We start from the raw sequence: 487,288 nt of genomic DNA on the forward strand, positions 1-487,288 counted from the left end.
CTGATTTTCTTCACTTTTTGGTACAAAACCCAAGCATGACTGCACACTAGAACTGGAGGAATGGAAGAGCAGAATGTTTTTTTTTACTGATGATATTCACAAAAGCCTTCTGCAATAGGGCAAGGGTAAAATGTAATTACTACCACTCCCTCCCCCATTCAGTTTGGGTGACCTGAGGGCCCAGGAAGGTAATACACCTTGCCATGCCAGCTCCCGATTTTTTTTTTTTTATTATTAAAAAACAACAAAGAAAAAACTAATCTAGACTGAATATCCTCATTGTGATAACATGTAAGCAGTCTTTGGCTTCATAAGAGTGCCAGCAGACAAAATAGGCTGGACTCTGGCCTTTTCTCCCCAGAGTCAGCTTTATTATTTACAGCATAACAGAAAACAGGTAGAATGGTCAGCTTACCTCAGCAGCTCTAAATCAAAAGTTACAGCAAAAGAGTCTTATCATAGTGCCCCCAGGGCCTCCCCATGTTCCCTCCTAGTTCTGTTCTCTTATTCCATGGCTTACAGAAATGCCTTGGAACCAGAATTCCTTTCTGGGCCAGGTCATATGGTGGATCAGACTAAATACCCGTTACTAGTCTTATAAAGTGGTCCTATACACTCTTTTACATCCATAGTCAACCACTGATACAGTTCTCAAATGTTCCAGAATAGGGGCCTTTGGGAGCTTATGGTTGATGGGTTATTATATATTGGTTCTGGAACATTCCAGAATTGCATCAATGGTTGGATATATGGGAATATTTGATCTATAGCCATTTGCTTGAAGAGACAGAGAAAGGTAATAAAAATGACTATCAAACAGGAAGTATGGTTTTCTGGACAAACAATTTTATTTTAAGTAATGCGTCTATACACTGTACAGTCACTGTGGTATATAAGCATGGCTATTTTCATACATAATCTCATAAAGACCTTTATTTTATAATATTATCTGTGTCAGGGGTGGGGGGAATTACCAATGAACTAACAAGGTACACAGCGAAATAGATAAATATGCCAAGCCTTTTTTTTTCTTTTCAATCAGGCATTTATAAACAAGAAAGCATACATTAATTACATAAAAATAGTTCTAGAATACTAGAGTAAGTCATAATATTGTTTGTTATTTTAGCAGCAGCATAGGAGAAAAGAATAAAAACTGTGTTGAAATGGTATTGGCTTATATTATAAATTTGTCTTTTCCTTGACTGAAAAAATTGTCCTGTTCTTTCTTTTCTGTGAAATCCTTTGACTAAAAATTAAAAACTGTCCCAGTCCGCCCTCACCTCACATGAAGACTCTTGAAGGAAAATAATAAAGAAACGTTGCTTTTTGTCAATAACAAAATAACTTTACAATGGAAACGATAAGGAAAACCAAAGCTGTAAGTGAGGCAGGGTGAGCGGGAGCAAACCCACATTGATAACTTGGAAAATCATGTTTGTTTGTTTTTTTCCTAACAGATTGCAAAGATTTTTCTTAGATAAAAACACAACCCATTGAAACAAGACAACTACCAGGTAAGAAACGCTCTGAAAAAGTAAACTCCATATACACGTATGATACAAGTGTAAAATGAAAAAAAGTATTTACATATTGAATTGACTTTGCTTTTTGTACATTGGCTAATTCTGTGTGAGAAGCAGAATGGCATGTGTACTAAATAGCTGCTCTAAAGATATGAATATTATTGCTGGGTTGTTTTTCCCTTTTATAAAAGTTCTTTTTTTTTTCCAGTACAGAAGCAGAGTATTGAATTAAAACTGGATACACAATCTTTTATGTAATATATCTGTAAGAAGAGGGAGAGTCAAGAGCTTAATACCTCTTCTCCCCTTCAAGGAAACAAAGCCACCAAAGTAAAGCTTCCCTCTTATTTCTGTTGGGTGCTAAGAATTGTCTTGCTGCCAGCACAAACGTTACACACAGAACTCCCCTAGGGGCTGCTGGAAGGACATGAGTGTGGCATTGCAGGAGGGAGTGGTCTCCGATTCTAGTTTTCTAATTGCTAAGAGAAGCAACTCAAAACCTGGTTTCCAGGCCAGATAAGCATGAGTGCATCTCATGAGTGTTCATGGTGGGGATCCCGATTTGTGACCATCTAGTGGTGGCCCCATTCAAACAGATACCAAAATCCTACCTTTTCAGTCCTAGAGGAAACCTACATAGCATAAAATAATCTTGTGTATCTGAGGCAATGTGCCATCTGCTTGGATTCCAGTGCAGGCTCTGGTTACAGCACACCAGAGGGAGGGTAGATTTCCTGGCAGCCAAAGCTTGCTGCCCCAACTGCATTGTCTTATGTAAATAACCTTGAAAGTTACATGGCATAGGGAAATGGCAGCAAAATAGCCCCGGAAATCATGATTAGCAAGAGTCAAGGAAAAGCATAGTGAAGGGTAGTACGTCCTGCCAAATGTGCTTGTGTGTGCATGTGATCATTTTGCTCTATATCCCATGCATTTGATGGCTTTTACTTTAGTGTTGTATTTTAGAGACAAGCCTAAAGCGTAGTCTGTTAGAAATATGTGAAACGTATGACACAGTTTGATGGGGGAAGTCGATGGGGTCGCATGGAAACATTCAATAGGCTATTTAAGAAAACCTGTTACTGCTACAAGTGTGGCTCCACTCAGTTTCAGGCAATGCTATTTCTTACTGAGAGTTGCAGCTGATGGGCTGGAGATCTCATGGAGCAAGCCCCTAGCTTAATCAGGGAACCTGTCTTGCACTGAGAAGCACCAGGTTTTAAGGATAGGGGATCTTGCCTAAGCCATACCATGTGCATTGCATCTGCAGTAGTCATACCTTCTCGAATAAACCAGGAACAGGAATTTTCATTCTCTGCAGCAGTTTTCCAGACCAGACTAAAATTGAAAAGGCATCATTATGTTCTCTGTGTAATATTTCTGAACTGGCAATACCATAACAGCAAGACAAGTACTAAGCTTTCCAAAAATCCTCCTGGGAGAAAAAAAAATATACTCTCATTTTAGTTTTCATTGAATTAATGAATGTAAAACACATCCCCTGAAATAAGGTGGAAACAAGCTTTATGTATATTGTGTAACAATTAGAAAAAAACCTTTATAATAACAGTAATAATGCCCATTAATGAATATATATCTATATATATGGCAGAGATTTAAACTTTCATGCATATGAATTTCTTTTTAAATAACTGCAGGAAAAAAATACAAAGAAGCAAAAACAAAACAAAAAAAATTGTTATTCCCTCACAGTGGGGAAAAGTAAACTGTATAATTTGTAATCGCTGCTCCTTTTGCATTACTTTGTCAGAAGGAGTCAGGGTGGTTTGAACTGGATTTCCCACAATCCTACAAAGGGCTGTACCTGAACAAAAAGAAATTGTTGTGTGCTCATGAGGTGTTTTATGTTACCTTATTGTGAAAGGATTCTGTTGTGTCCCTCCTGATGAATTCTTGCTGCTCCACCCAGGAGCACTTAGGTACGTACTTACCACATTTTCCTGCGCTCTCTGGAAATAAATATTGTAATTTTAAGAGCAGTAGCCCACTGGCTCTCTGCTGCAAGATGGTTTCTAAGCTTAGAAAGAACTTTAGCAGGTTTACCTAAATGTCAATAAGGAAATGGCTTGTTTGGAATAAGTTCTTATGAATCTGAACAAAACAATTATTTTTGTGTACATATATAGTTCATATGTTCCGTGGAAAAGACAGGTGGTTTTAAGGGTCAAAAATGAACAAAATATCAAAACTAGAAAAATAGCTTTGAAGCAGGACTAAGTACAGAATTGTCCATTTATTAGTACTTGTATGTGTCTATAAAGTTTCCCTTGTTGAAGAAGCACCAGATTGACTTTGTAACCACATTTATTAAGCACGCGGATATCCACTAATACCTTTTTTTTTTTTTTTTTTTTTTTTTTTTAAACTGCTGCATCGGTCCGACAACTGGGGTGGAAGGAGGGGAAGAGTGGGGCTGGGGAAGAAAGCAAAACTGCAGAGAAAAAGGTTTTCACAAAGTGCAAAGTCTAGAACAACAACAGTTAACCAAATGAAACAAAGATCATAACGCTGCTTTGTTTTTCCAGTGCTGCAGCTTCTATCCCAAAATTAAAGTAGTTTTAGTTCTTTCAAACAAGCATCTCCCCCTTCCCCACCCCCACAGGAAGCTGAGACAGGCAGGGATTGATGGGCAGTTAAATACTGTGTTTGGAGGGAAAAAAAAAAAAAAGAATAAAAAAATAACCATTTTTTCCAGAAGGCCAAGTTAAAGAATTCAGGACAGATGTCTTCTCTTTCCATCTTTCAACTCACTTGACATTCCTTCTCTCGGCTGCCTCCATTCATTAGTTTGTTTGCTGCTTCTCTCTTTCTTGTTCTGTTTTTATTTTTTGTTGTTGAAGTGCTCTCAGGTGACACGTGCTCTGACCACGGCGCTTGACCCCGCAGATAGTGGAATGAAGGTACAGGGTGATTCTGGAACACCAGCGCGGTCGAGAAAGTAGCTACATAGCTTCTCTCACTTACAGGCAGCCATGGTGGTGGCCCAGCACCTCCCGTGCTCTCTCCTCATTTTAGCACACAATTGGAAAGCAAAAAACAAAACAGCATAACCAAAAAAAAAAAAACAAAAAACCCCACTCCAAAACATTCTCACATGACCACATCCAAGGATAACTGCAGCAATGGCTTCCTAGTGCGTTCCATGGGACAGAACATGACCAAAAAAATATATATATGGCATACCAAATAGGGTTCTGCTAAGGAGATCCCAAAAGCCTGTAACAAGTCCGGGGCATCAAGGTTTTCAGGTTTGTTATATATAAAAAAAAAAAAAAGAAAACAAAAAAAAAAGTTGTTTTATTGTTTATAATACCAAGTCTTTATAATGTCTCTGTTTTAAAATTTTAAATAGCTTATTACAAAAGTTATATTCCAAAATGTCCCAGCAGGCACAAGAGTCAAAATATCATGGGCTGCACGCCTGCTGTCCTGCAACTTTGATTTTGCCACTTGTCTGACGCCGATCAAGTAGAAAAAAAATGTGTTTGCTTGCTTATTGGTTGTGGATCCAAAATGATCTTTGTTTTACAAACAGTTGGTGTGTTATAGGCACAGTCAAATGCTTGTGCTATGTGAATTGAAAAAACGGGCATAATGTCAGTGCTTCTGTTGTAAAGAGTAACATTTTCTCTCCATGTTTCCTTATGTATCTCTAATCCATGCTCTCCTGCAGTCACCCAGGCACATTCACGCACAGACTACACATTCTCCCTTATTGTGCAGACATGGAAACTGTCTAGGTGGAGATGATGTCAAAAGGATTTGCTTAATTTTCGCAGTTTTTCATTGTGTGTTCACTGCTGGACTGATTGCTTGATTTAGGCCACAGCTGGTCCTGGAGTTCTTTGATGACCTTCTCTAAGTGTTTACAGGCCTCTCGCTCTTGGATAAGGTCGGCACAGAGATGTTCTCTGTCCGTCTCAGCCTGCTGAAGCTTAGCTTGGAGATCCTCAATCTGAAAGACCAAAAGAAGATTATGTAGATATTGAAACATAAATGGAGATGTTCACAATGCACTGAAAACTTCTTTACTGAAAAAAAAAAAATAAACCAAATAATGGAAATGAACCTGATGAATATTCATTGTGGATCCACTGTAAACCAGATCAAGGCTGGAAGTCAGGTGGCAAGTAGCCCTGCACTGAGTCCAATTCCTGCTTTTGCCAGGCTGACTGTAGGTAAGTCGCTTTATTTCCCATTACTTCAGGAACCCACAGGATTGCAGCTTCTCTGTGGATTCACTGCACCTGTTGTAAGTGCATGGGGCCCCTATTAATGTCAATATAAAACTAGCACACAGCACTTGTCCAAACTGAATCCTAGCAGTTTAGGGGCACATAAGGCAGCCACATTTGGGGGCATGACCTTGAATAAGCCAGCAAAATACTACTACAGGAGGGGGACATTTTCGATAGGGCTCCTCATTTCATAAGTACACATGCCGTTTTCCATTCACACAAACCCAGTTGCTTGTTATACAGCTAAAACTCTGCTCATCCCACCTGCACACAAAAACATCTTTTTAACGCAGTCAAAAATACACCTACACTTTCAGGCAACTGAACATCCAACTCTGCATAAAAATGGGATCAAACTAAATCTCAATGATTGTCTTATGGAAGTAGCCCAATGGCTTAGCAACCACTAACTCAAATGAAACCCCACCAAATCGGAACTCCTCTGGCTCAGTCATCAAGTCATCCCCTTCAATCTTTACCTTCTCTGGCAAGTCCCCCCCTTGCAACCTAAGATGTTAGTGCAAAGCTTAGGGGTTCAACTTCATCAGAACCTCATGATGGAAACTCATTTCTCTAAGGTGGTAAGAACTTCCTTTATGCATCTGTGCCAGTTTTGACCATTGTACAACTACCTTGATAAACACAATCTTCCTACTATGATGCATGCGTTAACCTCCAGCCAAATCCAACTATTGCAATTCTTTATTTAACAACATCTTACAATACAGTCTGAAGCACCTTCAGCTTCTACAGGATACGGCCGCTATAATCTTGGTAGAGGCCAAAGCAACTGACCCCATAACACCAAAACACCAGCTGCACTGACTCCCAGTCAAAAGCAGAATACAATTTAAAACCCACTGTTTCCTCTACAAGTACATGAATAAAGCCCCAGAATATCTCTCTAAACTTTTCTCCTACACTCCCACTAGAGCACTCCAATCCTCCCAAATAAATATTCTCTGCTCCTCACCTCTAGCTTCAGTTAGACTATCCTGTGCGAGACTTCGTGCCTTCAGTAGTTGTGTCCCAAAAACTGGAGCAAGATAACGCTACCCCTACGACTCAAGCCATGTTACCTCATTTTCAGTAAAAAAAAGCTGAAGGCACGGCTTTTGGCCACACCTTCCCTTAGAGTCCCCTGGGCAGACACACTTTTGACCCATCTACCTGAACCATCAAGAAAGGACTAAGTTATAAGCTCTGGCCTCTTAATGCTATCCATTGTAAATTCGATTCAACTACAACTGATCTTTGACCAATGCATTGTAATGCTTAGCTAAAACTTGTTTTGTAGTCTGCCTTGAGGCCACTCATGGAAAAAGGCAGAATATCAAATGTCTATAAATAAATAAATAACTTGGAGTGAGTCAGTCTAGCCACATAACTGTTCCTGTGCACAGGCAGAGTCCAACGGGGTCTTGACAATTTACTCTTAGATGTTCAAAGCCACTCTATGAAAAGTGTGGGCGAAATGGTAAAGGCACGCCTTCAGTGTAACCCCACCCCTGTTGAGCGGAGGGGCAAGAGTTCTTTTTCCATACTGTCCTCTCCCTAGCGTGGCACTGGGAGGCTCAGAAGATGGTTCACAAGCACAACAATACACACACTGTGAACAAGAAAGGGCAGAATGGCAAAAGGAAGATTAGCATCATTACAAGCTTCATGTAAAATCTGCAGGAATGTACTTCAGGGAACATTTAGAAAATAATTTGAACTGCTCAACCACTCTGTGACAGCTTGCCCTGAGGCACGGCCAAAGAAAAGTTTTTTAAAAAGAGAGAGACTTGTAAAGTCTGAACCTCATATCAGATCAACACTGCCTGCCATTTGGCTTTGCTGAAGTGGAAACCAACAGTAGGCAACACCCATAGCCCAGTCTCATTGTGGCTATGTTTAGTCTGGCTGGCCTCTTATCAGACCGACATCCCATGAAGCAAGGGAGGAAGTCTGCATCATTTCCTGCCTGTTGTCTCCTGGAGTGCTATGTCTCAGATCTCTGTAAATCAGACCACTCCCCTTCCCTTTGCTGAATTTAAAAGAAACTATGTTTTAAGCAGTTCCTGACCTTAGCTTTTGAAGCAGCACTGTTGCAAGCATCTGATTTAACATTCGCACAAAATTGCAGGGTATGGGAACCTACCTAGAATTGGGGAATTGGTAGAGACATGGAGTATTCCCCATGACTTAAGTTCCACACGTTACACTTATAATTTCCCATTTCTTAACAGGTCAAAAAAAAGAGGTGGCCGGTAATTCCTTCTTACTGGATTACTTTAATATATTTGTGACTTGCGTTTCAGTGTTCTAGTCCATCAGATTAAGGGGAAAATGTCTCGTCACAAGCTATGGCCTCCTACAACTTCTTTGTATACCTTTATGTCTATATATCTGCATGGACTAACAAGGCAACTGCACTATTTTGCTCCTTACTGAAATTATTGGGAATTTCTGCCATAATTAAGCATCTTGCACCTTCAAAACCAAGATCTAGAAGCATAATCTAATCATTAGCGTTGTAAAACCATAGGCCAGGGGCCCTGTACAACCTCCATTGTTGAATGCATGACTTTAACGGAGTCAACTCAACCTGAATTCACTGCAGCCTTAAAACAGTATTGCACACTGGGGCCTGGACTTAGCAATTGTATGTGCAAGCGATTATTATTGACTACAGCTATGAAAATCAGGAGACGTGAGCGCCTTTGATTGGTGGCAATAAAAGGAAACTCACCTGAGCAGAATACTTGGCCCGCACCCTGCCAGCTTCACAGCCCTTGTCACAAACTCGGATTTGCCTGGCTTGCTCCAACTCCCGCTTTAGCCGTATCCGTGACTCATTTGCATCTTTCATCTTCTTTTCGTTTTCGGCTCGGAGGCGCTCAATCTCCTTCCTTAGGTTGCGCTTGGCTTCGGTTGCCTCCCTTAGCTTCTCCTTCTTGGCCACACGCAAGAACTCCAGCTCCTATGGCAAAGGAAAGAGCTTAAGTTATTATGGCCTTCTTTGGTCTTCATGCATGCCACAACCATGTCGATAAAATTCTCTCAAAAGGAACACTATGCGCCCCTCTATCTTCTTACCTGGTGATGCATTCAATGTTTATGTACGTCATTGATTACCCACCATATACAATTTGTCAAATAAAAATTACAAAACATTTAAAATAATTAAATACAAAATAAAAATACATCATTCAACATAAAACAAATAGCTTTCAGAAAAAAAACAAATATAAAACACAAGTTATAAAAAAAATTAAACAAACATTAACAAATCCAAAATGCAACTATAAATACAAACTAAAAGCTAAGTCAAAGTAAAATATATCAACATATACAAGGCTTGCACAACAATGCATAAGAATAAAACATGTTCACAGTAATGTTGACCAGAATATCATCACATTACACCCTGTTCCAACACATGGCAAGCTTAACTTCTAAAATAGAACAGGATCAAAAATATTTAGTAATCCTATGCACCTCCAAAAACCTGTACAAAAGAGCCAAGTTTTAAGCTCTTTATAACATTTTTGATAGTTATTTTCTTAGGTACAGGGGAAGTGAATTCCATAAAAATGGTGCCAAGTAGCTAAACAACATTTGACAATCGACTTCAATCTAATTACAGTGGGTGGTGGACTACCATAAAGCTCAAGAGGGCACACAGAACACCAAAAGAGCAATAAAATATTGCAGACACCTTTCTCTATAGGTTGATTGATACATCCCAGCTGCAGTACCTTCTATAAATAGGAAGATTCCGTCAACTGGTGATGGAACCCACATGGGAAGGGGCGATACTGGATCTGGTGTTTACCAATGGGGACAGGATTTCTGATTTTGTAGTAGATGCTCATCTGGGATCCAGTGCCCACCGGATGGTATGGTTCAATATTAGGATGCAAGAGATGAAGGTTCATTCTAAGGCAAGGGTCCTAGACTTCAGGAAAAGTAACTTTCTCAAAATGGGGCAGTACCTCAAGGAGTCGTTAGCTGGATAGGAGAATCTAGGGAAAGTAGAAGGGCAGTGGGAAAGACTAAAAGGAGATATCATAAGGGCAACTAATCTTTTACGTAGGAAAGTAAATAAAGGGAAGAGGAAAAAGAGGCCGTTATCGTACAGTATTGGAGGTGATATTCTTCTACGCACAAAGGAAGAGCAGAATCTGGGGGTGACTGTATCTGATGATCTTAAAGTGGCCAAATAGGTGGATAAAGTAAAGGTAAAAGCCATAAAAATGCTTGGCTGTATAGGGAGAGGAATGGTCAGCAGAAAAAGAGGCAATATTGCCCCGTAGATGTCCCCGGTGAGACCTTACTTGGAATACTGTGTTCAATTCTGGAGCCTGCACCTTCAAAAGAATATAAATAGGATGGAGTCTGTCCAGAGGGAGGCTACTAAAATGGTCAGTGGTCTTCGTTCTAAAGCATATGAGGATAGACAAGGATCTAAACATGATTACCTGAGAGGAAAGGAGAGATAGGGGAAACATGATAGAGACATTCAAATATTTCAACGGTTTCCATGCACAGGAGGTGAGCTTTTTTTCAACAAAAGGAGGCTCTAGAACAAGGGTGTCATGAGATGAGGGTGAAAGGGGGTAGACTCAGGAGTTATCTAAGGAAATATTTCTTTACAGAGAGAGTGGTGGATGTGTGAAACGGCCTCCCAATGCAGGTGGTGGAGACAAAAAAAAGTTTCTGAATTCAAGAAAGCATGGGATAAATACAGATCTTTAAGGAAGTGATGAGAATTATAGCTTATATTATATTATATTTATTTATACATATTTCTTACTTTCAGCTGTTTGTTTTTATATTCTGTATTTTTGCTAATATATTGTAATCTGTTTAGCAAAATTTTGTTTTATAGGCAGAATATAAATACTTTTAATAAATAAATAAATAAATAAATAAATACTGAATTAATTGGACGGATGGGCAGAGGATGTGTGGAACAGCCTCCCAGTGGAGGTGATGGAGACAAAACAGTATCTGACTTCAAGAAAGCATTGGAAAAATACAGGAGATCTCTATGGAGGTGATGGGCATTATATTGCTAAATTAATTGGACGGATGGGCAGACTAGTTGTGCCATATGGTCTTTTTTCTGCTGTCATGTTTTGTGTTTCTAAATGGATTTAAACACAAGGGTTATAATTTTAAACATAACTCTCAGGGCCACCACTAACCACTGTAGCTCCATCAAGAAGGGTGTTGTATGATTCATCTTTATCTCCCCAAAAAGGAGTTTAGCAGTAGTGTATTACATAAATTTAATCCGCTTAAAAGTGTATATCCTGGATAGAGTGTGTTACAGTAGTCAAAGCAGCTTAGCATAGACTAAAGTTTTAAGTTCTTTCTTATCCAAAAATGAATGATCATCCTTTGACACAGTCTCGAAACTGGAAATAAGCAAAATCATATCAAAACTAAAACCAGCTACTCACCCCCTTGACCTGATACCAGCCTCCTCGTTGAAACAAGTAAACCAAACAATAACTCCAACAATCACAACACTTGTCAGCCTTGCCCTCACAGAAAGATACATGCCATTAGTCCAAAATAGGCAATTATAAAATCAATTTTGAAGAATAAAGCAGGAAGTTCAGAAGACTGGGATAACTACTGACCAATCTCTAACCTAACCTTCCTTGTGAAAGTTCTCGAAAAACTGTTCTTTCCCAATTAGAGTCACATCTCGAAGAGAAAAAGACCCCATATCCTAACCAATTTGGATTCCGGAAGAATCGCTCAATAGAAACTCTTCTACAATCCATAATGGACCCTATAATACGAGGCTTTGACTCTAATGAATCATACTGCCTAGTGCTAATCGATTTAACTGCAGCCTTTGACTCAATTGACCGGGTTGAAGGACATGTACTAAGTTGGTCCACCTCATTCCTGGCAGATAGATCTTTCCAGGTAAAACTACACAGTCGCATATCTGACTCACTCCAATGCACTACAGGTGTTCCGCAGGGTTCAGCGCTTTCAGCACCCTATTTAATATTTACATGCTACCTTTGTGCAAACTACTAACAGACCTTGGATTAAACTTCTTTCTATATGCAGATGATCTGCAATTCTATATCCCTCTATCAAATTCATTTGGGAAAACAGCTTCACTCATCTCTGAATATATGAACACAATAAAAGAAAAACTTGCACAACTGAAACTCTTGAACCCGAAAAAAACCCAAAATAATTCGGTTAAGCCAAAATCCACTGAAATCTATCCCACCAAGTACTGATCTTGGAAATCACCAATTAATCCCTCCAACTCAAGTAAGAGATCTAGGAGTCCAGATCGATGAAAATTTAATTATGAATTAGCAAACTGATCAAATCTGGTTTCTACAAACTGCGAATCCTGAGCCAATTGAAACCTCTACTAAGCACTGTAGATTTCAGAATGGTATTGCAAGCTCTAATATTTTCAAACCTGGAATATTGTATTTCCCTACTTCTAGGACTTCTGGCTAGCCACTTAAAATCACTACAACTACTGCAAAATGCCGCAGCCAGACTACTGACTGGAGCAAAGAAAGTTCGACCACATCACTCCAACTCTAATAGCATTGCACTGGCTCCTTGTTCAATCAAGAATATTATACAAAGTCCTAACAATAATTTTTGGCAACATGGTACGAGCAACGACCTGATATGAATATCATTTAATCCACATATTCCCACATGAACTAAGAATAAAGGTCTTCTTGAAATCCCAACCATAAGAGATTCTCCTCTAACTCAAACTAGAGGCAGAGCGATATCAATTGCTGGCCCAAAGCTCTGGAACTCCATGCCAGAGAATCTTCGTGCAACAACAGACATTAAGAAGTTTAAGAAAGACCTGAAAACTTGGCTATTCGATTGTGCCTACTTTTGTCTGGTACATCCAATTCACCATGACTTTGATAACCAAAATATGTCCTGAACTTTACCCCTTTATTCTCATTCTTCCCTATAATCTGGCACACTCAACTCTCCTAGACTGCGATGATCAAATATGACTTGTCCTTTACCTCATTACTCTCAACCCTCCCCTTAATCTGGCAATGTCCACTCTGCATGTGTCTATCTTTAAAGAAATCCCCTAGTTTTAGAGTGTTTTCTTGATTTTCTCCGATGGGTATGCCTTCCTCCGTAACTCATCGTCTGTGAGTGTCAAACCTGTACACTGTTGTGAACTAGTGATTCTCACATGGGATGACGGTATACAAAACACTCAAATAAATTAAATAAATAAATATATAAATGTATTTGGTGGAGGAATCCAAGATGAAAAAAGCAAGACCAAACTGCAGTCAACACTTGGTCCTGCATTAGAAAGTTTGGAGTCAAGTCTAATTCCTAGTACAATCACCAAAATTCACATGTGAAATAAATAAGAAAACAACATATGTGATGTAAAATTAGAAGGGGCCAAACTCAGGAGTAACTTGGTAGTAAACGCACCAAGAGAGGTGGTAGAGATAGAAAGAGTTTATTCAAGAAGATTGGTCAAACATAGGAGTCCTTTAGTGGTCAAAAAGCAAGATCAAACAAGTTCTGTGGTATTGCAACAGGAAGGGAAGATGGACAGATTAGATGGGCCTTGCGATCTTTATATACTTGTCGTATTCTCAGTTTCTACTTGATATTCTACCACACTAACAGGCTAATTTTAAAACGAGCACACATCACCCATACATGCGCATATTGGCGTGCGAGCGGAGATATGCTGCAATTTTAAATTGTTAAATTGTGCATGCACTTGCGTGCATTTGTTTTAAAATACACCTCCCAAGCATAAGCATGCACCTAATTTTAAGAGATTGCTCAAGAAAAAATACTTCGCAAGGGGGGGCGGATTTTTCAATTACGCGCAGAGACGCAATCGACCTTTTCCCCAGTTCCCTAACCCTCCCTCTTCCTCCTGACCCCTAAACCTACCCTACCTATCCCCAGTTTTTTTGCTTTAATACTTACTGCTCCTTGGGAGCAGAAGTAAACTCTGCGCGCTTCCCTGGGACAGCATCTAATGCGCTGTCCCAGCCCACGTCCCCCCCGGCCTGGCACTTGTGTGCATATCAGAGGTTACGCACGTGGCCAGGCCATTTCAAAAATGCAAGTGGCATGTACAGAGCCTGGCCATGCGTGTAACCCCCGAATTTTACGCGCGCGGGCCTTTTGAAATTCGCACATTAGTACTTCTGGCCCTATCAGATGGAGAATTTGAAGTATAAAACAAATAAATAAATAAATAATGCTCCACCAGAAGCAGCACATCCTCTCTTTCTGAAACGAAGCCCCACAGCGAGGTCATTGCTTTTGTTAAATAACACCTAAAATAAGATCATTTTCCCAGCCAAACCATTGTTCAGATCAGCTCTGTGGGGACTTTCACTTTGCCTTGTATTAGAATTCCCCCCCCATCACTGGGAAGGAAGTAGCCATCATTTATCCTGTACACCGTTGTGAACTAGTGATTCTCACTATAGGTAGCAGAGCAGTGTAATCACATTTGAAATATTCTTGGGGGGGGGGGGGGGTGTCCCTTAGGTTTTTTTGTACTGGGCACTGCTCCTATTAGAGCAATTTTTTTATTTTTATTTATTTAGATTTTTATATACTTCAAAGCAGATTACATTCAGGTACTGTAGGTATTTCCCTATCGCCAGAGGGCTCACAATCTAATTTTGTGCCTGAGCCAACGGAGGGTAAAGTGACTTGCCCAAGGTCACAAGGAGCGACAGCAGGACTCGAACCCTGGTTTGTAGCTCACTGCCATTAAGAATCAGTGACTAAGACAAGTCTTGCATGCTGCTCCAGGAATATGCTGCTACTGCTTCCCAAAATATCTAGTCAAAGTTAAAGACAGGTTAAAGGGGCACCTTAGAAGCAGCTGTCATAAGCATGCATGGCTTATAAATCAGATCCCTGTATTCTTTTTGTCTAAAAGAGTTGCCCTTCTAATAATTGCAGGTAATGCATTTTCCATTATTACCTGCTGCAGGCTCCTTTTGGCTTGCAAGGCTGCATTCAGTTTCTCTTCCTGCTTTACTCGCATTTTGACCACTTCGTGCAGGAACTTCTCTTTCGCATCCTTTGAATCCAGGCCACTGTCCAGCACCTGCCTTAGATGCTCGAGTTCTGCCTCCAGCCCGCTGCCGTGCGACTCGGGATGGACTGGCGCCTCGAAGGACACACCAGTCATGGCTGGGGCCGGCACACTGGGCGAGCTTAGATCTTTTGCAGAGCTCGTGGAGGTGAAGGATGGCGAAGACAGTGAAGACAAGGAGGAAGTGACTAACGAAAACAAGCAAGGACATTGCATTTAGTTTCACATGAAAAGGAAACTAGCAAGGCATGAACGCTTAAGCGAAAGCTTTATAAAATGTAGGAAAATCTGAAAAACGACATTTTGCCCAATTCTTGAATTTAGTCCTTAAGGGACAGAAAACCCTTAGCTCTTTTTGGTGAACATTTTAAGGTAAAGATTCAGTGGTACAAACAGCATAAGGATATCAGAGTAAACTTACTCAGTTAACTTTAGCAGATATATTGAACTGGAGTTAGCCAGATTTGTCTTCCACTGAATATGCTCAGCTAACAGTTAGACCTGTATTTTGCAGGCCAACTTACCTGGCTAAGTTTAACTTCTGCCTCTGAAAACTATCCCACTGTATTTCAACTGGGGAATGAGTTACCCATTTGGCAGCCCTGAAATTTGAAAGCTCGAGCACCAACCCCTTTGAGTACTGATCTCTTTGTGTATATATTTTTTTTTCTGTGGCTTTTTTCCCCCCCTTTCAGAGGTTTCAAGAAATTAAACCTTGAAACATAAAAGATGAAATGCAATTGGACTAATCTGCAGGTTTTTCACACTTTTGGCCCTCACTTTCCCTGAAGCTTGTCCGGCTTCCTGTGCATTTCTCCAACATTCCCTCAGTTTAAACTAATTTACCTAAATATATATATTTTACAAAGTCAACTCACACTTACATTCTTCTCTGCTTTCAACTTCAATCTCAGCCTCTGATTCTTTGTCTTCCTCCATGGTGCTGACGACTGTGCCCCGAGGCTCGTGTGCCACTGGATTTTCTGCAGTCAGTCTTCTTTTGCGTGAGGAATTGGGGCTGCCTATGGTCTCGCTGCTGCGTGGCAGGACGGTGGCACAGGGGGAACTGCTGATAACTTTCTGCTGTGTGGGAGGAGGTGCTAAAGCCACGTTGGGGGCCACAGAATTCTCAAAGCTTTTGTAATTGTAAAAACTGTTCATGAAAAAAATAAAAACAGAAGAAAATATTTAGCTCAATGATCCTTTAGCTGTTAAAAAGATTCCAAGTCACAAGCAATTTCCAAGTTTTGCTGCTGGTTCCTTTATTTGCTGTTGGTATTACAACCTCCTCACCCGTGCATCAGTATGTATGACTTCATATTCAAAAAAGGAAATACAAATTATACTAAAAACAGTAAATTGATGAACTCAAAGGAACGTGTAAATATTAAGAGGCTCAATATATTTTTACACTAAATGGTAATTTGGACCTCCAAACAGCAGCAAAAATCTCAGTTTATAAAACTTGTCTACAAATGTTACATCTATTTTTGTCCATTTGCTATTGGCCTGCTCCCCACTGGATTTCTCTCTTCTTCCCTAATTCTTGCATGTGGCTATAATGAATCTACCTATACAAGGGTGGAGGTGTCAATTAACTCTATTTTAAAAGTTTTATACTTCCAAAAACAAAAAGATCAAAATAATTTACTCCAAAAACTTCTCTTGGGAAAACATGTCCAATTATCGGTTGCATGCAAATGACACTCAAATATTTTAATATAATCCTTCCTCTGCCTGGAAGGCACCCACATTAGCTAATCATGCAAACAAAAAAAAAAAAGAAAGACGTACGCGGCCAGGTTGGAATGACTGATGGGGTGCTGAGGGATCTGTAAGATGGGCGTGTCCGTACAAAGCAATGATGGAACCTCCCTGAGGAAAGTGAAAAATAAAATAAGTGAAGCATGGCATGAGAGTAGCAACAAGAGAATTACGTTGGACTATTCAAATGTGGTCATGATGGTCATTGGCCGAAGGGGATGACAATTAATCAATTTGCTGCTGTATAAAATAAGGGGAGGTCTACTGCCTTCCTACTGGCACGACTAATGCCTATGGAACGATGCCAGGACTTGGAAGAAGTATGGCAGACACAGACCACTGGTACTCAACCACAAAGCCTGGGAGCCACGTGTGAATTCACAGTGTCCTGGCCTGATTCTTCAAAGGCAAATGATTTTTTTATACAATGGATACAAGACGGAATGCAAAGGCAATGTAAATGTTAAGAGCTAAAAAAAAAAAAAGTTATAATTAAAACAGAAATGTAGAGAGCAAAACTGGTTCTCAAAATGGCACCCTGTATGGCCCAGGATGAATATTGGAGATTTAAGTACCAAGGGCTGGGTTCACTAACCTGGGTCTTCCAGTTTTTTTTTTATATATCTACAGGAAAAATAATTTGTCAACAAGACCCCAGCTTTAAGAGATAAGTAAGCATAGCAATACTGATAAACTGAACAACCTCTACAATGAGCAATAGGAAGTTTAAAAACAAGCCCAGGTCTGGTCTTGGTGATAATGACAGCAGAGTAGCAGCTAATCTGCTACTAGCAAAAACTATTCATGCTGCTGCTGTTTAATTCCTTCATCTCCTTTTGCTATTCTCCGTTAGGCTATTTCTTTCATTAGAATGTTGGGTAGAGAGATAATTGGCCCCTGCAAGATACGTGTGTTTGCAAATATCACCAATTCAATGCAACCACCCATTATTATTACATTTTACAAAATGTGGATCACAGGAGTCCATTTTCAAAGGCTTGGTGTGTAAAATAAGGGTTAACCCACCTAAAATTGGTCCTTTCCGACTACTGAAAGTAGCATACTTTTAACCACATAAAACCGAGGTGTTCTGGAGGTGTGGCTGAGGTAAGCTTTATGTACACAGGTAGTGAACACATGTACTTTACCTCACAGGAAGGATAACTTTCCAACATGGGCTCGCCCACAGAAGCACTTCTGCTCATGCATTTTATATCGTGTGCACACACAATATAAAATACATTTCAATCTACCCAACAAAATGTTCACGTTTCTAAAAGATACATGGCATGATTTTCAACATAGCCAGAAAAAGTGTTTTAACACTTATCCGACTATATTACTTGGCTGGGTAAGTAGAGGTTTTTGAGACTTATCGAGCTAAATGGCTGCAAAGCCACCACTTACCTTGAGAAGTTAAAATTTGTCTGGACAAGTGACACAAATCTCCTAAACATGAGTATTTGTGTTCTTATTTTTAATCGTTTACACGTGGAGATTTAACTTGCACTTGTCTGCTTTTACACGTGTGAAGTCATCAAAGTCTGAAACATGCACGTGTGAAGGAAATTGCCAGTTTTACAATTATTACACCAGTTTGCCCAGTCAGGTCATCAAGACCCTTCTAGCTCTTCAGCCCGAACAACTCTCAGATTATCCTGACCCCTCACCCAGCCAGTATTTGCCTATAAAGAAGTTTATTCTCACTTACGCAGGTAACATATGTACGTGTGTCACTTTGGCAGGTTATAAAATAGCAACTTATATGCTTAAACGGTGGCCCTGCCTCGGAAAGATCTTACCCGCCCTTTTTTGTGCTCCATTACTTGCATGTATATGTTGGAAGCTTATAAAATAGCATTTACAAGAATATGTGCTATTCGCTATTTTTAAGCGCGCAACTCTTTGAAAATTTATCTTGAAGTGTTTACATATACTATTAGCCACATAAGCCAATATTCAAACACAATAGATGCAGGTACTTTGTATTTAAAAATGTCTTGAATTGACGATGGCTAAAAAGTAGAGTACCAGCCACATGCTCACTGAAAATTCACCCCAGAAAACTCGCTGTCTGTAGGGAAAGGTCTCGCTGTCTATATGAAAAGAGCAATATGAAGGTGTCTAGCTGTGATTTTCTTGAAAGTCGCCATTACCTGTCACGAATTAGAGTGGGAAGGTGCAACGAGAGCTCTTTTTCACTTGTTGAAATGGCGGGGGACCAGGGCCGGAAAGCAGAGAGACGTTGGCGTGGATGCACACAGCCAATGCTCTGTAGGAGGATCAAGAGGAAGAATGAAAAACAGGTTAATAGCACATCCTACACAGGCAAAGAGTTATTTGCTGTTATATCCAAAGGTTCTGCCTTATGCTTCTTAGTGCCTATCTGGTTTGCCTCCTTGGCTCCCTCTTTAGCAATTTTCCCTGGAAAATACAAGCTAAATTAGATTTAACTTACCATCCAGTTGCTGTTTGCAAAGGAACCGAACAAGGTCTGCAATGAGCTAAATAACCTTTCTGTAGCTGATTCATCTTAGATTTGTTTTGCTTGTTTTTTTTGTGGGGACGGTAGGGACAGGGACAGGGGCACAGAGAAACTTTTTTTTGCCTCATCACTAACTGCACCAGAAGAGAGCAGGAACGTGGCGAAACTCAATGTTGACTTTCAAGTTCAGCCTTCTAGTGGCTATGCCAGTCTTGAAAAATGTTGCAAGCTGCACTTCCTTTTCCTAAAAAGATGACTATATCCATGACGTTTTAAGACCACACAGGTCCCCCTTCTTCAGTGTACTAGAACATTCGGGCACATCATCATTTTTGGATTCATCTTTTATTGACCTTCAAGAAAGGGAACATGGCTTGATCCCCAGGTCCGGCCTTCCACTCACTGGGCTAGCCAGGACTGGAGATGCTATCGAGGCAGAGTTCAGAGCCTCTGGGAGGAGGGGGGTTCCAGGATCATGCAGTGATGCACAGTACGAGTTGAGGGCTATGGACTGGGCTGTGAGTTGGGAGGAGATCTATAAACCAGGGGGAGAACACCCACAGATTGCTGTGAACAAAGGCCTGGTTCCAGTTGAAATGGAAGCTCAAAGGAGTAGAAGGAAACTAGCAGGTCAGAATAAAAGAAACATCAAAATCTATTCAGAAACAACATGTCTCATGCATTCAATATTTACCTTGCTGGACGAACTAGACAGGGACCGTAACCAACTTTGCTGCTTTTCCTTCTCAGCAGAGCCAGGGGACTGGCTAATGGAGTCATCGGTTTTAGACTTTTTGGCGGCTAGTTCAGAAGAAATCTGAAATAAAAAGGTACAATAATTAAACAAACTAAGGCAAACAGTCTCTTCCTCTTTCAAATCAATGCAATGGTGAAAGACAAAGCAAGTTTAGTCTTCCTGCAGTTGCGCCAAGCCTAAGTGCCGGACAGCAGAGGAAGGCTCCTTTCCCTTATGAACTGAAAAACGAAGCTAGAAGTGCCCGAATAACACAAGCCTGACCAGAAAGGGATGAAAAATGGGGGCTTTTGATTGGAACGGGAAAGACACTGCTGACTTTGTTTTCTTTATTTGTAATGCTTGTTAAGTTGATGACTTCACTGCACCGCAGCTGCGGCATATTCTGGGGGTGCTGCCAAGTCTTGCTTTGTCTTTTCCGTAAGGGGCTCTGCTTGGCCTATAAATCACCCTAGTAGCATATTTAAGTCCTGCTGGCAAGCTAGCTCTTCCATTCCACAATTTCCTACAAGTAGAGCAGAATCTAGCTGGTGCCCTGAAGTTATTGGGAGAGGGCCTTTGTTTTTAAACAGAGACGAGGGCTGCAGGAGGAGACAAGCTTCTGGTTCTAAGTTATAAACCTTGAAACTGTTTTTCTTCAGTTAGCGCTGTGGCTGACCAGGTATCCTTTTCTTCCAGCCTAAGCTCATGTGTTATAATTTGGACACGCACAAGCCTGATATCAACCTTCACACAGAACTAATTTTGATGTCAACTCCGGCTTCATTATCTTTGCGTATGTTACATTTTTATAGGTGGCAAAGCTGCCTGGAAACAGCCCGCCTGATCTGACCAGCATGCCAGCTAATGCTAGCCCAGCTGGCACCTTGTGCCACTCTGAATGCTTTGGGGGGGGGGGAGGGAGGGGGCAAGCAACGCATTACCACATTGGGGGGTTCAGTATCCCATCCAAAGGCAGTGGAAGTGGTTTTCTCTACACAGAAGGTAAACTTAGTACGGTTGCAGGAGAGAGGAGTTCATTATGGCAAGGTACCATCTTCCACAGCACAATTTAAAATCACCTGTACATGGCTCATTCTTAGATACAGAGAGATTATAATACACCAACTGTTTATCTATGCTATAGCTCCTAAGGAGCACCAGCTCTAGCTCCTGTAAAAAGCTTCCTTTACTTGCATCTTAGCCAAGTTTGTTCCTCTTGTTTATTCTTTCTACCTAATGAAGGACAGGGCTGATAAGGAGGAGGTTTTGTTCTTTACAGAAGAAAAACGAGAAAAACAAATAAATAAATAATTAAAAACAAAAAACAAATCAGCCCATGGGTCTGGAAATGGTTTGCTTTTTCCAGAGATGCTGTCTGTGCAGCAGTGGTGACAGCATGTGAAAGGTATTTGCCATGTGTCTGCTGCTCCCTGCCCCATCCACTAGGGACGGATAGGGTGTGGGGGAGAGGAAAATGAGGAAAAGGGAGGTGGGGAGAAGATTAAAATGAATGCAGCAACAGGTGGCCGGTCTTAGCAAAGAGCCAAGCTCTCTGGATCATCTGAAAGGGCGCGCTGCTGCATCTGGACAGGCTCAGAGACCATCATCCTGGGACCCAAACACCACACACAAAACCAAACCAGATTCCTACTTTGCATTTAAAGAGGGAGAAGCTTCTTGGGTTTTACTTTTAAAGGAGTGAGACTAATGTTGGCCAAGGTCCCCACCTGGAAAATTCAGCCCAGACCCAGAAAAGGAACCAAATGCCAATAAGAGAAGTATTTATTGCATGCGCCTTTCTGCTCATTGGTAGGAAGAGAAAGGTGCTCAATGCATGCCATCACAGCTGGAAGGAGTTGATAAACAGCAAAGGGTCCCTTCCCAGTCCAAGCTGCTGCATGCACTGGGAGGCAGGCATGGGCAGCCTTGTGCAGGGGCTATGGCATCTGCCCCTTACTCATGCAGCAAGAATTTTAGAGTGTATTCTGCACAGGGAGGCACCAGGCTTGCAAAAAAGAGCAGCTGAGGGTTCTGCTTGGACTGACAGCAGGCAGGGGTTAAGCTAGAAAAAGCAGGAGGAACTTCCGCAATGAACAAGCTCGTGCTCCAGAAGCAAGTCACCCAGGGAGGCAATGAGCACATCAGCAAACATCTGTCTGGGATGCAAGGTTAGATGCAGGAGATCCTGCTTGGAAGACTAGATGGCATCTGGGGATCTTCCCCTGGATATCTATTTACTCTGAATAAATCCCAACAAAAAAAAAAAAAAAAGTTAAATTCAATGCAGATATCTTGGTTTATGGCCCTCAAGATCCTTTGTTCCTGTGCTACCAACATCTGGTTCTCTTGTGAACAGAGTGGGCTTTTATGAAATGAAGTTTTTCCTTTCATATTCTAGTTTTATTCTCTACTAAATCTCTTCTTCTGTTCTGCTTAACACGTACAAAAAGCATAAATAAAGTATAAGCAGTACATTGCCGACAATGTGGACCATGGGTACCCAGGACAAATACTTGTGAATCCTGCGGCAATCACAACACACTCAGCATGTAATAAGGGTACAAATCTTTCAAATATACCAAAGATCAAAAATTATAAGTGTGAGTCTAGTAAAATCCATCAGTTAATCCAATTAAGTGAACATAACACAAACAGGGATGCAAAATAGGATTTCAAAATGTCATCACTGTGCTCAACGAAAGGTCCGTTGGCCATATCGTTCTCCCCCGACATGGCCATGTTTCGCCTGCCAGCTTCTTCGGCAGGGACTCAGCTAGGGATACTTATAGAGCTTACATGCTTCACAGTGATACTCACGCACTTGTGGACTTTGCTATTTATAGTACTGTATTTGTCAAACAGTCCTGAGCTTTCTCACTGGAGGTGCTTGAAAAGGAAAGCAGAACAAAGACAAGAAGTTCCACCCAGGACTGAAGGAGCTTGCTTTCCAGGATGGGAGCATGTATGCCAAAAAAAAAAAAAACAAAACAAAACCACACACCCCCTGTCCGAGTCCTTCCACTCCCCCACCCTGTCCTGAACATCTGGTGTGGCTAGGACACCGAACACAAAGCTAACCAGCAATCTCATAATCCTTCTTGTCCTTTAGCTCTTAATACAAAATATCACTTATTTTATGATGACAAAGGTGCGCGGAGGGGATCCTGCCACACTGCCAGCCAGACCAGAGTTACACCCCCAGTTTCCTTGTGCCAACACACTTCCTTAAGGCTTGGGTTTCAATAGCTAGTTGAGGAGAACCAAAAGTGAAGGGTTTTGTTGTTTGGATGCAGCGAAGCACAGCTCACGGGTACTGTAGCTATTATTGCAGCCCTGAGAACTTCTGACAGGCGCAGTGGAGGTGCAATGACCCACAGCACACAGGGGTTACCAATTATCTGCAGATGTAAGAAACCAGACAAGTTAAAGGAACTGCACAGATTGTGCCCACAGAGCAGTAAGGGCCAACACCGGGGAAACAGTTTTTAAGCATGGGCGGAAAGATTTTACTAACTTGATCAATGAGTAAAAAGAGCTGAAGGGTCTCGTTTTGAATATATTTCTGGATTTTATTCTTTTTGCAGAGGGAACCTACAAACTGAAAACATAATACCAGACAGGGAATATTTTGTGTGTATTGATAAATGCAAACAGACAAAGGCTTTGCATTGCCACTTAGGAAGATGTTTATAAAGAAATCTCTTCTCAAGGTAGTTAGGTAAAAACAATGAATTTAAAGCTCTCTTGCAACAGGTTTGTTGCATTTCTTGTGTAAAAGCATGTTTGCATGCTGTCTTTACATCTCTTTTTCCTTAGAGCACAATACAACCACTTGGAAAGCTCTAGTGTGAGAATTATAACATATATATAAATAAAAACGGAGATGGTTTTTGTTCCCTCTGCAGCTGTGTGTTATCTATGCAAAAACACGGGTTCGGTTGTGCTATGGAAAGGGTGGAAACTTCCTCTTTCAGTAGATACTCAACTGGGGTGTGAAAATTAAGAAAAGCTTCTCACCAAAAGCAGAAACCACAAGACCTGGCGCCGGTCTGATATTGATTTTAAGAAACCTCAAAGATAGATCTTTTAGGGAGGGGAGGAGGAGGAGTTAGAGACGTGTCAGACCCGTGAAAAACCAAAAAACAAATGTGAAACTAAGAAAGACAGGGAGGAGGCAGAGCAGCTGGAATCCTGAGTCGGCTCTGGGCAGAAGACTCACTAGCAAGGCAGTTCCGCCCTTCACTGGTGCCACACATGTGGCTCAGCAGGACTGTCCTGCCTTCCGGCATCCACCTACAGTAAGGCAGGTTTGTAAGAGGAGCCTTGGGGGGGGATTCCAAAAGACCTTCGATGATCAAAAGCCGTGACTTGAAGTGTGAAGGGGTGTGGTGAGGTGAGGGAGGACACACACACACACACATACACGCGCGCGCGCCGCTGCTTCAGGAAAGAAATATCTGAATGCCACTGTGCTAGACAAAACAGAGCTTACCGCTAAGCTTCAGAAGATGACATGTGTAATCACAGAGTCACCGGGTAATTGAAGTGTGCAGCAGAACCAAAGGAGGAAATCAATAGCTAAAAAGCTTTTTAAAGAGACGAGACGATCCACCCCATCATGTGCAGCAAACCCAAAACAGCAAGTGTCACATGGAGCCCGCTAAGAGATGATAAATTGGGGGTATAACAGAGAGGCTGTCCGTGCCATGCAGCCACCCTTCCCTTTGCCAGGTCTCCGGTAACAGAGCTAGAGCGTACCAGCCTCGGCACCAGCAGCCTGCCACTTTGGAGGGCACTCATATGTTGAAAGCAGCTATTAAGTAACTGTCAATTTATTATTATCCAACAAAACACTTCCTTAGGATAAGTGGTTGCCATATATTATTGTATGGCCCACCATTTCTAATTCATCAAAACGAGGAACCCTAATACAAAACAATAAAATAAATATAGACATGACTGAGGAAAGGGAATTCTGGAAATACTCATGCTACACTGGGCAAGTGCAGGACTAATTACTTTGCTGGTCCACTAAATGGCCTCTCACAAAGATACCAAAAAGAAAATAAAAATGTTGGGGCATTTTTCTGTTAAAGTGAAAGAAATGGACCTCCAGGCACCTTCTAACCCACTGCTGCCCTGCAGAGCAGCCGAGCTCCTGCTCTTAAAATCTTGCAGGGGTTGGGGACCCCTTATACCCAGCGGTAGCCCTGGCAAATCAGAAAGGCAGGAGCAAAACTCACTTTAAAGTGATGAGAAAGTTTGGCAGCATCTTGAGGGCTCCAGCACTATTTTTAAAGCAGCGGGCTTTGCTCCTGTCCTTCCAACTTGCCAGGCTTGAGGATGGCGTAAGTGGGGACTAGGGAGGTCCCCGGCCCCTGAAATGGAAGTGGGGATCTGAGAAGCCCAGGGAGGGCCAGCCAGATAGGCAGAAGGGGTGTTAGAGGGAGGCACATTTTGTTCTTTTTAGCATGAAAAACAAAGATGAGAAAAATGTTCAGGTATTTTTGGTTCCTTCCATTCAGAAGGAAACGAAAATGGCCTCATTCATTGCATTTTAAGCATTCATCAAAAATAAATGCACATCTCTAGGTAAAAAAACCAAAACAAAACTATGAAGGCCATAGCATGAGGTACTGTTGCCACTTTAAACTGGAACTCCCTCCCACACAAGCAAAAAAACCCCCAAAAAGCCCATTTTTAATTCTCACAGTGTCTCCTCGTTTAAGTTTCCCTAATGAAAGTTTTGCAATGCTGTCTGAACGCTGGTTCCTCTTTCATGCCATAAGACTCAGGGCAGGTGCCACTCTGTGCACACACTGCATTTTTTGGGGGTAGCCAACAGTGGATTCACATGAAAGAACTTCCAGTCTAAACTAGTATAGTACTGAATTAATAGTGGAGCTCACTGTATACTGGCATAGCAACGTTGATATTTTGAAGCCTTGGATCCTAGGTGTTCTAAAAAATATTAGCATTATCTAGCACAGAGTTTTCAATATTCAATAACTGAATAACCCTAGCTGGTTGCAAAATACACCATTTGATAGCAGGTTTCTTGACTTCTCCATAAAGAGCACCTCGAACCATTAAGGACTGCTTTCACCAGGTTATAGCATCACTAAGCCCTCTTGCTGCATTTGAAATTGAGAGAGATAAACCAGGTAACCCTGGCAGTCTCTGGTGTTAATTCAACCACTTAAAAACTGTAGCATGCTTTGCCCCCAAAATATCGAATACCACATAGACATTACCTCACCTTCTTGGGGAGGGGGGGGGGATCCAAGTAGGCCTTCCCTAGATTCTACAGAACCTCCTCCATCTTCCCGACTTCCAGATCACTCTCTTAATTCAGCTCACAACTCCAACCATCACTGGACCAATTCCTTTCAGGTGCACACTTTGTGCCAGTTTTTTTATCTTGTATTTGTAATTCTTTTATTGCTACCCGATGTACCCTGGTCTTACCTACTTATAGGTATTATTTACATCCAAGATACTCAATTTACCTCATTTTTAGGACATGTCTACATTGACGCCTTGCTACATGCTGAATGCTCTTCACTTTTAATGCAATCTGCCTTGTGACTAACCTGGAAAAGGTGAAATATCAAGTGTTCATAAAAAATTATTTTCTGGAGAGATCTGCAGGAAAATAAAATGGAAAACCTCCGATCACTCAGTGAAACTATGCTTGCCACTCAGCCACTGACTTGGAGAAGACCTAGGAGTATGCTCATATTATGGCCACCAGGCCTTAGCCACTTCTCTGGATTCACCAGGGAAGAGGGAATGGGAGAATGAGGAAAGAAGCCATGGGGCTCTGGATGAGGTGTAGGCTCCAGTAAAAAGCTGGGAGAAGCAGCATTAAAGGAAGTTAATTAATGACCTAGCACATGAAGGTCTGGAGCTAAGTTCAAGTTTAGTTTAGTTTAGTAATTTAATATACTGCAATTCTTTAAAAATATCAAGGTGGTATACAAATCAATTAAATGACAATAACATAACAAACCTAAACATAAAAAAACCAATAAAAATCCATCAATTTTGCAATACTCTTTAGCAGGGCTGTCCTAGGATAGCATTGAAACGCATTCAGTTAGTCCAGAATACTGCAGTCAAGCTGTTCATACTGCTCCAACTTTTTAGCTGAGCTTCACTGGCTTCCAGTTGTTTTTATTATTCAGTTTAAAAAATTCTTATCCTGGTTTTTAAATGAGACTTCTTGATGCCCTGTAATCCTGTTTATGCCCTGTGTTCATCCCAACTTCATTTGTTCAGTCTCCCTTCACCTGTTACTATTAGACTTGAGTCAACTCTTGTTCTTTTATGGTGCCATGAATGTGGAATAAACTTCTCTTACAGCTGAGGCAAGAGATGAATTATTTTAAATTCTAAAAGGGGATTAAGGCATGGTTTTTTATTCAAGCCTTCAGTTCCTAATTTTGCTATTGTTTATTTTAAGATAGCAAATATTTTGATTGTGAAGGCCAAAACTGCAGCTGTTGACTATATTCATTCCGAATTTTATTGAATATTTTCGGTTGCTAGGTTTAATTATTCTTGATTTGTAGGCTTTTTATGTAATATATAGTCACAATTTAGAATCAAAGCATGTACTACTTTTTAGGATCCTTCTTACCTAACAGATTTGAGACTACAAGTTACAAACTGTTTATCGTTATAATGCTTATCGTTACTTGAGCTGTGGCAGCTTTCTTTCCAAAGCCAAGTGCAAATCGTTGTTAGTGTGCACAACATGTAAGAGGCAAGTGGTGGAAGCTGGTCCACATCGTGGTCCCAGAAACATCACGGCCAACTGGTCAAACCACAAATCGGTGCATTTAAGCAGGCCTAGAGGCAACCAATGTGCACCCAGAGAGACAGAAAGAGGCAAGGACGTACTGAAAAAGCAAAACCACGAAAAAGCATAACATATTTTACAATGGGTTTTCATAACTTTTTTGCATCTAATTTTCTTACTAGATTAATGCGCACACAGTTCCAGGGGTTCTGAAATAAAGGCTTAGGGGGAAATATTGTCTTTCCCAGAAATGTTCCAGCTTTATACTAGAGGCAAAACGACAGCGATTCACAGGCTTCTGATTTTGTTCTGGTCTTGCCTCACAGCATGCAGGGAGATATAGTCCTTTTCCCGGAAAATTCAAAACTACATCTCCCTGCATGTAACAGGGGCCTGGCTTTCAAAATTTCAGAGCCAGATGGTCGCCCAGCCACAATCTTAGCTTTACGGCCTTTTGAGTTCTGTTGCTCTTTTGTAGATGAAACACATAATAAACCGTACTTATTTTTATTTGAAGGCGTTTCAGCTTGCTGGTTTCTGAGAAGCTTCAAGCCAGACATAACAGCCCCTGATCCTTAGAAGCCACTCCCAGATACCCACATGGCTGACCAAAGCAGACTAAATCTGGGGATGATTTAAGTCATGTAACCTCCTGCTCCCCGCCTCCTCTCCCCCCCATGGGATTCTCGCTCATCAACACATCAAGCAAACTGTGCAGCTGGGTTGGAGAGTTTCGAATTAAAAAAAAAAAAAGCAGAGAACAGACTAGAGCAGAGTTGGATCCAGTTGGGAAGCCTCTGTATGTCTATTTTTCAAAAGTCTTACTCTGAGAAAGCTAAAATAAAAAAAAAAAAATGCTCCCCTCTTAAGAGAATCCATTACGTTTGTGGGTTGGCCTCAAGATAATGCCTTAAAGTTGCCATCCGCTTTCTCCTGGAAAGAAAATGCCTTTTGTTATGATCCGGGGCTCATTAAATGACTGCTGGCTCACTCGAGTCAGTGGCAGGCTGAAGGGGTCACTGACCTCTGAAAGAGCCACAGAACTTAACCCCAAGGATGGTCTGCTGGGAATAAGCCTCACTTGGCAATATTAAGAGGTCCGTCAGCACAGGCAGGGAAGAATTTATTCCAGCGTTCTGACTGCACCCCTGCTAAACCAAAATGGATGCAGGATATTAATGCTCAGATTTCTATTTTGTTTGTACCTGCAACCTCTCCTTGTTACAGTGCCCCAGAGTAGTGGTGCTTAGGGTGGGAACGGCTACATACACATCTTTATCTGGACAATGAAAGCATGCATTTTATGGAATGTTCCCTAGGAATAGTTTTTGGGGGACATTGTGGCCACCCAATTTCTTGTTTGCCTGAAAGATCCCAAGCTGGCCATCCAGGGCTTAAAGAGAATAAGGAACCTTGCTGCTTTTAAAAAGGATGAAAACACTGAAACATTTTTCTTCCTTAAAATATTTGTCCATCTAAAATGGCAGCCTCGTTCACGTGGGCGAGGCTGTGGTTTGTCATGTGCAGCGGCTGGGGAAGCTAGGACTGTAAACGAAACCCGAAAAGAATGCCTCACCCTGAGGTACACATATTATATATATATAAAACTGGGACTCAGCCGAGCCTAAAGCAGGTCAGAGGTGCTGAGCAGGAAAACAGGCCTTTTTCCTTTCCTCGTTTTCTTTGGCAGCGCTTGTGTGGGAACTCTGAATACCGTGTTGATACTAAGGGGGGTGGGGCGGTGGTGTGTGTGTGCGCACACTAGTTACAGCTGCAGCCTCAGTATGGCGCAGGCGGCACATGGGGCGGATTATCTCCTGCTAGGGCTTCCACCGCACAGTCTCAGCTGAGGGCAGACCAAGGTGTACAAGTTTACAAGCTTCCTCCTGCAAAATTCCTGAGATGTTTTGTGAAATTTACTTTTTCTTTTTTACACACAAGTCTCATATCTAGTTATAAAATTGACTGCTGCAACCCACACTATATTTCCCCAGGAAAGCTCATTGCAGCTGAAGGCCAGATATGTATCTAATTAAAACTGTGCAAAATTTAAAATATCCTAGCACAGGAAAGACTGAAGAGGGACAAATCTTACTCCTTATCCTAGAAGGTGAGAATGCTTCAGTTTATATTAAAAAAACAAAACAAAAAACGACAAGACAGCTTTCTTGGCGTGTGCTAATAGACACTAAAAGTGTATTGATTTGGGTTTTGCCTGATTTCCCCTGGAGCCTGCATGAGAATCCTCTTGATTTCCCGAAAGCATCCTTAGGCTCTCCACTTAACATACCTAAACTATGTGCCTGTCACTTGAAGCAAAGTAGAGCTGGCCCATGATGGCACAAACCGCTGAGCACAGGGCGATGCGTAATTTAACCCTGTGTCACTGGCTTGTGCTATTAATAAAGAGAGCCCCACATATGCATTAAGTGAAATATTATCCTCTAGGGTTTCATAACACTTCTATATTTACGGATACTCTTGTGACCTCATCTAGCGCTAGATGGGAACAGGTATTTATTAGAGCATTTACTAGCTCCTCTTCCACTTCATAAAACATAAAATTACAATGTAACAAAAACAGCATAAGGATCAAACAACAAACATAATATATCAGACAATAAAACAAACAGCCATATCAACAAAACAGATATCATAGCCTAAATAAGATAAAAATAAAATAGCCATTTTTACTACACTATATCAACCTTCTTCCCATGCAGCTTTATTTATATAGCTTATTCCAATTTTATTTTTAAGTAAACAAGCACACATCCAATACAAAGAAAAACAAACCTCTGATAAGCAAACAAAATCTTGAAGGAATAAATATCCAGGCAGTATCTCAGAGGAAGGAAAATGGATCCATGCAAGCAGTGACAGCAGGGATATTTTCTGCTTAAAAAGGATGCAAAGAAAGATGATTCCATGCCCCTCAAGGCTGAAGAAGGAATTGTATCTCCATGTAATAGTTTAATCAACCTGCAGAAAGAATCAGGTGACCAGGCTGGACAGCAGATGAACACTGCTCTCCCCCCCCCCCCCAATTACCAATATCCTATAGTTTTTCCATGGATTCCCACCAACAGCGACAACTCACAGTATTTCCTTAACTTCTTTCCAGACCAGTCTAGAAGCCACTGGGAATGGGAGAAACTTTTAAACAAAAATAATCTTCAAAATCTTCACAGTTCCAAGGCCAGGATCAGACACTAAACTGCCTGATTTTCAAAAGCATTTACACGCTTAAAATTGGGTTTTACACATGTAAATACACTTTGCCTGAGTAAGTGGGCTTTTGAAAATTGCTACAATATATGCCACTGAATTGCCCATAGGATTTACTTGTGTAAGTGTACTTTATGCACATAAATGGCTTTTGAAAATGACTACGATAATATGTAGCATTTAAGCAATTCCTTTGAAAATTCACTTGTTAGGTTTCAGAGATGCTTTTCTTAAAAATAGATGCCCCATTCCATCTATTCACCTTTTTTTGGCCCAGCAGTTTTCTCCTGCCCAATGTGGGACTTCCAAGCTCAATCATAACCTGCCTCTACTAGGAACTGGCACCATAAGCCATCATTTGCAACTACCTGGAGATATCCACCCCACCCTCATTATCTCCCCCTTGCAATTCATCCCAGACATTGTGGTAACAGTATTCGGCTGGAGGCCACAACCAGCAGCCCCCTCCGGAGCCTGGCCTATGTCAACCTTGAGTCTGGCCTTGGCCACTAGACGTTGCCATTTGAAAGCCGACCTGAGGCTCCATATTCTCACCCCACTCACCCCCAGGGACCATGCACTCTGCTGCTCCAGCATCCCTGACCGGCCCTGAGGGAAACTGGGCCTAGTATTCAAGTCCAGGTCCTCCATACAGCAGCATGCAGTATTTTGTACTGAGCATCTGAATCAGCCAGCTATTTATTGATTTAAAAGGTGTAAGATCAGGGCTGAGAGATAAACTTCTCCCTGGCAGCCCAGCGAATAGGATCCTATCATTGAATTCAGTGCTCTGATATTTAAAAGCGCTTGCGACCATCAAAATGTGCCAACAGGCCACCTTCTCTAGCTTCTTTCAGATATTATCACGAAATATATTACACTGTGTATATCTTGATGAAAACTTTACTATGTTGCACTACACTTTGTGCTCTTTACTTGAAAAAGTGTATATAAATAACATCTGATTTCACCCAAAATAACTGTTAATATAGATCTAAATCTTTAACCAGAACAACATAACTTTTTTTCAGGCAAGAGACCTGGCTGAAATATGAAATAAAATCTTTTTTGAATCAATGCCAAGGTCATGACTTTTAAAAGCATTTTAAATATTTATTGCTAACCGAAAGTCAGAGCATTTTTACAAGAAGGATAAAAATAATGGTTGCGATCACTGAAACGAAGTAAAAAGGCGCCATTCCAACTTCCCTTTCAGCATCTTTAACAAAGAACATAAGCAGGGTTTTGTTTTGTTTTTAAACCCTTTATTCTTTATGGCCAACTGGTTTCCCGTCAGCACCCGCCAGCAAGGTATGGACTCACCTGCATTTGATATCGGGGGAAAAAAAAAAAAGTCACCCAAAATTGAGAGGTTCAAACAGACTGAGGTAGGACAGACTGGGTCCCATTTATGGGACTTCCAACTTTAACCCAGTATAACCTGAACAAACCAGTAGTGACAAACCTATTGCTGTACGGCTTCAGCTATACAAGAAAGCTGGGGCTGTCCAGAGAGGAATACATGAATGTTTCACATTTTCCTACTTGCCACTAAACCCTCAAGGAAATCTTTGTTGGGCTGCCATTCGGACACATCTCCAACTCTGAAGTGGCATCTACAGTGCGGGTGAAAAAAAGCATTTGCTTATTGAAATGCCTTAATACTACAGAAAGCACCAGGCAGATGCCTCTGGAAGTACTCAACTAATGTGCTCTGGGGGGGGAAAAAAATCTTTTACCTTTCCAAGAGTCCCTATGATCTCTAAGTAACCATTATTATCTCTAAAGCCTCTCCAGAGCTTGGAGGATAAAGCCAGACAACAAATTACCCTCTTAGTCTTTAAAAGCCTTTTCTGCTACCTTTAGAAATAAGTGTCACATGCTTTTTGCAGCAACCACCACAGTTAGAAATGGTCTTGGGGGTGGCAGACATCTTAATCCTGATAAGAAAAAGTATTTTTCTTCTTTAAAATCCAATATGGCTGGCAGGACTGCCATACTTCAATAGGTTTCCTGTAACCTTCCACTGAAACTCTCTAGACTGAGGCAAGGAAGGAACAGGGAAATAGCCTAGGCAAGCCTTTTCCATCTAGCTACCATTTCTGTCTGTTCATTTCAATTTCCATTTATTTATTTATTTTAGGTGAATTGTATGTTCATCTATGCCCCCAACCAAGTAGCTCGTTCTCCCACTGATTCCATGCAAGGACAAATCTTTCAAGTTCCAACAAAATCCTTTGGGGGTTCAGAAGGTCAAACAAACTGGGAATATTTACTCTTTGTCTACTGCAATCGGGTATAGTCCCAAGCCTAAACTTTTTTAAGCAGCAAGTATCAGGTACCAGCTGAAAACCTAGTCTTTATCAGCTATTTCCTAAAATGTATGCGGAGGGCAATAATGAGCAGCTTGTGTCTCCAGAAGCAGACCCACAATGCAACGACTCACCGAATGGAAAAAGCAAAGCATAAAAATGGAAAACATGCTCTTATCCTGGGCCTGATGTAAGGAACTTCGTACTATAGTGAAAAATACATTTGTACGAATAGATAGGATTCACATGGTGGAAACACTGAGGCACAGGAGACTCCATGTAGAAAGAGGAATAGCAATTCAGGTTACCACTATCACTGATCCAATTCCCCTGATATGAACATAGTAACAGAATGCCAGGAAATATTCTGAACCTAACACTTCCTGCACGATACTTTTCGACGAGTCGTTCATCAATGAACAGACTCTCTGTACCCAGACTTCTCTTTCACAAACACTGCATGCTTGTGTTCTGATGTGCATGTGATATTCAGGTTGCACACATTCCGCACACATATTTCTCTAAAGATTTCTGAAAGGAAGTGATACTTTTTTTTTTTTTGTAATAGAAACAACCAAGGCAGCCAACAGCAGGGTTTTCCATACTTGCTCCTTAATACCCTCAACCAAAATATGGAAAATTAACCTGGCTCTAACACCAAATGTATGCAAATACACCAGAGAACCCGAGTTGGCTTGAGGGTCTGAAGGACAGAGTTTGGGAAACCCTGCAGTAGAGGACATCTAGAAACTGTAGGATTGCAACTCCTATTTCCCATCGGGTTCAGAATGTTTTTCATCATGGCTATGAAAGCAAGATATCTGGTTCCAAATAAGCACAACTTCAAAGGTCTTTTCTTCATGGAAGTTACAAACTCACTCCAATCCTTGCTTTTAAGCACCTCTTCCCAAATCCTTTGGCATTCTTGGATTTACCAATACAGAAGTGCAGATCTGGGGCAGGATGGATTCAGAAGATTCCTTTTGGACTGAGGGATGGGACTAGGACCCATGAAACTGGTATCTAAGTCTCTGCCTTTCAAATCTCCGCTTTGCTTTTCTAGCAATGGAATTTAATGTTCTAGAGAAGGCCAAGAGGTGGTAGGCGAGTCATTCCCACCAATTAGATTTTCCAGAAGGAAGAATTTCAAAGCTGCACCAAAGTCCACTTTAAAACAAAGGTTGTTTTAAACGCACTTGTTTTACACGGCAATATAATATTAGTATTGCATAGGCAAGAGTGCATTCTACAAAAAAAGAGAAGGGCTTGCCAATTTTTGGAGCAAGCTACCAAAAACACAAGAGCAAATACAAAGTGAAACAGGGGCCCTGCCAGTTGTGCAAGGTTAGGTTATATAAAAGGCTGAAGAATAAGGGACTGTCTGAAAGGTGCAAACCATGAGACAACAGCCACCCGGACAACGTGAGACCCTACAAAAACCTGAACTGCTAAATGAGAATTCCGTGCACCCCCCCCCCCCCCCCAACTCTGCTGCTTATTTTGGCATCGAGACGTTAGTAATCCCAGAGCAGGACAGTTTTATCCAAGTTAAACTGAAATATAAGGTGTGAAATCGTTCTTTTTCATCACCTTACCCAGCCTGCAATGCTGGTCCATGCCATCTCATCTACCGAAGTTCCCATAACAAGCTCATATAGGATTCCTCGTCAGGTGAGCCAAAACAAACACCAAGCCCAGATGAAACGGTCCTGAAGGAGTCTGTAGGCTGAGAAAGCAAAACCGAAGCACTTACCAGTTCTCTTTAGGTCATGGGACAGAAAATCTGGCAGGGAGTCGGAGAAGGAGGAGCTAAGACTCATCCAAGATAAAAAGGGAAAAGGATAGCAAACGAGGAAAATACAATGTATTTCATTTTTTAAGCAACCCAAATGTATATATGGCAGTGGATGAACACGATACAAAGTTTTGCTGTGAAGGGATGGCAACGTTTTGGTCTGGGGGTTTTTTTTTAGCCAGGTAGGGAAAGGAAGTTAGCATCGGGAAGGGTTTTTATAGCACGCTGTGGGGGAAAGATGATAGAAATCAGTGATTAAAAATGATGGACATGAAAACTCTGCAAGAGCCTACGATTGATAAGGAATTTCCTGGGAGTGAGGTTTACTAATGCAAGGCAGGGGAGCAATAGGACGCCACAAACATAACATTTGGCTCTGCTCCTCTTGTGGCAGGTGTCTGAAAACCTTTGCTATAACCTAAAGGTCGCTTGTAACCCTGATTATGCAAAAGGCAAGAGGGGAAACAATAGACATAGAAGCCGCCTGTCTTTCCAGCCCCACAAACCTCTCTTATCCCATCCCCCATCGTTTTTTTTTTGCTGGGTCTTTGTTCCTTCAAACTGCTGTCTCTTTATTCTCTCTTACATGCATTGACTCCCACAGTTTTCCCGTATCCACAAAAGGCACAGGGCCCTGCAATAAGTGCCGCAGAAGTCACGTTTTTTTTTTGCTCCGTTGTCATTTGGAGATTTTGTTGCTCATTTGTGGTTACTAGGAAGCATTAAAGGAGAGAATTAGGACCTCATACTGTCCTTAGTGCACTCTTGCGAACATGGCAATGTCCATGAATAATAATAAGCCTATCACTTAATTTTAAAATGAAACTATTAAATGTAAACTCTTTTTCACCCACAAGAAATAATTTTTATACTGAGTGTTGTCAGAATCCATTTAATTGGATAACTTGGTATCAGCCTTTATGAAAGAGGCCCATGTGTGGATTGTAGCCGCTGACCTAAAAGGAGATTAGAGGACCAAGAGAGGGCCAATGGGCTGAATAAAGATTAAAACTTCATTAGATCCCAATCCAAATACGAATGAGATACCAGACAAGCACGATACATGACAAGTTCAAGGTACACAAAGCAGGCGCAATACTTTCCATTTCATCACTTTTGCAGGAAGACTGAGGAGTTCCCACTGCTCCAACACAACACATCATGATACAGAAAACGATGCTCCGAGGAAAAAGAAAAAAAACCTTTGATCACGATTTAGGGTCAGGGGCAAAATGGAGGGAGGGGCTTGTTCAGGTTTCCTGGTCTGAGCCCGTCACGCTAACCACAATGCCAATCCATCTCCTATTGAGGCATCTAGTAACTCTTTGAAAACAAGGATATGAGGTTGCTTTCTACTGGCCACATGTAGTCCTACACTTTATGCTTTAGACCAGTGGTTCTCAACAGCTGCATCAGGACACACTGATGTATCGCGAGGTCCTGGGAGGTGCGTCGCAGGGCCAGCAGGAGGTTGTTCTCTCATCAGCCCGGGTGAGTCTCGGTTGACTTCTCCTTTATCAGGCCTGAAAGGAGGCGACTCTTGCTTCCTTGTCCATTTTCTGGTCCAGTGGCAGGCTGTTTCCTTCTTTACCCAGATCAAAATGAGATATTGCCAACTCCTTCTCTTCTGGGTCTGACAGGCATCAACTTTATCTTGCCTCGCTGGGTCTGCTCTCTTCATCCTGTGAGTGGTGGGGAATGGAGGTTGGGGATGCTGGACAGGGAGAGGTGAAAGAGAGAGGGGAGTGTGGGGGGTTGCTGAGCAGGAAGGGTTGAGAAAGAGGGTATTGGGGGTAGCTGGGTAGGGAGAGGGGAGGAAAGGGGATGAGAAAGTTGAGCAGGTTAGAGAATGAGTGGGAGTGGGAGTGGGCAGGGATGTGAGTGAAAAGGGATGAATGAATGGGAGTAATTGAGAGAAGTGAATAATGCAGGCATGAAGGGGGAGTGACAGAGTGCAAGAGCCTTAGGGGTAGATTTTAAAAGAAGCGCACGCGCACACATACGCCCGATTTTATAACGCGCGTGTGCAGGTGCGTACATCTTATAAAATCCGGGGTTGGTGCGTGCAAGGGGCTGCACAATTGTGCACCTTGCGCATGCCGAGTCGCCTTCCCCCGTTCCCTTCCCCCTAGCCTGACCTTCCCACCCCTCCCCCCCCCACCTTTATTTTACCTTTTGCGCCTGCCTCTGGGCAGGTGCAAGATGCGCGCGCCAGCCGACTGCCGGTGCGCGATCCCTGGCACAGCAGCAAATATAGCCGCTGTGCCAGGAGCCTGATACCGCCCACGCCCCGCCCCTTTTGTAAAGCCCTGGGACTTACACGCGTCCCGAGCTTTACGCACGTCGTCGGGCCTTTTTAAAATAAGCCCGGCGCGCGTAACCCTTTTAAAATCCAGCCCCATAATATGTAGGTTTGGGAATGAGCCTCTCTTCTCTCTTTGTACTTTGCTTAGCGTAGGTGGAAATGTATTTCTGTTTCTTGTTCTCCAGCTTTGCACTGCATGCAGAGCGGCTTTTTGGAGACTCCATTCCAGTTTTGTTGCCACATTTGTAATTGTCTGCATTTGGAGAAGGTCAGTTCTGTGTTTGTGACCAAGGTGAGGTATTTTACGAGCAGGTAGGCACTTGTATTTGTTGTGTTTTCTTAATAGGACAATCGTTGAGATGTACTGCTGCTGTTTCAGGCCTTGCAGTTAGTGCTGCTATGGTTATGGCAGGTTTGCTACGCATGTGATATGTGTTTTATTCTTTTCAGGTTTTGTATTTTACATTTCACCTGGTAGTAGAGGGAGTTTGTGATGCTGTTACTGAGATGATACCAGAATCAGAATCTCGTTTGTGTATAGGTCAGTTCTATGGGGAAATATCCTCATTCTGCTCTGCACCCATTGTTGGGGTCCGAGTATTCCTGTGGATGGAAATATACATTACATGTATCCCTGTGACGGTCACGTGCTTAGTGTGTCACACATGTGAGCCTCTTCTGTCCGGTATGTCTCGGACTGAAAAAGAGATTGAGAACCGCTGCCTTAGAGCAAATTCTTCAGGTTCAAGGGGAGATGCTTTCTAAGCGTTTTTCTCTCCTGCCCACAAGGATTTTAATTGGGTTTAAAGGTAGTGGTTAAAATCAGGCATTGTAAACAGAGAGCATTAGTGGTCATCCTGCCCACTAATCCTTACATGTGAGGATAAAGACCGATTCAGTCTTCTGCAGTGTGGTATTCAAGGTGGGGGGTAGGGAAGACTCGACTGCTTTTTTTTCCCCCTTGATATGATTTGACCCTGCCAAGCCCCATACAAAAAAAATAGCACAAAATCCCAGCAACTGGAAAAGGATTTAAGATTTCCCACATCTTCTGGAAGGGAAAACATTCCACAGACAAATATGATGGTTGCCCGATTCTTAATGCAGCCCCATTGGGCAAACATCTCAAAGGGCTGCGTAAAATACCTCGTTTCAGAAATTAAATCCTTATGGGAAGAGACATTTTAGTGTTAAAATTTGACAAGCAAACCAACTTATAAGGCTCTTTGTGCCCCAAAACTTAAATCTGGTTTTATGCATATGATGATCATCCCAAGCTTCAGAGTCCATTCAGTGCAACATGTGGCACGGGTTGGGGCCTTTTCCATTATTGCCTACTCACTGGTTTGCTTTGCATGCCCTACAGCCCAATAAACTGTGTTGTGTTTTGTTTTTTCACTCTAATCCAGGATGCAGAATTTTTTTCCTAGCTCCTTTCACCTATTTTAAATCTAATCTGGATTATGTCTAATAGGATTAGATGTTGCTGTCAGAGCTAAACTCTTGCCCTCTGAGCCCCACCCCATTGTTCTGTGGAAACCTCTGTTTGGATCAAGCGCAGCTTGCCTCTCTTCATGAAAACTTCTTTTCTTTACCTTTCCAAATGTAATTGGTAACTTCCACCTTTATGTGGAATCTCAGCTATACCTAAATAAACTTTAAGACCTATAATTTAATTTTATTGTAAAGCCTGTTGCTAATTTAATGTTCTGTAAACCGAGGTTGATGTTTGCTACACGAACCGCGGTATATAAAAATCTTTAAATAAATAAAATAAATAAATACAAGAAGTTGTTAGATAGACCATAAGAACATGCCATACTGGGTCAGACCAAGTGTTCCCTCAAGCCCAGCAACCTGTTTCCAACAGTGGCCAATCCAGGCCATAAGAACCTGGCAAGTACCCAAAATCTAAGTCTATTCCATGTAACCATTGCTAATGGCAGTGGCTATTCTCTAAGTGAACTTAATAGCAGGTAATGGACTTCTCCTCCAAGAACTTATCCAATCCTTTTTTAACACACAGCTATACTAACTGCACGAACCACATTCTCTGGCAACAATTCCAGAGTTTAATTGTGCGTTGAGTGAAAAAGAACTTTCTCCGATTAGTGTTAAATGTGCCACATGCTAACTCATGGAGTGCCCCTAGTCTTTCTATTATCCGAAAGAGTAAAAAACCTATTCACATCTACCCATTCTAGACCTCTCATGATTTTAAACACCTCTATCATATCCCCCCTCAGCTGTCTTTTCTCCAAGCTGAAAAGTCCTAACCTCTTTAGTAATATAATTGCAACTGTCCATCAATATATCCATCTGGTGTGTGCGATTTTCTATATATAAATAATCGCCAGATTGTGAGTTTATCTTGAAATAGCAACAAGATTCCAAATCTGATGGTCTTCCTAACAATTTGAAGGTCCTACAGTTTATATAATATAGCTGAATTACACATAAAGGTAGAGTTTTTAGTGATTTTTGCAGCTTTATCAATCTCAATGTTTTTTATATTTTACAAATGGAATTAGTGCCAAGATTGAAAAAGAGGTAAATATTTGCCCCAGACATTCCCCTTCTTCCCTCCAACAGGTCTTTTTTTGTTTTTAATGGCATCTGATAGCACTGTAAAGGTCAATTTTTGATGCAGTTGTTCATGTTGCATGCTGGTCCTGCTGAGAAGCAAATAAATATTTTATAATTTTGTCTAGCAAGATCTAGGGGAAACACATCTCCTCACTTACACATAGACTCAAGCCCTAGGAACAGTCCACCTGTTCTTGCAACTGCACACATCATTGTGCTGAACATCAGATTCTGGCAATGCTTCCCCTAATCCTCAGAAATAATTCTTCACCGAGATAAAGCACCAATAATAGATTTTAAGGTTATTCTACTGTTTGCAATTATTTTCTGCATCTTGATCTCAACAGCTTCCACCCACTTTATGCCACACAATGCTCATTCCCAAAAGTTGCAAGACCTCTTCTACACTACTCTCGGATGTACCAACCAATTGAGATCTAATTATGCCAGATGGAGCCCTCCTAAACCAAGAAAAGGCAGTTGCAAACTTCCTCTTTTTGGGAGCCCAACTGCATCTGTCCTTGATGCACTATTAGAAGATGACTGGCCCACAAGCCCTATTTTCTGGGCTGCTTTGAGGACATATTCAGGTTGCGATAATACGTTGGCCTCTTGGCTGTTGACATTTTTCGGGGTAATTTTCAAAAGGATTTACACACGTGAAATTAGCATCTGTCGTGGCAATTTTCAAAAGCCCATTTACTCAATGTAAAGTGAATTTTAAAAGCCAGATACGTGCCAAAATTGGGAGATGGGACCGCATCTAGCACATAGGCACGTCCACCCGATTTTATAAACCGCTCACATGTGCTCAGAAGTACCAATACGTGAACAATGGGGCAGAATGTGGGCATTCATGGACAAGGGCAAAGAGATATGCGTGCATATCCCAGGGCACACGCCCAGGTCCAATTCAGCGCAAAGATGAGATGTATGTCAGAATAAAAAGCTCCGGGTCTAGGTTAACTGGGGGGGGGGAGTGCAAGTGAAAAATCTGGACAAACTGGTGAAACAGCTCATGGGCTGGACGCATGGCTGTTATAAAACTCCCTCTGTGTGCATATAAGCTTAAAATCAGGAGCACACATACACCCGCCAGTGCTATTTTCTAAGATGCGTGCATGCAGGATATAAAATTGCTACGCACCAGGCCACGCGCCCATATACATGGGTATGTGTGTGCCTGTGCACACGTTTTAAAGTTACCTTCCCCTAAGGTGCGTGTGCGCAGGTGAAGCCTATTGATAATTCAATAGGATATATTGTAGCAATTTTCAAAAGTCCATTGACGCGTGTAAAATCCAATTTTAAGCACATAAATCCTTTTGAAAAGGACCCCTTTGTTTAATTTGATAAATGTAACTTTAAGGGAAGCACAACACCAACTTGACGTAGATGAGATTCCGCTATCACGCTGTGTTTAAGAAGTGCCCGGAACCCTTGCCAGCTTTTCACCCAGTGTCCAGCTGAGGACTTTAATGCCTTCCATTCTCCATTCCAGAAAACCTGCCCCTTTTCCAAACTCTTTGAATACAGATGTTTAATTTTCAGGCTACGACTCTGGTCAGTACTGCACAACCTACGTTTTATAGCTGGAGGAAATTTTATTTCTGTGCTTGCTAACTTTGTCGATCCAGCCCGACTGCCATGGAAGAACAATGAACAAAAGCTCAGCCACACAAAATGCTCTTTCAGGGAGACTTTTTCCACTTGGACAGCCACAAAGTATTTTGCAGTTCAAACCGTGAGTAAACAGCATACATTTCTCTCTCTGTAAGCTAAGACCTCAGAGCACACAAGTGCTTCCTTTGCAAATGCTCAGAAGCAGCCAAAAATCTGAAGCTGGAATTGCTAGAACTGCCTGGGACTGATAACACAGCACACAGAAAATAAATAAACTAACAAACTTTACAGTGGTTCTGGTTCTGGCCAGGCCCCACTGTTCAGAACTGGATTACCCTTCTTAACTCTAACAACCTGACCGCTTTACTTATATCTTAATAAAGGGGAGATTATATTTTTTTTCACCAATTACAGTCTGGGTTGTTTTAAAACTCTTAACAACTAGCCAAATCAACAAGGTGTTCTTCTACAAAACTGACATGGTTTCCACAGACAGAGGAGGAATTTATCCCATCCTCACCATGCTAGAAATGACGACAGAAAGGTGTCTGCCGGAGAGAAACTGGGCACCCATAAATTCTCTAGAGCCAGAAAGAGGTCCCCGTGCAGCGCAGAGGGTTGTCCTCTGCTCCCACTTTCCACGATGTCACATCACATTAAATGAACAATCCATTTTTCTGTCTGGCTATGTGTGGGTTCTTTTTTTTTTTTTTTTTTCTTCTTCATTCAATCGCGCTGATGCCAGAGGAACTTGGCTGCTGGCCAGAGATTCATCAATAGGCAGGCTCCACGTCTGGCGAAATAACCTGGTGATACCGTGTCCTGTCTTTTCTTTAGGTTGGCTAAGGCTTAAGCCTCACACCTGCTTGGCCCAGTTACAGCATAGGTGCGAGCCTAAAATAGCTGGAAGACAGCGAGAAAGGCCTTGTGTGACTTTCAGAATCTGAGGCACCTTGCTCCTGCTCATTCTCGATAACAATGGGGGTGGTACACAAACCAGCACGGAACGTATGAACAAGGCTTTAACTCACCTTAGTACTTGACTTTGTGTGTGTGGGGGGGGGGGGGGGGGATATTGTTCAGGATTTGCCTTGTTATGTGGTCCAGTTTGATAGAGATGAGAGAGGATGATCTGCAAATGGGGCAACACCATCTAAAGTGATGATACCCATCAAGCAATCAATTAAGGATTTCATTTTCACTACATAAACTTATGGTTAATAGTAGCATCTTTTTTTAAAGAAAATTTAAGCCTGAAATTATACACCTTATTTGGATTTTTTTTTTTTTTTTTTAGTTCCCTATGAGAGTTGCACCAATGTACCACAACTGCAATTACCAAGTTACCAGTTTATCTTATCAAAATTCCACTTTGGCAAATTTTACAGCTCAAGTGTGCAGTTTGTAACCATGCAAAGACTAAAAAATGTCACCCTTTTAGCAAGGCTGTTTTTTCCTATGTTGTAAATTTACTAAGATGTCTCTCTCAAGTAATGGAGACATCCACCTTAACTGATTCTCCCAGGAAACTTGGAAATTATTTAAATCTTGCCCCAGCTGGATCCCGCTCTTCCCCTATCTGTGGTACGTACAGATACCTAAGAAATTGGGGTACTCTGGTTCTGCAACTTCTACCCCCTGGGCCAAAGACATTGTAGGAAGTGAGAGCTGCTGAGCAGGTGCACGTCAGAACGAAAAAATAAAGAGCATGAAGAACCTAGAACGGAGGGGCTGAGAGAAAGGAAGACAAGAATGACTGCGGTTTGGGGGGGCAAAATCCCTATTTTAAAAAAGCCACCATGACGACAGGAAAAAAAAAAAAAAAGAATTCCCTTTCAACATTATTCTTATTTGGTAAATTGGAGACTTGATCATGTCCATGGTTAGAGTTCAATCAAAGGTAAAAACAAGATGTGGCACAGTGAAAGAGGACTCCTGCAACGAAAAGGAGGTGGGGGAGAGGGCGGTGGCATGGGAATCCTGCCCTGCATAGCACAAGAACAGCTTCTTGTCCCAGAAACCTCCAAAGCCTAATTACAGCTTAATACTGTCAAATAAAATTGTTTCTAGCCACCATTGCTCTTTTTACGCAGAGGAAATATCATCCCCCCCCGTTCAGGTCAGTGCATGCCCTATGCTAAGCTTTCTATTATAGAACAACTCAAAGCACTGCGAGTCAACTGGCGATCAGGAGCTCACTCGAGCTGTAGCCTGGGGACCCTAACTCACGTCGGCCCCTTTTCAGAAAAGCTGTCATGGTTCTAATGTTTCAGTATATCTCCAAGATGAGGCAAAACCTGGAGAGAAGCAGAAAGGAGACACGAGAGGAAAAACTAGAGGACCAAATACGTTCTCCAGTACTGCAGCAGGAAGGGAACATGCGTAAGCTTGATGGGGCCTTGTGCTCCGTCTACCTTCACATCTTCTGTTTCTGTGTCTGAAAGAGTGGCAAAGGTTATGGATTTATAGACTTGGGTCCTACAGCTTTGGCTCAACTCCATTATAAATGATGCGCCTACTGAATTCACTCCAATCCAGTTATCAAACACTACTGGGTTATTTGACTAATTTAAAACCAGAAACAACTGAAGCGTGCCCTGTACTGACCTTCGGCCTCAGTCGCCTTCCTGTTACGCGTATACTCTCTGAAGCATTAAAGCAATCATTTGCTCCCTCCAGAACAGTGGGTTTTGCATGTGTCACTGAAAAATGCCCAGAATCTATAAACAAGGAAGAATGGGGCAAGAGATCTGAATAAAATAGGAAAAAACCCTCATTCCCCCTCCCCCCCCCCCCCCTAATAACCTCAATAAAAATGACGCCACCCATCCCTGAGATTGTTTTCTGGCTCTTCCACAGCAGACATTCCTATGACATTACTTGTCAGGGTTGGGGGGAGGGGTTTTTCACTTAATGGATTTTTGGTTTTCCTTCATTTGTCACAATGGATCAATATAAGATGAGCAAACTTTTCCATCCAGGACTAGAAGGAAATGGTTGTCAAAGAGAAAAGAAACTCAGAATGAAACACAGGATGTTGTGGTTACAGCACTTGGAAGGTTTATTTACTAGGAATCCGAGTTAATTAAACGGGAATGTTTCAGTACGTCAAGGAAGTGTGGCTGTGTTTAAGGCCTCCTAACTCTTTAGCCTCTTACAAAAATGGACTCTTTTCACATTCTCTCTTAGCTTCTATACAAGTTAGAACAAGAAATGGCATACCTGTCAGTTTTCATTCACTTATCTGTGCTTCTGGCCCCAGCTACAGTCCCCTGGGCTTCCTCCCACCACACACATAGCCTAACCATTGTCATGATCAGTCTCAGCCAGAGAAAGGCTGTGGTTCCTTCTGGAACCTATAATGCATACATCTGGAGTCTGATCAGTAAGAGTCAAGAACTCTGCCTCTGCAGCTTCCTCCTAGTCCCAGCAGATCCCAGCCTCGGCTCTTAGGAAATCAGCTCTCCATAGCCAGTCTTAAGAGTCAGCAGAATGGTCAAGCACACTAGTGTCCCCTCACTTAAACTTAGTTTAATTACGACTCACGTGTTTAACCAATAATTAGTACAAACCAGACCTTAATGCAGGTCACCCCAAACCTGTCCTGGGGACCGCACAGCCAGTCATGTTTTCAGGATAACCACCATGAACATGCACGAGATAAATCTGCATAGACTGATTATATGCAAATTTATCTCATGCATGTTCATGGTGGATATCCTGGCTGTGGGGTACCCCCAGGACAGGTTTGGGAAACCCTGCCTTAATGTAAACAGTTTTAATAGCAAATAAAGATTGCAAAGCCCATGTAGTCTGCCCTTCTAGCCAGCCTTTCATTGCTGCACCATATAGCTGAGAATTTAATATTATAGAAAAATATTCCAGTTAGAGCTTACTAAAACCTTGAACTCTATCAAAAGTTGAAAATACTGCACAGAATTTCATTTACCACTGGACATGTCATAATCAGCCACAGCCATCATCATTAAAATTCCAGGATTTATCAGAGATTTATATTAGGAGTTACCATCCAGGAAAGAGATCTAGGCATCATAGTGGATAATACATTGAAATAGTCAGCTCAGTGTGCTGCAGCAGTCAAAAAAGCAAACAGAATGTTGGGAATTATTAGGAAGGGAATGGTGAATAAAATGGAAAATGTTATAATGCCTCTATATCACTCTATGGTGAGACCGCACCTTGAATACTGTGTACAATTCTAATCACCACATCTCAAAAAGGATATAGTTGTGATGGAGAAGGTACAGAGAAGGTCAACCAAAATGATAAAGGGGATGGAACAGCTCCCCTATGAGGAAAGGCTAAAGAGGTTAGGGCTGTACAGCTTGGAGGAGAGACGGCTAAGGGGGGATATGATAAAGGTCTTTAAAATCATGAGAGTTCTAGAACGGGTAGATGTGAATCGGTTATTTACTCTTTTGGATAATAGGAGGACTAGGGGGCATTCCATGAAGTTAGCAAGTAGCACATTTAAAACTAATCGTAGAAAATGTTTTCATTCAAAGCACAATTAAGCTCTGGAATTTGTTGCCAGAGGATGTGGTTAGTGCAGTTAGTGTAGCTGGGTTTAAAAAAGATTTGGAGAAGTTCTTGGAGAAGTCCATTAACGGCTATTAATCAAGTTTACTTAGGGAATAGCCACTGCATCAGTAGCATGGGATAGACTTAGTTTTTGGGATCTTGCCAGGTACTTGTAGCCTGGATTGGCCACTGTTGGAAACAGGATGCTGGGCTTGATGGACCCGTGGTCTGACCCAGTATGGCATGTTCTTATGTTCTCCCATATATTCTGCTATTCAACTTGGTTCACTGGCCTTCGGAAGAGAGGGAGGAGAGGAACAGATGTGTTATACGTCTTCCATGTTATACATCTAAAGATGGGGTCCAGCATCTCAGCAGCTATTTTCCACCTCTTACTTAATAGTTCTGTCACCTTCTTCTCTTGCTGCCTTTTCAAAGCTCTGTTACGCTGCAGAGAGCTGACTTGTTATAGTGTTCCCTCCTGCTTCTTAAAGCCAAAATGGTAAAAAAATCCACAGAAGGATGGAAAATATTTGTTTCCCTCTAATGCTCAAATATCACCAAATATCAATAAATAATAATAAAAAGAATCATCCCTAAAGACAAGGACACATTGGCTTTCAACTCAAAAGATTTCTTAAACCATACACTGTTTCAAAAGAAGTATTAGATGTGTCTGGGAAGCTTGCAGACCACAACCTGCCAAGTTTCCAGACAAAATAAGACCTTTCATTTGTTCAGTAACCTCTCTCTCTTTCTTGTATACAAAGGTTTTATGGTTCAGTGCAGTCACTGCAGTTCAATGATGATGAAATACGCCAAGGAGCAACCAGAATATATGGATGAAAAGATAATTTTAAAAAAAGAACGAGCAAGGTAAAGGAAAGACAAAATAAAAAAAATAAAAGGAGTGAAAAAATAAAATAAGTGAACCGAAGGAGCTTTATTGATTTGAACAAAGGCAGGGAAGGACGTGCCACCACTCACAGTTTTGGAAAGAACAGCCAAACTAAACATAATAAGGGACGAAAGAGTTCAAAGACATATCCTGAGCAACACACCAAGACACATCTGAGACAAGAATGTACTTGTTTGCCCAAAAGACACTGTGATCTTCCTAAGAACCATGAGAAAAGTGAGCTGTCATCTCAGGCAGGTATAACTATTTGACTCAAGTCATCATGAGGTGGCAAGGATACCTGAATGAGGGCATTAGTACTTTAAAAATTGCTCCTTGTCATCTGCCAAAGGACATTCCAACCACATTTGTTGTGCAAGAGTAACAATTTTAGGGTCATCATGACAGCAAATCCTAGGTAGGGTAGATATAGTGGCACAGAAAAAAAAAAAAGCAAAAGAAAAACAGCCATGATATTATGGTTGGTCATGCTAGAATCAAGACAGCAAGCAGCCTGACGAAACATTTTTAAAAGCCATACTGAATTCAAGCTTTGGATGGCTGGACTTGGGACAACCCAAGCTGAGCTACCAGAATGTTATGTTTTATTCTTTTAAAATCACAAGGTTAAAGACTTACGGAGCTGACCCTTGAGACCCTATCAAACCAGTGCAAGTCTTCAGAAATTTTGTTCAGGAACACCATTAAATCCATAGGAAATGTTTCACTCAGCCCAAGTCACATTCATTTCATTGAAATGCTAACTTAAAAAATAATTAGAATAGAGAGAAAACATCCCTCATAAGAAGGTTCATTGTTAACAGAGCTGTTGTGCAGTATATCTCAGATATATTGTGTGTGGTAGCTATTACTCATATGTGCATCACCGTCTAGGCGTCCTAGTCTGTCCGTGGTTAATGAAATCACCCATGATGTTATCTCGTGATAACCTAATGTTATTTACTCTTCTCTAGTCACTCAACCTCACCTTGTGGCTACCCGCTCAGACCACTGAGTAACCCATGACTCATATCTATTTTAAAAAAAAAGGTATTTTTACTGGAAATATTAAGCTTTTATCTGTTGAGCCAAATATTTCTAAGTAGTTTATACAACCTTAAGTAACACTATTATTTCAAGAAACCACTAGGCCACCAGGGAATGGAGAGCTGACTGCTGTGGGAGCAAATGTTTCTGAAGATCATATTCCTTGAAGTTCTGTCGAATCCTTATTTAAAAACAAAAAGTGTGCCTGAGATAACCTTTTACCAATGAATGCCAGATTAACTATTGGCAGATTTCTTTTTAAAACGGTAAATACCTTAGCAATTTCTCATCTCTCGTCCTCAGCCACCATTTCTATTTTTGTGGTAAACGGGTGATTCATGGGCATTGACCATGGCACCTTCAAAGCACAACCTGTGAGGCATTAATCACACTAAGAAGAGAAGAGCCATCCAAGTTCCCCTTCCAAGGTTACTTCTACCAAGAAGAACATTTTAAAAAGACCAAGTCTGAATCTCAAACAAACACCAGAGAATGAAAAACATGATCCAGCCCACACAAAACAAAACTGAGGCGGATGAGGACAAGAGAAACAACTTCTTGTGAGTCAACTCTTAACAATCACTCCAAACTCAAGTCCACATCCATGTGAAAAAATAGCTTCAGATTACAACACTTACTTAATCTATTAACAAAACCAATGCGGTATTAAGCCCTTAATGAGATGGACAGTGGTGATCTTAAAAACTACATTTTGCCATTGCTAGGTGGCCAAACGACCCTCAAATTCAAAGGAATTTCTTCCGCTTTAAAAGACTGTTACTCCCAAGAAGATGCAAATATACAAAACATGTACTGTGAATAACAGATTCAGTTTACAAGTCAGTCTACAGCCAAAACAGCTGACCTGATGAACCAAGAGCATTCCAATCGATTTGTTTTTATCAGTATGAATGAGGACTAATCAGGTGACTAATTACAGACTTCCAGCATAAAATCTGACATTAACTTCTTATAGTAAGTTCCAGTGCCCCAAACACAAAAAATATTCTTATTCTGATAGACAAAACAACACTACTCTTATATTCACTTCTTTTCAACTAATGAAAGCAGTACTTTCTGCTGGAAGAATAACACTGGACTAGTTCCATTAAAATACCTGTAGCTCATCAATGGGAGAAAAAGCAAGTTTGCTTACCGTAAACAGGGGTATGTTTGCTTGTTTTTTTTTTTTTATAGACAGGACAAATTAACCTGTTGTCTTTGTGACATTGGACAGTGCCAAACAGACCCATCTCTCTTTTATTATATATTTATTTATTTTTTACTGCTGAGCATGCGTGGGAGTTTCTGTGCTCAGGCTGCTCATAAGCTCTTAAGTCAATTCTAGAGCTTAGCTTTAGCAAGGCAGTCTACTTTCCAGGGAGGCAGGCGTTATTAATCATGGCTACTTCATCCCACTGTTTATGGTAAGAAAACTGCTTTCTCTGTCAACAAGCAAGACTGAATTAGCCATGACATGAGGGTAATCACAAGTTGAGGGTTGCAGCAGAGCAATTACAGAAAAAATTGATCCAGAACCCCTCCCTCACCATCCCTATGGAGCGTGGACTACCGGGTGAGCAGGCTATGCAAAACTACTTGTCCAAAGTTACTGCCCCCTCTTGAAAGATTGTCCAGACAATAATGGGTCATGAAGGTGTGAAATGATGACCAAGTTGTAGCTTTATGAATGTCTTCAATGGAGACAGCTTTTAGAAGAGCAACGGATGTAGCTTGCTAAGCCTTGACAGAGTCTGTGATCTGGATGCCTGCCAGGGTATAGCAATGAGCAAAAGAGTCAGCTAGCTAGTTGGACAACATGCACTTGGCAACAGCTATTCCCAGTCTGTTAGGATCACAGGAGATGAGAAATTGAGAAACTCTTTTACAGTCCAGTGAATAGAGGGCCTTCTCCTCTTTATAGGCATGAGGTTTGGAAAGAGTGTGTGCAAAACAATGGCTCAATTCAAATGAAATACCGAAACAACTTTTGGCAGAAACTTCAGGTGAGTGCAGAGCACCACACTGTTGTGGAAAAACTGTAGATACAGAGTGTAATAACCAATGCTTGCTGAATCTTATAGCTAAAGTGATAACGATTAGAAATGCTACCTTTCAGGTAAGAAACTCTAAGGAAGCTGACTCCAGCTGTGATCCCACGGCATTGGTGGTCTTTTGCACAAAGAGGTCTCATATGCCATAAATCTTTCATAAACTCTGATACCAAAGGATGGATGGAGATCAGCTTTCCATCCTTTTGAGGCTGGTAAGTGGCATGGCACTGAAATGCACTTTGACCAACAACATACTGAGGCCCAAAGAGAGGAAGAGAACAAGTACTGAAGTAAATCTTTCAAAGCACAGGCAAACAGGTTTCAAGGAATCTGCCTGATACCAAGGAAAAAAACATTCCATTTGAAACCATACACTCGAGGAGGATGGTTTCCTGGCCAAAATCACAATGTCCTCAGCCTTCTTAGATAGTGACAATGCGGAGACTATTGAGTGCTCACATCCATGTCATCAAGCTGAGGGAGGGGTGGTTTGGATGATAGAGGACTTTCCTCTTGAGTTAGCAGAGCTGGCTTGGATTTCAAAGTGTACAGACTGACACAATCTGATGAGGTAAGAGAACTCCACTTGGCTTGACCAAGCTAGAGTGATGAGGATAAGATGTGCCTAGTCTTTGAGTACCTTTTGTACTTTTCTCTTCACCAAGAGAATCAGAGGAAAAGTTTACAGCAGATCTACATTCCAATTGAGCAGAAGTATCCAGAGCAGATCTGATCTTGCATTGAAGAATGAAGCAAAATTTATAAACTTTCCTTTTTTCTTCTGACATGAACAGGTTGATTGACAGGTAATCCTAGAGGTGAAATAGCGTGTTTGCCATCCCTTGGTCCAGGGACCTTTTGTAGGGACAAAAAATTCTGCTGAGGTAATCAGCAGCATGTTATTTAATCTATCTAATTTGTATATTCTGCTTTTTAGCACTTCAAAGCAAGATTAAATTCAGGTACTGTAGTTTATTTCTCTGTCCCCAGAGGGTTCTCGATCTAAGTTTGTTCCTGAGGCAATGGAGGGTAACGTGCCTGGTTCAAAGGGCCACTGCTCTAACCGCTAGGCCACTCCTCCAGATGATACGTTGCTTAGGGAAAAGCTCCCAAATTTTCAGAGATTCCTGGCAGAAAGTCCAGGACCCTGTGCTTGTTTAGATAAAACATTGCCACTTAGTTGTCGGTTTGGATCAGAAGGATATAGAATATTCTCAACGCATGGTAAATGGCTCGTAGTTCCAAGAGATTGATCTGAAAAGAGATTATTGCCCACCAAATCTCTCAAGTTTGGAAGGGATCCATGTGCATGCCCCATGTGGATGCACTTGTCACCAATGTTACCCAATGAGGAAAAAATTGAAAAGGACAGAAAAAGAAGCAATAGTATCACAAACAAGTAAATAAAGGTCCACTGTAAATATAAAACACTTGTATTTCACAGGCTTTTATTACTTATTGTTAAAACTAAAAATCATATAGGCCTCTGGTCTAATTCATTACATGCATTAGGAGGAAAGTTACTACGTGAAGTCATTATTATTATTATTGAGAAGAAATAGTTAGTATTACAGGTTTTTAGACCTCGAAGCTTGCCTGTGCTTCTACTGAAGTCCAGTACAGAGTCTGAGTTGGGTCAAGTCCTTGAAAGGGTAAATAATTGCTGTGCTCCAGACAAAATAAATTATAGAACGCAATCCAAACATCCAACATAATTAGGCAAAGATGTTGATGGTTTCAACATGTAGAAAATAAATGTTGCCTAACTGCAGAGATGAATCACAAAAGCTGCATGCCAGCATTGCTATACAGGGGAAATGCCTTTGGCATACTGAAGATTAGCACCAAGGGCTCTAGCTGACCTAGAAGAGGCATCTAAACTGCTGAATCAGAGACAGGGTCAGCAGGCTCCATTGTTTCAGGGCAGGCTAATCCAGTTCTGGTTTCACTATGGTTCACTGCATGAACCATCCATTCCAATTCTCCTACAATCCATAGCACTATATCAGCCTGTCTGGTGGTGCCTCGACTTGACTTTTTTTTTTTTGTGACTTTACGCTTTCTTCTTGCGCCCTTATGGCTTCTAGCTCAATCAGAACCAGAGCCTTGTTCACAACTACACAGGGATTTTTGTCCTCTTTGATATCCCCTTCAAACACCTACTTATTGCCGAGGCACTCTACAGCCAAGGTTCTTCCAGAACCTTGCAATCAGGGCCCTGAATCCAGACACTGGGTGTCACTGAGGCACGATGACTATGAATCTGCCACTGTAGCATCACGGTCCCAGCTAATTTGAGGAGAAAGAGACCTGAGTCATCTATGCCAAATCCCTTCGTACATAGCCTTTGGATCACCCAGCCTGGTCCCAAGATTCATTTTTTAAGCCACGTTATTGAAAGACCTGAATATAAACATATAGACACACTCAGACATGCATGCTCAAAAGTAGTATTTGTTAACCAACACATATATTAGGCAGCTTAACAAATATGGTGATTATGGTATTAGTCTGATGTGGCTAGTTGGCCTGCAAAATGGAACTTACTAAAGTAGCCCAGATGTCTATATCTCTGCAGTGAGGCAACACTCACAGAATCTGACTGCTGACTGAAAAACACTGAATTTCTATGTCCTAATAATCATTAAATCAAAGAGGAAGTTGGACCTCCTTGTCTCTGGAAAGATAATTGCTGAAGAACAACAAAGCAGTGAACAATCTTGCTCACATCCCATCCCTTAAAAATGCACACCTCACCTCCACCAGGGATCGAGCTCTCTCCATTGCAGGCCCCACCCATTGGAACTCACTACCTACGGATCTCCGCCTTGAGCCTTGCTCCATCAAATTCAAGAAAAAGCTAAAGACCTGGCATTCCCAGATTAGGTCCCCTGCGCACTAATCCCATCGCTTCATTACTGCCTCTAAGTCATTAATTGTTACATTCTTTAAGTTAACGTGTTTCTCTCCAGTTAAATTCTCCAGTTCCTCTCTCCTTTTCTTTCCCTTGACTACTGGTTTAATTGCAGTCCCCTCCCCTTCCCTGTTCTATGTACTTTCTACCTGCAGTTCGATGTAAACCGATATGATGTAACCACTAATATCGGTATAAAAAAGTTTCTAAATAAATAAATAAATAAACACCAAGTGGTGTTATATAACACTGTTGACGAAAAACCAAGTATCCAATAAAATAAGTCATTAAAAAGGACCACAGACACCAAACATTCAGTAACAAAAACTTAAGGCAAGCTAAATACTTGATGTTCCACACCCTTAAGGGTAAATTTTCAAAGAATCGTGCGGGGCGTTGCACACACATATGGAACACACTGATTTTATAAACATGCGTGCGTCAACGCACGCATGTTATAAAATTGGCTACCGATTCACGTGCAAGGAGGGGGAATTTTATTTAGAAGCGCGCAGTGACGTGATTGGGCCTTCCCCAGATCCCTTACTTCCTTAACCTCCTACCTGTCCTGCCTCCCTTTTACCCTCTCCAGGCCCTGACCCCTAACCCTCCTAACCTAATATCTTTTTATTTTGAACTTACCTGCTCTCCTGAGCAGTAGTAAGTTCCGCACGCTGGCTGGCTGCCGGTGAGCACTTCGGCCGGCCCCTTTTTACACACCTGGCTTTTCCGCACGCATCTCCTGGTATTGGCATGTGCTGGATTTTGAAAATTAGCCCATTAATGCACAACCATAAAAATACACTATGCCAGTTACAAAAAGCTATCACCCAACTTGCAGCAACAGGGGCCATGATTTTAAAAAGCTTATTTCAAAATAATAATCCTGAATACACCCTCAGGCATCTGGAAAGATCAAGGTCTTCCCCCTTCTGAAGGCAAGATAATTGGTTTCCATCCAGATGTGCAAGGGCATTCTATGCCTCCGAAAAAGCACGAGCCCTGTTATGAACTAGGCACATTCTGCATGAAGATAGTTTCCTTAGCAGGGCACCTTGACATATTCCATTTCCAGTTTATTTTAGAAAGGCTTATATATAGCCTTAAGAAACAGAAACAAGGGATCTTCTCTAATGGTCTCAAAACAGTTCAGTAAGATTTAACTATCTTTCTTTTTAACATTTGGCTCAATGAGTCGTCAATTTTAAATAACTTTCAGCTCCTGCTTTCTAAATAACTGATCTCCAATGGCAGCACCAACTAAAATCCAGGGCAGCCCTGCGCAACGCCACCTGAAAAAGATTCTTCTGATGTCTACCTGACCTGGCAACGTAGGTTTCTGCCGTTTGTCTGAAATGCAAGACCAGGAGCTTAGCTGTTAAGGAAAGAAAAAAACACACACACAGAGGTCTATAAAAAAAAAAAAAAAAAAAGGCAGATGGTATCCAAAAGCCATCTAACATTTCTGTTTTTCATAATCCCTTCTCTCAATTTTTTTTTTTTTTACCCACTGTGGTACAGAATGCTGATGTATGTGTCTTTTGAAAAGTTAGCATTTAACACAGATTGCGTGTCCACTGAATTCCAAGAACTAAAAAATAAACTCTTATCCCCCTGCTTGGCTGCCAGCAGAGGCCACTGTTTACCGAGTGTTATGCTTGGCTGTCAGGTGCACAGCCTCCCTGGGGCACCATGCCCATTACCTGCCATACGCTGTTACTCCATGCGGTCACGCCAGGACGCAGGAGCTCTCAACCATCCAATGCTGTGCTCTCCCCTTTACCCCTGCACAGTCATCACGCCTGATCCTTTCCATCCATTCCTCGGTCATCAGAGAAACCACATGTTTAAGTCTCCCTTCTTATGTCTTGTCAGCCTCATCAGGGAGCCGGCATACACTGCCTTCTCCCCATATACCTTTCTCATTCATGTTTATCCAAAGCTGTTGTGTGTGTCTATCATTCATATTTTCCTCTCTCTCTCTCATCAGGGAGTCATCATGTACCCTCTCTTCTAATCCCTTCCCATCCAACTTACGCTAAGTGAAGGAGTTATGGGGGAATGACCTTAACATACAAGAGCGGCAGCTTTCATATTCTCAGGAATTTTGCTGCAGAACTGGTTGAGAAATGTACTTTATGGTTTGAAGTCTACTTTCTGCCAACGGCAACAGAAGTGTCAGCCCCATGAAGAAAGTACCAGAAATGCTAATTTAGTTTTCAGGCTGCTCTGGATGAGGAGAAACCTCTCTCCTCCGACACAGGCTTAGCCCTCCAAACGGAGCTTCACTTTCCCCAGCGCACTGAAATGACATCTCTCCTCCTCTGCCTTCCCACACGCACACACACACACACTGTTTTTTCATTCTCCCAGATCTGGCGGCCAGCGCGTTATTTTTTCTCCATAGAAACCGACAAAACAGACGCGAGCCAAACCTCCAGCTCAACAAACACAGGCTGGGCCCCGACTGGCGATCTGGTGTCTGCCAGCACATGTGACCGAATGAGGCACTTTTCTGCAATTAGCTTTCTCCACATCCCCCCCCCCCCCCCCGCCCCCAATCTGAACTTGGGTGAAGATTCAGAATTTCAGAAAAAGCTCCTAACCCTCTTCTATTATAACTAATCTAGTTTCCCTTCCATAAGGAATATCCTTTCACACTGTGCGTGCTCTCCTGTGAACCACAACCTGAGTGTGCTCCCCCCATCCTAACACAGCCATGTGGATCTGTTACTTTCTTTCCTTTCACAAAAAAGCCCCACTTCCTGCTCATTTTGATGGTTATCATCCTATATGCAAGTATCACACAACTTTCACTAAAAGGTAGGCCACCTGGGGCAACCCCATTAATACAGCACCTTAAAGAAAATGAAAACGCTTAAAAACGGAGGGCAAGGCATTGCAGCGCTGTCTGGACCATACAGGTACCTGAGATGGGCTGCCTGCTGAGAAAGTCACCCGTCACCTAAGCAGTGCAGGCACGTTCTCTTAAGCCCCCTACTGATCTCCAAGCACTCGCAGGCCCTGGCCGCCGCCTCATCCTTCCAGAGCCACACAAAGCTCTTTAAGCTTACCTATCTGAAGAGACATATTAAATCACCACCAATGGGCTTTATCTGGGCCACATCCTTCCAGCCCAGCTTAGAAACAGCTTCGTTTTGTGGCTAACAGCTAGGTGACTTTTTTTCTTTCCTCACCATCACAAACGTCCTATTGCTGGAACCAGATTAATATAACAGTCATTCAATTTCAAACAGCTCTCTTGGGGAAGAACAAGAGAGAAACAGGAAAAAAATGAATCAGAATAAGTGCGTTTGTTTTAATATGAATTTTGGCTTCAACAACAATACAGAAGCTTTCAAGAAAGCTTTGAAGTAGATGCTAATTTTTTTTCAACCAAACAGTACAATGGAGATATAATTCCTAGCTAGTGCTCTGCAAGCTTTTTGCATTGGGCTTTCCCCTGTGCCCATAGATGGGGAGCTGTGACCCTCACGTATGTGGAGAACCCAGTTGACTCAACTGAAAGAGGCAAATACAGTGTAAGAACAGATAAATGCCATAAGACCCACAATTTGGTCATTCATGAACACCTGGGTGTAGGATTACACAGGACAGCCTGTGGCATGCATAGCACCACAGTTGTAGATCCTGAAAAGGAGTGGTCGGACTTCCTAGCCACACTGTTAACGTGAGGAAGCGAAAGGCATTGGTTCTGAAAATATGATGCCGCCTCCACAAAAAGTGGTATCACACAATTTCTTCTCTTCTTTCAGACTGCTCAGGAAATCCAAAGAGATTAACACTATTAGAAGTAAATGTTTCAAGGGTCAAGGTGCTTGACCAATCTCCAAGTTTACAGAGGTCATGAAGGAACCAACCCAACATTATAAACTTTGTCTTTTTGTGCGTGCATTTCCATGGTTCAGCCCCAAGACTGTTTTACCAGTGGATGGTTAAGAACATAAGAACATGATCTTGACAGAGACCATAAATAGGGTTAAGCTAGGTGCATGTCCATGGGAAAAAGACTGGACACCATGGTATGTGAGGCGCTACAGCTCAACAGACAGAAGCAGCTTACATCAGTGTATTGGATTGCAGGCCATTTCAGGCTACAACCTATTGAGACGGTGAGTCAGTCTCAGATGCAAGGACATTGCAACATCTTCCCCTCCAGCTCTCACCTCCCTCCTCCCGCCCACACGCCAGCAGCCGGCCATAGACAACTAGTAATTTTGCCTTGACAAGGCCAGCATTTGCCTTCCCACCTTGTTCTTCTGAGTCGTGCCAACAGCAACTATCTACAGATAGAGGCGGAATAAATAGCCTTGGAGGAGAAAGGGAAAACAAGAATGAAAAAGCAAGGACCTGGTGCATCTTAGGAAGACCGCACAAGTCAGAACCTGCACACTTTCTAATGTGGAATAAAGGACTGGGGTTAGTGCCCCTCAGTGCACCCCCACGGCTCCTTTAAAAGGGAACTGCTGCCCGACCTTTCCCCCCCCCCCCCCCCCCGCTGTCACCCCCTCATCGAGTTGCATAGTTGGTTTAAGTCCACGATCACGAAGCAGTAATGTCTCAGTATCTTTTTTCCCTCCCCCTTCCATCTATTTTGTCTGAGGGTGGGTTCAAGAACTGCAGGCATAGCCTCTCTCTTTATGTACTGTGCCGTCTCCACAGTAGGATGCATTTTTAATATTATTTCTCTCTGCTTTCTCCCAATCCTTTTTGTGGGGTGAGGGGTAAGGATTGCTGTGATTAGACTAAGTCAATTAGAGATTCCTGATGTACCTTATAAAAAAATGAAGGCAGCAGCTGCTTTAGCAAGCACAAAACCAGAAGGCACAGAACTTTTATCATAACAGCTTTACCAAATGTGCCACCATCTCGCCTTGGTTAAAATGGGCAGGTCCAACAGTCCAGCAGCAAGGCATCAGAGTTCAATGACCATACCTGGCTTTTGATCCTTGGGCTGGCAGGGACAGGGAGTGTTGCGGAGGTATCCTTAGTGGGAGAAGTGGAGAAGGTTCAATCATTTCTTGACAATAATACCTAATGGCTGGTTACAGAGCTTGGGCCTGGCTCCGGGAGGGAACCAAGGTCTGGGCCTCTCAACCAGAGGAGCATCACTTTAATAGCTGTTCTGGATGGTGGGGGAGTATCAAGACCTATGGCACTATAGCCCCGGGTTCCAATTCAGTTGAAGTCGCAGGGAAGGGGGGAAGCATTAAGTTGTAATTTTGAAAGAAGTGAATGTGCAATTTCAACCAATCAAAACAAAAAATAATAATAATTACTTATGTTCTCAAACAGAAAGTGGATTAGCCACAACTCAGGAGAATGCATGGTGGAGCTCAAACCAACTGAACCTGGAATGCATAAATCAATGGCCTGGTCTCCCAAGAAGTTAAAGGGGCTACTTACTATACAATCTGGACTATGAGAGGAGATGGGGGTGTTCTTTATTTTTAAATCAAGCAAGCTTCAATTAGCTACAATTTAGCATGAAGGGAATAAAAACCCTGCACACTAATTATTTAAAAAGCCATGTTGTCATTAGTTCCCCCTTCCTCCCCCCCTTTTGAAGGGAACATTCAAGTAAGGCCAAGATCAGAGAAAAAAAGCCTCCACTGTCTCCAAAGCTAAGATGCACCAGTTTGAATTGGCAGAATAACTTTCCGCTGACGTGACTCCTCCCATCCAACTGCAGCTGGAGATGTCGTTAAGAGGAAAGACGAGGCATTTCCTGGAGGGATTCTTTTTTTTTTCAATTTTCCTACATTCTTGGCACATAGGAGAAGGGAAAAGCTAGCAAAGGAAACCTGGCCAGCCACAAAAAACATTGATACAGGAGGGGCTTGAAGCCCTTGGAACAGGAACAGGTTGAGGCTCAGCAGAGCGCTGGAGAAGAGCCTCCATGTCGATATGAAGTACTGGTGGGTGGGGGTGGGGGGGGGGGGGGGGGGGGGTTTAAAATGTTCTTTTATTGCCAAATTACTGACAGAGAGACAACTTTGACAGAAACAGACTTTGATAGCAGATATGTGTACACTGTTCCCTTCCTATTGCAATACTGTAGACTTTATTCTATGTTTGGCTTTACCTTCATGTTTCAGGAATTCTCCTCCATTGCTGTATAAATCCAAGCTTTAAATAAAGTCCAAAGGTTTATTCATGAGGCAAACAAACTTAGGGACAAGAGATATTTAAAACCTAGAACTCAAGACAGAATGAGTGCTCACAAATAGCTCTGGAAATTTATACTGCACAAGGCAGCTGTTCACAGCTTCTAGAGGGAGTCTCATCCATCAGGAAACAGCGACAGCTACTGACCGGGTAAGGAACATCTTTGGTGTTTGGTTGCGGAGGGAGCCACAGTCCATGCCTCTCAGCTGGAGGTGTGTTTGGACTGTCCAGGATGGGGAGCGTAACCCCAGGTAGCCACTTAAGGCCAGCTCCAGAGAGTGACACAGCTCTTTTTGGGCTTCAAACTTTAATATGTCTTGGGAAATAAAGATGGTGTCAACTGAAGCATTTAATATGTCTTGAATCAAGCCAAAACTTGACAGGTAGGTGATTAAATGATTCAGTCTGAAACTTTAACCTACCAGAGAGAGACCAATTATATCAGATTTGAATTAGATATTCAACACCTTCTTTTGCTCAGCTCTCAGAATTTCCTTTTTCCGCCAGTGGGCGGACCACAGAGGGCAAGAAAGCATGGATTTTTCTCTGTGATGTTTTTGAGTGAGTTAATTACAAGTAAACGCATTAAATGTACACCAGCTAGATAACATTTAAGTATCTTCCTTCAGTGACATGAAACACTAGACATAGGGCTCATGAATGAAAGGACAGCAAGTCTGGGGCTAATCGTTTGCCTTTAAATTTGCCATTTGAAACACAAATAGCTTCTTAGAGAGTTTAACTTCAGGTAGATATTAAACCAGCTCAGCTTTCTACTTAAAATGCCCTTGACTTCTTCATATCATCCTGCTCCTCAGAGTATCCAACTCTCCCTCTCTGTAAACAGCTTCAGTTCCTGGAGACCCAGCATACTATGCTCTGGGCAGGCTATGAAGGAACAACTTAAGGCAGTTTAATCTACTAGGTCAACCCATCCTGGGTAGGCTCCCTTATTTTCCAAAAAAGCTCTACTGCCTGGACCTGAGATTCCAAAGGCCAGATTAAAAAGCCATTTCCCCAGAAAAAGCAGAGGAAACCATTTTTACGGTACACCTCTAAAGAGAGACACTTCCAGTAAAAGCCATCCAAAAGTTGGCAGCAGGCTTTGGACATCAACAAATAGCACGATAAGGGGAGAAATATGAGGAAGAAGGTTCTCCAGCTAATTCAAGTGAGGGAGTTGCCTCTTTGGTTCAGTGGCAGAGTCCTCGGTCAGAAGGCTGCACATTGCAGGATCAAATCCTCTAGTGGGAGGCTATGCGACAGGACAATACAATACCTCAGCTAATGGTGATGGTTCATGACAATACTATTTAACCGCACAGATACAGTGCTACAGAGCAAGCACTGAAGAAAGACGTTATCTTTAATGGCTTTGATCAACTCTCAAAAAACTTCCCACACAGGAATCTTAAAAGACTATTGTTAGGAATTCTGTTGGCATGCTAAATATGAAAGAGGAAAAAATAATTCAAATTCTAAAAAATAAAAAATCCTTTGCAATCTGTCTTTAAAAAATGACACTCTGGTTTGTGGGAGAATTGTTGTTCATGACAGACCACTTTGAGTCAGCCGACAGAAGGCTGTAGCACACAGGAAGCTAAAGGCGTCATATTTAAGCTGTCAAATGTTCAGATCTCTCCCCCAAATATGTTCTGTTGAATGCACTCACCCACAGTACACTGCTTTTCTGGCAAGAATGCAGAACACAAGAGAAAGAGAACAAGAATGAGGAGGTCAATGTTCCATGGATACATAGAGTAACCGTATGCCAGTGACCTCATGGTTTAGGTAATGTCAATCTACCACTTTTTTTGTTGGTCATGTATGCCACTTGTGTGGCGATAGAAACTGAAAATGTATTCAATGTGAGGTTCCTTGTGTTCCTCCACCACTTTCTCTCAAAATGTGCTCTGGAGAGATCACCTTACAGGGGTGAGATGGCAGATCTACCTCCATGTCAATCTGAATCTTTGCATTCTTCATGTGACTGCGAACTGTGTTGTTGACCTCCTTAAGGTGAACACTTGTCCATGGGGAAATGGACTTAAGCCACCACACAAGCTGATGTGAGATGGTAACGATCCACAGCATTAGAGAAGGTGACAGATGTGAAAGGTCATGTAGCCCAATCTAATGGGCTATTTATCCAGACTCCTGAAGCAACAGCTATGGTCAGATGACAATGCCTCTTTCTAGTCAGGATCATTGTCCATATATTCAGTTCTGAATCTGAGTAAAGTGCAATTCTTGATAGATGATGTGTTTAACACAATACAACACACAAGTCAACACTGTCAGACTGGATAGAGCAATTCTGGTTTTTGAGAACCATATGCATGTCTGCTTTATAGGCTAGCCAAAACCCGGAAAGTTAACTATAGCCACTGACTTATTTCTTGTGATATCCTGCTAACCAGGCGCATTTGCAGATCTCCAGGACCCCGTCCTGTGCTGACAAGTAGCCCCTTGGCTTCCTGTTATAGGACATCCTTTGAGCAAGTGGATTGACATTGTTTCAAACGACTGAATGGTAAGAGACAGACAGTATTGCTCTGGCTTGCCCCTCATTTCCTCCCCATGGCGGGGGTGGGGAAAGAGGTTTCAGGGAAGAGCTCCAATCCTGCAGAGGAGCAGGTGGCACGCAGGTGGGAACAGGGAACGAGGATTGAAACTTCCTGTAGTCTCAATCTTTCCTATCTCTGCACTAAGCCTGGCCTTGCATAACAGGCGCTGATCCGCCTTATGTTCCAACACTGCACGTACTACACCAGGCAAGTTCCATCTTGAGGAAAAAAAATGTTGGTTTTTTTAAATTCTTTCCGGAACAAGCATTTCTCTCAATACAAATTTTGGTCACACAAATATTTTGCCACGGACTCTAGGGGGTTACCCAAGTCTACTCAGAGTTATTCCAGATATTAAAATGAGAAGCGGAATCAAAACTTGGAAGAAAGTTAATTCTCTGCAGTGGTCATGCAGGAAGAAACGTGAATGCATGAGGGAGAAGAACAAAAAATCCACCTGGTGGCTAACACTCCAAGAACGTCACTCAGTTTCAAGCAGCAGGGGAAAACTGGGACTACAGATCAGATAACAAAAAGCCTTGGAGGCAAGAAATGGATTATTATTCATAGTCTAGAAGTTAGCCAAATCAATTAACTTGACAGATAAACGTGGCGAGAAGCTTTGGGATTCTCAAAGTAAAAAAAAAAAAAAAGAGCAAAAAGAGATACACTTTCACATTTCAACTGCAAAATGTTATTTTATATATATACTGTGTGTGTTATGTACAAGAAAGTGCTTTCTCGGCTCCATCCCCTTTCCTAGTGCAATGTGCCTGGAAGAATTCCTGTGTGCTATTTGCAGGCAAGGTCACTGTGAAAGGGCATGGCTCCGAGCCAGGGAGTTTGCAGGGAGGGGAGGCAGTGCTCAGCAACTCAATTAGAAGTTTCTACCGTCTAGCCAGGAGGCTGGAAGCCCAGACAAGGGCTGTTCTGTCCTCCGTGCACACTCCCTCCCCTTCTCTCTCTGCCTCCCTCCTCCCTCAGTCTGCCAGGTTTGTCTGCCGCCTGAGTCTTGCTGACGCACTTCTTCTGCACAAAATATCTTTAAAGCCACAGAGGAACGTTTCTGCTGGATGAAATGCTGTTTCCGTTTAGAAAAATTAACATACAGGGTTGGGAAGCTTCTTTTTTTTTTTTCTTCCTTTTTTCTTGAAATTCTTGAACACCACACTGGGCCCAAAAAGTATGTCCAAATCCATACATTTTATTTCCGTGAAATGACTGCCAGTTAGTTTTAAAATTGTTTTTTGTAACCTAGCACCATCTAGGAAGCAAGCAGCATCTAGGATTTAACCTCTCCACAGTGTATGTCTAAACACAGGGCCAGGGCATTTTTCTTCTAGTTTAGCTCTCTGCTTTGATGGCGTGGGGGGGGGAAAAGGGGGAATTGGATTCAGAGGACAACCAGCTCGGGCCCTGGCTTTTATGGGCTGGGGTACTGATCGCACACATAAGGGAAAAAGCACAGGACTGCTTCCATGGCCAAATTCAAAAGCAAAGCTCATCAAACAGCATTGTCTGAATTTTCAAGAAGGCTCTTCACCCATTAAAAATATTGCTTTGTTAATGTATAAGGCTTGGAGGTAACCTGTACAGAGCGGCAATTACTACCCCTTACAGAAACGTGGAGGTACCTTGCACAGAGTGGTAGTTGCTACCATAAGAAACTTACTGGGTAGACTGGATGGACCATTTGATCTTTTTTTGCCGTCAACACTAAGTTATCTTTAAACTTGGATGATTCATGACAACAACCCTGACAAACTGGCTGAACGCTGCAGGCCTCAGCTGCCAAGCATGCTCAGAATTTCTCATATAGGGCACTGTAGGGCATTTTTCCTCCATAGACACAAAATAGGAGAAAAACTTTCAGTACCATTCAGGCCACACAGGAAAAATAAATCTTTAGTCTTGGATGATGCTAGAGCCTGAGCGAGGTGGCTCAAGCACTCTATTCCCATGTTAAGTGTTATTTCCAAGATACCCAGTGCCCCCAGGAGAGAGTCACATTCTAAGAACTGGCACGCTGCTCCCCTATCACCAGCCCTGACAGCAGCACCGCGTTCCTACTGCTCTCTCCTCCCCAGATGCAGGCTCTGTGTGTCTCCAAGGCCATTATCCCTCCCTCCCTCCCTCCCTTACCAGCTGAGAAGAGACCACACCAATTTGCCCAGGCAAACCTAGCATGGTGGCATGCAAAACTCTGGGAAGGAAAAGAAAAAAAAAAATTGTTCTTCAAAATGCACCAGACCACCACTGAGGCAGCAAACGCTGCAGCGTTCACAGGGTACTGGAGCCCTCACAAGTGAACCAAAAAAACAAACAAAACACCTGGAGAGGACTTGAGCAGAGACAGTCATCACAGTTGGGAACGGAAATAAAAACGAAAGGCACAAAGACACAACAGGGCAGAATCCAGCCACACGTCCTAGGATGCTACATTTTACCCCCACTGTTTCTGCCACAAGGCGACAGGGTCACACAGATTGCCCGACTGGCTTTTAGTCAGCTGCCAGTTTTAACAAACCATCTAAAAAGGAAAGCAGAAAGCAATATGGAGGAAAAGAGAACTGGGGTGAGCGGGGGAGCCCCCCTCCCAGCGAGATCCATACCCCAGCTTTTTTTGCTAGTGCCAGAATCTACAGTGCAATCTGCAGCCAGCTACTGCCCAGATCCACTTGCTTTGCTGATTGTGTGAGGTTCCATTAGGGTCACACACACACACCCCTCACCCCAGGTCAGCAAAATGGTTTCATCCAGTCTTGGTTTTGCCCCCTACCCTGCATGCATGGATTTCTCCAAGGAAATTAGAACTACAAATCTTGCACGTAATGCAGCAAAAGCAAGATTGGATGAGTTTGCTCCCTTAGCCTGGGGTGAGGCGGCAACCTTAGCTACGATAGGTTTCACTGGGGAAGCATGGGAGCTCTGCTGAACGTAATCTGTTGAAGGAGCCTGGAAAGAATAGAGAGAGAACCCCCACCAGCTGAAAGAGCCAGGCCTAGGGATAATGTCTTTTTCTAAGGACCTTAAGAGAAACAGGGTGCACGGAGTAGCCTTTCTGGGTCTGGTTGGCGGAAGCGATTAAAAATTAATGTGCGGCAGAAGGAGATCCAGAAAGCTGCTCGGGTGTGCCCATGAAACACCACTCTGAAAGCTGCCTTCTCAGCACTTCTCCCGGGCTGGCTTCCAACAATGCCAGGCTAACGGGAAGCAGTGTACAGCCCCAGCTCACAGGCTCTCCTCACCATACCAGAAAGGGGTTCTTTTGGGGGGCTAGGCAGGCACCAGGGAGAGAGCGGTCACCAGAGCCGTGTGGATGCATAATCTTACCTAGCTCTACAAACTTCAGCGGTTTTTTAAGATGCTCTCTTTTCTTTCATTTACATAGATATAGACAGATTTTTTATTTATTTTTTTTTAATTTTAACACACTGTTAAAAGGTAAAGTTTGTATCTTTTGGCACAGTTACTGGGGTGAAGGGGGAGAACATTTCAGTTCAGCATTGCAATGCTTTTATTTCAATTGACAATCTTGGCGGGCTGCACTTTTCTTCGTAGGTCTCCATTTTCCCAAACTGGGCCAGCTTCGTGTTCCCACTGGCACTTGGGTTCTGGGGAGGAAGGGCCTCATTTATCTGATTATTATGGGCTTCAGTGTGTGATAAATCATGTACACGCCTCCATTTCCCAAAGACGGGGGCAACTACTCCCTCATAAGAACATAAGAAAATGCCATACTGGGTCAGACCAAGGGTCCATCAAGCCCAGCATCCTGTTTCCAACAGTGGCCAATCCAGGCCATAAGAACCTGGCAAGTACCCAAAAACTAAGTCTATTCCATGTAACCATTGCTAATGGCAGTGGCTATTCTCTAAGTCAGAGCTTTCCAAACTGTGTGTCGGGACACGTTAGTGTGTCACCTGCAGTGTGCAGGTGTGTCGCACATTCACCTGCAGTGTGCAGGTGTGTCGCGCAAGCCCGGTCAACTCTGATGCGAGTTTGGGCTTTTTTTTTTTTCTAGAGATTCACTTTTTTTTTCAGTTTATGGGTTGCTTATTATTGGGTGATTTTTGCTGTCAATCGCGTTTTTTTGGGGGGCTTGGTGGGTGGAACGAGCCCAGCCATCCTTGCATTGGCTGCTGCTGCCGATGAGGCCTGGCCATGAGGAGTACTGACTGCAAGCAGCAGTGTCTGGTGATCATGGAAGGGAGTGAAGCACTTAACTGGCAACAATCAAAAAGACGAGGTACATGAGTGTGGGGGCCAGACATGTCCTGGGGGGAGAGAGATGAGTGAGTGGGGGCCAGACATGTGCTGGGGGGAGGAGAGAGATGAGTGTGTGGGGGACAGACAATTTGTTTTATTATTGTTTCTCATAAATTATAACAATAACATGAATCTTGGAATATATATTTTTTAATATAAATTTAAGGTTTTCATGAGATAGGTTGTGTCGTGAAACATTTTATTTATGTATATATTTAAGGAAACATACATAAATTGTCGAAATATGTTTCGTTCGTTTAACCTTTAACCTCTGGTTTACTAGTAGACTGAATTACTGTGTCCCGAAATTATGTTTGTCTAAAAAGTGTGTCACCAACATGAAAAGTTTGGAAAGCTCTGCTCTAAGTGAACTTAATAGCAGGTAATGGACTTCTCCTCCAAGAACTTATCCAATCCTTTTTTAAACACAGCTATATTAACTGCACTAACCACATCCTCCGGCAACAAATTCCAGAGTCTAATTGTGCGTTGAGTAAAAAAGAACTTTCTCCGATTAGTTTTAAATGTGCCCCATGCTAACTTCATGGAGTGCCCCCTAGTCTTTCTACTATCCGAAAGAGTAAATAACCGATTCACATCTACCCGTTCTAGACCTCTCATGATTTTAAACACCTCTATCATATCCCCCCTCAGTCGTCTCTTCTCCAAGCTGAAAAGTCCTAACCTCTTTAGTCTTTCCTCATAGGAGAGTTGTTCCATTCCCCTTATCATTTTGGTAGCCCTTCTCTGTACCTTCTCCATCGCAATTATATCTTTTTTGAGATGCGGTGACCAGAATTGTACACAGTATTCAAGGTGCGGTCTCACCATGGAGCTATACAGAGGCATTATGACATTTTCCGTTTTATTCACCATTCCCTTTCTAATAATTCCCAACATTCTGTTTGCTTTTTTGACTGCAGCAGCACACTGTACCGACGATTTCAATGTGTTATCCACTATGACACCTAGATCTCTTTCTTGGGTTGTAGCACCTAATATGGAACCCAACATTGTGTAATTATAGCATGGGTTATTTTTCCCTATATGCATCACCTTGCACTTATCCACATTAAATTTCATCTGCCATTTGGATGCCCAATTTTCCAGTCTCACAAGGTCTTCCTGCAATTTATCACAGTCTGCTTGAGATTTAACTACTCTGAACAATTTTGTGTCATCTGCAAATGTGATTATCTCACTCGTCGTATTTCTTTCCAGATCATTTATAAATATATTGAAAAGTAAGGGTCCCAATACAGATCCCTGAGGCACTCCACTGTCCACTCCCTTCCACTGAGAAAATTGCCCATTTAATCCTACTCTCTGTTTCCTGTCTTTTAGCCAGTTTGCAATCCACGAAAGGACATCGCCACCTATCCCATGACTTTTTACTTTTCCTAGAAGCCTCTCATGAGGAACTTTGTCAAACGCCTTCTGAAATCCAAGTATACTATATCTACCGGTTCACCTTTATCCACATGTTTATTAACTCCTTCAAAAAAGTGAAGCAGATTTGTGAGGCAAGACTTGCCCTGGGTAAAGCCATGCTGACTTTGTTCCATTAAACCATGTCTTTCTATATGTTCTGTGATTTTGATGTTTAGAACACTTTCCATTATTTTTCCTGGCACTGAAGTCAGGCTAACCGGTCTGTAGTTTCCCGGATCGCCCCTGGAGCCCTTTTTAAATATTGGGGTTACATTTGCTATCCTCCAGTCTTCAGGTACAATAGATGATTTTAATGATAAGTTACAAATTTCTACTAATAGGTCTGAAATTTCATTTTTTAGTTCCTTCAGAACTCTGGGGTGTATGCCATCCGGTCCAGGTGATTTACTACTCACTCTTCCCTTCTCTTATAGTGAGTAAAAAAAAATCTTAAATATCTTCAGACACAAACTTTGCAGGCTTCAAAGATGAAAGATAAAATGGGAGGCAATCTGTAACTTTTTTTTTATACTAACTCCCCAGTAAACATAAGCAAACAAATTCTAAATTCCAGAAGGATGTGCATGAATTGTTAGTTAGTTAGGTAGGGTAATGTGGGCACAGGCTAGCGCTTCTGTAACAGTTCGGCGTTTAGATTTTAAACCACATACCTGTGTCCACATTCCTCCTTCACAAAATTCACACTGAGTCTCAAATAAGAACTCTATCTGTTCCCAGACTGGATGATACTGCCCAGACAGCACGCTGGTAGGTGCATTCTTTCCTTGGGACCACAGCAGAGCTAATGGTTTTAACAATTCATTCTGTTAACATGACGGGAACTGTGGAGAAACTCTATCTTGGGTTTTTTACCCTCGTTTAAGAAACTCTGATGTGCTCTGCAGAGCAGCGTAACTGCCTTTTTTTCCCCTCCCTCCCTTTGTCTCTGTTTTCATCATCAGTAATATCCCAGCATCCCACATGGTTGCTTCACTAAGGAGTCAGAACTGCTTCTGTCCATTCCAGTGAAAGGTTGTGACCTGTGATCTTTGCCCTTTAGAAGCCCCTTGACTCTTCCAGCACACTATCCATTTCCTCCAGGATCTCCCTTTTTTTCTGACTGCTCTGTACACATTGATCCCAATAAACATTTTTAACAACAAAAGCAGAGAGATAAAAGCATAGAACAGAACTGACTGTCCATCAGTGCCCAGTGCTGCAATTTTAGTAATATAAAAATGGGAAAGGGGAGTTCACGATGACCTATGGACGAGAGAGTGCAAGCCCATCACCCAGAAAGGGCCGCCAATATGGCCAAAGGGCTGTGAGAAAAACCAACAGACTCAAGCCGTTCCCAGAATGGCTGTGAACTTCCACATCATTTATGCTGTCTGCTCCCTGTCCAGCACAGCCCACAGGTAACAATCTTATTATCATGGTAGGGTCCGTGTCCTCAAACCAGGCTAGAGCATACCCCATGTTACTGGATGGAAGACAAAGACAATAAAGGAAGCCAGCAGAGTCTCAGTTAAGTATTCAGGCTGACTACACATCACACACGGGCTTCCAGAGAAGCAATGTCCCACATTATAATCTAGAAGTGGGATGGGCTCCTAAAGAGAATGACATCACAAGGCATTTCCACATTACTACCCAAGAATGAGAGGTGGCTGTGTGGCGAGTTCACCTTGCTGGCGGCGCCACCAGATGCTCCTAGTCACATAAGGGACAGGTTGAGCCCAGTCTTAGTTTTGCTGTGTCTTATGTTTCGGGTAAGATAGAGATGCAAACTATTCATACTTTTTAGGACTACAACTTCCATATTTAGCTGATAACTTTAAAGAACCACAAAGCCAACAAAGAACAGGTCAGATCCAAAAATGTGCTTCAAGTGAAATCCTATACTATTCAATGGCTCTACAATTTCTGCTATTGGATGTGCATTGTATAATCTCTCCTGCAGAATGTTATAAAGGAGTGAACGCAGTTATTAACTCAAGTCTAATGGGACAGTCTCTTCTCTTAAAATTGCAAGATTAGGAATGCTACTTTGATTCCATACCCTACTATGTTGTAACTTCATTTTTTTCCTCACTGTTCCTTCTCATTTCATATCTTTTTATAACTTGGACTTTGTGATGTTAACAGTTAATTGCAATGGTAGCTATGGGGAATCTTTTCACACTTCTAGGCACACACTTGGCTCTCAAGAAGAACTTTTTGTGCGTACCCTTCCAAGGAAGTACAAAAGATTAGGGCAAAATCTTAAGAGGACAAGATGAAAACTGGAAGAGTAACTCCAAAGAAAACAAAAAGGGGACTGAAAGCATCCAGCAATTGGCATAGAGATAAAGAGCCTTTTGCTTCTAAGTTAGGCCTGAAAGTCACTACCATTTGAAAGACATTTAGTAGCCAATGTAAAATGAACTGGTGGTCTCCGTCCAGTTTTCAATGGATAGGTGACCATATCAGCAAAAAGCACCCATTGTCTGGCACCAATTAGCAGCCTGAACAGAGAGGCCCATTCTGCACAGGTATGAAGACTGAATTACCATCTAATCCTTCTAGATGGTCCCTCCAGAAAAGGGAGGTGGCACACTGGCAGGACACTGTGGGAGAACAGTTGAACGGCCCACTTCCCAAGCTGTCCTCGTTGTGTGCATGCATGGAAGCCTAATTTCCAATACTGTCAGTCCGGCAACTTTCAGTAGCACTCAGTTTGGTATAAAAATGTAAAAGAAAGCAATGCAGCTTTTAAAATATAAGACCTTCTGTTTATTTGGAAGGCAGAAGTCCAGAAGCCATATTGGTCCTGGAAATAAAAAACACATTCTTTGCGAGTACACATCTGGGAAAATTCTAGTATTTAACCTGGAATTTTTTTTTTTTTAATTGTAACTTATTCTGAAAAAAAAGTTAATGGGAAATAAAGATAAAGATGAACTGGAAGGGAGAATAAGAAAAGTACATTTCAGTAACTCTTTAGTGAACTTGTAATCATTGGCTGTGACTTCCTCTGTCAACTGAACTGAAAGTACTTCAACCACTCTTTGCCTGTCTTAACTAATTAAAAGGATTCGTGAAGCACAGAACTTTAAACCTTGAGCAAACTTTCAAAGAAGCATAAAGCAGGTGATAAGGGACAGGTTTCTAGGACAGGCACTCCCTTTCTCAAAAGAAATATATATATACTTCAACCATATAGTTTGTTTGTTTTTTTAGATAGTCCATATACCAGTTCTTTTCTCCCTCCCCAACAAGCTGCAAAATAAGCTTCGAGACAGTTACAGGCTGGCAGGAAGTGGGTGGACATACTGAAAGCCTTTTATAAAAGCAAGCAAGTCTGCAACATGACATCAAAATTACAACTCGGTGACTGCAGTAGTAGAGAATCCAGCAATTGTAATGCTATCAAGAACCCTGCTGTATAATAAGGGTCTGTGTCAGTATCATGTGCACTAAGCAACTGAAATTATAAATAGCCAGAGTCTACATCTGCTGTTCACTCCCCTCTCTAGTTTCTCTAGCAAGACTTCTCTTCTATCTCCTTTACCAAGCCTACCCATTCGTCATACGTACTGAGGTGATGCTATCAGGCCTCAAAAGTTGGATGCAGCTTTCTCATGAGTTCATTCAATGTAAACCTCCAGCCTATTAGCAAATCATGGCTCCAGTCTCCCTTACCCCAGGGACCTATTTGTCCTATTTCATCACTCAAGCTTATGGTCCTTGGATTTTCTAAGCCAAGGTAAGCAGTGACTGTTTTAGAACAACAAGATTTACTCCAGCAATCCATAATGCGAATGCTCACCAAGCATACTTGTGACCTCACTGGACTCAATAGCCTGGCTGTGTACACGACTTAAATAACCTATCATCAATACTATAGCATTCTTTTCCTTATTGGGAATCCGCTGGAGACACTCTGCTTAACTTTTTTTTTTGTATTGAAAAATTTTTATTTGGAGTGAACTGCATAAAACAAGAACAGTACAACGTTCAGCTACTTTAGCTGTACATGGAAGGTGTAACATCGTACAAATGATATCATAATGGTTACAAACATATCAGTGCGTGTACACTACGTATACATTACAGTCTGATTTCCATTTTCCCTCCATTTTCTTCTTATCCCCAACCCCCCTCCACCCCCTCCCCCACCCCTCCCAATATAGACCTTAAGACTACGGTACCATAAATCTATATATAAAAGGTTGTGTATCAAACATCTATTCCTTAAGAATGTGTCTTATCTTGCCACAGTATATATGGTTGCCAACGTTTTTGAAAGGGGATTAAGGATTTATTTTTACATGCAGTGATTTTACTAAGCCTGTATATCATGGAAACTTTATCCTGCACCTCTCTTAATGCAGGGACTTGTATGGTCCCCCAATATCGAGCAACCACGCATCTAGCTGCCACTAGAATAAAGTAATCCAGACCTCTGGGAGAGATGGGTCGCAAGTCATCCGTAACATAGAGGAGACCTCGACCAACAGATAAAGTTAGATAGTCTGGACACATTTCCTTTATCCAGCCCTGAACCCCTGTCCACAATGGTTGGATCAAAGGACAAGTCCACCACATGTGGAGATAGGTACCGACCTGCTGACATCCCTTCCAGCAATTGGCAGACCTGGATGGGTATAATTTGTGCAAGTATGATGGACTTCTATGCCATCTATACAGCAACTTGTAACAATTTTCTGTTAAGTGTGAAGCTATTAACCCTCTACCCATGCATGAATAAATGGTTTTCCAATCATCCAAGTCTCCTGTCGTTCCCAGATCAGTTTCCCAGGATTTTACAAAATGGGGTTTATGTGTCATATCAGAATTGAAAAACCCATACAGCCTAGAGACCACTCTTTGTACTTTGTTGGCTCCCCTACAAAGTCCCTCAAAATAGGTAGCTCCGGCCCGCAGGTCAGCCTGGATTTCTGAGGTAGCCAAAAAATGTCTAACTTGCAAATAATGGAAGTATTCATTCTGGGGAAGATCATATCTACTGCAGAAATCCGAGAAAGATAACACCGTCTGTGTTCCCCAAATGTGGAGCATATTTAGGATGTTCCTATCTTTCCACATTGTAAAGGCCCGTGTCCCCAACCCCGGTCTAAAGCTAAGGTTAGAAAAAAGATGCGATAATAAGGAGTAGCGCTTGCCACCTATCAGAAGTTTCCTCCACTTATCCCAGACAACCAAAGTGGTCTGCAGAGGCAGGGGTTGCAAATTGAAAGGCAGGGCCGCTAATGGCATAGTCCCCACCATTGCTTGTTCCAATTTCACCCAAGTCTTAATTATAGGAGTCTTATGCCATTCCAAAATACCTCGAAGCTGAGCCGCGGCATAATACCATGATAGATTTGGAACCCCCAGGCCCCCCTGCCCCTTGGATCTATACAATGTGGCCCTAGATATCCTAGGATGTCGCCCCTGCCAAACACTCTGCTTAACTTAGTAAAAAATCTGACCATCAGTGGCCAGCGAAGAGAGCAGTGCGCCTCAGATGATAGGAGAAATACAAAATTTCCTTGTGGTTCCTAAGGTACCCCAGAGATTCCCAAGAGACTACTTCCTTTTTTGGGTAGCCTACAGACCACTGCAAATGTTATGAAGGTTCAAAGTCAGACTAGCTGGTTCTCTGGCAAGTTTTGCTGAATATTTGTGAGTCTTGTTACTACCCCTTCCTCTCTATGCCAAAGTAGAAGGAACAACAAAACAAAGGCTGGGGCCTGACTGCTAAAAAGACCCTTGACTCAGCCAGACTTAGCGTTTCACAGTGAAACATGTTTTCCAGTTTGTAGTTCACTAAGATCGTCTCTCTTCTGGCTGCTTTGTTAATTGTTACTGCAGCTGCAGAAGACAGTCTGTGCCTGAGGTTTTGGTGATGTCAGCCCGGGTGGTGGTGGGGGGATACCAGTGGAGCCGGAGCCACTATGCATTGATTGGCTCTTCAGTTAGCTTCTTATACATGATATTAATTCAAACCATTTCCAACTTCAGTATTAAGAAGTCTGCAATTACACAGAAACCAGTAATAGTGCCATATTAACCAAATATAAGGTGTGTACACACACACACACATTTATATATATATATATACACAAACATATCAACTATTGATGATCTCAGTCAAAGCATAAACTCCTCATAAGTTCCAGTGTCCCCCTTGGTTCTACATCCCCAGATTCTTAGCTGTCACCAGGCAATGGAAACAAGTATGAATTTAAAAAAAAACAAAAAAAACAGAATAGTTTTTCACTTTTGATTGCTTAAAAGTCAGGCTGAACAGAAGCATCAGCTCTTTGTCTTGTTATGCAACTCTCTGGCTCTTTCTAAATTCCCTAAGAACTTCTTAAGTGCTGCTAATTCTTGGCTCACTGGTGCCTTCCCACAGCAAGCCCGCATGAAACCATCGGGAACATCTTACAGGAAATGGGGGGAGGGGGATGGGGAGCTATGCTCGAAGCAGGCATTACACCAAAAATCTGTCCTTTTACTATGTAGTGGTTTTTGGGGGGGGGGGGGTTTAGTTCTCTCACTCCCCCTCCCCACAGACAACAGACATTCTTTCAACATAATGAAATCTGAAAGAAGGCACAATTTAAAAAAAAAATTTTTTTTAATTACATTCTGGCAAAATACCAACTATTCCTTATGATAACTCTTGAAACAATTTATTTGAGGTTTTGGAGAATACATAAAACCCACACTTCTTTCTGGAGAAACAGCAGAAGTGCCCCTGCAAAAGGGAGGGAGGGGGGCCATGAGGTACCATGCGATGTGTGTGAGAGGGTGGTGTTAGGGGGAGTTGGGAACTGCCCATGGAAGCCCTTCCCCCGTCACTCCCTGCCAGCCTGATCTCATAAATACGCGCTTTTGTTCCAAGGAGATGATAGATGCTTTTCCATCAACCTTCAGCATGACAGATAATTTACTAAGCTTTTCCCCTTATACAAAATGAGAAAAGCACCAAGGCAGAAGATGTCCAATGAGTGGCATTTTGTGCCATAGTCTAATCTGCCTGTCTGAACTAGCAGGGATCACTCAGCAAGTCATCAAGCTAACTGCTTTAAGGTTATATATCCAACTCCTTAGAACTTGTGTGTCATGGTGCATGGATTAATACATTTTATGTAAAGGTCTATAGCCTTGCATGGAATATTTTAAGGCTCATTCAATCATTGCCTTCGTGTTTACTTGGGTGCACTTGAACAGTTTGGAGGATTTTTTTTCAAACTCTGGACAAGTGTTGCTCAGGGCTTTTTTTTTTTTTTTTTTACATGTTCAGGTGTGAGTTAATTAAGCTCATAGTAGAAGAATATATGGCAAGTGCTCAAAAATAGGAGTCTTAAAATATTTCCAGCATCACTCTTTACCTTCACAGAGAGATTTGGCAGGACTGCCACCAGAAGGTATATTTCACAGCCAGATCATGCTTTAGTGCCATATAGTGTGAGAAAAAAAATAAAACATCAGCCAATTCCTCGCCACAGAGCACTGTTGAACTGATGCACCTCGGAAGATGTGTGTCTTAGAGTCATTGCAGGGATGCAAAAATCAAAACCTAATGTACTAGTGGTAAACCCCGAGAAAGCCCATATTACAAGCTCTATAGCCTCAAGTCAACCAACGAAAGACAAAGTTCCCCGAGAACAGGGTTACAGCAGAAAACCAAAGACCACAACCTACTAGAGAGCCGACATTCTTCTAACGTGGGCTGTATTGCTGCGGCTGGCCTGAGATACAGTCACCTGAGCAAGGGCAACCTCACCAGACTGAGGCTCGATTTGCTGAAATGCCCTATTAGACCACTCCCCTCCCCATTCTGGGGAGGGGAGTGGTTTTCCCCTATATTATATCTCCTCCAAACTCACTTAGTAGAGTCATTCTGCCTCCCCAAATATTATCCTGTTATGCCTTTTTTTTTTTTTTTTTTTATTCCCTGCACCTGTACCTTACTACAGAGACAATCCCTGGCTGGGGGGGGAAGCAGCACCATACATCAAGGCTGTTTCCATAACCTTGCAATTATGGACCCTCAATCCAGCCACTAGGTGTCACCATTGCACAAGGACTATGACTCCTTTCCCTTCTGGAGCCGAGTGTGCCGGCCAGCCAGCCCCAAACAGCGGAAGACCGAAGCTGGGAATTAAACCCAGGTCCTTCCGCATGGCAGCGTGGACCAGGCTGTGCATTGTGTTAGAATTTCCTTGCACAATAGTTACCGGTTTAACATTTCCAGAAAGCTGCTCTCTGCTGTGCTTGCTTATTTTTCAGTTTAGAACCAGTTTCAAACTGGGTTCCAGACTTAGGCTATTAACTAAAATCTTTGTCTGCACTGGAAGTAGACTTAAGAAAACCAAGCAGGGGTCCATCCTGGCAAGGTACTGTGCCTGTTGTATATCAAATACAGGTCATCCTATATTTATCCCAGCTCACTAATTTATATCAAAGCAATAAATCACTTTAAGTGAAAAAGATTTCTTTATTAAATTACAATCCCATATATAAATGTTGTCCTATGAAACTTCCAAATGGAAATATATTATTTTTCTTTTTCAAGTTGAAAAAGAAAAATAATATAATGATGGCCATCATAATATATGATGGCCTGTATAGTGTAGATCCATATAAGGTAAAGCCTATACCAAATCAATTTATTTCTTAAAAGAAAACAAAAAAAACCAAAACAGCATCATGGACCAGCACGGCAACAATTTTGCTTCTCATTCTTTTCTTTTTTCCAGCACTTCTAGCTAGAGAGTGACATTTTGCCTTCACTGCCACAAGTTTTATATGCATATACATTGGTTGTATTATATATCTATTATTGTCTTCCTTTTGGCTTTTTTGTATATTGAGCTGTGTGTACACACACATACATACAAACACATCCCACCACAATCACTTTCCCCAAGGTTGGTCTACTGGTTCCAAAACATAACTTATACAGACAATCTGGCATAATTTTGAATTTAAAACAAAGGCAGAGCCGGAGCCCAGGTGCCTGGATGAGCATTTGATTATTTTAATGACTGCTGGTAAAGTTTTGCCGTTTAAGAGGCCCGAGGACCCGAAACTACATGTCAGCTCCCCTGTGAGGGATAACACCATTAACATCTAAAGGTCAGCCGATACGCTCCATCAAATCGACATAGGGGTCATACTCTGCCTGAAAAATGGCTCCTAGCAAGATTAAAACCCATTTATCCAGAGAGCTGCTTCCCATCCACACAAGGGCACAGACATGACCCAATCCTCTAAAGTCCAGGGCAGGTTTTGGTAGGCCCAGACATGCACTATTCTCCATGTATGATCCAACTCAGGGAAAAAATTGGAAAAGAGCCCAAATCTACTTGTTACTTCAGGGCATTGTTCAGTCCTCCAACTTCAACAATGGAGCGGCACATATGCAGATTAATGTTAAATATCACTCCCAAAAATGTTCTCTTTTCTTTTAGTTACTCATTTATTTGAACTTTCTCAATTACAAATTATTTTGTTCTTGGTATGCATTTTATAACATATCCATATCTTAAATTTCATCACTGCTGGATGTGCATGATTTTTCTCCCTTCCAGTTTTTGGTGTCTTGCAAAACAAGTAAGATAGAAAATATATTTTGGTCCATTCCCATTTTTTAAAAATGTCTCAGTTAAGGGACGGAGCATGGGTGACCGTAGTTGTGTCATGCCAAAAAAGTTTAATAAAAAATGACACACGTATAGTTACATTACTAAAACTACGTATACTTAAAATTCAGTCTTACCTGACTCCTCAGATCAACACGGAACAAGGGGCAAAGCATAACAAGCAAGAAAACGGACAATTTATTCACTCTTACAGAATTCAGATTAAAACCAGACTTTATATCTGGCACCTTAGATGTTCCTGCAGTTGAAGAGTAAAAGCTTTCATTGTGGCTTAAAACTGAATAGAAAACACACACATTTTAATCAAATACAATTATTTCATTGTTGAATGTAAGGGTGCCCCTCAATACCCTCAATCCTGTGGGGGGATTATTTTAAGTCACTTAACATACGAGTCCCAGATATTCACACGGAATCAGGCCCCCACTTCACATCAGATGAGGTTCTGGTATCATGCACTGATGGTCCCTGGGCAGAGGAGGTTCTCTTCTCACACCCTGCGGGGCGATGTGGGTTTCTATCCACCCATTGTTCATGAATATAGAAAATCACTTTAAAAGGAGCTTGTCCCACACTGGCAAAGAAGGAAAAAATAAATAAATAAATAATTTCCCCCACTGGCAAAAAAATAAAATAAACAGAGCAAAAGTCTGACCCATTGGGAGATGTTGCTGCTGATTCGCAGACTTACCATTGCACGAGCAACTTCTTTAAGATGAAGGCTTTTTGTTCTCTTTATTTTATTTCTTTGCCAGTGGGGGATGAACTGGAAAAGGATTCTTTTTTGTTGCCTTCTTTACTAGTGTGGGACAAGCTCCTTTTAAAGTGATTTTCTATATTAAAGAACAATGGGTGGGTATATTTTGTAAGTATTTAAAAACCAGGCCTCAAAATAAAAATTAAAAAAAATGAGGGGGGCTCAAATGGGAGACACCCAGTGCTATAAAGCCAGATAACACCCCTGACCCCTTTGATACCCTCCAGGAACTAGCGGTGCTAGTCAGATGAGGGTCATGAGAACTCAACTGCAGATAATGAAAAAAGGGCTGTGACCTTTTGAACCTGGATCTCTTTACAATGCCGTATGGATGAAGTAAAGGATTAAAGCGAGGCATCCCTGGAACTGGCCAGCCACAGCCTATTAAACCATGTCACCAATGGCCTCTTCCACTGCAGAGCGAAGTTAAGTGTAATGGAACAGTCCTTGGTGTGCTGGGTCACTGTGGAATTATAATTTAGCAAATTCAGTCCTCAAGAAAGAGGCCAAGTTGCAACACCAAAAAAATGAAATTTAACATAGGCCAACAAAGCTTAATCTTCTCCCAGAAAGCCCCGACCGAGAGTCTTCAAATCTATTTTGAAGAGGATTGTTTTAGAAGCAAGCAAGTCCTGTCAACTAGAATTCCAGTCATCAAGAATGGTTTAGTGACAAGAACACTTGACCACCAAAAATTGCACCACCTCTGACAGACGTCATTTGTATATCTTTCATATGCTAATGAGGTTCAGTGATTGCTGTATATATTAATGTCATCTTGGCTAAACAAATGCTACATCTGCCATACAGAAGCAACTAGATATTGCATGAAAAGCTATCACAGAATAAAGACTCCAAAAGGAAACCCACAGGGCTGAAGGAGATAATCCTAGAATGCGGGATTAAACTGACCCAGTCTCCACTGTTAGCAAGCACTGCCACAACAATTCTCTCATATATTCGTCCTTTCAACCCTGAAGCAGTCTAATAAGTAACAGCATTAGATCAAAATTCAATCTTAATTCCGTTCAGTGGTGGAAAGTCATTCATATACCCAAATGGAAACTTATTCCACGCCCTAATTGGTGGATCCAAGTCTCCTTCAAATTTACTGGAGTATGTACAACAGGCTTACCTAATAATCTATCTGCACTAGAAACTAGTTTTAAAAAAATATATATAACTCCCATGGAAGTGCGGACCTGGCCATGGAAGGGCAGTCTATGTTCTTTGTGACCTTTCCTGTTGCAAACTTTCAAAAATAACGTTTTGGGCTATCCCTTTGTATTTTATTATTGATGAAAAGCAAATACTGATGCCAAAAAGGACGCTGCCCTGCTAGAGACCGAGAAGCATCAGTGCCAGGAAAACAGGCTCATATCTTGTGTTTAAAGCCACGGTAATAAGGGCACCTAATCGCCAAACACCCAAGCTGTAGCACTCAGAATATGCCTTCACTGCGGTTACCCGAGAACACACACAATACTGGAGAAATAGAAAGATGCATTAAACAGGCACATGTGTGCGAATTCATCGGCCTGGCCCAAGGATGCAGCCATTTTATAACATACGGGCATACACATGCACGCAATTTTAACTGGGCGCGTGCTTGTGCCTGCAAATCCCGCTTCTATCGCGTAAGTGGGGACATTTTAAAGAGACACGCATGCTGTCATTACCCATTTTCCCAGTTCACCCAAATACCCCTAGTTTAACAGCCCTCTTTCCCCGCTGTTAGCCCTGACCCTTAAAACCCTGCTGATATGTCTAGTTTTTTTGTTTTATGACTTACACGCAATCCACAGAAGAAGTAAAGTTACGTGGCAGGGGACCCCCAGTGGGCGCGTGCGCGAAATTGAAGCTCAAATCCCGAAATGCCCACTGCCCACCCAGAGTATGCCCCATCCCTTTTTCAGAACTTTTCATGTGTGTGTGTAGCGGGAGATACACGCGTGCCTTTTAAAGTCTGCTCTGCGCGCGCTGGGGCAACATCTCTGCATATCTCCCAGTTTTGGCACGTGCCAGGCTTTTAAAATTCACCTATATGGGGATAATTTTCTATCAGCCCACATGCATTTTCCATCAGATATTCACAAAAGTTAAGTAGGCACATCATTTTGCACACATTTCTACCTTCTAATTTGCACAGAGATTTTTCTCCAAGGAAACGTACACATTTGAAAATGTGCACGTACGTGCGTTAAGAGCAAACCTCTCCCCAAATCTGCCCTCGGAAACAAAGTTTTCCTGTATATCAAGCAAACAATTTTAGAACAGGCTATTTTCACAAGTGTTTTACCTGCAGAATTGCTTCTGAAAATTGCCCTCCCTATGAACAAGCTCAATAGATTGCACTGCAATGAATGCATATGCTCTGAATTAATTATTCTAAGTACCATTCAGTCTTCTTAAAATCTGATGTGCGCTGAGTTTTTCACCTAAATGGATAGCAGGGGTGAACAGGGAAAAACTCTATTTTGTTTTTTTGTTTTCATGTGTATTTAAAACAAAGCCAAAAAAATAACTAAAGGGAAATTCATTTTTTCTGTTTGGTTTTGGAAACTGCAGGAAAACAAAACACAAGTGTCATGGATGTTTTCATGTAATTTCAAAATGAAAACATATCCCTAACAGAATGTGCTGACTTCTCCTTTCCATTAGCAATGCATCAGCCATTCAAGTTTCGTGCTCCACTCATATAGCAAAAGGATCATTTCAAAAGCAGATGGAAGAAGGTGGCAGCCATTCAGCCTTCTCTCTCTAAACCGAAAACTACCTAATATGAGATCTAAAATGCTCTCTTTAGGACAGGATAATCTATACAATTACAAACCGTCACTGCAAAAAAAAGAAAGAAAAAAAAGAGAAAAGGGAAGGGGGTGAGATCACGTGTTTAGGAAGAGGTGGGCTACAGATTGCCATTCTAGAACTGCAGCATTAAAAGACGTCCAAAATAGGAAACAAATACGCAAAATGGAGTCATAAGAACATGTCATACTGGGTCAGACCAAGGGTCCATCAAGCCCAGCATCCTATCTCCAACAGTGGCCAATCCAGGCCATAAGAACCTGGCAAGTACCCAAAAACTAAGTCTATTCCATGTAACCATTGCTAATGGCAGTGGCTATTCTCTAAGTGAACTTAATAGCAGGTAATGGACTTCTCCTCCAAGAACTTATCCAATCCTTTTTTAAACCCAACTGCACTTACTGCACTAACCACATGTCCATGCCAAAAAGCTGTCTTGGCGCTGCAGGATGCATATCTGGGGCAAGAGTTACAGTTGTCATCCCCCAATCAGCAGGTCCAAGAGAGTTCTGGTAAATTTGCAAACTTGAATTGCAAAGTTGAAATGTCCCTTCCACAGAGAATTCTCAGTTCTGCTTTGCAAGGTAATGAAATCTACAAAGTAACATGGCCCTTAGACCAAAAATGTATCTTAAATATCCTGACTAATATATACAAAAGGTATCGCCAAAACACCTGTAAAATAACCGCTCTTAAATATCCTGAACATTCACTGTGAATATCCTGAAAACTAGAGTTCATCGGAGTCCATGAGGACCAGCTTTGAGAACCACATAAGTAGCACAAGATTATTTTGACATTTTACAGCCAGAACAGGCCATACTTATGTAAATTCTTCATCAGCTTCTGGATCACTCATGGATGACATCCTTCAGGTATGGAAAATCCGTTGAAATGAGCCGTCTAGACACACAAATGTGGAGCTTTTGTGGATTCTGAGGGGTAGCGCTGCCTGACAGAAGATTAGGAAGTCCAGTCCCTTCCTTTTCCTGTGATGTGATCTTTAGTGCAAGTCGTGGTAAACACAAACTTTAAGAACACAACAAAAACCTAAAGCACTTGTATTGACCTTCCAAGAGCAGTCAACTTGCAATATTGTGCTGGTGGATGGAAGCATGTTTTTCAGATCCCCAAATGAAAGAGAACCCAATCAGCTCAGCCCACCTTTTCTATCTGTCCATAGACTTTTCCTTTCTGGGCTCCTCAGCAGGATCAGGCACTGCAGTATTAAAGCTGGAGGAATGCAAAATATTTCCCCATTTCAAAAAAGGGAAGGAAAAAAAAAAAAGACGCCCTGGGAAGGATAAGCGTTGTGTGTGCATAGCAGCCCCCTGGAAAACCTGTTACTGGGAAAGATGCAAGGTTTTCACCTGGATGTAAAGAAAACAGGTTTTTAAAAAGCTGTACCACATTTAACTGTACATTGCAAAAAAAGAAAAATTATATATCAGGGAGGAAACTAGATTTAGAAAACCTAGGCACCAGTCAAAACTTTAGGATCAGGGAGAATTTATCCCTTGCTTCCCCCCCCATTGTTGATCTTTTGATTGTCTTTTTTTAGTTTAGTTTAGTTTTTTTTATTTAGTTTTTTTTTTTACTTCATTTCCTTTACTTTTATATAATTTTGCTTGTCTGAATTTTAGGTGCCCAGGTGACCTGGCTCCCAGAATTTTTCCAGCCCTGTATATTATACACTTTTTTCTCTCTTTTTTTTTTTTTTTTAACAAGCCTGCCAACTAATCAGTCTTAAAAATAAATTGATTTATCATCTCAAAGCAGTTAAAAGTTTGCAGTTCTAAATTAGGTTCACAGTCATTACACTCCCTCTGCTTGACAGCTTTCTGTGTTCACTTTATGGGGCATTTTAAGTACAACCCGTCACCTTTTCATCTGCACACCCAGCTCAACTCTTTCATCTGGGAGAATCCTGGGGCACTGCTTCTCTCGCTTCTCATCACAACTCCCTTTCTCTTCTAAACAAAATACAACTAAATAAAACATTTTAGCAATGCAGAGAATGGATGCCCCACCAGAATGCCCATGCGGTCTGATTTCGAATACGGGTAAGGCCTGTGCACAGCAAAAGAAAGCAACGTTGATTGTAGGGGCTGAACTTGCTAGTTCAGGGTAAGGCAGACTCTCCTGCTGTTTCTTCCAGACAGAAGGCCCAGCAAAGTTCAAGCCCCATCTCTCTGGTCTCTTCTGCAAGTATTCCCACAATACAGATCCTGTCCCGCCCCACACCAGAAGCTGGCAGTCTGTGAGGAGGACAAGGAAAGGATGGGAGAGATCAGAGGAGATGAGTCTTGGCATTCCAGACCCCCTGCCTGCCTCCTATCTTTGGCTGAGGGGGGGGGGGAGAAACTGGACAAACTGAACTCCTGACCCTGGATAGAGTATCCAACCAAAGCTGTGTCTGCCCAGGGAGGGTGAACCCCCTGACAACAGTCTGCAGTTTATTTCAACACCAGCCCCTCAAAAATGTTTATTGGCCATTTTATGATTGCCAGATGGTGGACTTTTCCATCAAACACAGTGACCGTCTGACCCCACATAAAACTGCAAACTAAGCCAGAAAGCCCATTCTGTCTGCCTAGGCAAGATACATAATGTCACTACCACAATGATACAGAGGTCAGGATTTTTTTTTTATCAAATAAAACTTTTTTTTAAGTGTTAGATCTGTCTTGCAAATGAACATTCTCAGCTTTGAGTAAAGTGCAAGTTTGATACTTTTTTTAATTTAAGACTTTTCAGCAGTTTTTTTTTCTGTCTAATGTTAATGTGTTTGACCCAACCAAATGAACACTGGTTCATCTACTATAAAACGCTTAACCCAAAATTAACAGCCACACTTTGGACTGGAACAGTCAAAAAGTCAGACATCATTTAACGTCAGCAGCTTCCGGCCCAACTTCTTGTGATGCGACTTGAACAATTTTCTTCTGCTAAATACTCGAGTTTGTCCTACCACTGAGCTCCAAAATATGCCCATTGGTCTGTCCTGCTCTTATATCCCAGAGTGTGTGCAGCTTAGTACAACATTCTAGACCAGGCCAGTCTGTCCCATTCCCCCACCTCTCCTAAACTGAATTTGAGGTTCCCCTTCAGCAAATACACTGGAGAGGTCAGCAAGCCAAGATCCCATCCAAAGAAACCAGAGGTCACTGTTACTCACTTGAAAAGTCCATCATCCCAGGCTTATAAAAACTGTTTCATGCTCCGATTTTAATGATCATTATTTTGGGCTGCCACTCTTAAATCCCCCTAGGGTGAGCACAAAGTCACTTACTAAATGCCCCACAAGCAGAGTGCGGACTTCTTAAAACAAATCTCATTACTAGACAGCAGCGAAAGAGCTGTGTAACCATCACCCGCCTCTGCTGCTCTGTTTCATATTCAGCTCCACAGAGGATGCTAAAACAAAGTCGAGAATGGCAAGATGGATGTGGAGTGTGAAGTGATGTGTGATTGAAGGAGAAGTGGGTGTGGAGGGAGCAAATAGAAAAAGGTTTTCAAAGCACAACATAGTTAATTTTAAATGGATTATACTGTACAACCTGCAACAGACATGGCTGCGTAGCAGAATAATGATTTGTTGGATTGGTGGATTTCTGAATCCCAACTAAGAGTTATTTCAAATTAAGTTTTTATTGGAAAAGGCCAATCATTATACAAAATAATCTTTATAGTGTTGAATATGATCCTCAACTTTGTACAAAGCCTTAAAGCTCACCATTTTCATGTGTGCACTTCTGAAGACCAAATTCCATGATGTACATCCTGACAAAACCATATTTATTTTTATTTATTTAAACTTTTTTTTTTATACAGACGTTCATGAAAAGGACATATCGCATCGGTTTACAGAGAACCAAAGTGGGAATTACATCGAACATTAGAACAGGGTTATATTAAAGGAAATTACAACGAACATTTGAGCAGTGTTATATCAAAGAAGAAACAATGGGATAGAACAACTGTTTTAAGCCCTTCGATCTGCTAGGTTTATATGGACGCTCCTCTGACCTTCAGACGTGCACCTATGGTTCATCTGACTCTCTCTTTTTATTTATATTACTCAGTTTGTCTTGCCAGCTACTTAGCATATAAACGCCCAAAAGATTCACAACCTGCAGTTTTACTTCTCCATTCTTTCCTGTTTAAAATAGTTACTGACCTCCTTGGTCGGCCCTACAAAAGATTTACAGCTTGCACCCCATACACAAATATACCAACACAGGCTGTAAAGTTTAGTCTGGCTGGGGGGGAGGTGGTTTGTTTACTGTGATGTCCAGCTTTAGCTTCTGTCTTGAAAAGTGATGGAGCCGGGCAGTTAAGACTTAATTACTCTGAAGACCTCCTAATGACCAGTCGCAGCCCTTTTTAAATGGTTGCTGCCTTTTGAGTGACCTCAGGGAAAAGGAAGAAAAAAACCAAAAACCAAGAACAAAAGACCAGACTTGACTTGGCTCTGACAGAAAAAAAAAATAGTGTCTCTGTAAATGTAAGCCTACTTGTTCATGCAGAAACTCGGTGCTGGGGACTTTGGAAGCTGCCAAATGTACATTGCACTGGCAATGCATGCTGGGAAACACATTTGAATTATTCTTATATTGATCCAATGAAAGGTGGACCAACCTACAGAATTCGATTTTCTTTGGGATCAATACAGACTACTAGAACTCTGTCCCTTTTTTTACCACGGTCCAAAAACATATGCAGCATGACTAAGAAATTTGAATTGCCCGGGGTGCACCTTAACTCTCCACTACAACATTTATCGTATTCAGAACAGAGGAAGAAAGATTAACTTGATATACTGTGGTCCACTATAATGGTTCTTGTCCACTGACCATATGTATGTGCTTTATAAATCAAATATACCTTAACAGAATTAATATTTAAATACATCTGTGAGCATACCTCTCATTGCTACCAAATATCTTATAAGTCTAGGTTCTGACTATCCACATCTCCATGGGGGTCTTGGTTTTCCATCCCAAGGCATTCTGGGATTGGCAATCTTTTCTATTTTTTAATGAAACCCTAGGAATGCAAACCTCAGAATGTTCTGGAATGGAACAGGCAAGCACTCTGGAAGATATTCGGTCTTCCCAACTCGTGTGCTATTAACACACGAGACCTGCTTTTTCTTATCTATCTGAACATGTTTTATCTTGGGACTGCTTTCATTTAGAGAGATGTTATACAAAAGTAAAATTACGCTACCTGCCTTCCATTAAGGCCTTGTGGCTACAATCCATAAAGCCCCCCACCCCGGTAAAGGTGATCCTTAATTACAGGCATGAATCCTTTCCATCTGCTCAGCCAATAAGCTCTTTATCAACTGATTTTTCATGTCTGGTTTGGTGGATGGAACATTGGTTATAGCTAAGCAAAAGCAAAACTTGACTGCCCGTTAAAAAAACAAAAAAAACAAACATACTGTAAAAGGGAAATTACATAAATTAGAAAAGCTGTCTGGGGCCACGTCTTAATCTCCTTTATTTTCATAAAATTCATAGGATTATTCAAGCAGAGCTAGGAGACACCAGTTTACGCCTCCTTCTGTGAGGTCACACAATCCTCACAGAGAAACCTGCTGCTCATGGGTTCTGTAAAGCTAGCCAGGCAGCTATCAAATAGATTTGCCTATTACAATAGGTCCATTTAATTAATATTAGCAAATTTCAGATGAATGGTAATCAAGTTAAGGGTTTTAAGGGCCAGAAAGTGCACAGGCCCAACGGTTTTATATTTGCTTAGTTTCAGAGATTGTAACATCACTACATTTAGAGGAAGAACTTGCTATGGCATAAAACAGCACTAACCCTGCTATAACACCTGTACATGCTATTAAAAATAAAACAAAGCTAGAGCAATTATAAAATACCCACCATTTTAGAAGAAAACACTTTGGAATGCTACCTTTTGAGATGTACAAACATTCACAATAAACATTTTGGGTCTTTTAAAATCCATTTCACCGTTAGAATAGAGTTAGCAATAATTTGCTAACAAATCTCTCCAGTTCTTTCCAGAGTGCCTTAGGCAGTGAGAACACATTCCTAATCGACTCAGCCCATATGTAACACACAACTGCTTGGAGCAGATTAAAGATAGTCCTTGTACTAAATCAATGGATACTGTGGCGTGGTAAAGAACAATAAAATAATTATGTTGAACTCAGCTACTACTTAATTCTCGCATAAACTGAAGCAAGGACCAAATCAAACTTGTTGATTAATCATCATTCAAGAACAGTGACCGACACATTTACTCTGGTCATTATTTAATATAACCGGGTTGCATGTGAATCACTCCTACTCATATTTCTTAGTTGACTTCTGATCTAAGATCCTCAAAAAAAAAAAAAGCACCTTTCTCCTCAACGTCAAAAAATAAATACGAGCTAACAGAAAGAAGACCGCTAGTTAAACTCTTCACGTTTTGCATTCTAAAAAATGTCTGTTCCCAACTTTTACAAAACACATGAGATATGTATCTACGTACATCTGATCCGAGAACCAGGTTCATGTGCACCCTGAAAATCAGAGCGGTTTGTGGTCCTCAAAGGCCAGAGCTGCCTACGTGTGCCATTTTTATCTTTACTAGCATGGAAGGAATAGAAAATGTATGAGCACTTCATCTACTCCCTCCTTCCCCAGGGCAGGGTACTTTCGCTATAATGAGCTCATATACTGCTCCCTACTATAAAGCCGCTTGGGGCCTGGCAGTAAATTCTTTGCACAAATGGATTTTTCTTGCATTTTTTTTTTTTTTTGCTTCCTTCCCTCCAACATCTGGTCAACAGACGGATAAATCCATCCCATATTTACTGTGCTGATGGAATTTACGTCCTAATGCTGAACAAAAACCATATGAATGAATCTAATACTGCCGAAGTCAGATTACTCAAAAATGCTTATTAAAAATAAAAAAAAAAAGCTGAGGAAACGGTTCAGTAAATTGAACATGCACAATGCCTAGAATACTAGGGAGGAAAAAGGTGCTGTTTGTTAATGAGCACGGGAAAGAAAACCCATATCTACCTAACAAACCTCAAATGCACAAAAAGTAATACATTTATCCAGCATTGGTTTAATGTTTAGAGGAGTTCTTTACAGCCCTCACTCGGTCTCTTTTTTCACTAACAAGAACAGAGTTCATATTTAGCATAATAAATGGCAGCAGAAAGAGACCCAAGTGGTCCATCCAGACTGCCCAGCAAGCTTAGTTTTCTTTTTGAATTTTTAGGGTAATTTTTGCTCTATGCAGGTTACCCTCTTTCTTCATCGCCAACATTTACTCCTCTATGTTTATCCCATGCCCTTTTGAATTCCATTTCGGTCCTTGTCCTCACTGCCTCTTCTGGGAGGACAGCCTATGCATCCACCACCTTGTGAAGAAATACTTCCCGACACTGGTCCTGACTCAGCCCTCTTGGAGTTTAATATTATGACTCCTTATTCTACAGTTTTCTTTCCATCGAAAAAGGTTTGATTCCTTGATTTCAGGTATTTAAACATCTGTATCATATCCTCCCTGTCTCTCCTCTCCTCTAGTGCATACATATTTAAGTCTTTCAATCTCATAATTCTTCTGTTGCAGGCCACACACCGTTTTAGTCACCTCTCTCTGGACCGCTTTGATCCCATTTCTATCCTTTTTGAGATACGGTCTCCAGAACTGAACACTGCACTCCAGATGAGGCCTCACCAACAACCTGTATAGGGGCATTATAATCCTTGTTTTCTGCAGGCTACTCCTCTCTCTGTGCAGCCCTGCATCACGCTGGGCTTAGCCACTACCTTGTCAGATTGCTTCGCTGCACTTAGATCATCTGGCACTGTCAATCCAAGATTTCTCTTTTCTAGTCTGGTCACAGCAGACTTTCACCCCCATCACATGAAGCTTCTTTAGATTCCTGCACCCCAAATGCATGACTCTGCACTTTTTGGCATTGAATCCCAGCTGCCAAACCTTTGACCAGTCCAAGTTTTCTTAGATTGCTTTTCATTTTCTCTACTCCTTCTGGTGTGCCCATTCCGTTGCAGGTCTTAGGGTCATCCACAAAGAGACAAACCTTTCCTTCTAACCCATCCATAATATCAATCACAAAGATATTAAACAGAACCAATCCCTGAGGCACTCCACTTATTCTTCCCTCCTCAGAGGAAGTTCCATTTATGACTGCTAACTGTCTGTCAGGCAACCAATTTTTGATCCATTTCACCATCATGGGTCCTATTCCCAGGTGTTTCAATTTGTTCATGAGTCTCCTATGCAGAACCGTATCAAAAGCTTTACTGAAATCCAGCTAAACCACATCACATGCCCTTCTTTGATCTAATTCTCTACACCCAATCAGATTTTTCTGGCATGATCTTCCTCTGATAAAAGCATGCTGCCTTGGATCATACAACCCACTGTATTGCAGATAGTTTTCTATCCTTTCCTTGTGAAGGGTCTACATTAGTTTCCCACTGCAAAGTTAAGCCTGTATTTTCCAGTCTCCTCTCTGCTACCATTTTTGTGAAGCAGGACCACAAGTGCCCTTCTCCCGTCCTGCAGCATCACTCCAGTTCCAATGATTTAGTGAGCTCTTTCAATGGACTGGCCAGCACCACGCTCCAACCAGTCCCATGGCTTGCATACTAAAACTCTGCTCAATTTTGTCACATGATAATTTGTAATTTATACACCTTGCAACAAGCACCATGTAACATGACTTCTAGATACTCAGCCAGGTTTCAGTTATAGAATCTCACTACCTAATCGTTATCTTGATAAGTTACTCCCCAGTTCCTTGATCCAAGTTTATTCTCCTGGTTTGATGTAATCGCATTCTTACATGCTTGTTTCTGTTATAATGTAAACCGAAATGATATGTAACTTTGCTACATGAATTTCGGTATATAAAAATGTTAAATAAATAAATAATAAAATGATGGCATATTAGGGATGTGCAGTTATTTAAAATGACATGAAAACACCATTTGGCTCATTTCATTAGCGTGCACTAAATGGCAAATGAAACAAATAGCAAATGAAAATTTAAAAAACTGAAATAAATAGAGCATGACAGGAACAACAAAATTAAAATCTTCCCATAGACACTCCTTTGTTAAAAAGTGAGTGCTTAGTTATTCATTTAAAAGGCTTCAGAGTTAATAAGTGCCTCAAATTCAGCCACATCACACATAACTTGAATCTGCCCCTTAGGTGAAGATATACTGCAATGAAGTTTCTTTCATGGTGGCATGACACAGATAATCTACCATCCCAAATGACCAGTCAGCGAAGCACCAAAACCCTAAACTAGTCATTAGTGAATTTTCTCTACATGTAAGTTCTACAAACATATCCCAAACCAAGGCCTAAAATTCACATTGAATTATTTATATAGGCCAATTTAATTATTTCAGAGGTTCATGGAACATTTTGCAATAAAAATACTTTTTCTAGTTTTCATGATATAGCTTTGGGGGCTATTTAATTCAATTAACCATCCCTATAGGGGCAAAGCTGAAAAATATAGTCTTCCCTTATATATAAGACGTCTGATTTTAGCTGTTTATAAATTGTAAAATTAGAAGTTCTTTGGGAGGTACCAAAAATTGGTGTCTCTCGGTATTTTCAAGGCACAGGTACATATGTATGTTCTTATGTAGCTTTTCTAGCTGAATCAAATGCATTCAGCTGAGGAGCTATTAGCATGGAAAATGCACAAAGTGGAGAAATTTCCCAAAATTTTGGGAAATTTTCTTTGTTTTTGGGGTGGCCGAAACAGGTCAAATTAGACAATTTCATTGAAATTGTCTAAATTCATCCTAGATGAAATGAGGCGACGACTTTATTGCATGCTCTTTTTGTAATCACCAGTAGCAAACATCCAACACAGCAGCGAAGTCTCCATCTATACTATCCAGGCCAACCCAAATGTGTAGAACTTTATAACCCTTTCTGACTTCTTTTTTTTTTAAACATTGGAGCTGTTCTAAGCTTTATGAAAGAGGTTGTTCAAGAACAATGTGACGCCTGTGCTCCCTTCTCAAATCTGCAAGGTACCGATTACACTCAATCATTATTAAAGAGCATCGGTCTGGTTAATTCTAAAATTCAAGCTACCAATAAAAATCTGAACAGACCATATGCAAGGGGGTCGTGGAGGCGACAGGAGTGAAAAACACAAGGCACCTCCTGAACAGAAATGTTTCAGGCCTGATGAGGTGGCAGAAAGCAGAATAGCACTCCCTTTTCCTTCTCCTCCTTCAACCTGTAGAAGATTAATGCAGAATCTGACAATAACTTAATGAATGCTGCTAAGAAAGATGTATGCTCTTTAGTTTTAGTCATACCAAGTCACCAGACCAAACCATCTTCTACAGACGATTTTAAGCTTTTCCTGTATGATCATTATTTAATCATAGTAATATAATAATAAGCAGAAACAACCAAATGGTCCATCCAGTCTGCCCAGCAAGTTTCTTATGGTAGTAACTGCTGCTCCATGCAGATTACCCCATGTTTCTCTTAAGGGTAGTAACTGCCGCTCGGTGCAGTTATCCTCAAGACTTATGATAACCCATAAAAAAAATTACTGCTAGCAACATTTTTAATGGGAGATGAGCCTTCTTGAAAATTCAGACAGACAGTGCTGTTTAACATGCTTTCTTATGAACTTGGCCATAGAAGCAGTCCTGTGCTTTTTCCCTTATGTCTGTGTATCAGACTGTAAAAGTTAAGAGCCCATGATGGTTGTCATCTGAATCCAATTTCCCTTTTTCCCTGTCATTGAAGCAGAGAGCGATGTTGCAGTTGAGTCAAAACCATCAAGGCTTATTGGTTAAGGGTAGTAATCCCTGTGCCTTGTGTTAAGAATAGTAACTGCCGCTCTGTACAGGTTACCCCCTTGCTTATCAGTACCCAGACCATAAAAGTTGGAGCCCTCATTAGTTCTTGTCTAAATTCAATTGCCCTTTTTCTCTTCTGCCAAAGTGGAGAGCAATGTTACAGTTGCATTAAAAGTTTCAAGGCTTATTGGTTAAGGGCAGTAATCTCCATGTCTTCTGCTAAGGATAGTAACTAACGTACCATCAAGTTACCCCCATGCGCGCTTATCTTCATTTCCAGCCTCTTCTAGCCTTTAGGGGTCCACAGTGTTTATCCCATGATCCTTTGAATTCTTTAACTGTTTTTGTATTCTCCGTCTCTTCTGGAAGGGCATTCCAGGCATCCACCACCCTCTCCGTAAAGAAGTATTTCCTGACGTTGGTTCTGAGTAATCACTCCTAGAGTTTCATTTCCTGATCCCTAGTTCTACTGATTCCTTTCCAATGGAAAAGGTTTGAAGTTTGTATGTCAAAACGTTTCAGGTATCTGAAGGTCTGTATCATCTCCCCCCAGGACCTCCTTCTCTTCCAGGGTCGGTATATATACATCCTTCAGCCGCTCTGCATAAGTCTTCCGATCCAGACCCTACATCATGTTAGTCGTCCTTTCCTGAACCGCATCCATCCTGTCTCTAGCCTTTTTGAGATACGGCCTCTAAAAATGAACATAGTACTCCAGGTGAGGCCAAACCAAGGACCTGTACCTTTTTCTAACTGGTTATTCCTCTCTCTACACAGCCCAGCATTCTTCTAACTTTAGCTATGCCTAGTCACGATGCTTCACCATCTTCAGATCTCCAGACACTATTACCCCAAGGTCCGTCTCTTAGTCCAAGCACATCAGTTTTTCAGCCCCCATCACATACAGCTCTTTTGGATTACTGTATACAAGATGCATGACTCTGCACTTCTTGGCATCAAATCCCAGTTGCCAACTACTTTTCAAGCTTTCTTAAATCACTTTTCATCCTCTCTACTCCTTCAGGCATGTCCACTCTGTTGCAGATCTTAGTATCATCTGCAAATAAACAGACTATCTTCTATCCCTTTGTAATTTTGCTCACAAAGATATTGAACTGAACTGGTACCCATAACAATCCCTGTGGTACTCCACTTAAGAAGGTTCTCTCTTCAGAGTAAGTTCCATTTACCCTCACACGCTGTCTCCTATCAGTCAACAGTTTGTAATCCATGCTACCACCTTGGTGCTAAGTTTCTCATTTTACCCCTGTAGAACCCTATGCAAACCGCCTGTGCTGTACCAAAAGAAAATAAGATGCCCCCCCCCCCCCCCATTGACCCAAAAGCATGAAGCTGCAGACATTGCCCAACAGTGACAACAGATGGCCAGACTCCAGATCCTTGGTACCATGTTCCAGAAGAAGTCATGATCTATGCCCCCCCCCCCCCACCAAGGGCTATCACTGCAATGAGTGGGCTTTAGGAGTTGAGAGGGGACATATAAAATAGGCATGGATGGGGGGGGGGCAAGAACCCCACCTGGTTGTGAATGATGACTCGGGGTTCTGTAGGGTCCAATAGAGCCCATTTCTGATTGAACTGGCTGCCGTACCAAAAATAAGGACAAAGATGAATTTGTCTCACCTTTTGTGAGTGCTGCAGTATCCCGAGCGAGCACCTTGGTACAATCCTTCCCCAAATTCAAGCCAGCAACATTTGGACTTTGAAGCAGTGACTCTACCCCTGTGCTACCGGGCCAGGGCAACACAGGTTCCAGGTGTATAAAAACCAAAATAGAAAAAAATTCCTTTTTCATTGGGAGGATTGGAAATAAGTTATTTTGGGTGCCTTACAAAACAGGACTGAAGCAGAAGCAACAACAGCAGGCTTATATAGTTTGTGACACAAGAATTTATATTTTACTTCTGTTCCTATACTTTTCCTGCCATGGTTCAAATCATGAAGAGTTGAAGTGGGTGAGGAGTCAGTTGTCAGTGGGAGGATTTTAATTTCATGCGTCAGACCAGACCAGATGAAACCAAAGGGTAAAAAAAAAATATATATATATATTTATATAAATAAATTGTAGAAGTTCTGGCTGATGGTACAGTTTGTTGTGCCCAAAGTACGATTCAATTATTTTTTTTAAATATGTGTAGGAGGTAGGCGAACAAAACCTGTTAGCAAATATTCAGTTTTGTGTTTTGAAGCTCAGTTGTGCAAATTTACCCTTAAACCAGTGTTCTGTGTGTTAACAGTTAGATAAATAGAAATCTGCTCATTTAGCTGATATTAAAGAGGTGTCCATTTTCTTTTTGATCAATATTTTAAGTTTAAATATTTTGGGTCCATCCTGTTCTTTCCTCCAATAGTTCAGGGCTTCTTGCTGTAAGGATGAGGAGGAAATGTAAGAGGACACCAGAACCACAGGTATGGGTCGCACACAGAGCATTAAATGGGATGTCTTAATTAGTGCCTGGTGAATCATCCCTACCAGAAGACATTAATTAAATGTTTTTTTCCATAAGCACCACTGCTAATCCCAAAGAGGATGCCATTATCTGCAATTTGGATCTTCAAGGTTGAGTCTTTAATCCTTCCATCCACCCTGGGATGAGCAATACAGCTGCAGGGAAAAAACCACAGCCATGAAAGGTTCAAACAAGTTACAAAGAGCTCCAGGTCACTTTTGAGGGCTGGGCATCCTGATGTCACTATGGGATCTTAGAACTCCTGTCGGAGAGTCAGTGTACATGCCAAAGGACCTAGTGATCCTTCAAGTCCACCTCTGTTGAGCTGCTCGTGTCATATACTCAAAATGCAACAGAACTGCTCCACACATCCCACGGAGATGCAGTATATAGAATGGATTTTCAGATCAGAGTCCCTTCATAAAGGGATTTGAAAGAAACCCTAGCTTAGCTTTCTTTTATGTCAAAACTAACAGTAGACAATGCTAAGAATGAAGTCACTTGATAATTTACAAACTATTATATTTTGGCCATGCTCAGTCAAGTCTCTCTTTATCCCCTGCCGCCCTTTGCAATTTACACTTCTGGACAATCTTATAATGGAAAGGCTCTGGGCACCAACATCCATCCAGACCTTTATTCTTGCATCAGAAACACAGTCACGGGTGCCTGGTGACTCCTACCTGCCGAAAAGCAGTCAGTGAAGGGACGCGAGGTATCTGGTCTAGCCTTCAGGAAACTCCCTCAGGCATCCTAGGCTAGACTGTTGCGTGGACGGCTTCCTTCCACTGCTGATGTCTTTTAAAATAAAGACCCTCGTTATACACAGAGGAGTGAGAGCTGCAGCCCTTCCAAATTCCTGGGAAGGGATTTTTTTTATTTTTGTTTTGCTTTGCTGATTAGTGCATTAGCACTGTATCACTGATGGAGGCCAACAACCAGGGCCTATTTACGTTGCTGGAGTGTAGCCGAGATGTGCACTGGGAACAAGACTACAAGATACAAAAACAGCATGGAATGCATACAAGCCAGCAGTGCAGCTGAGAAACAAAACATGCAACGCTCCAGACACGCAACGCGGTGCTGATAAGAACAAACAGATCAGAGCAACAGCTTCAGGAGTTCAAGAGTTCAAAGGTTGCTGCCCTCTAAATCACAAGATAACTTCTCATCTAGAAGCCCATGAAAAATGAAAACAAACCAAAAACTGTCTGGAAAACGAAAGAAAGGAGTTGAAAGTTTGCCTTTTTTTCCTTGCTTAGCCCAAAAAGTCAGATATGACAAATGTCTTAATTCTAAGTGTGTTCGGAGGCACAGGGAGGTAAAGTCAATCCCAGGGAACCTCTGGACTCATAGTCCCATGCTTTAGCCACAAGATCACACCACTTCTCTTTTGTCTGAAATGTTCCCTCTATTAAACAGTAGAAGAAACTCATGAGGGACAGACCAGACAAAGGAGAAAAATGCCCATGATATGATCATATATATTGCCCTTTATAAGAAAAGCCATGCTAGGTCAGACCAAAGACCATCGAGCCCAGCATCCAGTCTCCGACAGTGGCCAATCCAGGTTGCAAGTACCTGGCAGATCCCATAGAGCAGATCTAATTCCTGTTACTCACTCCCAGAGATAGCAACAGCTTTCTTTACTCTGCCTGGCTAAGAATGTGGTATGGACTTTTCCTCCAGGAACGTGTCCAAACCTCTTTTAAACCCCGCTATGTTCATCACTTTGATCATATCTCCTCTGGCAATAGATTAGAAACATAGAAACATGATGGCAGGAAAAAAAAAGACTATACTGCCTATCCCCCTAATTAATTTCACTTTACAATGCCCATCATTCCCTCAGAGATCCCCTGTGTTTATCCCATGCTTTCTTGAATTTCAGATACTGTTTTGTTCTGCATCACCTCCACTGGAAGGCCATTCCATGTATCTACCACCCTCTGTAAAAAAAATATTTCATAAGATCACTCCCGAGTCTACCCCCTTTCACCCTCATCCCATAACCCCTTGTTCTAGTCTCTCCTTTACATTTATTCCTTGGAGGTAAATAAATGCCTCTATCATATCGCGCCTTTCCTCTAGGGTGTACAAGTTTAGATCTTTAAGTCTCTCCCCATATGCTTTAGACTGAAGACCACTGACCATTTTAGCAGCCTCCCTCTGGATGACTCCATCCTGTTTATATCCTTTTGAAGGTACAGGCTCCAGAATTGTACTCAGTAATCCAAGTGAGGTCTCACCAGGGACCTGTACAGGGGCAATATCACCTCCCTTCTTCTGCTGACCAGTCCTCTCCCTATGCAGCCAAGCAGCTTTCTGGCCTTTACCATCACTTTATCCACCATAAGATCTTCAGTTACAATGATCCTCAGAGCCGCCTCTTTTTTTGTACTTAGAATTTTTCCCCCCAGTACTGTACATCTCCCTTGGGGTTTTGCATCCTAAATGCATAACTCTGCATTGTTTAGCATTAAATCTTAGCTGCTAGACCATTACTTGAGCTTTGCTAGAACCTCCTCATATTTTCCAGTTTCCTGGCTGTTTACCCTGTTGCAGATTTTCGCATTATCAGCAAAAAGATAAAACTTTCCCCACAACTCTTCTGTAATATCGCTCGTGAAATGACTGATCCCTGAGGCACACAGCTAGTAACATCCCTCCTCCTCGGACTGAACTCCATTTACCACTAACCTTTGTCACCTCCCACTCAACCATTTCTAACCCAGTCAGTCACTCTAGGCCCCAGACGAAGGGTGCTCAATTTATTTATAAGTAGCCTATGCAGAACAGTGTCAAAAGGCCTTACTGAAATCCAAGTACACTACATCTAGCTCTGTCCCTTGATCCAGCTCTATGGTCACCCAAAGATATTGATCAGATTCATCTGACAAGATCTACCTTTGGTAAAACCCTGCTGCCTTGGACTTTGCAATCCATTGGACTCCAGAAACAGCAGTGTCCTCCTTTTTAGCAGTGATTCCGTTAATTAGCTCACCACAGAGGTCTATAGTTCCCAGCCTCCTCCTTACTTCCACTTTTATGAATAGGAAGAACGCCCATTTCAAGTCCTCCAGAACTACTTCCGACTCTGAAGAAGCACCAAAATGGGATCAGCCAGCATTGCTTCCAGAACTTCTCAAAGTTCCCTTAGTATCCTTGGAAGTACCCCATCCGGCATCATCGCCTTATCTACTTTAAGTTTAGTTGGCTCCTCACGAACATACTTCTGAAAATCCAATGAAGTTTACCTCACGTCCAATCTTATCTGTGTGCCACAATTTGAGAGTGAAAAAGTAATTTCTACAATTTGTTTTGAATGTGCTGGTTCTTAGTTTCACGAAGAATTCCCTTGATTTAGTATTTGAAAGGGTAAATAAATACCTGTTCTACCCCATTCATCTCGTTATAAACTTCTATCATGGCCCCTCTTAGCCGTGTCTTTTCCAAGATGAAGAGCCCTAGGCTGAGTAGCCTTTCATCATAGGGGAGGTGTTCAGTCCCCTTATTTTTGTCGCCCTTCTCTGCACCTTTTCTAGTTCCGCTAATTCTTTCTTGAGATGGGGCAACCAGAACTGCACATAGGATTCAAGGTGCACTTGCACCATAGCTCGATACAGAAGCAATATGATATTCTCCATTCCTTTTTAGATTATTCCTAACATTCTTTGTTCTTTTTTGACCATCGCCACACACTGAGCTGAGGATTTCAATGCATTGTCTACAAGAACCCCAAGGTCCTTTTCTTGAGTGGTGACTCACAATACAGAACCCTGCATCATATACCTGTAGTTGTGATTATTGTTCCCTATGTACATCACTTTGCATTTTTCCACAATAAATTTCATCTGTCATTCAGTTTCCTAGTCTCCGATTCTCAAAGGTTCTTCTGCAGTTCTTCACTATCTGCTGCTGTTTTAACAAGTTTGAATAATTTTGTGTCATCTGCAAATTTGATCTCGTGTTTCTGTGGACCCTTGGGCTGAGACAAGTTTGACGCTACTTGCAGGTTCTCCCTGTCAGCAGGCAGACACAGGCGAAGCAGAGGCTAGTTAGGACCTCTACCTATACCAGCTACATTCCCCTTTGGTTGAGTCTTTGGCTGCCATGGCTGGCAGGATTTAGGTGGAATCTCTTCTGATGGCAGAAGAGAAGGTCTGTAGTTAGTTAGGTTGTAGGCAGGCGGCAGTCGGGCGAATCCGAGGTCCAGGCAATGGTCAGAGGCAATCGGACGTATCCCGTGGTCCAGGCAATGGTGAGGCAGGCGGCAGTCGGGCATATCAGAGGTCCAGGCAATGGTGAGAGGCACGCTGCAGTCGGGCATATCCGAGGTCCAGGCAATGGTCAGAGGCAGATGGCAGTCGGGCGTATATGGGGTTCAGGCCAAGGTCAAAACCAGGTATCTGTCCAAAGGAGAAGAAGCGGGATGGATAGGTAGGGTAGGCAGGCAAGAGCAAGTGGGACGAATATCAAAGACAAGCTGCACAAAGCCTGAATGCGAGAAGCAACATGCACTGCTGAGGACTAGCTGGACCTGTTGCTGAGGTAGTGAGAGCCTTTTATAGGGCTTGGTGTGCGAGGTCATCAGCAGGCGCCACAAGCTCTTTAAAAGGAGTGAGGTTGGGCGCATGCGTGTCTAAGGAGAAGCGTGGCTGAATGGGCCTGGCAGGGTCTCGCTGCATTGGAGTGTGGCGTCTCACCTCAGGGAAAACCTGCGGCATCAGGCCCACAATGAAAGCCCATCAGGACAGCCCAGCTGGGGAGCTGAGCGTGGCAGTTTGTGGTCAAACGTAACGTGATCACCTCACTTGTTCTCTTTTGCAGATCATTTATGAATGTGTTGAACAGCATAGTTCCCAGGATCAATCCCTGTGGTACTCTACAAGTGACCATTTATCTTCTGTTTCTGGTCTTTTAACCAGTTAAGAATGCACAATGGAACACTGTCTCCTATCTCTTGACTTTTTAAATTTTCTGAGGAATCTCTCATGGTGGACTTTGTTAAATGCCTTCTGAAAATCCAAATACACTAAAATCAACTGGCTCACCTTTATTTGCATGTTCATTTACACTTTCAAAAAAAATCTAAAAGATTGGTAACACAAGACATCCCCTTGCTCAAACAATGCTGAACCTTCAAGCCATGTCTATCTATATGACTGGTGATTTTGCTTTTAAGAATGGCTTCTACCATTTTGCCCAGCACCAACATCAGGCCCACCAGTCTGTAGATTCCTGGATCAGCCCTGGAGCCCTTTTTAGAAATCGGCATCTCACCTTCCAGTCTTCAAGAATTGGGGCTGTTTGAAGTGATAGCTAATAGATTACTGGAACAGGTTTGCAATTTCATATTTTAGTTCTTTTATAACTCTGGGGTGGCTACCATCCAGTCCCAGTGATTTGTTACTCTTTAGTTTGCCAATCTGATCTGTTACATCTTCCCATTTGTTTTAGTTGCTCAGAATTTGCACCATTACAGAATGTTTCAGGTGTGGGTATGCGCCCAACAATCTCCTCCGTAAATACTGAGGCAAAGACTTTATTCAATGTTTCTGTTATTTCCTTGTCCTTGCCGAGCACCCCTTTTGCCCCTCAGTCATCTAAGCTTCCCACCTGGCTTGCAGGCTTATGGCATCTAATATATGTCAAAAAAAAGTTTATTATTCATTTTTGCCTCATTGACTAAGCTTTTTTTTCAAAGTCTCATTTGGCCTGTCTAAATACTTTTTTACATCCAACTTGTTAGTGCTTATGCTCTTGCCTATTTCATTATTTAGGTCTGCTTTTCATTTTTTGAATGATGCTTCTGTATTTTTCAAAATTAAAAGGTTGAACCATGAACCTATGGCCCTGCTTACTACAGCTCTTTGCTATATACGAAAATAAAGATAATTGCATTAGTATGTTCAGTCAGACAGTGTGCCTGAAGCAGCTCAATTGCCTGATGTGGTTAATCTACTTGGGTTCTTTGGCTGTACAAAGTTCAGTTTTCAGCGTTTTTCAGCAGGGCACAGTTGAAATTTTGTCTACACATGACCCACAGTAAATAAGGCCCTTAGAGCTTAGGGATCTCTGAAGAAATGATTTAAAATTGTTCCAACTTCTTTTTTTTTTTTAATTCTGCCCTGCAGGTTCATAGGTTAAAAGAACGTTCTGCTGAGGCCCACCTGGACGACAGCAATGAAATCATCGCTAGGGATACTTATCGTTTTCAATACAAACCACACTCAACACAGTCGTCACCTTGCTCCGTTGATGTAGATACGAATCTGGGCACTCAATCATACTTCCAAAGCAAGAGGATAGACATTTTTCTATAGCTTTAAGCATAAAGTTAGAAGATTTCTTCCTCAATTGTTCACAAATGTTTCAGGGACCTATCGCTAGGTTATTCTTTCAAGTACACAAGATGAATTCCTTGATGAAATGAAGCCAAAGAACTATGAAGGGCTCCATGGCTTCATCATCGGTACATGAACTGGGTCTCACTGAATCACCAACTTAGAAAGCAGACAGGAAAGCTGTGTAAAAAGCAAATGTATGGATGAGCACAGCCTACCACCCAAGTCTCACTGCCGCCTCTGGCTTAAGCTCATAAAGAAGTGCACATGCACGTGTGTGCGTGGAAGGGGGGAGTGCGTGAACCTGCTTCACCAAGTGATTAGTGATAAAGTGATCTCTGGATGAGACCGTGATGTGCAGCTGCATGTAAATTCACATCTGGAAAGAATTTAAAAGCTATGATTGCTCTGTGGTGCCAGTCATTTCTGCTTTTATTACGAACTCAAATCATCTTAACCTAAACCTTCAGCCATACCCATTCATGCAGGAATACCAGGTTTTCGGAATTAACCTCAAAAAAGCAAGTAACCCTGTATGACCTTGGGGAGGTCACCTCTAGTCCTAGTGCTTCCGATTATGCAACTGTAATACAGTATTATCATTATCTAATTGTTACATATTTCCCCCTCTTCACACTGAAAGCTTTCATGCAGTCTAGCCATACTCTAGAAGCCAGATATTACCATAGTATTACACCGTAAAGGGCACAGAGACTCTGCCCGGGCTGTACAGTATATCTTAGTTATCAGTAGTCAGATTAAAAACTGGAATGGGTCACATAGTAGTGAACCGCAGAGAGTCTTACAAATTCCCTGGAACCATAGGGAGCAGAGCTTTACCTGCAGTGATGGGCTGCTATAAAACTGTCTGCATGATAGATGGGTAAAAGTCCTCTGCGCTTGGAAATTTACCCGGACTGATCAGAGGCATTTCTGGAGACCGGATTAGGGAAGGACTGGCATGTTGATACAAATTAGTAGGCGTAACTTTGTCCAATAATTTTCAAAGCAAGCTTACATATGAAAATTGGTGTAACTTATGCATGTATTTGCCAGTAAATTTGTGCAAGCTGTTACCAAATTACTGCCAGCATGTACAAATACATATTTAAAAATCTGGCAAGTACACAAACCAGATGCTTTGTTAGTGTTTACACAATCTAATAAAATCGTTGTTGAAAATCCCCATTGCCTGTAACCCTACCAGCTTGAGCTCTAATGCTGTGAGGTGTAGAAAACTAGGGCGGTGTTAGCTAGAACTTGAATGGTACCTGGATGAGAGACCACCAGGGTGCAACAAGCACCTCTAAACATTAAACTGGCAGCTCAGCGAGAGATGCCCCTTCCTCTGGCCCAGGGCCAAATCAAAACTGCAAAACTCTGCAAAGGCAGCATTATGCTGATAAAGATGCCATCGGTCAGACAAGGGACATCTACTCGCTGTAGATAAAGCTCTTTTCTAGGCTTTAGAAGCCAATTCCACTAGCCATGGCTAAATTCCAACACACGTCACCTTTATTTATTTTATGGGATTTCTATTCTGCCTTTTGGCACTTCAGAGCAGATTACATTCAGGTCCTGTAGGGATTTCCCCGTCACCCAGAGGGGCCTGATTTACTAAGGCTTTCTCCCATTCTGTGTCTATAGGAAAAATGCTTAGTAAATGAGGCCTTAAGTTTGCACCTGAGCAAAGGAGGACACAAGGAGAGGCAGTGGGATTTGAACCCTAACTTCTCTGATTCTCAGTCTGCTGGCTCTAACCACTAGATTTTTCCTCCTCTCCTACTGAAACACTCCTGATATAGTTGCCCTTCTTGAGACTTAGAAAATATCTTCAGCTATGATACATATTTATTGCTCATTTGGGCAGAAGTCCTACACAAATTAATTCATTATTACATCTTGAGTAAAAGTCATTAGCTGCAGTGGATATGAACCGAATGGGAAAAAGCAAAAATAGAAAGATGCTTGTCACCAGAAAAAAAATACAAGCTAACAAAAGCTTACAAAATAGAATCCTGAAAATAAATCTAATGTAGAAGAAAAGTTACTTTAGAGAGGCTGGAAGGAAGTCTTGGCAACCCGTGCCCAAGTACCAGATGATAAAATGAACTTAGTTTTAGAAACGGTAACTCTCAGTACTACACCCCCAGAAACAAATCCTTGCAGACAGTCTGTGAAAGGAGAGGAATCGCATGCCAGATGCAAACAGCCACCTCGGGTGACCTTCCGTTGAAGAAATGATGGCCATAATCTTTATACCGCACCGAAGACCAGGACAGGAGAAAAACAAAGCAAGCACATGCCAGTACCCCGCTAACTACTGCTGGGCACCTCGCTTCTAGCCCGCCTGGGATTCCTTTCCAGAGCCACAGCAAGTCAGATTGCCAATCAATCATTGTTTTGACAAATACCCAACAGAGAAGACCACAAGCACAGCTGTATACCAGAAACTGGAGGATTGGGCACAGAGAAGACAAAAAGAAACAAAATACTTCAAAGAGAAATAAAGTCTTAGTTTTCTCACATCACCTGCAGCTATCAAAAGGTACTAAACATTAGATAAAAATACTTAAAAATAAAGAGCAGATTTGGGCCAGCCCGGCAGCAGTGCTTTGTGCTGCCATGCAGGAGGGTCCCTGCTTCAGTTCCCAGACAGGATCTTCTGGAGCAATAACAGCGGCACCCGAGCGGCTGACGTTACCGCCCATGATACAGGGTCCTGGAGGGAGGCCTCTCAGCACCAGGGCTGGAGCTGCCATGAGAAACAGTGGGAGGGTCTAGTAAAATAGAGGAATAAAGCCCTGGATAGTAACTTGTGGATGAAGGCTTATGGTGTCGGAATCCAAGCCCTGGATCAGACTCAGCTGAAGAACTAGGAGAAGTCTTAGCTTAACAGCCAGACCCCCTTAATATAATCGACACTGTTTGAAGGGGCCACCTCTGTGGATTAAAGCTTTAAAACCCTGGATTCAAACAGGAGGAGGCGGGATTTTCACTTAGAATAAGCAGATTCAGAGATGAAAGCTCTGCAGAGACCCCCAAAAATGGCACGGGTCTTTGTGCAAGAAAAGGAAAGAGAGCCTTCATCAGCAAAGAAAATATTTATGGCACCAACTAAAGAAGAGAGAATATCTGTCTAAGCCATTCTGGCATATTCCACAGAACTTCACGATTTCAAACCTTGCCATACTTCAAATGTCTACACTGGTGGCTCCTTTGAATTTGGTATAGCTTTCGAGTGGGCCCTTAACGGAAAAAAGGATTTTTGTTTTGGCAGCGTAGGGAGAGGGGAGCAGATAGGCCAGATTGACTCTTAACCGAAATGGGTGACCAAAAGGGACACCAGAGGGGCTTCCAGAATCCAAGAGAAAAGGAGAATTAGAATAAAATCAGTTTTCCAGTTTCACCTAGGAAGTGTCCTGGTCATGGGAAATGCTCCTTTTTTCACACCTCTCTCTGTGAGCGTTTAGGTTGTGGGGCTGCAGACAGAAAAATAAATTATACAATTAAGCAGCCAACAATAATGTTCTGGCTTTGATTTCCTCTTCCCTCTTTCAGGTACTGCCTTTTCCCTGTCCCCGTCTCGTTTCCAGCACTGCATTCATGCTCAGGCCTATGGCTGGATCCCGGAGTGCGGCTTTGGACACAGTGTTCCAGCGAAGCTGAACTCAACTCTGAATACAAAAACAAAAAACGCAAGAGCCCTGTGCACGCCGAGTGACCTCCAACAACACAGCGTGTTCCCTGCAGCGCAGCAGGCAGGAGGCTCATGAAAACAGGACACTTCTTGTACTCCGTCGTAGACAGATGGACGGTACTTTTATTTTGCCTGTGACATCACAGATTCCGCAATATGCCGTCCTATTTATACAGACTGAAGTTCTGACTTGCAGCCAGGAGGGATATCTGCCCTTATTATCTTAGTTTATGGTACAGTGCAGCTTGATCAGTTCATACACTACACATTAAGGACGTAACTCAAGACAGCATGAAATAAGCACAGAGCATGCTTAGCTGAGGAGAAGCGAGGAGTACGGTCAGTGGTATCTGCAAAAGGAAGGGAATATGGACACATTAGATGGGCTTTGTGGTCTTTTATTATCCACTGTAAGCTACATTTCTGTAACACCACTATTTTAAAGTTCTATCAACGTTGTTTAGTTTGGTTTTTTTTTAATGCAGAGGCACCTCCCTATTAAGCACACCTCTTATCAGTGGTCCCCAAAATTTTTCAAAGGAAGGGCCACATAAGAAATGTAAAGTTAAGCGAGCGTGTCTCTCTCAGCATTTCCTGAAGCAGGCAGGGCAGCATATCTGGCCCTTTGGCTGATTTGAAGTACTGGGAAAGGGAGGGAACAGGGTTCCCAGGCATGTGGCAGATAACATGCCAGAAATCATTTCTAGATTTCTCAGAAATTTGCCAACACTGCCAGACCCTGCTCCCTAGTCTCCCACTCCCCCCCCCCCCCCCCCCCCCCACGTCGGAGGGCAGGAAAGTAAGATTGTGAGTCAAAGTACGAGTCATACTCCCACTCTTCCCCTCCCCTCACTACCACCCTCCCTTTATCATTCCCTCTTCTCTACCTTTACTCACCTCACCCTCGTCTAATGCTACTCTCCTCACTCACCCACTGCCAGTGCCATCATTCATTGGGCAGGGATCCAGGGTGTCCTCGCCTGACAGTGAGCTCTGGCCTTCTACCAATAGTGTTTTTCATTGGGACAAGTGCCAGGGTCTATTCTCTCACCCAGCCTTTATGCCATCGCCGTGCATACAAAAGAAAAATATATATATTCCTCCCCAGATGCAATCCAGCCATGCAAAGAAAAAGCTTGGCCGTCTGGCCAAAAGAGCTTGGTGGGCCATGTAGACTATAGTTTGGAAACCCTGTTTTATATTATAGATAAGATGCCCAGTCCATTCACTACCTGTGTGCAAAGCTCCCATGACAAACTTATTTTATATACAGTCCTCAAAATGAATATCAGAATACATCACCCTTCTGCGGTTTTTAGTAAGTTAAAAGGGGGGGAATAGGTTAGGTTAACTTAGAAACACCCGAGAGCTCTACAAACACAGTATCCGATTCATGTCTTAAGAATCTGCATAATTCCGCCCTCCAAAAGCCCCATCTGAACATCTCATTACTAGGGCCAGCACAAGTCAGACACCCTCTTTCCTTGAATTTATAGCTTTATAGATTTGTTCTCTCTCCAGGGAAATTGATAGCTCTGGGCAAAAAAAAAAAAAAGAGAGAGAGTGAGAAACAGATATTGTGTACAAGGAATGTCTATGATCTGCAAAGTGTTTGAAGAGTACAACTGAAATTCAGGAGGCAGACGTGTGCCAACAGACTTCCATGGTGCCCTGGCTGACTTCAAGCACTCCGGTCAGCCAAGGCCAATGACCGCAGTTACCAATTAAACTCAAAGACTGGAAGGCAGTCATTGGAATGTCATCTGACTCGCTTAAAAATCTATAAACACATACAATCATCACACAAGGTGACCTTTTATTATGCTGGTGTGATGATCTTTTTAATGCTGCTCCACCCGCTCTCAAAAGGGCTAATAATTCCTAATCTCTTATCAAAGCCTGACATTTCCTGGGCATGGCTGGGTGAATTCCAAGGTGCCAGCTTCTTCAGTCACCCCCCTTCTGCAGTTTTCTGGAATTTCCATGAGCAGCACCGTCAATGCATCCAAGCTGGCCAGCAAACTCCAAGGATCTAGAGCAGATTTCTCAACAGCTCCAGGGATGCCAAGGCAGATTTCGAGCATAGAAACACCTAAAGCTTTGACCCCAAGTACAACTGAATGTGCCACTGCTCTTTCACCTCATTCTAGTTCTGATAAATTCAACTAACACCGTGACACACACACACACATCAAAAAGCACTGACCTTCTGCAACCTACGTTCTGCTTGGCTTACTAACAAGGCAGACCAGACTGTGCCAAGTTGAATGAGTGTCAGGAAACAGTTTGATCCAGACCTGGTCTTACCTCACTGTAGGAATGGAGATGTCATTCTAACTTCCCCAAGAGCAGGACTCACACTCTCTGTGCACACACTGGCTCAGTCTTTCCCTTCTGACCTGGAGCTTATGTAGTCACCCTAATTAATTGGTTGTTTTGCCACCAGTGATGCCCAAGTGTAAACAATTTAGAATCATGAACCACTTATCACTATTTTAAAATTTACAGATCTGGATAGTAGGCTTATACTACCGTGAAGTTCCAGTCATGACTAGCAAGATATGAAATGTCTAGCGCTGTTTTTAATAATTCCTTCATTCAAGAGACAGAACAAGGTACAAAGCATTTTTAATGCCTCATTATTTTCCATCTCATTCAATTAAAGCCCACAGTAACCCCATTCCATGCATACCACCTAACCCATCATTCACACATTTTAACTCTCCCAGTCTTGGTTATACAGAAATTTAACCTCTTCAGCCTTGCAATGTAAAGAGGAGTCAGTCAGCGTCAGTGGCCAGTCCCTTTCTCTTCTGTGTGCTGCATGCAGCTCAGCTTCTAAATACAAACTCGACACCCACTGCACTCAACCTCTTTCTGGTCTGCTCCAAAGCAGAAGGTTGTGAACTTCTGTAATATGTCCTAACAAAATGCCAAAGAGAGGAAGACTACATTACAGGATGCTGCAAAAAGACCACAGTACCAAGAATGTTTACTTACACTCGGTACTGAAACAACGTTTGCTGTGTACCTGCACAAACAGCATGAACTTGTGATAGTAAATAAGAAGAAGAAAAAGTTACAGAACTATTGCATCTTTTTTTTGGGGGGGGGGGGGGGGGGCTCAATTATTCTTCAGTTAATATCACTGCTCTGAACCAGATGGTGACTTTCAACTAGTTCTGTGTATGGATGTCTGAGCGGGTGGGCCAAGGACATCCCACCATCCATCCACCTCCCATAATCTCAAACTTTGTGTTTGGCCTACCGTCAGGTATTTATAGTGCTTTACTTACCATTGGTCCATTCTCTCTTTAAACACAGAGTACACTTCAGGGTCCCTAAATGTTGCATAAACAGGATACCCCGAGGTAAACAAACTTGTGCAGGTCAAGAGGCGGTGTAGGTAAAAATTAACCACAGGCTCAACCACAAACAGGAGTTTCCAAGAGCTCAGAATTGCATAAATGTTCAATGCCTAACCAGTTCCTTTACAACATAATGATGTTTACCTGGCAGGTTCAAGCTGTAACTTCAAGGAGCACCAAGTACTGGCCCCACTCCTCCAACACACACACACAAGCCAATTCTTCCTGGCACAAGCAAGTTCAAGTATCAGAGTCTGAAGTTTACTGGATTATCTTTATTTACAACATTCCTGTGCAATTCATGTCACATGTTATGTTGATCTGTTTTTTTTTCAGGAGACCTATTTGTAAATGAAAAGCAAAACAAAGCAAAAAACCCAAAATCAAAACAAGCAAGAAAATTGCTAAAGACCTTCCAGGTACACTTAAGACATGCCAGAAGGCCTGAAAAGTCTGTCATGGCATGTACTGCACCGATATACCAGCCCGGCAGTGGAGGACAAACACACCAAAACAACAGTAGCGAAGCAGGGGATGTGTTAAATCAATTTCACTCATCCGCAGACATAAATGTCTTAATAAAGGAGAAAGTCCATTTATTTGTAAACAAGCGGGCAGTCTGAACCTTTCACAGCTGAGCAGTTAATAGTCCATTTACAGCGCCATCGGTCCCCAGATATGGGCCGTGTTTCACAATGGCTGCATCAGGAGGGACAGAGTAGAAGCGCACGGGTCTTCAGAATAATAAAGGTTATGCGTAAGAATGCACAGAGTATGCCGGTTTAAAGATTATAACCCTTATTATTCTACTCTGTCCCTCCTGTAAGATTATAACCCTTATTATTCTACTCTGTCCCTCCTGTAAGATTATAACCCTTATTATTCTACTCTGTCCCTCCTGTAAGATTATAACCCTTATTATTCTACTCTGTCCCTCCTGTAAGGTTCTACTCTGTAAGGTTCTACTCTGTCCCTCCTGTTGCAGCCATTGCGCAACACGGCCTGTGTCGGGGGACCAATGGCGCTGTAAATGGACTACTAACTGTGAAAGGTTCAGACTGCCCGATGATGGATTGTTTACAAATAAATGGACTCTCTCCTTTATTAAGACATTCATGTAGTGACCCAATGACTTCTCTTCTTAGGTAGCCCTAACGACAGTCTCTGCCATGGGAGTGGGGTGGAGGGGACTGGTTACAGACTTCAAATAACTCTGCAACCTTGAGTACCCTTTGACACAAAACCATAGTAGCTGCTCAGCAATATTAATTAAAAAAGGAAGTTTGAGCTGATATGACAGGAGACTTTCTGGAGTCATCTCTTGTTCCGGATCCCTTGCCTGTGTAATGCTAGTTTTCTGCCAAATTCTTTCATAAGCTCCCCCCACCCCCTTGTCACAGAAAAACACCAATACCCTACCCTCCAACCCCTAGTATATATATGTTATGAAAACTGTAGCCAACAGAAGCATATTCTAAAAATAATAATAAAAATGAGATTTAGGTCGTGACTAGCAATAAAATGCAGGAAATGTCAGCCAATGTTTAGCAGAATCTATAGTCAAAATATTAGAGCACCAATTTTATACATCATCATTGCTGGTTCTCTTAGGTCAGAGATTCCCAATGTAGATGGTACTTAGATGTATCTGTAGAGACTGGAGACCCCATGTAGGCAAATCTCTCTCATGCGCATTCAGTGGGGATGTACTAAAGGAGAGACTCCATGACCAGGTAGGGAGCCACAGACTTAACTGATGAAGAATACTTTGAAAATGTGTCACTCTCTGGAAAAGCAGTCTCTTTAATAAGAAAATTTCCCAGATCACGGACAGCGTTACTGCTTATATCCACACACATCTTCCTTTGCTTCATGTATCTCATCGGAAACGCCATCATTTAGAGAAATTAAGTGCTAAATACATTAATATGGTGGCGCCCAAGACCGAACTTGGGTTGATCCTGATCTCACTTCTAGATACAAAGGAAAATGAATGTCCAGCACTACAGACTAATGTATGACAAAAGACAAAGCATTATTATATATGTAAATGTTAGTAAAGTGAGACACACACACACACACATATATATGTGTGTGTGTGTGTGTGTCTCACTTTACTAACATTTACATCATTTACCACCTTGCTTGCTGCCAAAGTTGTTCAAAAACAGAAGCTCCATGAAAGTAAAACTCTGCACATTACATTCCACTAACAGCTACCTTCTGAGCAGATAAAATTCATGTAACATGATTTACATCTATAAGAAGGAAACATACAGAGAAGTCTTTTTGACAACTGCTCTTATAAGTGAGATCAGTTTCTATGGGAGCATCTCTCTTTTTACTATGTGACTATATCTCATGTCAGCTTCGATAGACTGGCACCATGACAGCACAAAAGCTGTTGTCGAGGGGGCCTGAATCAAAAATAATTACTCTCATCCTGCACGGTAGTGTGTTGGCAGCATTCCTATTCAGAAGCCCAAGACGCAGGTGGGACATGGAGGCGCGTCACTCTCAGGATGGCGGCAGCAGCAGCCTTTTCCAGAAGGAAGGTCCTACTTCCAAAGTCATGCATGCTAGTATATCAAGACCAGCCTGTACAATTCAGGCAAACCACCGAGTCAACACTCTTAGGCACATCCTAGCAGCAAGTTTATATAAATACGGCTAGAACTGCCCTTGGGGAACATATTGTACTTTCCAAGATAATACGTCACAGGAAGAACAGTCATTAGGCAGCAAGAGTTCACAAACAGAGAGTAGAGGAACTCAAATCAAGGGAAGATAGATCCTAGAAAGCCACATGGCACCAAGAGGGGGAAAGCGCAGGAAACAAAAAGTGAATCTTTTGGCCCTCCTTCACACGTTCATGTGTTTCTGGATTCTGTAATCATACCCAAAAAATGAACAGAAATTGAAGAAAAGAACTTCAAACACAATTTATAAGAGCACTACCACACCTTATCCAAAAAGGAAGAAAGAATTGGGTTAACGTCCTACAGCTGTACCCCAAACTGCTATTCTTTCCTTTTCAAGCTGCCCATGGAGGGAACAGCCACCCAGCTGCTTGGGTTACTGCAGCTAATGTCCTCCTTTGTCTTCTGCAGCCTCTGAACTCATCCCCCACGGCTGTCATTCTCTTGGCAAAAACTTGAGCAAACCTGATCTCGGCCTTCCCCCTTTTGGCAGCAGACCAGTCTTAAGATTAATAACATCTTTTTACACAGTTGACCTTCAAACACTGGGCAGCTCAAATCTGTCTCCTTTCCAAAAGTGAGCACTTGATGGGGGATCAAGAGGATATTTCACTTCATTTCTTTTTTTTGAGGGGGCACCAACTTTGCATTTAGCATCTCAACTCGAACCATTTGGGAGCCTGGATAAAACATCTTATTTATTACCTGTCTTTGTTGTATTCTGAGAACTCACAGCCAATTCAGTTTTCAGGATCTCAAAATGAACATGAGATGGAACTGCGTATATGCTGAGCCTTGAGTATGCAAAATTATTTCATACATATTAATTGGGGATATTCTGAAAATCTGATCAGCTGTGGAGTCACCAGGCCAGGTTTAGGAAGCCCTACCTTAATACATATATGGTATCCTACTCACTACTCAGTCTCATCCTGCAGGCCCTCTGTGATTGTGAACTAGACTATGGCAATTGCTTATCAAGACCCAACATGAGAAACCTGCTTATTTTTCTGTCCACAGATGATCATCCAAAAAATGCATGACAAGTAAAGGCTATATATACCATATATTACATAGACGCTAGCCCACTAGTTCTGAAAAAAAATAAAATAAAATTGTTAATAGCTTCTCAGATACTTATTCATCAGCTGGCTATCTTCAAAATACTGGAACATTCTTACACTGGGCTTTCTTCGTATCCATGTATCCAGGACCTCACCCTGCGGTGAGTAGGTGTGGGTGTTAGATGTACAGCCCATTTTGGCTCCAGTCACAAGAGCTTACAAGGACAAGTAAGAGCATAAACCTTAACACTGGCACAGAAACCGTGGTAACCAGGAGTACAAGGGGTGACATCTTCCTATAGCGGCCACATGTAAGGAGGGTCTGCATATGACAAACTTCACTTCACACAAGGATAGGCTTTTACATTCCTGCCTTCAAGTTTATGTCTGAAGGCACTTATATATGTTAAATTATTTAAAAACATTTATTACTTGCCCTTCCTATGTTCAAAGTGAGGTACAATATAAACATACAAAGAGAAATGAAAAGAGGGAACAGGACAATGCATAAATCTTAGAAGGGGGAGAAAACAAACACGCACCTAGGGAGTAAGTTCATTCGTGACTGGGGCGAAAGGTGAAGGGAGTAGAAGACTAAGTAGCACCCTCCGAGGGGAGACATGTTGGGGGTAGTCCACTATCATTTAGGTTGGGCAACGCTTTCTGGAAGAAGAACATTTTAGTGCTTTTCTTTCTTAGCCACATCTTACTCCCTTAGGTAGGCTGTTCCATAGCAGCGGTCCTGCAGAGAAGAATGAGAGTCTTCTGCTTTCCTCAAGGTGGGTGAGAGCTTTGGAGGTGGAGCATCTAGTAGCATTAGGTTAGTTGATCTGAGTGGTCGGGAGGGGGCGTGGATTTTTATTGTTGAGGAGACCCATGGGGAGTTGTGGATCAAGGAGGGAATGATCATAGCAAGCTTATATTGTATTCGGTAGGAGATAGGGAGCCAGAGAAGAGATTTCAGTACAGGAGAGAAGTGATGGTGCATGGGAGTGCTGGTAAGGTGTCTTGCTGCTGAGTTTTGTATGATCTGTAGTGGATGAGAAGCATGTAAAGGTAGATGTGTCAGGAGGGAGTTGCAGTAATCCCTCCCAGAGAATAGTAGAGATTGAAGGACTGACGTGAAGTCTGAATATTCAAGAAGGGGTTTAAGGTGACAGAGTAAGCATAGTTTGTAGGAGGAGGAGTTGGTAATAGTTCTTATATGGTTGCAAATGGAGAGAGAGGGGTCCATTGTGACTCCCAAATTTTGTACACTTTGGGAGATGGAGATGGAGTGGGAATTAAGAGAGATACGGTTGGGAGTGTCAACGACTGGGTGGTGAGATAACACAATGATTTCCATTTTAGAGATATTGAGAGCTAATTTATTGCTGTGCAGCCATTTTTGGATTGTTGTAGGACAATTGGTGAGGAAAGATTGTCAGGGTCCATATTTCCTTGAGAGGAAAAAAGAATTGAATATCATCAGCATAAATTTTATACTGAACTCCAAGGTCATTGAGGGTGTGCCATAATGGAGTTAGATAAAGGTTAAATAGTGCAGCAGCGAGGGAAGAGCCTTGGGGCACGCCAGATAATAGTGCTTCATTCATAAGGGAAAACAAATCTTATAAATGCAGAGTCTTTAGAAAGTTCCTTGGTTAATGGCTTAGCTACCAGAAACATAATTAAATCTCTTAGCAGCATTTCAAACACCATCAACTCAACCCGTGGGCCACTGTAGCATTTCGCTAGAAGCTTGCCCTCAGACTCAATGGTGGTAACATTCTCGCTGGAGTTCTGATCAAGATCAGAAAACAGACCCCAGGCTGATAGACTGTCTAATAGTACTGAGGAGGAGGAGGAAAAGGCAATAAATGTGTGCAATTCTGGTCACCACATCTCAAAAAAGATATAGTACCACTGGTGAAAGTGCAGAGAAGGGTGACCAACATGGACGGCTCCCCTGTGAGGAAAGGCTAAAGGGGTTAGAGCTGTTCAGTTTGGAGAAGACACAACAAAGGGGGGATATGAAAAAAGGTCTACAAAATCATGAAAGGACATGAACAAGTTAATGTAAATCTGTTATTTACGCTCTCAGATAATAGAAGAACTAGAGAGCATTCCATGAAGTTAGCAAGTAGCTCATTTAAAACAAATCAAAGAAAATTCTTTTTCCCTCAATGCATAGTTAAGCTCTGGAATTCTTTGCCAGAGGATGTGGTTACAGCAGTTGGTTTAACTGGGTTTAAAAAAGTTTTGGATAAGTTCCTAGAGGAAACATCCATAAACTGCTATTAATCAAAAAGGAATAGCAGCAGTTTGAGTCTTTTTAATGTTTGGGTAATTGCCAGGTACTTGTGTCTTGGATTGGTCACCTTTGGAAACAGGATGCTGGGCTTGATGGACCCTTGGTCTGACCCAGTATGGCATGTTTTATATATACTTCAGTTGCCTTTTAAAACTTTAAATATAGATCTAATTTCTCTCTCTCACATATGCGCATATGCATGAGAAATACATACACAGGAGGTAGTGCATGCAAATAAATCTCATGCATAATCATTAGGGATATCCTGAAAACCTGAAAGAACCAGTTTGAGTGCCTGGATGATACCAGAGTGGTGCAGTTTCTGTACCTATTCTTAACAACACTTCTTGTCTGGTTCAAGATTTCCAGCTGTGAATGAAGAGCATAAACATGTTTACTGCTGATTAATAATACTGAGAAGTGCTGAGCTCACTGGAGCTTCAGAACACATTTTAGCAGGGCAGATCTTCTCAGGATAGGCAGTTTCTTGTTCTTTCTTCACCTCTTCGGAAAGAAACAGTCATTAAAAAAACAGTCAAAAGGCTAGAAGACTGAGTCTGGGGCCACATCACTAAAAAGAAAGCATTATCCCTTTAAATGCATCCAGCCGGCTTCTCCAGATGACATCTGCATGAGATCCAAAAGACCAGGCAGGATCCTGGCAACCAGGCAGGATACCCCCTCAACAATATTTGCAAAACAAAACCTTAAAAAAAAAAAAAAAACCCACCCCTCCTTTCCAAACACTAGATGTGTAACCAGACCTGCACCCCCCTCTGTCACTATCCCCCTTCCCCCAGCCATTAATATTCAACAGTTTAAAACAAAGAGACACAAAGGGATGGTAACCTCAGTACCCAAGCAATTCATTAATCCTTCAATCTTTCAGTTCCCCATCCAGGCACATCCAATCAACTCAGACAGGGGAAAAAAAAAAAGTCCTTACTCCGCCTTCAGCTCCAGCTGGGGTCAGAGGCAACGCATGGGGCAGCATCACACTACATCTTTTGGGAGGGGAAGAAAGAAAGAAAACAGATCTGGATATCCAGAGGAATATTCTCTGCTTAACTGTAGATGGGCTGAGTAGCCAGCAATGATGAAACCTTCTTCAAAATTATCGCATAGAACAGAAACATGATGGCAGAAGCCTAGTCAGCTCATCCTAAGGAAAGCCATGTGCCACCTTCACAGCAACTACGCTGGTAGGAAGCAAGCACTAACAATGCTCCGAAAACAAGTCTTCTTCAAGCCTGGACTCAGGAATTGGAAGCCCATCTTAAAAAGTCTCCCTTCCATTCTGTCTTTCACCACCAAGAACTAAAATTTGGGCCCAACTAAAAAAAAAAGCCTAAATGGACATCCATGAAGACAGGAGGCAGGAATTCTCTCCACTTTGCTACTTGCAGTCTTGTATCCTCTCTCTCTCAGCCAGAAAGCCAACATTTATTAATGTTCTGAGCCAAGCGAGGAGAGCAGGACAGACACAGTATACACGATTTATTCTCACCTCCTGCTGGTATTTACCATCTGGGATTCTGAAAAGGACTGGGGGGGAGGGAGTATATTTAGTATTTTTGTGCGGTGAGGTCATGTGTCAGTGACCTTGCAGCACATGAGAACACTACCTTCCCCCAAAAGCATTTGAATGAAAGACAACCCTAGCTGCTGACCCAGCACAACATGCAGACCATGGGACCTCCACTTTAGCAGAGTACAATGAGGGGGGGGGGGGGGGGCGCATTCAAGGATATATATATTTTTTTTATAAAAGCTTTACAAACCTTGTTTATAAAAACATAAGAGACGATCATTTATCACGAGGCAAATCTAGATTTTCGGATATTTTGTGTTTTTAAAGAATTTTTTTTTTTTTTTTTTAATGTGAACTGGTGTTTGTCAAGTCCTGGCCTTGAATTATGATTTCAGCTATCAGATGTGTCTTTTCCTTTCTGTTAATCGCAGGCAGATATGTGTACCCCCTTCCAAACTGAAGGCCTGATTTGCTGAGCTTCTCTCTCCTCCAAAAACACAGAATGGAGAAACAAAGTAAATCAGGCCCTTCATGCAGAGATGCTCTAACCATAACAAGAAGCTTTTAATCCGATGACATGAAGGAGTATTGACTGTGCTAGTGCCTCCCTAGTCTCATGCCCAGACTGGCTGGCTGCTGACAGAAACATTTCTAACAATTGTGCTTCTGTAGACATCCATCCCTGCACTTGTTCAATTATTCACAATCCTTGCCCTGTGAGACACAGAGACGTGAGAAGCAGCCACCATTACTAATGCAATAGCTTTCGTTATCTATGTGCCTCCTTCTCTATGGCCACGGAAACCCGGTCTTCCATGTTACAGCCTTAAGCTGAGGATGCCAGCACTCCTTCTGCACCAGGATGAATGGAAGGCCATCATAGGTACAGCTGTTAAATCATAACTTGAGTCTAGAACATCTGGAAAACCAAAATCACCTCTGGACTCTTTGCCCACATCTGCTGTAATCCTTAAAAAGAGTGTTCCTGGATTTTACACACTTCCATCTTCATTGTTCAGAGGCCTCCACAGCATCCCTCTCAGAACAGATTAAAACTACCGTTAAGATGGGGAGAGTCAATAGGAGAACGCCACATCCACTCATCTTCCACTCCAGTACTGAATTACAGAACATGAACCAAGCACAGAAATGGATTCTTCCTCTCTTCAAAACTAAACATATCCTTGCTGTCTGAACTTTATTAAGATTTGCCACCTGATTTATATGCCAATTATTTATTTGGACAATTGCATTTGGGTTTGTGTATTGAGTACAGTTTTTTCTATATTCCGTGTTAGTGTTTGTATTTAACCTACACAAAAGAGTTTTGGAAAGTAGGTGAAGGATTACATATGGGGGTTTATTTCATTTCTGTACAAGCCTCAACTGGGCAGATTGGTTTAGCTGTAGCACTCTGCACCTCCAGGTACCCAAGAAGCTTGGTCTGATGAGTACCAAGTGTTGTAAAGCACATGCACCTCAATTACTATCTAACCTTTCAGAGTGAAGTATCTCTGTTTACACTTGTTGGGTAACACTGGCATAATTACCTTCTAATTTGTATGTATGATCCCGCCTTGGGTTATTTTGCATTCTCTCTCTCTCTCCTGCTATTGCCAGACTATCACGCACAAGGCGGTGGTACCTTAATTTACACTTGTTGGGGGAATAACTGAATAATTAAATTCAAAGTTGCGTGTAATTTTTTTTAGATAAATGTATTTCCCCTAGGATGTTGTATTTTCACTCTCTCCTCAAGTGCCAGACAGCCAACCCTCAATATACTGAACTTTTTTTTTTTTTTTTAAATTCCTTTCACTTAGTTGTTCTCCGGATATTGCTTTAGGAGCATATGGTATTCTTCTACATGAAAATTCCTCTGTCTGGTCTAGTAGTCCGAAGCATACTCTTTCCAGACATGTGGATTCTGCAGAATGCTACAGCTAAGGAAGAATTCACTTTCTATTTGCAAGACTCAATGTGTTAGAAAGAGTCCCAATGTCCACTAAAAACATTCGTTTTCCTCTGAGTCTCATAACCTGCACCGATGTCCCCATATCCGGAGACTGGCCTGTACGGGAAATCGTCTGGAGAAGAACTCTGCCATAGTCAGCAGCAAGCCTGCAAGTGACTGGGACTTTATGACGACGAGGAATCTTCAAACTTGCCTGCTAACATTCTTTGCCAAAATTAGAAATGCATGGCACATGAGTAGAAAGCAGAGAGCCGCCATCAGCTAAGGAGCTGCCCAAGCAAAAACCTGCATTAGGTCTAAAGGCAGGCACACAAAATTATTTGCTGTTCTTTATTTAAAGATTTATATTCCATTCATTCAATAATAATTGTCCTAAGCGGATTACAACTGAATACAAACTTTATAAATTACACAAAGAATGCAAACACAAACTATAACTAACATCTTAATGCATATAGCACAATGCCACAGGGAAAGCTTGCACAGAGAGAGAAAAAAAGCTTGCAATTTCTTTGTAAAAGCTCCAAAATCAGCTTCTTTCTTAATAGCAATCGGTAGTTGAACTTGGCCGGATTACGGAAAATGCTCTGTTAGGCGTTACCTGATATCTAGCGTCTTTCACTGTTGGGACCACTAACAACAAATTCTCTGAAGATCAAAGGTAATGCGTTGGAACATAAGAATGCACAAGATTTTGGAGATAAGATGGAGCAGCTCTGTAAAATATTGTATGCATTAATGTTAACTACTTCAAGTTTGCTCTGCAAGCTACAGGAAGCCAATACAGCTCTTTTATCAATGGTGGAATGAAGACAAAAATGTCCAAGTATGCAAGATTCCATGTTTCATCACCAAGCTACATGCTGTCCCAAAACGATGACCCCCAAACACAACTTATGCAGCATTTCACTGACGTTACCCAGAACTTGAGGCTGGAGTAACCAGTGGCACGCAAGTACCAGAAGGAGCCACAGATGCCTGGGCAGAAAATCTTAAGTTCTTTTCTATTGCTCAAACTGGCCATTCTTTATAAAAATAATAAATTTTGTGCCACAGAAAACAATTATTTGGATTAAGATATGTGAAAACAATATATTCTCATATGCTGAGGCTGATTTATGACACCGGACAGATCTGGATTAGTCTGATTACAGTAGCTGTTTCCCCAGCCTGTCTGTAGAATCCTCTTTAACCATTTATAAAAATGTAGATCCAGTAGGTTGCAACCTTTACAAGCCTACAATTAAACCAACAACATAAAATGACAAGTAACAAAAATACAAAGGATATCCTGCAAGATAAAAGAATCAAAAAAAGCACTGGCTTCTTGAAGGGAATCTACAAGACTAAGGATGATCACAAAACCAACGCTGTCCAAAAGCCAATTCAAACAAACAGGTCTTAAAATTCTCCTTAAATTGCTTAGGACATATGATCAAAGGTAATGGAGAAGAGGGTTCCAAAAAACTGGTCCTGCTGTTGAAAAAACATGGTCACATCTCACCCAATCGGGCCAATTTAAGAGATGGAACTTCTAACAGGATCACAGGGATATGCCAGCATGGTAAATTCAATGCCGTCGCAATTTAGGTGTTAACCGACTTTCTGAATTAAAAAACGTAACCCCCATGAGATGAGCAACGTATTGAGGGATTCTAAAACCAGGGAGATGTGCCGACACACGGCAATCCCTGTCAGAACATGCACTGATGAGATTTACACAATTTCCAACGGTCTTAGCAGACCAGCCGGTAATCTCAAATAAAAAGAGGTGCAATAACCAAGCCCATTTTATACTAAAGCCTGCGGAAACGATCGGAAGCGCTATAGGGGCATTACACATCACTTCCCTGGGTTGGTTTTTTTTAAACTCTATTCGGTGTCTTTTCAGGGAACTAGAATCCCTCGAGACTGAAAGGCGCTACAGGAAGCTGAACTCTAGCATTACTCTCCTCACCATAGCTCCCACGGTGCAGTCTCCAACTCCCCCCCACTACTGATATTAATGTATCCCCGGCGCTAGGCAAGGCCTGGCACCTCCTCTCTCCCACCAAGGATACCCACACCCTATTCTGCAGCAAGGAAACAAGTCTTTCCTCTCCCCCACCATGGTGAGTGCCACCCAATCGCTGCCGGAGTTAGGAAGCTTAGATACCAGTTCAAAACATTTAGGAGCCAGAGCATTTTGGTTTTAGCTATTTTTCTTGGGATTTTTAAAATCTTTTTTATTGTGCACATGTTTTCCTTTTATTGCTTCTTTTTCTTGCAACAGTAACATGGAATAGACTTAGTGTTTGGGTACTTGCCAGGTTCTTATGGCGTGGATTGGCCACTGTTGGAAACAGGATGTTGGGCTTGATGGACCCTCGGTCTGACCCAGTATGGCATGTTCTTATGTTCTTTATTTTTACTTCTCTCCTCCAGGGTCCATTCCGCCATCTCTCCCTGCTTCCTCTACTCCCCCATCCTCTGTGCCTCCTAGGCTATGGCGTCTCTCCCAGCCCCAGACCCCCAGCTTCCGAGCCACATCTTTCCTCAGCCCACAAGCCCTCCTGGTCTTACCCAATGGAAGAGACAAGCACCACATTTTAGACTCCTGGGTGACCTAATCCTTGGATTTTTCCAGCCCTGTGTAGCTATACCATCATCATTTTCCTCCAAGATCCCCTTCCAGTTAAATTTTGAATTGATCCTAGCATCATAGCCACCACTGCATCGCTGGTGCTGACAGTGTATTCAATTCCTGTTCCCCCAATACCAAGGGATCAACAGTCCCAAATCTCTCAGAAGTCTACCGTGTACCAAAATGGGCATTAAAAAAGCTGAACTAAAACAGTATACCAAAAAACATGCAGACACCCTAATTATTCCAATTACAACCAAACACAAAAACAGAAAAACTGTGTCCGAGATGATCTGGAAACCTGAGTTTTCTGCAAGAAATGCACCAGGACTGGATGAAAGTTCTCCAGGCTTGACATCAGAATATATTACCAAACCCAAGAGAGAAAAAAAAGAAACTAGAAAAACCCGACTACCTGTACAATCCAAAGCAATTTATCTTTCCACTCACCTACTGTTTACTGGCTTACTCTTCCATTACAGTTTGCAGATGCTTTACATAATAAGACGAAAACACATTAAGGTTGAAGTAATTCTGTTAGTATTAGCCATACTTTAGAATGTTAACCAGAAAAGAGGCAGCACAGTTTTGATAGTTCAGAGGGAAAAAAAACTTAGCAAATTAACAACAAAACTGTCAAGTAATTAAGGCAAGGCACTTCGCACATGAACTTAAACTGCTAATTAAAAACCTCTCGCTTAATTGACTGCATTTGCATATCATTCAACTCACAGCATAATAATTATAGGAAAAAATGATTGGGACAAAAAACGTCCGCACCCCCCCACCCTGGCTGTGAAGAGGCAGCAGGTACAGTAAAGCAGGACCCCGAATCTTCCTATGGCAGGGGCGTGCAACTCCAGTCCTCGGAGGCAGTCGGGTTTTCATGACAACCATGCTACAGAAATATGCCTCAGAAGTAGCAATTGTGGATGTCCTGAAAACCAGACTGGATTTCAGCCCACAAAGACGGCCCCTATCCTAGCAGATCTCAAGGAGAAACAGGATATTTGTCCAAACTCCTGGAGGGCAATTCCACTGAAAACCGATAGAAGAGCTCACGTAACACAGTAAACAGTGGAAGACCAAGCGACCTATCCGCTCTGCCCGGTTATTCCTGTCCACACTTCAAGGATCTATCCCGGTTAGCAGCCTTAGTGCGTGACTGCTTGTAAGAGCTCTCTCTTATCCAGAACAGTTTTTGTCATCTTCCTCCTTTCTACTCTACCATGTTGGGCAGACGAGCATCCAAAATCCCTAACTTAGATCACAACCAGTACCCCTCCCTACCCAAGTCTGTAATAATCTAAATGGATACCAATACTAGTATAGCAGATTCCCAAAACACATTACTAAGTCTCTTTGTTATTTTGCCCCATTTGTGGCCTACTGGGAACAGTGGACATAGACCAACATCACTGCATATGCCCAGAGTAGCAATCGAGGCCAACTCCAGTGGCAGGCAAACCTCACAAATTCCAGGCAAAATTAAGTCCTACTGATAAGTGTGCTGTCTCCATAGGTTCTGATGCTTTACATTACCTAGCATCACAAGGGTTCATGATCACAGACCCCAAACCATGCTTGGTGAATCTTGGGATTAAGTAACATTTAAATGGTCTACTTAAAACACTCTGCAACTGAGAAGAACGTGTGCTAAACACACTAATGCCTTTCATACACCAGCCACTTCAGTATAGATGAATGCCAATGCAGGATCAGAATGGGGGGGAAAACCCCAGCCAGAATAGGGTATCTTCAGCTCTGCCATTATCTACTAACGAAAGTCGTCAAGATTTAAATTAAGGGACTCGACTTCACCTTGCCGGTTTTAGAAACAGTATAAATAAATGAATTAAATATATCCCCTCCCCCACTCCCCACAAATCTTTCTAATAGCCCATCGCAAAGCCAGCAGCTGCTGCCTTGGGCTATGATAGGGCAGGGTTTTGTTGAAAATGTCTTTTTCAGGTCACTGTGCTTTGCATTTGAAACAGGACATCCCTCTCTCCCCCACACAGCCAACCTCATCCTTATTCTCCCCCCCCCCCCCCCCTTTTTTAATCCTACTGGGAACCACTTCCTCAACCTCAAACAAGCAGTCCATTCAATAAAAGGGAAATCCCAGCATGCACAGCAGCCCAGTGACCACAGAAGGAGCTTAAAAAAAGGTAAAAAGTTATAAACTGAGACACCAAAAGATTAATCAGGGAAATATTTTTGCTTTTATATATTATAAACACACACACACCCTTATATATCCTTGATCTCTTCCATAATAGGTTTTAATGAAGGAAAGGGGCTATCTTTTGAGGTTGCTTTTAGATCTGAAACCCCAGTTCTTGGTCTCCCAAATCATAGCCTTGTTGATTTTAATCTGAAGCCTTATTGGTGTTTCTTGATTACACTAAGTCAGACTTGCTCTTCTATATATCTATACAGTGCTGCCTACATTTTGCAGCATTAGAGAAATAATTAATAGTAATCTATACACACACAGTAGCTACTACCCATTGAAAAATCAAATGGGAGGTTGCATTTCCCCATTTCCCTAGGCCAATGTCAATACTTTGGCACACCATCTTCCTTGGTCTGGCGACCTTTTTTCTAGGCCAGCAGAGCTTCTCAGACATAAACAGGCCGATGCAATATTGGCCCGCTTTAAACCGGCGCTCATGATTGAGCACCCACTCCCATAATGCGCACCAATCTATCTCTCTGGAGCGCCCAATGCAAATGGAAATGGGCTGCTGAGGTAAAAAGGAGGTGCTAGGGGAAATGGTGCGCCCCTAGTGCCTCCTTGGTAGCTGGTGCCCGGGAGAGGCGGCTGTCAGCCGATTAGGAAATTGGATGCTCAATCTTGGTTAATTGCGCATCCTTTTTCCTAACCCAAGTGCTGGCAGCCTTTTTTTTTTTTCCAGGACATTCTAAGTTTTAAGTTCCTCCGATATTGGGTCGGAGGAAGTACAGAAAAGCAGTATTTTCTGCTTTTCTGTACACTTTTTAGGCTCCTCCAAAATTAACACCTGCTTGGAGCAGGCGTTAAGTTTTGGCGAGTTAAAATGTGCGCAGCAGGCGCACATTTCTTTTTTTTTTTTTGCATTGGAGGGAACAGACAATAGCCTCATCGACATTCATTTGCATGTGATGAGCGCTAGTACCCACGCATGCGACTGGACGCGCTAACCCCATTTTGCATTGGGGGTTATGGACGCGTGTCCAATCGCAGATTGAGCCGTCCGCTGCAGCCAGTGGATAGTATTGCATTGGCCTGTAAGAGTGCCCCTGACAGCCGGAATCAGAAGGGCACAGACAGAAATACAGATAAGCACACTTGTCGTTAAGCATATGATAAAACAGAGATACACACACACACACAGCAACTACCAAACATGTGCGGGTCTTTTTCACAGAAATCTATCAAAGAAGATATTAAGTAGACAGTTTTGTTAAGCAGCCGGCAGCTCCAAGCGCAAGGGGGTGAATGGGCAGAAGAGAGTATAAAGCGCATGAAAGAAGAGGCTGCAGTCTGAGGGAAACCCTTTCATACGGGTGCCCTCAGAGCTCTCCCGATTTGCCTTAGGTGGGAGGGATTGGACTGCACTGGGCAGCTCCTCCCATGGTCTCTCTGGAGCCTTAACACAGGGTTTCAAAGGCAGGCTGTAGTGCAGGGTGAGGCCGACTTAAGACTTGCTCCTGGGGCACTGAAAGGCCTTGTGTCTTTAAGTAAATAGCAGCTTTTCCATTTTTTTTTTTAAACAGGGATCATGCTGGGGCATGAATGAAAGGTATCAGCACACCTGCATAATATTCAAATCAATCATTCACTGCTCTGTGGTTTCAGCCTGAAATTCAAGTTCCTTTTGTCATACCTACACTTTTGTTTGGGTGGGGGAAAAAAAAAAAAGGGAGGAGCAGTAATAAAACAGCCCAGAGCGAAAAAGTGAAAGAGATGAATGAACTGAAATATCAGCTTCTTTTTTTTTTTTTTTTTTTTTTTTTTTTTTAATTACTTTGTCTGAAGTGCAGTTTCCCCAGTGCTCTTTATTTCCTTGGGAATTCTGCAATTCAATGCCTTGTGCTTAAAAATGAGGATGGAACAGGGTTAGCACAAGCAATCTCCACAACCTTGGAGTTGCATATTTTCTCTCTTATAGTCAAGGGAACTTCAATTTGGGATCTGTAATCCTGCCAGCCTATCCCCACTGATTTTCCATGCATCGCAGATGGTTGGAGATATTGTCACAGTCCGCCTTCCCAGCCCCATGTGCATATCCGGGATTGGAGCATGACAAAAACTGCCCATAGGAAGATTCACTAGATTGAGGGGCAGTTTTCAGATCATAAACCAAAATCATGATTGTTCAAGCAGCTTGGTTACATACAACAAGGTCTGCTGATTTTACACGTCTCATACACACTAGCAGGTTTTAGGGTTAGCTTCAAGAAAATGCTCACTGTATCCTAAAAAAAACCCATGTTTTTATGAAAAGTCACATTGTTAGATGTGAAAGAAAAGCCTACATCAACTCATCTTTGTACCATAAATAACACTGCAAATTGTTAGCTTGTAATTTACTGCTGAAGCCCTCATGGTAGGAAGTCCAGGGAGAGCAGTTAGCGGGGGTCTGAGTGCAGTTTTTCCACTTCTCTGTTTTTAATTTGAATTTGGGTTAAGAAAGCTGGAAACCAACTAGGATTTTTTTTCTGTGGGGATCACATTTTTTGCAGAAATATTTTAAACCTTAACACTTTTGGTATGGATTTGTTGCCATAACTGGGCAAGTACTGAGTGCATCGTAAGATGCAGGGATAGAAATATTTTAAAAACTTAGGCACCAGTCAAAAAATAATTAGGAGCCAGGGAAAATGTTTTACCTTTTTCTCTTGTTGCTATTTTCCTTTTGTCTGGCTTTATTATTTGATCACTTCTTTAGTGTTTTTTTCTTTGCTTGTTTTAATTTTTAGATTTTCTGAATTTTGGACACCAGGTGCCAAATTTTAGGTGTGCATGTAATCTGGCCCCTGGGATTTTTCTAGCTCTGCATATATGTATGTACGCAGACCTATACATCACAACTTCAAGTCTGCAAAACAATAATATATCTGAACTGTTTGGCACCCAGCATTTCTTCTCATGTGGCCATAGAAGTTTACCCCTGTCCATGGATTTCTTACACAACCCAGAATTTCACATTAGACATGGTCACTATTTTTCACGGATCCTGCATTCCCTAAAGCCATACAACCATACACGCAAAAAACAATCAGCGCTCAAAGACAGCTCTCAGTGCTGAAACAGAAATACATGGGCCAACAGGGAAACCATTCCCAGCTTCAAACACACACCACTGCACGCCAAAATCTGGACCCAGCTTCCTCCTCCTCAGGCCTGCAAGTTTCAATCTAATGAAGTGCAAAGGCACTGTGTATTTAGTTTATTTAAAATATGTATATTCTACCTAAAACAGACAAACATCAATAAAACAATAAAATTATACAACAAAACGTCAAAATACATTTCATGCGTTATAATAATAATAATAATAATAATAAATAGCTCACCGCCAAACCAGTAAAATCAAAAGAAGTCAGAGCTGCACATAAGGAAAATTCACCACTCATTACATTTGATTGTTGAAGGCAGATTGACAGCGGGTAGAAAGTTTTAAGGCTGATTTCATTTCTAATCACAAAGAGAGTTGTATATCTGCTATACGAAGCTCCAAGGCAGCCTCCCTGTGGACTCTCAAAAAGGAGATGACAGCAGAAAAAGAGCAACAAGCCTAGTCAGTCTGCCCAGTCATCCTGGTCTCTACTGCTAACGATACATCCCAGCTGCCAGCCATCCTTATCCAAGTCACTTTTGGGTCAACTTCCTCCGATTCCCTACCACACTAGCCTACTGCTGACCACCACATCATTTATAATTATACTTCATATAAGGCATCGCAGAACGAAGTGACTTCAACAGAACAATCTGCCCACAAGTACTCTGCACCAGGTTTGAACACTGCCTAAGGAAACAGTACGTGTACAACCCTTGCAGCTGCTCTGTGTGCGTGGGTACTCTTTCCAGGTAAAACGTAAGCACGTACATTTGAAAATGCACGCAACGCCCTACCCCCACAGAAACGTCTCCGCTCACTGTAGGTAACGTTTTACTCACAGAGGTACTGCATGCGTAACTTTGCCTGCACAGATTTCCAAATCCCATTCCATGGGTAAATGGCCACTAACCTGTGGAAATGAGCTTTGAAACTTGTCCTTTAAAATATTCACGGCATTCCTACAGTATCTTAATTCATACAAGTCTAGTTCAGGCAAGAACACACCAGCTCCACTGGAACACAACTCGGAACAGAGGAAGACTTGCAAACAGACTGACAAGGTAGCTTTTCATTTATTAGTCTGTCCGCGAGCATTTTTCATCTTGCAGTGACACATCAGACAGAGCTCATGTATTAATCTTCTACATGATGGCAAGAATGCAATAGAGTTTGAGAAACTATTAGTCTCATAGTTAAAAAAAAACCAAGTTAGGAGAGACGCACGAACCTCTCACCCGTTCTTAAAAAGTATGCTGACTTTCATCCCTCTAATGCCAGACAGCAATGCAGATGTGATTAATTCCTTACTATAGAAGGATAATCCAGGAGAAATGACTGAGGTAATGGGACTTCTGCCAAAGGAAGAGCAAGTTCTACATCTATTCTTTATCATTACATTGATCCAACAAAAAGCCTCACAACTTACAAAGTAATCAGACAGGATATTTCCTTGTCAGTGTCCCAGAGGTGGAGAACCCTAAAAAAAACATTAAAAAAAAAAAGGCCAAATCTACAGGCCAATAACTGCTGCACATCAACTGGATGACATTCACCTTCAGCTGCAATCTGGTTCTTGTGTGTAAGAGACCACCGGACATGTTCCACTTTTTACCTTAGCCAAAGGCCTGGGTACCTATCTCCTCTTCCCACAGCATTTGGTCTAGAATTTACAGTCCTTAACCAATAAGACAATAATATACTTTCATGTGGCAGGCAAAAAAAAAACCAAACTAAATGCCGCATGGTATTGCCCCAGATGAGTGACACTTGAGGCAGACATGCCATCCCTCTGCCTGAACTAGTGAAATGGTTCAACCCCAGCCCTGTGGCTTTCAAAATATATATTCAGTTTAAACTTGCTTAATTCTGCCAGTGAAGAAATCCTCTTACACAACTCTCATTGTAAGAAGTAGCATTATCAATGCTTGTGTAATGTTTTCAACACTATATAGAGTCAACTAATGTGGGTGTGTTCAGTTGTCTGCACATTATTAATTAATTGGGGAGAAGACAGTACTGGGACTGAACTATAGTCTCAGCTTCCAGAACAGGATCTATAAATGTACAAGGGGAGCTGCTGAGCTATTCCAGCCAGTACACTCTCTGTTATACTTAAACCCAGACTTCCTAACACTTGATATCCTGTCTGCTATTTCAATGCCCTTACTCAATGCTTCAGACAGACATTACACAAACTGGCTGATGAAAAGGTTGAGAAACCAAGGAGCGATCCCCGTCAATGACCTTATTCTTCAACATGATACCATTGACCAAGCAGGCTAAAGAACAAAGATTCAAGCATGCGAAGCACCTTCAAAAACGTGGCCTACCAAGGCACCCAGCAAATGGGTGCACTTCCAAACCAAACCTCTCAAACACCTTTTAAAACTGATGGAGGGAGGAAAGGAAATGGAAAAAACCCAGTGCAGAGTGCATTTGCATCTGTGACCCCCCTGCAAGTAACCTACACTACACATGAATCACTAGACAAGAAAGCCAAGGGCAGTGAAGAATCGATAAACCTGGCGCAGGGGTGGGGGTTTCCAAAATACAATCACAGCTTTATGGAGGTTTTCAGCTGGGAAACCCGCCAGCACACCCATGTAAGATTTTGCCATTGCAGCCGTGACTACAAGACAAATCTGTTTCAGACAAAGGGGAGCGAGAAGAATCACCACCAATGCCAATGACAGACGTTTTGCCCCTATTTGTTGACAATCCCTGAAAAATAACGCACTAAACATTCCTTAGCAGAAAAAAGAAAAAAAAAAAAACAGGAAAATTGGTGACAGCTGTCATATTCAAGAGGGAATTTCACTGGCAGGGTATAGATTCAATTCTTCCCCGTATTTTGCAGAACAATCCAGCCCAACAATTATTACCATCACAAGATGTATAGAAATCTTTTGTAATTAGATGCTACTAACAGTTCATTAAAAAAGTGTTTCCCAGACGAGGGGTTTCCTAAGGAAAAACCACAGAACAAGTTTTCCAAATTGCAGGTATTCACCAGCCCCCAAATCCACTCATTAACTGTCAGATCAGCCAATCAAAATCGGGCATGAGGCACACTAAATTAAACAAAAAAAAAAACCCAACTGCGTAATGTAGTTTTTTGGGTGAATAACACACCAAAGGCTCTGCATTCTGACTGGCTCTCAATGAAGTGGTGACAAAAGGCTGGCTGGAAAGCTCTTATGCAAATGATGCTGCAGAGTTCGCCTATAGATTTTGTTACATTTTACTTTTATCCCTAAACTCCGGACTTGCCTTCTGCAAACTTTGCTGATCATTTTCGGAGTATATTGTATGCCCTCCAGTGATCGTTATTTGGTGATGATGTATCTTGCAAAACACCAAAGTCAATTTATGGAAATGGGGGAAAAAAACATAAGTTTGAAGCAAAAAATAGTATTAAGGTGATCTCTTGTTATTGGGCTGATTTAAGACATTTCCTGGCTAGCTTGGGGCCGCGTAGACTCCCTTTCTCAGGAAATAGAAAGGAATCAGTACTGGTTTCCTTACACTGCAGTAGATGTGTGCCAGCCACCAGCAACGTTCTCAGATCCGAAATTCCATTCACACAAGTAACTGGTCCCAGTCCCCGAGCACAATCGCGGCTTCTTACACTACATTTTACAGTCAGATGCTGCTTACCGCTGTTTTGACTTGCTCTGCTATAGCCTCATTAAAACAAGAACAGGCAGGATGGAAGGTGGAGTCCGAGATGGCTGAGAAAAGGCCCAAACATCAAAGAAAAGAGGAGGCACAAGAAACCGTTAAAAGCCCAGGAGAAAGGAGGAAAGCAGAATTGAGTGGAGACAGATGCAATTTGAAGAAAAGCAGTGCAAGTTGAAGGTTAAAGACTGGGTGAAGGTGAAAGAGTTAAACAAGTTGTGTTTTCTCTTAAACACAATGCTGAGGCAGCAAAGAGAATAAGCATAAAAGAAGAACTCACTTCTCTAGCCAGGTAGAGTCCCAATTTAAAATTGAATTTGATAATGTAAGCTTAAAATGGGAACGTACCAGGCTAGAGTGTTGAGGCCTGCTTTCAACTTCTGTGTCTAACTCTATAAGTTGTTCGTGGCAGGCAGACTACTGCTGAGTCCCACACCACAACTCCAGAGCCTGCCTCTGAGCAGCAAAACCACAGAAAATAACACACAGACAGAAAAAACATCACACCCAGACATGGGATCTGCAGCCGCACACTCAGACTGAGACAGGCTCAGCAGCAGCAGACAGAGACACCCAAGCAGAGAATCTGCGGCACCCGCAGCAGCAGCACACCCAGGCAAACACAGGCTCAGCATCAATAGAGACAGACTTAGCGGCAGCACAGCCAGACACAGGCTCAGCATCAATAGAGACAGACTTAGCAGCAGTGCGCCCAGGCAAACACAGGCTCAGCATCTCAGCATCAATAGAGACAGGCTGAGCAGCAGCACACCCAGGCAAACACAGACTCAACATCAATAGAGACAGACTTAACAGCAATATACCGAGACAGACACAGGATCAGCATCAATAGAGACAGACTTAGCGGCAGCACAGCCAGGCAAACAGGCTCAGCATCAATAGAGACAGGCTTAGCAGCAGTACCCCCAGGCAAACACAGGCTCAGCATCAATAGAGACAGGCTTAGCAGCAATATACCCAGGCAAACACAGGCTCAGCATCAATAGAGACAGACTTAGCAGCAGCACAACCAAACAGAGAAAGGCTCAGCCACAGCCAAACACAGACCACCAGCAACCTTGTCATTTGCCACTGTCCATAGACTCCAGCCACAAAGCAAATTTAAGCCTCTCCCCAGATCCCACCTGCCAAAAAGTGATCAATGCACAAATAACTTTTAAAAACATGCAACAGTGGGGTCCTTTGCATCTCTTCTGCCTAGTAGGACCCCGACCCCCCCCCCCCCCCCCAAAGCTCCTCGTTTATAAACATGCAGGCCGGTGTTATGGTTCACCTATCCAAAAAACTCCCTCCCCCAGATTCGCTGACGGTGCTGCGAAGCCATTCAGACGGGTGTATTTACACTGTAACGGGAAAACAAACTACAATTTATCCAAATTCCCACTCTGACAGACAGAGCCCCTGTCAGTCCGCCTCCCCCGACCAGGGCTGGTGTGCCACCCCCAAACCTAGCACCTCAAGCCCTGATTAGTAGGGGCCAGACAAGCCATTAAAAACACATCCACCTCCAAGGACCGCAGATAATGCGCCTCATTACACTTAACACTGGCACAATGGCTCCAAGACTCGGTTGTAAGGAACTCCTGGGGAAAACTGGGAAGGAATCTATTCACCGATAATAAAAAAAAAAAGGGTTTAAGCAATAATAACTGAATTAATTGGCCTCCCAAGAAGAGCGGAGTAAATGCAGCTTTATTATACGTTGCTAATAATCAGCCAAGTTACAACCCAGAGGGAAGGAAAAAAAAGTTACAACTACTTTTCCAAAAGAGGCTGAAAGGTGGAGGGGGACATTACAAAAACGGAGCCGGGTTCTCTCTTTGTAGAAGATAAAAGCCCATGGCGTTTGGGATGGTACCAGGACTTGAGACCTGGCTTGATGGACGCAAAGGGTTACGCAGTTTGGGCACTTGCCAGCTGCAAGCAGAGCGCGGTGCCCTGGCATCATCTGGGATTACCCCATCCCCCACCCACCCCCCGTTCCTGCCGCGGGGGCACTCACCCTGGCCGCTTTCCTCTTGTACTTGTTGTTGTAGTCAAACTTGTCCTTCATGTCGTCGAGCAGCTGCTCGAGCCGGCCCTTCTCCTCCTTGCCCGTGTAATCCTGGCCCAGGAGGATGTAGGCTCGCCAGTTGGCCGAGTCGAAGCCCCAGTGGCAAGTCCGGTTCTCCAGGGGCTTGTGCGAGTGCACGACGAACTTGTGCGGCGGGTACATGAGGCGGCAGTCCAGGCACTGGATGCAGGCGGCGCTGGGGCTGCCGTACAGCTCGGGCACGAAGAGCCCGCGGGCCCGGCCGAAGCACTCGTGGTAGACGGCGAAGCCGCGCTCGCCCAGCTCCTTGCAGCCCAGCGGCCCGGGGGCCAGCGGGCGGCCGCCGTAGAGCAGCGCGTTGCACAGGCGCTCGGCGTCCGTCTTGGTGATGAGGCCGCAGGAGGGCGCCGAGAAGGGCAGGATGCCCATGACCTTCAGGATCTCCAGCTGCTCGGCCGTGCAGCGGGAGCAGTACACGTGCAGCTCGTCGCAGACGCCGTTGATCTGCTGCAGCGAGAAGTCGCGCAGCACCGAGTTGAGGATCTGCGGCAGGCAGAGGCGCTTCTCGCCGCCCACCACGAAGCAGGAGATGGTCTCGCCCTCCAGGATGGTCTCGCAGCGCTCGGTGGAGCGATCGCACGGGATGAAGAGGGGGCCGGGCAGGGGCGGCGGCTCCTCCTTGGCGGCGGCGGCGGAGGAGAGGCAGCCGCCGGCGGCCGCCGCCGGCTCGGGCTTCTTGTACGGGTCCTGTGCCCAGCGCGCCGAGAACGCCGCCGGCCCGCCCAGGGAGCTCATGGAGCTCAGGTGGAACTGTTCCAGCGTCTTCTGCAGCCCGGGATGGGGCTGGAAGCCGCTGCGGCTCACCGCCTCCATGGCGGCGGCGCCGCTCCCGGGGGGGGGAGGGGAGAGAGAGAGAACGAGAAGGGGGCGCCCGCTGATCCGCTGCCGATCTCCCGACTAAGGGCGCCCGGGCAGCCCCAGGGCTCGCACGCCGCTGCCCATCGCTCCCTCCCAGGGGAACCCCGGCCAGAAATCAAGCGGGGCGGCGAGAGGAAGTTGCAGCACAGCCGCCCCCCTGCGCCCGGGACGGGGGCTCTCTCAGCAGCTGCCGGCGGGACAGAGCCGCGCTGCCCCAGCACACATCCTCGCAGCTGGGCTTCCAGGGCAGAGTGGCTGCCTGCCTCCCTCCCTCCTTCCTTCCTGCCTCCCTCCCTCCTTCCTCCCTCCTCCCTCTCTGTTTGTTGCTGTCTGCCTCAGTCATTGAATCCCAGCCAAGAATGTGACCAACTCCCCAGGCTGGCTCTTCCAGGAAGCGCCTGCCCCCCCCGCTCGCTGCCTCTGCAAAGCCGAGCAGGGGAAAGAGAGAAAAAGAAAAACACACACAGCCCGCGCCGCTCTGGGGAGGGAAGAAAATCTCCTGGTTCACGTCCCGCTGAAGGGCGAGAGACGGCACGCGGCAGGGCAGCAGTGGACACTTCTAGGCTTTTTTTTTTTATTATTAGCAGGGAAGGACAAAGCGGTTTAGCAGTGACCCGCTTTTGGTTCTGCTCTAGATTCGCTCTGGGCCTCGGTGCAATACTTTTTTTTTTTTTTTGCAAGAAGAACCTCCGAGCCGGGCGCCTTCTCCTCAGACTAGGAGGCGCAGCCCACTCTAGCACAGGAACCGGGTCAGCGCCGAACCGAAGGCAGGGAGGACATCCGAACGCCGGCTGATTCCTGCTGTTCCCCCCCTTGCATCAAATGTTCATCCTGAACGCAACGTCCCGCTCCCGGACTTCAAGTCTGCTTTATAAAGACGAGATCGAGTGGTGCCAACGAGGCAGCAAGGGGAGTTTCTTTGCCTCCTTGCAGATAAAGAAACGGTGTTGCAGCAGAGGAAGAGCCTGGGGACCGGCGGGCGCAGCTGATGCCAGGGAGGGAGCCGGGCTTCTTCCTGGAAGTCTCTCAGGTGAGCTCTTCTCTCCAGGTAGCCCACACAGAGCGGAGAGGGGCTGCTTGGGAACACTTTGTGGCTTGCTTGTCCCGTTAACTTATGGCTGCCGGAGGGGCTTTCTCTTGGGGGAGATTGACAGCTGCCCCATCTTGACCTTTTCTGCCCTCCCCTTGCAGAAGGAGGTGGTGGAGATGCACACCTCCCCCCCCCCCCACATAGACGTGCAACTGGCTCCAGATTTTCAGAATACGTTGATCCAGTCCTGGTTTTACTCCAGTGCACGCAGGGACATGTACTTCTGATTTAACTAGCCCCAGCTTCTTAAGAAAAGCAAAACTACAAGTCCCTGCATGCAGTGGGGTAAAACCAGGACTGGATCAACCCGATTTGCAAATCTAAAACCATACAGGGTCAGAGACACAGGAACGTGTACAACCCCACACTCGAAAGCCATTTTCCAAACAAAGAAAAAAAAAAAAAAAAGATCACAAGAAGAAAGTGAATAAAGGCAACAGCAGCCACCCCCACTTTCCCCCGCCCGCCCCCGAGCCTTGAAAGGTTAACGCTGTGAATCATTCCGAACTATAGCTGGGACTGGGAGAGAGGAGACCAAAAAAAAAAAAAAAAAGCTCCAAATTCGGGCCCGATCACCACACTCTTTATTTTCCTGTTGGCTTCAAGGCCAGCTCCTGGAACACAAACACTCGTAAGAACTTCGGAACCACAGGAGGGCACAAGTGGGAGTTTGCTCCGGTCCACCCACAGATTCCAAGAGCAAAAAAGAACAAGGTTTTTTTTTTTCTTTTTGACGTATGATTTCCATAATTACAAAAAAAAAAAAAAATCATTCGCTTGACAATGTCTGTGTAGCCTGTTGCTTTTTATTCTGAAAGGCTGGAACTGGTAAGCCAGGCATTTATTTATGGCCAGTTTCACATATGCATGGGAAACACACAAGCCCGGGGAACTGTGCCTGGATTACAGGCGAAAGCAAAGAGCTCATGGCTCGCACATTAAAGCCGCAATCTTCCAGCACAACCTTGTTTGAAATAATTCCGTTGGCAGTTCAAACAAGATCATTAGGCTCTTGGTACGGCTGTTTGAAATGCCTTCCAGTTTAGTCGTTGTTGCACTGCTGTTCATCATCAGAGCAACCCTCCCACCCCATGGTGGTGTCATACTGACACTCTACTTATAAAGGATGGCAGGGACAGCTAAAGAAAGAACTGCGTTAGATTTAGTAACAGATGTGGATGGCTTAACACGCGATTGGAGGCGCATCCACAACCCCCAAACCAATATGAAGATTAGCCCGTCCAAATCACCGTATAGCTAATAGCGCTCATCACATGTAAATTCATGTAGATGAGGCTATTAGCCAATCCCCGTGATCCAATACATTTTCCACATGGCCAACGCGCCCTAGCATCTCCGCAAAATTTACGCCAGCCCTGGGGCTGCCTTAAATGTATGCCACGCTCGAGGGCGCATTGAAAAAAACACAATTCCTCCTAATAGTATCATCCCGATACTAAGTAGGAGGAACCAAATAAAGCAGTATTTAGTTAAAAAAAAAAAAAAAAAGTGCCAAGGAGGAGCTAGGGATGCACATTTGTCCCTAAGACCTTTTTAACAGCGCGACCCCTTCATTTAAATATTGGATTGCACGCCCAGGAGAGGTGGCTGGGCACGGGTTAGGAAAACAGGCGCTCAAACACTGAACGCCCATTTTCTGCGCACAATTATTGCATTGGCCCCCAACATTTTATAAAAAAACATATTAAATAAAATATATGGGGGTCGAAAAAAGAAAGCGACCCAAAAAACTAAAAGAGGAAGCAACTCAGCCAAGCAATATGCAATAGTCCGGCCGGTTGTGTTGTTTTAAGAACATTTGCGAGCCATGCATGAGAGTGTCTGCAGACAGGCACCCTCAGAGGCAGTCACTAATTCTAGACTGTAATAAACAATTCATGGCTGGTTCGTCCTCCTCTCAAATATATTTCACTAAAGGAAAAAAAAAAAAAAAGCTACGTTTCTTGCATTCACGTGAGTCGGGGTAGTGTGGCGTTTCCTCCCCAGAAGGGTCTTTTGTATACTAGGAAGTGGCGGATGGGCTTCCGATGCGCTTTACGCAACAAACAGAGCAGGACCTCGACCCATTCCAGCGCTTCCGCCCCTGACCTGGGTTCCCTTCTGAAAAGCAGAACTTTTTCTTGAGGTCAAACGGAAGTGGCAGAGTTTAAAGACTGGAAGTGTTGCATTCATCACCACCACGAGGCACTTAGCACCTAAATACAGCAGGGGCATGGAGAGGAAGAAAAGCGCCCTTGCTTCCAGATTTCGCGTCTCTGTCTGTTTGTTAATTACCGCTCTTAATTAGACAGAAGAATCGTTACCTTTCCTCTGGCTCCCTCTAGCACACACTCTGCAAAGTGCAGCTCGCCAGCAAAGGGCCAACCCTCGCGCCCGTGCAGGTCCATCCAGACCACCACCCCCAGTCCCTATGGCTTTATGTAGAACGCCCCAAATTGAAGCAGCCACCAACTTAGGCACTACTGAACCTCTCGGCTGTGTTTCTAACTCTGCCCCAAATCTGACATGCTCCATTTTCACCAGAGATAAGACACTTTTCTCTTTCAACCCAGCAAGCCGCACACACTATTTGTTAAAGGATTAAAGTTGATAAATCTGATAGAGGAGATATGGCCCCCATAATTGACTGGAAAGTTAGTCACAAATGTATTTAGTCCGATGAAAAAGATATTGCCCACAACTTTGTGTATCTTTATTCCTAACTGGCTTAGAAAGTCACCTATTGTATGCTCAAACGCTCCCTTAAGGAGCATTGTTATGTTATATTTACTGTATACAGTATCTTAATTAAAGCATGGTTTAACCCAAAGCCATTTACAGCATCATGAGATGCATAAAAATAGAATAAAAAGACATCAATAATCTACAAATAGTCTTTCAGATAATAGGAAAAACTAGGGGGCACTCCATGAAGTTAGCATGTGGCACATTTAAAACTAATCGGAGAAAGTTCTTCTTCACTCAACGCACAATTAAACTCTGGAATTTGTTGCTAGAGGATGTGTTTAGTGCAGTTAGTGTAGCTTGGATAAGTTCTTGGAGGAGAAGTCCATTACCTGCTATTAATTAATTTGACTTAGAAAATAGCCACTGCTATTACTAGCAACAGTAACATGGAATAGACTTCGTTTTTGGGAACTTGCCAGGTTCTTATGGCCTGGATTGGCCACTGTTGGAAACAGGATGCTGGGCTTGATGGACCCTTGGTCTGACCCAGTATGGCTGAAATAGAGCACTATAGGACCCCAAATGCAGAAGGTTATGTATGCAAAGGTTCCATTCTTACTGACCGAGTGTGCGCAGGGTACTAGCACAGGCTTGGCTGCCCTCTGTGCGCCCTTCAGCCTGTTGGCGCTCCACTCCCTGACACTTAGGTGTGCTGCCCGGGGAGGCACTACCTTTTCTCCCGGTGCATGCCAAGTCCCCCACATCCTTTTTCTAGTTTTGAAGCTATTTTCTCCATGTGAGGGCCCTGACTGTGGTGTATTTGTTAAGCGCTCTGCATCCTAAGCTAGCAGCCCATGCCAACAAGTGTCCAGAGTTAGCAGGGTAAAAGAAATGCCTTTCTAAGACCTTAAACTGGCACATCACTGCGGTCTTTCCAACCAAAAGATCTCCAAATGAATTTTCTTTACCTGCGTTTGCTTCTTAATTTGCAGAACGAAAGGGGGCTGAAATAGCACAAGTTTGAACCTTGCGAGCACTCGCACCAGTCGTCAAGGCTTCCTTCACGGGCAGTTGCTGTCAGTTTATGCATCTTTCATATACATTCATAATTCAGTTATCCGGGACAAATTACAACAACTGTCTAAAGTGAGAGCACATCTTACATTCACTGCTTTCATGCTTGGAGCAGAAAGGGCAGCACATTCTGGCTGCAGCTCTTAAGGAGTTTACTTTCAGGGAGTGCACTTTTTTTTTTTTTTTCATTTGCTATTTTTTGTGTGGTTTATTTCATTTTATTTCCTTTTTTTCAAGATGAAATAAAGCACAAAAAGAAATGAACAAAAAAAAACAAAACAAAACCCGAGAAAAGTAAATAGGCCACTCCCCCCCAACACCAACACTAACACATAAAAACTTGGAGGATTGGAGCAGGCAGCAGCCCCTGAATGCTCGTACGGGGAACATTAGAGTCTGGGAAGAGCTCACTGGCTTCACTGCATCAGCCCCAGTCAGTGCTGGGGGTTTAGATAGCACCGCGCAGACACCGGATTTCGGAGCATGCACTCTCCTTATCCACACCTGCGACTTTGCCGCCTGAGTGGAGAGGAACGCTGATGAGATCAAACAAGGAACCATTCTCCCCTCCCTTAATAGATTATTGGTTTACTGGTGTATAGCTTGATTTCTTCTTCTTAATTTGTTTCTTTGGGTTACTACTCTAAAGGTTCTGTATAAGCAGTTTGCTTTATTTTGTTTAAAGCTCTCTACATAGAATGACAAAATAGCACCAGTCTGAGGGTCAGCAGGAGCGATTGGATATCACGCCTTCTCTGTTTGGCCTTTTCAGACACCAGAACGTGATATAATATGTTCCGGGTTGTGCACCCTGGCCTGTGGGGCCTTAATTGTTTTTTGTGTTGTTTTTTTTTAATTTTGCAACTCTGGGGTTTTTTCCATGGGGTCAGGACAGGGGTAGGCCAAGGCTGATAACTGACATGGAAAAAATGAAACAAAAACTAAAAAAATCTGTTTTTCTTTTGTTTCATTTTCCAGGAAATTTATTTCAAACGAAAGCACATCTCTAGTTGCGTTAGGACATTTTAATATTAAAGAAGAGAAAGCTATGTAGGGGAATGAGATTTTGACCTAGGGACTTTTTCTTGATAATATACATGATTCAAAATTTCATGAGCAGCCTAGACTCATCTAACCCTAAGCGAGCTTCCAGGTACCCCTTCCTGCATGATCTTCTACAGCAGTCATCATGGCTCAGAATAAGACCACAAATGATTCCTATAGCGCAACCAGACATAAGCACCTTCCACACTGTTCCTATTAAAAAGTAGAGTTGCTTCAAAGATCTTGTGAAAGGTGCCTGTGAGATGTCTTGCACAGTGACTTTGCATTTTCAGCTGTACATCCATATAGGACTGTATTTTAGATACTGGAATGGTGTCTAACTTTTATTATTTCTGGCAAAAGGCCCTTGGAGTGAGCTCATTCATTATACAAGGAATGTGAGTTTTCTCTTCAGGGCAAATTGTATCCTTCTTAATTATTACCATTCAAAGAGAAGCCATGTTCCCATTAATGGTTGGCGCCAGGAGCAGTGATGCAATGGGGCATTGAACTAGGATACTGCTGTCGGTTCAGGGACTTGCGATGCATTAGAGGAGGGAAAGGAAAATATTTTTTGTTTTCCTTGTGCAGGTGAAAGTGAGTGGGATAGGGGTGGAGAGTAGGAAGGAGATTGTTTTTCAGGATCGCCCTTCTAGACAATGGGAGAAGATCTGGAAACAATGCAGCTCTCATCTTCCCACCTCTCTGCCTAATACATAAGTCTCTAACCAGTGACCTCTTAGTTTGTACAGGTGAGATGTTCCTGTAACTCCATGTGCAAAGGAGGGAATGCCAGGAGCAGCTCAGCCTGTTCCCTAGACATGAAGCTCCAAAGCCACCCTTATTTACGTAGGACAGGTTATCCAGTGCTTCCACACAACGCAATCTGTGAGCCGCAGACTGAAGATGGGCTCTCTGGGAGGCAGGACACAAGCATTCAGATATCCAGCAGGAGGAAGCGTTTTCCATTCAGCTTCTCATTCTAAGACAAGGAATCATCACACAAAGAGAGGGAAGCTCAAAAGCAGAAAGGATGCTGGGCACCGTGGAACAGACTTCCAGCAGTGGTTGTAGAAGGCAAACCGTGGCAGAATTCAAGCAGGCCTGGGAGCGACCCGAAGGCAGTTTAAGGGGCAGGAGGTAAGGTCGCTGGCAGCAGAGTGCACTGGTTCAAGCAGGCAGACTACTTGGCCCAACCGTCTTTATCTGCCAATATCTGTGTTTCTCTGTGAAAGGAGTAGGAGAGGGGGAAAACTGGAATTAAGCTACTCCTAATCCGATATATTCATTTAAAGAGCACTGAACGAGTTCCTGAAGGAAAAGGCCATAGCCAGTTACTAGACAGGTAGACTTGGAAAAACCAGCCCTTATCCCTGGGAGTGAGAGAGGGAGAGGGCTGCAGAGTACAAGCAGATGCAGAAACCCTTCCAGTGGGTACCCATCGGCTTCTGCCAGTCAGAGAGCTATAATCAGATTTTTTTCAGGGAATACGTTTCATTCATTTTCTTACAAAATACTATATTGCATTGCATTTACAATTCTTATCTGAGGGTTACAAAATAATGCATTTTGTTAGCGCCTGGCTCAGCTGGCAGTCCTACCAGATGCCAATTAGGACATAACAAATACTGGGCCTTTTTTTTTTTTATTATTTTTCAAGATTTTGATCAGGTGGCTTCCATCCTGCAAGACCATGAAACTGTGGCAGTGAAGAGGTGGCAACCTACCTGTCAATATCGTGGCTCTAGTGGCTTTCACATGCTGTTCATACAAAGCAGCTGAGTGCGCGCCAGAAAGCACAAGTGTGTTATCTACCTATTTATGCATTTGCATTCCTCACTTTCCCAAAAGATGCTCAAAGCGGGGACAGCAAAAGCAATAGTGTAAAACATAATAAAACAGTAAAAACAAAATCTCAAAACCAGTAGCTACACATTAAAACCAAAAAAATCAATATCAAAAACAACATGGACACATTACAACAATAAAACTAAGGATAACTTTAAATGCAGTCCCAGTGACTCTGTAGCCACAGAACTGCCATTTAGCTTATCCCCTGGATCACATGCTTTAAAATAAAAATTAAAAAAAAGGGACCATGCTGGAGCAACTCTTTGGGGAAGATTTATCACAGGGCACAATGTGCTGCAGGTTTGCACAAGTATTTTTTTCATATTGAAAATCCTAGGAGACTTTCAGGAACAAATGATTAGATCTGGAGTGAAAGGGGAGCAGCAGTTTGCTGATTCCATGCCAGCTCCACCTCAGACTGGGTCTGGTGTACTTCCCGAACTGAGGAAGAGTCATGGTGAGAGGACACTTTCCCTGCAATGACATGTCCAATACTCCTCTCGGTCTCCTCCCATACAGTAATTCAAAACGGGAAAACGTCATCAAGCTCTGTGGTACTTCACGGATTGCAAAAAGCACATAGGGTAGCAATACATCCAAATTCTTGCCATCTTCATCCACACATTTCCTCAACATTTCTTTGAGTGTCGGATTGAAGCGTTCGACGAGGCCATCAATCTGCGGGTGATAAAAACTGTGCATACCTCAGTGTATCTTGCACAAGATGCAAAGTTGTTTCAATACATTGATGACAAATGGGATTTTCTGATCCGTCAGGATCACATTGGGCAGCCCAAGTCATGAAAAAACCTCCATTAGGGTGGTCGCCACCTCCAGATATCTTGTAACACAGTCCGTATTAACGAGGATGTACTTATTTCCTCAAGGTGCCGCCTACATGCTGGCAGGCTTTGTGAGTTGGCAGGGAGGGCAGGACTGGCAATACAGCTGAACCTGTTTATGTAGGCCTGACCAATAGAACTGTGCTAATATTTGCTCCTGGGCCTTTTCTTCCCCTAGGTGACCCCCCAAAAGGTGGCTGTGTGCTAATTGCATGACCTTCCGATGATATGGTTTGGGAACTAGAAGTGGTTCTATCAATTCCCCCTCCACATTTCCCTTTGTTATCTGGTATAGTAGATCCCCTTTCATCACAAAATAATAGGGAATAGGGTCTGGAATCTGTGCTCCAGGGACTAGCTTTCCATCTACCCTCTGTATATGCTCCTGGGCCCATTTAAAGGGCTCATTCTCCCTCTGGGCCCTCCTGAAGCTCCTTACGTCACCCCCCTTTTCCCAAAGGGGCCAGGTAAGGCATTCTGGGTGGATTGCTGACTTCGATCCTTCCTCCCCGGCTGCCTCTAAATTAGCAGCATAACTGTATTTCTCCTGGCAGCGTTGCCTCTGGGTCTTAGGAATCTTAGTCTTTATGATACAGATCTTCATTGATAAGACAGGCAAAGAGAGAATTTGAAATTAAGTTGGCCATAGAGGCAAAAATTCATAATAAAAACCTTTAAAAATATATCCGAAGCAAGAAACCTGTGAGGGAGTCGGTTGGACCATTAGATGACTGAGGGGTTAAAGGGGCTCTTAGGGAAGATAAGGCCATTGCAGAAAGACTAAATTAATTCTTTGCTTCCATGTTTACTAATGAGGATGGTGGGGAGAAACCAGTTCCGGAGATGGTTTTCAGGGGTGATGAGTCAGACAAACTGAATGAAATCACTGTGAACCTGGAAGATGTAGTAGGCCAGATTGACAAACTAAAGAGTAGCATATCATCTGGCCCAGATGGTATGCATCCTAGGGTACTGAAGGAACTAAAAAATGAAATTTCTGATCTATTAGTTAAAATTTGTAACCTATCATTAAAATCATCCATTGTATCTGAAGACTGGAGGGTGGCCAATGTAACCCAAATATTTTAAAAAGGCTCCAGGGGCGATCCGGGTAACTATAGACCAGTGAACCTGACTTCAGTGCCGGGAAAAATAGTGGAAACTATTCTCAAGATTAAAATCGTAGAGCATATAGAAAGACATGGTCGCCGCATCTCAAAAAAGATATAGTTGCGATGGAGAAGGTACAGAGAAGGGCAACCAAAATGATAAAGGGGATGGAACAGCTCCCCTATGAGGAAAGGCTGAAGAGAACATAAGAACATAAGAAAATGCCATACTGGGTCAGACCAAGGGTCCATCAAGCCCAGCATCCTGTTTTCAACAGTGGCCAATCCAGGCCATAAGAACCTGGCAAGTACCCAAAAACTAAGTCTATTCCATGTAACCATTGCTAATGGCAGTGGCTATTCTCTAAGTGAACTTAATAGCAGGTAATGGACTTCTCCTCCAAGAACTTATCCAATCCTTTTTAAACAGAGCTTTACTAACTGCACTAACCACACCCTCTGGCAACAAATTCCAGAGTTTAATTGTGCATTGAGTAAAAAAGAACTTTCTCCAATTAGTTTTAAATGTGCCACATGCTAACTTCATGGAGTGCCCCCTAGTCTTTCTATTATCCGAAAGAGTAAATAACCGATTCACATCTACCCGTTCTAGACCTCTCATGATTTTAAACACCTCTATCATATCCCCCCTCAGTCGTCTCTTCTCCAAGCTGAAAAGTCCTAACCTCTTTAGTCTTTCCTCATAGGGGAGCTGTTCCATTCCCCTTATCATTTTGGTTACCCTTCTCTGTACCTTCTCCATCGCAATTATATCTTTTTTGAGATTCGGCGACCAGAATTGTACACAGTATTCAAGGTACGGTCTCACCATGGAGCGATACAGAGGCATTATGACATTTTCTGTTTTATTCACCATTCCCTTTCTAATAATTCCCAACATTCTGTTTGCTTTTTTGACTGCCGCAGCACACTGAACTGATTTCAATGTGTTATCCACTATGACGCCTAGATCTCTTTCTTGGGTAGTAGCACCTAATATGGAACCTAACATTGTGTAACTATAGCAAGGGTTATTTTTCCCTATATGCATCACCTTGCACTTGTCCAAATTAAATTTCATCTGCCATTTTGATGCCCAATTTTCCAGTCTCACAAGGTCTTCCTGCAATTTATCACAATCTGCTTGTGATTTTAACTACTCTGAACAATTTTGTATCATCTGCAAATTTGATTACCTCACTTGTTGTATTTCTTTCCAGATCATTTATAAATATATTGAAAAGTAAGGGTCCCAATACAGATCCCTGAGGCACTCCACTGTCCACTCCCTTCCACTGAGAAAACTGACCATTTAATCCTACTCTCTGTTTCCTGTCTTTTAACCAGTTTGTGGAGGGTCTCCCTGTACTGTATTGAAGGCTTTGGGTTTATGACTATAATTTTCTATTTTTGAAACAAGATGTGGTATCTCAGTTATTGTTTTGTCATAATTGTTTTCCTTTCAAGTGTATACAAATGTATCATTGAAAAAAAATGCAATAAATAGAAAAAAAAAAAAGAAGGAATGATTACAGAGGTTTGTACAGCTTGTACTATCCGGGTTAGCATCATGTTGCTATATCACCTGCTCTTGCAATGCCTGCTGCTGATCAATTTGTGTTTGCAGGGCATTCTGTAGTTGTTGCTGCCCTGTAGCAAGGACATTGATCACCTGCTCACCAGGAGAGGGGGAGGAAAACAAAAAAACCTGCTGGCCTGTCCAGCCCTTCCTCACTGCTTGACCCATGATTACATAGCTTGGGCTACCCTTCTTGGCCTGTTGTGTGAAGGCTGGCGAGTGGAATAGGGAGGCCCCAGGAAAAAGAAAAAACTCTGCAGGTTATTATTTTTTTTCTTCTGTTGTTGTGGCTATGGGCTCTTGTCTGTGCTTCCTGCCTAGGCAAGAGATCTCATTGCTGCCACCATATGTGGTAACTTGGGCAATAGCAGCTTGGAAACAGCCAGAGAAACAAGGAGGCAGATTCTAGCTGTTCCTTAAGGGGTAGATTTTCAGAGCCCTGCTCGCCTAAATCCGCCCAAAACCGGGCGGATTTAGGCGAGCAGGGCCCTGCGCGCCGGTAAGCCTATTTTACATAGGCCTACCGGCGCGCGCAGACCCCGGGACTCGCGTACGTCCCGGGGTTTTCGGAGGGGGGCGTGTCGGGGGCGTGTCGGGGGGGGCGGGCCCGGTCGACGCGGCGTTTCGGGGGCGTGTCGGCCGCGTTTTGGGGGCGGGTACGGGGCGTGGCTACGGCCCGGGGGTGTGGCCGCGCCCTCCGTACCCGCCCCCAGGTCGCGGCCCGGCGCGCAGCAGGCCCGCTGGCGCGCGGGGATTTACGTCTCCCTCCGGGAGGCGTAAATCCCCCGACAACGGTAAGGGGGGGGTGTAGACAGGGCCGGGTGGGTGGGTTAGGTAGGGGAAGGGAGGGTAAGGTGAGGGGAGGGCAAAGGAAAGTTCCCTCCGAGGCCGCTCCGATTTCGGAGCGGCCTTGGAGGGAACGGGGGGAGGCAGCGCGGCTCGGCGCGCGCAGGCTATACAAAATCGATAGCCTTGCGCGCGCCGATCCAGGATTTTAGTGGATACGCGCGGCTCCGCACGTATCTACTAAAATCCAGCGTACTTTTGCTTGAGTCTGATGCGCAAGCAAAAGTAGGCTGATCGCGCGCCTCTTAAAATCTACCCCTAAGTGCAATTTATTTACAGTGGAAAAACCAAAATCAAAAACAGTCAATGCAGCTCACCTTAACTTCGGGTAACACAGTCCTTAAACATACCAGGTCTTGGCATACCTTGGGTCTCTGCCTGCTCCCCAGGGCCTGTTTAACCCTTACAGGCCCCTCTGGTGAGGGGCTCCTCCCTTCACCCAGCAATCCCTGTGGGTCTGGATTTTAAGGACTGGGTGAGACAGCTGTGGCCGGTACTTTAAGGTAGTCTGAGGGAGTTTTCTATATACTCTCTCACAGGGTGCTAAACTCAGCCCAAATTACCTCTCCATGACACAATGAAGGAGTTTGCCCAATATCAAACCTGTTCAAGCACCCAGAGTCCTGACATTGATGCCTGCTGTGAATCCATTACAGACCACATTGGAAAAACAAGTCACCTCCTAGTTGAATAAAACTATATGTAATAGCCTCTACAGATTTCTCTGCTTTAGAGAAGCAGAAATCATATTTACTAGACCTACTTTTTACAAATTGATTCCCAAGAATCTTAACTTTTTATTTTGTTCCTCCTGGTTCTAAACTGGAACATATGTCTTTCTCCCTGTGTTCTGAGAGAATTCCTGGAACTGGTGCCACATTAGTTTTGCTATTTTTACCCACCCTGATCCTTCCTGTATCCATGGAGATTCATCATAACATTGGATCACAGACCAGAATGACATAACCTTTGTTTAAGCCTTCCTAATGCAAAACCCCTCTCTGTCCATTTGCAAAACTTCTGATCAGCATCCCTCCTTCCCCCTTCTCTTTCTTTGCTGGAAATGGACTTATAGATCCGTTTGCAGAGTCCCTTTGATAGGTACAGACCCTCCTGATGAGGCACATGCTGTATAATCACATTTTGATCATAAAAACTGAGGCTTGAAGGTAAGTGAAATGATTGGTTCTGACCGTCAAACATCCTATCACAAGTCTGCAGAATGCACACCCTAGAATCAAAAGGGACAAGAATTAGCCACCAGAAAAGAGGGAGAAGACACCATGTCCATTACAGTCAGAGAGGAGACTTTCAAAAAGCAAGCTAGCTCTGAAGATTGTAGAATTCCCATATCCAGGCTTTCACTGTGCATGTACTTTTAGCCAAACAATGCACAGGATTTTCCAAGGGCGTTTAGATCAAAGGAGGGGAAAACAGGGCATATACGCAACAATTTCACAAATACAGCATTCTTTTCCCCTTCTTCACCTCCCGAATGCAGCTGCTTGCAGAGAACATAGTTTCTGGTACCTTCTTGTGAAACATGAGTACTAAGTACGTGCGCTACAAGCATCCACTTACTTTACAATTTTGTGCGATGCTCGAAAATGAAGCTTCGTGGCCAAGGAGCTCCTCTGCTGTGTGTGCAGCTCCACGCACGAGCTGCACTCATTCTCAAAGCGAACCAAGGAGCAGAACTTCATTTTCAAAACGATCCGAAAGAACACACCCAAACTCACCCACATAAAGTCACATCTGCTCTTTGCAGGGCGTAACTCATATTTATTTTTTTAAAAGGATTTATATCCCGCGCCCTCCAAAGTTCGGGGCAGGTTACAACAGCACATACATAATAAAAATAATATTCGAAACTAAAAACAAATTTATAACAAACATGAGTCTTAAAATAAATTCAATTAAAAGTTTCAGCAGAAAATTATAGAAAAGATAAAACAGGTTAAGACGTACATAAGTCGGGGAAGGCTTGCAGAAAGAGATAGTGTTTAAGGGCTTTCTTAAATAGAACTCGTGCAGATGAATTTACGTGCTAACTTTGTAAAATCAAAATGTAGGTGCAGGAATCCCAAATCCTCCTCCCCCCCTCCCAAGAACTCTGATCTTGGGTGTGCAAAAAACATGTCCTGGAAATCCAGTTATGTGCATAATTTTATGCTCACAAATCCTGGGCAATTTTGTAACCAGCTATTCACATGCTAAATCTGTGTTTTGTGTGCACACATAATGATCCCTTCAATATGAAAAGTTGGGGACAAGGCAAATTTTAATTCTATACGCTCTTTTCTCATTAGAGCACGCCGTCCCCCAACTGCTCTAACCCCCATGTGGCTGCCAGGCAACCCTGCAAGACATTTTCTCCTTCGTTCTTAGTCCTTTCCTGAGCACATCAGGGCTCTTTGTGGCAGCACAAGAATACTCCTCAGCCTGTGCTTGGCGTTGGGATATATATATATATATATAAATTAATTAATTAGCTATGTGAAGAAGCAAGCATATTTCTCTGTCGTTTTATCCTAGAGACCTCAAACCTCAGAAAGGATACACTGTATTATTTCTAAAATGTTATCCATATAACATTTGGAACGTTTATTTTATTTATTTAAATTTATTTTATTTAAATATTTTTATTTAAATTTGGCTCAATATTTAAATAATTTCTATTCCTCCTAATATTAGAACACCTGTGCTAGGCGGTTACAATAAAATATACAAACTCATAAAACACATTTCAAAAGGTTAAAACAAATAATAATGCTAAAACATAACACAGGCAAGTGTTCATTGCCAACGGCGGTCAGCAATCCTCCTCGGGCTGCCTTTCTGCCATAAGGAGCTGCTAATGTGGAATTCAGTCATGGCTGAAACAAATAAATAGTAAGCTGCGATACCTTCCTTCACCCAAACTGGAAAGCACAGGAGCTTTGAAGACCACTGGCCCTTTCTTTCGATGTGAGCCAGGAGGAACGTGTGTGATCTTGAACGTTCATGTTTTCTCCTTTTTTAATATTGATTCAGTAAGAGATATCACAACCTTCCAAGATTCCAGTGTTCTCCAGGAACCAGGGGTTCCTTAAGAGAAAACTTGTATTGCTTTTTGAGCCAATTAGAGCTTGTAATAAACAGGAACCTCGACAGCATCTAAAAGTGTTCTGGTGCTCCTGTTATTGTGAAAACATTCCCCCGTCAGCCTCATCCTCTGCAAGACAGAATCCTCCCTGTAAGCTAGGTGTAAACAGGATTGGGTCTGTCTACACCAAGGCAATGGAGACAGTTTGGAATGGCACCACCAGGACCAGGCCAAAGCCACCCAGAGCTGCCACTCTCTCGTGCCCATCACTTTTCCATGTGCAGCTTTCGCCTGGGATTCAAGATGATGCCAGGAATGTTCTTACGTGCCTGTGTAATATTTGACTTGGAAGGCAGCTGTGACAGCTGCAGGATGGACGCGAGTAACCAGTCTGAGCTGCTTCTTTCTAACGGCCCTGAAGGAGAAAACAAAGACCACAAGAGGCATGGCATGAACGTGAAAGATGTTACCCTGACATCTCACAGCGGATGACAGCAAAGGCGGCAACAAGCAGCAAGGCCAGCACCAGACACAATGGGAAGTCGACAAATATTTTACTTTCCGGTCACCGTGGGGCGAGGAATCTGAGCAAAGCTGAACAGAAACGCATTCACAGAAAAACTGGAGAGGCACAAGGATCCTGAAATTTTCTTCTTCAGGTTAATGGCTCATACACACTGCTCAGGTTGTACTGATCATAAGTCCTTACACCCAAAAGCCACTGGCTGTCTTCCAGGTCAGGTGGTGCTCACTGCCCGCTTCCTGGTGGGTATTGACCGATGTAAATATCATTGAAATCGCCTTCACAAATGGCACTGGTTGGCATCCCAATTGGCAAGCTTGACCCAGGGTTCAACAAGCAGGGTTATGGCACCCGGGCAGGGCAATGCAGAGGAATCTTCCCTGTGGTGGGGGAGGCCAATAGGATGTGTAGCTTGCACTGCTGCTGCCTGGGCTCTAATCTTCTCCCACACACACACACAGATGCTGCCCCAGCCCTGGACAGGTACAGACAGTAGTGCAAGCTTCCCTCACGATCGCGTGCACACATACACACAGCACAGGCAGTGGTAGCGCAAGTTAAGTCTCTCCCAGTGCCTTCTGCTTCCATTTTAGCAGAACCACCTTTATTGTTCAGAGCGGAGGAAACCGTGGTATTTGTCTGAATGCAGTTTGATTTCAGCACTTGTCTGATGAAAACATTCCAAAGCGTAAGCTATTGTTACTACTTATCACTTCTGCAGTGCGAGCAGACCTCGGCGGTGCTGGACAGATGCACACGCAAGGCCGTCCCTGCCCCATGGAGCTTCAAGTCTTGTGCAAACAGTAACATAGCCATGCTGCCTTCCTCAAGAACACACACACGTCTCCATTTCAGGGGCCGCAGCCCTTTCCACTGCTCTTAGCTTTCTTAACGTGTAGCTTTTGTGCGTGTTTAAAAGCAGAGACGAGCTCCAAGCCTGCTTTCTGAAGGACAGCATTGTCTATACTGTCCTTTCTTCAGAACAATGCCTGGAAAATGAGATGATCTGCTTCCTTGAAGAAACAAGGAGAATGAGAAATTATCCCGCTTAGAACAATGAGCTCCAGTGTTTAGGATTTTCTCTTTTTTAATTTTTTTTTCAATCAGGGTGTTTAACTGCATAAATCTGGCAACTCAGTAAACCAAATCAAGAGCTTTTATGTGCAAAGATCTCATCATTATTTCTGCCAAGGATATAGAGAGCTCATCAGGAGCATTCAGAAAGCTGAAGCTGTGCAGAGCTGGGATGAATGGCCATTGGGAGTGAGGTGACACAGCGAAGTGCTTATTCCCTTAGCCTTCCCCCTTTAGGGACCTAGCTTCAAGGATCAGTGCGCCCTAATGTCAGCTCTGGGTCATTAGTATGTATTGCTAATAAAAGATTAGTGTGCCCTGATAATAAATCAGTATGTAGTAGATTAGTCAGCCTTAAGAATGAATTAGTGTGACCTAATGCTATGTCCCTTCTTTCTTTATACTCACTTCTAGTTAATCTTTGATGACCCAGAGGAAAATCATATAAAATAGCCAATAGTCTCCCATCAATGCAACAAACTAGCACAATAATCTATACAGTACCAAACAATACTAATAAACTTTCAATTTGGCCAACAAAGATAACCTACAATGCTATATAGCCATGCACCCAACTTAACCCTCTACTAGCTAAATCCCTTCGCCCCATGTTCTCTTCTCTCACAAAAATAAAACATTTTGAGGCTGTTATTCAAAAACAGCTGAACCCCTAAATTCAGGTCCCCAAGTTCAGCGCTTATTATCAGTCCTATTTCAAAGCCTAAGTTTTGAGTGGACAATTCACTAAATTTAGGGACTCTATTTATTTTCCCACATTTAGGATCCTAAATTAGGTACCTATTGGTAAAAACCAATGCTAAGCATTTGTCACCCCACTCTAATTGCACTTCTTCAACCATGAACTTTATTTGAAACTAGGAGCCTACATTTAGAGACTCAGTCCTAGTAAATTTTCAAATGGGCCATGCAGGACGTGAAACATTTCCTTTCATCCCCTCCCTTCCCACACACACACACACCTCTGAAGGGACTTTTGACTAATGTTGCAGCAGTTGTGGAGAACAGGAGGCAGAACAAGATGCCTTACTTACGGGCCGATACAGTACAGTGTGCTCCGGTGGAGCGCACTGTTAGCCCGCGTTTGGATGCGCGTTTTTGATGCGCTAGTTTACCCCTTTATTCAGTAAGGGGTAATAGCGTGTCAAACATGCGTTCAACCCCCCCCCCCCCCCCCGAAACTAGTAGCCCCGCAACATGCAAATGCATGTTGATGGCCCTATTAGTTATTCCCACGCGATCCAGAAAGCAAAATGCACAGCGAAGCCGCACATTTTACTTTCAAAACTTAATGCCTGCCCAAAGGCTGGCGTTAATTTCTGCCAGCGCCGGGGAAGTGTACAGAAAAGCAGAAAAAACTGCTTTTCTGTACACCCTCGGACTTAATATCATAGTGATATTAAGTCGGAGGCCCCAAAAATATAAAAAATAAATAAATATTTTAAAATCGGCCCGCGAATCGGAAGATGGACGCTCAATTATGCCGCGTCCGTTTTCCAAACCCGTGGCTGTCAGCGGGTTTGAGAAGAGACGCCGGCAAAATTGAGCGTCGGCTGTCAAACTCGCTGACAGCCGCCGCTCCTGTCAAAAAAGGGGCGCTATGGACGCGCTAGTGTCCCTAGTGCCTCTTTTTACCGCTGGCCCTCATTTGCATACTAAATCGTGCACCCAGGAGACTGGCCTGTGCGCTCGCCCACAACTTTTACTGTATCGGCCCGATAGTCTCATCCAGTCCTACGGTAGTAACAGACAGATATAGCAAATGATGGCAGAAAAAGACTGAAAACGCCCAAAGGTCTGGGGTAATAAGTGCTGCCCCATGCCTTTCTTGGAAGCAAAATACAATTTATTTCTTTTTTAAAGTGGATTCCATGCGGGAATTTCCCTTGTCCCAGAAAGGTCACTATCTAAGTGCCTAGCAGAAGCAACAGAGAGGGAAGTGACTTGCCCAAGGTCGCAAGCAATGGCAGCGGGATTTGAACGCTGTCACCCCTAGGCTCCGCCGCCACTTTCAAACGTAGCCCAGGGTCCTATTTCTCCTCCGTCTCGCACCGGTTGAGATTCATCCTCTTTTGACAGCCCCCCCCCATTTCTCCCCTGGGGATTGCAGCTGCCGCTCTGTGCAAGCGACCCTGCTGCCCTGGGTCCGTCTCTCTCTCCCTCCCAAAACGTCACCCCGGCCCCGCCCCCGCCTCGCGGGCGGGGTTACATCGGGCGCGCGCCGCCAGGCTCCCTGGTTTGGCTCCTCTCGGGCACCGTCCCGGCGGCGGAAGTCCGGCAGCGCCATGAGCGAGGACAGAGGCGCTAAACGGAGGCTGAAGAGACCGAGGGCGGCCGCGGAGCCCCGGTGAGTGAGGGAGGGAGGAAGGAGAGGAGAGCGGCCGCCTTCCTTCTATCACACAATTATGGGCAGCAAAGGGAGGCACCGACAGAGAGGGGATAAGGAGACCGCCGGGGGGTGTCTTCCCTAGAGTCAGTGACTGAGGGAGAGGGAGGGGGAGAGACTCTCCCGGCGTCACCCAGAGAGTCAGTGACTGAGAGAGAGAGACTTCCCCGGGGTCACCCAGAGAGTCAGTGACAGAGAGAGAGAGACTTCCCCGGGGTCACCCAGAGAGTCAGTGACAGAGAGAGAGAGACTTCCCCGGGGTCACCCAGAGAGTCAGTGACAGAGAGAGAGAGACTTCCCCGGGGTCACCCAGAGAGTCAGTGACTGAGAGAGAGAGACTTCCCCGGGGTCACCCAGAGAGTCAGTGACAGAGAGAGAGAGACTTCCCCGGGGTCACCCAGAGAGTCAGTGACTGAGAGAGAGAGACTTCCCCGGGGTCACCCAGAGAGTCAGTGATTGAGAGAGAGAGACTTCCCCGGGGTCACCCAGAGAGTCAATGACTGAGGCACAGGGAGAGAGAGAGAGACTTCCCCGGGTCACCCAGAGAGTCAGTGACTGAGGCACAGGGAGAGAGAGAGAGACTTCCCCGGGGTCACCCAGAGAGTCAGTGACTGAGGCACAGGGAGAGAGAGAGAGACTCCCCCGGGGTCACCCAGAGAGTCAGTGACTGAGAGAGAGAGACTTCCCCGGGGTCACCCAGAGAGTCAGTGACTGAGAGAGAGAGACTTCCCCGGGGTCACCTAGAGAGTCAGTGACTGAGAGAGAGAGACTTCCCCGGGGTCACCCAGAGAGTCAATGACTGAGGCACAGGGAGAGAGAGAGAGACTCCCCCGGGGTCACTCAGAGAGTCAATGACTGAGGCACAGGGAGAGAGAGAGACTCCCCCGGGGTCACCCGGAGAGTCAGTGACTGAGGCACAGGGAGAGAGAGAGAGACCCTCCCCCCCCCCTCCCCGGGGTCACACAGAGTCAGTGACTGAGGCACAGGGAGAGAGAGAGACTCCCTCCGGCCTCACACAGAGTCAGTGACTGAGTCACAGAGAGAGAGAGACTCCCCCGGGGTCACACAGAGAATCAGTGACAGTCACAGAGAGAGAGAGAGAGAGAGAGACTCCCCCCGGGTCGCACAGAGAGAGAGAGAGACTCCCCCAGGCTCACACAGAGTCAGTGACTGAGGCACAGGGAGAGAGAGAGAGAGACCCCCCAGGGGTCACACAGAGTCAGTGATTGAGTCACAGAGAGAGAGAGAGACTCCCCCGGGGTCACACAGAGAATCAGTGACTGAGGCACAGAGAGAGACAGACTCCCCCGGGGTCACACAGAGTCAGTGACTGAGGCACAGGGAGAGAGAGAGAGACAGACTCCCCCAGGGTCACCCAGAGTCAGTGACTGAGGCACAGGGGGAGGGAGAGAGAGGGACTCCCTCCAGGGTCACCCAGAGAGTCAGTGACTGAGGCACAGGAAGAGAGAGAGACAGACTCCCCCAGGGTCACCCAGAGTCAGTGACTGAGGCACAGGGGGAGGGAGAGAGAGGGACTCCCTCCAGGGTCACCCAGAGAGTCAGTGACTGAGGCACAGGGAGAGAGAGAGAGAGAGACTCCCCCCTGGGGTCACCCAGAGAGTCAGTGACTGAGGCACAGGGAGAGAAAGTGACTCCCCAGAGTCACAGAGTCAGTGACCGAGGCACAGGGAAGAGAGAGTGACTTCCGCGGGGTCACAAAAGAGTCAGTGACTGGTATCTGAAGAGAACGTGACTTCCCAGGGTCAGACCATCATTGAATGAAGCACAGGGAGGTAAAATGACTCACCTCAGGTTACAAGGAGGTGCCATCTTGAAGCCAGGTTCCAGGAAATACCTGACCTCTAGCTCAGTTGTCCTCCAATTTTTATCCTAGGTATCAGTATCCTTGCAAAGAAGCTCACATGCACAGTATTTTTTATATGACCCATGTGTATTATAGTTCCCTTGCTTTTATATTGATAGCTCATCAGAGAAAGGTTTGTAATATTCATAGTGGAAAAATCCTGCCTTTCATGGAGAGTCTCTGGAAACTAAGGCCAACATTTGATGCTCTCCGATCGAGACATGGGCGGGTGTGCAAGTAAACAGATGCACAGTGAAAACAATTCTGCTTTACGGGCAAGGCTGTTTACAGTGATGTTCTGCCTTGACAGCCTCCCACGTGCTTCGGGCTAGCATTACAGGACAGGGCCGGGGAGTCCTTTCCACCAGCTGCTGTGGTGCCAAGGTTTGGAATGTCTAACAGGTCCCCCTGCCCACCACTACCCCAAAAGCACAGGAACTCTAGCCAGGATGGGAGGCACAAAAGGGCTCTTAGCTCCTGGATACCTTATAAATGGAGAATTTGCCCAGATTCTGTAGCACAGACGTGGATTAATGAGGAAAGACTGCCTGACCTACATGGGCTAGCAGCCCAAGAGCACCAGGTACTTCTTGTGTGTAAAGCAAAGTCCTCAGCCCACCACTGCAGCAGCAGCAGGGCTTTTTCTTCACAGAATAGCTAGGATGGTTCAGGCTGTATTTATTACTAAGATACATGTTGTATGCAGGGTGACATTAGGCAGAACACCACTGGGCCTGGCCCTCAAAAGCTTTGCTTTTGTGTGTTGTGATTTTTTCTTTTTATTATGGCTTGTGGCCCAGGACTGTCTGGGGTCTGAGAGAGATTGGATGCATGTGCAGGTATAGTTTATCCATTTCATAACATGAACTGTTATGTCACCCCCAACCCTGGTTAGTGTGAGGTGTCCTCATCCTTCTGCTACAGGGTGGTCCTGAGGGACAGAATGACCAATAGCCTTGCAGTCAATAGGAGGAATCCTAAACAGAGATGGGGGTTATCATACTATCCTCCATCATTTTACCTTTCCCTTTTATCCATGTATAAATTATGGACTTTGGTAAAATAAATTCCAGCAGGCATTTTCTAATGACATTCTGCTACTGTTCCTCTCTTCCTTTCGCAGCCCATCGGATCAGAGCTGCTCCTGCTTTGAAGAAAAGGAACAGAGTGAATCTGCTGAAACATGGAAGTTAGTGCTGCAGGCTGCATGCCCCGACCTGAGAGAGCGTGGATGGAGCACAGTGCCCAGTTTACCAGACTCCCACGTGAAGGTGAGTTGTAGCCAGGCTGCACCAGGTCTCATTCAGTAGTATTTAGTCTTCATTTGCTTAAACCAGATCAAGGCTCTGGCTGCAGCAGAGTACAGCGATCCCCATCCAGCTGCAGGGAAACGTGGTGGTTGGGTTGAACGGCTGCTAAACAACCACCCTACTGCAATTATAGTCCGGCACCTAGGTTCTTGGTGTGTAGTCTCTCCAAAAGCACAAGCCTTTCACTTTTTTTTTTCTGTATCATTCCCTCATCTTCCTTCCCTGTTTGGTTGATTCTCCCAAGTTCTGCATCAATAGCGTCAGAGGGCCGCTGTCAGCCACAAGACGTCCGTGGGTGGAAGGGAAAGAGCATGGTACAGGGGTCTGTCACTGGCACTGCCTTTATCCTCCTCCTACCTGGAGTGTGCTCTTCAGCTAGAAGTGCTCGGAGAAGAAACTCTTCTGGATGAACTGTGAGAGAATGACCTGGGCTGGGTCCTGCTGCTTGCTGCATGGCAGTAAATACATGCAGAGAGTAACTAAAGTAAGCAATCCCCACTAACTCCATGGTAACTAGGGTTTTTAATTGCTGCAGCAGCACTGACTTTTTTTTTTTTATGTCACAGCATGCAGGAAATGAAAAGAAACTAAGAAAACCAGAAACATTTACCGTTGGACTTAAACACTTTGAATGGACTGCATTCCCTTCTTTTCTGGAAACTGATAGTGTGCGTTCAAAGAATCCGTACGTGTGTGGGTCGCTAGACAGAGAAAGAATCACTTTGGAGGAAGAGTGGAATTTGCAGCGTGAGGAGTCTTTGACATGTATTGCTGCTCCCTCCGAGGTAGAAAAGAGGCTTGGCACCTCGACTGTAGAGGTCTACGCCAAAGCAAGGAAGCAAGAAAACCCCTCCAAGCAGCTTAAACTGCAGTGCCTGGAAAAACCTGTCCAAAAGCAGCAAAGACCGCGGACCACGGGTGGTATTTCAAGTTCTCGGCTAACGTCTTCTGAAAATGTTAAACAGAGTTTGGGTGTGGGATGTAACTCCAAATGGAACCCAGAGCAGGATAAAGCTGAGAAAATACCGAGAGGAGAGACCCTGCAGACTCCAAAGCAGGAACAGAAGATGGTGACAGAGGAGGCAGCAGGAACTACCGCTAAAGGAGGAGGGTCAGAGAGGGTCACGGAGGTCACTGCATCTCTCCAGAGTTGCCCCATGTGTCTGGTCCAATTCACCGAGCGGTGAGTGTCCCTTCCCCCTTCTCTTAACTTTCGTATAAAAATGAAATGGCCTGGAACATATTATATTTTTAATTTTTCCAAAGATCTTTCAAGGCTATTTTTTTACCTTGATTTCAGAGGAGACTAGAAATGGCATCTGTTTAAAAAAAAAAAAGTCCTTTTGATTTGGCTAACAGTACAACAATAATGGGAACCTGTATTTGTGTTCAGGCATGAAACACTTTCAGGCCAATGCAATATCATCTCATAAAAAAATGTCATCTAAATGGGGCGCATCCACCTCTCCTGGGTGCTGGCTGCAATAGGCAATGGGTAATTTCTGCATCGGGTGCCCAGGAGACGTGGCCAGAGCTCCCACCCCTGACATAAGACAGTGAATAGACCCATCAGCAGTAAGTGAAGGAGTGACTACATTAGGTATTATGTGCCTGACCCTTCACTTACTGCTGGCAGGGGTTCCTTCCCATTGGGCCGGACCGTGGGGATGCTGCTTTCTGAGGAACCACCAAAAGCCCTTGGGCGCAGCATGATTCTTCTTTCTGTGGTTCCTCCTACTTAGTATTGCATCCATACTAATAGGAGGAATCACAAAGTACTTTTTGTCTCTTTCGGTGAGCCCTTGAGCGCGGCATGCTTTAACACCTGCTCCCAGGCGTTCTGGATGCACGGATCCCAGTATTGCATCCCGGTGTAAGCGCAGCTTGTCCAAAACGTGCATCCAACCGTGCGTTTAGTGGTGCGCTAACCTGAGCGCCCGATATTGCATCGGCCTATTCGAGAGACATCCCTGCAACTCTGTGCATGGAGCCGCTTTCCCGCGCTGATCTCAGAAGTCCAGTTCCCACTGCTGTAGTGCTGTTGCAATCAGTTATAAACACCATGTTAAAAAATATTTTTGAAAGGATCCATTTGAAAACAGTTGTGGTTTCCAAAGTTGCAGCCTCTCTGACAGAGCACAGGGGGTCACGTTTCCATTCTGTTCGGTGTCAGGATATTCCTGGCTTGTTCAAATGAAGCACACTTCTTAAGCCAGCTCACCTCTTTTGAAACAGAAATAGCTTGTTAGGCTTTCGCTTGAAAGCTAAATGCTGGTGTTAAGAGAATTTGTTTTGCATCTTTGTAGGCTTACTCAGCTGGATATGGATTCTCATCTGGCCAAGTGCTTGTCAGAGAGCACAGAAGACATCCTGTGGTAAAGTCAAGTGCAGGAGACTAGGAGTGAGTAGTTATAAATAAATACAATTAAGAAGTTTTGACTAAAGTTGCTGCATTTTTTGGTTTAACCTGTATAATTAAAAAGCTATCTGCAAAGGGTAGTGTTCAATTCATGCCAAAATGTTGTTTTGGAGCCAATTCTTTGGGCCTGCAGGTTTGATTTAAAGTGTGGTTTAATAATAGCAAGCAGGGTGTTCATTCAGAGAATCTCCCAGTACCACTCTAGGACAGCCAGCGAGGAGCTTGCCAGGAGCAGGCGGCTGATCCTGTTCCCACACCAGTTAGAGATGATCTAGCAGCAGCAATAGAAAGAAAAGGCAGGTGGAGCACAGGAGGCAGGATTGAAAGGGAAGCTGGCATCGCTAGGAGCTTGTTCAGCACACTTCCACCTGGTGGAGTACGGTTGCATATTGGGAAAGGGAGAACCAAGGCCTTGCCTGCTGGATTAAAATTGGTAACATGTGGTGTGCAGCAGCGGTGGGGCTTTTCTGTAATCTGATGGAAAGGGGGTTTGTGTGATTTCCCAAGATGGGCAGGGTCTCCGAGCTGCCACAGTTGAGTTCTTTGTTCTGACAATGTTATCCTCTGATGTGTGAATCAGGTCCAAGACAGAGCAGTTTTCAAGATCACCCCACTAGAAATTACCCTCAGATGTGACTGGGACCAGCGGGGACATCGCACACATCCATGTCCCTCCCACCCACTCACATAGGTGCATGGTTTGCAGACACTTGCAGGTCCTACCTTTTTGGGAGCCCTTTCATAATTCTGGTTTCATGTCACATGAATCGCACCTCCCTCATAGATATGGAGAGAAATCCCATCATCGCGCTTTTATTTTTTTACATACATTGCTAGTATGACAAGCGACTTGAATTTGTATTTGCTAATATAGCTGCTCCTTGATACAAGGACCTGTTTATACAAGGTTAGTGGATTGTTGCTCCCTTAAACATTAATTAATCCCTCTTATTGACTTCCTCAGTGTAGCATCTCACTATAAACCAAACAGATTGTGAAAGAGGTCTATTGTGTCTCTGACAAACAAGATAAATCAGACCCCTGGCATTTGGTATCTCAGGGCCTCTGATTTCAAAACTAGAAATGCTTAAATGAGAAAGGGAGCCAGCCCTGAAAGGTTTCTGATGAAAGTGAGTACACACCCAGGAATAAAGGAAATGCTGAATACAAACAAGGAATTAGGCTGCAGTGCTTTAGATAAGCCCAGAACTGCTAACTATACACTGTGGGAACGGGGCCAGAAAGGCATTACAATGGGAGAGCAGCAGGTGAGGGGGTAGGGGGCCAGTACTGCACACGAGGGAGGGGAGCTGATGTGTAAGGGTTAGATTTTTTTCCCCGCTGCACTCGAGGGCGTTCACCTGCAGATCCTATTCCCCACCAAAGCCCGGAATGCAGCCACAATGAACCCGGTGGTTGAGCCCTGGTGCGATGGTCTGCAGGAGCAGCGAGTTAGTGCATAAAATGCAGGCTGTGATCCATGGAGCACTGAAGGGCTGCCCTGCCACAGTCCAGTGGAACTGTATTAAACTCGCTCTGCTTGGAGATACTTCCACACCACCAGGCACAGGAAACAGAAAGGGGCTGAACCTTTTCTTACACTTAACTTGTGCAACACCCCCTTGTCACATTTTCCTTGAATTTCCCACATCTCAGTTCCTGTCCCCATAGTATCTTTGTACTAGTATAAAGCAGCTGGCCCTTACTGTTATTGCAGAATAGTGACACTTTGAAACTTGCTTTCAACATCATGGTGTTTGTTTCAATGTTATCTTTCTTTAAAAAAATAAATACAAATGTTTTGGAACCTTGTTGTTAAATATTGTTTTTATGTAAGACTCCAGTGGTGGTGCTGTGCACCTTCCTGAGGTGGAGGGAACCGTGGTCCTGCTTAAAGGTGACAGCTGCCGATCAGATTTAGGACCCATGCTGTACGGTGCATGGCTCCCAGCCTCTCTCAGAGGTGCAGTAACCTGGCAAGGGACCGTGCGAGGGGTTATTAAAATAGGGGGAAAATCCCTGGATGCTTGTGAATGCCAGCATTGGTGCTATCTGAGCTAGAAGAGGGAGGAGGAGGAGCCATCAGGCAAAATCAAAAGAAAAAAGGCTTCATCAGGTAAGGTTGTGTCCAAAGAGGCCAAATGAAGCCTTGAGAGAAGGAACAGCAGATGACAGACCACAGGCACACGGGTGGGGAGGAGTGAAACCTTTGCATTTTGTTTTGATCAGATTGCTGTATAGTTCAAAGCAGTAATGGATTAAGCTAGTTTTACTGCATAGATTTAGAAAAACAGATACGTTTTAGAATAAAAATCTATTATTCACTGAAACCGTGCCTCAGTGCAAACTAACTCCTGTTTACCAGGAAGCATGGCAGGTGAGATCCCCTAGTGAGTTATACCACCAGTCAGAAAGATGCTCTACCTTTCACTTTTAAGTTATTGTAGATGCTCTTTGAACTCAGGATAGCATGAATGTAGCAAATGATTTCACAGAAGAGGCATCTGATTGGTCCTTGCATCATCTCATGTAGACCTTTTGCAATGTTGAAAATCTAGACTGATCAGACCTAGTGTGCAGGCACTATCCTGAAAAACCTTTGCATTTCAGTCCATTAACTGGGGTTGGGTGTATGGTTGCCAGCTCATCCCCAGTTGACCAAGCAGCTTAATCCAGGCTTGGTTTTGCCCCATTGCATGCAGGGAGGTGTAGTTCTAATTATCTACACACAGGGAAATCAATAGACAATCAGAACTACACCTCCCTGCATGCAATGGAGCAAAGCCAGGCTTGGATAAGCCTGTTTCACAGACCTGAAGCCAGTTGACAACCCTATTTGGGTGTAACACAGAAATTCTTTTCCCTTCCATCATTTCACTTTTGCTACCTTGGAACAGTATTTCTCCATAAAGGTGGTTTATAAATCAATAAGTCACAAGGTACAGTGGGGGAGGCAGCCTTAATATAAGCCCACACCACCCTTTGTGTACAACTGTCCTCAGTAAAGGTCATCCAGCTCCAGGGAAGAAAAATCCATTTATTCTGAAGTGAAATCAATTGGTTGGGATTTAATATCAAGATAATTCTTGTGTATAATGTAGAAAATAAAAATAGGCTAATTGCTTTTTCATTAAAGTTTTTTTTAATTGATGTGCAAGAATATAAATGATCTTAGCTGTTATGGATTAGTGTTACCATCAGCTACACAATTAAAACTGGCCAGCAAAGACCTCAACTAATTATACAAAACTACAAGAACGTATTTACTGTTTTACAATCATTAAATCAGTTGGAGTTTTCACTTACTATTTGTTAAGACAACTATATATCATCACCAGGTCCATTTGTAATATATTATGCTTTTTTTTTTCCAGACCACACATTTTACATCCTTCAGTTTGTTTAATTTATAAAAACAAGTACTTTATATAAAAATTTTCCTCTGCGTTGTGAACAGAACATCTTTCATACAATTGCTTGTGAGCAACCAAACTTGGAACCAGTAAATCATTTGGCAAAACAGCAACCTTTTCATTTCTTAAATTAACTGTACAAAATCAAGTATTTTTTTATACTATGCAACAAATATACAAGTGTTTCTTTCTTTGTCACGTACCTCACCCAAGTCTGGAGTGTGAGGAAAGACCCCTGGTGCCCACCTGCTACCCCGCTTACGGACTACATCCAACTCCACTTTAGCTGAAACACCAAGAGAGTTTGTAAGATGCTCAGGGTACGTTAAATAATCAGAGTGGAAGGAGGTTAAAATGAAGTTTTATGGGTAAAAGTGCTTTGAATAGACACCACGCCGGGCACAAATCTTTTCTGAGGGAAGTTCGTTACCCCTGCTTTAGAACACATCTTGCTGATTATTAAAAAGTTACAGCCCAGCACAGAGAAACCCAAGTGAAACATGTGGGTGGGATAAGACTGGAATCTCTTCTGCGTACGATGTTGGCTCATGCCAGGATATCAAATGTTTGCTAACCTTTGCTGGTTTGCTATTTTGAGCAGATTTTGGCAGGTCTTATCCTAGCACCACATGAGCTGGCCGATTCTCCAAAAACGGTCATGTTCAGCACCTAATGAGCTGCTGTACCCTGAGAAACCTATACATGAATGTAGAGAAAGAAAAAAAAAAAAAAAAAAGGCTTCACAGCTCCTTTGTATTATTAAAAGCGATGAGGTGTCGCACACTTTTTTTCTTTTTTACACAGTGCAAGCCACAAAAAAAATTACAGAAAGCCTCCACAGAGAAAGAAGACAGAGCTTCCATGGGGCCGACAAATTTACAAGCATAAAGTGTTTCTATAGTAGTGTACTCCTCGAATGGAGAAAACGTGGGTAATCTCACAACCGACAAAATCTTGTCTAGGTTAAGCATTTTGATACAAGATTCCTACTATAATACAGCTTTCTGGCAGGGCGTCCTATGGTGGTAGGTGCAGGAGTTCTCTTATCACTCTACGCACCCAGACGCCCTTTATCCCCTTAGATGCGAGATAATTACTTTGTAATATACACAGAGCATTTCCGAGCAGCAGCACCACTGTTGGTTGTGAGCGTGCGCTTTATCAGGAAAACTTGTTTATAATCCTAGGTTTACTATTTAATCTTTTTAATGAATAAAACATGTCCACTGGTTAGCTGTTTCTGGATTTTGTAGTACTACTGATAAAAAATAATTTGCAAAAATCTAATACACAAGTCATCAGTTAGGCACTGCTCAATTTTCAAAAAACATTCTGTGCAAATCTATTTTTCCCCCAATTTTTTTTTTTTTGGTCTGTTATTGCATTTGAGGTGTGACTAATCCTTAATTTTTAAACTGCTTTACACAAATTCTTGGTCAAAGTGCAATATTGCTCCAACATGCTTATTCCTTTGTACCTCAAAAGTAATTGGATATCTTGATGTAGGACATGTGTACCAACACTACACTTCTGATGTTACATTTACACTGTTCCCCCCTCTGCAAATATTTCTGCAACATGACAATCAGAACATGCTTCAGCCACTGACAAAATGTTCCTAATTCAGTAAACCGTTCTTTTATGCAATTTATTCCATGTAGGCACTTGGTTTCTGTACCCAAGTTTATGGTTTGATTGCCAGTAAATCACAGCTCCTATTGTTTCATGATACAGGGGTCTCAGACTTTTGGACAAGTGCGAGTTTTGAAAAAATAAAAGGCGTTGTAATTGAGCTAACATCATTGTAAGTTGTATTTATTTTTCAGGATCACACATTCTAAGACTCTGGAGCAGAGAGCACTTGCCTTTCTACTGGTCTGAAAACAGGTTCTTTCCTCCTCGCACAAACACCGCAGGGCCACAGTCCAAATTCCTTCCATCGCCAGGCCAGTTGTGTCAGCGCCCGACACGGTCAGATTTTGCTTTTCTTTGATTTGCAGCAGCAGTCAGTCTGTTGGTTTGCATCACTGGTCTTCTTTCAAACCCCTGCATCTGTTCCCCAGCCTTGCATGCATATACTGTAGTTACGGATACAATTTAGGGTTCATTGACAAGGAGAAATGCCGTTCCTTCATACAGTCTCCTCCGATGACAGCAGCAATGGATTAATGTATTCAAATCCTTCAAATTCGGACTGGTCTATTCTTTTTATCACATCTCTGTGAAATAAGAAACAAAAGAACTGATCTTTAGCATTCATTATTTTCCTCACCATGGAAAGCCTGTTTTATTTATTTAAACATCGTTATATTCCGCCACCTCCAGGACATTGATAATGTTTATTTGGCTGCCTGTATCTCATTTAATAAAATAAAGACACAGTGGAACTCACAGTAAGAAACAGAGTGCTGAAATTATGGGGGTCTTCCTTACAGCCCAAACATTTCCTTACATCACGCATGGCTTGCCCAGTCATTTTTGGGTGTCCAATGGACTGCACCCATTGTTTCCAATTTGTTTTTTTGTAATCACTGAAAGAAAGCCATTTCTATTCTAGTGAATACATTTATTGAAAAAACCAGCCAACATGAAAGAAATCTGGAGGAGGCCTCTATTCTTTCTGCTCAGGTGAGTCAGTTAAACATAATCAGGTTGGACCTCCAAGTTATGATTAAAAGGTTTTTACACTGTAGGCCGTCAGGCTGCTAAGATGGTTATTTAGTATACACCACCAGCAAAGACGGGAATCTATTTGGTCTTCACACACTGACTACATCAAGGATGCTTTTAACAGTTTGAGAGATCAGAAGAACCGCACCAGTTACTCTCTATCGGAAATCCTGCTACAAACACTGGAGAGCAGGAGGTAAATTCTGCTGTCAGGCAAGATGTGTCTGCATTGCATGCCAGGACCTGCTGTCACATGTTTCTATGTGGATGCCAGGAATGGGAGCTGGATCCCAGCCCAGACAAGGAGTGGGGTCTTAATATTGAATCTTGCATCTCTCTTCGGTTTTCAGAGTTCTCTGCAAACAGATCTGTCTTGGGCAGCTAAACTAAATTGTTTTTGTATCATGTTTTTGTTGATGACTGGTGTTATGCAATAGTTACATCAGGTGTGTGAGGTTTGTGTGAGATTTATGACCTCATGGCTTAAAATGACAATTCTGTTGACATCTTTGTGACACTGCTATTACTGTTATATTGGGAGAAGTAATTGTACCCATATAGATAGGAGGGAATAGCAGCACAGAAGCAGCTGTAGTGTTTTGTATGGGACAAATGGGATGAAAGGAAGAGAAAGCCCAGTACTTAGTGAACACAAACTTAACATGAAAACAGCATTGCAGTTTCATTTACAAACTTGGGTTGATTCATCTCAATTATATGGCAACCATGCAGTGTATCAACTATTTATTCTTGCATCAATTTTAATTAACTTTTTCCTATTACACTGACTGAAAAAATTTACTTGCTCTGAAGTGATAATCCTTGACAGGGTCTATAATCTGTAAGCCAGTCCACTAGCCAACTGCCCTTCCCACTCTATTATGATCAAAGGAGAGAAGCTTGATGGTGAGACCTTTTTAGGTAAATAGGCCAGGCTCCATTACAGTCCAAAGAGTGAGGAGCTTATTCTGGTTTGTGCCCATGCAGTCTCGGAAAGAATGTAGATAGTACAATTCTTTAATTAATGTGACACAGTTACCACTTTCAGACAAAAAGGAACGAGTTTGTAGAACCACTCTTATTATGAAATTTCTGAAAGCATGGCAAATATGAGATCAGAAGCTGTAGTTCGCTTCCTCTTTATGCTGACATGAGTGCCATGAGAAACAATACTTTCCAGGTGAGAAACTTCAAGGCCACCAACTCAAGCAGTTGAAAAGGTGATCCTGTAGCACTGGAATGCCAGTCCTTTCATGAATTTTGTTACGAAAAGGTGGAGAAAGATAACAGCACCTTCCAACTGCTGGTGATACACTGCAATTGGCACCAAGATGAACCAAGGCCATTGTGCATCACTAGCAGTTGGAAAGGTTTCTGAGATGCTAAGGCCTGAGGGTGAGAGGCAGAATGGATATTGAAGCAAGTTCCTCTGGCCATGGAAGAAGGGATTCAGCTGGCTGGTCCTACACCAAATCAAGAACCTCTTCCATCTGAAACTGTAGGATCTTCTGGGCAAAGGTTTTCTGGTGGAAATCAAACATCCTTCATCTCTTTGGAAAGCAGTAAGGAGGTGGCTACTGTGCATTCAATTACCACACTGTGAGGGCCAACGATGGCAAATTCAGATGGCAGAGCTTGCCTTCCTCTTGTGAGATGAGAATCAGAGGTATTCCCAATAGAACCGGAGACTAAATTAGCAGATGGACAAGATATGGATCGCATAGTTGATGTAGCCAAGTTGGTACTATCAGGATGATTTTTGCCTCGGCTTGAAGGAGCTTATGGACAGTCCTCATAATTAGAGGAATTTGTGGGTATGTATAGAGTAGACTGATGCTCAAGCCCAGTACAGAAGTGTCGAAAGCTGATCTGCAGCTGCTCAAATACATGAAGAATCTTATCTTCTAAGGTAAACAAGTTACTCAGTGGTCTACTCCAGTGACAGTTAAAACCACGTGAATGTTCCTTTGATTAAGAAATCGTGGACAACTTTTTCAGTTTGCTGAGGTGGTCCATCATCTTCTGGATTCCCGGAAAGAATGTTGCCTGGAGATGGTCATTGTGATGTCCTGCCCATGACTAGATTCAGAGGGCCTCCTCACAGATGGAATAAGAACCCATACCTCCCCTGCATGTTTACAGTATAGCCACTTAGTTCGCCATCTGAATCAATTTTTGGGCAAGAGAAATTTGTGCAGAAAAGATGATGAAAAAGCCCCTACAGCATAGTAATAGTTTGCAACTCCAGTTGTTTTTTGTAGCTAACGCTCCATTGGATTCCGAGCCACACCAGAATGTGCTGTGCCACTCCCTGTCCCCTGCTTTGGTGGAGGTGTCAGTAGACAAGAGACCCACCTTTAGAACGTCCAGATTTATCTAATAATGAAGGGATGCTCTCATCCCAGGGTCACAGATTTGGTGGAATAATGGCTGAATGAACTCCCATTGGTTTTGGAGGCCCCACTAAAGGCCCTGCATGTGCAAGTCACAAGCACCGCACAGTCATGTGTCTGAGAAGGATCAGGACAAACCTTGCTGACGCTTGGTCATGATGCCTGACCTTTCTAGGCCCATAAGCAAAGCAGCTCTCTCTTTCCTAAAGAGAGTCTTATCCAGGCTCTTATAACCTGAATTCTTTGAAACAAAACCAGGGCTGACCTGGCAAAACTGACCAGGAAACCCAGGGACTGGAGGAGCTGTATGGTCTTGAAGGACTCCAGAACTCCTGCTAGAGATAAACCCATCACCAACCAATCGTCCAGGTATGGAAACATGCTGACTCCCCTCTGCCACCACTGCAAGACTTTTGTCAACACCCTGTGAGTTGTTAAGGTCGAAGGGGAGCATCTTGCATTGGTAGTATGAATTCTTTACCACAAATCTGAGGACCTTTTGATGGGCGAGGTGAAAAAGAATGTGTGCATAAGTGTCTTTCAGATCCAGAGCACACATTGAATTTCCTCAGTTGAAGGAACAGAAGGCTTGTCTGGCGAGCGTTCATCTTGAACCTCTCCCAAACCAACAACTTGTTCAGTCCCCACAGCTCTAGTACAGGCCTTTTGGGTATTAGGAAATACTAGGAATAGAAACTTGTCACACTCCTGAGAAGGGACAGGCTTCACTGCCTTGTGGCAGTTGGGCAGATTGAAAAAAGAAGAAGAGTCAAGAGCTGGACTGAAGTCCATTAGATCAGAGGAAGGCAAGAGACGGGACTGAACTCTTCCTCCACTAGAAGAAGTCAAAAACTGGTCCTGGGTTAGGCTGCATCTGCTGCTAAGCCCTCTCCCTCCGTTGCTGCTGAGAAGTGCGAGGAGCTTGATGCCTTTGAAAAGAGCGGAAGGGACGTCTTTAGAAGAATGGATGCTTGTAGGAAACAAAAATACTGGCATCCTGCCAGAGTTGGTTGGGACCCTACCACAGCCAATGACGACGGTAAGGTAGAATGATACTCCTTAATCAGGGCCAATAAGATGCCTCCTAGACAGGGTACATCTGCAAGATAATCATGCAAAACAGAAAAATAGTTCCGAGCAAGACTGGGACATGTCAGTGTGGTAGTTTGGACAAAGAGAGCGAGGGGCTGGTGTGGGAACTCCCATACCTGCTCAGTAAAGCTTTCACTGAGATCTGTGGGTTGATGCCGCTTACCTGTTGCATCTAATTCCTACCTACGTTTTGACCCTAGCTATCATCATAAAAAGCACACACACATGGTCTCAGTGCTATACTTCATATACTGAAGTAAACTCCCTGTTGGATGAACATACTCATCGTCTGGGGTGAGCTGAACTGGCTCGCTGGTGAACTGTGTATCAAAGTTTTCCAAACCGTAGTCATCTGTGATCTGAGGCTGAAATGGGGGGATCGCCTGCTTCTTCTCCAGCTAGGAATAAAATGCAAAATAAGAAGTCAGAATTGAAGTCAGCATTATTCGGTTTAGTTACATTCTCCCTAAAATCATTTTCAAAGTTGCTCCATGAACGGGGCTTAAAGTATGTTAAAAAACAAACAAACACGTTTTAAATGTCCCCCTGCTGCAGAGGCCAATGAATCCAGACACTTTTAATCTAGCGCATTTTAAAGTGATTAAAGAGGGCCTGATCTCACCTTTCCAGTGTGAGCAGAGTAAAGATACAGAGATGCCGAGTAAGCTTTCATGGCAAACTCTCCCATGGGCATAGAGAGGAGGAAAACTAAACCTTCTGCTTAACCTCTCTCTCCCAGGACTAATGGGTCACTGTCAGGTACTGAAAGGCAGCTCAGCTCGCTGGAGGAATGAAGCAGCTGCTACGAGGTAATTACAAGCAATTCAGGGAAAGCATTAAGATGATAAAAGAAGCCTGCATACCTTCTACAAGTACCACCAGCCAGCCACTGAAATTCAGAAAGGCCCGTCCCATGCTGATAAGAATCTCACTAGAAGAGATACTTTCATGAACCATCCTGAGACTAGGGACAGGGAGGGAACTCTGCTCTCATTCTGCAATGCTATATTCCCCAGATCTTTCCATCCTGAGACTAGGGACAGGGAGGGAACTCTGCTCTCATTCTGCAATGCTATATTCCCCAGATCTTTCCATCCTGAGACTAGGGACAGGGAGGGAACTCTGCTCTCATTCTGCAATGCTATATTCCCCAGATCTTTCCCACCCTGAGACTAGGGACAGGGAGGGAACTCTGCTCTCATTCTGCAATGCTATATTCCCCAGATCTTTCCATCCTGAGACTAGGGACAGGGAGGGAACTCTGCTCTCATTCTGCAATGCTGTATTCCCCAGATCTTTCCATCCTGAGACTAGGGACAGGGAGGGAACTCTGTTCTCATTCTGCAATGCTATATTCCCCAGATCTTTCCCACCCTGAGACTAGGGACAGGGAGGGAACTCTGCTCTCATTCTGCAATGCTATATTCCCCAGATCTTTCCATCCTGAGACTAGGGACAGGGAGGGAACTCTGCTCTCATTCTGCAATGCTATATTCCCCAGATCTTTCCCACCCTGAGACTAGGGACAGGGAGGGAACTCTGCTCTCATTCTGCAATGCTATATTCCCCAGATCTTTCCATCCTGAGACTAGGGACAGGGAGGGAACTCTGCTCTCATTCTGCAATGCTATATTCCCCAGATCTTTCCATCCTGAGACTAGGGACAGGGAGGGAACTCTGCTCTCATTCTGCAATGCTGTATTCCCCAGATCTTTCCATCCTGAGACTAGGGACAGGGAGGGAACTCTGCTCTCATTCTGCAATGCTATATTCCCCAGATCTTTCCATCCTGAGACTAGGGACAGGGAGGGAACTCTGCTCTCATTCTGGAATGCTATATTCCCCAGATCTTTCCCACCCTGAGACTAGGGACAGGGAGGGAACTCTGCTCTCATTCTGCAATGCTATATTCCCCAGATCTTTCCATCCTGAGACTAGGGACAGGGAGGGAACTCTGCTCTCATTCTGCAATGCTATATTCCCCAGATCTTTCCCACCCTGAGACTAGGGACAGGGAGGGAACTCTGCTCTCATTCTGCAATGCTATATTCCCCAGATCTTTCCCACCCTGAGACTAGGGACAGGGAGGGAACTCTGCTCTCATTCTGCAATGCTATATTCCCCAGATCTTTCCATCCTGAGACTAGGGACAGGGAGGGAACTCTGCTCTCATTCTGGAATGCTATATTCCCCAGATCTTTCCCACCCTGAGACTAGGGACAGGGAGGGAACTCTGCTCTCATTCTGCAATGCTATATTCCCCAGATCTTTCCCACCCTGAGACTAGGGACAGGGAGGGAACTCTGCTCTCATTCTGCAATGCTATATTCCCCAGATCTTTCCATCCTGAGACTAGGGACAGGGAGGGAACTCTGCTCTCATTCTGCAATGCTATATTCCCCAGATCTTTCCCACCCTGAGACTAGGGACAGGGAGGGAACTCTGCTCTCATTCTGCAATGCTATATTCCCCAGATCTTTCCATCCTGAGACTAGGGACAGGGAGGGAACTCTGCTCTCATTCTGGAATGCTATATTCCCCAGATCTTTCCCACCCTGAGACTAGGGACAGGGAGGGAACTCTGCTCTCCTTCTACAATGTGGGCAGGATAAAGCAGACCAGAATGTTTTATGTAGATATCTATAGTCACTGTATATGCAAAACACTACAGAGAGTTTAGAAGTGGTGAGAATGAGGAATGATGGACTAGGACAGGTGATAAATATATGTAGAGTTGTTATTGTGCCAATTTTATCTTTTGAACAGTTTTGATATTCTTTGCCATCGTATAATACAGCTTGCTACATTAAGCATCTTTCAAATCTTTTAAAATAGTGGTGGTGTTACCCTTCTTAAGGGTTCTCTGACAGATATACCACTTAGGTACCCTTTATTTAAACCCTGGATGCAATATAATTATATATCTATATATATATATATATCAGTGAATATGGTCTCAACGGTCACAGATGAATATTGCTGTTATATACCCACTTTTTAAGTAAAATGGCAGATCTTTTGTTATTCTTGTAGCATCTAATTTCTTTCCTGTACTGAGCAGCTGTATCACCAGCGTCAGGTTCTCATCTGCCCCTCTGAACAAGGAATGAAACAGCCTAGCATGCACTGGTCTATAGAAGCATAATATAAACATTTTTTAAATCAATAATTCGGTCACTTTTACACATCACATTTAGGGGAGAAATAGAGAAAACATGACAGAGAGAATATGCTGTGGCAAAAAAATTAGTACAAACAGTAAAGAAAAGCCCTGAAAGCTGCTGGATGACATCTGACTGAGCCAGCGGAAGACCAGACAGAGCGCGGCTGCAGGGCCACCACCGTGAATGCAGAAAGCTCTGGCACACTCGTTTCACTTGGTGCCACACACGGGCATGCGACCCATTTGTGTGGCTTGTTCATCTTCAGCACATCATGGATTTCTAACGTGGACAGGGGGAACGGAATATTTTGATTTTTTCTAGGCCCGCTGGAGATAGCTGGAAAAAAAGCAAACTGTTGACAGAGCCAGGTTGGGGCAAATGTCTTGTTTACACTTGGGTCCCAGAGGCACAAGGAGATAAGGCGATTTGTTTAACGGAAATGGAAAGTCTTCATTTCAGGTCCCAGGACGTCTCGAATTCCTGCCCAATGCTCTAACCCAGGCGATTCTCAGCCCAGTCCCGAGGACACACCTAGCCAGTCAGGTTTCAGCATAGCCACATTGAATGTGCATGAGATAGATCTGCATAAAATGGCAGCACTGCATGCAAATTATCTCATGAATATTCACTGGCTATCCTGAAAAGCTGACTGGCTAGGTATGTCCCGAGGACTGCTCTAATCCCTAGGTCACGCCTCCTCCTCCAACAGACTCTGTGGCCACGGTGGAACCTGTTAACAGTGCTCTCAGGTCAGGGCCGACTTCTGCTCTTCTCCATCCATCTCCTCTCTCATTACTCTGAACCTGTAATCAAGTTGAGCACAGGCAATTCCAAAATCATTCTTCCCTGCAGCCTCCCTGCCAGTAAACACTATACTTCGACAAATAAGCAGGATAAAGTAATGAAAAGCATTACTCGCCGGCAGGGATGCAAGCTAAATACAGAGAAAAGGCTCTCTGGATGTACTGCGCAAGGGACGGTGCAGCTCTTGCTATCAGCCCTGCCAGAGGAGTTATTCTGCCAGGCTGCTCGAAAGCCTAAAGAGGATTTTTCTTTCACCAGATGCCTTTCCAATGTTCTTCCATGATATGACTTGCTGCGTTACTGGTGATACCGTTAAGTACTGCGTTTTGGAACAAAATGAGGCTGGACTGGCTGATGCGAGTTACGATGTGGTTCAGAAATGCAATGAGCCCTTGAAAATAAAACTAACAAGGGTTCTCACACGCACCAGGAACGGCAGACTTACCAATATTTTCAAAAGCCAGTGATGTAATTCACCTTTTCCATGAGATGGAACATTTGCAAAACAATCCCGTTTTTGTGTGCGATATCCAGAGGCATCCAGCACTCTGTCAGAGCAGGCGATGGTGCAGCGCACTCCATCATGCTGAGGGGCTGCAGTGAAAGATCCCAGTCTCAGTCACTGCCTCTAGCTATCCAACCCTGCTCTTTCTACATGGGACTGAGCTGCCGTAAAACAAACTACCGTACATCACCGCCAGGTTCAATCTTCCTTGATCTGAGACCTTTTTTTTTTTCCCATTTACACATAGACAATGAAACAAAATTGCAACAAGGATACCAGACAAGAAGTAAAATCAGTGAGCCTAGAATGACTCTTTCATAGCTCCATGAGAGATCAATATTCAGCGCCATTTGTCTGGCTGCATTCAGACACACCTGGACAAATGGTGGTATTTACAAATCTGGTTAATCTGGAAGCATTTCAGGAGCGTTTCTGGGCAGAGTTAAGTTAGCCAGATAATTTATCCAGCTAACGCTGGTTGTGCCATTAAGTTAGCCGGGGTGTATTCAGCAGCATGGCCGTGTATCCCATCAAAGTTAACCTGCTAACTTTGCTGGCCACCTAGGAGGTTGAATCCAGAGCCCTATATCTCTGGGGCCGGGATCTAGCACTATGAGCCTTTAACTGCAACTATCTGGGGAATTTTCCCCTCACACTGCACCTACGTGCAGTCACTGCAGCGGATTTCAGAACCCTAAATGTGTCTACACTCAGCCCGGGAATCAAAGTCAGGTCCTTATGTACTGCCACTGCGCTAGCCCTGACTTAAGATTTCTTTTTTTATGGTCTCTATTCAGCTCCAAACTACAAGGACAGGAAACATCAAGAGATGTTTCAGAGAGGATAACATCTTTTCCCATGAGAAATCTGCACTCTATACCGAAGGAGAAGGAACACGTCAGGTCTCTGTCTAGTGCTGCTAATGCCAGCTCTAAAAATCCCCCCCAGATGAAACAGTGGTGGGAATTCATTCAGCTAAATTTAGCAGCCGTAAATGAAGATGAAATATGTAATAGGGAGCTGACTTTCTCAGAGCAGTCCTACCACATGCCATCTGCGTCTGGTAATACTACAGAATTCATATTTAATATTTCAAGCCATAACAGTAAGGTTTAACCTGCTTAAAGTGGCAAGGTTTCAGTGCAAATAGATTGTCAACTATTATCTCACATTTTTCAGAAAAGATTTATTTCCTTTGCTCTTTGCAGACATTCAAAATTTAAAACCCTTAATTCAGGTGCAAGGTATCAGTAATAGCAAGGACTCCATTAGGAACAGGATGTAGCACACTCTCCTGAATACAGTGAAAAAGGCTCCCCGAAGGGTTTGCAGAACCACCAGCCCTCCCCTGGGGCCTGAGAGCATCACTACCGTCACCAGCCCTGGCAGCAGCAGGTTAGATGCTGGGTCTTCTCTGCAGACGTGCACCGCCGTGCTGCGAGGCCATGGAGCTGGCCCAGTGCAGGCTTCAGAGAGCAGGCCGTTGCAGTCTTAGAACGCTTATACTGGTTTGTTGTTTTCAGGCCACTCAAACAGGGGAGTCCACCTCAACCAGATGCAGCACTTATCAAATCTGTTTCTCTAAATCTATGTTGAGAACTTGTACTCAAAATCCCATTTGTTTCTGAAAATGATTGTTAAAACTGTGTTACCAAATCCCAGCCCTGAAATACAAACCGCCAGATGACTTAGGCCTTAAGTTGCTGAAATGAAGTGAAATCCAGCATAGAAATATTAAATTGTGCATACTGCATTCTTTATATTACTTTTCATATTCAAATGTGTTTACATCTTAGTAACGTGAAGCTACAAATGACCTCTTTATACACTAATATTCTCATATGCTGTAACCTGCTTTGAGTGAATTCAAAAAGGTGGCAATAAATCCAAGAACTAAAGAATGAATATAGGACAGCCCAGGAAGTAGGATTTCAGTTCTTTCTACACATCCATCCATCTGATCTACATACTGCTTCATAACTTAAGTACTTATTCTCATCCAGCTGTTTTCTTGTGCCATTTCATCTGAGGCCAGTAATCTACAAGGCTTAATGAATTAACCAGGGAAGACGGACTCTACAGGAAATTGAAATGCCCTTTCATGAACTCTGCGATTAAACCTTCTCCATTATTGATGCGTGCTGACAATGCTGCACAAGTGTCTAATTTGCAAATATAGTATAAAGTAATTCCACTTTGGTTTTCAAAATCCTTTTTGGCTATTAACCTCTGGAAAGTGCCAAAACTGGCACTTGAACTGATAAGCATGAATGTCTGCTACTGAAAAGCTCTGAGGCATAAACATCTGGATTTTTTCCTGAATTGAACTGGATAGTTAAATCTAACCGGATTTCTTAAAGGAATGCACAAGGACAATTTCAGTAGAAGGACCAAACCGTCTGACAGACTCATCAATGAACGGTTATTTAATAAGGGTTCTCTCTCATCAAAAACCTGTCAGATCCAACAGGGCCAAAGAGGTAGGGGAAGAGCTAGAATAGAAAGATTGCGACCAAATGGTATGGAGATTCAACCAGACTAATTCTCCCAGTACGACGAGCAGGGAGAACGGTTACAAGATCCTCTCTCTCTTTGGTATAATCCTGCAGGTGGGCCTAGGTGATTCAAATAGGAGATGCTGGAGAGGATGTAGGGGAGTGGACTACTCCACATGTGGGGGGCAGGCCCCCTGACAGAGATGTCCTGGAAGGAAGTAATGTAGATAATTAAAGCGACAGGCATTCGTCTTCTGCTCGATTCTACACTTATCTTATTGGATTTGACAGTTCAGGGTTTCACTTCTTCGTGGGGTTGCTTTCCATTACTGGTAGCAAGACGAAATGCCGCCAGACACCGGGAATTACAGAGCAAACCTGAGATAGGATCCAGATAATCTGCAAAGTGTGTGGCATGGAACGCATGCCCTTTTATGCCAAGGATAAAAAACTGAAATGAGAATGCGGGATCCCTTCTTACAGGATGCGAGTAAAGTGGGGGCTATTAATGGGAATAACCTGGACTGGGACCCCCACATTCACAGGGCCTGATCATAAGTCAGTCAGCTAGAAGTCCATGGTTTTGAGTTTAGAGGATTTGGCATTCCTACTAGGATTATTAGTAGAATTATTGCCCAGTTCTGTGAATATCTTCATGTTCACCAGCAGCATGTTATATCTCCTTGATCCATGCATTACTTCAGGTAACTTTTTCTTGTTTCAATAAAGGGGATTTAATATGAAAAAAAAAATTAAAATTAAAGTTTACAAAATAGCTTCCTGTCAACTGGAATCCAAACATGGCACAGTTTCGGGTATGGATTACACCCTTGAGGGGAAGTTATTCTGGATTTTAATTTTTCAATGATGTGCACTTTAATTACAAAAAAATGAATGGGACTACGATTCTGCAATCTGACCGCAGCTACAAACTGGCAGGTCTATTATAGCCGTCCCTTCATAAATGTTACCCAAGCATTGATTTAAACCCTTACGGCATACAAGCCTCATAGATCCGGAAATTTACTGGTAACCAGTGGAGTCTTTCAAATCCTGTCTTTCCTTTCTTGCCCCCGGTAAATGAAGGTTGCCGACTTATGCAGAAACTGCAGTTTACAAACGGCTCTCTTTGGCAAACCCAAATCAAGGCTGGATATTTTGGCAATGGCCATGCTATTATTAGATTATTACATAGTCTTGAGGTCAGGCATGGGAAGGGTGGGCGCTGGAGGAAACTAAGAGGGCATATGTAATGCTCTTCTGCTGGAACTGCCAAGGGGGATGAAGCGAGTGTCCTGAATAAGAAGCAGCCTTGCAGGTGGTCCGCGCTGCGGCCGACAGCTGGGATATGTCCTTAGTTTTGTCAGCTTAGCATAACTGGGCTGACTAGATGGGCCGGATGGTCTTCTCCTATTGCCCATTATGGCTCTATAGAGGAGGAACAGGCTTCATCTGTAATGCTGCCCGATATTTCTAGTCATTTGATTTTAGTTAACTGGAAAAGCAACCTTGCAAATGAAAGAGGTCACTTCTGTATAGCGGCCTGTTCTCTCTCTCTGCAGTCCTGCTTCATCTCTGCTATTGCTTCACTGCAAGCAACTGGAGCCTCCTGCGTTTATCACTGCAGCAGGTCTGCAGATGGCGATTTCAGAGGTCAAAACGAGCCTCCATATCCACCACTTATTCTGAAACCTTATCTACTTTCTGTAAAAAAAAAGAAAAAGCTCTGTAATGTTTTATGTTTTAATGCACTGCAGGATTTATGCATCCAGATGTTCACAACAACAAATCTGAGAGTCTTTAAACCTCAGAAATGGGCTATTACTATCATTCTCTGAAGTAATCCTGTATATAGATGATAATAATTGTGGAGGATATCAGAGGGTTATACCATTCTATAGGCGACATCTGTTTATCGCAGCCAGGCCACTAGATGTCAGTGTTACACTGCTGCAGTGATCTAAAATTGTAATTTTGATGAAGAAATTTGGTAACATTTAGCACCGAATCATACAAACTGTCCCAACCATGTGAAAAGCTGCAGCAGTAGGGAGCAGTCTGGTGGCTCTGAGGACCTGGACAGGACTCCTTGCTCCAGTCTTCCATTCCCGAGTTAACAAGGGGTGCTGCAGAGGTCACATTCACAACGCGTGGGGGGAGAGGAGTTCCAGTCACTGCATGTAGAAACCTCGCAGCTGGACGCAAGGCCCCACGATCAGAGGCTTCCAAAAGTGCGTGGCCCTCACTGCGCTGATCGGGCGAAAATCCCAGCCCCGGTTCCAACTGAGCAGGAGGCCCAAGGTGCAAGAGGCCAAGCTGTACGTGAGTGAATCTAGCTAAGTACTGCTGCTTTAAATGAGCAACGCATGCTCAAAGTCTCCAGCTCTACAGTGTAAAAGCACAGGCTTTAAACCAAAGGGCATTTTGAAAAGGTTTCCATGAACACAAATGATTCGTTGTGTACCATTTCAATCTCCTTCCTGAATACTAGTGTTGGTGGGACAGCACTCAAAGCAGTCCTGAAACATTGGACCCTGCTGACAGAATGGAAAGTGGAAGGAAATGGTATAAACATTTCTAGATGAAGGGGACAAGATGGCCACAAGCAGCAACTCTAGGGATTATTAGGAAAGGAATGGAGAATAAAGCAGAGAATATCATAATGCTTCTGTATCACTCCATGGTGCAACCTCATCCTGAGTATTGTGTGCAGTTATGGTCACTGCATCTCAAGAAAGATACAGCAGAATTAGAAAATGTACAGAGAAGGGCTACCAAGATGATAAAGGGGATGGAACAGCTCCCCTATGAAGAAAGGCTAAAGAGCTTAGGAATCTTCAGCTTGGAGAAGAGACGGCTGAGGGGGGATATGATAGAGGTCTATAAAATCATGAGTGGAATGGAACGAGTAAACTTTAATCAGTTGTTTACTTTTTTGAAAAGAACAAAAACCAGGGGACACACAATGACGTTAATGGGTAATACATTTAAAACTAATAAGTGGAAATATTTTTTTACTCAACTTATAATTAAGCTCTGGAATTTGTTGCCAGAGGATGTGGTGAAAGCTGTTAGTATAGCTGCCTTTAAAAAAGGTTTGGACAAGTTCCTGGAGGAAAAGTCCATTAACAATTATTAAGGTAGAGTCGCAGAAATCCACTGCTTATTCTTGGGATAAGCAACTTGGAATCTTTCTACCCCTTGGGATTCTGCCAGGTACTTATGACTTGGCTTGCACACTGTTGGAAACAGGATAGTAAATTTAATAGACTTTTGGTCTGATACAGTATGGCAAGCCTTACGTTCTTACCCTTCCGTGATTCTCAGCATATTTCTTGTTTTTCTAACATTATTTGGTCTCTACCCATCTCTCTCCTTCTCGAGTTTGCCATCGCTGGGCTAATGGACAGATCTGTCTGCCCAACATTGACTGGGCTGGTGGACAGTGAAGCACAAGAAAGTCCAAATATCAAATCTCCATGGCTGGTAGGATTGAAGTGGCTGATGGGAACTGCACAGACTCAAGACATCCAACTCTTGGTAGTTGGGAACAACGTGGTACCTGGAGCTTCAGACACAGCTCCAAGTCATCACTCCCTGTGAAGACCCTTCTCATTAGGTTCTGAACTGCTCGAGGAAGAGAAGAATCTTGCCAAGGTTTCTGGAGGGTAACGTTTGGACTCATCCAAGCTTAGACGGCAAGAGATGTAGTGGAATAGATCCATAATCAGGAGCTGTGCACTTGGAGATTTGTGTTTTACCTGCTAAAATAACATTGGAATCGCTTTGGTAGGCTTTACAGTCTAGTAAATAAATAATGAAAGCCCCAATATCCAGCACACATGTGGAATAGTCCATGCTAGCGGTTATCTGAAGTTCCCTGCTTCTGGCAGAAGCCTACAAGTTGTATAGTTGTAACAGGTGCTCTTTGTAGACAATAGGACAACCGGACGATGGCACCAGATGGCACCACTGCAGAATATTCTCTCAGAGACCTGGAAGTCTTTTTAAGCATACAAGCGTGTTCCCACAGTGTCACCACACAAGTCTCCTCAGTCGTTTCACAAGCTAAACTTCAACTTTAGGGGGAGGAGGGTGGGACTGTGTGGCTGAAGTGTCTTGCTTTCTATACAGAACGCCTATTACAATAAGCAACTTTGCTTTTTCTGTGGCCAAGCAGGACATTCAGCCTCCCGAGTGGGGAATCCCCAGCTGAGGGTTGCAAACTAATATTTGTTTCTTGATAAGCAATGGAGGAGTTGCATCGTGGTGTAGAGCAGATAAGGGGAGGCTTGGAATGCATCTGCTTACCAAAGGTGTGAAGAGAGGACAAAGTAGCCGCTTTGCAGATTTCTTGAATTGAGGCTGAGCAGAGGTCTGCTAAGAGGAAGTGGAAGTTGCTTGCACCCGAGTCTTTGCTTTGAAGATGATTTCCAGACAGCAATAGGAAATGCGGTCAGATAGCCAGGGAGAGGGGCTGTGTTTCTTAACTAGTAGCCGGAGTTCTTGGGGTTCATAAGAAATAATGGAGAAGATTTTCTGTAAGCTTTCGACCTTTGTTAGAATGTTTTGGGAAAAAAGGATTGCAAAACTATGGCCTGATCCAAGTGAAGCTGAGAAACCACTTAGCTGAAACCGTGGATGAGTTCCTACTGTTACCCTATGTTTGAAACCGCGCGTACATTAAGGCTTATTCTGCGCGCTGATCTCTTTGCTCTGAAACACACAATCTTTCAGTAAAGAAAATTGCGATCCTTGATACCAAGGGTTTGAAGGGGTTGGAGCGGTCATTAGTTGAGCATGTACTACAGTTAGGTCCCACTCAATAGGAGGGTAAAGATGTTGAACGCCTTTAATGAATTTTGCTACTATTGGAGAGTGAGAGATCGGAAGACCTAAGCGTTGACGATATGCTGCAATAGCCCTTACTCAACCCTGACAGAAGTCAGCTTCTCCCTCAATTGGAAAGAGCAGCCGATATCATAGAAGGGCTACAATTAAGCAATTGAATGGATTCTCCTGTGACTCACACCAAATGGAAAACCTTTTCCATTTCAATTTGTAGAAACGTCTGGTGGAAGATCTTTGTGCTGCAAGAATGACTTCCTTTACTAACATCTTTTACTAACATCTACAGAAATTTAAATCCCTTCTCCATAAATATCATAAAACAACAGATGAAGCTAAGAAAAATTACTACACAACAAAAATTCATCAGTATCAGTTCAACCCGCGTGCCTTATTCCAATATGTTGCTAACATTATTACCCCACCTTCAAACAGCAATCCAGAAAATGACGATAAAAACAAATGTGAGAAGCTAGCTACCTACTTTTATGAAAAGGTCTCTAATATCATGGCACGCTTTACTGCACATGCTCCACCGGTTTCCCTTCTACCCAGAAGCACCATTATCACCTCACCATCACTCACTAATTTCGAAATCACAACCACTTCAGAAATTGAAACCATTCTAAAAAAGATAAAACCTGCATTGCACCCTATAGATATTATGCCTACTAAAACACTCCTCTCCATCCCCACGAGGATTGCCCCTCCCATCTCCAACATCATCCACAAATCTATATCGACTGGTATTTTTCCTATGCAACTTAAGCATGCAATTATAAAGCAGACTCTCAAAAAACCAGACCTGGATCCATCTGAACCGGCCAATTATCGTCCTGTCTCGAACCTCCCATTCTTGTCAAAAATCATGGAAAAAGTGATAAACAAACAACTCACGGACTATCTAGATGATAACCGATTATTATTTCCGTCACAATACGGTTTTCGTAAGTTCCATAGTACTGAAACGCTGCTAGTATCCCTCTCAGACTCTATTCTAAAAACACTAGATTCTGGTCATTCATACATTCTTGCCCTACTCGATATTTCTTCGGCATTTGACACGGTCAATCATAATATCCTTCTAGCCCTCCTCTCTCAAATCGGCATCACTGGCACTGCACTAAACTGGATCCAATCTTTTCTGACAGACAGGACATACAGTGTCAAGTTGGGATCCCAAATATCTAAACCAAGAAATCTGCTACAAGGTGTACCACAAGGCTCCTCGCTATCATCAACACTGTTTAACATTTACCTAGCACCTCTCTGTCGACTCCTAGCAAAACTAAAACTCCACCACTTCATATATGCCGATGACGTACAGATTCTTATCCCTATTAATGATTCCCTTTCTAATGCTCTGAAAACCTGGGAATCAGCCCTGGCAGAAATAAAAAAGCTTCTCACAGAAAACTTCTTAGCTATAAACACTACCAAAACTGAACTCATCATCATCATACCACACAATAACATCCCCTCCAACACTTCCCACCACTCTACTTCAGTTCTTCCCCTACTACAGCAAGTCCGCAGTCTTGGCGTCATTATTGACAACCATTTCACGTTAAAGAAATTCATCTCAGCTACAATAAAAAATGGATTTTTCAAACTTCACACACTAAAAAGAATTAAACCTCTTCTACATCCACAAGATTTCCGGAAGGTATTGCAAGCTACCATACTACCAAAAATTGACTACTGTAACGCAATACTCTTGGGTCTCTCTAAAAGCTCAATTCAACCTTTACAGATGTTACAGAATGCAGCAGCTCGATTAATCACCAATACCCATCTCCATGATCACATAACACCTGCTTTCATGTTCTTGCATTGGCTCCCAGTAGCTTCTAGAATTACCTTTAAAGTTCTCTCCCTCATACATAAGTCGATCTATAACCAAGAGATGCAATGGTTCTCGGAGCAGTTTGTGTTCCATACCTCCAAGAGACCCATAAGACACATCCATCAAGCTAAACTGGCAGCCCCCCCAACAAAAAACATCAAACTCGTGACCACAAGAGACCGTTCTATCTCCATAGCGGGAATCAAATTATGGAACAAGATGCCCACTGACCTACGTCTGGAGCCCTGCCATAAGAAATTCAAACAAGGTCTCAAAACGTGGTTATTTGAACTAGCATTCACACAATGATATCCATTTAACTGAAATGCCATTCTATTTTCTTCCCTCTCTCCCTTGCTCCGTTTCCCACCCTAACCTCATTCCCTCCCCAATCTCCTTCTTCACCTAACCTGCCCACCCTTACCCATCATGATATTAAGTAGCTTTAAATAACAGAAATGTCTTCGGTGCAATATAGAAATTGTATCCACACTCAGAACCGGTATTGTTTTAGATACTATTTAGTTTTTGTGTTGGTTTGTTAAGGTTTAATAGTTACATCAATATTTTAATTGTATGTTATACTTTATTGGATGGTCCACAGTCTGTTCAGCCTGTTTTCCGTCAAAACTGTTATATGGAATTTAGTTTATTTAATACCTATTAATAATGTCAATGTAAAGCCTGTTGCTAAGTTATTGTTAAATGTAAACCGCGGTGATGTATTTCTTTACGTACTGCGGTATATAAAAACCCTTAAATAAATAAATAAATAAATAAATAACTGGGGTAACATAGTAATGATGGCAGAAAAAGATCAAAAGGTCCATCCAGTCTGTCCAACAAGTTTCTTATGGTAATAACTGCCGCACCGTGCAGGTTACTCCATGTTTCTGTTAAGGGCAGTAACTGCCGCACCGTGCAGGTTACCCCCATGTTTCTCTTAAGGGCAGTAACTGCCGCACCGTGCAGGTTACCCCCATGTTTCTCTTAAGGGCAGTAACTGCCGCACCGTGCAGGTTACCCCCATGCCTTCTGTTAAGGGCAGTAACTGCCGCACCGTGCAGGTTACCCCCATGTTTCTCTTAAGGGCAGTAACTGCCGCACCGTGCAGGTTACCCCCATGCCTTCTGTTAAGGGCAGTAACTGCCGCACCGTGCAGGCTACCCCCATGCCTTCTGTTAAGGGTAGTAACTGCCGCTCCGTGCAGGTTACCCCCATGCCTTCTGTTAAGGGCAGTAACTGCCGCTCCGTGCAGGCTACCCCCATGCCTTCTGTTAAGGGCAGTAACTGCCGCACCGTGCAGGCTACCCCCATGCCTTCTGTTAAGGGTAGTAACTGCCGCACCGTGCAGGTTACCCCCATGCCTTCTGTTAAGGGCAGTAACTGCCGCACCGTGCAGGCTACCCCCATGCCTTCTGTTAAGGGCAGTAATTGCTGCTCCGTGCAGGTTACCCCCATTCCTTCTGTTAAGGGCAGTAACTGCCGCTCCGTGCAGGTTACCCCCATGCCTTCTGTTAAGGGCAGTAACTGCCGCACCGTGCAGGCTACCCCCATGCCTTCTGTTAAGGGCAGTAATTGCTGCTCCGTGCAGGTTACCCCCATTCCTTCTGTTAAGGGCAGTAACTGCCGCTCCGTGCAGGTTACCCCCATGCCTTCTGTTAAGGGCAGTAACTGCCGCACCGTGCAGGCTACCCCCATGCCTTCTGTTAAGGGCAGTAATTGCTGCTCCGTGCAGGTTACCCCCATGCCTTCTGTTAAGGGTAGTAACTGCCGCTCCGTGCAGGATACCCCCATGCCTTCTGTTAAGGGCAGTAACTGCTGCACCGTGCAGGTTACCCCCATGCCGTCTGTTAAGGGTAGTAATTGCTGCTCTGTGCAGGTTACCCCCATTCCTTCTGTTAAGGGCAGTAACTGCCGCTCCGTGCAGGTTACCCCCATGCCTTCTGTTAAGGGCAGTAACTGCCGCACCGTGCAGGTTACCCCCATGCCTTCTGTTAAGGGCAGTAACTGCCGCACCGTGCAGGCTACCCCCGTGCCTTCTGTTAAGGGCAGTAACTGCTGCTCCATGCAGGTTACCCCCATGCCTTCTGTTAAGGGTAGTGACTGCCGCTCCGTGCAGGTTACCCCCATGCCTTCTGTTAAGGGCAGTAACTGCCGCTCCGTGCAGGTTACCCCCATGCCTTCTGTTAAGGGCAGTAACTGCCGCTCCGTGTACCCTATTCTTCATTTCCAACTTCTAGACTTTAGGGATCCACAGTGTTTATTCCATGCCCCTTTGAATTCTTTTTCTGTTTTAACCTGACCACTTCCTCTGGAAGGGCACACCAGGCATCCACCACCCCCTCCATGAAGAAATATTTCCTGATATTGGGCAGAACTGAAGAATGAAAACTTCGTGATCACCTGACACATTCCCATGATAATTAAAGCCCAGCATTACAGCAGGGAGACAAACACAAGAACAGTATTGCTAACAGAAGTGTCAGTACAGAAAATCCCGAAGTAGCAAGAAAATGTGGCAGAAAAACAGAAATCATCCCAATTGTGCTGAGCTCCGGCAGCCTGATTAAAAGGAACTTCCAAGTGAAGCTGGATAAATATTACAGCCTATGAGTGCCAGCAGCCGGCAGCTCTCTTTGGCAGAATACACGGATTAAGAGTAAATCTGAGACAGATAGTTCCCAACACACCCTGCTTTACAAGCCAGATTCATTCCTATCACAGTATGTGCAAAATATCCTGCGAGGCCAGCGTCCTTGTGGAAGAACTGTAGCACGATTATTATTCTGCACAGATAACGCCGCTAGCAGCAAGGTAGACTCGGCTGTGTCGAATGCGTTTTTCTAACACCTTCATGTCCGATACACACATCTGCCTCCTATTCATCACAGCCTTCTTGCCGCTGCAGCACTTTTCTATAAAATGCAGTTTTGCGGTGATTGATGGCTGTTAAACCATCTGCTTAGCTGCAGCTTAACAGTTTATTGTGTATTAAACCACAAGGCGCAATGATTAAAAAAAGACGGATGCCGCTTAACTTCAGAAAGATGACGACCTAATCTAGCAGCACTAACTGCGCTGCAGGAAGGATTCCACGCTGGTGTCGCCCCGAGTAAGTAGTCAGGTGCATCATCTGGACAAAGAAAAGGCACAGCCTGGCCCATGCACTATCCAGGAAAAAGCCCACAGTTACACAAATCACTTTACAGAGTTTTCTTTTGTTTTACATTAAGTTTAAGAAATGTACAAACGGATATATAATCCTGAAAGGAGCAATAGCATTTACAAAGACAACGAAGCAGGGGGGAAAAAAAAAAAAAGAGCATTGGGGTAAATAAAGTTCTATTTTTTTATATTTATATTTTTTTTTTGAAGTTTTAACAGCAAGAATTACAAAATCACCATTTTAACTTATAAGCACAATTCAGAGGCAATATAGATAAGAACATAAGAACATAAGAAATTGCCACACTGGGTCAGACCAAGGGTCCATCAAGCCCAGCATCCTGTTTCCAACAGAGGCCAATCCAAGTTACATATACCTGGCAAGTACCCAAAAACTAAGTCTATTCCATGTTACCGTTGCTAGTAATAGCAGTGGCTATTCCCTAAGTAAACTTGATTAATAGCCGTTAATGGACTTCTCCTCCAAGAACTTATCCAAACCTTTTTTGAACTCAGCTACACTAACTGCACTAACCACATCTTCTGGCAACAAATTCCAGAGCTTTATTGTGCGTTGAGTGAAAAAGAACTTTCTCTGATTAGTTTTAAATGTGCCACACGCTAACTTCATGGAATGCCCCCCTAGTCCTTCTATTATTCGAAAGTGTAAATAACCGATTCACATCTACCCGCTCTAGACCTCTCATGATCTTAAACACCTCTATCATATCCCCCCTCAGCCGTCTCTTCTCCAAGCTGAACAGCCCTGTCCTCTTCAGCCTTTCCTCATAGGGAAGCTGTTCCATCCTCTTTATCATTTTGGTTGCCCTTCTCTGTACCTTCTCCATCGCAACTATATCTTTTTTTGAGATCCTCAAGGGAAGTCACAGAAATATTTAAAAGCACAAAATCAAATTATTCACAAGATTAAATATGAATATAAAAGGTACATGGGAGCAGGAAGATCCTTCCTCTAACAGCTCTGAAGTGTGAAGTTCAGTCAAGACCTGCTGAGCAGCCTTCAGACTGAGCGATTCCAGCTCCATCCCCTAAGACCCAGAAGCCGCAGGGAAAGTTAGCCCCCGACTTTGCACCTGAGCAGAAACAGGAAGAGCTGGACCTTCTGCTGAAAGAAAAGCCTATGCACCAAGTCCCCGACGGATGAGAAAAAGTCCACAATTAATGTGGCTTTATCGGGACAGAGAGAACATTCTGGCAAATGGTAAAGCAGAATTAGAAATCTTTTCTAGGACATCATCCTGTCCCCTGTACTGTCCCCTCCTGTTTTATTTCCTGGGTAAAGGGGCCTGCGCTCCTGCCAGATCAGGGTTTGGAGAGATTGCTTGTGGCATTTCCCTCCAGGCCAGAAAAGATTCTGTACAGAAGGGTTAGGAGTAAGGAGACTGAGGGGAACAGGTCTCTAAGTCTCCGTGGAATTTAGGAAGGGGTAAGACCTGCCTTTAGCTTTTAGTAAGAAAAGGCAGCCATGCAAGCAAATAGTCCCCTCTTGTGCTGCTTCTGATACCTTTCCAGAAGTCGCTGTTCCTGTTTTCTCCCATGGGGAGGAAAGTATTTCTGCTCCTGACACCCTGGCCCTCTTCCTGTGGGGGAAGGCGACATTGATCCAAGTTTCTCTTACCTACCATTCACATTTATAAAACTGCCCCGCCGTCGAGGGCACTGGGCAAACACAAACCACAAACCACAAACACAAACCACAAACAAGACTTCATTTCGATAAAACTAAGGAACACAACCAGGGACCTCCAGAGGAGCCACTGAGCGGTATGAATCAGGTGCCTGCCTGGAGAGAGGGAACCGGAGGGAGCTGCTCTACATCCAGTGATCCAGGAGGGCAGAAGAAGAGCGTACAGGAGGGATTCAAGCATTTGGAAAATCAGGAACAGGGTCTCCTGTCCAGAAGGAGTTCAACACCCGAAAAAGTAGTGAGCGATTCCACGAGGGGGCATCAGCAAGGATCAGGAACCCTACTGACATCTCATTAGCTGTTGAATGAAGCATCTTTGCCAGCAGGAGAAACAAAGATGTGTGTGGCGATTCACCCCTTGCAGCTGGCATGGAAGATGCTACCCCACCCAGCTCTGTAGCAGGAAGCTGTCCCACAAAGTGAGGAGAATATCTGCTGAAGCAGCAGTCAGCAGTCTCCCTTTGCTCGTCCCCGTATAATCCTGAAGCAGCAACGTTTTTCAAAAGAAACCTGGATGGACAAATCGTCCCAAGTGCCATCTTGGTTCTCCATTTTTTCCAGGAGAACAGACCTTGAAGGTTTATTGTTGGTTTCTTGGATGCTCATTTCCAAATGAAATTCAGGTACTTTTGATCGCCAAGAATCATTTCAGGCAATGAGAAAAAAAAGGTATCCTGTACTTTTCCACTTAAGATCCGTCCTACTCATGAAGAGACCCTGAATGCTTTCACAGCTGAAGTTTAGCAGTTATTTGGGCTTATTTTCAGTCAAATCCCACAAACACTGGATGATCCCATATCGCTGACGGAGAGCAAAGCATCGTTCTTTAAGCTCTTCCTTGACTATGTACAGAGCGCGTTTTATTGGACGGAACGCTTAATTTTCATTTTTAAATTAAATACAATAGCACAATTTCTTTCCGATTTTTCTTTAGCACATACTTCCCCAGGGATAGAGAGTGCCTACAGAGATTGCACCGTGATTTTCTGTACATAATTTATCCCAGAACTCTACACATTGATACCTCTTTCTGATCTAACCCTGCTTCTGATCCTGAAGACAGGAAGGCTGCGTGTTATTAATCCCCCTCGTGTACTTTCACCTGCATTCAGGGCGGGAACATTTCTGACAGGTAAGTAACTAAAAAAAAAAAAAAAATGTATTAAAAGCCGTAAAGTGAACAGTAGGTATTGTGCAAGTGCTTTTGCTTTCCTACAGAAGAATAGAACAAATTCTTCAAGGCCAGTCTGCTGGTGAGTAATCAGAAAAGCATGCTGCCTGCTTACTGTGCCATGGAAGGAGTCCTAGGGACAGACCAAACCTGGTTTCCAGGTCACACGTACCTGGCACTCAGGTTCTGCTGGGGTACAAAAAATAAACAGGACAGGACTTTTGCAGAAGTTCAGCTGCTTTTTCTCCTCGCTCAATATAAGAGATTCTGGTGCCAGGAGCCTTCGTTCACAACCAAAGGTTTTTCGCTGGTTTTACCAGGCCCAGCCGCATTCTGTTCCTAGCACCGGTCCTGATGGGGATTCATGCCCCCAAACTCCTTCTGGAACACATCATCAGAGGCTCTAAATCCAGCCACCAGGTGTCTCCCTTAATAATGGCTCCGACTCGCTCCTCTCAGGGGTTGTGAGCACTGCTGACCCGATTCGGGGATGCAACAGTCTGTGCACAGCACTGCCACTGAGCCATCTCTCTGGCCTTGGCTGCATTTTTTTTTTGGAAGGCAAAATTTCTCCTGTGCCCTTTTTCCTTTCTTGATGTTGCAAAAATTGAAATTCTTAGGCAAAAATGTTTGCTATTTCAAAATTGTGCAAGCAAACTGCTTTGCAGCTTCTCTCTCTCTTTTGCCCAAAATGTTTAAGCTTACCCTGTCACGTGCAAAACAGGAAGAACCCTATGCAAAATCAGCACCCTGTGTGTGAGAAATGTGATCCATTTATTCCTTTTCTCATTCTATTAAGCTGTTAAATTCACTAATAGCCACTGTTTCCAATTTTCCTGCAGAGCTCACTGGGATGCAGCGATAAAGCAGATTCACCATTTTTCTTATAGAACCAGCTGCTCAGAGTTACTCAATGTTGCAGCTTATGGCTGTCCTCTAACCCACGCCAAATAATGAAAATCTGTAATTATGGTTCTTTGGTCACAGCAGGAAATGCAATTGTGAAATGATGCATGCCTTAATAAAGAAAATCAAGGTTACAAATGGGATGAAACGGGGGGAAATCCTGAACATCCATCAAACCTGCTGCTGCTGTGTAAAGGAATTTCAAGTTACTGACCTTACAGCTCAGGTTAAGCAAAATGAAAACAAGAATCAAGTGGCATCTGATTTAGCAGAAAGTCTCTCTTGCTATTTCACTGTTACAATACAATGTGCCGTGCTTGCTCTGGCATCTATGTACAGATAAATTTCAGCTTTGTTCCTGAATCCTCTGGAAAATGTTTTATGTATAAATTCATTTTCTTTTCTGGAAATCATGCTCCACCCAAAACAATGATGGTTTGTTACAACCTTTCTGGTTTTACCCCCTTTACTCTCCCAGGCCCAGAGGTGAATAGGAAACAACTGAGAAAGTGACACAATCTTTGTCCCTCAGCCCAGGTCTCAAAGGGACATATATTCACATTAGCTTCTGCTAACCAGGGTATTTTTTTTTACTGTTTTGGGGTGTTAAGTGGAGTCCTCAGGGCAGTACGTAGGTCTTGTCTTCAGTAACACTAGGCTAAAGCCTGAGCCCCATTTCCCAGCCTTCACGCCAGGGCACAGATCTCTTCCCCTTTGGAAGTTCATCCTTCAGTGATGGATGATGCAACACCAGGGCGCAGCACTGGGGAGCACGGCAGAGCCAGAAGAGTGTGCTCCTCACGGTCCTCATGATCCAGCTAACCAAGTGAAGCAGCTACACTGAAAGAGAAGTCCTCGCTTGAATTAACTGAATCTTGGCTATATGTAACAGCTGCCAGAGTGTCAACACACTGCTTTGAACACAGAGAGTACTTGTATGTTTGAAGTCTGTACTGCACCATCCTGGGGGTTAGGAGCATAAAGCTAACCATTCTGACAAAGTTAAATATTTCTGCATTACAGCATATGATCTGTATTATATACTCATTCAGAGGAAACATGAGCTTTGGAGATAGCAGATGTCTTTGATCCAGGCCTATTAGCTCAGAGTTTGTACAGTCCCCTGTGCCACACTCACTCCTGCCTGCCGTTTCCCCATTCAGAGCCACAACCAGCATACAAGGGCACATATCATGTGAGTATAAGTGCAAATGAAGGCGAGGCCCATAGCTTTTAGCTACTGCATGTGCCAGTCAGGCCACCGGAGCACTGAAAGCCATTTCAACTTTGCAGTAAACTACTTAGAAAAAAAAAGTCACATTAAACTACTGGACTGTCACTTTTAAATAAGACCAGCTCAAGAAACTGTTTTGCAAAACACGCAAACTAATAGTATTCTTGTATCACAATGTTCCTACAATTAAGAGTTTATGAAGGTATTCAGTGAAATAGCTTTCAATAAATTTGACAACTAAGGCTCATAAAACCATGCTAATGTTTCATAGGAACTGTTTGATTACTTTACCCTTATCTTAACGACACACATGAATGAGAACATATTGCTTCATTCCTATATACATTCTAATTAAAACAGAAAAATAATTGGATTGTGCTCCCCTTCTCCCCCCCCCAGAAAGGTGAATAAATGTTTCTTTTACCAGATCCCAGTCTATGCTGCGGAAAAACGTATGAGACTTGATATCCGAAAACCCTGTTTGCAGCTGGCAGCCGAGCCTCTCTTTCGGATCCTGTGAATGCAAAGAGAGAATTCTTTGGGAGCAGCTCTCTGAATCACTTTGGCAAGGTAAAACCTGTCCCAGCTCAGTTTTAAATCTCAGGCAAACGTCAGCCCCCTCTCTAAAAGCGATGCGAGAATGGAGCATTCAGCTTTAGCATCACAGGTCGGTTTTTTGCTGAGAAGATAAAGTGGTTTTAATTAGGAAACCACAGAGCTCTGATCTGGATGTGGTAAAGCGCTGCACTTTAGGGTCGCAAGGTCACCAGCTTAATAAAAATACCGCAAAGACTTTCAGTGTCAGCCATGAAGGCAGTGCCTTATTAAGAATGGTAAAATCATATTGGCAGACAAATGCAAAAATATAAAAAGGTTATCTTTCTTAGAAACTAAAATTGAATGGAAAAACTGTGAATATTAACCATATAAAAACCAATAGCGACAGGCGGCATAAGGCTTCCGACACACAGACTCAAGTGTCAGGGTCCAGACGGCCAAAGGTCAATTTTGTTCAATAAACCACCAGGGCGATGCACTAACTGTGCTGATGTTCACAATAGTGATAATGTGCAAAGGCGCATGCTGTGTGTGTTATTGGTGCTTTTTAATGAACATTTAACCTTGGTGATCAATGCAAAATATGTAACGAGATGCATAATTATGCAAATCAGCTCATCACATATGAACTTGCTGTAATATTGCGTGTTAAAACGTGCAGTGTTAACGCACTCATTAACACAAGAAACTTAAGTACATCTGGGGAGGTGTAGTTAAGATGGTTTTTTTTTGCATTAATGTCAGTGTTGACACGCAAACGTAATGCAAGAAATGTACCTACAAACTGATTTGCATTTTATTAACATGAGCCATTAATGCGAGGGCATGTTAATGGCCCATGTTCTCGCACGCCAGTACATCAACATACAGGATGAATCATCCTAAAGAGCACAGGAGCACGACTGAACAAAGCCAACAAACCTACCAGCCAGCATGGTCACAGCCATGACTAACCCAGTAACAAGCGTCCCCGCTGTTCATATTTCTTTTTATTCTGCCAGTTTTCAGTAGACAAGCAGACAGTTCAGAGTATCATGCAGGAAAGGACCCTGCAGAAAGCCCGCATTATATATAAGAAGCGCGATCAGTGCCCGGTCTATGGTTTGTCCCACTGCAGCACAGCTGACATTAACTCTGGGAGTATTACCCCGACATCACCGCGCTACGCTGCGTCCTCTGATTACGTGTCATATTGAATTACTGCTTGCCAACACGCAGAGAGAGTGAAATTTGACAAACTATAGAAGTCAGAGTCATTTTTGTACAGGACTACTATTCATCTAGGGGAAAAAAATCTATTAATCCATCCCGGTCCCTTTCACTGCTTGCTCGTCACAAAGCCTGTAATGAAATAGGCAGGAACCCACATTTACATAATAAATCTTATTAGGCTCCCCTGGTATTACACGTATTCAAGGAATCAGTATGAATCACTGGCCTGCAACACTTACCTTATTTAGAAATCCTTTGAGGACGTGGGAGGCCTTTACAGAAAGGAATCTGGGAATTCGTATTGGCTTCTCCAGGATAACTGGGAAAGGACAGAAAATCGTCATTTAACGCCGTGGCATTTCTCCTGCTGCTGGAGTTACTGTGAGAAAGGCTGAATGCAGCTCTTCTGTAACCATTCAGATAGCGTTTGTGAGGCAATGCAATGCCACGCTGCTGAAATACACTGGTGGTGATGTACAATGCTATAGTAGCACACACCTTGTTTTGGAAAATATGAAAGAAAAAAAAAAAAAAAAGGCAGCTCAATTTGTCTCAGCACCTGGCTGGCCTCTGATCCTGCCTTGGCTTGCACCAGGGAAAGACGCCACGTGAGCAGGCCAAGGTCACAGAAGAAGTTCCTAGACAGCATTCTAACTATTTTTTGACCATAAAAATACTCAACTTTCTGATTTCTGAGACCGCTCAAAACCCGAGTCTTGCACATTATTGATTTAAATCAAGTCACACACCTTGGAAGAGGTAATCCTCCGTGTTCATGTCTGGATTGTCCGTAATTATATCAAACGGCGATCTTCCTGCCATCATCTCAAACATGAGCACGCCCAGAGCCCACCAGTCCACACTGAAGCCTGTGAGAAAGCAAGGCACGTCAGTTTCACACCCAGCGCTCATAGCATTTCCTTCCACACAGCGGAGGGCTCCCGGGATTCTGCACCAGGGTTAGGAAGCTCGCTGGCAATTCTGGCACTTAATGTGCGCAAATGTTGAAAATGTCAATTTTTAAACTCCTCCTAAAATGTAATAAAGTTTTCTAACCTTTTCTTTCTCCATCTCCGTTTCTATCCCCTTTTCTCTCTGCCTTTGGTCTCTCTCTCCATTTCTACCCCAACTTCTCCCACCAATCTCTCCCTCTTCACTCACCTCCCTGCAATCTCTTTGCTCCCCCTCGTCTCGACCTCTCCCACACCTTGCTTTCTGCTTCCCTTCCCACATACCCTCCCGTCCTCCTCAATGTACCTAGCACCGTGCATTTCTATTCCCAAGCTCCCAGTTGCAGGGCACAGAGAATATTTGTGCGCAACTCACAGCAAATGAACGTTACAGTGTGGTCAGCCAGTGAGGATACGGGGACTGGCGTGTGGGTGGAAAGCAACGAGGGAGGGTGCCAGGTGGCCATGATTCTGCGACAGGAGGCCTTGCCTCAGCATTGCAGTGAACCTGCTGCCCTGCTTACAGCACACGCCTCTAACGTTTAGCTTTCCAAGTGCACTCACCCAAGCCATCATCACATTCACTTCAACCAGACCCAGTCCCAGTGTTGGGTAAACTAAGGCCGAGTGGGCCCAGAAGGAAGCTCTCACCGTATTCCTCTCCTCTTAGGATCTCGGGCGCAATATAATTTGGCGTGCCACAGAACGTGCTTGTGGTATCTCCAGGACCGAGCCCCTCCTAAAAGGATGCAGAGTACAAGGTAAAGGGGGTGTTGGATCCGTTCTCCAGTATCTTTCCAAATACGGAGAGAGAACACAAGTAAAAACCTTTCAGGGCTGCGAGATGCATCTTTGATGGGAAACGTTTAGGCTATTCTATGTACAAAGCATGCAGTATCAGAACAATATCACCCAAAGGGAATTTCTGAATTAACAGAGACATTTTATACGCTCACTGTGCTGTTACCTGGATTGGGTGGAGGGCCAGATAGATATTTTATGTCATGGTTTGTCTGATTTTAGACTGTTTATGTACAATGGTGCTTAGTGTGCATTTTTTTTCATGTATGTGTATTTTGTAGTCAGAGTACACTGGATCATGCAGAATATACATTTTGTTTAAAATAAAATCAAAAAATGTTTTAATCCAGCAGGCTGGATTGCCCAATACAGAGTACATTCTGCTCAACTTGAGAGATTTTTGCTGCGATGAGATAATACGGATGTTTGCCATGGACACAAAATGAAAATACTTTTGTGGCTGGTGCCTTTTAATTAAAGCACTGTAGGTAAAAATAAGAGGCAATTCTACAGAACCAACTACCAGGAGTGGAAGAGAGATTTCTCCCAGCACACGTGACGTGTCAGAGGCGCTAGAGTCTGTCCTGGTCAAGGCAGGACCAAGCTAGCCGATTACCAAGGGAAGCAACAGTATCTTACCCAGCACAAACATCCATTCCCTTGCAACCGCTGTGAACTAAGGCTGTAGCCAAAGGAAGTCTACAAGCAAGTTTATTGCACTGGTAGTAAACAAACATTTCTATTCTTATCCCTGGTTCTCCAAGCCCAGCACAAGCTGCGGCACTTGCTAATCACTAATCTACACCATAAAATGGCATGCAAGGTCAAGCCTTGCAAAACATATTGTCATTTTAGTTCAAGATAAGCCAAATGGTATGAATTCTGGCGGGCATACATTTGTAATACATACTGGCGCATTTTGATAAATGGCTTAAAATGTGCAGGTGAAACAAACACTTAACTCATCTGATCTCATCGGAAAGGCATCACATTATAGGTTTAATTTCTTGGCTTTTAACATGCCACATCCAACAAGCTCATATGATTTGTACAGGTCAGCATAACTTTCCTGTGGCAACACTTTGAAATGTGATTTTCTCCGTAGAATTACCTCTGTTTGGGTCTTCCATGAAGAATACATACTTGGAAGTCCCAAATTTTGAGGAATCTTTTGAGAAAAACAACTGATGAAGATATCAGCACCCCTGTTAAACACCCTAGTTCTCTATTCCTATAAACACCGCTCTGCGGCTCGCCGCATCTCCACAGACCTTGTACAGCAAGGGCAGCCTCAGCTTGGTATGACCATGTCTAAAGGATGAGTGGCTAACGCCCTACCCAACTCATTCACTTACTAGCCTGGTTTACCCCCTGCTGACGAGGCCAATGCCAAGGACGACGACACCTGTAGAACAAGAACTGGACACAGACCACCGCTAGTTTGTTTGTTTGGGGGTTTTTTTGTTTTTTTTTTACATCTCTTTAGATTTTGGGTGTAATTATTTGCCTAATTCAGGTACAGTAGGTAACATTCTAAGCCCTCTGGACAGGGACCTAAGCCAGCACCCGAGGCAATGGAGAGCAAAGTGACTTGCCCAAGGTCACAAGAAAGGTCAGCAGGAGAAGCGGGATTTGAGTCCTGGCCCCAGCGATTCTCAGCGCCAGAGCCCTACCTTGCACATGCCGTAGTCCGTTAGCTTGATATGGCCATCAGCATCTAGAAGAACATTGTCTAGTTTTAAGTCTCTGTAGATTATTCCTCGCTCATGTAGGAAGTTGAGAGCAATACAGATTTCAGCAGCATAAAATCTGTCAGAAGAAGAAGAGACAGAGCGCTACATTTTAATACAGTTGGCGGGGCCTTGCACAGCATAAATAATCCGAATGCAGAGAAGCAGCCGATCAAATTTAGTTTTACCGTGCATGTTCTTCTGGAAGTTTTCTTTGCCGTTGCATATGAAACATGAGATCTCCTCCATTCACATATTCTATGACAAGAAATAATCTGAAAATATAAAATACAGTATGTGGAGTCCTCCTTCCAGTTACCAAAAATTAAATTTAAATATATGTGTGTGTGTGTGTGTGTGTTTCAGTTTCAACGTTAACAGCACCAATCAACTCTTCTTACTGAGAATCAAAACCAAAGAGAAGACATTTCCGAGGTTGCGGTGGTTGATGCACTGTAATAAGGAAAATCCAATTTACAGCAAACAGTTTAAATGCAATGCATGGGCGCAGAGGGTTTTTATTTTATTTTTTTTTATTTCAGGGAGTGAGATTTACAGGAATGAAAAAAATAAAATGCAGTAACCGTTCCAGTCAGAACAAGGGCAGACTGTTCTCTCGCAAAGGCAAAAAACACAAGCAAATATGTCTCTGTTGAGTTACCTAGGCAACTCTCCTCCCTTCAGGAAGGCACATGGGGCTGCTTGTGGGAGCTGGAAGGACGACTTTGGCACAATAGAAAGTCTTTTATTATGTTAAACCGCATTGTTGCATCCAGTGCCAGGCATGCGGCAGGCTACCAAGAGTTAAATAAAAATATATATATACACATACAGGAGAGAGCGTTGTGGTATCTTTGAATATCTACAGTTATACAGTTCTGGTGGGGGAAACATAGCATCCCACGAGCGATCAATGCGCAGTTGTGTTGCAGCCACATATTTACCAGCCGTGCCAGGGGCTGCACCAGCAACGTCTCTCTGGGTTTCCAATGCACTTCAGCACAACACGCCCGGGTCACACAGAAACACACGACCAGGACAGCCACTGTTATGAACTCAAGTCAGGTTTCGTTCTTACCGGCTCGCCGTTTGGAAGCAGGAGTGTAAGCCAACTAGGAATGGGTTACTGGAGGCCTGTTCAAACACGTGTTTCTCAGTCTGCACCCAGTCAATGTCCTGAAACGGTAAGAATAAGTCACGCAGAGAATTAAACCCTCCACTTTATATACGTCTGTCAATTCCAGGAAAGAGAAAACGTCATTGCGTGCCTTTAAAATAAAGTTCTCTAAAGACGCTTTTCCTAGTGCATTGCTTTATAAAGCAGAGCTAAGCGCGATTAAATGTGTTTCAATATGTTCATTTATACTCTCCAGGGTGCTCTTTATCAGAGATATAAAGGGAGTAAGTCATGTTTTTCTGAATTGTTTTCTAAATTAAAGGTAGCATAAGGGTGCTATTGGCATTACAGCATGGGGATATATGGTCCACTTATCGCCGTGTGGCAGCTGTTCTGGCCACAGGTTTTGTGCAGAGTTGCACTCATGGGCGCAGTAAGATGAATTTAAGTCTGCACATACACTGCAAGGAAGGTAACGAACGAAAGGGAAGGAAAAAAATGGCAGAACCATCAGATATCGCAGGCCGCCACGTGCTATGTCCTTCCAAGCAAGCTAGGACATGACTGTGGCTGCACAATCCTTTACTTTCTTCTTGTGAAGGAATTCGTAAAAGCCCAGCCCGAATGCATGCACCTTTGGGTTTCTGGTACCTTGCTCCTCATAAGGATCTCTCGTTCTGTACAGCCGAGGTTGAAGCCGGCAGCGTACTTCCATCCAGCTCAAGCCTGCCCGAAATCAGACCCATGTTTTTTTGGCAGTGCAGCTCACACTAACCTCTTGCCCACTTGGCTACACCCAGAGTATCCTTTTAATATCTTAGAAAGGTCATACTCCAAAAAGATGCCCAGTTCCAAGATTACGACAGACTTTGATATGATTGAGTAGTAAACATAGACACGGGGGCGCTGGTGTTCTCCACTGCGCTTCCCTGCAACATGGAGCAGGTTTGCATTCCTACATAGCTGACGATGCAATGACCGAGAAATACCGGAGAAGAAAGTAGGGAGATTGTTTACTCCTGAACGATTTCTAGCCTCATGGTATATACGGTTCGCTTTTTATTTAATTGCATTTGATGAAAGCGTAACAGATGCTTTCTAGAACATTGTGTTCCTGAAAGAGAAGCAAGGCTGAGACAGAGACGAATTGATCTCTGAATTACCAACAGCCAACAGAAGGAGAGCACTGAAAGGTAGCTAAACCTTTCGCAAATGAACGGCTGTTAATAAAACACTGACACCCAGTGGTGACATACCAACATATCTGGTGGGCTTTCAGTCTTATTTGGAGAGTGCACTAGAGGTGGAATGTCAGAGTTTGATCTGGGAATCCTAAAATTAAAAAAAAAAATGGAAATTTTATTTGATCTATCTATGTAACAGCCGGTGTTCCATGCAGCAGCTGTAGAAAGTCTTTGTAGGTTACGACATGCTCTGAATGAGGACAATTCAGTGCCCCAAATATCCCGATTCACCTTTAACTCAGACATTATAGAAACAAAATGCTTCAAGGTGAAAGGTCAGTGGGAGTGGAGTTGAGTGGAAAGTTGCTTGGAAAGTCTCTTGCAGAACGTAACCTGCATGAAGCTGGGACGGGCTTTGCGGTGACCAGAGTTAGACGGGTGAGTTTAGCTGGACAGCGCTACCTTTTGGGTTATGCCCTGAAACACCTACCTCTCCCCTCCACGTCATGTCCCCTTCACCCAGCAAAAAAAAAAAAAAAATTTACTCAGATAAGATTTAGCAGGTCAGGAGAGCTGGAATTTTAAACGATTTTACCCAGATAACCAAGTCATTAGCTGGATAAAACCGGCCGCTGGATGTTGCCCACGCTTCAAAGGGGTGGGGGCCGGCCAGCAACGTGGGGGATTTCATTTGGAAAGTACCTGCTCTAGCACCGAGGGACAGCGCCAGCAGTCCCAAACTTTCAAAAAGAAACTGCAAACAGTATGAAAAGTTTAAAAACTGACCCCGTTAAGGCGTGACAGTAAATTATCGGATTAACCAGGCAACACGGCTGCCCTGGCAGCGTACATGCAAATGTTCACACGTGGCATATGCATCAGAGACATTGTGATCATACACACGACAGCCGCACAACACCCCGACATACGAGCAAACCTCAGAAGATAATAATAAAGTTTTGCAGCCCCTCTAAGCATGAATCTTCAAATCACGCAGCCCATTCGTACGATAAACCATCAATGCTTGGATATTACCTCAGCTTAGCCATTTTCTCCCTCCCCACCAGAGGACCGGAGAAAGCAATGCAGCATAAGGAAATCCCCAAATGCATGGTACCGACAGAATGGGATTTACAGGGGGACTTGGCAGAAAACCTGCAGCGCTTATTAATGTAACATTAAAAAAAAAAAAAAAAAAAGACAACAACACAGCAGCATAGGGGACAGAGATCGGGACTTAATCTATAATGAAAAGGCATGAGCCAAATAAAATGATGGCAGATATTCCCGTCCGCACCGCAAGGATCTATCCCAGCTGCCAGTCACAGAAGCTTTGACTACATAAAGGCCATTGTTACTCATCATCCTGCATTTAGGACGCGCCTTTCCAGCCAGGGAGTGCAAAGCGTTTTACATGAAGAATTGCTGAAATAGTACAGCATAGTAATTATAGTTAAATGGACTCAAGCAGTCCAGTGTACTGCAATACTTACACAAAACCGATGAAGGAAGGGGGCAGTGTATGAACGGTGCAGGACACTTAAGGGTAGGGTTTGTGTCACTGCCTGGGATAAAAAGCTGCCTCAGAGAGCAAAGTCAGAGGTGCACTAGCCCCTAGTCACGGCCTGTGACTAATGGAAATGCAGTAAAATTAAGCCCAGCTCATCTCCAGCACATTTCCTGGCACATGCTGCTATTTCAGGCCACAATTTCCTCTTATTAAAGCATGAAGGGCACCTGGGGTATAGGCTTCTCACGTGCAGTGCAATAAATATGTGCTGGAATGACAGCTTTAAAGAGGGCTTGCTCTGTACTCGGGCAAGAAAGGTTCTTTCAGTGCTGCAGGTCAGCCCAAGTTATAATTTCTAAACTAACATTGACATGAAAGGAGGGGCTTGGCCCACGAGATCCGACCAGAGTGAGACTCTTGGATTCCAAGACTAAGCTGTAACCTTCCCGGGGGCAGTTTCATGCCAGGTCCATGTGTACTCCTGCCCTTTGAATATTGTCTAGGGGGAAAAAAAATATCCCCAGGTTTGCACCTCCTCTTCTCCAACCAAAACGAACGGGCATGGGTTTTGAAAATGCAAAGGTGTGCGCGTTTATTTATTTAAAAACTTTTCTATACCGTCACTAAGTTAGGTACCATCGTAACAGTTTACAATAAGGCACAAATATTAATATTGGAAATATTATGAATTCTATCATTATACATGTGCCAAGACTTTACAGTAACAAAGTAGTAATAAAAACTCATAATTGGATGTGTTATGTTATGTCCATTTATTTTGAGTGGGAATAAAAGAGAAACTATGTCCCCCGATCTAAGCCCACCTCTGATGGCAGGGGAGAAAGGGCACCGTGAACAAGGTGGTCATTTTTTAGTCAGGCCTTTGATCCCACTAAAACCAAACTAAACTTAGATTTAGAAAAACTTGAGTCCCGATTCTCTTACCTCGTCATCGTGGACCAGTTCCTTTTTGACTACTTTCATGGCATAGACCTCATTATTCTTTTTCAATCGTACTAAAAGAACTTTGGCATAGCTTCCGCGCCCAATTACTCGGATTAGGTCAAAGTCCTGCAGTCCAAGGCCCTGAGAGATTTTAATTCCATCTATGCCATCGATGACCGGCTTGATATCCTGCAAGCGTGTGGAGAGAGACGCAAATGAAGACCCATTTGCTAAAATGAAAACGATGAAGTTAAACATTAATAATTTCCGCTGACAATCCTTTCAATATGAGTTCTGCATTCTGAGTGAGGGGGAGAAACCAGTGAGAAAACAACTTGCACGATAAAAAAAACAGCGCACTATAAGCTCTTTCTAGAAGAAATGCAGGGGCGGTCAACAAGGCCTTCCTGTGTGCGGCATTCAAACAGTGCAGAAAGGAAAGCAGATCGGAGACTGCAGTATCGTTCTGGGCCTCTCAGAGAACCTGTACAATAAGAGGGCTTAACCCCAGGCGTCACCGTCCACATCGAGAGCGCGAACGATGCGACAACTGCTGCCAAAGCAGGAGGGTTAAACCTCTTGCTCTTCTTGGATGATCTTTACACATGGTTTGGCTACGTCCTACGCCAGTAAGAGGAGCCATCGAGCTGGCCATAAGTTCAGTTGGGTTTTTATAATTGAGGGGTAATTTACAAAGCCATTTATGTGCATAAACCCAGCTGTGTGCGTGTAAATGGCCTGGGCCCAGTGTGCATTGCTCTGTTTCAGGTGCACGTCTCTGTGCACTCAGGCAGCGTGTCCCCGGGGGGGAGAAAGGGGTGCAGAATTGTGGCTTTATGATTTTATGTATATAAACTTACCCTGCCCAAGTGACGCCCTGCTTAGTGCACATACTCCAGCAATTACCCAAGAATTTTGAACGACAATGCGTGCGTGCATTGTTCTGAAAACACGGGGTAAAGTCTGCCTGTGCGTTGTTAGAGCCCAGGGCTTTGAGCATGAGATCGGGCTCTCTCAGCATGCACACATCCTGACCACCAGAGCTTGTCTGGTGACCACGTAATGTGGCAAACCTCTCTACATCATTACAGAACCACTGGGGGAGCACTTTTCCTGCCCTGGCGAGTAGTGCACACTGCTGGAATACAACTTACTATGCACCCCCAAATGCAGCAGCTCTACGGCAACTGTTTATGTAATCGACAGTCGATCGCATCCAGATATTTAGGGAAAAAAAGCATCTGCAGCAATGCATTAATGTAGCTAATATCAGAAGCAAAACCAAATACAACAAAATTTCTCTAACTAAATGAAAGAGTGAGGGGAGACAGACAGGCCGATAGCCTGCTCTTGGACACGCGTTTTCCCTTACCCCTTATTCAGTAAGGGGAGGAAAACGCGCGTCCAACCCGTGGCCCCTAATAGCGCCCTCAACATGCAAATGCATGTCGATGGCCCTATTAGGTATGCGCGCGGGATACAGAAAGTAAAATGTGCAGCCAAGCCGCACATGTTACTTTCAGAAATTAGCGCCGACTCAAAGGTAGGCACTAATTTCTTCTGGCGCCGGGAAAGTGCACAGAAAAGCAGTAAAAACTGCTTTTCTGTGCACCCTCCGACTTAATATCATGGCGATATTAAGTCGGAGGTCCCGAAGAGTAAAAAAAAAAAAAAAATTTGAATTCAGCCTGCGGCTGTCGGGCCAGAAAACGGACGCTCAATTTTGCCGGCGTCCAGTTTCCGAGCCCGTGGCTGTCAGCGGGCTCGAGAACAGACGCCGGCAAAATTGAGCGTTGGCTGTCAAACCCGCTGACAGCCGCCGCTCCTGTCAAAAAGGAGGCGCAAGGGACGCACTAGTGTCCCTAGCGCCTCTTTTTCCCGGTGTCACCTAATTTAAATACAGAATCGTGCGCACCGGCAAAGGGCCGGTGCGCGCGCCAGGAGAGCAGGCGTTCGTCCGCTCTCCCGCGGACTTTACTGTATCGGCCCGTAATATAGTTCAGTCATCAAGGAATCCATCCATTATTTCTGGAGTGCGTGAAAAATGTTAACAAGACATTCAGTGCATAACTAGCTGAGCCTACTTTCCAGACACGTCCACTTGTACAAATGGATCAAAACAGTAACACGAGCCCCTGCCTGGATTCCCCTGCAGCACCTGAGATGTGCAGAAATGTTGGTGTGAATCAGACACTAAGCACAGAAGTTATTAGTGACGCACACCCGGTGACCTCCTAAGCTTGCTTTTCCTCCTTCTGAAAGGAGGCTAAAAAGCCCTGCATGCACAACGAACACACACATCAAACTCACCTCCGAATCTTCTTTGTTATCGTGCTTTCGGTTGGAAGAAATGTAAGAAACTAGAGGGAAGGAAGACAGAGCGCGTGACGTTTTCTCATACAAGTATCTGCCAGCCCTAGGGTTCCTCCCCTCTCTCCAATCTGGGGGTTCTGCCTCTGCGCTTGGACGTGGACCTGAACCCCAAACTCTTTGGGCAAATCAACAATGGGGAAGATGAGGGCTCAGGTCCTAACCGGAGCTGCAATCCATATAAAGTTGGCTCTACCATTGAGTTCCTTTCATGTAAGAGGTACTCAAAGCAGAAGGCTGAGCTACGGATTAAACAAGCTTCCTAGAGATACGGCAACGTTCAAGTTCAAAGAGCTACAACTTTCAAGCCCATACGTATGAAAACATATATTTACTTCCATCAGTTTCTTCAGAGGGAAGGTCAACTTCATCATTTTTATCATCTACTTGAGGCTCCTGGGAAGGCATGACCGAATCCTGAGAAAACACAGCAATTCCATGTACATAACACATCACCTCTATCAAAGAACACATCAGAGGCATCTGAAGTAAAGACGTGAACATTTCTCTAAACCCTGGGCGCATGCAAGACTTCTGGTACCACTGGGGACCCCGATCGAGACACTTCTCAGCTCTACCCAATATGCTCTGTATTCGTCTGCTTGCTTATTAATGCCACTTTAAATACCTCTGGCACAATACAGTAAGGATTTTTAAAATCCGACACAATTCTGCATATTTCAAGACAGAGAGAAGTCGTGCTGGTTAGTGTTTTCAGACATGCATTCACGTTGCAAGTGATAAAACAAAAGTCTAACTCCCAACGCCCAATTCCCAAATAAAAGGGGATATTGCCTCTCTGGAGGAAAGCCAGGATAGGGGAGAGCTGATAGAGGCATTCAAATATCCCCAAGGTTTCCATGGAAAGGAGGCTCCAGAATGAGGGTGAAAGGGGGAAGACGCAGGACTCATCCCAGGAGATCTCTCTTTTCAGAGAGGGTGGTGGATGCGTGGAACGCTCTCCTGATGGAGGAGAAGACAAACAGTATCTGAATTCAATAAAGCATGGGATAAACACAGGGGGTCTCAGACAGTGATGGGAACTATAAGGCTGGATAAATTGGGCCGTCACGTTTCTTGTACACGATATCAGCGATCGTGCTCTGGTGATTTCTGATCTGGCACATCTTTTAGTGTTACCTCAGTCAGGCACTTAATAGATCCAATGTGTGCAACACACATTATTAGTAAAAGCAAGTCAAATATGTTTGTGTGGAATCAGAGATAGCCTGACAATTCATCACTCTCTATTTACATAAGGAAAACACATCGTAGGAGGAAATCCTGAAGGTAGTACTAGTGACATACAGTATTCAAATGTTCCAGCAACACTCCACCTCTGCACCGCACACATCTGACCCGGTCACCCAGAAGAAGTGAAGGAAAACTGCACCACTACTGTCATTAAGTGAGGTACACGGAATACAAACACCACATACCATATGCTTCCTGCAGGTCAGTGGGACCAGTATGTGACAGCGCTTATGGACCAGGAGTTTGCAGTTGATACACTTGTAACCCTGCCTTCCGAGACCCCATATCCTCTCACTGCACTGGCCACAATATGCTCTCTGCAACAGAAACGTTAAAGGAAAGGTGTGGTCAGCTGCACAGAATAAACTCACCTTACGGCAAGCAATCACTTACTTCTCTCCTTAGTTTGGTTAACGTTGCTTCTTTGTAATTCCCCTCATACAAGATCATACAAGAGTGAGTTCTGTTTCCAGCCTTCACAGATACTCACAGCAGGGTGTGATTTTTTTTTATTCATTTCATTTATCAATTAGGGCACAGTAACCAATCACTGTAGGATATGTAGGTGTCTTTCTACCATTTGGCACTCTTCTGTAACTACTGTACAAGACTTATTAATTGTAATTACAGTGCTTTCTGGCTTTTCCCCAAAAATTATAACCAGTGCCCGACTGCCAGTAATGGAGCACCTGTCAGTAGCACACATCTCCTCTAAATTTTAACATTTTCTGCAGCGAGCACCTCTCTCGCTGCTCACCACAAACTTTGAGGTATTCGGTGATCGTTTCCGAGTCCCAGAATTAGACAAAGCAGCTACGGTGGCACTTGTGGCACTTACCAAGTGCCACAAGAAGATTACACTTTGCTTTTCCAAAAGGAGTTTGCAACACAGATCTGTTGTGTATAAAGGGCAACAGCAGCTACAATCAGCAGAAATGGATCAGGGCTTGGGTCGCCCACAGACTTTATACAAAAGGAGAAAATCCCGCTGATGCACAATAAGTTACACAGGTCAAACATGAGCTAGGTATCAAGCCATTCAGGACAAGGCAGACTAGCAGCGGTATCAGGCCTTCCAGGATGAACAATAAGCGGCTTTTGGAGCAGAACGTGCTCACGACATGTCCCCAGAGCGTGAGCGTTGTCTTGGGCAGGGATATGCCTCACACTCCCACAGCTTGGCATGTGTAAGGAGCACGCAGATTTCACCAGAGAAGGAGCTGCATTCTGTACTTTTCTCTATCATTGGTGGGCCTGGACTGAAAATTTAAGGAAGAAAATGATTCAGCGTGAGCTGGAGCAAGCAACAGGTCTTCCTTAAACTCTCAACTGTCCCGTTAGGGCATCGCAATGATCCACTTTGTCTGGTTGAACGTAATGATGCCCGCACTTGGCTACATGTAGCGTAGATGCTCAAATGAGATTTGGGAAGAATTGGCCAGTAATTCTGAAAGAAAGCACTGGCTGCATTATCTGACCAGAGTAGAAAGCTACTACACTCCTTGCTCCAACGCTACCACATTTCAGTCTGTGGCACTGCTCCTATGATAGAGATATTAGATTGTCATCAAATCATATTTTTATTCTGAAAATAAAAGTGCACTACCGAGAATCAGTTTTACTGAAAATGAAAAGAAATAAGAAGGTTGAGAAACCCGCTGCAGACGAGAGCCTGTGATGTGCTCCCTTCGTTGGATCATACAAATAAACCCTTGAGGGGATTACAAGAGCAGAGCTTCTGTTGGAAGGCTGCGACCTCACTGGAGATCAGGAATTCTCAGGCACAGGACATCCCTTAGGTCAGTCAATAAGCCTGCCACTAGCCCCAGCATAGCTCAGTGACCACCAGGCAGGTCTTTAATTTCTTTCTACATCATACCAGATCTGTCTCCTACCTGACATCCAGTGCTAACTCGCTCCACAGCCTATTCTGAAGCCTAACCTGTCTAGAGACCTTTGCCGGAAGAAGCTGTAGCTGATGTTAAGGGGACCTCAAAGACCTATTAGGTTTAGCCCAATGCAACCGATTCCTTATACACGGAGGACAGATTCCTCCCAGGATCTTAAATGCAAGAACAAGAATCTGAAATGTGCGTCCCGTTTTGAATGGAAGCCAGTGCAATCTGAAAGGTAAAGGTGCTACAGATACCTGCCTTGAAGGCCCCATACGTCTGGCCACCATATTTTGAATAATTTTGAAATTGCTAAATAGCCACTGGCAGACCCCAATAGACAGCATTACAGTAGTGCACCCCAGCCATCACCAATGCATAAACCACAAAGCCTGAAAATTAAAGACTGTCGAATCTTAAATGAACATAAGCTGTCCGAGCTACTCCCCATATCTGGCTCTCCAGGTTCCAATTACCATCCAACTTAACGCCGAGGGACTTGCTAGCAGTATCAGCCTGACTGCATGCTAAGCTAATTCTTTTTTTTCTCCTCACATCTCCCCTAAATCCTGACCTCCCTTTCCTTTGGATCACAATTCAACATTTTCTTATGTATATTTGATTTAGAATCTTGTTTTGAATTGATTCTTTATATATTTCTGAAAATTTGCATAAATAAAAAATTAACAAAAAAACACACCAAGGGACTTTACAGCATCCACAGCTATCACCGCCACCTCCTCAATAGTAAGACAACGCTTCTCTAAGCCCACTCTGATCTGTAATACCTCCATTGTCTTTGAGTTCAGAATAAGTCTCTTCTCTTCAACCCCTCCCTCACTGCATCCACACATTCACTAAAACATCGCAGGCTAGAATCCACATCCCAACCCAAAGTTAACAAAATCTGTCTCTCTGTGTAGAGAAGAGTAGAGGCGTTCCCTAAAGATGCCATATACACATTAAAAAGTAGAGGCAATAATGAGGATCCATGTGGAACCCCAAATTTCACCATGGTCAGAACATGGCCCCCTGAACAGGGGCGTGGCATCCATTGTGCACAGGCACCACCAACTTTAGATGTTCCTAGCCACCAGGAGATCCCATCCCGCCCGGCGGCCTAAGTGAAGGGGGCCTTGCGGTTGCTGAAGGCTCACGCCAGAAGTGAAGGAGGTCCGGGAATCATGTCCTTCTCGAGGGAGGGAGCTAGCATGTATGTGTGTATCTGATAAGAGTATTAGTGTGTATGTCTGTGTGAGCATGAGAATGACCACGTGTGTATATGAGAGAGGAGAAACCTTGGGCACCTCCCTTCCCCCCCTCCCACTAATCCATGACAATCTCAGGTTGACCAGAAGTCAAAAATTCCCAAGTATGGCGAGTGGGTGATTTATTTTTAATTCTTATTGATTTTAATTGGTTGGGTGTTATTTGATCTGTATGATGTTTTGAAATATTTTATTGGTATTTTGGCAATGCAAAAAAATGTGTTTTTAATTATTGGATGTTCTGTTATATTAAATTAGTTTGGTTTTACTATTATAATTGATGCTTTAGATTTCTTGATTTCATTGCTTAATGTTTTCTGAGGAATGGAGATGCTCGTTTTCACCACAAAAAGATTGGAGAAACACACGCTCAAGGAGAATCGAAAGAAATAGAGCGGGAAAAAGGTTTAAAGTCCTCAAAAACTCTGGAAGTTATGTGTCTTGAAAATGTTTTATTCAGAAAGAACCCCAAATTCAACAGCACAGAAAGCAAATCCTTAAATCTCCTGACACGGACGCCGTGTTTTGCCAAGCAAGGCTGCCTCAGGAGAGAGAGTTCAGGCGACGAGCTCAAACGCTTCAATACCAGACTGTAATCAAAGACGGAGGACTTAAGAATTTGCTTTTGGTGCTATTGAATTTGGAGTTCTTTCTGAATAAAACATTTTGAAGTCCCATAACTTCCAGAATTTGAGGACGTTAAACCTTTTTCACACTCTGACTATCTGTTTTGATGTTTCTGTTCTTGCATTGGTGCACTACCTACAAAGTATGGCCTGTCGCAATTCCATGTCAGTTTCTGTCTGCAGGCTTCTATTTATGGTCTCTTTATTCTGTACTTCGTGAGGGTCTGTCTGTGCCACAAGGTGAGGTATTTTGCTAGTGTAGTTTCTAGAGCAGCTTGGCTTGTTCTGTTTTCCTGATAAGTGGTAGGTTTGTGTTCGGAGGCTTGGGGTAATATTTCCAGTGTTGCCTTTTCCTAGGTGCGGTTGTTACTGTTTGAGTGCTGGCAGTCAGTGCTGTTTTGGAATGGGAGGTTCATTATATTGTAATTGTATTTTCCTCAGCACATGGCTTTCTGAAGATCAGGCCCACACCCAATAGGCAATACAATAGTCCTCATTCCCTATGTTCAAAATGTCTGGTTTTATGCAGGGTTTCCTGGTTGATACCACACCACAGCATGTAAATACAATATATATGTTGTGACAGTTTTAGGTCAAAAGACTGCACTTTTTCATGTAAAATCTTGTATTAAATGAATAATTTTTAACTTGTGTGTGGAGAGGGGAGACCTGGGCACAAAGCTGTAAGATTTACTTAGCGTGTTTAATACCCTTGTACTGGCCCTGATCAGAAAAAAAAAAAAAATACAAATTAAATGTAAAAAAAAACAACAAAAAAAAAAAACAGAATGAGGAGGGGCCAGCATGGTAATTGTTCACACAGGGAGGCAAAAAAGCTAGCACTGTCCCTGCTCAGCAGTGCATCCCTCCCCAGTGAGGAGAGAGAGCATGGGTGGTGGTGAGTGACAGAGGGAAGGAGCCAGTGCATGCGTGTCCCCGAGAGGGAGGGAGGGAGGGAGGGGTGAGTGACAGAGGGAAGGAGCCAGTGCATGCGTGTCCCCGAGAGGGAGGGAGGGAGGGGTGAGTGACAGAGGGAAGGAGCCAGTGCATGCGTGTCCCCGAGAGGGAGGGAGGGAGGGGTGAGTGACAGAGGGAAGGAGCCAGTGCATGCGTGTCCCCGAGAGGGAGGGAGGGAGGGGTGGGTGAGTGACAGAGGGAAGGAGCCAGTGCATGCGTGTCCCCGAGAGGGAGGGAGGGAGGGGTGAGTGACAGAGGGAAGGAGCCAGTGCATGCGTGTCCCCGAGAGGGAGGGAGGGAGGGAGGGGTGAGTGACAGAGGGAAGGAGCCAGTGCATGCGTGTCCCCGAGAGGGAGGGAGGGAGGGAGGGGTGAGTGACAGAGGGAAGGAGGAAGTGGAAGAGGGCATTAAGAAGAAGATAGGGGGAAAGGTTTTGTGAGAGAGGAGAGCATTTGTGTTCCCTGCTCCCCTCCACCAATCCACGACAACCTCAGGGTGACTGAAAATCGAAAGTTCCCAGGTGCTACTTCCAAAAAAAAATCCAAAAACCAAGGTTGCTTGCAGTGAAAGGTGTGTGTGTGGCTGTTACCGAGGTGACCCCAGAATTTGAATTTTCTTTTGTATGGCGAGATGGCGTGGGCATTCCTTTTGGGTACCTCAGCAGGGGCGGCAGCAGGTTGCCATGAGCTGTTCCTAACAAAGAACTACCTCCCGCAGCCTGACATCATCGTCGCACGGGCTGGCATGTGAGAAGGAGGCACTTCGAGCCTGGCCTGCATGAACGTCAGGCTCAGAGAGCTGCCCACACGGCAGCAGCAAATGATCTGATGCCACCAACTTCAGCGGTCACCCCACAACCCTGCCCCTGGAAACCCCAGCATCTGTGATCTTATCCTTTAAGGAGTCAGTAAACCAGGACTCCCGACAATGGGTCAGCAAAACTGTACGACCCACCAAGTCAAAAGCACTTGCTAGATCGAGCATCATGAGCAGGGAAAGAAATCCTCTGTGCAACTGCTACAGCACAGTTTCCATCAGAGCCACCATAATTGTCTCCCTGCTGCAGCCTCTTCTGAATCCCGCCTGCGCCGGATCTCGCTTCTCACCCGCCTCTAAGAATTCAAAAGTCAAACCGACACCCTCTCCTCCAGTATCTTAGCAACAAAAGTAAGATATGTTCTTCAGACTATGACGACTATTTAAATAAACCATTTAAATACAGATTTCTGTGACCAAGCGTTATATCGCTGACTGCACCAACCTACAGTGCAAAGCTTCTATTAAAATCATCAGATCAGAAGTGTAGAAAAGAGTGTCAGTAAATGCAATAAAATATGTTTTTTAAATCCGATCAGACATCAGTGGCTATTCTGGTTCAAATTATTTTCAGAGATCAGCATTTTAAGATTTATGTATAGCAAACCAATGAAGGAGACAGGAGAAGCACAGAAAATCAATGTGTGATTAGATACTTACATCTAAACTGGAAAAATCATTCTGATTAGGCCTACAGAGCCATACAAATTCTGATTTTGTATGCATTATACAGTGTTGTCTCCACCCCAGACTAAAACAGCACAGAGACTTCTGACTCTATGCTGCCTATGAGCTACGCTGCAGCTCCACACAAGCATTTCTCCCTCTCAGAGGGCATGCCAACACACGGCACATCCTAACGCCGCCTTCTGAATAACAGGACTCACTCTGTTAAAGCGTTTGGCTTGAAAGAGATGCCCGTTCACTCGGTGCAGCTTCCTCCATCTTCTGGCCCCTCGTCGGTAGATGGATTCTAAGAAGGAAATTAAAAAGATGTAATGCAGCAGCATAGCAGGACAGCAAAAGCCAGGCAGGCTACGGCTAGCAAGCGGAGAGCTCAGGCACCATCTTCATGTTCCAAACATCAGTGCCGAGCAAAAAAAAAAAAGCATCAATATCTACACATATATCTGTAAGAGAATGCAGCCAGGCAGCAGATGCTTTTAAATGAAAGCCTCCCTCCTCAGGAAGTGATTTCACTGCTGCCCCTGCCTTCTCCTCTATCCCCCCTCTCCGTTTCTCGCATGACTAATCTTCTCGCAGTTACTCGCTGTTCTAGGGCCAGGTGAGAAACAGGCATGGCAGCTTTAAAGATGCACTTCTGATGCCGCAGCTATTTCAGCAATATTGACAAACTGCCCACCTACACCACAACACATTAGGCTACAGATGAACAAAAATATTAATTTTGGTCCTTCTAGCCAAGCCATAATAATGAATTCCCATCACTGTCTGTAACTAGCAAGCCAGTTAGTTACCTTCTCTTAAGTTCCTGTGACGTTTCCTGGCAGATGCTCTCTACACTCGAGTATAAAAAAAACGTGATTTTACCCTAATATGCAATGCAAATTAATCTAGAAATATTTTTTTAGCTGGACCTCATAAAAAAAAAAAAAAAAAAAGGTCCTACTTTGTATTTATAATCATTGCCCAAAAGAGAATCCAATCCAGTGTAAGTCCAAATCCATTTTTTGAAATATTTTATAATACAATTAAAATGTGAAATAGCAAACAAAACCAAACCTTATCTTGAAGCTCCAACAGGAAAAAGAGCTGGATGTACACCGGTAATTTTGTCCAGTGCTGTCTCTTGTATTTTATGCTTAACCCAACATAAGCATAAAACTGAAGAGACAGCACTGGACTAAGTTACCGGTGCACATCCAGCTCTTAGGGTGAAATCACGTTTTTTGTATTTGTTTCTTTTTTCACTCTGAGTGAGTTCTTTAGTATATTGTATTCTCAACGCTCGGGTGGCATTATGGGGCATAACCCCATCCATGCTAACCCACCCCCAAGCAGGGGGACCTCTCTATCTCCTTGGGTGGTGACCTACCAAGGGTGCGTCCTTGGGTCAATGCTGACACCCAAATCTAAATCTAAACCCCTGACTCAGGGACCCTGCCCTACAAGCCACCACCTTCAAAACATTTTGAGACCAAGTTTTCATCCTTCTCATTGGGCTTGCAAACCTGCAGGCTGATTTTTAAAGGGAAGCTCCTCATGGAGTTTCCCTTTGAAAATTCCTCTGTAGCTGGCGCTTGGAGGATTCTTCACCTCATGTCCTTTGCAAGTGGGGTACAGAAGAGTAATGAACATGCAGTGATTGCATTCTCTCAATGCTCATCCTAATCCCTCACTCAACGCCACACTTTCCCTCACTCCCACAAATGTGGGGGCAGATGAGGCAGGAAAGAATGGAAGCACTTTTTGATGAGACCTTCCCCATGTATAAAACGCTCATTTACCCACACAGACTGCCTAAGAAACATGCCTCCAACCTACTCTCTCTCATAACCCAATACATTTTCAGTCAAGGAGAGTGGGTGGACAAAGTGCCTGGGAGAGGCACCAGTGGCATCAGGCTTGCGGCACCATTCTCCTTCCCAGCTTCGGCAGGGGCCGTCCAAGTGCAGCCAAGTTACAGGCAATGAGATGAAAACCTGGAGGGGGGAGAGGGGGATGTCGGGATACGCAGAGCACAGCGCCACATGAGGTACATCTCCCATGAACTATGAGCCGGGTCCTTATTATTCTCTCACAAAAGCAATATTGTTCAATATAGTAGAGTAGGACTTTCACCTCACCACACCATGACTAATCCATTTACAGGTCTCCTCAATTCCTCGATTAGCCAAGGAGATCCATGGGTTGGCCAAGATCACTACGTTCATCATTAAAATGATCAGCTCAGTTTCTCAGTGGCACCGATTAGGTTGGATAACAGGGAAGCTACACTGCATCTAATTGCTATCAGTCGCACGGTGGATAGAGCAGTGCTCAGAGTCAGAAGAGCTCCTGACACTCATGGAGATCAAATACCAGCTCTGACAGTGCCTTTCCTTACAAGGCTGCAAGTCATTTTAGTTCCCTTTTCTTCGCTTTACTCAGGTGTAATTGAATAACTCCGATATTGCTCCTTCTCATACAGGTCAGGAATTAAAGCGATAGGCATGCCTTTCACTCCAGAGGGTGGGGGTGCATGCATATCGCCAACGTGCCACTGGGATCCACGTTGGATGGATGACGTTACAGCGTAAGTGCAAATTATTCTTACTAATTATGAATATAATTTGTTCTGAAATCTGCACCTTTTCTTTCCCCCCTTATCCTCTCTGCAAGAGCTGGTAATTAAGCATCTTTCTCACATGACATACAGCAGTTACATACACTGATGAAATGAATGGAAATCTATTCTTCACGCGTGTATTTTTAGCACATTTCAGCCAGAGCTGAAAGCATTATAGCAGTGATGGAACCCATCCGTCTGTCCAGGGGCGTGATGCTTTCCATAAAAGATGACCGACAGCCGCCTCCCCTTTCTGAAGAAGGCCTTGATAGTCGTTATCAAAGATGAAAAGTGCAAGGAGATCCCATGCAATAATTCTGGTTTTTACTTCTTTCCGTGCACACTCTGACTCAATAACCTGTAATGCATGTGCTCTTCCTTTTCAGATTGGAATTCGTGGCGCATTAATATGCCAGATTAGGCACACTGAGCAAAGATACCAAGAGGTTCAAGCAAACATGATCATTGTGGTTTTTACTTCTTTTACATCAGTCTGGCTCAAGGTTCCTGGATCCTCTCTATACCGTCGCTTTTGCATGATGAATTGTAAAGTGCGGCCTCGCCAATGTGGGGGGCGTTGGATGCTCTGATCGAGCCCACACTCTGATTCCTATCAGAGAGCTTTACAGACATCGTTACTATGGTTTGTAGAAACCTTTCCCTGAATGGAATAAGCCATACAGGATTGGCAAACATTACAATATCACTCATGATGCAAGTTCATGCAAAAATATAATTAAAAAAAAAGTTATTTTAAAAAACTTTGCCCAAAAAGCTCTTTACTACTGTAATGAAAGTGCAGCAATTATCTAATGTGCAAATTCTAACTGCATATTTTTTAAACAAGAAAATTACTAGCTTTAGGCCTAATCTGAGTTAAATTAGGGCACAGCTAAAGCAAAACCTCTTCTCTCCTTCTGTCTTTAAAGAGCAGATCGGAAGTCAAGAACTAGGAAATGAGGCTGAATTCTATTAAAGCAGGACCTCTGAGCAATAAATAAAAAGAACCTGCATAGCCAGTGTTCTCCTTAAATATTAGAGCCCCACTATCATAATCTTCTACTGAGCCCCACCTATAAACTCCTACCTTAGTCGTCCTCGGTCACGGCCTTGCTATCTTAATTCTAAGCCTCTTGTGTTTTGCTCTGTGTCCTGTGTGTCTGTCTTGACTAAAATGTAAGCTCCAAGAAGCAGCGACCATCTTTCACCTGTCTCTGTACAATGCTGGGTACATCTAATGTGTGATATACAAATGCAAAAGGGGAGTGCACCCTAATGTGTGATATACAAATGCAAAAGGGGAGTGTACCCTAATGTGTGATATACAAATGCAAAAGGGGAGTGCACCCTAATGTGTGATATACAAATGCAAAAGGGGAGTGCACCCTAATGTGTGATGTACAAATGCAAAAGGGGAGTGCACCCTAATGTGTGATGTACAAATGCAAAAGGGGAGTGCACCCTAATGTGTGATGTACAAATGCAAAAGGGGAGTGCACCCTAATGTGTGATGTACAAATGCAAAAGGGGAGTGCACCCTAATGTGTGATGTACAAATGCAAAAGGGGAGTGCACCCTAATGTGTGATGTACAAATGCAAAAGGGGAGTGCACCCTAATGTGTGATGTACAAATGCAAAAGGGGAGTGCATGCACACACAAACAGGCGATAAGAGGGTGGGGATTCTCCCCTCCTAACACCACTCACACCCCACATTCACGCATGGGTGGAGAGGAGAAAGGGGATTAAGGGTGTACATCCCCTCCCCCCCCCCCCCCCCCCCCCCCCCCCCCCCCGACACACCAAATGCTACCTCTACCATCCCCCCCAACCCACCCCTTACCCACCGAGATGCCACCCTCTCCCCAAGTACAAGACACATCCAGGTCATGGAGTCCTAAAGCTCTGAAGTTGCCATGCGAGTCTCACCTTCTCTCTTTGGAGGTGGGGCGGGTCCATGCACCCAGTGTCAGGGGTAACGAGGGGGCCGGGCTGAGACTTCTGTAGCTCTCTCTCCACCCTCCCTTATCAATACATCACCAGAGTTAGTAGCTCCACCCAACCTAAGTACAAATAAAGTGTCCAGAGCAGAGAAGCCCCAGCAGGGCTGGCGAGCAACGCAGTCTCTGGCAGCAACACGATGGAAATGAAATACGAAATATTGTTCTTCTAAGTTTAATGTTAATGGAATACAAACTTTTTACAATGCAACCTTTCATGATCCAAAATCTTATATTAATATTGTAAGTACAGCTATCAGCCGTTTGTCTAGAACTGCCCCAGAAATACGGCCCTTGCACACTAGTCCAGAGTCAGACAAATAAGAGATTTGGTGAGATTTAATTGAGGAAAAGGGCTGCCTAACTAACAGGCAGGCAGTGGGAGGGGTGGATGGGTCTCTTCCTTTGCACATCAGAAGCTGCCTCTCTGCACAGATATTCGGGGCAAAGTGCAAATTCTAAAAAGGTAACCATATGGTGTGGAAGGACAAGTTGCTAATGCCTTTCAGATTTTATCAGATGCTTTAACATTACGGTAAAGATATCAGATACGGCCTCCTTGTAATACAGTTTGCATACAGGACATAGCATACAGAGTTTATGTCCTCTCCAGTTAACAATTAGATCACAAGCAAAACTGAAACACAGTACACGCTCTTGTTGGAAAATTAAGCAAACACAAATAGCTGTTAACTAACTACTCGGCCAGGTCTCTAATGATTTTTCTGGCAGATTAGTGAATTAACTTTATCCACTGAATAGCATCACGAGCTTTCGCAGGAAGCAGAATGAGAAAACAGGAGGCAGATATAAGGAGTAAAATAACGATGTATTATTTTTTATTAAATTAGTGTTCCTGAGAGAGCACATGTCTGCCACACCACTGTGCAGCACTTGATTTAGGATACATGATAGGAGATCGCTTTAAATCAGCTAATGTGGCGCTGAGAATGGAGGAACACAGCAGTATAATTTGCAATTCTGTAAGAGCGCATTATAGGATTCGTGCCATTGAACTGATTTTATTTGTCTCTGACTGCAGTTTACAGCCCACTAATAACATCAAAACAAATGAACTGTTTTCATAAGTACGTCTGTGACCATGAAAGATGTCTCTGGACAGCAGAAGCCTCAATATGCCCAAACATGAAAAACAAAGTCCCTGCATTTATGTATTTGGCCATTCTGTACCTTAATCAAGGTTCGAGAGGCCATACTGGCCTTGCACCTCACTGGATATTTTGCAGGCTATGACATTTTTCACTGAATGAACGAACCAACCCCAGATGATGTAGAGTATCAGCTTTCAGTTCTACGCGCGTGCCGCCTTCTCAACCGGGCTTACACAAAGTCATGTATTATATCAGCGGTAGGCAACCCCCGTCCTGGAATGCCACAATGAATATGCAGGAGGAATCTGCACATACTGCTTCTATTGTATGCAAATATGGATATCTTGACAACCAGACCTGGTTGTGCCTACCCCTGTAATATACCTTCTAGATGATTCTTTATCTTGTACCTTAATCAGAAAAGCAATGACTTGCACTCTGAAATGTAAGGACAGCCACAACTGAGAATAAACAAGAGTATATCACTATATATACGCCCACACACAGTATATGTTAAAGGACTGGCGCAATGGCCAGTCCCTGGACCCGACTCCTACTTGCTGGGCTGGCCGGGGAAGCTGTGGAAGCAGCACTCACAGCCCCTGGGGGAGGGGCAGGAAAGATTCCCAGCCACCGCTCAACCCTCAGTTGGTGCATACGCTGGATTCTGGGCAGGGGAGAGGCCATAGCAAAGCTGAGCTGTATGGGAGGGGGCAATAAAATGGGGCAGCTGCCAATGATGGTGCCTGGTTCTCTCTCTCTCACTTAGGGCAGGCCTCAGTTCACAGCTGGAAAGCCAAAGTATCAGGTGCATTTGGCCAGGATGAGAAATAAAAAGAATATCCACACAAATTTCTAGAGAGAAGTGAACGACTTTTCCAGACATGAGCTCTGTAAATCCTGTCAGCACATGTGCCTGGCCGAGCACTTGGTTCATCTCAGCAGGCTCTGCTGTCTGTCCCTCATCTGCAGAGGCTGAGTTAGTTCTTACCTGAAATTACATATTTAGCTGTATAGTATGGTATGGTATGGAGATTCGCTCAGCACGAAAGGAAATAATTGAAATCCTGGCTTTTCCAGGACAGATAGGATGGACACTGAGTGCTGGCTCCTTGCCAGTTGTTCAGTAGTGATTCTTGAATTCTAGGCAATTTGTCTGAAATATATCAGAAACTTACAATACACTAGTTTTTAGTGAGTATTTAGCATTATGAGGTCAATAATTAAAGGCATTTATCCAGTATTCAGTTATTGAGATAAATTCAGACTTTTGTATCACTGCCACTTATCCGTGAAAGTCAACATCTAGATAGAATTTATCCAGATAACTGGAAGGTGTTTTGGGGGCATCCCAGGTTGGGACTGAGTTAGTCAAATAAGTTATTCAGCTAACCGTAGACGTGGCCATGAGCAGGGTTCACATTATCCAGAAACATGTATCCAGATAACGTTATTTTATTTTTATTTATTTTTTTTATTTGACTTGAAACTTTTTATATACCGACATTAGTAGGGGGACATCACATCGGTTTATCTTAATCTTACGTTAATCTTAAATCGGCTATGTTCATACAATATAACCAGCTGAGAGGTTGCATATGTATGTATATGATGATCCTACCGATTTTTGTGACTTGCTTTAGTATTTATGAACGATGAGGTGTGGTCTCAGAAGCTGAACTAACAGTTGCCACACCTATACTCCAGCTTCCCGCTGTCGTTTTTCCTCCCCCACCATAACGTTATCTGTACAGGGCATTCGTTTATTTCCTGGGGAAAACCAGATCATGTTAATTATGCCACTAAAGCAGCAATGCAGGAGGCTAAGATATTTACGCTTAAAAGTTTTGCGCTCCACGTGGCTCATTTCCGTTTTCTTACTGCGTCTACCCAAGCGCCTTCCTCTCTGAGAGGGAAACGCCCAGAGAACGGGGCGTGTTCTTCGCAGGTGGGAGAACAAGCATGCGGAGAAATTCATGATCTGAACTCGCTGCCATCTTGTGGCCCTCACCTCTGTGCTGGGGAGGGCTCTTGTCCCCCGTCCCCCCCCCCAGGCTCAGAGCATGCTGCCTTTCCTTCTATCCTCTATTATTAGGCTGGTCACAGTGAATTTTAACTATCCCAGTTTCTATGGAAACCGGGTGTCATAACAGCAGGACTGCTGTACAACTCTCTTATGTCTGTCTGCTGCATCTTTCATTTTGACTTTTACTTTCTCATTCTTGCTGCATGACCATTCAATTTATTTTAATGTTAAGTACCAGAAAATGTACAAAGTTTTCGCAATAAATCATATCAGAAAAACGCGATTCTGCATGCAGCCTGGAAAAGAGAAAAACAAAGCTTCTCCCCCCCCCCCCCCCCCATAAACAAGTGAGGAAGCAAAGTCCAGTCAAGGGCCTCAATGCCCCCAGATATGACCCCGTTTCCTCTGGCTCAGCCATAAGGTTACCACAAATTCTGGATTTGCAGGGGAAAAACCACCTCTGCTTTTACTGGTACGAAAGTGGATGTTTGCTCCATTACTGCTCTAGGGTCAACTGGCAGCAGATTTCAAAGCTGGAGAACGTCTGGAGATCGCTCCAGAGCAGTCCCCAACTCAGAACGGAACAGGGCAGCAGTCTGTCAGGAATTTGTGAAAGAATAATCAGTCATGCACATCCCCAGGACATGAAAGCTGCCTGCATCTCAGAACCGAATCCTTCTGTTCCTCCGCTGAGAGCCAAGCCTGTCCAGGGAAGCTGTGCTTTTCCACCAATTCATTACAATACAGGAAAAATCCCAGCCTGCAGGGTGAAACGTGCCCAGCTTCTCTTCAAGTGTAAAATTCAAACCCGCGGGTGCCAGCAAAAATCAGCCCCAAAATATAAGCAATGAAAAGAGTAAGCCCTCCCCTGCCTCCAATAGGGTTTTCTTATGCCTTCTTATTAATTTCACTGGACGAACCTCAAGTCAAACTGTGGCTAGAAGAGATGGAGCAAGCCCAGACTGTGCTCCTGACATGGGCTGGGGAAGGGCGGCCTGCTGCTCGGAGTCTGGGTGTGTGCAGGAGTCCCCCAGACAGTGACCTAGGACTCGCACTGCAATAGATGGCTTAGGTGGGCGGCTTGTGAAAATGGACTCGTGGCCCAACAGCCCTCGCAGAGGCTGCTTCCGACAGAGATGGATGCTCACAGCAGGAAGATGCTGTTGGTCTTCATTCCCCACCTCCAATAAAATGAGCAAGCTGGTTACCCTTTTTCTGGTAGAAGTATAAAGAGTTTTTCTTCAAGTAAAATGCACAGTACAAGTTGCATTTCACACCATACGGCAGATGTGCCCACAGATTTTCCATCTTACTCTAAGCTCCCTCTAAGGTAAGCCTGTTAAATCGTGCAAGGTGGGAGTGCTTGGGCAAAGAGCGCAGTTAAGAGGCTAAAATGGAAATACACAGGACGGAGGCTAAGAGCAGAGCAGCATTCCCTCAGCCCTTTCTGCAAAGTTATCGATTCATCTCAAAGAAACCCTTAAACACCGTTTAAAGAAGCAGCATATCCAACATGTTCATGAAAAAAGCACCAACACAAATGTAAATGGTGTAGCTGAAGGTGGTCCTGAAATAAAGCATCCAACTGGACAAGCATAAGAGGCCACAAAGATCTCGTCTTCAGCTGTCAGAAGGAGGCACCAACTGGGCCTTAAAACCTTGTGCAGATCGTCGTCTTTGGATAATTCTTATGCCGATCCAATTAAAAGTATCAGAGCCTGCAGACAATCCAATTTCAATATCACAAAGTTAATAGAAATAAAGCAGCTCTCGAGGCCGATGGACTGCTGCGTGCAGCCTTCAGCCCAGATCTCTAGGCACTATGACCGCACAATTTTACTGGAAACCACAGAATGTCTAAGGCACCACACACTGAAGTAGCTCTAGGCCAATCATTCAACTAAGGTTACAGGGACGCTGCAGTATTTCACACATAATAAACAAAGCTCGGGTCAAAGGCCAAGCCGGAATTACTTCCTTATTTTTTTTATATATAATTTCACTTTTTGGAATAAATGAAATAGCAACAACTTCACTGCAGCCTTCGCTCTGGGCCGAGACTCTACAAATACACGATAGCAGGTCTCTGCCACGGAGTACAGGGTGAAAGATTCATCCATTCACTTGCTGCAATCAGACCCCGACACATTCAATCAGTACAAAGTCCTCTGCCATAAACTCAAGGCTGAACCAAATTAAAAGCACTGGCACCGGCAAAAGAAACATTTCTTCTATTCCAGATTTAAACAATGATGGGGAGCCAATGACATCACCGCACTTGAATTAAAGAACTGATTTCCATTTTTAGCCTCACTACCACCAGACAGTTAAAATACGGAGTTACACAGAACAAGGGGACTATTAACAAATCTTTTTTTTTTTTAAGTGGTAATACAGGTATTAACGCACGTTAATTAATGCATCTAACATATGCTAAATCAGTGTTAATGTGAAATTTACTGATGTAATGCAATGTAAAACTATGCGTGCTACCTCATTATCTATTACCGGGAATAAATCAAACGCAAGTCAAACAGCACAAATATTAGCCCGGACACATTAACACCAAAGGCTGAATAGGTGTAATTTTTGCATTACTGCTAGTATTAATGTGAAAGTCAATTACAGTTTTCCAGCATTTTTTGCATACATGTTAAAATCATATTTTAGCACTGCAATTTTAACGTACTATCGGGCCGTTACAGTAAAAATCGCGGGAGAGCAGGCGAGCGCCCGCTCTCCCGGCGCGCGTGCTGGACACTCTCCTGTGCGCGCGATACAATAAATTAATTTATTTAAATTAGGGCCGGCGGTAAAAAGAGGCGCTAGGGACACTAGCGCGTCCCTAGCGCCTCTTCTCGGACAGGAGCGGTGGCTGTCAGCGGGTTTGACAGCAGACGCTCGATTTTGCCGGCGTCGGTTCTCGAGCCCGCTGACAGCCACGGGTTCGGAAACAGGATGCCGGCAAAATTGAGCGTCCGGTTTTCAACCCGTGGGCCTATTTAAAATTTTTTTTTAAACTTTTGGGACCTCCGATTTAATATCGCCATGATATTAAGTCGCAGGGTGCACAGAAATGCAGTTTTTACTGCTTTTCTGTTCACTTTCCCGGTGCCCGGAGAAATTAGCGCCTACCTTTGGGCAAGCGTTAATTTCTGAAAGTAAAATGTGTGGCTTGGCTGCACATTTTGCTTTCTGAATCGCGCGGGAATACCTAATAGGGCCATCAACATGCATTTGCATGTTGCGGGCGCTATTAGGTTCGGGGGGTTGGACGCGTGTTTTCAACCCCTTACTGAATAAGGGGTAAAGCTAGCGCGTCAAAAACGCGCGTCCAATCGCGGGTTAACAGTGCGCTCCTCCGCCGGAGCGCACTGTACTGTATCGGCCTGTATGATAGACTCCATAAAATAGCATGCCAATATTTATTGTAATTTCTTAAGAATTAAAATTCATGAGTATCAATATATTTTAATCCTAGATGAGTTTTTTCCCCCTGAAGATTCAACATAAAGGTGCTTGCTTTGTTTATCCTTTCGGGTGTCATACTTCCTTTTACAGAGACTACAGAGTTAGCTATCATAGGACACATGGAGGACTGGGCGACTTTACTTAAATTACCAAGACTCAGACCAGTCTATACAAGCAGGACAACTAGAAACCATGGGCTCTTTGCAAAGAAACAACCCGAACGAACCCCAGGACTAATCTGCTCAATAAACGAAGGTCCGTATGTGTTGAGCGCCCATCACTTTCATACGCACTGCTCAAAGGCTTGTTAATAAACCAACAGGAATCCTGCTAACATAGGGCCAGTATTCAATGATATCTGCATATCTAGATATAAACATAGCCAGCTAGCTTAGAAGGGTTAGTTAGTAGTATAGCTGTTCTACTGAATATAATCAGATAAGTTCTAGTTATATCCGGATAACTTTAAACCTGCTCACGCAGATCTAACTTATTTAGTTAACTTAACTGGATAAGGCTGAAAATAGGAACCTATCTGGTTACGATTACTGGATAAGTTGCCCCACCTCGATCTGCCTATTGCCTACTCCTAAGGTGTCCAGCTATCTATTTAGCTGGTTAAATACTTGTCAGACTAAGTGGTGACCGATGAATATAGCTGGATAGGCCTCAATTTATCCAGTTAAGTGGCACTAAATATTGGCCTCAAATTTTAGAAGTCAGCAGAGACAAGATGAGAAACTATAATCTGCAAATCCTGATCAAATTTGCATACGACACATTTATTCCGAGCTGTTAAATCACAAGCAAATTATGAAAAACTGCAAGAGGACCTTGCAAGACTGGAAGACGAGGCAGATGAAATTTAATGTGGACAAGTACAAAGTGATGCACATGGGGAAACGTAATACAGGCAAGCTATAAGTATTTAAAATAGAAATAAATGAATAACCCACACTGTAGTTACAAGATGTAGATCCCTTATTAGGAGTTACCACCAAGGAAAAGGATCCGGGAGTCACCGTGCACAATACTTTGAAATCCTTGGTTCAGTGTATGGTGACCCTCAAAATAAAAAAAAATAAAATAAAAAAAGGCAAAAAACAATGTTCGGGATTATTAGGAAGGGGATAGAGAATAAAATGGAGAATGTCATATCTCTATATTGCTCCATGGTGAGGCTGCACCTGGAATACTGGGTGCAGTTCTGGTTGCCAAATCTAAAAAGAAAAAAAAAAAAAAAGAGAATGCAACTGCTTTGATAAAGCGGATGGAAGAGCTTCCTTATGGGGAAAGGCTGTTCAGCTTGGCAGAGAGACAAATGACGGAGTATATGATAGAGGTCTATAAAATTATGAGTGGAATAAAATGGGTAAAAGTAAATCTGTTATTTATGCTCTCAAAAATTACAAAGATTAGGGGACATTAGGTTAGTAAGTAGCACATTCAAAACAAATCGGAGAAAATTCTCTCGCTCAATGCACAAGCAAGCTCTGAAATTCATTGTTGGAGGATGTAGTTAAGACATTTAGCATGGCTGGGTTTAAAAAAGGTTTGGACATGTTAGTATATAAGTAGACAAAGTACAGTCACTGCTTATCACTATATAATAGCAGCATGGGACCTATTTAATGTTTGAGATCGTCAGGTACTTATGACCTGGATTGGCCACGGTTGTAAACAGGATGCTGAGCTTGATGGACCCTCGCCTGACCCAGTGTGGCAATTCTTATGTTCTTATGCCCATAATCCAGCAAATCAGGAAAAACATAAAAGTCTCCAGTATTTCAGCCAACGTATGGCAGAATTGTGGTATAATATGGGTATTGTTTCTGCCAGAATCCGCTGAATTTTTTATGAAACAACTGATAATTTACAGTTGGTTTCAAATACATCAGTACAGGCAGTAAGTTAGCAACCAAGATGTTATGCATAATTTAGCTTGCTTTCTTTAAGAGTATGAAAAATTGCAGCAGCTACAGTTGAACTTGAAGGAAAATGTTATTTCTTCAGATATTGCAGCAGTATCTGAAACAAATGAACAAGATTTCTCATGAATACTATTAGAAATCAAAAGGCCTTGAGGAAGTAAGGGTGATGGGGAGATTTGTTTTCATGTCAAAGCCCAATTAACTTTCCCAAGAGATCTGAGAGGTAGTAAATGAGCAGTATCGCTTGAACCAAGAATTAAGCAGCCTGAAAAATCTTGTTTGCTTTTTTAATAACTTCATGCCAATTAAACGTTTGGTTACCAATCATTTGATGCTTAGAATGGAAATTCACAGACTCATCACACCTAACTACCTGCTGAAATGACGGGACTGCCACAGCAAAAAAGGCAAGGAGCTCATAAGAATATAAGATTTGCATCTGTGTCTGACCAAAAGGTCCACCAAGCCCAGTATCCCATTTCCAACAGTGGCCAGCACAGGTCTCAATTACCTGGCAGGATCCCAGGGATAAGGACTGGCTTTCCCCAAGTTCACTTTAATAGTGGTCTATTGACTTTTCCTCCAGGAACTTGTCCAAATCTTTTTTTTTTTTTTTTTTTTTTTTTTTAAACACAGCTACACTAACAGCTTCCACCACATCCTCTGGTAACAAGTTCCAGAGCTTAATTATGCGTCGAGTAAAAAAAAAATAAAAATTTTAATTTCTCCGATTTGTTTTAAATGTACTATTTAACTTCATGGCATGTCCTAGTGTTTATACCTTTGGAAAGAGTAAACAATCAATTTGTGTTTACCTGCTCCACTCCACTCCTTTTATAAACCTCTGTCATCTCCCGCTCAGCCATCTCTTCTCCAAACTGAAGACCCTAACCTCTTTAGCCTTTCCTCACAGGGCAGACGTTCTATGCCCCTTATTTTGGTCGCCCTTCCCTGTACCTTTTCTAATTCTGCGACATCTTTCTTTGAGATGTGGTGACCAGAACTTAATGTCATTCTCGAGATGAGGATGCACCATGGAGTGATACAGAGGCATTAGGATATTCTCTGTTTTATGCTCCCTTCCTTTCCTAATAATCCCGAGCACTCTATTTGCTTTCTTAGCTGCCGCTGCACCCTGAGCAGAGGATTTCAACGTCTAGATCCTTTTCCTGAGTGGCGGCTCCTAATGTGGAACTTTGCATTGTGGAGCTATAAATTAGATTGCTGTCCCCTAAGTGCGTCACTTTGACTTTACATTTCATCTTCCATTTGCTTGCCCAGTCTCCCAGTTTTGCAAGGTCCTCCTTGTGATTTAACAACTTTGAATAATTTTGGGTCATCTGCAAATCTGATCACCTCATTCACTGTTCCCATTACCAGGATGTTTATAAATATATTAAAAAGCAGTGATCCCAGAACAGATCCCTGGGGCACTCCACCTTTTCTTCATTAAGAAAACGGACCATTTAGCCCTACTTTCTATTTTCTATTTTTTAACCACACAAGATAATTCCTCCTAGCCCATGACCTGTTCATTTCCTCAGAAGTCTTTCATGAGGGACTTTGTCAAATTCTTTCATGGAAATCCAGAAATATTATTTCAACTGGCTCACCTTTATCCCCAGGTTTATGCATTCAAGAAAATGTAGCAGATTGGTGAGGCAAGACTTCCCTTGGCTAAATCCACATTTGCTTTGTCCCATTGAACTATGCCTAACTACTTGTTCAGTAATTTTGTTCTTTACGATCGTTTCTACCATTTTGCCTGGCAAGAGAGTCAAGCTCACTGATCTGTAGTTTCCCGCATCACCCCTGGAACCCTGTTTAAAAACTGGCATTTCGCTGGTAACCCTCCAGTCTTCAGATAATTTGAATGATGGTTTACAAATTAATACTAGGTTTTTAATTTCATTTCTCAGTTCTTTCAATACTCGGGTATGTATATCATCTGGTCCAGACAATTCACTACTCTGGTTTGTCTATTTGCCAGTTTCATCTTCCAGTTTCACAGAGATTTGTTTCATTTCCTCTGAATCGTCACCTTTAAATATAATTTCTGGCATGGGTGTCTCCCTTACATCTTCCTCAGTAAAGAATTCATTTAGTCTCTCTGCTATGGCTCTGTCTTCCCTAAGTGCCCCTTTTACTCCTTGATAATTACGTCGAACATACCTGAAACAAGTTTTTATTAGGAGTTTTTCCTTCCATGGCAAGGTTCTTTTCAAATGTTCTCTTTGCCTTCCTTATCAATATTCAACAGGTCCTTTACATTCTACACCAGAATCCATTCTAGCCCCCGACTGCTGCAAACAGGTCTAGTAACAGATCATAAGAACGGCTGATGTGCCATGCGGGCTCACATATAAGGTCCACTGGGCCCAGCATCTTGTCTCCAACAGTGGCCAATCCTGATCATTAGAAGTAGCTGCAGATCCTAAAGAGTACATCTAACTCCTTGTTCCTCACTCCCGGGTTTCTTACCTGGCTAATGATGGTTTATGGACTTTTCCTCCATGAAATGGTCTGAACCTCTTTTAAACCCCGCTATGCTAGATGTCTTGACCAAATATTCTGACGACAAATTTCACACCTCGATTGTGTGCCAAGTGAAAAAAAAAAACCCCCACAAACAAAAACACTCACTTGGTTTTAAATTTGATGTTAACATCATGGAATGTCTCCTACTCCAAATACTATCTGAAGAGGTAAATAACAGTTCCCCTATTTCTCTGTTCCACCTCACCTGTGATTTTATAAACCTCTTCCATATTGTCTCTCAGTCGTCTCTTCAGGCTATGCTGACTGACTCTTCTTAGATGGGGTGGATATGCCAACCTATTTGTGGCCCTTGCCAAGAACCCCCTGGTTTACATCAATACCATATGCAATGAATAACTACTAAATTATATAAAAATGTCATGGCTGGTGACCATTTTTAACCAATATAAAAGCAGCCTATTTTTCATTCAGTCATTTTTTTTTAAAAAGAAAATTGATCTACAAATGTACTGTATGATATTCAACCTTAGTTTTGTTCTACTGGGAAAAATATTGTGTTCATAAGTCATAGTGTACTCTCAATAAAACAAAAAACAAACCGACAAGTATCTTTTCAATGTAGTAAGACCCATTAGTATCCATTAACCCAGAAATAATGGACTGTTCATTCCATTTTGTTCGCAGCTCTTAAGACATAAAATTCTAAAGACATTTTTCCCAATTTGTTTGCAAATTAGCTACAGAAAAAGAGCCCCTCACAAAATCCTGAGACTTCTATACAGAATCCTTATTACATCTTGTTTGCTTTCTTTACAATATTTAATCTTTAATATAATTTTCCTGCCTACTACAGATGCTAAATAGCTTATCTGTAGACCACCTTTCCTGTTGCCACAAGGTGAACAAAATAAAAACAAACCAAACCCACCCATAAAAAAATCCACATCATCAGCAAAGAATGATAAGTGCGGCAGGTTTCAGCCTTTATTTACTATTAAAGGAAGCAATTAAAGTGAGGTTCTCTTAAGAAGTACGCCATATGAGCAATGCTTGGTGCTGAATGGGGCAAATCTTCCAGACCTCTCTGGAAAAGACAAAAGCCTTTGTCTGCTCTTCTGCTGCCCAGGAGCGCCTCAGTTCCAATTAAGCTGCGACTGGGGTGAGAAAGACTGAACTGTCGCCTTCAGAGAACACCTGTCACAGGTGAGACTCCTGACTTCAGGGTTGCCTTCAACTAAAAGAGTTGAAAAACAATGGACAGAAAATATTTTTGTGGGGAAACAAGAATAGTAGCTTGAGATTTTTTTATGTTTGGGTACTTGCCAAATACCTGTGACTTGGATTGGCCACTGCTAGACGCAGGATCCTGGGTTTGACGGACCCTTGGTCTGACCCAGCATGGCAATTCTTATGTTCTAAGAGGCTGGAGAACAGACAGTCCAAACCTAGTACCCTGCTTGGAGGCAGACTCTAGTTGGCAATGGGATGAGGATGTATGAATTGAAATTCATGTCGCACCCTTGCAAATCTCCTTAATGGACGTAGACCATAGATGGGTCAATAACGTTCTTAATATTATAGATCTTGACGTCCTTCCAAGGTCAGGCTTGCCTGGGAACAGCAGGAGATGCAATCTGCTACTCAATTAGCATTGCTGTTTTGGGTCACTCCACTCCCAGGCCTGTAGGGACCAAAAGAAAGAAAAAACCAGAGGGAAATGTGTGTGGGCGTTTGTCTGCTCCAGTCAGAAGGTGGCAGTTCTTTTGTAATCCAGGGAATTAGGAGTCTTTTCACCTTTATGGCCTAAAGGAAAAATGTTGGTAGGATGACTGACCATTAAAGGTGAAAGTCTGACACTACCTTAGGCAGGAACTGAGAAGTATGCAGACCACCACTATTATGGTGAAATCTAGTATACAATGAATACATCACTAGGGTCAGGAAGGCACCCATTCTGTGTGCTGAACTAGCTGCCAGCAAAACGGCCAATTTCCAGATCGGGCACTTGTGCTCACAAGAATCTAGTGGCATGAAGGGGGCTTTCATCAGGTGGATGAGAGCCACACTGAGTCCCGACAGGAGACGTCAACTGAAGCAAGCCCAGCACGTATCAGACAACTAGAGGCCGTGCAGAAATGTTGCATTTAAAAACAGCAGAGAAAGTTTAATGCATATGAATGCAAAGTGGTAGACAATGCTGGGTTCTGTATTAGGAATCACCACCCAGAAAAAGGTGTCAATATGATCTTGAAATCCTCAGCTTGGTTAAAAGAGCAGATAGAATGCCAGGAATTACCTGAAAAGAAATGGAGAACACGACTGAGGATTTCATAATGCACCTGCATCTTGTTCTCTTCTCCCCATCTCAAAAAATACACACAAGTACAGGTCCTTCGGCTTGGAGAGGAGACAGAGGGGGTTATTATAGAGGTTTATAAAATCATGAGTGGAGTAAAACCGAGAAATAGGACTCAGTTATTTACTATTTCAAATACCACAAGGACTAGTGGGACGTGCCATGAAACTATGAGTCTTCAATGTAAACATTTAACCTAGTGAAAATTACCCATATCACAAATGTTATTACCGTATTTGCCAGTTACAATATCCCACCAAACAGGGGATTTTGAACCAATGATAAATTTTGATTAGGAGAGGGTGATGGTTTCATACTAATACTCTGCGTCCCCACCCATGGGGTCACTGACAATCCGCTTTTTAATCATTATCACAATAACATTTGTGATATAGGTAATTTTCACTAGCTTACATCTGTTTGAAAGAAATGAAACTATGAGTAAGAGATCTAAAATAAACTGGATCAAGTATCTCCTCTTTGGGATCTTCTGGATACCTCTGGAGATCTGGACGGGCTGCGGTCAGAGACAGCATGCTGGCTTTTATGGACCCTTGGTCTGACCCAGCCCGGCATTTCACACGTTCTCATACCTCCTCCGTGTAAAAGCCAAGGATGACAGCAGGGATTTTAGAGAGGAACGGAGGGATCTGATGGTATCAGTGAGGACCAGAGACTGGATGCTGGGTGTAGCAATGCTCCCACTGCTTTCCCATTATTAGAGTTGGGGGGGGGGGGGGGGGGGGGGAGAAGAGAGTCCCTTTGAAAACTACTCCCTCAGTTTCCGACCGTGTTAAAGCCAGCATGAATATGCTAGAGAGAAGCCTCCTTAGAGATCAGAATAACCACAAGGGCTCTGACGCGCCTTACAAGCGACTTGATAGTGTAATAATGTGAGCTGCTACTTGCACATCCCATTCTAACCAGAAAGGCAGAGAAACCAATGCTGTTGTGTACTTGGTAAGAAACTGGAAAATCAAATACATTAGAAAAAGAAAACACACAGTGCTTGATCTCTAAATCTAGTTCCTTTTCCCTCCTCCTCTCTCCCGTGCAGTAGATCATCAGCATTGCACTGGATGAAGATGAAGCTAATCCTAGAAGGAACACAAAGCTCACTAAAGGCATAGTTTAAATGCTGAAAGGCGTTACAAGGAGATGGAAGAAAGCAGAAAAAGTGTTGCCTATCCCGCATTTTGAAGGGCTGTATTTTTAGTAAGATTTGTCTGGCTGGGAGAGGGGAGAAAAACACAGCAGGATGGCAATCCTCACAGATAGGTGAATCCCTAGCTACAGACTGGACCAGAAAAATAATGGAACCAACAAGCACCAAACCAGGTGCCAATGGGCTGATGGTAACTGCGGAGACAGTAAGAACCCAAACCAGGGGCCTTAGGCAGGAAGAGTTGGGTTCGCAGCTGGAAGAGATTCTGGAGGACAGACTGGCTGAAACTGCTATCTCAGCAGCCTTCCCTGTCCAGACAATACCGAGCTGCAAAGAGCTCCGTGTTGCAGCCCTGCAGATCTCTCCCATGGGGACCTCACGCAGGGGAGCCACTGAAGGTGCCATGACCCTAACCGAGTAAGCCGGGATGTGGCCCCCAGTTGCAGTCCCATCTGGGCATAGCAGAAGAAGATACAATCCGCTAGCCAGGTGGAAAAAGTCTCCTTAGCCACAGCCACTCCCACCTTGTTGGACTAGAAAGAGACAAATAGCCGAGTGGACTGCCTATGGCCTGCCATCCAGTCCAGGGAGAAGACCAAGGCCCTCTTACAATCGAGAGTGTGCAGCGCCCTTACCCCTTGATTGAAATGAGGCCTAGGGAAGAAAGTAGGCAGGACGATGGATTGGTTAAGATGGAAATCTGTTACCACCTTCAGAAGGAACTTGGAGTGGCTGCGCAGCACCACCCTGTCGTGGAAAAAAATTGTGTAGGGTGGATAAGTCACCAAGGTGTGCAGTTCACTGACTCTGCATGCCAACGTGACTGCCACCAAGAATATGACCTTCCAGGTCATATTCTTGAAATTATAGGAGCGCAGCAGCTCAAACTGTTTCATCAGATGAGCCAATACCATGTTAAGATCCCAGGACACCGCTTGGGCCCACACATGAACTGCCCTATCATCAGCTGCAGAGAGATGGGTGAACCATCCATCCCATGATGGTAGGCACCTATAGTGCTCAGGTGCACTCAAACTGAGTTGGTCTTAAGTCCAGCATCTGAGAGCTGCAGCAGATAAGTCAGGAGGTCCCGGGTAGAGCAGGAGAAGGGGGGGGGGGGGGGGGGGGAGGGTCGAGACCCTTCTGTTCACACCAGATGGTAAACCTCCTCCATTTCAATGCATAAGACTTCCTCTTGGAAGGCTTTCTGGAAACCACAAGGACTTGAGATACCTCCTTGTGGGAGGTCCAGAGGCTGCAAGATCAACCTTCCAACATCCAGGTCGTGAGGGAAAGGGCCCAGAGGTTGGAGTGGCACAGCCTGCCCTGATCCTGTGTGAGGAGGTCTGGGGAAGTCCCAAGATTGATTGGAATCCACAAGAGCAAAAATCAAACCTGTCTTGGCCAATGGGGGGGCTACGAGGATCATAGTCCCCTGGTTCTGGCGAAGCTTCATGAGAGTATTCGCTACCAACTAGAGTGGAGGATATGCGGTACAGATGGCCCGTCCCCCAGCGAAAAGCAAAGGCGTCCGTGGCTGACTTGCTGTCCAACCTGGACAGGAAGCAGTACTGAGAGACCTTCCTGTTGCAGGGGGAGGCAAATAGATCCACATCCAAGGTTCCCCAGAGATGGAAAATCCTATCCCCACCTCCTGCTTCAGAGACCACTTGTATGGCCGAAAAGTGTGACTCAGTCTGTCCGCCAGGGTGTTCTCCGCCCTGGCCAAGTACACAGCCCGGAGCGATATTCCCTGAGACAGCGCCCAGGTCCAGATCTGCACCACCTCTATCAGAGGAGGAAGGACCTGGTGCCCCCCTGCTTGTTGGTATACCACATAGCTACTTGGTTATCTGTCCAAATGAGGACCACTTGGCTGAATAGCTGATCCCAGAAGGCCCAGAGTGCATACCGGATTGCCCACAGCTCCAAGAAGTTTATCGGAGACCAAGTTTCTTGGGCAGTCCAGAGACCCTGGGTGTGGAGGCAGTCTATGTGGGCTCCCCACCCCAGGTGAGACGCATTTGTGGTAAGCACAATCTGGATCGGGGAGCCTGAAATGGCACACTCCACTTCTGATTGGATGGGGATCTCCACCAAGACAGGAAAGCCCTGAGAGGGGGGTGAAAGCCAGATGCAGACCCAAAGGTCTGGGGCAGCCTGTTGCCACAAAGCACAGGGACCACTGGGCTCGGCACATATGCAAACAGGCGAAAGGGGTGACATGGACTGTTGCGGCCATGTGCCCCAGAAGCTGCAACATACGCCTTGCAGACACCTGATAGCTTTGCTGGACCTCCCTCCACCAGGGACAGCACTCACCCTGTTGAGGGGCAAAATGGCCTTCGCCTGCATCACATCCAACATGGTCCCTATGAAATTCAGCCATGGTGAAGTATGGAGATGCTGATGCAAGGATGTTCTGCTGCCCTACCACGTGATCTGTCTCTCCATAATCTTGCCAATCTACACATTACGCCGCGTGACTTGTTCACTTTCAAAACTGGTGCCCTGACATCCACTGCAGGGCCCTGCCCACTTCTGGTGCACTAGGAGGCCACCTAGTCTGCCTAATGCCTCCCTCTGGCCCTGAATACAGTCCATGTGTCTCTGGAAAAGGCACGTTCTCTACTTTTCAAATCCAAGGATCCCCCGTAATACACAAAATTTTATATTCACGAATACAGCACAATTTCTCACAGAACACTGCCATGCCAGAAAGAATCAATAGACGACACATGATATGAGAAAATGAGCCCTGGGAAAGAGAGGCATTTTTATTTGAGAAGACAGCATCAAACAATTAAACGTCTCCGTGTATAATCAAACTACCACGCAGCTTTCCTGGAGATCAAGCTTGTCTGTGCGCCAGTGTTTACCTTTGGTGAATCATGTGCTGTCCCGCAAGCTACAATTTCACTTATTCATCGAGGAAAGCACAACACTTTCCTGGAGATGCTCGTTCTGACCAAGATAATTAGGCAGTCTAAAATATTTCTTATTAGGCGGCGTGAGTGGACACAGATTCAGCTGCTCTTTCCCACTTTCCCCTCATACCTGTTTTTCTTGGGCTATGCTGCACAAGGGTCGAGTGAGGGGGGTTTTCCCTTCTGAGCCCTTGCTCCCACCGGAGCGGCGTTCCCATCTTTGAATATGCTGTCTCGCCCCAGTTCAGCAGGCTCGGAGCCCCGTTGGCGAGACGGAGAGAAAGGAGGGTCTGCCATCGCCGGGGGAGGTTTCACTCAACCTGTCAAGATGTTCAACCTCCACTGCCTGCAATTGCCCAGAAGAACACAGACTCAGCTGGGGCACTTGTTGATGACTTGGAAGGAAGGAGCGGTCTGCCTTTTGGGCTGGAGCTGGGACGAGTTCTTTGTTACCTTTGCAACTTTGTCACACTGCGGAGACAGGCAATGCTGTTGGCGACTCTACTTCGGAGCCTGTATCGGAGGGGAGTTTGTCGGCGGCTGTTGCCACGCTTGAAGGTGAGCGTATTGCTCCTCAAGCTTTCCCAGTGATTGTAAAACCATCAGTGGTTACACTTTGGAATCGCTCTGGGATTTGATTGCGAGTCTATCCCAGTCGTTTAGTGACTATTCCCAGTGGTTAGGGGCCGTTTCTCAAAGGTTGGACACAGTTGCTCAGTATCACCAGAGAAATCTCCAGGAACATTTGGAGACTATACAATCTTTGGGGAATGATAAGGGCATTCAAGCAGTGAACACCATGATTATTCACGAGTGCCGTTTCCTTTCTAGGAGGCTGGAAACTATGGAGAATCAATTTAAACATTTGAATTTGAGATTTACAATTCTCTCCAAGGTAATGGGAGAACGCTCTCACCTCAATCTTAGGAAGTATTTTATTGAAGTTTTGAAGATTCCAGCTGAGAAAAATCTTACCCTTAACAGAGTCTTTTTTTCCTCTATAAACTGCATGCCAGACAATCAGATCATCCTTATTTATTTATTTATTTAGCACTTTTATATACCGATATTCAAGTAACAAAGTTACCAATCATTTCGGTTTACATTCCAACAATAACCATGACATGAGAATGCCTTACATTGAACCAGGATAAACAAACTTGGGTACAAAGAACTGGGTTTAACAAAATGTATAGGAGGAATAGACTTGATCGGTTAGCCTAATGCTAGTCAGGTGTACTGAAGGAGATTAAGAATAGGGCACCGGGATTTGGAGCTACGACGGAGGATTAGCTAGAACGTTGGTACAAATAGCGGCATGGTGATTAGGTGTTAAGACGGTGGATTTGCTAGAACGAAGGCATAAATAGCGATTAGCTAAGGGCGTAGTCTATTAGTGGTAGATTTGATAAGAGACTGTAAACTTCTTCAAGTTATCTACATATTTGGAAAATCCCAGTTTTGAAGTGTATGAAAGGTCTACAATGCTTGGTCCTTTTTTCCATGAGCAGGACGGAAGTTTCGTGATGGTCTTATTTTCAAAATTTAAATGCTTGCTTTTGGGCAGCTTAGCCAATGTAACGCGAGAACGACAAAGGCTTTCTGGTTATGCACCGTGAAGTTCTTGCTCTTGGCACTTTCTTTCTTCTTCGATACCCCTGCTCGACATATCGTCAGAGTGAACGCTCATACATTTATTTTCTTTGTTTCTGAACAGTTGAGGGAATTTCTAAATGCTAGTGTGGTGAATTCTGCATCTAACCCAGCGTCTTCCTAAGTCCTATCCAAGTTATGATTTTGGGGTGATGGTTCTTTCGCTGCTTGCTGTTAAAGATATTTTGTTTCCTTTCTACTCCTTATTTCTGATCCCCCTTTCTGCTTCTGTTGGCCTTCTAGCAAGAGGAAGATTGTTTAGGCTGTTTAGTTTATATTGCTGTAAACATTTGTACTTATTACATCTCTCTTGTGGTTACTGTGCAAAGGTTTATTCTTTGTGTGTATTGAAAACCTGACAAAAACCTGATAAGTAGACATGACGACCAAGCAGAAGGAGCTAAGTGAACTCAAAGTTTCTTCAGAAACATCCTTCATTCAAACTTACTGTAGAATAATAGGCACACTGCAATTAGCTCTGGAAAATAAAAGAAATCGCCAGCTTGTTTAATTGATTTTGTACTGTGGTGTCTTTATCATGAGCAAGGTTATTTTTAAGTGCTTTTATGTAACACCTCCTCCAAGTCCTACAGCTCCTGAACACGTTCATAAACTCAGAAGTGTAAGTGAAAGAAGTCTATAAATACCTGCAGAACTCAACTTAGCTGTTAAAGTCACAGGCCTAGAAGTTCTGTTTATTAAGGATTCTTTTTATAGAGGGAACAGTGAGAGACCATTCCTGGGGACAGAAAGACAGTGCGAGCATAGCAGAGTTATTTTAACGAGATAATTAATATCTCTACAATTAGTTATATATTTTTCCAGTGGCACGGGTGGATCAGCACATACAAGAATAAAAGATTCTGAGATCTCCTGAGTAACCCTGCTAAGGCTTGATCCAGCTATTCCAAAATGTTCCCTGGCCAAAATTCCCTGCTACAAAATATGAAGACATTGGAAAGGAGCATAACTTCTGCTCTAGAGAAATGAAGGGAAAACCGGAGAAAGATTTCAAACCTTAGGATCATTAAATGTTGCTTTGGTGACATCAGAAAACAGAGCAGCCTGAGAACTACTGTAGGCATTTGAAGCTCTCTATTTTTCCCCCCAAGATTTTTTGAAAAGAGAGATACCTCTGAAGCAGTGAGCATTCCCCTTGAGCCTACCTGCTCTTTTCTCTCCTTGAGAGGACGTCTGGGTGGGGTGCTTTCAGCTGGAGGAATAAGGAACGACCCAGCTCACGCTTGATCATTTGGATCTAGCAGCTATATTGGAAAAGCCACCTTGTTGGTCTCCCCTGATCTCTCAGCTGGATTTAAGTTTGATCAAGCACCTGTATTTTCAGAAGGCTCCATCATTATTGATGAGGCAAAGAATTTGGATTTTTCCAGATTTGGCAAAGGCTACGCATGAGCAAAGGGAATTATTTCTAGAAATGCAGCAGGTGGCCTGGGCTCTTGTGGTTTCCTTTTGTCTACATCACCCCTAAACATTTACAGCTTCATTTTGCAATATGACGAATGTATTCGTTGCTCTTACGTAACTTGGGCTTACAAAAGCTTACAAAAGCTCCCTAGGCCTACCCTGGATAGGGCTGGTAATATTAGTGACGTCCATGGTTGATTCGGTGTAGTCAGTACTGTTGCTCTTATTGTAAGATGGTTTCCTGCTATAATACTCCCAACATGTCCTTGGGGTCTACAATCGCAATAATGTATTTTCCTTTTTTCTCAGTTATAAATGTGATATTTGTTTGGGGAATCCTTGTTTCTAATACAAGATATGCTTGTTAAATAGAATTTAGAAGTCCCATAAATAAAACATTTTAAAAAAGGAGAGAGAGAGAGAGAGAGATAAAAGTGATAACAGAAAAAATGCAAAGGACATTTTGCTGGTTATGAAATACAAGAGCAGGAAACAAAAGTTCAAAGGAGAGTGGAGTTTAGAGAAGAAAACTGCTTTCAAACGAGAGGCTCATGAATAGGCAAGGAAAGTCAGGACGGGCAGATCGGAGCTGGAGGAGAATGACGTAGCAGGGTCTGAGCCCATTCGGCCCTCCTCCTCCTCCTCAGGTGGTTGTGGCTGCTTGCATGCATCACCTTCACTGCACGACGCCCTGCCACCCGTTTAAAGAAGGAAGCTTCTAGACCTGGGCAGTACAGAGGCTGCGGAAACACAAACCCCCGAGCACTGCTCATCTATCGATACATTAAACAGGCATTTTACTGCAGGCACGAGATGGTTTTAAGAGCAGCTGTTTTATCCGTAATGTTAAAAAGTGAATTTAAATCAAGGCGTGGTGTTTTAGTAGCATGAGTCTTATGCCAAAATATATCTAAAGATTTCTTGCGGCTCAATGCCAACCATACAAGCAGACATAAAACAAAAAAAGAGTCAGCTAATATGAAACGCTCTAGCCAATTCTATTTTATTACCTTTTTCCCCACTGGTATTTTTGGCCAATCAGAATTGGGTTAGTGCTCTCGCCTCTGATCTCACCCTGTGTTTTGGGCCCAAAGGATGGGGAGCTGAGCAATAATGCTGAAGAACCTCACATTTTAGACAATGTGTTTTAAAAATGATTAAAGCCGGGTGGTAAAAATTAAGAGGGCATAAGAAATAAAGGTTTATAAAATGTACAAGAGGTATTTGAATATCATCTTCCATAAGAGGAAGGTAAACGTCCGTGAACAGAGGCAGTGAAAGTTCAGATGTTATGAAAGGGGGGGGATTCACTTAGAAAGCAAACAGTGCAGCTTAACCTTGCACGTGCAACAGCGCTAAAAACGTTCAGAAAGCAGCCCTGGTGCCTGCTTCTCGCGATTCGACATCCCCACAGGAGAAAAGACCGGGGATGGGGGAAACGGGACGGGGTGCTGAGTAGCTTTGTAGGTAAAAAGGAAGTTTCCCTCGTCGTGTTTTCTCTTTTTAGTGCATGTAGTGGGGTTGGCCAAGAGTCCTTTGGGCGCCTAGAAACCGCTATTGAGATATCGCTAGAGACGCAGCTGCCGTGACAGGAAGCAAAGCTGCAGAGGACAGCCCAAGCCACAGGCGGGGTCCCCCCCTTCACGCTCGCAGTGCCTTCAAGGCAGAGTTCACGCACTGCTTCCAAATAAGCCAATGTTCAAACTGGAAACCATCTCTATGGGCATAAAAAACATCTCAACACTCTCCTGCAAATTTTAAATATGGCATTCCTAAACTGACCACGGCATGTGTCAACACCAAAATGGTACAACAAATAATCCTTTTAAAGCTGTTAGTGTGCCTGAACTTTCAGGCAGAGCATCTTAAGTGCAAGTGTTGAATCAATCGTTTGGATCAACCAACTCGGGCCTTAAAAAGCTCTGTGGCAGTCTGGATTTCTCTCTCTCTCTCGGTCTTACCTTTCATCATTTTTTTCATTTTAATCTAACAACATCTTATAAAGGGCAGCAATTCATTCAAGGCTGAGCGTTACCTCACTTTCTGAAGAGTCACTGTGGTATCGACTTTCAATCAAATGCACAACCTGCCTTATGCTATGGTTCATTTAATTAACAATAATTTTGCCCCGTTTTCTTCCAGGATGAAGATCTAAATCATTTGGCTGGAAGATGGGCTAGCTGACAAGCTGCAAAGTACTCTGAGGTTCCAGCGTCCTTCCACGGTCCTCTTTCAATGACCCATTCCAGGCGCTTGTTTCCAGAAGGACTAATATAACTGAACGCCAAGCATAAAAAAAGAAAGCTACGGAAGTTTACAAAATAAGTCATCTGCCAGCAGCTTTTCAAGATGACTTTATAACCCAGCGTCTCGGATCGGAACAGGTCTGTGTAGCAGAACAAAATATATTTTTCTGATAGCAGAAAGCAACACTACAAAACACTATACTACAAAAAAAAAAAAATATATATATATATGTCTGAAAGCAATTAAAAAAAAAAAAAGTTTAAACATGAGCCTGATGAGCAAGCCCTGGCATGCAGGAAACCCAGGGCCACTGGTAGAGTCCACATCCTCTGCTTGGGCCGTCAGGAGTGAGAGAACTGGTAGCCCACCTGTCAGTCAATAACAGAGGGAGAAGTTCATGCATAAAAGAACTGCCCCAACTGCCTCAAATCAGAGCGCAGCGGCAAGTAAGGACCATCCGGTCCACCCAGCAAGTTGCCCATTAGTCTTTCTGCCTGCCTTCCTCCCTTTGTGCAGATCGAGACAAACGGAGCGAATTCTAATCAGTCAGGAAAGCCTGGAGTCAGAGGAGACCTTCAACACAAATTTAAAAAAAGAAAAGCTCGACACGGAAACATTTCCGTATTACTAAACACAAATAAAAAAAACCTTCACGTGAGCTGTTTGCATGGTTATGTTTTCAAAATGTAGCAAAGGCTATGATTGTCACAGAAAGAGAAAATCTTTTACCCTCTGGATTCTTTTCAGAAGTTTAACTATTCCCTTGTGAAAATAAATCTTCTATAATCCAAAGAGCTTCTGCGTTGTAGTGTCAGGTTCAGAACAGTTCCAGTATTTCAGGAAGAAATTAAAAAAAAAAAAACTTTTTCAGAGAGCACATAATGAGCAATTTATTTTGGATATCTGCAAATGCATCCCAGAGTAGTTACTATGGTAACAAAGAAACCCAAATCCTAGTACTACAAACTAATACCAATGAGGTAAAGGCACAAGAAACAGTTTATCTAAGACAAGTGGTGTATCCACGAGATAAAAGTGTGAGTCGTACAGAGAAACTGGAACACTCCTGCGACATCTGGACAACCTTGGATGTCCGAGAATAAAGGGCAGAGGTGCTGCTCAGAAACAGACGCCCACAGTTTTGTATTTGTACTTGGAGAGTCAGGTTCGGTCTTATTTTAATTTCAAGCACCGCTCTGGATGGCTTCTTTGTTTTAAGGGCCCAGAATATAGTTTATAAATAAATAACATAATGGCATGTGCCATAAATACCAGATCTGCATAACAGGTGATAGATGGACAGAAACTCAAATCTCCACCCATTCACAACAAAGCGTACCACAACCAGCCACAGTACAAGATTCCTGACAAAGAAGCCCTGCACATGTACCGTGAAAACATCCTAAAAAACAAACGGGATTTCCACGCACAACGCACACACGAATTCCACTTTAACCCCAAAGCATTATTCAAATATGTAGCCAACCTAACCAAAAGCTCCCCCCACCTATCCCTCAGGAAGAAGCTGCAAACAAATGCCAGGGCTTAGCCCAATTCTTCCATGATAAATAGCAAAAATCATGACAATTTCACACAACCCCATCTTCATCATCACCAACCACACCCAAGACCCACAAGCAACCATGAACTCCTTTCAGAACACCACTCCCTCTGAAACTGAATCATGTCTAAGAAAAATGAGGCCATCCTCACATCCATACAACACTAAACGCCTCCTCGCTATCCCCAGCACCATATCCCATCCATTAGCCCAAATTATAAATAAATCTCTCACCCAGGATCAAGTCCCCACGGCTTTAAAGCAAGCAGTGAGCAAACCCATTCTTAAAAAACCAACTCTAAACCCAAATGAACCTACAAACTACCGCCCAGTCTCCAACCTACCTTTCATATCAAAAGTTAGTTATGGAAAAAATAGTTAACATCCAGCTTAGGGAATACCTAGAAAACTCAATATCCTATCCAATTCACAATATGGTTTCCGTAAATTCTTCAACACCGAGACCCTCCTCTTATCACTATCCGACCACATACTCAAAGGATTAGATAAAGGCCACTCATTCATACTCGCACTTCTAGACATATCAGCGGCATTCGACACCATAAATCACAACGTACTACTCGATCGGCTATCTGAAATCTGTATCACAGGAACCCCCCTCCGCTGGTTCACCTCTTACCTAAAAAACAGACAATACAAAGTCAGAATAGGTAACCAAGAATCCAAGGCTTTCAACCTACTACAAGGAGTTCCCCCCAAGGCTCCTCTCTTTCTTCAACCCTGTTCAACATTTACCTCCTGCCCCTCTGCAACCTCCTCTCAGATCTTGGCCTCAAACATTACATATACGCAGACGACGTATAAATCATCATCCCAATCACAGACTCACTACCTACAGCCATCAAAACATGGGAAACCTCACGCAGCCATCAGCAACTTCCACTCTAGTCTCAACCTTGCACTCAACACCACTAAAACAGAAACCTTAATAATAACTCCTCCATACAACCATCTCATCTCTAATCAACACAACACTCCCCTAAACTCAATTCTTACATCTCAACATGCAAGGAATCTAGGAGTCATCATAGACGATCAACTCAACCACAAAAAATTCATTAACAGTTCCCTCAAGGAATGCTTCTTCAAGCTGCAAACCCTAAAAAAACTGAAACCATTCCTACATTTCAACGATTTCCGAACAATACTTCAGTCCACAATATTCACAAAAATAGACTACTGCAACTCACTACTCCTTGGCCTTCCAAAAAAACCATTTCCCCCTCCAATTGCTGCAGAACACAGTTGCACGCATCCTCACCAACACTCGCAGGAACGAACACATAACCCCAATCCTCAAAGAACTACACTGGTTACCTATCCAACAGCGCATACAGTACAAAGCCCTCACAATAATACACAAATCCTTACATAACCCAGATATGAACTGGCCCCATAGCACCTTCTCCTTCTGCAGAACAAACAGACCCACCCGATCACGCTACCTAGCAACCTTAAACATTCCCACACCCAGACTCACTCATTACAATGCCACCAGGGAACGCGCCCTATCCACTGCCGGCCCCATACTCTGGAATTCTATGCCCGCTGACATACGCCAAGACGACTGCCTGCACAAATTTAAGCAAAAACTAAAAACTTGGCTCTTCACACAAGCATACTCATGATCTCAAGGACACTACACTGCATCCCATACCACCCCCTACTCCCTGCCCTCCCAATAACCTACGCTCCCCTCACTTACCTTAACACCTCACTACACAGTAGCTCTCCTCATGGAGAATACTAAACCACCTTACCAGAGTTTATCCTTCTGAAAACGGTCCAGTCCACACATTAACTATACTTCTCAATTTAGATATATATGTACATTATTTTATTATTTAGCAACCCCTATTTGTCACATTATAAACCTGTTACTGCTGCACTAAACAAATATAATCTGCTTAGCTGTTTCTGTTAAACTCTTATAGTCACTCCGTAAAAGCTGTTATATTGGTTACACTGTAAAGCTCTGTTGCTGACTCCATGTTGCCTGTAAACCAATATGACGTCCAACAACGAATGTCGGTATAGAAAAAACTTAAATAAATAAATAAAATCTCAAATGAGATCTGGGAGGTCCAGCTAAGGGTGAGAGCAATGCTTTTGAAATCCTGGACTGCTGTCGAGTGCCAACCAAAGCATCCTTAATACCAGCTAGAAGGGCGATTTTTAAGTGATGTGCCTAAGTCCCCTGGCAACTCATTTCAAACGTATCGCCGACTGGGCCCTGATGCTAATGACTTCCACTCACAAGAGCTGAGCTGATGAGAGACGGGCTGCTGTTTGAGCAGGTAATGAGAGGCTGTTCTCTGGAGTGACAGAGAATGCAGGAGAGGAGACAGACAGGCAAATGCAATCACTAGAAATGCAGGCGTAGATCCCAAGACTGGTATTCATTGATCACACCGCTTTCAGAAGCCTAGCGTGTCCAGGTATGCCTTTACCTATCAGTCCACATCTTCGGTCTGGGGTAATTCAGGAGGTGATGGCCCTGCCCACACCACTATTATATTACTGGGTAGAGAACAGTAACACCAGTATAGATATAGCAATGAAGCTCTAACAGAACAAAATGGACATCAAACTGTAGATTCATATTTTATTTACAATAATTTATGGTCTGCCATGTTACCGCCACATCTGTTTAAGGTGGATTACAACACATTCAACAATAATCACACAATAAGACAATGCATTAAAAATAATAAAATGACAACTAAGAGCTTCCCTAAACAAATGGGCCTTTAAAGGTTTCCTAAAACACTTATAATCTGAACCACAGGGAGGTTACTCCAAAGTGAAGGAGCAACCTGTGAAACAGCACGACGCCTGCTCTCTTGTAAACAGATTGCTTGTGTACCAAGAATAGAGAACATCAATTGCTGACTGGCCGAACCTATAGCACAATTTGACAATAAAGTGGATCTTTAATATAAGTAGCACTATCCTCACAAAAAACCCAAACTTAAACCCAACCCTCTGCTCTATTGTGAGCAGGAGAGAGATACGCATGAAGCAGGCTGCCAGACATGTTCAAAAGAACCTGTAAAGCCCGGTCACAGCATTTGAGAAGGCCCAATCTAATGTGGAGAGATCACAGGCAGTAATCACTATTCTAAAACCATCCTTGTCCAAAAAGTACTTTAGACAAGACAAGCCGCTTAAAGAAACCCTCTGATTGTCCACCCCAGGATTTACACACATGGAAAAGCAGCCTGAAGGACGGCTGGATGGGGCATAAGAGGGCTATTTATCTGCCTACCACTGTGCCATCATGATACAGGAATAATGCTCGAAACATAGCCTCCTGGTTACTTATTGGGGAAGAGGAGCCTTCAATGGCTCCATTCATAACTGGCAGGACACCACAGATGGCTCAGAAGTCAGAAAGAACAAACGGGGTTTTAACAATATCTGCGAAGGGTTACCGGCACCCTAAGCTTCCGGACTTCTGTTCCTTGTGCCGCTGGGACTGAAGATGTTCAGATCCGGGTGGAGAGGGAGTCTCCAGCACCACACAACAGAAATACCAACTGGCTAAACGTGGGATATGGGCATCCTAAATTCCCGGGCCAAGGACGGCTTGTGCAAAAGAGAGCTAGAGAGGAAAGGGGAAGGCCCCTGCATACCGGATGTGTAAACCCCAGGCAGCTGTAACTGAAGGCTCACAGCGGCTCCAAATCCCTAACTAAATCCACAGCATACTGGCAGAAGTTTTATTTTGTTTCTACGATTCAGAACAATCAAAGTTGGATGTTAATTTAAAAAATCCTGACCTATTCCACTTTGTTGAGCATGCTGTAAAGAAAAAAAAACCAAAAAAAACTTTCTAAATATTTTTCTGCCATTTTAGAAAACATGACAAAAAGCACAATCTTCTTTAATTAAACCATTAGTTACTAAAGCATTAGGGAAAAAATGTCTCCTAGTGGAACTATTCTTAACGGTAAGAAAAGTAAAAGAAAGAGGTTATACAAGCCTACTCCCATTTTAGTGCGAGTGATTAAAACAGGACCCCACACACCCGAGCAGCAGCAGAATGGGAACCCACGTGCTCCGTGACTGCACGACAAGCTCGGGTCACCGAACTCACGTACAAAGAGTCCAGCCACCTGTACAGCAGTCTAGACGTCCCATCCTAAGTGGGAGAGCCTCCTTAGCACATCTTTAGAAAGGAACACGAAGTGAGCTTTGCATCGGTTCTGGAGAAACCCGATTCCTTCGTAAGTTCCAGTACATTTTATTTAGCCAGCATAAGAAACATCCACACGTGGGCATCAGAAATGGAGGGAGGCAGTGGCAGCTCCAGGGGCCCATGTTTCCACTTCAGAGAGGGAGGGCCAGGCTCCACCTGCACACACTTTTTATTTAAAAAAAAACCAAACAAACCAGGATATCATTCCATCCCTCCCCTTCGTCAGTGCAGCTGCTCACCCCAGGCACCCTGAATCGTGGGACGCTGCCAGGATGCCCGACCCTGGTCCCAGCAGGGGAAATAGCAGCTGGGCGTGAACGCAGACAAGCAAGGTGGTGCATGCGCACTGATCCTGCCTCCTCTCTTGAATTCTGCAGGTCAGACGTACTGCTTTAGTTCCCACTGTCGCGAACTGTTCACCCATTGGCCCCAGCAGCTTTGGGACAGAGAAATATGGTCTGGAGTGCAAGGAAGGAGGGGGCTGCAATCTTTTACATATTATATTTATACATATATTTATATATTATCTTTATATATTATATTTATATATTATATTTAGTGTGCAATTTCTGCTGAAGCTGCTTATTGCAGAAGGGATAGAAGGTAAAGTTTGTCTATTTGCAGATGACACTAAGATCTGCAACAGAGTGGACACGCCTGAAGGAGAAAAGAAAATGAAAAGTAATTTAAGAAAGCTGGAAGACTTGTCGAGGATTTGGCAGCTGGGATTCAATGCCAAGAAGTACAGAGTCCTGCATCTGGGGTGCGGTGATGGGGGGTGAAAGACTGATGTGCACGGACCTGGAGAGGGACCTTGGGGTGATAGTGTCTGGCGATCTGAAGACGGTGAAGCAATGTGGCAAGGCGATAGCTAAAGCCAGCAGAATGCTGGGCTGCACAGAGCGAGGAATAACCAGCGGAAAGAGGAGGTGATAATCCCCTTGTACAGGGCCTTGGTGAGGCCTCACCTGGATACTGGGTTCAGTTCTGGAGACCGCATCTCAAAAAGGAGACAGAGACAGGATGGAGGCGGCCCAGAGAAGGGCGAACAAAATGGTGTGGGGTCAGCATTGGAAGACTTATGAGGAGAGGCTGAAGGACCTGAATATGTATAACCCTGGAGGAGGGGAGGTGCAGGGGAGATGTGATACAGACCTTCAGAGACCTGAAAGGTTTAATGAGGCACAATTGTCAAACCTTTTCTGATGGAAAGAAATCAGCAGAACTAGAGGTCACAAAATGAAACTCCAGGGAGGACGACTCAGAACCAACGTCAGGAAATATTTCTTCACGGAGAGAGTGGTGGATGCCAGGAATGCCCTTCCGGAGGAGGTGGTGAAGACAAAAACAGTGAAGGATTTCAAAGGGGCAAGGGATAAACACTGTGGATCTCTTAAGGTTAGAGGATGGAAATGAGGAAAAGAGCATGGGGGTAACTTGCTGGTGTGGTGGTTACTTCCCTTAACCAATAAACCTTCATACTGTTGATGCAACTCCATCACTGCTGTATCCACAGCATGGAGACAACGGGGAACTGGATTCAGACAGCAACCAATGAGGCCCTAACTTTTACAGTCTGGGAAGCTGATAAGCACGGGGGTAACCTGCACAGTGCAGCAGATACTGGCATAAGCTTGCTGGGCAGACTGGGTGGCTCATTTGGTCCTTTTCTGCCTTCATTTCTCTGTTTCTCTGTAATTAAATGTATTTTATGTACTGCATTGAACGTATGTATGGTGTCTGCTGAAGATTTGTAGGTATTTGTATTCTAAGCTGCTTTGCTTAGGTGTGAAAGGCAGTATCTGAATAGGACATTGTACTGAAGTTGATGGGTAGACACAATGGCTACCCTACTATTACAGTTTGGTACCCTCAGTGGGGGCAGGAGCTTGTGGGGTTTGACAAGATTATGCATATCATAATCTTATGCTAGTCCAATAAATACAGCGTCACAACTTGCCAAGAACCAAAAAGATTTACCACCAGATACCAGTCCTTCCAATAATTTGCTGCATGGTAAGAGAAGTTGGCTTGGACATCATGCAGGAAGTTTCTGGACAAATCCCCTTCAAGGAGAAACGTAACTGTTTTACACATTAAGTGGCTAAACGGCAATATTCTTTCCTTCCCACTTCTCCTGACGTTTATGTTACTGGCTGGTAGGGACTAGAATTCTTGGCTGTCCAGCCGCAATGTTAAACTAGTTTTCAGAGGATACTTACTGCAAAGGCAGCCTGTGTGTCAATAATCCTACATATGCACAAGACCCTTCTCCCACAATCAGTCTATCATGGTTTGTCTGACAGATGACACAGCACATTCTCTGTTGATTCAGTAATCCAATTCCGAAATGGAAACCTTACCGTCCCTGCAAATCTAAACCTTCAGGGGAATAGACTGCACTTGTTAACAGTGACTTTAACTGCTGGGCTGTGAAGCCAGACACTGCTGGATGAAGTGACGCACAGCTTTAACGGCTCCATTTAAGAAGCAATAAACACGTTTACACATTCAAAAAAAGCCAAGTTTCATTATGAATAATAAACTTTTTGGAGTAGCTTTTGTATCTTTTATACTTTCCAGATCAAACAAACAAAAATACGGTATCATAAGTGCCTTCAACAGGAGCGGGCTTTATTCTCACAGTATGGGAAAGGCCGTCGGCAGGTGGCCCCACGTTCTTTTCATATGAGTATGGCAGACAACTCCTGGCTTTTCAGCCCGGCTTGTTCCCCGCTCAGCCAGAACAGCTGATTTCCAACACACGCTCCAGCGGCTCATCAGCTCCTAAGCCAGCTCAGGCCCTTGCTCCTGCAAAGACAGCAGGAAAGGAAGGGCCTCTCTTCCTCATACTGTCCCACAGCTAGACGGGCCGGGGAGGAAGTCACGCAAGAGGCAGGAGGAGCGTTGTGAGGCTGCATCCCAGCATCTCTTCCCCATACTGTCCCACAGCTAGGCCGGGGCGGAAGTCATGCAAGAGGAGCGTTGTGAGGCTGCATCCCAGCGTCTCTTCCCCATACTGTCCCACAGCTAGGCCGGGGCGGAAGTCATGCAAGAGGACAAAAAGAGGCAGGAGGAGCGTTGTGAGGCTGCATCCCAGCGTCTCTTCCTCATACTGTCCCACAGCTAGGCCGGGGCGGAAGTCATGCAAGAGGACAGAAAGAGGCAGGAGGAGCGTTGTGAGGCTGCATCCCAGCGTCTCTTCCTCATACTGTCCCACAGCTAGGCCGGGGTGGAAGTCATGCAAGAGGACAGAAAGAGACAGGAGGAGAGTTGTGAGGCTGCATCCCAGCGTCTCTTCCTCATACTGTCCCACAGCTAGGCCGGGGCGGAAGTCATGCAAGAGGACAGAAAGAGGTCGGAGGAGAGTTGAGAGGCTGCATCCCAGCGTCTCTTCCTCATACTGTCCCACAGCTAGGCCGGGGCTGGGGAGGTCATGCAAGAGCACAGAAAGAGGTCGGAGGAGAGTTGAGAGGCTGCATCCCAGCGTCTCTTCCTCATACTGTCCCACAGCTAGGCCGGGGCTGGGGAGGTCATGCAAGAGCACAGAAAGAGGTCAGAGGAGAGTTGAGAGGCTGCATCCCAGTGTCTCTTCCTCACACTGTCCCACAGCTAGGCCGGGGCTGGGGAGGAGGTCACGCAAGAGGACAGAAAGAGGCAGGAGGAGTGTTGTGAGGCTGCATCCCAGCAGCCAATCAGCCAATGCTATATCCATCTAGTGAAATTTGGGGGGGGGGGTGGGGGGGATGCCCAAAACGGAGCTCTGTCAGGTGCTCTGTCTGCACCGCATTTATTTTCCATGGCTTGTTTTGAAATGGACACAGTGCTAGACTGAGATACTTGCAGTACAATCAGTTCAGGCAGATTGAAAGCGAGAGCTGGCCCCAGCGCTAGGAGATTCTTCGGCTCTCACTGCTGGGCATCCAACTAGCATGGAGGACTTCAAGCTCTCTCGCTTGTTTTGTTTCTGTATTTTAGTACCTGTTCATGTGCTGGGTTTGTTTTTCATTAGGCATCATGGACCGTTTTTAGTAATTGTTTGCGATTGTTATTTTATCTATGCAGCACGGGATACAAAGCTTAAATAAAAGTTTCCCCACGCCTGCACACAAATTATTAAACAAAAAATGTAAAAAGTCAGAAGGAAGTTTGCAAGTGGAGACAATTTAAAATGGAAGGCTTCTGAAATAAAACCTGTCCCAGAAGCATTGATTTTTTTCTTGTAAAGCTGCTGGGTCAGGGGCTAGGAGGTAGACACACAGCAGCTGACAGACAGGGCCGAGGCACCAGATCAGAGGCTTTAGACAGGTGGGCTCAAGGCAGGCATAATTCATGCAGTACCAGGGGGCAGGCCAGGGTCAGGACAGGTGGAGCCTTCGCAGTCCAGAGGCAAGCGAATAGTCAGGACAGGCAGCAGTCAAGGGTCAGGCCGGGTCACAGGTGAAAGCAGCAACAAGAACAGGAATCCACAGAACCAAAACCTGTTACTCAGGTATTGGCTCAGAGGACTGAACCTCTTTTATAGGAAAACAGCGATGGTGTCCTGGAGGTGCACCCACAGGAAATCCTATTAACTGCCGAGTGGCTGCAGGACGCATCAGACGGCCAGGACACCAGAATCCACGAGGTAGGGAATGCTGACCGCTCTGCCCCGCCATCGGCAACATATTACACACTGTAGTAAATAAAATGGCTTTCAGATTGAAACACACAATATATTTAATCATCATCAAGCCTGGATCAGCCAACAGGTCCTGCCCTAGCTTGTCCTAGGACAGGGGTGGCCAACTCCAGTCCTCGAGTCCCAAACGGGCCTGGTTTTCAGGAGATCCACAATGAATATACATGAGACACATTTGCATGCACTGTCTCCATGGTATGCAAATACCGTATATCTCATGCATATTAATTTTGGATATACTGCAAACCTTGCCTGTTGGTGGCTCTGGAGGACTGGAGTTGGGCTCCCCTGTCCTAGATCTTCCTGGTCCTGCAGTTTGGTTCTGACCAGCTTTTTTTTGAGAATCTGCAATGTTTCCTTCTCTCTTATTTCTGAATTTCTTTATCACAATATATAAATTTAGCTTTTTTCTTATATCTTCATTCCTAATTCTATCTTGTCTACTACAGCCTCTAACCAGCCTTAAAAATATCAGCTCTGCTACCTGAATCATGCTAACATCTTTACTATGTATCACCATGTTTTGGACTGCCATAATTTTTTTTAAAATGTAGGTTTCTTCCTTTATATATTGTGCTCAAAATTTGCTTAATGCACACATTAAGGGTAATTAATGCAGAGTCACTGAGGTAGCCCACAAATCCAAATAAGAAGCCAAAAATTGCAGAGTAGCTTTCAGCTTATTTGGAAGTAAAATTAACAGATAACTAGAGTAATATCAGTTTGATATGGGGTTTCCTACACATAAATGCCTCCAAACTCTTGATACGAGCTACTGACACTCGCCATCAGAAACAACTCTGGACTGTGACGTTAATAAGATCACAAATACACAATAAAGTTGGATAGTGCCTTAAGCATAGAAATCACCGCCTTTTGAAATAAACATTTTCAAAACAATGATGGCCTACAAAAAGCATTTAAACGAGAGAGAGAGAGACAGACAGACAATGAATTAACAAATCCCTGCAACCAGACTGGTGCGCCTCGTGAAATATATGGAGATATCACTTCCGCTTAATAGCTATCGCAATAAGCCAGGTTTTTCCTCCATAAATGCTCAGTATCCTTCTGTACTATTGCTGCGGTATTCTGGCAGAAACCTCAGAGCATAAGACCTACAGGTCGACACGAAGACCAACTCTTTGCCGCCCCGACCAGCTCTGTTTGCATCAATTCCTGATTGTGAGTAAGACGACAGAACATAAAAAGGGGGTAGTTTCTAAAATAAAAGCATGTTCGGCACTTTTTGGCCTAAAGTTAAAGGGAGTGAGGCCATGCAACTGCCAACACAAAGAACAAAAAGCTTAGTTCTGTACACGTGATCTGAAGTAGCGCCCAAAAGCTAGTAAAAACAAAACAAAACCAGTGTTTCGACTTATGGGGGCAGACAGGTGCTTTTTAGCACACTCACTTTATGTCAAATTTCAGACTAAGTAGAAAAGAGCTTTCTCTTGGAAAATTATCCTAAACTGCACGTGCTGAAAGCCTCGGCCTACGCTGCATCTGCTCTTTTGTGCAGTTGACTGGGGAGGAGAGAGGTGGAAAAACACAGGACATGTACTCGTGACAGTGACATGCGCGCCTTTCTCCCATTTCCCACCCCATGTACGAATGCTACGGAAGCCCCTGTACAGGCACCCGGGCAAAGCAGGGAAACGTTCATCTGAGCAACCAGCAGAGAAAACTGCTTTATATCCACACATTCGAGTACAGCAACACAGCAACCACACTACTTCAATTCCCTGAGAAATACATACTACAAAAAAATCTGGGAGTGACTATTGACAACTTCAAACACCACAGCTCCAACATGATCCAGGACGGATTCTTTACGCTGCAAACACTGAAAAAACTCAAACCCTTTCTCCATACTCAGGATTACTGAACAGTCCTCCAAACAATAATCTTTTCCAAACTCGACTACTGTAATAAGATACTCCTTGGCCTCCCCGAAACCACCATCAGGTACTACAAAACGCTGCTGCCAGATCCATCACAAACATAAAAAAATGCAATCACATCACCCCCACACTCAAAAGAACTACACTGGCTACCCATCAGCCAAAGAATCCAATATAAAACCCTCACCCTCATCCACAAAACAAAACAAACAATGAGATGAACTGGTTAAACACTGCCATACTCCCATACACCCCACAAAGAAACCTCAGGTCCGCAGACCCTGGGGGCTCCTCACTGTTCCCAACTCCAAAACAGCGCACCTCACCTCTACCCGAAAACGAGCCATATCTGTAGCCGGCCCCACACTATCAACTCCCTCCCGCCCCGTCTCAGAAATGAACCCTCCTCTCAAGAATTCAAAACACACCCCAAAACCTGGCTCTTCAGAAAAGCCTTCCCGCCAGAAACATAGCCCTCCTGCCCGAGCCCAACCCCGCCTCTAAACCGAAACCCCCACTGTCCGCCTTCACCTACCCGGTGTAGCCCCCTCTATCCGCCGTGTGGCTCCCTCCATAAAAGAATTGTACATATCCTATCCTCTATCCTCCCCCCATCTCTATCTCATCCTAGCCGCTTGTTAAATGCTATTTATCAAGGTTACTATCTCCAGTTAACCATTCTAAAACTCTATGTAAATCGTTATCTATAATTCATCTTATGTTACAATGTAAATATATCTCTCTAAATTATTATACACGTTACCATGTTACAGTGCAAAATAAGCAGCCCTTGCCTTATTTGTTCAGTTATATGTAAACCGATGTGATATTTCGATCGAATGTCGGTATATAAAAACAAATAAATAAATAAAAAATAAATAAAATCATTAAACCCACTATATAAAACGACTTAGTAAGAAGGATTCGTTTAAAGGATATTTTTCGGTACCTGAGCTTTTCTGAATTAGCATACACTAAGCAAGCTGCTGGATGAATAGATCGCAAGCAAATACTGCATTTCCACACCACGGGTTACAGATCACCCATGTTAAAGTGCCTTCCTGTACTTGCCAATAACTGCAGTTATTGTGGATATTTACCAAGTGTAAGGTAAAAAGGTTAATTCTCTGTGGCAAGTTCAGGCAATCACGGCCACCTTTAATGGGAAGAGAAAGGCAGATCGGCAGAGCAGACTTCCGGGATTTTAAAGAGCTGCTTGAACTGACGCCGCCTTTTGTAACCTTCCATATTACCGTGCCGGACCTCTGTGCACGGCGGGCGACACCGCGTTACCATCGCACGTAAAAACGGGTGATAAACAGCAGAGCGATCCCCGCTGTCCTTTCTTCAAGGACATCTTCTCTAGCAGAACAGTGACCGGTGGGCTTAAGAGAAACACAAATAACTGAAAATTAGCAAGAAAAACTGCATAAAATCTATGTAAGTGTCAATCTCAGGCCCTGAAAGAAATAAGAGAATCGTCCTGGAATCCTCCAAAAGAAAACTTTTCCTGACAAACCCTTCACGCCTTACTGGGAAGTTAAAACCAGCACACAGTGCATTCAAAATAAATTCTTAAGTTCTTCGGCCTAGGATAGTTTTCTGAAAAAATGGATAAATGTCTAGGAATAGAAATAGCATTTTTCGCCTCCTGTCACAGCTTCAACGAATCCAAAAACAAAAGCACTTTTTGTCTTGGCTCCCACAGATAAAACTAATTAACATTTATTTTCAGAGATCTTCCAAAATGTTATTAAAATGTCAAACTACAGAAAAGTGTAATGGACAACACACGGACATCAATCTGTACATCCAGTGGAATTCTAGTCAACTGGCCGCAAAACGCCTAACGGTTTAAAGCTACAGCGTGTTCAAATTAAGTCTTAAACTGTTATTCAAATCTACAACAAATGCAGGTAGCCACTAAAGGAATACATATACGGTATTTAACTTTATATATAATTCACTGTCTGAAAAGTGAAATATAAAAATCAAATAAAAATTAATTTAGCTAATTGAAAAAGACTGTGCATCAGTCTTCAGGACTGTTCTCTCTCATCGGCTTACCATGACTTGATTCACCTGAAATGATCTCTCGGGGTGACAGCAATAAACAAAAGCCTCAAGGGAGATTTAGGTCATTTTGCATCATTACATTTGGCAAGACTTTTTATACAGTCTACCCAAACGAATCTCCACCAGAGTGCAAACGAGCTGTGGCGTCAACCTAGGAATTGCCTTCTGGATATTCCCAGCCTTCAGTCAAAGACTCCAGCAGCAAATGATCAGCTACGTCTACTAACACGGGTTACTTATCAATGCCAAATCAGTTTCCTAAAACTCTCAGTGCATCTTCAGTTCCCCAGCATTCTTCCAACAACTGAACCAACGGGCCGATGCAATACGCTGAAACCGTGCATCCAAACTGGGCGCCCGCCTTCCTAGCACGCGCCCAAGCCACCAGGCAAATGAGCCACTGCATTAAAAAGGAGGCACTAGGGGAAATTGTGCATTCCTAGTGCCTCCCCGGCATCAGGCACCCGGGAGAAAAACCTGTGCGCAGCTTAGGAAAGCAGACGCCCATTAATTGAGCATCCATTTTTCTAACCTGACCGCTGGCAAGATGTTTTGGTTTTTTTTTATTACGTAACTCCTTTTTTCCTCCAACTTAATATCGCCACAATATTAAGCTGGAGGAACTATAGAAAAGCAGTATTTTCTGCTTTTCTGTTAAGTCTTGAGGAGCCCCTAAAGTTAACACCTGCTCTGGGGCAGGCGTTAATCTTTGAGAGTAAAAATGTGCGATGGACACACATTTCTTTTTTACATAAGCGGGTAATAGCTAACAGCCTCAACAACATGACTTTCCATGTGATCAGCGCTATTAGCCACATGCTGGTTCCGATGCATGCTCTGGGCACGTTAATCCCCTTACTGCATAAGGGGTTACGGACGAGCGTCCAAGCACTCGTTAACCCGTGCGCCAAGCTCAACGCACGATATTGCATTGGCCTGTAAGATCTATAATAGTGCAGACAAGTGTGCTAAACCTCTGTCACTTGGTGAAGCATTTTGGTGAAAGCTAAGTCTCAAAAGGATATAGAAAGAGAAAAAAAAAAAAAGACAAGTTGTAATATGAGCATAAACCCATATTAATCTAGCACCGAAAGTCCGCACGCTCTTATTCATGTCAAGACAGGTTTGATCTAGACTGGCAAGAGACTGACAGAGAGAGAATCAGCAGTCTTCTGTCACGTTTCTGCCCGTACGTACTCTGCAGAGCCTCACCTGGGCACGGTCCAGCTTGGAGGGGTCGGATACAGCCTGCAGAACTCTCTCTTCCAAACACCACATCTGCCGAGGCTCTCCCGTCAGTACGAGAATGCTTAGGCAATGAATATACTGCCTTGCCGCAGACGCATCCCACCGTCCCTGCCTGCGAAGCTGTCAGAGCTCTCAAAGTCTGAAGCCAATAAGCCCCTGCCTTGTAAGCCTTGAAGATGCAGCATTTTTATGTATATGGTAACGGATGTCTTAGAAGCCAGCTTATTATCCTTGTTTGCCTCAAACAAAAACAAATTACTCGGATTTCTGGAAGGATTTCAACCTCCCCATATTAAATGTAAAGCTAGCAGAGCCATGGGCCCCAGGCAATGCCTTTTGATTGAAATGAAATGCTGTGCTAAAACGCTCTCTTGTATTTTTAAGCCTCATAAAAACAAACAAATAAATAAATAAATAGGCTACAAAGCAGCGCACAACGTAGCCCTTACACAATGAGCAATTACAACAAATGTAAAGCAAAAATGTAACTAGCAACGGTCCCAAAACCTACCTTAGTATGAAAGAAGTGAATGAAAGGAAGCAGAAGTCAGAGCCAGCGCTGCACTAATTCTTCTCGCTGAAGAAAACAGCCACTAAGAGAACGGTTTCTCATCATCAGGAAATAAGGAAGCCGAGACCTGCAGTTCAGGGCCTACAAAACCAGGATTTCAACTACAACCTGGAATCAGAGTCCTAAACTGAGGATTAGACTAAATAAAAACCTCAGCTGCCCGCAGAAACCTTATATCATCTGGGTGGGAGCCTCCGTTTCTTCCTCCCTGTAAGCCATGTACTGATGCTGTTTTTAACTCTCAAATTGACTACTTTTAGGCCTCCACGAACAAACAAAAATTCCTACCTAAATCTCAAAGCAGCTTTAGTGCTGTAAATGTTAAAGCAAACCTTTCCCAAATACATGAAGTTGTACCTGGGGAATCCTCTCTCCACTTTAGTAACAGATTATGGCAGATAAAGACCAATGGGTCCATCCAGGTGGCCCAGTTCTTCTGGTGTACACTGTCAAGGGTATATCCCAGCTTCCAGCGGGACAAGTTTATAGGATATGGCTTCTTAGTAAAGTCCATGCTTATTTTTCTTCTCCTTGGTAGATGAGCACCCACCCTAGGTCCTGCCAGAAAGGGCTGTAATAATCTAAGCCAGTGCTTCCCAAGCAGTGTGCCGTGGCAGCCAGCGGCGTGTCTCCCCGGACCACGGAAGAGACAGCCCTGCCCGATGTCAGACGCAGGCCGGCGCCTGGGCTCTGCCCTCATAACAAGAAGGGACGCCAGCGGTGGCTCTTAAACTGATAGGAACGTCTTTCTGAGAACAGCTGCAGTCCTGCCGGCTGCCTCAGGAGCCCTGGAGTGGGGTAACCAACGGGCAGGCAGAGAGCCGGGACTCGCTTCCTGCAGCACACACAATGCACGCACCAACCTCATCCTTCCCATCTTTGAGTCCTTCAGGCTGAGTGAGACAGGGAGAGCGCGCACTGAGCAGGGGCCGTGACTCACCGAGTGTTGGGGACGGCAGCAGCACTGAAGGAGCTGCGACAGCCACACGTGGCAGCCAAGGTAACTGAGCCAGCTGTGCAGGCCGCACCGCCTTCCTCCCTTCTCCTGCTGGAGCTGCTGCATCACGATGGGGTCTCATGTGTGCCTTCACCCCCTCTCTCTCTGCCCTCCCCCCCCTTTGTTTTAAAGTTTCAGAGAGAGGTTGGTGGGGCTTTCAGTGCCTCTCTGGCTCTTCTTTTGGCCATAGGAGACCTCTCCATGGCCGCACTGCCTGCTCCGTGGAGGCTGCTGCGCCTCACAGACGTTTTTGCCTCACGTGTAACAAGTTTGGGGGAAATCGGATCTAAACTGCCATCAAAACTAGTAAGGCTGTTACCTGAAAATCTAGGGCCTTGGTCCTCTGTCTTGTTGGATGGTACAGGATCACTGCCAACTTGTCGGCATCAGACAGATTTGTTTCTGGCAAACTGTAGGTTCCTTGTAAGCTGTGTGTGCGCACACAGACGTCATGAAACAAGTGCTTATAGGAAAAGGAAAATGTGAAACCTTCTAAGAACATTGCACACAAATTTGTATCAAAACAGCACACAAAAAAGTGCAGAAGAAACTTGTCAGTCCAAAAGGAAATCAACTTTTAACCAACAAGGTTTATTACAATTTCATATGGCGGCAACTCCACTGGGTTTATAATACAGTTCAGTTTGGACTTACAAATTTCTTCTGCACTTTTTCGTGTGTACACAAATTTGTATGCCATGTTGCACAGGAGAACATTTTTTGCATGCATAGCAGACAAAAAAACCTCCCAAAAACCAAAACACAGTAAATTAAAAAGATAACATTAATTGTAACCCATTATGTCACGAGGCTGCGCTTCCTTTATCTACCCCTTATTGTGTTAACCTTTTTTCTTTAGGGAAAACCTCTCCGCTCCAAGCTGTACGAGAACATAATTTTGTATTCAAGTGAACTACCAGCCGCGAGCTAACCGCATCTTTCTTGAAAGCAAACCGAAAGGCTTCACCACAGACATTTCTTGGAGGTCTCAACACTTCGGACTTCGTGGCCAGTAAGGTGGTATCACTGTTACTTTGGTTGTCTTTCACATTTCTTATTGTAGGGGAAAAAAATGTGCAAAAGTTAATGGTGACTCTTCAGAAGCAACCGCCAACAGCTGCTAAAATAAAACTTGGGAATCTGTTGAAGCGAAATTTCATGAAATCTAGCCATGGGATGCCCTCCCTCGTGCATATGGACAGAAAGACCTGTCCTGGTTTAGGCAATGTCTGCTCAGCCCACTGCTTGGGAATTCACCATTCCTGCTGATTTACAGTTTCTAACATTGGACTCCTCTCTCTTCTCCCCATTATAAAAATTGTCTAATTCTATGCAAATATTCCTTTTGCATAATCCTTTATCGGAAGGTTAGCAAAACATTCCCCATGCCTCTCATCTCCAGAATACTTATGTGAATCTCTCTCTCCAAGACCAAAAGTCCCGAGACAGCAGCTCACTACCCACATCTGTGCAAACTAACATCTGCTTTTAATTGTACTGCCAAGTCCACCAGGTCAGACTGTCACGGATGCAGTGGTTTGGTCCCAGAAAGTGTCCCCCATGGAGCTGTCAAGCCTTGGTCTTCCTTGTAGCATTTTAGTTTGTGTGAATTGACTCTTGATGCCTGGCTCATCTCACCTAGGCTTCTTCCCAGTCTCTTACTCTGTATGAAAATTCTTCCGTACCGTGAACTTGTTCAGCCTCTTGAGGTCCAACACTTGGCAGAACGGTCCCTCAGTTCTTCAGGTGTCTCATCAAAACTATCACTGCTTCCATATCTAACGAAACCCTCTCTATCCACCTCGGGGCGTGTGCAACTGTGCGTGCACATAAGCATTTTATCTGCTGTCCTGCTTGATTTTTAGTCATGACCCAATTCATTCCCTGCTTTTATGTTAAGCTCCGTGCTGTCAACAGATCCCACAGAGAAGTAACCCATATCATAAAAGGGCCGTCCCTTTCCTCTGGATCTTTGCAGAAGACTAGCTCCTGCAATACACAAGAGACAATGCTTTCTATTTCATGCAAGACCAACTTTAAATTTCTCAAAAGCAAATCCTTAAATCACTTTTTATTAGAAGAGTCAGTAAGACCCGTCAGCTTTTACAGGAGATAATGGGGATGCAGAGCTATGTTGGCAAAGGATCTTTCTATCATTGCACTTTGTGATGCAAGAGATGCCAGCAAAACGGTGATTCCTAAGAGGCTAAGCATGCTTAACAATCAAGAACGATGAACGCCCTGGGATAATGGGTAAGCCAAAGTAATAAAAAGATAGATAATATTTACTCTCCAGATGAAAGATGGACAATGATTCAATATGCCAGATTTATAGGCCTATAAACATGTATAAATATGCAGAATTACTTGCTTATTTGCTGTATTTACAATGTGCTTTTCATGCCTTTGAGGTACAGGAGAGACAGGCCATAAATTAAGATAATGTTAAAAAGCACCAAGCCCACAATAAAAATAGCTTTAAATAATTAGAAACCGATACAATAGAAGGAAGATAAACAGAGCCTGGAGCATGGGAGCAACAAGAGAGTCACAATGAGCCCCAGCAGCAGTTATGAGGACCGGATGATAGCAAGCAAATAAATAAATAAATAAAACGGCCCATTCGGCCTCTCTCTCACATATGGGAAGTACATAAGCACTGCATATAGGTACACGTCTTCTCCAGGGACATGCATTTCAAAGGATCGATATTTTTCTAGGTCACCAAGCGTGTATATCCCCAGTTTTTAACTCACTTTGTACTTCACAAGAAAGCCCCTCGCACAGCTTCGCACTGCTGGATCCCGTAGCCTGCTGCGCACTGCCATATCCATGCAAGCCCGTTAAAATGAATGGGGATTTTACGTGAACATATTTCTCATATATTGTTTATGAAACGGGGAAAATAAATATTTTTCAAAAGATCCTGAATTTCTATTTAAAAACAAACCTAACTGCAATATGTGGACAATTTTTAATATCTTGCACCCCATACCACAAGTGTTCAAAAAATTCAAAATGGTACAAGAAAACAAGATCAGCCTGTAGCAAAATAAAATGCTCTGTAGAGTGCATCAACCTGATTTCCAAGCAAACTCCAACCCATGGCAAAAATAAGCTGATTACGTTGACCATTTTCCTACATCTGTGTTCTTTCCAGCTTTTCAGTGTTTCTGTCTCGTTTTAGTTTTAGAATTTGAAATTTATTAATGGTCAAACCTACACAATGAACCATTTAAACAAAACTAACAGCAAAAAGTCTGAAAGCAAAACTATCAACCTCTCTCACCCCATCCAAACCTGAGAGAAAATACAGGCAGTTGCAAGCATAATTGGTTCTCATATCATCCCAGAAACATTTTCTATAAAATGTAAACACCGCAGTGTTTTCTAAATCAAAAACATAGGGTGTTAAAAATATTGCATCCTCAGCTGTTTTGGGCAGGAAGACATAACAGAACTTGCCAGTGGTTTTGTGTTTCTCTGTTCTGTGTCCTCTAGCAGAAGTGGCCAGAAAGTTTCATCCTTTGTTGTTACGTCATGCGGGCAGGATGCCTAACCCAGCTACAGCACAGGATTACCAACATAGGTCCTCTCAAAGACTGCATCAAGATTTGCCTTTCTGCCAACCAAGCTCTCCAGAGGAGCCTGATCTTTGCCCATGTGCTTGCGTTTCCACTAGGACTTGAAGTTATAGCTCTGCAATAACACGGGTCCTAGTGGAAAGACATAGGTACTCGTGTAGCTGGGTCTGTCTGGCAGGCGATGCATGGGGAGCTAAAGGGCCACTGGTTTGAGCAAAAGCCATACTAATACTGCTGGCTATTTAGATTATTACAGAGCTTTGTGGTCGGACATGGGAAAAGCTCTTCTTCCCAAGATTATAATGTACAGAGAAGGAAAACAACAAGAGCATCCTGGATAAGGAAAGACATATTGCAAGAGGTCACACTCTGCCTGGAAGTATGCACAGAACTGGTCAAGCTGGATGGGCTGGAAAGCCTGTCTGCACCATCATTTACTATTTACTAAACGAGATCTCTTATGCAGATGATTTACAGCTTCATGCACCCCATCACAAAACTTAAATTCCAGAGACCTTGATGGATTGTCTACAGGCTATTCAAAGCTGGTTCAAGACAATACAGAGTGTTTCAAAATTGATGGACACAATTTCAAAGCAATATATTTCACGATGGGTCCATCTTTTTGAAATGCCCTGTATTCTGAAGCTTAATTCCATGAGAACAGAAGTGCTCGGAATAGGAAGACCACAGACTTTGCAAGGGGCAACTCTTCTCTTTCCACTTAAGTCCTTCTATCTCCATAAGAACATGCCATGCTGGGTCAGACCAAGGGCCCATCAAGTCCAGCATCCTGTTTCCAACAGTGGCCAATCCAGGCCAGAAGAACCTGGCAAGTACCCAAAAGCTAAGTCTATTCCATGTTACCGTTGCTAGTAATAGCAGTGGCTATTTTCTAAGTCAACTTAATTAATAGCAGGTAATGGACTTCTCCTCCAAGAACTTATCCAATCCTTTTTTAAACCCAGCTACACTAACTGCACTAACCACATCCTCTGGCAACAAATTCCAGAGTTTAATTGTGCGTTGAGGGAAAAAGAACTTTCTCCGATTAGTTTTAAATGTGCCCCATGCTAACTTCATGGAAAGCCCCCTAGTCCTTCTACTATCTGAAAAAAGAGTAAATAACTGATTCACATCTACTCGTTCAAGACCTCTCATGATTTTAAACACCTCTATCATATTCCACCTCAGCCGTCTCTTCTCCAAGCTGAACAGCCCTAACCTTTTCAGCCTTTCCTCATAGGGGAGCTGTTCCATCCCTTTATCATTTTGGTCGCCCTTCTCTGTACCTTCTCCATTGCAACTATATCTTTTGTGAGATGCGGCGACCAGAATTGTACACAGTATTCAAGGTGCGGCTCACCATGGAGCGATATAGAGGCATTATGACATTTTCCGTTTTATTCACCATTCCCTTCCTAATAATTCCCAACATTATGTTTGCTTTTTTTGACTGCCGCAGCACACTGAGCCGACGATTTTAAAATATTATCCACTATGACGACTAGATCTTTTTCCTGGGTGGTAGCTCCTAATATGGAACCTAACATCGTGTAACTACAGCAAGGGTTATTTTTCCCTATATGCATCACCTTGCACTTGTCCACATTAAATTTCATCTGCCATTTGGATGCCCAATCTTCCAGTCTTGCTAGGTCCTCCTGCAATTTATCACAATCCGCTTGTGATTTAACTATCTTGAATAATTTTGTATCATCCGCAAATTTGATAACCTCACTTCTTGTATTCCTTTCCAGATCATTTATAAATATATTGAAAAGCACCGGTCCAAATACAGATCCCTGAGGCACTCCACTGTTTACCCTTTTCCACTGAGAAAATTGACCTTTTAATCCTACTCTGTTTACTTTTAACCTGTTTGTAATCCACGAAAGGTCATCACCTCCTATCCAATGATTTTTTACTTTTCTTAGAAACCTCTCATGAGGACTTTATCAAATGCCTTCTGAAAATCCAAATACACTACATCTGCCGGTTCACCTTTATACAAGTTTATTAACCCCTTCAAAAAAATGAAGCAGATTCATGAAGCAAGACTTCCCTTGGGTAAATCCATGTTGACTGTGTTCTATTAAACCATGTCTTTCTATATGCTTTGAGATTTTGATCTTTAGAATAGTTTCCATTATTTTTCCTGGCACTGAAGTCAGGCTCACTGGTCTAGTTTCCCAGATCGCCCCTGTAGCCCTTTTTAAATATTGGGGTTACATTGGCCACCCTCCAGTCTTCAGGTACAATGGATGATTTTAACGATAGGTTACAAATTTTAACTAATAGATTTGACATTTCATTTTTTAGTTCCTTCAGAGCCCTAGGATGCATACCATCGAGTCCAGGTGATTTGCTACTCTTCAGTTTGTAAATCTGTCCTACTACATCTTCCAAGTTCACAGTGATTTGGTTCAGTTCATCTGACTCATCACCCGTGAAAACCATCTCCGGAACACAGTTATCTCTACAACATCCTCTTCAGTAAACACGAAAGCAAAGAATTCATTTAGTCTTTCTGCAATGGCCTTATCTTCCCTAAGAGCCCCTTTAACCCTTCTGTCATTTAATGGTCCAACCGACTCCCTCACAGCTTTCTTGCTTCGGATATATTTTAAAAAGTTTTTATTATGAGTTTTTGCCTCTATGGCCAACTTCATTTCAAATTCTCTCTTAACCTGTTTTATCAATGATTTATTCTTAACTTGACAATGCTTATGCTTTTTCCTATTTTCTTCAGATGGATCCTTTTCCACTATTGTCAAGTGGCCCCACCACAGTTACCTCTCTCACCAAATCCTGCATTCCACTAAGAATTAAATCTAAAATAGCTCCCTCTCTGGTTGGTTCCTAAACCAATTGCTCCATGAAGTAGTCATTTATTACATCCAGGAACTTTATATCTCTAGCATGTCCTGATGTCACATTTACCCAGTCAATATTGGGGTAATTGAAATCTAGGAAAAAGAAAGATTTCTTTAGCCTTTACTTCTAAGCTTCATTTTTTTCCACTTTTGGTGTTGACAATATGGATTACAGTGGATAATTCTTGACTCTTGATGTTATTAGTTGGTAATTGAAATCTCCCATTATTACTGCACTGCCAAATTGGTTAGCAACTTAGCATCCCTGATTTCTCTTAGCATTTCATCATCTGTCTGACCATTTTGGCCAAGTGGACAATAGTATACACCTATCACTGTACTCTTACCCAACACACAAGGGATTTCTACCCATATAGATTTTACTGAGCATTTAGTCTCTTGTATGATCTTTATCCTGTTGGACTCTATACCCTCCCGGACATAAAGTGCCACAACCCTACCAAGTTGATCCTCCCTATCATTGCGATATAATTTGTATCCTGATATAGCACTGTTCCATTGGTTATCCTCCTTCCATCAGGTCTCTGAGATGCCAATTATGTCTGCTCTCATCATTTCATTTTGTGAAAGCTTTTATTTGATGTCTTATGTTCTTGTTTTTAGGAGGTTGCTGTTTTTAAATTTTATTGTATGACTTTTTTTTTTTAAATCACGTTGCACCTTGCAAAGGGATTTTGTCTATTTTATCAAATAATAGGAGCTCCAAAATGAATATGATACAGGCAACTTTACTGTATGTATTTAGAAGCTACACAGATGTCTAAGGCGAGGATGCTAGACATCATAGTCATTCATAATACTGAAAGCAAACCTAGGACCACTTCAGTGGATGCAGTGATGTTTGTGCCTACTTTGCCATCACTAACAGGATTGTGAACACTGAGCTGATGGAGCTCTGCACTTCACAAGCCCTGTAAATCTTTCCACAAAGCCCAACAAAAGCCCACTCCCACTTTCAGTGGCAATAAAAATTTGTAGGGATGTGCATTTTTGTTATGGTCAGTTTCATTTCAAAATAGTGCGCTAAAGCAAAATTTTAAAAATACTCTAAAGAAAAAACAAAAATGTTCCTGCACATTCTCAGAAATGATAGCATGTCACCAATTCCAGCACGGCATGTGAAATTCATATACCAACTAAACTAACAGCACCTGGAAGACTCATGAGAACACTAAATATGCTCCCTTTGCACTCAGGACATATTTCTAGTCCTACTATATTTTATTTCTAGCCTCTCTTTGTAATAAAGATAGGACACAATACTCTGAAAGTGTTTAACACAGGATGCATGGCCATAATGGAAGTTTTCCTTCCACGATTCTAGTCTTTGGCTGTGTGCGTCGTATTCACACTTTATACGTACTAGAGGGATGCTTAATGCTCACCATTTCTGATATGAGAATCCCAAAAGGGAGGGTGCTGAAGCAGAAGTGCTAGTCACAATTTAAAAAACCTCTCTCTTCAGGAATAAAAATTATAGATGAGAAGTAAAAAGGCAGACTGCAACAATTTTAAATTTAGCTAAAATCTGAGTTGTGCAAAATAATACTTTGCTATTACTGCTGCTACAGTGGATCTTCTATCACTTAAAACAGGACTGAACTTGCCAAAGCATGCCAAGGGTATGAAAAGCAAGGGCCACTGTGAAAAGGAGGAAAAAGTAACTTCAGAAAGTGCAATGTTTGGTTTTAACTGATTAGGCAGAAGAGCCTACAGTTCAGCTGGATCCCTGTTCTATCCCTGCAATAGAAAGGAAACCGCTGTCATGCAAGCTCAGGTCGCTCTTCCTGCTCTGAATGCCATTTTCTTTGTTCTCTCCCGTTCTGTACAAGGGAAGCCCAAAGCTGTTCCCACTACAGCTGACTACAGAAGCAGCTTCCACTTCCTGAGGCTGCTTTGTATTCCCCTCACAGAGTGATTGTACCTACAATGCATGTTTAGCTGATGGGGGTGAATGCAGAACACTCAGAGAGAGAGAGGCTTTGCTAAGTCAGACAGACAGGATGAATCCAGGTAATTCAGACACTTAGAAGAGGCTATCAACAATTATATTTAGCACTAGACAACTTCCCAACTAAAATTTAAAAAAAGGTACACAATGTTTCAAAGAAAAAAAAAAAAAAAAAAGATCTAAACTAGGCTGGCTCAAGAAGTCCATTAAGTGCTATTAATCAGGTTTACTTAGGGAATAGCCACTGCTATTACTGGCATCAGTAGCATGGGATCTTCTTAGTGTTTGGGTACTTGCCAGGTTCTTATGGCCTGCATTGACCACTGCTGGACACAGGATGCTGGGCTTGATGGACCCTTGGTCTGACCCAGGAGGGCAATTTATGTAATGTTCTTAGTTTTTACCAGTGAATGCTGCTGTTGCACACTGGAAACCCACGCATCCATACCTCTGGCTGAGAAGTCACTAAGTATCCTCGGAGGGCCACTACAGGCCACGGAAATGGCTTTGCTGTTACCGTGTCACTGCTAATTTACCTAAATCCCAATGGGCTGTAGATCTTGCACTAATTTTATTTTATATAATGCAGGACCAAAATAAAGATATTAAGTGCAATCATTTCTAGAATAAACAGCATAGCTGTACAGCCATATTACTTTAGAAACAAGCAAGCAACCACATCCCATATTTCTGTAGGTAAGTAAAGTGATTATGGGCCTCATTCCATAGGTACAAAATAGGGGGAATTTTTCCAGTAAGGGCTCAAGAATATACAGCCACTATTTTATCAAAGCATTTCACCCAAAGTTGAATTTCCAACACTGGGCTTCAGTTGGAATTCAATGCTCTGTCCCTCCTGGTTTATTCTGTTTACAAACTCCAGCACCAAAGGGTTTGGCTGCAATTTTCCCAGATCTGTTTTCTCCCCCGTGATGAATGTTTGAGATTGAGAAACAGGCTGGGATTAAGTACAGTCCATTTATTTACTTGTTCCACAGCGGAAATAAGTTAAAAAAAAAACCCCACACAACCCAAGCAGCCAAAGGCCAAATGCATTCAGTCTTGGGCAACAGGAATGTCGTCATCCGTTCCTCCTTCTGAATCAATTTCCAGATGAAAGGAAAAAATAAGGGGTGGGATTTTGATTTAGAAAGGAATAAGTGCTCAGGTTACAGATATCAAATACAGTATATTATGCCATGGCATGTCTAATGCAAAAAAAGAGCGCAAACCAGAATTAGGTTCAAAGGTCCTTCAAATTGCATTTGTTATTCATAGCCTGAGCTTCTAGCAGCCCCCACCTCTGCAACCTTCCCCTGCTAAGGAGGTTCAACAGCAGGGTTATTGTCTGCTGCGTGTTACCAATTCCGGCCTTTGTATCAAACCTGGAATGTCTGATAAACGGAGCAAAGCAAGAGCCCAGCAACTGTGCCCAGCAAGCAGCACGGACGGGGCACTCTGGGCTTCACCCACGTTCTCTCCACGCCCATTCCCGGATTTAACGTGCAGCCCTGAGAACTCATCTCTCTCTCTCTCTCTGCTGCCTCTTTCTTAGGAAGCTATTTAGCCATAAAACATTTTTTTCCACAAAGAGGTGTGCTCCGCACTTCAACACTCAGACTGAATGTCTGGAGAGCACCAAACCATATGCAAATTTCAGAGAAGGCTGCAGAGGCTTCTGACATTTATTCTTAATCCGCATTAGCTCTCCAGTGCTGCAACCAGGACTTAAACTGCGATAGGGAACTCGCCTGGAGAATCTGGGGTGACGCACCACCAATATTTGTGGAAAACGCTTTCAGGGAGGCTGTAAAGTTTGATCAGGTTGGGTAAGGGGTCGTTAACTGAGACTCTCTCCTGTGACGTACTAAAAAAAAAACCAACTTACAATTCCAACTCAGGTCTCCTAAAGAGCGAGGCCGCAGACCTGGCGCCAAACATCTTCTCATTATTTAAAAAAAAAATAAAATAAAAACTTTTCCAAAGAGATTTTGTTTGCCTGAAGGGACCAAAGGTAATGCTGGTTTAGCAGTTCTCTGTCACAGCACACAAGAGCAAACACATCTGAAGTACGATACATCTTTCTGTCAAATGTAATTACTCTTTTGTTTCAAGTGGAGAACGCCAATTCATCTTCTAGTGTTCAAATCCTGCAGCTGGTTTGAAGCTTTAACATTACTTAAGTCAAGTGCTAGTGGAAATCTATAAAGAAAAAAAAGACAACCCGTGCATTCTCTCTCTCTGTGTGACATTACTGACCTTTGCTGCCTAATCCCCATCTCACCAGGCCCAATAATCCTCTGCCTGACACTACAGGGCGTCCGGATCTCTTACTGGCATGTTCAGCAGCCACAGGACAGTCAGTGTCAGGTTCTACCAAGACTTCCCCTATCGCTGGGGCTCAATGGCCACAGGAAAATCCCTTCCACGTTTTCCTGACCGCGAACTTTAGGGGGTCGCGTAGATAGATCGCAGCTTTACACTGGTGCAAACGGAAATTATGCATCAAAACAATTTCTTGTTCTCGTGTATATCAAATACTTAGGAAAGCGAGCAGCAAAGTTGGAACGTCTACCCTTAAGTGCTTGGGTGACAAGTCACATCAGAAATATTTAAAAAATAGTGGGAGACTGGACAGAGTATATCATGCATGGGCCAGACCTTACCTGGGACATTCTCTCATCACATGCAAGAAAGAGGAGACAGGGCCTTTAAAAGCATCTGTTTCCTGCTGATTTTTCCCGTGCAGCACCCACCCGCTCTCTAGCTTCTTATAAACAAACTCATCCACTGATGTATTCCTTGAAGGGGGCCCCACCTTGATCAAGGCAAGTCTTTAAACGAACCATCCATGCTCGTAAATGCTTCACGTGTTTCATTTTTCTAAACATTTTGTCCACGTACAAAGCATGGGAAGCAACTGGTTAAGCAGCTCCCCGAGGCTGCCACGCGTAGACCACGGCCTGAAGTCCCGTCACGGGTGCATTTAACGTACTCGCTGAATTCCTCACCTGTCACGGTGCAGTCGGAGATCCGTACTGGGATTCGCCACCCCACGGACAACATTTTGTTACAAGATGATCTGCATTTCCTGAGACGTCTGAGGCGCTAAAGAAATGATGCAATACCCTAACATTCCTGACATAAGAAAAGTTATTCTTGAACATATTAATAGCATTATAGAACAGTGGCATACTGGCCTGGTAACTCAGCAGCGGGAGCTCGCTTGAATTTCACCACACCTTTCTTCAGTTACTATTTAACCACAGTTTTATGATTATTATGGAAAAGAAAATGGAAGCCAATTCCAAGTAACATCTTCCAGCCTGCATTCGCCCCCAAAGGCAGTGCGCATCTTCCCTTGATCCAAGCACTTAAAGCCGTCTCCATTTAACCCGCTCTCTATTCTGATACCCAGGCCACAATGGACAATTCTCCTCTCAAGGAACCGTGTAGCCCCCTTCCGCCCCTGCACATCTGTCCTGGCGGCTTAGCCCTGCTAGCCCAGGCAGAATTTCGGCATGTTCTAGCCATTTCAAGAAAAACACAGCGAACACGCACGCTTCACGTTTTCTGGAAATGCACGTGAAGAGAATAGGAGTCGTCATTTTAGAACAAGTCTTCTGGAACGTTTTAGGCTGTCTCTTTAAACTATTTTAGGCCCTGCAAATCAATAGCATCTGCCAAGCAGCACTGGCTTCTCCATTGTCTAGCAACATCACATCTAACATGGACTCATCAAGGGTCAGAAAACATAAGAACATAAGAAAATGCCATACTGGGTCAGACCAAGGGTCCATCAAGCCCAGCATCCTGTTTCCAACAGTGGCCAAACCAGGCCATAAGAACCTGACAAGTGCCCAAAAACTAAGTCTATTCCATCTCTGAAAACTCACACGTTTTTCTTATATTGAGAAAATGAAACGTTAAAAAAAAGTTTTCCCATCCGTTTCCTTTCGCTCTTTTGTGATTCCACTTCAGGATTGGAGCCAACTCTTCCAGACCACAGCACAAGAGTTATTCGCAGCTACCCAGGTATGTGCCCATTTCTTTATCGTCCATGTGTACGCACCACCCAATACGGCCCAGGCACTGCAGCCCGGGCCGGTGCGAACAAGCATTGCGCTGCCACCCCCACACGATTCATTCATCTCCCCCCAGTAATCTAAGCTTTAAAACGTGACATTCCTCCCTGCCCAGGTCCACCCCCTCTCCTCTGGAACTCATGGCCAATGCAAGGCTATTAGGTGCCCTAGAACCCCCCTCTACAAACACACAATTATTAATTATGCATTTATAAGAGATTTTGCATGAGAACAACATTCAGAGTTCAGGTTTCCGAGGTGAAAATATCCTTACAGCCTCTATTTACATGCATCACTGTGGTGCCAACCAGAAAACCCTGCAAAAATACCCATGTTATTAGGCTTATTGTAATGCATGTTGAATGTGGGCTTAACCATTAGAAAGCTATGATTGAAAAATTACAATATAGTAAACCTCCCATGCCAAAAGAGCACTAACTGCCAGCATTCAAACAATAACAATCTCACCTATGAAAAAGTAACACTGCAAATATAACACCAGCTCCTAATACACCAATACACCTCCTATTAGGAAAACAGAACAAGCCAGGCTGCTATACAATCCTACACAGAAGCTACACACTAGCAGAATTACCTCACCTTTGTCACACATGCAAAACACTGACAGACCAAATACAGAATAAAGAGACCATAAAGTAGAAATAGAAACGTGCAGACAAAAACTGAACATCGCAACAAGCCAAATTCTCTGCAAAAACAGAATCAACATTCCTCAAAAAAATCATAATAAAATCAAGAAATATAAAATAAATCATAAATAGTAAAACCATATTAAAAGAAAAAAAAATATTTAAAGACAGCTGAAGAATAAACATCCAATATTTACAAAAATAATTTAAATGAGTTTTTAATTTCCCAAACACCAGTAAAATATTTCAAAACAACAGACACAAACACCCAATAATTAAAACTAAGAATGATTTAAAAAAAAAAAATTCCCACTCTCCATAGCTGGGGATTAGTGGTTGAGGGAGGGCACACAAAACTTTCTCCTCTCTTATATATGCACTCACACACACTCTCTCTCTCATTCATGCTCACACACACTCATATATATGCACTCACACACTCTCTCTCATTCAAGCTCTCACACACACATATATATGCACTCACACACACTCTCTCTCATTCATGCTCTCACACACACATATATATGCACTCACACACACTCTCTCTCATTCATGCTCACACACATGTATATATGCACTCACACACACTCTCTTTCATTCATGCTCTCACACACTCATGCTTCCCCTCTCAGACACACACACACACACACATAGTCAGGATCACAGGGTGGCCTCCACGCCACTTCAGCTGCTGGTGGGATGAGGTGCACTGGCAGCCCAGAGCCTCTTCTACTTAGGCCATCGGTGGATGGATGGGGTCCACTGGGTGGACCATGGCCTCACTATCTCTGCTCTTTCCTTTACTTCTTATCCCCCTTACCTCACTACCTCAGCTCTTCCTCTCCTTTCCTTCAATATCTTTCCCTCTCTCCCTCCAGAGGCTCTTCCTTCCCTCCCTCTTCTCACACTACCTCATTTCTTCCATTTCTGTCCCTCTAGAAATTCTTCTCTCTCACCCCTTTAATGACTGATAATTCCCTTCTCTCACCTTATTTCCTCATTACCTCAGCTTTTCCCCCTTTCCCTCCATCCCTTGCTCTTTCCTCCCCTCCCTATGCTTTCATCACTTTCTTCCTTCCCCCTCTCACCCAGTCACTCCCAGGCTCTTCCTCCTCTCACTCCAATGCTGGGACTCCCTAGCATCGTTTATAACATTCGGGGTTTCTCCCTCACCCCGCACGAGCAGCATTTGAATGACAATCTCCTACTGTTATGGAGCCATCTTGTGGTGGGAGCTGTGAAATCTCGCCGACGTCGTGCAAATGCTGCCGCGGCTCTTGCTGCTGGCTCGTGCAGAGGATGTGCTTTTTTTTTTTCTCTCTACATTGGATCAGGTAGGAGTTTGCCAAGCCTCCCATGCGTCCTGCCGCTTTTGCTTTACTTCAGCTGCCCATGTGGTGGAGTCCTCCCAAGTGGCTCCGCAGCCTCTGCTCCATTTTGACCACTGGTGGGCCCTGGCCGCCGCCCTGTACAAGTGCACGGCTTGCACATTGTGTTGCACAGGCCCGGGTTGCAGCAATGCGCCACAGCTCTGCAATCTGGCCACTGATTGTTGAGCAAATCGTTGAAATTTCACCTCTGCCCATTCAACCCAGGGGCTGTGTACGCTACCTCCGCAGCATCCCTACTCCCATCTGGTTTGGGAAACAGAAACCTAGCACCTAGGAATCAAGCCCAGGTCCTGCAGCATGTCAAGCCAGCAGGGCGGCCCAAAATTAACCTGCATTAAATTAAAAATAAAGGTAATCAGTACATACGGATGTCCCTCTTTCCCCCGACCAAATAGTAAAACAGTGCAATGTTATCAGAAGCATTTAGTGGCACAAAACCTATTCCCAGTTATCCAACACTGCATTGCCATAGGTCTCTGGAAGTGGAAAACTGAACTATGCTGTAGATATTTATGTATCACTCTAGTGCAGGGGTCCCCCCAAGGGCCACAAGTGGGTCTGGGTTGCAGAATATTCACCACATAATAAAAGCAACCCCAGTCCTTCCAGTCTGCCCTGGCATCCTGGCCACACTGCTAAGGACACATCCCAGCTGCAAGATCTCTCCTCCAGAATGGGCCTTTTTGGATTCTTCTTTACTCCATCTTGGGCAGAAGTGCACAGAAGACCCCTTTTATAGTTCCCACCAGCCCCCACTTTTCCTAGGCCTAACCACAAAGTTCTGTAATAATCTAAATAGCCAGCAATACTAACGGGGTGCCCCGAACAGCCTGCCAGAAAGACCCCGCTATGCCCATGCCAGGACTTCCAGTTATTACAGAACTGAAACGAGAAGTTCCAGCTGAAACGAATGCATGTTTACAAACATGTGGGCAAACAGCAGGCTCCTCTGAAGAGTTTAGTTATCCTGAAATTTAGATCTGTGCGCAGCTCCTGGGGACCAGAGCTGGAAACCCTGCATTCTGGCCCAACTGAGACATCCATCCCATATAAACTAAAGAGAATGGTTCCATCAGTACTTCCCTTCTGGATGATTCAGAGCGCGACCAGAACATAGAAATGTAAAGTTACCAACACGCTCCGCTACATCTTCCAGCTATTTCTAAAACATTTTCTTCACTGAACATGTACCACTGCTTTAATTATAAAGAAAAGCATCTATGACACATGCTGCATGGGGCTAAGTGATTCATTTTAAAATGGGGCTAATGGTTTTCATAGGTTTTACGAGCCTATAAAATACAGACCCAGGAAAGTAATCTTGTCCCGCCCCCTGCTTTGGAAGTCACTCTGAAGTGTTTCACTGAATGAATGAGCACCCCAGAGCTGGCTGCACACATTTCAGAAGAAGAGGCACTATGCAAGTGTCAGTCATAACCTGATGAATTTTACATCTATTTAGTCTTAATTATATTTGACTTCTCCAATATTGGTAGACTGCAGACATTAGCTACACTAAGGCTGATGTCAGTTTCTCACCAGAACTCCTAATGCCAACTTTGAGCCACATCAGATCAAAGCACTGCCATGTTTCCCTATGCGCTCTCTGCCTTTACTGTGATATTATCAAGGTGGCACTTATTTCATGGTCTTCTAAGTTTATAGGTTATGAAGCTGCAAAAACTGCCATCTTCGTGACACGCTGCGCCAGACAATTACGTCTCCTCTGCACACTTTGCTCAGAAAACATTCCAGATGAGCTGGTGCAGTCCTGGGTTGCTACAAATTGCAGGGTTTTTAAGTCGACTTTTTACATTTCAGTGGAAACAGACTGCAAACCACAGGCTTTCACAGTGGAGGAGGGGCAAGAGCACAGTAACCTACACATCCTTGGAAACCACAAGGAAAATCTCACTAATAGGTGCATAACTGAGTCACAAATCCAATTAGTTTGGGACCACTGACTAACCTAATATTTTACAAACTGGATTCAAGCACAAGAAGAGAAGCCGCTACCTCCTGAGCAGTAATAGAAGAGTGGAACGTTGCCAAGTCAAAGCCCCTAATGGATTAATGGTCCTGGGAAGCAGGACCGCCAGTCTGAAGGTGGTGACCAGAAGCAGCTCAGGATAGCAGCTACGCTTTACATGTCACACCGACTCACCCAGAGAGAGGTGGAATAGCAGGGTTAAAAACAAAAAAACCCCCCAAAAAAACGTTAAGTCACACATGGCCTTTAAAAGCCAACGTGCCCAGGCCCCTTCAGCTCGGAAACGTCTTTCTCCAGCAGACGGTGATCTTGCTGTGTGGTGGTGGTGGGAGGCAAATGAAGAAGGGGACCAGAAGCCTAATTAGATAGAAAGGGCAGCAAGCCTTTGGTGATGGATTGATGTGTAAGCAGGAAACATTCAACAAAAAGCTACAAACCTAATTTCAGACGGGGGGGGGGGGGGGGGGGGGGGGGGAAGGGTGGCTGGGGGACCCAGTTTAAGGTCTCAAATTATTTTTCTCATCTTCACCTACAAATCCTGGGTTTTCCATGTCTGTACACACAGTTTTGTGATAAATATATATTAATTCAGTGACAAACTTGGATGATTCCTGGTCCATCCAGTGCTCAAGTTCTCCACAAGCCACGAAAAACAGTACACACACAAAAAAAAAACAAAAAAAAAGGCACGTGGTAAACCTGGGCTCTGGCTTTCCATGCTTAATACACACCCCTGAGAAACTGACAGCTCACTTCCAGCCCTCATCAAGTTAGAAATGGTTTTAAAAGCCTTCGTTTCCTCTATTTACCAGCAGTACCGACGTGTAAAAAAAAAAAAAAAAAGCCATTGAAATTCAAATGCTATCTTGCCAGTTGCTGTTGTGGTCACAATATTTTTTTTGTTCTTCATGGGGGGGATGGGACGGGTTCATGTGCCCAGAATAACCTAATCATCCTTACCAGCATGCTGACAAACAGAGGCAAAAAAAATCCATCTGGATGAGCTGCTACAATCATTACAACAGGCCACACAATTTCTCTTTCCAGTTAATCTATTATGCAATTTGGGAAATTCATTTTTAGAACACACACAGTCAAATATACTGACATTTGCAACAAATTCACATTCTGATCTTCAACCAAAAAGGTACCAGACTCAACTGGATCTAGTATACTGTGGCAGAGATTGTGACTGGCCAGCTGCAGCTATAAACGACGTCGGTTTAAAAAGAAAAATAGCTACGAACAATAATCACAGAATCTCAGCAGCTAAAACGTTCCTTCTGAATGTGCCTGGAATAAAAGATACACTTCAGCAAAGCTACAAAAGCCTTCAACAGTCTCCATATGCAGCTTAAAATTAAACGGCATCAACACTGCAGTCAGAAAAGGTCTAAAAAAAAAAAAACAAAAAACAAAACCACCCTCTGCACTGTATCATGCACTGAAGGACAAGCACCTTCTCCAAATTTCATTGCAAAACCTTAACCCCCTTCCCATGCCGAACACCTAATTATTGGGATTTCATGCTATGTCATTATCATCAAATATAATATTGATTTGCTCAACTGCGGCACTGCAGAAAAGACAAAATGAAGGAAATCTTAAGAGCACAGCATCCTGGTGATAATGCAAGACGACGGTTACTTTTTAATTCCGCAACATTTCGGTATAATCCTAGCAAATCCGATGCTTTGGCTACACAGAACGAGTGCATGCATTATTAAATAATTGCTTCCTCAAACATGGTTGATAATGAGGCAGAATCTTTCCCCTGCAAGCCAGCCGCGGACAGGCCCTGAAGACATACCGTCAGATTTTTTGGGATACATTGCCTTCATTCATCTCCCTTATCAGCACCAGCTCTCATGCTGCATGTTCTTCATTCCCTTTCTTGTGCTAAAAAAAAAAAATCCATCACCCAACCAGCAAAGGCGGCTTTTCACCGTGATTTTTTTTCTGACACTCCTCGGAGATACTTCAGCCCCATCCCCACACACACACACGCAAGAGCCACCGGCAGGATCTGTATTTGTAGCAATCTATGTAAAAGGAGGGCTGTATGCAAAGCAACTACACGATAAGCACAATGCTAGCGCCTATTAACCATCACGCGCGTGCACACACACACACATCAGTGGATAATTAATACCAGCAATCTCAGTAAAGGCACAAATCAAATCTATACAAAAAGGATGCATTACTCACTGGGTCTGTAATTCTTTATGCTTTACAATGCAGAATGTATGAAACCAACATTTCCACTCGCCCCCTTGGTTGGATTTTTTTTTTTTTTTTAAAGTACTGCTGCTGTTTGAATACCACAAGACACCAAGGACAACAGGCAGATACTGCTGGAACAGCAAGAGGAAAAATATTTAATGGGAGATTGGTTCTCTCCCCTCCACATCTCTGCCTCATGTATCCAGGCACGGGTGGTACTGGCTTCCCTGGAGAGGCTGCAGCTAACAGCTGAGGCACACATGAAAACATGGCACGGCAAGAGAATCGAGGAGCTGAAGGGGCCGAAACCGGCAAATGCATTCAGCAATCCGAGTCCGCTAGGGACTCTGGCAATGGTGCGCCCTTGCTAGCAGAGGCTTCAGCAGCAAAAAAAAAAACCAAGGAATCTGTTTAGATTTTTATGAAGCGACTTGCATAAAACCAAGGTATTAGAGCAGTGCATGCAAACCCTTAAATCTCTACAGATTTTACAATCCACTTGTTTCCTCTCGGAGAAAGGCAAGTTCTCGGGCTGAAAACCAAAAACAATGTGTCCGTGTTTGCAAAGTAACAGAGCAGAAACATTTTTCTTTCACAAGGGAGAGCCTGAGTGCTATTTGGCAATCAGAGATCCATGAGAGAGAGGCGGGGAAAACAAAACAAAACAAAAAAAAACAAAGCCAACCCACACTCCACCTGAAAGAGGATAAAATGAGCAGCATCTGAGCCGGGCAGCCCAGCAGCACCTCCTCTCCCTCTGCTCACAGCTGGGGCAGGGAGGCGCCCAGGGCTGGACAAGTGTGCACATTCATCCCGGGCCTCAGACTGACCCCAAGAGGAAGCAGATGGCGCTAGCAGGGAGTGGCACATGGGAACCTAATTAAAACCATAGCACTCGGCAGGATGACCCCCCCAAAGTCAAACCTATGCTGTGTCCTCTCGCCAGCGACCCCGGGCACCGCACAGCAGCCGGGCCCAGGTGCCAGAGGAGTCCCCCCTCCCCTCTGTGGCCCCTGAACACAGATTATAAACTCCGGCATAGGAAGAAGGGCCAAACGCACACACTCATCACACTCGCTAAGATGGGTTTTACAAACCGAATGCAGACACTGGAGTTAGAGAGATTTTATGTCCTCCACCCCTGGAAAACGCTTAAGTTACCCGCAAGGATGAGGTCCTAAAATTATAGCCCAAGTCTGACATAAATGACAAGTCAGCAGAAGATAGTTACAAAATCTGGAGCAAATGGTTTCCCCCCGTCGGCATCAACCGCTGGAAAACCCTGGATGAATGAGGCCCGGGGAATCTCTGCTTTAAGTAATACAAAACCTACAAAGGGTTGAACTCACCCAACCGGAGGCCATGTCAAATAAAGGCCAGCAGTCTTTCAATATTCTCCTAAAAATGGATCCTGTGTAAGATTATTCAGAGGTGGGGCAGATATGCACAGGAGGCATTAACATGAATGCAATCACGTATGTTGAGCCTGCCCTGCTCCAAGCTGCGTCATAATCCCTTTCCAAATATACAGAGACTCGGCTGACACTGGCCCCTATAGAAGGCGGCGGGGGAAACCACACTGTCGCACAGTGAGAGAGAAAGAAGCAAAAGAATTGCCTGCCCGGGCTTCAGTCTCATTCGCCCTAGCTGCCCAGGAGTCCATGGAGAGAGAGAAAAAAATAAAGTTTTCACATAGGAGAATGTTTTATTACAGTCGCACAACAGATCAATTCTCACCAAGAACTGCTGGCAGGCAGACTACATGGGCTTTGTGGTTCTCAACTGCTATGGGACTTGTCAGCACGTCTCCCGAAAAAAACCACTTTTCCCCCCATTTACAGACAATTTGTATTCTCTGCCTTTCATGCCAGCGGTCACACCTCCCTCTTCCTCACACCATCCTGCTGCTGTTAATCTCAGGGCAGGCACTGGCCACTCCTCACCCACCCTGCATCCCCAGCAGTAATTCTGACTTTTGCATCCTGGAGAAAGCTGTTGGTAGGGGGTCCCCTTCAAGGTTCTTGCCTATCTGCCCTTCTTTTCAATCTGTCATGGGCCTTGATGAAATCATTGGGAGTGGCACTGTAAATATGCAGACGATGTGCCAAGTAGAGAGGGCGAGAAAATACCAGAAGTCAAAATACAAGAGATTTTGAATGCAATTCAGGGGTTGGCTTTTAACTAATGGTCTGTTTTAAATGTTGGAGAAACTAAGCTCTTGTGCAATTCCTTTAAATAATATTTTAAACATGCCATATGATGGGGAGGCGTTACCAATACAATCTCAGGGATTTATGTAGATTCGCAGTTATTGTTTAGAGTGCAGGCACAGCATTTGGTAAAGGTCGCATTTTTTTTTAAAGTTAAAAACATTACGACCTTTACGTTTTATATTAAAAGCAAAACTTATTTAGAACTGTGGCTCAGGCCTTGGTACTAAGGCATTTAGATTACTGGCTGGCTTACCAGGCACTTTATTACAACTGATACAGCTTCCAACGGCAAGATTGATCATGGGAGTAAAATATGGCGAGCATATCATATCTCCACTTACCAAATCTCTACATTGGCTTCCAGTTAAATGGAGGTTTCAATTTAGAATATTAATGGTGATTCATAAATTGTTACATTCAAATAAATCATTGTGTGGTGGCCAAGACCTTTGCTTGGAATACTTCATCATGCATGCTGTGATCTTCAGGAGAAAGGTTGTTGGCCATACCTGCCACAGAGAATTTTAGGCTGCAGAAGACACAGAAGAGGGCGCTATCTTACGTATGGCCTAAATAATGGAATACACTTCCACCGAGGCTTAGAGAAGAAAAAGACATGAAGCCTTTTAGGCAAAGTTTAAAGGCCTGGTTATTTATGAAAGTGTGTGATTTTAAGATGCTGTTTTATGTTTTTAATGTTTTTGTGTGATGTGTTTTATATTTAAATAGGAAAGGAATAATTTTTGTAAGATTTGGAACATTGGCTTCTGCAGTGACCTCTTGTTGTGGATGTAGCAGAACAGCAGTTTAAGTAAATAAATAAATCCATCCCACATGCAACACAGTTATCAAATGTATTGGGCTGGCTCAGTGCCTTCTAGGCTAGGATGAGTTGCTCACCCCCTGCTATCAAAATTCTAAGCAGCAATGCATGTTGGTACTCATGAAGGTAACCAGGCCATGTGAACACAAATCAACACATCCTAAAGGCCAAGAAGTGACCCATCACTCCCTCCCTTCTGCTTAGAATCATGAAAGAGCTTAGGATGCTTGTCGGTTGCACCTACCTAACACAAACAAATAGACCCTTTAAATGCTGGCAATGCACTGCCCTCGTGGTGCTGCTGGATACAGAATAAACATGTAGGAATCCTATGGGCATGGCTTTACTGAACTTGCCATGGCGGCTGTCCTGGCCACCAGCCACCAGCTTTCCTTCAGAGTCCTCTCAGACCACTACTAGGATAAGAATTACTGCTGGTGGGTCCTCCTGCCAAATCCGATCAGTCTGGCCTGTCTTGTCTCCTACCTTCGTGTGTTCTGCACCTTGGGTCCACTGCGCACTGCCAGAGTGCGAGAGAGACCTTCCTCTATACTAATACGCTGCTTTGAGCTTGTTCTACGTACGAGCGCTCTCTTTTCTAAGAATGTTTCTCAGACTAACCAGGAGTCCCACGAGGCATCTGCTCCTAGTCCAGGGGTCAGAGCAGGCAAACTGGATATCAAGGGCAGAAACGTAGGGCGTGAATGTGTTCACGTAGGAAACAAGAGAACGCCTGGCCAGTATTGCCCTGAATGCGTCTGTTATTGCCCCTGGGGTTGCCTTGTGAGTCTCCCCGCACGCGTCTTCAGTGTGCAGGGGCAGCTCAAGGGAATCGGCTGCCTGAGGTGAGGGATGAGAGGACACTTCCGCCACGTCCCCCCAGGCAAGCCACAGGTCAAATCATCAAAAGGGGCAGAGATGGGGGGGGGGGGGGGAGGGGTTCTTTGCAGTTTGGCCCTTTCGGTGATGTCAAATACACCTCCTATTAGGAAAATGGAAAAAGCCAGCCTGCTATAGATCCTAACCCAGAAAGTGCTCACCTCTCTCACCCATGCAGAACACAGACAGAGCTCACCAAATAGAGAAGAGCCCGTGCACTATCATCAGAAACAGAACCGAAAAGCGCAACAAGCCACACTATCTGCAGTGCAACAATGGAAATCAAGGAATATAAAACTAACATAAGAGTAAAGCCATACTAATAAAGAAAACATCCAATAATTAACATTTCCCAAACACCAGTAAAATATTTCAAAACAGCAGACACATGAAACAGTTCCCAATAATTAAACCTAGCAAGGATAAAAAGTCCATGGCTGGGAACGTTTGATTTGTGGTCACCCTCCGACTTCTGTGTGTACGGCAGGGAGGGGGCTCCTTCTCTTCCCCCCGCGCACACACACACACCCCCCCATCCCCTGTACCTCACCTCGCACCGTGCAAGGCTCAGTCTCCCCTTTCTTGCTTTGGCTGTGCTCTCGTTTTTCTTCCTCTGCGGCTGGGGCTCGTGTCTTCTTCGGCCACTGGGTTAGGCTCCGCTGGCGGCCCCGCAGGGCCTTTTGCTTGTTCTTCAGTCGCCGGCAGGTCGGGTCCCTTGGTTGTTTTGGCAGCAGGGCGAGGCAGATACTAGTTTGGGGGGGCAGTTTTTGCCACCGGAACAGCTGCCTCACTATAGAGCTGCCCCTGTTCGTGTGTATCTGTCTGTCTGTCTGTCTAGCATGCTGGTGAAGCATCCCTTGCTGTTTTCCCCTATCCTGTCTGCATGTGTCATTGGATCCAACTCTTCCCAGCGCGCCTGCTCCCACCTTCTGTTCCTTTATTGTTCCCGAGTGCACACACGTCCCTTTACCTGTCATTCTTAAGCAGGAGCACGTTGCCTGTGTCTTTCTTGGTTAAACTGTAGGTCTCTTCTGTTCAGGGGTTTTTTTTTTTTTTTTACTTCCCCCCGCCCTGCCTACCCCAGAGCCGTGTGACAGCCTCTCCATCAGTGGATGCTCTGAAGATCCCCAGTGGTGGTGGTGTCATCGCATGTGCTGCCCTCTTTCCTGCTGGGCATCTGCTGCTTCCAGATTTGTCCGTGAGGCCTCCTGACTGGGAGCCTGCCTCTCGTTTCAGCTTTGCCCGTCACGCTTCCGCTCCACCTCCAGAAACAATGGCACAGGGCGGGAGTCATGCCCTGCCACCTCTCCAAAAAAAGGCTCCAGGACATGCCTGATCAGTCAGTGTACCAAGTCCAGCAGCCAGCCCCGTTACTGAAAACACTCCACATAAATACACGGGCAGGAAGTCCAGACTGTGACGGCAGCTTATTGTAATGAGCAAAATCCCAAATGTGAAAGCAAACAGAGTAATTGCTCAGTCTTTTACTGCAAATGTATGACAAAGTCCCATATTCAATTCCCAGGCGTCCTTTTCCACAGTCCCACAGCATAAGGCCACGTCTCACAACCCCGTGCTCAAGTGCAGACACCGGCCAACGTTTCGGCTACTGCTGAATGCCGAGCATCGATTTCCAGGTCCACTGGAGTACAAGAGCACTGGCCGTAACGAGCAAGGCAGAGAGACCAGCACCAGTGCCCTGATGAGCCTGGACTAGCACTAGCTAAGTATTTTTCAGTACGGCTTCAGGGGACAAACATTTCAACCTTTTAAATCGATAAATGCCTGAAGGGTCTCCTTGGTGTATTGATAATCCACAAGCTGCTCATGACTTATAGGTCCCGAGCATGGCAAGGGCTCACTTTCCAGGAAAACATTCAGCCATCGCACTGTTGGGTTTGTTGTACCTTGAAAAGGACTTCTAGACAACCAAGAGCGATTGGTCTTTTCCATGAATACTTTCCTAGTTTGAACAGACCCAGCAAACAAAGTGCTCATGACAAGAGCATAACTTTCTGGAAGCTGTAGAGGAGCTGACTGCGGCACCAATTCTTCTATTCTCTCTCTCTCCGGGGCAAAAAAAAGTCAAGTAAACCAGACCCTATATAAGAAGCAGGCAGATTTAGAATTCAAAACCAGTGGCTGTAAAACAGGAAGCGCTGCCCCAATTGCAGAGAGCTAGTGACCTACGCAAGGCCAGCCCTTCAGGATGGCGATTAGCGAACCGCACGATCTGCAGACAACTGCAATGTTATGTGGGAGACTGCTACACGCGTTCCCCTCCGTGCGTCGGGATTCAGACCCCGGAATTAAATTTGACATGGTGCTGAATAAAATAGCACTCAGGTTATTCTCCACAGTCTTGTCCCAGAAGCACCGGCTTTTCCCTTCAGGCAAAAATGACACCAGTCATAAAAGCTAAACCGATCAGGAAGGACTGAATTAATTTAACTTTAAAAATGACTGCACTGGAAGAGAGTTCAGTGTTTCACAATGCAAGATCGATGTGCTGACCCCTCAGAAAATTCGGAAGAGCCACACAAGGGCGGATTCTTCTCGTGACACTTGCAGAGTTTACCTTTCCAGGGCCACGCTACACCTCAACCTTTTCCCACTCATTATTCTTGGACTTTTAGCTGGTCTCAGGCTTCGAGCACAAACACTAAACTACTACGCAGAACGACGAGGAACAGATTACTGTCCAGTGGGTCATGACAGCACATAAAAAAGTCAGCACACTGTGACCTTTCAGGCTCCCTTGTACGTTTTCATCTGTGTCTCTCACTTTCAGACAGATTATAGCCTCAGGAACTGCAATTTAAAAAGTGCTCACCTGGGTAAAACCAGGAGCTGAAGAACTGCCCTTTTCCAAGCAAAAGGGGTGGTGACAGCAAGGAACGAGTGGGGATTTCGTTCTGAACTCCCTGCGTGTGATTTATAGAGCTCACGCCACTGGCCCTCGAGTTTCCGGAAAGGGGAAGCTCTGTGGGGAGTTTCCCTTTGAAAATTCCCTTGCAGGCTCGCAGGTACAAAGCACCCGCAGGCCACACACACATTTTAATAATCGCTTCCTAAATTTCTAAGGAAAAAAAAAAAAAGCAATCAGGGAAAAATGAATAAAAAAGTTCTTGCTGCCTACATTAGCACTGTAAATAATGCTAATTTTAGATCAGTATTCCTCATTGTTAGAAACCAATCCCCTCCCGCAAAAGCAACCCTGGGGAAGACAGACTTACAAATCAAATACATTATAGGGCTAATTTATAAATCGTTTATGTTTAGAAATAGCTTGAATTAATACGAGTCGGAAAGCTAGGCCAACCAGAACTGATCAAAACAGCATAGAGAAATGTCCGAAAGACTGAAAAATCTGCTATTACTCACTGTCTTCTCCTGGACAAGGCATGCCGGGTTTCTCTGGAGTGCTGGGGAAAACTGAAACACAAAGCAACATCGCCATTATTACAACACAAAAGCTCGATTCAGCCAAAATCCCTTTTTTTGGCCCCTGGAGAGCAAATACCGGAAAAAAAAGTCAACGGCAACTGTTATAAAAGAAGATATTGGGGAGATAGTAATAAAGTGGAAAAGTGAAATCCCAAGCACAGGGGAGGCCCCGCCCACATGCAGAATGCAGCCTGAGAGGCCTTAAATCCCAAGCACAGGGGAGGCCCCGCCCACATGCAGAATGCAGCCTGAGAGGTCTTAAATCCCAAGCACACAGGAGGCCCCGCCCACATGCAGAATGCAGCCCGAGAGGCCTTAAATCCCAAGCACACGGGAGGCCCCGCCCACATGCAGAATGCAGCCCGAGAGGCCTTAAATCCCAAGCACATGGGAGGCCCCGCCCACATGCAGAATGCAGCCCGAGAGGCCTTAAATCCCAAGCACAGGGGAGGCCCCGCCCACATGCAGAATGCAGCCTGAGAGGTCTTAAATCCCAAGCACACGGGAGGCCCCGCCCACATGCAGAATGCAGCCCGAGAGGCCTTAAATCCCAAGCACACGGGAGGCCCCGCCCACATGCAGAATGCAGCCTGAGAGGTCTTAAAATCCCAAGCACACGGGAGGCCCCGCCCACATGCAGAATGCAGCCTGAGAGGTCTTAAAATCCCAAGCACACGGGAGGCCCCGCCCACATGCAGAATGCAGCCTGAGAGGCCTTAAATCCCAAGCACAGGGGAGGCCCCGCCCACATGCAGAATGCAGCCCGAGAGGCCTTAAATCCCAAGCACAGGGGAGGCCCCGCCCACATGCAGAATGCAGCCTGAGAGGCCTTAAATCCCAAGCACACGGGAGGCCCCGCCCACATGCAGAATGCAGCCCGAGAGGCCTTAAATCCCAAGCACACGGGAGGCCCCGCCCACATGCAGAATGCAGCCTGAGAGGTCTTAAAATCCCAAGCACACGGGAGGCCCCGCCCACATGCAGAATGCAGCCTGAGAGGCCTTAAATCCCAAGCACAGGGGAGGCCCCGCCCACATGCAGAATGCAGCCTGAGAGGCCTTAAATCCCAAGCACAGGGGAGGCCCCGCCCACATGCAGAATGCAGCCTGAGAGGCCTTAAATCCCAAGCACAGGGGAGGCCCCGCCCACATGCAGAATGCAGCCTGAGAGGTCTTAAATCCCAAGCACACGGGAGGCCCCGCCCACATGCAGAATGCAGCCCGAGAGGCCTTAAATCCCAAGCACAGGGGAGGCCCCGCCCACATGCAGAATGCAGCCTGAGAGGCCTTAAATCCCAAGCACAGGGGAGGCCCCGCCCACATGCAGAATGCAGCTTGAGAGGCCTTAAACGGAATCTACGCCTGCATATCCCCCGCCCTCTCACCAGGAAACGCACAAAGCAAACCCCTTTTATAAGCTGGCTTACGTCCGACATGCACAAGTTGCTTTTTTTTTTTTTAAGGACTAGGATTGCGGTGCTCCCCGTTTACGAACGGTTTGGGCCTAAGTGAACCCCCTGCATTCATCGCCCTTTTCCTGATCTAAATATTTTATCCTTCCTCTCACGCCAAACCTGGACAATTATGTGGGTTCAAACTCTTTCACAAGCCGACCTCTGACCTACTCAAAACAGAAAACGTTATCCCAAGGGACATCAAAAGAATGAACCAATTAAGTGCACCTTTTCCTTCACCCAGCATCCCCCTCCTCCTGCCCAATCTGAAGCAGCATCTACCGGGCTAGGCAGCTATGAACTGGGGCAACCAAGCCCCACCCCCGTTCCCACTGCCATTTGAAGTTTACAGCTAATATTCTTCCCCTGCACGCATTCTTTGCCTAAAGCACAGAGTACAATTATTCAGTCCCGGTCCAACCAATAAAATGCTGGATGCTAGAAAATCAGAGAGTGCTAAAAGGAGGGGGGAGGAAAAAAAAAAAAAGACAAAAACAGCATTCCTAATAAAAGTGTCATTACTAAGTGACCATTCTGTACTACGCATGGAAAGAGAAGATCATCCAATACCGAGAGACCAAGCAGTGTGGCCTACAGAGGCAGAAGCAGTCCTAGCTGTTCAGGCACCTGATTAAACGGCGTCCAAGCTCTCCTTGATACGTGATTACACCATACAAGCTTCAGAAAGAAGCCGCTGGGCACAAGGCAAATATTAAGTGCAGTAAAGTTGAGAGACTGAAGTCAAGCCCAACATACTGCACCCTGGCTTAAGACTGAGGTCCATTCTTGTCATTGTTTGTGCAATATAAATCGTGCACCTTCAGCTCTGTAAATATATACTCTGTACCCACACTCCCACCTCTAACAATGAGACTTTCCCCTACAAATTCTGGTGTCATCTAAGCAATAAAAACAAGCTTCTGCCACTACCAGGCACACTGAAATATACAAAATCCCTGGGGAGGGGAAGAGGAACTGCACAAGTCTGCAGAGGCAGCACTAACTCACAAGACTCCAAAAAGCAACAACCCTACCTGCAAATATTACACTGACCTGTGGTTACAGAGACGTGTACATACCAATGGTCACTAAGACTAAGACTGTCAACGAGCGAAACTCATAACTTTCTAACTTGGGTAAAGTTCACTTCACCCATTTCTTTAGTCAAACTTTTATTCGTTCAGTTTACTTGCTGTTAAAAACTAATGGGAGAATAAGTCTTATCAAATCTTTTTATGATACAATTATGTCATTTTAACATCAATGGATTTAAGTGTGTGAGAGTGTTAATGTACACTAAGAGCACTATAAGTGAACACAATCTGGTTTACATGCATTAACGGTGCTCTTAATACCATTAGCTTACAGCTTGGAGTTTTAAATGCAAATGAAATATAGAACTATGCAAAATAGCTCCTTACCAATTAGCACAAAAAAATAATGCACACTGAAATGTGCAAAAGTGAACACAGACTTATTAAAGCGGGAAACATATCCCCCAAGGTGTAATGTATTTTAAGTTTTTGCAATAATATTTGTGTTAACACACGCATTTAAAGCTTGCAAATTTAATGCAAAACTCATTTGCGTGTCATTAACATAGTCCATTGCATGTATGATATTTTACTAAAGATTCCCAAAAATAGCATTTTAAAGGGCTATCACAACTACTACTACTTATTTCTATAGTGCTAATACACATATGCAGCTCTATCTAGATATATATATATAACAGGAAAGAAATAAAAAGTTTGGGAAAATGTATTACAATTAATATGGTTAAAATCGAGAAGAGCTATAGCACAATCGCTCCAGGGACCAAGCAGGCCAAGATGGCAGACAAACCCCAGTCATGTTAGAGAAGTCATCAGTGGATGCTCTGACAGGGGTCAGAGCATCCCCAAATCAGAAGTGACTCAGGCCCTTTCCCACCCATAGTCACTGGATCAAGTACCTATGTAGCATGATACGATGAGAAATACAGAATATTCCAGCCAAATAATTCATCCCATAGATACAGTCTCTTGCAATAACATACCTAGTAACAATCAAACATGTGCTATTCTTGTATGAATGACATGCAATCAGGAAAGAAGAAGAAGTAACCTCACAGAAGGACTGGAGAATGGCCAGAAATCAAGCATGATACCAGGTGAGGAGGGCTGATCCAGGCTTATAGCTCAGCAGGGTGGAAAGCACAGAATCGGGAGAAGGGCACAGATAAGAGCAGCTTTCCTGATGAACAGAAGCTGTGAGGAGGAATGCAGGGGGAGAAGAGAACTAATGAGAAGCTGATCTGAATATTCAAGCACATGTAAACGTGAAGATAAACTTTACAGGCAAGTTTCTGCTCACCATGAAGGATGAGGCCTTCTGCCCTGTGCTGGCAGTACAGTCTGAAGGCCTCTTCCAGCTCCAGCTGAGATGAAATGGTGCACGGGTCACCTAAGAAAGAACACAAAAGCAAGGAAGCCTGAAATGGGAACAGAGACATCCATCTCAATACTGTGAAGCTGTTTTATGCTGCTTTTCTGATACATAATGTTCTTCCCTTCATCTTTACCTACCACCTCAGCACCTACAGTAAAGGCTGCTAGACTTGATGTAACCCCTAACCAAACCTCTGGAACTCTTTACCCATTCACCTCCCAACATGAATTTAAGAAAGCTATAAACACATCTTTTCATCTATCCTGAACCACATTCGTAACCTTCCCAATGACTGCCCATACCTTCTTTTTTTACCCTGTTACGAAACCTTTAAAATAATAAAACAAACAAATTGTAATATTTGCTACTAACTTATGTCTTATGAACTGTGTGTGTTTTACCTTGTAAACTGTCTAGATCTAACATTGTTTGTATAGGCAGTTTACAAAAAACTTTTACACAAATAAATACAGTGCACTCTTCTTTGGGCGAATCTGTTTGGGACATCCTTTCTACACACCGGGCCCGATTTTCAAAAGCACTGACACACGTAAATGCACAAATTGCTAGGATAGTACATTACATGTACGCATGCAACTTCTTTGTAAGTCACCCTCCTATTACATAAAAACCACATTAACTAGTTAATCTACTTCAGGTGCAACAAATGTTATATCTTCATGCAATGAGAAAACGCGACTATAATGAAATATACAGAAACTAATAAAAACCAGAGGTAGAGGTAATTTCACAAAATAAACTCAAGTAAAGCAGCGCTGTAATGGCGTCGGTGAGGTACAATATGTCACCTGGCTAGGATCAGTGCATGACTTGATAGGCAGCTTCCTATTTCCTGCTGGCTTGCCTGCTCCTCCCCTGCCTGCCTAACCAGAAGAGGATGCAAGAGGCCCCATTAAAGCAATAAAGCCGATCAATATATGGAGCTCATTTCAAATATAGAGAAGCACAACCACACAGCTTTAGCCAGGTCTACAAGCTAGAAAGAACAAGAGACTTTTTCAGGGAGCAGCTGAATGATGCACCTCTCACTTCTATTAGTAACGATAAAGGGGCAAACGCCATGGACTCCAGACTTAACGGCAGAGCTGACTGAGTTTGCGTTGATTGAGCTCATTCACAATGGTTGGTTCTGTCAATGAAGCGTTCGAAACGCATTTGATTTGGGGCCGATTAACAAGGTGTCTGAGGTAGCTTTGCAAGTCAATGCAAATCATATTGGAAGACATGGGTATACTAAGTGAATCTGACATTATTCACCCAATGCAATAAACTCCCAATTGAGACAAATTAGTTCCTAAACTGAGCAATTTTCAGTAAGCAACAATAAAAAAAAAGCCACACATGTAGCACTATTGATTAAATGCATCACTGCTTACTGAAGTTCCCTTTATTGCATTACTGGTGTTAAGAGGGGTTAAGCAGTTAGAAATATGTTCAGAGAAAAAAAAACAAAAAGCCACGCCAGCTGTCCATTCAGCACCCCTGATCCTTTCTTGCATTCCTTTAATTACTATCTCTCTCTTCTTTTTCTCCTCTCAGCCCTTGCCATTTTTTTCTTGTATACTGTTAGAGAGATTTATCAGCAGCAGCCAGGGGTTGGATCGGACACACTTCAGCTAATCAGCCCTCCACCCTCTGTTTGTGGAATGCACACATAGTTTTTAATTCTCCTTTTCCCTCCCAATAAATGGAAATCACATAGCAAACAGGGTGCAGGGATAGGCTGCTGACGTTCTGAGGAGCGGGATCATGCAGTCTCTCACCGACCAGACACTTCCAAGAGCATGGAACTGACATTCGCTCCAATTAGCTCAATATACTTGTGATTTAAGTGATTTACTTTATAGTTTTAAATCTGCACTTTGTTATATATTTCTTATTATACTATTATGTATTTTGTAATCCACTGAGATCTGTGCATTGGCAGAATGTAAATAAAAAACCGAAACTAACAAAAATTAAACAGATTGACTTTAGTTACCAGCTGAACTGGTTATGACTGTATTATGTGAACTTTAAATTACATGAGAAACTCGTGTCAGACACCACCGATGCTCTGCTGAAGTACCTAAACTAATCTCTTTCAATGTCTGAGTGCACCCTTCATGGAGGAGTGCTTAAGAGATAATACTGCTAATTCAAATTAATTTAAAAAAAAAAACCAGCCCTCATTCAAGCAAGCACCTCAGCTATAGCATTTTTTTTATTACACTTTAAAGCTTCCATTAAAATTGAAATGAATCCTATTTTAACAAGAAAAAGGATGAAATGTGAAAAGACGAAAAAGAAAAAAGAGAGACAAGTCATCAACTTCAGCAGGCATCTACCATGTAACAGCATTTTCCAATGAATATAATTAGTTCACCCTGAAAACAAAGTGAATGTGCGTCAGTCTGCACACACCTATATCCATATAGACTGGGTAAATGTGACATCAGGACATGCTAGAGAGATAACGTTCCTGGATGGAATAAATGACTGCTTCATGGAGCAATTGGTTCAGGAACCGACGAGAGAGGGAGCAATTTTAGATTTAATTCTTAGTGGAACGCAGGATTTTGTGAGAGAGACAACGGTGGTGGAGCTGCTTAGCAATAGTGATCATAATATGATCAAATCTGAATTAATAACAGGAAGGAGAACAGTAAGGAAATTCACGGCTCTAGTGCTAAACTTTCAAAAGGGAACTTTGATAAAATGAGAAAAATAGTTTGAAAAAAATTGAAAGGTGCAGCTACAAAAGTAAAAAGTGTGCAAGAGACGTGGACACTTTAAAAAAAAAAAAAAAATAATACCATTCTAGAAGCACAGTCCAGATGTATTCCAGGCATTAAGAAAGGTGGAAGGAAGGCAAAATGATTACCGGCATTGGTTAAAAGGTGAGGTGAAAGAGGTTATTTTAGCCAAAAGATCTTCATTCAAAAATTGGAAGAAGGATCCAACAGAAGAAATTAGGATAAAGCATAAGCACTGTCAAGTTAAATGTAAGACATTGATAAGACAGGCTAAGAGAATTTGAAAAGAAATTGGCCATAGAGGCAAAAACTCACAATAAAAGCGTTTTAAAATATATCCGAAGCAGAAAGCCTGCGTGGGAGTTGGCTGGACCGTTAGATGATCAAGGGGTTAAAGGGGCACTTAGAGAAGAAAAGGCCATCATGGAAAGATTAAATGATTTCTTTGCTTCGGTGTTTACTGAAGAGGATGTTGGAGAGATACCCGTTCCAGAGAAGGTTTTCATGGGTGATGATTCAGATCAAATGAACCAAATCATGGTGAACTTGGACGATGTGGTAGGCCTGACTGACAAACTGAAGAGTAGTAAATCACCTGGACTGGATGGTATACACCTCAGGGTTCTGAAAGAACTAAAAAATGAAGTTTCAGACCTATTAGTAAAAATTTGTAACCTATCATTAAAATTATCCGATGTACCTGAAGATGGCCAATATAATCCCTATAGTTAAGAAGGGATCAAGGGAAACTATAAACCGGCAAGCCTGATTTCAGTGCCAGAAAAAATATTGGAAACAGTTATAAAGAATAAAATTACAAAACATTTAGATAGACCTGGTTTTGATGGGACATAGTCAACATGGATTTATCCAAGGGATGTCTTGTCTCACAAATCTATATTTTTTTTGAAGGGGTGAATAAACATGTGGACATGTGGATTTTCAGAAGGCGTTTGACAAAGTCCCACATGAGAGGCTTCTAAGAGAACTAAATGTCATGGGAAGGAGGTGATGTCCTTTTGTAGACTGAAAGCTGGTTAAAAGACAGGAAACAGTAGGATTAAATGATCAGTTTTCACAGTGGAAAAAAGTAAACAATGGAATGACTCAGGAATCTGTACTTGGACCGGTGCTTTTTAATATATTTATAAATGATCTGGAAAGGGGTACAATGAGTGCAGTGATCAAATTTGTGGATTACACAAAATTATGTAGGAGTAGTTAAATCTTAAGCAAATAGTGATGAATTGCAGGAGGACCTTGTGAGTGGAAGATTGGGCATCCAAATGGCAGATGAAATTTAACGTGGACAAGTGTAAAGTGATGCATGGGGAAAAATAACCCATGCTATAATTACACAATGTTAGGTTCTATCTTAGGAGTTACCACCCAGGAAAGAGATCTAGGCATCATAGTGGATAACACATTGAAATCATCGGCCCAGTGTGCTGTGGCGATCAAAAAAGCAAACAGAATGTTAGGAATTATTAGGAAGGGAATGGTGAATAAAATGGAAAATGTCATAATGCCTCTGTATCGCTCCAAGGTGAGACTGAACCTTGAATACTGTGTACAATTGGATTGGCCACTGTTGGAAAACAGGATACTGGGCTTGATGGACCCTTGGTCTAACCCAGTATGGCATATCTTATGTTCGGGTACCAAGCACCTAATGGCAATAAGATTAAGGGGGCCTCTGCTCACTGCATGAGAGGACCAGCGTCATCAAGAAATAAAGCAGATCATAGAAACTCAACAAGTAACAGACTTCGCTCCTACCATGTTTCTTAGCCATCTCTCCAAAGCATTCCTCCGAGACATCTATTTACGAGAAGTTAATTTATACGATAGGATAAGTTACAGTTTACTATATGTTAAGTTATTATATAATGATAAGTTAGTTTACGATATGTTAAGTTATAATTCATTTATTATTTATATGCCTTCATTGTTCTATGTAACGCTCCTAAGCGAATTTAATTGTTATAATGTAAACCGGTGTGATTTGTATTCTTACAAGAACTTCGGTATAGAAAAATCAAAACTAAATAAATAAACTTAAAATTCAAGAAGAATAAAGGCTTGTAAACAAATTGAGAAAGCAAATTTGCTTGCCTGCAACATGTTTTCCTCAGACAAAGAGATAAAAAATTGGACACAAATGGATAAGGTCATTCTGATGGTGCCTGGATGGAAAAGCTCTCAGCGCTTGGAAAACGAGGATTTTTCCATGCATATGGGGGCCTTCCCGAGCAGCCACGCGAGTCTGCTCAGTCTTTACACCAAGCTATTCTTCAACTTTAAGGGGAGGCTGGAGGGATAGTGTGGATGATTTATCCAGACAACACCTTTTACAGGAAAGCAACTTTAGGCTGAATTTTAGAAGCCCTGCATGCGCATAAATCGGGGAGATGCGTGCGTGGCTGAGCTGCACATACGCCGCGCAGATTTTCGCAGGCCCGCTGCGACGCACATTATTTCCCGGTAAGCGCATTGGAAGGGCCAGTAGGCGCTGTCCTGCTGAAGCGCACAACGGGATCCCACCGGACCGTGCAACCTGCTGCTGGCTCCAGAGAGCAGGTAAGTGGTAAAACAAAAAAAAAGATAGTTAAGCAGGATTTTAGGGGGCTGGGAGGGAACAGGGAACAAGGCCTATCGCGTCGCAGTGCACATCTACTGAAACGTCCCCCACTTACGCACGCGATTGGGCTCCCCCACACTCATACGTGCACCGATAGAAAATCGTGTGCTTGGGAACCGCACGCACATGGACACCTGCACATGGGTCTTAAAATTTACCTTTTTGCTTTCTCTGTGGACAAGTAGGATAATAATCCGCTACACACGTGGAGGACTCCCAAGTGGAGGGCTCAGTGTGATTACATTTATCTAAATGCCGTGAAAGTGTTATGCAACCCCCATTTATTGCTCATGATTGAACATGAGCGTTGAAGAGACTGATTAAATAAGCTTTTAAGAACTGCCTATCTGAAACTGCTGTTCTGCCAAGGACCATTTTCTACGAGCTGTCAAGGTACATATGGAAAACCAAGCAGATGCCTCGCAGAAATCTTCCACAGAAGTAGAAGGAAGATGCACCGAGAAGCTGCAGGAGCCCTAACCTGATGAGCTGACACTTTACTTCAAAGTTGTAGCTCTGATTGATTGTAGCAATTAGTGACGTAATCAGATAGTCAACCAACAACCCTTTGCTTGACAGGGTTGAAAAAGATGAAGAGCTGTCAAGAAGTTTCCCAAGACTAAATAGAATATAAAGCTCCGCTTCAGTCCAGCATTCGGACGTATGGAACGGCCCCTTGGTTTTGTCTCCACCAGCGCCACTAATACCCAAATTCAAAAAAGCATGCAATAAGCACAGGGCATTTCTGGAGGCAGACTGTTTGTTGAGAAATGAGAGATACCAGCTGTGATATACTTTGTTTTGGGACGTTTGAGGTGATTACTCATGGCCTTCAATTAGTTGGCAAGAATTGCCTTGGTCATGCAATAGATATTGTGATATCCACAACGTATATTGTGACATCTATAGTATATGCATTAGATTGAGAGTAATTCTATAAGTAAGGGGGGAAACGATGTTAAAGGTGTGCGAATAGAGCTGTTGATACTAACGGATCAGAAGGAAGCTTCATAAGCTGAGCAAGGGCTCCAAGGATGGTCTTTTTTGCCTCTCTGCACCAAAGGTTTGTGATATTATGGAAGCAGAGTGCTTCTCTGCCAAACAGCCTGATTTAGTTCCCTCATGGACCAAAAGCGCATCAACTCATGGTGCCAAGCACGAGGCGACACTTTTTATTTTAAGTTTAGGCGAGGGGCCCTCACAACCTTTGAGGGTCTCGCTTTGCTTCCTGAGGTAGAAAAATGAGGAGATTTCAGGAAATCCTTCAGGGTGAGACAAGAGCGCAGGCTACGCAACGTGGGCCTTTTGCACGATACACTTAACACCTCACATAGCTATCGCAACAGGATTGTAAGACATCTCTGCATCGCCCAGAGGATGTTTTTTTGAAGCCAGACAGACAATGTGACAAGAAGGGAGGCCAAGTCAAACTTTATTTTTGCAAAATATACAAAAAAAATCGAAAGAAACAAAAAAAGTAGGACACTTGCAAAAAAAAAAAATATATATATATATATAAAAATAAACTAAACTACGACATTAAACATAAGAGGATTTGAAAAAGAACATGAGCGGACGAAACAAGACTGGGGAGAGCTGTGGGAAGAGGCGTATGCTTTCTTTTTCTGAGCTCTAAGAGAGCTTTTCCGTCTTGGTGCTATCACTTATGTGGCTGATATTATCCTATTTGTCCATAAAGAAAAAAAAAACTTTTTGAAGAAGCAAATTAGCTCAGAATAAGCTTTTTTTTTTTTTTTTACATTTGTTTAAATCACCGACTCCAGTCTCCATGTTTGGCTGCGTTTTCCTCCTGCTAAACAACGCTCACAAGCCATGCTAACCTTTCACACTCAAACGTGGTTCATGCTTTCAGCAAAGGTGCGAATCCATGTAAGGGAAACTGATTCTCCACCACAAGCCAAGTAACAGAGCAGGGAATACACACAGTGAAGGTGGGGGGAGGGTCTTAGAAAGCCCCGGAGTTTCTGCGGGTTATGATACACTTTAAAGGACCAACAAAACAGCTGATGCAGAAGAGGAGGGTTCAAGACAGTCGCACAGCTAGAAATCAGGGGAAATGCAGACTACAAAAAGAGAAACCGAGAAAGCAGTCTAAGCCTAGAGAGCTCTCACAGAAAGTGATGGTGATCTCGCTTTATTTGAAGTGAAAAGTCGGAAGTAAGGGTCCATTCCCCTATCCCAGGAGCAGAGAACCAGGCACCAGGGAGCACAGGTGGGGCAGGAACGTAGGACTCGCGCGCCTTCATCCCTTTGCCGACCGAAGTGACACACTGCACACCCCTTCTCACAACAGCTGTGACGGCTGCATGCGCTCAATACTGCAAACAGCAATTACAAAACCAGATATCGAGAGACACGGGTTACGCAATCCGAATGACAGACAAGGGCGCTGAACACTTAGCGCCGTCACATATTACAATGCCGCCATCGTGGTCCAGGAGCAGCAGAAACAACAAGTCCATGAAGGAAGAACCCTGGATGGGATATGAAAAGGCAGAACCAGGGTTTAGCAACGGCGACCAGCGCCATGGGAGTTATAGCAGCAAACAAACGTGTCCCGGTAATACAGGACCTTGACCCGCCGCCATACCTTCGTCGTCGATCCATTTCAGAGTAATTGGCTGGTTTTGCTGTACGTTACACATTTCTCTGACTTCATCGCACAGTTCATCGTAATTCATTGCGGCATCCAGATACGTGATCAGGATGTCCCTGGAAGAAAAAAGAAGAAGAGATGAGAGAGAGATGTCACATGCACGGCACGCGGTTTAGTCTTTTGAACGTCCTTTTCCCCGAAGCCCACATGAAGTCGCCCCCACTGTTTGCTACAAATACACTGAGGATGCTTAGCAGAAGCTTGCTAGCCACTTTCTCTCACAGCCATGGACTATGCTTCACCTTGCTCTCCCCTTCTCACGCACACATGCAGAGAAACTTTAAAGGATAACCTGCAGAGGAAAGCAGCAGGCCAAGACCAAGTAATTCTGTGGCTTCCTAAGCGAAGTTCTAGGGACCCATAAGATTTATTTATTCGTTCAGATTTCTATTTATTTGTTCATATTTAAACACCGCCCTAGGCAGTAAATCCAGCAGAAACAAGTTAAGAAGATGAAGCCTGTGCAAACCCCTCCGAAGAGCCCAGCAAATGGTCACTGATGGGAGAATTGCCCCTGTTTAAAACTACAACTGCTCATTTGTGCAAGCCACATTGATTAAGTCTGTCAGTTTTCACATGGCTATGTGCTCTGTAATGGGAGCAGCAGAGCCAGTCTCCTAGAATAAACCTTTTCAAGACATGGGGCCACATAAGGTTAGCGGGATAATCTTAAATCAGGCGAACTTTGGAGGAATATTCAATAATGCAGCTGCACTGAATATAAGAGTTAATCACTTAACTTAGCTGGCTAACTCCTCCTCCCATGGAATGGCCCTAACTCATTAGCAACTGGAATTTAGCTAAATGTGCACCCAAATATTCATTTAGCTGGCTAACGTCTGAGTTAAGCGGCTAAAGGCTTCTGAATATGGACCTCTTCATTTCTAAGGGTTTTATCAGTCATGAACTGGGGTTAATAAGTATATTTATTTATTTATTTATTTATTTATTTAAAAACGTTTCTGTGCCGTCGCTAAGTTATACACCATCGCAACGGTTTACAAATAGGCACATAGACTAAGGTTAGTAAATCTAGGACATCGTACATTCTAACAGGTGCCAATAAAGTTCAGTTACAGTTTCATAAATAAAATCATTATTTGAGTAATGTTGGTATATGTACATGAAGTATGCCTCGGATCTGAGAACAAGAACCCAAGCATTGATTTCAAGTTTTATTGTGGCCTCTGATTGTCAATGTACAAAATTGCTTCACTATGCAAAAACTAACACGCATGTGCTTCCCCCTAACAGGACACCCCTGATTTCTATACAGCACGCCCTCAGATTTTTTATTTTTTAAACGGAGCGCATTTTTAGCTCTACGTTAGTGTTACTCATTAAATCCCACCGGGGCAGACTATAAAAACCAAAGTAGCAGTAATACAGCCCTAGGACACAGGCAACAGAAAGACTAGCAAATGTCTACAATTACACTAAATCAGAAGCAGTAATGCGGCCCTGTTTGAAATCTGAAACAAGATTTCTCAGGTGCCTTCTCCTTAGATAGGTAATGTTGACAGAGGTTAAGTACAGCCTTAACATGCTTAATCGATATAAACTGAAGTGTCACAGCAATTCCAATATAAATGCAATATTAGCAACACCACATCAATATAAAGCTAGGAACACTACGTAAAACGATGGAAAGGCGATTTTTAAAAGCAGGGGGCTGGAATTATAACAAGAGCACATTATGTTTTTTAAAACACTATAAATATATTAAATGTTAAATTTATTAGGACCAAAAAATAAAAATAAAATTCTAGAAGGGACGACACGAGGCCAAGAAGCAAGCTGACAGATACGATGAAGAACGTAGCAAATACTGCTCTGCTCACAGTCCCTAAAGCTGTATCCTATCTACACCTGAATTTCTCCAGCCAAAACTGTCTACTAAAAATGCACAACCCGGCTTATTTCTTCCCATCATCTGTCCACCACGCCCCAATACTATGACGCCACAAAGCACTGAAGGTGCTGAATAACAGGTATTTCTAAGTTTGTTTCATTAAAAGGAAGAGAACAATGGATGGAGAGGCCCGTAGGAATGCACTCCTAATTCCACAGATTCCTGCAGCGCCTTCAGGACTGGTTTCCTGCCTGGATAGGACAGGTTTTAAGTTTCACATCTACTTGTATTACAGCTTCTAAACTACCACAGAAATAAGCAATTACTCAGCAGTTAGCGCCCATGTTTAAGAGCATCAAAGGATTACACCAGAAATTGTTCAGAACAAATGATCTTCAAATTTGGTCAGCGACAGCCAAATTTCAGAAGCCATTCAGCATGCTTGACTATACACAAACGTAGCCCTCAGAAGCACAACCATTCAGACACGGCGCCACTCTGGTTGGTGCGTAAAGCCAACAGTGTGCTGGCAACTCAAAGAATTTACGCAGCATAAATCCATTTTAATGACAGTGCAAACAACCTGGCATAAGAACTAACTCCCTATTCTTCAGCCATGCAAATTATTAGGTCATGAGCAGAACAGGAATACATTCTTAAACACTGTTGCACAAGGGCTGAATAACTCACAAAGCCCATGGCATTTTTTTCTCTTTGCAGCTGCTGCCGAAGGCACAGTTAATGATTCAGCACCAGGCACCATCAATACATAAAATTGGAAAACCCCCCCCCCACACACACAGCCAAGATGGAGACCGAAATGCTGATCCATCCTCAAAAAGGATAAATTCTGCTAGATAAAAATGTTATTTTCAAGGCCGAGTCACTCACTTATTAGCGAAGATTTATACATCGATGCTCCCGGCACCTGTCTGGATGTGAGTTCCAGGTGCGGCCAGGCTGGGAAAGCCAACTGGGATCTTAAACAACTTTTTTTTTTTTACTTTTCTCCCAAGCACAGCACATTCAAGAGCAAGTAAAATGAACAAGAAATATTAGAAAAGTATGGTCATACTGTGGGGCCAGGGAAGATACGGAGCTGCTGCAGAAGGCAGCTCTCTGGTTATGTCTGGGCAGGACTCGCTGCCCGAGACCATCAGGGGTCCCTGGAGGCAATGTTTTGCAGTCAAATTTAGTGACTTCTATACTCTGGGGGGGATTACAGCTTCATGGAGGTGGCGAGAGCCTTTAAATCCGTGGGTTTTCCATCGCAGCGCTCATTCTAAGTGTAATGGGCCTAGACCGCACAGACTCTCGGGCCGATTCTGTAAAGTGCGTCTGGCCGCATGTTTTCGAGGTGCGTTTATTACCCCTTATACTGTAATGGGTTCAGCACCTCACAAACACGCGGCCAAACCCCCTGAAAACTAACAACGCTCATCACCTGCACATGCACGTTGATGAGCCTATTAGTCGTTCACCCGGGATTCAAAAAGTAAAATTATTTTCTGTACATCCTCCAACTTTAATATCCTAGCGATACTAAGTCAGCGGAACCAAAAATGTAAAAAATAAATGAAGTGCAGGCAGGTCCGGTCATGAGAACGGATGCTCAATTTTACCAGCGACTTATTTCCTGTCCGATCGCTGTCGACGAGGTTTGAAAACCGACGCTCCTAAAACTGAACGTGAGTTTCCTGAATTCACCGACAGCGGGTCACAGAACCACCTCTCCTGGGCCAAGCAGGCACCAGGGGCTCATAATCGTCCCTAGCGCCTCCTTTTAGTGCCACTCCTCATTTACATATGGGGTCACATGCGCCGGGAGAGCAGGCGCTCAACACGGAGCTCCCGTTCTCCTGCGATCGTCCCGGCTGTGACAGACCATCTCCACATCTACTCATGCAACCTCTCAGTAATCGTTCTAGGATCTGTCCCTTGAAGAAGCCCTATCCCTTAACAATGACTCGCACAGTCAGAGTTCAATCCCTAAGTTTTCCTGTTCTTTGCTGCCTTACCTCACACATTCAGCTGTGGCTGTAAGCAGGGATTAAGGAAGGCCTGGAAGACAACATTCTACTCTTCGAGGAGAAGTTTTCAATACAGCATTTCTCACAAAAGCATTGTGCTACAGTTTTTACAGCACAAGTTCGAAGAGCTCAGTAATCCTACTAACTCTGAGCCGAGATAAACTACACCAACTCCACGCCAGAGTTTCTAAGGCCCCAGTTAAAGCAAGGATTCCAGCCTTGCAGTATACATTAATGTTAATCAGTGATACCACACACACTAGGCTTAAATGTACATTTGTAGGATTTACAGAGCCAGCTTCCCATACCAACTTCCTATCACCAGTTCCCAAATGCTAGGCTTTTTACCAGCACTAAGTTCAGCCACAACAGTGTTACAAGTATCAGAACAAAACTCAGCCTGTTGTCACTCATGCAAACGGAAACAGTCCAGGACAACTTTCCCTAGGATGTGTGTGTGTGTAGCTTTCTCAGGCTTCCTACTGACAGGTAATCCTAATACCTTTCTGTAAAACTACTTTTCGTCAATAACTTAAACCCAATAAAGAGGAAAACAGAAAACCCCTTGCTTTTAACTTTGCTGCTCACTTAATTTAGGTTGTGTAAGAATCTGTAGGCACTAATCTTGGTCTCCATCGCTCCAGCTTTTCCCCGATTTGTACTGTGCAAACTGAGCCTTTTGAACTGCTTCAGGACCCACAGGTATTACAGTCCCCCAAATAAGTCACACTCTCTCTTTGAATAAGCTATGAAATGAACTTAAGAATGAAGAGAAGGTCCCCCTAGCTCCATTTTGCCTCCTCATCAGTCTCAGAAGCCATTGAGGCAATTGTTCCTCTTCTTGTGCTGACAGACACCAGGCTGCCTTGTTCAGGTCACCTGCCATCCTACTGTGGCACATACATGTGACTCCATTGAGAGTATGTGTCACAGTTGGCTGGCAGCCACCTTGCCCCCAAACAACCCCTCCCAAGGGGAATTTAAAGATTCACCCATTTTTTGAATGCAGGGACTAGAGGAACATCCGTTAACTCATGACACTGCCATAATACAGAGAATGGCAGTGCCCAGAAGAGGTGGAGCCAAGTAAACAGGCTTCACTGACGCTCAGCATAACTTCCTACTACTTGCTCCTTATCCTGCTGCACGACTAACAGACCACATGGAGAACAAGCCTTCAGGAGACCCAAGCTGAAGGAGACACAGGAAGAAGCCAAGTAACGAAAAGCGAGAAGGAGTAGCCAAAGCAGCAAGCAAAGGAAAGACAGCAGAAAGCTGACACCAGCAGAAGCAAAACAAATAATTCCATTCACTTGTGGAGACAATATTGTGAACCTCTTACTCAAACAGCGTCGCATAAGGAGGCATATTACACAAACCAGCTCACACATTGCTTGTCCAGCAGATGCAGCCTCTAACTTCATAGTCAGTTTAAAGAGAATAAGATCACAGCAGCCTGCTCAGACACTGAATACAGGATGTCTCTCATTTTCTGGCCCTTTCAAATGCCGTGCTAAAGCCATACGTGCATCCAGAACAGCTTTACACGCCTGTCTGGCCCAGCAGTTTCTCCCTGCTCCTTTGGACTTTCATCTCAATTGAAACTGACCTTGACTGAACTAAGCTGTCATAAGACTTCAATCGCAACCACACAGGGTTTTTTAACTCCACCTTTTATCCCCTTCCCATCTCGCTCAGCCACTGCAACAGTCCTCAGCCATAGCTCCCCCTGGAAGCCAGCACAGGTGCACCCCGAGTCTCGCCCTGGCCATTACTGTTACACAATAGCTGGGGGATTCCTCTCCTCTAAGAAGCAAGATTGCTGCAGCCTTCATAACCCCAGTGAGCCTGGACTCAGGAAATCAACTGGATCTCCCAATGCATTGCCACTAAGCTTTCAGCCCATTTGCTACTAAAGAATGGTCTTATCAACAGCAACGCTCTCATTAAATCCATACCCCTATTAAAAAGGCTGCTTTAATAGAACTTGAAATGTTGTGTAGCTCAGGAAGATAATGTACCATATGGCGCTAGTCCTCAACCTGCTCTTTTGAGTACTCCCAAGTCAATCTGGTTATTCACAATGAGATCCGATATTCAGCACCACTTAGCCAGAGAAGTTCTGACTTTTTTGGCTAAGTGGCAGCATCTGAATATCTGGGCATCTTCCGTGGCCACCACTTAGCTGGATAACTACTTATCTGGCTTAGTGGGCAGAATGGGGGTTTAACTGGGAGGATCTACTTAGTCAGTTAACTTAGACAGATAAATCTAAATATTGCTACTTATCAGGCTAACTAAAGTTTTCTGGGCATATTCAGCGGCACAGCTGCCCCACTAAATATCCCAGCTAAAAGTTTGCTGGATGTGTTTATCCAGCTATCGTTTGAACGCAGATCTCAATGAGTACATGAGAGAGATTTCCACACAATGGAAGCATCACATGCTAATCCCTCTCATGCGTATTCATTGTGGATAGCCAGAAAACCAGCGGGACTAGGGAATATACAAACAACTTGCCAAAGATTGTTCCTAAGATGCTCAAGAAGTGTTGCTAAGATCATCCATTTTAACCAAATGCAAGTGCCCAGGAACCTGGCACCACAGAGTGCAATATTTATTTATCATGTTTTGCATACCGTCATTCGGTTTCGCCATCAGAACGGTTTACAGAATCATGGAACAGGTTGTATAAACATCACAGCATCTTATCATGTATTGTAAGTTGATTACATATAATAGTTATTAATTGTAGGGCTCATTATATACAGTAAGATCTTATATAGCGCAAGGATATTACACATAGGCTTGAGTTAATAAGTGAGGGAGAGGGGAAGTTGTATAGGTAGGGTGAGATGATATATATTTGGATCTGTAACTGCAGGGGGTCTAATAATTCCAGGTGTTTTTCTGTGGATAATGGGGAGGATTGATCCTTTGGCTCTTAAAATCCAAGGGGCCTTGTTCGCAGCTTTTCCCTAACAAACAAGTCATTGGAAGAACTTCTATGATGGAACAGATACAGTAAATACACAATTCCAAAGTAAGAGGTCATAAATAAAGCTTCAAGTGCTCACAATAGCTCACTTTGAACCTATACACACAATGCTTTAATAGCTGTGATCAGTATCATGAAATCTTGTGCTCAATGAATTATGAACTCAACCCTTCTCCTTCTCCATGGAGACAGACTCACAACTCGCAGCTTCTTTGTTTAACTTCAGAAGTGTGTACTTAATAAACAATTTGTACTACAAATGTATTTTACAATGACCTAAACAGAGAGCAGTGTAACTATTCTGATTAAAGATTCGCACCACAATCCATTACATAATCAGAGCAGAAGTGATCCAAGAGACATCAGAATGGGCCTGGGATAACCACAATTCCTGAAGTTCAGTTTGACACAATGAGATCACAACCTTATTTTGTGACAGTTTGTTCAATTAAAATTGAGCATCTATACTGCTTCCATGCCTCAAAAAATGGATTGCATCCAGTTTAGTAGTTAGAGCAGCTTGTGTGTCCACAGACCTCACAATGTTCAGATGAGCACTCCAAAGAAAATTCAGGGTGCCATGTATATAGACACCTTGGCCCTATCACACTAAATTGCCTTGATAAAGGGTAAATACAACCCCTGCTGTACAGAATGTTCTAGTTTTGCACATCCCCATTTGGAATGCAGAGACTACGTCCCCCATGCAAAAAGTTGAGCTAAAGGGAGTTCTTAGTTTCTCAAAAACAAAAAAAAACCCCCAAAATTCCAAGTTGCCTGAGAGCTGGGAGAAAGGTAGCTCTCTGGCCTCACCACTGTGCCCGAAGAATCGGGAGAAAGTTTGTGAAGCTTTTTCTTTTTCCCACTGCTAAAGAGGAAAGGCTCTCTAGTTAGGAATCTGTCATCCACAGAAAGAGTTCAGTTTTGTGCTGTGATCTAAAAAAATTACCAGCATGCTGTTTTAAACTGTGAAAAACCAATGACAGATCTAGAAAACAGCACAGAACTGGAAGCTTCCGACTGAGTGAGTCCCTATGTGCATTTCATCTGCTCTAACTCAAGGGTAATACCCTTGAAAACTAAGTAGTACACAGTAAGGCTATAATTTAAAATAATGTAGTAATCAGCAGAGCACATCATAACCATGTCTCAAATTGTTTCCAAAATAAGAAAAAAAAGCAATTTTAAAACACTGGAAAAGGAAGCATCCTGCTGTTTTCATATATGGAAAATATTTTCATAAAATTGCTTCACTCTGACTTGCACATACTTTCCTTATCTTGGAAGCTGCAAGGGCTCATTTCTTTATGTAGAAGAATGCCAATTAGTTAGAAAAAAATCTACAAAAATACGTATTTTAGCCAAGTGTAGCTTTTAGAGCTCATAGGATACAAGTCTTGGAGCTGACCAAGTCATAGGCAAATCTGATTTCTTGACATTTTTTAAATAATTTTAGCTTGATGGCACAGCTATGCTCTCTCTCAGAAGATCCACACTTAGGATCTAGCAGGGTCTGGGACTCATATGCAGACATGATTACAAGGCCCTGAGGACACCAACTAAGAATTCAGCCTGGGAGGCCTTCCTTCCAGTTCTCAGTTTACACAGCATTCAGGCCGATACAGTACAGTGCGCTCCAGCGGAGCACACTGTTAACCCGCGTTTGGGCACGCGTTTTCGATGCGCTAGCTTTACCCCTTATTCAGTAAGGGGTAATAGCGCGTCGAAAACACGCGTCCAACCTCCCCCCCCCCCCCCCAAACTAATAGCGCCCGCAACATGCAAATGCATGTTGATGGTCCTATTAGTTATTCCCGCACGATTCAGTAAGTAAAATGTGCAGCCAAGCCGCATATTTTACTTTCAGAAATTAGCGCCTACCCAAAGGTAGGCGCTAATTTCTGCCGGCACTGGGAAAGTGCACAGAAAAGCAGTAAAAACTGTTTTTCTGTACACCCTCTGACTTAATATCATGGTGATATTAAGTTGGAGGTCCCAAAAGTAAAAAAATAATTAAAAATAAAAAAATAAAAAGTGTTAAATCGGCCCGCAGCTCAAAAACCGGATGCTCAATTTTGCTGGCGTCCGGTTTCCGAACCCGTGGCTGTCAGCAGGTTTGAGAAGAGACACCGGCAAAATTGAGCATCGACTGTCAAACTCGCTGACAGCTGCCACTCCTGTCAAAAAAGAGACGCTAGGGACACGCTAGTGACCCTAGCGCCTCTTTTTACCGCGGGCCCTCATTTAAATACTGAATTGCCCGCTCTCCCGCGACTTTTACTGAATCGGCATGAATCATGAGGAAGTGATGCTGAACGCAACACTTAAGCTTTAAAAAGAGCACCATGTCTCATTCTAAAGGTAAGTCATTCATGAGAGCAGGTTCCAGAACCTGCATGTTTTGTTTCAGGCTCCAAAGTTTGCAATATTTACACTGTATTTTCAAACATGTTTATGGCTACATTAGTGCCCAATTCCAGGCCAGTATATTACTACATAAAAATGAAATATATTTCTCATAATGTTAAACGCAAAAATACTCAATAAAACAGTAGTAAGAAGTATCATCATAGCTGCAAGTAAAACTGGCCACCTTACCCATTGAAATGAGTTTTCATTTTGATAAAGTCGATCTGCAGATTCATTTTGGATCCCATCCTGCTGGGCATTGTAAGAAAATACTTCACAGATTTAAGACTGTACCCAAAGGTATCCTCTGGTCAGTCTAGGCCAACATCGCAGCTCTTCTTTCTAGTACATACTTGCTCAGTCCACCTGCACATACAAAAAACATCAGCTCAGTTAAAAATGAAGAAATGATTCTACTTATAAAACTTTATGGAGCTGATCACGGCACATTTTAATTAAAGTTTGCAACTCGATGAAATACGGGAAACATGCCCATAAATGCCAGGAACAAAAGTGCGAAAACTTCTTTTTCAGAACGGTTAAGAAGAGAACAGCAATTCTTGCCTTGCAAGAGTCAGATTTTGCACTTTTAGAGCTGCAATTTGTCGTCAGATTTACTTTGCAGAGCTGGCGGGACCTTTCTGTACCGGGAGAACCTGCCTTCTTCCCCGGGAAATTCCCCCGAAGCCGCAATCTTTGGGTGCCGGACTGGTCCTGTGCTCCTTCTACCTGGACAATTGCTCCCGGGTGTCCCTCTCCTGCATGAAGGGGCGGCCTCTGAGTTATGCAGCGGGCTGCAGTTTGCCCCGATACTTTTCACCGAGTACTTGTAACTTCTATCATCATTGGTTTGTACATCACCTTGCGTGCACGGTAACAAGATCCTCCAGGCCACCTAAGCCTCCCTTGGCTCGGATCCCGCAAAGTCCCGGCCACCGATGTTGTTATTCTCCAACACATAGGCTGAGCAACGATAAAAAGAGAGAGCGCGCGAGAAGGCAGCCCGGTCAGTAAAATCCCGACGCTCAGAAAGTCCCAGGCGAAGTTTTCGCACGGAGCCGCAGGCTGAGCCCCCCTTGCGCATGAACGCGCCGAGTCCTACCTGCAGCGCGTGCGGGAGCCGGGGCTCGGCAGGGCAGAGGATGAAGAGGAGCCAGCTCCCGGCCCGGCCCCCGCAGGAATGCGGAAAAGCGGGCCGGGCATGCTCCGCAGCGCTATTAAAGGTCCTCCGCTTCCTCCTGCTCGGGCACAGCCGGGGCGCCCGCCTGCAAGGGGCGCTAGCGCCTCACCAGCACCAACCGGAAACGCTCGCAGCATGCCCGCGGGCGGGAAAGGGCGAGGGAGTGCGCGCCCCTCGGGCTAGAGCGCCGCAGGGAAGCGCGAGAGAGCGAGGCCTCCGCTGGCTAGAGCGCCCCGCCCCCTCGCTCATTGGCCAGCCTCCCCGTGACGCGCCGGGGAATCCGATGGCGTCAGGGCCGAGCGCGCTCAGCTGGAAGGAGAAAGAACCAATCACAGCCGGCCAAAAAAAAAAAAAAAGCCCACAGACGCTGCAACTTTATTGTCACCCTGTGAGAGACTGACAAGAGCAGAAGGCGGCTGGGCTTTATCCGCAGAAATTGTTCTTTTCTTGCCGGGAGCCGGGGTGGGCGGATCTCGGAGAAGGATTGCGGTCCTCAGCGTGGAAGGAGCAGAGCAGGAAGCCGGGCTCTCGAAAGCCTCTGAGCGTTCACTCGGGCCCCTTCTTGCACAGAACGCTCCTTAAAGCGCTCCCCTAGACTTTTTGTAAAAACAAACAAACAATTGGGCTCATATTGTTTTCACTTTTGGGAGGACAGAAAAAAAATGTCCAAATCTGGATGCATAAAATATCAGTGGTGGTGCTAAAGACAGGACTGATCTGAGCTAAGGAGCTTTGAGGGGAAGCAGGAGCCGACTCAACAGGTTTTCTGAAGGTGCAGATGCAGCAGGAAAAGCCCGCATCAGAATATTCGGGCTTTTCCGTACACGCAGCCCTCCCTTTCCCACTTTATAGGGGATCTGCCCTCCTAGTGAAGGTTTAAATTGGGTCTCCTTACCCTGAAGCCAGCCGTGTTTATCGCTGCGTCCTCGCACGCTTTACCAGTGTCTGCCCTTCCTTGTCACTGGACTTTATATATTGTGTGTTATAACTTTATATATATAGTGTGTTATAACTTTATATATTGTGTGTTATAAATGCAAGGGCTGCGAAGAGCTCAAAGTGCCCCTTCCCTTTGGCCTCTGTAGCCGTTGGCAACTATTCCACTGGCCAATGAATCTTGGCAGAGGAAACCTTTAGGCTCGGGAGTGGATACAGGACTCGGGGGAGGGGGGCACCTAGCAGTAGAAGTGATTTACCAGTCGTTAATCCAAAGAGCAAACATAGGAAGCCCAGAGTCAGCCGCTTGACCACCTTTCCGGTCAAACCTGATGGGTGACAACGAGGGCAAGCAAGTGGAAAATGAATGGAAACAAAGGCATTAGATACTGGAATGTAGACAGACTGCATTTTTTTTATTAGCTGGAACGAGGATGGCTATGCCTCATTCTGTGCCACAGAGTGGACCTGTCTAACATTAGCTGCATTTCTGTTCTCCATTTTATAATCACAAGCATGAGCCTTTTGCTTCCCGCATGCGTTCCCACTGTTGCTTTTCAGAGTGATGACAGAAACACAGAAATATGACAGCAGAAAAAGACCATGTGACCCATCTAGGCTGCCCATCCGTCTAGTTATTTAGCCTTACAATTCCCATCACTCCCCCAGAGATCCCCTGCATCTATGCTTTCTTGAATTCAGATATTTTTTTTGTCTCCACCACTTCCACTGGGAGGTTGATCCATGCAGCCCCCACCCTCTCTATAGAGAAACATTTCCTAAGATTACCCCTGAGTCTATCCCTATTTATTCTCATCCATGACCCCTTGTTCTAGAGCCTCCTTTCCATTGAAAAAGGCTCACCTCATGTGCACGGAAGCCTTGGAGATATTTTAATGTCTCTCTCATATCTCCCCTATCTTGCCTTTCCTCCAGGGTGTACAAGTTTAGAACTTTAAGTCTTTCCCCATATGCTTTAGACTGAAGACCACTGCCCATTTTAGTAGCTGCCTTCTGGACCAGCTCCATCCTGTTTATATCCTTTTGAAGGTGAAGGCTCCAGAATTGTACTCAGTAATCCAAGTGAGGTCTCACCAGGGACCTGTACAGGGGCAATATCTCCTCCCTTTTTCTGCTCACTATTCCTCTCCTCATGCAGCCAAGCAGCTTTCTAGTTTTTACTGTCACTTTATCCACCTGTTTAGCCACCTTAAGATCATCAGATATGATGACACCCCCCTCTCACCCCAGATTCTGCTCTTCTTTTGTGCTTAGAAGAATTTCACCTCCAATACTGTACCTCTCCCTTGGGTTTTTGCTCCCAATCTCTAGACCATTTCTCAAGCTTCACTAGATCCCTCCTCATGTTTTCCACACCTTCCTGGATGACTAACCTGTTGCAGATCTTGGTATCATCAGCAAAAAGATAAACCTTTCCTGACAATCTTTCTGCTAGGTCACTCACAAAAATACTGAAAAGATCCGGTCCCAGGACCGATCCCTGAGGCCCACCACTCGTAACAACCCCCTCCTCAGAGTAAACCCCATTTACCACTCCCCTTTGTCACCTCTCACTCAGCCAGTTTCTAACCCAGTAAGACACTCCAGGATCCATGCCCAGGGCGCACAGTTTATTCATGTCTCCTGTGTGGAAGCGTGTCAAAGGCCTTGCTGAAATTCAAGTCCACCTGCTATGGGCTCATTCTAGCCCTTTTGTCACGCAGCTTTGGTTAGGAGATCAAACTAATAATATTTTGGGATGTTTATCCTGCCTTGCCAAATAATGCTGTAGGTGGTTTACAGCATGATTAATAATTCAGGTACAATAAGTCCCTGCCCCCAAAGAGTTTACAGTGTTATCTCTAAGGCAGCAGAAGATAAAGTGTGACTTGTCTAAGGTCGCAAGGCACTTAGCAGTGGAAGTGGAGTTTGAATCCTGACTTCTCTGGTTCTCAGCCTGTTGTTTTAACCACTAGGTCGCTCCTTCCACTTGCTGACTTGTTTGTACTGGTGTTATAGGTTATGTCATATAACTTTATGGCAAGTGTTTTATATGGAAAATGATTCATGCGATCTTATCTGGAGGCCAGGGCAGGCCCACAGCTCTTAGAATAAACTACAACCAATGGCTTGCCCTTACTACACCACTGTATCAGAATCTGAGTTTTGGAAGTTCTGCTCAAAAGTCAACATTAACTCCCCCAGCCTGCTCAAAGAAATCCTCGTCCTGTTTCTGTGAATTCTCCCAAGAGTGAAGCAGAAGTGGGGCCTGGGACTAGTTCTGTCACCTGGACCATCCAGGGGTTAGCTCCAGTTACTTACCCAGTTCTTTTATAGCGCTTGTAAAAAAAATCTCCTTGATGACCATCTAGGCAATTAATACAATTCAAGGAAACTGGTTTTAAGTTGAACCATTGTCTGGAAACTCTTCCTCCCATAAGTTTCAGAGTCCTTGTAGTCCAGGATGCACCATCCACAGCAAGACACGGGGAGCCACGTTTTGTAAATGCTGTTTTCCCCTACAGGCCTGAAAGATTCGGTTCAGATCATCTTCTCCATATAGACAGTGTCCTGCTAGCCAGAACAGGCCAAAGCTGCCTAATATGTCCCGGTGCTTTTGTTTCCAGAATAAAAATGTCTGTGTGCAGAGGAGTATCTGGTCAGAAAGTCATGCAAATCCCACTCTGCAGGATTTCATGTGCATCAGCTCCGAAAAGCTCAGCTGTTCCCCTCAATAAGCCTTCTCAGTTCTATCACACCCAGAAAAAGGTCCCCTTGAATTGTTCACTGCCTGAGAGAAGTCTTGTAATGAGTAAGAAACCAATTGTCATAATTAGAGAAAAGCGGGAAATTTAAAAAAAAAAAAAAGACCCTCAATGAGGATGATATATACATGTGGTTTTTAAACAGTTTTCAGCAGGAAGAGTAATTTTGACATGCATTGTAGCACCAGATTACTACAAGGCTTTCTTCAGACTCACATAGGAACCCAACCTTTTCTAGACTGGGCTTGACGCATCTGGGAGCTGCGCGTGTCCTTCGAAGCTACGCTGTGTGCTGGGATGCGAAGCAGCCAGCTGGCGTTCTGCCTGACCTCTCCGCATGGTAACAAGGTAAAGTGAGTGATTACTTTTCGCTCCACTTTGCCAAACGTTGCCGATGCCGTTGCAGGCTGCAGGAACCGAAGCTGCGTCGCTGGCTGCCCCGCGCATTAATCCAGTGAACTTGCCTGCTAGCTGGCCCTGCTGTGAACTCTGGGGACAGGTTCCGATCCTCACGTGGCCTTGAGGTCACAGCGGTTAATGGGCTCTCCCAGTCCATTTTTACACTCGCAGTCAGAAGAAGGGAGAATGGCTCATTAGATTAATGAGCTGGGAACAAGAACCCCAGGGCTTACAACCTCTGAAGTCGCTTTCTTTTTCATTAGGTAACCACTTAGGGCAGCTGGACTAAGCTTTTTTCCCCCATTGATGACAAATGTAAAAAAAAACAACAACCCCCCCCCCCCACACACACACACACATTTGTATTATGTCTGGCCCTTAGTTTGTAAGCTTTTCAGGGCAGGTTCTGTGTTAAGAACATAAGAACCTGCCATACTGGGTCAGACCGAGGGTCCATCAAGCCCAGCATCCTGTTTCCAACAGTGGCCAATCCAAGTCATAAGAACCTGGCAAGTACCCAAAAACTGAGTCTTTGTTCTTTACTCCAAGCTGTTTTCTAAGCCAGGTTTGCTGCATAAAACGTTGGGGGTGACGTGGCATGGTTGCATGTTATTCCATTTGAATGCATGGAAATTCTGTGTGGACCTGAGGAAGGGAATATTAACTCCCGACAGCTAGTTAAGAATGTAATAACTTTGCCCAATAAAAAGATGTCACTTTAGGTATTTTTTTTTTGATTGTCAACTTTCCAACTATACTTGCATTTGAAAGTCATCTTGCATTTGGATTTGGAAAAGGCAAATTCTTAGATCTAAAATCCAAATCCAACATTTATGTGCAGGAAACTTTCTGCAAGCTTTGCTTACCTGCATTCCTCCAGCAGATGGCAAGTGGACACAGGGAATGGAAAAGTCATATGAGCTGTGTGTGTGTGTGGGTGTGGGTGTGTATGTATGTGTGTGTGTGTGTGTATGGGTGTGTGCGTGCGTGTGTGTGCGTGTATGTGTGTGTGTGTCTTGTGTACTCAATTTTCTAAACACATTTTCTTCTGAGACTTCAACAGTTCTTAATCTGAGCTCAAGATGAGCGTCAATGTGGCTTTTTTATCCTGATGTAGTAAAACTGAACCATGGGTGAAAGCTGAGGATTAAACGAAGCTTGTTACTGAATGTAATTACCTGAGACTCAGCTCCCGGATGGTGAGGTTCATGGAACGAGAGACCTGGAGAATTGCTATAAGCATGTCTTCAGACACTTGAAAGTTTAAGCAAGGTAACGAGAAGAGCAGGATAAGCAGTAGTGGGACAGAAAGGGTAAAGTCAGGTTGGGTCTGTGGGAAGGGGAACACTGGATGGACCTTATGTTTTATCTGCTTTCAGACTCTTATATGTCTGTGAGGGAATTCACTCTGGGAGGAAGACCAGTGAAAATAATAAAAAAAAATACAGTTTCTGGCAAGTGAATCATCTAGGAGAGGTAGATCCTAGTGGGACACTCCTAGGTTTCCGCTCTGTAGAGAGTGAATGAGCATTGCAGAGTCCTGAGCCAGGAGCTGAAGGTGCATCCTCCCTTGTGCTCTGCCACTAAGTCACCGGAGCAGACCACAACAGGAAATCTCATTTTAAGTGACACTCCTCATTCGCAATTAGGCGAGTTCTTGTTTAATTCATTTCTTCCACTTATGATTAAGCAAAGGAAACTTGGTAAAGAAGGCCCAGCCTCTGTAGGGGGCATGGGCCTCGTAACCAGGGCTTAGGCCTGGCCAGAAATGAGCTTGGGGGGGGGGGGGCAGGAGACTAGGGCAGGGTTAGCAAGGATCCTGGCCATCATGGCTGTCTGAACTGGCCAATCCTCTGATGAGCAACAGGGGCTTCTTGGAGACATAGAAAAGGCCTTGAAGGTGGGGAGGCAGCACCATTTGGGGCGTGGGTGAGCTCACAGAAGCCCCATCCGCCGCACCCGAAAGGCTGATGCAGGAAGGACCACAGGCAGCTCCTCACTGGCGGAAGAAGGGGGTGCAACAGCTATGCTCAGGAACCTCTGGATAGGGGTGCGCCTGGGCTGGTTACAGCCATGGACAATTTAGCATCCCAGGACCCTGACAGAAGGGGGGCAGTTATCAATGACCAGGTTCTAGTGTTTACCCAGGGCATGGTAGAGTTGGTCTGGGGAAGGCCACAGTAGACAGCACGGAGCGGCTCTTGTCACATGCCCGAGGCAGCAGCACTCGTCCACTAGTAGAGGGATTGCTTAGAAAGATCCAAATTGCAGGGCATTTGCTCCCATCCCTTGCCGGTAGGGATAGAGCGAAGGGTTAGAGCATGTGCCAGTTATGTTGTTGTCCCATTGGCATGTTATGTCTCTTAAATAAAGCCGCTGTGGCCATTTCATCCACTGAATAAAGAACTGAAAAAAAGGGCCTCTCTGGATATGGACGGTGTGGTGATGGGGGGAGGGAGTGGAGGTTGTTCGGCCGAGCTGAGCGGGCGGTGCAGCCTGCCTGGGTAATGCTTCAGATGCACGCAGGCAGCAAGGAAGACCAAGCTGTCCGCTCTTTAACCAGTTACACCATATCTCCTCCGGAATGTGCTAGAAGAAAGACCTACGCCCCAGAAACCTAATTGTGCAGAACACCAGCAGGGCAGGCAGAAATAAAAGTTTCTTTTGTTTTACCTCTGAGTGTTTTCATTTTGAGAGGTAATGAGCTTGAACAGGAAAGCCTCCACAGTCAGGCTAGGAAGGGCTCTGAAGGTGGAAGGGCTCATTGAACTGTAATTGGTTTTTCCTCTCTTATCTCTGGTAAGAGCTAATCTCCAGGAAAACTTTCTGCTCCCCAAGCCCCATTAAGCTGTTTGCTTTCTGTACAAAGGCGATAAAGAGAGAGCACCAGAATTCCTGGCTATAAAACCAGCCTCCTCCCCCACACTGATTGCAGTTCAAAGCAGTGGTAAAAGAATTTACCTAACAGTTCACTTTTCTTTTTTTTTTTTTTTTTTTGCAAAGCTGCAATGTTTTTATTTAATTCTGTAAGTTCCTTCCCCTGCCCTTCCTCTGAAACCTGGGAGAGCCTCACAAAGCACATCACTCTCCCTGGATTCGATTGGTCCCTACTAACTGTGATGTCACATGTCACTTCACACACTCTGGATCTGATTGGTCGATGCTAACCGGGATGTTATGCGTGGAATCACAAATCACACACACTCAGCCAACATCACAGCAGTGACTTGCCCATAATAAGGCCCGTTATGTTGTTGGATTTTCATGGCATCTCTCTTGCTCATTTCAGTACTTGTAGAAAATCTCAATTATTCCAAGGAAAGCACAGACAAAGTTACTGTGGCCACCTTCTTTTCTAGATAAGATAACATTCACAGTCCTGGAGTTCTTCACTGTCTCTTCTCCAAGCTGAACAGCCCTAACCTCTTCAGCCTTTCCTCATAGGGGAGCTGTTCCATCCCCTTTATCATTTTGGTTGCCCTTCTCTGTACCTTCTCCATCGCAATTATATCTTTTTTGAGATGCGGCGACCAGAATTGTACATAGTATTCAAGGTGCGGTCTCACCATGGAGCGAATCAGAGGCATTATGACATTTTCCGTTTTATTAACCATTCCCTTCCTAATAATTTCTAACATTCTGTTTGCTTTTCTGACTTCCGCAGAACACTGAGCCAAAGATTTCAATGTATTATCCAAATTTGATTACCGCACTCATCATATTCCTTTCCAGATCATTTATATATATATTGAAAAGCACCGGTCCAAGTACAGATCCCTGAGGCACTCCACTATTTACCTTTTTCCACTGTGAAAACTGACCATTTAATCCTACTGTCTGTTTCCTTTTAACCAGTTTGCAATCCACGAAAGGGCATCACCTCCTATCCCATGACTTTTTAGTTATCTTAGAAGTCTCTCATGAGAGACTTTGTCTTCTGAAAATCCAAATACACTACATCTACCGATTCACTTTTATCCACCCCATCAAAAACATGTAGCATATTTGTGAGTCAAGACTTCCCTTGGGTAAATTCCATGGTTGTGTCCCATCGAACCACGTCTATCTAAATGTTCTGTAATTTTATTCTTTATAAGTTTCCATGATTTTTCCTGGCACTGAAGTCAGGCTCACCGGTCTATAGTTTCCTGAATCACCCCAAAGTCCTTTTAAATATCAGGGTTACATTGGCCACCTTCTAGTCTTCAGGTACAATGGATGATTTTAATGATAGGTTACAAATTCATTGTAATAGGTCTGAAATTTCATTTTTTAGTTCTTGTATACCATCTGGTCCAGGTGATTTACTACTCTTCAGTTTGTCAATGTGGCCTACTATATCTTCCAGGTTCACCATGAATTGGTTCAGTTCATCTGAATAATCATTCTTGAAAACTTTCTCTGGAACTGGTATCTCCCCAACATCCTCATTAGTAAACACAAAAGCAAAGAGTTTGTTTAATCTTCCCTGAGTGCCCCTTTAACCCCTTGATCATCCAACGGTCCAACCGATTTCCTCGCAGGCTTTCTGCTTCGGATATATTTTTAAAAGACTTTATTATGAGGTTTTGCCTCTACAGACAACTTCATTTCAAATTCTCTCTTCGCCTGTCTTATCAGGGTCTTACACTTAACTTGCCAATGCTTATGTTTTTTCCTACTTTCTTCAGATGGATTCTTCTTCCAATTTTTGAAGGAAGTTGTTTTGGTTAAAATAGCCTCTTTCACCTCACCTTTTAACCATGCCAGTTGGCCTTCCTTCCACCTTTCTTAATACATCTGGACTGCACTTCTAAGATGGTATTTTTAAACACTGTCCACACCTGTTGTACACTCTTAACCTTTGCAGTTGTATCTTTCAGTTTTTTTTCTATTTTCCTCATTTTATCAAAGTTTCCCTTTTGAAAGTTTAGTGCTAGAGCCATGGATTTACTTATTGTCCCCCTTCCAGTTATTAGTTTAAATTTGATCATGCTATGATCACTGTTGCCAAGTGGCCCCACCACCATTACCTCTCTCACCAGATGCTGCGTTCCACTAAGAATTAAATCTAAAATTGCTCCCTCTCTTGTTAGTTCCTAAACCAATTGCTTCATGAAGCAATCATTTATTCCATCCAGGAACTTAATTTGTCTAGCATGTACTAATTTTATATTTACCCAGTCAATTCTGGGGTAATTGAAATCTCCCATTATTACTACATTGCCAAATGTGTTAGCTTCCCTAATTTCTCTTAGCATTTCATCATCCATCTCACCATCTTGGCCAGGTGGACGGTAGTATACTCCTATCACTATAGTCTTCCCAACACACAAGGGATTTCTACCCATAAAGATTCTATTGTGCATTCAGTCTCTTGCAGAATCCTGTTTGACAGGGATAATTTAGAAATCTTTAGCTCAGGAAATTTTTTATGTATAGGTACATGGACTACTTTTCTTATGATTGGAACCTCACTGTGGGGATGCCTTAATTCTAATGCGTCATTAGTATCCTTTGGCGATACCTCCCTCCGAACCATGCACTGCTGAGGGTCTATTGGCTTTCCCTCTTGCTCTAGTTTAAAAGCTGCTCTATCTCCTTTTTAAAGTTAGAATCCCTTCGGAAGAGACTCCCCCTTCCCCAAAAGGTTCCCCAGTTCCTTACAAAACTGAATCCCTCTTCCTTGCACCATCGTCTCATCCACACATTCGGGCCAATACAGTAAGACGCGGGAGAGCCGGCGAGCGCCCGCTTTCCAGACGCGCGCCCAGGCCGCTCTCCAGACGCGCGCAATTCAGTAAAGAAACATATGCAAATTAGGGCCCACGGTAAAAGGAGGCGCTAGGGACACTAGTGCGTCCCTAGCGCCTCCTTTTTTACAGAAGCGGTGGCTGTCAGCGGGTTTGACAGCCGACGCTCAATTTTACTGGCGTCGGTTTTCGAACCCGCTGAGAGCCACAGGTTCGAAAATGGACGCTGGCAGAATTGAGCATCCGACTTCCAACCTGCGAGCTGCGGGCTGATTTTTAATTTTTTTTTGGGGGGGGGGGGGGGCCTTCGACTTAATATCGCTATGATATTAAATCAGAGGGTGTACAGAAAAGCAGTTTTTTCTGTACACTTTCCCGGAGCCGGCAGAAATTAACGCCAGCCTTTGGCAGGCGTTAATTTCTGAAAGTAAAATGTACTTTCTGTATCGCGCGGGAATAACTAACAGGGCCATCACTATGCATTTGCATGTTGCGGGCGCTATTAGTTTCGGGGGGGGGGGGGGTGTGTTGGCCACGCGTTTTCCACGCGCTGTTACCAAATGGGGGCTAAAGGTGCGCTCAGCCTGAGCGCACTTTACTGCATCGGCCCGATTGAGACTCCAGAGCTCTGCCTGCCTCTGGGGACCTGCGCGTGGAACAGGGAACGTTTCAGAGAAGGCCACCCTGCAGGTTCTGGATTTCAGTTTTCTACCTAAGAGCCTAAATTTTGTCTTCCAGAACCTCCCTCCCACATTTTCCTAAGTCATCGGTGCCCACATGTACCACGAGAGCCGGCTCCTCCCCAGCACAGTGACTGTCCCTCCCCCACCCCGTGGTGCCCGCAGTCCTCTCTTGCTCCTCTCGTGTTGCTTCTCAGCTGCTGTGAAACAGGAAGAGGCTGCAAGGATGCAGTCAGAAAAAGAGAAAGCAGATTGAGGCTGGCAATAGATAACCAAGGGCAAAGAGAGTGGCTCTTCCTGCGGCAGTGTCAGGTGATTGTCTCCTGCAATTCGGAGTCCTCTTTCATGCAGCAGCAGTGGACAGACTTCCAAGTACCCCCAGGGGTGCTGGTACCCGTGGCTGACAACTAAATTTCTATAGCAACAATCCTGCATTCGTTCATTAGTGAATCCTGTGTTCCCACCATCAGTACAAAGCAGTCCAGCAAGACCCTCAGCATTGCCTTTAGAGCACAACAGCTGGGACACATTGTCCCTTGGAGCTCTGGTTTGTGACTGGGCTGGGATTTTGGAGTCTCTGAAAAGGTGGGGTCCGAATCGACAAGCTTTGCGACCACTGGGTTATGGAAACGGATCTTGACCTGGAGAGAAACAGAGAAACCTTTGCAAGCACTTGAGGATTTCTAATCAAGTTCGTGTTTTCAGCCAGGCAACGAGAACTGCAAATTAATTTCCTTTACTGCTGTGGTTCAGAAACCTTTCAGATGTAACAGAGTAAATGAAAGGCAGATAAAAACCAAAATGGTCCCTCTGCTAAGAGAGTCATCTGAAGAGTCACCCTGACCAAGGCAAAAATACAAATCCACGGTTACTTTTGTGCCATGAAAAGCTGCTTTATTTCAGCATTTTAAATTCTTTATCTCCAATTTAAATTCCCTCAGTAGCAGGAAGAACAGTGAAAACAGTCTAGTTCATGTCTTGGGGACTATTTCCACCGGGTTTCAGCTGTACCTACGAGGGTCTTTCATCAAGAATATAAGCTGGACTCAGTGGCAGCGCAGGCCCATCGACATCCTGGAGACCTCGGTTCGGTTCCTGGGCTGAGTTTTCTGCTCCTCAGGCTGGGGGAGGTGGGGGGAAGGGTCCCCAGCATCCTGAATGGCGATAGCTAGTGGGCAGGCTCTGAGTCCACATTAGTCAGATTCTGCAGGGAGCTGAGGTCTGTGCCCCTGGGCTGAAGGCCGTCATGGCAGGCAGGTACAAAAATAGGGGGGGAAAACCCAGTGTAGCAGTGAATGTGGCCAGAGCCCAATAAAAGCCAGGTCCGCCCAGAAAAAAGCAGGAGCCAAGTCCAGAATCCAGGTTGCCAAGTGTCTCTCTCCGCCCCACATTACCCCACACCATCTCATTCGCTCGTTAAAGCATCCCCATGGGGTGATGTATTTGAAATAATTACGATATTTTCACACTCGGTGGTTTGTTTTTTTAATTGGGTGAAGAAGCTTTCTGACAGGGCGACCTCTTCACCTTTACATTGTGTAAGAAACCCAGTAGATGATGTTTACGGCTGCAAAGGCCGCAGGGAAGACCGCCCGAGCGTAAATGTCTATGGTGTCTGCATCGATGGGCTTGAAGAAGGATTTCACGCTCCCTTTCTTCTTGGGTTTCGGCTCATGCTCCTTGGTTTGTCTGCCCTTTGCTTCCCGGGAGCTGCCGGGGTTCCTGAGCCTTCGCTGGTGCCTGCTGGAAACCGCCAAATCTCGGTTCACCCCAGCAACCGAAAGAGAAAGCAGGACAATGGCAGCTCTCCCATTCTTCATGTTTATCTACAAGTGAGAAAAATAAAACGAAAGCAGCACCAAAACCGAGTGAGTTCGGAACATGTGCTAGCAAAACCGCTATGGTTTTCCTGTGTGTTCCTAGAAACAAAGACCACCGGACATGTTTTAGGCGAGGTCCTTGTAGTGAAGCAATGTGACCCACCTGCGATTGACTCTGCAGAGCTACTCTCCCTTCACCAGGTCAAAGCACAATTCTTACTGACCCAATGAAGGGAATACAGCTCTGGAACACTAGTCACAACTATATTAGGTTAGTCCAGTCAAAAAAAAGGTATCGCCTGCAGCATGTTAGCCAATCTTTAGTCATGTTTCTAGCCACGTGGACTAACATGGCAAAAAAAACACCTGCCCAGGTGAAAAAGACATTTTAAGGTAAAAGTTTCAAAAAAAAAAAAAAAAAAAAGATATAGCCCTGCAATCTTCAAAGTGGCCACAGGATGTCACTGCTGCTTCACAAACAAAAACTTTCTAGTGATAATTTGTATAATAGTTTACCTCCCTCTGCTGGACCCCCCTGATCCACTTCTCTGATAGCAGCCGGGAGGACTGTGGCTTTCTCTGCTGTAACCTTCAAGAGCCATTCAGCATGAATCAGCTTGCACTGTCAAACCTGGTATCTTTTCCATTTCTACACTACTTCACCTAAGGGACCTGTTGGCATTTTGTGTTCTAATATAACTTTGTGCACCTTCTATGTTTGGTCCTACTTCACCTGCCTTTCTTTGTACAGTGCAGTGGACAGTGATGTGTTAGTTGAAGCTTGTGTGTGTGTGTGGAGGGGGGGGGGGGAGCTCCCAGTAGGCCCTGGTTAAATCATTTTAATGGAAACCAGCAAGGAGCCCCAGCAAGTGGAGCCGAACTTGCAAGAACCCCTTGATAAGAAGGTGGCATTGTGCTGATGGCGCTCAAAATAATATTAAAATAGTTAGCAACAACAATAATTGATTTGAGAGAAACCAACTGAATTTTTTTCCTTTTGCATCAAACTTTGGATCTCAACCTTCATGCCCAGGCTGGGAAAGAAGAGTGAAGATATTGCTAGACACTATAACCTCAGCAACGCTTGGGATTTGATGATTCTACTAGCTGGCAACATCTGAAAACTCTCTTTACTAAAGGCACGCAGAGTTACTATGCGCTAAATCCAAACATAAGTTTGAAATTGTGTTTTGTTTCTCATTTTGTGTTCATTTTCATTACCAACCTCTCCGCTCTGTTTGCTGGCCTTCACCTTGGCTTTCTGCTTTCTCAGGTAGTCGGCATTGAAGTGCGCAAAGGCATATTCTACCAGCGCGGCAAAGACAAAGACGTAACAGATCCAGAAGTAAACGTCCAGGGCCTTGATTGCAGAGGCTCGGGGGAGGGAGGAGCGGGCGCTGACCATTAGTGTCGTCATGGTCAGAACTGTTGTGATACCTAGGGGGACACGGCAACATAAGAAATGCCATACAAGGTCTGACCAAAGGTCCATCAAAACCATTATCCTGTCTCTGACAATGGCCAATCCAGGATACAAGCATCCGGTTGGATCCGAAAGAATAGGTTCAATCTTTCTTGCTCAATACCAGGGATAAGCAGTGGCTTTCACAAGTCTACATGATTCATAATAGTTTATGGACATTTCCTCCAAGAACTTATTGAAACTCTTTTTAAACCCAACAACACTAACAGCTTTCACCACATCCTCTGGCAACAAATTCCACAGTTTAACTGTGCGCTCAATGAAAAAATGTGATTGGTTTTAAATATGCTACCTATTAGCTTCATGGTGTATCCTCTAGTCCTAGGGTAAATAACCATTCCATTCCACTCAAGATTTCATTGATCTCTCTCAGCCATCTTTTTGCCAGGCTGAAGAGCCCTAACTTGTTCCATTCCCTTCTCTGTACCTTTTCTAGCTCCACTACATCTTTTTTGAGATGCAGGGACCAGAACTGCACACAATTCTCAAAGTGCGGTCTCACCATAGAGTGATTCATAGGAATTACGACATTCTCTGTTGTATTCTCTATTCCTTTCCTAATGATTCCTAACATTGTATTTGCTTTTTTGCCCATTGTCCTGCACTGGGCCAAGGACTTCAACATATGGTCCACTATGATTCCAAGAAACATCTCTTGTGTTTCTATCTTCAGTAAACAAAAGATTTTCAAAAGTATTATCCATTCACCTCTCCACCTTTCCAGCATATTTATTTATTTATTTATTTAGCATTTTTATATACCGACATTCCAATAACAGAATTACTGATCAACTCGGTTTACATTATAACAGAACAATCACATTTACAAGTAAATGTCTTACAATGAACAGGTTGAAATAACTTGGATAGGTATATATGGGGTTAACCAGTAACAGACATATGGACAATCCCATGATAAAATGAATTTGCTTCTGTATATACAGGTCTTTTTATCAAAAAGATTCAAATTCACTTTATAGGCAAACCCTATCAGAAACATCCAGGTAGCCACCTCTGGGGTAAATGGTGTCACAACACCCTGAGTACTCCCATGTGCCCAGCTTCACACATGGTGGCATTGCCAGGTTTTCTCCATGACTTGTAAGGCAGTTTCCAAAAGGGAGGTAAGAATAGGACAATATTCTTATTACATAGCTAAAGCTGGGTTAAGTGAGGTACTGGAAAGTAAAGTGACTTGCTAAAGGTCATGCAGAGGTCATTCACAAAACCATGACCATGTGAGGCAGTGCCCCTATGTTCCCCTATTTACCTGTGTAGGACCAGGCTAGATGCCTGGTCCACCCTGAATTCCTTAAGGAGAGTATGCTCTATGGGTGGGATCCTGTAGGCAAGTGGGGCTCAGAGGGCTTAACCAGAGACTGGGGAATAAGAGCTGGGATCCAGATGGGGATAACCAGACCAGGCCCAGGTCTCCAGGAGGAAGGCAGCTCCTGTACAATAATGCTGTCCACACTGAGCTGAAACAAAGCTGAACTGTGAGTAATTAAGTACACTGTTCTGAAGGGAAGATAGTCTACTGTTGTGTATTGTGAAGTGATAATAAAGATAAATGTTTTAAGAAAGGCTGGGGTCAGACTAGTTTGTGTCCAGGCCTGTGGGAATCACCGCTCGTTCCCATAGACCAGAACATGGATTTCTAATTAAAATCCAGTCACATGCTTTGATTAACTATTCTATTCTTCTTCCAGGGATAATATTGTGTTTTGTTATAAATTATCACTCCTTGCAATCTTGTCTGATATTTTTTTGAAGGGAAGGGAAGATATTTTGTAAACTAAAAGACTGAAAGTCATAATGTTGCATTTAACTGCAGATAGCCTCAAAATTCTTACAAAGAGCTAATCTGATGTTACCTAGTGACACTCTGGCAGGCACAGCTGATTGGCTGATCCAGAAGGAGACCCAGGACATAGCCACCAAGAGGACAGAAGGCATGTAAGACTGAATGATGTACACCCCTCGATTCCTCCTCAGGTAGAAGCGAAGGCTGAGTCTGGGGAACTGCCCTGCTGGAGGCAAAGAAAGAGGCTAAAGAAGGTACATTTGGAGACAGGATTCCCTGCCCACCTTATGCGTCTGGAATGAAGGCATTGTGGGGCACAAATTACCAGACTTGAAGTTCATCATTTCCATGGTGAATCTATAATTAGTTATGGTGAACTGAGGCAGCTCCAGTTTATCCAGCCCGTGAATTTGGTGTTGACTCTCAGACCAATGGTACAAGACATCCTCAGATGAGTAGCCATCTGCCAAAGGAAAACAGACAGAGGGGATAAAGTTAGGAGAGAGAAAGATGGACTAGTGTAGTTGAAAAAGATCCAACAATCAGATGATAACGTATTCATTCACAATCATCTCCTGTTTTTCTATCTTCAGTAGAAGAAAAAAAAGTTCTCAAAAATATTTTCCATTCATCTTTTCACTGGCTCTTTATATGCAACAGGAAATTTTTCAGGCTAATCTGGAGTGAAAGTAGTGCTAAAAAAAATTAAATTCCTCTTGCATTCACTGGTTTGCTCCACAGGGCTGGATAGGATCATTTTTGAATGAAACACTGTAATAGGTGGGGACCTAGAGGGAGAGGGAACACTGCAGATCATCGGTTACAGTTGACCAAGAATCCCTTCTCCCCTTCATGGATAACTTCCCGTTGTACTCAGAATGGAGACTTCTTGGCTGGTACTCACAGCTCTCCAGGTCCAGCATGCATTCCTGCTCGTCCATGGGGTACTTGGAAAGGTCCATGTCACAGGCCACTGTTGAGGTTATCCTGCCAAGAGAATGAAGCAAAGTTGGCTAGAGGTATTTTGGCTGGTGTTTAAAACAGATCAGACAGGGTCTAGAATTTCTCTTCAGCAGTATCTTCGCACAAAGCTTCTTAAATCTGACTTGTTGCAGGTAAACCACTGCTCGTGTCTTTGTCGCTCAGAAATCCAGAGAGAAGGAAAGTCATGCGGAGCCAAACTGAGAAACTGCCACAGTCATGACAGCACAATCAGTGCTATGGGCTATAGCCAGTCAGGGAAGACCTTTGTCCAGGGAGAAGTCAGGACTCAGCATTTCTACCAGGACCTCAATCCCTATAGTATCACACATTAGATTTGTAAAATGCTACAAGGCATTAACTGCTCTGTTTCTGGCTGCTGAAATATCTGAAGGTTTTCATTCTTGCCCTAAAGTGTGGAATACTCCAGGAATACAGGAAATAATAGATGTGAGAATAAGGCTGACAGCTAATAGATGGGAATTTTTTTAAGGCATCAAATATCCATGGAAGAAGCATAGGGTGTGATTTACCTGATACTGTATAAGATGACCCCATCAGGCTGCAGACGGATGAGTTTGTTTTCCACGGTAACATCATGGAACCAAGCAGACTTGGCGTTCACAATAAACGTGTCGGGCAGCCAGAGCTTGTCCACAAATCGACTGTCCAAGCCAAGAGTCTTGTTGGTGTGGTTGTAAGACAGGCGTTCATCCCGCCAGCTCTGGCGCAAGAATACTGTCATGGTATACTCCTGAAACAAGGTCCAGTGAAGCAGACTAACACTGGGTGTCCACCATCTGCCTGATTAACTCCAATTTTGCTGCTCTGACTGGTGAGGGCGCCATGCAAAAAACGCCTTGTATAAACAGTGGAACAGCTTTATCCTTGGCTAGTCACTGACCTTCAGAATAACTGTGTATCCGCCAACTAAGCCCATGTCACTCCCACTGCCTGATGCACTATTAGCCCTTGAAGTTATATATGATGACAAAAATATAAACTCTATCACAATGGTTCCCAACCCTGACCTGGGGACCCCCCAGCCAGTCGGGTTTTCAGGATATCCACAATGAATATGCATGAGAGAAAATGTACATGCTATGGAGGCAATGCATGCACATTTTCTCTCATGCATATTCATTGTGGATATCCTGAAAACCCGACTGGCTGAGGGGTCCCCAGGGCAGGGTTGGAAACCACTGCTCTATCAAATCAATATCACTATTTTGTATTCCTATTTATCCCAAGCAAGGGCAATATAAACTGCAGCAAGCTTTTTTTTTTTTATTACTGAAGGATGTAAAGCATGAATACAAAATGGACAACTGAAGAGTTTATCTTCATCAGAGCCCTATGTCTTACCAATAAGTGTAAGGATGAATACAGCATGGACGGCTGAACAAAAGACGTGCTGCGTTTGTTTATTCCAAAACAGGAAAGTATGAAAAATGTCTGAAATTAAAACAGACAAGTAGAACTAACAACAAGATGGAAGAAAGATAGGGTGAGGCCTGACTCCAGATAGATGGATACTTGACAAGTCTTACCATTGCCAGGGAATGTGACTTGGTCATGGAGGGAGTGTCTTATTTATACAGTTTCTTGCTCGGTTGTGACCCTGGGACCTACCTTACCAGATGGATGCTTCAGAATCCATCAGAAAACATCAGCCATGCTGTACTGTAAAATACCATTTTGTTCTTCACTGTGCCTTACTATGAAATTTCCATTTGCAATGGTGCATGCAGCTGCTCTTTTAGTTACTGCCCCCTGACATTTGATGTACAATTGCTTGCATTTTGGTTTTAACTTTGATGTTGTAATCCGCTTTGAACAATTGTTTTGGAAAGAATACAGAATAGTAAGTTCTTGTAAGTAAATACATAAATGTAGGTATTTTCAAAGCAGCCCTCTAACCTTGGGTGTTGTTATATGAAACGTTTAGCACCTTACCATGTTCACCTCGGAGATATGGTCAATGCTGGCCACTTCTATTGCCAGGGCGACATTCACTGGAGGTCCTGGGAAAAGGAGACATTCAACTGTCAGAAACACGATTGCAGCAGAGGCAGGAGCGCATAGTGATGCAAGGGTACTGGACAGTAGCCTTGATGTCCCTAAGACGAGCAGGTCTGAATTTCCCTACATGAAGTGGGATAATACCAGGACTGGCTCAGCCTGTCTCTGATGATCCCCCTCAGGTGACGCTAGAGTTACATTCTTAGCCTTTCTGCCAATATTCCATGTAATGAGTGACCAAGATTTTTTAAGCAAATTCTTAACATATCTTTATCATGTCTGAATCTATTTGCCCTAAATAAAGATGCCAATCCATATGCACATCACACAAAATACAGGTTTGTAAAGCATGAGCCAATATGCTTTATACATAGATTTCTGTAGGAGATAAGTCAATAGAAAGATGTGCTTTCTAATTCTATATAGCAAAGAGGGATATTGTTACATGTGGATGCATCCAAGTTTTGATGAGCAAAAGTGTCCCTGAGATAATTTAGGCCAACAGGTCTGCTAGGAATGGGAACAAATCATCCCTTCCATCCAACAGGTAATGTCAAGTAGCAAGAGATTCCTTCCAATAGAGCAGCTCTTCTAGGTCAAACTCATTGGCTAGACCTCTGGTCTTCTTTCAGCCTAACCATCTACACAGATAACTATGTAACTATGGCCATGTCAGAGATTTAAATGCGCACAAACCAACGTATGTCTCTGCTAAGGTACCTCCAATTCCAGGTCGAAAATTTCTGGCATATCCCTTCATCAGGTCATCCAAGTTGGGCAACCAGGAGATTTCAATGTTGGTGCCTACATAATCCCCAATGTCATTCATACCTCTGAGGATCAAAAAGATTATGGAAAACTTTAGTCTCTCGCATGACCAATGTACTAAAAAGTTTTTCCCAGGTTGTATCTATGGGAAAATGCTTATTACATCAGATTCTAAGTCTGTTGATTATTTGTATCTTGGCAATTCTTAACGAATATGGTCTTCCCAAATTCTTAAAACCAAGGCCCATTCTCCATCCCTACCCTACTTCAGATATTTTCTAACAAACACAAAATTGGTGGAAGCCCTTACTAACGAGACTGAACGGGTCATCCAGAAGGACTGTTAAATCATCGTTGCACTTGTAGTAAATCCACTGCCCATTTTGGTTCTGCAACTGTTTCCTATTTAGTCATTGATTGTCTACTAATTTTATCTGCAAAGGGAGAGAGCTGGGCGTATGGTAGAGGGCGGGGCCAGCAAGGAACACATGGGGATTTCAGTTTGCACATGTGAAGTAGGCGCAAAGTTGGTGGGTACCGAAGAACCCGCAGCATCGCCACCCCCACCTCCCAAATCTTCAAAAGGAAACTCCTTGGGGAGATTCCCTTTGAAAATTGGCTTGCAGGCCTGCAAGCTCCACATGAAATGTAGCAATCACCCCCTTAATGTTGCCCACAAAGACTTCTAACATGAAGATGGGAAGGAGTGGCCTGAGAGAGGGAGTGGCCAGCTGGTTCCAATAAGCTGGGAACCAGGAGACCAGGGTTCAAATCCCAGTCCCTCCCCTGTTTTTATGGGCAAATCACTTAATTTCTCACTGACATTGCTCTTTGAGGAGAGGACTTACTGTACCTGTATGCAACATAGTGCTGTATACCAAGCGCTTTGCAATATGTAGGTACTGAACTAGTGAGATGCAGTGACTGATGCACAGAGCAGAGCTAACACAGTAAATGGCAGCAGACAAAGACCACTTGGCTCATCCAGCTGTTTTATTCTCCACGTCTTCCCACCTTTGGGGGGGGGGGAGCATATAATTTCCAATATTTCTACTGACCCCAGCTCCCTCCCCCCATGTCTTAGTCCTGTTCCTGCCCCTGCCCTCTCTATCAAACTCAAACATCCAAGCGAAGGGAGAAACCGCTTCATGAATCTGACACAGGACTACGGAAACGGCCTCACATCCTTTCCTGCTGGACACAAGGTAACAGAGCTTGCGTAAGTACATGGACGACAGGCCTTAACCAAGCAGGCTCAATAATGTTTTATTACAATCTGCGTTCTGTGTTTGCACAGAGTAACAGGATAGGAAAATGAAGTGAAAACGACCTGGAAACTCTTCAATATTGACCCATAGGAAAAAAAGAGCTCCAGGCAGATCCAGAGCCAGGTGGACCGGTGGGGCCAGAACAAGCAGAGTGCCTAATCCAGGAAGAAGAAAAAGAGCCTCTTCTCAAAAAACATTTTTGTGTCTGGATCGTGCTGCGCGCATTTTGCTTAGGCGTAACACGAATAAACTCACCGTGTGACCTATAAATTATGCTGCGAGTGTTACCAGCTCTAGCGCTGCGGCTTTCGTGAGCTTAAGAGGAAGGGGCCCCCCTCCCCTCCAGTGCAGCAGAAATCCAGTTCAGTGATGATGAAAGACTGTGAACGCGTCTTCTGTCTCAGGGTGGCAGATGAGCATCTTTGGATTTTCAGGAGACACCATCTTGAATATTCTTTTGTCTGTAGGACACCTGAGGAGCACCACAACCCCCCCAGGCGGACTCGCTCACATTTGCACCAGACGTTTGTCGAACAGTTATTGGCAACAGCCGCGTTCTGCTGAAAGTCTGGGTCCCACTCCTAAGAGCTCCTGTGACCCGAACGCCTCACTCATGATGAGAAGATCTTGATACAGGAGCCCAGGAGACCACTGGGCCTAGGACATATGTAGTGACCCTGGGATTTTTTTTTTAAATCACCTTCCTGCAAGCTGGGAAGACCTCCTATTACTGAACACTGCTAGTGGCTGAAGTTGAAGCAAGCAATTACTTTCCCAGGAATTGTTAAAAAGGAAATACCCCAGAGCACAAATCAGACCTATAAGGCTGGACTGGCCTATAGGGCTCCATATTGGGCCAGTTCTGGATTCACGCCATTGCATGCAGCGTTCTTGTACTTCTGATTTTCCTTTTTGCATTCCATAAGAAAAGTATTTACCAGTGGGGGAGGGACTGTGTGCCCTTGGCAGCCCCCGCCACATTCATTTAATGGTTCTAAAATAAATCCATAAAAAAGTAAGAAGACATATGCCTGCGTGCAATGGGGAACTCCCAACACCGGATAAATCTGGAGCCACTCGGCAACCCTATAGGCTTTCAACAGGTGACCTGTGTTATAACATCAATCATATCCATCCCATTTCATCCTCCTGCTCTCCAGCCCAGGTTTCACCTCTCCCTAGAAGCAGATTCACGGGCTCCTTCCCAAAGCTCTTATGCTCACATAGGGCTTGATTTTCAAAAGCATTTATGTGCTTAAAAATGGATTTTACCCATGCAAGTGGGCGTTTGAAAATTGCTCCATTTATGCGCGTAACTCCTTTGAAAATTCACCTCTTAATTTGCTCTTCTTTCCTTTGCTCTCTCATCAGCCTCTTCATCTAGTGTTTGACTCTCTGATCTTTTATTTCCCCTCCCTCTTCTCTGCCGCTCATCTTTGAAGCAAACTCCTGCTCTCCAGTCACTCAAAAGGATGCCTAAATCATGCCTGCTCCCCTGCCAAACTGCGTGCAGTGACCCCTCCTTACCTCTTCCTGATTTCCCTAGGACCTTCCACCACCCTCCCCCCCCCCCTCCCTTGTTTGTGCCTTCTCCATCCTTCACGGAGGTGATTGATTTTTTTAACAAATTATTTCTTTGTTAGCTGTTGCATTTATGTTTTAAACTGTACTTCATGTTAAGCTATTTGCAACAAAATTGAATTAATAAATATAATTAATCAATAAAATGTTGTTTTTTTCAAGTTCTGTGGAGAAAAGTGCAATAGAACCAAAATGAACAGCGTGAGAGGAATCGGGAAGCTGTAGCTGCTCTCAAGGGCCATCATCTAAGAGGAGTCCCCACCAACAAAAGTCATGGGAGATGGAAATCTTGCAGGGAGCAGCAGATGAGACTGCGCAGGACAGCGGCTGAGAACTGTCCCCTCCAGAGGGTAAAAGAGCGCGCAAGCCATCGCGGCCTGCGCACTTACAGCTGGCCTTTATGCCACGGGAGCAAACGTCCATCGGGATCTTTCACTGCATCTGTGCTGCTTCCCCTCCGACTGCCCGCCTACCTTGTAGGCAATTTTCAGAGGCAAACTATCTGGGTTGTTGCCTTTGGAAATGTGGCTACGAGATCTGCGGGTGCAAAAGGTGCCATGTGCGTTGGTTTTATGATTGCTTCGCTGTGCCCTGTGGATGCCGTCCTGTTATCCACCTGGAACTGGAGATAGCGTGGGATAAAAAACATTTTAAATAAATAAAGGGCAATGCATTGCTTTGGGCTAGAAGAGTTATTTCTTTCTCTAGAGCAAGAGAGAAATTCACAGGCCTTAGGATTAGATCGCAGAGAGGAGTCCAGGGAAGGACGTGGAGGCCCCGCATTTGTGTGTGGGGGGGGGGGGGGGGAGTTCCAGGAACTCCCAGTTCAGCTTCCAGTGGGGATGGCACAAAACCGGATCTCCGATTCGGATGCTAGAATTTTGGAAAGAACGTGTGCGTTCGGTAGGGGAGCGAGAGGTACCGCAGGTTAATCCTGTGTTTGCTAAACCGAGCTATCATGTGTACATGCTTTCCTGATGTCAAATCCCCCCCATCTGTGATGAGCAGAAAATTACTTTTCCATGGATGGCTTCCTTCAATTCAATCTGTAACACTGAGACACGCTCTAATTATTCCGAGGTTTATTGCTAATGGTTCCTTAGCTGTGTTTTCTTGTTCTTGCTTGGCGTGTTGTGATGGCTTTGTTCAGCCTTCTTGTATGGTAACTGAAGATGGTCTCAGCCTTCTGTTCGCTTGATTTTTTCTTTCTCATATGATAGAAAAGAAGGGCTGAAGTTTCATTGAAATTTCTATTTTTGTGGGGTTTTTGTTTCATTTCATTTCTGTCATGCTAAATTGATAGAAACAGAATGACGATTTGTTGGGTGAATTTTTTTTTGTGTCGTTTCAGATACGAAATGACACAGAACCAGGGCCGCCATCAGGAATTTTGAGGCCCCATACAGCCAAAATGTCTGGGCCAGTAATAAATAGATAATGCACCAGCTCCCCCCAGTAATAAATAGATAATGCACCAGACGTCCCCCCAGTAATAAATAGATAATGCACCAGACGTCCCCCCAGTAATAAATAGATAATGCACCGGCAAAACAAACTTGTTACTTACCCTTTGCGCTCCGGGGACTCCGCGGCTCCTCGGCCTCCAGCTAGCAAGCAGACAGCGACGGCCCACGCGCTTTGCCGGCGCATACTGTCTGACGCGGCGGTGACGTCACAGCCGCGTCAGACAGTGAACGCTGGCAGGACAGAGCTCGCGGACGAGTCTCTGTCTGCGGTGCTCTGTAAATCAATGCTATGTGTGTCTAAAAGACACGCATAGCATTGATTCTTTCCCTTCTCTGGGGCCCGCACCCAGGGCCGGCTCCAGGTTTCAGTAGGCTCCTGGGCGACAGACTGTCGGAGAGAGCCTCAGTGGGCCTCTTTGCCATGAACTAATACATTCCCCAAGCGCACCTGCCGCCTGGCGGCTGCGGCGGGCCCCCATATGTGGCAGTAGATCCTGGGGCCCCATACTGCAGGCCCAAGAATACTGCCCTGATGGCGGCCCTGCACAGAACAGCAACGATCTGTTATTTCCCTGTCATTTTAAAACGACAGCGCATATCTACAAGGTTTCTCCATTATGGGACTGATTTATAAAAGTTTTTCCGTAGATAGAAAACCAGTCTTAATAATAAAAATAATCACAGTAATAACATTTACATGTCCAGTTTTGCTCCGTGCATTTGTGCAGCAGTCAGATTGAGGACTCGCTCCTTGTACTGTAACTGGAATGTACCAAATTACAATATGAGCAACCTTCCCTTTTGAACATTTTCCTGGGAAAAAGCATCCAGGGACATTTGTACCTGCATTTTCTCCAGGGACTTTCCCCATGGAAAACTATTCACATAGTTTTGGAAATACAAAAACTGCATGGATTATTGCCTCCCTCATCCTAATCTGGCTCCTGGGAATGCCTAAACACAACGTGGGTTATAGTAAGTGCACAGTGGAGCAACATATCTACTTTTAACATAAGAAGTTGCCATACTGGGTCAGACCAAGGGTCCATCAAGCCCAGCATCCTGTCTCCAACAGTGGCCAATCCAGGCCATAAGAACCTGGCAAGTACCCAAAAACTAAGTCTATTCCATGTTACTGATGCAATTAATAGCAGTGGCTATTTTCTAAGTAAACTTGATTAATAGCAGTTAATGGACTTCTCCTCCAAGAACTTATCCAATCCTTTTTTTGAACCCAGCTACACTAACTGCACTAACCACATGCCCTGGCAACAAATTCCAGAGATTTATTGTGCTTTGAGTGAAAAAGAATTTTCTCTGATTAGTCTTAAATGTGCTACTTGCTAACTTCATGGAATGCCCCCTATTCCTTCTATTATTTGAAAGAGTAAATAACCGAGTCACATCTACTCGTTCAAGACCTCTCATGATTTTAAACACCTCTATCATATCCCCCCCTCAGCCGTCTCTTCTCCAAGCTGAAAAGTCCTAACCTCTTCAGCCTTTCCTCATAGGGGAGCTGTTCCATTCCCCTTTATCATTTTGGTCGCCCTTCTCTGTATCTTCTCCATCGCAACTATATCTTTTTTGAGATGAGGGGACCAGAGGGTGGGCAATGTTTCAAAATGTTTTTAATTGGCTAAATGTATCTACTGCGGTAACCCACAGTATGTAAAGATGTAGTTGAGGGACTGCCTATAGGGCTAGGAGTCTATATTTCTTTCAGCAGTTTTTGCCGACCATCCAAGCACCTAAGGAGATTAAACCGAGTTCCACTCGCCGTGTGGCTTTTCATTATTTTGGGCCTAAACTGGAATACTATGCTAGTAGGCCACAGGATAGAGGCCAGTTACATTTGGTTCAGGAAGATTGTGAAGGGTCGACTTTTTCAGCAGCTATTGGGGTTCTGTCAGGGATCCAGTGGGAATGGTGGGGTTACGTGTGATGCTGTATTTTACTGTGGCATGTGATTCATATTTACAGTTTATTCCACCTCACTTTTGATGTTTTGTGATGAGAAGCGTGTAATCACAATTTTATAAATACATTTTAATAAGTAAATGCATTGCTGGCGAAGACTGGCCTCCTGATAGCTGGTTTTGGAGGGGGCTGCAGTTTGTGGTCCCTGGCTGGGGACTTTCACCACAATGGCGGGGCCGAGCTGGGGGTGTGTGTGTGCGCGGGGTATTTTAAAATAGGAAAGCACCCCCCTCCCTAGGGCAATGGGGAATGGATCCCAACAGAGGTCAGTTCTGGTTGAGCAGGAAGCCCCAAAGGAGAAGGAGGAAACTACCAAGGCCAAAACAAACCATATTTATTGTGAGATTTTTATCCAACTGCAAATATATAAAGGACTGGCAGTTGCAACAATTAAACAGATAAAAAGAGGCAAAGGTAGAATAAAGAAAGAAAAGAAAAGCCAGAGACATAAAAAGAGTGAACAGAACATGGCAGCAAGAGAGAGAGAGTGAATATTTAAGAGTATAATTAAGTTGGGAGAGATGGAGTATTACGAAAATGAGAAAATAATTAAATGCCATTAGTCTGAACAACTGGCAATTCTCTGTAGACCCCCCTTATTTTCCTGCTGATCATCCCTAGCAGTGTGAAGAAAGCATTTCTTGAATAATATCTTAATAAACAGTATTATTCTGGGAGCAGAAAGCAGGTTTTTGTTACTGACACCTCACAGTTAATTTACAGAAGCTTTACCCTTACAAATCAATGGGAAGGACAAGGAAATAGATAATGAATGATTTTGGGTATCCTGGACCCCACATAGAATGGCTGGCAGCTGCAATAAGCCGGTAATAAGAAATGTACATGAATAAATAAGTAGAATTCGGTTTGCATTTGGGTAAAATGCATCCGCAGTCCATATTCCTAAAGATGATCCCCCCCCCCCCCCCATGCATGCAGATGGATAAAAGTGCTTGTCTGAATAAGGCCCAGCCTCTTCACTTCAGAACGGTGATAGTGCTGCAACCTGCAGCACTACCTCTGCCCTGAAATTCTGCATTTTACTTTCCTCTCCAAAAGATCCAGGGTCTGCTCCCTCTAAAAGTGTGACTTCCTTCAGATCTCCCTCCAGGGGCTCTAAGGGGGAATCAGCCAAAACGCCTCAGTCTTTTTAGAATTATATTGAGAAGGTTTGGACACAAATTCCTTTGCCCCTTAATGTTGTCAAACTCTTCCATTTCATCCAGAAGCGACTGCAGAGAAAAGCAGCCCAGACAGTGAGGAGGCAAACTCCAGGCAGCTGCAAACAGTTCTCCTGCTCCTATGACATTTGTAGAGTTGCACCTTACAGCACTGCAAATAAAAGTCAGCAAAAGACCCCCCAACCCATCTTTGAGGGCTCCACTCCCTTCGTCAGGTCCCGGAGGTACCTGCTCTCCTTCTGCCTGACCTTCATTTCATGGCAAGCGCATTACTGCATCTGCCGGCAGAAAGTGGTTTCTCTTACCAATCTTTCCTCCCGAATCTGCCCCCTTCTTCCTGGGAGGACAGGAAAGTGCTTCCCCTTTAATCCGCGCGCTTTGCAGCCAAGGCAAGGCGAGGGAAAGCTTGGGCGCCCATCTGCGGAGCCGCTTACCTGCTGCCCAGGCACAGGACGAGGAGCGCGGGGAAGAGCCAGGGCAGGGGGCGCCTCATGCTGCCCGGATGCCTTCAGCCGCGGGGCTCCTGCCCGGCGCCCATCCCTGCCCCGCTGCTCTGGGTCCGCGCTCCTCCGCTGCAGATCCGGGACTGGAGCCGCCCCTCCTGCCTCGCCCCCGCTCCGTGTGTGTGAGAGGCGGAGTCCGGGGGCAGTGCTGGGGACGTTACCTCTGCCCCTCTCACAAGGTCAGAAGCTCTTTTAGGTGCCCCGGGATGTTTTAATGAGGCTTCTCTTCCTCTGTCCGGGATCCATTCCTTCTCCCCGGGACCACCGGGGAGGCAGAGACCTGGGAAAGAGCACAGGGGACGCCTGGAGACAAACCCAAGGCAATTCCTCTGCAGTCCCTGTACAGTCGTCGGGCACTGGGGAAGCTTTTTAGAAGAGCAGCCCCCCCCCCCCCAGGCCCTTCCAGCTCCTGCTCCTGGCCACAATGCAGGTAGGAAGCATTTCTGTGGGGATCTGGCGCCCCCAGCCTTCATTCCCACCTACCTGGGGAATTTTCCGCTATTTTATACCCCCCCCCCCTCCCAACTCGCTTAGCCCAGTGGCTGCAGTGGGGGTCCCCAGCCAGAGCCCAGGCACCAGGGGCCCCCCTGGAACCCCGGAAAAATCCCCCCCCCCCCAAGGGCTGTGAGTGCTATCTCTGCAGCATCCCTAGCAGAAGACCTGAGCTGGGAAACAAAAACCAGGTCCTCCGTATGTAGTATGTAGTATGTAGTATGTAGTATTGCTAATGAGCCACCGAGTCTGCCCACAAAGCAGCTTCTAAAGAGCTTTTTAATAGGCACATGAGGTGGGGGTGTGAACTGGGGGTGAGACAGGCTCATGCCTTGACTGAATTGGTCAGTGGCTCAGCAGAGAACAGGCAGAAATGTGCAGGGAACAGGAGGGGAGGGGTTGAGGCTGGAGTGGACAGAGCAGAGTAGAAAAGAGATGCTCTGCTCCCTAATCCAGCCCCTTCCTTCCCCTCATTTCCCCTCTTTGCAGGGAACAGGAGGGAAGTGAGTAAGGCTGGAGTGAAGAGAGCAGAGAGGAGAAAAGCTATTCTGATCCCTCATCCAGTCCCTCCCCAGCTCTAATGCTCTGCACTGAAGATGCTGCCTTTTGCAGCAGAGACAAGAGGAGAGGCTGAAGGGGACCTGTGATTAGTAAAAAAAAACCAACAACAACAACTCTCAGGTGGAGAAAAGCATTTTATTTTCAGTTCACTGACAGGAGTCTGGAAAATATATTGCAGTGATCTGGTAACTTTATGGCTCCTGGAGTAAGCTGGAGTCTCTGCAGGCGGTGATAGCTTTTATTGGATCAATCTACACTCATCTTATACGGTGCAGGCAGAGAGGCTTTTGCCGGGGGAGTTTCTCCCATTTTTTTGCAGTATCCAGACAGAGGCACATTTGATTGGATGTTTTATAATTTGATAAACTGAAACAAGACTGCATGGTCCATAAGACAGCACTAATTGTTTTGCGTGCAATGTAGATTCATCTGGAAAATAAAACAGCTTTACACTAATGAACAGCGCTGCACAGCAAAACAGCTTCTGCCAGCGCCCTGAGGGCCATCAGTGGTGGAAAGGCTGCTAAATCCTGGGGGAGAGCTGACAGGACGGGACCCCATGTCTTGGATTAGATCTGGCTTTTCTTCTCTTTTTTTTTCGTTTAACCTATGAATTTCCTGGTCTCTGCACCTTCTTCTCCTAGCTGCACCATGTTATTATCATTTCTGTGTTCTTCCATTCTTCCCGGATACCTGCAATTAGAAGGCAGATATTTTAAGAGAACAGATCGCAGGTAGGTGCGGGATGGAGCATGTTAGGCAGGGTACAAGAGAATTGGACGCATGGGGCTATAAAGGGGCAGGCTTGACCAATAAAAGACCGAATCATTAAAGGGTCCCCTCTATGGGAAAGAATCGGGCCCTGAATCCAATTTATCCTTTGCCGTTCTCTAAACACCCAGACTCCTCCTCCCCCCGGATTGCAGGATCCAGGTTCAAAGGCCGCTCGCCTTCTGACTTCTCTGAAACTTCTCACAAGTCGTTTTATTTCCTCGTCCCACAGTTTGCTCAGCTCGGTACTTGGCAGCCCAAATGAGTATCCTTATAAGATCCGGAGCCACATGTCCATGATATCCATTTGGATCAGGGAAGAGGATCCTCTGACTGATTAAAGTGGGCGGGCATAAACTCTTATCTGCTGGCTTTCATCTGCCAGGGGGCGCTTCCCTGCCTAATCTCAGAACGTGTCTGTTATCATTTCATGTTTTTAGTTTTCTATCTATAAAAATTCATTGCCTGCAGGAATTCCCTCACGACTTAGCACTGTACACAAGCAGAAAGACACACACACAGGAGACCCCCCCCCCTGTCAATCCATCTTAGCTCATCTCCGCCGGCTCCCCTCTCGTGTGCTTCATTGCACAGGCTCAGTGGCCCCTCTGCCCTGACCAGAGCTTTCAAAACACCTCAGGCCTCACACCCCTGCCTGCTTGAGGAAAAGCTGAATTATTATCATCTACCGGTTTTCCTGAGTCAGTAACTGAGCACCATAGCTGTTTATTACAAACTGCTCGCTAGTGGAAGAAAATCCCCTTCATTTATGTGCTGGGAAAAGAAGTTTTACAGTATTATATTCTTACCTGTAAGGGTGTGTGTGTGTGAGGGGCATCTAGCGAATGCAATAAAGGTTCATTTACTGCTCGCAGGTGTACATTTAAGCCACCAATATTTGGGCTTTTTTTTTTTTTTTTTTACTAAAATAACTTGACACTCTTTGTTGAAAGCTGAATTCCAGGAACAATTGTCATGGAGGCAGAGCCCTTAATTTGTGGTGGTGGTTGACGCAGCCCTAGCAGGGGGAACCCACTAAGCCCACGGCGAGAGTAGGTGGACGCGCTCTAGGGCCTAGGTCTGGCTTCACCTCCACCAACCCCCTTCCCCCGCAGGTTGAACCCTTCGGTTCTGGGGCCGGCGGGACTGAGGCGAGGATCCTGTGGGCCAGGACAATGTTCAGAGACAGCGCGAAGGTTGGAGGAGGCAGCAGGGCTGGCAGAGACGGGATCCAGGCGGAGGCTGAGCACGAGAAGTCAGTCCAAGGGAAAGCAGGGGGCAATGGGGAGCGATAGAGGCGGGGGAGGGCAGGAAGCCGGGAGCAGGGAGAAGGAGGACGGGGACTTAGGAGAAGTCAGGGCAGGGCAAGGTCAGGAAAAGCAGGGCTTGGACAGGAGCTGAAAAAATGAGGCAGGACCTGGAATGAGGAAACAAAGCAGGATTAGGAAGGAGATGAAGAGGAGCGACGCGCACTGCAAGGCAGGGGGAGCTGTTGCTGAAGTGCCGGCTACGGGTGCACCTGGGGTTTAAATCTTCTGCTGCCATGTGAGGTTTCCCGCCGCGGGTTCCTTAAAGTGCGGCTTGACGCGTGCGCATGCTCATTAATGTTATGTATATGCTCCTCCCCCACCTCTCCAAAAATGTTATGTATATGCGCAATTAATCCCCTGCACCTTCTCCCTCCTCCAATAATGTTATGTATATGCCCAATAACCGCCCCCACCCTCTGCCTCCTCCCTCCCCCACTTGTTCCCATGTTATGTGTATACTGTACATCACCTAAATCAAGTTCTCTGTAAACTTTTGTGTTACCCCCTCCAAGTTTTGCTCCCTGTTCTTTGTACAATGTTTCAAGTTCTACGTAAACTGATGTGATGTACCCACGAATACCGGTATAAAAAAGCTTTAAATAAATAAATGTGTCTAAGGGAAGCCACTCTGGAAGGACCAATGGTGGGGTCAGAGTGCAGGTGACGGCAGCGTCCCAGCCGCGTGGAGAAACAGCTGGCAGTCTGGGGGTGAGGCCGGCCGTGGAATCATCCTGCGATCGGCCAAACATGACAACAATTAATTTAAGTTCTAACTAAACATCATAATATAAATTCATCTTTCATTAATTACACATTTTTAAAAATCTATCCAAATGTGTCAGGTGCCTTTTAATATCTGTATCTATATTTAAAACCTTGTTAGTATTTTCTTTTGGTAAATCTGCCTCTACGGGGGATTTTGAAAGAGTATTATGGTAGATCCTCAATGCACCCACTGGCAATTTATTTCAGGAGTGTGGGGGGCAGGCAGTAAAAAGCATCATGCAGACAAGTTTTGGGGGAAAATAACATGAACGTCATCTGCATTTCCCCAGACCACATGTCCAGAAGAATGTCACAAGTGACATCAAGCAAATGCATCTGATTGGCCCCCTTTGACAATGATGTCACAAATGAGGTCATGCAGAGTACAAGGACCAAAGTCTGATATTATTTCTGATGCAATGGTCAAGCTGGCTGCTGTCCAAGATGAGAAATAGCACCAAAACTGTCTAATTAAGATTTGCAATAGTATCTAAAAAAGGCCATATTTAATTAGTAAAAGTTGAGTGCTGTGGCTGATTGTGGTCTCAGTTCAGTGAAATTCCTGAGCTGAGTCTTTTGTCCTGGTGCGATTTACTCCCAGGGTCAGATGTATACTCCCTAGCTGCCCCTCCCCGCCCCTCGCTACCACATAAGAAGTTGTGGCGTCACAGCCGATCCATAAAGCGAGTGGCTCGTGCAGCAGGGCGGCTGCCCATAGGCACTTGCTGCTCTGCTTATTGGCAGATCTGCCCTCACTTATTCCTGGGCATAATCTTTCTGCTCATGTGAATGCCAGGAGTGCTGTCCCAGTACATGGGAGCTGCGGACTTGTTTCAGGTGATGCTAAGACTGCCAGCGTCTCCTAAACAGAATACCCAACTCTCCAGGTTAATGAGACGATTCATTTGTGTGTGCAGGGATAAAGAAGGAGGTAGTTGAAAGTAAGAGAATCTTTTGAAATTTTTGTTCCTTGCTGCCACTTTAATTGGTGCCTCTGGCACCTGGGTTGGTAGAAGTGCCTCAGTGAGGAATAAAAGCTGTTACAATTGTGCAGTCCCAAAGGAACCATTAATTCTGCTGCCACTGGAAGGAAGCAGGCAGATTAAAGACCCAACGAGAAGTAAATAGCCATGCTGTAATAAGGGGCTTTCTTTGCATATATGTAAATGAGAATCCTATCAAAGAGAAAAGCAAACATTAAGGCCATACTGTGAAGGAAGTTTCTTTGTGCCTGTATTACAATGTCCTGAGAAATATTTGGCATGCACAGGGAGGAACAGTGTATGCAAGTGCTTTCTTGCAGAAGATTTTCATAGTATACTTTGAGAACTACAACAGCACAGAACATGCATGAGATAGAAACAAAGAGGTCCATATTCAAAAGCATTTAGCTGGATAACTCAGAAGTTACTGAGGGACCTTAATGGTGAAGAGAGGGAGAACGCAGCACGGTACTGGTACTAGTGGGTAGACAGAGTGGAACACATGGTCCTCTGCTGTTGACATTATCTGTGTTTCCTTTCACATACTCCAACATACATCCCCACTTACAATATTTACTGACGCTAATGATAAGGCGAAACAATTTTAACTTAGAAGTGAGTGACCATCATAATAGGCTTCATCGATATAGCATGACGCTTTAGACACGGGACTGTGTTTCGGACATGCTAGTCCTTTATCAAGGGAAATGTTAATATGGTGGATTGGCGTTCTGATCCTCAGAAGGAAGCCTATTATGATGGTCACTCACTTCTAAGTTAAAAATTGTTTCCTCTTATCATTAGCGTCAGTAAATATTGTAAGTGGGGATGTATGTTGGAGTATGTGAAAGGTAACAGTTAGTACCAACCATCCAGTATAAAAATCATTGTCACTCTCTGGTTCATATTTAGTTGATCATCTGTGTTTTTCCATTTCTACATGAAAGAGTTAGAAATTAAGGATTTTGGGGTGATAAATCTTAGACTTCTTCACCTGGCCTATGTTCACATTCAAGCATCCTAATTTGCACCAGACGAGAGAGCTGAGGATGTGAGTAGCCTCTGGAGTGGAGAAAGAAGAATCGACCAAAAGCCCAGCAAAGAGACAGAGAGATCCCATTACGGTCCACCGATGCCAAAGAAGCCATGGTTGGAGATTCAGAAAGGCTCCCTGGCTTGAAAGGAGAACGTTTTGATGAGCTATGCAATTTCTAAAGTCTCAGGCTCCACAGCATGAGAAACAGAGAGGAACAGCAGCAGTGCACTGGGAATGTGAAGCCCAAAGCAATTCATTAACAATTATGGAATCTTACTGGCATGCCAGAGAATCCATTCTGTCAATGACTCTATGGGACAGAGGCTAAACAGTACTGACCCAAGGCAGATCTTGGCTGCAAGGCTCCTTTCTCTGAGTGGAATTGGCAGAATATTGAGTTCCTACGATGAAACAAAGGCATCCTTTCCCAACGTGTGTGTGATGTCTGCTCAATCTATTCCCTAAATGCCTTTTCCATATTATACCAGATCAGCTCAGCTCCTACAGCAACTCATCTAAATAAAACTGGAAGCGTGCAAATTCATGTTACTGCTATCAGAGATATGATCAGTCCCAGATGGAATCCTAGCTTCTGAAGAAGTAAGAAAAAAGAGTGCTGCAGAGTATCTAATGAACCACCTTATTTATTTCAGCTGCTGGAGATTCTTCAGTCTAGGACAGTAGATGCTATTACATCTATGCTAGGAGATCTACTGATTTTTCTAAATATATGTATATATAGCATAAGCCTGTCGCATGAATTATTCTTTGTATTCAAATAATTCATTCTTTGTCAGGATCTGTTATATTCCTACAAACAGTATTCATTTAAGAGGGCTCCCTATCATTTGACTTATGAAATGTTTTGGATGGATGCACTTATTTAATTTGCCTATCCTGGTCATTTCATCACCCTGCTGCTTCTACACCATATCCTTATGTTTTGTTTTTTTTATCAAATTGCTACCAGATGTCATACGAAATGAATACCTGTTTATCATAGTCTGCCAGGCTCTACCCTGCACAAGCCACCACCTTCTGTCATTCTCTGCCATCTGCTTTGCACAGACTTGAAGTGGTTGCACCTCTCAGCCCATCACTGATTTCCTGTAGTCTACCAGCCATTTTCTGTGCCATCCACTCTGCCATCTGTCACGTCAGCCCTCTGATAGTGGCCACCATATGCCAGCTCCTCAGATCTACTCCTATTCTCTGCTGTTATCAAGTCACTGCGTGTGCCCACAATGTCCTGAGTGTCTCCACAGCCAGAAGTCAGAGATTGAGGAAAGTCTGCTTTATTGCAACTGGAAGAGAAAAAGGGCATACTTGTGGTCTCGATCTGTTGTCATAGTCTATATGGTTTTATGGACTATCCCTCTACAGAGGAGATGAGACTTGGCCTCTGTTTCCTAAATGACAAAATATGATGGCATTTTCTAAATCCAAATTACTATCAATAAAAGATTAAAAAGAATATTGACTATGTTAAACTGCTGCTTACTTTTGATTATGGGCATAGTTTAAACAACACAATGTATGAGCATTTAGTTAGTATTCTATAAAATGTGATTCATTCAGCAAAACACATATTGATAGAATGCTCTGTGCAGGTTAATACTGTGTACAGGTTATTGTCATTGGAGTTCCCAATCCAGTTCTCGGGACGCTCTTAGCCAGTCAGGTTTTCAGGATATCCATAATGAATATGCATGTGATAGATTTGCATGCAATGCCTCCACTGTTTGCAAACCCCCCCCCCCCCCAATGCATATCCATTGTGGATATCCTGAAAACCTGACTAGGTGTGTCCAGAGGACTGGATTGGGAACTCCAATGATAATAACCTGTACACAGTGTTAACCTGCACAGAGCATTCTATCAATATGCGTTTTGCTGAATGAATCACATTTTATAGAATACTAACTAAATGCTCATACATTGTGTTGTTTAAACCATGCTCATAATCAAAAGTAAGCAGCAGTTTAACATAGTCAATATTCTTTTTAATCTTTTATTGATAGTAATTTGGATTTAGAAAATGCCATCATATTTTGTCATTTAGGATATAATGCAGCAGTAGATCACCATAAAATGCATCAATCATTAGAACACACATTGTGAGTCTGTTCCTGTGATTACTGCCACATGCTTACACGTGTAAGTGGCAGGACAGCTCTCTGCAATCCAGGATATGAAACCAAGTTTTAAAAAAGAAGGCATATATTACTGGAAAACAGTTAAAAGCACATCTTAAAAAAATGCTGTTTCTAACTCCTAGTGAAAAAAAGGACCTCTATTACCTTTGATTACTTTCAATTTTCTCTAATGATTGTATCCCAGTGCTTTTATTACGCTATGCTTTTAAGCTGAAGCACAGGCTCTGTGTAATGGTGCCCTGATTAAAATTATCCTTTAGCAGGCTCTCAGCCATTTGGAACATTTCTGCCCCAGATGACATCAGCCAATAATATATTGCACATGGTTTGTTACTAGGAGCGTGTGTACTAAAGGTTTTCTCCCATTGTATGTCTTTGGGAAATATGAACAGCACACAGGGCCAAACACAGTGCTTGATCATATGGAATGTGGAGTGGAGTGCCTCAGGGATCTGTACTTGGATCGGTGCTTTTGAATATATTTATAAATGATCTGGAAAGGAATACCATGAGTGAGGTGATCAAATTTGCAGATGATAATAAATTATTCAGAGTAGTTAAATCACAAGCGGATTGTGATAAATTGCAGGAGGACCTTGCGAGACTGGAAGATTGGGCATCCAAATGGCAGATGAAATTTAATGTGGATAAGTGCAAGGTGATGCATATAGGGAAAAATAACCCTTACTGTAGTTACACGATGTTAGGTTCCATATTAGGAGTTACCACCCAAGAAAGAGATCTAGGCGTCATAGTGGATAACACATTGAAATCGTCGGTTCAGTGTGCTGCGGTAGTCAGAAAAGCAAACAGAATGTTAGGAATTATTAGGAAGGGAATGGTTAATAAAATGGAAAATGTCATAATGCCTCTGTATCGCTCCATGGTGAGACCGCATCTTGAGTACTGTGTACAATTCTGGTCGCCGCATCTCAAAAAAGATATAGTTGCGATGGAGAAGGTACAGAGAAGGGCAACCAAAATGATAAAGGGGATGGAACAGCTCCCCTAAGAGGAAAGGCAAAAGGCTAACAGTGTAACAAAATCAGGAGGTGGACCCCTGTTCCGAGGTAGAGTTGATGCTACCCAAACAGACAGAGAACCAGTTAGGTCCCTACCATTGGATGGCAAGGCTTGATGAGATAAGTGTTGAAAGAAGACTTCACCCTGGAAGCTCGTGATCCCCCCAGGAGGAGCCTGTAGGGATCTGGCTGCTGAGACTTAAGGAACTTCCTGAAGACTAATGAAGGTCTGAATGCAGGCGCCTCCTGCAGGTTGTGGATTCCAGATGGCTGGCGCCTCCAGCTGATCGTAGATAGTCCAGGAGTAGAAGTCGGATAGTCCAAAGCTGGTCCAAGGGTCAAAGTCCAGAGAGCGGTCCAGAGCCAGTCCAGGAGCAACACAGGAGAAGGGTCCAAAGCCAATCCAAAGTCAATGCCAGAAAATCACCACAGCCGGTCCGAAGGTCAGGAGCCAAAGAATCAATCCAACGAAGAGGAGAAGCAGAAGCGGGACGAGGAACAGAGCGAGTCCAGGAACACGGGCATTGGAAACCAAGCACAGAGCCTCAATACCAAGGCAAGGTCTGAGGAGCAGACCTTGCCTTAAATACCCAAAGTGAGGGAGGAGTCTCAGGAGGGAGCCATGACAACTTCCTGTCGTGGCCCCTTTAAATCTTATCTTCAGCCACGCGCACAGCTCTAAGGCAACCAGGAAGGGGGAAGAGTCATCCCAGTCGTGCTGGGCCCTGCAGCCGACCTAGTAGCGGCCATGGCCGCGGGGAGAACGCCGGAGGAGGCTACCTGCTCCTGCAGGAGCCTCTAGACCAACCCGATGCTGCGGGTATTTGGTCCCGGCCGCGGACCGCCACGGCCGGCAGCCATGACAATCGGCCCCGGTCGTGGCTTGCTGCGGCCGGCAGCCATAACAAACAGCTTGGAGAAGAGATGGCTGAGGTGAGATATGATAGAGGTCTTTAAAATCATGAGAGGTCTAGAACGAGTAGATGTGAATCAGTTATTTACACTTTCGGATAGTAGAAAGACTAGGGGGCACTCCATGAAGTTAGCATGTGGCACATTTAAAACTAATCGGAGAAAATTCTTTTTCACTCAATGCACAATTAAACTCTGGAATTTGCTGCCAGAGGATGTGGTTAGTGCAGTTAGTGTAGCTGTGTTTAAAAAAGGTTTGGATAAGTTCTTGGAGGAGAAGTCCATTAACTGCTATTAATCAAGTTGTCTTAGGGAATAGCCACTGCTATTACTGGCATCAGTAGCTTGAGATCTATTTAATGTTTGGGAACTTGCCAGGAACTTGTAGCCTGGATTGGCCACTGTTGGATACAGGATACTGTGCTTGATGGACCTTTGGTCTGACCCAGTATGGCATGTTCTTATGTTCAGAATAGAAATTGATTAAATAAATATATAAATAGACGACACCAGGACATTTTGTTATGCAGCACAATGTCAAGCATCTGGGAATAATCCAAAGGAACTTTTCATGATGTGCGCAACTTAACAACATTTCCTGTGCATCTATCTTTAGTTTGCACAGGGGTCGCTCTCTGAGAGTACTTGTTACAATTAAGTTATTGATTATTTATCAACAAAAGTAACTTAAGATATCTTCTTCCTTTTTCTCTGTGCCAGACTGGTTTAGAGATTAATCTGAATCCTGCAAAGGAAAATACACTTTGACTCAGTACGAATTATCTCTGATTGTTTCCCCTTTGAATGCTTCATATTATCCGTTAAATCCTTGCAGTGTCACCACTGTAAAAACAGTGAAGGATGTGATTGTACCTTATTTGGCTCTGATGGTCAATTTGTCTTTAGCCAAGGGCATAGTCCCTAGTGCAATAAAAAGAGCTTCAGCCAGACCGCTACTGATAAAACCCCTGATCTTGATCCAATTGATGTGGCAAAGTATCATTCTCTTTCCTCATTCTCCAAGCAGCGGACCATCAGGGTTTAGTTCCATTGCAATCTGGATTTGGAAAATCTCCGAGCATTGTGATTTTACTCCTTTCTTTTACTGATTCTTTGAGATGAGGCCTTGATAGTGGGAAGCGATACGTTCTGGTTATGCATGACATTTGACTGGCTTTCGACACGATTAACCATCAGAATTTAATTATTTTCTTAGAGAATGCAGAATTGCTGATACAGTGTTAGGCTGCTTTAGATCGTATCTGAGTCAGGGACTGGTGGTGGTAGTGGGGGGGGCATCCTTCACGGCATGGCCACTGCAACAGGTGTACCACACGGTTCAGCCTTATCGGAGTTGTTACTCAACATTTACATCTCACCGATTTATAAAATTCTGGCAGTACTTACTGCAGGATATAGACTGTATGCCTAAGATACCCAGTTCTATGTCCCAAGGTCTGAAACATCTGATCTAGTCTCTTTAGTTGTAAACAATACCTTCTCCACAAGAAATTGTCATGAAATCTGTCAAAGACAGAAACTGTAATCATACAGCGCAAGGATCTTGTGATGACTCCACCTTTTATTTACATTGAGCGAACTGTGCTGCATGTCTCCTCCTATGCTAGGAGTCTTAGCTTTCTTATTGGCTTTCATTTGTCTTTCACCTCTGTTGGACTATTGTAATGCACTTTACTTGGGTTTATCTGGCACAATATTGAAATCCAAAATCCCAGTGCTTGACTGGTCTCTGGTGTTAACAGGTGGGATCATATAATCCCTTTTTTTTGTTCAATCCCCACTGGTTGCTGGTCGAGTGGCAGATTAAATACAAGGCTGCAGTGTTGGTCCACAGATTGTTGCCTCTTGGCATAACCCTATGAGATTGCTCTGTTCATCCCTGAGGATTTGTGGCCATTCATCAAGTACATTTAGCAGAGATTCAGGAGAGGGCATTTTCAGTGGCCACTCCAGTTATATGGAACTCTCTCCACAAGAACTCCAGCTGATAATGTGTACTAAAACATTTAAGGCAATGTTAAAAATGTTTTGCTCAGACTGGCATTTTTGTAATTTGCTGTTTTTTTTATATATGTCCTTTATTACAACTTACATCTGTGCTAGGCAATAATTTTAGTCAGTTATTTTGATTTAATGCTTTTATGTGCAGATAGCTTCTTTTCTTTTTATTGTTTGAATTGTTTATATTGTTATATATGTGGTTTGGAGCTGATTAGGACCTTGTGCAGGCAGTCACATGTGCATCTGACAGCTGGGATCAAGCCTTAGATAGAGCAGAATAGACAGAAATAATCAGGCAGACTGGGAGGCCAACAGGTCCTTCTCTGCTGTCATCTGCTGTATTACCTTGTTTATTGTGCATTACCTTATTTATTGTGGTCTCCTGGTAAATAATCTCTTTTGGCAAGTTCCTGATGTGGTGATCACTAAAGTCTAATGATTAACATTGGGGAGATTCTGTGTTTTGCTTGCTTGTTTTAGGATAGGATTGCAAGCATTCTGGCTTTATGCATGTATAATTGTAAGTCACCTAGGATATTAGATAGCATGAATAATAAATATTTTAAATAAATATAAATAAACATGCTATCTAAAAATGACTGATCATTGAATCAGAATGTCACTACATTCTTTATGATTTGGAAAGGATCCTGAGTAACAGTACTGGATAAGGGGAAAAGCAGATGGCTACCACAAAATTGTAGAAAACTAGTGAGAGAACAGCAGAGGTAAAGGTACAGCACCTGGACCCAAAGAGATATGCTCACATCGACTGGTACAAGTCCTAACTGGAAAAGAACGAAGTGTCACTGACACTAGCACTCAAGGTCAGAAAGTTTGCTGTCATTATAATACAGTTACGCAAATTATGCAAAAACAACTAGCAAGCAAGGACAGAACCTTAAAGACACGCAATCTGCATGGCACACACATCAAGGATGTTGTATTTCATTTGGATGTTAATAATTGCCCAGTGCATTTACCTCCTGAGTCAAAAGAACAGGGCAGGAGATAAAGAAGCTAGGGGAAGCTATGAACAAGGGGATAGCAAAGACAGAAGGTTTACAGAAAAAAAGAGATTTTATAGAAGAAGGTGATTTTTAATATGAAAAGGAATCGTTCATGGCAGTGCCAAATTTTCTGCCAGGTGGCTGTCTCAGGCACAAACTTACAGGCAAAATGCAATACCATGCGCCGCAGCCAGTGCACGACTCAACACGCATTTTGGGCGCTCATCCATAACCCCGATGCAAAACGGGGATTAGCATGTCCAAAACGCACGACCAATTGAGCGCATAGCTAATAGCGCTCATCACATGTAAAGAACATATAGATGTTCTTTACATTCCGTTCTGAGGAAACGTGCATTATCCACAGCGGGCCCTTCACTTTGGAACTCGCTCCCTCCAGACCTTCGTCTGGAACCATGCCACACTACATTTAAAGGGAAACTTAAGACTTGGCTGTTTAAACAAGCTTTCCCCTAGAGCCAAGAACACGAAGAAAAGTAACCTACTTCGATTAATTTGTACAATGTTAAAACTTGTTTACTTAATTTTCAATGTTCAATGTAAAAACTCCTGTTTTATTCTTATTCTGTTCTATGTAAACCGCTAAATGTAGCGACAGTTATTGTTCCTTGTGAACCGGGGTGATATGTATATTATACAGGAACCTCCGGTATATAAATCATTTAAATAAATAAATAAATAAATGAGGCTATTAGCTAATCCCCGCACTGCAAAAAATTTCCCACACGGCCAATATCTCCCCCATCCTCCGGAACCTACACTGGCTGCCAGTAAACTTCAGAATCCTACACAAATCCCTCACCATAATACACAAAACGGTCCACAATCATCTACAGCTTGACCTTGAAATCCCTTTCAGACTCCACACCTCAACCAGACCAATTAGAGAAGCATACAAAGGAACTCTGCAAGCCCCCCCAACCAAAGCCGCACGGCTCACTATCACGAAAGACCGGGCATTCTCGATAGCAGGCCCTACTATCCGGAACAACATCCCCACAGATCTTAGATTGGAGCCATGCCATCTAACATTCAGAAAAAATCTTAAGACTTGGCTTTTCCGCCAAGCCTTCCCGCAACCTTCTGAAGCGCACTAACGGCCCTTAGCCACAATTCACGAACTCCGGAATTAGAAACCCCTAAGCAGCCAAAATATACAAAATTCTAACCTGTATTGTTATTATGTTCTCAGCTATTTGTCTCCTTCTACTCTTTTTTTCCAGCTACCTATGCTTCCAAGTTTATCCTCCTTGTTGATTGTAACTTTGCTCCTTCTGTTAAATGATTATTTATTATTTATTGTTAAAGTTCCTCCCTGTTCTATGTAAACCGATTTGATATGGTTATTACCATGAAGGTCAGTATAGAAAAATGTTAAATAAATAAATAAATAAATAAATAAATAAATAAATATACCCTTGCAACACGGCAAATTTTACGCCAGCCCGGGGCTGGTGTACAGGTCTGCTGCACTTAAAGGTTCATTGTAAAAAAACAAAATTCCTGCTTTCTGTGATCCCTCCTACTAGTATTGTCACGATGCTAATTAGGAGGGACCACAGAAAGTGAAATCAGATTAAAAAAAAAACATTTGCAAAAAAAATTTCTGGGTGCCCAATATATACCCACAATATACACGGTCCAGGTTGTGTATATTGTGGGTGTGTATTGTGCCGGCAGCGGGAGAAAATGTTTCCTAACCTGCACTGACAGCCACCTTTCTGGGGCGCTAAAGATGCACAATTTCCCCTAGCGCCTCCTTTCTATCACAGTTGCTCATTCTAATATTAAACTGGGCACCTGGGAGAGGCGTTAGGACAGTGTTTTACGTGCACCAATTTTGCATTGGCCTGTTAGATTGTGATCCCTCTGGGGACAGGGAAGTACAGACAGACAGTACCTGCATGTAATCCGCTTTAAAGTGGTTGAAAGGTGGAAGAGAAACCAAATCAGTCAAGAATCAAGAGCCTTTCTGGAACTTGCTTCCTTTTCCCCATTGCAGCTGGAGAGAGGCCGCTGCTGCCCCCAACCAGGTATCTTGGTTGGGTTTTTTTATTACCACTGGTTCATGGCATATGAATAATGTAATAATGTAGCAAAGTATGTTTTGTGGAAGCTTTATGCTAGAATTCTTGCACTGCCTCGAATAAGGCAGCAGGTCAGGCAAAGTTGTGCACACATATTTGCCCTTATTGCATCAGTTTGGTATCCCAGCCCTGCTCACCAGGATACATGAACACCTCAAGATGCTACTAGGGGCCAAGATATTAAAGTGTGCTAACATGGGATGTAACACACATAAGTATATTATTTAACTTGCCCACTAATGGCCAATGTTAATGACATGCAAATGAAGAAAACAGTAAAGTACATGTGTACATGTGTACATTACCCTTGGACATGATCACAAAAATGTACTTCACCTCCCCAAGGTATATATATATATATTTTTTTTTAATTATTATTTATTTATTTATTTATTTTTGCATAAATGGCCTACCTAGCAGTTTGCATGCTTACTTTTTACTGTGTTAAAATGTAATGAGCTGTTTGGCACGGTTTTTGCATTAAAACTCTTGAAAGTTAATTCATGCACATTAAAACACTGTTAACATGTGTTAACTAGAATGCACAGGATGTTGGTTGACGAGCATTAACGATTGCAAAGTGTTTAGTGCACTTTAGTACAATGGTCCCCAATATTTACATTTCACAGTTTCTGCAATTAAGAAGAAATTAGTAAGTACAGGGGAAATATATTTTAATTTTGTTGCTAACCTACTTTACTTATTATCTGAAAGGATCTTATTGTGGGGGGTCCTGAGATGGAGTTAAACACAACTTCTAGTCACTTTAAATGTGTTTCCTTTCCTCTCTTCTCTTGCTGTTTCCTATGGTGCCTTGCAAGTCCTAAATGTCTGTATTTTAAATGCAGCTGTTGACCAGCTTGTCAAATCTTTTGAAGTTAATCCCAAAATATTTATCGTAAATGTTTGAATTTAGCTCTATCTATTGTGCAGCACTGCCTGTGCTTGAATGCAAACCGAAACCTGTTGTTAACAAGCGTTGAGCTCTGCTAATTGGAAAAGCAGATAATAAATAAACAAATGAGGAAAATGAAAGTGGGTGGCCAAGGAACTTGCAAACCTCTATTAGCAAGAAAGCGATTGATTGTTTGAACTGAGCACTGCTTTGCAACCCGTGGTAAATTACTTTTCTTTGAAATGGTGGTTGACTTTCCCATATATAGGGAAGGTAAAGCAGTTATGGACCGTGCTAGAAGCTGGAAGATGGCTAGCAGGAGATCTGCGGATTTATGGCTGAATTCTTGGCGTCTGGCTCATCCTCCAATAAAATGCAGACTGCACGGGAAGCGAAAGCATGCAGGCGCGCAAACCCTTCCCAGTTTAGGGACAGCAACTCCAGTGCATTAAGGAGAGGCAGACGTTTAATGGAAAGAAGAAAGCCGGCGGCGCGTGCTCCCCGAGCGCGAGGCGTTCCCCAGGGCCCCGGGGGAGGCTGCCGAGCTGGAACATACCAGCGCCCGGGCTCGGAGGGGGGACCGAGGAGCCCACGCGCACACACGAACCCGCGCAAAGGCAAAGCTAACCCCGAAGAGCCCAGCAAGGCGAGCTCCCGGGGCGGAAGCGATCGGTTTAATCCCGAGGGTGAGAGTGAGAGGCGCCGGGGTGAGGATCCGCGCACTGTAACCATTCCCTCTCCCCCCGGCGCCGGTGGTTGCTTCCGTTGCCGAGGTGACGGCGGTACATACACCTGGAGCCAAGAGCAGCTGTGGCTGTGAGTGCGAGCGCCGCGGCCGGGCCCGGGATTGGGGCTCTTCCCCCCCTCTCCTCCTCAACCCCAACCCGGGGCCGGGACTCCCCCTCCCTTCCTCAACCCCAACCCGGGGCCGGGACTCCCCCTCCCTTCCTCTCCTCCTCCCCAACCCGGGGCCGGGACTCCCCCTCCCTTCCTCTCCTCCTCCCCAACCCGGGGCCGGGACTCCCCCCTTCCTCTCCTCCTCAACCCCAACCCGGGGCCGGGACTCCCCTTGCCTCTCCTCCTCAACCCCAACCCGGGGCCGGGACTCCCCTTGCCTCTCCTCCTCAACCCCAACCCGGGGCCGGGACTCCCCTTGCCTCTCCTCCTCAACCCCAACCCGGGGCCGGGACTCCCCCTCCCTTCCCTCAACCCCCAACCCGGGGCCGGGGACTCCCCCTCCCTTCCTCTCCTCCTCCCCAACCCGGGGCCGGGACTCCCCCTCCCTTCCTCTCCTCCTCCCCAACCCGGGGCCGGGACTCCCCCTGCCTCTCCTCCTCAACCCCAACCCGGGGCCGGGACTCCCCTTGCCTCTCCTCCTCAACCCCAACCCGGGGCCGGGACTCCCCTTGCCTCTCCTCCTCAACCCCAACCCGGGGCCGGGACTCCCCTTGCCTCTCCTCCTCTCCAACCCGGGGCCGGGACTCCCCTTCCCTCTCCTCCTCTCCAACCCGGGGCCGGGACTCCCCCTCCCTCTCCTCCTCTCCAACCCGGGGCCGGGACTTCTCCTCACTTCCTTCTCCACATCCCCAACCCAGGGCCGGGACATCCCCTCTTTCTCCTCCCCCTCAATCCCAACTTGGGATTCCTCCTCTCTCTCCCTCCCTTCCTCCTCCACATTCACAACCCCATCCTGGGGCCTGGACTACCCCTCCCTCTCCTCCTCACCCCCAACCCGGGGCCGGGACTCCCCCTCCCTTCCTCCTCCACATCCCCAACCCGGGGCCGGGACTCCCCCTCCCTCTCCTCCTCAATCTCAACCCGGGGCCGGGACTCCCCCTCGTTCTCCTTCTCCTGAACCCCAACCCAGGGCCAGGACATCCCCCCTCCCCTCCTCCTCAATCCCAACTTGGGATTCCTCCTCTCTCTCTCCCTTCCTCCTCCACATTCACAACCCCATCCTGGGGCCTGGACTCCCCTCCCCTCCTTCTCAACACCAGCCTCGAACTCTTCCCCCAGACTCCCTCCTCCCATCCTCCTCAACCCCAACCTTGGACTCTTTCCCCCTCCCTCTTCAACCCAGGGCATGGACTCTCCTCCCCTTCCTGCTCTACATCCCAACCCAACAAGGGGCCAGGATTCTTCCTTCTCCCTCCCCTCCGCCTCAATACCAACCTTAAACTCTTCCCACTCCTTCCTCAACTGAGGGATGGACTCTTCCTCCCTTCCTCCCTCCTCCACATCCCCAACCCCAATGCAGGGCAGGACTCCCTCTTTCTCCTCCACATCCCCAACTCCAACCCGGGGCTGGGACTTCTCTCCCTTCCCTTGTCTTCCTTTCCAAACTGAGCCTGTGTCTCTTCCCCCTCCACTACATCCCCATTCCATGCTTGGTATTCCCACTTTATTTATTTATATTCTGCATCCCCACCCTGGCCCTTAGACTTCTGTACCCCATTTTCTGTCCTCCTGACTTCCTCATCCCCCATCCTGGGCTTGGGACTCCTGCAGTCCTACCCCAGGCCTACCATCCTGGCCCCAGGATAACTCTTTCCCCTGTCCTGGGCCTGGGATGCTGCCTTTCCAACCCCAGATCCAAGACCCAGGCCAATACCCATCCTGGGTCTGGGCCAAGAATGTTGGGAAGGGGTGACTTCCACCCCCTCCAAGCCTGCCCAGGACTTCCTCTGTGCTTCCCATTCCTGGGCCTGGTACTCACCCCCCTCCCCACTCCCATTCCAGGATTATCCTACCTCCAGCCCACCCTCAGGACTTCCCTCCCTGGATCTGGGACTCTCATACCAGCTCTTGTGATTCCCCTAATCCTGAGCCTCAGGACTCCTCAGATTCCTGCTCCCAAATTCTCATACTTCTTCAGGACTTCCCATCCCAGCTCTGGGACTCATTTGATCCTGGGTCCAACACATACCAGCTCTGGAATTCTCCCACCCTGGCCCTTGGATGAACTCTGAACCTGGCCATCCTAAACTTGGGTTCTAATTCTGACCTTGGCTCTGATCGCAGTCCCAGCATCTGTCCTCTGTCTGCTGAAGTCTTGCTTTCTGGCCCTTGGTCAGCAGCATCCCCTTGGTCTTGGCACTTCCTGTAACTTTCCTATGAGAGGGGAAATAGACGGGTGCAGAGAGCCTGATCTGTAAGAACAGCTGTAGCCCGCTTTTCCTCACACTGAATGAACAGTCATCTCCTCCTGAAACCGCATACAGCTTTGGAGCCCTGAGAATACATTACTTCTGTTTCCTGCACAGGTTTATTACAGTTCAACAATAAATGTATACTGTCATTAGTAATTTCTCTTTGTGAGATTTGTCTCACTACTTAGCACCTATGAAACTCTATAGCTAGGATTCTCAGCTGATTCCAGAGATGGAATGGGGCCAGTTCCAGGTCTAACTCCTCCTCGAGCCATCTGGTATCCCTAACTGTAATTAGAAAGATAAATTTTAGTGCTGTGCTATATAAAACTTGATCTTTTTGATTCATTTCCTGCACACTGAAGATACATTATTTTCTCTCTTAGGTAGACTAGTGAAGGTTTGGCACAATGGAGCATTGTGAATATGAGGATGTTTCAGAAGAGGAAGAGATCCACACTCCCCTCAGGCAGTACAAGCACAGCAGAGCAGAGTACCTCCAGAAAAAGGCGAAAGACCTCACTAAAGGTTCATTTTGATGCAAAGCCTCCACCTACAGTTCTCGTTCTCAGCCATGATAACATGATTTATTTATTTATTTAACATTTTTCTATACCTTCGTTTGGTGGGAACCGTCACAACGGTTTACATTAAGACACATAAAATGAGGCTAATGTATCTTAAGTTACATAGGTGCCATTTTAGGGTCGGTAACATAGTTTGTAAATGATATAAATTGGTAAGTGTAATGAGTCATTGATATTGGGAAAGGTGTGATAGAGATTGACAACCCCACATGCGTTCTCTTAGGCAGCTCCCACTGCTTGCTGCTGTTGGAGACAGTATGCTGGGCTGAAGGGACCTTAGGTCTGAACCAGCTTGCCAGTTCTTATGTTCATGAATGGATGGGGTCTCTAAAGGGGGTTTACTTTGCATCCGACAGCATACAGAGCAATAAGAGAATGTGGGTGACTGATAGCTGGACCGCCGCCTGTAATGTGATACTAGAGCTCGTAGTATGGGAATGGATTGTTTCTTAGACTCCAGTCAGATGAATTCAGAATAAGTGGATTATACACCTCTACCAGCAGATGGAGACAGAGCAAACTGACGTCACAGTATATATACCCCTGCAGTGACATCAGCCTGCCAGTATTCTCCGTCTCCAGCAGATGGTGGACGTGCATCTCCCTACTGGGTATTACTTCATTTTGAGAAAGGAGAATTAAGGAAATAAATTCGCCCCACTCTCCTGCAGTGTTACCAAATGGTCCCTCCCCAGTTGAGAATTCCTGCGGTGACTTCTGTGGTCCCTCAGATGAGTGACTTGGTCCGGTAGCTGGTTTTCAGCCAGTGTGGACTTAGCTTCTTAAGCAGCTGAAAGGCAGTGGGTGTAGGAAGCAGAGTGTGGCTCTGACAACACATGCCGTCTCCCCCCGCAGCTGGAGACCATCTCTGTACTCAGCCAGGTAAAGCTGAGCTCCGGTAAGTTTAAAAAAAAATGTAATATACAGAGACTTACAAGGAGGCTTTTGTTGCATAGGGCTTCCTCCTTCCCCCAGTCTTCATGCTCAGCGAGCCATTCCGCTGTTCCTCCGTGGGAGGCTGAGGGATGTGAGCAGCCTACTTAGGTTAGGCCCTGCTCTGAGGCTACAATAGTTCGCTGGATTAAGGAGGTAGTTGCGGATGTATATGTGGAAGCTGGGAAACCATTACCTAAGGGCTCAGGCAGTGTCATGGGCAGAAGTTCGATTGTTTTCTCCCATCGATATATGCCGAACTGCGACTTGGTCCTCGTTGCACACTTTTTCCAGATATTAACTTCTGAATGTGCAAGCTCAGGAGGACCCAGCCTTTGCACGTGCGGTTTTGACTGGACCACAGGCAGGCTCCCGCCCTATTCGGGAGTTGCTTGGGTACATCCCACTTGTTCTGGATTCATTCTGACTGGATGCTAAGAAATGAGAAATTACTACTTAGCTGATAATTTCCTTTTCTTTAGGACAGTCAGATGAATCCAGCTTCCCTCCCTTGGCTGCCAAATGATTGTATAATGATCCTCCTGTGTGCCTACGTGTTACAGGGATTACTAGTAAGTGTTACTCCAGCCCCTAGACTTGTGTTATTACATTCTTGTCTGAGCTCAGTGTTTTTTTGCTTGTTGGCTGAGTATTGCAATGGTTATCTGTTTTTAATTAAGTTTTTTGCGAGTCTGTCCACAGTTGCTTCTGAGGAGAATACTGGCAGGCTGATGTCGCTGCAGGAATATACATGCTGTCCGTCTCCATTTGCTGGTAGAGGTACATAACCCACTGGTTCTGGATCACCCGACTGTACTAAAGAAAAGAAAACTATCAGGTAAGTAGTAATTTCTCAGTTTTGTAACTGTTTGCTGAATTGAACATTTACAATTTTCCTTGGTTTATATCCTTGGTATTCATGGAAAGGGTGGTGGATGCACGGATCACCATCCTGAACTGGGTGATGGAGGTTAGAATACTAGTGGACATGTAAGAAGGCAGGTGTTAAAAAGTGAAGAGATAGCAGAAGCACAACCTAGCAGCACCACTTAGTGTTTAGGATGCCTACTCAAATGATTCAACAATGAATACTGAGGTTGCCAAAATGAATAGCAAAGTGGGTGATATGCAAAGTGAAAATACAGGCCGCCAGGCAACCAGGTCTGCCTGACAGACTGCAATGATAGACTTAACTAGTAGCTGGGTCTGTCTGGCAAACTACAGTGCAATAATAATCCTAATTTAGCTAGGCTGTCTGGGATTCAATGCAGGGAGCCTAGGAAGCCAGATGTTTGGGCAATGATTACACTCTAGGGGGCTATTTAGATTATTACAAAGCCATAGGATTAGACATGGGAAGGGAGGGGTGCTGGGTGGGGGATCTTGGATGGTCATCTGAACAAGATAGTAGAGTACAAAGGAGGAAAGTGACAAAAGCTGTCTTGGATAAGGAGTGATATCTTGCAAGAGGCCATGCTGTATGGCTGACATCTGGGCTATATCCTTCCAGTGCAGACAGGAGTAACTGGACAGACTGGATAAGAACATGCCTATACTGGGTCAGACCAAGGGTCCATCAAGCCCAGCATCCTGTTTCCAACAGTGGGCAATCCAGGTCATAAGAACCTGGCAAGTACCCAAAAACTAAGTCTATTCCATGTAACCATTGCTAATGGCAGTGGCTATTCTCTAAGTCAACTTAATTATTTATTTATTTATTTAACGTCTCTTCTATACCGATAGCTGTTCACACATCGTATCGGTTTACATCAAACAAATAACTTTTGGGCAGGGCCCTTACAAGTAACAGTTGAAGATAATTAGTAAATGACAAAGTAACTAAAATTGGGGTATAATATGCAATTACAGTAACAGTAACTATTTTTGAGGCTGGGTAGCAGAAACAACTGAGTAAATATAAATATAAATAAATAAACAGAACTATCATAAGATAACTACAATGTACAGTATATTTACAGCATTCTTAATCAATAGCAGATAATGGACTTCTCCTCCAAGAACTTATCCAATCCTTTTTTTAAACCCAGCTATACTAACTGCACTAACCACATCTTCAGGCAACAAATTCCAGAGTTTAATTGTGCATTGAGTGAAAAAGAACTTTCTCCAATTAGTTTTAAATGTGCCCCATGGTAACTTCATGGAGTGCCCCCAAGTCTTTCTATTATTCGAAAGAGTAAATAACCGATTCACATCTACCCGTTCTAGACCTCTCATGATCTTAAAGACCTCTATCATATCCCCCCTCAGCCGTCTCTTCTCCAGGCTGAAAAGTCCTAACCTCTTTAGTCTTTCCTCATAGGGGAGCTGTTCCCTATCATCTAATATTATTATGTATATGTCATATTTTCAAGCACTATTTCTTTATAAAATAAGTTTTGCAAATGTTTTTCATTAGTACATAGGCTTTCAGAAGACAGTGAAGTAGGATCGGTGAAAGCTGAAGAAGAAGACAGTTTTGACTCTGATTTTAGCTGGTGAGTAACTAGCAATTTCCAGGTTTGCAGCTACTAGACAAGTGAATATTTATGTTCCTGTTCATACCCCAGATCAGTCCAGATAAGTGGGTTTTGCATCCCTACCAGCAGATGGAGGCAGAGAATTACAAACCTTGAGGCACTGCTACACAACCAAGAACGCCACCCGTAGTCCCTCAGTATTTCTCTGTCTCCAGCATATGGTAGAGGTGCAAACCTGGTAGTCTGAGAGAAATTGAAAAAAAATAAGTAAAAAGAAAGAAGTGATCAGAAGAGGTGCTCCTGAGGTGTTGGGCACCTTCGTGGGTTATCCCTCAGGTAGAGCCGGGCGAGTGGAGGGTTGGTAGTCCCTGTCTGATCTCTGCCTGCAGTATCCAGAGGGATTGATAGCCACGGGGTCTGGCTCCCTCTCTCCTTCCGTGTTCTCCTCCCCCAATGTCTTTTGTCCAAATTCAAGGAAGTATACCTCTTTAGTGAGGGTTTTCTCTTGAAAGGGAGCTGTGCAGCACGGCCAGTTTAATTCAGCCGCAATGTGTTCGGACTGTGCCTCGTGAGGGAACTTCCTCTGAGGCAGTCAGCAGGAGGAGGAGAGTTTCCAGGTTGGCACAGCCTGATGCAGAGGTCCCTGGGGGGATCAGAGATGTGGCTAATTTTTCTATCTACCCCTTGAGATCCTGCCAAGTACTTGTGGCCTGGATTGGCCACTGTTGGAAACAGGATGCTGGGCTTGATGGACCCTTGGTCTGACCCAGTATGGAAAGTCTTATGTTCTAACAATGTCATGTGGAGCTGGGGGCTCTGCTGGCTAGGAGAGATGAGTCCGTCCGGTGCCACTGGATGGCATCGCCAACATGCCATGTCTAATTCAGCCCTGCTTTTTGATGGAAAAGGCATGGTGGTAACCTGCACAGAGTTGAAGTTACTACTGTAAGCAACTTGCTGGGCAGACTGGATGGACCATTTGGTCTTTATCTGCTGTCATTTACTATGTTACTGTTGGCTCCAGTTTTGCACCATTGAAAATGCTGTCTCCAGGCCCAGATTGCCCACAAGGCGGTGTAGGCAGCTGTCCAGGAGAGCTAGGCTGAAAGTAGAACTGCCTCCTTCACCCCAGTGCCACTCAGCCTGAGCAGCAGCGCCCCCATCAGACCCGGCAGTATTCACAGTACTGTACATCCCTGCGCTTAGGAGAAATGAGGAGATGCCCCTTTCATCATGGGGCATCCTAAGAGGGACCCTCTTCCTCTTTCTTGGTCTTGCATCCTTGAAGGGGAACCTTCCCAATCACCACATCTTTGTAAGGGGAACTGCTCTTCCCTAGGAGCACCAAAGAGGCCAGCGCAGCCCTGGCTGTACCCTTTGTGGGATTAAAGTGCACAGCGTAAGTAGTAAAGTCCACAAACTCACAATTAATCTCTGTGTCTATGCAGGCCGCTGAAAATTATCCTCTGTGCCAACTAATTATTTTGGAATTTTTTTAAAGCAGCTCCTCCTCAGTTCCCTTGCATTTCTGGAAGTAGCCATGTAAGCTAGAAACTGATAATGTAGCTCACATTTTTGATCCAGTGTGGCCATATCTGCTGTGATTTCACAAATTGCCTCTCTGACTCTTTTAATTGTAGAATGTATATTTTTGAAATCCCGCTCAAAGCACTTTTTAGGTTTGGCTTGCTTGTATTGTTTGGAGGGGATATTAAACCATGATTTCTTCTGTCTGACATCAAAATATCCTTGGTTATGTAAAGATGGTACATCCTAGTGACTCCTATCTATCTGACTCCTTTTTCTTAGAAAATCCAACCAATTCTCAGCATTCCCTTTAGTATCCCTCAGGTATAACAACGATGTTATTGTCTTTTCTACCTCAAGGGACAAGCAGGAACAGAGTAAAACTCACAGTCCGACTCAGAAAATCAGTCACAGTGCTAGAGTTCGCACATTAAATCTTCGCAGGAATCTTAACCAGCTGGACGGTATTTTTAAGGAGAAGGTGCTAATTAATGAACAAGTCAGGTGAGTACGCTACACTGCACCAGCACGAGTTTCCAGAACTGAAATGAACCATACTTAACCATGAAAGACTGTGTCCATAGTATTGTCATCATATGGGAACAAAATGATCCCGCCATGTACTTCAGTATGTGGTGAATCAAAGGCATCGGGGCACGGTGACCCCTTAATTGCTGATACAGTACTGTACAAATTAACAACAAGCTCTTTGTTCCATTGCCTCTTGTAGGGCAAAACAAAATGTGTTTTGAGCGTATAATTGAGGTTAGGTTAAACCAGGATTAAGATAAAATGTACTGCTTCATTGCTCGAGCACTTGGTGCAGCAGCATGTGTTGAGTTTTGTCCTGACAAATAAAAAGTTAGAAATAATGCGGTCAGCTCTTGCACGTGGAGTGCTTTATTTGTTAAATCAGTAACAGCTTGGAGTGACAGAATGTGGTGCTCGGTACAGGGAATTCAGAGCTGAGACACAAGAAATAATCTATGTTTTTTGTAGTATCTATTAAAAAAACTGACAAATGTAGCATCCTGTCGGTGCTTAGAAGATTCCTTAGCTGCTAGGTGGCCTTTTTGCTTCTGTATCTTCCTTATATTAATGCTTTTAGAGCTTCCTTCTTACTTTTCTTCTCATATATTTTCTTCTTCTGTTTCACCCTATTTATGGATTGGAAGGTCTAGCTCTTACACTGTAAAAATCCCCTTCCCTTAGGTCACCCGTCTCTTGTTCTAGTGTCACTGTGATTCCTCCATGTAGTTGTGCTAAGAGTGAGATTTATAGCGATGGGCATGAATAAGGTCAGGGAACTTTCTATAGCTTCAGACACTGGAATCTTCTAAGGAACGGGAAGGAAAATCCTAAAGGAAAGTAGTTTTTGTTTTATTTTTTGACTGCCAGCCAAATCATCTAGAAATAAATGTTTCTGATAGCAGTGCCTTAAGGGATCATAGGGCTGTCATGCAATCTCTTTTGTTGCAGGGAAGAGCTGAGAGCATGCCGGCTCCGGATTGAAAAGTTAGAACAGGAGTGCGACAGCGTGGTGGAGGAGATACGGGCAGAAAAGGAAGCCGGTAACATGTAGGTAGACCAGATCTCCGTGAGTTTGCCCAAAGGCAACACGATGACTGCCTAAGATGTTCTATTGTGCTGGACTGATTCTGCAGAATAACTTAGTAAATGGCAGGATGTTCTAGCAGCTTAATAAACACTGCTCTTGCAAAGGTGAGAAAAGGTGTGGTTTATTGCAGCGATGGTGCAAAGTGACGCGTGGCTACTTCTGCTGGTGAACCGTCAGCCTGGAGCTCCAGGTCTGCATCCCGTGATTGACTGCTTTGGGCAAAGAACTTGGAGCAAGTTTGAATCCTCGCTCTGCCACCGATTCTGTCTTGTTGAGCCAAGCCCATTTAACTCCTTGCATCGCTGCCCAGCAAACCATAAATGGAAAGAAAGGATGTTCAGACGTCATCATAGTCACGATAGCATTGAGCCTTTTCCCCTTTAGAGGCTGCCTTGCAACCAAGCGCCATAAATGCTCTGCCAGCTCATCTACCCCAGACCTGGCAGAACAGGGTTTGCTGATGAGCTGTAATTTCAACGATTGTTGGGATCTTATTGGGAGGAAAGGCCAAACTACATTATTATCTGGTATTGGTGGAATTGTAAAGGGCCAGAGATCAGGAGAAGGGTCACAGATGTGGTTGGGGCGGGTGCTATTATAATATAATGAGGAGCAGGGCACGGCATTTTCATCTCTAAGCTGCTCCAGTCTGACTGATGCAATCGATCTTTGGGGAGTGCTGTAGCCCCAGAGCGTACCGCAGAGCAGCATCAACATAAGCTCTGGAAAATGTGGATGACAGATCTCTCCTCTGCAGAGGTAAGATCCTGCCTCAATTTCTTACAGAGAGGGAGGGAAACAGCAGACTCAACCACTTTCATTCAGTGAGCTAATTTAGCATCAAATCAGAATTCAAAAGGTCAACCCCCAACAGCTGCTTTTCATTTTGTACCATTCTGAATATTTTGTGATGTACTGATGAGCTACGTGTTGCTCCAGGTGCCTTAGTCTTCTGTTCAGCTTCAGTGCAGACATACGGCATGTGGCTGAATCAATAGTAGTCACAGAGCAACAATGCAGTGGGGACGTTTGGAATAGGAATAAAATAAACTCTTAAGACCAAGAGCCAAGTTTTCATACTCTCTTACCAAACAGAAAATTGCCTTTCTAAAATATTAGTATTAAAGTGAATATTGATATCGACCTCACGCTGTACATTAATGGTAAGACAGAGCTACGAGTCCTGGGAGCCTCTCTCACTCTGAACTCATTCCATCCCAGTAACTTGTGCTTTCCTTTGCACTGGTCCCCTGCCTCTTCCCCATTTGGTTACATTTTCTGTTTAATGCCAGGTAAGCAACTATGACCAGTGCAAACTTTAAAAGTGAACACAATCTAAAAATGGTCTCTTACCATGGGACTCCCTGAGTTCTCTTCTGGTAAGGACCTGTAGTAGATGTAAAAATTATTATGTAGCAAAATTTGTATGCTGGGATGAGAAAAGGTATCATGGAGCTTAATTCTGTGCATGAGCAATACTGTAACTCGTGAGCGAGGTTTCTGAACACTTACATTTTCCTTTGAAGCCTGAATTTATGAGATGATTTCTTGCAATCAAACTTGTATAGTTTTTCTATTTAGTTTTGATATTACAAACGTGTAACTTTTATCATGTGGTACAAAGACCAGATTAATATGGTAGTGAAAGGGCTTCTAGAACCTCTGCTGATCCTTTGTGCTCTGTGATATCTTTTATCGACTCAGCCTTAGAATTATCCAGAGAGAATGCTGAATTAGAGCTTCCAGAACCGCACAGACACCTTCCTCAAATGATGATCAGTGTAAAATGATATTCTCTTTGAGATAGAACCAATAAAAACAAATTCCTTCCTGATGTCCATGTCTAATAACATACAAAATGGTAACCTGTTCAGGTATATATTACATGCATACCCTCTGATAATACGTACAATAATAACACCTAAATCAGAGGTCATTTAAACATTGAAACATTGCATTATTATTTTTTATTCCATAATAAACATTTATCAAAAGATTTTTAAACATATGCGATAAATATTGCAAATGGACCATTACATATAAATCACCACATTACATTTGAAAATACCTTATTTTCTAATATTCCTAATATCTTTACCCAAAAACCCCCCACTCATACATACTTATTTCTTTTCTCATGCACACATTCCCCACATCCCCCCCTTTTTTTTCTTTTAAAAAATATATGTGTACAAAAAATAAGCTGTATTGTCTTGATAAATACAGTATTGAATTTATAATATATGGATTCACTTCCTCAGTCTTGATAAATACAGTATTGAATTTATAATATATGTATGAGTGGGATTTTTTTTGGGTAAAGATATTAGGAATATTAGAAAATAAGGTATTTTCAAATGTAATGTGGTGATTTACACGTGATGGTCCATTTGAAATATTTATCGCATATGTATAAAAATGTTTTGATAAATGTTTATTATGGAATAAAAAATAATGCAATGTTTAAATGACCTCTGATTTAGTTGTTGTTGCTCATGTCTAATAACATGAAATGTAGCTCTGCTGGTCTCAATACAATCTATATTTTTTTGTTTTACTTGATCATAAATGAAAAATTACCGGGCTTGCTAGGCCCAGTAAGTGAATGTGTACAAAGGGAATTTAAACTAGTGAACTGAGCAGATGTGTGCTAGGAGTCGCAGCTCTGTCTCATGCATGCAGACAGTATCTGGGTGGCTCACAGTTTAAGGATCAGCCCTGTATTTATTTTTTTTTTAAAGTTGGCAGCCAAAACACACAACCATTAAACATGTCTTTTTTGGTGCTGATTATGACTTCATGTCTGATGCTCTGTCAGAGTTGAATGCTTTAGAAAGGTTCTTGTACATAGCCCAATGCAAAGCTGGAATAAAGCAGGAACAGGGGAGATTTTGTACAGGTTAACTAGGAAGGGTGCATGGTTTTCAATGTGTTACAGCACTAATGTCTTTTTTTGTTTAAAGTTAGTACCCAACCACTTTCCATTTTAGCACTAACCAGCAGAGACTACCTTTTTAAAATCCAAAAGGATGCTTGAAGGATGGTAATTGAAATATTTCATTGTCACAAAAATCAGCAAACTCTGTTGCACGAGTCTCTGCCCTATGGCAGTAACAATGTTTTTTTTTTTTATCTCTTACAAGGCTGTACCTTTCTTTGTTTTCAATGTCTTTCTCTTTTTTATCTGTTTGTAACCCTGCCAGTCCGGCTGTCTCCCGCCTGCAGGGAGCTCATAGACGCCTGTGCACCGAGTTGCAGAGTGAGCAGGGCATAGAGTCCACCATCACTTTGATGCTTGAAGAAAACGAGTAAGTGAGGGAAGGGGAAAGGCAGCAGTGACTGGGGAGCAGCACTGAAGCCTCCTTATTGATAGAGGGAGGAAACCATCAAAGATGTAGATTTGGTGTATCTAATGCAGTCTAGCTGGAAGCAGGCTCAAAGTCAGCCAGACTAGTGGAAAACGTTTAAACTGGCTGGGGATGATTTATTGTGACAGGCAAGAATGGAGACCCCCCATCCTGTCTACTCTGACGTCTCCCTTAGTGATGAGCAGCTCCCCCTCCCAGCCAGGGGCTCATCCCAATACAGACCCTTGGGACGCTCCACTAACCACCTTTCTCCATTCAGAAAACTATTTAGTCCTACCCTCTGTGTCCTGTCTTTTATCCAATTACCAGTCCACAGTAGGACACTGCCTCTGATCCCGTGACCTCCCAATTCCCGAGGAGTCTCTCATGAGTGTCTTTGTCAAACGCCTTCTGAAATTCGTTGATACCGCTGTATCAACCAGCTCACCTTTATCCACATGTTTATTAACCCCTTCAAAAAAATGTAGTAAAACCCATGTTAACTCTTCTCATGAAACCATTTCTATCTATGTGGTCAGTCATTTTGTTTTAAGAATAGGTTCAACCATTTTTCCCGGCACCAACATCAGGCTCACTGGTCACCCTTGAAGCTCTTTTGAAAAGTTGCAGTCACATTGGCCACCCTCCAGTCTTCTGGTACCACAATAGGTTACAGATTACCAGAAACAATTCTTCAGTTTCATTTTTAGTTCTTCTTGGCCTGGTGATTGGTCTGAGTTATTGCTTTCTCCAGTTTCACATTGATTCCATCACCATCGGAAATGCTTGTGGTGTAGGTGTGACCCCCCAAAACCTTCTCCCTAAAGACAGAAGCAAAGAATGAATGTAGTTTTCCTGCTGTTTGTCTCCCGGACCCCTCAGTCATCTAACGGACTCCATCACTGTACTTGACAAAGCTTTCATTTGTTTTTACCGCTATGGTAAGCTTCTTTGTTTGCTTAATTCCTTTTTTAGCATTTAACTTGCCAGTGCTTATGCTCCTCCCTATTTTCCTCATTTGGGTCTCCTTTCCATTTTTGGAATGATGCCCTTAATTGCCTCTTTCCCCTCACTGTTAAAGCACGCTGGCAGGTGTTTGCTTTTCCTTCCAACTGTTAATGCACAGAATAATTTTGTCTGAGCTACAAGGATGGTAATTTCCCACGCTTCCTGCCAGATTTTAACCTTATAGATTGCTCCCTTCAGTTTCTTTCTAACGCATTTCTTCATTTGATCATAGACTCCCTTTTTATAGTTAAATGCCACTGCAGTCATTTTCCTTTGCCCTGCAGTGATTGTGTCAGATTTTATTATATTATAATCACCATTGCCAAGCAGATCCACCACCTTTCATCTCTTGCCCCACTAGAGCACTAGAACTGATACGGTTCCCCCTCTCACCGGTTCCCTGTTGACTTGCTGCATGAAGCAGTCATTGAGGGCATCCAGGAACTTTACCTCCCTTGCATGTCCTGATGTGACATGTACCCAATCAATACCCGCTTTATTATTGTGTTTCCCATTTTACTAGCCAATCTAATCTCTCAGTATTTTGCAGTCTGTTTCCTCATCCTGGCCAGGCAGGCAGTAACACATCCCCTCTGCTTCCTTGGAATCTCTATCCATAAGGATTCCAGAGTGCAGTTTGTCTCCTGCTTGACTTTATGCCATCCTTAACCTAGAGGGGCAGCCCTACACATGTGCCTTGCTATCAGTGTCCTATTCATTATCCTCCTTCCACCAGGACTCCGAGATGCCTATTATGTCTATATCTTCCTTTAGCACCAAACAATCTAACTCTCCAGAAAGTTTCTACCTTGTATTATGCACCTTACTTGAGTCCATGCTTCAGATGTTTGTGCCGTTTTCATGGGGTTATAAAAACATAAGATGTGCCGTGCCAGGTCAGATCAAAAGTCCATTGAGCCAGCATCTTTTCTCTGATAATGGCCATTCCAGGTCACTTAGAGGTACTTAAAAGATCCTGAAGGAGAGATTAACAGGAGGATCCCAATTTATTTTGCTTCATAATCCTGGAACAAAAAGGGGTGGGGAATCTAAGGATTTTCATTCTAATATTTCTTGCCTCAAGTTTAGGCTAAGAAGAATCATATAAAAACATAAAAAGTTGCCATACTGGATCAGACTGAGGGTCCATCAAGCCCAGCATCCTGTTTCCCACAGTGGCCAATCCAGGTTATAAATACCTGGAAAGTACCCAAACATTAAATAGATCCCATACTACTTGTGCCAGTAATAACAATAGTAATAGTTGGCTATTTCCTGTCAATTTGTTTGATAGCAGTTTTTGGACTTCGCCTCCAAGAACTTATCCAAACCTTTTTTAAATCCAGCTACACTAACTACCCTAACTACATCCTCTGGCAATGAATGCCAGAGGTTAATTGTGCATTGAGTAAAAAATAATTTAATCTAATTTGTTTTAAATGTGCTACTTGCTAACTTCATGTCCTTCTAGTCCTTCTGTTATCTGAAAGAGTAAATAATCGATTCACATTTACCAGTTCTAGTCCTCTCATGTCAGCAACAATGAAATCTTTGCTTCCTTTGGATAGGTATATCTTGTGGCAGATTGAGACCGAGCAAGGGAAGTTTGTAGGTCTGCATGAACAGGTACTGGAGGAGGAAGAGGAGCAGAACAAGCAACGCAGAGAGCTGGCAGAGCAGCGGGCTCAGAAGGAGGAAATCTCAATCCTGCAAGCGCAGCGCAGGCACAAGAGAGAGATGCAGTAAGGCCAGGCTGAGCTATCAATCTGTGGTCTTAAATCAGTATTTTATGTATACTTCTCCCATCTTCCTATTCATATTTTTATTAATCAGGTTTTTGAATGAATGCCAGAACTTGCACCTCCAGGTTGTAGATCCAAATGTAACCTTGGCAGTTACATTCCGCTTTCCTTCATAAAACTATGAACCCAACGCAGTTTCCAGACTGTCGAAGAGCGATGTCATTGTTGCATGACTAGTTTTTTTTTTTTTTTTTGCAGAGTTTGGGGTTCCCTGGTGAAGTTTCATTTACTGTTTCCAGAATGTAAATATGAAGGTGCAACCAGCTGGAGATGGAGGAGGATATCTCTTGCCTTCTCTTCCTTAATTTCTTTCTCCCTTCAGCACTTTTTAAAAGATGCATAAGCGGAGTAATCACTAGTTCAGAAAGTAAAGGAATTAGGGGGACCCTTTTTATTTTTGCTTCCCGTTATCCGAGGGGAGATGGATTGAATTGTAAGTATGTTCTGAGGGTGGGGGGAGCATGCATAGGAGCCCAGTTGAGTGCCCTCCTGCCCTGGGCCCCACACCCTGGAAAGAACTTTCCGTGCCTCCTCAGTGCAGTGGGAGTGGGAAGGCCCAAGTGACTGAAAAACTAGGAGGCACTGGAAGTGAAAAGCCTAGAGAGCAAAGAGGAGAATTTTGTTGAATGGACGGGCGGCTGGACAGGCAAGTGTAATATAGAATGGATTTAACAAGGTGGATAGATGGATGGACAGATGGATTTATTTTAAAAAGAAGAAGATGACTAGAGGGACCCGGAAAACTTCATCCGTGTAGGGAAAATGCAAGGGATGGGAATGGGGTTGGCACATATTGTACATCACAAGGGCAATTTACAAAGCTGTTTACATGGATAAAAAGCATTCATGGTTAATCATCTCTCTGAAAATGACCCTCCATGACTCTCTGTACTTTTAGTCATTGATAAAAATTGCCCCAGGTCCCTTTGGTCAACTTTTGTGCTGGTTTTATATTGTTTAATAAGTAAATTACTTGCTAAAAGTATTATGCTTCCAGTTAAAGGGAAGCAACAGAACTGGTTTGGTACCCGCTAAGCTTTATTGGGCAGCACTGCTCAGCCTGGTATATCAGCCGTCACCTTTTCTCTTTACGCTAGGAAAGATTTGGAAGATGTGAAGGAACGAGAACTGAGGCATCGAAAAACAATGGAAGATGCCCAGAAGAGCCATGAAATAGCTGTCCAGTTTCTGAAGGAAAGCATCAGCAGGTCATTAGAATGCAGTTTAGAGTTTGGTTATCCTGTGAGCCGGATCATTCAGCCCTGTCTGTGCCCATGTCACAGTCTCAAGATCCTATGGCAGCTTTCAAAATGAAATCACCATTGGTACCTTTTACTTTCCCAACCTAACTCCTTCCTCTTGTAGCCATGGCAAAGGGGGGGGGGGGGTGTGTGTGTGCAATATTCAAACAGTGTTGTACTCTTGTAAACGTGTGTGTAGCTGCATACGACTTTGGAATGCCGCCCTCCTTCTGAAAGAATAATAACGGATCAGGATGCGCAGGATGGTTAATCCAGGAACGCACCCTGTTGCTAGGGAGAAGACTTTATTGCCTTGTGTCCGTTTGTCTCTCTCTGCTCTCCCTGTCTCAAGCATGCCTTAACCCATCTGATGCCAGTAAGGCTTGCCCTAGATCCAGCAAGTGTGCTTTTCTTTGCCTCCACAATTTACCCAAGTCCCACCGATTTTACTTTCCAAGCTTTGTTGTTCTGACAGAGTGCACCAGAAAGAAGCCAAAGAGGAGCTGAAAACCCGTGAAGACATGCAGAAAAGGATGCAAAATGTACTAAACCTGAAGAACAGCATAGCCGCCAGCAGGGTAAGCCACTGACTAATTCCTCGCTTTCACATCAAGTCCGTTATCTTGGATTTAGTTTGACTGGGGTATTGCAAATGTGCAGGAAAACATACGAGTTCGCCAAGCCTGGCATAAAAAGAAAGCTGCCGAGGCCAAAAAGCAGGAGCTGGAGGAGAAGGAGTCGGTGCTCTCAGATGGAGGAAATGTTACCCAGCACATCCACCAGCAAAAACGGCTGAAAGAGCTGGAAAGGCAGAAGCAGTAAGCGCATTCCTTTTCTCCAACTACACGCTTAAAGGGGAATTTTAACAGCCCGACCTATCCCCAGGCTGAAAAGAATAGCTGCTGCCACCCTCTGCTCCCTACTCCCAGCACTTACCCCGAAGAATAAAATATCAGACAATATCATATACGGTGCAAAAGAGTGGTTATCAGGTAGATTTTACATTTCTGTAGGTATTGCCAGACATTTACATTAACCGCGCTTGGACAAAATAAATCTGTAATTTCTGTTCTACATCAATGGATAACTTTTTTGTAGAAATTCTTAGAAAACAGAACAGATGTAAGAAGTTTAAAAATGCATGCTTCTGTGGGTCCCTTTAACCTTTCATGTATAGGATACACGCTGCAGAATACTGGTTTTCATAAACAGATAATCAGAATAACTCATAGATACGAAATGGGATCATAGATAGCGGCCAGCTCTGTCTGTTTCCTTACTCCATGTTTCATTGTTAATAATTTTGCTCAGAGCACTGGAGGAGCAGCAAAAATTGCGAAAAGCTGAGATTCTGAGTCGCATCTTGCAAGAAGAGGCATATATGGAGAAGACGAAGAAAGAGTCTTCCAAGAGTTGGGATAAAATCCAGGGACCTTCCAAACTGAGGTCCAAGGCCTTACAATATGTGGAGAAAACCTGTAGAGAGAAACCTGAGCAAGACAGAGAACCGGTGTGTACAATTAGGGAGAATGCTTAAACTGAGCCAGCAAGAACCATTCTAAAAATCCTTACTGACTTGTAGATATAGTTTTTGTTACTGAGATGGCGTACTTATTTTTATTTATTTATTTATTTATTTGGAGTTTTTCTATACCGGCATTCGCAATTAGAAACCACATCATGCCGGTTTACATATAACAAGGGGGTGTGAACAAAAAACAGAACATAAACAAGTGCAAAAAGATCTTAAAGTTACATTACAACAAGGATCAAATAACTGGGGAGAGAATTGGTAAGATAACCGAACAGTTATCAAGTTGGAAGTCAATAATGGTCCAGTTACTTCTGGACCATTATTGACTTCCGACCCATGGCTGCTTGATAGTCTTTTTAAAGGTCATATATTTGTCCAGGCCCTGAACAAGGAGTATGGACTTTGAAGGTGTGAATGTGAGTTGATGATGATTTAAAGTAAATAATCAGATAGGGGTATGTCCCGTCGTCCCCCCTCACAATAAGTCATTGGAGCTGAACAGACCATCACTCTTTCCTACATCCTACCCTCTCCAGGTGTCCCCCATTACCTCTGCCGCTGGTCCTGTAGAGTTGCCCGGCCCTACAGCAGCAGCAGCTCTAGCAGGAAACATCATTACAGGGCCAGCGAGCCCTCGAATGCTGACTGACCCTGCGGCATCTCGCCTTCTTGCACAGGTTTCCATGGGGCGCTACAGGGTCTGTTAGTGTAGGAGTCACTGAAGTTTCCTGCTATAGGGTCACCACTACCTCAACAGTAGCAGGCGCGGATGAAGTCATGGCAGAAGGAGCTGCACTCTAGCAACTATGAAAATTTGGCACCAATTGCTTTTGCTTCCCTATGACTAAATGTTGGCCTGATAAAGTAAGCCTGCCAGGTGCCCAATGAAGCCAGATTCTTTCTGAGCAGTACAGCCTGGGTACGCAGTGTGGTTTGACGCCATCATTGTGGTTACTCCCTTTGATGTGACCCTAGTGACGGTGGCATCCCCATTTTTACTGCTGAGTCATTCTGAGCTATTCCAGTTTGGGCTTTAGGGCCATAGCACGACCCAAATGGTGAATGAGCAAACTTTATAATTCAATGCTAGGGTCCCCAGGAGCTAAGAAGACTTTAATATAATTTAAGTAAATAACAGGAAAAGCAGCATGCTGCTTGGTAAATTTCTTAATTATGCCGTCTTTCACCAAGGTCAACAGAGTTCAATGTGTAGTAGCAGTGATGGTGAACTCCAATTCTCTAGAGCCACAAACAGGGCAGGTTTTCAGGATGTCCCCAATGAATAAGCATGAGATAGATTTGCATGCACTATCGCATGCTTATTCATTGTAGATATTCTGAAAACCTGGCCTGTTTGTGTTTGTCGAGGACTGGCATCAACTTGTGTCTCTGTTACTAAGCTGCTGTGTGCCCTCTCTAGATCCAGAAGAAGTGGCATGCCCCATCAGTGGATGGAGACTCTACCACTGAACATGCAGAAGAAAAGAGGGAGGAGCTGGAAGAGGAACAGGACATGATTGCTGAGCCAGAGTTCATTGGCCTTTGGAATCAAGACCAGAAACCCTACACGGTAAAGTATTCACTGATTGTTATGACAGTGTTAGGGTTTCTTTGTCTTTATAGCTTTTTCTCTTTCTTAGTTTAGATTTTTGACTGAGCACTTTCCTCCTCCTCCTCCTTCTCTTTCTCTGAGATCTCCAGCTGAATCAGAATCAGGACTGGGATCTGGCACTCTGGGACCTTCATTCACAAGTACTCGGGGATTTTACCCCTGTCTTTATAGCCCTCAACAGAACCTGCACGTGGTGTAACCTGCAGGGAGCGGCAGTTACAACCCTCAACAGATCCTGCATGTAGGGTAACCTGCACAGAGCGGCAATTACAACCCTCAGTAGAACCTGCACGTGGGGGTAACCTGCACAGAGCGGCTGTTACAACCCTCAGTAGAACCTGCACGTGGGGGTAACCTGCACAGAATGGCAGTTACAACCCTCAGTAGAACCTGCACGTGGGGGTAACCTGCACAGAGCGGCAGTTACAACCCTCAGTAGAACCTGCACGTGGGGGTAACCTGCACAGAGCGGCAGTTACAACCCTCAATAGAACCTGCACGTGGGGGTAACCTGCACAGAGCGGCAATTACAACCCTCAGTAGAACCTGCACGTGGGGTAACCTGCACAGAGCGGCAATTACAACCCTCAGTAGAACCTGCACGTGGGGTAACCTGCACAGAGCGGCAATTACAACCCTCAGTAGAACCTGCACGTGGGTAACCTGCACAGAACGGCAATTACAACCCTCAGTAGAACCTGCACGTGGGGGTAACCTGCACAGAGCGGCAATTACAACCCTCAGTAGAACCTGCACGTGGGTAACCTGCACAGAACGGCAGTTACAACCCTCAGTAGAACCTGCATGTGGGGTAACCTGCACAGAGCGGCAGTTACAACCCTCAGTAGAACCTGCACGTGGGGTAACCTGCACAGAGCGGCAGTTACAACCCTCAGTAGAACCTGCACGTGGGGTAACCTGCACAGAGCGGCAGTTACAACCCTCAATAGAACCTGCACGTGGGGTAACCTGCACAGAGTGGCAGTTACAACCCTCAGTAGAACCTGCATGTGGGGTAACCTGCACAGAGCGGCAGTTACACCCTCAGTAGAACTTGCACGTGGGTAACCTGCACAGAACGGCAGTTACAACCCTCAGTAGAACCTGCATGTGGGGTAACCTGCACAGAGCGGCAGTTACAACCCTCAGTAGAACTTGCACGTGGGGTAACCTGCACAGAGCGGCAGTTACAACCCTCAATAGAACCTGCACGTGGGGTAACCTGCACAGAGCGGCAATTACAACCATCAATAGAACCTGCACGTGGGGTAACCTGCACAGAGCGGCAGTTACAACCCTCAGTAGAACCTGCACGTGGGGTAACCTGCATAGAGCGGCAGTTACAACCCTCAGTAGAACCTGCACGTGGGGTAACCTGCACAGAGCGGCAGTTACAACCCTCAGTAGAACCTGCACGTGGGGTAACCTGCATAGAGCGGCAGTTACAACCCTCAGTAGAACCTGCACGTGGGGTAACCTGCACAGAGCGGCAGTTACAACCCTCAGTAGAACCTGCACGTGGGGTAACCTGCACAGAGCGGCAGTTACAACCCTCAGTAGAACCTGCACGTGGGGTAACCTGCACAGAGCGGCAGTTACAACCCTCAGTAGAACCTGCACGTGGGGTAACCTGCACAGAGCGGCAGTTACAACCCTCAGTAGAACCTGCACGTGGGGTAACCTGCACAGAGCGGCAATTACAACCCTCAACAAAGCCTCCAAGGTGGTTATCTGCTGGGCCGACTGGATGGACCATTTTGGATTATCTGCCGACATTTGCTAAGTTACTATGTCATTACCATAACAATCCTTGGCTGGGGGCCCATCACCAGGGCTCCTTCTGGAGCTCAGCAATCATGGTTCCTAAATTCAAGCACGCTGGAGCACTATACCAAAGGAGATCACAGACGGATGGATGCAACCTGAACATGAGGCGTTCTTTCTTTTCACAAGGACTGAAGCATTTACTGTCACACTGTGCAGATACAAAATATCCTTTGTAAATCAGTCTCTCAAATAAATCTTTTAATGGATGATTTCCTAAAGATTAAAGGTCAGACTTTTCACTCAAAATATGTTTCTGACTACTTCCCTCGCCATGCAGCTGTAAAATCCTGTTTTCCATTGCCAAACCCATTCGCATAGAAAGAAACAAACGCTCATCTGTGATGTGCTGAGTATTACCTGCACTGAGGGACGGGAAGCCACCTTCAGATGCCAGACTCACTTTACCTGGCCGCGTTTCACAAGTGTCATTTTCCAGTGCAGCATCTTGTCTAGGCATGGGAATTTCTCTAATTCCTGGTTGGCCCGTTCAGTTACTTCAGAGCCCCAAGTCTCTGTATGCCCTGGCATGGGCGATGGGCATTGTGACAGTCTCCGTCTGAGTGAGTGAACTTCTGCTTTGTTTAGAGCTGCTGGTAGTCTTCGGTTTAATTGGCTTGAAAGGGAAAGTAATGAGTTTAAGATAATTGCCTTGATTTCTTACTGCTTTGTAGATGTATTGCCCCTGAATGAAATAATTATAAAAGCATGTCTTAGCAATTTGAAATGTGCTACTGTGGTAACCTAACGTTGTATTTTCTGCTCGGCATCATCAGCGGGATTGCCAAAGCAACTCGTGGCTCCTGTGCAGTATTATTAGGCAAAGGCCATATTTCGGATATTTATGTGATTGTTTTCACTCTCAGATGTGTTTGCTATCGAGAGTTATGAACTTACTGTAATCCTGGCACATCACCTTGAGCTCAGGTTTGGAAAGGTGAATGGTGAAATAAAATCTCTGTAGATTCAGCAGCCTGTCTGAAGGACTGCCTCATTGGTTACATCCCGTCAACGCATTAAACATTTTACATTCAAACTCAGTGCTGTTTGAACATGATTGTAATTCTGAATGGAGCCAACCACCAGGTAATGTGCGCCAGAGAGTCTGGAAAAAAAGCTCATTCATGCCACCTGATGTTGTTATCCGACTGCTAGGAGCAAGAAAAGCTTTCAGTGTTTGCTCCTTAAATTCTCCTTTCACGGGGCCATTCTCTCCCAGAGCTGAGGTGGCAGAGGGAAGTGAAGTCTGATGCATTGGATTTCTGGATTAAAATAGGATTTATGAGAAATTAGTGAAGGGGAGATTTTGAAGGGGGAACGAGTCAAGTCTCTGTATTTTGAAGTACTAAGCACCTGTAGCGTTTTCTTCTCCTCCTTTAAATTTTAAACTAAATATGTGCTATTCTCATAAAAAGAGTGAGACTAAGATTACAAAGGCACTCATCCTAAGGACTACAGGACCCAACCTGTCAAAACCATTGGGCACACTAAACTCAATTCAAATGACCCCCTTCCTGCACGGGAAAACAGCGCCCGCTTTCCTAACGCCCGCCCAGCCACCTCTCCTGGGCGCGCCATACAATATTTGAATGAGGGATCGCGCTAAAAAGGAGGCGCTAGGGACAATCGCGCGCCTAGCGCCTCCTTGGCAGCGGGAGCCCAGGAAAGAGGTGGCCGTCAGCGGGTTTGGAAAACGGGCGCTCAGTTTTACGAGCGTCCATTTTCCTAACCTGACTGAAGGCACACTTTTTTTTTTTTTTTTTTAAACTTTTGGTTCCTCCGATTTAATATCACCACAATATTAAGTCGGAGGGTGTACGGAAAAGCAGTATTTTCTGCTTTTCTGTACACCTTTTCAGGCTGCTCAGAAATTAGCGCCTGACTTGGGCCGGCGCTAATTTCTGAGCGTAAAATGTGCGGATTGGTGCACACTTTTTTTTTTTTCTGTATCCCGGGTGAATAACTAATAGCCTCATCAACATGTGGTGAGCGCTATTAGTTTTGAGGGGGTCTGGACACGTGTAACCCCTTCTTGTATAAGGGGTAGTGGACGGGTGTCCAGCGCGGCTCAGCAGAGTGCACGTTACTGTATCGGCCTGTTAGTGAAGGACTTTGCTCAGTATTGGGGGAAGGGGCTCTCAAGAGGTTTTTTTTTTTCCTCCGGTACTAATGTTGCTATCATGAGAAAAGATGCGCATTTCTCTAACCTCGAACACTGAAGGCTTGTGTCACAAGGGAAGCTCTTGTGCAAAGTGCAAAGCTATTTCTCTGGAGTGCTGCCAGCTCTGTGGGTGCTTCAGCAGCCCCAATATTGAGCAAACTCTTTCACTGTGACCGGGGTGGGGGTAATTTGTGTTGAGTTTAGTGCCCGCAATCATTTTAATTATTTTTTTTATTGACAATTTTTATTAATATAAAACATCTGAGACAAAAACATTGCCAACGGGTAGTACTAAAACATGAAGAGTTGCAAACTTCAGATATCTTAGAAAATATTCCGCAATCATTTTAAAAAGTTGTCTGTTATGGGTCTGAGGACCCATTTATTCTGAAAGGCACATTTCCTCCTGCATCATCCCAGTAATGTGCAGGAATGCTGTATGAGCCAGGAGTCTGTTTCTGCTTATCAGTGTTTCCTTTCCTTCCTTGTTTCCAGAATTCTCTCTGGACTTTTCCTGCCTGACCTTATATCTGTTGCCAGTCACCCCCTTCTCTCTGCCTCCTCCGTGCCACAGTCAGTGACAGATCCTTCTGAGCTACCGCATCCTCTGTTTAAAATGATCTGCCAGAGTCCTGGCATCTGACCAACTCTCCCTCTGTCTGTCTGTCAGGTCTCTTCTCCCCTGCCAAGAGGTCCTGAGCTTACCCTGATCTGGTAGAATATACAGTGACCTATTGTATTTTACTGTCTGGATTTTTTTCTCAATGAGCAGGTACTGAAGAGTGACGCTGATTCCAAGCCCCTGGGTGGCAGTAAAATGGAGAAAGAGATATTAGCTAAGACGCTGGAGAAACTGCGAAATGGGATAATTCAAAAGCAAGTAGCAGCAGGCCATGAGTTCAAAGGAAGTCCTTTCTACAGTAAACCAGCTGTGATTCACTTTAAGGTTTGTAGGTGCAGTTTGGTTTTCTTTTTATAGGAAAAGTTATTATTAGGCTGTCCCTTAACTTATCTGTATCAGTACAATGAGTAACAATAACACAGAATTAGTCATCCATAGCTAGTTGTGTCATTTGCATGACATTTTGTTGTAATTGTGAATTACTCTTTTTGTACATATATAATTAGCCTGGAAAAGAAACAGAAAGGGTTCATTACAATGTTATATTGTAACCTGTGCTACCTTGCACCTTCTCTATGACAAGGGTTGTACTCATTTTAACACTTCTTTTACCCATAATGCAGTGGGCAGCTGGGTCTTGGTTTCATGCTAAGTCTAGATTATGAGCGGATGTCTCCGTTGCTTGCAGCCTTGCATTGGGTGCCAATAGCTGAGAGAACTACATCTAAGCTGTTGGCTGTTGTGTTCTGCTGTGTGAAAGGTAGTGCTCCAAAATACTTGTTTGATAAACTTTACTGGTATTTATTTCCTAGTGGGGCTTGAGGAGAGAGATATTAGTGTGGGCTCCCTGGTCAGCTGGCAGAGCGCTATGTAGTAATTAAGGCCTGGGTTTAAGTTCTTGGGAAGGTACGTTGGATCCATTGAGTTATGTTTTTCTAGGTTAAAGGGGTGGGTAGCAGTGTTGTATGTTTTTTAAAGTTTTATTTTGTCTTTGTATGTTAATTCTGAATGTATTATTGTAAAACTATATTTATGTTTTACAGATTATTCGGTATATACATTTTATTTATAAATAAATACTAGGGTTAGTGCTGTTGTTTTAAAACAGCAGGGAAATATTAATGGCATTTGTTTCATTTTGGGTCATTCCCCATTCAAAACAGCACAAAAAATGAGTGAAATGTTTGGTTTGGTTTTAACACATGCTAAAACATTAAAAACAGAAATAAATAGAAAAACACGTTTCTGCCATTGACATTCCTAGTTTATGCCCAATGCTAAGTAGAAACTGAGAACTCAGTGGGAGAAGCAAGGAACAACACTGAAACAATAGTAAGAGTTTTAGTATTTTGAATTTTGACCCATTTAGATGGAAAATAAGGGCCTTGTAGTACACAGAGACCTTTGGAAATATTTTCCTTAGGAAACATTTTAATGGCTGCCTTGTCAGCATATCATGGTTATTGGTACACTGACGAGTTAGCTGGACAGAGTTGGCTATTTCTAGGTAACAGTCAAGATACACACATAGTTTGAATGCATCCCTGGATTGCTTTGCGTTCTCCTTCCCTCGCTACCTATTGCCTAAATCATTTGCAGTGTATATACCAAATGAGACTTCAAACTACCTTAAGAGCTCACATATTGAGAATCTTTAGATTTGACTTGATCTTTATGCTATTTTCAGGACTTTGATGTTGGCAAAACGTACAAGAAAAAAGTAATTTTAACAAATGCATCCTACAGTATTAACTACTGCCGGCTGATGGGAGTCAGCGAGGAACTGAAAGATTTTATCCATATTCAGTAAGTGAAGGGACAGTATGGACCCCTTACAGCCAGACATCCAATAAATCTGCTTATTTGTAATGATTACATAATAGGGATGTGCATTCGTTTTGAACGAATGGCAATCCGCAACGCATAGGTCCCTATTCGTTGCATTCATGGGGTTCCGAAACGTATGGCGAACCCCCACAAATGCAATGTATCGTAACGAATAAACCCCCCACCCTCTTGCCAGGGACTTTTGGCAAGCCTCCCCCAAGACTTTCCAAAAGTCCCCGGTGGTCCTGGAGCGATCTCTTGCACTCGGGCCGTCAGCTGCCAGTATTCAAAATGGCGCCGATAGCCTTTGCACTTACTATGTCACAGGGGCACCGGTGTCATTGGTCGGCCCCTGTCACATGGTAGGAGCACAAGATGGTAAATTATTACTCATCCAAGGAAAGCTCTGCAAAAGCATCCTGAAGTCTTTATTTATGTAGACATTGCTCCCACATTTTCACTGGAAGCTCAAGGTGGTGTAGATGTTTCCCTGCCCCCAGAGGGCTCACAATGTGAGGAGATTATTTCCTAAGCATTTGGCACATATGGGAGGAAACCTTTAGTAAATTATAAAATGGAGGGCAAAGTGACTGCTGCTCTAAGCACTAGGCCAGTCCTCCATCTGGCTAGTATGGAAATCTTCAAATAGTTTGCAGGCATTTGAATTACATCTTTCAACTTTATGGAGAAAGATGTCTCCTGTACATAAGTTCTGAAAATAAATAATGCTTCCCCTGGTAATGCCCTGTATATATTCTGTTTCCTGTAGCTTTGATCCTCCCGGCCAGATGTCTGCTGGAATGTCCTGTGACATGATGGTAACCTTTAAACCAATGGTAAGGAGAAGCTGTTTCATGCACTCATTTAAAATATTCATTTAAAGGTTTAGCAAAGTTTGAAAAGTTTAATAACCAGGTAGCTGATCACCATGATTTCCACTGGGGTACAAGACAGCTGCTTCCTGACTGCCTCTCCTTAGCTGAGGTTGCATCCATGCTTTAATCCACTGGGAAAACAGTGGTTTGACTTAACTTCAGAACTCTGTTTTAATTCTCAAAGATGATATGAGTTTTCTTGACAGTATCTCACTAGTAAAACCCTCCAGGAAACTTGCAACCAGGGTTTTTTTTAGTTCCTGTTCATACCCGAATCAGTCCAGACTCCTGGGATTATGTCTCCCTTCCACAGATGGAGACAGAGAAAGTTGCACTGGCACTGGCACATAAGCCAGAGTCCCTCAGTATTTCTCTGTCTTCAGCAGATGGTAGAGGTGCAATCCCTGCAGTTTGAAAAAAAAGAGAAGAAGAGAACAAAAATATTTGTTGGTATCCCTCCCTGGAGGATGCTAGGTCCTGGGGGAGGGGGGGGCGCTATCCCTCCTGGGGGGAACGAGCAGGGGGTTGGGGACCCTTCTCTGCCTCAGCTTTTCGCCGCCAGGGGGTGATTAGCTGGTGGGGCCAGTTCCTCAGCTCTTCAGTCAGAGAAGTAGCCGTTTCCTTCCTCTGTCTCATTAAAGTTTTAAAACAAAGAAAAGAGCTTTAGTGAAGGCAGTGGAGGAGGTGCCATGCGGCCGGGAAGGCTGTGTTGACGCTGTTCGGAGGTGAGTTCTCGGGCGGCAAGCAGTGCTCCGGTTCACCACGCGTGGCGGCAGGGCCGCATGTGACACGCGGCCGGGCCCGTGTAAAGGTGGAGCTGCGTTCTCTTTGTGATGGGTGGGCGAGCAGTTTCCTGCCTCTCGCGCGACAATGCTTGCGCGCGGGTTTCCCGAGCCAGGGCGGATTCCCGCTGCCTCTCTGGCGGGTTGCAACCGGACTAAAGGCTGGAGGGTCCAGTGGTCTGGTGCTGCAAAAGGCGCCAGGGTCCTCGGATGAGGATATCTTCAGGAGGTCCAGATGCCAACTACGATGATTAGGAGGGCGGTAGCTCCCACAGGGCTGCTTTTCTGGACCCAGCTGGGACTGACCAGACCCGTTGGTGCTTGCCTGGTAATGTTCCAGATGGTCAAGATTTGGATGAAAGTTTGGACCAGGTGCCGGTGGAAAGAAGGGGATGACCCAAAGGTGGTGGGTTTTTTCCGGAAGGAGGCGCTGTGGCCCTTGATCCATCAAGTTCTCGAGGAGCTGGGATCAAGGTTCTTAGGAGAAGTTGGATCAGGAGGGAGTGAACCCAGTCATGGATGGCCTGAGGGGTCCAGTGGAGGCCTTCCATTTTCACAAGCCTGTTAAAAAGCTGTGGTCAGGAGTGGGACGCTCCGGAGACGGGCCTAATGTAGGCCTGGGCGATGGCTAAACCGTATCCATTGCCTGAGGTCACGCTCTACCTTGGCACTTCAGTGTCAGCGGTCCAAGAAGAAAACCACCATTCCTGTAGCTGGCTCAGTGGCGCTGAAAGTTATGCCGGGCAGGAAGTTGGAGTTAGTCGCCCGGCTACTGAAAGTAAAATGTACAGCCATGCCGCACATTTTACTATCAGAAATTAACTCCTGCCAAAGGCTGGCATTAAATGTGAGCATACCTGGAAAAGTGTACAGAAAAGCAGAAAACTGCTTTCTGTACAACTTCCGACTTAATATTCTAGCGATATTAAGTCAGAGGAACAAAAAAAAAATGTGCCCCACCGGTCAGCGGGTTATAGAAACAGACGCTCAATTTTACTGGCATCTGTTTTCCTAACCCATGGCTGTCAGTTTGTTCGGAAACCGATGCCAGTAAAATTGATCGTCTGTTGACAGGACCCACTCACAGCTGCCTCTTCGCTAACAAGGAGGTGCTAGGGACGCTGCTTATTAGCGCGACCCCTCATTTAAATAATGAAATCGTGCACCCAGGAGAGGTGGCTGGGCGCGTGTCGGGAGAGTGGGCGCTCACCACAATTCTTATTGTATGGGGAGAGAGGTGGGAACAACTGCTAAAATTATCCCTTGGGATGTTGTGGAGGCCGGTAATGGTATCGGGGTCAAAAAGGGACTGGAATCCAAGGCCTGAAACACTTAGGTGTGCAAGAAATGAGGACTTTTACAGATGAATGTACTTGAATGTTATTAAAACAATGAAGTTTATGAAAGGGACTAGAATCTGTGAAAGACAGATCCATTACAGCTGTTAAGGCTAACAGGCCGGGAATCAGCCTGGGTTCAGGGTGTCCTTCACCGATGACAGGGAATGGACCACTCTACGCACTCCCTGTAAGCACCCACTACTTGTCACTGTCGGAGACATGAGGTCAGATTGGTCAGAGCCAGTTTTGCGGTTTTTAATGGCCTTATTGTAGGGTGTGTGGAGATTCTTGAATGGGCTTTGCAACAAGAACAGAATGACACAAGCTGTTATTTTGGTTATCTCTGCTAAACTGTGCAGCTGCTTTTGCTGAAAACCTGCAATTCTTTATTGTTTCCTGCAGATAAATGAAGAACTGGACGGGGAAGTCCTGCTTTCATCACAGATTGGGCGGTTTTCTGTCCCGTTAAAATGCACAATCAAGAAATGCGAGTTAAGTCAAGCTTGTCCTTTAGAAAACTGCTTTTCAGGGAAGAAATGAAATAAAAATTTGTCATCATCCTCAGTAGGGTCTTCCCAGCAGGTGTATAATGACAAAATCATGGAGTGTAAAGTTTCAGTAGGAGAAAAGAGCTTTTGAAATACAATATTTTGCCTGCACCTTGGAAATTAGCATTTTCAATATCAAATCTACTGCTCTGGGTCTCTCAGAGCCCATTCTTCCTGACATGGACCCTGCAGAAGGTCAGAAAGCAGCCAGGTTTGTGATATGTAGCACCGAGTCTCAAAATAATGGAGGAAAAAGCTTGTAGAAATACTTTTCTCCATTGAATTTCAGCAGGAGAACTTTTCACCCTAGCCGGCTCTTGGGTCAGATGAGTCTCCGTGTTTAAGGAGACCAAGGTGCCAGTGAGAGGGTGGCGGCTGTTCACAGTATTGCCATGGAAAAGCTGTTCCCTGTACGTACCAGGATCAGTCCAGACTGCTGGGTTATGCCTTTAGATACTGAGCATCACATTGCACTTGAGCTGCACTGATGCAAATTGTTCTTTGATCTTCCTTTGCTCCTTGAATCTTTCTGCTGAAGTCACTTTTCTCACGTTTCCAAGCCACACCAGCTTTCTTTCTCTCCTCTTCTGTGTCTTCAGTCACCTTCAGCCTTTTCCTGATTCTTCATTTCTGACTTTTTCTTCTGTTTGCTTAGAAAGGAATTGGCTGTAGCACTAAACGAAATCTGAGCCCCGTCTCAGGCATGGCTGACACTAAGGAAATTTTAAGTTGCTGATAAGTAGGGAGTATGGCTCTCAGAAGCTAGTCAAAATGAATGTATTAAGTCCAATAAGCAGATGTTTTGTTAACCTTTACCTCTGTTAAGTAAGTAAAATTCCCAGCACATGCACTCTTTAAACCGGGCAGGGAATAAAAGAAACAGATTTTCAGCTGCTCAGCCGGCCCCTTTCCATTATTTCCAACCCACTGCAACTGTGAAAGCTCACCTGCTGTTTCACATCCTCTCCCAGGTAATGCAGGCATCACTCACCTGTGAAACAGGAACACAGCTTTTCCTTCTGCGCTGTCCCTCTGGCTAATTAATTAGCCGTGCTGCACATCATGAGCACCAGCACCCAGAAATGGTCTGACGTGTCTAGATCGTTAAAATGAATCTAGTATTTCATTGCCTTAAAAGCAAGTCTTTATCTTTGTTTACAGCAGTTACAGAGGGGGCCTTAGCAAGAAAAAAAATCAAGGAAACACATTTTATAAAACAATCAGGCAAAACGCTAACCAAATATAAACATGACAATACCAAATAAAATATACAGAATTATCCAAAAGCTTGCAGACATTATACACACAAAGACAAGTCAAATAAAGGCTTTGATAGGGTCTAATTTTAAAAAGCATTTACATGCGTAAAACTGGGTTTACGCATGTAAATGCACTTTACTCGAGTAAGTGGGCTTTTGAAAATTGCTACAATATATGCCATTGTATCGTCCATAGGATTTATTCGCATAAGTGCACTTTACGTGAGTAAATGGCTTTTGAAAATTGCTACAATAGTAGTTACATTTATGCACATAACTCCTTTGAAAATTACCCCCATAATATATTCATTATAGAAAACGTGATTAAAATCAAGACGGGACCAGGAAGAGCTAGAGTTTAAGATCTGGAGGGGGGATCCTGAGAGCAGGCTTTAACTGTTTCCAGTACTCTCTTGGGGTTATGAGATGGAATTTGACTGCAGAGGCCTTAATCCTCCAATGGCCAACACGTGCTAGTCTTGTTTAGCCTTCCTGTTCTTTATTTACTTGTCTTAAGGTCTCCCAGTATAAAAGATTTCTTAAGGATGACATATCATGAAATCAAAGTGAACACTGAAGTTTGCTGCAAGGTAGAACTAGCAAAGCATCAGTTCTGCTGAGCTGTGAATGTAACAGAAAGATGCAGATATAAAGTGAATTGCTGGTTATGTATCACATTCCTTCCTTGTGGGTTATAAGTGATTTTAAATAAATAAATATGTCTTGAATAGATTCTAAGTCCAGGGAGAAAGGAATCTTTTCTTATGTGTTTCTGTACAGAGCTGCTTAGGTTCAGCAGCAGTGAGAGAAATGATGAGAAGATACCAGAGATGGATTTAGGAAGGGAGATAAAGAGAACTGGAAGTAGGACAGAGGAGGGAGGTGAGAGTGTGAAGGGGAGCAGGACTGGAGCCACTCTCCTTCCCCTTCCAAACATCATTTCCCTGAAGTTCTGATTCTGTTAAAGTCTTCAGTGAAAGAATGACTGAAAGGATTTGTTGCAATAAAGATATTTATGTGTCTCTGCTAGTCATGTCCTAATAACAAACTGAGGTTTATTTGCAGACGCCCTGATAAGACCCTTGCTGTTGTCTTAGAAATGTGATTGAGATATCAAAATATGGAGCGTGTTAGGCTTGCCGAAAAATAGTAGCTTTACCAAAATGTTGACAAATGAACAAAACTGGAACTAAATGCAATGGCCATTAGCTCTGAGTGTTAGAAATTAGGAATCCATGTTTAGTGAGCCAAAAACATGGCCGAATTGCTCAGTAGCTCAGTCTCTCTTGACACAACTCTTCTTGGGTTTCACCTAATAATGATAACTCTTCAACACATTTTCATACATTTCCACTTGCAATAATAATAAGAATTAGAACATGTCGTATAACATGGCTCCAAATCAACCGGAACTGAGGGCATGGGGAAGAGACAATCCCTTTTAGAAGCATTTTCTTTGAAAAATATTTTCAGAGATGTTCAGCAGCAATGGTATTTCAGGTATCAAATTGCAGGAAGTCCTGTGTAACTTTCCTGCTATCCAGATATTGTGTCATGGAGGGTGACAGGAAAAGCAGTTGACTTTGCTGAGAATCTGTTGTTCAGAAGTGGTGGCTGATGCACAAAAGGCAGATGAGTGCCTGTAATTTAAGTCCTGATTTGACATGTCTAAGATATGGTAATAAGGACTTTGCAGTCATGCTCGAAATGGTAGGTGCTGTTCATTTACTTGACATCACTGACTATTTAGGACAGCAGTAATTATGGTGTTTCTGCTTACAGCTGGCAGTAGATAAAGAGTTCATTGACTTTGGCACTCATGTGGTTGGGGAAACAATTTTACGGACCATCACCCTGACAAACCAGGGGGCTCTGGGAACCACGTTCCACCTTCAGATGCCTGGAGATGTTGAAGCCATGCACCTCACAGCAGGAAAATCCTCCCTGGGACGAGTGGTGGGTATGCCTGTGTAATGTAGAGTCGTTAGAGAGATCATAGGCATGTGAACACCATGTTGCTCAAGATAAGAATGCTGCCAGAAAGCATTCCCCGAGGGCACTGTCTCTGGGCCAGGCCGGTGACACGGCGGCGGCAGCAGCAGCAGCAGCACTTAGTGCTCTCTTGTGGGAGGCCTTGCTTCAATTGGCACACCTGGCTCTCCTGATTCTTGGTCACAGTTAGTGTCAATCAGAAGAATGGGGAAAGTTAAATGAAATAAACTTTACAGCATCATCAACAAAGTGCAGAACGAATGTCCCACGTTTCCAGGCAAATCTCTTTCTTTACAGCTTTCAGATTCGGTGTCCTAAGAGTTATCTCACTGACTGACCGTTTCCAAGACAAATCTTAAATGATCTCTTTTTTTTTTTTTTCTGTTCAGGCCTCGTTTGACTCGATCGGAGCTATCTCAGAAGACATGGCTAGATGCAGTTCAGTGGAACCTGGAGCTAGATATGAAGGGAAAAGCCACCTTTCTGAGACCAGCATCAAAAGCGGCAGGAAGATGAAAGCGAGCAGAGGTTGGAAAACTTAAGGGCCAGGTGTACTGAAAGTGTTTCTCCCATTGCATGTTTAGAGAACAGTACTTAGTGATGGCTCTACCCCTCTGTGGCTGCGATTTATGAGTGTTTGAAGGTTCCACACTGACCTGCTTTTCCAGCTGGGGATGTTGAGGTTTGAAGTTATTTTCTGTTTCCGATCCAGTCCAGGCACTTTACTAGTGACCTAAATGTGGCAATCTCTGTTGCTTTGGTCTGGATGCTCATCTCTTCCCACCTTAGGGGCAATTTTCAAATTAGGCAGCAAAAACACACATCAGTTACATCAATTTTCAAGCAGGTCCTTGTTGAATATTATACCACCAAATATACTCAGACTCCGTTACACCTGATATTGTGTGCACGGAAAATTTACATGCATACTTTTGAAAATGCAAAAATATGCTCCTAAGTCCAAACCCCTCTGCACATCCCAGAAAAATCTACACATAAACAGGATGTATCGATCGGGTAATTCTGTAAAAGGCTTTTTGTGCAGGTCAAACATTGTTCTACCCATGGAAATGCCTTAAAAGATTTCCCTCTGTTACTTCACCCCACTCCGCTCTTTCACAGGTTCAGATCCCAGCGAAACCAAGTCATGCTTTCATTCTTTCAAAGAAGATAAAATCTATGAGGTCCATAGTCAAAAGACTTGTCTGTCTAACTCCAAAGATTTGGGGATTAAATATCCTTCCAGCCCCCTGCTGAGCGAGTACATTTTGTATGAGCAAATTGTTGCCCGCACAAAATCTACCCCCATAAAAAGAGGCGAAGCTGGAGGCTGTGCGGCTAGTTATGTGGGTAAGTGTGAGCAGGGAGAAAGGCTGTGCAGATAATGTACCTGCTCGTTGAATAGGCGCCTCTGTGCCAGTTGTAGTAATATTACAGCAGTGTTTCTTTCCATTTTCACTTGTAAGGTGTATTAGGGTTTCTGTTCTTTCAGAAAATCTTGGCTTTTTCCTGTTTCTCATGACAAACATCTCTTAGGGACCTCAGAACCAGCAAGTACTCCAAAGCCCTCCTCCCCAGAGGCAGGTGGACGAATCGGATCTCCATCTGGTGAAATTAAGCTTGGCGAGGTAAGGGAAACTGAGGAGTCCATCTTCGTTCACACGCAGTCTCATGGGTTACTTATTTTGCGGAGCCTCTCACTGTGGCACAAGTCCGTGCAGAAATTAGATTAGAAAAAGCCCGGATCTAAGTGCTGCAGATGTTCCGGTTTGTTTCGGATTGTGAGCTGGCAGCAGAAGGGTATCCTGCACCCTGCGGATGCTTTGTACAGCATTATATAAAGAAACATAGAAATGACGGCAGAAGAAGACCAAACGGCCCATCCAGTCTGCCCAGCAAGCTATGCACTTTATCCATTTTTTTTCCCCTTTTTCTCTCCCCCACCTGTTACTATTGGCTTCCAGTACCCTCCAGCCCTAATTCCCCTCCACCCCACCACCAATTTAGAGAGCAGCGCTGTATCTGCATCCAAGTGAACATCCAGCTCAATTAGGGGTAGCAACCGCTGTAACAAGCAGGTCACACCCCTGCCCCATACTCTTACCCACCCCTGTTATTATTTTTTTGTTTGTTTATTTATTTATTTTTTTTGGAGATAGCAGCCCTCCATCCTTCCGCTCTGTGAAGGTGGAACACCAACTACTGGCCACTGGCATCCCGCTCCGTGAACGCCTCTGTGGCTACTGCCGCTCCGTGCAGTGTTTTGCTGCCTCCACTTTATTCACGCCCTCTAGACCTGATGGATCCACAGTGTTTATCCCACGCCCCTTTGAAGTCGTTCACAGTTTTAGACTTCACCACTTCCTCCGGAAGCCCGGAGGAAGGACTATCAGTTAGGAGTGTGCTAACTGTATGTAATTCATTTTCTTTTCCATTTTAGGTTACTAATGGTGAGATTGAACCCTTCAGCTCAGTGAACGTTCAAATCATTTTTTCCCCATTAATACCTGGAGAAATAGAGACTGATTTTGAGATTGCTTTTGACGACCCTGACTGCAAATCGGTGAGTGCTGTAAAGTTTCCGGAAGTGCTCGTTTGGAAGAATAAATGTTGCAGGAGGCTGTCTGTCTATCCTGACCTTCTGCTGTAGATTCCTCTCAGAGCCCGTGGAGCTGCCTTGGATTTGCCTGTCTGGGTCCCTAGACCGAATATAGATCTAAAGATCTGTATGTATGACCGATTGTACCAAGACAGCATCATGATCCAGAACAGGTAAGCAGATGGCCAGCGGGAGATTAAAGGGGCATTGGCGTGCTATGGAAACCAGCGGACGTTTGTTTACTTGTGGGGGCAGCAGCAGAGATTTGCAAATTGAAGCCAAAATTGACTTCTCCCGCTGAGTCAATTCCTGTCGATTCTCTGTTGTTTCACTTTGCATCTTTGCTGCCGCACCTGACCGGATTGCAACTTATTCGGCTAACTTTGGAGGAATATTCAGTGGTGCAACTGCACTTAAAGATAGCCAGATAAATGTATCCAGCTAACGTTAGGACTGCTCTATAGCACAACCAGAGTTATTTGTTTCCCTGAATCTCACAGTCATTTATTTATTTACATTACTTAGTGACTGCTCATTCCAATAGGCTAACTTATGCAGCTCCAGAAAGGCCCCTGGAATGCCCCTAAATTGTAGCTGCATGATGAGATATTTGGCTAAAGTTTCACCAGAGAAAGGCCCACAATATTCAAAAGTCAGCATTTAGCCAGATAACTTATGAGTTATCCAACTTACAGGCCGATATAGTGCGCTCCAGCGGAGGAGCGCGCTGTTAACCCGCCATTGGACGCGCGTTTTCGACGTGCTAGCGTTATCCCCTATTCAGTAGGGGTCGAAAACGCACGTTCAACCCCCCCCCCCGAAACTAATAGCGCCCGCAACATGCAAATGCATGTTGCGGGCCCTATTAGTTATTGCCGCGCGATTCAGAAAGCAAAATGTGCAGCCAAGCCGCACAGTTTACTTTAAGAAATTAGCACCCACCCAAAGGAAGGTGTTAATTTCTGCCGGCGCCAGGGACGTGCACAGAAAAGCAGTAAAAACTGCTTTTCTGTGCACCCTCCGACTTAATATCATGGCGATATTAAGTTGGAGGTCCCGAAAGTAAAAAAAGAAAAAAAAATTGAAATCGGCTCGCAGCTTGTGGGTTGAAAACTGGACGCTAAATTTTGCCAGCGTCCGGTTTCCGAACCCGTGGCTGTCAGCAGGCTTGAGAACAGACGCCGGCAAAATTGAGCATCGACTGTCAAACCCGCTGACAGCCGCCGCTCCTGTCCAAAAAGAGGCGCTAGGGACGCGCTAGTGTCCCTAGCGCCTCTTTTTACCGCCGGCCCTAATTTAAATAAATTAAATTACTGTATTGCGCGCACAGGAGAGTGTCCTGTGCGCTCTCCCGCGACTTTTACTGTATCGGCCCGTTAGTGCCTCTGAATATTGACCTAAAAGTTTTTTTTTTTTCACCAGCCTTGCCCCAGAATTTTGCACTGTACAGATTAAAACTCTTACAGAGTCTGGTTACAAATGCCACAGTAGATTTTAGCTGATGTAAAGTAACACAGAAGCATGGTGAGCTCAGTTAAATAAAATAGATGCAGACATAAGTTGTAAAGTGTTTATACTTTGTAAACTGTGGAAACTGGGGAATGTGAGGATCTTCACCTGTTACAGCTCTATGTAGACTAAGTGCAGATGCGTCAAAAATGTCAACAGGAGCAGAGTAGAATAATGCAGCTTGTACTGTCTTTTTAGAAGGAAACTCTTGCCTGAGTGGACAGGAGATCCATTCAGGCCACCAGCATGCTAATCTCGAGCAAGAGCCTCTGCTGCTGGGTGCTCCAGAGCTGCTCCTCTGAAGGGTCTTCTTGGATGAAATGCGAGTTATCGCCCTGGAGAGACATGCAGTGAGAAATAAATTGTGTTTCCTCCCTTTGCAGAGAGAGAACAGCACTGCGCTTGAAGTTTGAGGTGTGCAAGTTGCTGAAACCCCACATGGAAGTGCTTCCAAAAACAGGTTACATCCAAGCACAGTCCTCCTTAAGCATCCAGCTCAAGTTCCTGCCCAGGTGAGTCCTGTGTTAGACCTCTGCAGACTGCTGGGAGATTTTCCATCATAAATACTCCTTTCTTAATTCTCTTTTTCATGTTTTTGTTATTGTTTGCAAATTAAATTGTATTTCAGATATAATATGGATATGTGAGGAGTCTATTTATGTCTATAAATTTACATACCATTCCAAGGACGAGTTTCAAAGTCCTTTACATGGGCAAACTGTGTTTTGTGTTTTTTTTGCCTGTGTAAATCGGCCATCTGAACATTGCCGTTTCTTAACGCCGCTTAAAGTACATGCGCTGTTCCATGGCCTGCGTGCTTTCAGCTGCAGTACAAGGAGGCGTTCTCAGGGGACGGGTTTGAGTTGGAATGGAACATGGCATATATTGTACTATAAAATCCATGGGCGCTATTGCCCGTGGAGTAAACCTGCGTTCCTTGCCCCAGTGCCGGCGGGGAAAACTGTCCCTTCTACGTTTCCTAGGGATTCCTTTTTCTGTACTTTGCACGTTTTTATCATCATTTCTACATGATCTTGGATCGTGATTCAGAAACCCCTTCTGACTGGGATTCTGAGTGGAGTTTGAAGCCATAACCTACTATTGCAATGTTGGCCCCTTCTGATTAAGGGGGTAATTTTGTAACAGCTTGTGTAAGAAAATCATGTGAACCTCCTTTGTTGCTTGTGTGAAGGGAAAAAAGTCTCTGCCCATGTTCCAGGCTTATTTTCTGCTTCCTTGGCTGCAGGAGGGTCCGTATGCTTACTGTAAGGTGGGTGTTTCATATATCTGGGGACAGGAGAGTTAGGCATCTAAAACTCAGGTTGTGAACTTTTTAAAATGCATCCAGATAGCCAGGCAGGTCCTGCGGCCAGGATAGCACCCTCCTCAGCAAAACTGCTCAACGCAGCAGGGAACGCTGCCAGCCAGCACTGCCCCCTAATGAGGCCATGCAGCCTGGCTATTTAAGAGCCTTTCAGATGCCTCAGCAGTGCCTTAGCAACAGTCCCCTGGCATCCTTGCTTCATTTGTGCTTGCCTTGCCTGTCCATGCCTTGCCCTTGTCTCCTCCAATCATCATTCTCCTTGTCTGGTTGTTCCTTGTCCCCTCGGCTTGATTTTCTGGACCTAGACCTTCCTTGGATCTGACCCTTGCTTTGGACCTGATCTTGCTCTGTCTGCTGCCGGCCCCGACCTCTGGCCTTTCTTCTGCCTTCTCTGTCTGCAGCGCGCCTCAACCCTTGGACTGTTAACCATCTTCACTATCTGCCACCAGTCCTGACCTATGCTTAGCCTTGGACTATCACTTTAGACCATGCTACGGACCCACCTAAATCCTACCAGCCGCCAGAACCCAAGGACTCAACCTGCGGAGAAGGCGGCTGGTATAGGCGAAGCTCCAGCCGGTCCTGCCACAGGGCTTCTCTGTCAGCTACTGGGGTGAACCTGGTGGGGTTGCTCACTAGGCAGCGCCAACCACCCCGCAGCACTAAGGGTCCACTTTTCCGGAGAGCATTACAGTATCAGATTTAGGCATAAGCTACCTCAACCAGGGGTTTTCAACCCAGTTCTCAAAGAAACACCCGGCCATTCTGGTTTTCAGGATAGTTACAGGGAGTGTGTGTGAGAGAGATTTGCATCCACTGCCTGCAATATATGCAAATCTATCTCATGCATATTCATGGCTGGGTGTGTGCTAAGGACTGGCTTGAGCTTCAGATAATTGCTAAACTTTACCAAAAAAAAAAATGTAAAACTTGTTTTGATAATGCAGTGGGTCCTCTTAGATTTGGCCCTCATAGCTCAGGGCCTCAGCCTGTCTTAGTCTGGCCCCAGAGGCAGCAGTAGCATGTAGTGCTATGGATATTGTACTGAGCTCATTGAAAGGGGGAACTGGTCAAACATCTCGCATTACTGCAAAGTCCACAGGTACCCAAGGGCTTTGCACCGGTTTTCTATGGAAAAATCCTCATGTACTTTTCTTGTGATAATTGCTCCAGGGAGAAGCTCCCACAGATATTCACACCTGCTTTTTCTGACCAGAGCTATGTGCATGTTTTTCTCTCCTGACCTGCCCCTGCTCCGGGAGTACCTCCACGACGGTACAGCTGAAAGTGCGCCCCTTAGTGAATTTCTAGTATAATTTTCCCTGCATACAGGCCGTGCAGTTCTCAAATGGGCGATTAACATGGGTAAAGTGCTTTTAACCTGTGGAAATTCCTTTGAATATTGCCCTTTCTCTTCAACCTTCAGCTTTGCCACAGTTGAAAACAAAATATTCTGCTTGTTACATCCCAGCTTGTGAGAGACTGCGATGCCACAAGGAAAGGCCCCTAAGCACAGCGCATGCCATCGTAGTAAATAAACTCCTCCTGGTGTCATAGTTCCAATATTCTGCGCTGAGCTGCTCAGTCTGACGTGCCAGAGTAACGAGCACAGATTCTTCTCCCACAGGCAGTCTTTGCCGCAGGATGCAGGAGAATATTTTGATAAAGACACCGGGGTCTTGGAAGCCCCTCTGACCATATTGGTTGCCAGTCAGGTGAGCATTACTATGACCCGTTTGGAATGTGGGTGGGACTGCCTAAGCATATGAAAGGGTTAATCATAGCCATGGCAAAGCCCCTCATGATGGCCATTAGTGTATGCATGGCCTGACATTTTGCCAATTTAGTTTATTGTGCTTGATTAGTCGCTTTTCTTCCCTAGGTAAATCAAAGTGATGTGTATTAAAATGCAAGTACTATAATACAGTAAAAAGTAAACAAGCAATTAACACGGTAAAGATAATAAAACAAATCTTAAAAGGCATGGAGCTATTTATAGCCTTGTCAATGTGTATGATGAAAAACTGATGTTTTTCTTTTTTTGAACGAGAAATTTCTTTCTGCTCCTTTGGGATTCCTGCTAAAATTAAAACAAATCTGGGAATTGCCACTATAAGCCTTCGTTCATAACTACCCAGGGATTTTCCACCCACACCCCCCATTTTATACCCCTCCTCTCTCCTCCTCCAGTTACCAGGTCTCCTCCTGTCTTCCTGTAATCACAGGCCCTGAATCTGACCACAAGGTGTCGCCATTGCTCGATGACCATGACTCCTTGTCTCCACTCTAGGGACTGTGAGCATTACCTTGCCAGCATCCCCTGCTCTGACTGGCCCGCCACTGATTAACTCTCACAAACGGATGAAGCATTGATGAACAGTTAATGTTCCGGCTAAACTTGTATCCCTGCAATACCATTCTTTGGAGGTCAAAGGGAGGTTTTAAAAACTACAAAAGCATGGTTAGCCGGAACATTAAGTGTTCACCAATGCTTTGCCCATTTGTGATAGTTAATTAAAAGCTTTCAAGCAGAAAACTTAGTTCTTTTGAGCTATCTTTTCCTTTTATGTTGAAGCAGGAAATGTTTGTCTCTAAATACTTTGAGCTGATGAAAGCTCTCCTCTTGTCTCAGACCAAACCCATCCTACTCACTGTCCATGCGATTATCACCTCCTCCGATCTGGAGATAAACCCAACAGAAGTGGATTTCGGACATTGTACAATCTATGAGGCTGTAACATCTACTGTCCAGATAACAAACAAATCCATCCTTCCTCAAGACTTCGGATTTGTAGGAGTCCCAGAGGTAACGTTGTCACATGAGGTCAATGTTCACATTATTCCCGTAATCTCCTTGCCCCCCCGAACATTTTAGCTTTTCAGCCCATTAATTGCAGATTATGTGACTGATCAGATTTGTTCTCTGCAAATATTCAAGCACAATTTTATTACCTGCTACTAAATTCCATGAGAAATGGAATGCATAAGACATAAAAATATATTGGTATTAATATGTAATGTAACATTGTCTGCCTCACTGGTGATGATCAAGAGAGCAATTCACATACAGCTTCCTTGATAATTGCAAGACTGAAAATATAGAGTGAATTTAATTCTCTCTTCAAAGGGCAGGGATGTCTCCCAGTCTTTCTCTCTTTATTCTTAATGTATAGTACTGACTAAAGGCAAACAGGCCGATGCAGTAAAGTGCGCTCAGGCCAAGCGCAGCGTTAGCCCCCATTTGGACGCGTGCTTTCGATGCGCTATTTTTACCCCTTATACAGTAAGGGGTAATAGCGCGTGGAAAACGCGCGTCCAACCCCCCGAAAATAATAACGCCCGCAACATGCAAATGCACGTTGATGAGCCTATTAGTTAGTCCCGCGCGATACAAAAGTAAAATGTGCAGCCAAGCCGCACATTTTACTTTCAGAAATTAACGCCTGCCGGCACCGGGAAAGTGTACAGAAAAGCAGAAAAAACTGCTTTTCTGTACACCCTCCGATTTAATATCATAGCAATATTAAGTTGGAGGCCCCAAAAATTAAAAAAATTAAAAAAATATGCCCGCAGGTTGGAAAATGGATGCTCAACTTTGCCGGCGTCTGTTTTCCGAACCCGTGGCTGTCAGCAGGTTCGACAACTGATGCCGGTAAAATTAAGCGTCGGCTGTCAAACCCGCTGACAGCTGCTGCTTCTGTCAAAAAGGAGGCACTAGGGGCGCGCTAGTGTCCCTAGCGCCTCCTTTTACCGCGGGCCCTCATTTGCATACTGGATCGCGCGCCCAGGAGAGCGGCCTGGGCGCATGTTGGGAGAGCGGGCGTTTGCCTCGGAGCACCGGCTCTCCTGCGAATTTTACTGTATCGGCCCGTTAGCCAGATAAGTGCTGGATAAGTTAGACTTATTATTGAGCAGGTCTAAAGTTAGCTAGATAAATGTATCTGGCTAGCTATTAGATATCTAGTTATATTCAGCAGTGCAGCTGCACCATTGAATATCCCAGCCAAGTTAGCTGAATATGTTTATCCAACTAACTTTCTTACGGGCCGATACAGTAAGGAGCGGTAGGAAGAGCTGCGTAAGTGCCGGGCGCACCCGCGTTTGCCGCACGCACAGTCCGGCTCACCTACCGCTCGATACTGTATTTAAATAGCTTGCAAATGCAAGCCGCGTCCAAGAAGGGTTAGGCCCGCGCAATCCATTTTACTGTATAGAGCGCCTATACAGCGCCTATACAGTAACCTGGGTGCGCTGGTACCTGTCATTTCAAATGACGTTTGAAATGACAGGTACCAGGAAGTGGACGCTTCTCCTACGCTCGGGATTGCCAGTCCTCTCTACCCTCCTCCCGAAGCAACGAAAGCGAAAAAGGAGCGGAAAAGGAGAAAAGCGACATGTGAGGTGTAACTTACTCTTGCAGCCCTCCTCCGGAGACGCACCGCAGCTCCCCTGCCTCCCGGGGGCTGCCCCCAGCGGCGAAAGCGGCCCCGCCAGCGAAGATGGATGCCTGCACGGGCCCTCTGACACGATCGCTCCAGCTGCGGCCACTTCTCCCCACACGGCCACACGTAGTGACGTCACGCCTTGAGCGGCCAAATTGCACGCAGGAGAAGTGGCCGCAGCTGGAGCGATCGTGTCAGAGGGCCCGTGCTGTCTTTTCGCCGCTGGCTGCTCCCGGGAGGCAGGGGAGCCGCGGTGCGTCTCCGGAGGAGGGCTGCAAGAGTAAGTTACACTTCACATGTCGCTCTTCTCCTTTTTCGCTTTCGTTGCTTCGGGAGGAGGGTAGAGAGGACTGGGCTGCCCCTTTTTCGCTCACCGGCCAGGGCAGGTGAGCGAGGGCTGGGGGAAAGTTTGCCGCCTACCCTTACCCCTGCCTCTAACGCAGGGGTAAGGGTAGGCGGTAAGTTAGCAGGTTAAACGCGCAGCTAAACTGCAGGTTAAAAAGGCGATAGTCGGGGCGCACGTTACTGAATGGGGGGGGGAATAGCTAATCCGATCGTTTACATCTCATATACATGCCGCGGGCGGAAGGGGTTACCCGGTGATTTAAAGGGGATAGTGGATCACGGGTTGGGCTAACGCGGCCAAATTGTGAATAAAAGGCGGGTTAGAAACAGGGTAACCGAGGCCGCACTTTACTGTATTGACCTGTTAGGCAGATAGTGGCTGACTATGGACCTCAGTATTTTATACCTAATCCTACAGTGCAGTCTTTCCAAACATGTTCGGAGAAGTTTTGCTGTGGTATTCTGGACCAATTGTAATCTTTTCAAAACTTCATTTGGACGAGCATGTAACAGAACATTACAGTAGTTTAGACTATGTAAAATAAACACTTGCTTGCCCACAAGTGGGTATAATTGCTTTGGGAGATTATGCCAAAACACTCCCCACAAAATACACATTGGTTTGCTTGCAGAACGTTGAAGTAGCACATGTTATCTGAATTTTTCATTTCCCACAAATGAAAAACTGCACACAAAGGTCTGTGCAGCAAAACTGGATTTAAAAAGGGAAGTGTGACTGTTACCCAAGGTTAAATCTGACCCCTGGTTTCTTTCTCCCTCCTGAGCAGAGAACGCCCTGTGATACTGATTGTGCATTCATAAGCACTTGGAAATAAAAGCACTGGGTGTAAGAGAGCAGATTCCTTGAAATGATTGTGAGGATCAACATGAGCGAGGAGCAGAAGCGGTCAGGGAGGAAAGAAGTCAGACTTGTCAAAGAGATAAAATTAACCTGCCATGCACTTTGCATCACTTTACTAATAATCCGTGGTACTCCCCACCTTCACTCAGTATCAGTGTGTACACACGGGACAGTGCCTGACTTCAAATACTGGTTCTTTCTTTTAGTAAATAATTTCTGCCTTTCTTCTTTCTATTGTGTAGTTTGTGGAAATTCAGCCTAATGATGGATTTGGAACTCTTTTACCTCTGGAAAGTGTACGAATGGAAATCATCTTTAAAGCCAAAAAAGCAAAGGAATATAAAGTGGACCTCATTTGCAAGACGGCTATTAACAGGTAAATCCCTCCAGCACTGTCCAGTAGGAAAGGTAACCTGACAGAGCTATTGGATGTTACTGGAGATCAAAGGACACCTAAAAACTTTTATAGAGAACAGCACAACATTGTAGAGTTGTAGGCAGTACAACTTCTTGTAGTGCGTCCATTTGATGACAGAAATTTACTGGTGAAATAATGTTGGATTTGTATTGCAAGTTCCATTTCTGAAACACCTCAAAGTGTTCTATAGCCATGGTGATCACACTATTACTGTGAGGCCCAAGCTATTAGCCAAGTAGATGTGGGAAAGCCACCACTTCCCTTGCAAGTCAGCGATAAGGAATGATCTGCTCTTTGGGTTCTGCCAGGTATTTGTGACCCATATGGGCCACTGTCAAAGACAAGACTCTGGCCCTGCTGGACCTTGGGTGTGACTAAGAATGGCATTATGACCTAGTGAGACACATTCAGTAGCAGAACTGGGATCTAATTCTCTGATCACTTGGCAGGCCAATTCAGTACAGCGTTCAGCCGAGCGCACCATTTAGCACCCGTTTGGCTGTGCGTTTTCAACGCAAATGCATGTTGATGAGCCTATTAGTTAGTCGCCCGGGATACTGAAATTAAAATGTGTAGCCAAGCTGCACATTTTACTCTCAGAAATTAACGCGTTAACCATAGAGAGCACCAGGAAAGTGTACAGAAAAGCAGAAAAAACTGCTTTTCTATACACCCTCTGACTTAATATCATAGCGATATTAAGTTGGAGGAACCAAAAAGTTCAAGGAAAAAAAAAAGTCTGCCCGCTTGTCGGCGGGTTTGAAAACAGACACTGGTAAAATTAAGCATCAGTTGTTGGACCCACTGACAGCTGGCGCTTCCGTAATAAGGAGGCGCTAGGGACGAGCTAGTGTCCCTAGCGCCTCCTTATTAGCATGGACCCTAATTTAAATACAAAAGCGCGAGTCAGGAGAGTGGGCACTCAATTTGGAGCGCCGGCTCTCCCGCACTTTTTAATGAATCGGCCTTCGGCCAGACCTATGGAGGCAATTTGAGACCATGCACAGTTATGCTGATAGAAGCAGAGCATTTTATTAAGAGGTTTATTCCATTTCATGTAGTTGATTCGAGCATCAATGATAATGCTAGCAGATCATAGAACTTAACCCAGCTTGTTTTTGTTTCTTTTAGACAGTTCAAGGTGTTGTGTAAGGCTATTGGAGTCCATCCCCCCCTTGCTCTGTCCCATTCGTTAGTTCGGTTTGCTGCAACAGCCTTAAATGATATATCTACAGCCATCCTGTACGTGATCAACTCCCACATCAGCCGCAATGATTACACACACGATGTCCCCAGGATTGGCAAAGGAGAAATTGCTCCAGTTGGACCCACTTCTTTTGAGTTTCATGTACCAGAAGATTCTTCTATAGATATCGTGCCATCTGTTGGCACTGTTTGGCCAGGGGAGGTAATTCTGCTGGCTAACTCTTTTTCTTATAGTACTGCTGTGGATAGAGTAGGCAGTGAGATATGCCTCTTTCTTTCATTGCCCTAAGGAAAGATAATGAAACTAATGTGGCTACAGTTAGTGCACCTTCTCTAAGAAGTCAACTTACAGGCATGGCTAAGAAGAATAAACTGAATTTAGATATTCCAGTATTCTGAGATCTTGCATGTTATCTTGAAGTTGGTGCAAGTCCATGTACCCTAAACTTAACTTCTGGTTACAGTAACCCAGAGTAAGGTGCTGTCACCTCCTCACAAAATATAAAAATTCAGAGTGTTTAAATGTAGGCCACTACTATATAGAATCTTTTAAACTTGGCAAGGGATTGCCCACCCATCATTGTAGTGAAAATCAGAGGGGGGGGATCCTTTTCCCTCATCTTGGCATGATTTTATTAAGGGAATCTCTCCTTTTACTCCACACCTACCTCCTTCCTTCTTGGCATAGCAACAGTGCTAATTAAAATGCAGCTGTATTTTCACACCAGGCCAAAACAGGTGCTGTCTCCTGGTGCAGATCCTTTCACTCAAACAGACATGCACATTTTAAAAAGGAAATTCTTGAAAGCTTAGGGTGTTGTAAAGCAATCTTCTGGATAATAGTAGTGTTTTGTTCAGAAATCCATGCTCCTTCCATGCATGCACACTTGGAATGTGCGATCCACTGCCTTTGAGGAGTTCTGGAAAGAGCAGTTTGACTTGATTATCAGTTACACAGAAAATAGCTTTCTGTTCCATGGAGAATCAGCCCTTTACTCCTATCATGTGCCCATTATCTGGGTCATTTCCATGCTTTGGGGTTTATTTCTATATTTTAAATTGCATTTGCATGGCTGGGTTTGATGCCTGATGCAAAGTTACACATGAAAGTAGGTTCAGATCTTCAGAGGGATAGCCGTGTTAGTCTGGTGTACCAAAACGGACAGAGGCGGGGGTGGCGCCTTATAGACTGAGGCAGGAGCTTTCCAGGACAGAGTCCACTTCATCAGAAAGAACATGAAAGCAGGTTTACTTGCGGCAATAGATATTTAGTTTTTCTGATTTTACGCACATGAGTTGCTCTCTCAAACACAGAAATGTCTCGTCCGGGTGTCCTTCAGACCTACTCTTTCAGAGCAGTCAGTCAAGGAAGAAGCTGTGAGGATGCTGCAGAGAGCAGCTGAAGCAAAGGCCCTGCTGAAGAAGGAGAGTGTGAAGGAAATGGAAATGCCGGTAAGAAAGGTAGCATTTAAATGTAGGATTTAAAAATAATTCTTGGGGGTGACGAAAACAGAGGGTCCTAGGCGTGGCTCTGGGAGGAGCAGCCCCCAGCCTTGCAGCAGACTTCCCATCTGGCCTATTCTGAATGAGTTGTCCCCTTCAACTCATCCAGTCTTTGGAAAGATTCCTGAGAGGGCTCTAACGCTGTAAGGCTCCGGGCCTGAGAGTGGCCCATGAAAAACAGTGATCGTATGAAGCATGGAATACCCTACCCGTCATTAAGCACATAATTCTTTCTTGTAACAGAAACAAATGCTGTTTCTTTTAACTGGATGTCACCTGTAACTCCAGTACCAGGAAGAGGGCTACAAGAGAAATGAATGTTCTAGCAGGCCCACAGAAACCGTGACACTTTGTTACATTGCTAGCTTGTCTTCTCTCCCCTCAGTGGGGTAATCGGGATCTTTTCTGTTCATACCCGGATCAGTCCAGACTCCTGCGATTATGCTTCCCTTCCAGCAGATGGAGACAGAGAAAGTTGCACTGGCACATAACCCGGAGTGCCACCTGCAGTCCCCCAGTATTTCTGTCTCCCACAGATGGCAGAGGTGCAATCCCTGCAGTCAAAAAAAAAAAAAAAGGGGGGGGAGGAGAGAGATCAAAAATTCTTTTTTTTGATCCCCGGGAGGTAGCTAGGCCCTGGTGGGGGCTATCCCTCCTGGTGTTGAGGAGAACGAGCAGTGGGTCAGGGACCCTTGTCTGACTTGGCTTTTCGCCGCCGGGGAGGTGAATAGCTGGTGGGGCCAGTTCCCTCCCCTCCAGGAGAACAGGTGGCATACGGCAGCTCTTCAACACAGGGAAGTACCCTTAATGATTTCCTTCTGTCTGAGTAAAGTTTAAAAAAAAAGAGAGTAAAAAAGAGAAGTGAAGGAGAGCAGCAAGGTTTTTAGCAGCTGGGAAGGCTGCGTTGGGACCTTGCAGGCCTGCTAGGAGGTGAGTTCCCAGGCAGCAGTGCTGTTTGACCGCGAGACCCAGTGGGGCTGATTTTTGCCATGCAGTCGGGCCTTTTTGCAGTTGGTGCAGCATTACTTCTTCTCATGGCGCATGGCAATGCATGCCGCTCATACGGCGATGCTCGCGCATGGTTGTCCCGCGCCAACCTGTGTTCCCGTTGCCTCTCCGGTGGAGACGGCGGGTCGAAACCAGCAGATGCTGTGCTGGAGCAGCTGCTTAAGCAGAGGTCAGGCGTAGGAGTGCCTTTGAAGTTGGCTGCCCCTCCCCCGCCAGACGCGGGAAAGGCGGCCATGTTGAATGGAGATGAAGGCTTTTCAGGGCTGTTTCGAGGGTGTGAGGATCTTCCCTCCCCCCCCCCCCCCCCGTTGTCTCCAATGGGGCAGGGTTCTGCTAATTGGAGGGAGCCCAGTTCTGACGGCAAGGGGGATCCTTCCAGAGATGGATTGGAGGTTCCCACTCCACTTTTGTCAGAGTTTGTCCTTCTTATGCATGAGGCATATTTGACGCAGAAGGCGGCTGGGAGGCACCAGAACCAGGCTCAGAGGCCCAGTGGTCTGCAACCTGGCAAAAGACCTGGAGGTTCCATGGGTCCGGTTCCGTGGAAGGTGCCCAGGATCCTCTGGATGAGGACAGCTCCGGGCAGTCCGAATGTTGACTCCAACTATAGGGGACGGATCTCTGCAGGTTCCTGACTTTCCAGATACTGCTGTGCCTGACAAGGATCCAGCTGTGCCTGATAATAGCCTGGATGGTCTGAATCCTGATGGAGGTTTGAACCAGGTGCCTGTTGTGGAAGGGGACAACCCAAAAGTGGTGCATCTTTTCTGGAAAGAAGAGTTGTGGTCCTTAATCCCTCAAGTTCTCAAGAAACTGGGGATCAAAGGAGGAGTCAGGGAGGAGGAATAGCCTAATGGTTAGAGCAGTGGGCTACGAACCAGGAGACCAGGGTTCAAGTGCTGCTGTCACTCCTTGTGACCTTGGGCAAGTCACTTTACCCTCCATTGCCTCAGGTACAAACTTAGATTGTAAGCCCTCTGGGGATAGGGAAATACCTACAGTACCTGAATATAAACCGATGTGATATTTCAGATCAAACGTCAGTATATAAAAATAAATAAATAAATAAAAAGGAAGTGGACCCAGTCATGGATGGCCTGTGAGGGGTCCAGCGAAAACCTTCTCCTTTCACAAGACTATGAAAAGATGGTAGTCAGGGAGCGGGACACTCTGAAAATGAGCCTGAAGGTGGGCCAGGTGATGGCGAAGTTGTACCTATTGCCTGAGGATTCGCTCGAGCTGTTGGTGCTCCCTAAGGTGGACACTTTGGTGTCTGCATTCACTAAGATGACCACCATCCCTGTGACTGATTCAGTGGTGCTGATGGATTATACAGGACATGAAGTTGGAAATACAGCTCAAGAAAATATTTGAGGTGTTTGCACTTGGCATTCATGTTGCTGTGCAGTAGCTTCATGCAAAGGGACAGTTTACGCTGGGTTCAGCAATTATAGGCTACTAGAATGCTATAGGAACGAGTGGCTAAGCAGCTGGACTGTCTGGAGGTGGGAGCAGCTTATGTTGTGGATGCCCTGTATGACCTCATCAGAACTTTTTCGAGAATTATGATGTCTGAGATGTCGGCCAGGAGGCTACTTTGGTTGAAGAACTGGTCGATGGATGTTTGGTCTAAGTCTTGGTTGGGAGCCTTAATGTTCAAGAGGAAGCTTCTATTTGGAGAAGACTTAGATGAACTCATGAAGCATCTTGGGGAGACCAAAGGGCATAGGCTGCAAGAAGGTAAGCCAAAAGAAAACAAAGGCTTATTTGCTGGGCATTCCTGGTTTTGGTCGAATAGACTGTTTCATCTGAGTAGGCCCTTGGCAGGAGCTCAGAGGCAAGGCACTGGGAAGCAACAATCCTGGAACCAGCCCTTTCGAGGAGGCAAAAAAATAGGCAGAGAAGGTCTTAGCCAGGGCTCTGGCAAAGCAAAGTCCTCCCAATGAAGCGATGCCAGTCCACTCCTCTCTTCCTCTTATTGGAGGGCATCTGACTCTGTTTTATGAGGAGTGGATCAAAATCATGACACACCAGTGGGTAGTCAGCTATGCATTAGAATTCTCTCATCTGCTACGGGACTTGTTTATGGTTTCCCCTTGCATTCCTTGCAGCAAGAGAAAGGTAGTCCAAGAAACCATGGAATGGTTTCTTGGACTACCTTTCTCTTGCTGCAAGGAATGCAAGGGGAAACCATTCCTTGCAGCTGTAGTTCCCATTCCTATAGAGGGAGCTGTAGTTCCCATTCCTATAGAGGAACAAAGAATGGGAAGGTATTCCATTTATTTCATGGTGCTGAAGAAGGAAGGGTCCTTCCGTCCAATTTTGGATTTTAAAAAGGTGAATGTGGCTTTCAGGGTTCATCATTTTCAAATGTAAACTCTGTGCGCAAGGGAGAGTTCTGGCTTCTCTAGACTTGACCGAAGCATATCTACACATTTCAGTCCGCCCAGCTTACCAGCATTTTCTGCGCTTCATGGTCCTCGGTAAACATTTTCAATTTTGTTCCCTTCCGTTCGGTTTGGCAACGGTGCCATGAATATTTACCAAGGTAATGGTGCTTGTGACAGCGACGTTCAGGAAGAAGGACATCTTGGTTCATCCATATCTGGATGACTGGCTCATTCGGGCAAAGTCAGAAGCCCTTAGTGCTCAAGCGGTGGCTCATGTTTTACAACAGTTGAGGTCTCTGGGTTGGGTGGTGGTGATTTTGGCAAAGTCATCTCACTTTATCTCAGATTCTGGAGCCTTGGGAGTGCATTTTTACACCAGGGTAGGAAAGGTTTTCCTTACAGAGGGTCATATTCTCAAGCTGCAGAAGCTGGTATACAGGTTGTTAGATGCAGCAGTACCCAGGATCTGGGATTACTTTCAAGTGATGGGCTCTATGGCCTCGACGTTGGAGCTGGTTCCTTGGGCCTTTGCACATATGAGGCCTCTGCAGCAGTCCTTCCTTTCACATTGGGATCCTTTGTTGGAGCAGTTTCTCCTTCCACTGTTGCTCAAGGAACCTGCCAGTTCCAGTCTTTCATGGTGGCTTGGTCAGGAGCATCTAAGGCACAGAGTGGACTTGGAAGTTCCAGATTGGGTGGTAGTTACCACTGACGCCAGTCTCTCTGACTGGGGGGGGGGGGGGGGTGGTATGCCAGGATCAGTCAGCTAGGGGCAATGGTTCAAGAAGAGAAGTCCTGGTCTATCAATTGTTTGTAGACTAGGGCAGTGCAGTGTGCATTACTTGCATTTCTGCCTCTGTTGAGTGGCTGCTCAGTGCGCATCTTGTCGAACAACACGACCATGGTGGCTTATATCAACCAACAAGGGGGAACTAGTAGTTGGACGGTATCCCAGGAAGCTCAGGAGTTGTTTCTCTGGGCAGAACGGCATGTAGTGATGCTCGCGGCATCTCACATTGCTGGAGTGGACAATATGCAAGTGGATTTTCTCAGCAGTAACTGGCAGTTGGGAGAGGTGATGGTTCTGATATGTCACCAGTGGGGTACTCCCCACCTGGACTTGATGGCATTGTGGAAGATCACCAAGGCACCCCAGTTCTGCTCCATGCAGAAGAGAGCACGGAGCAGAAGGCATAGATGCTCTTGTTCTACCTTGGCCCTGAGGGATCCTCCTTTACATGTTCCCTCCGTGGCCTCTGGTGGGAAAACTGATACAACGAATAGAAAATCACCCTGGAGCAATGATTCTGGTGGTGCCAGAGTGACCAAGGCGCCCGTGGTTCACAGATCTGGTCAACCTGATGCTGGACGATCTGCTACAGCTTGCTCATTTGCCAAACCTCCTTTGGCAGGGTCCAGTATTTTCAGATTGGTTGGATCACTTTTCTTTCATGGCTTGGCATTTGAAAGGAGGCATTTGAGAGAAAACTGATATCCAGAGGATGTCATTACCACCTTGTAGCATGCCAGAAAGACTTCTACTTCTTTGTCATATGTAAGGATCTGGAAGGTCTTTGAGTCCTGGTGCTCAGGTCGAGGAATAATCTCTACTCAGTCCTCAATAGCTCACATCTTGGCTTTTTTGCAGCAAGGTTTGGTGAAAGGCTTGGCCTTTAGCTCTCTTAAGGTTCAGGTTGTGGCCTTGGGTGGTCTTCGAGGCAAGGTGCATGGAGTGTTGTTGTCTGCTTACTCTGATGTGGTTCACTTCCTTCGTGGGGCAAAGCATCTGCATCTTCCTGTATGGAAAATATGTCCCTCATGGAACCTCAGTCTAGTCCTTAGAGGGATGTGTGTGGCTCCTTTTGAACCTTTAGAAAGGGCAACAGTAAAGGATCTCACTTTGAAGGTGGTATTTCTGGTAGCCATTTGTTCTGTCCGTAGGATTTCAGAACTTCTAGCGCTGTCATGCAGAGATCCTTTCCTGAAGATCTCTGATTCTGGGATCTGTTTGTGGACGGTGCTCTCTTTTCTCCCAAAGGTTGTGTCAGTGTTCCTTTTGAACCAGACTGTGGAACTTCTGGCCTTTCCAGGATTGGTCGCATTGGCTCTGCACGCTAAAGACCTACGATGGTTGGATGTGAAGTGGGCTTTGTTGCGTTACCTCAAAGTCACTAGGGTGTCTGGCCATCTCCTTTGTGCTTTGGAGTGGTCCTAGGAAAGGGCAGAAGGCTTCAAAGTCCACAATAGCAAGATGGTTGAAGGAAGCAATAAGCTTGGCTTATATCTGTAAGTGGTGTCCTGTCCTGGTGGGATTGAGGGCTCACTCAGTTCGGTCTTAGGTGACTTCTTGGGCCGAGTGCCAGCTGGTGTCACTGCAGGATATTTGTTGGGCAGCTACTTGGAAGTCGTTGCACACTTTCGCCAGACATTGTCGTTTGGATGTCCAGGCCCCAGAGGCCATGGGCTTTGGTGAGAGTGTTCGAGTGGCACTCTCTCAATCCCACCCTATTTAGGGAAGCCTGGGTACTTCCCAGGAGTCTGGACTGATCCGGGTATGAATAGGAAAAGAAAATTGGTTCTTACCATTAATTTTCATTCCTGGAATACCACTGATCAGTCCAGAGTCCTGCCCTGGTGTGGGGAGGGAGTCCTCTCGTACTTCTGTCATGGTTCTATTATATAAAGGCTACAGAGCTGCTTAAGATTTCCAGTTTGTTCTCCTGGTTTGGAGCTATGAAGTGAAGAGTTTTCTTTCAAGGCAAGGTTTTAGCCTTTTTCCCCTTGCTCATTTGCATTTTCATTAGGATTGTTATGGAGTGAATCTTGGCTTGGGTATAGGTCAATACTAAGGGACTCTAGGTGGCACTCTGGCTTATATGGCAGTGCCATTGAAACTTTCTCTGTCTCCATCTGCTGGAAGGGAGACATAATCCCAGGAGTCTGGACTGATCCGTAGTATTCCAGGAACGAAAATTAGCAGGTAAGAACCAATTTTCCTTTAGACCACCTATAGGTTCATACTCAACTGTAGTATTGGGGTAAAAACTGAAGACAGCAGCAATAAATGTCCTGAATAAAGTGTTCAATAGAGTTCACTGAAATATGAAATGCACTGCAGATGCCAAGAGGTGAAATGTGTGGTGTTCTTGCAGAGTAAGAAAGAAAAGAGAGAGGCAAAGACTGGGAGGAAAACCTCAGAGAGTACTTCCCCGAAGCTCACAGGCCGCACCTCCCCGAAGCACTCGCTGAAAGAGAAGGTCAATAAAATGGATTTGCCAAAGCCAGATGACATCAGACCTGAGTAGGTTGATAACAGAAGGCCCTACTGAGATGCAAAAGATAAGACGAGATGACTTATCTGAGCCATAGTACACAATGTGTGGTAGACAATTAATTTAGTTTTTCAGGTGGGTAGGGCAGGGTTGGCATTTTTCTCCTAACACGGCCAGAGCACGGTCTCTTCGCTGAATCGGCCCCCGCAAAGGCTGATCCACAAGTGCAAAAGCCTTGCTTTCAAGTTAGTGAACAGTCATGTAATATATTTTCCTTATATTGTGTCTATGGGACGAGTGCTTAGCACATCTGAATATTTAGTGTCCATAGACCCTGTGCAGCCTTCGAGGCTGGAAACTCGCCATTGCTCTTCTGTGGCATGAAAGGATCAACGTCCTGCTCATGAGGCATACATAAGTGCTGTACGTGCACACTTTCCTCGTTCTCATTTCCATGCTTCCTTTGCATGTTTGTGGCAAAGCTAGCCACATGTCATAGCAGGTGTAATTGTGTATGGGAAGCCTTGTGCAGTCATTTTGAAAGTGAACTTAGGTATGAGTTATACAGGCTTCTGCAGAGTTCCCAGCTTGCCTTCTGATTCAGAATCGCCTGTCTTTTCCCTGATTGTAGCTCGGATATATACTTTGCTGCCCTGACCGCCATCTTCCGAACTTTCCAGGGACGCCTTGAGAGACACATTGTACCGTGCTTTGTTGCCACTTGCAGGGATGCCAGTGACCCGAGAAAATCCTCTAAACTAAACTACAGGTACAAGATAATAGTTGAATTGAATGTGTATATGTGAATTGTGAACTACGAAATTTGAATCTTCTGCAGTTCACAAGATTTCACAACATTGCTGTGATTATAGCCACTTTAAAATATTCAGCGCCACCAGTTCAGACTTAGCTGGCTAAGTGGCACCGATTTGAATCGCTGGGTGCAGTCAGCAGCTGCCACTTAGCCAGCTAACATTTTTAACATTTTAAAAAGATAATTGGCCATGTGAGGGATGAGAAAGGAGCATTCTGAGGTGGAGCCACTTGTCCAAATAACTTAGTCATATAAATGCTGATCTTCAGAGTTCTTCAGCTGTCCTAAACTTAGCCAGATAAAGGTTTCCAGCTATCTGTAAGATAGCAGAGTGGCGCTGAATATCTTGGCCAAGTTAGCCAGATAAATGGACCTAGCTAACTTCTGCAGTTTGATAGTGGCTGAATATTGGCCCCAAATTTTTTTTTCTATAAAATAGACTTTTCATGATATATGATTAGACTGATGCACAGTGTGTCATAACTGTTTTAATATATTACTTCCATCTGCATGTAGTCATTCACAGTTTATTGACAAATATTGGTTGTACTTTTTGATAAAATTATTATATAGGGACATTGTTTTTTTTCCAGTTGCTCCTTTCATAGTAGATTTTACATTTGTTGTGTGGACTTGATGGCTTCTTGTTAGCTACTAAAGGACTTTTATCATTTTGAGGACAATTTTGAAATAGCCCCATGTTGTTGCAAATGTTTGTGAATTTAATACATCTGTACTTCACTCAAATTTTCAAAAGGAAAGTACTGGTGTGGTTTCCTTTTGAATATTTGCATATAGTGTGCATTATTTTCTTCCTCCAAACTAAAAATGGCAAAAGGACAGCTTTTTAAGACTGCTAATAGCATGCGGTTTGTGAACCTTGCGTGGACCTTGAGGCTCATTTGAGGAGGGCAGTTCTCAGCAGCTGTGAATGTTAACCTCTATGTGTCTGTGGCAGAAAAGACCTGGTACACTTAGAGTGATCCTACTGAGTATTTAAATGTGCTGACTTCCTTTGCATGCCATGAGTGAGTTCTGACAGCACTGCACTAGCTGATCCACATCTAATGGTTTTGGATTTCTCTTCCCAGCCCTTACAACACGTTGTTCCTGGAGCTGTGCTGCCCCACTGTCGCTCCCCCTATTATCATCATCTCTGACAATGGAAGAAGCACCATCAGCTTTGGGGAGGTTGCAGTAGGTATGAGCTGAGTGGCTGGCTGTTCTCTGCTCTTATTTTTGTCTTATGTTGGTTTTCATGACTGAACAATCGTGGTGCTGGATGTCCCACCCAGAGGAACTGCAGCATTGTCACGGGTCCAAAAAAAGTCTACACCGTGTGTTGGTGTGAGGCTTGTAGATGAAGACATGGAGCTTGTCAGCCTATTCTGCCTTGGGGCTTGTTTGCTTCCTTTTGCATCTTTCTTCCCGTGGAGTATGACAAAGTATTTTAGCTGGACTTAAATATAAAGGCTCACAGGCTGAAATTCAAAGGATGCCGAGACTAATCTAGGTGCCTCCACTTGGGTCTGCTGTTCACTCACCCGAATATGGACACTTAAGTTAGGCACCCTAACTTACATTCTCTGCCCTGGGCCCACCTACTTTTTAGGTGCCTAAAATTAGGAATTTAATCCTCAGTTTTCAAAGGAGAAAAATTGGGCACCTAAACCCTTTAAAAATGATCCTCTAAGCACTCAGTGAACATGGGCCGTTCCCAGAATTCCTTGGTAGACAAACCATGAGTTTGCTGTCTTTCCAGAGAGGAAGGTGATAAAGTCCGTTCACAGTAGTTAAGTGAAAAGTGGTAAAAAGGCATGATTACAATTCACATTATGATTTGATGAGTTGTAGAGATTTTTGGGGGCTTTGTTTTAAGACTGTTTTTACTATCTGTTTCAGGTCAGAGGGTGCTGAAAAGACTTACAATACAAAACATCTCTCAAGAAGCTTTGGCAGTATCCTTGGCACGAGCTTCCAACTCCCCTAATGCTTGTCTTCCATCAGTGGAGCTTCTTTCTAGGCTGAGAATGGCTTTTAGCAGATTTACATGGTCTTTCATTATATATATATATATATTCACAAAAGAAATGATCTGAGTAAAGCTGAGACAAACTTTTATGCACAACAGTGGTTCCCCTGCTATTGGAAAGAAGATAAGGCAAAGTGATTTGCTCCCTCTGCAATGTATCCACTGTCATTTTCTGACCCCCCCCCAATACCAGACCAGGGGATTTCCCTTAGCACATCCTGCAAAGATATACAAATATTCATCCAAGCAGAATGTATTTTTGTATCAGGAATTACTTTGGGAATAGTGCAATGAATACTTTTACACTAGGAGAAAGATATTCTTCTGACTGACATGGTTTTATGGTAACAGGTAAGGACTCCCGTAGCTTTTTGTGACAGGATGATAGAGTGCCAGCGTTAGGATGGAAAGGGACTTACCATGACGCCTGCAGTATTGCCCTCCCTGTGACCTGATGATGTGCTTTGTCTTACAGTGACTCATTGATTTCCCAACAAGCAGTTTACCTGCAGGACAGGAAAGGTCTGTAAATATTTCACTGATTAGATATAATATCAGAGTTTGCCTAGTAAACACCTGCAAAGCCCTACCTCCCAGCAAACTAAGTTTAGTATCTAAAAACAGTGTCAAAAAGTTTGAGATTTGTGTTCTAATGTAGATTGCTTTATACATGGCACATGGAGACGTGAGTGGGTGCACATATGGAATGAATGCATACAGGTTCCAACTTTGGCTTCCCCCTGCCTGTTAGCATAATGTTCTTATATCAGCAATTCTTTTCATCTGAAGAAGCACATGGGGAATTTGATTAAGACGAACATTTTTATAACAGAACTGGCATCCACCACGTTGCTGAGAGTGACAACAGAGCATCAGCAAACTGGTTAACTGAGACTGCGGTATTTCAATTTCTAGCAAAACTATTTCTTGACGTGTGTTGAACTTTTTGTTGCTACCTTGACCTTTTCTATCCTAGTTGGTGTCTTTCCTTACAATCCCACGCATTCCTTAACTAGTGATGCCTCAGATCAGTTATTCTATCTTGAATCCCCTTGGGCCTTTTGTGATACTTAGTGCTGTCACTGTTCTGGAACCGGGAGGCAGCTCCCCTCTGATTATCTCCTTTTCGCCACAGGAAAGCAAAATGGTGAGATTCAACACATCCCAAGCATTCTTGTGCATTGGAGGAGGCCATTGCTGCCATGACACCAGCCTACTCTGCCCTCAGAGATCTCTCAGGATACAGAACCTGGGAACTCTTCAGCCTGACGGAACTCCAGGATTACCTGGATACTTTCAGCTAGTTCTGGGGGGGTTAGTTTCCTTCCCAAAGCATTCTGGGATGTGTAGTCCTGATGCTCCTGTTAAGGCTCAGGGCAAGGAGCCCTAGAATACACTTAGGTAAGAAATGACAGTCAGGATTAAAGATTCCAGGTCACTCTGCCTCAAACTTTTATGGGGGCATTTTTCTTTATTTAGGTGGTGTTCTCAGATACAGCAGATGAATATCAGCTAGGCCTGATTTTTCAGCAGCTCAATGTCTGCATTTCATAGTCTTGTGACTTCAGAGGCTTTTCAAGGCCAGGTTAAACTGCTCCTACTGCTAATGCACTTGTATAGAAAATAAAATAATAGCTATGTCCTTTCTTCTAATAGTTCTTTGAAAATCTGGACGTGCGCAGTTCAAAAGATACCCTGAGGCTGAATGTGACAGGCCAGGGCTTAACTCCCTCAGTCACTTGTTCTGTGGAAGACGGACTGATAAATATGGGATATGTTCTAGCAAATGATAGTGTCACAACAACATTTAAGGTAACTGTGAAACTTAACATCACCTTGTTCTTCTCCACCATTTATTTATTTATTTATGACGTCCCGTCAAAGGACCTAGGCCATTTACAAAACTTGTTCTGGCAGATTGATCGTCTGCAGGCTCCCTGGAGCCCTGTAAAGTTGTTATCTGAGACTACAGGCACACCTTCCTAGCAGCTGTGAGCACAGGTCACTGCTGTAATAAAGCAGATGTGCAGCATTCAGAAGTGAGGGTGCAGGAGCTACTACAGTTCCCCAAAACCTCCAGCCCCTCTGGTGATCATTTTCAAAAGATGTGCTTTAGCTGAAGAGGTTCAGCTTTTATTCTGGCTTCTAGAGTTCCAACAGTTTAACCTCCCTGTTTTACAGTCAGAGTTTTGTTCTAAATTCTGCTCTGCCTACTTGAATTATTATTTGTCTTGGCTGGTAAATTCCAAAGATTTTTTTTTTTTTAACGTTTAATCATTAAAGAATTAAGTAGTATTGTGTGATGACTGGAGTAATGCAGCTGCTAGTGGTGACTATTTGTCTTCCAGTTACAGAATGTTTCTGCCATTGCTTTACAATACACCATCGGACTGGACAGTCTATTGGTAACGAGACACAAAGACCAGCAGAAACGTCCCTCATTCCTTGCCTCTGACAGAGAAGCATCCAGCTTGGTTGGTAAAGACTTTTCCTAAGCTCTTTTTCTAGGATGCTTAGACAACTCCAGCAGGAAAAAATCCAGGGCCAAAGCCAGAGCAACAAGGAAGTCCATTGATAAAAAGAAATAGCTTAAAATGTATTTAATCAATTACAGACAGATATTGGACCCTTTCACAAAATGCCTGCACCACAAACGAACAATCGTTTGAGCAACACAAATCACACAATAGAAAAACCAGCCCTGACTTAGCAGAAAGAACCAAAAACTATAGATTCAGATGACAGAGGAATGAATACAAAAGCTGAGCATTGCGAATCCCGTTCTGTGTTGTCACAATAGCTTGCACATTGCAGGAGTGATGTCGCAGCGGCTTTAATGATTTACATGCATCACATCCTAGAAGCTTGATATTTAAAAGATCTGGGGGCCTAACTCTAAGAGTTAGGGGCCTAGATCTCCCTAAATAAAAATTGTGCTCAGCACTTAAATTTAGGAACTTATATTAAACTTACAAGACAGAACTTCTCGTCTTTCCCCCCAATCCCACTTACCATCCATCTTCCCTCTTTTTCAGTCTATGGATGGCGCTGCTCTCCTTGTTCCCTCAGCTAACAGCTTTAGGGATATCTTTGATGCTGCACTCTCCTCCTCCGCACACATCCAAAACACTACTAAAGCATATGGTTTCTTCCTCTAACATGGATAAAATCTATCCCATCCTTTCTGAGCATGCTACCAAAATGCTCATCCATTTTCTTATCACCTATCATTTACAGTGCAACTTGCTTTTCACAGGTCTCCCACTGAACCATCTTTCTCCACTGCAATTTATTCAAAATTCAGCTGTATGACTTATCTTCCTTCAACATCGTTATGGCCATGCAACTCCTTTTCTGAAGTTTTTGCATGAGCTCCCCATCTGCTTCTCATTCTCACCAGTAAATGCATACCTATCAGCTCTTGCCTCTTCCTACACCCTTCCTGATCAACTGTGTTCATCGGCATATCACACTTGTCTATGCTCTTTTCCATCGCCAACTCCTGACTCTGTGCTTTCCGCACAGCGGAGCCATTTGCCTGGAATAGACATCCTGAGTTGGTGCATCATGCTCCCTCTCTCTGGATATACTAAATATCCACTTTTCTGAGGCTGCTTTTAAATCCTAACCACTTCTGTACAATAAATACATTTCCTCTTCCTTCTGCTCCACCAGTCCTGAACCTATAGGTTACCCTCTCATCCAGCAGAGTTCTGTTTTGTTTTTTTAAAATGACATCACCAGCTTATATGTCATATCTAGAACTAATTCAGCCTGTGTTCTCTGCTTCCAGCTGCTGGACGGACGTTTTTGAGTTCAGGTGTGTAGAACAAAAGATTTTATTTATTAGGAATCAGCCTCTTACTATTTTCTTAGTGTGAATTTTAAGGCTACATATGGGCCATGCTCCTGTGGATGTTTCTCCTGCAGTGAAGCACGCTCAGAAGACATTTATTTCTCTGCTTTCTTCTCTTTTATTTGACAAGGTTGAGCACCATTTGGCTTGTTTTACAAGTTAATTCTGACAAAGAAAGAGGAAAAATGTAGTTGCTTACTACTTTGTTAAGCCAATTGCCTTGTTACAGCCTTATACTTGAATTTTTCCAAGTTGATTTGATGGCTCAGAAAAGTCATAGCTGCGGTGTTTGTGGTGCTAAGTGCACATCTACTGAAGGAAGTCTGTGCTCTACTTGCTGTGGTAAATCTGAATCACTTGGTCTGACCCGGGTAGCTACTTCCACTAAAAAGACTTCCTCCTCTGAGGCTCCAGGCACACACAAGTCTTCACCCAGAATGATTTCTGCCTCTGGAGAGCCATTAGCTTCAGTCATTCCAACAGCTGACTTGGTCGCGGTGGCCATCTTGAATCAGCCTCCTGGGACGTCGGCATTGAAGGTAGGACCAATATCATCAGGTCAGGACTGCCTAAATTACTGCTGGGGCTGGACTGCCTTCATGAAACAAAGCAGGAAGTTCTAGTACTAGTGCAGGTGCCTTTTTGCATCAGTCTTTTCAAGCTTTACAGGATAAGCAAGAAGGCATAACAGATCAAGGACAAGGTGAAATTTCAGTTGCTGAAATTTCCAAGTCTCATAAGAGAAAGAGATTGGAATTAGAGGATCAGGAGACTCTCTCCTTGGAGGTAGATTAAGAACATAAGAACATGCCATACTGGGTCAGACCAAGGGTCCATCAAGCCCAGCATCCTGTTTCCAGCAGTGGCCAATCCAGGCCATAAGAACCTGGCAAGTACCCAAAAACTAAGTCTATTCCATGTTACCGCTGTAGTAATAGCGGTGGTTATTATCTAAGTCAACTTAATTAATAGCAGGTAATGGACTTCTCCTCCAAGAACTTATCCAATCCTTTTTTAAACACCGCTATACTAACTGCACTAACCACATCTTCTGGCAACAAATTCCAGAGTTTAATTGTGCGTTGAGTGAAAAAGAACTTTCTCCGATTAGTTTTAAATTTGCCACATGTTAACTTCATGGAGTGCCCCCTAGTCTTTCTATTATCCGAAAGAGTAAAAAACTGAATCACATTAACCCGTTCTAGACCTCTCATGACTTTAAACACCTCTATCATATCCCCCATCAGCCATCTCTTCACCAAGATGAAAAGTCCTAACCTCTTTAGTCTTTCCTCATAGGGGAGTTGTTCCATTCCCCTTATCATTTTGGTTGCCCTTCTCTGTACCTTCTCCATCGCAATTATATTTTTTTTTAGATGCGGCGACCAGAATTCTACACAGTATTCAAGGTGCGGTCTCACCATGGAGCGATACAGAGGCATTATGAATTTTCAGTTTTATTCACCATTTCCTTTCTAATAATTCCCAACATTCTATTTGCTTTTTTGACCTAGATCTCTTTCTTGGGTGGTAGCACCTAATATGGAACCCAACATTGTGTAATTATAGCATGGGTTATTTTTCCCTATATGCATCACCTTGCACTTAGCCACATTAAATTTCATCTGCCATTTTGATGCCCAATTTTCCATTCTCACAAGGTCTTTCTGCAATTTATCACAATCTGCTTGTGATTTAACTACTCTGAACAATTTTGTGTCATCTGCAAATGTGATTATCTCACTCGTCGTATTTCTTTCCAGATCATTTATAAATATATTGAAAAGTAAGGGTCCCAATACAGATCCCTGAGGCACTCCACTGTCCACTCCCTTCCACTGAGAAAATTGTCCATTTAATCCTACTCTCTGTTTCCTGTCCTTTAGCCAGTTTGTAATCCACGAAAGGACATCGCCTCCTATCCCATGACTTTTTACTTTTCCTAGAAGCCTCTCATGAGGAACTTTGTCAAACGCCTTCTGAAAATCCAAGTACACTACATCTATAGGTTCACCTTTATCCACGTTTATTAACCCCTTCAAAAAAGTGAAGCAGATTTGTGAGGCAAGACTTGCCCTGGGTAAAGCCATGCTGACTTTGTTCCATTAAACCATGTCTTTCTATATGTTCTGTGATTTTGATGTTTAGAACACTTTCCACTATTTTTCCTGGCACTGAAGTCAGGGTAACCGGTCTGTAGTTTCCCGGATCGCCCCTGGAGCCCTTTTTAAATATTGGGGTTACATTTGCTATCCTCCAGTCTTCAGGTACAATGGATGATTTTAATGATAGGTTACAAATTTTTACTAATAGGTCCCTCTTATTTAAGATTTGAAGATGATAGAGGTGTAAGTGGACTGAACTCATTGGAAGAAAGTGAGATTCAGTCGGGAGAAGAAGATGAGGAACAGATCAGATTGTTCTATAAGGAGGAAATGTCAGCACTAATTTTGCAGGTTATGTCTGCATTACACCTTGAGGAAGAAAAATTTGAGGTGTCTTGAGGTTGTGATCTAATCTTGAGAGGAACATGGAAGACAGATTCTTCATTTCCTCTGCACCCAGAGATTGAAGCTATGATTATGTCCAGGGCCGGAGGAACCACTAGGTGAGCTAGGCCTGTACCTAGGGCGCCGAGACTTAGGGGGCGCCGTGGCAGGCAGCAGAATTTTGAAAGGGCAAAAAGTGCCCTTTCAAAATTCTGCCAGCCCCCGACTTGCCCTGCCTCCCCTCCAGTGCCACCCTCCCAACGCCCCCCTGGTGGTCCAGCTGAGGGCCCGGGAGCGATCTGCCGCTCCTGGGACCTCAGCTGCCACTAACCAAAATGGCGCCAGTGACCTTTAGCCCCTACCATGTGACAGGGGCCAACCAATGGCACTGGTAGCCCCTGTCACATGGTAGGGGCTGAAGGCCACCGGCATCAGGGGCGGATTAGCCTATCGGGGGATTGGGCTTCCCCTGGTGGGCCGGTCTAGCTGATCACGTGGCTGAAGTCTCTGGCTGCGCCGATCTTCTTTCTGTGTGTGTGTGTGTTTCTGTGTGGGTGTATGTGGTGTGTATGAGAGAAAGGAATGGAGCTTGTGTATGTAGTGTGTATGTGAGAAAGGAATCTGCCAGTTTAAAAAAATGAAATGTGATAATGCATATACCTCAACTTTTGTGCTGGTAGCGCAACTTTTGAAAAGTTGGATGAAAGATGAAATTACTGAATTTTAAGTATCCCTCTTCTGGAAAATAAAATTTAACTTAGTGGGTAGAGACAAATACTAAAGAAAAAAAATTTAAGTATTTAAAATGTTCATCTCAGCAAAATCACAAATTTAAGATACTGATGCCAGGTGGGGTATGGTTATTTTTTTGAAGCATAATTTAAGCATGAAGACCAGAATAGTTCCAATCTGAAACAGTTTTGCTTTTTTTTTTTTTTTTTTTTAAGCCTTTAGAAAATTTATATTTTTTAAATGACTAAGACTGGAATCTTCCCATTTAAAAGGGAAGCTGATTAAGGATGTCTTTCTGTTCCATATCTCCCACATGAATAATCATATGACTGATAGTTTGAAGAAAGACACTTGCTTTATTGCCTGAAAGCGTAAAAAGAGAGAAGCTGTACAGTGTGGGTGGCTGTCCCTTGGGAGGACAGAACCTGAAGGAAGGGTGTCATTTCACCTTCTGATAGGAATGTGGTTTTCTTGTTTAAGGGTTGGGAGCATCCATTTCACTTTTAGTAAAAGTGAAAAATCATGCAAGTCTGAAAGCAAGGTGCTTCTATGAGAGTGTAATGTGTATGAGAGACAGGGAGGCTTCGTGTATGTGAGACAGGGAGGGTGCTTCTGTATGTGTGTGTGTATATGTGAGTCAGGGAGGGTGCTTGTGTGTGTCAATGTGTGTGTGCGAGAGAGATGGCGCATGTTTTTGGCTGACTTGTGGCTGTGAGAGAGGGCATGTGTGTGATTGAACCTGTTTGTAAGTGAGATAGAACATGTGTGTGATTGAAAGCTTGTGTGTAAGTGAAATAGAGAGAGCATATGTGTGATTGAAAGCCTGTGTGTAAGAGAGAGCGAGAGCATTGTGTGATTGAGAGAGACTGGCCAGAGAGGTGACGTGTGTATGTGTGAGAGACTGATCAGGGAGATGACTGGTATGTGTGTGCTTGTGTGTAAGAGAGAGACTGGTTGGGGAGATGATTGGTGTGTGAGAGACAGAAACTGGTCCTGAGTGTGTGACTGATGTGTGTGTGAGAGAGAGAGAAGAGACTGGTTGTGGTCCCTAAGGAAGAGGACTGTGAGGACAGCTTCAGCAGCTACTGCTGGTATGGCCTGCAAGGGAAAGGAGTAGGAAAACTGCTGGAGAGGGTAAGTAAAGGTGGCTTTTTAAGTTCATTTTTCTTGATTGACTACCATTTTAATTATTGGGTAGTATGTGATGTGTCTGCTGTTTGAAATATTTTATTGATGTTTGGTAAAGCTTTCAAAATTTGCATGAGTCTTTAATTATTGGATATTCTATTCATCAGCTGTTTTGAAATTATTTATTTGTATGATTTTATAATTATGATTAATGATTTATATATCTTGATTTTATTGATTTGTTTTACGAGGAATGGTGAAATTTGTTTTTCCATTGTTACACTGTATAGAGTCTGGCGTGATGCATTTTACAGTTCAGTTTTTGCCTGCATGTTTCTATTTATACTTTATGTGGCTTTATTCTGTATTTGGTGAGGGTTTGTGTTCTGCATGCAAAGACTGAGAGGAAGCATTCTTTTAGCATGTGGTTTCTCTGTAGGGATCTGTGGTAGCTTGGCCTGTTCTGTTTTCCTGATAGGAGGTGTATTGATATTTTAGATTCTGGTGTAATATTTGTGGTATTCTTTTTCATAGGTGGGGTTGTTATTCTTTGAGTGTTGGCAAATAGTACTGTGTTGATACGGGAGGACCATGCCAAAATATATCACAATAAGTATGATGCCATATGAATTCCAAGATGCATTTTCTTGTTGGCATCACAACAGTGCATGAAATTATCACAATAACTTGTATATTAATTTTACCTCAGAATGTCATTTTTCATGTAAAATATGTTATAAATGCATAATTTAAAATTGTGTATGGGGAGGGGGCGCCAGACTGTAAGGTTTGCCTAGGGTGCCTAATACTCTTGCACCTGCCCTGATTATGTCAGAGTGGGAATCTCCAGAGGTGGGCTATATAGGTGCCTAAGAGTTTTTAATTCTATTGCACCAGAGATGTCTGATCGTCTTTTCTAATAACCAAGAGTAGGCATGATGGTTGCTGCGGTAGCCAGAAGAACTACCATCCCTGTGGAACGGAGTGCAACTGTTTGGGATGCTCAAGATAGGAAGCTAGAGTCACTTCTTAAGTATCTTTTTTTCCACAGGTTCCTTTATGCTTCAGGGAGTAGTCTGTGCTAGCTATGTTTCTAGATCTTTGCTTCACTGGATTAGGCAATTATCTGAGATTGAAAGCACCGCAAAGTTTGTCAGCTACTGCCTATTTGTCTGATGCCTTATGTAATATAAATAGAATTGCAGCTAGGTCTGTATCTCTTTCTGTACGAACTAGACAGCTTCTATGGCTAAGAAATGGATCTGTGGACTCCTGGACTTTCACGTTTACCCTTTAAGGGTAAATATTTCTTTGGAGGAGAAGTCCATTACCTGCTATTAATTAAGTTGACTTAGAAAATAGCCACTGCTATTACTAGCAAGAGTAACATGGAATAGACTTAGTTTTTGGGTACTTGCCAGGTTCTTATGGCTTGGATTGGCCACTGTTGGAAACAGGATGCTGGGCTTGATGGACCCTTGGTCTGACCCAGTATGGCATGTTCTTATGTGCGGAGCTGGATCATTTGATAAAAAATCTGGGTGATCCGAAAGTTCAGAGATTACCTGAAGATAAAACCTGTCCCAATTTTTGACCATATTGGGGTCGTATTCAATTTATGGAAACTAAGAGATATAAACCGGGTAAGCGAGAAATTCCTCAATTTTCAAGAGGTAAAGGTAGATATTAGTTCTTTCAAGGGGCACGAAAACCAAGAGGTGATTGTGCCCGGTACACTGAAGCTTCACAGCGTACACAATGAAGTCTAGAGGTTTCATTCTCTAAGGGAGCCTGTAGAAGGCAGGTTACAGGCTTTTCTTGGGGAATGGATCCATATTACCTCAGATCAATGGGTTTTGGATATAATCCAAAATGGTTACGTTCCAGAATTAAAACTGATAAGAGATCATTTTGTTATCTCACCTGCCATACTCCAGTCAGGGTTGCCGCAATTCATTGGATATTGAACAAGTTGATTCAATTGCAGGCAATTTGAACGGTTCAATTCAAAGAATGTCAAAAAGGATATTATTCAATTTATTTTGTGATTCCAAAAAAGGACAGTTCATTCAGACCCATTTTGGATCTAAAGGGTGTAAATCAAAATATATATATATATATATCCCTCGATTCCGAATGGAATCTCTACGCACAGTTATCGCTTCAGTTCACAAGGGTGAGTTTTTATCATCCCTCGATTTAAGAGACTTACTTTCATATTCCAATGAAACTAGATTTCCAAAAATTTCTACATTTTTTTATACTCTGTCAACATTACCAGTTTGTTGCCCTACCTTTTGGGCTGGCAACAGCGCCAAGAACTTTTACAAAAGTCATGATTGTTGTAGCTGCCTTTTTAAGAAAGAAGGGGATTTTGATTCATCCTTATTTGGACGATAGGTTAATAAGGACTAAATCATATTCTGAGGGAGTAGCATCGACAGAATCATTAGTTTCATTTCTGCAATGATTAGGTTGGATGATCAGTTTTGCAAAAAGTCATTTGCAATCCTCCCAAACTAAACAGGCTTCCTGTTATGCCTTTTGCTCAATTGTTAAAAATCTTGCATTTTGAACTTTTGTAAACCGTTATGATGGCTTTACCGAATGACAGTATATAAAACTCAAATAAATAAATAAATATAGAATATCTAGAGGCAGTATACGAAATGATTGTAGATATGGTGTATCTACCAAACCTTGTTGCCTATTATATCAGTTAACATGTTGTATTGTAAAGCGCCTCGCTGAATTATTGTTATCTGTAAACCGAGGTGATGTGACACACGTGCCGCGGTATATAAAAATCTTTAAATAAATAAATAAATACCACAATAGAGAATCTCAAAGATTTGTTCCCAGGTGAAGAGTTTTTTTTAGTTCAACAAGCCCCAACTGCTTGGCAATACCTGCAGCTTCTAGGTTCAATGGCTTTGACTCTGGAATTAGCTCCTTGGACAAGGGCTCATATGAGACATCTACAGATCTCACTCCTTTCAAGGTGGAATCCACAACTTTAGGACTACGGTGTACACCTTCCATTATTAAACAAGAATCGAGCATCTCTAAAATGTGGTCACATCCCCCAATTTGCAAAAAGGAATGCCCTTGGAAAGTCCCGATCTACTGACAACAGACTATTAGGCTGGGGTGCTCATTAGAAGAATCATTATGCTCAGAGTCTCTGGAGCCAGAGGGAGGCTCAATGGTCTATAAATCGCCTAGAGACCAGAGGCATCAGATTGGTTCTATTACATTTTCAAAATCTCCTTCAGTAAGAGTCTTATGAGACAATGCAACAGCAGTTGCATATATAAACAGGCAGGGCAGAACACAGTCAGGGCATTTTGGAGGAGACAGATCTCTTATTCGTTTGGGCCAAGAACCATCTATTTCAGTTGACAGCTCAACACATAGCAAGTCAGGTCAATGTTCAGGCAGACTATCTAAGTTGGAATATAATAGATCCTGGGGAATAGGCATTAAGTCAGGATACATGTTTTCAGATAGTGTAAAAATAGGGGCCATATCAAATAGATTTGATGGCCTCCAGTCAAAACAAGAAAGTAAGAAGGTTTTTCAGTCGCCATAGAGAAGGCTGTGAGGCGACAGATGCCTTACAACAAAGCTGGAAAGGATACAAGCTCTTGTATTTTTTTCCTTCATAGCCACTAATAGCTCATGTGTTGAGGAAAATAGAAAAGGAAAGCGTGTCGGTGATCTCCCGACTAGCCACGAAGGTATGCAGATCTACGGAGGTTATTAATAGATCAGCCTCTGCGTCTGCCGCAAGTTAAGGGCCTTCTACCTCAGAGGCCTGTAGAGATGGAGGATCTAACTCCATTCTTGCTTACAGCTTGGCTATTGAAAGGGCAAAGTTAGCAAAGAGAAGTTACTCTCCCTCAGTGATTACTACGATGTTGCACTCTAGGAAAAGATCTACTTCTCCATCTTATATAAGGGTTTGGTGTATTTTTGAGGATTTTTGCAGAAATAGGAATTTATCTCCATGGGTTGCATAGATAGGGGATATTCTAGCCTTTTTACAGTGTGGATTGGATAAAGGTTTAGCTTTACATTTTTTAAAGGTTCAAATAGCTGCAATTTCTTGTTTTCGTGGACAAATAAAGGGTAGTTTGATTTCCTCCCCTATGGATGTTTCCCATTTTCTCAGTGAGGTGAAACATATACATCCACCATTGAAAACTGTTTTTCCTCATTGGAATTTAAATTTAGTTTTGCAAGCTTTATCTAGACCTCCTTTCGAGCCTTTAAGTCAATCACCTATAAAGGATCTAACCTTAAAGAGGTGAATTTTTGAATTGCAGGCTTGGTCATGCCAAACCCCCTTTTTGAGATTCACTAAAAATGTGGCTATCTTGAGGCTGGCCCCTTCTTTTTTACCTAAGGTAGTATCTTCATTTCATATTAATGAATGTCTTGCTCTTCCTGCCTTTAACAAGAAGGAATGTAAGGAAGACTTAGAATCATTAAAGTATTTGGATGTTAAGAGATGTTTAAAAGTTTATCTTGAAATTGGATTTTCGTAAATCTGAAAGGCTGTTTATTCTGTATTGTGGCTCACGAAAGGGAGACTCAGCTTCAAAGGCTTCGATGTTTAAAGAATGCTCTTTCTTTGGCTTATTTACTTCAGGGTAAACTTGTACCTAAAATGATTACGGCTCATTCATCGTGGGCGGAAAGATGAGCAGTAAGTTCAGTGGAGATTTGTAAAGCAGCCACATGGACCTCTTTGGGGCCCTTTGCAAGGTGCTATAGATCGGATCTTCTCGCTAGACAAGACGCCATTTTTGGTTCTTCAGTCTTAAAGGCAGGATTGTCATCCTCCCACCCTTAGATGGGTTTGGGATTTCCCATAGGTTCGGGACTGGTGGAGCAGAAGGAAGGAGAAATGATGTCTTGCATGTTAATTTCCTTTCCTTTACTTCTGCTACACCAGTCCAGAACCACGCCCTATATAGATAGATATATATATATATATATATATATATATATATATATGAAAAGAATGAGAGAGAAAATATCAGATTAGGTATTTTCCTATTTGCTGTGTTTCATGCAAAGAGAGATAGACTTTCCTTAAAAAAAAAATGTCTTTAAAAGGAAAATGTTAAATAAAGTAAGCATAGCTGGGTTAGGCTGTGACAGTGCAAGATAGGACTTGCAAAAAGTTTTTAGTTTGACTTTTTTTTTTTTTTTTACTGATACTTGTTAATCCCTTGTTAGTTTTCTTATAGTTGTTTTGTAGCTTTGACAGTAGTAAACTGGCTGAATTAGTTCTAGATATGACGTATAAGCTGGTGGTGTCATTTAAAAAAAAATATAGAACTCTGCCTCCAAGTGTGCTGGCTGAGAGGATAACCCCTAGGTTCGGGAATGGTGGAGCAGAAGGAAGAGAAGGAAATGAATAGGTAAGACATCATTTCTCCTTTCCATAGACTCTTGTTTGATTATTATCTCCGAGGAGCAGGCACTGTCTCTTGTGCATCTGTACAGGGCTCTGTATGTCTAGTAGCACTTACAAATGGTAAGTAGTAGTATAAATATTTACGAGTGGGCTAGGCCTGGTCAGCGCTGATTTCCTGTACTGGGTGGCTAACGTAGGCGAGGTCATGAAGGCACCTTAGAGCTCAGTTTGAGCTTTGTGGCACGTTTCTCTTTTGAATCGTAAACTGCATGCCACTGTTCCCACAGGCACCCAGAACCTGAGCGGTTTAAGTGTGTTCAGCGTGACTCCGGTGGAAGGAATTCTCGAGCCTGGGGTAAACCAAGAGTTTACCGTCACCTTCAATCCTGACCATGAGAGTTTGTACTACTCCGACTGCCTCAGGGTGGAGCTCTTCAGCAAGGTAAGACAGAGATTCTGCATTTTGCACAGTTTGCACACCAAAGGCCAGGTTTCAGGATAGTTAAAAAAAAAAAAATAAGGAAAGAAATGCCTGCAAGTCTCTTTGCACAATTTTGAAAGGGTACATCTTTATCCAAGGATTTAATGTTGTGGAAATTCTGGAAGAGAAGAAAACTGGGCAAGGAAGAGTTTGCACAATAAGCATTGTGTTTTTTTGTTTGTTTTTTTTAATGATCCTTGAATTTAACTGTTAGGAGAAACAGCCCCATTCTACTTTCTGCTCACATATTTTCCTTACTTAATTGTGTGGCATTTTAACCTTCCAGAAATTGCAGGATCTTTAAATTGTGCAAATCCATTGACTTTGCACATGTTTGCGTTTCTTTTGACAGTCCTTGGTAACAGCAGATGACAGCAGAAAAACATTGACCGACCCATCCAGCAGTCTGCCCAATTATCTGGCCACACTGCTAAGGATATATTCCAGCTGCCAGCCGCAGTGCGTGGCTGCTTTAAGATGTCACTCACTATCCAGTGAAGATGATGAATGTATTTTAAACCTGCTTAGGCAGTGATTGAGATCCACACATTCAGACACTTCCGTGGTGAAGTTCTGGTGCTAGGATGTCAGGAGAGATCTGAGAAAAGGGCTTCGTGGGCTGCAAAACTCCGTGCATGAACTCCTCATTGGCCTGCAAAGAATTCAGTTATCACCAAGACTAATACCTTGCTGACAAAATAACCCCAGGCGTTAAATCTGTGCTTTCTCTGTATTTCTTTGCTCAGATATTCAGTTTTTATAGAAATTGTGCAAGTATAGTGTATGTCATAAGCATTTTCATTTCCAGTAGAAGATCTGAGGAAAGCCTGTCCTGGGAGGATGAATGTCTGGGAGTTAAAGCTTTTTTGCAGCCTAAAAGTCCTTTGGTTTGATAAAACTATTCCAGTGTTCCACTTCTGGCAGATAAGTCATACGTTTTACTGGCATTCAGTCTCCAGCCATAGCTATAAAATGTTTGTTCCACACAGCAAATAGCTCATGTGATCCAGCTGAAAGGAGCAGCAACCACCCACTTGATGTTTGTGGAAGGTGGGGATCCAATGGACGTCTCTTTTGAATCTCTGACTATTACTCCAACCTATGAAGACAGCACAAAAGGTACCAAGCTCTCTCCTTCATGGAGATTTGAAGGAAGATGTGTGAAATAAAACTTAACAAACTGAGAAATTCTCTAAAGATACATTTCATAAAGATAAAGAGAGAGACGTTCACTTCACAGCATAACTCACAATCCATAAATAACAGTAGGCTTGAAGGTCACGAAACAAATTCTTCAGGGAACATCCCAGGAGATCCTCAGGCATTGGCCCCCATCAAAACACAAAAGTATTGGGGTGGTTCATTTTGAACCCCAAACATTTTGGGTAACATGCACTAGCAGTCTCAGGACCGCATTAAAAAGCTGCTTTTTTTGTCTGTGTAGAGTCAGAGGAGCAGATGAAACCTGTGCTGGTAAAGCTGCAGTGTGTCCAAACACAGGGCCTCTTCACACCAGCATTCAAAGAAATCTATGTTGGCGCTATACGAACAAGCCAAATACAAACAAAGAAGGTAAAGATTGTTGTATATGACAAACTGGAGTTGTGTCCCCCAGTGCAAATCATAATGAGTACTGGGAATTAGCAAAATAGGATGCAGAAGGGCCATAATGAGGTGCCTGGAGAAAGATTTGGATCTTTTCTTTGTTTTGTATGTATTAGTTGCAATCTTCACTTACTTAAAGCAGTGTGCGTAGCTGGGTCAGCAGTTACGAGATCCCATGTGTCCGGATCTCATCAAAGACGAAAGCAGAACCAGGGAAGGTTTGCAGCCTAGAAGCAGATATACCCTCTAAAGTGGGAAGTTATTTGAAAGGATTTACCTTGGCTTCTAGTCTCTGTGAATCACAAACATACAAACTATCATTTGCAGGAGTAAATCCGCAGGAGACAGAATTGGCCCAATATAACCTATTTGCTTAGGTTTAACTCGTGCCTTTCAATTGGCAGCTCAAGGTGAATTGCATTCAGGTACTGCAGAATGCAGCTGCCAGACTGATCTCTGTTCATCCGAGGCGGGAACATATCATGCCAGCTCATGAAGGACGAGTCTCCTGCAAAATGTTAACTCTGGTTCACAAATACATTTCACCTTTACAATCCTACACGGGCTTAGCACTCGTCAGAGAGAGGATTATTAGACGGAGGGCATTTTCATTCCTGCCCCAATCATGTAGCATTCCATTCTTCAGGAATTGTGCTTGGCTGCTTGTACAGAATCTTTTAAAACTCTCTTGAAGAGGAGATATGGCAGACAGCATACTTTGCTCAGCTATTTTTCCAAATACAATCTGTATTTGCAAAGGATCCAGTGAAGGAGTGGTGTGATCACAGCAGGAACTGTCGCAATGGAAAGTGGTAGACTGAAGATGTGAGAGATTGAAAGGAGACAGAGCTGAGGAAGTGGGTGGGAATGGGGTCAGAAACCCAAGTGGTGAGTTTGGAGGAAGAGAGAAGAATGGTTTCCTCCACTGGGACTTTAGAAAAGGAAGAGAGACTGGCAGAAGGGGACAGGGAGGTAGAGGTGACCCTGCTTGAGAACTCAAACTAATTTTGTGAATCTCGTCGTGGAAGTAGTTTGATGGGGGAGTTGAGTGTGGCAAAGAGACAGCAAGAGAGTTTGTCAGATGGATGCGGTACAAAGGAAGACTGGAAGAATATCAGCATGAGTTTGAAATGCCAAAGAATATCTCTGTTATGGCCCTTCTGTTGCATCCCCAGATAGTTAGCAGCACGATCAGAGGCCCAGATGTAGTACAAGTGAGGCCATTGAGAAGTAACACATGGAAGCCGATTTCTTTCCAGATTACTTCACCATAAACCTATTTCTTGCTTTTTACTTCTCTTTTGCAGAACGTAGAATTTAGCTTCGACAATTTGCCATTCTTAATCCAGAATGGATTCAATGTTGACCCTGTGAAAGGAATGGTGGAGCCTGGACACAGAAAACCCATCAGTTTTTGTTGGGTGCCACCCAGTATAGTCAGTGTACGTAAGATCACATAAAAATATAAGATGTCTATAACAGAGCATTTTTACTGGCCCATGAACTGTGTGTGTGTGTGTTAGCCTGGTGCACATGCCATGCGATGGGGGTCTACAAGGAGTAAGTCAGTCCTCTTTCTAGCTGCTGTCAGTCCAAGGAGCACTGTTTAGAGGTCCTAGTCACCCTCCTGTTTACTGCCTTATCTCAGTTCTGCCGTAGCCCAAGTGTCAGCACGATATTATCCTTATAGGGGCCAAACTCTGAAAAGCTGCTTGGGGTATCCACAGGTCTTTAACTTGAGGAAGGTTCATTTTAGTAATCATTGAAAACCTTGGAAGGCACTTTTTACCCTGGTAAATTGGTTTTCTGAAAATTGTTCTCAATCAGCCTCCCTGCAGTGTGTGCCTTTAGCCAGATTAAGGGGAGGGACATGTCAGATAATAATGCATGGGGGTTGTGTTTTCAAATCTGTGCCCATTATTTTCCCTGGAAAATGCAGGTGCAGAAGTGCAACTGAGAAAGGAAAAAGCACTTTTCTTTAGGAAAACCGGGCACAAGATCCACTGTTAGAAAGCATCCAGGCACACAGCTTGAGTATTGCCCCCTTAATTGATAAAATGTCTTTTTATAAAGTCAGTGCTAAATTTTTCTTACTTGCTCTTGTCCTTCTATTTGTCCTACTTTCTTTGCCCATTTTATTATTTATTTTCCTTGGAGAGATTCAGGTCGGGAAGTTCTTTGTTACAATGGTACCCTCAGCTGCAGGGAGGGTCATTTTCAAGCAGAAAGAGCCTTTTCCAAAATTGCCCATGCAATATGCGGGTAACCTACTTGCATCTGTCATGTTTGATTGTACTGAGAGGAGGCGTTCTGGGGGTAGAGTTGCAGAGGGATTTGGACTTAAGCGCACATGCTTGTATTTTTAGAAATATATGCATAAATTTACACAACAAATTTGTGTGGATGATTTAGCAGATACAACTTGTATGGGTATATTTGGTGGAATCATCTTCAAAGCAGAATTGTGTGGTGCATAAATCCGCTTTGCACGTTGGTGTAATTTATGTATGCATGATGTGACAAAATGACCCCCGATTCATACTGAGACTGCTTCTGCGAGTTGTGATGCTGGAACTGAAAATTGGGCAGTCAAAAGATGGGCCTTAGGGCTCTGCCAGCGTATTCTGTGTGTCTGCACAGGATGGCACAAGCCGACTAAGAATGAAGCTCGTGCAAGGTGAAGGGGAGGGTCCTTCCTGGGATTCTGGCCAGTTCAGAACACTTTTTGGTGACCATGTTGTCTACTTCACTTTTACAAAACCTCACTGTGTCTGTCATTTATTCATTTATCTAGTTACATAGTCTTATTTTTTTTTTCTGTTTTAGTTAAAGCTTCCAGTGATCGTCACATCACATCTAACAGTAAAAGGAGACATAACCAAGATCTATAAAATCATTCTTTTAGCCTCTGTGGTTTCATCATAAACTTGTGATAAGTGAAATGACCATCCAGAACCTCAGAGTTAGATCGAAGAAGGAATTGCTGATCTTGTGGATTTTATATGCATGTTTTGCTCAAAAGGAATGATAAAGTTCTATTTATTTCAGATAAGGTTAACATAATCAAATATTAGGGTTTTCTTTCAGTCATTAAAATTTCAACTTTTCGCCGCTCTTTAGCATGTGGTGGTGTTTGTAATGCAAAAGTTTGCAGTGCTGTGGAACGCAAGGTGCATTCACAGAAAATCAGGAAATATTTTACCTCTAATCCCATCTCCACTTCCTTTCTACCCACATTTAATTATTTACTGCAAACAGTGCTGAGAAGACTTCAGAATCGGGAGAAGCATAAGGAGCTATGTCTTCCCAGGTTGGACAATAGAGGCCTGTCAGGGTCTCCCTGTAGAAGTGGAAAAGACAAAATTGGTACTGAAGTTGAAGAGAGTGTGGGAGCAGCACAGGAAGTAAGGGTAATGTCCTACATCATGAGAGTAACAAGACAGACTGCACAGCCTGTCCATCTCTCTAGCTCTTCCAGCTGCCACCATGATCAGCAGACAAACTACACTGCATGAAATCTCTTATCTTTTTGTCTTGAGCAGACTGTAAATGCCACAGAGAAGGGATTTCCCTGTCCCCAGAGAGTTTACAATCTCGGAGCCTGATTTACTCCCATTCTGTGTTTTTAGTAAATGAGGCTGTAAGATGGTAACCTTCCAATGGGCGTCTGGCGTACATATTATACGTGTGCATCAGCACGCACCCAGAGATGCAGCAGTTTTATAACATGTTATAAAATAGCCTGAGTGTGCGGATCTGGGCACCTACTTTTGAGCTTGTGAGCACCCAGCAGTGCAAGTCGGCTTATGAATGCGCAACTGCCTGCATTTTAAAACAGAAGGGCGTCCAGCAGAGAACCAGATTTGCCAGTTCATGCACCAGTTTGCCTAGTATTCTCCTAGGTTCTTAAGCCTGCAGTTCCCTCAGTTCCCCCTCACAGATCCCTTGTAAATATCTATATCTATATATTTTAAACTTGCACCTCCTCCATGGTTACATGGCATTGGACCTGGGCGCGCACCCAGACGCGTAGGTATTTGCGTGCACATCTCTTGACCCCGTCCTGGAATGCCCATGCCCTGCCCCTTCTTTCTCCACTTGTGCGCGTATCTGCCCACTTTATAAAATGGTGCAGACACGCGCTATACTAGATGTGCGCCCAACTCCCTACTTTGCTGCGTGTCCAGCTTTGAAAATTCACCTTTAAGTTTGTGCCTGACAGAATAGAGGATGAAGTGGCTTGCCCAAGGTTACAAGGAGTATCAACAGGATTTGAACTCTGCCTTCCCTGGTTCACAGCCCATTTCTCATATTCTTGGCCAAGCTGTGTGAATGACTCTCTCCCATACTAAATCATGCCCTATTATGTTATCCATGTCCAGAAAGAGTGGCAGAGCAAAAATAGCCTTGTTCAAGCAGCTTGGAAAAGGTTTGTCAGGCTGGGCAGCTGCAGCTCAGAGACTCTGCCCCTGGGGCCCTATGGATGCATCTTTCTATCTCTTCTGAGAAGATCAATAAGGGACTTCAACAATTGTCTTAAGCACAAGAGTAATTTGTGCTATTTTTTCATTTGGCACAACACAGGCACAAGTCGTGTTTATGAAAAAATTAAGCAACGATTGGACTGCACAGTGCAATTAGTTGTGTGTGCCCTTATGCTTCTTGTGGCATGTATGGCAGATGCAATAGCAGATAACTCTTTACTTTGCACGATGGGACTTATTGGTTTCTAATTTAAACAGCCCTGTCATTGAGTGAAACACTAGGGTTTTTCTGATAATGCCTAACAGCTAGTTACTGGTTAACATGGGTTGTCTATGCTTTGAGGTGTATTGTTTTTTTATAGCGATCGCAATGTTCATCTCGAAATCATAGCAGTCTGCTCAGGTCAGAACCGCCCGTGAGTCACTCCCTGGGTTGGTGCAAATGAGGTAGTTGAGGTCAGAGAGAGAAGCCACAGTCTTTTGCTGTCTGAATGCCTTCTAGTAGTAGAGCTACAGCGTGGCCACCAGGGAAAGGTTTGGGAGGACATAGGACAATGGGGAATGATCTCAAACTCTGCACTTTGTGCTCAAATCTGGGAACCCTTTGCATACAGCTTGGCAAGGATTTATCAAGGAGAAATAAGTCCTGAAAGCTGCCGCTGACTTAAAACTGGAAGTCACTGATGAGCAGCTCCATGGCATCGGAGTGTGAGATGACTGCGCTATTTTATTCCATTGGTGCTTTTGGGTTTGGGGTTTTTTTTTTTTTCATCAGCTTGGAAGAAATTGAGTTGGTGAAAGGAGCAGCTGGAAGACTGTCCTCCAACTTCTGTCAACATCAACTGCAGGGGGACTGCAACAAAGCCCAAACACCAGAAATATGGTTTGTTTCATCAAAGCGTGAACCATAAATCTGTGGTGTATTCTACAATAAAGAAAATAAAATCTCACATCCTTCGAGATCACCTACCCCTGTTCCAAGAATTTCAGGGGCATGAGGGTGTTGGGTATTCCCAACACACCAAAAAAATCATCAACTAAGAACATCCAACTCTTTAGCTCTCCCTCTCTAGCTGAACTGGTAGAGTCTTTAAATACTAATTAGGTGTCCCCTCATCCATGTCACTGAAAATGTAAGGCTTTTACCCAGTGTGTTGTCAAAATACAAAGAGTAAAACCAAAACAGAAACGTTCCCAACACACTTCAAGAATGTCGTACTTTGTTATTATCTCATATATGCATCAAATGCATAATCAAAATCCCAAGATCTTAAATCCCACTTAAAATGTGGGACAGAAACCAGTCTGATTAGCTCACAGTGATGCATGTGATCCAAGCTTACCTAATACCAAGTGACTAATCCACTGGCATAACACAACTGGATGGGCCAATTTGGTCTTTTTCTGCCACTGTATCTATGTTATATCGGGTTTGCTAATAGTTTTACACTCAGTTACATCTTGAGTCAATCTGCCCTGCCAGGATCCTGCCCTCTCCCTTCAAATATCCACAGTACCTGAATATAAATCCGTGTTGAAGGGCCAAAAAGCGGAATATAAATCAAATAAAACATAAGGGAATCCTTGGCCAGCTCTGGCCATTTTCTCTTTCCTTCTAAAATGTGTTTCATTTTAATTTCAGCACTTGTGCCAGCTCACAGGAGCAAGTGTCTACCTTCTGCCAACAGAGTCTGACGAATGGAATACAACTACCCCCATTTCCCACTGAAGCCATCCGAAGCAAACTGAAGCATTGCACAAGCTCCTAAAATAAAACCCTGGTTAGAACAGAAGTTATGAATCCACTAGAAATGCACAATCAGATTGAAACCGAAACTAAAGGTCCAAATTCAGCTTATAATAGGTGCTAGTATCCAAAACATCCGACCCCACTGCCAGATAATCATCTGCTATTGCAGGGAGATGTCCCGAGGCTTGCGATCATCTACTAGAAAATGATGACAAGGATTGTAGAGGGCATAGTTATTGTGGACCTCAATTGCTGACATCTCCTATGCTACTATATGAAGCAGAAAGACCCAGGTGGGCCATCCAATCTGTGCAGGCTACCCCATGCCTTCCGTTACGTTTCTTACATAAAGATTTGTTGCTACTGTTATAAAGCTCCTTTCAGTTTGGTCCACTGTTGTTCCTCTTCACCCATCTTCTCCCAGCCTTCTAATTCCTTTTCAAGGTACATTTCCATTTTATCAAAGTCTGTATTTTTTAAATCCAAGACCTTGAACTTCATGAGCTTCTCTTCGTCTTGGCTGTTATATCAAACTATGCTATCTGATCATCACAGGTGGCCACCTACCTGGACATTAGAGATACTGTTTCCATTTATTTATTTAAGGTTTTTTTATACCGATATTCATCGAAACATCATATTGGTTTGCATGTAACCTGTAACAGCAGGGAAATACATGAAACAGGGTGAATGCTGAACTTGGCAGGGCATATAGATGAAAGCAAATAAAACTTTGTTAGAGTCAAACATTGAATATCTTAAATCAGGAAAAAGCTTAACATTGCAGTTGGTATTTACAATTAGTTAGTTAACGAGTAGTTACCAAAAATGTTATTAGAGTAAAACATTGCATAACATATTTGTGAGTACCAGCTCTGGTATCGCTTCTCCTCTTATGGGGTTCCATCACCATTTGCCTAAGCAGAGCATCTTGAAAGGCGTCCACATTTTCTGTACGTCCTGCAGATTGTGCAGAAGGGATATGCCAATCCCCATCTGGCAGATTAAAATCACTGACAAGCAACGTCTCCCCTTCTCACCTTTTAGATGTCTTTGACCAGTTCCTCTGAGTCAGATGTGTGTAGACCACACCAGTGTAGATAGTTGTGCCATCATCTTTTTCTTAATACAGGCCACAGAGCATCCTCCATTCCCCAAATGAATTTCAAATGCTTGGAGATTGTTCTTGGCATAGAGAAGCTGCTCCTCCCCCTTTCCTGTCATCTCTATTCTTCCCCAATAAATTATAGTCCGCTATGGCTGTATGCCAGTCATCAGACAACAATGATATTTTTTATTACCAGATTAATTTCTTAATGACACGCAGTTTGCATGGGAGCTGCTTTACCAGGAAAAATAAATTGAGCAGAGGTAAGTAAGTCACAGGTTTTCTGTAAGGAATATCTTCAGACCTGTTGTACATTTTGGGAGTTCAAGGTAACGTCTGTGTTCACGGACCTCTTGGATTGCAACTCTGTGGAACTGTATTTACCATACACTCAATAGGAAGACTGAGGAGATAAAACCAGGAAACACCCACACACAGCACAACCTCTAAATTGTTTTTGATGACTGACTCGGCTTTCCGTCCAAGGGTGAAGAAGACTAGATAGGCCTTAAAGCCCTTATTTGCTGTCATATTCTGTTTCTAGCAGAAAAAAAGAGAATCTAGCTGGAGTCAAGGTGGACTCACCTGTCCCCGGCCATAAACTTAAAACTGTAAGCTGGTGGCATTCACAGGACTGGGAAAACTGCAGTGAACGCTTGTAGGCTTGTCATTTTCTCCACTGAACGGAGGTCTTCGTTTTCAAAGCTGTTTATGTACATAAAATCAGGTTTTATGCACGTGAATGGCTGCTTTAAAATTGACTAAGGCTCGATGTGTGTAACCTAGTTTGACCTTTACTTTTATGCTAACTGGGGAGAGGCGCTTTGCGGGGGAAGGGGGGCAGAGTTGGCACTTGTGTGCTTAACTTTTTCATTTTAAGAAGTCTGAATGGAAGTTCACCCGCACAAGCTATTTATTTATTTATTTATTTATTTAAAGGCTTTTCTATACCGATATTAGTGGCGACATCACACTCGCGAGTGTGAGTTTGCGTGCAGATTTTCAGCAGGTGCATAAATAGGCTGTGAAAGTCTGCGCATGAATGGGACGCACAGACTTTATGCCAAAATGAGCTTCCCTATGGCCACTGGGAAGGAAGTGTCGAGTCCTGCAGGATTCGGGGGTCGTTCTCCAGTGCCTGCCTGGAGAATGGTCATTTAGCCTTCCCTCTGGCTTGGAACATTCTTGGCTCCTTAGTTCATCACCGATGATTGTTTTGTTTTGGCTTTTCCTTTTGAAAACCCTTAATCGGTCAATCCAAGAGGGACATGCTGCTTTGTTTAGTGAAAACAAGAGTAAATTGTTCACATTAAAAAAAAAAAAGGTACCAATTTTCTGGAAGTGTAAAGCAGACTTAAAGGAATGGCAAACAGATTGAGATCAGTAGGCAGCATGGCAAGTCTCTTATTTTACATTTAAAACCAGACTCATCTCTGGCGTAGCCCATTGCCCACAGGTTAATAGCTGCGGAGCTGTTTGGAGATGCTTCTATTCTAATCAGCAGCATTTAGAGAGTCCTCGTCTATTGTCTCCATTTGACAGTGGAAAAACGCCTGGGGGCAAAATTAGCAATGGAACAAGAGGTCATCGACCAGAGTCAAAATTCTGACAAAGATGCACAAAAAGCCCATGAGGAGCCAGGAAGGTGCACAGAATAATTCCCCTGCCCCCTCCCTCGGCAGGAAAACGTTTTTATTTAATGGGCTTTCCAATGAGAACAGCAATTCGCTCTTGTATTTTGCCTTTTCGGTCTTAAGCGTCTGCATTCTTAGATCAATTACCCCTGTGACAGAGCTTGATTGATTTGCAATATTTTTTTTACTTTTGTGTGCAAAACTGGATTCTCTCACATGGGCGATCCCTTTAATTAGAATTATTCAAAGCCACGAGCTTGCGAGACCCAACGCATCTCTTCCAGTACAAGTCCTGAGGCTCCCGTGCATAGAAACTCAGCTCTGTGAGCAAACTGCAACCTTGTGCCCGCATCTGATGAAGGGAGCCCCCATCACAGATGTATTGAGTTAGTCCAGTAAGAAGGAATCACCTCCAACCACTTTGTGGACCTTTGCTTCCAGGCTGGATACAGAACCTGGGCAGATGCAAGCAGGGCCCGTGAGGGGCAATTTTCAAGGCCAAAGTTCACCCTTTCTCTTGCATTGCAAGTTGCCAGGGGTAAAGGGAACATGTGGTCGCTTGCACCTGCATTTCCTGCGGGTAACCTTCTGCTGGAAAAGTACGTGCAAAGATTTGAAAATGCCACCTAGGTGCGCACTATTCCTCCCCCCGACCTAAAGATGCGCCCCCAGAAATGCACAGACCTTTAGCTACATTGAGCCAGGATCCTTTTCAGAGAGGGCCAGTTATCATGGGTAAAACGTAACTCACAGAAACGGCTTGGGAAATGTTCCGCCCAGCATTCAGCCTTTGTTCAGAAAAATATTGGTGTAGTACAACCCGGGCTGGCTCCCTGTTCTCAGCCTGCTTGATACCCTCTGAGGAAGTCTTCCCTCATTCACCCCATTCTGCTGCTTTCAGATGCATCTTTTTGGATGGTGCGAATTGGAAGGGGGGGAGGCACAGGGGTTGTCTCTCTTATTTTGCCTTTCGTTGGGTAACTTGATGGAAAAAGCCCCGGAGCTATTTTCTTTTGCAATGCTGGTTTTTTTGTCAGTGATGGATAATTTTCCGATCGCCCCCACCCTGCCTGGGTTTGTTCTCATAGAATGCGCCAAAACATGTTTTGTTGGTCTGATAGGGAAAAAAAGATATTTTAAAAACAACCAAAGGTGGAATGTAAATAAAAAATCGAAGTGAAATTCCTCGCTGAGTTGGACTGATGATCCATCAAGCCCGGCATTCTCTCCCCAAATGTGGTCAGTCCGGGTCCCTTGAAAGCACTTGGCAGATCCTAGTGCGGAGATCTATTTCCTGTTGTATCCTAAAACACAAACTTGAAACATTAAAATCAATCTTTATCTATGACCAGCACGTTCCAAATATCATTAGTGAAGAAATGTAATTCTTTTGTAGCAGTGGTTGGTGGTACCTCGCTTCCAAGGGGTACAGAGGCATCATCGGCCAATGAAACATGACCTGGTTGATGTGCTCTCTGCTGGGTGCCAAGACCCAAGCGGTTATGGAGAGAGCTCTAGGAGGAATCATCAAGCTGCTGACTATTATCTGATGCTGCTGATCTATGCTGGCATGAAAGATACTGCTGGGCATTCCTTGGAGCAAAGCAAAAGTGACTTCATGGCTCTGGAGAGAGGGTAACACAGGTGTGCAGGTAGATTTCTCCTCAGTTCTCCCAATCATGAATAAAGGCGAGGCAGAGAATGATGTCTGATAATCAAACTGTTTTGGACTGTCTGTTCCACACAGGTAGAGAATAGGCAAAAATCTTTTCTCTCCATGGCAAGAGTCAGGTGACACCCTATAGACTCACCAAGCATGAGCTTTCAAGGACAGAGTCCACATCTGATGAAGCAGACTCGGTCCTGGAAAGCTCCTGCCTCTATAAACCAGGGAGTCTATAAGGTGCCACCCGCCTCGGTCATCTTTCTACACCAGACTAACAAGGTTATCCTGAAGATTTGCTCACCATGGGAATTCCTATCAGCACAACTCTACATACCGATGGCCTCACTGTCTGTCATATGATGATAACAATAAAGGATGAAATCGTTATTTCTGAAGGTAATTATTTTGAGTAACTGATGGAAGTGTAAACAGTGGGTAATTCTGACAGAACCAGCGTTGGAAGCGGCAGGTTTATACATCGCTTCTTGGGGGGATGGAGGAGGCATCTGGAGAGAGGTAGGGTTTAAGGGTCAGCGCAGGACTTACACTACGGGTGGGTGGGGAGGCCTGGGAGGAGCAATTTGATTTCTGGTTTCAAAATCAGGAAATGGGTTGGGGGCACGGGATATTATACACAACTTTAGAGGGGTTTGGGGGTGGAAGATGCATGGCCTGGCAGGGCCTTATCTGAAATTTGGGGAGGGGAGGGAGTGAATCAGACCACAGCCCCATTTACATATATTGCTTAGTACTGCTTAACCTTTGAAAATATCTGGTTCAGCCACACGAGTTTATTCAAACATAGCCAGTTAGGTTTTTAAATTATCCAGCTACATGTAGCCAGATAACCTTAGGTGAGCATATTCAGCGGATGTTTATAGATGACAAGTTAACCGGCTGACTCCTCTAAGCACTGGGGTACTGAATGTGGATTTGCCTGTTTTTCTATCCAGTCAGATGACTAGGGTGCAAGCAGGATGTTCTAGGTAGCTTTTAATTCTGATTAATGTTTGTATCACCCCCATCCCCCTCACTTTGTAACTATGGTAGGTTGCGAGTAGAGATGGGGCAAAAAATCCTAAATCTTGTCCTCAGTCTGGGGATTTACAGGATCACTATCCTAGGAATTGAGAAATAGAATTCAGTTCCGGATCGTCCCTTACTGTTGGTGGGAACTTTCCACTGACTGTGTCCAAACAGGATTACGAGAGGCCCTTAGGTCGTCTTCGGGGTTATCCATGCCCTTCAGATTCTATGGCACTAATGCCCTTTCCTTTGCCTAGGGGAGGGAGACAGGGATCTAAATCTGACCTTGGCTACCCTACGGGTCATGTTAAGGGGAAGGAGAAGGCTTGCGTCTAAGGAAGGGGCTGTAAATTTCCACATCTTTGTGTGGCAGGCCTCCCTCCCTCCCTCCCGTCCACAGACTCCCTAGGGATACCTGCAAAGTCCAGCTGCCCAGTCAGCCACTATTAATGAGCTGACGCCACCTGGCTTGGCTGGAATGTGCCATGAGGGGGGAGGGAGAGGGGGTGATCGAAAATGCAAACCCTGAAGCTCATTAGAATTCCTGGAACTGAACTAAAGGTGTAAGGGACAGAGCGGAGGCAGGCTGGACACTGTCAGAGGCTTGGTTAGATTTAAGGACTGCTTGAATTAGATGTATTGAATTATAAACTGCATCTCCAGGAAGGTACTGCCAGGGATCGAGCAGGAGCAGAAAGGCACCAGGAGCCAGCAGGGCACCCCAGTCTGAAGTAGCGGCATCTTTTCCCAAGGATTTAATTCCCTGAGACTTCTGGAAGAGAAAAACATGCCACAGAAAGTTGTGCAAAGTATGTGCTGGGCCCTTTTTCCTATCTGTCCATTTAGCCCCCATTCTTCTTAGAATAACGTTCCCCTTATTTGAAAGCGTGGTCCTAGCGGGTCAGGAACCCCTGCAGCCACGGTCATTCTTGATGTGATAATATATTTGCTCATCACTGCCAGCCTGGGACCATTTTTTTTTTTCTGTGTGCTTTTTTTTATCACATTTAGAGAAAACAAGGTTACTTCATAATTATCTTACATTTCTTTCATTCCAGGAGACTGGGTTTAAAGATCATGTTAAATATTAAGCCAGCATTCAGCAGGCCAGATACTGTACTGTGGTACTTTTCCAATAATGCATCCATTGGCCACGTATGCACTGCACTAACTCTGAACCTGGAGGTATTATTCTCTAAAAACCATGATTGCAATAGTCATTAAAAGAAAATAATTTTGCACAGTAAAACTTTAGGAAAAGTACTAAGGAGTGTGGAAGGGAAATGTTTGCCCTCTAAGAAGCTGGCCAGAGGCAGGCTGGTGACAGGTGGTTAGTTGCCATCTCTAATTGCTCTTTCATGCCATCCATGTATGAATTATGGGATTTCCCCAGCTATTTGCAACATCTTATGCTTTCATCAAAGAAGTCAGTCACTGAGACCAATCCACTAAACCAGGCAAAACTGCTTGCACTATTTTTCTTCTGGATTGAAACAGCCTGGGTAGTTTTGCTATGGAAAATTTCACAAAAATATCCCCTACAACTCATTGAGTTATGGTCAAGATCATAAGAACATAAGAAATTGCCACGCTGGGTCAGACCAAGGGTCCATCAAGCCCAGTATCCTGTTTCCAACAATGGCCAATCCAGGCTACAAGAACCTGGCAATTACCCAAACACTAAGAAGATCCCAAGCTACTGATGCACTTAATAGCAGTGGCTATTCCCTAAGTAAACTTGATTAATAGCCGTTAATGGACTTCTCCTCCAAGAACTTATCCAATCCTTTTTTGAACCCAGCTACATTAACTACACTAACCACATCCTCTGGCAACAAATTCCAGAGTTTAATTGTGCATTGAGTGAAAAAGAATTTTCTCTGATTGGTCTTAAATGTGCTACTTGCTAACTTCATGGAGTGCCTCCTAGTCCTTCTATTATCCGAAAGTGTAAATAACCGATTCACATCTACTCATTCAAGAACTCTCATGATCTTAAAGACCTTTATCATATCCCCCCTCAGCCATCTCTTCTCCAAGCTGAACAGCCCTAACCTCTTTAGTCTTTCCTCATAGGGGAGCTGTTCCATCCCCTTTATCATTTTGGTTGCCCTTCTCTGTACTTTCTCCATCACAATTATATCTTTTTTGAGATGCGGCGACAAGAATTGTACACAGTACTCAAGGTGCAGTCTCACCATGGAGCGATACAGAGGCATTATGACATTTTCCGTTCTATTAAACATTCCCTTCCTAATAATTCCTAACATTCTGTTTGCTTTTTTGACTGCTGCAGCACACTGAGCCGACTATTTTAAAGTATTATCCACTATGACGCCTAGATCTTTTTCCTGGGTGGTAGCTCCTAATATGGAACCTAACATCGTGTAACTACAGCAAGGGTTATTTTTCCCTATATGCATCACCTTGCACTTATCCACATTAAATCTGATCTGCCATTTGGATGCCCAATCTTCCAGTCTTGCAAGGTCCTCCTGTAATGTATCACAGTCTGCTTGTGATTTAACTACTCTGAATAATTTTGTATCGTCTGCAAATCTGATAACCTCACTCGACGTATTCCTTTCCAGATCATTTATAAATATATTGAAAAGCACCGGTCCAAGTACAGATCCCTGAGGCACTCCACTGTTTACCCTTCTCCACTGAGAAAATTGACCATTTAATCCTTCTCTCTGTTTCCTGTCCTTTATCCAGTTTGTAATCCACGAAAGGACATCACCCTCTATCCCAGGACTTTTTAGTTTTCTTAGAAGCCTCTCATGAGGCTTTCTTTTTTTTTTTCAACATCTGGTGTGAAAATCAAATTTTGTCCATAGTTTTACTATGCACTAATAGTTAATGAGCTGCCTTGCATAATTTTGCATCACAGTCACTCATTAACTATTAATTAAAATAATAGGGCAAAGTAAGGTCACAGAAACCAATCCCAGCTGCCACTGTCTTGTGCTTGTGTCCAGCGAGCGTGACAGTGGAGTCTTTCCAAGCATCTTGTGCTGAATTCTTTTCTTTCCTGAGGTATATCCTTTCTGATTTTTGCCTGTTTCTCAGGCTCCAGTCTTCTATGTTCCTGTCCATCAGCAGAAGCCTGTGATGACCGCTGATGCTGCAGCCGCTTGCAGAGCATTGGCCATACAGTGAGCACTGCCCACTCAATTTTTATGGATACAATTCAAGAGAGGTCAGCTCTAGCCCAGTGGTTGCAACACAGGCCTGCAACTCTGGAGAGGGATTATTGTTTAATGTTTAATGCATTTGCTTTTATTATTTTATATATTAGGTTAAATATATTTGTATTTTTTATTTTGACTGTAAGCCACATTGATCTGCATCTCTTACTCTGGTCCTAATTAGACCCCTTTCTCCCCTGCCCAGATGGTATTTCGGACAATTCTGGAGAGGCCAGGCTGGCAGAAGAGCTGGAGGGGATGCCTCATTTGAGGTGTGCACCCTCAGTGCTGCTGTCTGGATGGTGGGGACGACTGCTGTAGCAGCAGCCCTCTTCCCTCCCTCCTTAAGGCTGACCACACCCCCTCCATGGTGCACCCAGGCCCAACTGGTTCTGATGGAGGGGAACTCTGAACTCAAACCTCCCAGTATTGCGGCACACACAGCGCTCATGCACTACAGCAGGATACGAAAGAGTGTATCCGGTCACTCTGGAAACGTTCCTGCTGTACAGAGGAACATCTGGAATGTGCTGCCTGAAGGGCCGCGGTACGTTGTATTCTTCAGTGTTATCACTGGAGATTGAAGGGGATGAAAAGCATAATAGAAAGCCAATTTATTATTGTGAGGGTTACTCCAGTAAATTAGGAGAGCAGTTTCCCTTCAACTGGGAATAAACCATTCTAGATGTATGATCTGTGGAACAGAGAGCATTCCCAGAGCTCCCACAGGACAGACATTAATGAACTTTCTGACAACTTTAGGGCTTCTGTGACTTTCCAATTATTGTAAATCTCATGGGGGAGAATCTGACTGGATTACCTGTACATGGTGATGTGATGTTGCCCATGAGCTTTTTTTTATTTTATTCATTTATATTTCTATTCTGATGATTCAACTGTTATGTACTTGGTGGATTACAGAGTGAGAAAAGAAATAAATAATAATACATTAAATTGAAAGACAAACATTAACAAATGAACAATGACAGATGTCAAAGATTAAAAAATATTTCCAAAAGTCCAGCAGCCACTCTACAGGAAGATGCATGCAAAGGAAAGGGGTTTATAAGATGACACTATATCGAATTTGATGTTGACAAATGCCTCCAGAAAGAAATGGGCATTTTATGATATTATCCCTTCTTCACTTGACATCCCTGAAATAAGAGATCTGTGTGGTCTTGAAAGCTCTTCTCCTACTTTATCTTTGGAACATTCTTCAGTAGGGATTTGTGGTAAAGTCAAAGTTGAACCAGGAAATTTTCATATAATTTTTGGATTTTCCCTCAGATGGAAAAATTCATCAAAGTTTCCCCCATTTGTCTGAGGAAAATTGACCAGATTCACCTCTCTCTGCTGAAAATGCTCAAATCGGGTGTATCTGCTCAAACTGCAGTGCAGATTCTCTGATTTGAAGAGATCACATCCAATTTGTTAATTTAAAACAAATGTTTGGCCCCTACTGAAGAACAGCTAGAACACCGGGGAACTCTATTAGTTTCTTTTACTTACCCGGCAGATAGGGATTTATTCCTAAGGATATTCTTAAAAAATCGTAATAAATTGTATTATGGTCAAAAACTCTGGATTTATCCAGATATTGTGAAGGATACTCAGATTCGTAGGAAAGCCTTTGTAGGATTAAGCCAGGAAGCTAGAATTTTAGGAGCCCAGGTAAATATTAGGTACCAATAGTTATATCTTTTATGACTCTTTACAAATGAAAAGTTGTTTGGATAAATGTAAAGGGGAAGCCAGCAATGCCTAAACCATGTCAGGTGAAATAGAGATAAAGGCTGATGATATTCTCCTAATTTGTCTACTGATTATTTTAAAGATTTTGTTCCATTTTCTTTATCCAGAGATCCTTTTGTTTCTTTATAACTAAATAAGTGGGAAAACAAGTTTACTGACTTAATTTAGAATTATGGACGTTATAGATCCCTGTATATGTTTCCTCCTTTTTTTTTTTTTTTTTTTATTGTTGTGGAGGGATGAAGTGATGTAAACTTTCCTCTCTGTAAAATTGAAAAATTGATAAATAAAGAATTGAAAAAAAAGTTTGGCAAACTAATTTGATGAACCCTTGATCTTCTTGTGGGTTCCACAAAGAGCGTGCAAGCTTTTTAAAAAGGTTGGGCCATCTCTGTTCTTGAATTGGTTTAATAATAACTTACTGCAACCTACAAAGAATCTGGTTTTCTCCAGCAACATCCTGCCTACTACCACTCTCCTAAGACATGTCCTACGGCATAGAACATCTTGTTATTTTGGGTTCCTGTCCAACTATCAATGTGTACAAAGCTGGGCTCTGGGACAGCACTTTCTATTTTTATTTTATAGCAATGTCAAACAACCTGGAAAAAAAAAAAAGCAATAAGCAAAGAAGTACCCTGCTGGGTCAGACCAATCTCCTTTGAGCCTCTGACAGTGGCCAGTCCAGGTCACAAAAACCCATCAGATCCCCAGTAGTTGATCTATTTCTTGTGTCTCACGCCCAGGGATAAGCATCAATTTTCCCACGTCTACCTAGATAATAAATGTCTATGAACTTTTCCTTCAGGAACTCATCCCATGCTCTTTTGAATCCCACTAGGTTACTTGCCTTGACCACGTCCTCCGGCAACAGATTCCATAGCTTGATTATGCGCTGAGTGAAAAAATGTGTGAAAAGTCATAACAGAGCCCAAATTAATTTAAAGAGGAAAAAAAGACAAAAAATAAAACACACACTTTCCACTGCAGTATAACAAGTTCACTGAATACTGGTGAAGAGAATCAACCTAACATACATGAGAAAAAGAAAAAAAAAACCACAGAAATCTCTAAACATGGCTATGCAGGTCACTGACATACTGCAAACATGGATTACACAGAAGGTTGAAAAATATGGACTTTATTTATTAGAAGGAAGTATTTGCAGCTCTTACCAAATGTTTTGATTTTGTTACTCATGAAGGTGGTAAAAATCTCTCTCTTTTCCTTTGATACTTAGTAGACATTTATATGAGTCTCTCAGGAAAGATTCCACTCCTAGCTCAGCTACCTTTTTCCTCTTGGCTATTATTTTATTTTGTTCAACCTGCATCGATTGAAAGACATCAGGGAAAGCATACACTTTTTGTTCACACAACATGCACTCCTTATTTTGAAAAAAGAAAGAAAAGCAAGAATCCAATTTTTGTCCATTTCAAGCAAGAAAAAAAAAAAACCCAAGTTATAAGACTTTCCCAATCACCTTATTCAGTGCAAGTAGAAGGGTATTTAATACCCTTGGTAAAGCTTCAGCCTTGCCCTTTCTCCCTCTATTCCTCCTCCCCGCCACAACACACGCACACAATGAACTTTTAATAATGAATTACAGATTTTATTTTACATGAAAAAGGAGAACGTGCTACCGATTACACATTCAATTTCTTCCACCGTTTTCACAGACTAAGTACCAGAAGTAATGCACATTCTTCTCCATTGGCAAGTCTCCATTTGTACTGACATGTTAAGAATTTTCTTTGATTGCCATCTGTAGGTAAATCAAACTGCTGAACGTGTTTTGTCCTATGATCCACCAAGATTTGTTTCACACCAGTCATCACGTTTGGGTAAAGCCCAAGAGGCCAGGGTAACCATAGTTCAAACTCCAGGCATTTTCACTCTCTTGTCCTCCCAAATCTTGATCCTGTTGGACTTCATTTGCTTCATCTTCTACATTCGGATTCATCAAAGCCAACTTTTCAAAATGAGTGGGGCTGCTGAACTCAACACAAAAGATCCCTCCTTAGATCCCGTGAATTAGTTTTCTCAATTTTGGGGGGGAGGGGTGTTCAGGCATCCATAGTTGGCACCTATGTTTGGATTATGTTCCTCAAACTCTGCTTCCTCCTATGAGACTGTAGGCAGGACCCTCATCTCACCTTCAGCCTCATGTTGATCCTTTGATCTGTCTTCATCTTGATGCCATGGATGTTTTGACAACATACTATCTGCCTCTCTCTCATTTATTTGTTTATTTATTTGAGTGTTTTATGTACCGTCATTCCACGTGAGAATCGCTAGTTCACCACGGTGTACATATAAATACCATCCTTTTTCAGATTTTCAAAAACGTTGCATTGGGTGCTTGTTTGGTTTTAATAGCTTCGTGCTAGCGATGTTATGCTTGCCAGCTTTAAAGATTATCAGATAAGTGCGATTTGAAATACTATAGGAGATTTTTGTCACAATTTTTTATAAACATTTTTCATTACATATAAGTTTTCAATAAAGGGGAATTATATAAGGTGGTAAATGATTGATGACCCTATAATCCTTTGCATGGCAGAAGGCTGTAGATTTGAACTCAAGCACTTACAATACTCTGATTCCACTCTTAAGAAATGTTGTGGGCTGATTTTTGTAAGTATGGATAAGACGATATTCCTCCATCTGCTTTAATAAGAGTTACATTATCTGGGAAAGAGTTTTGGCTCCTTTGTATTCTTCAGGTAAATTTGAAGAAATATCTTATTTGACAGTCCACACACAGCACGATGTGCCCAGACATAAATATTAAGAGAATGATTGCTATCTATTTATCTATCTGCTCCTTCTCAGTTATTCCACCTGGTCTAATTCTTCACAGTGCTGCCCTCACTATTGATTTATTTGTTTCCATTTATATCTTGATGAGTATTAGCCCAAAATCCCTGAGCCATGAACAAGCAGCATAAAACTTAAAAGTGTAATACTGCAAAAAGAAGACTTAAGTAAGTTAAATAAAAAGCCATGCTTTTGCTTCCTTTCTCAACCGTTGGTTATCCTGGACACAGGAACACTGCAGTAGTCCAGGTGTGTCCACACTAAAGCTTGCACAATTTTACGCACGTCTTCCTTTTCAAAGAATGATCAAACTTGATTAATCATCCCAAGCTGCCAGAAAACAGGATTTACAAATTGCTTTGCGCTGTGGGATCGCAGCCAATGTTGAGGGACCTTTTCATTTTCAGTTTTTATTTTATCTTTCCTGGGAATTTATCGGTGTTTATTACAAGAACAAAAATTGGAGAAAGCAGTGGAAAAAAAGGGCTCATCATTTTTCCAGATACTGTACATATCGTTTTTGTTCTTGTTGTAATGAGCACTGACAAATTCCTGGGAAAAATAACATAAAAATAGAATAAGGAAGGTCCCTACCAATGTCCCATCATTGATGGCCTCCAAGCTGATTGTTCATCTTATCATGCAGCTAATCCATTAAATGTGACCTTTCTAAGGTTTGAAAATCAGGTTTCCCCTCCCACACAACTTCTGTTTTCAAGGTGTGTAGACATAGCCTCTCTATTGCCTGCCCAATCTTGCCCCAATGAGATATAAATCTGCAAATCATTGGCATGTAAAAAATATTTACTATCCAAAGACCTAATCAACTGCGTGAGTAGATCCAAATACCTGTTAAATGTAATTGGAGAATTAATGGACCCCTGTGGGCCCCCAGAATATACTGACCAAACAGCCCCATTACAACCCTCTGGGTTCTTCTTGTAAGGCAGGAAGAAAACCTTCTTAGTACAGGATTTCCTAACTCCAGCGAGCGCAGACAATGATACGAAATCCCATCATCTACGGTATCGAAGAAAGGTCAAGTTGCAGAACCAAATTATCATTACCCTTCCCCAAATCTACTCTAAACTCATCCAACAGAGTCACAAGTCTGGACTGTGCGCCGTACCCTTTTCTGGATCCAGACTAGAAAGGGTCCAGATCATTTACTGCCCTCCAAGGAGTCTTGCAGCTTGGTAAAGCTGTACTAAGAAGGCTTTCTTCCTGCCTTACAGGAAGAACCCAGAGGGTTGTAATGGGGCTGTTTGGTCAGTATATTCTGGGGGCCCACAGGGGTCCATTATTTCTCCAATTACATTTAACAGGTATTTGGCTCTACTCACGCAGTTGATTAGGTCTTTGGATAGTAAATATTTTTTACATGCCAATGATTTGCAGATTTATATTTCATTGAGGCAATGTTGGCTAAGAATGGGACTTGAAATGCTGGATGATAATTTGCCATATCAGCTGGGTCCTAACTCAATTTCATAAATGGGTCTGGATATTAAGTTGCTTGAATTCCAGAAGTAAAAGATCCTCCATTAATGAGGCATTCACAGTCACTGTCATGATGGGTTTTTAACCCTCCCCGTGATGCCTTTCTCTGTGCTGTAAGGCAAGGATCTAACAAGCCATTAGAACTACTCAGGGAAAGATTAATATTCTCAATTTCCTCTAGACCTACCTCCGATAGGCCCTAAAACGTAAGAGCCTGATTTTCAGAAAGCATTTACACCCTTAAGACTGGCTTTTACGTGTATAAATGCACTTTACCCATGTAAGTGGGCTTATGAAAATTGCTACAGTTTATACCAGTGAATTATCAATAGGTTTTACCCAAGTTAAGTGCACTTACCGCAAGGAAATGGCATTTGAAAATGGCTACGATACTATGTTACATTTCCATGCATAACTCCTTGGAAAATTCACCTGAAAGCCTCTTATTTGTTTTGTTTTTGTCTGTGTCCCTTGCCTAGATTTTGAGCTCCAGGGAGCAGGGACGGTCTTTTATATGTCGCTGCATAGTGCAGCATACACCTAGCACTTAGTGGTGCTATACAAATTATTATACTGTTACTATATCCATATCTATAAGTACTGATACAAATATTAAACACTCAGGCTGGTTTGGTGGTTCATAGTAACCTCAGTAAATGACAAGAAAAACAAAGTGGTCCATGCCCAGCTGATGTTTCGGGTTGTCACTGCCGCTCCGTGCAGATCACCCTGATGCAGAAATATTACACCAAAACTTACCACAGCTTCCCTGTTTTTCATTTCCCTCCACTAGCTCCTAGAGATCCTCTCTATTTATCCCATGCCCTTTTGAAAACCATTTACTGTTCTTGTCTTCACCACCTCTTCCAGGAAGGCATTCCAGGTATCCATCACCCTTTCCGTGAAAAAAATATGTCTGGATGTTATTCCTGAGTCTATCCCCTTGGAGCTTTATATCAAGACCCCTAGATGTACAGTTTACTTTCCATCTGGAAAAGGTTTGATTCGTATGCATTATTAACATGGTTCTGCTGTTTAAAAATGTGTATCATATCCTGCCCTGAGAGAGAACCAAAGTTGTACCTTTCTCATTCGGAACAGTGCCTACCCAAGATGCGCAAACATCATTCAGATCTTTTAAATATGTGTCTGCCTTTACTTTTTTCCCTTTAAAATTCCTTAAGGAAAGTCTAAAATCACAATTTCAGAAAAACACTCCCATAAAATATGACAAGAGATAACAGGAAAACAGTAAATGTAGTCTTTTCGGCTCTCCTAGCTCAGGAGAATCATTAATGTAGTCTTTTCGGCTCTCCTAGCTCAGGAGAATCATTGCAGTTGAGATGACTGTTCTCTCAAGAATACCGCCTTCCTTTTTTATTTAATTTTAAAACAATTTTTTGGGGGGGAACTCTCCCCCCCATCTTGCACAGTAGAACACATTGGCTGCCATCGCTCTGCATGTGATGACAACGGTACAGAGGACAGGAGACAAAGCTGCATCAACCAACCAGTCAAATAAGCTGATTACTTGGCACTTGGCAGTCGGTCAGGAAAGCTCGACCTTATATTTAGATGATAACAGATTTGCAACATGAATTCTGCAGCTTCAACACCCAGGGATGAAAGATATATCTTACTGTTTACAAAATGAAGCTATATCAAATTACTTTCAGTGCAGCCTGGCTTGGTTTCCAAGAATAGACAACTGAGAAGGCTATCATAGAGCTTTGTAGGGAATGGTTATTTACTCTGTCACACAGCACTAGGACTAAGGGGCACTCCATGAAACTAACTAGTAGCAGATTGAAAACAAACCTAAGAAAGCATTTTTCAGTGCCGGCACAGAAGCTGTAGAATTTGTGGCCAGAGAATGTGGTGCAGTCAGAGCCAGATTTAAGCACAGGCAACATAAGCACATGCGTGCCAAGCTCTGAAGGCACCCAAAAACTGTGATTTCCTCTGCTGCTCTCTGATTTCAGGGGCAACATCTCCGCCCCTGGTTCTCTGCCTCTGGGCCCTGAATATAGCTGGGTTTAAAAAAGAGTTGAACCCGTTTCTGGAGGGCATTAACCAAACCGCCGGGCATCTCCACTGCTTCCATCTGGGGGTGAGCACCATGGAATGGACTTTTCTGGCAGGCCCTGAGCCACTTTCACAGCTCAGATAGATTTGTTTGCCGTTTGGGAAGCTCTTCTTTAGATTGTGCCATATTTTGCCTCAGTCCCTGAGTGAATTAAGTGTTCTCAGTTAGCAGGTTTGGGTGCGTGTGGCCAGTGCTTGACAGTCTATAGTTTGACTTTAAAGTGCTGCTGCTTGATTCAGGACATGGAGTGTAGAAGGCTAGTGATGGCTCTGTTAGGTGAGGCTGCTAAAAATCCCTTTATGTTGATATATTTAACTGAAAGCAGTCTACAAAATAATCAGTTCATTAAAAAAAAACACATTAAATACATGAATATTCTAAAAATACAGCAAAAATAATTACTGAAATACTTGCCCTTCCAGGGCAAGGTTGCTCTGTGTATTCAGTTCTGAGCTGTCAAGGCATCCTATCCTAGGAGGGGTTGAGTAGAGACTTCAACTTCAGACATGAATTGTTTGTGAAAAAAAATGTTTCTTCTTACTGCACAGGCTGATGCTATGGCAATTAGGTCAATGCAAAGGGTGAAACAGGAATGAGATAATTTTTCTGGTGTGTGTGGGGTGGAGGGGACAGGGGATTTCTGCATTCCTGAGCCTTCCCTACCTCCAGCACAGTATTCTCTATAACTTATCATTCTCCTTCATCCTTAACAATTTATTGTACATTCTTCAATATTCCTACCTATTCTATATCTATGGATATGTAGCTGTACTATAATTTGGTTGAGGAACTCTCCCACACTCATCGCACAGAATAAGGGAATATTATTCCATTCCAACATCAGGTCCCTAGCCCTCACAGCTGGATGATGAGATCCTTCAGGCCTGGCGCGACTGGATGTGCATTTGCATGGGACGGCACACCCAGGGGGTAGTGGGCCGGTGGAAGCTGGAGAGGCTGTGGGGCCACCAGTGGAGCCTAACCTGCTGGCAGCCGAAGAAGGAGAGAGGCTGCAAGCCGATGGCACTCAACCCGCTGGTGGCCAAAAAAGGAGAGGTACATCTTCTGTTTATGTTCATGTGTGCAAGCACATCCGCACACGCTTCTGTTCCTCTCGACCAAGCAGGAAGATCCATTGGCCATGGTGGAGCTCATCCCACCACAGCCTGAAGACAGCAGGAGGCCCACAGGGCCGTGGTGGAGCTCATCCCACCACAGCCCAAAGACAACAGAACAGGAGGCCCACGGGTCCATGGTGAAGCTCATCCCACCACGGCCCGATGACAACAGGTGTACATGTGTGAGCTTGTATGTGTGAGTGAGAGCCCGTGTGTGTACATGTGTGCGTGTGTGAGATCCTGTGTGTGTGTGTGAGAACCTGTCTGTCTCTGTGTGTGTCTGTGTGTGAGCCTATGTGCCTGTGAATATGTCTGTGTGAGAGCTTGTGTGTTTGTGTATCTTTGTGTGCCTGTGAGAGTCTATGTGTCACATATAGGCTCTCACAGGCACACACACACATGATGTATCTGTGAGGGAGAGGGAGCCTGTGTGTGTTAGAGAGAGGGAGTGTGTGAGAGAATGAATGTGTTATCATGGGTGTGTGTGTGTGTGTGTGAGGGAAGATACAATTTGAGCATCCGTACCTCCCGCAATCCACAACAATCTCAGGTTGACTGGAAATTAGAAGATCACAGGTATGGAGAGCAGGAGATTTTTTAATCCTTATTAGTTTTAATTATTGGGTGTAATTTGATAATTCTGCTCTTTCAAAATATTTAATTTGATTGGGGAAAAGAACAGTTTTTAATTATTGGATTTCTTATTCAACAGATATTTTGAAATATTTTCTTGGTGTTTGGGAAATTTTGTATATTCTGTTCATATAGGGGTAGATTTTCAAATAGCGCGATTAGGCCTACTTTTGCTGGTGCATCAGGCGCAAGCAAAAGTACGCTGGATTTTAGTAGATACGCGCGGAGCCGCGCGTATCCACTAAAATCCTGGATCGGCGCGCGCAAGGCTATCAATTCTGTATAGCAGGCGCGCGCCGAGCCGCACAGCCTACCCCCGTTCCCTCCAAGGCCGCTCCGAAATCGGAGCGGCCTCGGAGGGAACTTCCTTTTGTCCTCCCCTCACCTTCCCCTCCCTTCCCCTACCTAACCCACCCACCCGGCCCTGTCTAAGCCCCCACCTTACCTTTGTCGGGGAATTTACGCCTCCCAGAGGGAGGCGTAAATCCCCGCGCGCCAGCGGGCCTCTTGCGCGCCGGGCCGCGACCTGGGGGCGGGTACGGAGGGCGCGGCCACGCCCCCATACCGCCCCGGGCCGTAGCCATGCCCCCGTACCCGCCCCCAAAACGCTGCCGACACGCCCCGAAAACGCCGCTGCGCTCGGTCCCGCCCCCGACACGCCCCCGACACGCCCCCCTCCGAAAACCCCGGGACTTACGCGAGTCCCGGGGCTCTGCACGCACCGGTAGGCCTATGTAAAATAGGCTCACCAGCGCGCAGGGCCCTGCTCGCCTAAATCCGCCCGGATTTGGGCGGATTTAGGCGAGCAGGGCTCTGAAAATCCGCCCCTAACTGTTTGAAGTATTTATTCTTTTTATGAATATGATTTTACTATTACAATTGTTTTATATTGCTTGATTTTATTATTTAATGTTTTTATGAAGAAAGGTAATGTTTCTGTTTTTCCATTGTTGCTCTGCATGTAGAGGTTGGCTTGTTGTGGGTTCCAGTTCAGTTCCTCTCAGCACGTTTCTGTTGATGCTTTCTGCTCTCTTTATTCTGTATTTGGTGAGGGTCGGTCTGTGTTCTGCATATGTGATCGAGGTGAGGTATTTTGCTGGCATGTAATTTCTCTGTAGGGATCTGTAGCAGCCTGGTTTCCTAATAGGAGTTTTATTGGTGTTCTAGGGCCTGGTGCAATGGGTGCAGTGTTGCCTTTTCAAAAATAAGGTTGGGAGGTTTACAATAGTAATGGTAATTCTGTTTGTTCATGGTTTTCTGAGGGCCAAGCTCACACCCAATTCGCATTACAAAAAGTCTAATTCCATAGGAGTTCCAAGTGTCTTTTTTGCAGGGTTTTCTGGTTGGCACCACAGCAGTGCGTGTAAATATAATATGCATGGTGTAAGTAGTGATATTGCCTCAGAAGACTGAACTTTTGAATGTTCTTTTGCATGTAAAATTTATTATAAATGCATAATTTAATTGTGTGTGTCTGTAGAGGGTGTGGGAGTGTGCAAGGCTGAAGGTTTGCCTAGGATACCTCACACCCTTCCCTATCCATGGGTTCTGGGGTGTCATTTTTTAAAATATAGATTGCAGGACGGAGCCGGCCTTTATGTGATGGGCCTGGGACAGACACTGAATGAATAGGGGATTGGGGGGTAGCACAAGGCAGCAAAAAAAGCCAGCACCTGCCTTGAGACCCTTAATATGCCTGATGAGGCATCGCTGGTCATTCTGGCTATTTATGTAGCACTCGACACAAGTTAGAAATGTGTAACAGAATCATGGAATGCTAAGTGTTTACAGTCACAAGATAAGTTGATTGTTTGCCCTAATATTTTCATAAACATGCTAATGTTTATGTTTTGTATTGAAAATGATGTGGGAGAAAACACATTTTGTGTTGACAGTGGATCACCCTGGCAAGCTCACAAAGATATGTAGCATGCACACAGTAAATCCACAAAAAAAAAAGTGATGTTAGAACAAGTTCCACGTTCACAAGATATTCTGAAGAGGCAGCACTGCACTAAAGGCTGAAACTCTGCCATCAGGCACAGGAAGGAGAGAGGGTCCCCCCTGAAGCTGCAAGATAGGGGAGAAGGTGTAGCCCTCTGAAGGTGTGATTGAATCAATGGATGACTCCTCCTCCTTCCTCTGGGCTACTCTCTCTCTCTCTCCTTGCACCTGTCCTCTTAAAGGCGCAGACACCTCCTCTGCCAAATAGGAAGTCCAGCTCCAGCTGATGACCCTAAGCAAGTCACTTATCTCCTGCCTGTTCCTTCTTTGCTTTCTTTAACCTCTGTCCCCCATCTCATCTGTGGTGCATTGTGCTAGGAAATAAATGTCTTATGATTTATTTTATTTATTTATTTGATTTTTTTATATACCGGCATTCGCGATGGGAGTCGCATCATGTCGGTTTACAATTAACAAGGTGTGAACAAAAGGAGAAAAAACTTAGAACAATAACATGTGATATAAGAAAAAGTAGCAGTTACAATAAAACAGGGACATAATGCAACTAGGAATGGAAAGAAAGCGATAGAAAACATTAACAGTGAGATAATAGAGTAACAAGGTAATAGACCTGTCCATTTAAAAAATAAAGATCATTTTGGAGTTGTCCAGTTATTGTTGATGATGGCAGCATCTATCAGTATAATAGGGGAAGAAAAATATTACAGTTACAGAGCTGCTGCCTTCAGTCTCCTCTGCCCTCATTTTAAATGTGCAATAATCCAACCACTTTTCGACACCTCTACTTCCCTCTCAGTCTCACACCCTGTGACCTTGTTAATATTACCTGTCTATAGCAGGGAAACTCTGGCACCCGGTGACAAAGGGAGTCTCCCACTTTAGTGAACTCTGGGAACAAGGCTGAGCCTGGATCTAGAAGAAAGAGCACAGCTAGCGAGCGTCTCAGAAACGCGTCCCGCCACCTGTGACGGGAGGGGACCGACATGAAAAGGCTTGGATGTTTTTAGAAAGGCAACCCACGTTCCAGCTGCTCTCAAGCCCAGGTTCAGTCTGGTTCCCAGTCACCAACACTGAACTGCACATTGTCCCTTTCTCTTAATGTGCACCAAACTGACTGGGGAGGGGTAAAAGAAGAAAGTCATATTTTTACCAAAAATGAAAGTCTGACAGATGAGGGCACTCCAGAAGTATTTTTGTTTTGGTGCATGGACTGGACAAGGGGGGTGGGGGATATTAATATCACTGGCAGCTGAATTTTGAAAGGAGTTACACCTAAAAAATGTAACATACTATCGAAGCCATTTTCAAAAGCCATCTACCTGCGTAAGTGCACCTAAGGCAGGGAAATCCTACTGAGGATTCAATTTCATGTATTGTAGCGATTTTCAAAAGCTCACGTCTATGGGTAAAGTGCATTTAGATGTGTAAAACCCAGCTTTATGCATGTAAATGTATTTTGAAAATCAGGCCCTGTGAATCTAGGTCTCTTTCCTTCTGTTACTGAGTCTCTACCACGTCTGTGAGGTTCAAAATGCACCTTCCCCTGGATTATAAGACTAAACAATCCCTCAGCCTGCGCTCTACCCTTCCCCAGCTCACTAGTCCAGAAATCAGTGTATTTGGGCATCACTGCAGTCTCCCGCAAGTCCAATAACAACTCTCGTGCCTGAGGCTATGGGCTGAAGGGTTTATATTCCAGAGTCGCACCTTCAAGCCTATGAGATGTCACTGGATTTGGTAGATGCACGGTGTGTGTGTGTATAAATTATCATCCAGGGCGTGCCCACTCCAGCCTAGAACCACGTTAAAGAAAAAAATAGCAAGAAAAGGGTTTGTCAACTTTCTAAGAACTGCTGCCTCCTCTTTTCATGTCATTCCCTTTAGCTGTGATTGAAGCCTACTAAGTTCTCTTTGTGGTGATCACGCAGCTATAGAACTGGCGGAAAATCAGGTTTCTTCACACTTACTGTAAATTTTCTCTGAATGAATCATGTGGGCTACTACCAGCACTCATGTTTTTACTATGCTGAAAGCGGAGGCAGACTTTGCTGGTTTGTTGTGATCTGGCAGCTCTCCATCTGCTCCTTCGAGCCTCCAGGTCTCAGTCAGAACCAAGGCTTGGATTCTGGTGCCAGGAGTCGTCATTCGCAATTACCTGGACCCCCCTCCCAGCGTCCGTCCAGTGGTCGCAGCAATGTTTCTGGGCTGGGGGACAGGACTCTTTCCCGAATCTGCATTCCTGCACCCCAAATCCAAGCTCTAGGTGATGCCGCTGCACAATGCCTATGACCCCCCCCCTCCCCTCCCCCCATGGTATTCCAGGACCACAGGCCAAGGGACTCTCGGTGACGCTGGACTCTACCACGCACGTGACTGTCTCATCGCTGGATGTCTCTGCATCTCATGCTGTTATTTTCTGTGGTTGGGAGCTATAGACACAAGAAATGTCAGAATTTTATTTATTTTTTTTAATATTTGTTACCCACCTTTCCTACATTCAGGGCAGAGATGATGAGATTGAAGCAGTAGAAAAAGCTTGTTTAAGGAAAACTCCAAAGGCCTAGCTATAAGAAATAAGAATTACTGCACTCCAGAAAAACCTTCCTGGCCAGCCTGATGGCTCTGTGGCAGGACTGTGCATGCACTCAGGGGCTTCACCACAGTGTCCCTTTCTAGTGACGTCAGTGTCTCCACAGACCCCAGTAAATAAGGTAGTAGAGAGGGGTGTGGATTGTTCCCTTACCCTCCCCAATAGGACGCATCTTGTAGAGCTCACGTGGTCACCAAAACTCATGGACTCCACTTGAGCTTGCGTTCTCTTTCCTTCACCTCCTGTCCTGAGAGCCACTAATGGCCAAGCTGTAGCAGTGCAACAGTGTAAGTGTAAGTGTGCACTGTGTGCGTCACTGGAAGTCTCTTCCTCTGTTGTTTTCAGTTTGCTGTGCAATGTTCATTCCAGCAAGAGTTTCAGCCAGAAAGAGTGGCCCTCGGGGTGTCCTCTCCTGATGAGTGTGGTGCAGTGTGTAAATAGCCTGCATCCTATCCGTCATCTTGGGGTAGGGAGGACAAACTGCTGGCACAATTAAGCTGGGAAAGGTCCCTCAATCCTTCTGGCTCATTATCCGCTGCTCCAAGGAAGAATGTCCCGGTTTCTAGAAGAACAGCTCTGAGATGCCCCCACCAGTTACCAATTCTTAATCCCACTCGCTATTTTCTGGCAAGTCATCATCCCTGATGATGGACAGAGGAGGCAAGAAAGCAAACAATATGGTTCATGTCCTCGACTAACGAACAAAGCTTTCATAAATTTCCACTGTGTTGTCAAAAAGTGACTCATACGAGATGCTGAGGGATCAGATACAGCACAGAAGAAGCTATCAGAGGTCTATGGGATTGTTTTTTATTTACAAATTTAAAACCATTATCAGAAGAACATCTCCTTGATCTAGTGAAAGAAGAGCTGGCCAAGATAAGCTCCACAAATTGAAGCCGAAGAGATTGTCAAAACCCATTCACCATTATTTACATTAAATTTCGATGGACACATGATGAAGTTGTGAAATAGTATGGAACGCTTCTTACTCTCAGTGCTTTCTGTGCCCTGCACTGAAGCCCTGATGTCATAGGATGTCAGTAAAAAATAAATGCTGAACTTCAGCACACATATGCTTGGAAAAAAAAGCTGTAACTCACGATGCAGTGTGCTAATGATACACTAATGCATCGGAAGTTTAAAAAGCACACTAACTTGAAAATGTGCGCAGAAGACAGGCTTAGAACACATTAAACCAGGATTAAAGCACATAAGCCATGTTTTCTGCAATGCTGGTCCCTGCTGCTTCTGGATCGGGGACAGAATTGAAAATGCAGAGGTAACACTGGAGACTGCAGTTCTGTAATGCAGTAACCTAAGCAGCCACTGAGTTTTGACTGGGACTGCGGTAACAAGCCAGGAAGGATGTGCACATGCAGGACACCAATATTATTACACGTTTGCCATTACAGATCAGACATCTTCAAATTCATTTTTATTTTTTTTTTCGGAATGAGGGAAGAGCCTGAAGAAACAGCAGAAGGTCCAAGAGCGGACTCTTGGCACAGAATCTTTCCATGAGCCGTTTTAGAAATCCAGTCCTCGAGAGCCACAGGCCAGGTTTTCAGGATATCCACAATGTATAGGCATGAGATAGATTTGCATATTCATTGTGGATGTACTGAAAATCTGGCCTGTTTGTGGCTCTCGAGGGCCGGAGTTGGCTACCCCTGCCCTGCCTGCAGTCAGTAGCATCTGGTGCTGCTGATGCTCCCTACGAATGCAGCTTCTGCAGGGAGAGAGGATTTAAAAGACGGGAGCTATAGAGCCATAATAAAAAGAGCTTAGACTTTAGTTCAGAAGAATGTCACAAAATACTCTGTGAAAAATATAGAAAGAGCACTAAGCCAACAAAGGAAGGAATACAGGCAGGAGGAACGGGATGTAGTAACACTTTCATTTTAAGATGTCAGGGGCATGGAGAAACCTGGGTTCGATTCCTGGGTCTTGTCTTCTACCGCCCCTCTCGGGTCAGCTGGAGCTGGGGATCCCGAGAGGGGCATGTTCACAGCCCCCTGGGCGGGGGAAGGAATCTCAGCCATCGCTCAACAATGAATGATAGCCGGGGCAGAGTAGTAGGGGCCCATGTTAGCTGGGGTCATAGGGAGCTGCAGTTTGTGGCTGGGCTGAGTCGGGAGAGGCTGTAAGAGCAGGGGGGAAATAGGCAGATAGTTGCAAATGAAGACTGACAGCATCACAGCCCAACCAAGACTGGCACCAACGGAGCTGAAAATCCAAAGAAGCAAAAGCAGAGTGCCAGGGCCTGTAAAAACAGCTCCAACTCTTGACAGTACACAGCTGTAAGGAGAAGGAATACCAACTAAATCTCCTCTTCCCACCCCCCCTCAAAACCTGAAATACCTGATGAAGGGCTCTTTGTAGCTATTCTGAGTCTTGTGTAACAATGCGGATATTTGTCCAACATAAAGTGTGACAATTATATAACTTATTTCCATTTCTGCACAACAGAATACAAAAAGGAACAACAGAGCCGCACTCGGCAGACCACGTGATGAGTCCTGGGCGGCGAATACCCGGGCCGGACCGACGTCGTGAATCCGCTGCTGATTCCATCTCTGACAAAGACGTTTAGTGAACCAAGAGGCTCTGCCGGAAAAGGATCCACCTAGCAGGACCCTATAATTGAGAATTATTACCTTTTTTGGAACGTAACAGAAGAACCAGAAAGCAAATTCTTTTCCCACAAAGCCTCCTGCCACTAAGTTGGGGTGGAGGGAGAAGGGAGTTATCAAGGTGACTGCCCTCTTCCGTAAGCTTGCAGACAAGTTATTTCAGAGCGATTGTCCTGGAGTAGGGAACTGACTGAACTCAAATCCAATTATTCCATCTGAGTGAAGTTCAATGACTCCTTGTCTTTTACCTTCACAGGGACCGTAGAGGCCTGGTAGCCATATTGGTCCTGGAGAACATTTAATGCATTGCACATTGCCATCTCTAAAGAAAGATCACACAAAGAAAAGCCGCCTTAGGTTTATGCATAAACATACAATTATCTGCCACTACAGAGTTAAAGGCTCAGCAGTCTGGGCTACACAGAACAACTAATCTTAGTCTGCAGTAGAGCCCTATATCCATTCAGAGGTTCAAAAGAATTTTGTAGTTTTTTGCTTTTCTATATTACATTTAAGAGTAATAGCACAGAAAAAATGGCCTCCAAGACTCATCCCTAAGGTGGATTTTGTTTGTTTGACATTCTCTGAATGAATCCTCCATTACTGTACTCTTTTTGCTTTGGAAGCTCTGAAGAAATGTCATTTAATTTCCGATTTTTGTATTCTACCATACAAAATGATCAAATGAAAAAAAAACAACCCAAAATACAATTTGCACAAAAGTAGCAGAATTAATAAAAGAAGGGATGGGTGTGGTGCCAAAAGCTCAGGGGCAACATCTGGATTTATTCCTCAGAAGGAGAAAAATGACCTTTCGCTGATTTGGAGGGGCTTGGATTGTATCATCCAGTCGGCAGCGCATGGAAATATTCTTCTTGCTTTTTTTAAAAAAGGGTCCTGAAATGATCTCTTAGAGGGGTCATTTTGTAACAGCAGTCACTACACCAAGTTTCAAAAGGGATCGTACGAGCCTACGTTGCCTTTGAAAATTGTCCATCAGAACCCAAGCTGAGCATGAACGGCAGCAAAAAAGATCAAAGAAATGGCGATTTTTAAAAAGAAGTTACCACAAATGGTGCTTGGGAAAACCCCTCTGCCTCTGCGCCTTAACCCCCATCATTACCAGAGCCTTGCCCGCCTTCGGTCGGCCTCAATCAAGCCTACGGGCCTCATCACAAGCTCCCAAGAAGGAGCTGAAATAAAATGGAAAGGCCCAAGAATCGAAAGAATCCAACATCAAACGATCCAGCCTCACTGACCTCCGACTGCATCATGAGCTGGCACTATTTCTCCATCGGCGTCTTCATCCATTTCAGGGGCTGGTTAAGCAGCTAATTACACAGCATATCACATTTTAAAAAGTGGATTTCATCACTCATCCGGCAGTTAAAATAATTGAAGGTTGGCTTACATAGAATGACTGCTGTCACCTTCCCAGGTGCCCCATGTGAGCTGGGTTGAAAGAGGAGCGTTTTTTACTCCTTGCAGTGGGGGAAGGACGCGGATGCCAGCGTGGTGGGATGTGAACAGGAAGGCTGTGCTGAAGGGGTTTTGTTGGGTTTGTTTTTTTTAAATAAAGAACTGTTCTAGTACAGCTATAGCCATTTGACAAAAGCTGTGAGTGCTCTGGTCACCGTGATGAGAAGATGCCTGGCAAATGGTTTTCTTCAAACACATTTCTGCCTCACAGGCCCTCTCCCACCATTACAGCTAAGTAATAATAAAACTGCACTGCCCAATGAGGAAAGTTATTCTCAGCCAGGGCTGCCAAGGCGCCTATTTTATATGTGCGCACGTGCATTCTGCTGGGGGCCTGGCGAGTGAGGCAGCTCGCGAGGGCACGCCGCGGAGCACAACAGCGTCACCATGGACTCTGCTCTCTCTTGAGTCCTCTGTCCTTACTGCTGCCCTCGGGATCAGGGCTGGCTTCCAGGGCACATACAATGAATATGCATGAGGTGTATTTGCATATCTTTGGCCAAAAGCATGTTTACTCACCCTGAAAGTCAGATCTGTTGGGGGCATGAGGGCCCGAGTTGAAAAGCCCTGCTTACAGCGCCAGCCACTGGAAGGGAGGCAGACTGCAGGTCTCGGGGGAGGGTTCACTGTCACGTGTGGGAGCTTTCTGTCAGGCCTGATTCTCCCCTCAGACTCCCCAGCTTCATGCAGGTCACCGCACTGATCCGATGGGAGAGAAGCTGAGGACGGTGCACTGAGCCTGGGGAAATGCCAGCAACTGAATTCCCACCTAACGAGCACCTGCCCTGTATTAGAAATGTGCCTCGGGTCACACCGTATCCCTGCTTGTGTAATTTAATCAAAGACTCTGATCTCTGACGCATCATAAGGTAAAGAATGAAGCAGATAGGACGTAGGAGGCATTGTTTGGTGTGGGATAGTGTGAAACAAGTTGGATCCAAGTTCTATGATCTGGTACATTCCCAACATCCAGAAACCCGTAGCATCACCTCCAGATGTGCAAGAAATCACTCTGCGATCTATTCCAAAAGGTTACCAGAAAACAACCATTAGCAGCTTCAGTTCGATATGAGAGCAAATTATTTTAGAAAAGTAGTTTCTCATTGAGAGAAGCTGAGCTAAGACTTTGCTGGACACATCCTCCTCTCTTACTGATCCTTTTCTCTGTGGGAAACTCGATTACAAAAGAGAAAAAAACTAAAAACTCATCATCTCAATGAAAGACTTGCCAGGAGAATCCTCATAGCGTCTTCTACACCTGGGAGTGATCAGACGGGATCTTTGGACCCACACAAGATGCAGAATTGGAAATTGACTGGTTAGCGACTTGTCCTGCCTTTTAGAATTTAGCCTAGGACAAAAGCAAGCAACTCCAGTTCTGGAGAGCTACAACAGGCCTGACCTTCAAGGCTGTCGCACGCTGAGCAGCCATCAGATCCACATCTGCCTGAAAATCAGAGGTCAGCAGCTGTCACGGAGCAGATCTGCCTACTCTGATGCCCTGTTCACCTCTAGATAAAACTATACCAGTATATGCAAATCACAGTTACCCTGTCCTTACACTGCAGATATATTATTCAGTGCGTTTCACTGTTTAATACATTAAGGGGTCTCTTTAGTAATCTGTGACATGTTATGGTGCCTTATTAGGGATTAGGCTTCATTGCCAATAATGGAGGCCAAGGTAAATAATGTGCGTTAGTTAGCATTAAGGAGTCACTTCCACAACAGCAAGGTGGCGTTTTTAGTAATTAGCACTAATCTCTACCTTGGCTGCCCATTGTTTCCTGCAGATTAGAAAGTATGAAAGTGCATATCTGCTGCTGTGCATATGCACTCCAGCTTCGCTCTTGTTAATGTACCCGCAGCGCTTCACTCACTGAATGTTGCATTATTTCCTAATATTGCTCTGAGACAGTACGCAGCCAGAGAACAAATACACAATTCAGAGCACACAACAATGATGAATTCCTAGCCAGGAACAAATCTTGAAGGGGGCAAGGATGAGCAAGGAAAGCAGTCGGAAGGACACATGCACTAAGTACAGATTCATGTCACATCACGGAAACTTCCACTTGCTCAGGAGTCCACAATCCAAGCCCTGTGCTAATACTAGAACCACCAGAACCAGGTCAGAGTCTGAGCAAGCATCACCCAGTTTTCCAGTGAGAAATGCACCAGAAGAGAGCCTGGACTGAAACCAAAGCCTTGAGTTAAGAATAAAATATTTGTTTTAACAGCAACTGATCTGTGCAGGATTAAGTTGTGACCCCAAGAAAAATCAGAAGGAACATTACCCTCCAGTGATGCTTGTCTGTCATGTACTGTATGTTTGTGTCTGTCCAGCACTGTGTGTGTCTAGTAGTGCATTATAAATGATAAATAGTTGAAAAGTAATGACCCATCCAACATTTACCATGTGATACAGAGCTGGACCGGTCAGCCTTGGCCCAGCTGATTCTGACATGTAAATAATTAAATGGTTATTTTTACAAGCATTTTGAGTTTACTATACTTCTGGTTATTTTATTATTTGTATTATTGCTATGTTAATTGTAACTTGGACAGATATTTCTTCTGCTTTTTTGTAATGTTGTAAGTTGTTTAGAATTTGTTAAAATAAACATGTACTAAATATTTTTAAATAAATAAACTTTCATGTGATATGACTTACGTAATAATAAGATCATATACTCTAGGACTGCTGTTTTTGGAAATACCTGTGAAGGGATGTGCAGGAGCTCTGCACCAGTTACTGAATTCCTCCTGGGACCAACCCAGAATTAAAATGCCCTTTCCTGTGCATGTGAATGTCCCTTCATTTCCAGCACCTGCTAGGAGGCACATTCACACACGGGGCAACCCTCTGCCGGGGTGAGCAGAGTACTGGGCCTGGGAGCCATGCTTGGGAGGGGAGGGGTCAGCATGGAGACACTGCTGGGATCCTCAGGCCCCCAGGATCCACAATTCACATCTTCCCAGGCCTGTGCAAACATAAGGACGGGGACACACACACTCACACACTCCTTCACACACACACACACTCACACACTCCTTCACACACTCACACACACACACACACTCACACACTCACACTCTCCTTCACACACTCACACACATACACACACTCACACACTCCTTCACATCCACTTCAACTCACTACAGGAATCAGGATACGGCTCTGCTGAAGGGCCCGAGTAATTAAGACTTTTCTCCCATTCTGCCTGGATGGGAACAATTTTAGTTTGAGCTGGAAGCTGACTTGTGAATAGTTCAGGAGTGCTCAAAAGGTCCTTGGGGCCTCCCTGACACCCCCCCCCCCCCCCAAAGCTAGTCAAGTTTTCAGGATATCTCTAATGAATATGTATGAGATTTATTTACATGCACTACCTCCTATGCATGCAAATATTTTCCATGCATATTCATTAGGGATATCCTGGAAACCCAACTGGCTTGTGGGAGGGGGGCTGAAAGCCCAGTGTGAGCACCCCTGGAATAGTGAGTGCAGAGATTGTCAAAATGCCCTCCCCAGCAATTTCTAGAAGGGAGAAAGTGAAAGCATTATGCAGAAAAGAGGGGGTGGGATTCATTAATGCAAGCAACAGGAGGCTCTCCCTGAAGCAGCTGCAGCAGGAAAGCAAGGTTAGAAGTTAAAGAAGAGGAACGCGCTGCTTCTGGGAGCATCCAAGGGAAACGCGTGGACGGGAGCTTCCTCTGTGGCACTTTCAGAGCACACAACCTTCAGGTGGCCCTGGGCCGTTCCCTGCTCACATTCGGACCGATACAGTACAGTGCGCTCCGACGGAGGAGCGCGCTGTTAACCCGCCATTGCACGCGCGTTTTCCCTTACCCCTTATTCAGTAAGGGGCCGAAAACGCGCGTCCAACTCCCCCGAACCTAATAGCGCCCCCAACATGCAAATGCATGCTGATAGCCCTATTAGGTATTCCCGCGCGTTTCAGAAGGCTGCACATTTTACTTTCAGGAATTAGCGCCTGCCCAAAGGTAGGCGTTAATTTCTCTGGGCGCCGGGAAAGTGCACAGAAAAGCAGTAAAAACTGCTTTTCTGTGCACCCTCCGACTTCATATCATGGCGATATTAACTCGGAGGTCCCGAAAGTTAAAAAAAAGTAAAAAAAAAAAAAATTGAAATCGGCCCACGGCTCGAAAACCGGATGCTCAATTTTGCCGGCGTCCCGTTTCCGAACCCGTGGCTGTCAGCGGGCTCGAGAACCGACGCCAGCAAAATTGAGCGTTGGCTGTCAAACCCGCTTTAGCCGCCGCTCCTGTCCTACCGCCGGCCCTAATTTAAATAAATTAAGTTACTGAATCACACGCACAGGAGAGGGTCCTGTGCGCGCGCTGGGAGAGTGGGCGCACGCCCGCTCTCCCGCGATTTTTACTGTATCGGCCCGTGTGTCATGAATGCATTTCTTCTCTGGTGAGCGCACACATCAGATCCCACCCACCCCCAGGCAGCTCTCTCTCTCCTCCTCCTCCTCCTGCACCAACGCTTTGCCCTGACTTTCCTCCCCACCCTTTCTCTACTTCTCAGCCCCCTCTTTACCCCCACCCTCATACAAAAAGTTCTGGAGCCCCCAAGGCCACTGCTTGTTGCCGGCATTGATAGATTGGGATCTACTTAATGTTTGGGTACTTGCCAGGTACTTGTGACCTGGATTGGCCACTGCTGGACACAGGATCCTGGGCTTGATGGACCCTCGGTCTGACCCAGTATGGAATGCTCTCATGTTCTTATGCTCCTTTCCCTCCAACTAATGAAGTTATGGGGGTGGGGGACCTTGATCCCCCTCCCTCCCCGGGAGCCCCTCTGGGCGGCCTCCTTGATTGTGCTCGGGGAAGGAGCCTGGAACGGGCCGGGCGCCCTCTAAGCCCCGCCCCTAAAGGGGCCGAGGCGGGGGCGGGGCGCCAGGGCAGGGGGCGGGGCCGGGCTGCCATATAACTCGCCGCGCCCGGCCGCCCTCCCCGAGCCATGGCTGCTGCTCTCCGGCTGCAGCTCGGCGCCCGCCTCCTCCTCCTGCTGCTCCTCTCCCAGATGTCTCTGGCTTGCGACGCCCCCGACCTGTAAGTAGGGCCGCCTCGCCCGGCTGTGTAATCGCGGTAAAAGCCCTTGTGTAAGTGCCCGGGACCCGATCACTAACTCGCCTTTCTCTGGCAGGTGCCCGGAGACCACGAACTGGACCAGCCTGTGGTATGTCTGGTAAGTGGCGGCGGCGGCGGAAGAGCCTCGGGATCCGCCTGCGACTGCCGGGAGCCTCTCGCCTCCTCCCCCCCCCCCCCCCCCGTGACTTGGCGGGCGGTGCTGGATTAGAACGCAGAGCCCTGCAGTCCCAGCGCGCGCGCTCCACAGCCCCTTTCCTCGTGGCCGCTCGCCCCTCCTAACCCTCTGCTCGCCCCCTGCAGGCTGATCCTCATCACCATCATCCTGCTGCTGCTGTGCGGCGTGACGGCCAGCTGTGTGCGCTTCTGCTGCCGCCGGAAGAAGCCCCCGGTGCAGGCTTACCCCGCGCCCCCCTACGAGGTCACCGTCATCGCCCTGGACAACGAGAGCACCGTCCACAGCACGGTCACCTGTGAGTACCGGGCCGGGGTGGGGGGCAAGGGTCGGAGATCCCCCCAAGCAGGGAGGGGGACCAGGGGCTCCCTACAATCTGAAACGCTTCCTTTGCCGGTAACCCCCTGGCTCCCGACGTTCAAAGCAACTGGAAGCAGGCGAGCCCCGTCCTCCTCCTCTCTGAGAGCAGGCATTAAAGGTTGGACACTGGCTAAGCACCTCAGAATACCAGCCTCTCTCTCCCCAGTGACTCCATCTGTCACCCCTTGATTTGCTCTTCCTCTTATCTCTCTCTCCCCCCCTTGCACCCTCGGTCCTGTCTGCCCTATCTCCTCCCTTTCTGCTCTTTGCACGGTCCTTAGTGAATGTAGGAAGGTGGCACACGTTGCATCTGATGGGCTGGCAGCAGTGCAGTGTTTTTAGCCAGCAGAGCTTACATAACACAGGTGTTTATATAAAACAGAACAACCGTCCCAAGCCTATGACTGCGTCTCTTCCTCTCTTCCCCATTCCCTGCCTTCTAGGTCCCTCTCCCTTGCTTTGCATTCTGCTTGCTCTGTATGAATCACCAAATGAGTGATTCAACTTTCAGCTATTAGCACGAACCAGAATCAAGTTTTCCCTCTTCTCACTCCCCACCCCCCACATATCTCATCACCTTAAAGGCAGCAGTGCCCCAGCCTTTAACATAAGTACCAGATGCACCTGATCTGCTGGGACCACTTGGGGATGGCTTCTGCTGGTGGGGACTGTTTGCCTCTACTTCTCTCGCTGGAGCTGATGTGCGTAATGAGGTACAGGCGTACTCAGCTCTGTACAGCACGGAGGAATAGAGCCCTCCTTCACTGGAATTGCTGCTGTTCTCATTTTTTAGCAAGAGGCTAGGAGTTCAGGTTGCAAATATGCAAGTTACATGCAGAGCTCAGCCATCTTTTCAGCAAAGGGTCCAAACTGTGCTAGTGAGTGGGCATGTCTGCTCTGATTCATGAGCCTGGGTCTTCGTGCACGTCAGGCCTCGGCTCTGGCTAGGAATGTCCTGAAGACGCCATAACTTCATGCCGAGATGGTCTTAATCAGGAGCAGAGCTTTGTGCTTGCCTATACATTTGCAGAGCTCAGTTTCTTGGCAGGCAGAGCTAACGTAAACTTGCATGTGGCTTTTCCATTTAATACTGGGCAGAGATTCCTACCACATCTAAAAATAAGGCTGTCTAAATGCATGAACTGACTCAGGATGTGAAGGCTTGATCTTTTATTTGTGTGCTGTGTTGTTTTTTTTCAGCATACAGTTCTGTGCAGTATCCTCACATCTTTCCCTTTGGGGACGTGGACCGAAGTGCCATGTCACCACCTGCTTATAGCCTCTATGCCCTGGAGATGCCACCAGCCTATGAAGAGGCCATAAAAATGGTCAAGCCTAGCTTTGAGAATGAGACTGCTATTTTGAGCCAAAAACTGGCCAGTAGCCCCGAGGCAGTGGTGACAGAGGAAGACTTAAATCAGCAGCCGACTGCGGGGGGATCTAGTGACCCAGAAACACCCCCTCATTATGAAGAGGTTGGAGCTGGGAGCCAACGCCCAGAGAACTGTGGTTCGTAGACGGACAGAATGTGCCAAGGAAGCTGCTGTCAGGCTGAAGTGGTCCTGGAACGCTGCCCCTCCAGCGTCTGTACTGAGGCAGCATCCCTGCAGAAAATGTGCTTTAAAGATTGTGGTAACCTTCGGTTGCCCCTTTCATGGGTATGAAATGGAACTGGATGTGAGGCTATGAAAAATGCCAACTGGATTTCAGGAGGAGCTCTGGGCTATTTAGAGCTGTGGCAGGAATGTCCCGTGCTGTAGGGATTAGTTCCCACTAGTTCAGCTTTCTGGGGTTTCCAGGTGCTTTCCCTCCTGTGGGCATGGTTTGCCTTGCCAGTGGTGGGAATGCCATGCAAGGGGCTGGGATATCCTCAGTATAAGTCTGACCTCTCGGGTATCTGAAAGGTCCCTGAAATCTCAGATTTGAGCCTCTCAGGAGGAAAACTCTGCAGAAAGGTTTCCAGGCAAGACCCGGTGGCTTCATCAGAAAACCACTTTCCGGTGGTGCTCTGGGGACCAGGGCACACACTTCCCATTCGTCCCCCTCTCACGACGAGTCACCTTCGTGTTGATGCTCAAAGCCCCCAGCACTCTGCTATCTTTTTTTGAGATCCTGATATTACCTGTGGACTGAGGTTTCCTTTCTTTTCTTTGGGTGTTGGCATAAAAAGTTTCATAGAGGGGAAGGATCTGTATCTTAAATCATGGTTGCATGGACACTGAAATTACCTCCCTTATGTGAGAAGGGCATATTGAAATAACTTTTCTGCTAGGAAAGCTTTTAAAAGCCGGCCCATGGTTCCGGCGCAGTACACGGGTGCTCCTAGCGCGTGATCTGCCCCGACCCAAAGCACCCTCCCTGGGGGGTGAGGAGGTGGAAGAGTGACATCAGGGCTCCCGTTTCCTGTGCACTGGCGAGGAGGGGGGTGGAGATGCAAGAGCAGCTGATTTAGGCCACTTCTAACTTCATCCATCGTACCCGCCTTTAAACTGGCCAGGTCACACAGAAAATCCACTCGGTCTTCACACATTGTTTAGTTTCTCTTCCCTCTTGGGTTCAGGGTTTTGTGACTTATTCCCTGCCACTCATTCCACCATTGCGGACACCACCTCCCCCGGCGTGCTATGGAATGAGGAGGACAGTGTTTCCTCCCAAAGCAAAGCTTTTGCTGCACTTTGTTAGAAAAGAAAATTTGAATTGCTGAACCAAAGGGATCTGTATGAGGTCAGGATGTAACTTGGCTGTCTCAGTCTTTCACTGCATGACTTTAATGAATGGAGAGTGCCAGAACCTGAAGACCATTTGCCAATGGGGTAGAGTTTGGGCAGGGGTAAGGTTCCCCAGATAGCTCAGCTCCAGGGGTGACAGTAATATTGGTCCCATGCTGTGTTCTCTTTGCAGCCGGTCTAAGCCACCAATGGTTCCAATTGGTGCCAAATTACATGACAATTCCACTTGGGAATTGGCCCAAGACTACCTCATTTCGTAGGCCACCAAATGGCTTTCGGATGTTGCTGACCAATCTGAGCCAGATTGGAACTATTGACCTGGACTCTATGAACAGATGAGCCATTGATCTCACTAACTGCATGAATCCTAATGTGACTGGGCACAATCTTCCAGTTGTTTTACTACTCATGAGCCTAAATCTGTCCCTTCTTGGAGAAGGTTTAACGTATTCTAGCAAATTGCTGGCCTAATGGACTCGTTGCAACGTAACGATATCTTTAGAAGTTTGGAGAGCTTGCTCAATATTTGTTTTATGAATTTCTATGTTCTGTCCCAGATTTTACGATAGGAAAGGGGCCTGGTAGTGTAGGGTCTCCTTGTGACCAATCTTTCAAAACTGTTTAACTCTACTTTTGCCATAAATTGTGTTAGGAATTACACAACTTGTCTGGTTTGTGTGCTATCGTTTTTAACCAAACCAATGCATTTGGAAAACCAAATAAAGGATTTTTACAGAATTTTGAATCTGGTTTCTGAAATTTTTAACACTTTAGAAGCGCTGTGGTTTTTTATTTATTTATTAAAGGTGCAGGCCCAGCAGCCTGTCCCGTTAATACTTGATACTCCAAGGGGCAATGAGGTCCCTGGGAGCTGGAGGGGGGACTTTTACGGAGATGCGCTTCCCCAGCTGCCTCCATTTTGTTCTCTGCCAGAGGCGTTTTTATTGCTGGGTGTTTACTTAGGCTGCTAGGGATGTTTCATAAACAGAGGTTGTGGAGGAGGAAGGGAGGAATGTGTGCTTGCTTCACCCCTGGTACTAAATATTCTGCTGATGAAGCCACAAACTGCGGATCAAGTTGCATCAAAGTAAGTGAAGGGAGAGGGTTCAGATTGCAAGCTCATGCTTAGCAGCTGAAGTCACACATCACATGCATGGGTCAGATGTACTGAAGGGGTTCCTGTTTTATCTCTATAGGGGGGAATGCTTAGTACATTTAGAAAACAGTAGGGTTTGAGTTACCAACACTGGACAAACTGCAATCCTGCAGCCAGGGCCTTTTTTTTTTTTTTGTATGCTGTACAGAGCAAGCTTTTCCCCAGCGTTTTAGCCCCTGCCTTTGTCCCTCCCGAGCTGTAACGAGGCATTTTAATCCTTAAGGGGCCCTGCCCTAGCTTCTTCTGCCACGCCGATCCCAATCCTCCTGATAATTGGAGGGTGGCACTTCCTGGCTTCTCAACCACTGCCAGTCAATGTGTGCAGTCGGTCATTCCTCCACCCTAGTTATGGCCCTGTGCTACAACCACTTGGAGGAGATAAGCTGGGTGCCAGCAGCTCCCTGTCCCTGGCAGGTGCTAATGGTTACCCTGCCTGAGAGATGCAGCCTGCGAAGTGGCGCATGGGTACAGGCTGCCTGTGGCTGATTTATTGCCCCTGCCAGCTCTGTTATGTGGGTTAGCGTTCATACCTTCCCTTTCCCTCTCTGCTGAGTACTGTCAGGTCAGTACTTCAACACCTGCCCCGCGGTGGCAACAGACACTGGGAGCCCAGTGCATTAAGGTACCATGAGCTCTTATAACCTGGTGGGGAGGTACTGGGCTCAGCCGCGTAACTAAGGTTTATTGTAAAGGGACTGGCTTATTTTACATACCCTGTCAGCAAGTGTTGGAGGCCTCTCCTGCCCACCCCTCACCCCCCTTGCATCTTTGGTAATATTTTAGTGTTATAATCCTTTATGGGTGGGATGAAGTATGCATAGTCTGTGTTTGTGCTTCTACTATGGGTCCCTCCTGTCTCTTTTAGAGAGCTTGTCATATACAATGCTACTTAGGTCAGCATCTCTGTACTGTTCACTTATTTTCCACTTTTTACCGCAAAAAAAAGTCTTTGGCTGTTCACCTTCCTCATGCTGAAAACTCAGAAAGGGGGTTAGAGCACGTTGACCTCAAAGCAAGCTGAAAGGGGTCATGCCTCTCTCTAAAATAAAAAAAAAACTTGAGCTCTTTGAATGCAGCCTTCAGTGTCGGTTCTTACAGATCTTTTGCACCTCTTATCGAGAACGGGGCATGGCCAGCCTGCTTTGCCGCAGTAGGTTGCAGGCTGCGCTCTTCCCTGTCCCGCAGTGAGCAATGATCTGCGTAGCCTGCTGCTGTCTGTTCCTGGTGTTTCCTATGCTGTTGCTGCCACCTCCTGGCAGCATGAAGCATAAGAGCCTCCTGCTAGGCTGGAGCCTTTACAGTATTAATGCAAATCTTTCTCAAGCTTTCTACCTTTTTTTTTTTGTTTGTTTTGTTCTGTTTGACATGAAAGGTTGTGTCTCTTTAATTAAGAACATAAGAAATTGCCATGCTGGGTCAGACCAAGGGTCCATCAAGCCCAGCATCCTGTTTCCAACAGAGGCCAAAACCAGGCCACAAGAACCTGGCAATTACCCAAACACTAAGAAGATCCCATGCTACTGATGCAATTAATAGCAGTGGCTATTCCCTAAGTAAAATTGATTAATAGCCATTAATGGACTTCTCCTCCAAGAACTTATCCAAACCTTTTTTGAACTCAGCTACACTAACTGCACTAACCACACCCTCTGGCAACAAATTCCAGAGCTTTATTGTGCGTTGAGTGAAAAAGAATTTTCTCCGATTAGTCTTAAATGTGCTACTTGCTAACTTCATGGAATGCCCCCTAGTCCTTCTATTATTCGAAAGTGAAAATAACCGAGTCACATCTACTCGTTCAAGACCTCTCATGATCTTAAAGACCTCTATCATATCCTCCCTCTGCCGTCTCTTCTCCAAGCTGAAAAGTCATAATCTCTTCAGCCTTTCCTCATAGGGAAGCTGTTCCATCCCCTTTATCATTTTGGTTGCCCTTCTCTGTACCTTCTCCATCGCAACTATATCTTTTTTGAGATGCGGCGACCATCATGCTCACTTGGTTTTTTTTTTTGTGGGTGGGTGCTCTAAACTGCTGCAGAAAACATTCACCAACACAAGCACTTGTGCCATTGCGAACTGCAGGCAGATAGCCAGCTCAATCCATATTTATCTGGCTAAGTGACATCCTATGAGGAAAGGATAAAAGAGGGTTATGGCTGTTCAGCTTGGAGAAGAGGTGGCTGAGGGGGGGATATGATAGAGGTCTAGAATGGGTAAATGTGAATCGGTTATTTACTCTTTCGGATAATAGAAGGACTAGGGGGCACTCCATGAAGTTAGCATGGGGCACATTTAAAACTAATCGGAGAAAGTTCTTCTTCACTCAACGCACAATTAAACTCTGGAATTTGTTGCCAGAGGATGTGGTTAGTGCAGTTAGTATAGCTGTGTTTTAAAAAAGGATTGGATAAGTTCTTGGAGGAGAAGTCCATTACCTGCTATTAAGTTCACTTAGAGAATAGCCACTGCCATTAGCAATGGTTACATGGAATAGACTTAGTTTTTGGGTACTTGCCAGGTTCTTATGGCCTGGATTGGCCTCTGTTGGAAACAGGATGCTGGGCTTGATGGACCCTTGGTCTGACCGTGTATGGCAAGTTCTTATGATGTTATGTCCAATAGAAGTCATCTTATTGGCTCCAATGTTTGACTGTTAAACTAGTACAAAACAATCTAACAAGGTTTCAGGTCAATTTTTCAAATTTCAACACGCCACATACATAAGTGCAATTACTATGTATATGGCGTGTTGAAATTTGAAAAATTGACCTGAAACCTTGTTAGATTGTTTTGTACTTGTACGTCCGGTTTCTAGATAGTTGGGCTTATTGTTTGTGACTGTTAAACTAGCCAGGGAGACTGTAGGGGAAAGATAACTTTTATATACCGCTGTTCATGTGCAAAATTACATATCACATCGGTTTACAATGAACTGTGTATATAGCAATAAAGCTTTACAGAGACCAAGGGTTACATAGAACTGGGATACATTAAAAATAAGTGGGGGAAGTATAAATATAGGGTTTTAATGGATAAGAGTAGGAACAAGTGATTGATGTATGCAGTGAATCCCACAACATTTCAGATTTTATTCCTCAAATGTCTTTACTTATTCTATAGACTTTCCCTAATTTATTCCTGAGCATCTTTTGTGTAGGTCTTGTATATCTTCTAGCTCTTGCATGGTGATCAGGGAGCTGCTTCTGCAGAAGCGCAAGTGTTTTCTGTATGACCGAGATGCTTACGGAGCTTGTCCAAGTTGTGATGGGCTGCAGCATTTCTTGCTCTGTTACTGAATTAATTTGAAGGATTCACCTGTCATCATAGCGACGAATTCTAAGGGAAAATCAACAGACTGCTTCAGTGGCTTGTACACTCTGCCTAGGTTAGCCTGGTGCAATGAATACATATAATGGCAACACCTTCCGCTTACAGGAATGTGGAAGGAAATAATTTATACAGATATAGGATTCAATCTACAACTGCATGTAGTGGATATCAACATGCTTAGCTCTCTTCATTTGTTGCAAGTGATTTTTAAAATGTTGGGTTCAGGCTCATTCTTTAGTGCATGCAGTTACATAAGAACATATGCTATGGCTATGCCATGCTGGGTCAGACCACAGTACACCATGCTTGGCATCCTTTCTCTCGCCCTGGATGGGCTGGGTCACAAAGAGCCAGCGGAACTCAAAAGGTAGCTCTATTTCTTGTTACTCACTGTCAGGAATCGCAATGGCTATTGAGCTCTTTTGCCTTATCCGTGCACTAATTCTGCAGCTCCTCATTACCTTTCCTCTGTATATGCCATTGGGCAAGCTGTTATGTGGGAGGGAGGAGGAATAGCCTAGTGGTTAGAGACCAGGGTTTGAGTCCTGCTGTCACTCCTTGTGACCTTGGGCAAGTCACTTTACCCTCCATTGCCTTAGATTGTAAGCCCTCTGGGGATAGAGAAATACCTACAGTACCTGAATGTAAACCGGTGTGATATCTCAATTGAGATTGAATGCTGGTATATAAAAAAATAATAAATAAATAAAGGTGTCCTCCTCCACTCCTGCTCTGTACTTTGTGCTGCACAGGAATAGACTTCCTGTGCAGTTGGGGCTGGCCATATGCAGATCTAGCCTTGACTTGAGTCTTTTTAAGGCTGCTTTTGCATCTTAAACCCTCTGTCTGAGCACAGCCTTGGTGTTATTGCTGAAGCCTCTCATTTGTCTTGTATGAGTGGTGGACTAGGTTGTGAGCTCTAGTGAGCAGCCACGGGCTCCTATGTGGTCTATCTAGCAGTGCTATGGAAATAAACAGTGCTCCTAGATTGCTCGTGGTATGGACTGGTGTGATACCTCGCTATGTACTGTGCTGTGAACATTACTTCAGCCAGGTGCGGGCAAAGGGCAGAAGGTGAGTTCCTGTAGGAGCGCATTGCTCTAACTTATTAGTTTGAGCCGTGCTGTTAGGATTAAACTAACATCCCTGGCGAGCGGTGGGTGCTGGGAGTACATTTCCTAAGGCCATAACCTTCTCTCCTTTTACCCTCATAGTCGATGGTTCCATCTCCATCCTTATCAGCCTCTTTCATCATCTGTTCAGCTTCCTCTTCATTCAGAGGTTCTCCAGCGTTCATCAGCACGTACCTGAGTGGAGAAATGCAGCAGCGTCACTGGGGCCCAACTCCCTGGGTGCATTAAGGTGCAAGTTAGGCTAGCAGGGTACCTGAGCAGAAACCCCACTGCGCTGAGGTGCATGAGCTGCCCCCTTCCTCTGCCTGAATAAACCAGTAACAGACCTGGGCCGAACGTTAGCAAGTATCCCTTTTCTTTTTGCTAAATGCCTACTATCTCATAATGATAATGGCCTGCACGCACGCACACCCCCCCCCCCCCCCCCCCCCCCCCCCCACCAGCCTAGCTATAGCCCTAGCCGCTGGTCTCAAACTTTCAGACGGTGCTGAGAAAGCTGCAGGATTAGCCCCAGCCGGAGCAGTTCTGTCACATGGATGGGGAACCGCACAGAGTAGAAAAGGCTTAGTTTATCCCAAGACCTTTGACCCCCCCTCCTACCAGCCAGTGCAAGCAGGGACGCGTCCATAATGATCCCTAAGCACAGGAGCCTTTGCCACCCCCTGGACCCTGTTTCCTATTTCGCCTCTTACTTTAATGTATTCCATTCAATGTAGCCCTTGGCTTCCTTATCAAACATTTTGAAGGCTGCCCTCAGCTCCTCGTCCTGGTTCTTGGTCTTCTCCAGGTAAATGCTCATAAGGATCAAGAAGCCATCACAGTTGAAAGTGCCCTTGTCTAAAAGAAACAAGAAGGTGAAGAGAGGAGCAGCCCCCTGGCCCTCTGTCCAGTTCAGGTTCATAAGTGCCTGGGTGGGCTGGGGATGTTTCGTAGCCATTAAAGGAATGGGAATGGCTGTCGTTTGCCAGCTGAAAGGTGCAGTACGTTCTGCTTTTCTCAAGAGATTAACTGCCCTCCTGCTGGGCTCTACCCTGCCTTTTGGTGGGCTTATTCATAGGTCTCCTTTCTTTCCTTTTTATTTATGTAAAACACTTGTATATGCAAAACAGGGGTTTGGCAGATAGTTCAAGTCCACAGTCTTTATAAGCTTTTCAAAGTGTACATTTTAATGACTTCATCAAAGAAACAATTCAGCTCTTAACAACGGGTGTTCACGGTCCCCTGACGTGGACTATGTTTTGTAAACTGCATCGGGAGGGACCAAATCTCAAAGAAGAGGAGAACGAGTCTTACATGAACAGCAGACGTACACACGTGGGTCATCTTAGAAGGATTCTGGACTTGAACTGCTTGCCAAATCACTTTTTGTGACTTTGCTTACACCGGTGATTTGGTTCTCCCCTTGTATACTGCCCGATCAGAAAACGTCTTACCCTGTATCTGGGGCTTGTCCTGACACGGAGGCGCTCTCTGGCCCATTTGGGCTTCTGGGAGAGCAGGCAGCCTAAGACCAGGCTTGTGCCTGGGTGGGGAGGAGAATAAGTGTAGGGGGGTCCCAGGGGCTGTTTTGATATCCAGCCTTGCAGAAGGCTTCCCTTTTGGGTCCAAGTTAGCTGGGCAATGTTCTCAGTCTAATGTCTTATCAGCATGAGCCACTTCCCTGGTTCTGCATTTCTATCTCCCATCCCAATGCATTTGGCCATTCCAGACTGGGAACGAGCTAAGCATGGAAGACTCACTGGGGACCTGCAAGTGGGGAGGGATGTAAATGATCACGGGGGCTTGGTTTTTGGCCAGTGAAATGGATGCTTCCCACCCCCGTCTATTTAATAAAAGCGGGTGAAGTGAGCCTGAGTTAGGGAAGGGCGCCCTGCTTTAGAAGAAGGTATTGAAAGAAAATCCTTACTGTCTTTGTCCACATCTTTTGCCATCTGGGCCAGGTCCCTCTTGGTGGGGTTGATTCCCATCAGGCTCATGACTTTCTCCAGCTCTTTGGTTTGCACCAGTCCATTTCCCTCCTCGTCAAACATTTCAAAGACGCCTTTGTACTCTGTGACCTGCTGGGGAGTCAAGGTGTGGGTCTGCCATGGGGAACACAGAGACTTCACTTTAAACAGGTCCTATCGTGTTCTGCAAAGATGCCTTCTGTGTGTGGCAAGAGATCGGCCTTCGTCTGTAGCAAGCCTGGGTGCAAGCCTTCCCCGGTCTTTAAGTTAAGTGAATAATGGATGTGCTGTTACATAATTAAGATTTGTGTTATTCATGCCTCTTAGAGTAGAACATAAGGAATTAATTTGGGAGGCTCCATGAGCAGGAGACGCACTGTACTCCCGTTTCACCAGTTCCCCCCAGTTAGTTAATGCCGAATGGTGTGCAAAGACTGAAGACGATCTGGGGCAAGAAGAGTCTTTGACTCCTAAGCACCCATCCAAGGCTAGGGGGGGAGCACTGGGGCTCCTCAGGCACTGCCCTGTGGCATGAATGGTCAGTCTGCTCCTGTACCTGGAAAATCCTTTTTTAATCTGCTGCGGAAGGAGACCCAAAAGATAAATTCAACTGCCTCCCAGCCTTAGGACTCTGTGCATCCCATTTCCCTAAGCAACTTTAACAAAATAATCCAAAGCTAAGGAAAAATAAGAGTAAGATGTGGGGAGTCGGACTAAAGAATATGAGCAGGAAGTTACAGGGAGCAGGTCCGGCCCTCAATAGAAAAGTAAAAGACAGCATGCGTGCTGCAGGTGAGAGTAACCCAACGCCTTTGTGCTTTGAAGCTTCATCAGCTCCATGCAAACATCAAAACGTTTGAACCTCGATTTCTCTGCCCAGCTTTTCTTCCCTAGGCAGGTCAGGGCTGAGGGTATTTTAGTGGCCACACCTAGAGGTCAGATCCATGTTGGCCGGTTCTGCGGAGGGTCTCGCTGTGATGATTGAGCAGAGTTGGGGGGGGTGCTGATGTATTTTACAAACAAATGGGGAGAAACGCTGGGGAGTGACAAACGCAGGCTCATGGCAGCAGAGGACAGCCCTGGATTCTAATGGGCCTGAAAGCATCAAGGAGTAAGAGGAGACAGCCCGGTCACGAAATAAACTAAAGGAGAAATAGAAATTCAACTGCAACTGTCGTAGACCTCAGCCGTTTTAGTCTGCCCTTGCAAATTCTCAATTATTCACAATAAAATGGTGATCCTGTTCTGTTGCTTTTATTCAAGCTGTGCTGGAAAGCAACCCATTCGCTGAGGTAGTAAGCAAAGTCAGGCACTAGAGGGCAGTGCTGTCCTAGCAATTGAAGTAAAATAACATTTACCATCCTGTATTTAAGATCATTTAACTCTGCATAATGGACATATAACGACTACTCCTTGGCATCAGCAACCACTCAGACTACTCACTTCGTTCCAGCTGTCCTTTACCCCCAAGCGACAGGGTCTGGCTGCTTGGGAGTCCCTTCCCAGTCTAGGGCTGCCTCCAAGTTGAGAAGGCTTCCCGAGTTAGCCTGTGCTGGGGGCTTTAATCGTAGAAATATTATATGCTAACGGATGGAGAGCACAGCCCCTGCACCAGACCAGCTAAAGGCCTGCATTGCCTTTATTTTTCCTGTGCTATGTCTGGGATTTCTAAGTGGGTGGCATCCTCTCATCTTGTCTTAGCACAATATTTATGGAAGCCTAAAATCAGAATACTTTCTTTCAGTTAAATAGATTTTTGTTTAAAAAAAAAAAGGGCCTTCCTGATTGAAGTCATTATGTCTTAGAAATGGCTTTAATGCCTCACACAGTAGATAAGAACCACCCAGGCTGCCCCCTGAGATTCTCTGTAGATGAGCCCCCTACTTACACTAATACCATTGTTACTGCCCAATGAGTTATTTAAATCCATTTTTAAAACTTGAATGTGAAAGCTAAATACTTTCAGGAAGCCCTCACTTGAACGTCTCCAGATTCAAGTAAGATCTTGTCCTGAACGGAGGTAGAGAAACGTTTGTTTGCGGAGTGGCTAAGCAATGCAACTCTGCACAAGACCTTTCCATTTTAAAATGAGATTATTTGTAAAATGTTTTAGAAATGGTTAAGGTCCTTGCCTGGGAGGGAAGGAAGGAAGAGAAGGCACTCACCATGCTTCCAGCTTGCCTCTCCAGCTCTGCCGCAGCCGGGCGTTCTCTCTCTCTCTCTCTTTAGATGGCCAGGACTCTGGGGACTGGGGATTCTCGCAGGCCGTTTATGGCTGTAGGATGAGGTCCTATTTTCGGAGAACCGTTCTGTCTGACTTATGCAGTTTATGGCTGCAGGCCTGGGGTTTGCCCAGTGTAGGTTTCTGGTTCTGCTTTCTACACAATCAGTGACTTTGGTCAGGGATCTGAAAAGCTGCCTGGTAAAGTTTGGTTTGAAAAGGAATCTATAAAACCCTTTAGATATCTTACGTTCGCTGATAACATTACATCCACCATATTTACTCTGGGCGGTGTGTGCAGCATTGCACAAAGATGGATAAGGGCTGATGCAGAGGGACTGTAAATGGACCAATGGTCCAGGTAATTGGCAAAGGGTCACAGAGCCTCTCACCTCTGGGGCTGAATGGGCAAAGCAATTCACATAGGGTTGGAGACCATTTCATCTCTAAGTTTGGATGGCTCAGGTGGTTGGTTTGGAGAGAGAGCCCCTCAGCTCGGGCTGATAGTGATGAAAGCCATTGCTATCTGAGAACTGTTTGGCAGCCTGCCTGCCATTAAATGGTGGTCGAAGTCCAGCACTACAAACAAAAAAAAAAGAAAAAACCCACTACAAGTGACACTGGACATCTATTTCTGCTCATTCTAATTTATTCCCCTTATCTTTGTATCTATGTGCCAGATAAGGGTTAAATCATCAGGATAGGAGGTTCCTGTCACAAAGAGATTCTGATGCAAGGACCTTGATTCCCTTTTTTAAAGGCAGAGAATGGGAGAAGCCCCCAGATGAATCAGGATGGAGCTACAGACAGCCTTATAAAGAAAGTGTAAAAAAGAAAAACTTGCACCTTAAAGTGAGATGGTCACTTGGTGGGGGAATTTTGTAACATCGCACATAAGTGAAAGCAATTTTCATAGCAGTTTTATGCATGCAAGTCTACTGTGAAAATTATCCCAATAAAACTGAATACACACAATGACACCTGTAATGTGGCATCTGTGGCTTTACCAAGAAAATCTATGTACAAACTTTTAAAAATAGAAAAGCATGCAGATAAGTGCCAGCCCCAGGACTGCCTCTGTCCAGGTGCATGCAGGTAACCTTATGCAGGTATCCATTGCAGTGGTTTTAAAAGGGCCAAGGCTGAAAGTAAAGCACTACTTACTTATTTATTTAGGACTTGACCTGCATATCTCCCTTTACACTTAGGGAAGGCCATTCCAGTTTTAACTCCAAGCTGGGAGGGATGGACACTGTACCACATCAGAGGTGGGTGAAGAATCCTCTCTTGTGCCTTCTGCATTCAGAAAGGGCAGCAGACATTATGTGCAAAAGCCTAGATTATCCCAAATCTGCGCTGTGGCCTGGAAGGTAACAGAGCGCTGGCTGCCCTCTCCTGCCACCCAGCATGGATTTTCCAATTACCACTTGCAGAGTGAGGGCAGGGATGATCCTGTGTGGGAGCAGGCATCTCAAACATTCAGCAAGGGTTTTATTCCCCCACCCTGCCCAGGCAAAGAATGGGATAAAGCCCTTCATCTATCACCATCGCAGCAGTGGGGAAGGAAGTCACCCCACCCTGACTCAAGGCAGAAGCCAGTCTGCTGCTTGTGTCCCAAGGCGATGGCTGGGGAGAGGGATCTTAGCTGTGGTCAGCTACGTCTTACCTGAGTTTAAGCTGCTTTGAGTGTCCCCAGTAGGCTGATGACAAAATGAGGTCATCAAGGTGATGCCAGTAGGAAGAGTAGCAGGGTTGGGTCCTTACAATGCTCTGCAGGCACGACTTGGCACTTTCCTCTTGGGACAAAAAAGAAGGCATCTGTTCATGCTTTTTACAATACTAGGCTGGTTTGAAAATCGGATACTGAGCCCTATTGATAACATTGTTTGTTTCTTTATTTAATTTAATATCATTTATAAATAAGTTGCCTGGGGAAGCGGAGCTGAATCCAGAAGCCCCGCAATAGATCGGGGGACTCCAGCGCCTGGGGGCACCGCTACAGTGGCTGTTGCTGACTTTAGATTTGCGGAGGGGTTAGATGGAGGTGCTTTCTCCACCCCTGCTCGGGGAATTGCACCTAATATTCCCCCGATGCAGACTTTATCTTCAGGAGCTGGAGGGGACTTGGCTATTGATAACACTCTATTGAGCGGAAGTAGCATGGATAACAGGATCCAAAGGTCAATGTAATTAAACCCCCAGTTATCACACTGGATGCTGTTTGGGATGCTCTGGTTCCCTTAGAAGCTTCTATTTCCTCTTTAACCAAAATTTGCCTGGATCCCAAGCAGCGTGTGTTAGCCATTGATAAATTGGTTTCCTTACAAGAAGGTAAAATTAAAGTTTTGGAGTCATGTGTGTTTGCAGTTGAGAAGACACAAAATGTTTTGGCTCAGTCTGATTTAATTTACTCTAAGAAACTAGAGAACATTGAGAACATCATGAGAGTTCTTAATTTTCCAGTTCCTAAACTGATCTCACCACTGGAACTCTTCAAGAATTATATTTTGCAAGTTCTCAAGATTTCCAAGGAGGCAATGCCAGTTATCACCAAAGCGTATTATCTGCCACAGCAGGCTACCGAGAACAAGATCCTTCTCTGAACTTAACGGATCTCCTCGAGCCATCACAAGATGCTCTTATATCTAAACGGAGAACTTTATTGGTTTCCTTTGCATTCTTGATTGATAGATTTTTCTCTCGTAACAGACTATTGTCATTCTATGGTCAGAAGATATAGATGTTTCTGATATAACCAGAGCAACCCAAGAGCACAGGAGGAAATTCCTCTCCATGTGATCTGAGGTTTAGTCACTGTTAACATTTCCATGGGTATCTCAATGTAATGTGAAATATCTTAATGTTAATTATTCATACTTTGAACCTTGGATTCGCTCCTTAAGATGGTCTGGTAATGTGGAAATGATTATGTCTTAGTCTGCTTCTCTTTTTCTTTTTTCAGTGTTTGATCGCTCTTTTTCTTTTCTTGATTTCCCCTTTTTTCCTATAATTATTTAGAGAAATGTGTGGAAATGATTACCCTCATTCTCCTTATGGTAATAGGATCCTAATTAATGCTTATTATATGGCACATTTCTCTTTATTTTTTCTGGTACAAGAATTCTTGTGTTTATTTTGTAAAATTCATAAATATATATATATATCATTTATAAATTGCCTTCCAGATTAACAGTCAGGTTTGACTTAAGACATGGTTTCAGGAGCCACTTGTTTTAAGTCTGAGGGCTTCCTGTAGTGCTATCACATAGTGCTATGCACTCTTCAGAGGTTATTGAATAATTATTTCCTCCATACTTTGATATCTAAGATGCTTCGGGAATAGCTTCTTCTCTCCTTGGTGATTCTCCCAGTAACTGAGCTCTGAGCATAAATACAATACAATTTATATCAGTTGAGGAACAGAAATGTAACTGGCAGCGGAAAACCTTTTGGCCAAGTTTCTGGATTTGTGAAAAAAATGAAGAGAATGAAATCTCAAGGTGGCTTGTGATAAGACCACCTGGAGTGGAGGAGTAGCCTAAAGGCTACAAACCAGGGTTCAAATCCCCCTGTCACTCCTTGGACGAGGCACTTTACCTTCCAGGTACAAAGTTAGCTTGTAAGCTCTCTGGGGATAGGGAAATATCCACAGCACCTGATTGTAATCTGCCAAAAAGTGGAATTAAACAAATGAAATAAATAAATTGAGAGGTTCCAAATAAACAGCATTAGTTGTGGGTAACGTCACGTACTGTTGGCTTTTGCTCTAGAAAGATGCCCATGACCTTAAGGGTAGAATTTCTATGGAGCCAGTCAGTCTGTCCTACTGAAATGCTGGGACAGGTGGCCAACTCCAGTCCTCAAGCACCGCAAATGGGTCTGCTTTTCAGCAAACTCATAATGAATATGCATGAGAGATTTGCATGCACTGCCTCCAGTAATGCTTTCTCCCCACCGAGCTGGAACATCTTTCGCTCTGTGACTTGTTCTCTGAAGGGCAGAGCAGAGATTGTGAAGGTAGCCAAGAACAAACATCACAGAAATTAAAGAGAACTATTTTGTTGTTGGCTTTTTTTTTTATTTTTGTAGGGGTATGGGTTTCAAATCATGCCTGCTTGGGGAAGGTGATATGGCGCTTTCCAGCTATGGGAGAAGTCTTCCTTCATAGTCAGGCCTCGGTCAGCTTGAATGAATACAGAACACTTCCCCAGCCCTAACCCGGCGTCCATCCTCTTTACAGGCTAAGGACCCACTTCTAGCACTTACTGCCCTTGGAGAAGCTCCCACAGCGTGTCACAGTGCCGTTCCCCACCAACAGGTGGAGCCAAGTCCCCGGAGAGCAGTTTTAAGGCATCGCCCCATATAAGGCAGTGCTTGGAGGGGAAGCCTGGGGATTTGTACTGTGACACATTAAAGCCATTAATAAGTTTCTCTCCGCCAGTGTGACTGGCATCTGCTGATTTTGCAGTTCAGGGAGAAGCAGCATGCGCACTGCATAATCCTACATGCACACACTGCCTCTGGCGTGGGCACCAATTCAACAATCATTTTGCCTTGAGAAATAATATTTAAATATCTTAAATGGCTTTTTTTGATTTGTGTGAAATGGGATTCATGTGAGACAGACTGTACAACATGCAGATACATTCTGAATGGTTGATGCTCCCTGTGCATTGTTAACAGTAACACATCCAAGAATGACTTGGAATCGTAGATTCTAAGGGCAGATAAGGACCTTCGGGACCAGATTTCTCCCGGCTATTATATCTCAGACCCCAGCTGATTTCTGGCTTTCTCTTCACTTCTTTGCAACTTCTTTTGGGCGTCCTAGAACCCTGCTATTGTTTTTGTCTCTGCCACCTCTTCTGGGAGGCTGTTCCCTTCATTCAGTAACCTTTCAGTGGAGAAATATTTTCTAATGTTACTCCTGAGTTCTTTCGCTGAGCCTCCTATCATGAGCGCTTCTTTCACTCAGAATGGTTTTGTTCTTTGTGTACCTCTGTATCCTATCCCCTTCTCTCTCCTTTCCTAAGGAATATATTCCAAAGGCTTGTCATGTGGATTTGGTAAGGTTTTGGTAGCCCTTTTCTGGATGGCCTGTACTTTTTCTCTAGCCTTTTCAAGGTTTGGCTTTCAGGATGGACATAAAACTTCAGATCAGGTTTCCCAGTGATCAAAGTCAAGAAGAAAATGTCATCAGAACTCAAACTATGTTTCTGTTTTCTTATAGTTTTACCACTGGTGCTGTCCATATCTGACTCAGAAGGCACCCTGTGAGCCCCGGTTTTATAGAGATGGTATATGACGTAAAGCCTCACGATTCTCTCTCAGGTGTCTGGTTTTCTCCCCTGTCTCGTGGAAGCCCTTCTCAGAGGGCATGCCCTGTGTTAGGAGCTGGGCTTAGGGAGCTGCTTCAATCAATTCAAAATGTTTATGTATTGTATCCCACCTGCAGCACTTGTTTGGTAGGGAGGGATATACATTTAACAAATAAATATCTCAAAAGCACTCTCGAAAATGTGGAAGGTTTTGGCTTCTGAAGCAGAGGCCCAGTTCTAAAGGCAAGTTTCAATTTGTTTTCTGTGCCACGTTTTTCCAAGGCGGTAAAGCCTTCAGAAACCTGCAACTTACAGATTAGTTTGAAACCCTTTATGAAACCCTTTGCAAACTGAGCCAGGCCGTGCTCACAGCACCTGGCTTGATTCTGGGACTGCATTCCCCACCCATTGTAATAGCTATGGTTCACTTACTTCTCTTCCTTGGGCACAGTAGAACATGTTTACAGCTGGAAAGAGGACCCGGGGACGTAAGTGAAACAATGCTTTTGCAAATAGACTTGCACTGAAGTTGGAATGGATTTCTTACATGAGTAAAGACTGATTTGCAAACAGGGGACTTCAGAGCTCCCTTTTTTGTGCCAACAAGCATTGATTTTGCAGATTTCTTTAACGAAAAAATCAAGAATCTCATAAATAACAACCTTAACAACAACACGCAAGACCCAAAAATACAAATCAATCATACACCAAGCTGGCCCAACTTTGATTCAGCATCCTCACTGGAAATCCAAGCTATCATCAAAAAAATGAACCCAGCAAAGCACCCTATCGATAGCATACCCATATCGACGATCAAAGCCATTGAACTATCGATAACCAAAATGATAACCGACATCGTGAACTTATCCCTCACAGAAGGAAACTACCCCAACTGTTTAAAATCAGCAATTATCAAGCCCATACTGAAAAAGACCAACCTTGATCCAGAAAACCCACTAAACTACCGACCCATATCAAACCTACCATTCATTGCCAAAATTATTTAAAAAAATCATCCACTCCCAACTCAGTGACCACCTGGAAAGGAACAACATACTACTCCCCACGCAATTTGGCTTCAGGAAACACCTGATCACTGAGTCACTACTCCTATCATTAAACGACACTGTGCTCAAAGGCTTTGATAATGGCCACAGCTACCTTCTAGTCTTATTAGACCTATCAGCAACCTTCGATACGGTAAACCACAAAATCATGATTGACCAGCTCTCCGAAATTGGTGCAAATGAAAAAACCCTACAATGGTTCTCATCCTATTTATCACAAAGAACCTACCAGGTGTCAATCAACGACACCCTCTCAAAGAAAATAAACCTTGACACCGGAGTTCCCCAAGGATCTGCTCTATCTGCGACACTCTTCAACATTTATCTTCTTCCGATATGCCACTTCCTAACAACCTTAAACTGATCTATTTCATATATGCAGATGACATCCAAATACTTATCCCAATACAAGATACTCTGGAAGATACCTACAAAAAGACAGCCACTTATCTCACAACAATAAAGCAACTTCAAACCAACATGAAACTCATCCTAAACATCGATAAGACAGAAATAAGCATGCTGGATAGAAAAAAACAAATCTCACCTACCACCACTCAACATAATGAACCAAAAAGTGGCAATCTCCCCTGTCACCCATGCTCGCAACCTAGGAGTCATAATTGACAATGAACTATCCTTCAAGAAACACATCACCGCTAAAATCAAAGACGGATATCACAAACTCCTAATCCTACAACATCTAAAACCTTTCCTTTCCCCCAGTGACTTCAGAACAATCCTTCAACTAATCATCTTCTCCAACCTGGACTACTGCAACTCCCTGCTATTCAACTTACCTCTCACCACCATCCGACCACTCCAAATCCTTCAAAATACAGCCGCCAGAATACTCACTGGAACCACAAAACTTGATCACATTACTCCAATACTTATATCACTACACTGGCTCCCAATAAAATTCCGAATAGACTACAAAATTCTATCCATATTACACAAAATAATATACGAAAAGCTTGTGTAGTAGTAGTTAGTCTCACAAGGAAGACCTTGTGAGACTGGAAAATTGGGCATCAAAATGGCAGATGAAATTTAATGTGGATAAGTGCAAGGTGATGCATATAGGGAAAAATAACCCATGCTATAGTTACACAATCTTAGGTTCCATATTAGGTGCTACAACCCAAGAAAGAGATCTAGGCGTCATAGTGGATAACACATTGAAATTGTCGGTTCAGTGTGCTGCGACAGTCAAAAAAGCAAACAGAATGTTGGGAATTATTAGAAAGGGAATGGTGAATAAAACGGAAAATGTCATAAAGCCTCTGTATCGCTCCATGGTGAGACCGCACCTTGAATACTGTGTACAATTCCGGTCGCCGCATCTCAAAAAAGATATAATTGCGATGGAGAAGGTACAGAGAAGGGCAACCAAAATGATAAAGGGGATGGAACTGCTCCCCTATGAGGAAAGACTAAAGAGGTTAGGACTTTTCAGCTTGGAGAAGAGACGGCTGAGGGGGGATATGATAGAGGTGTTTAAAATCATGAGAGGTCTAGAACAGGTAGATGTGAATCGGTTATTTACTCTTTCGGATAATAGAAAGACTAGGGGGCACTCCATGAAGTTAGCATGTGGCACATTTAAAACTAATGGGAGAAAGTTCTTTTTTACTCAATGCACAATTAAACTCTGGAATTTGTTGCCAGAGGATGTGGTTAGTGCAGTTAGTATAGCTGTGTTTAAAGAAGGATTGGATAAGTTCTTGGAGGAGAAGTCCATTACCTGCTATTAATTAAGTTGACTTAGAAAATAGCCACTGCTATTACTAGCAACGGTAACATGGAATAGACTTAGTTTTTGGGTACTTGCCAGGTTCTTATGGCCTGGATTGGCCACTGTTGGAAACAGGATACTGGGCTTGATGGACCCTTGGTCTGATCCAGTATGGCATGTTCTTATGTTCTTAAGGGATATGTGGAGTGATAAACGCCTCAGAAAACTGCTTGACCCCTCTCGATTTTGGCACAGAGAGCTGAGAATGGTGCCACGGCCCAATAGAGGTCAGTTCCGACAGCGCTTTGAAGCCCGACAGAGAGGGTGGAAACTGCCAAGTCAGAAATGCGATATAAGACAGGAGGGGTCTGGGTGGGCAGTCCCATTTCTTTCCACCAGATGGCAGTAGTTTGCTTAACCAAGCACATCCACCAACACAGCCATTTCAAGTTACTGCCCCCAAAGAGGACTAATAATAATCCCAGGGAGTACGAGGCATGTGAAGGGCATCATCGACCTTCCACTTCTGGCAGATGCAAGAGCTAGCGCCTCCAAAATAATAATACTTTAAAAAAAAAAATTCCTCTTAATTTGTCAAACAATTCAAGTAGGAAAACAGCACTGTCCCACGAGAGAACGACCAAACGCCTGCTGGTGACAGTCGGACAACGCGTGGTCCGGCCGGTGAGCGACGGTCATAATTTCCAGCCTGCAAAATGTGGTTTATTTGAATCTGTGAAACAGATCACACCACAGGTATAGCAAGGGAGGTGCCCAGAGCCCGGCCCCAAGCACAGGGCTCGCTGGGATTTGTACTGCTGGCTTTCAGTCTCAAAGATGAAAATTATGACTTTGGATACAATTATGCTGGAACAGACTGACGCACAATGTGACATTACAATTAAAACTCGTTCTATGCTCGCAATCGCACTATAAAAGATGTAGCGGTTTCTTCCTTCTTTAAGGGACAGTAGCTTTACATAGTAACATAGTAATGACGGCAGAAAAAGACCATCTGGTCCATCCAGAGTGCCCTCGAAGTTTCTTATGGTAGTAATTTCCGCTCCATGGTTATCCCCAAGCCTTACGTTAAGGGCGGTAATATTTACAATCCAAACCAAGCAACTGTCAAACCCATAACAAAATTACTGCTAGCAACGTTTTTACAGGGTGAGCAGCCTTCCTGATATTTCAGACACTGCTGCTGCTTGAACGCGCTTTGCTTTTGGACTTGGCCGTAGAAGCAGCCCCGAGCTTTGTCCCTAATGTCTGCGTATCAGTACCCCGGATCATAAAAGTCAGGGCCCAGCGTTGGCTGCCGTCTGAATCCAATTCCCCTTCCCCTCTGCTGTCAAAGCAGAGAGCGATGCTTCAGTTGCATGGAAATCATGTAAGCCAAACAGCACTTTGGAGTTCTATTTCGTCATCAAAGCTACAGCTGACTGTCCATAGTGTAATGAGAAATACACTGAAAAGAATAAAAGGGCAGGAGAAGTCTTCTGCAATAAACAGACTGGCAGGAGGGTGGAGGCTAGAAGACCTTGGGATTGAGAGGCAGATTGACTCAACATTTTGTCCAAAATGTCCAAGGAAGAATTGTAAGATTCTGAAATGTACCCGTCAGACGCAGTCTGCTTTGGCACTGCAGCTAATGATCAGCTCTAGTGTGCCAGAGATGGAAAGGGTGAAAGATCAGAGTGTTGAATTAGAAGAGATTTCAGCTGCCTTGTGTGCATAGATAAGCAGCTCTCAAGGACAGTACCTGTAAAATGACCCTGGGTTAATAAAAGATGCTGTATAAAATGGAGACCTTCAGCCTGCCTGTAATCTCTAGCCCAAGTCTGCTCAGGTGATAGCTGAAATCATTTTTCTTCAGGATTACTTTCTTTTGTAACGGCAGTGAACATGCAATCTAAAGCTTGGCCTGTGTTTTGTCTGTAGCTGCTCTTTGCAGACAGTTAGCTGGTTAATAGTATTAAACAATGCCCAGTGCTTATCCACGAAAGAAAGCATTCTTCTGGACATGCAAGAGCCACCACCATCGCTGCTCCCGCTGATGCTTGGGCTCTGGACTCCCATGGAAATCCTATGGGGAATTACGAGAGACTAGGGGCCTTAGCAATACAATGTCATCAGATTTATTTACAAATAACTTCCATATCCTTGAATTGGTTAATAATATTAATGCTTTAAGGGCCTGATTCACCAAGGCTTTTCTCCTGGTCTGCATCTCTGGCACGAGACCTTGATGAATCAGGTCCTAAATGTAGGTACAATTATGTTTATTTAACTCCAAGTCACGCTGTGTGTTCCTAAAACTCCATGGGCATTCTGTTCCCTCTCTTGATAACAGAGAGTGCAGTAGGCATGGATCTGCATCACAGTATTGTGATGAAGTCACAGTAGTTCAACTCTCACATCCAGGGTTATATGAATCATGACCCAGATTCCCAGCGCATGCTAGAAAGGTTTGAAGCTGGGGACAGTATAAGAAGTCAAGCACGGCACAATCTTCGGCCCAGCTTTTCCTGACTAGAAACTGCAATGGCATGGAACTTAACCTGTTTTGCTGAGCACCTTTCTCTATGTGCAGTTAAATCAACAAATCCCCAGGGAGCCCAAAAGGAGCAGAATAGGTCAGTCTATTCCCTTCAGCTTCAGGTCTGGCAAGGTGCATTGCTGCCTCTACTGCTGTTCAGGCTGATGTTGCATCATTGGGATCATTACAGTCATTATAAAACTACCATTTTAATCCCAGTGCTCTAATTGTCCTGTATCTCACTGGTATATTCTGATCTGTGCCAGCCTGGGTCTCTGTCCTTGCGGTTTCCGTTCACTCAGTTAGAGGGGTTCGAATCGCGCCTTGCCCTTTGACAACACAAGAAATGCACATTTGTTCCAAGCTCACTGCTGCTTGAGTGGGTGTGAAAAGCCCAAAAGCCTTTCGTCCTCCCGCTCCCCGCCCCCTGACTTCTATTAAAGTAGCCTGCACAAGGCTGGGGGCTTTCAGCTAGTGCCACCATGCCCCCAAAATGTGGAAAAAGCTATCACTAGGCCCTTTGCCTTGAGCTCTGCTACCTCACATTCTGAGAAGACAGCAAAGGCACGGCCTTGGGTTCAGCCAGGCCTTCCCTAGACTGTTATTACTAATGGGCCTGTTTAGATTCGTCCAATTTGATTGTAATCTGTTTTTAGGCCATTTTTTGGAAAAAAAAAAAAAAAAAAAAGGTGGAATATCAAATGTTTGGAAATAGATGAATAAATCTCAGCTAGGGAGGGAGTTACCATTGTGGGCTTTACTAATGCAAGATTAAAATGTGTGCAAATAGAGTTTTGGAGTAAGCTAACAAGCATGGAGTTCGGTAAGTTTCTGCAGGGGTTATAGGAGAGTGTTTCTAGCATGCAACCCTAATTTCCTTAAACCAAAATATGTTTTGACAAAATAAAAAAGTTTTGTATTGCAGCAAGTAGACATGCCAATGTTATTTCCATGCTGCAGTTTAAATAGGGCACGCTTATAACCTGAAAAATTATCAAAGGGTAAAAAATAGACTGCTAATCAGTGGAAAATGATGAGGAATGTTAGCTGGTAATCCATAATATACAGTATATTAAACATGATATTACTACTGATTTCATGAGGAACATGAGCAAAACATAATCTAACAATTACTTTAATTGTTTACCCCCATCTCATTTACAATGCAAATTGCCACTGGAACCACCATGGTGTCAGCCTCTTGGATACAATGGCCTTTTATTTCTGGGGCATTGGGGTGACGGGCATCGGCATACCAGAGCACGGGGCCAGCCTCTCTGGGCCACTGACCTGCCACTTGTACTGACTCCTTTTGAACCTGCAATTGAGGTCTCGCCAAACTGTTGGCCAAAGGTCTGTGGGATCCCTGCACTACCACCCACTTTGTTCTATTAGCATGGCGTAAAACAAAGATCTGCCACGGACCTTTGTCTTCGAACCTTTGTGTTTCGCTCCCTCAGTAATGTTGCTGGCCGGGGGGGGGGGGGGGGGGGGTGCATTATATGTAGGTTTCCTACGTTTAACACTGACGAAAGAGATTGCTGCGAGAAATAAAAGCCATAAGCTGCGGCATCAAAATGATGATGAAAATGAGCTGAAATTCCCAGGGTAAGGAAGTGCAAAACAGTAACAATGACACAGGGCGAAGAACTGCTGAAGGACTGTATGTTAATGAAACACTCTTTCCAAAGATAAGTACAGCACCCGCTACTCTGATTATTGTAAAGCCGCCAGGGGCAATCAAACACAGCTAAATCAATCTCTCTCAAGAGCTGAGCAAGAGTTTCCAGTCATTTTTCTTCAAATATGTTTGACACTCAATGCGCCACCCTCCACACTGCTGCTGATTATATTTCGACCAGGGATCTTCAGATTTCGGCTTGCAACTTTGCTTCCGAAACAGGGCCCCTATTGCTATGCTAAAGGGCCAGCTTCCCTGGCTGAGCTGCTATCAACTGTAACCTGGTTGCTGAGATCCCTGTCCTCACCTCAGCCCTCTGCCCTGTCGCACGTTGGAATAAAATATATAGAAGGATGTACTGCTTAAAGGGGAAATATATGTGCCCTTAAAAAGCACTTGGGAGCCCTTTTGGACAGTGGCTGCTCTCAAAAGCAATCGCTGCTGCTCCACTATTTGGCTCAGAGCTGTCAGCTGCTGGGATTTGCAGATTCTTTGTGCAGCGATGGTGGTTGAGGAGAACGTATCCACTTTTTGCAGCTCAGTCGCATGTTGTCCGTCATCTGGGACCTTACTTGGTGTAAATGAGCTCTGGGTGGTATTGAATATATCGGCAGATAGCTTTCTGTGCCGCATCTGCTCTATAACCTTTACCTAAAGCCTCGTTTTCTGCATCTGCTGAATTATTGGGTATAACCACCACTTCCATCCAGAAATAATACAGCTTACTTCCGCATATATGTATAAATTAAAAAAAAAAATCAAACAAACCAAAAACACCACAGTCTGAATCTTTCTCCTTCCTAACATTCTACACCTACTATTTATTTCCATAAAGGCAGCACATAAGAGACAGTATCTGCTCCCTGAAGCTTAGAATCTAGTCAGGACAAACACACATAACAAACAAAAGTCTATGGGAAATATATTTATTGTAGAGAAGTACTTTGTATGTCAAAGCAGATTTAAAAAAACATGAGTTTTTAAAATGGATTTGAATACAACCAGCGAGGGAACATGGCAAATAGACTCAGGAAGTCTATTGTAGCATATCCTCAAAATGTTGTGTTGCTGAGACACCTAACAGAAACAGAGAAACATGACAGCAGCAAAAATGCATGGCCTGTCTAGTCTGCCCATCCACTCAACTAATTCATTTTACAATGCCTACCACTCCCTCAGAGATTCCCTGTGATTATCCCATGGTTTCTTAAAATCAGAAACTGTTTTAGTCTCCACTACCTCCATGGGGGGGCTGTTCCAGGCAAAGATCTATGTCTTTGGATTACAGCTGAATCTACCACTTTTCATCCTCCTCCCATAACCCCTCGTTCTAGGGCCTCCTTTCCATTGTAAGAGGCTCCGCTCCTGTGCATGGAAACCTCTGAGATATCTGACTGTCTCTCTCATATCTCCCCTATCTCACCTTTCCTCCAGGGTGTGCAAGTTTAGATCTTTAAGTCTCTCCCCATCTGCTTTAGACTGAAGACCACTGCCCATTTTAGTAGCCTCCCCCTCTGGACGACTCCATCCTGTTTATATCCTTTTGAAGGTGCAGGCTCCAGAATTGTACTCAGTAATCCCAGTGAGGTCTCACCAGGGACCTGTACAGGGGCAATATCTCCTCCCTTTCTCTGCTGACCAGTCCTCTCCCTATGCAGCCAAGCAGCTTTCTGGCTTTTACCATCACCTTTTCCTCCTGTTTGGCCAGATACGATGACCCCCCCAAATACCACTCTTTTTCATGCTTAGAATTCCACCCTCTATAGTGTACATCTCCCTTGGGTTTGTGCATCCTAGATGCATAACTCTGCACTTTTTAGCATTAAATCTTAGTGGCCAGACCCTAGACCATTCCTCAAGCTTCACTAGATCTTTCCTCATATTTTGCACACTTTCCTGGTTGGGACACACACACAGGCATAGCCATCTCCTAGGCCTTTTTTCCCCTTTCTACATCACTTTGTATGGATCTATGGTCTGAAAAAAATGCATGAATCAATAAGTTAAATTAAGCAGGATAAAAGTGGCTGGGTGGCAAACATTGGTGTCCATGCAGGGTTATCATATCTTGGTACTGTTGAATTTTTAGAGACACTTGACCTAAAAGTCCACAGATGCAATGGAATGAAACAAGACAAAGGGATGAACAACTCCTGATGACCTGCAGCCATCAGAGCAGCTGTAGGACTGCCAAACAGACAGGAGCTTGCCATGCACTTCCTCTGCTCTCTGGGGCCATAGCTGTCTCTCTCAGGGTCGCCTTGTACCAGAGTCAAAGCTCTGAGTCCTTGATCACAATGGAAACTTCAGTTGCTAGGACTGAGCTCTCCGGTGGGTGTTGACAGTGAGCTCAGGGCATCTCTGAGGTCCCACTTGTTTTTCTCTCTCTCTCATATGATGAGGCAATTCCTCCCTTCAGACATTGGAGGGGGAGGGGAGACTTTTCAGAACTTTCCTGGCTTACAAAAAACAGTCAAAATGCAATTTATTTTCAATAGCCAAATCACTTAGCGGGGTCTTTATAATGAGAAAGCACTCTAAATGTAATAGATAATCCCCCTTAAATAGCAGAAGCTCACACTTCAAAGAAGAAACTCTCTCTGTTTTTGTATTTTTTAATGAAAGATACTCCGTCACTTGGGATTAAATTTGCCTGCATCCTGCACGACCGTATTTACTGTTAATTGGAGGCGAGGGAGGGAGGGAAGGGGAGAGAGAAGAGGGAGTAAATCTATATTCTGACTCATAAGCACTGCTTTTACTTTGACTCATTGAAAACAGAACAACAAAGGCTCAAACCCGAATGTAGTGTTCAAAATAATCAAAATCCTTAAATGCTGATTTTTTTTTTTTTACCATAAATCTCTGATACCACACTAACTTAAAACAGAACACGAATGGTTTGGCCTCCTGTAGTTCTAAGTTGGTTTGAACAGTAATGAATGTATTTTTGAATTTGAGGTGAACACAGCCACACCAGTCTGTCTCCTCTTTCTGCATTTATTTTCCCTAAGAATTCTGACTGCATCTGGAGAATTTGCGTTATCTGCTGCGAGGAGAGTCTGGGGGCAAAGAAATCAGTCACAGGTTTCTTCGGTTGTGCTTTTCGTTTTTGCTTGGGTGTTTTCTTTTTGGGGTTTTTTTGCTGCTTTTAGCAAACAGTATTTGTATGTGCATGAAAAAAAATATATATCTAGTTCCTAGAAAACAAGAAGACACTGTTGTCAAAATAGTAAAGAAAACATATTATAAACAAAAAAGGTGCCATACATAAATAGTTTCTCTTGTAAACAAAATATCCTTTACTGACTTAGTCATGCTTGTGTGAGTCACAAGATCTATTCTGTTTTTGTTTAATAAATGCCTGTATCTCTATCATGAACATGATAGGAGGTTTCTTACTGCGCTCTCAAATAAAGTAGCATCTCAGTGTCACTGGCCAAAAGCTAACAGCTGTGGCAGTGTTAGATACTCAGCTGAAAAACAAACTTATTTTTTAAATCCATTCTAGGCTCTGGCCTTTGATCTTCAGAGGGTCCCATCAGAGAGCAGAGCATACAACGTTGGCCCTCGTATAGGATACTGCAAGGGATCAGAGAGCTGATGGGCAACAATACAATAGCTAAAATAGTAAGTTTGATTATCTAAAGAGGAAAAAAGCTATCACACAGCCGGTGTGAAAAACCCCATGCTATAGAGGTTTTGTGATGCTATCAGCCATGAGATAAGTGCAGCCACACCTTGCTCACTGTATGCAGTTATGGTTTGGACATGTTCCTGGAAGACAGTTTCATAAACAATTGTTAGACAGACAGACTGTGCTTTCTCCACCTCTGAATTTTTGGGGACAGCCACATGAAAGACTGATATTGGGATTCTTCAGGTGATCAGAATGGAGACAGGATGCTGGTCTTGATGGACCATTAATCTGACCCAGCATGGCATGTACTTAGTGTTCTATGTGATAGATCAGCATTGTATCTTAGTTGTTGTTAGAGTATAGATAGGGTTTTTTTAATTGGATTGTGTGATTTTATTTGCATATTTGTGATGCAACCCCTGTGCTTTTACTGGGCCACTCCAGCATGAGAGCACAAAGTAACTACATCAGTCCATTGGATTGTAGCTCAATTTTTCAGCATCCAAGCTCCAAAGCAAAGAGACATGGGGGGAGGGGGGGGAGGGACAATATAGGAGATGAATAGTTCTGATTCTCTTATAGCTGCTGCATGTGAAGGTTTCCTGAAGACCATATCCCTCTAGTCACCCCTGTAAAACTCTTGGAGCAACAAAATGCTCCCTCTGAGGCTGTTCCAGTCTGCAAGGGCTTGTAGAAGATGAATACTTAGTCCATCCTTAAGATGGAGGCCCATGTGCTGTAAAGCCCAACACCAAAAATGCATCTAACAAATTACAGTGAATCAACAAAGCTATGAAACCATTGTTTGGAGGCACTGTAGGGACTATAAAAGACTTCTGTATGTTGTAGAAAAACTAATTATGAAAATGTGGGATATTTTACGCTGTTTCACAATGAACATTATTACCTACAGGAGAAAATAATTCACCCTATTCTGAGCTGCTGCTTAGTAGTGCAGCTTGCCCTCAGTTACACTCTGGATCTTCCTCACCAGTTTTTAGCATCCATGATGTACACACTAACCATAGGGTTGCCAGCTCACTCCAAGTCAACAAAACAAGCTGATCCAGTCCAGGTGTTGTCCCATGCCATACCTGGATTTGTAGTTTTTATTCATTACTTTCCCTAAGAAAAGTGAACTATAAATCCAGGCATGCAATGGAGCAAAAGCAGAACTGGATCAGCCTAGTTGGTTGACCAGTGTTGAGGAGGCAACCCTACTTGGGCATCGACAATTGCCTTTCAACACAAAAGCAGACAGCAAATGAGGTCAAGATCCACAAGGTAACAGACCAGGTAGCCACCCCACTGGCTGAAAACTGAACTATATCCATGACATTGTGGAGTGGAAAAACTAAAGAGAATGAATGGGCCAATTGATCTTCTCTGCTGCCTAAATTGGATGGGGAGTGGTATTAATAAAATATCTTCACCCACCCTCTAAAATACAATTAATAATTAACGGATAGTATCACGGAGCACTTAAAGCTCCAAAGCTTCTGGTATTCAGGTCCTCTTTAAATTAATTTGCTTCCTTCAGGGCATTCAATTTTTATTCCTCATAGTTTAAACGTTGTTTATATTACTATTCAAGTTCTACCTTTCAGACACTTCAAAGTGGATTACATTGAGGTACAGTAGGTATTTCCCTATTTCTAGAGGGTTTATAATCTAAACCTGAGGAAATGGAGGGTGAAGTAACTTGCCCAAGGTGCCAAGGAGTAGCACTGGGATTTGAGCACTGATTTTCCTGGTTCGCAACGCACTGCTTTCCCCTCCAATATTTTTGATTATGGAATATGACCAATAACGAAAAAGAAAAATACTTTGTAAATAAATTGTATGTAGCATGTTAGATC

The 487,288-nt window shown here is 44.0% G+C and overlaps 7 protein-coding genes across 22 annotated transcripts; 3 read left to right on the forward strand and 4 right to left on the reverse strand.

Annotated features, from left to right (window-relative positions):
- Window positions 1-826: 826 nt before the first annotated feature.
- SKI (SKI proto-oncogene) lies at window positions 827-131,872 on the reverse strand. 2 transcript variants are annotated; one of them, XM_029577883.1, is made up of 8 exons: window positions 130,635-131,872; window positions 19,841-19,963; window positions 18,818-18,933; window positions 16,692-16,772; window positions 15,776-16,050; window positions 14,784-15,085; window positions 8,520-8,750; window positions 827-5,502 (listed from the first exon to the last, which is right to left on the reverse strand). In XM_029577883.1, the coding sequence occupies exons 1-8, from the start codon at window positions 131,535-131,537 to the stop codon at window positions 5,314-5,316; spliced, it is 2,220 nt and encodes a 739-aa protein (XP_029433743.1). In that variant the 5' UTR covers window positions 131,538-131,872; the 3' UTR covers window positions 827-5,313. The 2 variants fall into 2 exon arrangements, with proteins under 2 accessions (XP_029433743.1, XP_029433744.1); XM_029577884.1 differs by having other exon boundaries at window positions 15,782-16,050; window positions 130,635-131,870.
- An 18,743-nt stretch (window positions 131,873-150,615) lies between these two features.
- On the forward strand, window positions 150,616-162,188 carry FAAP20 (FA core complex associated protein 20). 2 transcript variants are annotated; one of them, XM_029577894.1, is made up of 6 exons: window positions 153,071-153,238; window positions 153,779-153,926; window positions 154,210-154,449; window positions 154,532-155,148; window positions 156,272-156,366; window positions 161,624-162,188. In XM_029577894.1, the coding sequence occupies exons 3-5, from the start codon at window positions 154,372-154,374 to the stop codon at window positions 156,342-156,344; spliced, it is 768 nt and encodes a 255-aa protein (XP_029433754.1). In that variant the 5' UTR covers window positions 153,071-153,238; window positions 153,779-153,926; window positions 154,210-154,371; the 3' UTR covers window positions 156,345-156,366; window positions 161,624-162,188. The 2 variants fall into 2 exon arrangements, with proteins under 2 accessions (XP_029433753.1, XP_029433754.1); XM_029577893.1 differs by lacking the exons at window positions 153,071-153,238; window positions 154,210-154,449 and adding an exon at window positions 150,616-150,752.
- PRKCZ (protein kinase C zeta) lies at window positions 159,687-301,112 on the reverse strand. Of its 7 annotated transcripts, none has more exons than XM_029577889.1 (19): window positions 300,834-301,112; window positions 299,921-300,097; window positions 290,377-290,498; window positions 282,294-282,383; window positions 278,423-278,473; window positions 207,879-207,964; window positions 201,618-201,749; window positions 200,514-200,595; window positions 200,119-200,168; window positions 197,809-197,997; window positions 194,131-194,228; window positions 193,241-193,327; window positions 192,996-193,131; window positions 191,173-191,260; window positions 190,321-190,440; window positions 189,811-189,890; window positions 188,226-188,315; window positions 166,235-166,350; window positions 159,687-162,016 (listed from the first exon to the last, which is right to left on the reverse strand). In XM_029577889.1, exons 2-19 carry the CDS (start codon window positions 299,989-299,991, stop codon window positions 161,929-161,931), a joined length of 1,776 nt encoding a protein of 591 aa, XP_029433749.1. In that variant the 5' UTR covers window positions 299,992-300,097; window positions 300,834-301,112; the 3' UTR covers window positions 159,687-161,928. The 7 variants fall into 7 exon arrangements, with proteins under 7 accessions (XP_029433749.1, XP_029433747.1, XP_029433748.1 ...); XM_029577887.1 differs by having other exon boundaries at window positions 300,593-301,112; XM_029577888.1 differs by having other exon boundaries at window positions 300,461-301,112.
- A 10,172-nt stretch (window positions 301,113-311,284) lies between these two features.
- Window positions 311,285-328,434, reverse strand: GABRD (gamma-aminobutyric acid type A receptor delta subunit). 4 transcript variants are annotated; one of them, XM_029578866.1, is made up of 9 exons: window positions 328,212-328,431; window positions 320,254-320,366; window positions 319,468-319,535; window positions 318,045-318,265; window positions 317,435-317,517; window positions 316,856-316,993; window positions 316,601-316,753; window positions 314,469-314,680; window positions 311,285-313,249 (listed from the first exon to the last, which is right to left on the reverse strand). In XM_029578866.1, the coding sequence occupies exons 1-9, from the start codon at window positions 328,268-328,270 to the stop codon at window positions 312,953-312,955; spliced, it is 1,344 nt and encodes a 447-aa protein (XP_029434726.1). In that variant the 5' UTR covers window positions 328,271-328,431; the 3' UTR covers window positions 311,285-312,952. The 4 variants fall into 4 exon arrangements, with proteins under 4 accessions (XP_029434726.1, XP_029434725.1, XP_029434727.1 ...); XM_029578865.1 differs by having other exon boundaries at window positions 316,601-316,756; window positions 328,212-328,430; XM_029578867.1 differs by having other exon boundaries at window positions 316,601-316,756; window positions 328,083-328,219.
- A 16,437-nt stretch (window positions 328,435-344,871) lies between these two features.
- CFAP74 (cilia and flagella associated protein 74) lies at window positions 344,872-420,952 on the forward strand. 5 transcript variants are annotated; one of them, XM_029578203.1, is made up of 39 exons: window positions 344,881-345,139; window positions 347,859-348,000; window positions 351,412-351,490; window positions 353,360-353,503; window positions 354,479-354,577; window positions 357,821-357,925; window positions 360,541-360,714; window positions 361,872-361,982; window positions 362,491-362,593; window positions 362,676-362,833; window positions 363,327-363,525; window positions 364,970-365,119; window positions 369,919-370,092; window positions 371,456-371,574; window positions 372,365-372,431; window positions 374,995-375,084; window positions 378,182-378,355; window positions 378,781-378,919; window positions 379,928-380,019; window positions 380,832-380,954; window positions 381,042-381,163; window positions 382,883-383,011; window positions 385,451-385,538; window positions 386,456-386,629; window positions 389,715-389,848; window positions 391,022-391,298; window positions 392,411-392,548; window positions 399,150-399,298; window positions 399,901-400,038; window positions 401,175-401,284; window positions 401,986-402,041; window positions 403,143-403,262; window positions 403,772-403,927; window positions 404,464-404,593; window positions 416,036-416,190; window positions 417,219-417,348; window positions 417,674-417,801; window positions 419,142-419,276; window positions 420,661-420,952. In XM_029578203.1, the coding sequence occupies exons 2-39, from the start codon at window positions 347,883-347,885 to the stop codon at window positions 420,757-420,759; spliced, it is 4,986 nt and encodes a 1,661-aa protein (XP_029434063.1). In that variant the 5' UTR covers window positions 344,881-345,139; window positions 347,859-347,882; the 3' UTR covers window positions 420,760-420,952. The 5 variants fall into 5 exon arrangements, with proteins under 5 accessions (XP_029434067.1, XP_029434063.1, XP_029434064.1 ...); XM_029578204.1 differs by lacking the exon at window positions 344,881-345,139 and adding an exon at window positions 347,100-347,586; XM_029578205.1 differs by lacking the exon at window positions 344,881-345,139 and adding an exon at window positions 347,491-347,610.
- Window positions 420,953-456,224: 35,272 nt separating this feature from the next.
- Window positions 456,225-460,398, forward strand: TMEM52 (transmembrane protein 52). The gene is made up of 4 exons (XM_029578793.1): window positions 456,225-456,360; window positions 456,455-456,496; window positions 456,700-456,869; window positions 458,132-460,398. Exons 1-4 carry the CDS (start codon window positions 456,269-456,271, stop codon window positions 458,446-458,448), a joined length of 621 nt encoding a protein of 206 aa, XP_029434653.1. The 5' UTR covers window positions 456,225-456,268; the 3' UTR covers window positions 458,449-460,398.
- Window positions 460,399-464,070: 3,672 nt separating this feature from the next.
- On the reverse strand, window positions 464,071-469,479 carry CALML6 (calmodulin like 6). Its single transcript, XM_029579275.1, has 5 exons — window positions 469,391-469,479; window positions 467,186-467,360; window positions 465,972-466,116; window positions 465,353-465,453; window positions 464,071-464,152 (listed from the first exon to the last, which is right to left on the reverse strand). Exons 1-5 carry the CDS (start codon window positions 469,391-469,393, stop codon window positions 464,106-464,108), a joined length of 471 nt encoding a protein of 156 aa, XP_029435135.1. The 5' UTR covers window positions 469,394-469,479; the 3' UTR covers window positions 464,071-464,105.
- Window positions 469,480-487,288: the final 17,809 nt, after the last annotated feature.

Source organism: Rhinatrema bivittatum, chromosome 15 (assembly GCF_901001135.1).
Source record: "Rhinatrema bivittatum chromosome 15, aRhiBiv1.1, whole genome shotgun sequence".
NCBI lineage: Eukaryota > Metazoa > Chordata > Amphibia > Gymnophiona > Rhinatrematidae > Rhinatrema > Rhinatrema bivittatum.

Bases quoted from the DNA above. Each gene is read 5' to 3' on its own strand.
- SKI (XM_029577883.1), bottom strand. From the start codon at position 131,537: ATGGAGGCGGTGAGCCGCAGCGGCTTCCAGCCCCATCCCGGGCTGCAG. The intron at 16,773-18,817 runs GTAATGGCGACT...CACTTTCCTCAG, and splicing joins CCCACTCTAATTCGTGACAG to GGAGGTTCCATCATTGCTTT. The intron at 8,751-14,783 runs GTAATAATGGAA...CCTTTGCCATAG, and splicing joins CCAAAAGGAGCCTGCAGCAG to GAGCTGGAGTTCTTGCGTGT.
- FAAP20 (XM_029577893.1), top strand. From the start codon at position 150,691: ATGAGCGAGGACAGAGGCGCTAAACGGAGGCTGAAGAGACCGAGGGCG. The intron at 150,753-153,778 runs GTGAGTGAGGGA...TTCCTTTCGCAG, and splicing joins AGGGCGGCCGCGGAGCCCCG to CCCATCGGATCAGAGCTGCT. The intron at 155,149-156,271 runs GTGAGTGTCCCT...GCATCTTTGTAG, and splicing joins CTGGTCCAATTCACCGAGCG to GCTTACTCAGCTGGATATGG.
- PRKCZ (XM_029577889.1), bottom strand. From the start codon at position 299,991: ATGCCCAGCAGGATGGGATCCAAAATGAATCTGCAGATCGACTTTATC. The intron at 200,169-200,513 runs GTAAATATATGT...CCTTCCCTCTAG, and splicing joins CTCTGAAGAAACTGATGGAA to TTTCTTACATTTCTTCCAAC. The intron at 189,891-190,320 runs GTGTGTGACTTG...GTCCTTTCCCAG, and splicing joins GGAGGATTACCTCTTCCAAG to TTATCCTGGAGAAGCCAATA.
- GABRD (XM_029578865.1), bottom strand. From the start codon at position 328,270: ATGAGGCGCCCCCTGCCCTGGCTCTTCCCCGCGCTCCTCGTCCTGTGC. The intron at 319,536-320,253 runs GTACCTTAGCAG...TCCTTTTCCCAG, and splicing joins TTTTCGACCTGGAATTGGAG to GACCTCCAGTGAATGTCGCC. The intron at 316,994-317,434 runs GTGAGTACCAGC...TTCCTTTGGCAG, and splicing joins CATGCTGGACCTGGAGAGCT to ATGGCTACTCATCTGAGGAT.
- CFAP74 (XM_029578203.1), top strand. From the start codon at position 347,883: ATGGAGCATTGTGAATATGAGGATGTTTCAGAAGAGGAAGAGATCCAC. The intron at 372,432-374,994 runs GTAAGGAGAAGC...TGTTTCCTGCAG, and splicing joins TGGTAACCTTTAAACCAATG to ATAAATGAAGAACTGGACGG. The intron at 417,802-419,141 runs GTAAAGATTGTT...TCTCTTTTGCAG, and splicing joins GCCAAATACAAACAAAGAAG to AACGTAGAATTTAGCTTCGA.
- TMEM52 (XM_029578793.1), top strand. From the start codon at position 456,269: ATGGCTGCTGCTCTCCGGCTGCAGCTCGGCGCCCGCCTCCTCCTCCTG. The intron at 456,497-456,699 runs GTAAGTGGCGGC...CGCCCCCTGCAG, and splicing joins ACCAGCCTGTGGTATGTCTG to GCTGATCCTCATCACCATCA. The intron at 456,870-458,131 runs GTGAGTACCGGG...GTTTTTTTTCAG, and splicing joins CGTCCACAGCACGGTCACCT to CATACAGTTCTGTGCAGTAT.
- CALML6 (XM_029579275.1), bottom strand. The intron at 465,454-465,971 runs GTAAGAGGCGAA...TTCTCCACTCAG, and splicing joins ATTGAATGGAATACATTAAA to GTACGTGCTGATGAACGCTG. The intron at 464,153-465,352 runs GTAAAAGGAGAG...ATTTTCCCTTAG, and splicing joins TGGAACCATCGACTATGAGG to AATTCGTCGCTATGATGACA.